The sequence below is a fragment of the Corvus cornix genome, chromosome 4A (genome assembly GCF_000738735.6).
Source record: "Corvus cornix cornix isolate S_Up_H32 chromosome 4A, ASM73873v5, whole genome shotgun sequence".
In the NCBI taxonomy this organism is placed as follows: Eukaryota; Metazoa; Chordata; class Aves; order Passeriformes; family Corvidae; genus Corvus; species Corvus cornix.
The window spans coordinates 371749-891422 of NC_047058.1; the positions used below are offsets into that span (position 1 = coordinate 371749).

Consider the following 519674-nt stretch of genomic DNA (forward strand, 5'->3'; position numbering starts at 1 on the left):
TCCATGGATTTATGTCTGATTACAGGCCCGTGTATATTTATATGCAAATGATGTTTAGCCCTCCAGCTGCTGGCGGCTGTTCAATGAGGCCTGTGGGTGGGAGCACAGGGGTGCTCACCCCATGTTCACCCGGTGCCATTCCACAGGGACACCCACCCGCCACGTGCCGAGACCTGGCACAACACAGCCAGGGAGCCTGAGGCTTTCCTTTCCCTCTTGTTGCAACTGATGTTGTGGCAATTAATGCCTTGGAGAACTGCAGCCTTGCAAGAAAAAAGCAATTTAAAAAAAAAAAAAAAAGGGGGTTATGGCTAAAGGAGGTTTTCACCCCATCCTCAGGGTCCTGTCCGTCATGGAAAAGCAGCCAGGGCAGGACCAAGGGTTTGGCCACCCCCAGCAGATGTGCTCCAACATTTAACGTTCCACAGAGGTGCTGCATTTCAGAAACTCCCAATCTCAGGTAAGGCTGGAAATATCTGAGCTTCTCCTTCCCCTCCCCACCGCAGCACCTTAGCTTTTGCTTCCCTGTCCCTTGTGATACCTCTGTTTCTCTGCCTGGCCAATCAGCCTAGAGTAGAATTTTCTACTCCAGGGTTAATAGAATATGTAGAATATGCACAGCAGGCAGCAAAGAAAATAATTTGTAAACACTCTCCCAGACCTTTATTTGTCATTAAAAAAAAAAAAAAGGCTTGCCTCCTTTTTCCTTCCTCTCAAGCAATTCTCTCTAAATAATTTCAGCAAGTATATGTGGTGTTTGGAGGTGATGTCTTTATGGTTTTAATCCTTGAGCAACCTCTCCTGTCTTTCCTATTTTTTCCAGTTGTCTGTAATACTTTGAAAACATTTACACTCACAAAATAGGCAATTTTATCGCAAAGATTCCAGGCATCAGAACTACTGAGTTCATTTGCTTCCATTTTTATCTCCAAAATGAATGGATTGCACCATTTAATGAAAACTCTGTGTTCTGAAATTCAAGCCTTAAAATTATAAAAATGTTTCTGTGCTTTATATCCATCACTCTGCCACAGTCATTCATATAAAAAAAAATGTTTGCCCCCAGTTTTATTTATTTTACATTATGAAATAACAAAGATGTGTGGTGGGTTAAAACCGATCCTGAATGCTAATACCTGGGAATTAAACGGTGAGAGTAACAACGGCCTAATGTCTACACTAACTTAATATATACTATAAAAGATATGATACATACTGGGTTGGTGTTCCCAGTAGAGCCATTATTTTGGAATGGGCTAAACAAGCAATGATCATCCTTTCAGTAATGAGTGATGGTCTCCAGTCTGCTGCCTTCTCATTCACGATATGTAAATGATGCTCTTGAGCTTTGATCCAGGGACCCAAAACGTTTGGTTAGGCGCTAAAGAAATGAAAATTGCCCCGAACTAGATAAAAGTAGGACAGAGCAGAGCTGTTAAAGTTTCACAACATGGACAAGATTCGATGGCTGATGGTGCAGCTGGTTTAAGTTAAAGAGGTCAAGCAAAAACGCTGAGCGCTTAGTAACATCAGTGAAAAAAATCTCCACCTCCTTCTCCACACACAGCATCCCCAGAGACCCCAAACACACGATCCCTGTTCCCACTCCCCACACACGACCCTTTTCTGCTGGCACAGGGGATCCCCTCACCCCATGTCTCAGTGCATGGTCATGTCCAGATGAGCACATGGGTATGGTCACTGCTCCTCTTCTCTCCCACCTACAAGTGTCCTCTGCCACTGGCTGGTCTCTTCTGCACCCACCCTGTCAGCAGCTGCCTCTTTCCAATACAACACGGCCAAGCTGAGCTGGTGAAGGATCTCATTTTGGGCTGATACTGTCTTATTACCCACGGGAATGTTCAGAAAATCAGGGGTTTGTTATGCAAAGGCACCGGGTGTTTGCCCAGAGACAGATCAATAAAACATCTTGTGCCTCAAGCCCTAAATTGATCTTCACTGCTTTAGAAAACTGTTGTTAGCTCATCAGTCGGGGCTGATTATCACATCCCTGTGTACTTCCTGAAAACCTTTGTTTCCATAGCATCTGAATTTAACCTCTGCTTTTGGCTGGCAAATGGTGACTGCTTGGCTCCAACAAAAAAACCCCCACACATCAGGTTTGAGATAAGCAGGCTCTTGGTGTGTAAAACAGAGCTTTACTATGCATTAAGGCCTCCAGCTTATTGAAAGGAGCAAGGTTTCATATCAGTTCAGCCTGAGTAGGTCCCAGTGTCCTCTGTTTGGCACAGGTAAGGGCAGGAGTGCAGCCAGCTTGAACCCCCTGGGCAGAGCAGCAGGACAGGACTGTTGCAGCCCTGGCCAGGGCTGGGGTAATCCCAGCTGCTGAGGCATCCACAGCTGCTGGGAGAATAAAGTCTTTTTCAGATGAGAGGGGAAACCTTATTTCCACAATAGCACAATTAGAATAACTTGATTAAAAGAAATGCAAATGAGCCATTAAGTTTGCTTTATCTCCTTGTAATGTGATTCATGATATAGTACCTGTGCAGGAAGGGGAAGAAGATAGATTAAATAAGTACAGAAAAGCCTCCTGTATTATAAAAATAGCATATTTATTAAAATAACAAACACAATCATCACCAGCCCAGCTGCTGCAGCTTTCCTTTATGGAATTGTCTATCTTGTCTACAATAGCTGATGGCTAAACAGGTTTGTGGCCAGGGCATTCAAAACCACTTTTCCCATCATTTGTTCTCAAAGTGATGAAGTGGATATTCCAGCCTTGTCCTCAACTGCCCCAAAAAGACCTCTCTCCCACCACTTCCATAAGATGTGCAAACCAACAACTTTGATAATTTTACTTCTCCTTTGAGACTGGGTAAAACTGGATTATGGAGTCAAAAGGTATCACCAGGAAACACAGCGTTGAAGACACCACTCTGCTCCCTGAGGAAACAAGTCTTGAAATGAGTGGAAAAGCACAGAGCAATGACATGGTCATTGCATGGGAGGAGGAGCAAGGTCAAGAGCAAGGAAATAACTGGGAAAGGACCAAAGAAATGCTGTGGTGGGATAGAGATGGAAGCCCTGCTAGCACCTCATAGAATAAGGTCCTTATCTAGAAAAAAGGTATGCAAATAACCGAAGACAAGGAGCAGTGGGGTGATGAGTAAAACTAACTAGAAAATAAGGCTTGATTATTCATGGACTTGACATATCAGAGAGGAGCTAATCAAAGGAATAATACAAGTTTGCATATTCTTTGTGATGTGGACATCAAAGCCTTGCTTCTTGTCACTATGGCATCACTGCTGCTCATTCCTAAAATCAAGCACACTTGATGCAAGTGTAAAGTCTTGCTCCGTATTAGGAGATGGGTCCTGGAGAGGCTGAGGTGTTCAAAAGAGCTCTGTTTTTTCCAGCTATTGAACTGATCTTGCCTTTATGTCTACTTATAGATCTTGCCTTCCTGAATACAAACATTGCCCAAAGTTCTTTGGGTATGTGGTAAACTGGGAGGCCTTTAAAAGCTTGAGCCAAAGACCTGGATACTCAAGGGACCCACCTTGCAAGATAATTGCAAGATATTCCCTTACAGTTTCATTTTGCTTCAGACTGATTGCTAAATAAACCTTATCAAAATGCCACATGGGAAGATGGACTTGGCAGGAGGTATTTGCACAGAACTTGCTGGGTGCAGGAAGCTTTCAGGAGTACCTCCTTCCCAACACATGGCATCAGAAACCTTCCGTCCAGGCTGCTCACTGCAGCAAATCTTGGATTTGCACCATCACTTGGAGCCAGACAGAAGGCAGGCTAGCTTTCAAGTTAGAAGGTATCAGCGGTACTTCCATTCACATATAGATCTTGGTCCTGTGAAAGGTTTTAAAGGAGGACGTTATGTGGGACTGACACCTGGCCATGTACCACGTGTCTGGGCAACAGCTGGAGGGTGAATAAATGATACTGCCCCATCACCACTGATTCTTTCCCAGCATGAAACTGGCTGAGAAACTGCTGAAACATCAAATTCCTTTTTGATGAGGACAGCCTGGGACAACTCCAGGGAGCAGGATCCATGGGGATAAAAGGGCTCTTTCAAGTCTGCCTCTGAATCAGTGGGAAAAGGAAGAAGTTGGGATCGCTCCTGCTCCTGTTTGCTTGTCTGGATAATACAGTGATGGGTAGGTATATTAATACCATCTGGCATTAGATCCAAAGAGCAGCTAGGCATTGAAAGAGATTACTGGTGAGGTGTGTGAAGAACCCTCTTGGAGGTGCTTATGAGCAGATTAGGAGGAATTAGAAAGGGTGTGAGCCAACAAAGCCCAGGGCTGCAGACCATATGGTCCAAGGGACACTTTGTGCCCACTTTGAAGATATATAATGCAAAACTGGTGTATCTGATCTAGTTCAGTACCAAACCTGCAACATTTGCCTGATTAAGGTAGGTAAGAGACTAAGATAATGTACAGTGGTCTTCCAAAGTGGTTTTACACTGAAGAAAAGGGCTGTTAAAAGACTCATACAAATATTTGTTGAATCTTCCTAAAACCCAGGGGGAAACCATTTCACACGGCCCTGAAAGAACAGTGAGAAAAGACATAATATTACCTCATGCTATCTCAATAAGTAGTCCTGTGTAGAGTGAAAGCAGTGGGATTTGGTCCAAAGGCATTCAAGACATCACCCTCCACAGTGAAATGATTCCAGTTTAACAACACTGGTTTTGAAATAGATTTAGTTAAACTAGTACCACCTTTTGCCCAGACACTCTTCAATCCTAGAGTAATTAGTATCAATTTAACTTAATTTGGTGTCATTTTGTGCACAGACTGCATCTTGGATGATGTATAAATATTTGCTTGTTGAAATTGATGCTGAATTTGGGCAACACAGTGTTATGGAATTAACCTATGTGCTAGAGGATCAGATGCAGGAGCAAAAAAAAAAATCTCAGGAAGAGGTTTTACATTTCAGATGACTTCATGCAATTACCTAGTTTTAAAATTAACAGAAGAAAAAATGAAGGTGAAATAAAAAGAATCTCAAATAATTACCAAATAATAATAATAAAAGAAGCTTCGAGGACAGCTTCTTCCAGCAGTAGGGCTGATGAATCTTCAGGGACTGATCCCATAGTCCGGTGAAACAAAGAATTGCTCATTTCACGGTGAGGTTTTGCAATGGCAGATTTACCAGGAATAGCAAATAAATAATTCACAGTTTCTGAAGATGCAAAGATAAATTTTCTTTCTTTTACTTCAAATCTAGTTCTGCCAGCTGCTAAAGGCCTACAGCAAACATCCCCCTACAAAATAGAAAATGAGGGACAAAGCAGGAGTTTCACATTGCAGTTATGTGTAAAAAGACTCCTAAAAAAGAAAAAGCTCCCTTTCCTCCCTAGCCCACCCCACCCACACACTGCTGCCATGAGTCCACAGGGAAACAGAATATTTGTGTTATATTACGCTGAAACTTCTGGAAAAGAAAACAAAATTATAATCAAACATTTAAAATTTCACCGCAACACAATTCAGTAGAAAATCCCCAGCTGGACTGGATGTAAATAACAGATATTGAGTACAGCAATTTCTTGTGGTTTCCCAAAAATGCTCAGGGTTCATAGCATTACAGCACTTTGCAATAACTCACAGCAAACTGGGGCAGTGTGAATTTATACCCCCTGATCCTAAATTCTACCACCTTGGCCTGAGCCAGCTTTCCACAGTGAAAGCACCCTGGCACCCTGGGCCAGCCCTGTGTTTGCATTACTACAGTCACAGGCTGCCCTTGGAATCCCTCTTTGCAGACATGCTGCCAGTCCTGCATGTGCCTGAGCTGCCACTTCACTGGATCAAATTAGTAGCAGCTATTTTAATCTGCTGCTGGAATACATCTGAAGAAATTCCTTGCAATCCCTTACTTCTATTCCCAGCTGACAAGAGAGCCACCTGGCAGAGAGTGCATGTGCAAATTGTGCCCCCTTGAATCACGCTGCAACCGGGCCAGGAGACACTTGAGAGACAGAGTCAGAGAAGTGGGTATTTGCTTTATTCGGCGCACCGGGTGTGTGGGGATCGCTCCTCCAAACACACACACCGGTGTTCCCTACAACACAGTATTAAGGGTTAAATTATGAATATTCATCACATTCCTTGGAACAGGTGTGGTTATACAAATTCTTTCTCGGAAGTCATTAATATCATTAGCATACGGGCTATGCATGCGCTGTGTGTCCTGGTGGTCGCGCTGAGGAAGACCTCTCCTCTTCCTCGGGGGTCTTTTCTGATGAAGGCCAGTAGTCATCCTCCCAGTGAACTTTTCACCTTTCTCCCTGGGCATGCGTAGTCCTTTGAGGAATGATTCAGCAGTCTCTGAGATGATCCTTGTCCCCTCTATCTTGACAAGATTAGGGTGAATTCGGCTTCTTAGGTTTTGTAATTAACATCTTCTGTCTGAACGAACATTTGCTGTCTCCCAATAGTTAACTTGTGCTTACATGAGTTAGTTATTGACTGCCCCTTCTTCACCCTGGCCAGAGCCTTCCTTCCGTGCCTTGGACAGGAGATGGATGTGGGGTACCTGCTCCATGCTGTGAGCACCACTCCACCCAGCGTGGACTGAGCAGCACAGGCTGCTCATCATGGTCTCAGCCTCCTGCTCAGCGCTTTGGTAATGCCGAATCCCTGGAAAGGATGGCTGGGGACCAGCAGCAAGCCCACCACAGCCTCAACATCCCCTTGCCTGTCTGATGCCAGTGTGAGTTCTTCATCCCCCAGGCTGAGGGCTGCTGCATAGTCAAACACTTGCTATGTGTACTATAGCATCTAGTCCAACACTACTTAAATCAGAGAAGCCACCAGATGACCTCCTCTGTGTCTTGAACCTTTGTTAACTGCTCATTGATATAATCAGAAATTAAGTGGGCAGAGAAGAGGGGGCAATGCTTTGTTTCCTGCCCTGTCACAGGGACAGGGTCCACTGCTCTGTGTGTACACTGTTACTCACAGATGTGCACTAGGTTACCGTGCAAGAATTGCCTCCAAAGAGATGATGAAGAGATGTCATTATAACGCATGGGTCTCTTTTCCCTACTAAAGATAAGCAACACATAATGTTGGCCTTGCACACTAAGAGGTGGAGAACAGCACCTCTCAACACCAAAATTTAGGAGATTCCCTACAAGAATATGTGTCCCCCTACTGCACAGAGCTTTTATGGACCTGCCTAGGTCCCAAGTGATATAACAGTTTTCCAGGAGTTCCCTCTAACTCTGAATTTTTGAGAGACTCAGGATAAATTCATCTGGTTATGACACTATGCAGAACATGGTAACAACCAGAAGAAAAATAACTTATCAAAAATATTACTTTCTTTCACGTAAAGAATCAAACTTTAAATGATTCCATCTGTCACTTTCATCTGCACCCTGTTTCATTGTCTGGATTTCACTCATTAAGATAAATTTCAAGCCAGCAGATCATTTTTACCTTCAGGGCTTTGATGAAATGTAGTGTTTGGGACTTCCTCCCCTCCTCCATTTTGACAGCCATGACAGAGGAATAAGTTTTTCTCTCTTATGCTGCTTTGCAATTGTATGGAATGGCTTTGACCTTCCAAAAGGGAAACACACTACAGTCAAATTTCTCCTCCTTTCACCATGGGACTAAGGAGCTGGCCAAACCCTTCCAATAAGTTTCCCACTCGACTTTGCATCATAAAACACTCTTTTCTTTATTACTCCATCTCCTCAAAACTTCCTTAACAAACCTCTTGCCCTTTCAAGAGGTGGGCTGGAGAGCTTCTATGCTGTGCAAATGGTTCAGACATCTTTGTTTCTTCCCTTAAAAGACATAAAAGCAATTTGTTGAATTCCTTACCTCATAACCACAGTTGTACACTGTGCACTCTGTGTGTTACAGGTCCCCGTGCTTTCAGCCCCAATGACTTGTTTTACTGTAAGTGTTAATTATACATTGGAGTGGTTTCATGAGGAATGTGATAAATCATCTGCCACTTAAAGTCTTTAAATCAGGCTGAGTGTTTTCAGAGGGGTCCCGCTCCATGCCTGAAGCACACAGAGGCTCCCAGTACATTTACGGGAGGGTATATAATCACATGGTCATGGTCAGCCATGGTATTGAAGAATTAGGAGATGGGTGGGATGGCCTTTGTCATGCAGGATGTGAGATTAGTTGGACTTAATGGTCTGTTTTGGCCTTTAAATCTATGAATAGGGAAAAGGAAAGAGGAAAAAGAAAACGAAAACTAACAAAAGTCCCTATTATAACCAGCATGTTTCTGCCTTCTGAAAGCAGAGCCAGAGGGACTGCAGGCAGCTGGGGCTAAAAATGAGTGCTGGGCACCCCTGTGCTCTGCCCCTGCTCCCAGAGCTCCCCAAGCTCTCCTAAGCTCCCCAAACAGGTTCTTGCGAACAAAGCCAGGAGCCCAAGCCCACTGGGATTTGCTGACATATTTCAGAAAACAACAGATGTGAGTGCACACACCATGCTCAAATGATTTTCAATTTCTTTCCCCCCTTGAAGTCACTTTAGGTGTTCCAGAACTAGAAATCTAACACTTTTTCTATTTATAAATTAAGCTAATTAAAATTTTAATCTGGTGGACATTATCTTATTGCATAATTAGAAGATCTTATATTGCAGTGGTTTGGTTAGTACCAATCCTTTTTGCTCTAAATTATGTTCATTAATTGAACAGGACTTAGATAGGCGCTTATAAGGTACTAAGCCAGCTATCTGTTCTTAACAAAATACTCAATTCTCCCTTTCAGCTATACCTGCTCTGAGCCTGCAAGCTTTATGCTATAATAGTTTTCCTTTAGTGAAGGATGGGCTATTAACACCCATGATCCACATGGGAATTTGAGGGACTGTAGGCACCCTCATAGACACCATTGTAGACTGACTTCACAGAGCAAACACAAAGGACCCTTGCTGGAAAATGGCAAATCCAAACCCTACCCACTGACTTCCTGATATCATCTGCTTAACCATGGGTTATTACATAATTAATTACTCCCAGTTCACTATTAAGTCCCAAAGAACCTTTCTATAGACTAGAATCTGCCATACATTTAAAAGAGATTACTGTTAATTAGTTTAGGTCATCTGCATACTTAAAACTCAGCTAAGCCCTCTATTGCGTCACCTGCTGTCATTTCAGACATGTAGGACTTCCAAACTCCCATAGAAATAGAAAGGGATTAAACTCATCTACAGAGATATAAAACATTTTAAGAAGTTGCTTTTCAACTTTTCCCACAGGGCCCTCTGCAGAGTAGGACCTGGGATCTAGCAGAACCGTTCCCGCTGGTTATCCATCCCACCAGGAGTCAACTTCCCTCCAGGACTTTCCACCCAGTGCTTTCCAAAGACACTAAATTTCCTGAAAGGGTAAATAACACGTTAAACCACAATTTATCTACTCCTGGGGTCAAGGCACCCAAACTGGTGAACGTAAATCACTCAGAATATTTATGATGTACTGACACATTTCCATTCTAAAATAGGAGTCTGACACACATAAATCCTCATAAATGCTTCTCCCGGAGCCATCCTCATTCCATTCACCTCAGACACGGTCACCAAATCTGCATGGAAACCTCCACAATGCCTGAGGCTGACGTGGATGGGCTGAGGACTCTGCTACTACCACAACAAATGAGTAAATAATTACATTAATAATGAGCCAGACCTTCCAACTGGCCAAGCCACAAGAGCCAGGGCATTTTTGCTAAACAATTTCAGATTAAAAAAAAACAAGCAACCTTCTGTCAAAACTAAACAGCTCCATGCAGCAGAAATCCCTTGGATAAAAATTGCTGTTTTTCCATAAGGAAAGCAGAAAACAATTCAGGAATAAAAATTCTTGGTTTTTTGGGGTTTTTTTTTGCAAAAACACACACAATGACCCTCAGAAGAGGATGAGAAAACACTGATTATTCCTCAGGTGGCAGCTTCTTCTGAAAAGATGGAGAGTTTTAGTAGAAGATTGCATCCAAGGTTTAAAAAAAAAAAAGGCAATTTCATTAGGCTCTATTGTCAGCTCCCCTTCATGAGCTGCTTTGGGATTAAGGAGTTGACAGCAGCCCTGTTAGCTAGCAGGGAATCATGTGGATCTGTGGGGATGTGGAGTCCTCAGCATGGCAGTGAGCCATAGGGCACAGCATGCCCAGAGCAAACCTGCAGCTCCCAGTGCTGAGTTAGGAAACTGCTGTGAGATGGGGAAGACCCGGCGAGTTGCCGTCTCACAAAGCTGAGCTCAGGCATTCCTGCTCTTTTCAGGTCCTGTTTGGAAATCAAGACAAAGTTGCTCCACAGTGGCAAAACAGACAGCGCTTAAGCAGAATCCATTTCCTAACCAATACTCATTTCCAGAGTAGTCGGTGACTCTGCCCAAGGTGAGGCCCAGCAGCCCTCTCTGCATTTAATTTGCACACTAGTTTTGTTCAGGTTACAGTCCCTGCATCGCCACCTCTCCAACACTGGCATTTTCCAGGCTGACAGCCAAAGGGATGCTTAGGCAGATATTCCTGCAGACAGAAAGCCAAAGCTGGTTTGCTTTACATTTGCTCCAAGAGGGGCAGGATGGAGAACAATGGTTTGCATCCAGGCAAGATATCTGAGCTCATCACTCAGAGTTTGCTTGCAATGAGTGTTCCACCATGCTTGAGGTTTCTGCTGACCAGACCCTCTACCTCCGTGCCCCCACTGCCTGTAGAGCTGTGTCTCTCACTAAGGTGATATCAAAACTCAAGGTGTATTTGCTATGAAGACAGGGGTTCACATCCCATTGTGTCACCCATCTTGAACTTCCTTTCAGGGATCCTGAAGCATGGGATCACAGCAGTGTTGGTAGGAAGAGCCTCTCATCCAGCGTCCTCCTCAAAACAGGGTTATCACTAGCACTAAATAAGCTTGGCCATGGCTTTGTCTAGCCAGAGCATGAAAACCTTCCAGGCTGTATATGACACAATCCCACTAGATGATCATGCATCTGTCTCACAGAGAAGTTTTCCTGGTCTCCAGTTTGAGTCTCCCAAGCTGCTGTTGCCCCTTGTAACATCATTTGCCTTTACCAAGAAGGGTTTGGCTCTGTAATTTCTGCAGGTAGCTGTAGGTTGCTCTTAGCTCACTCCTTCACTGACCTAAACCAGCCCAAGGCACATCAGCCAGAATCTGGCAGGGCATCCCAAGCCCCAGAAATCTCCCTCCTCTCCAGTTTCTCAAGTCAAACTGGGTTCAGCCAGTTCTGGTAGCACAGGTCTAGGTCTTGGTCCGTACTTCACAACATACATCCCAGTCCCTTTGACCCAGCAAAGCAAAACCTGCTCAGGACACCACTGAGCAGGGCACAAAGCTCTCCACACATATTCTCCAACAGCAATGCTGAGGCACTCATGCAGGCAGAAAAGAGAAACCATTCAGTTATGATTTGTCCCGTTCACTGAGTTGTCTGAAAACTGCAGCTTGGGCAGGCATTAAAGCAGCTACAGCCTCAGTGGCTCAGTAGATGCCCACTTTTTGGTAGCCTCCAGCTATGTCCTAAAGCCTTCTCAGCCTCCAGCCTGAATAAAGCCCTCCCTTTCCACTTAACTTCCTAGTTCACATGGCAAAACAGCTTCCCAAAATATTCCTGTGGCACACCAAATAATCTTGCTGTCAGGATTCAAATTTCAGTGTGATTGGTAATGACTGCACCAGGCATCAGAACTGGGTTATTAAAATATCTTTCATGATGAACAATGTAAAATAAATGTGGATAAATTGTATTACTCTGGGTCATTTAATTTTAAGTGCAGCAGCCTCTGTATTTTTTTGCCACTTAAATGATATGCAGCATGAAACAGCACAAATAAATACAGATGTAGAGAACATTAGATACACTTTGTAAGAGCAAATTATGCACGTTCACATTTCATTGTACTTAGATCAAAATTAGGTGGTTTTCCTCCATTATCTCAGTGGATACACTAAAAGTCAGTGATTTATGAAAGAAACTGGTGTGAATGCCATTATAATTGATTAACCTAAGAGACTGGTGACCTACTTATAGATATACAAATATGATTATAATTGTGAAGTAAGTAATTGAATATTCTGCAGGACTTCTTTATAATGTGACTGTAATGCATAAAAATAAGAGGTAGAAAAAAGGCTTCAACACTGTGCATGCTCTGAGATCCTAGGGAGAGGTGCTGAGTGCTTCCTGCTCTCTCCTGTCAAGGTGAATTGGTGTTGAGACATTGCAGAATCAACCCCCTCCTGAACAGCAGCATTTCCCTGAAACAGCCTGTCCTGTGGATAAAAGGCTCCACTGTGCTTTGTGGCTGCAATAACTTTGGACACCCTGAGAAGATCTCATTGTCTGGGAGATGCTGCGCACACAGACCCCTCCCGAGTCATCTCTACTGGAACCCCTTTTCAAAGACTTTCTGTGAGTCAAGAAAGAGGGACAGGCCAGAGGTCATGAAGATATAAAATGAAGCTATGGGTCCCTGTTTCTAAACCACCGCTTTGCAGGGAGACTCAGCACTGCCGTAGTGGATTTGGGAGTCTGCCAAACCTCAGGTCTCTGCCAGCTGTGACTCTCAGTCCAGCACTGCTGCCATGTCTGCTAACAGGTACGAGCACCCACTTGCCTGTGCTACAGCCACAGGACACAGCAAAGACCATCTCCTTGCCTCCAGTGTTTTGAAATCTACATACAGAACAGGAGGCAAGAGATAAAGATGGTCCCCAAGTGCTGGTAGCTCATGGGTTGAAGTCTAAAGACCTTACCTAGACCATCCAAATGGCTATAATCTGCAATCCCAGGCAGTGCTCCTTGCTAATTAAGTTTCCCAACACCTTGTCAGTGTGTATCCTGCTGGACAATGTGCCAGCATCACCCAGCCCACAGCTGCCTGCAGGCCCTCATGGCATTATTATGTGTCACAGATTTTGCTGTATCTTTTGCTGCCAGTCACTTCTTCTGACTTAATTTGCCTGAACTCCTCTGCATGGACACGGGCGGCAGAGCTAACCTCTGACAATGACACACACCAGCTCTCTGCAGAACAAAATTCTAGATTCTTAATTTGAATGGCTAAATATATCAAAGCCCAGTGATGAATTATTTAAAATCTATACAAATTTTGATGCTGCATACTGAGCTAGAGACTTAAATGCACCTCTGCAATTATGACTCTCTCTGTCTACAGCTCCATCGTGGAAAAGCATCCATATTTAAAGCCCCAGGGGTAAATGATCTGTTACAATTCCCTGGACTGGAAATCCTAGAGATGATGTGGGAGCCAGGACTTGCTGGGATGGGATTGAGTTAATTAGCACTGTGTCTGAGGAGAGCCATAACAGCATAATGAAACAAATAGAATAAAAGCAGTTTAAAGTGACTCCAGTGGATTGATGGGCACACGCTGCTGACTGTGGAACAGTCATGATTGTACCCATGGGTGCATGGCTCTGCATTTGTCATGCATTGCTCACTCTGGAGGATAGGGATGAGGAAGAGGGTGGGTCATTGCAGCTCTGCAAGAACTCTCTGGCATGATGTGTGTGAGGGGCAGAAAGGTAGAAACCACTGCCAGCAGCCCCTTGCTGCCACAGATACCTGGCTCAGTGTCAGCCCTGCTTGTGAAGAGCCAAAGCCACCACCCCCTAAACCCTCATGCAGGATGGGGTCAGGTCCAGCACACACAGCTCCTCAGAAGCCACAGTTAGGGATGCACTATAGCACCAGGAATGCCTGGCTCCCCAAGGATAACCTTGCATGCAGCTCCTGCATCAGCTGTAGGTATCCCACTGCTGTTGAGGGGCCCTGGCAGGGCTCGCAGGACTCCTGTCTCCTTGCATCCTGCCATGGACTTTGTCATGCACATGCTGGCAATGGCCTTGGTATGTCCTACAGCAGAGCAGTATGTCCATTCAGCTGCAGAGCCACAGACATTTAGAGCACATCCCAGAGAAAAGTTTGTATCCCATCTCCCAAGGAGTTACCTCTAAGCTTGGCATGCAAGTGACTGGATGTAGATGGCCATGTCTGACTTCTTCATCCATCCTTTCCAGTGCTGAGAGCCGCCAAGGGATGACTGACAGGTTCTGCTTTTTCAGTGTGTTTTGCATTCTTCTCAATATTCAGTTGTTTGGAAGAGAGTATGTTGGCCCCAGCAATGGTGTGTTTGAGAGAGGTGCTGGCTTCTTCAGTGTAAATTGTTCAGGGTATTTTTACAGTCAGCATAAAAATACTGACACTGCCTGTATGGATAGCTCTGTTATCGCGCCTAGGGCCAATAAAGAAAGTGTAAGGAAAAAAAAGAAAGCCATGAGTTAAATCCATACTTTACAGCAATCACACTCTTAATTTTTAAACGTCTCAAATTCTAGCTTCCATTAAAATGAATCTGTAAAAGATAAACAGAACTGCCAAGGTGCACTGTTTTGAAGCAGTGAGATGACTCCCAGCTTGGCCAACTATTCTGACTGCCAAATATAATATACACTAAAATGACAAAGCAGAACAATCCAAAAGACTACATACTATCTCTATGTCTACCACAGGGAACTGGAGCTGTGCCCAGCAGTGGTATCTAGTCCTGGGCATTGCCTACCTACTGAAAACTAGAGAGGACTGCTGGGGACAGGTAGCAGCTATTAGCTGAGCTACTGAAATGATACCTGCAGCTTTGCTTAAACAAGAGGAGCAGAAATAAACCCAGTCTGGCATTCTCCATAGCCAAACTCCTCACTCTTGCTGCAGAGGCATTTATGTTGTGGCTTTGCCCAGCCCATTATTGCCAAAGAGTCTGACCTACACAAGCCATATAGGAGTTTCATTGCTCCAGCATCATGACATATCTCTTTCTACAGAGCGGTTCCTCACTCCTACCAGCAGCAGCTGGGCCAAACCCTCACTTTGTGCTTGCCCCCTTCACTTGAGACCTCCTCTCCTTCCAGCTGCACTCCACAAATCCAAGCTAATGAGAATTGTGGGGCCAAACAAATCCCTCTGGGTAGCACTTGTGCCACTCTCATCCCTTCACATATATCAGTTGCTCTTCCTTCCTAAGCATTGCTTGGAGTGAAGACAGACCTGCAGTGAAACAATCCCAGCTTTAAGCCCATTGCAGAAATTAAAAATGACTTGCTTTCAGTTGGATGCAAGGCTTACTAATTTCCCACCAGCATTCAGGTGGCAAGTTTGCCACATGAATAATTGTGTGTCCAGAAAAGTGTTCCACTGGTAGGGTTATTAGCAGGAAAACAGGAATTCAGTTGGAAAGCATTAATAAAACTTGAAGACAACAGCTGTTACAGTGATTGATCCACTATCCAAGTGTACACAACTCATATAGGATGAAGGAACAGAGGTTATTGCACAGGGAGGGCATGCTGAGAAGTGGGATAGGAGACAGGGTTGCTATAGGGGCCAGGGATAAAAATTGGTACTATCAGGTTCAAAGGCATTTAAAAACCCCACACATCTTTTCCAAAGCTGACTCAAAATTAACTTTTAGTAGTTTGCAGCATTTTTTGCTTAGATGGTTACTTGCTTTCTTTTAATACACATGGGCAATGGAAGCAGAAGAGTTTTGTATGTGTCACAGAGAAACTTCTGTTTATTCTCCAGGATCAGCAGATGCTGCAGTGTGAAGACTGCAGATGCTCAAAGGAACACATCCAAATATGCCCAGTGCACCCATTCCTCCTCCTGAGGGGAGTGATGAAATAACCAAGCTCCTTCAAGGGCTGAAAGAAGGATTAAGGAGAGAACCGAATTGCCCATTGAAATGCCAGGAATTTCTGGCCCACTCTGTTGGATCTGGTGCAGGGCTCTCCTGCTCATGAATAGCTGCACATCGGGAACATGAATCCTTTCTGTTTGTGTGCATCAGGATTTTGTCCTTTGGCACTCACTGAAGTCAGTTTTTGGTCTGTCTGGGTAAGGATGCTGGTAAGAAAAGAAGAAAGTGAACCTAAGGTGGCATGTTTGGCATGTAGGAACATGCTGTGCTCTTCTGCAGCTCTCTTTGCCTTCCTGGAAACACCCTTTTCTGCAGGGATATTCCATCCATCCCAGCAGTATTGCCTTTGCAAGAGCTGAAAGGAAAATCCATGGCCATAGCAGAGACAGAACAGTGGGAATTCAGGTCCCTCCATGCAGGACCATCACTAGAGCTGGGAGCAGGCTGTGATCCACCTCAGAGTGATCACATCATGGCATTACAGGTTCTGCTGACTGCACTATAGGGTGTTGAGCTCACTGCAGTAGATTTCCTTCCAAAAGGAAACAAAACCAACCCTTTTCCAGTTTATTATTTCAGCTAATTATATGAACCAACAGTATCTCGTCCAAACCATTTTAGGAAAATAAGTGGAGAATGTTTGCAAAACCAAAGCAACCATTTTTCTCCTGCCAGGGTGGCAGATGCAAACATAAAGAATAACATGTCCATACGTCTCCAATCTCAACTTCTTATGAAACAAAATAAAAGCAATCTTGTTGTGAACTGATCCAAAGCAAATACAGTATTTCAGAACATGCTGCATTTAGTTGGTGGGGCTGATTTATATGATGCAATTTAAAGACCAGTGTGCAAATATGGAGGGGAAGACTATTTCCCCTTCACACTTTCTTACCTCACAGACATTGTTTTTGTTCTGCATGTAAGTGAGGAGCCCTTGGCCTATGCAGCAGCTGCCTTTGAAGGATGAGCACTGACAAGTTTCTATGGCACTTCCAAAAAGGATTGTTTTAGAGGCCAGAGGTTCCCTTCGTCATACAGAATGTTTTGCCATTTATTGTGTGATCTGTGAGATTATCACACAGTGGTCTTCAAAATAAATACTGCCGAAAGCATGCCCTGCCCAACTTCAATTTGCAGGCACTACATCTATTCCCAATTTACAGCTGGAAAGAGAGGCAGGAAGAAGGCAACAGAAGGCTCCTTGGGGAAGTGGTAGAGTCATCAGCCCTGGAAGGGGTCAAAAAATGAGTAGATGCGGCACTTCACAATATGGTTTAGTGGGAATGGTGGCATTTGCTCAAAAGCTGGACTTGACAAACTTGGAGGTCTTTTCCAACCTTAATGGTTCTATGACCTTTCTCAGGGCATCTCTGTTCACTGAATGTCAGTGCTGGTAATGCTGACAGGCAGCGGCCACCACTGAGCCTGGGGTGGCAGGTTGGGATCACCATGTTGTACCATCTCCTTTGTCACACACCATCTGAGAGGCAAAACATCATGTTTGATGTTTCCTCAACCCTTTTTCTGAGAAAGTGCTGCTCCAGCCATCATCTCTGTTCTGTTTTTAGATTTCATGGCCAGTTTCCAAGATATAGCGGCTTTTCAGCAGGCAGAAGAGCACCTCAGTTGTGTGGCACTGCAGTCCTACTTAGAGATAATTGCTGAAGTAAATCAGAAACAAGGGGAGACCTAGTAAAAAATGGAAATCACATGTTTTAAAAGTAAAATTAAAAATAAAATAAAAAGGAGGAGAAATACCACCAGGATAATTGTCATTTTCACTATGGACATCACTGAAGGATTTCCAAAACAGGTCCAGTTCCAGTTCTCAGTTTGCACTGCTAAACCTTGATCCATCATTTTGCAGTGAGCCTAGGCATCCATTTGTTAGGGACTGTAGGCTTTCTGAATGAAATCCTCCAGCTGTCCCTCATGGGCTGCAATCAGGAAGGATGTGAAATGCTCTGGATGGTTGCTGCTGCTGCCTTGAACAAAAGCGTTCCTGAGTCCTTCCCCAGCTCAACCTCATCCCACTCCCTGTTCCCTGGAAGAACCAAAGCTGGCCAAATCAGTGGTTTACATCCGGACACCCTCATTATTTTGGGCTGCATCAGCCCCGTAGCACCACAGGCTAGTGCAAGACACCACCAGGCTGGGGTTGCTCTAAATTACACTTCCCAGGAGAGAGGGAGGTCAAAATCAGTAAATATATTGATTTAGTACCGTCTTTGCTGTATCCCTTGTTGCCAGCAGTTGCATTTGTGCATTTTGCATGCCAGTGGTGTGAGAGGTGCTCTTGAAAGGTGCTGAATCCCAGGACTTGGAGAGCCCTGATACCTGGATTTCATGAGCAAGGCAAAACAGACACTCTGAATTAAAGGAACAGCTTATGGCAATGTCAATAAACAGATTTGCTAATTAATACCGATTCAATTAAATTTATTTAGGACTCACATTGCTAACCAAAGCTCTTCTTCCCTCACATCTAGTTATTGCAAAACTTCAAGCAAGGCTGGGCATTTCCCTCAGCTTCATGAGGAATCTGGCAGCTCCTGGGGCAATGAGCTGCAATGTAAACTGCTGGACTGCCCAGCCCTGCTGGTGGCTGCAGGATCCCCACAACATTCCAGGACTTTTCTGCAGTGAAATACGCTTGATATGGAGGTCAGGTAAACTGTGCTGTGCTGCATTCAGGAGCTTTTTTCAATTAGGACTGAAGACAGTCTCCAGTCTCAAAGTTCAGATATTCAAAGTCTGAGGGTTGTTTAAAGTTGAGCATGGTTGAGCTGGGCTAGACCTCCATTATTTTCTTAACACTGGCTTTTCTGGTTTTTTTTATTATACTTAATACTCCCTTAACGTAGACTCTCCCTGGACTTGTTCTGGGATGTGCCAAACTCCTATTTCTTGTAATAAGCAGCATTCCCCTGCGAGAACACAGCCGTGACTTGGTGACTCAAATTTGCGAAATCACTTTGTTTCTTATAGAAATCTGATTACCACTGGAAAAAGAAGCTCCTTCATTTTCAAAGCAAAGTTGCCTGTTCTGCTTCAGACAAAACTGTGGATGTTTCCACAATTGCACACCGACCTGTGTTGAACAAGCCAGCTCATCTCAGCATGACCAGACTTTATCAGATTTATTCTATTTAAAGAAAGTCACACCACAAATAAATAACTTCAGTGGTAGATTGCAGTATGAGAAAAGCAAATTATTTGGCAACTATTCCCCTTTACTTCTCCTCCTTATTCACCTGGTTTATAGGGCTATTAACAAATTCACCCTGGCTAAAAATGTAGCCTTAGAATAGATGAGACAACCTCACCACTCTTCCACTTTATGAAGTTTTATTTTGAGTCCCTTTTTCCTCTTGCCATCTAGGGACTCATGTCTCTGTGACACTTTCTGATTCTCTGCTGCCAGTATGGGAGGGTGGCTTGGAGATGAAGCAAGGGGACTTTTTTGGTGCCCTCCCTGAAGGAAAATGGCTCCTTGCTGTAACTACAGTTCTGCGAGTCATTTTGTGCATCACTGGCACCTCACCTCCTTGCACACAACCTTCCTTCCACCCACTCCCTTCCATCCACTCCCATGGTGGGTTGGGACTGGATCTTCTTGCAGGTAGGAAACACAATGATACCCTGTTGGGTGGGTCAGCCCAGGCACTGCCTCTCCATGCAAGGTTGCTCCTTTTATTGCTGTGGTCCCTTCTTCCTGCAAGCATGATAAATGTCAGAGCTCTTCAACCATTTTCATATAGGAGAAATAAAGTTTTAATTATTAACCTTTATAAATTACAAGAGCAATATTCTAAAAAATAGTTTCTGGCCAGGTCTGAGCTATTATGCTCCAGCATGATATGCTGAGCCCCCATCTGCATTTATTTTCCATACTGTATTCAAGTCCTCTTATGTCATTGAGATAAGCACTCAGGAGATACATGTTTTCCAAAATGATGTCCTCATTCATCATTTCTTCCTCGCTGCTCAGACTGATTACATTTAATTCAAGAAGAAAGAAGCCTCGCCTGGGCCCACTGAGCATATAAGGTTAAAAAAGCAATACAAATGAAGCAACAGCTTCCTGGAGAAATAGCTACAGAACACAAAATAACAGCATCCCTTATCAACACCGATGCTGTGTATTTTCCTCCTAATTTTCAGAGAAAACTCACAGCACAAATGATCCATTCATCAAGATCAGTAGGTACAACTCTGCTTTAAATACATATGCACAAAAGCAACCACCCTCCCCATTAATAGGGAACGAGCTTTGAGCATTAATTTCGTCTGGTATTAATGCAAAGCTTAATTACAAATAGAGATAGGAGAACAAAAGCTTGCTGCAGCCTGAACCATTTCCAGTGGCACTTGGCTTAGGGAGAAATATCTTTTTATTCTACAAGTTCTTCTCTGTCACAGTATTTGGCTGCTCCAGGATGCAGCAGGGAGAAATAATGCCAAAATGTGTCTATGCACAATGTGAGCAGTGGCTTCCCAAGCCTGATGGAAGATTCCTTGTGACTGCACACTCACCCTTTCCATGGCAGCCTGGGATGCAGGGTCTGAGTGCATGGAGCCTCCTCAGTGAGCAGAGGGGGATTGGGGGAGTGAGAGGCAGCCTCTACTGAAATGCCTGTTCATCTTCTGCAGGGATGCAGCCACTTCAAGCTGCTCTTCACCAGCCCATGCAGAACAGCACAGCCTGTGCCAGCTCTGAGCCAGGGAGCCAGCTGTGATCTGGGTCCCAATCCTGCACTCTCCTGGCTGCCAGCATAGCTGCTACTCCTTCCCACATTGCTCAGTAGCCAAAGTGATGCTGTTGGGAAGAATTGTGTGGTGCAGTCAGTGGCTTGGCTCTGCGTGGGAGTTTGCACGTGATGGGAATGGGCACTTCGGGTCCTGGCTCATGCATGGCTCTGGAGTAGCAACAAAGCAGCAACAAACCCTCCAAGCCCACTCCCCCAGATAAGCTGGGCTTGCTGCTCCAGGGCCAGACTGGCACCCTTGTGTTTGTAGAAGGAATTTCCCACTAGAAAAGGTGGTTTGCATATTTACTCTAATCAGACTTCAAAGAAATGCCAAAGGAGCCAGAGAAATGAAACACATACTGAGCCAGCCAAACAGGCAAATAAACACAGGAACAAAAAGCCAGAGTCTCTGACCAAATGAACTCAGATCAACTCTGAATTTAAAATGAAAATTGAAAAGGACTTTAAGAGATGGGTGGCTTCCCAGCATGTCCAGAGGGCAGCAGATCCACAGCTCCGAGCTCTGCCCCACAGGCATAGCACCAGTATAGGTGTGCAGCATCTCCAGGGCAGCACAGCTGCTCATCCAACCCCTCCAAAGAGTGAAGGGCTGTGGACGCACTGGGGTCCCAGCTACCACTCATTCTCCAGGGCTTAACATGTTGGTTTTTCCCAGAGTAGTTGATGTTTGCTGTAGAAAAATCTTAAATAAATACCTAGCTGGGATATCCTGGGTTTCCTAAAGCTCCCCTCCTAACACTGTGACACAGCCAACAAACAAGGTGTCAGCTGCATCACTAAGTTTTGTGATGTTTTTCTCACAGTACCCCATGAATGCTTTTGAAACACATCCTCAAAGGAACAGAGACACCTAATTCCCATTGAGGCATCTCTGAAGGATAATTCATCCATTTTTTCCCTCTCCCTTGGTATGGTTCAAGCTCTGGCTAAGCTGTTCATAGGCTTAGGGTTTCACTCAACAGCTATGGCACTAAGTGGAAGTAGTTACAATGAGCAGGCCATGACCTGTCTCTCCCTTGGCCTGGACCAAGCAAGCCCTTGTTTAACCGGCCCTCACAGAGGAACCCTGGACACATGGATGGAGCAGTGCAGCTGCTGGCATTGCTGCCCTGTACGACAGGCTGGGAAAGCAAGGGATGGAAGTTCTATTATCTCTGAAGCTACGAAAGCAGGCAAAATGTAATTATAATCACCCAGACTGGAGTTCTGCCAGGACATCAGGGCTAATGGTCTCGTTCTTGCAAGAAGTGCCATGGGATTTTTCTAATGATCACAAGTTTCACATCTCATTTGGAAGATAATGAAGAACTCTCACATTTATTTTTGGTCCAGAGGGAGGTAAGGACAAACTGACAGTGTCAAAGGGCACGAGGACTTAGAGATGTAGATTCTTTTGCTCAAGATATCACTGGAGCTTTAACAGCCAGGAGGGATAGCAGAAGGAAAAGAAGAAGCAAGGAAGAAGCGTGTGTGATTTCATATGACTCCTGTTAGTGTTTCAACTTTTTCTGAATCTCTGTGACTCCAGTGACATTGCTGAAAGGAAGGTGAATCTTTTTTCACATGACTTATTCCCACTGTAAAATATATTTGGAGGGAATGAGTTTATAAAACTATCTTTGAGATAATTGGCAAGGATACTCCACTCTCCCATGAAGGTTATGAGTGGGTTAGAAGAGGGTCTTCACTTTAAACTCAGAGCAATGAGAAATTAATAGATCGCCATATCAGTCCCAAGGCAGAGGATCATGATAAACTGGAAACAGGCAGAGAGACTCTTTTTAAGTTATGAAGCGAGAGAAGAGAGATGTATCAAACTCCTGGGAGTTACACGAATTCAGACTGATACCTCTGCCGAGCACAAGCGTGGTGATTGCCAATAAAAGGTCAGTCCAATTGGAGAGGACAAATATTGCCTTATCCTTTGAGAATAAGAAGCATGACATCTCTAGAGATCCTGCCTGTTGCTTCCCTGGAACAGGGAAGCCCTAGGAAGCTGCACCATAATCAGTATATGGAAGTGCTGCCTTTTTAAGTGAAAGCTGCTGTGATACAGATAATGATTTCCCTCTTTCCAGCAACAATCACTTCCATACCTAAAGCTTTGTAGAGCCCCTCTTTTTCTGCTCTGAGCACAAGAAAAAGTGACCATAACCTAGAAAGCTGTAGAAAAGGGGTTGGACAAGAGGAAGAATTGGAAAAGGGTGTTCTGGAAGGTCATTATGTGGGTATTGGCTGTAGTACAGATGGAGCTGCTGGAGTGGAGAAAGAACTGGCTGTGATATTGATGAGAATGAGCGGTTAAATGAGAGCAGTTTGGGTTGCAAAACATAGACTGCCACTAAGATCAGCACTGGAATCAGTTTAATTAATTTATATGATCAATAACCGGGAAGGGTGAAGGTGCAGACCAGCAATGCAATTTGTTCTTGATACAAAACAATCACAAAGGAGCCATCAAAAGGTGGGATGATGCTCTCCGCTCAGACTGCGACAAGGTGCATGCAAAGAGCACATGAAATACTGGTAGGGACAGCAACCAGCTGGGCTCTGTCTCAGTGATCTCACACAACAAAATAGAGATGAATAATGAGCAAACTCAGCCCTCAAGCACAGCACTTGGATGCAAGGGTGCATGAAAGGCACGTTGCAAGGGTGTGCCAAATGGACCTCAGACAAAGGGGGAAAGATGGGCTGGTGTCAGCAGGGAAATGGACAAATCCTGCAGCTCTGCAGACTTCAATTTTTTCATATAGGGAAGAGTACAAATGACACATCAAACATTTAGACATGTTTGCATGGAGCAGAGGCTGAGCAGTGAGGATTAGCTGCCCTATGATCTGGCACAGCAGATGGGAGACTGCCCTGTGAGGATAGGGATTCCCAAGAGATGGGATGGACATGGCACGGTGCTGGTGGAGGAGAAGGGAGAACTGGGCTTCGTGCTCCTCCTTTGTGTCCAAGAACATCCAATATCAGCCTTCAGGTGAGCATGACACAGTATCAGGTGAAAGCACCAGCATCAGGGCTGTCTCTAGCTACACCACAGGAGCTGCACGAGAGCCCTACAGAGAAGTGGTGTTGCTGGTTAGGCCAATTCCTCAAAAGACTTTGGATAAAACAAGTTTTCTCCTTTTTTTTTTCTGTTCCTCCTTACCCCCTTGGAGGGGACAGCCCATCTTTTCCGACTCTGGAAGAGCCATATGCACATCTCTCCTGCCTGCACTTGTGCATGAGCCCTGCAGGGCTGAAACCCACCTCAGAGCCATCCGAGCCCTGCAGTGATGGAACAGGGGGTCTCACAAACACCCTGCCATTGCTGGGGCTGACAGAGAGGGGAACACGCCTCAGCCATGGTCCTTTTTCTGGAGCAAAGGAAAGGGAGAGAGCATACAGGAGTGTGAGCACATAAATGTCAGTCCTTGGGGAGAGAGGCTGAGAATTCCCCCGTGTTTGCTGATCTGTGAACCTTGTCAGAGGCTTTCTATTCTCTCAGAGCAGAGTAAGAAAGAGACAGATGCTGAGATAATTACTACCCTGGCAGAGAACTTATTCTTGTATCCAGGAGAATTACAGTCTCACAGCTGTCTTCAGGACAGAGTGAAAGCATTTTCTCCAAGGTACATTGCAATGGCAATTAATTTTCTTGATAAGCTTAAACTAACCTTTATTTTAAAAAGGAAGATAACTTGTTTTGTGAAGCATCTTCTAATCTGGCATTTACCAAGGGCAATGGGATAATAATTTGAAAAGCAATTAAAGGTACCTTTTTTTAAGCTTTTCAGTGCCTTTTAAAGGTGCTGCAGAGCCTATGGCCCCTCTTGCTCAGGATGAGTCAGTGCTTCTCCTTCCATGGCACATTTCCAAATGCGCGGAGCCCAGACTTTGGAACCAAACTTTAGTGTACAGACCCTCTAAAATAGGTAACAATTTATCCTGAAGGTTTGATCAGAATGTTGGACCATGTTCTTGCATAGCAGGCATGTAAAACTAGGAAAGTTCTTCTAAAATATTAGTTGGAAAGCCTTTTTGAAGTGTTTCAGTCTTTCAGAAGATGGTGATAAAATGTTAAATTCTGAGAGCTGTTCCCCTGACCCCAGTGCTCTCTTCCAGTTTTTATAGAAGACCTTTTCCTTAGAGTAACATTGGTAAAGTGCTTTGAAGAGAAAGAATGCCACCTTCTTTCTTGCTAAAGAAAGATGTGTATAAATGCTCAGCAGTGTTCTATTATAGTAAATAATCTCTTTATCTGAATGAAAACAATTTTTGGACTACTTTAAATAATGCATTCTAGATTTTTAATCAACAGAACCTTTATAGTAATACATGTGTAATCATTGCCAAGAACATGAGAATATCTCATTCTAAGCTAAAATGGAGGAGGCAGCAACAAGCTGAAAGGTACAGTTTGTGGAAAAACTATCAGCTTGGTCTTGCTGGTGCTTTTCTTATGAAGCATTTAGTCAGGATTTAGCATACATATGTGACTAACTCCAAAATCAAAGAAGCCATCCCCACAAGAGCACCGAGGAGGAGTCCTCTGGGTTCAACACTATGTAGGTAGCAATTAAGCTGCTGCAGGGAAGCTCTCCCCAGAACCATCCATCAGAAAGGATCTTAGCCAGGGACTTCACACTTTTTCTTTATTCCTACAAGTGTAAATGGACTCATGCCAGAAGGAAACTTGATACAGGTGAGACAGAGCAAGGCTGCCCTGGCAAGGCAGCCAAATACGTGGGTACTTGTCCAGCTTGGAGCTGGGTCCTGAGGGCCCTGGGATGAAAACCTCTCTGCATTTATATACTCACATTGCATGGCCAGAGGAAGATGCCCTGGAAAGGTAACGTGGGGTGGCCTCACACTGAGTCACTCTGGACTGCACTGGCTCAGCACGTGCTCAGCAGTGTGACGTGTGTCAGTGCTGCTTCCAAGGATGAAATACAGGGAGATGGAGTAGGGGAAAGTCCAGCTTTTTTCTGTCTCTACCTGAATTGGCTTGGGTCCGGAGTTGAGTGTCCCAATCCTGGGAGCTCCAGGTGATGGGGAGTGGTTCTCATGCCATCGCTCCAGGGAAGTACCTGGCCTGGACACCATATATTGTGAAGCTCCTGGACTCACCTGACCTGCTCCATCTGCCCTGCCCAGCAGCACCACTGAAATGAAAACAATCGAACAAGATATTGCTATAAGGGTGGAAATACATTAGACTTTCACTGCAAAGGAGTACAGGGTGTGCCAGTGTTGGGGGTTAGGATTTTTCCTTTTGTTTTGTTTCTCTCAGGGAATTTTCTCCCATTTGTTGCTGAGAAACAATAACGACCAGTACTTAAGAAAGACAAGAGATGTAGCCACCGAGAAGGAGGAGGACCTGCAGCTGGCTGCACTACTGTAGCTTAGGGGCATTCTCTCGGGAAGGGAAAAGATACTGCGAGATTTTGGCCGGGTGGTGACGGGCTGGGCTCGGCTCCTCTGGCTATCTCGCTCTTGGCATCGGAGGAGGCACAGCCGGTCTGTGGTAGCTGCCCGGAAGACAAAAACTATGGAGTTTTTGTCCTCCCATTGCTTCTCCTACTGTGGGTGAGCCTTTGCTCGTTAGAGCAGATGTTGCACTGGGACCTTATTTACACCCCATCTCACTGGAAGGGACCTTCACCATGTACGGTGCCTCAGGAAAAACCCGGGACCCCGACCCCCGAGCCCCTCTGAGAGAGCCTCTCCCAGCCGCGTTCAGGAGCTGGGCTGCTGCTGCCCAGCCCCGCCGCTTCTCTGCCGCTGCTCTGGGTTTTCACTACACCGTAACCCCGCAGCCCCTGCCTGCTGGGACACCCCCGGTTCCAGCTGCAGCTGCGGAGTTTCTGATACATTTTATTTATTACGCTGGGATTTTGCTCTCCTCTGCCATCCCAGCCGCCGCTCTGAGGTTCGTGCTGCAGCCCATTTCGCCATCCGGAGGGGCCCCGGGCCCGCCTGCCCCTGGGGGTTTGTAAAGGAAGCCCCTTTCCCATCCCTTCTGCCAGCCCGCCGCCATTACCCACGTGCAGAGACAGCCGAGCTCGCGGCACAGCGCCCCCTGCAGCCCCCCATCGCAGCCGCCCTGCCCGGCCGGGAGCCGCCAGCGCCCCTGCCGGCTGCGAGCGGAACTGCACCCGAGGGGAAAGGGCCCGACAGCCGAGAGAGGCTGGCGCTGGGTTCTGGCTCTGTTTGTTGTTACTGCCGGTGTTGTTGTTTGTTTGCCTTGTTATTTTCCCATATCTTTTCCTGAAAGCTCCTTAATTTCAAAGTTATAATAATATGGAGGGAAGGGGGTGATTTTTTTTTTTTTTCCATTCCAGGGGAGGTTCCCGCCTTCCTTAGCAGACACCTGTCTTTCAAACCAAGACCGCCACCAAGGAGAGAGCCAGACCCACTGAAGTAAGGCTGGAGTGTAGCAAAGGGATACACCAAGGCAAATTCCATCTAAGATTTCAGGAAACTTACTTGCTGCGTTTTGCAGCCCTAGGTGCATTTAGTCCAAATTCTGCTGTCACTAAAAGGGTTTTCCTAAATAATTTGCTGTAGCTAAAAGCAGATGGACAGAATTTATAAGAGGCACAACCTAGGCTCATACAAGTCAGTCTACATCCAGGGGTGGGGAGAAGGATAGGAAGGGATCAGACAGGTTACCCCAGGAGCAACTTCTAGCCCTGAAAGCATTATTTAAAAGTTTTCTTACCATTGTGTCTTTGATGTGTAGAGCACACAGCAACATGATAAAATATCTCCAGTCCCTCCTAATTGTTTTGTGAGATGACCTGTCAAAGCACAATTAGATCATTCCATGCATTGTTGTTATGGGGAAGCTTTGTGATCCTTGAATGTCAAGCTGCCATGCAGATAACATAACCTTTGAAACAGCAGTGTGTCAAAACCAGGAATTGTTTATTATTGGCAATGCTCTTTACACGATGTTAGTGCAGAAGCACTGTAAGGGAAAGGCAAACCAAAAACCCAAGGCTTAATAATGACCATATGCAGCAATAATTACAAACACGCAGCAAAATGGGATCTGATAGTGTGGTCTCTTGTACAAGTCAGCTGCACTGCAGAGAGCTTCAGAAGCCCTCATGGCACAACACAGAGTACCCTGACCAATTGTTTTAATATTTAATCTCTTGTACTGCTCCAGCATGGTATCTTGGTGCTTCAGATCTCCAAAAACTATACTACTGGATTTTAGATGAATATGGAAAATCTGGATAAGACTGCTTACCAGAGGGAATTAGGTTACAATATTGCTTTAAGCAGAGAGACCTATGGGGAAAAAAATTGTTTTATATAATTAACTCATTCAAAAGTGTAAGGTGGGCCTGGAATGAATTGATAAGAGAAAACAAATTGCATGCAAACAGATATTTTAACAGCTAAAAATACCTAAGAGTCAAATCAGCCAGTGAAGGGGCCAGGGTGGGGGAGGCTGATGTACATTTAAGGAAGCACACACCAAGGACTGATCCCAGCCACACCATCCCACTTCCCAGATAATCTGCCTGTGTACCTCTGCCTACACCACCTAGCTGCCTTCCTCCAACACATTTACTCATGGTAATTGAAACTACTCCTTAACCTTCAGTTCATAAATGAAATGAGACAACGCTCACAAACTCCACAGGGCAGTTTCTCAACACTCTGATGATCCTTGTGTCTCTCCTGCAACATTTTGCAAGTTTTCTTCATACTTTCTGAAATGTGGACACTCGAAATGCACACAGCACCCAGCAGCTGTGCATCAGTGCCAAATGCGGAGGTAACACAACTTCCCTACTCCTACTGCTCACTATATTTAGCCGTATATCCAGGGAATCTTACTGGTCTTTCAGCTGCAGCCGCAAGCAGGAACTCATATGCATTTAGTTTTCCACAATTCCTTTCCTGAGTTTCTCCTTCCTGAGACAACCCCCTCCTCCACAAGCCTGACCTACATTCCTTGTGCTTGACCTTGTATTTGCATGTCTTCAAATGCATATTTGCCTCCTTGTCCTTGGCCTAGTGAGCTGCCCAGGTTGTCTATTGGTGAGTCCCTCCTTGTTTACCACATTACCAATCTTCAAATAACTTGGGAACCTTATCAGTACTTTCAGAATATTTTTTCTCCATACTATAGATAAAACATTACAAAAAAGCGTAAGAACAGGAGCTGATCTTTAGCAATAAGAAATTAGATAAAAAACTTTCACTTTTGATGTTGGCTGGTCACTCTTTAAACCATTTAATGTGTGCCCTAATGATTAAACATAATTCTTGATCAATGCTTAGAATTTGCAAAATCATAAATGCTTACAGACCTCTACGTATACTAGGTCAATACTATTGCTTTTATTGATCCCAGGAATAATCTAATGAGGAAACAAAATCACGTTAATGTTCTCATAGCCCTGCATTGACTGATACAGATTATCTCGCTTTCCTTCAGGACTTTATTCACCACAATCTGCCCTTCCATTGCTTTCTGACTACAAATGTCAGCCCCAGTCCGTGTCACTCACCTCCCCTGGACACTGGACAGATGAAGGCTTTTCTCCAGGCTCTTCAAATTGTCCCTGATTTTAAGATTAGTCATTTTTGTTCAGCCTAATGAATCAGGACATTTTTGAGACAATTGCAAAGTACAGCTCCTTTTAGGACCCTCCATCAGAGTGAGATGTAACTTCCACACATCCCAGCTCCTCCAGTATCATCTTACTCTGTGGCAATCAGGAGTGCCATATTGAAGTTATCTGCACGAAAATATCTCTCCCAAGTTTGGATCAGCACAGTAACACCACAACAGCCTCTGGTGGCCCTTCCTACACTGCAAAATTAAACAGCCAGTCATGCAATTGTCTCATGAAAGTTGCCCTGGTGGAGACCCTGCACCATCTCACTGCCTGCCTGTTTCCAATAGAACAGCCTTTGACCACTTCCTAGAAGAGAATTCCCTTAATATTTCATCAGTGATGGTTATTTGCCAGGAAATCTGTTCAACATTAATTGGATGAGTATCAGATGTAGGATTGTTATTTTGTTATTACAAAATGGTTCTGCTAATTGACAGAGAATTTAGGACAAAGTTTTATCTTTACTTCTACTGTGTGATCCAAAAGAAGCTAACAAAATGAAAGAGCACAGGTTTTTATCAGAGCTTCCCAAACTCTCCCTTTTTTATGAAGGTAAGTCCTTGCTGACTTTCCGGCGGGGGAAGACATGCAGACAATCAATGTGATTGGTAATGCAGGCTTCGTTTATTAGCAATACAGAGGCACTTATATAGTATTGAGTATACATGCTTATCAGTTCTTTAATTAGTTTAAACTTACGAAAGCGCATTCTTACTTCTACATAATTGGGTTAGATAAAAGACTACATTTGGCAAGCTTCTATTATTTATGTTTTGTCTTGAGAGATCAAAGATTTTCCTCCCTTCTCATGGTCAGCACACCTTTATCAGAACAGCACTGTACCTCCTAAAAACTCCCTTTTGGTTCTCAGGCCTGTTTCTCACACAGGCATTTTCTCATGGAGGCATTTTCTTGTGCAGGCTTTTGCTTGCAGGCCTTTGCATGCACAGCTCTTCTATTGATCTGGTTTTATCAATAATCCATGTCCCTGATCCTCTAACCATTCTCCAACAAGTCCTCATGCTGCATTTGGCTGGGCTAGTTAGTTTTCTTCCTAGTAGCTGGTATGGGGCTCTGTGTTTTGGATTTGTCCTGGAAGCACTGTTGATAATACAGGCATGCCTTAGTTATTGCTGAACTGTGGGAATGCGCAAGAAACTGGGAGGAGACACAGTCAGGACAGTTCACCCAAGGGATATTCCATACCATGAGATGGCATACTTAGCAATAAAACTAGGGCAAGGTCACCAGAGGGGTTGCCAACCAGTTGATGAGCAATTGTTTTCATTTGGGTTACTTGTCTTTCTTGGTGTTTATTTCTCTCTCTTTGTTATCTTCCTTTTGACTACAATTTTGACTACTATAATCATCACCATAATAATTGTTATTATTATTTTATTTAAATTATTAAACTGTTCTCATGTCAGCTCCTTCCAATTCTCTCCCCACCATCTGAGCTGAGCAAGCTGCATGGTGCTTAGCTGCTTAGCTGGGGTTAAACCACAAGAGCCTAATTTTTAATAGGGAAGGTCATTACCAGCCAGCTCAAAGGCTGTGGTGAGTCCCTAACACTTAGAGCTTCTACTTCAAGAGATGTCAAGTAATTTCTTGGCCAAGCACTAGAAATCTGGTTTAATGCAAGACTCAGTGGAAGGACCCTTCCTCTCCATGGGCTTTCCAGAGCAGACCAAACTATCAAGAAGGGTCTCATCAAAAGCCCAGGCATTCCTCACCCTTACCTGCCTATTGACAGCTCACATCAAGTCACGCTATGTTCTTGTATTCCTCATATGTTGCATTCCTTCTAAACTTCAGTTTGCACTGGGTCAGTGGTCTTGTTTGCCTCTTATGGCACCTGAGTGTACGTGACCTACGAGATGATCAGCACCTGGTGTTTCTCTTGCCCTTTGCACGTGCAGCAACAAGGCTACAACTTTGTGCCATGTTTTTCATCCAGGAGGTTACTGATATTTATAGCACTGATATAGCAGATCATTTGGACATGGAAAATAGACAGGAAATCAATTAGCATCGATGTATGTCTCCAGACTGTTAACTCACACAAATACAAATGACCTTCCCTCTCGACACCCTGTAGTGCTCAGGAGGGGAACAGACCCTGACTGTCCTCCAAAGGGGTTCGAAAATCAGGAGAAAACACAGATGGGAACTTCTCAAAGATAATAGCAATTTCTTTGCACATACTGAGGAGTGTGGTGGCCTCACTAAGCACTAAACAGAGCTAACAAAGCACCAGCAGAATAGCAATAGTGCGAAAATGCTAAAACAGAGCCATTAAAATGGCATTAGTGATTCATGTGGCAAGCACAGCTTTTCTCCCTCCCTTCTGCTTGGTCAGGGTTGCACACAGTGGGCAAGACACAACACCACACCTGGCTCTTCTAACCCCACTGCAACCATACTCACTGTAACCACTGTCCTGTGCTGAGCCTCAGGCCCAGGAAAGGCAAAATTTCTTGTCACCTGGAACCCAGAATCATGAGCTAAAACTCTTGTATGACGAAGGGGAGGGCTGAGAAGGTGGTAGGATCTCTGCTACACAGGCACTGGGAGATGCTAAAGCTCCCTGGATGTCCCTTGCCATCATGCTGCACATTGTAGGTAGGACACATGTGGTCACCTCTGCTGCCATGGCATGGTGGTGCTTTGCACGCAGACACTCCAAGAGGCTTTTTGATAGAAAATATTCCAATCTGTGGGAGTAGGGGGGCAAGATATACTGCTTGAAGATAGATCTAGTTTTTCTAGAAGTTGTAAATCCCTGCAGCTAAGCTCAGGGAGCTGCAAAAAGCGAACCACCAAAGAGCTGAGTGATATAATACAAAACCAGTTCCTTCTGAGTATCACTTAAGAGTGAGAACATTCTCACTGGAGCTAGGCATAGATGGAGGACCCTGCAGGGAGGGAGAAGGGCAGCAGAGCAAGCAAACAATACCCCCATGCTATGACACCCATAGATGTCACTGGGCAGTGTCAGCACCCCACCCCAGCACCCCGAGCTGGAAGGAGTTATGGACAGTCTGAGCAGAGCATGGCCAAGGGCTCTCTTCTCTGTGTGGGCACCCAGCAGGTGTTGAGATCAACCAATAGCTATGGCAGTTTGGGTGGCACCTTCCAACCATCAGTTTTCACCTTAGAAAGTCGCTCCCTGCTTATCCAAGGTTCTTTCCTTTGTGAGCAAAACTCCTCCTCTTAGGTGAGGCACCTCACAGCCCCCGTGGGAAAGCTCATGCTTACACATCCTCACTAAATCCCTCTTCACTTGGGAGACAAGGCAGAGCTCAGCAGGAGCCTTGGCAAGACACAGGCATGTGCTGCTGTGCTCTGTGCTGCCGGGCTTCCCCGGGGAAGAGATGAATCCATCCCACAGGGGCTGAGTCACACTGGAGACACATTCCCGTCTGCTGATTCCTGCCTTGGCTCTTGCTCTCCAAAGCCCTTCTGAGATCTTAGTCACACTCAACCCCCTGCTTCTAGGTGTAGGCAGTAGCATGGAGCCACACTGTTTGGTCTGGAGCAAAAAGAGGGCAAAGTCCTGGCAGGAATATAGCTGGTGGGTGTGCAGGGGCACCATGCTGCTCTGCACACACCAAGCAGCTCAGGGAGGGATGGGATGTTCCCTTTTCCTGAACTTTTACAGGCCACATTGCTCCAGGCATCACCACCAAGTGCTGGGGCTTGCACCTAACCCACTCCCACTCTCCTCCCTGCAGGCAGTGCATCCACACACTTCAAACAGGCTGTTCTCCAAAGTCCTCTGAAAATGTGGTGCAGCCATCTGTCCTCAAACCAATAAGCATTAAAAAAAATTAATAATAAAAAAATTTTTTAAAAATTAAGTAAAGACCTTTTTGAAAACATCTGAAGGATACTGTGTTATCCAGGACCAAAACCCTTATCGTGGTTTCCTTCCTATACCAAACCTCTACAGGGCTCTACAACCCCCTTCAAACTGAGCATCTCATCACCCCAAGCATGTGGTGATTCACCAGCCTGAGCGCACACAAGGCAATTCTGCGTATGTCTGCTGTTCCTGTCAATCTGTCTTCTTGTGTACTGACAGAGAGAGAGAGAGAGAGAGCAGAGATCTCTGACAGTGGGCAGATTAATAATACATTTAATTTCTCCGTGCATCATGAGGAAGAGGAAGACACATAATTCAAGAGCCTTCCCGAGAGCTTTGCAAATTCCTCACAATAGGAGACAAGAGCAGGAAAAGTGCTTTTGTGCTTCAACTCCTTAAAGCTAGTGGCAATGTGTATTTTAATGTAACATTTAAAAGGCACAGAAAGAACTGTGTGTATTATAAATATAAAGTGAAAATATTAAAGCAGTTGATACAACCAAGACATCATTTTTCATAAGCTCTCAGGATCCCAAGATAGCAGCAAAATGTGTCTCTCTGTGACACTGATAGCTCCTCAATATCTCCAAAGAAGAGTTTTGAGCACCCATAAGGAGTCCAAATCAGAGCATCTCTCACAATGGCAGTGACAGCAAGGCTGCTCTGTAGCACCACAGAAGGTCTGGTTGCCCTGCACTGTCCTTTACATCTGCTAGGAAAATGAAACTTGAGCTTTGTTTAGGGAGAAGTGCTAAGTCTAAACAGCCCAGGTGGAAATCTGGCAATGCCAGCAACGATTGGCATTATTTCAAAGCTTGCAGGAACATGGCAGCTCCTGCCTGCCTGTGCAGTGCCCTCTCCTGCCTTTCCCACCAGCCAGGTTCTCCCTGGGGGCTCCCAACTCTCCCTTCCAAGATGGGTTTCTGCCTGTCTTGGTTTTGAAAGACAGGTGTCTGCTAAGGTAGGCAGAAGCCTCCCTTGAAATGGCAGATGTAACCCCTTTCCCTCCGAGTTATTATAAATTTGAAAATCAAGGGCCTTTAGGCAAAGATGTGGGAAATAGGAATAACAGTTCTTTACTATTATATATATAACCAGTCAAACAAAACAGCAATAACTATGGCAGTAACAGCAAACAATCACAAACCCAGTCCCAGCCTTCTCAGCTGTCAGGCCCTTTCCCCTCGGGTGCAGTTCCGCTCGCAGCCGGCAGGGGCGCTGGCGGCTCCCGGTGAGCAGGGCAGGTGCGATGGTTCCCCCGCGGCTGCAGGGGGCGCTCCGGAGCGAGCTCGGGAAACACGCGGCACTGGTGCCCTGGGATCCCGGGAAGGGATGGAACAAAGGCTTCACAAACCCCTGGGCAGCCGATCCCGGACTCTCGGGAACAGCAGGCTGGAACGGCAGGCTGGAGTGGCAGGCTGGAGCAGCAGGCTGGAGCGGCAGGCACGAGCACAAATCCGGGGTGGCAGACGAGATGTATCCAGATGGGGAACCCCCCAGAGGTCTGGGCAGGCAGGTCAAGCACGGCTACAGCGTAGCGAAAGCTCGAAGCAGCAGCAGCGGGGCAGGGCGGCCACAGCCTGGCCTCCAGGAGGGCAGGGAAAGCGGCTTTGGGATCCCGGCGTTGTTTCCAGCAGAAAAGAAAAATGGCCGAAAAGAGGAACCAGCAGCTCCTTTCTCTGCAGCTTCTCTCTCCTGACGCTGAGAGTGAACTGCCCCCACACCTAGGTGAAAACAAAAGAGTAGCCAGGTCTTTTGTCTTCTCTTAAGTATGGCCATTTGTCCCCTAGCAACATGCATATGGAAAAAAATTCCTTTAACAGGAAAAAAAAAAAGACTAAACTAAAACCCCAACACTGCCCCATATACTCTTTACCTCTTCACCTTCCTAAAGTTTCCACAGTGCCTGGATGAAAAACATGAGGCAGCAAGAGTGCACAATGCATTTCTTGTCTGCTTAAACACTGGCATTCCCATTTTGGAGAAGGAAATTGTCATTTAAAAACCCAAAGCTATTTCTTGTAGTGCTTCTATATATATGCCTCACTTATACATTCACCTACTTTCAAACAAAGGGAAAAAGATGGTGAGATTTTCTGATACTGGTGTTACTTTACATATCTGACGGGTAGGTACAAAACAGGGAGATAATGAAGGCATGTTGGTGTGTATTCATCAGAAACACACACGGAAAGGCACAGGTTGAGACAGTGTCTCGGTTTTGAAAGACAGGTGTCTGCTAAGGAAGGCAGAGGCCCCCCTTGAAGTGGCAGATATAACCCCTTTTCCCTCCAAGTTATTATATTTTGAAATCAAGGGCCTTTAGGCAAAGATGTGGGAAATAGGAATAACAGTTCTTTACTCTCTCTCTATATATATGTATATAACCAGTCAAACAAAACAACAACAACTATGGCAGTAACAGCAAACACAAACCCAGTCCCAGCCTTCTCAGCTGTTGGGCCCTTTCCCCTCGGGTGCAGTTCCGCTCGCAGCCGGCAGGGGCGCTGGCGGCTCCCGGTGAGCAGGGCAGGTGCGATGGTTCCCCCGCGGCTGCAGGGGGCGCTCCGGAGCGAGCTCGGGAAACACGCAGCACCAGTGCCCTGGGATCCCGGGAAGGGATGGAACAAAGGCTTCACAAACCCCTGGGCAGCCGATCCCGGACTCTCGGGAACAGCAGGCTGGAACGGCAGGCTGGAACGGCAGGCTGGAACGGCAGGCTGGAGCGGCAGGGACGAACGCAAATCCCGGGTGGCAGACGAGATGTATCCAGATGGGAAAAACCCACGGAGGCCCAGGCAGGCAGGGCGAGCAGGGCTACAGCGTAGCGAAAGCTCGAAGCAGCAGCGGGGCAGGGCAGCCACAGCTCGGTCTCCAGCAGGGCAGGGAAAGCGGCTTTTGGGGTCCCGGCGTTGTTTCCAGCAGGAAGAAAGAACGGCCAAAAAGAAAGAAGCAGCAGCTCCTTTCTCTGCAGCTTCTCTCTCCGGATGCTCAGAGCGAACTGACCCCACACCCAGGTGTAGACAAAGGAGTAGCCAGGCCCGCCCCACTCCCCTTTTTGTCTTTCTTAAGTACAGCCATTTGTCCCCTAGCAACATGCATATGGGAGAAAATTCCTTTAACAGGAAAAAAACTAAGACTAAACTAAAACCCCAACAGACAGGTAATTTATATGTTTCTTTCTTCGTAGTTGCTTCTTTTTTTTAAACATCTGGAAGAGAAAAATGCAGAGAAATCAGAAATAAAACTAGTGTTAGATGTCTGCATTTCAGAAAGCAGATCTGAGCAGGTCTCCCCAAGTGTGCCAGCTCTGCAAGATCCTGGTTTCCTTAGGGCTGTGCAAACTGGAGCAAAACCCCCAAATAAGATATGGAGACCAGGATAAGCTGCGAAAAGCCGAGCTCCTGTCTTGGCTCAGAGGCCCTCAAGCTAACTTGACTGAGAAACTGTCTTTCAAACACACAGTTTGGCTGAGAGGTTGAGCAGAGCAGTATGAAGAGCCCTCTTGTCTTTCCTAAAGGCCAGCTACTCACCTGAGACCACAGACATTGTCCATATAAGTACTAAAATCACTTTTTTTTTTTAAAGTCCTGATAAAAATGACAGCACTGGATAATGCTGTTCCCAATAAGCAGTATAAGCCATGCCAAGTGCCTCCCAAAGACAAGCCTGCAGCAAGTGTCCTCACGAGACAGTCCAAGTCCTTAGGGTGTCATGCAGATGACATAATGATCGTGAAAGACAATTTTAAAGAAACTAAATTTAGGCAAGAATATAAGCCCCAGTTTTCAACCTGCCTGCATTATCAAGAACACTTATGATCCTGACAGCATTATGCAGCTTCATATATGCTTATGTTAGACATTGTTAGGTCATTGCATTGTTAGGTCATCAGCATTTCAATTATAAAACTCCTTTCCAGAGACTAGTAACATAGCTCATGCTTTAAGCCAAGAAGCAATTTTTTTTCCTGTTAAAATTTTGTTAAAGTCTGCTGATACAGCAAAAAGTAACTTTTTTGTAGTTTCAGATACTACTTCTATACTCTCGCACTTTAAAGAAATTTTGCTCCAGGCAATCAGTTCTTTGCTGGGACTGGTCATTCCTGACCTCTAACATTCCATAGCTAACATATCCCAAACACTGCTGCAAGAAGTCTGTGCAGCAGCAGCAACAATTCTTCCACTGTAGCAATGGCTATAGCCTATACAGCAGACCTGTATGCATGTATTATTCTCAACATTGACCATGTCTCATGCTGGAGGCAGCCAATTCCCAGTGAAACAACACATTAAGCCTTAATTCTGCAAACACCAGCATAGGTGTTTATAGACTTGAGCCACACCGGGGAGTTGGATGGGTCTAATGTGCTACGCCAGAGTTGGAACATTGTGTTCCCCGCCCATTTTCCATCAAAGGAATGGCTACAGACTATGAGCAAAACACATTGCCACACTACTTCAGTCCATTATTCCAACCAAGCATTGCTGTGATTTACTACCCACACTGTATTCAAAACAATGGAAAGAAAACATCATTTGTGATAAAGATCATTCTAGCAAGTTGTGAAAGCAGTGACTGAAGCAGTATCAGGGAATCGCCCCCCAGGCTGTCCCCATGATCTCTTCTTCCCAAAGCCTCCTCCATACACAGGCCAGGCTTCTAGGGGGGCAGCTCCACATGGGATAACCCTGCTTCAGCAAACAGGCAGCAGAGGGAACTAGGTTAAAGCCTAATCTCATCCAACACGTGTGTGTAGCCCTTTACACAAGCCATCAAACTCAGGGAGATGCCACCAGCATTATTTCCAAACTCTACTGCTTTGCACTAAAGGGCTGCTGTTCCTTAAAGAAATACCTGTGCCTCTTCCAAACCCAATTTATCAGGTGGATTTGTAATATTGTCACAATTTTTATTTTTTCCTTCACGTCTGCGTCTTCTCTACCTCTGAGTTTTTTCCTGGGCTTCAGTAAGCCAAGCAGCAGGATTGCAGAAACAATCATATTTATCTGAAAAGAAATTGAATCATAACATTATAGGATTTCCATCTGTAAGCATTCAGTTCTCAATTTCAGCATGTTTTGTCTTGCTTTGCCTTAATGGTCAATAGAAAGGCTCCCTAAGACCTTGATAGTGTATTGGGTTGACCCTGAGTTAATGGACAGTCTTTGAGACCAATGACGCTTCTCACAATTTACATATTTAAACCACACGGAAAGGCGGGACTTCCCCTTTTTTGTCGGAGGTCGCCTGCTGGAAGGTGGGGGGGGCTCCGAGCCTCCCAGCCCCGCTGGGCCGGGCCGGGGCCACTGCCCCTTCCCCCCTTTCCCAACACTGCAGCACGGACCCTGGGTCGCTGCAGGGGGACTGTCCCAGAGCCGCAGGCAGCTAAAACCAGCCACTGCTCACAGCTAAAACCAGCCATGGACTGCTCACATCTAAACCCATCCAGCGCGGCTTCTGGGGACAGGCGGGTCCTTCTCTCCATGTGGAGCCGGCGGAGTCAACGGGAGCCGGCGTAGCCTCCTGTCTGCAGCCAGCACACTTCGTGCTGAACTGAAGAGGACACCATGCAGCCAGCAGCACAGAGGGAGCGAGGCTTTCCCCACCGTAAAGCCTGAACAAGAACACTCTTCAACATGGAGGCTTCGGAGTCAGAGAGAAAGAGAAGTGAGTCACGTGAGACGGAGCTGAGCATGGCGACGGGAGAAAAGAGGGCGGTGCCGCGATTCTCGCGCGTAGCTTAAAAGAAACCTTCTTGCATGCCGTGGTAAGAAACTGTAATACCACAAACTGTTTGTCTCTTTAATCCATTTGAAGAACATGGGGGGATAGAGAATCCTCGTGTGGCCTGTGAAGATTGTGAAGAGTGCCTATGCCAGGCTATATAGAAGTAGTAAGAGGCTGTTAGAGACTTGTGGCGAAGAAAAGCCTTTGTGTGCAGGCCAAAATAACTTATCCTTAAAAAGATTAATAACCCCATATGATGGCCCATGTTTTGCAGTGTGAAGGAACTGTGAGATTTTTCATGGGAGAGATGTTCTACACACAGCAGATTGTTTGTTTCCGGGCGGGTCTGCTGTTAGTAGCAGTTTGGGAACCACGTGCAACTGAAGGAAAACCCTTTTTTCCTTAAGCATAAGAGAGAGACTTTTCAAGAACTGGAACACTGACTAACATCCCATGTTCTGTTATCCTTGTGGGAGCTGGGTAAAAGGAGAGAAGTGCTGGAAAGAGGGGGGGAGCGGGGGGGATTTGCTTTAATTTTTTTTTTTGTTGTTATTTTCTCTTTAGTTTTAATTCTATTAGTAATAAAACTCTTCCATTGTACTGCAACTGTTTAAGGTTTGTGCCTGCTTTGCTTTTCTCCAAATTCTTATCTCACAGAAGGAAAATAAGTAAGTAATGAATATTTTGAACCAAAACCACTACAGATAGGATAAAAGAAAACTTGTTAACATAGTAAGAACATCTCGGGGATTTCATTTCAAAGCCACCAAGGGCTTTCTGCTCCTTCCAAGCTGCCTCAGAGGCTTAGCCTTGAGTGCTGCTGGCAAAGATCGCATCTCATTCTCCCAACAGGGTCCTGGAGGACTTTGTTCCAGAGCCACTTGTACATTAGAAATTCACATTATTAGGTGAAAAGATGACTGCATATGCACAAAAATACACCTGCTCCTGTTATTAGAAAAAAATCTTCAAAACACAGCATACAAGGAGGTTGTAGATGGGTTGGAGTCAGTCTCTTCTCCCAGGTAACAAGTGATAGGACAAGAGGAAATGGCCTCAAGTTACACCAGAGGCAGTATAGATTGGATATTCAGAAAAGTTCTTCACTGAAAGGGCCATCAGGCATTGGAACAGGCTGCCCACTGTCCCTGGAAGTGTTCAAAGAACCTGCAGATGTGCTGCTCAGGGATGTGGTTTAGTGGTGGACCTCACAGCATTAGGTTAATGATTGGACTCGATGATCTTAGAGGTCTTTTCCAACCTTAATGTTTCTATCATTCTAAGATGATAACTCCAGGCTAGGGAATTTAAGCTAATCTTTTGCTAGCTGTTTCACACGGAGTCCTGGAAAAGAGCCATACACCTCCAGGGAGTGGCCTGAAAAATCCCATCACCCACAGCCCTCCCTCCTGGTGTCTGCATGAGCTCTTAAGCAACACAGGTACAGGCAAAGGATGCTGAACACCAAGACCACAAACTCCCCTTTTTGTTTGACGGGAAGCTTAAAACAGAGAGCCAGCAGCTGCATCAGGGTTTGTCACAGGCCACAACACAGCTCAGTGTCCTGCAAGGCTGACATGCGATGCAGCCAGCTCAGCAGTCCGACCAACTCCACAGCCTGTGCAGAGCAATCCAGCCCAGCTTTAGAAAACACAAAACCATGTCATTAAATCACAACCTGAGTGTAGTTTAAAAAGTACAGTAGCTAGTTGTCTGGTTAATTAAACTATTAAATTATGCTGGAAAATAAACCTTTGGAAGTTTTGAGCAAGACAAAGCCATGAATACTAAGAACTTCCCAACTTAGCATGATTGATTACACAAACAAACTATGTATTGGAGAAGTGTTACAGAAAAACATCACTTTCATCAAATTCTAAGTGAACAGTTGTAGAGTGAGGAGGGGGAAATTAATTAATTACACCCTGAAACATTTTACTGATTGAATCCATGACCCCAGCACTTGCAAGGTCATCAAATGATAGATTAGTGCTGCACGGAGTATCACAAGTGGCATTTGCACTGGGAAGCTCATTATATGAGATGTCAGGTCATGTAAATCATAGGAAACAAATACAAACATCCATCAGAAAAATGCAGATAGTCATTACAGGCAGCAGAGAGGAATCAAATTATTATTCAAAATTTATTTTGACTATTAAAATACAAAGAGGTGACACAAAATTTTCCTTTAAGCAAACATAAACTACAAGTACTCTGACAGGAGGCTTTTTTAATAAATGTTGCATCTCTTCAGTATTCCATGTCTGTAAACATTACTTGAAAAACAAAGAAATGGGGAAAACCCAGAAAAAGTATAAAATCAGCGATCCAATGTTTGGGTCTTCAGAGCTTTTTTTTATTCAAGAGAGAACTATTCTTTGCACATCTGAATAATCAATGCAAGATAGGAAGAAATAGACTGTAATTACTGCATGTGAGTCATTTGTTACAGATTCTGTCTGCTCCAAGGGAGCAGAAGCAAGCACTGCTTCTTGACAAGCAATTTTTTTTTTTAGGGAGATGCACTAAACCATTCGGCAGAAATACGTGGGTGCTCAAGAAGAGAAAGCCAAGCAGCAAGAGAAACTAAACCAGAGGGCCTATTAGCACTCTCCAAATGGCCCAACAGGAGCCCAGCCACCTGTTCCCAATGCTATCCATGACTCTAGGAGATGGACTGGCTTCTGCTGGAATTAATTTCCTTGCTCATTAAAATAAACCCTGGGGTGTTCTCCCTATTTCTTGTTAATTTGCTTGGTGAAGCCCAATTCGTACCTCTTAACGGGACAGATGATTTTTGGTTTGGATTAGGAAAGTAAGCTCTTTCTTAAGTCCAGATACAGCAGCTAAGCACTCAAGCCATAACTAATATTGATAATTTTGAAGAACTGTAAATTACACCCAAAATATAGTTTTCCTATGTTGAATGCACATAAAAATATCTTTTTCATTTTGAAAAGCTTAGTGACACAGTATTTAAAGGAGACTATTTTACAGCAATATCATGAAGAAGACCAGGGTGTCAGAAGGGAGTTTTGGGAGCTTTCAATCTGAATTTCTTGGTTGATTCTATAAAAGATGAAATCAGGGTTGGCGGGTTTTGTTGCGTCATGTTTTCAGTGCTGAAAGCTCTCAAAGGTACATCTAAATCCCCTAGACTGCTTTGGAAAATCGCAGCACATCTTCCTGAGCGAAGTGGGCTCCTTCCAACAGCCTCAGGATTATGTCTAATGAGTCACATCTCTTCTTAGTCTTGTTCCATTTCTCACTACTGTAAATCACTCTAATCTCATTTTATGAACACTGCATAAGAAGGCAGACACTGAAAATCACAAATAACAGGTCAAACTGTGATTTGTGAATAGCGAATGCAATATCCCTTCCATTACCTGAAAGTTGTTTGTATGATGGAAAGGAAGAACTGGACCTCATGATGAAACAGAATAAAGCAGATTTATTGGATCTTTTACCACCTTAAAAAATGTTTACAGTGTTACTAATGTACGACTGATTGATACCATCTGTACAGTTCTTCTATTGCTGCTCCACGGTGGGGTAAATTAGTATGCTCTGAACTTTCCTTGGGTAACAAGCCGTGAGTGCCAGAGCACTGCCAACCTCAGTACATTCAGTGCTGCCAATATAAATTGCTTAGTCCCTTTGCCACCAGACAAATGGAGTACAATTCCAGTAAAATAAATACAATTCCAGCACTGAAAGAAATTGCATCTGCTGGTGATGCCTTTTCTACTGATGTACAAAGGGGGTCGTGACAAGGAGCTAAACACAGTTGTTAAAGATGCAGTGAGCAGTTCTTCACCCAGAGACAGAGAAGAAAAATAATACTGGGATCCAGTTCCTCCTGGCCACATTTCTGGAAAACATTGACTACAGCTTTTGCAGGGAGTCTCTTTAGCACCTGGGAAAGCCCCATGCCTGGTGAGCAGTGAGCCCAGCAAGCCTGAGCCAGCACCTGCAGGCATATGATGCTCCTGCAGAAATGCTGAGAAAATCAGAATGATGCAACAGAAATGGGAAGGTTGGAGGTGGGGGATATTTAAAATCAATGCCATCAGCTGCTGCACCATTTTGTATCAGGAAAGGTTCCTGACCTTGGTAGAGTTGGTGGTCTTGAAAAACCATGAACCCTGGTAAGTGTGGCTGATTGGGGCAAAACATTTCCAACCTCTAAAGAAGGGTAGGTTCCTGGAGGGCTTGTTACATGCTGGATATTTTAATTGCCAGACCTACATCTGAACCTCCCGGTGCAGGACCACGGCAGGGAGTGTTTGTGCCTCAGGGTAGTGTTTAGGATTAAGTCTCCATAGAGGCCCTGGCAAGAGAACAGATAGTGTGATCTGCCTCTGGAAAGCATGACAAAGCCTTTCCTGGGGACCCAGCACAGCCCCAGCTCCCCGTGGCTGAGCACTGGCACAGACATCCCCACACACCTGCAATGCTCAGCTTGGGGCTGTAGAGTGTCTTCATGCTACGTCATGGTGTGGCTTAATATATAATCCTAAAAGAGCTCACCTGGTGACATCTTTATCGTGAAAGAAGCAGCAGCTGGTGTATGCTATTTTCAGCCTTGCAGGCTTGTTTTGAGCATCTCTCCTGCTGTTTCTTGAGTTGAAGCCCCAGATGAGTTCATCCCAAAGAGAAAAACAGCACTGCCTCAGGTGAGCACACAGGAATGTGTTCAGAGCAGGGAAGGAGCCCGCTGGTCCGTCCTGACTCATTCCCAAACACCAGCTAGGAGACAGGACCCCCTGCAGCTTACCTGGTCCAGCAGCCCTCCTATCACGGTGTCCCGCAGTGATAGGGAGGAGAAGAGAGATCCAACGGGCAGGAATAGTGCAGCAAGATTGATTTATTTAATTGTTTTACAACTCTTTTATAGGCTTTTTTCTTCACAGTCTAATTGGTGAAAGGATCAGCCACCCCTTGGGGTGATTGGCTAAAATCCTAGAACATCCATTGTCAAAATATTTTTCTACTGTACTATAAACAAGGCTTTGCAAGGTCGCAGGTGTTCATAGTTTATAGAACTCTACAAATATCTTCCGTGAGAGAGAGAAAAGTATCTCACGGCACTGGAAAGAAGCAAGAAAAGTTCTTGCTAGCAGCAATATTTGTATCCACACCCTCCTGTTCTTGGACAGGCAGGGGTTGTCCCTGTTTATGACGGAGATAATGCCAGGCTTGGAACTGGAGGCACCGTGACCCACACCCTCTCTTCCTGCCTCGGACAGGCAAGATAAACTGTTAGTGATAAACTGTTGCCATATCATTTTAAATAGGGGAGGTTTATTAGAATCTTCTGTAAATCAGGCCTGAAATTACCACTGTGGTTTTGAAATAAACCTGAGTCCTGCTGAACAGCTCATCCAGCTTCTGCTTGAAATTCCTACTTTAAAACCACTTTTGCAACTCCCCCATGAAGGCAGCTCGATTTGTAGTTGTACACCAGGACGCAGCACGGCACGCCAAGCTGGGAAAGGCTCTTTCCCTTTAATGACAGCCATCTGCAGGTTCCTATGACTTAGCAATGTTCCCAGCCATGATTTATGGAGGGTGCTTAGCTTTACAGTACAATCTTTACTATTTTACAGGGTTCCTTTTTTCCTCAGTTAAATGTTGTTTTCTGAATAATTCCAAGCTGCCAGTAGTTTACAGAGGAGAAAACTGGAATGAATCTCTCCTTGCTTTTATTTACTTCTGTTTGAGTAGTGTGTTTCTGCATCCATTTTGGAGATTTATAATGGTATTAAGGTTGCTTCCCTCATCTTCATTTTATAGATTTCTGCTGCAATCATTTTGAAAACCAGAAAGCTGACAGGAAAATTAGGAAATTAGATGTCATGTTCCTGTTCCTTCCGGTGCCCTGATGAAGAAGTGGAGAAGGAAAATCAACTGAAGGCATAACAAATAACACTATATATCCTGGAGTCCCGTCACTAATGCTGCCACCTCCTCTAGGCATCCCACTGCATCCCATCCTGCCAGTGCTGCTCTGACCCCAAGAACATTGGGCTGTACCTGTGGCTGTTGAGGCAGCAGTGTCCAAGTGCCAAGTTCACAGGCTAATTGCTCATCTAATTTTAATTGCTAATGGTGGCCCATGGAGCAGTAGCTCCCTGTGCTGAAGTTATCTCAGTCTATTGTTCAAGTTTATTGAAAATAATTGCCCCAGAAAGAGAAAAATTATGGTGGTGACCACCAGCTCTGGGCACAATGGTGTGGTGGTATACCATATATGACCCGAAACACCATCTCTATCAACAACTAAGGGCAGAGGAGTCTCATAAGCTTATGGAGGACAGCCGGTAGAGGCCATCCTGCAGCTCACTGTACACAGGAACTGCACTAGCTTGCTCCAGCATCACCAGCTCTCCAGTAAAACAACCTCTAAATCAACCTCTCAAATCATTAATGCAATTGTATGGGCCATATTTAGGCCTTCCCAATCAAAATGAGCATGCTGAGTCTTTCAAAAAGGAGCAGCTTATCTAGTTATGAGCAAAGGCTGGTTTCATGGGGAAGCTTGTACCACCAGCAGCCAGAGACAATACATAGCATGGAAAAGATTCATCTAGGGGAAGGTTTCTGCTGTATGTGTTAGTTGTCACAGTGTCTTGGTTTGAAAGACAGGTGTCTGCTAAGGAAGGCAGGAACCTCCCTTGGAATGGAAAATGTAACCCCCTTCCTCTGAATTATTATAATTTTGAAATTAAGGGGCTTTCAGGAAAAGATATGGGAAAAGGAGTAACAGTTCTTTACTAGTATGTACATGTATAACCAGGCAAACAAACAACAACACCGGCAGCAACAACAAACAGAGCCAGAACCCAGTGCCAGCCTCTCTCGGCTGCTGGCACCTTCCCCTTGGGTGCAGTTCCGCTCGCAGCCGGCAGGGGCGCTGGCGGCTCCCGGCCGGGCAGGGTGGGTGCGATGGTTCCCCCGCGGCTGCAGGGGGCGCTGTGGTGCGAGCTCAGGGAGCATGCTGTAATGGCGGCTTGGCCGAGCTGGGAAGGGATGGAAGAGAAGCTTCACAAACCCCCTGGGCAGCTGATCCCCGTGCCCCAGCAGGACACTCGGGAGCAGCAAACTGGAGTGGCAGGAATGAGCACAAAATCCCGGGTGGTAGACGAGGTGTATCAAACTCCGGAGCTGTAGGTGGGAACTCCAGGACCTCTGGGCAGGCAGGGGGTGCGGAGCTGCAGTGTAGCGAAGGCTCAGAGCAGTGGCAAAGGAACGGCAGGGGCAGGGCAGTGGCGGCCAGGCTCCCAGCATGGTAGGGAAAGGTGGGCTCAGGATCCCGGGGTTTTTCCCCTCAGGCACCTGAGCAGATGGTGAAAAGTCCCTCTTTTAGTGAGGTAGGGCATGAAACGGCCACTCCAGCAAGCAGAGTTCCACTCACGGTAGAAGGAAGGCAGCAGAAGGCAGAACCTCGCAGTGGCGATGAATTCTCCCCACAGCCACCACAGCTTCTCTCACTTCTGAATGCCGAGAGCACCAGAGAGCTAGGGACTCCACCCAACCCCCTTTCCCCAGAATCTCATGGCACCTCTGCCCTACACGAGAAAACCCCAGGTAAGAGAGAGTAGCCAGCTGGACCCCTCTCCCGAGCTATGGCCAGGTCTTTTGTCTCTCTTAAGTATCCAGTCCTTATTGTCTCCTCGCAACACGTATGGGGAAAATTCCGTAAGAGAAAAAAAAAACAAAAGGAGAACTCCTAAAACCCCAAAACACAGGTAAAACAAAAATTTTGGAAATCATTCCAGGTCACAAAGTGACCTATTTCTTCTGATTTCTTCCCATCTTGGGTTACAAATATTTTACAAGTATTTTACATAGTTTCTCCCCCTCCTGTCATGTGATGATTTGGAAAAGGATTTTCCTTTCTCATTTTACCCCAGCTATGGGATTTTCCACCTCACTTTAAAACCTGGCTCATCATTTTGTGCAATTCATTACCCTTGATTCAGGCTGAGAACAGGTATTTTCATTTAAACATGGAGAACATCCATTCTGTCTTTCCTGTTCTTTATGGAAACATCTGTGAAACAAAGCAACTGCAAAATGTTGAAATTGCCCAGGGAGTGAAATTCTGAAATTCTGCATACTACAAAAATGCCATTTCCATTTAGCCCAGTGAGTTAGAAAGAGATTTAAATATAAACTATCATTTTGGCTTCATGGGCTCAACCTTTGTACACCAGAAAATATGACTTTATGTTAATACATCATATGGTATGATATACAAATAAACCCAAGCCCAACTTTTTACTGTATGTGTTCTTTATTATTGTATATTTTTATACCTTAAAATGCATCCTTAAAACTCATTTAAATTATAATATGAATTATTCACATTGAGTGACTTGCACTTTGATTTTGACACCTGATGTTCTGATAGGCAACAGGGGACTTTTTTAATGCTGTAACTACATTGGATATAAAATTTAAAGATGAAAATGTAGGGGGAAAAAAGCAATATAAATAGAACAACGATGGAGTAAAGAAAAATCAAATGGTCTGCTGGCTGCAGTGCAGGGGCCCAGCTGTCCCAGGGAGGCAGCCAGCTGGGCAGCAGGCAAGTAGGCCAGGCAGATGTCTGGCTTCTGCTGTTGGCTTTGGTGGCATTGATGTGTTCCCACAGAGCATTTTGATACCATTGAATCAGCATTTTCCAACAGAAAGTAGCTCGGAAAACTACTCTGATGGAAATTTGTTGACCCGCTTTACTGCCTCCTGATCATAGAATTGTAGAATAATTCCATAGAATAATATTGGAAGGGACCCATAAGGGTCATTGACTCCAACCCCTGCTCCTTGCAGGACTACATAACACTGAATCATACGACTAAGAGCATCCTCCAAATGCTCCTTGAACTCTGACAGGCCTGGTGCTGTGAGAGCCTGTTCCGGGGGCTGGCTGCCCTCTTAGTGAAGAAACCTTTCCTAATGTCCAGCCTGAACTTCCCCTGACACAGCTTCATCTTGTTTCCTCTTGTCCTATCACTGGTCAGCAGCTCTCCCTCCACTGAGGAAGCTGTAGACTGTGGTGAGGTCCCCCTCAGCCTTCCCTTCTCCAGGCTGAAAAAAACAAGTGACCTCAGATGCTCCTCCAAGTCTTGCCCTCAAAGCCTTTCCCCATCTTGGTTTCCGTCCTCTGGACACGCTCTAAGCTGAGTGCTGTACTTTCAAATAAAATAATAAATAAATAAACAAGCCCTCTCCTCCCCAAAAAGGACTTTGTCTTTCTCCCTCTTGCATTACAAGCAATGTTCACTCCTATCCACCTTCATATCAATCAGGATGGTGCAGGCCTTTACCCTTTCCCCTTCAGTCATGGCCTTTCCAAGCAAGAGCCCTGAACATATGGAGCTTTTTCTGTCACACAGGCTGGTTCCTGATTTTTTGCCTTCCCTTTTCCTTTTCTTGTACTCTACAGCCTTTCTGCAATGGGCAATTTCTGCAGGCAGGATCAGAGGTGTGGGTGTGCAGGGATTTAGCACTGGCATAGTGGTGCTCCTCATTCTTGGACCCTTCCTCCATCCTCTCCATGGCCATGAGGATGGTGCCAGCCTCTGGAGAGGAGCAGGTGCAAAGGCTCCAGCACATTTTCCTGCTTCAGGGCAAGTGCTAATTCAAAGCCCATCATTTTGTGTATGTAGGCAGATCTGTTTTAACAAGGGCATTAATTTGCACTTATCAGTACTGAATTTCACCTGCCAGTTCACATCGCCCAGATACTTATTTCTGTAAGATCATTCTGCAAACCTTTGTTATAGGTCTGGCTACTCTGGACAAATCTGTGTCACATGCAAACTCCACCATCTCACTACTTGTCTCCTTGTTCCAGGTCATTTTGGAATATGCTGACAGTGTCTAGCACAGGCACCTGCAGGATTACTACTCTAATTTCCAGATACTGTTAAAATTGATATAGCACATTGTTGGGGTTTTAGTTTAGTTTTAGGTTTTTTCCTGTTAAAGGAATTTTCTCCCATAGGCATGTTGCTAGGGGACAAATAGCTGTACTTAAGAAAGACAAAAAGGGGGGGTGGGGCGGGCCTGGCTACTCCTTTGTCTACACCTGGGTGTGGGGTCAGTTCGCTCTCAGCGTCAGGAGAGAGGAGCTGCACAGAAAGGAGCTGCGGGTTCCTCGTCTTGGCCGTTTTTTTTTCTTTTTCTGCTGGAAACAATGCCGGGATCCCAAAAGCCGCTTTCCCTGCCCTGCTGGAGGCCAGGCTGTGGCCGCCCTGCCCCGCTGCTGCTGCTTCGAGCTTTTGCTGCGCTGTAACCCTGCTCGCCCTGCCTGCGTGGACCTCCGGGGGGTTCCCCATCTGGATACATCTCGTCTGCCACCAGGGATTTGTGTTTGTGCCTGCCGCTCCAGCCTGCCGCTCTAGCCTGCCGTTCCAGCCTGCTGTTCCTGAGAGTCCGGGATCGGCTGCCCAGGGGTTTGTGAAGCCTTTGTCCCATCCCTTCCCGGGATCCCAGGGCACCAGTGCCGCGTGCTCCCCGAGCTCGCTCCGGAGCGCCCCCTGCAGCCGCGGGGGAACCATCGCACCTGCCCTGCTCACCGGGAGCCGCCAGCGCCCCTGCCGGCTGCGAGCGGAACTGCACCCGAGGGGAAAGGGTCTGACAGCCGAGAAGGCTGGGACTGGGTTTGTGATTGCTGTTACTGCCATAGTTGTTGTTGTTTTGTTTGACTGGTTATATATATATACATATATATATATATATATATATATATATATATATATATATGTAGTAAAGAACTGTTATTCCTATTTCCCACATCTTTGCCTAAAGGCCCTTGATTTCAAAATATAATAACTTAGAGGGAAAAGGGGTTATATCTGCCACTTCAAGGGGGGCTTCTGCCTTCCTTAGCAGACACCTGTCTTTCAAAACCGAGACACACATTTTTACTAGCCCTTGTTTCCTATGTGTAATCAGTCCATAGATGATTAATCTTGTGAAAATCTAGTCCCATTAAGCCCTTTCAGTGATTCTCTTCTGTGCTTTAGCCCTGCTGGCTGCTTCCTGGTGCATTTGCCTGCTTTTGGAAGCATTAAATAAGTAATCTCTGCTCGTAGGTAGTATAGTAAAGGTCACTTGTCTTGGTTTATTTTAAACTTTAAAATTTAATCCCTTCCCATTTCATCTTAATCTGTTTCCTCATTCTCCTCCAGCTTCTTCGGTTAAAATGAAATATAGTTGTGGTAGGATGGTTTTTCCATAGGGATGCTGAATTTGATAACAACAGACAGTACTAGAGCAGCTCATCAGTACTTACGTCTCAAATGAGGTCCTCAGGAATAAATCAAGAGCTGATTTTCTTCACCTGGGCTCTCTAATTGGTCCTCCCTCCCCCCCACCAGAAAAAAAAGGTACACTTCTGGTACTTCCAAACCTGGTCTGTGAGTAATCACCCCACATGACATGACCAGCCATGGTGAAAACTGAAGTCTCTCTTTAAGGGTGGGACACTTCCTTTGCACAAATTCTGGAAGTCTGTAGGATTTAAAAGATCCTCATAAAAGCCTTGGTATGAGGGAGCTGGAAAGGAGTTCTCAAACTTGCCTTGGCAAAGCCAAGCCCCCACAGCATGGGGCAGGTGGGCAGGACTCTCCAACGGGTGAGTATTCACCATTCATCTCCCAACCGGCCTGGCAGGGCTGCTCCATATTGACCTGTTTGGAATGAGAATTGATTTTCATAGAATCACATTGTTAATCCTCTTGGATCACTGAATTGTTGCATTATTTTCTTCTCTGGCTGCTTGCAAACTCCTTGGCAAAGCTGGATCTTACTCCACTGAGTGCTCAGCTGTGTCTAGAGCTCCTGTTAGAGTCCTGGGAGAGATGGGAAGGGGCTATGGTACTGGGAAACAGGCAGTGAAACACTATACAAATCCCTTCTAGTAAATCAGATTTAATACTTTTATGCTGTTACAAGCTCCATTTAAAATAGTGCAAAAACTCTTAGTAAATCTGTCCCCTAGGTGCCTTATATCTGTATTTATTCTGTCTTTTAAAATTCGTCCATTTACCCAGTTCAGTTTTTGCTTCTGGGTGTTAGTTTTTATCCAACATGATTTAATTTTATACTGGGGATTGGGTTTAAAGCTTGCACCATGATACCTAAATAAGTTCATTAAATGCTCTAAGTTTCTCTGGTTACAAGTATAAATTCATCAGCATGAAAATAATTACATCTTAAACCTATTAAATTTAAAATACCTTTATGCTCAACCCCAGAGCTCAGATATGCCAGCCAATGATAATCAAATGCCACCCGACAGCTCAAAAATTCCGGAGAAGAGAAAATGAGCTGGTTTGAGGATGCCTGCGAGGCAAATCAGGCTGTCAAAATCCTATCATTCTTGGGAGGAATTTACATAGCTCATATTAAACTCACCAGAGTGACTGGAAACCTGGAGTAATTAAATGCTGCGGGGGGAGGCAGGATGCTGGACGTGCCTTGGCCAGGAGGCCCCTGCAAAAGGAGGAGGTTCAGGAAGGGTCTCCAACGAACCGGGGTGCCCTGGGGACTAAGGAAGCTCTGAGCTGGGAGCAGTGAAGGAGAGAGGAGCTTTGGGTGGTCAGGGTGGTGAGTGGGTGGATGAATGTCCATGGGAGAAAGGCAGAAATCTCTCTAGCCTTAGGAAAAATCCCTGGCTTCCCAGCCAGCACCCTGATTCCTCCCCCTGCAGGGGCTGACAGGGCTTTACATCCTCCTGTCCTGCTGCCTCACAGCCCGGCTCTCTACACACATATTGCTCCCGGATTTCAGAAAGAAAACACTCTGCTTTATTTACATAAAGAGAACTGGGATCTACTCCCAGCCCACTGGTTTGCTCCTTTCTCCGTGGCACTGGCTCCAGCCACCCGTGGCACAGAAGCAGGTGAGCCTGGGAGGCTGGAGACAGTACACCATCACTGATTTGCACAGGCATCCCTGGGTTGCAATGAAGGAGGGCAGGAGCAGCTGCCCCTGTCCAAATCACTGGTCCCCAGCCTCAGAACACAACTGTGCTGTAGGGTGTTTGAAATGGCTTTTGTTTCACAGAGGTTGGCAGTAGATAGACTGTCACTGCACCAAGTGTGAGGGACCTTAATCCTCCTCTTACTGATATCGTAATGGCTTCTTTGGTTACCTATCAAGTCACTGTGTACTTAGAAAGCTTTAATCTGTAGATTATTTACTCAATAGACTGTAAAGGCTTCGCATAATAGCACATAACAACTTCCATCAGTTAAAGCCTATTGTGTCACAAGGAGTTTTTGTTGATTCCCCCCCACTAAATCTAACACAAGGCATCTAAGCAGCAAGAAGAAGAAGAATAGAAATGCCTTTCCTCCACAAACCAGAGAACTGATTGCATCCATCACCTCCCCTTTGGATCTCACTGTACTACATCTCCCTTCAGTGCGGGTACTCTTTTGGACTCCCTCCCTGTCCTAGCTGTGAATTTTCACACCTGTAGGAATTTTACAAACCTTGAGATCTTTGTCCCACTACCCAAAGTGGCTAAAACTGGGCAGGAATCTCACAGATACTCGTGGCTGAGTGTACAATACCCACATCCCACTTGTGTTCAGCAAATGCATTAAACCCCCTTTCTTGCCCACCTTCCTTACCTGGTAGTGCAAGTCCTATGTTGCGCCATGAAAAGTCGTAATAAAAAAGGAAAACAATATATTCAAGATTCTACATGCCAGGTTCGACATGGGCACTGCATGTCTAGAAGATGTTGTGTAAATGCTGGTTGTAGCAGACAGAGCCTAAAAGGCTCTAATTTTACTGTTATTCTAGCAATGACGGTAATGCCAGATCATCAGAATACTGGCCATTCTCTGAGAAAAGGGAACCATGTGGATGCAATTTCTTAGAGGCATTTTTAATTTTCATTGTCTTTAAGATGTTCATAATTTAAAGCACATTTCCCACCAGGTGAAAACAACATTAATTTTGAGCCTAACTCCTCCAAATTGATTTGATTTCATTTTAAACATAGCTAATTAATTAAAACTGCTCGACAATGCCCCTTTAATGTTTAACCAAAGAGCACACCATACTCCAGCTGAGCTGCTAAATGTTTATGTCTTATTAGCAGGCTTCCCAAAGCTTAGAAAAAAGGATTTGCACGCAAGTTCTCACTCCCATCTTTTAATTACACCTAAACAACTCAGCTCATTATAATTCTACTACAAACATTGCTCTCAAGAGCATCCTGCAATATGTGTTTAGCAGGTACCACCAATGCTTACTCCCACACCCCTACTTGTATGTATTTCTCCATTTTTAAGTGGCAATTCCTCAGCGGAAGATCTTAGAAAGTCACCCTGCTCCATTTCTGGCACAGTGAGCACTTTGGAAATTGCCAGCATGAAATAAATACAATGTGAAGACGTGCATTAACCAAGTTATAATTAAGCAATATGGAGATTTGTCCCTGGTAATCAATAAACTCAGGGAACTTGGAAGTATCTGGGGCTGTGGGTGGCATGGGGAAAGGGTGTGAATGGCTCTCCCTTGTGGGGTGTTTCACCATCTGCTCCCCACTGTTTTCCCTGTAGAAGCGGTCCCTGACAGCTGAAAGCTGGCTGGGTGCTGTGGTACCCCCGCAGAGCTTGCCTCTTCCAGCCACCCCCCTGCCTTCGGGCGTCTGTTCCCATGCCAGTGCCCTGCCCAGCTCACCCTGGCAACATCCCACACCTGCAACTCCCACTCAGGGGTTCAAAGTGGGGAGCAGAGCCCTCAGAGCCACATTTCTGCATCTATCTGACTGCAGGGGCAAAGAGGCCAGTACTGCTCTGCTAGACAAGGGCGTGGCTGGACTTTGAGCATTTCCTCTGGTATTTTGCCACAGTAACAGATTCCTCCCAGCTTGCAGATGGTTCATCATGCAAAGCAGAAATAACATCGAATTCAATCTTCAGGCATCATCAGATTGGACCTCACTTCTTAACTCAGCCTGGGGACTGGGATGATAATTTGCCTGAGATTAAGGAGTCATTTTTTAAAACATAAACAACATCTTGCCTTGTGCTGGCCTTTTTCTGTTTACAGGGTTTGATTTCATTTTAAACATAGCTAATTAAACATAGCTTAAAAAACAAGCCCATTTCATCATCCTGGTGGAGGGGTTCTGCAAGAAAGTCTTGGCTGAGTGAGGAAAATCACTAATGCCAGCTCATAACTCTTAATTGCCCCAAATGAATTTTAAGATAAAATAGTCTGGCCCAGTTCCTATCAACCATCATACCCATAAGAGTTTGGCATGGCAGCACAGAGGGAAGGCTGCATGTGAGACACCATTCTCCACCCTCTCCCTTTCCCTGTTGCTTTTCTAAACAACTCCATTAGGATTTATACTGTTGATGTGGGATTATTTCTTATACTTCTATTTCTTGTTCAAATGTATAGAAATTAATTTTCTGGTCACAATTTCAGTACCTCTGGGGCATTAGCAGGCTGGAAGTAAAAATAGAATGTCATTACAGTGTCAGGTAATGCGGATGAGTGTGACTAATAACCTGAGTGTCATTGATTTAATAATCTAATAATGTCTCTGCACACTCAGCGCTCAGACTCACTGAGTGAAGATAAAGATTTAAGCCCAGCTGAAGCTTCAGATAAGAATCAGCACCTCAGCTTTAGGGATCAGAACCAATGATAAACAACACACGGCTGGTATCCAAAATATTAAAGTGGGGGAAGGAGTCGGCTGGTATCTGTAGCTCAGGCTGCACAGGAGGCAGCTTTTCCATTCCCTGAGGTGACAGCAGCAGGAGGTCACAACTCCCAACAGGAGACACTGCTCAAGCTCAAAGAGAGATGCTTACCATCTAACAAAGGTCTGGCAGCTCTCAAATAGCTGCTGGCCTGCCAACAGCTTGGTCTATGGTTGTCTAAAACGCAAAGGAAAAGCTGATTAATGTCATCTACAACACTGGCCTGGAAAAGTCTGGTCCACAGTCTGGAAACAGGAGGTAGAGTGAAGCAAGTGGGCTTTCAACTGGGATACAAATCTTCTGATTCAGTATAATCTGGGTTATTTATTTCAGAGAAAAGCTGCCACAACAGCTACCAAGCTCCTTAGAGAAAGCTGCAGAAAGGATCCTCCCTTGAGAGCATCCCTTTAGCCAGGTCCACCCTCCACCTCCTCTGATGAGTGGTGCTGGGTCTGGCCACCCCATACTGCTGATGAATGGTGGTAAAGGTGTTGCTTCATCCTGGCAGTCCCTGGATGGGAGATGGATCTCATCCACAGAGTATGAAACCACACAGAAATGCCTGCTAATGAGACATGACACCAGGTTTATTATAATTTGGTTGGAACGGGGACAATCAATCTTCTCAAACTGCCTGTGAAAATCCCATTCCCCTCAAGGCACCCCTAGGCTTGGCCGGTTTGAGCTCCATATGCTTTATTATTAATGCAGCAAAATTTTCCTGTACCTGGGACTGCACTGGCACAACAGAGGGCAAATGTACTTTAGGCAAAATCTTTGACTGCAGGAGCTTCAAGTAAGGAAGGTTCTGCAAATAATTCAGCTTTTTTTCAGGCCATGCTCTGAAGTCCTCATCAGTCTTCCCCAACACCACTTCATCTCAAGTACATTTACTTGTTTCCAGTTAACTTCACCCAGATAACAGGAAAACTCCCTGGGGAGTTGCTATAGAAACACCCAGTGGAGACAAGGCGAGATTGGGGCAGCAGAGCCCAAAGATACCATTAAGATTAAGGGAGATTTTAACTCCCACTCTGTAAATATCACTTCCCTGGAAAATTTGCAAAAATAGAAGTTAAAATGGAAAAATGTCCTGCATGGTTAATGATGGGGTGACTGGTGATAACTCCACTCCCCCAGGGAGATTCACCACCATGAAGTAGTAGAAAAGCCTTTCCAGGGATCCTCTCTGAAGTTTTCCAACCTCAATGAGACTGTTTACTCTCAAAAGATATGTGAATCCCATCTGCAAAAAGGTGGCTAAAATGTCTCCAGATCTTTTCAGTGCCTGGTGACGTTGATAATCCTTTAAGCAAAGCAGTGTCTTTCTGCATAATGGTCTGAGAAGGATTAAATGCAAGAAAGAAATATAACAAGAAGTCAAGGAGCTACCTACCATTAGCAGGTATTTGAGTGTCAGGCAGTCTTGTTTTGGGCGATTTACCAGTGCTTTTGTCCAATCCATTCATTGCACAAAACACTATTATGAAAGTAGATGTCATTAGAAGCACTTTTTAATACATAAAATAGTCTTTCTTTTTACAATTCAACTGTGTATTCAATTCAATTTTTCTATTAAATTGTCTTACACTTCCGAGAGTTCAGAAAGCCCCAACAATAAGAAATGGGTGATCTGATCTCCTGAGTAAGCCAAATTTTTGGGACAGTTAATGTCCTTTCTCTTATTTGATGCTCACACATAAATACTGAGGGTCATTAGAAATGATTTATCCCTGACTGTAAAATAGAAGGGGATTCATCAACTATATTGATTTTTCTCATTTATGCGCATATGTGTAGATCCTTTGGCAATTAGTCATTAACTAAACCACTGCTTCATTCCTGTGAACCAAATTTCAGTTGCAGTCTCCTTCATCGTAACCATAAGCTTTTCTTTGCACTGTGTTTCTTCATGTGGATTATCAGCCTGGATTTGCAGGGGTATTTCTCTTACAACTAGTGGGGTGGTTAGTTAACAGGTGCCCCATAAGCCAAAGGTAGAGCTGATGGGGGAGCCTAAAGAAAACAGGATCTTCATCAGGAATGGATGTGTGCCTGCTTGGAAGCTCGTGAACAGATAGCCAAAACCACATGCAAAATTATAAAACTCCTAAGGCAAGAAAAATAACAGTTGATGCACACCAAACACCTAAAAGAATGGTGGAAGGAAAAAACCCAGAAACTAAAAACCTCAGTAATTTTATAAAACACACAGACTACAGCCAAATACCCACCTCTCATACTAATTATTATCCAGGAGATTGGCTGGGCTGACTGGAATCTGTTGGGAGTTTATGAGCACATTTATCTTAATTGCATTCACATGGTCGTGGAGTTATTTGACTTGATCTTGAGATATCTGATGCCTGATTTTTATGTGCATTTCTGACAGGTTTGAAGGATGCCTAGAGCAGGGAATGGATTGTGCCTATGTGCAGAGTTGTAGAAAATGTTCTTAAGGCCAAGACAAAGTCAGGTGTTAAATTTCATAAAGAAACAGGCAAATTCTGTATCTAATGACTTACCATGTAAACTTGCAGTCAAAGGAGATGATATCAATTTCTGTTTTTTTCGAGGACCACAGAGATGCTCCTTAAAAGGAAGAATAATATGATTAAAATGACTTTAAAACCCATAGGAAACATAACTTTTAGGCTTCATTTTTTCAATACTGGGACTTCTAGAACTACTTAGAATACAATAAATTTAAAGCATATTGCTTTCCACTGTAACTACACACAGAGAAAAGAATGCTCCTAGAAACTAGCATTTTCCTGAACGACAAAAGCATCATTGATCACCAACTAGCATCATCACGTGAGCAAACCCTCAGCCAAATCACTCAGCTGCTCTAGGTTCATTACTCGGTATGTTAATGCCCTCTGCAATAAATGCAACAAATGAAATACAGAATTACTCTAACCACAAATCATTACTAATTGGTACAGCAAGATTCGAGGGAAAACTATCACTTGGAATAGCTTCCTGCAAAGTTATCCCTGGATATACTTTCAGGTCTGCATCCTCCCTGCCACAGAGAAGCAGGAGCTCAGTGAGTTCTCTTGGGCTGCTCTTCCTATTTATCACATCTCATCCATCCTGAATTCCATCATGCCATGCTATTCCCAGTCAATTCAATTTCAGTGAACTTAATTGAAAATTTTTTCTTGATTCTATTTCCCCATAGTTTATTTGTCTTTAAATTCCAGGCTGATCCATGATCATTGTTTAAAACAGGGTGCAGCCAAACTCTTCAACTCTACATTGACTGAACACCACATATTATTATGGAAAACATAGATTAAACAATGCTTAAGTTATTCTAATTAACCCATTTACAGGTTAATCTTGTTCTTACCTTAGTTTCCTTATTACATGCAAAAGAGCCTGAGGATTTAATAAGCTGTTTCCAGTTTCTGTTCAGTTCAGATTGTGCCCATCTCTTCTATGCACAGTCCCTGCCACATAGATCATTTGACCATTTTGAGGATGAGATGGTTGCACCAGTGATCTGTGAGGGCTTGTGGAGCAACACATCACATGTGCAAACCCCTGTGTCTTCTCTACAGTAGAGAGTCCGCAAACCTGCTCTTACGTATTTTGAAATGGCACTTTGTGCCTCCCATTAGAGTAGTTATTTAATTTTCAACTCGATTTAAATTAACATGTTTTGTTAATCAAACATTTAATTCTGAAGAAGAAATCAGCTCTTTGCAAAATTGCAGCATGGCTTATGTGAAACTCTCCTGGCTGTGCTCATGAAAGAGGAGTGGATCTTTTTACCATCCCAGACATGCTCAGACGATAATGAAGACAAAGCCCTAGAGAAGCACGTGTGAGAAGACAAAAAATTTCTTGTACATATTAGGTATAAAAATTCAGCTTACATAGTGCAGTGTTCCAGGCACCAATGAAGTTGACTTACTAGCAATCTTAATCTTGGGGTGAAGTGTCTTAATGTTAAGAATAGAAAAAGAAAAATTAGCCATACACATGTGTGGGCAGGATATTGGAGCCTGGCTTGACAGGGCAGTGTATAATTCTCCCATTCTCACTGAAATGTAAAAAGCCTCACATTACAGCTCATCCAGGAATTGCTGACAGAATTTCATCTCTCTTTCCTGTTCTACTTATTCTTCAGGTAGGAAAAAAAATGGGTGGAAGGGTTGAATGGAAACCTTTCCCAGTGATGCGCGAGAGCTGGGTGACTATTCCAGCACAAAGGGTGGTGGGTCTGCAACGGCACACTCCTGCCAGCATAGCCCAGGGAAAGCACACAGGACTCCTGGTCTAACCTCTCTTGACCACCCAGGTAAATCTCTAACCACCAGGGTCCATGGTTTTCTCTCTCACCTTTTAAAAATATATTTCCTTATGGTAATATTTTAATTGCTTTTTTTTCCTCTTGCCATTACCCACTTGATGTGTTCCTCACATGAACACTGACTGCCATCCCCTCTGGATTTTCACTTAGTGAAGTGACAACTATCACATGCATCTCTCTTCTCCCTGCCAGGACCACTTATTGCTGGTTTTGGAAACACAGAGAGTGAAAATCCATAGTTAATGCAGTTTTCCAGAAGGGCAGAGACCCCCATACCTTCCAAATTAGAATAGTATCAAATAGTAACATGTTCGGGATGTGCATGCACCTGGATTTATGGATGACCATCAACCCTAAATACAGGCATGGGACTTCATGTTTGACTGATTTCAGCTCTACTCTGATTAAGTGTTTAGGAGAGTCACCAGAATCCCAAGACTTTATCCTCATAAACCTTCTGGATTTAATAGTGACAATGTCTAGCGGGTGAACTAAGCAAGTCAATTTTATAGCAAAGGCAAGTCAAAGCTGCTATAATTAATTCAAATTAATGCACCCATGATCTCCTGAAGCCTATTGCTTCAGGGACAACTGCAGAAACATCCAAATACAAATAATCATCAAGATCTTTAAGACTAAATATTTTCCAGGAAACCAAAAGTAACCTGCACAAATGCAGGCTGGATTACAGAAACCCAGATATTCTCTTCCTGCAGAACTTTATTATTAACATGGTCAACAAAGCAAAACAGTTTCCTGTAAATATGATTCTTTAACATTACTTTTATCTGTTCAGTATTAAGCCTCTATGGAGAATTACTGGAGTGTATCCCATGGTACATATGGTCTGTGATAGGAAATGATACCTCTGAAACTGTGAATAGCACAATGCCGTTCAGGAAATGAGAAAGGAATGTGGTTTGCAGTTGCAACCTTCACTATTTTTTCTTTTCCTCTAGGAAAGCACAGTGTCCAGCATGGATATTTAACATGATCAGGTATTTGTGAGAGAAAATATCAAAGCAGCGGCTCTAAAACAAAAAAATCTTATCCTTAGACAACAAAATTATTATTTAGATGCAGAAAAGTTCAATTTTGACATTACAATGAAACATGGCCCAACTGTTTCTGGAGAATACTGCTGGAAATGGAGGCCAGGAAGCGATTTTTGGAACATTAAGTTGTGGAAGGTGCTCGTAGACCATTACTGGAGTACAATCAAGCTTTTCTGAGCTGTCAGGAAGGAAGAAGAAGAAGAATAGTGGGAAAAATGCTCCTAGGTGCAGAAGAGGATATTGCTGGATGTGCACACCCCCCTGATGCACTCATGGACTGAGTTGGGAAGACCTTGTCTACAGACCAGCATGGATTTGTGACTTGCTGCTACAAGAACATTGGTTTGGGTTTGATGTTCATGTGAGAATTAGACTTCTAACACAATAAAAATGGCCACATTTGCTACTATCCAAAAAAAGATTTGGCTTCATTTGGTGATGATGTCCTGCCAGAAGCCCAGAGGGGCAGTAGACTGAAGTGAAATTGGATGGTGTCCAGAAAAACCAATGACTGGTTAGAACCAGGAAACTTTGCCAGCAGAAAAAGCACAACAGCCACACACAGATGTTGCCAGCCTTTACTCCCCTGAAAGAAATTGGCTATTTGAGCAGCAATTCGCAGGAGAAAAACATGCTGGTGTGTTAAGGCTGCACACCCAACTCTGCTCTGTGCCAGCCTGTATCAGCCACTGGTTTTCCTCCACATCCCCATCCTTGGGGCAGAAACCAGTGGATCAGCAAAAGCAAGACGATGCTGCCGCTCAGCTTAAGCCTCTCTGTGCTGACACTCCAGCTAGCCATGGAGGAGGCAGGTATCCTTGGCCTGGGTGAACTGAGGCTGCTTTGGAGATGCTTTGCACGAGATGAACTCCACAAGCACGAAAACACCCACTGGCACAGCAGGACTGTGCAGGCAGATATGTGTGACAGGGCAGGGGAGCTGAGCAGGAAGGGACATGTTTTCTACAGGCTCTCTTCAGACTTAAATGGCACTTCTGTAAGCAGTGCTAAACAACACCACCCTCCCTCCACCCCTCGCTCCCAGTTGCCTACTTACATTAGCATTTGCCTGCTGTCAAGCTCTTGCTCAGTTCCAGTGAAATCTCCTGGATTTTCTCCTCTTTCAGTGATTATGTTGGACTGCTGGGATCAGCTCCTGGTGACACTGGAATTGCCAAATAATCCTCTGCTGTTTTTTGTATCTTTCTACACTATTCTCCTTATTAATGTGAGCCAATGCAGAGCCCAGCACAGACACAATACTCTCCAGCAGGACACCGGAATGACTGACAGCCTCCTCAGAACTGTCTCCTAATGTAGAGCTGAGGTTCTTTATAGCAGAAACAGCTCTGAGACACACTGAGAGTTCACATCACTTACCCAAGAGATCCTGCAGAGATCACATCTTTGAGAGTTGTCTAAAGCCATCTCCTTCTGCTGTATGAGAATGGTCAAGCTGGCTCTGATTACCAGTCCCTCTAGCCCGACACCCTGTCTCTAAGACCAAATAGTTGTGTATGTCTGCAGAAAAGCTTAGGAACAGGACAAACACACAGTAATTGCCTGGGGTGCTTTGATGGGCCCCAGTAATCTGGGTTTAGAGATTTTCTGCAGTCTCCTGGTATGTAACAGCCCTTGCTGCATCTCTGTGCAATGAATACATCTAATTGTTTTTTGCACCATTCAAGCACCATTTGGCCACCTCAGCCTCCCATAGTAATGAGTGCCACAGTAGAACAACATGATGTAAGAGGGAGCAGCTCACTGGTTTGTGCTGGGGAGGTCCCCAGCTGCAGCTTAATTCACTCTCTTCTGCATAACCCCAGTGCACTCAGCCAAGGCATCCCTTGCCTTGCTGGTCTCCAAGTTCCAAAGTAAGCCCAGCCTTGTGGCCTCACATATATCTACCAGCCCCAGCACAATTTTGGGGCAGAAAGATCTGTTAGACAGACCAACCTGACTCATATTAATATTAATGACTAAAAATTAGGCATGGTTCACATCCTACTTTCTCCTGGATCCCATAGCCACTGCATGTGGATATAACATCTGGCTTATCTGAACACCTCTGAATAACTTTGGGGTTTTGGGTTGAAAAATTTTAGCAAAAAAAGCAGGCATGTACATGTGAGATGTATGTAGGCTTGTAGACATCCCTCCATTCCACTCTCAGGTTCTTTAAAATCATTTTATCCTAAAGCCCAATTTAGGAACTGTGGCAGAGACTTGATGTTTTTATGCAAATTCTCAAATTTACAGAAGTGCTGATCTGGGATTTGAAGGGAAGGCTTCCTTGCTATTCCTGCTGCCATTTAAACACCAAGAAGGAATACACTGGTAGAGGGGGCCAGAAATAAATCCAAAACTTCAAGAGTGTCAAAATTGAATTCTGAAGAATAGGGGATTGAGAGACAGTCAGCCAATGCAGCCTGGGTCTCAGAAATTTGAGCACTCACACAGAGCTTCAGAAATTCAAGTTTAGATAACAAACATGGCTGGTGAATGCCTTAACCTTTGCCAGAGCTCAAATTCCCTTCCAAAAGTTGTGGGCTAGATAAACTAATATTTTCTGATGAGAAATTGTTTTGCTGAAAGTTTGTGGCTATCCCTCCATATCACACAGCATCCAGACGTGCAATCACAGCCCTTGCCAGATAAAACATTCCTGCTTTGTGACATTCAGCCCAGGCCAAGCTGCAAATGTTATTTTACTTTAAGTTACTGATAGTGTCACTGATGGTTTATCATTCCCAGGTTGGTATGTCTTTACTCTGATTTAAATTGGTAACAGGCTTGGATCTCATTTGTAATTGCACTTTGAGTCTGGCTGCCTGGTTATTGTATAGGCAAAACTACTGGTGTGCAAATCAGGTCATAAACCACCACTCAGCCAGGTCATTTAGAGGAACAGCTAAAATGTCATGTATGTTACTGTCACAAGCATCACTCCTAATAATTGTGTACTCCCTTAAATATATATTTTTAGGAAGTTTTGTTTAAAAACCAGGTTGGAGTTCTGATATGACCTGACAACAAGGTATTTAACAGAGCTGCGTTGTCTCTAATGTCCCTCTTTTGCATCCTTTCAGGAGCAAGAATAGATTAATCACCATCGTGACATTAGAAAATGTGGAGATTGGAGAGACTACGTGAAATAAATTGGGAATGGCAGGATAAGTACTTGAATTGACAATACAGGAACCACTGGGCCTGTCACACCATTGCTGAGAGAATCGACAAAGCACCTCATCGGCTGTGAGTGCTGGAATTAGAGCTGCAGCCTCACCTCCACACAGCCCAGCTCAGGCAAAATTAAGAAACTTCAGCCATGCCTTGATGGGTGATCGTACGGCCCCACTGCTGCTCAGTCTTCAGTGTACTTCACCTGCCATTTGAATGTGTGTTTTCTTTGTAAAAGCCTCAAATGCTGCAGCACCAATGTGTCAGAGTGCCTTCTTGAACAGAATGACCTCCCAGCCAAAAAGCTCTTCATCTGACCTTGGTCTTGATGCAAGAATGGTGTAAAAATAGCATACAAGAAAAATGTTACATGTTACTAAAAAAAAAATGTGTAAAAAGAATTACTTAATTTAAACAAGAAACTGAACAAATAGGCAACCTATTAATGTGTTTGTAATCTTGAGGTGAGGATGGGAGTGACATTTCCAGACATTTTATCTCGGCTGCGACACAAGGTGAACCAGAAGGAAGCACGACCTTGGCATTCAGCAGACACAGACTGCAGATCCAGAGCATAGTCTCCTCCACCATCAGCTCTAACCTGCCAGGCCACCTTCTCTGCTGTGAGGGGAGCAGGCTCTGAAGTTCACCCAGGAGCACCATTCTCTGGGTTTCCTTGGAGGATGATGACCCATGACTGCAGGAGGCACACACCCTCTGGACAAACCATTGCCTGCAAAAAGACCAGGTAAAACAACCAAGAATTACGTGTGCAGTCTGGCAATAAGAAGGTGGGAAGCAACCAGCAGAATTTCCAAGTAAATCATGGCAAACCAATTTGTCAAGATAATTAGCATGGAGACAAGGGGGAGCGGTAGATGTGATACATCTTGGCTCAGGAAGGCTTGTGACACTGTCCCATTTAACTTTCACATGAGCAAAATGAGGAAATGGAAGCTAAATGAAAATTTACCACAAAACTACACTCTCAAAATTATTATTGGCAGCTCAGTGTCAACCACAGCCCTGTCCTGTAGCCCATCATTCTGCTGTCAGGGTGGATAATTCACCTACAAAACTGCAAATACATGGCTGAAAGGGGCACCTCACTGAGGGTAACAGCATCACAGCTCAAGATAACCTCCCCAGATAGAAGAACTCACCCAACATCCCTATGGTGTAGGTCAATAAATCTACCTATGGAACATCACAACCCAACAAGTAGGTTGAGGCTCCTTAAAGTCATCCCTTTTCTACTTGGAAGATGAGGCAGTTCCTTTCCTTGTGAGACCTTCTGCGGAGCCTGCCTTGAGAGATTGTCCCTGCAATTAAAACTAAGAGAGCTTTTCCAGTGACAGTTTGGGTCCATCTGTGCCTCATTTCTGGATGGATGGTGCTGTGCCTTGTTCCTGGCCCTGTGCTGCTGGTTCCTGAGGGTCCTGGGTGCTTACCCTTATCCCCAAACTTGGGCCACAAACCTTTTTCAAGTGAGACCAAGTCTTATAAAAATCAAAGTTTTTTCCCAAGTTTTTACCCTATCCTTCAGTTCTTTCATTTTTGGTGACTGTATTTTTTTACCTTTTCCCATGATATTGCCTTTAAAATACCATAAACAACATTTCAATAGATAAATAATTTAAAGAAAAGCAAATAGGTGCTTTATGAGAGTACCCAGCTGCTCAGCCATCCAGCAAGGCCTGTAGACTGGGGGTAGTGGAGGCCTGATTGCCCATTAAAGAGGCCCACATTCCACGAAGCCACAATCAAAGCTCTCTGGAGAATCAAGCATTGTGTCCATGTGTAATATGTCAGCTATTTGACAGCAGAGGAAACACTCTAAGAAATGAATGTGTTTTACTCTGTTCAGTGACATTGCTAATGACTCATGCAGGATTATGGGTAACAAACCTTTGAAATGAGAGGTTGAGTTGTACACTACATTATACATCTGAATTTCATGGTATATTAGTGACAGCGATTGGTAATACAATATGATGGGGAATTGCTAACATCAGAGAGAAGTTAATATGATGCACTGCAATTTCTTGAAGAGTCCCATACTTTTTCTAGCGCCACCCATAATCTGCTCATTATGGTTTGGCAAAGAGCAATCCTTCTGGTGGAGCGGCACCAGCACCCCGACAGCTGCTCATAAATTTGAATGGAAGATACGCAATCCAAAATGTTCATGTTTCCATGGATAGTTACCCAGTTGTATCTCCCCTAAGAAACAGGTGATTTTTTAACCTCCTGCCACAGTTTGTTTCTGCTGATATTTTCTCTCTCCAGATAAATCTGATGCCATCTTGTGTCTTAAAGCATTTCTTCCTCATCTTGTTCTATTAAAAGGGCTGATACAGTCTACATGCACCTTAACTAAACACCAGTTAATGGAGTGTAACTAAGAAGAATTAATATATTTACCATAAAAAAGTATTTCTATACCATTAAAATTAGAGTCAAATGTCTCACATAAGGCATTAAAATTATAAATGTGACCACAGATTTATGTTTACAGACTCTGTCAAATCCCATGGCCGCATATCTCCTCAGTCACTCCTGTTGCAAACAGCATAAACAAATGTTTAAACTATTTATGTGATAGTAACCTGGAATATTCTGTGGCTGTTTTACAAGGCTGGTAAATAACCATCTGACCTTTTTCACTTGTAGAAGACTTGGTTTTTCCTGCAGGAAGAGCCCATTAATAGAGAAGAGTCCTGGAGTGATGACCTTGAAAACCCAACCCCACATACCCATTAAGCAGAAGCACCAAGACCATCGCATTCACAGGAACTTGAAATGGGAGTCATTCCTAGGATAAGGAAGTCCACTGAAAACCACAGCCGAGCAAGAACTGGATGGTAATGATGACGAGTAAATGGAAGAAAGTTTCTCCCTCCAGCATTAAATTCAAGCCCTGACCTTTTCCAATGTAATGACTAACTCAACCTTTGCATAATAACATGGGTGATATTTGGAGAGTATAACATATGTGTCATTTTAATTAATTGAACAGAAATAGATTCACAGAAGAAAAATGAATTAACCAATCAGCAATCACCTTTATATCTATTTGATGTCAGAATAATTAGTTTATTCTCGTAATCTCTTGACCCCTCTAGAAATCATAACCTTGATGACCTCCTTGAGAATGGGAGCTCATTTGAATAGCACCATAATTGTGCTCTGGGTGCATTATCCTCTAGTTGTAATTTTATTAAGGTAATCTTACCCCTTATTATTATCTCTCTCTCTGATAGGTTGACCCAAACCTTGGGAAAGAGTGCAGGACTTGGCTCAGTAAAACCAGTGTACTTTGGCCAGCAGAATCCTTCCTCCTAGAAGGCGGGCTGGTTTTGTTAGCTGGAGGATCAGCAATAATTTTACCACCGTTGTCTGTGGACAGCAGTATCCCAACATACTTCCTGATGTTGGCAGTTGCAGACTGTTACCAACTAGCAAACGCTTAAACAAAACCACAGTTTGTTCCAGAATGATAAAGTGACCCTACAAAGTGAATTACACTGTGAAAAATAAATGTACAACACAGTGTAGATGCACAAATGATTATTTCATTATCTGCTCAATGTAAGAACGACAGATACAAATTGTTCCAATCATAGAGTGATGAAAGAGTAATGAACAATGGGTTCTTCATTGAGCACAGGAACAAAATAATGAATTGCAGTTTAAATGAAATCAGGAGTCAATGGACTGGATCACAGACTGTCCTTCAGACAAAGGAATTCTGCATTACTTAAACACTGTCAGTTGGAAAAACGTCCTTTAAGAGGAAGGAATCTAAATGGGTCAGAAAGAGACAAGTATGATGAGCCTGGACACTGGCTGGCTTTTAGCAAACTGGACTGGAGCATCCCCATTCCTGATGCTTTGATAATTGATCTATTACAAATTAGCAGCTTCCACTCTGCAAAGTTAAGAAACCATTGTTAGTTTTCCGTGTTTTAACCTCTCTCTTCCTCTACTACTCAGTTACTTCGATGCAATATCTGATGAGATCTTCACACAGATTTTGGGCACAGAATGAAGACCAAGACATGAAAGCTTCTGGGAAAGGAGTGTCAGTTATGTAGGAATAGCATATGTGGCAAAAGCTCTACTTACTTTTTTGTTGGAAAACTCTGCAATAGAAGGATTTCTATTCTTTTCTTTTGTTTCATACCAATAAGCCAAGGATTTCTAATGTTATTGCCAAAGAAACATGTCACATTTCATGTATCATAGCTATCCATCACCCTTCACAGCATCTTTTTAACTCTGTACTGAAGCTATGTTTCACTCGAGAGTGCAGGACATCTGACCATTTTATCTCTCTGTACAGAATTCTTTTACATTCTATGAAGACATCTTAGAAATGAGCAGAAACTAGCTGGTGCCACAGGCAGGGGTCAAAGAGTCTCATACACCAACTCACCCCTCCTGCTGCTCTGCCACTGCCATGGCCAGGTTAGCACCTGCCCTCCTGCCCCTCACACAATACCAGGTACAAAAGAGAGACAGCACTTGGAGCCTTGTATGCCACAGCAAAGGACATGGTGCTCTGGGATGACCATTCCCAAGGGAAAGGTCATCTTTTATCCCTTGATGCTCAATAACCTCAAGATATTTGAAAACTAGAATGTCCCAAAATCAGCAAGCAAGAGCACTTTCAAAAGCCACAGAGTGATGGCAACAAAGGGAAAAGCAGGGAAAATGAGGTTTTGCTTGCTTTGTGGACAGAAATAAGTATTTATTGGAGAAAAAAGCTACAAGAGAGAGGTGGCATCTCTGCTGTGCAAATGACTGAAAGGCCACCTGCTTCTGCCCTAATTCAATGACATCTTCTGCAAAGGGTCTCTGCCCTTCAAGGTCAGGGTAAATTTCACATGCCTGCCATGTACACATGAGCCAACATCCATCAAACACTACCTGTTGCTGCACGTGGGCAGCCTGTCCAGGTGGAATCAGACCACAACCAGACATACCACTTATAGCCTCTTGCTCCCCCTTTACTCAGATTTATGTTTCAACAGATCCTGATGCTAAGCACTCCAGACTCTCAGCAAATGTCCCCAAAACTCCATCAGGGTGCCCAGAAGTGCTGAGACAGGCCAAGACAACCAGCACATCTCACCACAGGCACCTAGAGAGCCATGAGGCACCTTTCACGTATAGAGGGGTAAATACCTTCCTTCCTTGGGATTTTTCCTGGATATTAAAAACTGTGCCTTGTTGACTCAGAGAGACAGAACTTTCCTCATCTGACAACTCAATTTTACTAAACATGATGAGGTTTGCAAACTCCAGAATATTTTGGCTCCCTCTGCAAGCCTGATACACAGATAAAACCATGCTCCATTCCATGCAGTGGGAGGGAGCACTGAGGACGGGCTTTCCTCTTCCACTGTGTTGTCTCTGATGAGATCCTTTAAGGCACAGGCATCTCCACCTGCCCCCATGCCAGAGGACTTTTCCACTTACAGCACTGTCCCTGACAAAAGCTTCAGAACAAGAAGACCCCATTCCACCGGAGTTTTGGCAGAAAACCACACCATTGTACTCAAAACTGGGCTGACGCAATGCCTTAAGTTGTCACAGGCTTGCTGCCGGATCTTTTAGATGACTTTGGGTCTCAGATCATCTATAGCATAACATGACATGATCTTTCATGGCCTCCTCCAACCAACCCAGTGTCAGAAGTTCATTCAGCCAAGTAAGGCAGCATTCCAAACCCCTGGCTCTAAAGAGACACCTAGCCACCAGCTTGGATCTGAAACCAAACTGAAAATATTCCCTGGAGCAAGCAGCAGAGAGCCCTGCTCCTGTCCAGAAGTCCAATCACTGCCTGCAAATATCCACAGCACCCTGCCTAGGTGTTCAGAGAGGTGTCCCTTGCCTGTGGCTGTGGGGGTTGGAAGAAGCTGATCTTTCCAACCCGAACCTGTTCTATGATTCTAGAATTCTATGATCTCTACTTGGGACCAAGCAGCATTGCTGCTGGGGCACTTGGGGAAGCTTCGAGTGACACCCACATACCCTGGCCAAGAGTCTATCTCTTGTGCTACTCAGACCCAGGAGTTGAAGAAAGCTGATAAAAACTGTGAGTCTCACAGCCAGACACTCAATCTGTTCCACCAGCCCCCCGACTGGCCAAATTCTCCTGTGTGTGGTGCTTGCCAGCTTGAGAAACATCTCAACAGCCAGGAGCTGCTTGCCAAAGGTCTGGTTGCACCTTCTCACCCACCTCCATCATTACAGATTTTGGAAATAACCACAAATGCCTCCTTGCCTTGCTAACAGTGAATGCTGTACCAGGGGGGCTGCCAGGAGCAGCCAGGTGACAATGCAGATTGCAAAACTATACAGAAAGGAGGGGGTGAGCACCAGGAGCCAAGCTCTTCACTAGAGCAGTCCACTATAGGAGAGCACCTGGAAAGGAGTTCACTATACATTATCCAGAAGAAAAACCTCTGGTGCACAGGGTGGAGAGCACAGCATTGCTCCTGCCAGGCAATGGAGGGAGTGGGGAATATTGGCAATGGGGAGGTTTGCAGGTGTGCCTGGGCACTGCATGGCTCTCCGGGGGTGCAGGTTTGCTGGGTTGTCCTTGCTTGGCGTGCATCACTGCACAAGTAATGGATGTGCCTATTAAATCCAGCCAGAACATTTGTCTCTGTAGCTGGCAGAGAGGATCCACACCTCAGTGATACACTGCATTTTTCTGTGTTTGTTCTGAATCCTCCACATGCTCGGTTCAGTGTTTTTAGACTCCGAGACAGATGCACTGGATTGATTTCTAATATAACTCTCATAATCACCTACACTTTGGAGTGGTCTCTACGTAAACACAAGGCACAGACTTCGTTGCATTACACGGTAGCTGCCATGTAATTTTTGTGGTTACAGAGCACGATGCCTCATTCTGGCTGATATTTGAGCTTCAATTACCCAGTTGTGCATCAAAGGACAAGCACATGGTCAGAAAGTGAGCACAGCTTCACTAAACCCATCACTGTTTACATCGCAATACTTGTTTTTCAGTGTTACATTTGATTTACTATCTTGCTGAAACTTGGCCTGTTACCAAAAAAAAAAATTGCATGGGATTCCAAAATTTCATCAGAAAAAAAAAATAAATGTGCAGTGCTCACAGTGCTCCATGAGGGGTCAACATGGCCCTCATTATCTAAAGGGCTGTTAATGCAGAACTTAGAGATGATCAGAGTGGTCTTTCAGTGCTTGGCATTTCCTGACTCCTACACTTTTGTTTTTCCTTTCTCATCATTACACTAACACTTCTGTGTTATGGAATATTTATGAGGCACACCACATGCTTAATGGATTTTCTCATTTATTTGCAGCTAGCCTGCATTAATACAAGACTCACAATATTCAATCTGAAATCCATCAAGGATTCCCAGGCTTAATATCATCACCAATTTTAATGAGAAAGGAAATCTGTAAATTCAACTTGCAAAAGCAAAAATAAAGCCATGTGGGAGCAGCACGAGCAGTACAACTGCATCCTTCACTTTAAAAGCATCTGGAAGTAAACTTCTGTTAATTGAACTGGTTCTAAAGCTGTAAATTACAAAGTACCTCTCTGCACTAAATCTTAGCCATAGTTCCGCAAAATGGCACATACCATAGTGCATTCCTCTCCCTACTGCCTATCCTGCAACATGGGGATACATGAGCAAGGTGAGAGGTCAGGAGGATTAGAGGTGGCCTTGGGACCCAGGTGGTACCCAAACCACTCATATTTATGTACCCTTGAGGGAGCAGATCAGCTGAAGATCAGGCATCCATTATGGTGCATATATGTTTAGATGTCTCTTGCTGGGCAGCAGCTGCTTGGCCTTGTGCTGTTGGCACCATTAGATGCAGGTGAATATTCACCATTCTTTATCCTTCTCATGTCTCAGGGCACCAGCAAACTCTGAGCATGTGTATGGCAAAAGGAGTTGTGTCTCTGGGGCAACATGGACCTTCCTCAGCAAGGGAATGCTCTGCCTGATGTGACTGATCACCTATTGCTGCCTGCTGACGTGATCTCTGAGAGTTCTCCGACATGTTTTTGTTTATAGAAGTCATTCTTCCCTAACAACATTTCCCCATTATTATCTCCTACACACGCATGGGCACAAAAATTAACCCTGAGTATTAACAGAGGAGAAAATCCTTGCTATTAATGAGACCACTGCAAGCCCATATAAATCAATCCAACTGCATGAAGTAACAGTGCAACATTTAGTGCCATTTAGCTGGGAGACATGCACTGAAAATAAATATGAAGGTGCAAAACCAAGCTGATACTTCAATATTTTAAAAAAATAAATAAAATCAGTAGATTGTTCTTCCCTGGAAGCTTTCAAGGTCAGACTTTCTTGGATATACATAAATGTAAATCCAGTGGGGTTAGCAGAACACATCAGAATTTTCTAGTGGGGGATCTGAGTCTGGGTATTCACCCTCTGTTCATGGCAAGTGTCCCTGAGCTTGTCTGGAAAGGGACTGCAGCACCAGCCCCTGTGTGCACCCACTTCTCCAGCTGCTTACAGGAAAGTCTCAGCATTGGTAACAGCAAATTTGAGCTCCTCGTATTCCTTCTGTTGTCAGGCTCTGTTTCAGCAAGGGACCTCAGGATATGCCTAACTTCCAGCTACAGCTCCTTGCCTTTGAAGACAATGGGGCAATCACACATCTAAAGTTAGATGTTTCTTCCTCTCTTGGGAAAAACAGTCCTTAATACCTCTGTGTTTAAAGATGATCTGGCAATATTTCTATTCACCATCACACAAAAAGCAGAAGTTGCAGATTTAAGAGTGGAAGGCAATTTCCCCTTCTGTGCTTAGCAACAGAGAATAGTGCTGTAGGCTTTCCAACAGCCAATCCATTTGGTACTTCACTGACAAGGTTAAAACAGTAAAAACTTTATTGTGTGACTGTCCTAGGTTACAATACAAGATGTGCCCACAAGCATGTATTCTATCACCATCTTCATGAGCTGTTAAAACCAGGTGGGGCAGTGCTCCCTGCCTCCTCCCTCAAGACTATGTCCTGTTAATGGCCCAGCAGTGCCTTGTCTCATGACTCATCATTCCATTGTGAGAGCTCCACCCAGAGGGAGAAACCAAGCATCCCATCCTGGATATAAACTGCGATTTTTGAAGACCACAGGCAGCCTTTCCCACTGGATTTCCAGAGGACAAGAGCTGCATACCTACCACTGGACCTTCTGAGGAAGACCAGGTCTTTCTACACAGGATCACCACTTCAACAGAACCACATCCATTCACTTCAGGAGGACTGCAACCACCACCTTATCGGACTGCTACCCTGACTAACAGGGTCAGGTCGTATCTGACTGTCAGTTTAAATCAGTTTTTTCCCTGCCTTGTTTTATATATATATTAGTAAAGAACTGTTATTCCTATTTCCCATATCTTTGCCTGAAAGCCCCTTGATTTCAAAATTATAATAACTCGGAGGGAAAGGGGGTTGCATCTTCCATTCCAAGGGAGGCTCCTGCCTTCCTTAGCAGACACCTGTCTTTCAAACCAAGACAGTGACCCTTGGAAGAGACTTTTTTTTCTCATATGTAACTAATTTCTACTGAGATGTTGGTTAAGGAGAAAGCATTTGATAATCTGATTTTGCATCCAGTGACAGAGACACCAGAAGCGGAAAATAAGAAATTCAAACGTGGGCTAAATTGTTATTTGCCAAGCATTTGATTTCCAAGGAAATGAACACATTCAGCAAATAAAGGAGAACCTGAGAGTGCAAGAGAAGAGCCTGAGGACAGCACATCGCTTCTGGGGTGTGTTCATGAGAGAAATGGTGATTAAGAAGATGTCACAGGCTGGAGACAATCTACACTGAGACAGCTCCACTCTCCTCTCTAAATCCTGGGTGCACAACTGGTCAGAAATGGGGTGACATCCACTCCAAAAGCACATCTCAAACGACTCTAGCTCTGTGCTTACCTGGAGGCCTTCAGGTTGTTTCAGCAGAGCTACCACTGCCTGTTTCACTGACGGGGAGCAGTACCCAGCATCTGATTGAATCCAAATTGGAGCCTGAGATAAACTGCAGAGGAAACCTGATGTCTGAATCATCACATGAAAAGAAATAAGCAGAAATAAATAGATTAGTCTGGTCTACAGCGTTTCTGTCAAAAAGAGGAAAAGCTGCTGCAAACTTAGACTGCAGGTGAGAGGAAAAGCCCTTAGGAAAGCAGAGGGGCTCAAGATCACCAACTGGAATGGGCCCTTCTGCTCCATAAATAAATAATGCCAGGTTTTGAGGAAAAGCAGCTCTAGCGGAAAGTATTTTGGCAGGATGGGCTGTCCAGCAGCACACTGCGAGGAGTCCCCTGCCAGCACCAAGCACTCATCCTGTGCTTTGCTTTGACCACACTGCAGCTTGTGCACAGCACAGATAATGCTCCCAGAGGTGCCTGCCCAGCACTTTGAACCCGAGGCTTATGGCTGTACAAATCACCTCACACACAAGGATCTCCATGGAGCCAGTCCCAGGGTGCCAGCATCATCCTGCTGAGGAGCAGGTACCTCCCACTGCACCTAGATGTGCTGCAACCCATCCCAGTCCCCTGCCAAGGCTATCCCACAGGCACTGCTGCTTCTCGAGGGTAGGCTGGAAGCAGCACAAGTTTGTGCTGGATACATTCAGCTTCTGGAGAAAACAGCACTCCAAATCTCAGAGCTTCCTGATCCCCTATGGGGAAGCCTGGCTCACATGCCTGGGCACATCTTGCACATTCAGCCAAGCTTTGTCTTGCATTACTTATTTTTTCCAAAACCATCACATTTGGATCAAGGTTAATTTTTTTTTTCCCCTTCCCCTCCAAAGGGTAAATAATGGTGGCATTGGAAATGGGTGGACTCAAAGGTGAAAGCATAGTCACTTGGTGTGACCTTTGAAAAAAAAATAGCAGCCTGGGTAGAATTTGAAAATCCTGGCCCCTTTGGGGCTGCTTGTAGTAATTAGGTCATATGGGGCAGTGCCCTGCCAGAATGTCACCCCATGTGGAACTTACCCCAGGTAAACAACGTGAAGTGGTGGTGAGAAGGGGAGGAAGGCGTTACAGAGGCCACTGGATGGGTACTGACCCCACAAAGGGTGTTTAAGATCCACCAGCAAGCACAGAGCATGGCGTTATCTCCTGCTAGAAGTGTATCCTGTGTACCAGCATCTGGAGGTGGTGAGACATCCAAGGGAGTAAGCTCAGCCCTGTGCAGGGAAAAAAAGAGGAAAAGCGAGCCTCAGAAAGGCTCTAGGTTGGCACAGGTCCCAGGGCAAAATGAGACAGGGTTGGTTCTACCACCTTCCCAGGGGACTTCCAACACAAATATGCTCTGGGAAGGGAGGAAAGCTCATCAGGTGAGGGAAAGCTCAGAACTACTACAGGAAATCCTGTGCAAGGGGAGACCCTGACCCACCCCACACCTATTTAAGTTCACTGCTCTGCCTCGCCATGGGTCTATCAGGGACAGCATTGCTGTATCCCAGACATCTTCCATCCACACTGCTGTCAGCTGCACTGCAGCATCTCCAGCATCCTCGCATTGGGGAAGACTGGGAGCTGTCTCCCTGACTTCAAGATTGATGTTGCATTACTTAAGCACAAATTAAGTGTGTAGCAGAAAAAACATATGCAGAACCAGCATTTGCAGCCCTGGATTTGGGCTGGCCTTGGTTGAAATTCAGCAGATCGACAGCATCAGATTTTGTTGGCGTCTGAGACAGAAGCCCCCTGGCATTTTTAGATGACTTTGTGATAGTTATCTTCCCTTTATACTATTTGCTTTACGCTTGGAAAAAAAAATTATCTCAGGAGTCTTTTGAACATTAGAATTTATGCCATGCATGCTACTTTCTTCAAATATTTTAAAATATTCGAAATGTAAGAACCTTGGCACAGTGCCCAGGATCCTGTCTTTTCGTATGAAGGTTTGAGATAACTGACACTTCCACTTACTGTTTCTCCCTGAAGAGGTCATCTCTGCTTCAGCTCCAGAGCAGAGCAGCAGAGGTACCGGAGGTCCCCGAATTTCACAAAAGGTTAAAAAATCTGCACAGGTGCTAATTAAAGGCAATGCACTCTGTGTCTGACCTAGTTCTGCCTTGCTTTCAGGAAGCTTTACCTGAGTATCTTTCAAACCACTTAAAAATTAAAATGGTTAATAATGCATCAGAGCCGAACATTACCCAGGGGCTGGCTACGTGGGAAGCTCAGTTTTGCCTGTGGATGGCATTGTTTGTAGTTACTGGGGGTAGGGAGCACTACCAGCCTGATTCCCTGCCTTTACTCCCACCATGCACAACTTTATGCCACTTAATGATGTCCCAAAACCTTTCTTGGATGATTTCTTTAAATGTTCAATATCACGCTGGCCAAATCAGGTGGTAGAAGTTGGCAGAACTGTTCACTTGGTCCCTGATGCATCCATCTGCACAGTCAGGTTCTTCCGCACACTCAGCTTCCCTGTGCGTATTCTTACAATATCTGTATCACTCTCTCCTCCCAAGGTTTAATCTCCTAGGATAAACAGCAGGGCACTGCTTAGCTGAGGAATGCCAGCTTAGAAATACTCCTTTCTGCTTCTGCACCTTACATTGACATTTATTCAGGGAATTTTCATTTTACCTTTTTTTTTACTCGGCTGCCACTTAGTGGCAATGCAAAGTCATAGCTCGGGTAAACCCACAGCCTGCAAATCCATCTGGTATTCCAGTGACTCTTCCCAGGGCTGTAGGAATTACTTGCTCAATAATTCACTTTTCACCCAACACCCTTTCCACAGGTTATGAGCAATGTTACAAACCCCCATCTCACTGGAAAAAGCATTAAAAATATCACAGCCATTATGAAGGCAGCATTCACCTCGCAGTGCTTTGCATTCATAAAAGAAGGTTGGTGGTGTCCAGCACGATCTGCAGGGGACTTCCAGAGGTCAGGTTGGAGTTGCTCACATTGCCCTCAGCCCCTAGTAAGGCAGACGCAGTATCGAAGGTTGGTCTGCTGCTGTGGTACCCCATGAGAAGGGGCTGTCTTCTGGGGGGAAATAAAGAGGAGTTCCTTGCTGAAAAACTAAACTTGTGCAAAGCAAAGTGAGCTGTTTCAGAAACCCCAGCACTGTTTCTCATGGGGATCCCCAGCAAGAGGTAGGGACATGTCCAAGCTCCTCCTTGCCTACAGTGTTGTGGCTGCTCCTCTGAAGCAAAAGAGTAGCGTTTTCCATTTTCTGCTGAAATGTCAACATTTTCTATGGAAACAGTGAAAATAAATCATGGCATTGTGACTTTACAGGGGGCAATAACAGCAACAGGTAATTATCACCCCAGGGCAGAATCTTAAAAAGCCAAGTGAGACTTTCAAGACAGGGAACTTGCATGTTTTCTGCAGAGACTCTGTGCTCAAAGTCTAGCATCCCTAAGATACGCCAACTTTCATTTCCATAAGTTTCATTTCTCTCACCATAATTGCACTGGAGATGTCAAAAAGAATGATTTTTTTGTATCCTCTATGGAGGTGAAAGAGAAGAAGCTGAAATTACAGCATATTGGAGCCTTCACATTGCAAATGCTTGAAGTTTCCCTTTTTTTCTTTTCTTTTATAACCTGCATTGATTACTGTCAAGACAAATTTCTTGCTGTGAAATAGAGGTAAGTCCTTGTAACCAGACCCTGAACTCAAAGTGACACTGACATTTTCTAATTAAAAAAGTAAAAACAAAACCAAAAAACCCTAACCAAGTTAAAAAAAAAAAAAAAAGAAGCTAATATTCAAACCTCACCTAAGCCCTCAATTTCACCTCTCACTTTAATCACAACTGCTGCAGAGGTACATCTGCCTACCTAAAGGACTCTCCTGCACCTGGAAGCATCTCTTGTGCACTAACCCAGCACACACCACAGCCGTGGCAGCAGCATTCTGGCAGGATAGGGTGGCATTTGCTACTGCCTTTCCCTCTCAGATCAAGCAGATGAAGGACACCTCAGTGCCATTTCCTTGCAGTACCTGAACTCATTTTTATCCCTTGTCACACCAGGACCAGATTGCAGCTCTGCTTTGCCCTTCATAGCTTAAAATGTCATCCTGGGGAAAGGAGAAGAAGCCCCCCCTGCCCATGCACAGAGGTACTCTGGATCTTTAGGTCTTGCTCTCTTGCATGTGTGGGGGCCCCTCATCTTGCCCACGGGACCATGGCAGCACCCCATAGCAAAGTCAGAAATAGGCTGGAAGAAGATTTTTTTTGTGCCGTGGATTTCTTTGTTAAAAGTTTTAATGGTACTTCAGATTAGTTCAGCTGTTGAGAGCAGCTGGCAACCCATTTGAACAGCTCTACCTGCACTGGCATTGAGATGAAATGTTTACTTTTCATACCTCTGCACTTTAAGCTGTGCTGCAGGAATCCAGCTTTTCACAGTCTGAGCCTGCCGAGGCATTTAGATCCCTTTTCATCTGCTTTATCAATTGTCCCCTTGAGGAAATATTTTGCCAAAGTTGTGGATGATTAAAGGCTCAGGAGTAGGTGCCAAGAGACAGCCAGGATTGCACTGCCATGGGACCATCCTGGGCAAATAAAATGGGACCCTGAGCAGACTGCCTCCAGGCTGTTGCCATTTCTGTCTGGGGGGAAATGGGACTGAAGGTGCAGGGAGATCCTCACTGTCACGGGAGCAGTTGTCCTGCTGCTGCCATGGTTGGCTCCCTTTGTCCCTCCCCAGGAGGCAGCATTTTGCTCAGTGCACCTTGAAAAGCCCCATTTCATCTAGCACTCACTGGTGGTCAGCTCCCAACCATTCCACCCCCCAGCCTGTCTGCAGTCCAGGGAACTAGAGCAAAAGTTTGACTCTGGAGGCCATTTCCACTCTGCCTTGTGATATAGCACAGATGAACATCTAGCAGGGCAATCTGCTGATAAATGAAGCACAAAAAACCCTACCTCTTCACAGCTTCCATGACTTTGCTGGATTAATTTCCAACATATTTTACTCACTTTGAACCATGAGAAAGAATCAGATGGGGTGTCTTGCCTGGTGCAGCTGGACACAGCTTCACAGCCAGCTATATGTAAGAGAAAGCAGGGAAACTAGCAGTTTTACTAACAATTACGTGTAGTTTACTTGGCCTAGAAAGAGCCATTTGACAGGCAGCTGAAGGAACAGGGAACATTTGGTTTGCTGCTTAGCAAGGAAGAGAGTAATGAAGTAAAGAAATTCAGCCAAATTAAATTTAATAAAGAAATAGATTTTATTCCGCGGCCGAAAGATCGGTCACACAGAAAGCCACTACCGGAAAAAGGTCAGCCCTGAGCCCAGGATCAGTGCTGGGTGAACACAGATCTGACCTCTATCATGTCAGATCACCAAGTTCACAAATGTCGCTTCGGCTGGTTCCTTCTTATACAGTTCTTGGGCAGAGTCAGAATTAATTCTATTCTTCTCGCACTTTAGCATATTCATGATTTTTCTTGTCCCGAAGTTAGACTGCACAAAGCATTTCCTGGGTCTGATGAATTGTCCATCTTGGATGATGAATGGTCTGTCTCCGATTCCTGGAACAGTTATTCTTAGTTCCCAGAATGGGATACTCCTTTAACGACTCCGAGATGTTAATCAGTTTCATCATCGTCCAGGTCATTGCCCAGGTGTGGTGTTAATGGCTCCAGATAAGGTCTACCTCCACCCGGAGATAGACTTTTTCGTATGCTGATTAGTTCCTGGCCGTATTGTCTTCTCTGCTGCTGCCAAGGCCTGCGAAATTTTCTCCATCCCCGGCCTGGTGTTTGGGCTTAGGCGTTTTTATTTGTACGATTAATATATACATTTATGTACACAAGCATGAATTACCAATTTCATTTATAAGAGTAATAACATGGAATCAAGAAATATAAACACAGAGTAAAACCAAACCAACGAAGTGGGGCAAAACACCAGAAAATTTTCTGGTGGAGCTCACTACATTTAAGACAGAACTGGTTATTGGGGAGGAAGGGGGCTCTTGATCTAACGATACTTTGCCTTCTTTGGGAAGATACTTCAAAACATCCCCTGACCCTGGGGATTTTTTCTTGCCTGGACACTGAGGGGCAGAATAATTGGGACACCCTGGAAATGCACTTGCAATGCCCATTTCATGCTCCCAATGCATGTTCAAAATTCAAGGCACTTTGTAGGTAGAAGAGATTCCCCTGGCTAGCCTCCCACAGCAAAAGGCTCAGCAGGACAGCACTTTTTCCTTTGAGATAATATATTAGGGAAAATGGGATAACTGCTTTTTTGTCAAAAGAGCAGCGTTAAAATTCTGCCGTGCTAGCCTTGCTTTGCCCAGGGCAAGGAATTTTTTTGACACGTGAATAAAATATCATTAGTTTCTCCACTGTCATCAATCATCAAAGTGAAGGCTGGGTGAGTAACCTCTTCAGACAGTGCTGGGGACTGCATTAGCCTCTGGTTTCTAAAGAAGTGGAGAGGGGCCAAGACAGGAAGCTGCCTTTATATCTAAATGCATGGGAGGCAGGCAGCTAAAACCTCTCCCCAACTTTGACTTTTTTCCCTAAGTGTTAGAAGCTGACAACAGCATAGAAATGGAGATTTCACGTTGTCACTCCAGCCTCGCCCAGCTATTTGTGGCCAGGTAGCCCAAGCTGGGCTAGATATTGTATCGAGGCATTGCTGAGAGCACAGCGTAAGTTAAGGAGAGAGAATGACAAATCTGAAGCTTTTGTCTAAAGGTCACATACTTAAAGCTTCTTTCTCATTTGTGTGAGCTAATTTACTTAAAAAAAAAAAAAAAGAAAAATCTTCACAACAAAGAAAAATGAACAGAAATCTGTCCCTGAGACTGCCATGGCAGTGAACTTCCAAAGCTATTGTGATTTCAATAGAAGAATAGGAGACACTGCCATCGAAAATGCCATTGATATTGTAACAGATCATTGCCTAAATAGACCATAACAGCCCCCATTTCAATGGTTACTGAGAAACGCATTAACCCCTTCCCGTCTGAGTGCCTGCACCATCTCTGTGTGACACATCAAAGGAGACACACCAGATAGTATGAATTTCACACCCTTTTTCTGCCCATCAGTTCCTCTGAGCTTTCCTGTCCCTTTCCTTTTCCACACCGTATCAGAGCGAGCCACGAGGGCAAATTGTTTTAAGTGCAGGCAGAAAACCTGGGGTTAGTGCATTGTCTCCCCCCAGCCCCACTCCTCAAACCACCCAGGAGAAGGCAAAGCTTTCCCCAAAGGTCTGGGGCTCAGGGGCAGTTGAAGTCCCAACAATTTACCAAAATAAATTTAAAAAACCCACACACATACATATATTTATATCTATCTATCTATATATGTCTTTATCTTTTAATTCCCAGTGGACCAAGCCCCAAACCCTTCAAGGGCTTTCAAGGAGAGATTAAAACCAAACAAACCCAAAAACTAACAACACCCCCTCCAAAAAAAAAAAACCAAACCAACCAATCAACCAAAACCAACAACAGTAAACTGTTGCAGTGCGGATACTGTAACATGATGTACCAAACAAGGAGTCCCGTGGAAAAGAAATATATATGGACAGATTCTTGATAGATGTTTCAGAGATGTTTATTTCTCCAGCCGCATGGCCGGGCTCTGCCGAGGAACTCTGCAGTCACGGGACCGAGGGTCCTTGCCCGCGCAGGGAACACAAACAACCAATGGGAACGAGGCTGAGCAGGGGCAGGGAAACCCCGTCTCTGTGCCCTCAGGGCCCCTCTCCCAGGGCTACATGGCAGGGGAGGGACCCCAACATTTCCCCTTTATTTTTAACAAAAGAGATGTAAAACTTAACATTGAAAACAACAAGGACAGTTTCAAAACAAAACAAGCCACCCTCTTGAGTCTTCGAATGTCCAAACAGATTCTGTGGAACATCTTAAGGCTGACAGAAGGGAGACAGAACTCTCCAAGCATGCTTTGTGGGGAAACTGAGGCAGGAGAGAGTTTAATTTCTTCCCTCCCCCTTTTCATCCCCCCCCTCGGCATTGGAAAGGGATTTTTGGGGAAACAATTGGCAAAGGCATGGTTTTGTGAGGGAAACCATGGATGAATAAACGGATTGGGAATACACTGGGGGTAATAGGACATAGGGTAAAAGGGAAAGGTGGGATTAGGAAAGGGAGACTGTAGGGGGGGCCTACAATGGAGATATTGTCTAACATGACTACAATTTTTAGCATATATACTGCCTTTTACAGGATCACCATCAGGCCCAGTGTCCTGCGATGCTTGTAACCCTTTTCTACCTTGTATAATTTTGAATTCTACCACCTCTCCATCTCCCAAGCTTGGGATGCATTTTTCAGGGTTATTCTTTTTAATAGCAGTTCTATGCACGAATATGTCTTGCTGGTTGTCACCTTGTTATAAAACCATAATTTTGCTTAACATTATACCATTTTACTATCCTAAACCTTAGCTGCAGTGATTTTTTTCCTTTTTTCCGAGTTGCTGCTGTTTTCTGTCTCGCTGCGTTCTTGCTTTCTCTTTCACTTGCTCCCACGTTGGAATTGCCAGGGCTGCTAGTGCTGCCAGGGCCGCTGGAGCTGCTCGTGCCTGCGTGCTCTTCCCGGGGTCGCATTCTGGGCCACGTGGGCTGGGCCGGGCCGCATCACTCAGTTGTCCGTCCGTCGCCTCCTCTGGTCTCAGCTTCGCTGCTGCTGCCAGGCGCTGCCTCCCTGTCTCGGCTGGGCCCCAAGTGGCGCCCCCCACGCCCTGCTCCAGCGCGCATTTTGGCTGGGTGCGGCTCCGCTCCACCGCCACTGCCACCGCCACCGCCACCAGCTGCCGCCCGTGCGCCGCCCCTCTTGGTCGGGCGTTCACAGGGCTCGCTCCACCATGCGCTGCATGGGGCCGGGCGGGCACCGCTGGGTCGCGCCTCACTCTGCTGCCGATGCTGCAGCTCGCATGGCCCCGCCCATGCGCAGGAACTGCCTCGCTGCTGCTCACAGAGCGCTCAGTGCACGTGGCCTGGGTCGCATGGTCCCTGAGGCAGGCTTCCCTTCGCCAGGACACAGCTGACATTGCTCAACAGTCTCAGTAATTAAATAATATTCATGAAAATATTCTTCCATCGGCATATATTTTGACTCAAAAATTAACTGTGTCCAAATGGTGTTCCAAAAGTCTTTGGCAAGAATTAAATCCCAAGAAACATAGAAAAAGTTCTTAAACAACCATGCCAGGAAGTGTTTCAGTTCTCTTTGAGCTTGAATTAAGCTAAAATTTACAAATCATTTTTCAAGAATCTTTTCAAGTTTAAGATAAATGTCCATATGTGGCTCTGAGAGCCAAGAGTCTTCCCATGGTTCCTCCATAGTTTAGATATGGAATAGCAAAACAAAAACAAGGAGAGGAATCCAATGCCAGCATCTCTACCATTTATGTTGCAGTGGGGATACTGTAACACGATGTACCAAACAAGGAGTCCCGTGGAAAAGAAATATATATGGACAGATTCTTGGTAGATGTTTCAGAGAGATGTTTATTTCTCCAGCTACATGGCCGGGCTCTGCCGAGGAACTCTCAACCACAGGACCGAGGGTCCCTGCCTGCACCAGGAAACACAAACCAACCAATGGCAAAGGAGGCTGACCAGGGGCTAGGGAAACCCTGTGTCTCCCCCCCAGGGCCCCTCCCCCAGGACCACATGGCGGAGGGAGGGCCCCAAACGTAAACCTAACAGTACGTTTTTTTGAACTGCAGTTCTTCTCTTCCAGACCCAGGGAGGCTATTGCAGTAGATGCTTCTTAAGCTCCTGTTTGAGGTTACTCATTTACCTTGTTCTTAAGCTCTTTGCTGTGTCCTACCACTGGGACCTCCTGAAATATTAAGCTAAACATCTTTCAAAACGTCATGCCTCACTGTCAGCTTGACTTACAGATCCTGGGGAGAGAAAGAATAAAAGTAGGTTTCTTTTGAATAAAAGGACTATTTCCATAGTGCTCCACATTAATTAAATTCAATCCTTTAATTCTTTACTAATTGAATTTGGGGCCACATTTGCCATTGCTTAGCATGGGTCATATGCCAGGCTAACTAGCACTAGCTTGCAGAGCATCCTCCTGCCTTTCCTTGTGCCACACTGCTCTGGATTTGTGACATTCTCTCATTACTTCTCAGGCATGTATAGGCATGTATATAGGTGTTACATACACATGTGTGAATAAATATAAATATAAATATAAAAAGCAAAACTCCCTAAATTTCTTCTTATTCAGTCATTCATCTTGAGTTTCTCCAGGGTGATTTTTTTCTACTAAACACTATCCTGTTATACTCCAGCTGTTAATTGTTTCATTGACTTTAAAAGTTCTTTGCTACAGTCCTGCAGTCTCTTCTACAGAGTAACATATTTCAGAAACACAAGTTTTCGTATTTCAGAAAACAAGAAACACAGATTTCCATGGGGCATGGATATCTGGCACCAAGCCAAGATCTGTTTCCCTGCTGGAAGCCCATGGCCATGGCTCCAAGTCTCTGCTCAGCAATTTGCCACCCAAAAGCACCACGGGGCCACTGCCTGCTCAGATACAGCGACTTTTCCTGAAGCTTCCAGCTCTTACCAGATAGCTTTGAATTGATAATTGTGAAAGGCAACTACACTTTTTGGTAAATTCTGCAGGCAATGGAGGTCCTGGGGAGGACACTGACTGAGGATCCATTAATCCCAATGAAAGGACCAATGGTTCTTTAATCCTGCACAATTACCTCAGGGTCTCCTGGGGAGCTCCTCAGCTCCTTCTGGCAGCCCAGGATGTGAAGCCTCTGGCAAGAGGCTGAGCACATTCCCCAAAGGGTCTACAATGGGATCAAAGCTCTTCGAAGCCAGAGGCAGCTGGACTAGTGGCTGCTTAGGGAGGTGCCACTGGGGCGATGAGGATGCTCTCAGTGCCTGATAAGGCAAATGCAGTGCAGGGGCAAGGAAGGGTGCTCTTGGTGCCTGGCATGGGTGAGTGCAGCCCCCACACTGCAGCCACTTCACTGCTAAGTTCTGAGCAAGGTCAAGAAGACACCAACTACAACATTATTTTCTTCTTGCTTCTGGGGAGAATATTTTCATTTGAATCCCATTCTTCCTGAGCCTTAATTACTTTTACTTTTTCAGAAGATTCAAAGGCAAATAGCCATCCTGCAAAAAAGGCAACAGATTCAGAGAGTTGCCACAAAATGACTTCTATAACCCCCTGTCCTGTTTCATGGAGGCCTTGGGAGAACCCAGCACAATGAGAAGTAAAGCTACACTTTGCAGGGCTTCAGTGGCAATTTCCTCCCCATATGTTTCTCAACACACTCTGTTAATTTAGTTTGTCTATAATGAATTCTGTCATTATTCCAAACATCCATTCTCATGACCTAGTCTTATAGCGTATCACCACCAAGTATCTTTTTTTGGCTATACAATCTCCCTGGGGAACTGAAAATTGTCTCCGTCTGCAGCACAACTATGCTGGGGAGCAGCCTGGAAAACAGATCTGAGATTATTCCTTTCTGTGTCATTTAAGCCTCTTTGTGTTAAAGTTGACATTTGTCTTGATGCTGTCTCAATAGGCCCCGCTGGCTGGGTTTCATTCAGTGCTCTGAGCCGGGAGGAGAACTTGCCTCTTGTTTTACTTTCAGGCCATTATTGTGCCAAAGCGTGAAGGGAGGGAGCTGAATAACCACAAACAGGTGAGGCAGGGAGAGGCTTTCTGTCTCTGCTCTCAGCTTGCAAAAGCTGAGCTCTTTGGATGCCTTTCAAAGCCAGGAGAAGCCAAAAGCAATAATCCCCACCATGGGAGCAGGCAGGAAGGAAGGGTATCTGGTGTTGGCCAGAGATGTCCCAGCGCAGGGGAAGCGCATTCCCTCACGGTGACATCGCTGTGAGCCAGAGCAGCCTCTGCGGGGCCAGAAATGCAGAATTTGAACAATCTCCAAGCTCCACACCCACCCTGCTGCAGCAGAGTCGGGCAGCAAGGAAGGCTTTTTTAAGTCTGTGCATGTGAAATGGCTGCTAAGAGTAAGGACTCTTTTTCTTAGCCACTGCTGCCTCTGCTTGCCCCTGTTAGCAATCTGTATGTGCCAGATGTAGGGGTTTTGGCAAACCACAGCCATTTATCTCCCTTCTTCCCCTACCCCTTTCCTTCATTTAGTCAGCCTTGCAAAAAAAGCTGTTATTTTTACCTGACCTTCACATGGCTGCAGGCTGGCTGGCAGTAGGTGGGTGCCAATGGGAAGTGCAGGGAGGATCTTCCATGCAGGAATCAGATGTGGAGCTTTTGACACTCATGATCTTCCCTTTACCGTGCAGTGCTTTCATATTCATGTTTTCAGCACCAAGCCAGAAGGTGGCATTTTCCTGAGGCATCCCAAAAGTGTCCTCTCCAAACCATAACCAGAGCCTCTCTGAAGTCCCAACATGCAGGCAAAGCACATGCTGCACACTCTTGGGGGCAAACAGGATCAACTCTTATTGTCCCTGCTATTCCATCCACCTTGGATTCCCAGGGATGGCTCCAGGAGGAAGGTTTAGCTCATTCAGTCCCCCTGTTCAGGAAGGCTCTCCAAGACATGGCAAAGCATGCAGCAAAGCATCCCCTCTTTGGAGAAGAACAATCAGGCACCTGTAGGAACACTCCGGCAATATCTGCATCCCTGCCTCAGACGGTTTCCTGGCTCCAGCCCAGCCCACGCTCACTTACTTCAGGCTCCACATCCTGGGGAAATGTAAGATGTTACACCAGCATGGCCCTGTAAAGAGAGAAAGGAAACAAGGGTGCGTTGTTTAGTAGCAGCAGGCTTTAGCTCCCACAATTGTGTGAGTTAATCAGAGGCATTACACGTGTGGTGTTTTGCAACTTCAGATGTCTCACCCCAAAAGCTCCAGTAACAAGGGATTAGGGGAGAGGCTGGGGAAGTCAAAAACTCTTCACTGGAAATTTGTTTCAAGATGTTTACAGCCTGCTTCTGAAAAGAGGTTGCTTTGTCTGTGCTTTACCTCCTGAGCCCCAAGGACTGTGGGTGCTCAGGACATGCTGCTACCCTGCTCTCACCAAACAGCCCTGCAAGGATAAAAGCAACTGGCAGAAATGTGGCACCCCAGGTTGAACCCATGCCAGATTGAGAACAAAGCATCTGTACACATTATGTTCCCTCATGGTAGAAGTCCTGCTTTAATTCAGACTCCTGCACAGACTCCCTTAGCAGCAGCAACATCACTCACTCAGAACACCTTGTGTGACAGAAACAAGCCCATTCCCCTTGAAATATCCAGGGGCCATGGTCCTGATGAGGGGCATTGGAGGGACTATTGCTGTCCAGGCTCGAAGGCATGCACTCACCCATGCCCAGCCCAAAATCAAAGTATTGCATGAAGCAGAATGAATATCCAGGGTTTCAGTGAAAAGGTGAACAACATTTTCAAAAAAGGGAAGAAAACATCCACAAAAGCCACTCATATCATGGTGATCCAACTTCCCTGTAGGAACTGTATGGGCAGATAACCCAAGTACCCCAGCACCTGTGCTGGCCCAAAGTCTTCACTCAGCATTGCTCATAGTTGCAGATCCCAAGCACCTGAGGATCCTCATTCAGGTCTTTCTCGGCATCTCTTGCCCTGTCTCTTAAGAGGTCTCTGGGATCATGGCATCCCAAGCACTGGCACTCTATCTGCCTGGCTGTGCTGTGCATCCAGTGCCATGAGAGGGCACAGCAGAATGCCAGCACTTCCAGCCAGGACCACCTTGTCACAAATGTCTGTGGTAGAAACAGCAATTTCTCTTCTCAGGACCCAGTTTGGAGCAATGCATGAAAGGAAAGGTTTCCCAGCCAACATTAGCTGGCAGAACTGGTTGATAATCAGGCAGGACAGATGCGAATACACAATGCCTTGAACCCAATCAAGAAAACATCCCGGGAGTACCTGTTAATGTGAACCTTTGGAGGGGTAAAGTGGTCATTCAAATCAGGGCAGGATGATTGATTCCAACCTAAGAGAAAAGCACAAGTAAAACTGAGTCCTATCCAGAGGGAAAAAGCCAGTTTTATCTGAGGTAAGGCTTGACAGCAAATGGATTCAAGTTTTTTTGGTTTCCAAGATAAAATAATACAGTGGAGATCTGAATGCATGGCACTGAGGAAAGCTGCGTTAGCAAGTCCCATTTAGGTATTTTGCAAAACTAACAGAGGGGTTACAGTCAAAATGCCATAGGAATTGCTTTCCTCCTAGGAAGCATCCTTTGCTTCCCAGCTTTACCAGTCAACCACATTTATCCCTCAGTGTGTCACTGTGGCAGTAAATAAGCACCAGTTCTTTGGAAGAGCTCGGGCAGCAGCTCCAGTTCGGGCTCAAATCCTCCTCTTCTTAAAATTTCCCTCCAATACAGAATTATATCTCCTGTCAGTACAAATTTTGGTTTATAAAACAGGCATGCAACACATCTGGAAGAAAAATTGCACCTGTCAAATGCCCTGCCCCATGAAATAAACCTGTGCAGTTTCACTTTTCACCTAGTAAATACCCAAGCACTCTCCAGAACAGTCTATTCCAGTATTCAAATTTGTTTCCATTAATATGAGAAGCTAGGAGGGTTTGGAAGAAAAGGAAGGAATTGATTAAAAGCAGATGGTATTCATTATCTTGCTAATCACAATCCTACAAGGATTTTTACAAAGAAAAAAGAGAAAGAAAAAGCAACATCAAGAAAAGGTCATGCTAGTACTTTTCAAATAAAACTTTAGAAAAATAACACTTCCAAGGATTTACTCCCCTCTCATGAGAAAATCAGCTTGTTTCGTATCACAGCTCAGCCACGCTGGGAAAATGTCTTTGTGATACAGTCATCATTCTCACATTTTGTGCTGGGACTGCAAACTTTTGCCGAATGTCTGAGAAAAAAACCTGTTGAAAGGACCATTACAACGTGTACTGTCCCACAACCTCCGGCGGCACTGCTGTACTTCCCAGCCTGTTCTTTTCCCCAAAGGGAAGTCACAAATAAGCAAACAAAGCAAACAAAACCAAATAGAGCTAAAATGAATAGGCAATTTATTAGCCAGAACCAGAGTAGTGGGAAAACCCAAGGATGGATTCTGTCTGAGCTGACTGGCTGGAGTTCACTCAGAACAATTTTCTTCGGAGGATTTTCGCTCTTGCTATCTGATCCTGCTCCAATTAAAGTCAATGGAGATGTAGTTATTAACAATCCACAGCACTGCAAGAGGGTGAGATGCCTATATCAAAGACCTTGGCACTTTTTCACATTATAAAGTCACAAAATTCAAATGGGTCATACTCAGCCTTGCTTTGGGACAGCAGAACAGGATGCCAGTCAGCAGGAGGAGGTGGTGGAGGTGGTATTTCCAATATCCAAATATCCAAAATCCCAGTGGTATTTCCAACTGCAGGAGCATAACTCTTAGCTTGTTCACCACCACACTCTCCTCTGGCTTTTCAAAACCCACCAATCTTTCACAAAAACTACCCAGAAAGTGTCTTAAACCAACCTGGAATGATCCTGCTCACCTCTGGGTATCCAGGGCAGGGGATACCAGTCTCCACAAGGTAGTGGCATCTTGGAGCGGGTTCAGCGAAGACAGGAAAAATCCAGTTATGATATGCTCAGCCTCCTGGAATGAGAGGCACTAGGAAACCACCAGCAATTGTCACTGACAATAGACTTTATTCTTTTCCTATAATACTCTTTTTAAAATAGGAAGTGGTTGTACAACACACGGCCAAAATATTCCGCAAGTAGACATGGTGCTACATAAGCCAAAAAAGCTATGCACTGGTGAGATTTTGTGGTCTTCAGGCTGAGATTCCTAAGCAGCTATTTATATGATAATTTATTTTTTAAACCACAATGACTCAAGGCTGCCCTGAATAGCAGCAGATTCTTTGTTAACAGTCTTTCTGTGCCATCTCACAAGGTACTAAACAGCTCAGAGACAAATGAATCCCAAATATGCCTCCACACCACCCTGCTCCCTGTCTGGGAATGTACAGCACATCCACGATGATATTTAGACTTGACCTAAGGTTTTCTTCCAGCTATCCCCAGCTTCTCCTGCTGTTATTTATTCACCCTCAAGTCAGTCCCTTTGAGAGGCAGGGGTCCTGCCTGCAACACATCCCATTTTCAAGACAAGGTGAAAATGTGTGAAATGGAAAGAGAGATAGATGTAGGTCTTTTTGCAGGCACATGTACAAGAAAAGCAAGGAGATCTGTGAACAGATAAACTTAGGAAACCCAGTTTTCTGCAGCTTTCACCTGTGGGTTTTCTGAAGACAGCTGTAGACTTACGCTACAACCTTCTCCACCAAGGGTCCAGCTTGAACCCTTCTCCACCATTCTGCTACTAATTTTTATGAAATTTAGAAGAGCTTGATCTCTTTGGGATAGCAACCCACATGTCAAACAGGGCTGGAATCAGGCATTTGGGCTAAAAGTTTTCCCTTTTTATCTAAGCACTGTTTTCTTATGAAAATAAATGAAAACTCCAAGTCCGTTCCTTAGACACATGAAGAAGCATCACACTGTTATCTTCATGGAGTTATGGCTGGTTTCTGGATCCTATGTGCATGCAGAGCTGCTATACCTACCATAGGTAGAGCGTAGAAGTCTGTCATTGCTGCAGTGAAGAGCACCAAGAGCTGGGCACCATGTAGGGGTTTGGCTCTCATTGGGAAATGAGTGCTTTGGGAGGCAGGAGACACCCACAGCTTTTTAGACCTGTGAGTCACTGCTCACATCAAGGCCTGGTTGTATTTAATGTTTATAAAATGCAGCATTGCATTTAATGCCCATTTTTTCAGGCCTAACCTCTGAGCACTCCTGCTGGAAATAAACCCAGAGCACAGCTGGGGCAGCATGAGAATCGCTGAGAAGAAAATACACAACTACAACATCTCCTCAAGGAGCTTGGCAATACTCAGAGCTGTCTTTTCCAACATCCCCATGTTCCAAGAATCTCGTCCCCAGCCCAGAGGGTTAAACCCAACTGTGCCTGCACTAGGGCATTGCAGGTGAGAGCTCAGCATTCCCCCAAGCTTCACTTCGCCCGTTATCTTGCCTGCAAGCCCAAGTCTCTGTGGTTATCTACAAGAGGGAAGCTTGAAATCGTGTATTTCTGGTTAGCAGTTACTAAATAAAAATACCCCAAAGAAAGAAGCACTGTACTAATGCTGACACTCTGAAAGATAAACAGGAGCCTGGAGTCCTTGGGGGCTCTAAGTTAGCTGGTTAAATAAACAGCCCCACCCCACGTGCCAAGAACAAAGCGGGATATGCAGTCCCAGGGTGCTGCATGGTGACCACCCGGCACTGAGCTCAGCCTGACGTCCTGCCAAGAGAGACCACCACACCCAGGAGAAGCAAAACCCTTCAGGAAACATGATTCTCCTTCACTATAATTTTTGTTTTAATAATTTGATTTTGTTTCCATTTAACTTCCCTGCCCGGCAAGCAACACTGCGGGGTCAATCTTCTGTTTGCCCAAAGCCACTGGCCAAAAGCTTCTCCTTCTCTCTCACTCCTACCTCCATATCTATAGATTTATTTAAAGAAGGGGGGAAAAGCCCATAGCACAAGATATCTTTCATTTTAACTTCACAGTCAGCATCACACACAGCTATTTTGGAAAAGCACAAGGAAATACCCTGCTCCTCATACTGTTGCCACTGGACCCCACTTTCACCTCGCCCCAGCTGAACACCATGAGCTGCCAGAGTCACACAATGTGCCATAATCCTTCGGTGGAGACAAAAGGGAACCTGGGTAGAAGTGGAGGAAAGGCAAAACATCATGGGCATAGTCCCAGTCTGACTGGGCTTTCGGGGCAGGGACTTGTGCCCAAGCTCAGCCAGCTCCATGATGGTTCCAGCTGCAAACCTTCCAATGCATTAGTCTTTCTCCCTCACCCAATACTTTTGGCTGGATTTGGTCTGTAATATTTTGGGTTAGAACTAAATATGACAAAATTTCAGCCCCAAGGGCCAGCTTCTCAAAGCAAAGCACACATGCCCAGTGGTCAGAGGGAGAAGGGACATTTATTCATCACCCACAGCGACGACATCAAAATCTAGCCAAAGAGGGTTTCCTTGGCTGGAAAGATACCACCAGCAAAAATAAGTACTCAATGTATTCCTTGCAATACTTCTTAAATTCTTCTTCTATCTTTTTTAAACATGGTGATTTTGGGGCATGGGGAAGGTTTGCTGGTCAACGTCCTTGGGAATCCACCCGCATTACTCCTGCACATGTGGCACAACACAACCACGTTATCTGCAGCCAGGAGAGCATCTCTGAGCCTGGAGCGCACAGAGCACAGGAGCAGCCACGGGAACTTCCAGCATCTCCTTGGGCCTTGGGAGAGCGGCTTCACAGGAAAGGCTCCAGCTGAGCACACAAGATTTTCCTCAAGACAAAGTGCCTTTCTTCTTTTTTTTTTTTCCCCTCCTCACTGAGTTGATGGGAAACTGTTTACAGAACTAGAAATATCCCCTATGGAAAAGTCTGCAAGAATTCAAAATGAGTGAAACAGCTGCATTTTTTAAAAGTCACTGGAGTGGAATTTGATGGAAGGTAAGATCTACACCATAGTGTTTTCCAATGCCTTTAAGAACTCAGTGGCAGAGATTTAATTTTCTGTTAAGTTCCACAAGGAGGTTATGAACAAAATCCATCGAGAGAAAACTCTGTTCAGTATCATATGCTTAAGTTTTTACGGTTTTTTTCTTTCTTCCTAGATAATCAAACATTCACCTAGATTCTAAACTGGAGAGGTTTAAATGTAATTCTAAGATAGAGCTCACACACTGAAAGACAGATCATGTCTTGAGCATATTCTGAAACATACTTTTAGGTATTATTTCTGTTATGAAAGTACTAATATCAATCCCCAACTTTAGATGGAGTGGCTCTCACTTAAAACAGAGTTACTCACACTGATACATGTGAAAAAACACAAAAAAGAAATACCTTCTCCAGGCATATGGCATCAGGAACCTCTGACTGCCAGTTTGCAAGCTGAACTTGCAGGTTTGCTCATCACTGCGATAATTTAGGGGTTATTACTTCATTTTTGGAGATTGCTTTTAGAAATGAATAGTTTGTGATCAGACTTCTTTTCTCTTTAATTTTAGTACCAGAAGGGCACAGATCTGCTCTAGCTCCTCCATTCAGACACCCTGCCTATAAGGGTGGGAGTGATGGAGGGGGATGTTGTTTAGCAGCAAATGGACACTACCCCTCAACACAAAATCATCTCCATAGCAAAGCACTGAAGTTTTTTTTATCTTCTAAGAATGATGCAGTTTTATACCCTTTCAGAACATCAGAAATGTAATGGATCACTAAAAATCAGTATAAATAAGCCTGTGCTACTATTCCTAAACAGTGGTTCTGACTGGGAAAGACCTTGCTGGGAATTGTCTGAATTAAAGAGGAAGCTTAGGGTCAGACCTTTGGGAGAAGTTTCTAACCTGCTTTTCCAAATGAAGTCACATACGGTCCTGCCAGCTCCAAGGCGAGTCTTGTCAAGAGATTTTCTCAAGCCACTGACGATGAGTAACATGCAATGAAAGTCCAGCCTGGAAAGGTGAGGGCCAGCTGAACACTCAGGCAATTTCAATTGTAAATATGAGTATCTCACTTGTTATTTACCTGGCAGATGAACACCACTCGGAGTAATCAGAATGTTTGGAGACTGGCATTCCAAGTAATGCATGTGCATAAGCAGCTCCTTTGATAAAGCTGAAGAACGACATGCTCTCCTACCCTCCTTCTCCAATCACTTAGAGTAGTCTCTAGGATTGTGTCCATACACATTCTTCCTAATTCATCCCATTAAGAAGGACATTACAGATGCTGCTGGTTTATTTTTGTTGTCTTAAAGATACAGACTGCGCTGCTGGAGGCCTGGGTTTTGCACAGGGGACATAATTGGCTTGAGATCACATAAATCGAATGAGATTTCTTTCCTATGTGAGCAGTAAAAACACGTGTTTCCTGTCCACCTCACAGTCACTGATACAGATTGTTCTCTCAATGTGTCCCATCACACAGGTCTGCAGGAATACCAAAAAGTGAGTTGCATTTCAGGTTAGTCAAAAGGGTTGGTGACAGTAAATTTATGTACATTATGATGGCAGAATTTCTGGCTTCTAAAACAATGTTTGCCTAAAAGAGAAACAAAACTTAAATTCAGCTCACTGTTAAAGTATGAGCCACCAAATTTTTGCTCAGCATCCCACGCAGGAGACCGTGCACACAAGGGTTGCTCACATTGACAGGAGAATGGCCATAATCCATCAGAAATGTCAACGTATGGCACTGATGGGGCCATTGGTGCAGGGCAGTAAATTGGGGGTTAATGGGAGTAGAGAGTCCAGCAGCAGCTCTTCCAGCTCACAGCTATCTTAGTTCTCTATGTTTTATGTCTGTATCTCCGAGGGGGTAAAAGATAGAGAAGAGACTTGCCAAAGATCCTACAAAATATCTCTTACAAAACGAGGCATGAAACCAAGAATTGCTGACTGACAGTCCTGTGATGGCCCAAACAACACACTTGGGCCAAGTCTTCCTTCCAGGAAGCTCAACTGAGCACAAATGCTTCATTTTCTAAGAGCAGCTCTACTCCAAGCCTTGCATCTACCAGGCAGGAAAGGCAGCCAGGTCCCTCTCCATGGAAACTTGAATGCCCAAAGTGGTGTGTGAGCAGCTCTCCCCACAAACAAACTCTTAATTACATGCAGAGAGAAGTATTCTGTCAGAGAAGTGTTGCATCATGAAGTCTCCCACATCACCAGTTTTTAGAGGAACCAGTAGGAACCAGGGGGAGATTTATCCTGAACATTTTTCATGAGCATTTCTGCAGTGCCAACACTGATCATGTAGCCAAGCAGCATGGAAGGTCACATACTTTGAGATGTTAACACAACACAAATAATGCTTTTGCTGATCATTAGATCTGTTGGCAGCCACACCCCAGTGCCCTGAAGGACACCCCAGGCAACCGAGGGGAACTCTCAATGAAAAACAAGCCATCAACCCACCTGAGGACACAAGATAGAGACGGCAGACATTTCTAGGGGAGCGTGTTCCTCACTGGCTGCCATCTGGGAAATCAGGAACTCTGTTTTACTTGAATGCTACTCAGGATTTAGTTTTCAAGAGAAACTGCAGGGCAGGATAACAAACAATGGCACATTTGTCCCAGTGAAGCCTTGGGGCTGACACTGGCAGGACAGGAGGTGCTCACAGTCTTGGAGCACAAACACCCAAGAGGAGCACCAAGCAACCCTGGCTGCTTGTTCCCACACTGTTCAGCATTCCAGAGCTGAACAGTGCCCTGCAGAACCTACCCTGGGGTGGGTTTCCTGCTTTCAGGGATATGACTCTGTTGCAGATTCAACACAGGCACTCCTTCTTGATTTTATTGACTTGGTTTACTCTCTGCAAATGGATGTAGGGATACAAAAAAACCCAGCAATGTACCTTTGGCCTTTACAAAGCAGCTCAGAGTTCAAGGAGCAAGTGACAGTTTAGGAAGGCTCTCCAGATTATAATTCCCCCATTTTTGGTATGCTTTCATGTTTTTCAGGCATTCAGTCCCAGCTGCTATAGACAAGGAGCCAGGTCACAACCCCTCAGATGCACCCTCTCCCCACAGCTTTCTGTTCAGCTTCAGTGTTAGTGATCCCAGCCCAGCATGCACAACCAGGGGAGAAACTGGGACAGGGGCAAGGCTCTGACTGAAGACAACAAAAGGGAATAAACCACCTGAATGGGGAATCAAGAGGTGCTTGATTCAGCTGAACTCCTGATGTCTCTGGTATTCAGGTTTCTCATTCAGATCCCACTGACCTAGCCTTTCTCATATTTGTCCACCTCACTTGTAGGGGTTGTTGGCAACAACAAAGACCATTTCTTTCTGTGTGCTCAGCCAGTGCCCAAAAGAAGGGCCCCAGGCTGGACCTCAGCTGCTCAGCACAAGTACAACGTGGGCTTCAGTCACACCTGCTGTGGCACCAGCTCTGTGATGCCCAGGCACCAGCACCCTGAGCTGTCCATGCCAGATATGGCAGCTGTATCATGCTCTCCCTAATACAGAGAACTTTAAAAAAATCACAAATTATCATCAACAGCACTGCTCATACTCCCCGTGGAAGCCCACTGGGAGCCCACAGTCCCTGTAGCCAAGTTGGCAATGCCATCTAGTGCATGCAGGCAGAAATAGCACAGAGCTGCAGGTGGGCAGGTGTGCACAGCCCCAGATGTGCAGCCCAGATGTGCCCTCAGCCAGGGCGATGGCAAGAGGGTACTCCAGCCCTGGACATTGCCTGACCCGGATTTTTCCCACCCAGAAAGAGCTTGGCCTTATCCAGACAACCCATTTGCCTGGACAGGGAGGGGGAATCCTCCCCTTTCCCCAAAGGCTTTCAGCTGAATTTTTCCAGCTACATCAGCCTGTGGTCACTGCTGCCAATATAGCTTCACATTTTGGCTCTCTGGCGTCACTCAAATGTAAAACATCTCCCACACAAACATTTTTTTTGAGCAAGGCAAACACTCTCTCAGTAACTAGAACCATTTCTCTTAAACATGAACAAAGCGAGAGGTTTCTTCAGACAAAGGAACTGAAGGTTTCCTTTTAATGAGAGCATTCTCTGATGCAGACTGAAATCTGTGGCATTCCGGGGTTTTTTTTTGTTTTTGGTTTTTTTTTTCTGAGTGCCTACTTTTAAAAAAATTATATCTGGGCTGATCGTAATTTTCTTCTTGTGCAACTTTTCTGTAATTTCACCAGTGATTTAAAACAATTTTTTTAAAGGGGAATCACTAGGCTTTTAAAAATATTTTTAACCAAAAAAAGATACGTCTTTCACTAAGAATGTGTGACCTCTACAAGCATAATATTTCAACAGCTATTGAAAACAGATATTTTGTTAAGAAAATGAAGAGTTACGAACTTTGTGTTTTGCTGAAAAATGGGTCCATTTCTAGCTCTGTAAGATGCAGCTCATTCTCCAACTGTTATTTTAGGTTGTTCTTCAATCTGATTTAAAGGAAAGAAATTTTCTCTCAAAGCTTTCCATATTTTCCATACCTTTAACAAAACATTCAAAAAGACTGTTCCTCATTACAAACCCTTTGCCTTCTAAGTGCCTTATATATTTAATAGGCATAAAAGTCAGAGAGGACGGGGGGAAATGGGTCTACCTGAGCTTAATTTAGAAACAGAATTTAATATATAGACCAGGTCCAACCCACTCACTGCAGCTGGGTGTAAGAGCCAAGATTGACTCCCACTGTGATGTGACGGTAGAGCAGAGGGGATATTTCAGTGGCGACTAGTGTGCTCCAGGGGTTAAATCCACCCTGGCCATGGAGGGACATGCAAAGCCTCTCTGTAGTTGAAGCTGAAGCCGCTGGGGCTGGATGAAGCAGGACCGGAACAGGCTCAATCTGACTGCTGCTGGAGTCAGTGGGAGCCACTCTGCAGGCTTGGAGCTAAGTCAGAGCTTAAAGAGGAACTGGAAGGACAAAAGCTTGTGGGATGAGGCCTTAAACCAACAGCTCCCAACTCAGTACAGCCTCAGAGAGTATCTAAAATAACCAGTATCATTAACCCTCATGCTAAAATAAATGAAATTCAATAATGTTAATATACATTAATTCATGCTAATAGAATCACTGCTCCAAATGCAGAGTTAATAAGCCCAGTTAGACCACTACCACTGGCTACATATTTAAAAGATCCAAAATATTTAAATATTGACCACATTCCTCTGAAATTAATAGTATTTCCATTGGATTACACATTGATCTTGGCTGAGCCATGCTTGACATCTGGAGCAGTTAAAATAGCAACCTGAACAGCCATAGTCTGCCACTAATTTTTAAAAGTAAAAAGCCCATTTTAACTTCTGTGTTCTCATTAAAACCACTCTGCTGTCTCAGTGCAGGGCCCAAAAGAGGAGAGCCATGAATACACTATGCACAGATTAGCTGAGGCACTGCCAGTGCTGCAGGCAGCTGTAGCACCACAGGCCCACTTGACCCAGCTTAAGCCCCAGGGCTGCTTACACAGGAAGTCCCTGTCTTCCTGGAGGAAAGGGACTTTGCACAGCACTTGGATTCTCACTCTTATGGTGGAGACATCATTTCACTGCTCACTTTCACAGGAGTCTGGGTTCATCACAGCCAGGACTATTCCTGTGCTTGGCTCCAAGCCATGGTCCTGTCTGCTCCTGGGGATGTGCAGCCTCAACACAACCTTCATCAGTGGTGGGGCTGGAGGGGTTTTGGGTGTTGGTGGGCTTTTTTCTCCCTTTAATGCTTTTGAAAACCAAGGGTGGAATCCATTGCTTCCTCCATTCATTGAGATAGGACAAATACATTGGTTTGGCCATGGTTTTACTCATGTTTTCCATGCACCTCACAATTGTATGGGTTAAGCAACTCCTCACAGCTGGCATTCCTGCTTCTTTAATGCTCCGTGTGAGCAGCAAGGGCAGGACACCGAGGAAGGGAGCTAACCACCCTATGCAATGCAATGGGGCCAAAATTGTAATGGGAGAGGTTTTTCCCTTCCAAAGGCTTCAAATTCATTTCTGTTTCCTGCGAACGCCCGGAGGGTGCAGTGCAAAACCCACATACAAACCTGGCTCCTCCAGCTGGCTGCCACCTGCATTTCTCTCCCATCCAGGCTCAAAAAAATCTGCTCTGCTCTCACCCTGCAGCAGGATTAAAACACTGCAAAAAGCCCTATGGGGTGAGCATGGCTCCATTGGGAAGGCAACCAGCAAGCACCTCTGCAATGCTGGATTATAAAGGTGGTCAAAAAGCGGCAACTCCCACTGCCTTTTGATAGAGAAAACCAGCACAGGAATGTGGGCCAGAAGATGCCACTGCCAGCTCCTCTCATGAAAGGAGCAGCTAATAAAACACAAGGAGGTGCATCTAATGCACTTTAAATAACAACAGAGTGAAAGAAACGACAGGAAACAAGGAATTGGCAGTGATACAGCTCAAGTGCTACCCAAGGCACTCCTCTCCTGTCTCCCTCTCAATTCTAACCATCACCTCTCAGTCCAGTCCCAGAACTCTGGGAGCTCCTGGATGAGCCCCATACCATTCCTGCACCAATGTGATGAAGCACACCTTCATGGAATGGAATTTTTACCAGTTTTAATCACTAGTTTGCAGTCAAACATGCCCTCAGTGGCAGGATATTCTTTCATCAGGAAGCAGGAGGGCAGCTCTGCCCACCTGCCATCCCACTGGGGGACTCACCCCCATCCCTCTGGTCAGCACAAGGCTCCCAACAGCTTCTCCTGCCTGTTACTATCTGTGCAAAAAACAGCCCCCATCTTCTTCATGTGTGCCCCCTCCCAGTGACAAAGGACAAGCTGAAGTATCTCTGTTAAGTACATTATCCCTTTCCCTAGGAAGCCAAATGTTGGAATTACTTAGCATGGAGCACACCTAATTTATTTGGCTAATTATTTTCTGACAGCTAGGCTCCAGAAGACCTCTGTCAAAGACAACAGCTTCTTTTGTAACACTGACTCTCTTGGCCCCCGGCTTGCTGAGAGCCCTCACTCACCCACATAAACACTGACCCACAACTCTTCCTGCTCAAAACTGAAAATCTCACCGCTATTTTGTAGCACAAATTCCTGTTCAAGACTCAAGTAGTTTTGAATGCACAATCATCCAAAGAATTTAACAATGAAAAAAGAGTGATCATGTTTTTTGGTTTTTTTTCCCCAAATTTAGATTGTTTTTTCTATGAGAAAAACAAAGGAAGAAGGCTGTGACACACCAGCCAAAGTCTCCACTTGCCCCAAAACATGAAAGGCCCTGAAGCCACTCAGAAGTCATCACCTTGTCTCATTCTGTGAGGCATTTTACCTGAAGCACCCTCCTGGAACACAGCATGGCCTATGTTAGTACACAGGAAATTCAGAGCAAACAACAAAGTCACTTAGGGCTGTTCAAGCAAGAACCACTTAACTCTCTTACTCCACTGCCTATTCATAAGGGTGCCCAGCTCCTCACCTGCAAATAAGGCAGGGTGGCTGCTCACCCAAAATCAGAGGGGTGGTGTGAAGTCACATTCATGGAGAGCTGCCTCCAGAGCCCTGCCACACAGGAACTTATATATTTAGGATTGCACCAGCTCCCATACAAACACACTCTGTTATGAGGATGCAAATGAAGGCAGCCATTAAAAAAAAAAAAAAAAGTAAAAAAAAAGAAAAAAGAAAACTCTTGGTTAAATCCGAATTGTCTTTCTGCTGCAGGAATCCAGTGGATATGTACCTGTGACCTTGCTTCCACTAAAGAGTTCCTGGAAATGCAGATGCACCTCCTGTCAACATCAGCGAAATACCTCCTGTGCACTTAACTGTCCTTGGATCTGCATCTTGCACAAGACGTGTGTGGTAGTGGCATGGGGGAAACAGCTGAACATGTACAACAATTAGCTTTAAAAATGTAAGATTCCGGCTATTGTTTCAGTTGCCTGTCCCTGGGGATCCTCAGCATTACTGTATTATTGGTGATGCTAAACGGGGTTTTCAACAAAGCTGGTCTGAAGGATCGTGAATGCCAAAACAGCATTTCAACCCATTAAACTTCACAGATGAAACAATTTCTTCTAAAAATAATGATCAGTTCTTCCCACCAGAAAAAATAAAAGTCTGGCCAATTCCTACCATGCCAAGTTTACAGGCAGGCCTGATTTTTATGGCTGAGTTTACTAAGCTCTGAAGAAAAGCAGGTTAATAATGGAAACAACCAACAGAGCCGAGTTATAGGTGAAGAGAAGCCACCCTACACAACAGGGCAGCCAGCAACTGCTGGCAAATGCATTCCACCTCGCTAATCCTGAATTTTCCTGTTCAGAGGAAAAGATGAGATGTCGTAGCTCCTGCTAACATCCTTGCCATTATGTCGATGCAAATACAGTCAGGAGGCAATTACCAGCTCAGCCAAGGACCAGCCATTGTGGGGCTGACAATAGCTTGTCAGAGGAGAAACAAATACCCTCAACCTTCTCCAAGATTTTAAGTCTTACTAGTATAAATCAGTAACCCAATTAATGAGGGGTTTAGCATATTGATTTGCATGGGATTACATGAATTAATGACACACGTAGAGGGAGACAGTGTGGCAGGACATGCTGGGGAGATGAGCAGCTATGTAGGGGAATTGTATTGCTGCAAAACATGAAGGAGGAGCACGGGCACCCCAGATTTTGTGATAGGGATGAAGCTGCTCCTATTCAGCTCCTATGAAACCAGCAGGGGGACAGACATTACCCGGCTGTTGAAATGAATCATAGAATCATTAAGGCTGGGAAAGACCTCTAAGAATATCAAGTCCAACCCTTAACCTAGGAATGCCAGGTCCAGCACTAAACCATGTCAATGACTAACAACTGGAGCAGATTTGTTGATCCAAGTAAGAGCTGCTTTTAAAATCAAAACTTCAGGTTTAGCAGTTGCAGCAATCTCTGGCTGGTGTTGAGTGGTGATGGCTTGCAGGGGAGACCACCAAGGTCCAAGGGTGAGATACATTGCCACTCTGCTCCTGCTGGGACACAGGGACTGCCTAAGAGGAACCACCACAGAGCAAAGGTTCGGGAAAAAGGAGCCAGGGCAGGAAGGACGCACAGGGCCAAATCATAGTGAGCAGGCTAAAAGGCAAAAGGGTCTCCTTTTGATCAAGGCAGAGCAGATCCAGGGAGGAAAAACATCCCCAGCAGTTACCCACTCAACAGCACAGGGATAGTAACCAGAGGAAGGCAACACCACAGCAGGACTTGCCATCAGCAAGGGGAAGGCACAAGCAGCAGCTGTCACTGATCTGGTTACTGCTGTCACCAATGGGGGACACTGCCACATTCACAGTGGACCTGCAGGTAGGAGGGAACAGGTTGACTTTGTGAGAAAGGTGACAGACAGGGCTGGCAACTACTGTGGGACACATGATAAGTAAAAGCATCCAAACAGGTGGAAGGCATTTTTATGTGCCATGCTATGAGACGCCCAACACCGGATGCTACGATGAGGTAGGAGCCAGGACCAGAGGGCTTGCCTAGTCCAGCCAGGCATCCAGCAAAGCAATTAGGGGATGGTGATGGAAACATCAGCACCATCTGTCTAAGAAATGAACACTGTTCTGAGTTTGCACCCTCCAGAATTAATACACCACCTTGCCTGTGAGGACAAACCCAGGCGGGCTCAGCCAGGAGGGGAACAGCAGGACCCTGCCCTGGAGCATGGAAAGACACCTCTTGTTGCTCTGGCCATTTGTCCTGACTTGGGGGGGGCACCAACACAACACAACACAAAACAAGAGACTCTTACAGTCCAGTTACATGCTCTCCTTTTCTCTCTCCACGTGTCACCTGTGAAGCCATTTCAGGACAGGCACTGAGCTGTTAAAACAGGTCCTATTAAGAGCTGGATCTTTTCATTCCAGCGCTTTGGGAGACAGCATCTTCCATGATGCCAAGGACATCACCTTTCTGCTTCGTTTTGCATTTGAAGCACACTTACCAGCTCCATTAACTTTAATAATTAATTCTATATATTGGAATTTTTCTTTAAATCATGCTCATAATGGCACTGGTTATGTGGGGAAAAAAAAAATCTGAAAAAGGGGAGCACATGCCTTCCCCAAAGTGAGCAGCATGTCTCTTCCCCACCTGTATGGTTTAGTTCGCAGGCTCATGTCAGAGAGCCAACTTCACACACAAACACAAAATAGAAGCAGGAACACAACTTTTGATTGTCCTACATTGTTTACTCTTGTTTCTTGCAGCCTCAGGTGACAAATCTGTCCCTTATATACTGGAAGACTCTTGTGCTACTAACGAAGTCAACTGGACATGCTTAAAACTGATGGGAGATCTTTGCATTGGTGGCTTGTACCAAACTAAGGAATAATAAATTAGTGAGCAGTTAGTTGTAAAACGATAATTATAAATTCAGAAGTGGTTTACTTTTCTGAGCAGAAACACTCAAAAGCAGGAGAATTTACAAGCAACTTTCTTACATATGAACACTTATGCCAAGAAGGGAGATGTTGGAGCAGGCAGCCCCTCCAAACACAAGGGCTTTTGTTCCACCAATCTCAGAGCTTCTCAGAAGGTTTTTTTTTGGTTTTGCTTGTTTTGTTTTTGTTTTGGGTTTTGGTTTGTTTGTTTGTTTGGGGTTTTTTTGTTTGTTTGTTTGTTTTTTCCATTTAACTCTGCTGGCCTGCCAGCTGGGTATGAGCCAGAAGGGTTGTCCAGTCAGACCTTACTGCGACATATTTACAATAGTAGTGCATCTAAGGTTTGTTTATTTTGGGATTAAAATTCAAATGGCTAGAACCATTTAAATATTTAAAGAGCAATCAGAAAATGCCATGAAACCAAACAAATCAGGAAAAGTCATGGAAACCATCAGCAATATTTAATTCAGAAATTCTCTTTGTTAGGGAACTTAGCTGAAAGAAAACAGCTGGATGTAGTTCAACCCTCTAAATTAAAAACAATCTAACAAGGTCTATAGGGATAACTCTTTCAGCTACATATTGGAGACCAGATTCACTTCTACCACGTAAATGCAATAGCACTCAAAGCTAGAAAGGAAATTCCTCAGAACTGAGGTAGTTTCTAAGTATCAGCACATTTTCCAATTCCTCGCAAGGCAACTTAGCTATTTACAATCCATTTTTTCCCACACATAAATTTGTAATTTTTTCAATTTTATGGTTCCATGATTTATTTTCTAAAGAAAAATAATCTAGCCAGAATATCCCTAACTCTACTATCATCATGTTTTAATAAATAACTGGCTACTTCTAGTAAAATTAAACCTCCAAGATTATTTTTACCAGCCAAGAATACTCTGTCTTTATAGCTTTGCAGAAATTTGGTGTGAAAATAAAGTTGAGTATAAAGCTGACCCTGAGCTAACAAGTAATTAATGCTCCAATATAAAAATAGAAAATTATTCTTTATGACACAAGGGTGGAATAGAGCAAACCTTTTCTCTCTGGATTGCTCTCCTGGCCAGATCCCAGTGTCCAGCCAGACCTAAAGGCTTCCCAAAGCAGGAAGAGACATGCAGAATAATTTTGAGTCTTTCCAAAGACTTTGCTTTCGCTAAACTCTTTTAAAAATTATTTAATCTCTTTTCTTAAAAATATACATTTCTTTTATTAATGAGTTGCTGTTCACCATAACATTGTTCCAACTCCAACAGCACAGGTAGAGAGAGGAAGGTGTCTCAGGTAGTGCCAAAAAGCTACAGGTGCTGGGCATCAGCTCCCAGCCAAACACACCCAAAATGAGGCATCTTCAGCCCTGCCAGCTCCTGCTCCCATGTACGTGCAACAGTGCCTGCTCCTTCTCTTTTGCCCCCATCAGAGAGGAAACAAAACTCATAAAAACAAACCCAACCCCTCCCCACCTGCCCTCCCACACAGGATTTCTTAAAACCAGAACCAAAACCATTAAAAAATCAATCCAGCATTCACCTAACAAATGTGCAGACAAGACACATGTTGGCATTTGGATCTGTGAGACGACAAGTTGTTTCCAACCGAACAAGTTTAATGCCTCATTCCCATGGGGGATGCACGTTGGGAACTGACCCACAAGAGTTACAGCTAATTGCAAGGATCCCAGGGAACAAATGACAACTCTTCTCAGCATCTGCAGAATGGGAATTCTCTGTAGTCCCTTCCAATTTAACCAAACCTCCTGTAAAGCAAGCACAACCTGCTCCTGGCATGGATGCCCTATGCAAATGGGGCCCTTGGCATGATGAGCAGCTCTGCCTTCATCTTCTGTTTTAGCGCATAATAAAGACAAATTACTTCCACTTCTCTCCAGATAAGGCAACTAACATAATGTGGATAAATGGGAAGTTAACTACATGAAACATTTTCTGCTTTTTGGGCAATTATTTTTTCCTCATAAGATAACATGATAAATAAAACCTGCTTCTGTACAGATATTTCTCATTTCAGAAACACATACTTGTTACAGGCCAAGAGAAGACCTTGGGGTTTTTGTTTTCATAAGAAGTACAGTAAAAGAAAAACAAAAATGAAGTGATAAAGACACAAATGTTGAGCTAACTACAGGCTTGTATATACATTTTTGTTATCCACCTCTAACATCCACTCTTCGTGAACGGGAGAGACTTGTAGTTCCCGTTCCTGTTATTCCCAGGATAGCAAGGGGGAAAAAAAAAAAATCAGTATCTTAAAACCAGTGGCAACATAGTAAAAACTGTACACTGTTGTCCATTAACTTAAAAAGCAAAGTCTCTAGATGGTATAAAAGTGAAAGCAGGTGCCTTCTACCTCTGATAATAAAAGTCTTTTCCCCTCCCCCTATGCTGCACAATTATCTCCATTGTCTTTGCATGGCCAAGAACAAAATGTTAAGGAGCAAGGCTGCTTGTGATAGACCGCTTCTAGTGGCAGCAGAAGTGTTCACGGTCTTATCGCTCTTGCTGGAGTTCCCAGTGACCTCAGTGGCGTTGAACTCGAATTCTGGGGAGCACTGCTGGAGCTCACAGCCGCTGCCGCTCTCCTCCCCGCTGCTTTCCTCACCTGGGGAAACAAACACACCTGCTGTCCTCCTCTGCTGACTGCGCAAGACAGCAGGGAGAAAAGGCAAGAGTGTGGCTGTTTTGGTGTTCATGAGAAGTAAGCATGGATCCCCATGTTAATGTGACTTCTGTGTGCAGACATCACACCTGGGCAATGTGTGCTCGCAGCCCAGAAAGCCAATGACATCCTGGGCTGCACCAAAAGTACTGTGACCAGCAGGTCAAGTGAGGCGATTCACCCCCTCTACTCCACTCATGAGACCCCACATGGAGTTCTGCATCCAGCTCTGGGGCCCCCAGCATAGGAAGGATCTGCTGGAGGGAGTCCAGAGGAGAACACAGAAATGCTCAGCAGCTGGAACACCTTTCCTATGAGGACAGACTGAGAGAGCTGGGATTGTTGCAATAAGACATGGGGTAATGGTTTTAAACTAAAAGAAGGCAGATTTAGATTTGATATAAAGAAGAAATGGTTTTATGATAAGGGTGGTGAAACGCCGGCATAGGTTGCCCAGAGAGACAGTAGGTTCCCCATCTCTGGAAACACTCAAGGTCAGGCTGGTTGGATGGGGCCCTGAGCAGCCTGATGTAGTAGATGATGTCTCAGCTCATTGCAGGGGTGCTGGACTAGATGATCTTTAAAGGTCCCTTCTAACCCAAACCATTCTATGGGTTCATGGGAACACCCCTCCTCACACAGCCTATCAGAGAGGCCGGCTCCCACCCTCTTTACTAACACGCTTACCCACAGCTGAAGCTTAGCCAGCTACCCGTGTTAGCATGAAATCCAATTAAAAGAGAAAAAAGAAAAAGCAAAAGGCAAACAACAGCAAACATACTTATGTCAATGAAGTCGACATCGTTCCCACTGTAGGCATTCTTCAGCTTGTTGGTCATTACCCGCAGAGCCATGATTTGCTGGCGAATCACCATGTCTGGCTTGGTAATATCGACTTCAACCTCTGGGTTATTCACTTGACTTGCTAAGCCATTTCCAGTCACTGCAAAGTCATACCTGAAAAGAAACCATTCCTGCTGGTACCAGAGCTGCAGCTTGCCAGGGTACCCTGCTCAAGGATGACAGCATGGGAACTCTGCAATGCCACCCCTGCTTTCAGTCTGGGTGATACTCTGAGACCAACAGCATCTTTCCATGTGCTAAACCTCACACAGCCCTTCACCAACTTCTTACCCCATCTCCCTTCCCTGCAATTTCTGCAGCAGGTGGAATGAAGCACTGTTTTCATTTACTCTGTGCCACAAAGACAGGGGAATGACAATTTTCTCCCCAACTTGAAAAGAAAATAACCCCAGCAGGAGAAACATCTGTGATGCTGAAGATGAGATCCTGTAGCCCCCCACATCAGAGAAGGGGAGAGCCAAGATGCTTGGCTTCACAAGGTGTACATGCTCAGATCTGAGCACGTGTGCAGCCTCCTGGTTTAAAAGAGAGACTGAGCAACAAAACCCAACAGAATACATTTCCTGACACAGGTATTTGGAGTATCATCTTATACAGCAGGGATAGGACACATTTCTCTTTCCTCCAATTACCTGACTTGCTAGAAACACTAGTTTAACAGAAGAAAACATTACTTTTCTTAGTTATGATGCCAGCATCAGTATCACAAAAGAGAGAAAAGCTTTTAGCACAGTCTACTGATCCTGGAGACCAGGCAGTGAGATGTAAGCATACATCTGAAAAGCATGCTCAAACCCTGTCCTATATATGGGAGTGACAATGATGATGATTATTGGTGGTGACAGTTTTGTTATTATTGGTGATCAATATTATATGTTTCAAAGAAGTCTGAGACAAAAGTGTGGAAAACTGCCGAACTTTTAGCTTATTGGAGTCATGTAGAAAATAGTAAAGCAAATTATCTTGCCCAACCCACATAGGATAATCCAGCCTTCCCAGTCACCTCGCCCAGTGCTGCCAAGTCTCCATCTCCCCTCGATACTGGTGCCCTTGCACACACTGGGGGTAACTGCTGTGAAAAGTCCCTAGAAGCTGCTGATAAACAACACTTCAGGAGGCAGAACCTTTTCTTGTCACACAGACCCAAAACACTGCCCTAGCCAAGCATGGCAGAGCACACACAAAACAGTGCAAAAGTTATGAGGTATGGGTTTGTCCTGAAGCCCAAAACTATCAAGGGCAAAAACTGCTATTACTTAGAAAAACTGCTGGAAAACCCCAGACAACTGCTTTTTTTTTTTTTTTTTTTTAACAGAATATCTTGGATTGTGCTTATTTCCTCAGTAAGCAAAGAGGGAAAAAAAAAAAAGAGAAACTTTTATTTCCAAAATACAAGTTGACCAGCTACATAAACCATATGACAGAAAAACTTTGGCTTACTCATGTGTTGGCAATTTCTTCCTTACAAGATTAAAAAAAAAAAAGAGTTTTGTAACTCCTTTTTCCATAAAAAGTGTGAATGAAACCACTGGCCCCCTTGTGCCACAGACCTCAGCAGTGGAGAAGGTCTCCATCCTCCATCACCCCTGCCCTTGCTCAACAAAGAAACCAGTTCCTGGTGGAAACACCAGCTGGGGCCACTGGGGCAACAGCGCTGTCAGACAACACAGGCACCCCTGCTCTGTGGCTGTGATACAGGATTTAGTACAAATCCATGAACAATTAGTAAGGGGCTTAAGTCCAAGGAGAGACGCCGTGTTTGGGTACCTACACTCTGTTCCCTTCTGTAAAAGGAACCCCCACGTAGAGCTTGGACAACGCTTTGGTGTTAACATTCCAGCTCTCCCATCTACAAAAATGAAAGCCTGTCTTGGGTGAGCTAGGATCACTCCTGTATGAGAAAAGGGCTCATGGAGAGGGGCCAGGACACAGGGTAAGTTTGGGGTGAAAGGGAGAGGGTTAACCAGTGGCAGCAGCATCGCCAAACCTGCTCTTGGCGCTCCCGTTCCAGCACTCATTCTCATTGACAGTGCCTACAGACATCTTTTCATCATTGCAAATATTGCCAGGGAGAGATGACCAAAATTTTTTGGCTTGTTTCAGCTTCTCTTTCACATCAGTAACCTATTAAATAAAAGAAAAAAAGAAACACAAGACATAATCCAGAATACCAAATGCTCAGTAAAAGTAAAGTTGGGAAGATATTTTTTATTGCAACAGATGTGTACAGGCCAGATCTTCAGCTGTAAGTTTTGATGGTTGATTTGCTTTTTTAATACAAAATTAAACACTGCTCCTCAAACACGTATTATTCATAAGCCAAGCTTTTAACATAGGCACTTCTCTGACATAGAACCATTGAGGTAATTAACGTCTAGAGACATGGGCAGATTACACTCCTTAAGAGAGTTTTAAGACAGCCAAGGAATACTAAGAAACCATATCAATTAAAAATGGAAAATTATACACTGTGGTGCCTGGGTATGAAGCACCTGTGTGGCACCAGCAGGACCAGGCACTCACCAGTCGGTCCAAGCTTGTGCCAGCAGCTGTTGTTGGTCGCTCCTCTGGGTTGTAGGGTCTGAAACGAGCACTAAAACCACTTTCAGAGACAGAGCGAGCAGTCCGGCCTTGGGCAAGTGTTTTTGGCTGGCCACATCCCTGGAAAACCTAAGGGAGAGAAGGAAAAGAGTTTATGAAATTAAAGGTCACAAGAGCCTCCCTTTTCCAGGCTCCAACCCAGCTCCTGCCCAAAATAATACGTCAGCTTTATATATATACTTGAAAGGGCATTCAAGAAAAAACATATTGACAAGAATAGGGAAATAAAACACATTAAATAAATAAATCCCAAGTGTCCTCTTGGCCCATTTACCTTCTGAGACACCTGCATGCTGTTCTCCTGCATGTTCATGATGGCATCTGAAATTTTTACGTCAATGGGGTCCATGACTGACTCAATGTTGAAAGGTCCCTCCAGCCTCTCGGCTACCAGCAGCATTGAATCTAACACAGAGAGAGAAAAACAAAGGTTTGTAATGGAGGAGCTTTAGGAATAAGAGGTAACAAGGATAACAGTTTGAGCACATGGACATTAACCACTGCAGTATCACCTCTGACCAGTGCACATCTCCAGGAAGCATTTTGCTCCGTTCCCAAAGCCTACAACTTCACCAGGCACTTACAGGCTGCCAGCACCAAACCACAGGCTTATGTACATCAAAAGCCATCACAGCCTGCCAACAGCAGCCTGTAATCAGCTCCTCCCATCAGAACAAGCATTACTAACACCCTCCTTTCCATGCTCATTTATTAAAGGTTGCCTTGTGTCATTTGTTTTTCAAGACTGCTTTCAAAGCCATTGGCTCGTCATGCTGGTCTTGAGCATAAGGCACCAAATATGCAAGGGTCCAAGAAAATCCTTGATATCATCTTTTCTTTATGGGCAGCTACAGGCTTTTTCCTGCCTGGGGAAGCCAAGGGATTGCACCTCCTAGCATTACATGGACAATTTGCACAAGGGAGGGAGTCTGTGTGAGAGCAGGGTGAATGCTGTGCACTCATGATGTATTTGGCACATCTCTGTGCAAGGGGAGATGGAAAGTCCCTCAGCCAACACTGGGTCACTCCTTCTGTGCTGACATGCATGTCCTCATCAAATGCATCATTAAGCACAGCAGCTACTGGACATCCACTATTTCCTCTGGGAAATTATTACTGGCATTAAGGCTTTTACCCTACACTGCATCTAAGCCCTCTCTGGTTCTCCCCCACAAGGTGCCTCCAGGAATACACCTGGCACTGGTCTCTTTCACCCACCACCTTAATTTACTGTTAGCTTTCACTGTGGTCCCTCAACCCCAAAGCACTTGCTGGTCTCCTCTCCTGAATTACCTCATGATGCTCTGCGCCACAAATTTGTCTTTTCCCAGTTGCATGTAATTCTTCAAATTTTCCTAGCCTGAGTGACAAGGACACAACAGCCCCTCTGGCCCCAAGGAGCTCCTCCCTGCTCCTAAGATATGTCTGGTCCCTTCCATTAAAGAGAAATAGGCATTTCACACTCAGTCTATTAATCTTTCTCACGACATTCATCCTCCTCCTAAGCGCAGAAGGTACTTTGCACAAACAGAAAACTTCTGTGGACTCTGGCTATCTGTTAAAGCCCTATAAAGAAACTCCACATACTGAACAATTTAGTAATAGCTCTGCCTTAGAGCCCAAGTCATGTTAAATAAGACTACATTTTAAAAAACTACAGATGATGAAAAATATACAACTAAGCTAATTGTGTATGTAAAGTTATTATTATCAATAAATACAACAAAACACAAGAATTATAATAATAATCCAACACCATAACCCCCAACATGAACTGCAGATGCCTTCCTAGCTTGTAAATCCACTTTTTAAAGACAGCTTAATATTCTAAGGATGTGCTGGTTGCTAGTTAAAGGACTATCACTTAGTTAACCCCCTCTCATTCATTCAGCTCCACCAAGGTGTGGGTATTTAGGGATTGAGCCCTGGGTGGAGCTGGAGGCCCCAGGAAAGGCCCTCGCTCTGCAAGCACACACCACCAGCATCAATGACAGAGCTCTTTCAGGACATGGCCAGAATTTTGCAGTCAGGGACTACAAACAGGTCTGAACTAAATGCATAAAAGGAAAAAAGGAAAAAAAAAAGGAAAAGAAAGGAAAAAGAAAGGGGGGAAAAAAAGGGAAAAAAAAAGGAAAGAAAAGGAAAAAAAAAAAGGAAAAAAAAAGAGATGGTAATAACAAATGAAACAAAGAGTCTTAGACTGTATTGTTGTGGGCTCCAATAAAGTGATGCTTCAAATCTCTGAGTAATGACTGCTAGCATGAATATACCATTGTGCCAGAGGAGAGAAAAATGCTTTTGATGTGCTACCAAATGGAGACTTTTGTAAACAAGTGGAGCACAACTTAAATGTGTTCATCACTGTCAAAGCTTTTGGGGTTTTTCACGTGCATAAAGAACATCCTGGTGCAGTGTGCAGGAAGCAGCTCATTTAAAATAAAAATATTATGAATACACAGATAATAAACCACACAAAATGAACAGGGGTTTTTTGTTTCATTTTTTGGGTTTTTTGTTGTTGTTTTTTTGTTTTTGCTTGGTTTTTTGTTTGTTTGGGGTTTTTTTAGAAAAAAGAAAAATCATTCCATTTTGTAACTACTCAATTCTCTCAGTGGCCAGGAAAGGCCACAGATCAATAAAGTGTTTGTGAAAGATTGAAAGGAAACATAAACCCCAATTCTTCTGGCTGTTTGGCATCTTTGTAAACTTTGAGCCGGGCAGGACATCCACAAGACCATGGGAATGTAGAGCGAATTGGGTCCTTTGTTAGCAGGGGTGCCATGGCGTTCCATGTATCACAGCCCAGGAATGCAGCCTTTGCTTTGACCGCCGATAGAGAAAATGCATTCAGCCTCCAGCACAGCTGCCAAAGCTGGCAGAGAAAAGATAACGAAAGTAATAATTGGAGTTCGGATTGATACTGGCAAGGAACACTAAACGAAATAAACTTTCATTAGAAAGGGGTGGGGAGGAGCAGGGGCAGAGAGTGGAGGGACACTGCCTCATGCACAGCTTTGATTTTGGAGGCATCCTGCGAACTTTTACCTCACACCAGGAGCTGGCTGGTGTCCCCACAGCAGTCGTGGCAAGCAGTGGTCCCCTCTGGCAGCCCTGACGTTACTGAGGCTAGCTGGGGTTCAGAGTGCCGCCAGCACTCCTGCCCACAGGAGGGGAGGCTCCAGTTCCAGGAATGAACCTTCTGAGCAACTCCCAGAAAACGATTTTCCATTATGGGGAGGAGAGAGGAGTTGATTATAAATAACAATTATTTGCCCCAGCTCTCGTGCAAAGTAATTGATATTTATAAGCCATGGCTTAAAAATGGCTCAGCTTTGCTTCACAAAAAACCCCAACTCTGGCAGAGTGAAACATGTACCCTGGCCATGTATCACAAACACACAGCATGACAAAGACTGTCTCTTTTCCCTGTGATGAGGAGATAGAAGTGGATTTAGGTGAAAAAAACCCCAACCAATCCACACCATCTACCACCATCCCTTAAAGACCCTTTTCCTCTTGCATACATTTGTCCTTGCTACTGGCATTGAGACAATCCTCTGCAACAAAGCACCTTGCTCCCTTGCTCTCATGAAGGAAAGCAATTCTTTCTCATTGTGCCACCAATAATCAGAAACCCAGATCTTCAGCCTCACTGTCTGACTTGAAGAACAAAAGGCAGTTTTCAGTCTTACCCCCAAGATCTGATTTAAAAGGAGAAAGGGAGGGGGAAGACCTTGACCATTCATTAACAACAATTTTTTTTTTTTTTTTTAGGGGGGGGAAAAATTCTTTGCACACAAAGTAGTACTCCAGATATGTATATGGAGCCTGAATTCAACATCTTTGAGCAGAGCAAACCTTTGTGGAGAAAAAAAAATCATGAAAAGGCACTGGAGATTAACGCTGTTCATTCAGGAACGCTCCAACCCCTCCAATAGCCAGTTTGAAACAAAGTATACCCCTGTCTAATTGGTGTACAATTGTGTCAGGAATAGAGGGAGAAATAATTAAAGTTAAAGGGAAGAAAAGAGTACAATTCGGTCATTATTTCATACTCCTCAGCTTTAAATGGTACTTTGGAGAAATAAGGAATTGCAAAGTCGCCTTGTCTCAGAAAACCTACGAACTTTACATCCCAGCTTTACATAATTGACTTACTTATAGACCCACTAGCACACACAAATGCGTATTTCACATACACCCACATTTATATAGACTTGCAGCACTTGCTACGAGTTCTCTGATTTAACTATTCTTAAAATGACTTGATAGGTTCAAAATCTGCTTTCGACTCCTAATAAATCATTGCCATAACTCGGCATTTAAACCCACAATGTAAAATCATATTGAGCCCACGGAGGTGGGTTTTGGGGATTTTGTGGGATGGTTTGGGGGGAATTTTTTTGGCTGTTATTTCTTTAATTATTTAAACACACACACAAGGTATCTGTGGCATACGCTCTGCCCTAAACACCAGATATATTTAATTTAATTTGTCTTGAGTGGCAAATTGAGAGAGAAACCAAAGCCTGGAACATAACCAGCACCTGTTCACTTATTAAATTGTCTGAGAAAGCACAGCTTAAGTTTGCTGTATCTGTACTCTGCTGCAACCATCAACCCAGAGTGCAAGAACCAAGCAAATACGACCAATAAATGTAACAAAGCTTAATACCATACTTAAGTAATAAGTGGGCAAGAAGCCCTTTTGGGAGGAAGCACTCCAAGAGGAAAGCTTTGCTTCCAACCTGGAATCACATGTATTTATTTAGATCTGTTTAATAATCTCAATTATTGTATGCAGTCCCTGAGCAGTCTTGTGTGACAGGGCTCGCCAGCTTCCCCTGAGGTTCATTTTTAGCCGCATACCACCTACAGCAATTAGCTGCTTGTGCTTTTGTCTGTTTTCTGGCACTATGCCCTTCCCTTTTATGGCATTCCTCTTTTCTACTTGGACTAGATGTTTGCAAGTCTCCTGGCTTTGAGCTATTTCAGCAACAATTGCAGTTGAAATACTTAAGATTCTCATGAGAAAGATGGCTGGGAGGACTGGGGGGGTGGGGTGTCAGCGTCCCAGAGAATGACTTGGAAACCCAATTTAGTGTCATATTTAGCTCCCAATATGGAATAAACACACACAAAAAAAATGCCTTCTGAAAATAACACCCTACACACATCCAGTTGGCACGGGCAGCAAAGTGAAAATCCAGTGCACAGAACAGAGGAAAACAAGTTCTAAGATATAAATGTAGCCTGAAATGTCAACTAGCAGCAATTTCCCTTTTTTTGAAATCTTGCAACTGAGTGAAAGGGAAATCTTTTCTTTCTAACAATCTTTTTTTTCCATGAGTGGGATGGGAAGAGTACCACAGCCTTTTCAGTAGCAGCAGATACTTTACATGTGCACTTCATCACACGTAACTGGAGTGAAGTGAAGTGACTGCTCCCAAAGGATGCTTGATCACAGATAAATCAAACCTCCTGGAAAAGGAGCACAAATGAAAACATTTAATATTATCTATTGCCTGTGCCCCAAAATCTGATGCACTGCCAATTCTGATGAGCCTTGACCCAAGGTAGAATTCAACATTTCAGTCTAAATTTCATGTATTGAATGATACCATGTATAAGCACAGAACAGAAATAACAGACAGGAGGAAGAGGATGGCAAAAGTACTCACACAGTGTCACACAAGACCTGCTGACATTGTAAAAGGATGGTGGCTGAGTGCCAAATGAGCTGTTTAAAAACAGATTCAGACATGTCCTATTCAATTTTTGAATGTAAAATCCAGGCCTACAGCTTTTCCCAAAGCTCTTCATGGCTGGCAAGGAGACTCCCAGGCTGCTGAAGAAGAAAACTGGCTTCAGGAAGGACAGCTGTATGGCGACAACAAGGTATAAGGACGATGGAAGAAACAGCCTGCACACATGCTTGATCCAGCAAGAAGAAACATTTCAAGTCCACAAGCCCATGGCACCTCCATCCTCCCAAACCTTGCTGCAACAAAGGTCACTGGCACAACAGTCTCATTTATTTAGAGGTTAATGTGAATGGCAAAAGGTGTGCTGTATACAGGTGTGGAAGGAAAAGATAACCATCACAGATACCCTGAAAAAGCTGCTATAGCTCAGCATAGCCACTCACAAAGCTATTCAGGTGATGGACATAGTACCAGTGTAGACTTACACGCAGTTTTAACCCATTGCCTTACCCATAAAGATATTCCACTCGGCATCCAAGTCCCCTTGGTTGGCCAAGCAGCCTCTCATGACATTAAAGCAGTAGTTGTAGCAGGGCTTCACTGATACCAGACCTTGGCAGTGTGGGCAGTACATCATTTTTAGCAGCGCTCGTGTACCCTGTGGTGTGGGGTTCACCTTTATGAGAGAAAAAGAGAAAAGGACAAGAAAATCAGCCCTCGGTCACTAAAGCAAAAAAACCCACACATTTACCCCAAAATGTAGGGGACAGAGCTGTGCAGAAGAGATGCAGTGGGGTCAGGCATCCCCATCTGGTCCCTGCTTACGTGGTCCAGAGATCTGAGGAACAGATGAAGGGGTCTGGCTCACCTCCTTGGGTGTATCTGCCACTCCAGGGGACACAGACAGCCCCCATCTCTGCAAAACATTATTTGCACCATGCAGTACACCCTGTATGTTGTGGACTTCCTCCCAAGGAAAGGACAGGCACCTCAAGGGGACAGGCAGCACTCAAGTTCAGGGAAGGCAGTAAAATGCAGCAAAGTCAAAAGATGTCACACAAGGCTCTGAGCCCTGCTGCAAACACATGCTGAAGATGATGATGCTGGGATTTATCGGGAAAAAGTGGGATGTCAATGCAGTATGTCTGACAGGATCCCTGTACCAAACCCACTGGGAGCGTACTCTCCTCCTCGGTGGGGCTGCAGCTCTTCCCAGACAATTGCCCAGCAGGGCTCCCAGCACAGAGATCAGCTTCTTTATCTCACATTCAAGTCCCTCAACACGGCATTTACATGACAGATACCCAGGTCCATTTATACTCAGTACTCATCACATTCAGTAATGCCATTCCCCACAGCCAAAGGAGGTGGCAGCTACAACCCTGCAGCTGAGGACAAGCCGGGAGGACCCTCGAAGCTGCTGGGCGTGTGAGTGGAGCTGTCTACAGCAGGCACGTCACCCCTGACAGGGGTGCTTCCAACCCTCAACAGGGCTGTTTTCCAAAGTGACTCATGGTCATTCATGTTTGATTCACTCTCTGGCCCAGCTTCAAAATATCCATTGAAACCATTTCCATCCAGTCAGTCCAAGGAGCATTAGCTCCATCCCTACCACATGGTGGGTCCATCTGAAGTGTTGAACAGAGGAGCTCCCTCAAGAGCAAGTTTAAGTGTTAACTAGCCACACATGAAAATAGAAAATTGAGATGCAATCAGAGATACACTGACAAAACAGAAGTGGTCTCTGATGTTTCAAACAATGCACCTGAGACTCCTTGTAAAGCACTTAGGGAACTGCTCTAAAGAGGCTGTGATCCAAGACTGTGCTGGAGGAGACACACAACATCCCTGAGAAAGAGTGAAGTCCCTCAACACAAACAGCTGGAGATGTGGATGGCCTTCATATGTCATCTGCTGGAGGTCTGGGAACTGACTTCATGGCAGAGAGGACAACAGGACTAAGTGGAGATGAATGTACATAAGGAAGATCCAGTACTACACTTTTGCTGAGTACCTTACTATTGCCCATCTCAGTGCAAGGACTATGGAGAAACTAAGCCTAATTTTCTCATGCAAAAACTTGTTGGCAGCCCATGAAACTAGAAGGCAACAGATTTTAACAAACCAGAAAAGAAAAAACATTACATAATCAGGCTGGCTTTGTTAATAACATCAGCAAATTTTTAAACCCTCTTTTCTTACGGAAGGAGATGACAGATAAAGATCTGCTGTGTTTCTGACAACTCCAGAAAAACCATGGTTTCTCTTCAGTAAGCAAGTGAACTGGTTAGAGAGACAGAAGGACAATTTTCTGCAGCTGATGTAGCTCAGAGCTGGATTTTTGCTGGCCAGCAATGTTCATCAGATGGCACTTTACCCTTCTTTTTTGTCCACAAAGAGCCTGTTTGGCTGAGGAAAAGGAGAATCCATGTAGAAAGCTGTTTGTGGTGGCTGTGGAATCTGATTCAGATGCTTCGGAGCATACACACATTTTATATTTTATATATATATATATTTGGAAGGCACAGTGGGAGCAAGAGCCCCAGCAGAAAGCTCCCTATTGGGACAACATGGCTTTAAAAGAGAGCTGGTTCAAATACTAAGAGCTCAAGCAACAGAAACCAGCTAAACCAGATGATTTATAGTTGGAAAACTGGAAACAGACAAATGTAAAGGTATCATCTGCTATCCAGATGGTGCAGTCCTTGCACAACAAAAAAGTGGTGGGGGGAACTAAATAACATCTCACACCCAGAGACAAGAGTTCTGAAGGATGCTCAAATTTAGTAGCTTAGTTGTTTCTCTGATAAAAATCCCTTCCTGTGTCACTCAGCAGTAGGTGATCTTCCATGCTAAGTCCAGAGGCTTATCAGTTGATCCTGGCCATCTTAGCACTGTTAGCCCTCAAAGGAGTGCTCTGCATCCTCCTCGGGAAGAAAAATAAGGAAAATGTTGATAGCATGAGCCAGGTGTTAGAGCAGTTTGAAGTGGAATGAGAAGCAGGAGGATTCCCCAGCCCTATTGCAGAGCGCTGCAGCTTTATGAAAGGGATTGCATGGCAGCATGCTGCAAAAAGCCACCCGCAGAGCCGTGACCTAGGAGGCCCCTTCCCATCTTAGGTTCCCACCTCGCCCCACGAGCACCGAGTGGCTGTGGCCCTGCACAATCCCCCGCTTTGATATTCCATAGGGGTTATCTTTACGAATCCCAGCAGATGCAGGGGAAGCTGAAGCTGCTTTCCTGCATTCCACAGCAGGCAATATGTGATGGTCAATTGGATTAGGTCGTTTGAGCAAAGACATGGAACAATTTTAAAAGCAAATGAGGTTTTGCTTCCTTCCCCACATAGGTTTGAGTCCTGCACCGAGCTGAGCAGAGGGTGATCACAAACGGGTGATGAAAATGACAAACCAAGCCCTGCTAGTGGATGTAAACCACAGGGAAGCTGTTAGTGTGCAATACAGTTGCACGTGAAGAGGAAGACAATGGGCAAATTCATAAAATTGGCATTTTATGGTGTCAAAAAGTGACAGGAAGGCACAATCAGAGATCACCTCTAAGAGAGAGTTTTGGGGAAGACTATGAGCAATTACACCTCTTTACAACAGTGATAAATGCTTAGCTGCTGAGTATCACTGCAAGGAGAACCTTAACCCCTGGCACAGGGCCTGTACCCAGTCCAGACCAGGTCTGTCAGTGGGATGTGCCATGCGTTCCATTGGCAATTCTTCACAAGCTTTTAATGTTGGCCCTGCCATGCCAGGTGCAAGCTCTTAAAACGCCATTGTATGTAACAGTAAACCCAGATATGCTTTGTTCTGGCATTGTGTTTATCTTGGAAAGCAACTCAAGTTCATTCAAACTGTACCCTAGAATGACCCTCAAAACCAAGTAATCTCCTTTCTAATAAAGCAGAGTACCAAAGAAAGCTTTATTTGCTGGAGGGGATTTACTCTGGTAGATTTGAATCCAGGTAGTAGTAGCTGCAGTGCACATACCCTGTAAAAGCTTCTGATAGAAGTAAATGCACTCCAGTCCCTTCCTTTCATCTTGTGAAATTTATTTCCTTTCCATGGCATTCCACGCCACTGCAGCAATCTATCACCCTGCGGTTTCATCATGTAAATTACAATTTGTCCATATCTATACGCTTTGTCAAACGTGAACATTAAAAGCTGCTAACAGATGTGTTTTGGCACCAATCTTCACATTCATATCGAACTTGCTCCTTAAAAATACAGATTTGCACACAATTCACAAAAATTAAGTGAAAACCAAACAACGCAGGGCTTAATGCAAACATTTCGTATCACATTTGTTGGGGTAACATCTATTGACTTCTATTGACTGGTGAAGGTAAAATCATGTTCTTGTAAAAATGACATGCTCTTGGCATAATAAAATCTGGTTTTATGTTTGTACCTTGTCATACCCACCCCATTTCAGAGTTTCACGTGAGGGGAATTGTTACACTCTTAGCCTTTTCCAACTTGCTGGCAATTGCAGCTGGATGCGTTCTTCTGATAGAAACATCACCACTAAAGTACACACCTATCAAGTGCAATGCCTTGTTCACAGCCTACCACAAAACCACCAAAACTCAAGATAAACTGATCTGTGCAAGCAGATGAACTTCAGAGAAGCAACCAGATTCTTTTTCAACTCCTTCCCAAGACAAGGAATAGCTGAGGAAGGATGAGACCTCCAACCATGGACAGTCCTGCAGGGAGCTCCCACCAGCTGTCAGACAGCCAGAGCTACATTACATTCTCTCACTCTACCCTCAAGTTAACATTAAGAACGTTAATAACAACATTTAAAATCCTGTCAACTTTAATAACTATTTATAATGACACTGATAACTCAGGCTTTCTTATTTTCCAAGCTTGCACAACAACAGTGTTGCCATGCCAGCAGCACAGCTGCTACAAAACATAAAAATCCAACAACTTGAAAATAAAAATAGTGAAATTACTTTTGTTTTATACTCTGTTTTCTTTGCAAAAAAAATGAATGACAGCAATACTGGCTAAAAAACTGAAGGAGTAACTTCTCAGTGACATGGAAAGATGATTTCAAAAACACACTCTGAAGCTGTGAGATGCTCTAGGCCAGCAGTTAGCTTAGACAAGTGAGTTGTCATCGATTTTTGGGACCAACACAACCCTACCTGCATAATTTTTTCCTTCTCTCAGTGTTGTGCAAGAGCATCATCTTGGCACACGCTGGTCCAGACATTCAGCTCACTGTGAGGCAGAACATCACTTCAGAGGCTCTTAGTTTGCTTTTCCACCCCAAATATTCCAATGAAAGTGTTTTGGAATTAATTACATATTTAACCAATTTTGCTGGCCTGGTGCTAGAACGTTATAATTTAGACAGCATCTGGTTCAACCACAGATTTGGGCCTCTGAGATCTTGCATAAAGGAACACATTTAAGAGTGATATTTGGGAACTGCATGACTCTGTGTCTCATCAACACTTGCTACCCATGGTGATGTCTGCTGCAGCGTTATCTTGTGCAAGGAAAAGTTCAAGAGTACATTTATGCTCAGTTCCGTACTTACAGCTTGCTCCGCCTGCTCCAGATGGGACACTGCCAAGAGAAAAAGCAGAGCTCCCGAGAATCACACCACCAGGCATTCGAGCTGCTCAATCTTAACATTCCCATGCTTATCTTCCCCAACAGCAACCCCAGCCCACAAGGGGCACAGGGGACCTCAGGGTGCCAGCCAAGCAGATGCCTCTCCCTCTGAACATTTACACAGTGATGCCAGGGTCAGCATCTCCTGCTCACAGTGCCCTCGGGACCAAAGTACCTTTCACACCAAGCTTTTTCTCTGTAGGAACAAGCCTCTTCCTGTCTCAGACACCATGGACCATGATGAGAATTTCGTTTGCTTTAATGAGCAAAACAGCAGGGACATTTATCTGGGCATCTACAACCAAAACCATCCTTAATTATCCCCTCACATTGTTTTCAAAATTAGCAGCAGAATCACAGTGCAGGGCAGAGAAAGAAAAAAACCAAAACCATGCCAATGGACTGAAGTGCTCCTGCATGATGCCATAGGCTCCAAATCCACAGTCACATCCACGCACTCCAGCCCTAAACCTGAGCTGACTGCTGCTCCAGCCTGCTTTGAAGGCCTAGCACAGGCCCTCAGATGGCTGGCGCTGAGGCAGATGCAGTCACATTCTTGGCAGGTCTTCTCAGGGTCATCTTTGATGTGGAGAAGTGCTTGGTATTGTTTTCTGCATTGATGTTTGCCCTTGGTGTGTGGAAGGAAATGTCCTTATGCACGGCAGCCCCTCGGTCTGGCCCCATGGCTTGCAACCTGCTGCCTGGACAGCACTGCCTCTTTGGAGGTCCCTCTGCTACACACTAAAAGGGCTCCTTGGCTCCCCCAGCTGTTTCTTAGTTGCCCACATAGCAGAAGTGTTGCCCACCCTGTCCCTTCCCAATGCATGCAAGCAACATATTCCATTTCTGTCACTTCCCTGGCAAGGTTTGCTCTTGTCCAAGCAAGATATTGCAGCCTTTGGGTATAGGAACATGAAATTCCTCCTGAAAAAGGATTACAGTCACATTCCCCTTAAGTCAAACCAAGGGCAAAAACTGCACAGAGGGAGGCTGGACCCTGGCTCTCTGACTAAACCTTTAGATCCTCAAATGGTAATTACAAGGGGCACAACTTTTACCAAAACCATATCTTGGTGACCTACTATTTGTGATGACACAGGCCTTAATTCTTATTCATTCATTTTTTTTTTATTTTTTTCATCACTGCTTCTCCTAAGCCACAGGCTGGTCCACATTCAGTAACCCATGCCAAAAATGACAGGAGCCACAGTTCAGGTTGTTCATGCAGACGAACAGGTCAACCAACAGCTCAAGTTGTGCTCCACAGGTGCCTCATCCAAGATGAGGCAGCTCAGAGCAAAATGGGGGTAAAAAGCCACTGGGCTCCTGCTCCAGCTTTGGAGCACCTGTGGGAAGGCAATCACCTGCCCCCTCTGCAATTCTCTTCATGAACAGTTTGAAGAAAATTCCTTCCTTGGCTGCTACCATTACACTTCACTAAGGCAGAAATGCCAATACAAAGAAATCTGACCTCCTTCACCCACTGGGAACATCTCCAGCAGCCTCCTCTTGGTTGCTAATGTCTCCAGAGGACGGCAGATGAGGAAGCAGGTGTAATCCTCATATGAAACTGCATTATTTCATACAGCTCATAACTCTGCTTCCGAACTAAACACCATTTCTTGAATACAGCTTTCAAGCTGCTGCCTTTCTCAGGGTTCCCAAGGATAGGCTAAAACACCCTTTCCAGCAGCCCAGATGCTTTGGTGGCAGTTACATCTCATGTGGCTTTCAGCACACTAATGCTTGTTGAGGAGGTGATTTGAGAGCCACCTGAGCTCCCAGCAGTTCTGCCTCAAATTATACAACACAAGGGCATGAGGGTAAAATGATAAAAGAATCCCAAAACAACAGTTTATCAGTATAAATTTCCTGGGGGGAGGGGGCAGAAAACTCTCACCACCACTGCCAAGTGCAGAAGGTCACAACCACACATCCTGGTCTGCAGAGACACGGGGACACAGGGATTCAATGCTGGGTGGCTGTATGCTTCAGCCTTCATGTGCCTCTGCTACTGACCTCCAGCCAGACCTCCCCTCCCAGCTCCTCCTGACCCTACAAAATGTTGTCAGGGAGCCTAGACCTTGATTTCACTTCTTCCCCCACAAACAAAGACCTCCACTCCATACCTGCAGCTGACCTGCATCCTACAGTGCACTTTGCCCTCAAAGGTGTCACGACCCTCGACCAGGCTGTGGGTTTAATGGCATGCAACTAATTATGGGAACATCTCAGCAGCTTGAGAACTGCCCAGTTGCAGGTTCTCATCCTTTTTTAGTCACTCATGGCTCTGGCTTGTATTTGCTCCTTTTTTCCAGCCCTGGCCAGGGCAGGAAATGTCACTGCTGGCAGCAATTTAAGCTGGCTGACTTCAGCACTTGTCCAGGGCTAAGTAGCAGGAGAGTGATTTAGGGGATGGGCAGATTTCCGTCTCCTGAAAGCAGGGGCAGGAAGGTCAGGGAGAAAGCACCCAGTGCCAGCACAGGACAGAGGGAAGCACTGGAGGCCCCCAGCCCCTCACAGCCCACCACAGAGGCAGGGCACGTCTCTAACAGGCAGAAACAGCAGATCTGCTGTTCAGAACAGATCTAGAAAATATTGGGTCCAAAGAAGGGAATTTGAGGGGTGAAGACTTGAGCATTGAAACTGTGGGGTTTAGACAGTTTGAAAAATGTCTCTGCTTTCTCTCAAAACCATACAGCTTTCTCTCTGTTGTGTATTCTGGCAGAGTGGTACAGCTTTTGATCCACTCAAGGCTGAATTTAAAGTTATTTTCTAGCATTCTGGCTCAGAAATCAAGCGTACTTGCAGCTTTTCAGTGATCTCTCTTCTTTTACCCCTTTATTCCCAAACTCACGCAAGAACAATACTCCTCGAAATGTAACTCCCTACTGAAGAAGTAAAAATATCTAGGATCATTAAAAAGCCATCAAGGCCATTGTACTGTAGAGTGCTCTTCGCTCTCCTGATAGTATCCCGGGAAAGTACACAGCTGGGTCTTGCAGTAGTTTGTATTTCTCCTCCTGAAGATTTTCAATTAAACGTTTTTAACTTACTAGTCACAAAACACACTAAAAGTAAAACTAATTTGCATTCCTTTGGGCATTTTTTCATAAAGAAGAATGAAGACTTATCGCCCAAGTTAATCCCTGGTATAAGCAGTCATTCCACTACAACTCCTGAGTAAAAATAATAAGGAAGAAAAGTCAATGGAGTCATTATATAGAGCTCAGCAAAGCCAGGCTAATCTATATGTAATGTGGGAAGCCCCAAAACACAACCGCAGAGGAGCAGGCATAAAAACATCAGCTTTTAAACTCACGTCTAGGATTTCCCATTGTGTCTTGCAGAAACGTGATGTTAGATTCCCACTGAATGAGATTAAAACACTACAGAAAAGTTTATTATTCCTTCTACTGCTGCAACTAAAGCTTAGGTATTCAACAGCAGGGACTTTTGTTACTGCTTGAAAAAGTCAATCTGTTGTAGGATTTCCAGCGCAACTTGTGGAATTAAAGTGGAAAGTAGAGCAACTGTGATTGTCCACGGCACGTGAGCTATTTTTGCAGCTGCATGGGACTCTGGGTAGCTTTCCACACTTGAGCAATTAATTCTAGGGTTGAAGGCAACTCTACACTCAAGGATCTTCAAAAGGGAAAGAGAAATCATGACGCCACCTCGGGTTCACGACTGATTCGTAACAGATGCGGGGACCATAGCCCTTGTGGTTCCGTGTTAAGTCTGGAGACGTTTTGATGAATTCTGAGCAGATGGAGCATAAACACAATCCCTCACCCAGGCACATTTACTGCCTATCGAGTAATTGCACATTCTTGAAACTGTACTGGGGCTTAATGGCCAGACCTCCCACCCAAAAATTTCATCCACACTCTACAGCAGTGAAAACCCCATCCCCTGACCACAAGAGCTGCCACACAGCCACAAACAAGTGCCACCAAATCTGAAACCCCAAGCCAGAGTCAGCAGGCTTGCCAGTGGCCTGGCACAGAGATACCACACTTCATCTGGTACCACTCCTCCCTCCCACCAGGACAGCATCCCTGAGGCTGAAAGGTTTTGTGGTCTCATTGAGTGACCCCACATGTCACACATAGAGCTCTACACACCCATCCTCAACCAGCGGCACATTATTCTAACTTGAGAGTCATCTCCATTAGGTGGGGAGTCAAGGTGTCCAAGGACTTAAACCTGCCCCTGCTAACTTAAAACTCACTCCTGGAGTCTGGGTACTTTAGTCAAGCAACTCCTTCCTTGTTAATATTCTCTGCCCTGCCACACATGTTCAGGCCTATTGCCAGCTGTTTGCCTCATTTCTCTTCAAGAAAAATTAACATGGAAGCAGACTTCTTTTTTCCCCTATCCTCAGAGACAGTATTTTAATATTATCCCCATAAATCAAAGAAAGTTAAATGATTATCTCATTTAACAATGCTGTTTGTGCTGCCTACAGAACTGCATTCTCCTTCTAATAGTACCTGAACAGCTATTCTTTTTTTTTTTTTTCCTGGCACTTGGGGTGATTCAAACTCCTGCCTACTCTTTCAGCCTCACATTTTATTACTACACAACCATGTAAAGAGAAAGTAAACATCTCTCTCCCCAATTAATGATTACAATAAATCTTCTACAGCCCACAGGAAATAAGCTGAGTTTGTTAAAAGGAAATCATTAATATTTGTTATCTTACATAATCACTTCAACAGGATTATTGACTGTTCCCTATACCATACAACTCAAACTAAAGACAAATCTCATGTCAAAAAAGAAGTCACCCCACTTAAACAACTCTGAGGTGATTTATATGAGGGAGGTAAACATTTAAGTGACCAACACATCACAGCTGGTTTATCCCCCCAAAAAGTAACTTTACTATAAAAGTCTGAGATCTAACTTGTGCTCTGTGTGTGTCACCAAGTACAATTGGCTTCTGCCCAGTGTAGATGGCTCTAGCTTACTGTTATCACAGAAGTGCTGTTTGCTCATGTGAACTGCCTCTCCTCCATGCCCTGGAGCAAGGAGCAAATCATCAGCTGCTCTGTAACAGATGCCTGTAGCATCCATGACTCACTGTAATTTAAAGGCAATATTAAGAAGATATGGCCATTACACAGCCAACATGGTTATTTCCACTGCAGAAGGCATTTAATTTCCTGCTGTTGTTGTTCTCTAAACAGGAGGAAAGCATCCACCTGGGGAATTGGGCTGCAGTACTGGACAGTGGTGTCCTCAGAATGTGACTCTACCACGCAACAGCACAGCCTACATAGATGGAGCTGGGTCCCACCCGCACTCAACTACCACCAACGCCTTTAGGTACAGGACAACAGGAAAAGATGCTGCCCATCATGGGTCCAAGGGACACAGGGACAAACAGTGAGGGGACAGAGCTCACCACAGACACTTTGCTAATGACGTCCCTGGCGACAGCCAGGCCCTGCGCGAAGGTGCGGGCAGCCACGAAGGCTCGCGTCACTTGCAGCTTGAGCTTCCGCGGCACATCCCCAAAGGGCTTCAGCTGCTCCGTGTACTTGCTGACACACTCCAGGTACTCGTCTGTGAAGTGGTACTGGGGGTTGACCAGCCGGAACATGCGCTCCAGCAAGCGCGCCCAAAACTCGTTGAGCATCTCCTCCAGGTTGACGTTGCCGCCCACGTAGTAGCGCTTCAGCTCCACAAAGAGGTCCTTGAACAGCTCCGAGTTCTGCATGTAAAGTCGGCCGTACGTCCGCACAAACATGTCATTCAGAGACTTCTCAGCATTCTCCAGCAGTTCTTTGAAGAACTCTAGGAAAGAGGGAGAGAAGATATGGTAAACACGGGCACCAGGTTGTCTGTTTGCACACATACTACAACCACTGCTTAACTGGAGAATTCAGCACAACGAGACCATCATCAAAGTGAAATGGAAAATTAAAGGACTTCCCCAAAAATTTTCAAACAATGCCTGTATCTCAAAATTTTTGATTACTCTTCATAAACTCATCCCTGAAACTCCCTATAGGCATGAGTGAAATCTCTCCTATACAAATATGAATATCATAATTAAGAGTCAGCAAAAAGACAAGAAAAAGTGCAACAGTTTCTGATGTTTCCATTTAGGCATCTTAAAAGATGTAATTTCAAAGAACAGCATATTGGAAAGAAAAAAGGTGGTTTTGTTAAATAGATGTTTTGCGCAAATGAGTCCTTCTTTGCAGTTCTTGACAATTCATTTTCCAAGATTATCATAAACCACCCTCAAAAATGAACAAATTTTAATATATTTAAAAAACAAATTAAAGAATCTACCTGCAGGTTCTTTCTCCCATTTTTCAAGTTTGTCATCTCTCAAGGCAGGACCTGACCACTTACTCAATTGGTCCTGATTGCAGAAGAGGCCTCAGATGTTTGTGGCAGTGCAAAAACCCCCACAATTACACCAGAGTTTTCTCAAAATCTAAGGGCTAAACACTTGGCACAATAACAAGAGATTTTTCAAACGACAAAGGACAGATAGGGCTTGAGATTTTTATCACTTTCTAAAAGCAGATCCCCACTTTGGTTCACTCTCCAGGAACACTGGACAGCCCAGAAAGCGGCTGCTGCAATGACTTGGCAGTGCCAAATGTGTCACCAACACTGATAACAAATAGACCTGATGATGATATCACTTCAGAAGCAGTTTAAAGCAAACGTCCTGCCAAGACCACGTCACCACAGCCTTGGCACATGGGTCTAAGCACAAACTACCCTGCCACAAAGGTTTGCCTTGGAGATTTGGCATAGATGAGATAAAATAAAAAATAGGGGAGGGGTCCACTAGGCCAAAAGCATTTGGGCCATTTTGGAAGAAAACTCCCTGCTCTATGGCCCTGGGGAGCAGCTAAGGAGAGCAAAGGTAGATGCCAGTGGGACAAAGCCTCCCATGCCGCCTGTTTGCTCCAGCCCCACAGGGAGCACTGGCACCCTGGGGAGTGGGCACAGCCGGGTAGGGAAGCAGATTATTTAATGCATGCCACCAGCAATTGAGGATTCTGACCTCTGCTTTTCTGTGACTCATATTCAATAAATATTTTTTAATAAAACATGCCTCTGTGGTTTTCTAAATCCTCAAAGGAGCAATGCTTAGAGCCAGAAGCTGTTAGAAGGGGGAAGGTGGGGGGGACATTTTGGCCCAGTGTGAATTTAAACCTTGTTAAAAGACATTAAAAGTATGCTGAAGTTCAGATTTTCGTCTTCAAAGTGCTCCAGTACAAACAAAGCCTAACACAGAAAACATTTTCTGGAAAAACTGAAACATTCCATGAGTTCCTGATGAACAAAGTCATAGGGTTCAGTGCCTGACATGTCTGTATATAATGCAGCCTCTTAGGAGCACAAGCGAAATGATCCAGGGAAGATGAGATTGATTTCAAACACCCAACATGTCCTCTGTCCAATATCAGCAGGAACCTCCACTTTCGTTCCCATGACTGGCATTTCCTCTCCAGGAAGATTTTTTTCTGTTGAGTTTATACTATAGAGATTAGCTTGGTGTATATTAATTTCTAATTCACTTAATCATTTTGAACGCTCACTTCCTTTCTTTGCTCAGACCTTTTAGTATCACCAAATAAGTTGTTTATTTAAATACTTTTGTACCAGGCACAAAACCTGCCAGATGTTTCAGCAAACTCTTAAAAAGAATTAGATTTTTGAAATTGTATTGATGGCAAATCTATCAGATAGCTCCAACCATCAGTCTAAAGAACCCAAAGCAATGTTTTAAGACAAGAAAGTTATCTTAAGTAATACATCCATATTACTACAACCAATTTATTCTCCTGCCCAAACTCATTTTATTGGTTACACTCCAAAGTGGAAGTTGAATAAACTGTATCCACGCTTTAGAGCTCTTATCTCTTAGCAATTTTTCAAGGGGGCTAGAACCAGGTATGTTCATTAATTATCCTGAGAAAAACCCTGAAATCTGATTGGCAGAAAATACCTGTGTACCTGCAGCCTTCCAGCCAGCAGCTTTTCCTTGCCCAAAAGGAAGGTAAATAAAAGAAATTAAAACTTCCCACCAAACCCAGGCACTTCCAAAAGCCCAACGCAGCACTGCTGAAGGAGACAGCATGCACGCGCAAAGCTGTTCCCTCTGGCTCAAGCTTCAACCATCATTTTCATGGACAGAAAACACCCGTTCTCAAGTGCCAGTTCCCAAAGAAGAAGGGGAGGAGGGCAGAGGAGGCTGTGTGTCTGCAGCATGGAGTCAGCATCCACCCCTCCCAGCACATGCCTGTATTCCTGAATGTGCCAGACAAGATGCCCCAGTGACCAGCACCTGTGGCTTGGCCCCTGGGTATCACTGCTGGCACCTCGAGGCTCCTGGGGTAGAGATGGGTTTGGGATGGTGGGGAGGGGTGATGTCAAGCATGACATTGGGGATGAAGGGCCATTCGACACCAGCAAGCAGGGATGGATCCAGCAGTGGGATGTGCATGGCACCTTCCTCCATGCAATGCACAGCACTCTTAACCTGGTCAGCAGCAGTAATTAAATAATATATATAGATATATTTTAGTGTAGCTACTGGCATAGTATAAGTCTGCATCCTCAGTTTCTATCTCCACATCAAAAAATCAGCTTGGGCGCCAGGAGGAACATTAATCTTTTCTCTATGCAAACTACGGGCACAGATGTCTGCAACAAGAAGAAAAAAGCCTGAAACACCTTTTTATGAGTTAAATGCTAATCTGACTAGTAACTCCCTATATCTAATTAGATACTAATTCTACCCTTCACAGAAATAAGCTGATTAGCAAACACCAACATAACCCAACATTAACCTTGCCACCACAAGAAGAAAAATGGCAGGTTCCTCTCTTACGTCTTGACTGTTTGCTGGGTAAAATAAATGACCACCTTTCATTTGTATTAGAAGTTGACTTGTTCTCAAACAAAGCAAACACACAAAGGCCACAGTTGCTTATTTTACAGCACTGTAAAAGCACATTTTACAGCTGTGTTGCAAGCAATCTGTACTCATTAAATTATCACTCTGACAGGCTTCCTGTGAAAAGCTGTCAAACGCAAACATTTTTCACAGATGACAAATCATACTTTGCCGGTGCTCTCTCAGACACTGCTATCTGGAGGGATGGCAGGCTCTGTCTTCCCTCCAGTTATCTTGTTTAAACTCCCTCCACAATGGTTGGCCCCTCTGTCGACAAACAGGCACAAGCACACACATGGTTGGGAAGGGCTTCACAGACTGACCTGTGAGAGCAGCACATGGCTCGAAGGCCTCCCTGGTTGTCCTAAGAGCAGAGTGTGCAAAGACGGCTGGGTTACACAGAGAGGATGAACCACAGACAACACTTTGGGTAACATGGATAGCCAGCTCTGGTCCAACCTGACCGAGGAGCAAAGCCATGCTGTACTGCTTCAACACACCTCAGCCAAGTCCTGCTGATGCAAAGTCACCTTCTCACTCAAGGCGATGCCCAGGAGGACGAGCTCCGGACTGAGGGAACCAGCACTGTCGAGATGTCCGGTGGGACCAGAGCCCCTAAACTTTTCTTAATGTCAAGAAACAATTTTAAAATTTGTCTGTATTGCAAAATTAATCCTGCGCATGCTATGGGCTTTGATACTCAAAGGAAGATGACATTTCCAGTGCAATTAACTTGTAGAGGCAGAAAAGGGAGTAATCAGCAGTCAGACAATCTACAGCTCTGGGTTCTTTTTATTCTTTTAACATTTTTGAATTTCAGGGTAGAATTTAAATGCCCACCACTCAGTGAAAGTCTAGAGATGTCATGAAATGGTATGAAAGACTGGATATGACATATATGCCATCTCTGCAATAAAAATCCTGGGAAAAAAGTCTCTGCTTTTGAACAAATCCTTCTTCAAAAGAGCACATTGGGAAACATAACCATAGTTACTTGGCATTTTCCTTTTTTTCAGGTAATAAGATGTATTACCTCTTTGCAGCTTGAGGGCAGACCAGCCCTGCCAGTAACCCACTGCAAGAGAGCAGTGCACGGTGCTTCCACGTGACATCAGATTCCACTGCCAGAATAATTCAGAATAATATTTCTTCCAAATTACAGATACATGAGCTAATTGAAGAAACACAGTCACTCCACCCACTGCGAGACAGAGTAAATCCCACCTCCAGACAATACATCTACTTCTTTCGACTTTCAAATCCAATATATTTTTGATCTTGGATTCATAGGCATCATCTGAAAATATTCACTTTTTTTTTAAGTAAGAAGGGATGCAGTGATTTCCTATTCCTTGTGCTAACATTTTCAGATATTTCAAGAGTGGGATTTTCATACAAAGGGGCTTTTGCTGACGAGAGCCCAGTGCTGTAGGGCACAGTCCTACCTAAATCAAAGGCAGGTCCTGGAAATGAGATGAACACACCAAAGGGTCACACTCCCCTTCACCCACAGACAGGTTTGATGTTTCTGTACGTGCACTGGCAACAAAGAAAAAAGCCGCAAAACTGCTTGGTCAGCTGCCTCCTGCTACCACCTGCCCTGTGTCAGGAGCACTGTTGTCCTCAGCCTCCTCAGCCTTGCCCCAGAGGCAGAGTCCTCAGGGCTGAATCCATAGCTGACCACCACAGGAGTGTAAAGTTGTACTTTCAATTTATCTCCAGGAGCAAAACACATTTATTTCAGGGAATACTTTCACACAGAGAGGCACAGTGCTTCACAGCACCACACCTACTCCTCTTGTAGCCACTGCAAAGAGTCAAATAATCAGTGACCCAGGGCTGAGCACCTAAAACCCCCACGTTTTATAGAACAAAGGAAACCTTAACTGCGGCGCAAAAAAAGGTCAAGTCTTATCCAATCTTGCTCAGCAAGGCTGTTGAGCCAATGTGCTTGCTACAGGCACCCGTCTGTTGGCCATGTTCAGGTGTGCTGGTGCCCTTCCAAAAAGGACACCAGTGCTGCCACACACCTTTCTGCTCCCAAAAGCTACCAGACATGCTGCATTTCCCACGCACCAGATTTCCTTAGTTTAGAGCTGAGTTTTCAATTTGCCTTATTCTGTTTGAGGTTTGCAAATGAACTACACAAAGAGATTCCAGGTAGACGTGCAATTACTCAAACACCTTAAAAACCAAATAAAACCAGGTTCAAGTATGCATATTGAATATGCTGAATTCTTACAGGCACCATTAATTAGTTTCAGATAATTTACCACCCAGCTTTTTGAGCATACTCTTAATATGTTATCCAGATTATGATTAATCAAGGGCCGTCTGTCTTACCAAAACCTTTCATTTGCTTGTCTGTATAGACAATTATGCTTTTTAGTGTGTACAGGAGAACACTGCCACAAAGAGATTAATTGTATTTTCTCCTTAAAAGGTCTACTCATAAAACGTCCACAACAGCAAGATGGATTCCCAGACGAATGCTCCTGCCCGAGCCACGGCCTTGCAGGCTGTGCCATGGAAGGGCTGGTGCCAGCTCCGTCCCAGCATTTTCCAGAGGTGCATCTGCAGATGCAAACTCCACCCTGCAGCTGCTCCTACCATGTGAAGCAAAACTCAATCCAGACAGGTAAAAGAAATTTGGGAGAAAAGAGACAAATGTTTCACAGCTCTCTTCACCTGGAGGCTGAAGCCATACAAAGGCATGCCACCTAGTCCAAAGGGAGAAGAGCAATTATTTTTTTCTAAATGTGCTCCATTATTTTTAATATGCCTTCACTTCCTTTATTGCATATGCAGCATTTGTAATTTCCACCAGGGAAAAACAAACCCTAATTTAACAATCTTCTTCTGGAAGTGTTGAGAAACCGATGAACACGTAGTGTTAACACATTTATTGAATATGAACTCAGGAAGGGCAGGCCAGATCCACAAGTTGTTTATCTGTCCTGTTTTCAAACAACGTGTTAGCACTTATTGACATGGGAAGAGCTCTTTCACAGGGCTTGAAGAAGTACAGGCTTAAATCTTGCCAGTGTCACAGCCAACAGCCCCAGTATGTGAACGCTGCAGAGCTGGGAGGAACAACATCTCCCCAAACTTTGCTTGATTAGTGAAAGTCAAGACAACAAAAACAACTGGGCCACAGACTCATAGGTTAAAAAAACCAAAACCACCAAAACACAAGATTTCAAGAAGTTCTGGTTTCTGGAGCACTGTGGGACTCGTAGAAGTCCAGAAGAGCAGGGCAGAAGATAACACACAGCACTGCGTACCACCATCACACTGAGACTGAGCTTTTTAGAGAATAAGGAGCAATAGAGGAGGACAAACAATGTGGAGATTGCTGTCTGTGATTCAAGAAACAAAGAGCAGCACATTGCATGCTGCTCTATGTACTAGTCATCCCACGAATTAGGTAAAACAGTGAGAAATGCCCTTGGTCCCTCTTAGTCCATCCTGCTCTGCCACATCCCATGCAGCAGGATAAACCCAGACTTCATAGCCTCCTCATCCCTGGTTTCAGGGACTGCCACTGCTCACATCTCCCATTTTGGGTCAGCTATACTAAGTTTTCTCCCATTGCTTCCATGTTGCTACCTCCTCCCCAAGCAGCAGGTCCATCATTCCCAGCACTTCCATCCCCCTCCTTGCAACGACTCAATAGTACTCTTCCTCAGTGCACCTCTCTGCAGCTGTTTTTGTTCTTCCTCCGTTGATTGCTCTTCCCTCTACTCCCCCCCATGTCTAATTTTCACTGCACCCATTCCTCAATCTCTTCAGACACACCTGTGATTTCTCAGGTGCTTCGGCCTCTGCCCCACATCTATTTGGTACCAATACACCAAGTTCCCAGCCCAAACTTCACCTGGAAGTGAGCTCCTTCAGGCTGCCTCCCACCTCCTCCCAACTCAAAGGAGCTTTCTGGGACATTCACTAAGGTATTTCACACGTACTGTGTTTTCCCAAGCCTCGCTTCCCACTGCTGTCAGAGTGTGAGGAGGGCCTGCACTACTGACAAGTGGGGATGTCTTTCTTGTTCCCATTACCTCAGTTACCCTCACCTCATTACACTTGCAGGGAGAGCTCTTCCAGCTGGGGCTGTCTCTTTATTTGTTCAGCCAGCATGTGAGTGGCTGGACACTAAGACATTACAGTACATTAAACACTAATAAAGTAGCTCCAGCCCTGCACCAGTGGGTTATCACACCCCCAAGCCAAACCACCACCACCAAAACGGGCATCCAGGGGAGCAGCTACCAGGACTACGGACATAGGCTTGGTGGCTCCTTTGTGTGTGAAGGAGGAAGAGAGAGTTAATTTTAAACAGACAAACAATAGCTCATTGACTGGTTGACAGCAATTAGTAACCAGAGAGCACCAGGCACAGTTTCCTGTGGCCAAGTACTAAGCCTGTTGCCTGCATCTTTGCTTTTAGGAAAAAAAGCCAAAAGGATAAGAGCAGTTTACCTGTGACCTTAAGAGCAGAACTGCTTTCACCCGAGAAAACATAAGATCTGTCCAAGCCCATACAGAAACTGCTTTTGCCCCTTGCTGAAGTCTTTGCTGAATTACAAGACCTAGTATCTTTTTTTTTTCTCTTCCTAACCAACACGGCAGGAACCCCCTTCACCTCCCCCCATGAGATTTCCTGCTTCTGTGGTAACTTAAACTTGACCTTAGGATCTTTCCAAGCATCCCCAAACGAGAAGTCTGGTTCCCACTGCTGTCAGACAAGCATCAATGGACATGACTAAAAATCGTGGTGGTGTATGTATCTCCTTAAAAACCTCCAGATGGAGATGAGCCAATTGAACAACAACAAAGAATAAACAAACTTCCAAGGCACAGACAATTTATTTCAGTGCTGTTGCAGTGAGTGGGAAATCACAAAGAAAAGCCCACAAGTGGGATTTTCTAAAGGAAGTGTGCTGGTGGTTGCTCCGTCCAGCTTCTCCTCAGTCACTACCTCCCTATCCCGGGTAGCATCAATCCGAAACCAAGTCCGAAGGATTGCCTCTTCCACAATGGTGTCTTTGAAGTGTATCTTCCCAACATTTTCTGCCCTGGTTGGTATGAGGTTTGATGCCATCCATTTCTGGAGAGGGCAGAACAAGGCTGTGCCTTCAACCTTGATGTGAGCGGCAACATAGACCAAACCACTCTATTATTTGTAGTTTAACGATGCCGTGGTCATCAGCACACTTGCCTGAAGGTGGGTGGCAAGGGGAGAGCTCTTCCCACCACACAGGTTTATTCAGAAGCTCAAATTCCATGCAGCTCTGGCACAGCAGAGGTCCACTTAGTGCTCCAGTTGTGCCACACCTGGAGCTGCCTCCTGCAGAGATGAATGTGCTGGCAGCCAGTACTGACCCCATAGTCCTGGGTGCCACAGGCATGGGGAGACCCTGCCAAAGGAGCAGGACAAGGGCCCAGGTCTCTGCTCTTGCAGGCAGTTTCCAGTAAAACAGTTAACGTGAGATTAAGGTCCCCAAAGGGCAGTTATTTTGGTAGGGCAGAGCACCCTGATGGGCTGCCAAATTCTAACTATAGGAGCAGCAGGCCGGGCACCTGTGGAGCTCGTCTTTCACTGTTTGCCTCCACACTGCCTGAAGCAGCAGAAAGGAGAACACCAAAAGCTTTCCCTTGTCCTTTCTGTCTCCTTCCCAGTTATTAATACATCCTGCCTGTGCATCCCACTGCACCAGCACACCTCCCTGATAACTCGTACCTGGAGACAGCAGTTGGAACCAAAGGGTTATTCGAACAACAAAAACTAAATTCAGAAATGTATTCCAGGCTTTTTCCTCCAGTTTCAGCAGAGTTTGGAAGGTATTTCGCCAATGTTCTCCTGACCAGTCTCTTGGACTCAGCCACACACCAGTTATTGGAGAAATTCATTGCACGCAGGAGTAACACAGGGCTCACACTAGAAGGTCAAGGGCACCCTGGGATGCTTCAAAGATGCTCATCCTGATCACTCTCTGTGTCTGAAGCTACCCTGCCCAATACAAACATGGAGCCCACAAACAGGAATCCCTCTCCAGCCCTTTTGCCCACTCCCTGTACAGCAGAGGGGTTGTGTGCACCATGGACTTGGGGATCCCTGGCCAGCTCTTTCTTCTTGGGTTTGGTTTCTTTCTGCTTATTGTCCCCAAAGGGTTTCCTTTTACACTTCTGTATTTGTTTTATCTTACATGCTAACAGAAAATTCAGGGAGATTGGATCAGAAACTGAATTCTCAGCATTTAATAGTTTCCCAGATGCAGGCTCGCGCTGTACCATTTTATACAAATCCTTCTCTCATCTGGGCATTGGCAACACCAAACCTATTGCCAGCCCAGCCCAGAGACAGACCATCTCATACACTTCCCTCTTCACTCCTGTACAATGAGGGTTGCAGAAGTTTGCTGCCTTACTTAAGTCTGGAGTGCACAAAAGAAAGGGACACAATTTGCTTTAAGTGCAACAGCAAAAGTGCTTGTGAAATACAGGGGCAGGAGAAACAAGGAGCTTGTGGGACTCAGCAGCCCCTCTATTTTTCCCCCCAGAAAAGGGCTTGGCACAAGTGCTTGAAAGTTACGTCTTCCAAGAGATTCAGGATGTGCCTTTAAAAGGTAAAAATATGAGCATCTTATCTAGGAAGCAAAAGAACAACGGAAACACTGCAGAAGAGTTATGGGCTATGTCCTATCCTGGCTCCAATGCCTCAAAACAGCTGAGCAGTCTCCCCAAAGCACTGTTGGGTAGCACAGACCCTGGCGCGGAAAGCTTCAGCCTCAAAGGACAAAAGAGGTGAAAGTTCAAATTTAATACATGGAACTGAGCATTTATGCAGTCTTAATGTCACCATTAATTCTATTAGTGTTATTAATCCCCAAGAGAGGGAAGGGGAAGGCACTAAGTTGTGAAGATAAGACAAGGCACAAGGGATTTTATTTAAAAAAAAGGGAGGGGGTGTTTAAATCCCTGACTGCTATAGCTGCTTCTGTGGCATGAGATGTCACCACAGTCGGTTACAGCTTTCCCATGAATGTCATTGTCATGGAGAGAGATGCTTACATGGCCACAAAATTTTACCCACTAATTTCTCAATGAAGCCCATAAACATATCTAAGATAAACCAGCAAATCTTCACCTCTAAAATCATTTAGCAACAGTGAATCCAACAACTCACAAAGTATTTTTCATTTTAACAAAAAAGCATTTCCCTTGTGCTGAAAACACATCCCCTACTGCTACACTGGCATCAGCCTAATGGTTTACATTACAACAGGGGAGACCTCCAGGAGCACACATATGTGTGCTGTAAGCAAATATTTAGACAGGATATATTAAGATATGGGACTCCTGAGTTCACAAGTTCTCCCAGTGCCTGCAAACCAAATATGCACAAGAGGATCTGATGCTGTTACACTATGCACTGGGAGCCGAAATGACTCCTGGTCAGCCCTTCGGGGACGGATAATCAGCAACTTGTTCCATGCTCCCAACTAAGAGGAGATAATCCATTTCTGTACGGCTTTGGTGTCAGATCAGAGCAATTCTGGCAACAGTTCCAACAGCACACAGTTCCAACCAGCAACAGCTGATGAAAACGCTCCAGAAGCCGCAGGGCATCCCAGCCTTCATCTAAAGGACATGCCGCCACTTGGACTGTCCTTCTGCAGCAGCAACTGCTGCAAAGGTCAAGCACATAGCGGAGGCAGGACAGGTCTGCCTCTCCTCCCGGACCTGAATGTCAAGGCTGGGAGATTAGCAGCCAGAGAACCCACATTTCCAAAGGGCTGGACGACAGTGTTTGCTGCTTGGGCTGCATCCTGGAGTGGCCGATCACAGCCCGCGGATGCGTCACCCCACAAGAGAAGTGTCCATTCCACTTGCTGAAGTGAATTTGATCTCTGTAATAACTCATCCTGCCTACTCAGACACTCTGCACAGCTGTAGCACAGAGGATTGCATGTTAAACCAAGGCAGGTGTACAGCTCATTTTTGTCAGTTTTATTTCCATTTGAATGGATTTAGCTACAAGTGATAAAGAAGCCCTGAAGAGCTGCAAACAGTAAAATCAGAGTTTGCATCCATGCAGAAGAGCAGCTCTGGAAGGGATTGTGTCCTTTTCCAGTCTCATCCCTAGGGATCGGGACAAACATATGGATCTTGATTGCCTCTTCTTCCTGTAGTTTGGGTACATTAGATCAAAAAGTGTGGGATGAATTATGCTGGGCAAGAAGAACTCAAATGTGCAAGACACAACTGACCACAGCTGATCTGATGACCAAGCACCAAGACCAAAGAAGGAAATGCCATCCCACAAGCAGCCAAACACTCAACAGCAGGCTCTTAAACAAACAAAACACAGCAGTCATGGGCATTTTTGTAGAAGAGTCTGAGGACCTCAGATGGGAGACTCCTCAACCTGCCCCAGCGACCAGCAGGAAGGTGTGCCTTCAGCCTCCAGGTGACTGGGCTGGAGGGAGAGAGGCAGTCATGATTAAAAGACTCCCAAGAAGTAAATGACGGAGGGTGGTAATCAGTTCATCTCTACTTCCACCCCAGGTAAGATTAAAAAAATTCCCTAAATCAGTTTTGTCTGCAGCAAATGAAGATTTAGTTCTGATATTAGCACTCAGAGTCATTAAGCTTTGGAACAGGCTGAGGAGGTTGCCAATTCTCCTTCATTAGTTTTGTATGAGGCAGAGACACACCCTTCAGGGACAGGCCAGGCACAGTAAATCCAGCTTTCAGGAACAGCTGAACAACACCATCCCCTTCCAGACTTGCCAGTCAAGGACTTCCCATGCTAAAGTGAGAGTGAGACCAGCACAGGGGATGGTCTGAGGGGCTGACAGGAGAACCACAGAGCAGACAGAACAGCTTGTGCAGGCTCCCTTCCAAAGCTCACCTATTTTGAAGCCTTGTGCTTTGACAGGCATCCATCTCAGCTTGGCTTAATGTCCCCCTGCCCCCACACAGCCCTACAGCCATCCCTCCCCCCCCAAAGGGGCAGATGCACCTCACAGGATGTCTGCTCCACGTCAGCGACCTGTGCGTGCTCTTTGTTTTCAACACAGCATTTCAAAAAGCCTCGTTGTTCATTTAAGGTGAAGCAGATGCTGCTCCCCTGGTCTCTTTGAAAGGGCTTATCTATGGGCTGGATTTCATTAAGTATCTTGTTCTGCATTCAATAAATTTGCAAGTCTAGACACTATGGTTCTCCCTCTATCAACCCTTTGGTGGTACCAGCAGGTAGAGACAACAGAGGTTAAGAGGGAAATACTTAGCCAGCAGATTTAGATGCTATCAAGAAGATTGCATAATTCTACTTTGACTCACAGCAATTCTGTACCCAGGGATTTTTTCTCTCACCCTAGTGCCAATCCCTTTTGAAAGGAAGAAGCTGCTACCCACTGTAGTAGTGCAGAGGAGGTCACTGGGAGGTTCAAGGCACAGACTTTGGGATATTCACAAAAAACTCAGGTTGAACCAATGACCAAACAAGGGGAAAAAAGGTCCAGAGGAGCTGTACAGTGGAACTGTCCTTTACTACATAGTGTGATGGTGATGTATAAGCAGAACTGTGTGAGCAACTCAGTCCACTTGAGTCATCAGATACTTCCATGTGCAACTGTCTGTCACCTCCCTTCCCCAGCCAACAAGGACAACCCAAGCAGCAGCCTGACATCCTGCTCCTCCTCCCCAGATGCCCAGGCACAGTGGGCTGCAGTGTCTGGGAGCACTGAGGCACCTGCAAAGTGCCACAGGAACCAAGCAAGAGCTCAGCAGCAAACCAAGAGATGCCCTGGGACCTCAGCTGGGTGCTGTGCCCAATGTCTAGGCATCGACTTCAGCTGTTTGCAGAGGTGCTCTCAAAGAAAAAGCACCTGGCTGCAAAGTGGGCAGTGCTGGCTGTGTGCCAGCTACCTCCAAAGGGAGCTTCTTCCTGCAGCTCCCATGAGCTAGGCATGCCCTATGGAGAGCCAGTCTGACAGGACACACTGTGGACCCAAGGGCAATACCGAGACCAGTCATTTGCTTATCTGCCAGCAGTTAGCATCACTCCAGCAACAGGAACTCAGCCAAGACTTGTTCATTATGGTTCTGACCCTGCATCACACTTGAACCCTCAGCCTCCACACAAAACCACTCTGTGTTTATCTGCTGCTCTGCTTAGCCCCAAAGGCTAAAAGTGAGATGGATACAAATCCTGTGGGTTCACAACATGCTGGGAGAGATCAGCACTGTTGTGGATCGGGGCTGAAAGATGTGCACGTTACAATTACACATGCTGCGGGGATGTACCAACAAAACCAACTGCAATCTTACATTAGAGCAAAATGGCTTTTCAAAAGACTAATCAGAAAGAAAGATCTCTCTCTTTGGGATACAAGCAGCCATAATCAGCAAATACTTCTCTCTCACAGGATTGCAAAACAAGGCATGCTCTGCCCTCTGAGCCGAGTCATGAACTTTCCCAGCAAAGGGGGAGACAGAGCAGAATGACTGCATAGAAAACAACACGATGGGGATTTTTTTACATTTTTATCCCAAGAAGATCAAGTTCAAGGTCTCTGCACTTACCATCAAACTTCTTGTATCGGGAACTAAACACGGTTTGTAGGTGATTGCTAAGCTCTACGACGGCATTTCTGAAGTCCTGTTTACTCTGCTGACTATACTTCTCCTCCATTTCTTGAGAGCAGCATGTGTAGCCTTGTGAGCAGACTTTCAAGTGGTCACCTGAAAAGCAGAGAAGAAAATATCCCAAGTTAAAAGGACTCTTTATGCCAGAGAAAAGAGGTCTCATGAGGCAGGGTGCGTGAGGATCTGCAGCACCATTTCCTTGCAAGGAGATCCCCCCCCTCTGTGAGCGCTGGACCAAGTACGTCAAAACCTGACTCTTTAGAGAAAACTTTATAGCAACACATGTAAAAACCTTGTCTTTCTACAAGAACATTAAAAAGTGTCCTCTTACTTATTCAGTTAATAAACAGAATAAACAGATACTCATCCTGTTCAGTATAATTTGAAGAACCAGAAAATTGACCTGTATATACATATATTGTATATGGTAACTTGCATTAAGTTTTTCCTGAGTATTTTAAAATACTTCCAGTTCATTCAGCTAGTATACAATATCAGTGGCAATGGCCCTTTTTGTCCAGATAAGTGCCTTTTACTTCACCCCTCCCCTGTCCAATTATCAGAGGAGAAGTAGTCTCTCTCAGAAGCACAGTTGTCACCAACACTAAATTGTACTTGTTTTATGCAATGGTTCATGAAAACGCTTTATATTTCCCTGCTCCCAATTTTGCGGTTTTGTGTCATTGTCCTGGAGGAAACAGGGGGTTTGTTTTTGGAGACTTCAGATATTTTTTCCTTAAGATAATTCTCTCCTAAGAGTTATCTGGCTCAAGATGGCTTGGTCAAAGAGATCATCACTAAGTGTTTCAGTATTTGCAACAGCTCCATTTCAAAATCTCTGAGACAATCTGGACATAGGATCTGGATCCATATAATCTGCTTTTAGATGCCTTGCAGCAGTGTGGAATGAAGCTGCCCCCTTCCAGCACCACCCGTAAAACGCCATTGTCCAGTTTTGTGGGCCAAGATAAACCCTTGCCTAGAGCAGTCTTCAGCTCCAGCTCTCTGACAGGCTCCACAAGGCAGCAGCACCACAAAGTAGGTGGGCTGATGCTGAAGTGGTTCAAATTTGGGCAAATTGTACAAAGCTTTGACAACACAGAAGGTACAATCAAAACAAGCAGCCAGGTTGAGAAACTCATGTTTCCAAGTCAGATGGTATTTTAAAAGACACAGCCAACATGTAAGCTGCTGCCTTCCCTTCCATTTCACACCCTGATGCCAGACCTTATCCTTCATTCTGAGGAAACAGATGGAGAAAGGAAGGCTCTTCCCTGCCTGCTCCCACCCTGGAAGTTGCCAAGGACCTCCAACCACCATGGAGGTTCAGAGACTCACTGTCAGAGCTTCAAAGGACTCAGCAGCCCCCATGCAGAAAATAACATCTTCCTGAGAGGCAGTGCACCACACACTAAAGGAAGAGCCATCTATCCTACCTGCTAGAGCATCAAAACTGGGTTTAGGGAAACAAAAGCAGGTTTTGGACAGTTCAAAGCCTTCCCATGGTTAACACAACAGGTTGAGCTCTGCCTGCCTTGTTAAAGATTTCTCAACTATGTCTTTTGCTCTGATAGTGAATCTTTGTATCACTTTGCATGACTTCCTAGCCCAGAAAGGTTAGTGTCTCTTCTTACAGACACTTCAGGACCATCTTAAATACAACACAAACATTTTTACCTCTCTCTCTATATATAGTTCCTAAGTACCTCTCCTCCTAAAATGTATTTCCTTGTTGTGCTATAGGGTTTGTTTGTTTTCTGTGGTATCTACACAGAGACCTTGACCAGCAGATAATTCTGACATGGCTAATTTATTGCACAAGACCATCCACTGCTCTTCAATTACAGAAAGCTCAAAGTCTGCTATGGGAAGCAGCACTGCTTAAGCACAGCTTTTGGAAAACACAGAAAAATCTCACTGACTCCTTACAGATGTATCTTTTTTTTCATGGACTACTTCTTTCTGTCTCAGAAGAGCACCTCCAGCAGCAAATACACAGCTCTAAGGGAGGCAGCTCCAGGTAGCTTCGTAAGTCCTTTAAAAAAGAGGAAGGGGTGCACCCGGATTTTCAGATCCTGCCCACTAAATCCATCCTGGAGCACACCTGGGCACTCCTCTCTGAGCCCACCTTACCAGCAAGCATTAAAATAAGAAAGTACCCAAGTATCAGTGCTTTATTTCACCTTGAATCTCTGCTCCAATTCCAATACAGGACTAAGGACTCTGCCACAATGCAAACCATGAATAGTGTCAAAGCAAATTCAAACCTACTGATAGCAGGATTTCTTTTTCTAGTTACACTTCACAGACACTTCTGAAGTTGTCCACAGATGCCCTAGGATCCCTAATACAGTGGTTTAAAATACTTCTCCAATTTATTTACTACAAAAAAAAGCCCAATGTATTTCACAAATACAGGTATCAGTTTCACATCTATTTACATTATTGTAAATAATCTTGCCACAGATTTGACAGTACCTCCCCAGGCCACACGCACAAAGCCAAGCAAGAGCACTACTGACAGTAAATCAATCTTGCACAGATCCCATTTGGTTGATCATTAAGAAATAACACTCCAAAATGTAACTCAGACATTCAAAAATGAATGACCAAGCAATCTAATTATGGAAGATATTTCTCAGTCATGTCAGCACTATGTGGTCTTGGCTCATGATCAAGAATTAGCTCTGTCTGGAGCTGAGGAGCTCTGGCTACTCAGTGCTAATCTTAGGAGGATGCACTCTGCTACCCAGCATTTAAAAACCAGAAAGTTTAGGTTCGTGGGCTGCTTTTCTTGCAGTTTTCTTACGCCCCAGTGGGAGATGCCAGTGGAAAGTCACTGGAAGACACTGGGGGCCCCAGTTTTCCCACAGGGATGTTTGTCCTTAGCACAACCGCATCCCTAAGAATACATCCTCACCAACAACCAACAGGCACTGGAACACTGTGCGAGAAATCTCACGTCTGGCCTTTTAAATCTGCTATCAGTGCTGATCCATTCAGGATCTATCCACGGGACTCAACCCACAGGGACAGACCCTAATACAAGACATCACCAAACAGCTTTCAAACACAACAGTGCTACAACCAGGGGAACGGAAGCGATGAAGGTTGGAGAGCTCCATGTGAACATGGACCAGTTATGCACACACAAACACCAACCTGGAGCCAAGATCAAAGCCAACACTTTTTGTCAAATTGGCAGTGAACTCCCCTAAGGAAAATGAGTGAAAAATATGTATATTTAGGCGTACTCAGCAGAGATCTAATGTTTATGTATACTTTGTAAAGAACGTTCATGGTGTGCACTCACTGTCAAGGACACATTCGGCAATAATTATTTCCCAAATTAAAACTCGTCAAACAATGCCCATACAAGGCAACTCTTCATCTACTGTTGAGTGTGAAAACTTCAGCACCTTTGTAATTTATCATCATGTGAGCACAGCAAAAATATAACTCTGCCACAGCCTCCTTTCAAGTTAGGCTTTTTATTGAATTGTTTGGCAGGGTGTGCAATCATCACATTGCAGGCTGCATGGCCAAAAGAGCTCAAGTAGCAGAGATTGACTCCAAATACCTACTGCATATGCACACCATCACCATGGCTTGTCAATGGATTTGCAGTAGATCTTTCCCATGGCCTCCTGCAGCAAGACTTTTCCTTATTTTATGATATGTATGAGTACAGAGAGAGAAAAGAGGGACCAAAAATCATGAAAGAAACTTGCTCCTTTGGCTGGTTAACAGCACACCTCTGGGGAATGGAGGTGGCTGTTTGAAGATAGAAATGTGATGGTACATGATGTTACCATCTGTACATCCAAGGAAATGTGCTCAGAAAGGTAATCCTGCAAACTTATGATTTAAGCCATTACAGAAACACCACATTTAGCAGACTCGAGGCACACAGAGTTTCTCCCAAATCAAGTAACTATTCTGCAATGTGTTGAAAAACAAGGTTTCATCAAATGAGTAAGTGAGCAGTGCAAACTCAGGGGCTACATGATACTGAAAAGCAGGTTCTCTTTACCGAACAATGTTCCAAGACCTTTTGAAAATGTTTTTTCTAAATGTCCAGCATGCCTTCCGAGTCTGCTTCTCCTCACCTTTCCCAAGTTCATACTTTATGGACACCTAACTGCAAAACTACCTAAGCTTCAGGAGCAGTTCACTGTGAGGCAGGCAGTGGGTATTTCTTTAAAAGGCTCCCCCCATAGCCCAGCCCTTTACTGGAGCTCAGTAAACAAGCCAGAAGTGGTTTATGGTCTGAGATGTTACTGCTAGACTTTGCTCCCATGTGAGAAATCAGGCTGGGGTAAGGATGGGCGGTGGAAGAGCAGTAGGCAAACACTGCTGAGGACCTGAGAGCGGGGCCAGAATTTCAGCCTTGTGCTCTGCCTCTCCCCTCTAGCACACATGGGCCTGTGTCATCTTTAAAGGAGTTTTATGACTTCCTCTGAACCAACTACCAAAGGAATCCTGGACTGTAATGCCGGGCCCTAATCCAATTTCACACTAGACTTGCCTTCTAATTATCACAGAATATTAGGCTTCCACCCATCATATATAATTGACATGCTACCAAAGCTTCACAAAACCTCCAACAAAGATGACAAGAAACACTAGCATCACACCTGAGCACAGCTCTGCTGCTTCAGCCCCACATTAGCAAGGGCAAGAAGAAGAAAGAAAAGCATGAGGTTGTGATTTACTCTGGCAGAGTCATCGAGACAGACACAGCTACCGAACTGTCCACTCAATCCAATCACCTTCGATTTACCCAAAATACCAAAAATGTCCAGTTTTCCTGGCTACAAAATGATCTGGGGATGCTCAGCACCTCTGGGAATGGACCATGAGCTCTTGTCCGTCTTCAACAGCACTGCCATAATCCCTATGGGATGTCAGCACAGCCACAGCATAATCACTGCTTACACTGTTGTTAGAGACCTGCTAACAAATAGCACTATCAAAATGCACAGAGTCTTGGCACTTAACTATTTCCAGATGAAATTAAAGGAACTAAGCTGTGAACATCAAAGGGAGGAAAAAATATCTGTCTCTGTGGTACCACTGCATCCCCAAAGCAGCTCCATCACCTCCACCTTGGCTGTCACACACACACTGCTTCAAGACATGCTTTCTGCCTGGCAGAAGCGGGAAACTTGAATTTTTAGTTGATGCCTCTTATCAGAGCTCTCTTTTCACTGGGTGGTCAGTGTTCTCCACTTGCTTTAAAGCTGTGCTGCTGTCAGCCTTGTGTTTATTTTACTGGGGAGAATACTCCTGTGGAGATGGTCATGTGCCAGGAAGGAAGGGATGTAGAACAGCATTGAAGTCCTGCTAACAGTGATGACACATCCATCAAGGGCAGCAGAGTTAAGACTCCTATGCTCACATCCTGCAAATGATGCAGAGCTGCTGATCAGAGCAGGGCAAACCAGGCTGGCACATCTAGGGCTGTATTTCCCTTGATGCTTCTGAGTGCATGGTGTTACAAGCATCCCAAACCCTTATTGCAACTGCACACTTCCAAGAGAAGTATTTCGTGCAGCAGCCTCCCTGCACCTATCACCAGACACAACATACCCCATTTTCCAACGTGAATAATTTCCTATTCCCATTCTAAAGGCCCATGCAATCAGAGTCAGCTTTCCTTTCTTCCCTCCTCAAAACATTAGTAATTCCTATTGGGATCTCACACATAAAAAGCACCAGAAGAGAGAGCACACCCCATGTTCCCTAACTCAGGTCCTCACCACGAAGGTCACCAGCCAGCACCACTCCCCATCCAGGCATGGGGCTCCAGCCCTTTCACAGTCACAGAAGATCTTGGTTCTGGATTTAACCATCAAGGATTCTCATCCCCACCTGAACCTTATTTTCCCCCCAACCACCCAGGATTTTTTAAGCCAGAAGACATCCTCACCATGTAGTCAGCTCCCAAAGCTGACTGGTAGGATTATGGAAGGACCACAGTTTGGCACCATGTGCCAGCGTGCAGCATATTTAACATCCCATTCAATTAGCAACCGTTTTATACAAATGGTTTATTTGCTGTATTAATGTTAAAGCCACTTGCTTTCCCTGCATTTCCACTTTGGTTATTAATCAATGTGCATTTCAGTTTTTTGCTGATTACTCTAATGGCACAAAAAAAAAATTCCCAGACTCACAGGGAAAGCTTATAATAGTGATTTTTTTTTCTTTGCAAAGTTGTCAAGCAGTCAAAATACACTCTTTGATACCCACACCAAATCCCTTTCACCTACACTCAACAACAGCGAACTATTTTCAGTTGAGCTTTACTGCATCTGTTAACTCAGCTGCTAATCCATCTCACAGGCATGGGAACGGCAGTGCACACAATACCTCAGTGACATACCTCCCTTCAACACAACAAATAATCCTAATTATTTCCATAGTGCATACCTACAGTTACTGAAAATAACGTACACAACCACGGTCTGTCTGGCTTCTATTTTTCCATTTTGCTTTGTTGACAGCTTTGGGTTCCCAAATTTACTGCCAAGAGGGTCAGGGAGTGCAGAGAACAAGAGAGATTTATATCCATGTGTGTATATTAAGCCAAATGCACATTAAGAAACTTAATTTCTACTAGAAAGAGCAACTTAGGACACAAAGAGGGCTCTGGCATCCACCCACCCATGTCCAAATAACCACTGCAAAGCTCATCCTGGACCTGATGACAGAGTCAGTCCCTGAAGGATAGAGTCTGGGTAAACGCTGTCTGCTGAGGTCACCCGGAGTGATTCTGAGATATCCCTCCTGGGCAGGGATAGACCAGGAGAGCCCTTCCCACACTCCTAACCCAGCTCTTCAGCCCCAAACAAAAGACAAAGATCTGTCTCTGCTCTCCATACCAGCCCAGAGAATCATCACTGATCAACTGAGATTCCCTCCTGCCCTGCTCTCAGACTGAGGATGAAGCAACAGAGAGGTTCAGGTGGAGGACCCCAAGGACCAAACGCAAAAACTCTCTACAGCACATCTGGGCTGGGGACTCTGTCCTTTGCAGGTGTTGTCTAAGCAAGGAGGATGCAGGGTCTTGCCTTCAGTGAGGTTTAAAGAGTTCATTAAAAGCTAAAACCCAACTCACCTGAGGTGAAATAACGTCACTGCTTCATTTCCACAGCACAGCCAACAATTTCCTACCTGACAGGGTGGCCCGAATACTGCAAGGTTTTACACCCTGGAAAAATATGCGAGGATAGAGCCCGCTTTCATTCCAACAAACAGGATATTGAGTCAATTAGTGGCACACCAAACACAAACCAGACAGATGAAGATAATACATTTCTGCAAACTTCAGAAGAGAGAGAAACCACACAAAGACCTGAATATACAAATAAGGCAAGAGGGGAAAAAGGAATTTTAAAATATTACATAATTAAACTTATTATTTAAGCAAATCTGAAAAGGAAGTAACTCTGGTTAACTAGAGGATTCTCCCTGGCTGTAGCTAAGACAGAAACCTTCAGTGAAAACCAAGAGCTGTTTCTTAATTAAAAAAAGAAAACCAAAAAACCCTCCTTGATATTGCTGAGTGAGAACTTAGGAAATGCAAATTCTCTTCATTATCACCAAATTCTTTAGGCATGAAATAGTTTTCATAACATGCCTCTGCCTACATGCACTAAGTGAGTGGTGTTATACAAGGGACAAGGTATGGTGAAAATTATTGTTGTTTTTTTCCCATTTCTCTAGTGAGGAGGTTGGATACACCAGGCATACAATAGACTAACCCATCTCTGGGATGACTGAGCCCCTCTATCAGCTACCAAAGAACATGTAAAAAGCCCAATACTTGCAGTCAGTAATTCTTATCTTTATGACAGGGTAAAAGTCACAGGAAAAAGAAGTTACACACAGCCAGCCATCAGACTTCAAAATTCAACAGATTGGCCAGCAGGTTTTACCAGGGTAATCCGAAAAACTCACCAAGTATAATTTCATGCAATTAAAGGGGGCAAAAGGGGTGGTAGGGAAGAGAATCCATTTGGAACAGCAAATATACAGAATTACTGAAGCCTCAGGCACAAAGAGATCTAGCTGGAAGACAGTAACTTTCGTTTAGACTACTCTCTTTTTTTTCCCCTCAAATTCCCCATTAAGAAGGCAAAACAAAGCCAAGAAAACTGCCTGTTTGTATATTTTTTCCCCCCTAAAGCTTTCGGCTATTTGCCAAAAAAAGCAGCCTTTGACCAAAACTCATCCCATCACAACCAATGTCATTTAAATTGGAGTATTTTTCCTTCTTAACATTTTCGCCCTCCACTTTTGGCCCCTCTCCCTCTGCATGCACCAGACCCTCCACCAAGCACCTCCAGGGATGCTCACACTGGTGCTGGGTGGCATCATAAATGGGCAGGCAGGAAAAAGCAGGAATATGCCACTGGCAACCACTTTTCCAGTAATTTTTTTCCTTTTCAAACACAGCTGATTCCAGTGTCAATGCACAAAAACACATTTCAGAGCCACACAGTAGGTTCTTGTGAGATGCACCCAGGCTCACCTATTTGTGCCAGAAGACTGGTTATCCACTGGCAAGTCCCAGATCCAGCAGAAGATGACCCGTGTGATTCTGAGGATCATGCTTTATGTGGAAAAATACCCCCAAAAATTACAAAAGAAACTCAGAAGGATGTAAGACATTCATGGTTTTGTGGAGGCACAGATCTCCTCAGCCAAGAGCTGCACTACAGTAGGAAGCCACTGTTCTCCCAACTAGTGGCACTGGCACATTTCAAGGCAAGCACCACTGTCGCAAGGCACTGGAACTGTGGCTGTGTGGCCAAACCCCCTGAACGTCCCCCCCTTACCTATGTTACCAGCTGTGCAAGGGATCAACAGAAGTGAAGCCTTCCTGCTTGCACAAGCAAAACCACACGTGCACCACGACACAAAGCAGAGCTACCATTTGCATGAGTTCCACAGCAGGTAGAGCATTAAGGGCATGCAAACTGGCAGCTGTGACCCAAGCAAAAATTTTTAAAAAAAACCCCCAAAACCTAAAGATGTTTTTAATTCCTCAAATAAGAAGCAAAGCTCATGGAATTCAGCCATAACTTCCTGGTTTTGACTTAAAATAAAATTTAAAAAATATACCTTGCTTTATACAAACAATAATCTAATCTATAAATTGGAACACAAGAGAGATGCTAATTAACTTCCAGAGAGATTAATTCCCTATTGCAGGATCCAAAATAGGCACTGTGGAACCTGCTGTAATTCTAAGATCAACTTTACACAGAAGAGAAGGGGGAAAAAACCCCAAGAAACAAACAAACAAACAAATCCAAACAAAAACACAGGACCAACTGCAAACAACTATATTAAAGGGCAATGCATTAATAAATACACGATGTTTTCCACTCATAAAGACATGCTCCTTCACCCTGCCTTGGCTGGTTTTGGACAGAGAGAAGAGTAAGCTGGATGCAGGGGCTCAGCAAATAGCCAGGACCAGCCAGGGCACTCAAAAGTCCTAAGTGACACAGACAAGGAGGTCTGCTTTTACTCCCCTTGCTTTCACAGCAAAAGCCCTGTGAGTCCCTCATCCCATGCAGCTGCCAATGGCAGGGCTCTCTTCCCAACAGCACAGGCAGCTTGGATTCTGGACCAGAGCACCGACTCCTTATCTCCTGCCTCTTGGTGCTCTGCATGCCACCAGCCACCCACACCACAGCACCCACTGATCCCAGGAATCCCACTCAGAGAGGGAGCAAAAGTGATCCCAAGCTCTGCACCAAGGAAAAAAACATCTTCTCCATTTGCTTGCTTGGGGTTTTTGGGGTCAGGACTTAGGACTTTTGGTAACTGGAAGTAGAAACAAAAAGATGATTAGCTTTAAGGGTTCAGGTGTGGCAAAGTCCAGCTGTAATCTAACAGCTGGGAAATCAGGCACCTCCCCTGTCTCTGCATACCCCCAATGTCCCCAAAGGCACCTCTGTACAGGACAGAAAACTGAACTTTGGACTGCTTCTATCAGGAACAGCTAAAACCCGAGGGCCAAGGAAGAAAAAGTTCACTTGGGCAACTTGTCCATCCACACCTGACGAGAATCACAGGCCTCTGGTGCCCCCAGACCCCGCCCAGCAGACCCCACTCTGCTCCCCTCCCTTGACAGCAAGGCAAATAAACAGGGGTTTGCCGGGAGGGTCCCACAGCCTTGAAGGGCATAATCTCTCCATCCTCTGGCTGAGAGGCATGCAAATTTCACTTTCTTCCAGGCAGGGACAGATATTCCCCAAAGCTCGGAAATACAACATGAATAACTCTTTTTGTTCTGGCTGCCCTCTAGTACCACTTGATGATGGATGGTTGGCTCCAGACAGCATTTCACACACTCTGGCTCGCTGAGGACCAAGCCTGAGGGCTTTTGCTTCTTAAATCTCCCTTATTCAAGCTCAGAGATATCCGTGGCCTTTCTGCAACACCTGATAACCAGCCTGACCTACGAGGGGAGGCAGGGTCCTCTAAACACCTCCAACAGCATTCACACCGTTGCTCAAAACAAACTCATTGGCATTCAAAGTCCTTCAGCAAGAGCCTCCTGCCAGCCCCAGGATGAGCAGTCAGGGGATGTCAGCTCCCTGCACAGATCAACAGTTGTGCAAAGCCAGCAAAACAGAGCCCAGGCACGGTGAGAAACAGCCATTTGGAGGATGCTTCCCACCAACTGCAGAAATATTTGCTCTAACCGCCTTGAAGTCTTTAAGGGAGAATTCAGCTTTTATATTTTAGTTTCCATCCACTATTTTCCATTTCTCCACACAGCAACGAAACCAACCAAAATCTACCTGAGCCCTCCACGAACAGGCCCTAACTATGAGACTTTCCCCCTTGCAGAACAGAGTTGCTCCCTGCATGGCCACATCCTGCTGCCCCTTGTAGGACAATTAGCCTTAATCCTCGTTAGTTCTGTACGTTTCCTTTAAATCCTGTTACTGCATTCCTCCGTGCACTGGAGCAAGGCTCAGCTGGTCTCCTCCAGCCTCCTCCTCAGTGGTGACGGTGACCCTGCGGTGCCTCCCGGCTCCTGACCCACCAGAGCTGCACAGGTCCCAAGGGCTGCAATGCTCCTGGACTAATCTATCTTCACTGATTAGTTCTTAATCAGGAAGGCAGACGTGAACAAAGGGTGCAGATGAAAAGAGAAATGGGGGGCGGGGGGGGAGTGTTAAATAGGAGAAAAACCAAAGACTTTCTTCAAGAAAAGGTTCCTTGCTGCTTTAGGAGGCAGCTCTGAAAACCTGGTCCAAAAGCAGCATTTGAAGTCTAGCTACTTTAATACTTATAACATTTGAGTCACTCCAGAAAACCTACGCCAAAGCAGACCACGTTGGACTACTACAGTCATCTATTTTGGAAGCTTATCCAAGCCTTGGTTAAAGATAAACAATGTGCCTGGATGTGAAAGAACATTAGAGCCAGGCTACCAGAACAGCGGGAAGCTTCCACCTGCTTTGATAGCACCAAGACACGAGATGCTATCAGCATAACCCAAAACGTACTTACTCCTTCCTGGAGAGGCATAGGAAGGCCTGGGAAGTTCTTGTTTGTCCTTGGGAGGCATTCCTGCCAAGCTAATGTTATGCAAAGATTCAGCTTAGAAATCTCAGGCACAAACAAGGCATTTAGACCTGACTCATTAATGGCAACCAGTTAATAGGCTGGAGCTGTAATTCCTCTGTCTGGTGACTGGAGGGTGTTTAAGCCAAATCCATTTAAAAATATGTATTAGAGCTGCACTGTTGATCTGTTACCGAAGATAGGAAGCACCTCTCCATCCAAAACACTCTGAAAAACAAAAGTAAACCCAGACTTTTTCAGGTCTCCACTGATTTCCAAAGCCAGTAAGCGCATCAGTCTTCCTAAACCTGTTTCCTAAACCTGGGAAAAAAGTGATCAGTAACACATCTTGGCACTCAGTATGTGCTCAAGGAAAATTCTCCAAAACCAAAAGCTTAACAGAACCTAATTCCCTCAAAAGCAGCACCTGAATGTAACGATTACAAATCAGTCTTTGGAGCTTGCCACCCTCCTTTCAATTCAAAGTTTAAGGCAACACCAACACACCGAAAAACAGGGTTCTTCCTTGTGAAAAACTGATCTGCAGACACATGGTCAACATACTGCCAAAACTGGAGAGACACCCCAAAAGAGTAAAAACGTGAACTTTTGGGACTTCAAATAAACAAATTTGAACTAATCAATCTGGAAAGTCTGTTTTCTATTTGTGGCTTTGGGTTTGCTGTTTTATGTTTCTTTCTTTGTCTTAGCTGTTTGTTTGCTTTCAATTACGCAGGCCCCGCCTGATCCTAACCTCTTAAATCTTCCTGTGTCGTGCCAGCCGGGAGGCAAGCAGCAAGACACTGTAGTCATGGAATATCAAATGTGAGCTAGAGGATGAGCCAGAAGAGGCTCCTTCTTCTAAGGATGATGGTCTTGCTCTCAAATCAACTTTTTTTGGGTGCATCCCCTCCCCGACAAGGGTATGGCACCAGTAGTTTGGCATCTGCTCCTCTGGAGCAGGGACTATTTGGTGTTTCACAGGTGATCAGGAGGTAGCAAGCAAAGTTTAGCAGATGTGGCTTTTATCACCTCAAGTGGAACTATTTTCTTTAAGAGAACCCGAGTTTTTAAGGTTTTATCAGATCACTGCGATTACAAAAGCCTCACTTTACATGCTCAAAAGCTCCTATGAAACCTGTAGTTCAAGGTTTATTTGGTCTAGGTGGTTTTCAACTTGGAGGAATGACCTTCAGGCACAAGTAATTTGTCCTATAAGTTTTGACTGACCAGTTGCAAAGTATACTCAAATTGCGCCTGCCTCCTAAGCAAAATTCCATCAACTCACTGACCAAAAGATGTTCTTTTAAGTATATTTTTTAAAAGAGGGGAAAAAGGGCTTGCAGCAAAAAGGAAGTCTCAATTACTTTGTGACATCAAGCAGAAAAATTAAGATCCAAGCAAACTTTATTAGCTCTGACAAGCAAATGCTGATGCCTTTGTTTCCTATGTGCGCAAAACTTTTACTAAGGAGGGCTGTGTGCAGTTTTGGGTTTGATTTTTCTTCTTTTTAAGCCACAGAAATGTGCCTTTTTTTTTTTTTTTTTTTTTACAACATGCTTTGCTACAACTGGGTTTCATAACTATATTTAAATGAGGGAACTGGCACAGAGCTATCACAAAGCAGCTGATCCTCCTCTAAGCATCCACCAACATTTCCATGTGTCGATAGTAATTCACAACCACACTTATCTATGTAAAAACCCACATTAATAAGCCCTTCTCCTGCCTGCAGAGCACGCCAAGCAGAGTAACAGTGCAGATAACATAAGAACTTAGAGCAGGTTAAAAGGCTCCAGAAAAAAAATACACAAATCCCAGATTTTTTGAATTAATTTTGCATCCACACATTTTTCAAGGCAGTTTGGCTCCTATTAAGCATTTCATATTCATTTGGCAGCCTGCAGTCTCGGGGGTGACTGGAGGGGTCTGTGGGAGCAGAGCAGTAGTCTGAAGGTTGCAATATGGGGAGCTGTGGTCCCCTGAAAACTAATTCTTTTAGAGGGCTGACAAACTAAGTTTGAGAGAGCTGTGCTGCCCACTGCCCCACTCAACCCCTACAGTGCTCCTGCTGAACAAACCATCTCCTGTGCCAAAACCCCCCACTGGCTCCAAGCCCCCTGAAGGCAGGTGGGCTGCAAGTTGGTGGAGCAGTTATTTCCACCCCATCAAGGACCAGAAAGTCTCATTTGCTTAGAAAATAAAATTCAGTCCAAGAGCAGGTCCTGTGCAGACATAAATGAGACTTCAGTTCTAAGTGGAAAGTTTTCCACAAGACACTTTCATAGCAACATGGAGACTGTTTTGGCACCAGAGGGAAGGCAGAGCACTTGGGCTGCTCCACAATTAAAGCTCCTTGGTTGTCCCCCCAGTTTAGCTCAGCACAGGATGACCTTCTCAGCCCAGACACAGGCAATGCCCCTCCACAATGAGCCAGTTTGCAGCCAAATATTCCAGCTAATCAGCTCCACTGCAGAGCAGCTTTCCAGGAGTCTGGAAGAACCACTGCCATTGCCCCAGAAATGTTTCTCCAGAGCATCACAGATACAACTCAATTTTGAGGAGCCCATGCTGTATCTCAGTACACAGCTGCATTCTATGAGCACCCAGTGAAACAGCAAGCTTATGGAATGCTGCATTTTTCAGCATTGCCCACAAAACCACACAAAGACCTTTCTTGCTTCATCAATGACCCCAGGGATGCTGTCAACCCCTTTCTCCAGCCTGCCTTCGTGGGAAGAAAGGTGACGCTGCTCTGCCACAAGTCTTCACTTTGCTCATGACTGTACAAACAGCTGGACCAGAAAGAGCCACCAATTAAAGAGGTTTCAGAAATAATTAGCTTGCATCAATCTGATGCAAAGCAGGGTTGGAGAAACAAGCCCAGATGCAGGGCTCTGGGAGGGATAGCCAGTAGAGCCTGATCTTGCAGCAGCTCTTCCACTGCAGATGCAGGACCAAGGCACAGATGAGTGCCCTCAGTCAGAGCTCCCAGGGCTAACTGGGACATGCAGTAGGCTCTCTGGGGCTATCAGGCTATCCTGGCTTGCCAGGCCATCAGAAGAAAGGCTACATGGGAAATTAATGAGCAATTTGTGTATCTGATATTGCATTGGGAAAAAAAAAAAATTTAAAAACCCCATACACTGCTGCCTACACCAGGACACCCCAATTTGATAGGACTTTCCAATTTAAAAGGTTAAAAAACTCACACCAGTAAAAAAGCGTTACTGCAAAAGGCAGGAAAGAGCACATTGCTCAAAGGGGATGCCAGCACTGAAAACAAAGAGGTGGGTCAGGCTGAAATCTAAACAGGTCCACTGCACATCCATCCTAGGGCAACTGTTTATAATGGGAGAAAGGCAACTTTATACACAAAGATCCCACACTAGTGGTTCCTGGCTGTTTCCAGGGAAAATAGCTGCTTTTCAGCTGAACTTTCTGAGAACTGTGCATGTAAATAAGACAAACCTCCAGAAACACACATGGCCAAGGCTGAAGAAACACATGGAGAAAGGCAAATAAGCAGCACAACAGGAGACAGGGGATGTCCAGTGCCAAAAACTCAAAGTGCAACTTGCCCAGGACCCTTGAAACTCCCTGAAACTGAGCTACCATACACAGGGAAGGTGTCAATGGAAATCCTCCCTCCAGCTAGAGGGACAGCTCCAGGTTCAATCCCCCTGAAAAAAACCAAAGGGATGGTGCCTACAGAGGCAAGAGGCACCAACCCCAGGCACAGGGCAGGACATTTGCCCAGAGATCCTAATGGTGGGGTCGCTGCCTCCTCACCCAGGGAGCAGCAGCACCGGGACAGGAGCACAGCCTGTGCGCTGGTGACATTCAGAAACATCCCCTACATCTCCCACCCTTCTGCTTTATCTCCCATTGGACAAAACACCTCAGAGATAAGACCACAGCTGAGTTTGTAAATAGGATTTTTGGACCTGAAAAACGTGCTTTTAAGCCCTTGACTGCTATCCCCAGCAAGTGTTACTTTTCCAACAGCCAGGTATCCGTTGCAGAAGCCACCCAGCTCACACAAGCACTACACTGTGCTCCACGAGCACAACACTACCTACGTCCAAAAACCCATCCCGCTGCTGAAACAGACTCCCAATGTATTCCCAGATCTGGCACCACCAGCCTGCCAGTGTTTGTGGAAAAGGTGAGGCCGAATAGTTTAACCTACCCTGAAAGGGGTGAGAAGGGGGGTGGAAGAGAGGGGAGAAAGGATTAAGATAAGGATATCACAAAATTAAAAATTTCTCCTTCTCCCCCTCTCCGAGTGCCCTATCTCTCCTGCTCTCCTTGGCACAGCTGTGAACACCAGCCGTATCTGCCGCCAGCTTCAGACAGGCACTCCTCCTCACCACAGCACAGATAAATCCCAACATCTCCGCAACAATTCCCAAGTCAATTTCTGTGCTGCCACCTTTATTTGAGCAAATCCCTTCCAAGAGGCACAGCAGCATCCCAGATGACAACCAGAGAGTGCAGGAATCCACTTCAACCTTTAACAATTAAAGCTTTCTGAAATCCCTGCCCTCCTTCCAAACATGTTTCACAGTGCAAGCACATGCCTTCTTGTTGCTGGTCCACGTGGGAACATGGCACAGGGTCACATTTTCTTAGGTATTTTGGAAAAAGCAAGTTTGGGAGAGACCTCAGCACTGGTGTTGCACAGACTGATCACCTGCAGACCACTTTTGATCCCCTTCCTTGAACAGCAGCTGGGCTTGTGCAAACAGCTTTGGTGGGATGGGAAAACAACACACTGGGCTGAAAGCACCCCATTGCACCAGGGGACAATTCCATTGAGGTTTTGCTGGCAGGCACCGAAGGGGTTTATTTTCTCTTCTTAAGCACAGCCCTGAGCAACCTGGGGGGAGGAGGGAGTGCAAACAGGACCTTTGCCATCCACCTCCCAGGCGGTACCATCTGACATCCACGAGCAGGAAGGTAAACAGCCCTGGCTCTGTGAGCCCTGGGGAAGGGAGGGGTGATTAGAAGGATAGGATGGATTTACCAGTAATGTTAAGTCTTTCTGAAGCAGGAAGAGGAGCTCCCTTCCTCCCCACAGCCACTGCTGTGTCCTAGCACCTTCCATCAGCAAAAACACTCTATGAAATGAAGTTTGCAGCTGAAAAAAAGCCTGGAGGAACGATGGGCAGCCCCTGCAATGGGGAGGCACTGAGCAACCTGCCAGCTATATGGGGAGATCCTGGCAGGGCTGAGACAAGGCTTTGGCAGGAGGGCTACCCTCTGTGGCAAATCCACGTGGGCCGGATGTCTCCAGTGGATGACTGTGCTGTGACCAGAGCAGCTTCCCGCTGTGGGGACGGACCTGTCTTGAGGATGCACCCAGACAAAACAGGCCAAGCAGCACCCAAACAAGGACCTGCAGCAAAGTGGTGATGGGCCATGCTGGTTCAAATCCACGTGCCTGAGGCTCAGCCAAGGAGATAAACGCAGGGAGCAGAAAGGACACAGAGGGCAGAAAACCAGGAGCTAGCAACTATCCCATGAGAGACCAAGTGCTGGCTACCACCCCATCAGTTTTTCTGTCCAAAAGAGAAGATTTACTTTCCTTTCTAAACTCTACCCCTCCTTCTTAAAATAGAAAATTAAAAAAGAATAAAGTTCCCCATCCTTACACCACCAAAGGAAGAGGCAGGAATGGGAGAAGTGTAGCCCTCCAGCCTGGACACCCTCGGACAAAAGTCCAAGCTAACACTTAAGCCTTGAAGCTTCACCTGAGCCCCCAGGTAAGAAGATTTCCAAGACTGCCACAGGCTTAGGGACAGCTCCCCTCCTGTTCTTGTACTATTTTCAAACAATGACATTTTTTCCAAAACAAAGTGTTTTGCAATCCTTGAGCAATTCTTTCCTTTTCCAATAAAAAGTGAAATTCTCTTCATTCTCAGCCGGTTGAGACTCTCAACCAAAGGCACAACCACCAGCTCCAAATCCATCCACCCTGCAGGCGGCCACGTCAGGGCCCTCACCCCAGGCTCCCACACTGGGCTGGCTCCAGGCAGGTCTTGCTGCACCACTGCTCACAGAAGACTGGAAAAGGTTAAAATTTAAACTTGAAACTCCTTCCCTAAACTGCCTGACTTGTCTTCTGAACCTCACTCCTGTAATTGAGGGATTTCACTTAATCTATTTAACTTCCAAGTATGCTCCTTCTGCCATAACTTGTTTCCCCAAAAAGAAATTGCTTAATGTCTTGCAATATTAATATATAACTGAAAAACCATGGAGCTGAATATGACCTATTTATTATAGCAATATAAATACATCCAGGTCCTAGCAAAGGCACAGTAAAAGTAGCTCTACAGCAAAATGAAACTGAAGCCAATAAAGAGATTTGCTTTGAAAGAAATTAATATGAATCAAATCCAAGGAAACGGATTTCATGGCACAATCTGCCTATGTTAACTGCCCAGTAGTCTCCCAAACTGCCAGTCCAAAGGCAACACACAGTGAAATTTACATTCTGTGGTCACTCAGACAGACATCTGGTGCAAAGGCTTGCACTTTAAAATAAAAACCCATTGAAAGAACTTCTTAAAGAGCTTTGCAGTTTAAAAACAACATCTAGGAACTATGTGGGACTGAGCAATTTAATCCCAAAAGAAACATGGGCAGCCCCAGTGCTCATCCCTGTATCCAGCCAGGAGAACACAAGGGGTTAAACATGTGGTGGGATCTTACAGCAGGAGCATGAAGGGCCTATTTAAAAAGAAGAACCAGAAATAAGGAATTTTGCCAGTTTTTGCCCCTGATAAATCCGCATTCCAGTCTGTCAGCTATCTTGTTATCCCCAGAGCTGCTGAAGTGTCTTTGGCTGTAACTATGCATGACTCCAGCTTTGAGTAATGGAAATAAAGTATGTGCATTGCGACTGCAGCGTTCCTTTCTCAACCCAGAAAAAGAAAGGCAGAGCAGGAGGAGATCCTATAGAAGCTCAGGAATTTTGTACAGAGAAGTTGGAAAGCTGTTCACACCCTATATTGGCTGCCCACTGCACCAAACCTGCCTGGGGAGAGATGCCTACAGCTTGTAAAGGAGATGCCACGTTTTAGCCTAACACAGCAGCTCTTACTGTCTGCAATAACAAACAAATAAATACTCTTCCAGATTCACAAGTCCAGTTTAGCTGGCAATTCATACTCAGCAAACATTTGGAAGCAGTATTGTAGAATTAAACAAAGCTATCATTTACAGGAAACCCTGCCTCGAGTACAAATTATAGAGTTGTTAAGTTTATCTGGGAATGCCTTGCCCCTGAGTGCTGTATAATTATTCCTAAATCTTTCAGGAAAGAATGCAAATATTTTCAAGCTGTAATTCATTGACAAGGAGGAAATCTCATTTAACCTTTTGTGCATATTTTGACACCTAGAAATTAACCCCTACTTTCCACAACTATTTTTCAGGATCCTACTGAGCCAGCCGGGCAGCGAGTGGACCCAGCCTTTGTTCTGGCAAGGCTGGACAGGAGCACCAGGCTCGCCTGGCATCCTTGCCCACTCCCAGACGGCTTCCACAACAGCTTAAAGTTTGGAGCAGCACCGTGCCAGCCAGGCTGTTCCCCTCACAAAACCTTCCCCATAAGGAAGGTTTCAGGCTGCTGAAAAGACTGGCTGTTCTCACAGGAGTTACGGCAAGAAGAGGTATAAAGGAGCCTTTAATAATGTGGAGGGCTGAGTTGTGTGGAGTTTTCACTAGTGAGGCACCTGCACCAGAATCCCCTTGGTGGGCTGGATTCAACAGGGCTGAGTAGCCCTGAGCCCCATCTCTTCCAGCCTCCTCTACCCACCAAGCCACAGCTCTCCAACCAGCCCCCATTAACTCATGTTAATTAGCAGAAGCCACATGGCCAAGAGCAGTCACACCTTTCCCAATCCCCCATAAAAGTGTTTTGTTGCAAAGGCAAAGAAGCTCAACTCATCCTCCGCTCAGAACCCGGCAGGAGCCGAGCCCTTAATCTACCACTGGCAACAAATTGAGACGTGTTTCTAAAGGAGCAGTCACTTGCAACCAAGGGGGAGAGGGTATGCATCCCCCAGGATATCTGCAAAGCCACATACACAGGCCCCCACGCTCCCCATGGCATCCCTGGGTGAGCACCCACAGCTCCAGGGGGACCCATTCTGCCCCAGCCCAGCGCTGTGCCAGGGTCAGCCATGTCCTGCCTGCCGGCACTTGGCTGCTCTGAAACCCTCATGCACCCACTACTAAGCTACAAAGGAAAAAAACCACCCAATCAAACACCCAGCCTTACCTTTTCAAAAGGTAGCAGAGACACTATTGTATTTTCTTCCGAGTAACAGTATTAATTTAAAAGAGCTCAGCAATGGGTGCTATCCCCTGGCACGCGTGCAGCTCCTTGGCACAGCGGCTGGGTGCTGCAGGAGGCAGGCACTTTGCAGTATGGGAACCATTGCCACTGTTCACAATTACTCAGACATGGAATGCAAACAAGTACAACATCAAGGTTAGGCTGCAGCAGCTACACACAAACAGTATCCATGATGCACATCCACTGTCACAGATCAGCGCAATGGTGGAACTGGGAGACAAAAGGACCTGGCTTCTTCCTCTGGGTAGAAGCAGGTCACTGTATTCTCTCCCTCATAAACAGATAAGCCCAAGAGTTTTCAGTACGAAGAGGAGAGAACCTGTGCTGAGAAATCACACAAAATGGATTTAAACCCAACTCCACTAAGACGCCATGATGCTCCAAACCACCACCTGGTTGTGTACTGTTGTGTCCCAGCAGTATACAACCCCTTCGCCTCCTCTCCTTTCCAGTGAGAAGCTGTGAGCTTTCTTCCATGCCTGGCAGCCAGGGAAAGGAAGCCAGGCCAGGCACAGAGCCCTTGTACTCCCTCCTCATCCCACTGCCATGCTGGGGAGCCAGGAGGCAGGAGCACGTAAAACCAAACCAGCAAGTGATTGCACTGGAAGAAAGCAATCTCATTATGAAAGCTAATGAAAGTGAACCGCAATTATTATGTAAACAGCGCTCAATCGTTAGCAGACGCTATTAAAGCCATTTTTCCCCCCACGGAGAAGAAAAGCGTAGGGCCCTACGGCACCCTCAGTTCTGTCTCTAAAACAAGACAAAATTCAGGAGGAAACCTGTTTCTTTTCCTCCAGCCCAAACTAAACCAGCAGCACCACTCTGACCCCTGATCTGCATGCTGGTTGTTTGCCAGCTGTTCCCAGTGCCTCTGCCCAGACAAGGGGACATGGCTGCTACTGCCTCACGCTCCCCCAGGACTGCTGGCCACCACACTTTAGAAACCCTAAGGTTGGCAGGTACACAAAAAAAATCCAGCCCACACGGTTCAGAGCAAAGGCGAGCCTGCCTGGGTGCCCATACGTAGCTGGCAAGGGACTGATTTTCCATCAGCCTTGTAATTGTGCTCGTTTCTTTGATCACATGCTCTGTCCCTCCCATGGGAATGGGCCAAGGAAAGTCAAGGAAGGTGCAGAAGGTTATTTATCTCCCTTATTGCAAAGCTCTCCCTATCACGAATTTCTTTCCAATAGCAGCACTCACCACAACTGGGTGAAGCTGCTTGCTCTTTAATCTTCCATGGGGCAAAGTTACCTTTAAAACAAACAAGCCAGCTCCCTTGCAAAGAGGACACTGCCAGCCAGTTGGCTATAAAGACACTCAAACAAGATCCTCATGTTTGTAGAAGCAGCAAAAAACTGCATTTCAGCCCAGAAAAAATCCTGGCTCTGTCTCTATGTTCCAAGAATGCTGAACCAAAACAGGCTCCACTCTTTAAAAAGAGGAGAGTACAAAGAAGCAAAAAGTTTGTATTAAAACTTAATCTTTTAAAAATACCATTATTAGAACCTGTAGTACCAGCCAAGAGCGATTTATCACCCCTGTCATCACAGCCTGCACCACAGAGCTTTTTATACCAAACTGTCAATGCTACAAAGCTAAATCCCCAGCTCATAATTTCTTAAAGCTGGCCCTCTGCTGCCAGCAAATCCCCTAAACCCCGGGATTTGGGGGTCCAGAGCAGTGCTGCTCCTCCATCAGTGTCACACAGGGCGATGTGACCCAACACAGAGCATCCAGTGCAGGTTCTGCACAGCGCTTCCAAGCAGGAGTATGTTATAAGTCAGTGTAGGTAAACAAATCACCCAGGGTTATTTCAGCTTCTTTCAAAAGGAAAGTCAACGGACCATGAAGGCTTAAACTGCATTTTCCAATGCATGAAGGGACGTACCTCGACGTGCCTGGTCTTCACAGGGCAAGCAGTCAGAGCTCTCCAAAAACCAGACACCCTGACACTTGGGGTTTTCCTGTGAAGTTGTTACTCTAACACACCCCAAATCACCAGTAATTTCTAGAATAGCACTACAAACCACAAAAGGTTAAACTGACTGCACATTACTTGAACTAACCTAAGGGTGACCCCTGGAAAGGAACAGCTATTGGATGTTGTGGTTCTGTAGAAACTCAATTACCAAAGCCAATTTCCTATGAACATTTTTAAAAAAGGAAAAAGAAGGGGGAAAAAAAAAAAAGCAGCAACATTGCTGACAAAGTGTAAGGGCCACATATTTTCACCTCCCGAAAGCTGCAGCCTCGCCTGCATAAGAACTGTTCCTATTCCCACAAAAATGTTCAAACATATTTTAAACATTTCATCATTGTTTGCTCCCATCTGAATTTGCTTAAAATCCAGACAATTCTCAGCTTCTAAATTGGAAACATTAAGAGAAACACTCCTTCAAAATCCTTTGCTCAGGGCAGCCCCTCTCCGCCATCCATGTACGTTTCCAACAACAAAGCCTGCAGCGAGAGAAGTCACTCACAGGGAACTCCCACAAATCCAAGTCCATCAGCCACTGGCTGTGTAAGCCACAGAAAATACGAACAGAAAGACAGGAAACTAACAGATTGCACATCTCTGCTTAAAAGGTGAACAACAAAAAAAGTATTTCTAAAAGTGTTTTTGGGGAGGCTGGGAATCTGGCAATGCTTTACATTCGGAAAGAGGCACTACAGTCTAATTTCACATTAAAATCAACACTGAGCAGCCATTAATGAAGATTGATCTCATCAGCTGGTATCCCCACAACCACTTTTTAAGCACCATCTCCATCCTTTCAAGCACTTTGCTAGTGAGGTGATGCACTGCTGCCCTTGGGGACTGTCACCCCATCTCACCTCCCTCCTCTCCCAGGACCCACAGAGACATGAGAGGTGACAGACTGCAAGGCATGAACTAGCAGGGAAGATGATTGTGCCAACCACGGCCACTTTCCAACAGAAAACACCATCCTAAGAAAACTACCACAGCCACATCCTCACAGGGGCAGAGCCTGCCACCAGCCCACATGGCTGCCACCAACTCTGAACACATAAGGTCTCCAATACTTTCTCACCAGGTTCCCTCTTCCCAACATGCTATTTTTATCCGAGCACCTTTCCCAGACCAGAAATATGTAAACAGAAGAAAATCCTCTGGCACAAACACTGTGCTTCAGCCACAGCCTCTGCAGGGCTGCACGTATTCTTCACAGGCAAAGAAAAACACAAAAATCTCTCCTAGAAAAGAAAAACAGTTTCATGAAATACTTCTTTAACAAACCAGGAAGCAGGTAAAGCGGACTACAACAAAGTAGTAATCTCTTTTAATTAAAACACTTGGCAGTTAAAAAAAAGAATACACACAGCCGTTTTTTTCCCCCAAGATGCACTAACCCCAGTGAAGAGCATGAACTGCACCTTTCAGGGCACCAGAGGGGTTTGCCATGGGGCATCTTGGAGCACATGAGGTAATTTAGGGAACAAGAGGGAAACTTACTGAGTCCTTGCATTGCTTAGCAGTGGGAGAAGGAAGTTATCTTCATAATCTCAAAAGAAGGAAAAAGCAGGAGGAATGTGAGGAATGCAAGGAGGTTATTGCCCGGGAGACCGGGACTGGCAGCTCACTCTCAGCCTGGCTGCTGGGTGAGGAGACATACATCCTGACCTCTCTGGCTAACAAGAATTTCCTTCCCCTCCCCCCCCAAAGAAGAAAGAAAAAAAAAAAAAAAAAAAAGAGCAGAACAGAAGCAAGTAATCAGGTCCCTGGAGATTGCTCCTCTTCTGGGAGGAGGCAGAGAATTCAGCAGACTGAATAATCCTGATGCTCCATCCTAGTGTTGCCCAAACCTGCAGGAGATGTCAAGGACTGAGCCTGTGCAACTCAACACACATGCATGTCCATAGGAGTCCATGGCGAGTCCATGGGAATGGCAATGTGTGAAGGGGACAAAAGATGAGAACCACATGTTTGACACCTCTTGAGAAGCACTGGCAGTCCTTCCCCATCCAGGCAGGTTCCAAGGTTGGCAACCCATTGCACAAAACTAGGACAGTGGAGTCTGCACAAGCTACCGTCCAACACCAAGAACAAGCTAAGACCACGGACATCACCACCTCAAGGAAGTGGGACCTTTCCAGCCTCCTGACAGAGATCCTGGCCCTACTGGGCAGAGGCTACCTGCACCTCCAAGACAGAAAACGCTCGTCTGGGGCCTTCTCCCAGCAGACCCATCACACACACAGCAGTGATGTTTCATCCTGAACTTCCTCGGCTCCACAGGTACCAAGGGAAATACCATGGCAGAGGGGAGATGCAGGGACCCAAAACAGTGCCTTGCTGTCATGTTGGCCTTGCTCTGCTGCTGTTTCAGTATGAATAAAAAGCCTGTTGACATACGAAAGCCACAGAAAATCTCCCTGAAACTACAAAACAGTACTGAAAACATTATGCAGCTCAGGCCTTCTGCACAATGTACACACGCCTATTCAGCCTCTTAAAAAACAGCTACATGTCTAAGGAAACATCTGATAATTAAGGCAATTTTAACAATAGATAATAATTTGACTATGAATTGTATGGAATGTAATGACTGCTTATTCTGGCAGAAAAAACAGAACTTTCTATGAAGTGTCTGCCAAGGAGAACGATACTCCCACTCAGCCCGGACCACTGCAAGCAGTTGCTGCTAACCACATGCTTCACGCTGCCGGCTGCTAGGACACGGCGCGTCACTGCAGCCGAACAAAACCCTGCACTGCACATTTGTAGAGAGAAAGCAGCGTCCCAGGCGAGCAGTGGCCGGAGCCCTGACTCAGCCGGGAGCTGCCGCCAGCTCCTGCCAACACTCACCGAGCCACATGGCCACCTGTGCCGGACACCAGGGCGCTCATTGGTGGCCCACAGGCAAGTCATACACTGCCAGCTCCCCCCTCCCACTGTTTCCAGTTGCTAAATGACATTAGAAGCAGCTAAAAATACTTCAAGCAATTGTCTCATTTACTTTTCCGTGCCAGGAGTTGTGTTTGCTGTGGGGATGTTCTCCAACGGTCACTTCCCTGCCCATGGGTGGCCAGGCAACCACTCCATTAACGCATGCCAGGCAGGAGAAAACCCCCCTGCCTGCCAAGGACCCCTGCCTTCATTGGACAGGAGTCATGGCAAACAGGTACAGCTAGTGGCCAGGTCACTCCACACCTTCAAACAGACCTTAAGGATGACTTCTCATAACACAGCAAGTCCCAGAGCTGCCTCACGCAAACTAACTGCAACAGGCTCAGCAGCGCCAGAGAGCACAAGTAACACCAGCCTGGAGGGGAGCCAGAAACTGTTTCTCAGTTGGAAGAGGCCACATGGAAGAGAAGCATATGAAAAACTAAAGAAGTGTTTGCTGAACTTGACATGTAAAACAATGGGCTGGTTTTGGCTGGAGTAGAGTTAATTTTCTTCACAGTGGTTAGTTTGAGACTATGTTCTGGATTTCTGCTGAGCATAGGGTTGACAATATAGAAAAGTTTTTGTTATTGCTGAGCAGGGCTTACACACAGCCAAAGTCTTTTCTGCTTCTTGTATTGATATGCTGGCGAGGAAGTTGGAGGTACACGGGAGGTTGGGAAGAGACACAGCTGGGACAGGTGACCCCAACTGACCAGAGAGAGATTCCAGACCATATGACATCATGGTCACTATATAAAGTGGGGGGAAGAAGGAGAAGGGGGACATTTGGACTGATACCATTTGTCTTCCCAAGTCACTGTTACATGTGATGGGGCCTCGCTCTCCTGAAGATGGCTGAACACCTGTCTGCCCAAGGAAACAGTGAATTCCTTGCTTTGCTTTCATGCTCAGCTTTTGCTTTCCCTGTTGAACTGTCTTTTTCTCAATCCACAAGTTTCCTACCATTTATCCTTTTGGTTCTCTCCCTAATCCTTTTGGTAGAGGAGTGAATGAGTGACTGTGTGAGCCTTGGTTGCTGGCTGGGGTTAAACCACAACAAACAGCAATGCCAACAAAGCAGCTTTCCTGACTGACCAAGAGCAGCACACCAAGGCACCTACTGACAGCCATAAACACACTGGGGACAAGTGAGCAGCACGACATCAGGGCACACCTGCCCAAAGTTATTTTGGTCAAAGTCCCAGAAGTCCAAAAATCAAGGGTCAACCGATTTCCTCTGCCATGGGGAAAGAACTGCTCTCAACTACTCTCACAAATAAATGCAGCTATTCAATTAATTCGGTTCAAATAGAGATTAATTACACTGAACACTTCACTGAGACTGAACAGAGTGCTGCTTGCACCCAGCTCCCTGCAAAGGCAGGCTCCAGGTTTGCTCTGTGCTTCCCACCACTGCCAGGACAGCAGTGCCAGCAAGAGCAGGGATTACACTGCTGCAGGAACTTTGCCTGTTAACTGGCTACATTTTCCACCAACAGGCAAGATGGGCTTTTTTTCCTTTTCAATCCAGGAAAAGCAACATCTACTTCTTCCAATTAGCAGGAAAAGGGAAGGAATTTCTGTCTGTTTAACACCTGAGGGCAAGAAGCAGCCTTTTGAAAGAAAGGTTGGGTGGGGGGGTTTTTGTTTTTTAAATCAGAGCCACCTAGTGTGGGTCTTCGGATGCCACCGCACCAGCTCTCTTTGCATTTCATTCTGCAGCCCCATCAGACCAACCAGGGTAAGCAGCCCCTTCAGATGGTCACTCAGGGGAGTTCTGCCCCATCACCATGACAGCCTGAAGACACATGGGATCCATAAGGAGCAACACGTTGCGGGCCAAATTTGAACAAAGTCAGCGGCTCCAGGACCCAGAACTTCCCAAGATGTGAACCGTCCATGGGAAATTTTCAGTCATGTTAAAAGCAGTTACAGGCTGGTGCTCTGCCCACACCACCTACTATCTACAGGCAATCAAGAGTCAGGTTTCACAAACCAGCTGTGTAGACATCAGGTCTATGAAAGCAATGACCACTCCAGCGACAGCAAGATTGCACCTCACCACTTCCAGGAGCTTTGCCACACACACATCACAGGGCTGTAGGGGCAGCAGCCACTGAAGAACACTCAGGTACAAAGCAGCACCAAAGGGTCACAAATTATGAACAGCTTCACAGCAGTAATCTGTGTTTATATCTCTAACACCAAGGCTACATAAAAGGAAACAAGTTCTCTATGTCCAACACCACAAATAACCCATTTTACATCTCTTATCAAGCAAGCAGTGAGTTGACCAGCTGTGCACTTCTTTCAGAAATGCCTAGGTACTTCAGCAAGATATAACCTGCTATTTATGCATACTCTAATTAGGTCCTAAACTTGGTCTAAATAAATATTAAAGTGAACTCCTGGGTAATTATGGAGAAGGAACAGCCTTTTAATGACACTGAAATAGCAATGATACAGATAAAATGCCTCTTGGAATGGACATTTCCTTGAAAGAAAAACATTTACATACCTACTGCTCCAGAAGAAAATAAATGTTGCCAAAAAATTCATGTGAGATGCTATAAAACCCCAAATGACTCCCATGCCCTTCCAGTGAGGATGTTTCACTTGCTGTCACATAGCCCAGTGCAGGGATGCATCTGCCGGCACCACCCAGCTGCTTCCCTTTGACAATTCAAGGCCAACATTTTGTAGGATCAGTAAACCCTGACAGCAAAGAAATCATTACACTTAAAGAAACAAATTTGCCACAGCTTTTAAGACACCTTTTCACAAAGAGGCTACGAAGTTTCTGTCCGCACTGTGAGCTAAAGCAACTTGCTAACAGAATGCGAGAATAAAGCATAATCCATCAAATCAGTACAAAAATCTAACAAATAAGTTGATGAGACTTCAGACATAAGTTCATGCCAGTAACAACCACGTGTCCACACATCATTCCATCAGCATTCATGTGTCCACAAGTGATTCCATTCAGCCCACTGAACCCTCCCCAACCTGTCCTCCACCACAGTTTAGTGAGCAGAGAGGTGCTACCAAGCGGAAAGCACCAGCTTCCGCCACCACCCCAATGGGATACTTATCCAAGCACACGGCTCATTCCCTCACACGCATTTATCTCATTCCACTGATAGCCAGGCACCCAGGTAAAGGCCGTTTCAAACCACTTACCCTCCTGATGGAAAACACGCCACTTATCACCTGAAACACCAACTGAAATCAAAGCTTTGGCAAGTGACTCATTTCTGGAGACACAATACACACCACAGACCTCTTATTCTGGTGCAAGACCTCAGCCTCCAGCATTATCACCTGGTCCATGGCACTCCAGTGCCCCATGCTGATCCCACAGAGGCAATGGCAGGTGAAGTTCTTCACTCTGAGAAAGTTCAACACCAGCAATGGGACTGGTGGTTACATCTGCATATACCAGCTGAGTGGCAAAAGGGGAGATCCAGAGCCTCTACACACAACTCATGCCAAAACCACATGAATTCACAGGGGAAATGTGAAACTGCAGCAGGTGTAACACCCTACTCCAGGTTTAATTTTAATATCAGTCGCACTTGAGGTACACCACACTTTAAAGCTGTACACAGCACACCTCCTTTAAAGACTTCCACCACCCTCTCTGAAACACCCCACATAGCAGGATTACATTTAAAATGCAACTTTGCAAGACCTGTTGCTTTCCAAGCAAGGCCAGACACAGACTCCCTGCACCCCTGGAACAGCAACATAACCCAGCCGATATTTTCGGCATATCACTGCAGAAAGCCCTTCTTTTGTCAAATTATCTTACCTTGCTCATCACTTTTCTCAAACAGACAACAGCTTTAGAGATTCAAATGGAAGCCCTGTCAGCGTGATCTACTCCTGACATTTTCCAAAGCTCATCAAGTCATCTTAAACAACAATATACAAAATAGCGACTAGGTCAAACCTTCCCCATACTGGACTTAAGAGGAAGTCTGCTCATGTCCTGATCCTACACTAATGAGGGCTGGACTCAAATGCAAGACTATTTATTAGAGACCATTTTAGAAAGCAGGCAGAGTGAAGGGGAGAGAGTATTTTAACTGCAACCACTCAGACGTTTCTCATTAAAATATTTCTTGGAGAAGTAAACGGGCCTGCAATTTTATTCAAACAGATGTAGGCTAAATGCATATCATTAGTCTGACAGTATAAAAGCACAAGCGACTGAAATGATTTTAATTTTGTCAGTGAAAAGGATAATGTATGCATATCTGGAGGGCACATCAATGGTAAAGATTACCCCCAGCTTCTATCTGAGCTGTCTAAAGGTATTTACTTGGGGTCTGTCTATGTTGTGACAGTGTCCCAGACCGAAATGAATGCCTCCAACACTCCACATTTTTGAGCCATTCAGTCATGCATTTTTGTTATTGTTGAAAGTAGTGCGAAATTGCAGCGCATGAGCTGGAGTCCTTGGTGGTCTCCGAGGATTCCAGCTAAAAAGGCATTTCCTTTGTTCCGCGGAGAATGCGGTCCAGTAGGTCATTCAGAAGGGGAAATAAAAGCAGCGGCCCTGGGAGGGAGATGAAGGATGAAACAAAAAGAATAAAATGTTTTGGGTGTGAGCACATTAGCTACCATTTCCTACTGCTGCCGGCTGCGAGCACTCCCGTCCCCGGGATGCGCAAGTACCTCAGGACGAAGGTGGAGGGAAGGAAGAAAGAAAAGAGGGGGGGGGAAAAAAAAAAAAAAAAAAAAAAAAAAAGGAGCCATGTCTCAGTCCCTCTGCCAGCAGCCACCGGGGCGGGACGGGCTGCCCGCTCCCCACCGGGGCGAACGGCGGCCCAAGGGCAGGAGCGCCCGCCCCGCCACTGCCGAGCAGGGAGCGGGGCCGGCAACAGGCGCGGTCCCGCCCGCCACGGCACAGGGGGCGGGCAGCCGCGCCGCGACTCTCCGCGCGGGATGGGCGCCGAGCGCCGGGGAGCCGAACCGAACCGCGCCAAGTCGGGCAGCGCACCCCGAGCCGAGCTCCGGGCCCCGCGCCGGGGTGGGAGCCGGGCCGGGGGGACTCGGGCGCGCACCCCGCGCTCCGCGGGGCCGGGCCGAGCGCGCACAAAGGCGGCAGCGAGGATCGCAACTCACCGCTGATCTCGTGGCTGGGCGCCTCGCTCTGGCTGAAGCCCTTGGCGGCGTAGAGCCTCCGCACTTCGGAGCAACTTTTGGCGCGGGGCTCGGCGGCCAGCAGCAGCGGCAGGCTGAGGGCGGCCAGCGCGCACAGGAGGGGCGGCAGGCAGCCGCGCCGCCGCGGCATGGTGCGGGCGGGCAGGAGCTGCCGGGGCCGGGCGAGCGCGCCGCGAGGCTGGAGCAGGCGCTCCGCCGAGCCTGCCCCGTCGCGCCCCGCAGCAGCCGCGCCCGCTGCCCTGCGCCCCGCTCCGCTACGGCTCCGCTCCGCTGGCCCGGCGTGTGGCGGCGCTCCGCGAACTTGGTCCGGCAGGAAGCACATGGGGTGGTGGTGGTGGTGGTGGTGGTGGAGGAGGAGGTGGAGGAGGTGGAGGGAGGCGGGGAGGGCGGCAGCCAAGCAGGATCGCGCAGGGCCAGGACAAGCCTCTGCAGCCCCCGGGAAAATCAGGAGCTAGGATCCGCCCGCCCAGCGAGGCGGAGCGGAGCCCGGGGTTGCCCGCGCGGCCGACCCCGCGCGGGCGCTCCCTCCCGCGGAGAGTCCCGCCTCTGCCCCCGGCACGGGCACCCCCCGCCCGGAGCCGGGGCCGGGCATCGCTCGGCCTGAGGAGTTCCCACCTGGCATCCACGCTCCCACTCACGGCAGCTCCGAAGTGCCGCAAGAGATTCCCCGGAACGGCCTGAAGGGCTGGCTTGGCTGTGCCTCCGGAACCGGAGCTGTAGATGGTTCAGCTCTGCCCCAGGTTTAATAGGTTCACTACGCTGATGAATTTTGACATCGCTGTGACAGGTCTGAACTATGTGCATGAAAGACTTACCAAAACCGACATTTTTCCACCAATCTTCTGTTTTCAAGAGTTTAGCAGGGCAAAGGCCTCAGGAACACTTACACCAAGGTGCTCCAGCCACTCTCCTTCATACCCCAGCCCAGGACACAGACACATGCATAGATGTAAACAAGCCCTGCTGAATCCTTGAACCCTCAGACCAGAGTACAACAGTTGCTCTTTGCTTCTGTTTACTAAAAAATTACAGACATAGTTCTACAAGAATGATAGGCACCGTCATTATTTCACGAGGCTGCAATGTCATTCAGAGGGTCTGTTCAACCCTTGCTCCCTGTCTGACATGGTGAGGTCATGCAGGTGCTGCACGGGGAGTTCTGTCCTGCTGCAGTGTCCATGTGTCTGTGCTCAGGGCTGTGTCTGTGCACAGATCCATTTGTCCCAGGACAGTCTAATGGCCCGGTGATAGCATCATTTAAGAAAAAGAAATGTGCAGCAGTTTACAATACAATGCTCCTCTGTGAGCTTCATTTCTCTTATTACCACAATGAGGAAGGAAAGGCTGAAACAACAGCAAAGGAACTTGCCAGCTTCACCTGCTTGCTCCCAAGCTTTTGCTACCAAAAGTCCAGGTGGGTCAGGAGGAAAAGCCCCTGTATTTATTTCCCCTGTGAAAGTAAAGCACATCCATGCTGTCCTGCCAGGCACTTCTCCAGGGAACAAGATGCTCATCCAGCTCTGAGCTTTCCACTGGCGATGCTGGCAGCTCACCACAGCCTTGGGGCAGCACAGGCTGCTGCAGTCACAAATCACACCAAAAGCAGGGGAAAACCACATTACCACAGCCCGCCCTGCACCAGGCACAGTGGAGAGGCTCATGCTGCAGCAGGGCTTCCCTCTGTATGGATGCAGGGAGCATCCCCTGGCTGCACAGAAAATGGGCCCCACCATTCCCAGGGTGAAAAAACAATGGAATTTGCTTTATCATAGTTTAAAGAGTCTCCATCAGCCATCCTGATGGAAAAGAGTATAGGGATCTCAGTCACCCTGCCATCCTCTGAGGCCACTCACACTAAGCTGGTGAGACAAGCCAGGCCAGAAGTTCTCATGAAGTTATAAAGTGTCCTGAGAGAGAATAATCCTCTAGGATCTGGCCCTGCAATGTATGACTGAGTTCTGGTTTTCAAAGCACTACCTCACCCTCCCAGCCTTTATTTGAAGAGACAATGTGAATTTTAAAGAGAACCCAGCAGGGAGCACTGCATTTTTTATTCTAGTGTGAGAGAGAAAACGAGAGTGAGAAAGTCTGTGGGGTTAGAGACAGCTTGCCATTTGTTGTTTCTCATAATCCCATACCTCAGTGGGATTTAAAAAACCTCCTGAAAAACACGGAGGTTTTTGTCAAATACTTGCTCAAGTAGTTAAATCAAAGGCTGAAGCAAAACAATGGAACTGCCTGAAAAATTTCATTAAAAACTCTTTTTCTTTTTTTTCTTTTTTATCTTTTTTAAGGAATGGAAAAGTAGCCTCTCTCAAAAGAGAATTTTTTTCTCTGAGTTTTTTGCTTTCTCCAGCATTTTTGCACATCTGGCAGACCCTCCCCAGCCCCCTCACCCAAAACCACTTGAGCGATTTCCCTTTTCCACTTTTCTCCCTTTCCCAGGAGAAAAAGATGGAGAAAAACGGAGGGAAAAACTCATGGTTTAGTTTTGAAAAGACTGAAAACTTCTGACTTCATATGTTCCCCAAAACTCTTTTCCCTCCATTAGTATTTCTGCCCCCACACTCTGTGTTTCTTTTCCAGCCCTATCTCAAGGCCTGCTGTGGTGACACAGGCTGCTCCTCGATTCTGGGGCTCATGTCCCCATCTCCCCTACCTGGCAGAGTGCTGCCTGCATGGCTTTCAAAGCTGTTTCGTTTCTACCTGCTCACACTCAGCTGTGAGTCTCCTCTCTTATTTCGGGGATCCCAATGTGTGCCTATCACCCGTGCAGGTACCCCAGGCTGGGCACAGCCAGCTGCAGCGAGGAACTGCTGGCACAGCCATCGCTGGTGCCAGCACAGGAGACGGAAACAATGTGGGTGCCAGCACAGGAGACAGAAACAATGTGGGTGACATCACCCACATTGCGTCTGCACAGCGCCTCTTCCAGCATATGCCATGGACCTTGTACGACTTGGCATTTCAAATTTCCGTCATCTCATTCAGTGGAAAAGTTGCAGCCCTGCCAGCTTTTCAGAGAGAAGGAAAGGCAGGGAAGGAGAAGCCAGAGAAGACGTGTCTCCAGTTGCTTTTCACCTTCCTCCCATGTGCTGCCTCTCCTGTCCAGCTCAGACGTCCAGCCACATTGCTCCTGCCCAAGCCTTCATCCACACAGCAAAGTTATGTTTGTTTAATTAAAACCACTTTGAATCCACTCTAAAGGAATCAGCACAAACTCTCCATGGGGGTGTAGTTAAATCATGATAAATCTTATTGGTATCAACCGAGTTCCTATCAGCAGTGTACTGGCTTACACTGAAAATTGATACAAATAATTGCCAGCTGCACAGGATTCCTGGGATCAATTGTAACTTCAAGTTGGCGGGAGTGGAGCAGCCCTCTAGCATGGGCAAATCTTGGGAGCAGAGAGGAATACCAAGCCCAGCTGCGGCACCAGTTACATCCAAAAATCCCTCTGGAATTCTATGAGGGCTTAAGCTTTGGGTCTGATTTAATTCTGGTCCTGGCCATAGGTCTGCCACAACCCTGCAGTGTTTCCAGTCATTTGTCAGGGAATTTACTGGGGGGTTGTACTTGGATAAAGATTTCAGATGTAGCTGTTTAGGAAAACCTGGCTGAAGGCTATCCTTGGCCTGGCTATCATTAAGGATGATTAAATCCTACACTCTGGTAGGAAAGTCTGGGCCACAAGGAGGTTAGAAAGTGTTGAAAGGGAACTGGACAAACATGTCTTCCCAGCTCCAGCTCATCAGCAGGAGATGGCTCACTGTAAACCCAAACCAGGCATGTTCCTGTGGCAGAGCAGCTGGGCTGGAATGAGGGATGCTCAAGAGGAAACAGTCTCCTTTGATAAAACCCCAGATACCACAAATTCAGGGGTGTTTAATCCAGGACATCTGTCATGAAGATGGGGGATCCTGCTAGTTGCAAAATGATGGTCTGAATCTGGTTTCTGAATGTCAACAGCCTGATATTTTAGGGCGAGCACATCCAGTGTTTTGGTGTGGGCTGATGTCTCTATTTATTTTTATCGCTTATTTTTATCTGAAGGCTACTTCACCCTATACAGAAGAACAAAAACTCCTGCAGTAACTGCTCCACTCTGGGACAAGGATTAGCTTGGGTTAGCTCCTTGCTGCTTTCTGCAGATGGGCTGATGCCAGCTGGGTGCGAGGCACTGTGCACACTGAAGCAAGATGGGAAGATTCTGAAAGGACAGGGGGGATCAGGCCGGCCATGCAGTGAGGCCACTGCCAGAGTGTCGCTCAGCTTCCCATGTCTGAACCAGCTTGCAGTGCACTGGGCTTGCTCTGCAGAGCTCAAGACCATCTCCATTTTAGGGAATGCAAGAGTTTGTCTCTTTCCCCAGAAGGACAAGAAGTCATCCCAGCTCTGTCCCCAGGCACCACAGGGAGGAGACCTGGTGACACACAGCTTTGAAGGGCACGGGGATGCACTCACTTTCACAGATTTTCATGCCTGCACTTCCTAGCTCTCCCAAAAGTGACTGTGTGGCAGATGGCTCTGATGTGTAGCACACTCACACCCAGAGGATAAAAATATTCCCCAACGGACTCCTGGGAAGTGAACGTCAGTCACCATTGCTCCAGCTCTGGCCATGGCTGCTTCTTCTCCTCAATCCCCCATCTGAGGGTGCAAAGAGGGTCCCCAGGCTGCATCTCCCCAGTGGCATCACACAGATCAGTGCTGGCAGCTGGGTTGGCATCCCAGATCCATGCTGACTCACCTGCATGTCTTCTACAGCACAGCATTCCTGGGGACATGTCCCCATCCTCCCTTCCCCAGGTGGCCTTACATATGGCTGCCACTGAGGAGGGGTGGGAGGTGAGATGGGACCCTGCATCTGCTTCACCCAGGCCTTTCTCAGTGTGATGATAGTCGTGACATTTAATTCTCCATCTGCACTCACATAACCTTCCTATGGCCATGAAGTGGGGCTGGAATGGGGACTGCTTGAGGCAGGGGGGTTGAGAGGGAGCAGTGGTTGCAGGGCAGAGGAGAAGATGAATAGCACAATTCAAGGATGACAGAGGAAACAAGCCCACAACTCATTCTTGTATTTTCATCCCTTCCAAGGAGCAATCCCCTGCTCAGCCTTCCCTTCGACATTCTGGACTATATTTGCAGAAGGTATCACTGCCTGGGCTGATTTTTTTTGCTTTTAATCCACTCCTAAGAGTTGGTTCAATGCTGGTGCCAGCCTGGGACAGGGCAGGGCAGGGGCAGAGCATGGTTTGTGGGTGCTGTGAGCAGTGGCATGGCCAGCCCACACACTCCAGAATGTGCAGCCTACTGGTCCACAGATAAGCTCATCACCTATCTGGAGGGGGTCACAAAACCCTGGAGCTGCAGAGATTAGGACTGGAAAAAGCATCAGACGCCGGATGCCTTCCTCCCTGGCCCAGCAAAACTGACGTCAAGCTGTCCTCTCCCTGTCTGTTCTCAAAATCTCTCCTCAATCAAGACTGCACAGTCTGTCCCAGCTACTGATTCAGTATTTTGTTGCACAAAAGCATTTCTTAATGGCTAACCTAAACCTTCCTGGCCACAATTCAAGCTGGCTATCTTTTTCCTCCTATCTCCTGTACGTGGAGAAAACATATCCTGCTATTGGCAGAGCCCAAAGCTCTTGGCACATGTGGCCGGGACAGCATGGCATGGCTGGAGATGGCCCCCTGTTGCTGTTGGTGGCCCCACCAGCTCGATGGCCTCAGTCCCTGCAGACCTGGAGCAGAGGGAACAATCCCAAGCACTATCCAGAGCAGCAGGAAATACTCTCCAACACGGAAAGGAGAGAGAGAGGGAGAGGGAAGTTCAGAGCAGCAGATAACCCAGCCAGCTGGCACTACTTAAAAATAAGTAATAGCTACATATCACCTGAACTCCCTCATGCCAGCTAAAACACTGTGGAGCAGAGCCAGGAGGAGGGAGCCGGTTGCTCCACAGTTGTCAGCAAGGCCGTCCCAGTCCCCTCTGATGCTGGGCATCACCACTCATGCCTGTGGGCAGGCAGCTGGTTTCCACCAGCAGTGCTGGTTTCCATGCTCCAGGCCAAGCTGTGCTTCTCCGGGGATAGAGCTGCACTGTGATGGCCAGCAGAGAGGTCAGAGTTGATTTTGAGAACTTGGGGAGATCAGTGTGAGCTTACCAGGGGGAGCTCCAGAAGTCCTAATTACTGCAACCAGCACTTCATCTGGGGTCTTTCATTACCCTCAAAGCACTTCCACCTGGGCAGCAGTCCAGCAAGCACTTGGTTTGTAGACATCTGCCTCCTTCCAGCTGGGATGCGTGTCACTGCCTTTGAGGTTTTTGTTAGCAGAGGGGAGCAGAAGTGGCCAACCCCTTTAATGCCTGCGATGCAGAAGGCAAAACAGGTCAAAGGAGAGCAGACGGAGCACCAGCTCTGAGTGGGACATGACCTGGCTTCAGTATCAGTAAAATAATGATATATTTAAAAAAAAAAAAGATTAAACTTTTTTTTTTTACCCTCAGGCACTCTTTTAATTCTGTTTATAGGCTATTTCAAAAGAATTCATAAACACAGAGTGGAAAATGTGTATGCTTACACAGGTGGAAGTAAACAAAACCTGCTTAAAACATCCACTGCTGCAGGCAGAAGGTACTGGCAGCACACACTGCTCACCCTCTGGATCTCCTGGCTGGAAAGGCTGATGTGGTTCCTCTTCCCAACAGTGCACTGCTGGAAGCAAAAACCCATGAAGGAGCAAGCTGGGAGAACTGGATGCAGGATGAATGTTGGCTCAAGTCCTGCTGCTTGGAGGACTCACGAGACTTTGCCGCCTTGGACCAAAGTGATCACAGCTCCTGTCCCCCTCCCAGGTTCAATGCCCGTCAGAGGGTACAACCCTCCTCACCATCCCAGCCCCTAAATGGATTAAGCACCATCCACTCCACAGCAGGGATGCACACCCCTTGCCTTTGGCTCCATCCTCCTTGTCCAGCAGGGCTGGGGCAGCACACTGGCTGCTGGATATTCATGGTTATATCATTGCTGCTTTAAATCCTTTTTTTTAATCTTCTTTTTTCATTCCCCTCCATTCTTGCCCCTCACCCCCCATGGTTTAAAGTTTTCAAATGAAAATATGCAAGTTGTGACTTGCGGGTAGTGAGTCTGGGGCTTGCAAGGAAAGCAGGAGGGAGGAGGGAGGAAAAGAAAGAATGATCGGTTCAAAGTGCCAGCAATTGTTTTTATCCTTTCCAGATGAAGGAAAAAGATCATGTTATTTGTTCAGCATAAAGTTCCAGATTTTCAGGAATGAAATCTGAGAGCAACATGTCAATGGTCTGTCTTGAGAGCTGGGGTGGATGGTGGCCTTTGTGCTCCCAAACACCAGCAGGGCCAGTATGCTCAGCTGAGGAAAAAAAAGGCTCCATTCTCACACTCTGAAGCAGTGGCATTAGATATCAGCAAGATAATGGACCCAAAGCCTAGCCCTATTTCTTATCCCAACCCAACAGCTCCAGGCTGCTGGCTTTGATGTGCTCATTCATTTGCCTTTTCTTCTCACAGATGATATTTTTAACCGATAGTGTGGTTTGGGCATAGACCGGGGAGAAAGCAGGGAGAAAAAAATGGAAGTCGTTTTATTACAACAGCTGTTCAGGAGGGAAGAAAGAAAAAAAGGATTAAAAAAAATCAGCCATTGGTTACCCTGCAGATCAATGTTTCCTGCTGTAAATCAGCCAGGACACCGTGGTCTCGCAGCTGGAGGAAGATCCCACATCAGCCCGGGCAGACATCGAGGGCTGAGGCCGGGACTAGGGGCTGTACAGCCCACGGCCCAAGGCATTTGCACTTGAATCCCAAGGGAACAGGAGGGAGATAGTGGGGTCAGAGAGGTGGCCAGTGTCGAGATTCAGCCAGGGCTGATTGATGTGCGGGGCGGTGTGGGTGGTCCCGGCTGGGAGTGTGCCCCACATGGGATGTGGACAGCAGGAGCACCACTCTCCCTGTGATGTGTGGCAAGGCTGCCCATACCATGCCTTCCCCTGGAAATACAGCGGGCAGGTTGGGAGCACCCAGGGCCTTTAGACGCATCCAGGGCAGAATGGGTGAAGAATTAAGAGAGGGACAAAGCAAAAAAATAAGATGAAGAAAGGATTTTTCTTGATACCTTATTTGGCTTCCCATAGCCCACGTGGGAACCATGCTCAGGTGCACAGGCTGGGAATCTCCCAAGATGACCAGTACAGGGCTGAGCACAGCCCCACATCTCCTTCCTCTGGAAAAAGGTGTCTTGGAGGAGGTGAAGGGTGTGCAAAATACCCTCTGCAGAGCCCTTCACTGGAGGGCCTGGCATCCTGCTGGCTATTATGTCCACAGTTTGCACTCTCTTGGCTCCATCTTGGTCTGAAAGAGCAGCTCCAGGGATGTCCCCTCTGTGCCATGCTCAGGCCTCACTTCCAAAACCGCCTCTGTGCAAAATCACTATCTCTCCTCCTTGCAGCATGCTCCCCACCCTGTTTCCCTCCAAAACAACCAGCTCTTGTGGATCCCGTGGTGCAGATGCTCACCACAGGCTCTTGTACAAGGAGGAAAAAAACCATTCAGCAGTCTTTGCTATTAATGGACAAAAAAATGTTCCCTGTGGAAAATTTCCTTGTGACTCACATCTCTGTTTCGGTTGAGAAAGTGAAGCATCAGGTAGCCGTGTGCCTGCTCTTCTGTGACATGGGTCTGCCTGAAAGTAACCATAAGTAATGCTGAGCTCCTGCAATTTAGGTTTCACAATATTTAATGTAAGTGCTTGAAATTGTTGTCTCAGCTCTTTAAAGAAGTTTTTTTTTTCCCCAAGTCCCACGGCTGCAGTGGGAAAACTGAAAAATCACACCCAAATCATGCAAAAACAGATGGCAGAAAGGGAAATCCAAATTAATTATTTCTTAATTTAAAAATTCTTTTAAATTTAATTTGGTTTCTAAGGCAGGCCTGGCTCATTCACCAGCTCCCACACTGCTGGGATGACAGTGCTGTGACATTTACAATGACACCAGCTCCTATGGGTGTTTTTTCCCCAGAGCCTGTTAGCCAGCACACATGTCCCAGAGACACAGACATGCTCCTAAGTCACCTAAGCCACATCTCAACTGAAGGACCTGGTGCAGAATGGGCTCCTCCTTTGCTCGGGCATGGTGCAGCCTCAGTCTGTGTCTTGCTGGAGGTGGGTTGTGCAGAAAGGTGCCCCTGTTATAGCAGTGCTGGGGTAGCGGATGTTCTCAGCCCCCAGCAGAAGTATGCTTCAAAAGCAGGAGCATCTGGCCTCTCTCAGAGGGACACTTTCAAGTGGAAAAAATATAAAAACAAAGGGTTTAATTACCCTGGACATCAATGTTGGCATGTACCTGCCCAGGACTCCATGGAAGAGAAGAGGCTGAGGAGAAAAAGAGCATGGGACCATGACAGGAGGTGAAGCATCAGCACCTTTCCACTTTGTGAGCACCTCAGGGCTCATCACACTTGGGAACACCAAGCAAATTATGTTTTATTTAACACTTTGTCTAACCATGACTGTTTTGGAATGGAGCACCACAAACTGCACAAATCCCTTGGCCAAACACTACCCAGGGACAGGTAGCATTGGTGGAGATCCCTTAAAAGAGGCAGAGCAGGTTTGGCTGGATTGACATGCAGAGACTGACATTCCTTCATCCCTCCTGCATGCTCCAGACACCCTCTGAAAAACACTCTGGGCATGGCTTGCTCTGACCTTCCTTTGCACCTCTGGTAGCAGTGATTTCATTGCTTGAGCCATGGCTGCCCCTGCTCGTGCAGCCAGCTCTTCCCTTGGGTTTCACAGTGTTAACAGGAACAAGTGAGGGGCTCAGGAGCAAGTCCCTCTCCAGCAGCCCAGAGCCCATCCAGGCTCTCCTGACAGCCCTGCAAACCATCCACACACCCATCCCATGCTGTCAGAAACAAGATCAAGAGCAGAACATTAACCAAAATGCCATGTGAGGCTGTGTAAAAGAGGTGGTAAAAGGGGAATCCACTTATCCCACAGTCAGCAGACAGGAACATCAGGACCTTGAGTTACTCCTTTAGAGATTGGATTAACAGGTCAAGACCACAATGACCAGGAGCTTCTGCCAGACAGTCGCCAGAGGTGGAGTACAGCAGCCCATCAGGCAGTGGGATCAATCAGTCTCCTTAAAAATAATTAAATGATTTGTCTATATCTTGCTTAAAATGATCACTCTTCGAAGGCTGTAAAAAGAAGTTTCAGGCAAGAAGCATGGAAACTGCACAGAGCAGTGGTTGTTGTTGTTATTGTTAGTATTATTATGGTTATTATTATCATGCCCTCACATACAAGGACTCTTTTCCCCCTTAGGAATGAGTGAATGTTGTGGAGGTCTCTGCAGAGGGAGGTGACACCAAGACCATCCAACAGCCACACACAGAGCAGTTGGGGGTCCCCTCCTTCCCTTGGTGCTCTCACCCTACCTGCACTCTGTGCTGAGACCTCCCAGTGCTCCAGCCTCTCCATCATCCCTTGTTTGTCCCCCCAAATTGGAGACTTTGGCTCATGCCACCTACAGCAGCTGCTGCCATTCCCCCCTATGCCTGTCACCTGCACCCCTCTAAGCAGCGGCCCTGCAGGGGGATGAGTTAGTCCCCAACTTCAGTGAGCTTCTTGTCTGTCCTGGAAAAGACATAAATTATTAGTTGTGAAACCCTTCAGCCTTATGATGCAGCAACAGTGTGAGGGGAAGCAATAGCTTCCCCTTGAGCATTGCCACAGAGCTGGAGCTGGGACACTGATGATGAGAGGTTTTCTCCACTTTTGTGCTCTTTTTTACATTTTTTAAAAAACTTTCTTGTTGCGGTCCCACATTTGGTGTCTGCAGGGTGGTTTCCATAAATGTAGCACAGTTTTTACAATACTAAATAAAGCAGCATGCAAATCCCATCTCCATGTTTGCAGTCTGCAGACTTGGAGTGTTTAAAAGGTGCAAGACCCATATCTCTAGTTATTCTTTCACCAGCAGATAGGCTGCTGCTAAACATTTGTCTCCAAGCTGTGTGACACAGCCACCCCACGCAGCCAGGCTCATTTCCCTGTTCAGTCTTTCTGCTGGATCACCTCCAGCTTTAAGGCAATCCCTGCTATGTTAATGAATTTTCTCCCTCCCAAAGCAGCTTTTTGTTATGGACCTCTGGACTGGTCAAGCCACCAGCAGCATCCTCCCAGGCCAGAGCAGAGCCTGGTGGCATGGCTTTCCTCCCCACTGTGACTCCCAAAAAGGTGTTACCTCTGCCATGGCTTGAAAAGCGGGTCACCATTTCCTAGCCCAGGTGTCGGTATCCCTTGCTCTGTGTGGCAGCATCTCAAGGTAGTGAAAGGGCAAAAATCGGAGCCCACACAGCTGCTATTGCCCCTCACCCCAGTGCCATGGGGAATCAAGACAGGGCTGCCCTGTACCCCAGCCTTGGGCACTGATATGCATCCAGCTTAGAGCAAAACACCCCCTGGTTCCACAAACCTAGGCAGGCTGGCTGGTGGGAGCTCTGGGCAGCAGTGCCCTGGATCCTTTCAGAGCTGTGCCTTGTGAAGAGGCAGCAATTAAGGAAAGAGCTGCAGGTGACAGGCACAGAGCAGCCCCCTTGCTGCCATCGGTCCTTCATTAACAAACCAGTGTCACCCCACAGGCCTGATCTGACCCTCCCTGCAATTTACCAGGCCAATTAGTGCCTTTACGCCTCCACAAGACAGCATCTCCCTGCCCCATGATGCCCATCCTGGCCCTTTGAGCCACCAGCACTTGCTGGAAGCACTGGCAAGGGCTTCCATGGCCACTCAGGTGGCAGTGCCCAGGCTGGGCTTGCAGCACCAGCAAGATGGTGAGCTGATCCTTTGCAGGGGGTCTCACACCACCAAGGCTGGTGACACCAGTGGAAAATATCCCCTTCCCTTGCCCCTCTGTTCTATCATCCTTGTCAGGAGCAGAACAGTAAAGAATCTGGAGCAAGGGCCCTGCTAGAATGATTCAAGAAAGCAAGATACTGGTATTTTGGTGGGCTGGAAATAGTATCCCCCTCCTCTGACATGGTCACAGGAGGCTGAGCACAGCAAAGCCATCCGTGATGCCTCTGTGGCACTGCCATGGCAAATATCTGTGCTGGTTACCACATTCAGATGTTTATCCCAAACACAGTGACAGGCAATAGAGGTAACTTACACCACAGGTCTGGCACCCTGGGCCAAATCCTGGATCGTTCCATAAATTTCAGCTCAACATCATGAGTCACTAATGCTACCGTTCTCCCTTTACTTTTTTTTTTCCATAAAACTTTGTTTTTCCATCAAATGGGAACAAATACACCCAATACCAGGAATTTTGCTAGATGGAGTCCAGATGACAAGTTCTCAGAAAATGCTGTCAGCTGCTGAGATTCAGATTCAAGAGACATCATCCAATGTTAAACATAAACAACAGGGGCAACGAAATGTCTGGCAGATCTTGAAGCAACACAAGATGCCCACGCTCCACAACAAACCCATTTCACACCACAGGAAAGGTCACCACTTTAATCCACTTCTGGGTGGAATGTACACAAACGTCATTCTTCTTCACATCTGTAATTAAACAGCCTCTTGCTTTGCTATCAAGCCCATGTTTATTTTCCTATTTGCTAACATGGTGGATGGTAATATGACACTGAAGGGATACAGGCTGCTACAGGCGGGCTTTCCGCTTCTTTCTAATGATTTGCCTGCAGAGAGCTGGATGCAAAGGGTGGTTGTGCTGCTTGGATCCAGCACTGATTTCCTTTCTGGATGTGCAGCATCTTTGCACACTGAAATAATAATAACAGAGAAGACAGTGAAAGCAAACAAAAACAAATGGCAGAGATCCCTAAATGTGTTAACTCATTGCAAGAAGTTGCTGAGGTTTCTGCTGGGCTCCTACAAGGGAGAAGACAGCAAGTAAACTGGGAGGTTGAGGCTAAATCTGTACTTCTGCTATGAAAAATCTGGCTTTCAATACTGGTAATGCACTGGATCACTTGGAAGAAATTTTTGTTGTCTCTGTGGCCACTAAGAAGCATCTGAAATAATGCTGGATAATCTCTCGTTGGGGCCTTCCCTTCCCCACAAAGTGTTCTTGGGTACCAGCACAGCTCCCACCCCACCACATGGCACCCAGGAGGAAAAACCCCACACAAGCAAGGATGGTTTTTTTCCCTCTCCAAGCCTTTTGTGCTGCAGTGCTGGCATATGGTTCACGGGGAGCCTCACCAGGACACAACAGCTTTGGAGGCAATGGCGTTATGCATGAGGAAGAACTATGGGATGTGTCACTTTGCAGCCCCGAGGTACAGCTGTGTACTTCACACCCTAGCACGCTCTCAGCAAAACACCACCAAGATGGTTATTTTCAAAAGGATACAATGTTTGGTAAAATAAACTATATTTGACTAATGCTCAGTGCTTTTCTGGGCTTTTTTTTTGGGAAGGCAGTAAATTTGCTGACTGTATAAACATGCCACAGTGCTTCATCTTCCTATGCCAAAATTTCAGTTACCTTATCTCCAGGGAATGCCCTTAGTAACATTTTGACAAGTTTGTTTAGGGGGTTGGTTGTGGGTTTGGGTTGCTATTTTCCCCCACTTTTACTTCTTAGGGAGGTCTCCCATGAGCAAGACACAGGCTGGAGCTGGACAAAATCCACTCTTTCTCTTCATATTGGGACCTTCACCATGTCTCTAAGAGAAAACCCAAATTCCCACACTAAGGACCAGCAAGCATCCTCCAATGTCATAGTTTCACCCCATTCCTCAGAGGAAGCACGTCGGGCAGCCGATGATCAGGCTGGCGTTTGCCCAGAGGCAAAGAAGGCGGGAGGGGCTTCTGGTGTGAGTTCCAACAGGTTTATTTGCAGGAGGGTCCAGGGACCAGCAAAAGCCCCGAGGAGACGCGGGCTAGCCCCTTTTATGGGGGGGTGCAGTAAGGCAGGGAAAGAGAACACAACCAATGGGGTACAAGCAGAGGGGAAGATACAATTTTTCAGAACAAATGGGGAAAACAGGGAGGCAGGAGTCATAACAGGGAACCAATTAATAACTAAAAAAGGGAGAACTTTCTGGAACAGGGGGAGGTAATTTAGGATTGGGAGCCACCCAGGGGGAGGTAACCTAGACCTCAGTGATCTCTTCTGGTGATTGACATTTGATGGTTTCAGCCCGAGAGCAGGCTGAGCCACCCCAACACCCTAGTACCTGCATACCTAACTCCTTGCTAAGGGAACAAATAATATACTGGGAGGATTTGTGATTTTACTGGTGCTCAGCTGAGTCACCCCCAGCTATGGGGCTCAAACTGAAAAATCCCTGGGTTTCTGGGAACAGACATCTGCTTCTAGGCGGTGTGATGTGTGATCTGGTAAAGCTTTAGTGGCACTTGTCAATTATTAAGCTCTAGTGCTGCTGGAAAGGTCAAGGAAAATCCCACCAAGGGACCCCAGTGTTCGGGAACCAAAGGATATTTCTGGGCTGCTTTAGCTTAGGTGAGCTGGAGAGCCTGCAGGTCATGACTCGTCCAGTGGACTTGGCCATGGCCAGTCCCACCACTGAGCTATGTGCTCCAACATGGGAAGGAGGTGTCTCAGCAGCACACCTGGCTGTTTGGAACATTTTGAGTCTTTGTGTGGTTTCATATATTTTACTTTAGAGACTTGTGCAACACCCCATATATGGTCCCTGCTGCAACCTGCTCGTCTCTCTGCTCCCTTGGTGCCTCTTGCCCACCACCACTGCCTCCCATCCATCTCAACATGGACCAGCAGCTGCCAACAAAGCAGAGCAGGAGGAAGTATAAGACAGTCACCTCCTCCCTCTCAGCACAGCAGTCCCCAGCATGCCACCCCACCAGGATCCTGAGCTGTGCATCAGCCGAGCACCCTCCAAGGCTGGGAAGCAGCTGGAAACTGCCCTTTTGGTTGGTGGCATCTCCCTTGCTGTGCCCATAGCTCAGCATGCACTGGTTTTGACTCAAAAGCAAATCAAAATACCTGATAGCACAGGATTACATGTGTCCCCCTTCTGCAGACCCACAGGAACATCCCCATGTCCAGCTGCCAGGTTTGCAGGCATGGCTGGTGCTCTCTGCATCCTCCATGCAAGGGACATTTGGTTTCATTTGGAAGCCCCAGTGAATCCAGTCCTGGAACCCTGTTAGGCCCATGCTCCAGAAAGCTTGAGGGCAAAGCTCATGGAGATGAATGAAGAATTCTGAAAAGCTCCCTGAAAAACAAAACCGAGACACTCTAGGTTTCACTTCCCCAAACAGCATGAGCCGTAAGCACCAGCTGTTTCTAGCAGCTGTTCAGTGAGTTAGATTTTACCATTCCAGCACTAAACTATCAGTCAATTGATTAATGAACTGGAACTTCCCATCCAACAATAATATTTTGGCTTTAAATTATAATTTGATGTGTGGTTAGTGCAGAAATACATTACACATGCTAAGCACATGTTTGCATCTCATCACCACCCTCAGACACAGGGAAAGGTGTCGGCTTCATCACCTTTTTCAGGCGGCTTGCAAACCCCTCCAGGGAATGCAGTGCCTTTACATGAGGGGTGATGCTGCTCATTCCTGCCCACATGTGGGATGTGCATGGGGCCAGCAGGCTCCTGCCATCCCACTGCTGCCAGTGGAGCTTAAAGGAGCTGCAGAACTGGCCAGGAAGCATTAAGGTTAACTGGCAGGAGTGAGGGCTCAACCACCTGCGATGGGAAACATTCCCAAGGTTGCCAGGCCTTTATTTGGTGCCAGCACAAGGTGCCAAGCTCACGAGGCACCACTGGGACACAGTGCTGGCAGCTGCACCAAGGAGTCCACGACTCTGCACAGGGAGACTCAGGGACTGGAATCAGCGACAGCTCAGAACTGGCCCTGGGTTTTATCACAGAGCTAAAAATTATCTGAAAAGGAGTTTTTCCACTGTTTGGGTTTTTTTCCCAGAAGCACCTTCATACCATAAACTCCTCTATTCAGCTAAAACCCCAGGTATTTACTCTGGTGACACACTTTGCTGGCCAGAAGTGGCCACCACTGGTGCTGAAGTCACATCACTGTTATCATGGTGCTGTGTGCACAGCTGAGCTGCAGCCCTGGCACCTGCCAGCAGCTTAAGTCCCCCTCCTCCTTGAACTCATATAAACATATTATCATATATATTATATGTATACTCACTAATAATATATAATAATATCAATAATGATAAAACTTGAAATAATCTCAACTGTGTATTAGCAGTTAAACCTGCATGCCCTGGGACAAGGTTTGGAGTTCCAGGTACACACGCAGAGGGGAGGTGACAGTGCCCATCTCCTGATGGAGGGGCCCTGTCCCATGGCAAGGCAGTACACAGAGTTGGTGAAGAGAAACAAACAGGGAAAAATTATTCCTTATTTCTCATGACCTGGAAATGGAACACTGCCCAAAACTGAACACCAGCTTTATTCCACCTCAGTGGCCAGGGCATTCCTTGCAAAGCCCCCTGTTAAAACATGTGCACCAACCCAATGCAGGGGAAAATTCAATAGCTGCTTTTTCAAGTTATAATCCATTATTTGATAAACTTGGCAGGTAGTGGGCTCAAAGCCTGTTTTTTTGTGATCTCTGATCATAACAAAGTCTCCAGCAAGCATAGCTTTGCTATACAGCAAAGGGAAACCAGGCTCAGTGTGCCTCAGAGGGGTCTTCTGCTGAGACACATCAGCATCGCACTGTGGTGATGCAAATGGGAGAACCCATCAGGCTTTGTGAGACACAGCAAAGCACAGCCCACACCAGCTCCTCAGAGAGAAAACACACTGGACTTGTACCGAAAAACTGCTGCCACCCTCCCATCCTGCTGCTTATCTAAGGAAGCAGCAGCACACAGAATATTTTTCACATAATATTAGAGGAGATGATGTCCCTGCACTGGTACCAGGGATACCTGGTGAGGCAGAGGCAGCACATCATCTCTGAAAAAACCCAGCAGCCCATTTCCACTCCCAGTGCTCCTGGGGGATGAAAGGAACATGATCAGAAGGGAAGAAGCAATGGAAATTCAAGTGGCGCTAATAAAATATTCCCTTTGGTGGAGCAGAGGCTCATGGGCTCAGCCAGCTGCAGCATGCAGAGATGGGACGATGCGAAGAGCTGGGCCAGAACAAGAGCAGAGCAGCAGGAAGGTGAAGAAATGCCTCTGGCAGCACCACCATTGGCTCTCTGTTGCATCACTCCATGCACCAGGACACCTTTGACCCACGGGTCAAAGCGCAGTCCCAAGGGACAGAGAGGACTGCAGTTTGGTTTGTGAACATGTAAAATATAAAATACAAAAACATGTAAAATACAAAAACACATCACACTGCATGGATGCAAAAAATCAGCCCTTACAGGAATACTGCATGTCACCAGCTCTGCCCAAACACCCCCAGCACTCACCCTGGTGCGGATAGGACATGAGGATTCTGAAACCCCGGTCTCCAACAATTAACCATCAGGTCATGCCATGGGTTAGCCCAGATCTGTTCCTTTGCATCAGGAGCGGTGAACTGTGAGTTAACATCTCCCTGCTGAGGAGTGGGGCAACAATCATCTCTCCTTCTGCCACAAACCCAATGCACTTCACACCATTCCAAGGCTTCAAATCAGAGTCAGACAGATCAGCCCCACCATTGAAACTGGGTAAAGTTTCCATTCTCCAAACCATCTGGCTACATGGTTTGGAACTATCTACTTTCTCCTAACCATAAAGCTGCCGTAAAAGAGGCCTAATGCACACAAATATTTGAAGCATGCACATGCGAGCGAGGGGGTGTATGCACACGTACGTGCACATGCTGCAGCTTAAGATACTGTGGATATAATCACTCTAGTAAACGCAGATCTGAAACAGAAATATGCAATATCTTGGCCAGAAACCAAACCAAACCCAGCCCATCCATTTAGTCAGACCAAGCCAAGTCTTTCCCTGGTGGCCCTGAGCTGGGCAGAGTTGGTGTTCCCAGGCTGCCCACTCCAGTACAACACAGGCTATTGTCTCACACACATGGGAGGCTATTTCCAGGGCACCACTTATAGAGCAACCAATCTTTATTTTAGAATAGCTTACGTAAAGGAACATGCAAAGAAACACATGAGTAAGAGTCTCATCTGCCTGAGGCTCCTGTAAATTCTTTTCTTTTCCCCTTTTGTAGCACAACACGTTGGACAGCCATTATTCACCCTGCAAAGCACAGCATGTACATCCCTGCTGTCTGTGCTTTGGCTGGAGCTGTGTTTGCAGGTTTCCCGTGGGAAAGGAGGTGCTTCACTTCTGAAGAATGAAACCAGGCTGTTGCATGTGCCACAAGGATGCTGGTGGGGATCAGCCACCTGCACTGAAGAGCTTCAGGACCTGGCTGGGAGGTGAGCAGCAAAATCACCTGCAACTTGTCATGATGCAAGTGGGCTTTGTGCCCAGGGGAGCACATCTCCACCACAATCCCAGTGCATGACAACTTCTCATCCACAGCATTTTTCCTCCTGCCGTGTGTCTGATCTTCTCCATCCTCTGTCTTCACATGATCTGTTATGTCCTGACCAAATTCCCAGGGGTGGGACTCGAATTTGGAGTAAGTACAAAAACCACTTGAACTACAGAAAAAATCTGTATTAAGCCAACTAGGATCAGGGGTATGATATTTGCTCAGAGTATTTCATAAGCCATAGGTGTTCTGTACCCCATGTATGTTCGAACAACTTGAAATACAGTCTTTACCTTAACAGCAAGGGAGACCTGTGTCTCCAAAAACTGTGAGGAACACAATTTAATATGAATCTGCTTATATTAAACAGGATTATCTTTAAAAAGCCCTGTTAGATATTTACTAGTTTGCCATGAACCAGCACTTTTTTAGTTTGGGTTTTTTTTCTGTGAAGAGTCTTGAAAAACTGACTCAAGTAATTTGTCCTGTTTTTGGAAATGTGCATATTTCAGAATAGGTTCCAAATATCTTCCTCACTAAAAAAATGCATGGAGAAACACGGGGTGATGCCACCAGCACTGCTCATGGCTGGTGGCCCAACAGCAACAGGAGGACCAGAGCAATGGCAGCAGCAGGACTGGGGTGGGTGGCCGCACTCCCAGGATCGCTGCTGGGGACTGCAGCACTGTCTTTGTTTTGCTGATTCAGAAGCTGCTTATTTGCAGAGATGTCATCCATATCCAGGTTGTACACCAGCTCTGAAAGCAGAAGGAGAGAGGTGGTCAGTGGTGTGCGTCAACACTCTTGACATACAGCACATCCAGCCCCCCCAAAAGCTGGGGTCCTGGGGGCAGCCCATGCCACAGCTGAGGGCAGCTGGGTCTGGGTGCAGTCAAAGGCATCATAGGGCTTGATGGGCCAGAAGATCTTACCAAACATCTTGTCAGTCCTGCACTCACCCATCTCAGTACCCTACACCAAACCTTATGCTTGGAGAGACCAAAAAATCACAACTGTGCTCCAGTTAGAAAACAAAAGATATAAGGCATGTGCCTTACTGGAGAGCTACTCCCAAAGAAAGCCAGTGGAGCTTTGGAGGGGGTGTTTCACAATGCAAATTGTGTCTGCTCCCCTGGCACAACAAGGATGTGTGCAGGAGTGAGGAAATCCTGGTGAGCACTATCACTTCCCCAAACCCAGAGTCAGCAGAAGGCCTTGCTCACCAAAACCTCCTGGCTATCGGACCTGAGGAGCTCTGCATTCCTGCAATCTTATGTAAGAGTGCACAAAATATGCTCCTTACAGCACTGAGAACACATCCCATCCCTGGTCCACCTCATCAAAGGAAGGAATGTGAATGGATCATGCACCCTGGGCATGCTGGTGCTGCAACATGGAGACTTTGAGATGAAGCACATGTGGGTTTCAATCCAAGAAAACATCCAGTATAAAAGTTTTGATTCCTCCTGGCAAAGGAGCATGACATTAGCAGAGGGAAAAGCTTGTGGCAACACATCACTGGCTGCAAGGGACCTGCTGAGCAGTTAACTCACAGTCACCCTTGTCTTGCTGAGACAATATAGAAGAATAAAGAAGTCCAAATAGACAATGTGGAAAGAAAAAACACCAGCAATTCTCTGGCCAAGAACAAAGAGGAAAAGGTGTTTTAAGATGCCATTAGCCAGATCTACCTCGGGCATTTGAACCTGTCCATCAGCTGGACTGAGTGGGTGCACCCATGTTTGTCTCAAGGCAGTGGGGCCCTTGCTCCCCTGCTTGTGCTGCTGCTGGATCCTTCTGGGATCCAGGTTTCACACCCAAATGGGAATCAGTTAAGCCTGTTTGTCTCATACTCAGAGCCTGCCCTTTGGAGTTGGAGAAGACTGGTGGTTTCCATCAGAAGAGACCCTGGTTCAAGCCTTTTACAAGCCGCTTGGATCACTAGCATGTTGAAAAGGTTTGGATCATCCCACCCCACCCCTGAAAAAGAATGCAAGAGACCGAATAAACACTCTATATAAAAAATGCCACATAATTCCAATGAACACCACTGCCAAGGCAAACAAGCAGTATTTCTTAATAAAAAAATACCCAAACATTGCAAAACAAAAGCAGAATGATGTTAGCGTGACAAGTGAGTCAGCCCAGGCCATCAAATGGGGTCAGAAATGGCTCAAAGGGAGCAGTTATCCATGCACACAGAGGACCAGGTGCAAGCAGAACCCGCCTGGTAAACTGAATTCTTGAGTAGATTACCACAAATATTGCAATTCCTCTTTTCCACAACTTTCCTGCTTTTCTTCTAAAGAGTACAGATATGCTGCTGTCCTCTGGTGCTGCACACCCATGGGAAGAGCAGGGGAAGAAAGGTGCCACCTTGAAAGGGATGTGCTGGGAGGCTTTCCAAGCACAGAAAGAACAAGTCCCTCTGGCATGAGGCATGCTCAGGCTTCAGGGCAGTTTGGGAGCAGCCTGGCTGCACCACCTTATTTTCCCAAGCTCATTTCTGGAAAATAAGTGAAGGGATTTGCAGTTAGTAAAATCACAGCAGATTATTTTGCAGTCGGTTATTTTACACAAGACTCCTCATCTGGCACAATGTTGGATCACAACCTGCCCTGGTATGTTTTGGAAGGTATTTCCACACATTCCAGTGGTTCCTGAAACCTAAAAGATGCTCACAGACCTAAAAGGGTCACAGTACTATCAGGCACCCACACGCTCCCAGACCAGTGATCATGAGAGCTTTTGGGGCAGAATATTCTCTTACTGGACATCCTAGCAAAACTAAAAAAGTCCCCAGGAACTGAGTAAATACTCTTGCCTTCCCTTTAGAAAAGAAATTTGAAACAAGAGTGTTTCAGCAAGGTCCTTAACAGCACAAAGGGTTTTGACGGCCCCATTTACAGTCTCATTCTGGGATGTAATTTATGAGATGCAAGTTCCTGCAGGGTCTCAATGCAGCAGCTGAATCCCGTTGGAAATATTCAGCCAGGGTGTACCAAAATGAGCATTTCAAACATATTCTTTGTGTGGGAAATTCTCAGATTCTGGGTTTTCACCTCAGCTTGAGTAAGGGTAATTTTTTAAATCACGGCATATCACCCAAATGGGGATGGTGATTCTCTCACTATTCCCTTCTGGCCAAATTAAAGAGAAGGCAACAGAAACCCTCTTGTCATCAGAGATTAGAGTGCTATTTTCCTCGCCTTGTTTAACTGCTTCAGAGTTTAGTGCTTGGGTGTGCCGTTTGTTTTCACTGTTCCTTCCATTGTTTCCTACTCCTTATTTGTGCCCAACTGTATTTTTAGGCTTGATGGATTTAGCCAAACATCTTTTATTTTGTATTAATAATGGATCTGTAACCCTCGCAAATCCTTTTCACTTAACTTCTAATGACCTTTGCTACATCAGAAGAAAGGAAAATAAAAAGTATGAGCCTCTAACAGACCTCAGGCAGCCGATCCAGGCAATAAAAACATTAAAAATATACATCACAGAATCACAGAATTGGTAAGGTTGGAAGGGATCATTCTGAGTCATCTGGTCCAAACTCCCTGCTCAAGCAGGGTTATCCCAGAACACATGGCACAGGATTGAGTCCAGACATTTCTTGAATATCTCCAGTGAGGGAGACTCCACACCCTTTCTGGGCAACCTGCTCCAGTGCTCAGTCACTGCACAGTAAAGAAGTTCTTCCTCATATTCAGGTGGAGCTTCCTGTCCATCAGTTTTTGCCCATTGCCTCTGGTCTTACTGCTTATATTATTGATAATAAACATATTTCAAATCCAGGAATCCAAATGAACAAATGTTTCTAACCAGGTAGTTCTTGAGAGGGCTCCATTATGATTTCCAGCTTTTGTTAGGATCCCTGGTTAGTCCAGGTCACCTCCACATCCCTGCACCTCCTGCTCCCACAGCCACCAAGAGCAAAAGAGCCTCAGCATCAGGGATGGAGCTGCAGGATAGCTGGTGGGGTAACAGAAACTAACCTTCAACATACTCCATTTCGGACACTTCCACCTAAAACTTTGCCTTTACGCTGCAAAATAACGTGAGAGAAGCTACTCCTCTGCCTCCCCTCTACCCAGCCACTTTCTGCATTAAACATCTCCACCACCCCAGCTCTGATCACCCAATTCATTGGCATCAGTTTCTCAGTACAAAGTGGCCCTTTGGCATGCAAAGACTTTTGGGGGAGGGCAGGAAACTAGGAAAATCTGTTTCTGTTTATAATCAGTCAGAGTCCAGGGGGTATTACCAACAATCTGCACTAATTACAAATTCAGTCTTCACTCATTTTGGCCCCTCTTGTCCTCTGGGCTGCAGAGTACATAATCCCTTTAAAATAACAGTCAATCATTAGCACTGCTTTTTTCTCCCCCCCTCATGCAAGCCGAGCGTGCCGTACAGTTTCCTGGAATCCTCACACAGCTGGTGAAAGGTCTCCAGACGCACACAAGCTGGTCCCTCTGGAAGCATCTTTTGTAACCAAAGCCCCTCTAACACAAAGCTGCTGCGCTCTGCTCCCAGGACAGCAACAGCTTCAATGACCTCGCAGTGTGGATGACAAAACTCAACGCCAGCTCTACAACACGTGCCTTCTGCATCCACAAAATAAAGCAGTGGCATTTTCCCATGGATTAGGACTGGAATTGGGCATACTGACTCTGCACAATCTTATTGGACAGGAATCATTAGAAAGCTCTTCTTGCTGAACCCCACCAGCTTTGGAGACAGCTATAAAATACAGCTGAACTGGGAGAAAGTTGGGTTTGAGTTGGGATAAAAAGTCCCATGGCAACTAGCACAGCAGAAGCTGGGAGGATGAATTCTGGCACACAGGCTTTCCTCTGCCAAATCCACCACTGCCTAGAAAAACACCCCTTTTCACCCCAAAAAGGACAACATGGCCTTAAGCAAAGAACTGCTAGCAAATGTCACTCTGGCAAATGACCTCCAAGAGCCCTGCTGCCGCAGGCTGGCTCAGCTGCTACCCAGAGCCCAGAGCCAGGGAATGTCATCTCCCAGCCAGGCACCTGGGCTGCCTGCCTGCCTCAGCAGATGGTTCCAGTGATGGACCCAATATAGTAACAGAGACATAATGGATGGCCAGGCATGAAAACTACCTCCCCCTGTCACTTGATAGCTCTGCCAGTGCCTCGTGCAGCGGTGATGGGTGCGAGGGAATCCTGTCAAAGGCAAAATCATCAAGCCTAACACAGCGTGTTCAGCCAACAGGGCTGCTGTGGTGATGGCCTTGGTTTGCAGATGATGGAAACCCTGTGGTGTGAAGGGAACAGGTCATGACCGTGTGTTTCCAGTGAGTGCAAAACACATCAAGTAGAAATGTCAGAGACAGGTAGGGCAGGTTGGCAAGCTTCTGCATCTGCCAACATGTGCCTACATCTTTCCTTCAGGACTGTTTTTTCCTAGGAGAGCACATGTTACCATTGCCACTGAAAATGACAAACTCCAGAGTGTGTTGCTTTAATTTTTTTAAGCAGCGAGCATCTTCAGTGTGGGGAGGAAGTTGCCAATAGATGCAGTAGACTGGCTGTCTCCAAAATAGGACAGGATTTCTTAAAGGGAGAGATGTTTGAGTCAAGCCCAAAGTGTTGACTCATTGCCAGGTGAAGTGTAAGAGCCTGTTATTCCACAGACCAGTCTGCCTGACCTTAGCTCCCAAATCTCTCCTTCTCTACAGTACCAACTATTTCACTCTCACAGGTGTTTGCACCTGAAATCTTGAAGAACAGTCCAATTTCATCCCAAACTTTTCCTGCTGGAACACCAAAAGCTCTGCTCACCTCAGCCTGCAGTATTTGGTTTTCTCATGCAAACAGCCCAAATTACAAACACACCTCTGCCTCCCGAAAGACAACACTTGAAACCATCCATTGGGTTACATGGCACAAACAGCCACAACTGCATGGATACAGCCAAGATTCCCAACATTCTGCTTCTCCAAAACACCTTAAACTTTTCCAAACACCTAGCCAAGCATGGTTTCATCTCATCAGGGAGGTTTTGCCCTCTGGCTTATTACCATTAAAATCCTGGAGCACCAACAGGTTTGCCAGTTGTCTTCTTACACAACGAGTTGCAACAGCCCAGCCGTAGGTGTGGCTGCGCCAGTGCATAATTAAAGCACTGAGCCAGGGCTGGCCGTGGGGCTTGTGTTGGCACAGATCACTGAGATGGATGTGCAGCATGTGCATGGTCTTGTGCCTCTGCTTTTCCACCTCCTCCACATCAATTTAGGAGGTGCGGCTCTTGGCAATATGGATTTGGAAAAAAAAAGAAGGAAAAGTCCAGCTCAACACCACCCTGCTGGCATCGGCAACATGGCCAAGAGAGCATGGTGTGGCTCAGCAGCAAGTGGTAAAACCAACTTCCTGGGCAGAAACCCAAAGGAATCAGGTTTGGGATTGCTGATTTGCAAACCAAGACTTTTCCCCCGCTTGCCTGTTTGCCACCTCTCGGCTGCTGGTGTGCTACCGATGGCCTGTGGCCTGCAGCATGTGTTCACCAGTGACCTAGAGACCACAGATACCACCACAAACCTGGGACCAGCTGGGGAGGAAGTTCCCCTAGGATCGATGCTCTTTGGAAGGCAGCAGTAAATTGATTTGGAGGGATCAAGATGTGAGGACGGTCTATCTCAGTCCCATGCCAGGGGTGTCACCAGGTGCTGTTCCGGGTACACGAGGCAACAAACTCTGCGAGGCAGCCACTATGCACACCCTGGACCCCCAGCCTCCAGTACTACTACAAAGGTCTCTCCACACATGTCCTCAAGATTTTGATGGAGTGAAGGGATAAAATGCCCTCAAAACCCAACACAGTGTACAGGCAGAGGGACTGCATCATGACCCCAATTCCAGCAATTGCTCCTTCCCCCCACCTTTGTCAGAGGCTGGTGGCAAGGAAGGGCCATCATTTATGGCCTGGGCCTATGTTTGAAAATGTACTTGTTACATTCTTCTTTGCTCCTTGGTTTGTTCTAGATCTACCCTGAAGAGAATCTGGTGCCTGCAATTGCATTACTCATTTTCCCCTTGGCAGAGCGTGAAAGAGTTTCTGAACTGCACTCACGGAGTGGAGCCACAAAAATGTGTTTAGCAGAACACACTCACGTAATCTATTAAAAATTAACAAATCTCATTAGCATTATTAATTGGAAGTGCCAGAGTCTTTGTACTTTGCTGATGAAGAAGCATTACCCTTGTGTGATATCCAGCCGTACAGCACAGAAGAGCTGCTACCTAAAGGAACTTAGGAGAAAAGCACTGAAAAATAGGGAGCTAAACATGTACAGCCAAAAACATTTACAAAGGCAGGAGTCAAGAAACAAAAAGAGGAATAGCTGGAAACAGAAGAGTGTGAATAGAAGTGAAATTATTTAAGTGGCAGCAATATAGGACTGGGTCAAGCAATGGTCCTGCAGATCCCCCAGTACCTCAGCCCACCCAGATGTGGAGTCATCTTCTTCCCATTTGGAGACCTTCAAGATATAAATCACAAAGAGATCCCTTCTGATCACTCTGCTGTCACCTGAGACATCTCTGTATGGTCTTGATTTTGGGAAGTAAGGTTCCCAATGACAGCAGAGCAAAATTAAATGCTTCATATTCCCTCTAATGACTGAAAACAACATACTCCCATCTAACTGAAATTTTCTTCTTCACCTTTTCTTCCCCAAAAGCTCTTGGATATGACCAGGAGAGAAAGCGCTTTCTTGCTACATGCTGGCCTTCAACTCTCTAAGCTCAGGACATTCAGAGACAGCAAGACCTGACAAAATGCAGTCCTAGGGGGGATGCAATGGTTGCTGCCTTCCAGATGTTAGGCACTAAAAGCAGCCCTCAAGGCAGAAGGATATTTCTCGATGCTTGATTGGAAAACTCACGGTGGTATTATGGCACCCAGGAACATCTGACACCTTCCTTTGTGACTCACTGTGTGTGGAAACCAGACCTGAAAGTGCCCATGGAGACCAGGGGTTTGTGCCACTCCTGCTTCAAGTAGGCAACCTGGAATCCTGGAATGTGCCTCTTCAATCAGAAGAGACAAGGACTTTGTGCAATGTCTACACTCAGTGAAAAATCCCTGGACATCCATCAATGCCTTATGCTTTTAAGGAAAAAAGAATCCAAGGCAGCTGCTGTTTTGCCCCTTGAGCACACATGTAAAAAAAGTGCCTGAGCAGCACTCCAGCCCAAGGATCAAACTGCCAGAGACTCCACCAGGCTACAACTCATGATGCCAAGGGAAAGATCTCAAGTAAGATTTCAGGTAAAAACCAAAGAATTTGGGTTTGCATGGACATAGCTGCCCAGCCCACAGTAGAGCTGGCAGGTAGGCTCAGGCATGGTTGTACTCCATGCTCCTCTGCTCAGCCTGCCTCTGCTCCTGGAGAAACTTCCTGAGGTTTTGTGCTCAGACACTGCCCAGGATCACCGGCATGGATGGACAGCAAGGTCCCCCTGTCCATGCCAGGGGAATGTTTGCATAGAGCAGGAGCTGAGGTGAGAGAGCTGCCAAGGGAAGGGAGCCAAGTGGCGACAGCATCGCCTGGCTTTTTTCATTGTGTTAACCTGCATAAATAAATAAAATAAATAAATAAATAATCCTGGACCTGCATTAAAACAACATTAAAGTGACTTCAGTGTATAAATAAATGGGGTAATGCAGAAGGCCCTGGGAAACACCACCATACCCAACCTTTCTGCTTTACATAGAAGAAGGTTTGGGTTCATAGGCTGGAACATTTTAACTGCTTCAGGAGATGTTCCCTGCACTGGAAGCACCCCCAGGAACAGCCTCTCTAGTCTGAAACCAGGACCTGGCTTTGCATTGCATGGCTGCAGAGAAAGACCCAAATTAAACCCAGCTGCTTATTGGGTGCCTGTAACATCTGACACAAACCCTGACTGATTTCTGCTCCCTGCCTCCCTCCCAGGCTGAGAGCAAACCCTGACCCCAAAGCACTGGTGGAATGATGGTGCTAAAAGCTGGATCTGAATGGTGGTGGAAGTTCTAATGGGAATCCCAGTATCATCCCTGCTGAGCACCAGGACACTGTGGCTGCAGTGCTTGGGCTGTGCTGGACCTGTGTCATCACACTTACTCTGTCCTGGGGGCCAAGGATCTCCCTGTCATGCTTGGGACCATGGTGGAGCTCAAGGAGACCACCTTGACTGCTCTTGCTCCAGAAGGAGTGAGCAAGGGATGGAGGGGATTGGCCCTGGGCTTTTGCCTGGCATCTCCCCGAGTCAGCTTGTACAGCCACAAGAAGATCCCAGGGAGGAGGACACAATGCTCATGTGGGAGCATCCAGATTGTTCTGGGGACACCTCCATTGACCCAGCAAGCAGTGAAACATGGAGGTGACAACTCAATAGAGCTCCAAGGTCCAAGTCCATAAATGCCTCCTTCTCCATCCTATCTGAAGCAATCATGGCTCTCTCTCAGGAATGTCACAATCACAATGGAAAATCAAAATAAAAAGGCTATGTAATCCACTTTGTAAATCCCTTCAAAATCACAAAATCCTCTCTAAAATGGATTACAGAGATTAGAGATAAGAGTTTCCTGGAAAGCAAGAATTGCATTTCAGCCTCCCCCATTTCTTCACTGCCCCAGAAAAAAAGTGTTTGTGCCCCTCACCCCACCTCACTCCTCCTCAACCATCACTGCAACCTTGGGGAGCAAAAGCAGCTCCCTCCAGCCCCTAAAAACAGCAGAGCTGTTTTTACCTGATTTTGCCCTAAGCACTATTTTGGGGCACAATCTCCTGCATATACCTGAGCCTGTGGACAATGTGCATCAGTGGTAGGAAACCTGCCCGCAACAGCAAGAGGAGGGGATGACTGCCAGGCAGTTTTGGTCCATCCCTACTCCATGTGATTGTGCAATGTGCTGCCATGGTTTTATGAGCTGCTGGACTTGCACCCAATCCTGTGGGTACCCAGCAGAAAAACATCCTCTTAAATTAGGGTGGTCTTCTAAAAATCACCAATGTGCCAGTGGTGACAGTGTTGCCAAGAAGAGAAAGGTCACTCATGTGGGGATGATATAAAATTATTTAGCAGCCATGCCATTATTATTCTGATAGATTAAAATCTTTTTTTTTTTACTATTTTGACTCAAGTATCCACAGTCAATGGTGGCAGGACCGGTGGGAATTTTTATTTCATGAGAGTTTTTGTCCTTTCCTTCTTACTTGGAACAACAATAACAAAAAAAGGATTGCAATATTAGCATTCCTGGCAGAGCACACATTCAAGTTCCTGACCTGTTATTGCTCAAGGACTTCTGCAGCTGCAGATGCCTGTTTGGAGCTACAGTTAGGTCACTTTGAATGGTGCTCATAGAATAAGGATCAAAACACTCAGAGCTTGATCAAAAGGACATTTTATGAACATTGCAGCCTGAGTTAAGTGCTGATCTGAATGCTTACGTTTGCCCTTATATTACCTCAGCTTGGTTATAATAAAATTAACACCCTTTTAAATAATACACTCAATTTTTATTTGTTTCATGGTTTTGTGCTTTATGGCTTTGAAAACATATTCTCAAAACCTTTCCATCACTCTGGGAATGTTTAGTTGTTTTGGGATCTGCAAATCAACATCTTTGTCCAGAGGAATAATAAGGGTTGCACCTTTGTATCATTGTTCCACCTGCTCTAACCTGGATTTATCCACCAAAGGTTGGGGTTTTTTTCTGTCCACAAAAGAGGGTAACCAGTCACACTCTCTCTTTTCCCAGGAAGAATTACCACCTCTAAAGAAACAACTAAAAACTGAACTACAAGCACCAGCAGCATCAATAGTCCTTTGTAAAGAGACAACAGAAAAAACAAAGGAGGGAAAAATCCAGTCTCTCCTCTGCATTTCACTTGCACATTAGAGGCAAAATGAACTTACCAGTCTAGGACAGGAGACATCTTATTGGTGCAATACAGCTGCTTAACTGTTCTTTAGAGATATTCATCTCAAAAGCCAGAACAGAAAGAGCATTTTCCCCCCTTTTATTTATTTATCTTTTTTTTGTGCCAACTCACCTTAGCTGAAAAGCACATTGAGATTGTAATTATGGGAAGGCCTCATCTAGTAGATCTGTAAACTCAGCTATCGGCTTGAATTACTGGAATTAGCAAGGCTAATTTAATGTCACTGTTCGAAATAGCTCAGATTTGGAATTTCTTAATGGCCTTAGGAAAAGGAGTCTTTATGCATACTGCAATCTAGGCTTCATTCTTAGACTAAATTCCTTCTCATAGATTTTGTGAATGCCCTGTTTTGTAGCCAATACAAACTCTGTCCAGTAAAATAATGTAAGGACTCAGAATGAAAAGAGATTAGCTGTTCCCTGCTCCTGTTATTTTAAAGCAGAAATAACTTTGGCTTCTACTGATTCATAGACAAAGCTTGAAATGCAAAGCATGCTCAACTCCAGATTCAGCATGAAAAGGACCTTAAAATATTCCCGAGTGCAAGTAATGGACTTATTAGAGGGATGAAAAGAGGCACTTTTCACAGAATTCCAAGGTCTTTAGTCTTGTCATATCAATAATCTTGCTTAAGAATTTCATTCTGTTTACATTTCTTTCCCTTCCAAATATCCTGACTGACTCCTATGAAATACAACATTTATGCTTTTAAAGTGTTAATTTATTTCTGTTAATGTTTGGTGATGTAAAATGTCTGTGGATCACCCAGAGCATGAGTGATGGTGTCATGAGGGGGTGGGACAGGGAGCAATTCTGTGCAGTTATACACCTGAAAATTGATAAATGAGGAGGGAATTTTAAAGACTTGGTTAAAAGCATCTTCTTTAAATAATGGCAGTTGATTGTGCTGGAACTCGACATACCTGCAATCTGTTGCATTCTCCTTTATGTTCATGTTTAACACCCACAAAAACAATGCTGACAGTAAGAAAAAAAAAAAGCTTTATAGATATCAGGAAGGAAATTTGCCTAGCTCTCCTAATCTGCCAAAATATATCAATTTTTAACCCAGTTTGCCTAGACTTTGCAAGATGGTTTGCTCTAAAACCAGCACTAAGCAACTAGTGACAAATTTCCCTCTTTCTTTGAAGAAATTGCTGAAAAACAAAGGGAAATCAGGAACAAATCACAAAAGTCTGTGTGGGCATAGCAGGAAAGGAGACAGAGATGCCCCCTTTTTAAGGAGTGAGGGGAGTTTTTTCTTCATTTGGCTCCATGTCCTCCCCAGGACAATTTGCACTGACTGGGGACTGTCGTAGCATGGAGGGGACACAAGATATTTTGGGCTACATCTGCCCATGGCCCTCCATGAAACAACACCAGCAGAGACCAAAAGACCCCCCAGATATTGTGACAGGATGACTTGGCCATGCTTGGCATGTGGTATTGGCCAGTGATGATTTTCATAGACCAAACCAGATTTCATGCTGCCCAAGAGACCCAAGGGTCTCAAAGCACACCACAGGCATTAATTACACCCTCCACTTTGCAGAAATTAATTAAGCACTAAAGCCTCCTGGCCCCTGAGAGCCAAGCACAAGCCTCCATTCACTAATGGTTAAAACTGAGCCGAGGTTGTGCCAAGGTTTCTGAAACACTGACAGGAGAGCTGAGAAAAGCACCTCTGAGTGCCCCAAGCCACCCTGAAGCAGCAGAATCCTCCCCCCGGATATTTATAATTCCTCTGGACACATCCCAGCAAGTCCCCCTGAGAAGGCAGCCATTTGAGGTTTGGGTCTGAATCACTCTTTATAGCAAGGCATGGAAAGCTGACACACCAGGGAGCTGGAAGGGCAAGGGGCAGTCCCACCCCACAGCCATCCTTCAGGGCATCCGCTCAGTCCCGATTTCTAAGGACTCCTCAACAGTTTCTGACATTAGCAGTCATTTTTCCTGATAACGAACTGGACACCCCTGATGAGACATCCATGTGCCAAGAAGTAATAGGAGCTCCTCACATCATCCTTGTTGCTTTCTTGTGGGCCATTGGCTGCTGTGTCACCTGTTCCTGGGTGAGACATCCTCCAGCCCTATCCTCCCAGCTTCTCCAGCTGCAAGAGGCATCCCCAGCAGACCCATGGGAAGCAGACCAATGGGCAGGCACGCCAACATGCACAGGTGCTCCAAGATGCTCCAGAAACCACCCCCACTGCAGCATTTGCAGAGCTGGTATCCTCCACTGGAATAAATCCACACATCTGACACAGCCTTTGTCACTCTCCTGCAATGCTCCAGTAAATAAACAAAATCCTCTCTGCCTCCTGACTCCCCTGTTTTGCTCCATTCATGTTTGCTGGATGTCTCCCTGTCTTTCCGTCTGCCTGGATGATTTCATGTCCTCTCAGAAGCTGGACGAGCCATTTGCCCAGGGCACTCACAATGGATTCAGATGAGCAGCCTGCCAAACCACAAACATCTGCTGTCACTGTTTCTTTTGCAACAAATGCTTGGATGAAATGGGTGACAAGTGCATTAAAAAAATATGGTACCTGTGCCTGAGAGAGCTGGAAGGCAAAGGGGGATTGCCAGACCCTGCAGCTAACAAAAAGTGGTGGCTGTGCTGGAGCTGTGGCCTGGGAAACCCATTAAGACCACATGGGGTGTCAAATTGTAACACGAGTGGTGGGCTTGCAGGGCAAGCAGGAGCTGGGCAGGAAGTGAATTCAAAGAGACCAGAAACAACATGAGTTTCTCAGCGCATGCCTGCCTTTGCCCTCCCAAAAACAGGGAGGAGAAGGCGAACAGGCACACCTGAGCTGCAGGTCAAGCAGAGGCAGAGACAGCATCCCCCTGTGCAGCCCATCCTGCTGTGGGGGAGATGCCCAGTGAGGGGTCCCTTAGAGCAGGGCTTGCTCTCGGGGCTGTATCTGTTAGCTCTGCTTTAGGGTTAGCGCCATCCTGCAGCCATCCAGTCCCCCAGTGTAGGTCTCAATGGGATGGAGGAGATTTAGGAGCTTCCAGGCAATCCCATATAGTGGTCCCAGTTACTCCATATCCTACATAACAGGAGCTGGTTAAGTATTTTTACAGACAGGTTTCTGCTCCTTAATGTGTGCAACTGGTCGGGGTTAATCTTAGTTATTAGCAACCGAAATCAGGCTCTAGCCTCTTGCTTTCCAACCCAAGCACAGCAGTAATTTTCCTTCCGTGTGTAGCAATACTGCCTTGCTATCTCCTTATTTTGGGATTTTTTTGGTACACAGAACCATTTTTCTTTTTTCCACATTTGTTATGAGTTCTGGTGGTAGGGAGTTGTTTGTAAATCACACAAGTATTTGTTTTACTGGAAACATCTGATTTAACACGTTTGTCTTTCAAAAAAGGCCAATTTTTTTAAACAAAGGTATTAAGCTGCAATGTAAATTGGGCACATCTGTTTATGAGTCACTGCAATAGCACTGCCTCTACTGCACCAGATCACATGGATCTCCAGGGGCCTGATCCAGCAAATTAGAAACTCACAGCTTGCTGTGCTCCCTTTTCCAGCACTCCTCTTCCAAGAGCACTTCTGCCTGATTTTATAAATTAAGGCTGCTAAATAAGAGAGACCTATTTAGTGTCTGCTAATAATATTAGGTGTCTGGCCCAGCAGACACTTAAGTATCAACATGATACTTAAGCTGGTGCCGAAGTCCACAGGCACCCAAGGGCCAAGTTCAGTGGAATTATTTATAGCTGGGAACTCCAGGCTGCACCAGACCCACTCTGCCCACAGTGCTGTACCACCTCTGCTGCCTTCAGTTGCTCAGGGCTGCCATAAAAAACATTTAGAGATATCAGCTGAACCTCCAAGATCAAAACCTGACCCACCAGCTGGTATTTATTCACTGGAAACACAAAGGTCAGCAGACCTGGGGGACGGGTCTGAGGCCCAGGAAAAAGTATGATAAAAAGTCTGATAACTGCAGTGGCTGCATCCCTGATGATTCTGGGGTAAATAAAGCCAATGAGGGGTGGGAAGGAGGGAATCCAAACCAGCAAACAGATGCCTGGAGGGGGCAGATTCAGGACCTCCATCCCCACAAGAGCTGCCAGACTTCAACTGTCCAGGGCAAAGCTTTCTGACTGTCACCAAAGCCCATGCCTAAATAAAGCTACGAGTCTCAGGAAGGGACACGGAAGGCAACAGTGCATCAGATGCTCCCTGAGAACAGGCACTGGTGCACAAGTGGGGAAGTTTGCTTGTACAGGGAAGGGGAGGGGAGAGCATTTTGGGTGTAAATGCATTCTTTCACATTCTCTGCACACGCTTTAGCAGTGATTTATGTGAACAAGAGAAGAGATACTGCAGATTGTGTTCTGCAATGACTTTGGGGAGCACAAAACCTTTTTTTTATTTACTTTTTACTGGAATGATCTACAGAGAACCAGAAGAGGACGAGCAAACATACCAAAGCTGCAGAGCAGCCGGCAGAGAGTTATTAAGGAGACAGAGGATATTACTCAGATTCTGATAATAACCACTGGCTCCCACCTGCCAACTGCAGGCTGTCTGACACAAAAAACTCCAAAAACAGGCTGGAGCAGATGTCTGCTTCCCCATGCAGGAAGTGTCTCCAGTATCCATGAGACACAAGCAAAATAGCTTCAAGCTTTACAGAGACTCGAAATACTGAATTCAAACAGGAAGGAGGGAGAAATAAAAACAGTAAAGCTAAAGGATGTGTCTCACATTGCAGTTGTAATTCACACTTTAGAAATCCTGCTGGGACTCCTGCACTGGACTGAGGCAGTGACAGATGCCCTGACAATATGTCCAGCTGCCAAACCTGATGCTCAGCAGCCAGCAGTACCTGCCACTGCAAAACATCCATCCCCACACATCACAGCACAGAACCACCAATGGATGCAGCAGCATCGTGGGCACTCAGTGGTGCACAGGGTCCCTCAGCACCCAGCAAAGAGTCAGCCCCAAGGCAGTGCTTCAGGCACCAGCTCCCACCTGCTTGGAGATGGGATACACAGACAGGGCCCTCCAAGGAAGGAAGGTGTGGGAAAGGGAAGGTGCTGCTGGGTTTGCATTCAAACTCTGTACTAGGCACCGGCCTAGCCTCCTGTGGGGGGGAAGGGCAGAGCATCATCCCAGGTCCCATGGGAAGCAAAGAGCACATGAAAAGCAGGAACAGACAGCAAGATGTCATTGAGAGCTCCAAATACCATTGAAGACACTTTTTAAAACAACAGAAGCTGGTGAATATGCCAGATTTCCATTCTCATAGAAGGGGAATGTGCTACTGCTCCAAAGCAGAACAAAAGCAAACTGTGTCCAAATTTTCTGTTGTTTAAATAAAAAAAAAATTTTTAAAAGGCAAGTTGACATACCACTCCAACAAAGTCCAATCAATTAATTTGGACTTCTTTTTTTAAATTATTTTTCTGTGGTATAACTAAAAACATCATTTCAAGCAGACTTTTAGACAAGAAGCTACTGTGGAGTGAAAGCAGACAGCATTACCTTGTGCTACAGGCTGCTGCTGCTTCACTTCCCTGCTGCAAGAGCAAAGAAAGATGTCTCAGTTTATTCCAAAGCAAGAAAATCCCATCCAAAACTCCAGCATGCTTCACTGCCTCCCAGTTCCAGTAGAGGCAGTTTGCAACACAAAGTCTCCCATCAGAAAATTTCTGGCTTGCCCTAAAAGCAACATGAGGGGAGGTTAAACTTTGAAGCCAGGGCACTTTTGCCCCAAGGAAGATGCCCCACAGACCAAGAAAAGCTGGCAAAGCCAGCACACTCCAGAAGCATTTGGTTGCCTGAAATTTGTTCCCGTGGAAGAAAACCATCTGGGCTCTCCTTCAAGCTGTGAAAGCCCCAGGCCAGGAATGGAGGGAGAAGGCAGAGCCCAGTATGTGGCAGACACTGTGTGGGAAGGAGAACATCCCTCTAGTTCACAGCTCATCCATCGCAGTGCGCAGGGCTGGGGATCTGCTGGAGATACACCTGGGAACCAGGGGAGCCTGTGCTCAGGCAAACACACCTGGTTCCATTCATGTTACTCCTGGTGTCAGCCCCAGCAGATGTGTGTGCACAGCTCAGGGCTAATGCACAACAGCCGAGGAGAGCTCCTGCCTGACAGATGATGGATCCTCTGTTTCTGGAGCACACGGAGCAGTGTTGACTCAGTAATTGATCCTATCCTGGTAATGCACCGACTGATGAGTGATTTGCAGACCAGACCTAAATTCATATTATTTTCATTTGCAAAGCAAGGGGTGAGAAGAGAGAAAGAAATGAGGATTAAAACACCAGGATCCTAGGAGGTTTCTCTGGAAGAGCATTATCCTTCCCCTTTCCAATACCTTTCTGGCAAGGACTAAAAAAGAGGCTGCTTTCTGGGCAGGTTTGTGTTTCTTTCTGCTGGAGACCAACAGCAACCAGCAACAGGCTCCATGGTCAGGTCTATGCACAGGTCCAGCATGGGCTGTCCATTGATTTAATTTTGAAAACCTCATCTCAAGTAATGCATCTTCCTCCACCCAGGTTACAACCAGATACAGACATCTTCCAGATATTTAGCTCAGAGCTTCATTTAATCAGGCTGGATTATTTCATAGATACACACATTTTTATTTATGGAAAGATGAAAAAACTAATTTTCAAAATGCAGTGCTGCTGTCTGCAGCAAGTAGGGACCTGTTGGATCCTGGGTAGGGAGATGCTGCCATGCAGACTCTCACTCAACCACATGTAAGTAAACACCAGCTCCCCAGAGCTGTTGGTTGCTGCCACAATGCGATGCTGCAACTCGCACTGCCAGGTCATTGCCACAATAACCACCTGCACAAAAACAAACACATTTGTTCAAATTTGAAGAGGGGAACCAAGAGGTCAGGCTTTTTAAGGCAGCCTGGAGAATTTCAGCATTCCCCATCTTCTTCCCCTTAGGGCTCAAAAGCGCTCTGAAAGTTGTACCCAAAATGTTTCCAGTAAGTGGTGGTTTCCATGATCTACCTGAAACATCATCTGTTCTCCTGGACATCTCTTTCAGTGCAAGAGGATGGACAGCAGTGCAGCAGCCACAGCTGAGAGACCAGGGCCTTCTCCTATGCACTTTCAAAGAGACAGGGCCACCTGGCCTAACATTTATTGTGTCTTCAGCTATTTACATAGTTGTATTTCCCCATGTTGGGATTTCAGGAGTTCTCCTTCTGTTTTCTTTTTCTCTTAAAGAATTTTCCCCATACATGTTGCCAGGGGGACAAATTACCAGGTGCTTAAGAAAAACAAAAGACCTGGCCACAGAGGGAGGAGTCCAGCTGTACTACTGTCTTTCACCTGGGCTTGTGGGCTGTGAGTTCTCGGCGTTTTGGATGGGGAGAGAGGCTGGAAGGAATTTGTCAGCACTGCAGACTTCTGCTTTTTCGACTGCCTTCCTTCTACAGGAGAAACCCCGGGATTCCAAAGCCCGCCTTTCCCTGCCCTGCTGGGAGCCAGGCTGCGACCGTCCTGCCCCCCGCCGTTGCTTTGAGCCTTCGCTACTCTGTAGCCCTGCACACCCTGCCTGCCCAGACCTCCGGGGGTTCCCACCGCAGCTCCGGAGTTCCATACATCTCCTCTGCCACCCAGGGATTTGTGCTCGTCCCTGCTATTCCAGCCTGCTGTTCCCGAGGGTCCGGCCGGACACTGGGATCGGCTGCCCAGGGGTTTGTGAAGCCTTTGTTCCATCCCTTCCCGGGATCCCAGGGCACCAGTGCCGCGTGCTCCCCGAGCTCGCTCCGGAGCGCCCCCTGCAGCCGCGGGGGAACCACCGCACCTGCCCTGCTCACCGGGAGCCACCAGCGCCCCTGCCGGCTGCGAGCGGAACTGCACCCGAGGGGAAAGGGCCTGACAGCCGAGAGAGGCTGGGACAGGGTTTGTGATTGTTTGCTGTTACTGACATAGTTATTGTTGTTTGTTTGACTGGTTATACACATACAGATATATAATAGTAAAGAACTGTTATTCCTATTCCTCATACCTTTGCCTGAAAGCCCCTTAATTTCAAAATTATAATAACTCAGAGGGAAGGGGGTTGCAATTTTTTTTTTCATTTCAAGGGAGATTCCTGCCTTCCTTGGCAGACACCTGTCTTTCAAACCAAGACACCCCAAGACACTTTTTGGGCAGACATGTTTTTTAGTCCTTGATGGACCTTAGTTCTGTGAACTTGTCTTCTTTTGTCATTGAAAAGGACCTTAAAGATCATCTAGTTCCACCACACTTGCCACAGACAGGGACCTTCCACTAGAGCAGGTTGCTCAGACCAAGTTGGCCTTGAGCACATTTTCAGGGAACAGGAGCTGCAGCAGGCATAGGGCAGGAGAGGGATGACCCAGCCCTGTGCCCACAGGACATCCTGTGATGTTTTACAGCTGAGTGCTGGCACATTGACACAAGTGCTGAGCACATACATCAACCAGGACAGCCGGAACACACTCCAGGGCCAGAGCCCTCTCCCACAATGCTGAGCAGGGCTGTGTCATTTATTACATCCCCATAATCGCTTTTATCAGCTTACCTGCAGTAAGGCATTAGTAAAAGCCAAGCCACTCATGAAAGGGGCACCCTCTCCTATGTGCAAAGTCAATCAACATGTTATATTGTTATCGAGCTTGCAGACAAACCTCCCTTTGTACAACAAAATGTGCAGATACGGTACCCTGACCATCAGTGTAAGGTTATCTTATCAGGCCTTTAGTAAGTAGCACCTGATCTGCTTCTGTCTGAAATATGCCTTTATTGTTGTCCCTTAAAAAGAAAACCAGTTAAACTATTTTGCCTCTCCACAAGGAAAAACAGCAAAAAAAAGAAAAGCAAGAATGTATCCAAGTCAGGAATTGTGTTTCCCAACTTCATCAGAATTCATATGTTTTCAGCCACAAAAAACAGATTCATCATCCTTTAAAGAAAAATATGGCCATCACTATTGCAACTGGGCACATTTTTGCATACTTGAAATTGTTTTGAGGCGTTCAGTCTTGTAAGATGCTGCATGCAGTAACAATTTAAAGAAACATTAGCTCCCAAATGACACTGTTGGAAAGTATCTCCTTAGACACCCTGGCATAGTACAAACTGTTATTCAAACCTGCAGCCTAACTAGATGCTTTTGCCAGCAGATTGGCATTATAAACATTTGGGAGTGATGAGCAATCACAGATTCCCAAAGACCTTGGCATATTTTTACGTGTTACAGCAGAAGCATCATCTCATCTGACCTTTAGTGTGTTTCCAGCCCTTCAGCCCCACCCAGTCTCCTCACACTGAGCCCACAGATCAGCCTCATCTTCCAAAAGAAGGATTTAGACCAGTGTCTGCTCACACTGGGAATGTAATGCTTCATGTGATTTATGAATGTCCCCTCCTCTGATTCAGCTTTTTAAAAATGGTACATCATTCTTTGCTTTGAGTGAGAATGGACTGAGGCAGAGGAAGTCCTGAAAATACCAGATACAAATTGCTCAGATGGGCTTGGATTTGTAAGCACAACACTGAAAAAGTTAAACAACAGTTAAAAATTGAAGTGCAATTGAAATAAAAAAAATAGAACCATGAGATTAATATGTCCAGTGGACTTACTTGCTGATTCCACCAATGGTTTTTGCACATATATAGCTTTTCTCAAAGTACAAATTCTGATAGATGACCTTCTGCTTCTTCAGTTGTGAACTTAGTGTTTCTTTGGAGGAACTCAGGGCACAGAGGTCACAAGAACCCTTCAAAATATACACACTGTGTACAGTCTGAGGCCTGCAAGAGTCACAGCTAGCTGAAGGATGCTATGAACAAGCCCTTGTCCAAACACCACCAATAATTTTCCCAGTCTGTCAATAAAAAAAATCTTTTTTTTGCTGACGTCAAAAGTAAATTAATGAACTTGCCACTCAATCAGAGCATCAGTCAACTGCTACACGTGACTCCCTCTCCATCTTTCAGCTTTTATTTAGACAATGATGAGGAATTCTTGACTTTCTACCAAATCTTCATTAAAAGAAAAATTCAATAAACACAAACATTTGAAATAGAAAAGCAATAATCAGGCTACTGCATTTTTTTAGTTGGTACAATTCCAGCTCTTCCATCAGGATAATCTAGCTGACATTTGGCCTTGTCATTTTTTCACCCTGGGACAGGATGAATGTCTTGTAAAACAGCATGTTTCTGCTATCAACAGCACTCTCTTTGGAGAAAAGAAAAATAAAAAAAAAAAATGTTTCTGCTACTAAAATGCTAAGTGCTAAAGCTTTTAGCAGATAGAAAAACTCATGGGAAGGATGCTGTGTCAATCCAACCCAGCTCACCTGGTGCCTGAGCAAAGGACAGGCCAGCCCTGCTGAAAGCTGAGCAGAGCCATGAACAGTAAATATTGATACCGCATACATGATATTTGACAGTACGACCATCCAAGCCTGCAGGCTGTTCATGAGGATGGGACAACAGCCACATGGCCCTGCGCTGTCAGCAAAACCCACACAGATGGGGATATGTCCCACCTGTGGAAGGAGTATTTTAAAAGTCATTCAGGTATTTGAAAATGCCTGTCTCAGCAGAGGGATGAACAGCCCAAGACCCAGCAGTAAATGGAGCAGAGCAGTGTCAGCAGATACAGGTACTGGGACAGGGGCACCCTTGAGGCATTGGCAGAGCAGTGATCATTGTGGTAAAGGATGGGAATACATGATCTTGTAAATATTTTAACTAGTGTTGGTCTGTCTCCCAGTACACACATGGAGTGACCCTCGGCAGACTGATTGCTATTCCCATGTTGGGAGCATCCCCTCTTCCAGCACAAAAGCTCATTTCTAAGGAACTTTTCCCACAGAAATGAGCAGCAGAAACTAGGAGGGCAGCACCCAAAGCGACCTTGTCTGGCCTCCCCCTCTGCCACTCACAGCCACCACCTTGACAGGGGAACCCCCCGGTACATGTTTGACCCCCAAAATGAGCAGCCTCAGGGAGGGAGCTTGGATTGATGGCACCCTCCTGAAATAAATCTGGGAGAAGATGGAGTGAGGGGAGGAAGGTCACCAAAGGCTGAGCTGTAGGAACATCTCAGCACTGAGACCTCTAACATGGAATGCTTTACTGGGGCATTTGGAGTTGTTTAAAAGCAGAATAGGATGAAAGTTGCAACTCACAGGGTTTCAGAGCAGCTTCCAAAAACATGGTGAAGGACAGAAAACACAGGGTTCCCACTCTGTGCCCACACAGGGCATGGCCACCACACAAACACAGAGACCTCCCCTGCCCTGTGACGTGCCTATATTCCCATTTGGAAGCAAAACCACCTTTGTAACATGGAGAAAGGGGCTACCAGCAAACAGCCTTTCCACCTGAGAAGAGACCACACTTGGACAGCTCAGAGGCAATATTCAAGCCTGTAATTTGATGAGAGCACTCAGAAAAAATCCTGCCAAGAGAATAAATCAGTGGCAAAACAAGCTAGACTAAAGAGTTACAGATCTGGTAAGTCATGGGGGAGACTGTGCTGATTTTTCAAATAGCGCCTAGGTATGGTATGAATTGCTGGAAACCCACAAAGGGTCTGGCTGCAAATGGGCAAGGTGCAGGAAAACTTGGAGCTTCCTTGGGGGCTTAACCTACAAACTCCCTCTTCCCCTTAGAAATAGCCAAGGGACAGCCGAGAGGAAAACTAACTGCAGGTTATTGCAGTAGCAGCAGCCAGGCAGGGGAGCTGTTTTACATACACAGATTTCCAGAGCCATCTTTATATATCTTTATTGCACACATATCTCATGGGATGAGGCCAACTTCCCTTCCCAGGACAAACTATTTCTGCTTAATTCTGCCAAATCCATCTGTTCCCAAGACAACTTTTGTTGCTGCCTAACACAGATATTTTGGAAGAGTAAATCTTCCCCTCAAGCTCCCAACCCCTTCCCCCAGTTGCTGGATTGTTCAGAATGTTCCCTGGGTGTTTCACCTACTAAAACAGATCTTTTCCTCCCAGCAAAGCTTGTGAGATGCCATGGGGCACAGGTGAGCTGGACCAAACCACCTTTGCAAAGCCTCTGAAATGCCTGCACCTCCTCTCCCCCAGCATTTAATAAAGCCCACACCTGGCACAGGAGCCTGTCCAGCGTCCATGTTTTATTTTCAAGCTCCCTGGCAATGATCTCTTTGGTTCCAAGTGGCATCTGGAGTGAGCACACCCGAGGTGAGCTAATTAGTGGGTGGCTGGCTGGAGCACCAGCAAAGCACCAACCACCCCGAGCTCTTTTTCCTTTGAGTGCCTAGTGCAGGATGACTGATCCCAGAAGGCTGTGAGCACATGTTTGCATCACAGAGCCTGGAAGACATTTTCACTGGTTCATAATTTGGGGGGAAATACTATAATTCATTTGCAGACATGATTTGCCATTGGTGTGGCATAAATATATGTGTGTGTATGTACAGAGCTCTATTTTTAGAGCTGCATGGCCAGGGTGCCAGCACCATGGGTACTCTATTGACAAACAGGATGCACTCTTCTCTGAGTTGGGAGGTTTTCAGTCCTCCCCCTTATTGTAAACATCATCTGCCTTCAAAACCCTTAATGTGTTGCAGATGTGACAAACAATAAAAGACCTATCATAAAAAAAAGCCTGCCATCTCCATGTTTCCCACTGGGGCAACATAATAATGAATTTATTAGCATATAGGGCTCACCAACATATGTTTATAGTCACTCGCAAACTTTTGACTTGACAGTTTACAAGTATGTTTAAATCATTAAAGTTTGGGTTGATTGTCCAGTTATCACAGTCTCATTATAAATAGGAAACAAAGGTTACATTTTATACAACAGGCAATAAATCAAAACTAGTCTGTATTTTAGAGTGACTTTCTTTTTTCCTCTTTTGCTCCTTTTTCATCTCCTTATTTTCAAGACCTTCTGAGGGGACATCTTGGTGAGGCCAGTGCTCAGTAGATGTTTGCAGTTAGCTGGCAGGACCAGTGGCACCCACACCAGGGAGCAGGAGAAACTCTCACTGCATTTGAGAGATGCAAAGACCTCAGAGGTGGCAAACTCTGCCAATGTTTTCACTCAATCAACAGCCAAAATCAGAGCCAGCCCAAGACACTCACCTCTCCTCCTTCTCAAGGCATCACCAAGTCCATCTGCAAGGCTTGGGAAACCCTCTGGAAGAGAGTTCTCCACTGCCAATTTCCTCCTAAGCTGAACAAAGCAAAGCACCTGAGAAAAGGAGGGCAAAACCCCAGACTGTGTCCCCTGACTGCAGACATCGAGGGTCAGCAGGACTCAAACATGCTCAAATGGGGGTTTGGGTTTGACCATTGCACTACAACACAGCCTTCCATCCATGGTCCTGCCTTAACACTGCAGAGCATCCAGCACAGGATAAAACCAGGGGCTCAATAGCACAATCCCAGTCACTCCCAGTCCCTTCTGCCTCTATTACAGGGTAACCACCTTGGAAAGTAGAGAGATAAAGCCACATTACATTTTGTAAACTATTTCCAGATTTCAAAGCCTGGCATAATTTCAAATCGGCATGCTACCCTAAAATTTAGAATTTGTGGGAAGGGGGGGGGGGGGGAATGTGGAATAGTTTCTGGTCCCTTTTATTTCTTGCTATGTACATGTAATACGATGGAAAAAAATTAATTGAAAAATACCCTTTCAAAGTAAAAAGAAATATCATTCTCATGTTGAAAGTGAATATTTCCACACCATCAGCAACTTTTCCTGGGCTGGTTTCCAACTTAAAACTTGAGCAGAGTCATAGTTTATATCCAATACCAACCAAATAGGATTCTGTCACTTGTCATATCAGCTTCACCTTTCTGCTCTAAAGCAAATCATAGAAAAAGAGCATATGGCATGGGCAAGCAAGGAAGAAGGTCTCCCTGATGGCACAGCCCATGCCCTCTGAGCTAAGTCAATGCCTTAAAGCCCTGTTGGAAAAACTCCACACTCTCAGCAACCTGAAGCACTTTACCTGCCAGGAACCCCACGCCCCAGAGACACAACTGCTTTAAAGTTAGTATTTACCCATCCCAGACCAAAGGCAGCAGCAAACACCCTCCAGCAGAGCAGCACAGGGAGGACAAATCCTCTTTTCCTACTACATGTTCATGTACCACAGTGACAAGAGGGGTCTAAGTTGCCAGAAGGGCAAGTCATCAGGGACATCAATACAGTGATTAAACTAGCCTAGAGAGACAGAAAAAGGCAGAAAGGATCATATACCTGGCTTCAGAGATCACTGATGATAGTGTGGGGAAGACTTTAAGAGGAAATTAGAAACACATTAAAAATAGCATCAAGGTGCGACACAAAGATCATGGAAAATGAAACACTTATCTCTGCTCTCAGCATGGGACACTGTGAATCACCTGTATTTCTTTAACAAACTTTGTTATTTAGTTCTTGGATGAAATAAAGTATATTTTATCCTTCTCACAATTCTGTGTTTCTCTTTCAGACTTGGAGTGGAGGACTTTAAAAGTCTTTTTTTTCTCTTACTTAATATTTGAATATATGTATTTTATGCATTTTACATAATGTGTCAATAATCTTTGATATGAGACTGGCATTTAATATTTCAGCTCTCACTTCATTAAAGATAGTTTAATTATCCCAGACCAATGGGAGGGAATTTATAAACATCTGTGCTTCGTTTAGGAGCCCAAATTTGCCTTTTAAACTTCAAAGCTGCAAAGCTGATTTTATCCAGCTTCAGTTGTCTGGTCTCTCAAAGAGCACCGTGTAGCACTGGAACCAGCATTAATTGGGCCAAGCCTACAGCCCGCAGACCAATGTCCAACACTGTTCATCCATGCTGGACACAGCCTCCAACAGCCTGGGCTTGCTCACACTAGCGAACAGATGAGCTCCACAGACTGGTCAGTGGATCAAGGCAAAAGCCCACACCAGCAGCACATGTGACTTCCCGACTGGTCCTTTGCTTTCTCCTCCCAAGGGGTGACCAAGGACTACCTCATTAATAATGTCAGGAGTGCCTCAGGGCCGTTTTCAAAGCAACCAAAGACATGACTCACACTGGCAAGCAAAGATTTTTAGGCTCCCAAGTACCTAAATCACTTCCGCAAAATGAGCCTGAGGTATTTGCAAAAAATCATTGGGGGTTTCTAAACCCTACATCAGAAATAACCATCATTAGCTGCAGTCAGACAAGCATTCCTGACTTTCTGATGCCCATCAGGAAGCTAAGAAGCTCATCTTGAATCTCAGGATTGCAAGCAGCAGTGGGAAGGAAAGAAGAGGCTGACCCTGGGACCTGCATCAGATTTGCAACTTGCCTCAAATCCTCTCCAATGGGCTGCCCTCAATACACCCTTACAAAACCAGCCTGGAAAAGCAGAGGCATTTCTTCTCCAGCTGCTGCCTCAACTGGCACCAAGGCCAGCCAGCACAGTTCTGGGCATCTGTAGCCTCTGGGCTGTGGAGGGCATTGGGGGTGGCTGCAGCAAGTGAACCTGAGCAGACCCCAGGGAGCAGCTCCCCATACCATCACCAAAACCTATAATCCACAGAGGGACAGCTGCTGCAATACCACCATCCCCATCACCTGCTAAGAAACGGAGCTGGTTCCTCACTCGCAGCACTCCATCCCCAGAGCCTCTGCCACAGTCATCTTCATCGTCGCAGTCTCCACTCTCCTCCTCCTCCTCTTCTGGGGCTTTTCCTGAAGCTTTTCGATGGGGCAAAGTCATCCCTCTGAGCAGCTGAAAGACATGAGGGGCCACAGTCACTCAGCCGCTTCCCTCCACTCTCCCTGCTGCTTTGTCCTCTGCTCGCTGGGGGAGTGGGTGACAGGAGCGGGACAGGATTCAGTGGAGCCAGGACAGTGGGACAAGACCCCAGCACACTCCTTGTGCCAAAGTACTGATGAGCTCAGGTTCATTCATGGACAAAGCTGCACACAAAACTTCAGTGGAAGAAACAAAAGGAGGAGGCAAACCCACATTGAGTCATTCTGCCCTTCAGCTTCTGCCCAGTGAGCATCCCATGAGCCCTGCAAGACCCCAATGTCACCAAAGCTCTGGGGTCCGCTACAAAACGCATGTCAAGTTAGGCCAGACAGGGGAAAAAATAGTAGCAAGAGGAACCTCTGTTCAGGGAATCTCACTGCTTTCAGGGACTCTATCCCATCTGAGAAGTAACACAAGAAAGGAAATGGCATATCTCTCAGGTCTGTATGGACTCCACAAACTACATCTAAAAAAAATCTCATTTCTCACTCTTGAAGCACAGAGGGTGCTAGTGAAAGTTTTTGGGGTAGCCAAGTGACACAATGAAAGCATCTTTTAAAGAATATTTTAAAGCTGAGTCCTAAGTAACAGTGGGAATTTGTACATCCCTGAGACAGGGACTTGAATGCCTCCCCTGAGCATGGGGTCAGGACCACTTTCCAAACATGGGTGGGAGCTCCCCATGCTCCCATCACAGCACACAGAGGGATTAGACACAGTATAAATTATCAGCTTCCTCTCTTCACTGACTTTCCTGATTTTGCTGTTGCTGAAAGCAGCCAGCTACTCCAACATAAACCCAGATCCCCTTTGAAAAAGTGTGAGTCAGCTAGTTAATATATGCTGAAAATTTCTATCACTGCCACTCTGCTGTTAAAAGCTTCTTGAATTTAATCTCAGTGCTAAGGGAAAAAAAAAATGAAAAGGATAAGTAACAGAGAAGATATTGCAAAATGGGACCTTTCCGCATACTTCAGGGGTTTAGTTAGTTCCATCTCTTGCAGCACTGTGCATGCCTTGCAAGGCATTTTTTAATATCTGGAATCTAGGTTATATTTTTAAACTATTAAGCTAGCCTTAGAAAACAGTTTCTAAAATATTTAGCTCCTGAAGTTTATACAGCCTTGGAGGAATGCCTTTGGCATCTGGCTCGCCCTGTCCACAGCAATGTCCACATACTTCAGTGTTTATATTAGAGGAGTGTAACATAATGAAAAACAAATGGCTCCATGTAAGACCTCTTTGGGTTCCCCAGCTGCAGCAAACCCTGCAGCAAAGCTCTCTCTGGCACGTGTCAAAGTCTGCCTGGTGTGAGAACCATGCTGGGTGAGTCCCACATCCACGGTAGGCAGCAAAATGCAGCTCATCTCCTCAAAACTCAGAGGATGTGCTTTCACGGTCTCCAACAGGCTTTGGCTCAGGCTGGTTAAGTTCATTTTTCAGGAATTTTATTTTGTTTAGACATTTACAGGCCTTTCCCAGAATATGGTGCAACCACAAAAAAATAACAAACAAAAAGGCAAGTGCAGCGCTGGGGGTAGCACAGGGAAGACCCCACCCAGGAACTGAACATGCCAACCACCCAAGCCTTTACATCATCACTTGTACTTTGCTCCTCCAAACAAAGCCCCCAGCTAATAGCAGTCCTCAGCTCGAGGTAGAATGAGGGTCTCCCATGCACAGCTAATTAGCACACACACCAGTTCAAACCCATTGCTCCAGTGCACCACTGCCAAAACCCAAGTCCATCGTGCTGAAAGGGACCGCGACTGTTCAGCAGCAGGATGCTTGCTCCTCTGTGGGATTCTCGTTCCTCTGCATCCCAGGAACAGAACAAGCCAGACGGGACCCAACCATGCAGTCCAGGTGGCACAGCTTTCATGATTTACCTGAAAGAGCAGAGGAACTTTCTGGCAGAGAGAATTAACTTTTGGGATATTTTCAGATTTAATAAGCTCAGTGGGGGGCAAGGAAAAATCAGGATTTTTCAACTGTGTGTTTTCAAACAATAAAATAACTGAGCATTTCTTGTAATACTAGTTTTTTCCTTGGCATGCCATAAATTAGCAGCTTAATTTCTATGCCTTTGTAGCCACAATAAAACAGGAACTTTCTGAGAAACATCACGTGGGCCCCAACTTCAGCTCAAGTGAACGTGACATCCCTGTGCCACACTGCTCATTCCTTTGCCAGGAGAAAACCTCCATCCTTAGCCATGCCCTCCCCAGCTGCTGACAACTATAGAGAGATTCAATTAAATTTTTCAGCTGCCTGTGGGAGAAATAGAGCCCATGACACAAAACCTACTGGAATAGTTAGCAGAGACCAGGCGTGGGGTGGAAATCCTACTCCACTCAATTGGTACATCCAGACCCAGGAATGCTGTTGGATGTCAGCTTCATCCAGAGCAGCAGCCCTAGTCCCACTCATCAACCATTCCACAACCTCCTTGATGGTTTGCATGCTTTATGAAATTATATTTGGTGGGCTGAACATAGATTCCCCATCCTTAAATAGCAAGCAGAGCTGACTGTACCCTAAAATTACAGTTTATTCATGTCTTGTGGTTTAAAGCCCGTGGTAAGAGGCAGGAAAATACACGGTCTGGTGATCACTAAAGTAGTATGTAACAGTGAGATAGCTTTAACTTAATCACAACTCACCCAGCTCTAAGAGTTTACTGTCTTATCTACTCTTCTTTGCTAAACCATAATGGCAAAAATACACTGTAAAGTACCTGATGTAAACTGGAGCACACTTTGTGGGAGGCCGGGGACACACATCCGCACACCTCCGAGGGGGCTGCGGGGCTTTCCTCTTCCATCCACACAACCACCACGGCAAGAAACTCCCTCTGCTCCTCACTACAACTTCTAACGGATCAGGCATCCATCAGTTTTATTTCCAACCTCATCCCCTTTAAACCCTGACCCTCTGGACAGATAGGGTGGGCAGTGCCAGGGCATCAGCAGGAGGCACTCCAAGGGACACTGGGCAGTCACATCTGGTTTCCATGTACATCTTTGTTGTTTGGTTTGTCTTGTGGTCTCCCTACAACTTAAAACACAAGGCAGAAAGGAACGGTGTGCTGAGCCTTCCTGCAAAGAAAGCTCCCCAGGATATCCCAGCATGATTTACACAATTATTCATAACTGTACAGTGAACAGACAAAACAGATGCAGCAACACAGGGTAATGACTCAGCTTGTCTTGGACAGGCCACTGTATGTTGAAATCTTTTTAACTCCTCATTCTTTACAACCACTTCACTCAGAGCCCCCCATTCCACCAGCCCACTGAGCCACCTGGTCTTATTTTTCCAATTTCAACACAAACAGTGGGTGCTGCAACATAGTTTTTACCATTAATCACCCATCTCTGAAAAGAGCTCAGCATCATGTTTCTTGGACTGCAGTTTCATAGCTGTTTTGTCCTTTTGGAAACTAAGCCCACAGTATTGCAAATATCAATTTGAGCAACACCCAAAATTGTGCCCACAAATTCAGATTAAATACTGTCAGCAAGCTACAAGCACTGTGCTCCTTTAGGGCAGAAATCATCCCTTTCAACACACTTCAAAAATATGTAAAGTAAAGAGAACAGCCAAAGAGATTATTAAGGGGAATAGAAGACTTTTAGAAAAACATTTAATTCCTTCATGAGTTTAGGGGAGAAGGCTGATTGATATTTGTAATCTTTTGGTGGACAGAGCTGTCATTTAATTTAGCTTGCATGACTGAAAAAATTTAACAAAAAGTGCTCCAGAGAGTTTTGTTGAAATTCTTTGCATGTTTTTAGTAAGCCTCTGGAATACGATCAAACCTAAAGAGCTGGAGAGGATGGAGACTGAACTTGCAGCTAAAATAATATTCAGAATTGTAATATATGCTTAATAATCAAGTATTCACATCCAGCAGAAAAAGTGGCTCAGTGCACAAATGACTCTGGAGCTCCAGCCATGTGTCCATGTGCTGCTTGGCATCAGGAAGGGAACCCTGGCAACTCAACCTAGCAGGGAAAACCAGCTCCTGGCTCTGCTAGAAACCTCACAAAACTCAATGAATTTCACCACCTCACAACTGGTTGAAAAGCTCAGGATGCCTTCCTTCAGGAGCCTTGTAAGGAAGACTTTTGGAGGAGCAAAGGTATTACCTCCCCTTCCTTCACTCCAGTCACCCACTCCAGCCACACACTTACAAGTACCTGACACAAGTGCTGAGATACTTCTCACACAACTCCTGAGATTCCCAACGGATCAGGTTTCTCTATTTTAAATTCCATCCTGCTAAAAACATTGGGTTTTGGGGGTGAAAAACTAGATCTTATGTGGCCAATCCTGACCTTGAAATCTGCAATACCAAATAATTTATGTGTGGCTTTTGAATCAGGGCAACATCATGGGAAACGTGCAGATTTTCACACGATACTGTTCCCTGTTAACAGCTCATTATGATGTACAGAAGTATATTCCCATTATGAAATACAGCTGGGGTTGTTTTGCTTACGAAGGTCATTATCTGATCACAGGCAAGAATTGGGGAAAGGAACCCATTTTATAAGGCTAAGTTGTGGACTTTTTCAAAACTCATGTGTTTTGAATTTGGTGGCCTGATCAAACATAAGCATGCAACAGCAGAATCGATTCTCTCCACTTCCTCTGCTTATTAGCCCTGGAAATAGCAGGAAAAGATTATATTTTATTAGCAAATACTTTATTATTTAACCAACCCTCATGAGATTGCTGGTGCCCTCCACATCACGTTTCTATTTCCCCGCTGCCTTAGGTTTACCCACTCTGTGGAGACACACCTTTGTGGAACAGGAGTATGCACAAACACAAACTTAATGCAACATCAACAGCATAATTTTTTTATTGCTTCTTTACAAGCTCCAGAAAGCCTTCCCCCTCTTGGGCAGCAACAAAATGCAACACATATTACAGAAAAACTCAATGTTCACTGGCACCAAGCACCAAACTCCGTTTGAAAATAAGGATATTTAACACCTTAAAAATATCTGTAAATACCGGGATTTGTACTTCTGTCTTGCAAGAGTGAACACATGAGTGTGTGCACACCGGCAGGCACCACTGCTCTTCTGATGACAGCGCTGGCCCATGGATAGAACCACCCATTTTGGCAGGAGAACATCTGAATTGTGGTTTCCTTATGGTCCTTCCAGTTGGATGCACCTTGGTAGCACAGACATGGCAGAGAAGAAACCTGTTCCTCATTGAACTCCAATTTCAAGCTCAGCAGAACAAAAAGTGATCACTAATCAAATGTTAATAAAGTGAAAGCAGACTTTGGAGATGGAAAAGTGATTTGCAGTGCTTGGAAAAATGATGAGTTGGACATGGCCATTTTCTCAGCTGCTCTAAAGGCCAATTCTGCATTTCCCTGTGCTGCCTCCTTTGAGACATCACAAGGTTTGAGCTAAACTCAGCAGACCAAGCCCCAGACAGCACCTCCTGCCTGCTCTGAACAGCATCAGCAAGGGCATTCCCTCCCCACACACTGCTCTTGAGTCACTCCTACTCTGGGGCTCTGCACTAGTCCATGGTGATGGGTGACTAAAGTTGTGAACCATAGTTCTGAGCCTATATTGTGGCTCCTTAGCCATAAAAATGTTTTAGTCTTTAATTCTAGCACTCAAAATACCTGGAATAGGAAAAATCCCTACCATGCATCAGTTGGGGTTTACCAGCACAGCAGGACCCACTTTATTATCTTCACAGGCTCCAGAGGAGATGCTCTTGGCTGCCAGTTAAGTCACTTTTCCTGGTCACTCTCCTGATAGCACAAAGAAGATGGTGACAGCAGTGAATTCATTGACCAAAGGGTGGCTCTACTTTATGGATCATCAGCTTAATTCCAGATTAGCTATCCAAACTGACATCATCCCTATGGGTAAAGGGAGACAGATAAAGACCCCTAAGTGCTGGCAGTAATTAACACGAGTTCGCACTCGACAATAAATCTCATTTGGCAGCAGAAGGGGCTGCCAAGGAATTATGGATTGCTCTGGTTTGGTGAGGGCGGGCTGATGCCCGGGACTGTATGCTCCCATGGAGGTTAAGCCCTGGCTAGCACCACGGCAGGCACAGGGACCAGCTCCTGCCTGCTGTCCCCCAGGCAGGGGAGGTGTCACTTCCCTGGCCTGAACAAATGCTCATTCATCACCAGGCACATGTGAAAAAGAGATTACCCAGGCTTTACGATCAGCTCATTCACCTTATATCCAGTTCCTTCCCCTTCCACCCCAGCTATTTATGGCTTGTTTTTGTGCAGCAGTAGGAAGGAACAGGACAGTGCGGGTGCCGAGCAGGGCTAAGGGGTACAGCCCAGCCTGATGGAGTCCTGGGCAATCCCTGTCTGCTTCTGGCTCATCCCCTGAGCCCCACATCGATGCCAGTGCTGGAGAAATACTGCTTTCCTCTTTGAGCCACTACAGCCCCTTCTCCTATTTTGCCTTTCCAAGCCTTAACTATTGCTGGACCTTCAGCATCCCTTCCTACATCTGCTTCCATCAAACACAGACATCCCTCAAATTCAAAAAACCCAATCACTAGACCAATCATCAAACATGTGGTTGGACTAGGCAATAGATGATGCCTTCAGCATTTTGCTGAAGTCTGCCTGGACCAATTCCTCTCAGGATCAGAACGACTTCCATGAGCTACCATTTCCCTAGAAGCAACATAGGAATGCAGCTACTTATTGCAAACACCCCGTTCCATCTCTTCTTCACTTTGCCTGGGCTGATCAGGCACATTAACTACCCACAGCTGTCAAGGGTGGTGGAAAAGGTTTTGCAAAGATGCTCCCTTCTTGCTGCCTGCAAGGGCTGGTTATCTTGTCCCCTTTCCACACTGCTCTTCCTCTGGCATCATATCCCTGCTCCTTCTCCCCACAAAGTTTCTCAGCCTCCTACCCCTCTCCTTTTCACCCACTCTGCATCACAAGACATGAGAACCTGGATCAATTTCTTCACCTCTCAAGCAGCCACCCCTCAGGGCGTTGGCAGCTGAGTGAAGAAGGGATGTGGGAGCCTACATGGGCCAGGACCCGACACTGCTATTATCCATGTTTTCCATATTTTGTTTCATTATGTTGGAGCAGAACCCCACTCTGCTATCCAAACACTGCTCAGGAAGGCCCAAAGTGCATGTCACCAGAAGATGAAACGTGAGACAACAACCAAAGTAGAAGCACAAGAAACAAGACAAAATGGGCAGAGGTGGAGCAATCAACCACCTCATCGCCATCACATCCTTCAGACATTTGAGCAGGGATGGCCTGGATGCAAGGTGCCCTGGATGCAAGAGCACCTAAAAGGACGTGCAGGTCTCACACCACCTCGAGCCATCTGCTAAAACAGCCCCGTGGTTCTGTAGAGGGGATCAGGGTGACCCAGGCAGGGGGTGTAGCAGCCAGGGGGTCCCACAGCCTCCTCCTGCCCAGCCCAGCCCAGCCAGTTGGAGCAGCTGGGAGATTTCCTCTTGGTTCAGGCTCTGGCACACATGGCGGCTCTCTGGCTGTTGGCGACGTCTGCAGGGCTGCTTGCGAGACAAACATCTTGTCCTTGGCACCAGGTAGGAAACAGCAAGCTGAGAGCTGGGCCGGAAGAATTTTTTTCCTCCACTTCTCCTTCTGCAACACAGACCCCTGTCCCAGTTGCTTTCCTTTTCCCCTAAAAGCTCCCAGTGGAGAAGGACTCCTCAAATCATGCATTTTTGTGCACTGTGTTGTGCTGCACAGAGGTTTCTGCCAAAACACCAGCTTGAGTCACCCTGGCTGCATCCTGCCCTCCTGGGGGCTGCTCCTTCCAAGCTTTACTTTTGCATTCACTTCGCTTCAAGGCTCTGGAAGCCCAACAAGTGACTACAAGCAGTTCTAATAGATGTCCCCTGGTCCACAGAGCTTCCCAGGGAACTGAACAGCTGCCTTATAAGCCAGTTATCTCCCATCAGACAAGACAACCCCAGCGTGGGGTTAATTATCAAGCTGTTGATTTTAGCAGAGACTTAAATCAAGCAGGGGGAAGAAGACTCCATGGCAAACACCTCCAAACCTGTTAGCTAGGCAGGATCAAGCAGCTGGTCTCTAATTAATAGACGATGGCTGGACTGCCTCCTGGGCAAGGTCTCAGCTCTCCTCTTTGTTCAGAGCACGGATGCTGCTTGCAAAAACCAAAAAAACTTCAGGGACACAAATTTTCCAGTGTCAATATTGGCACCTAGGATGAGTCTACCAACAGGATAAGGAACCAACCAGGCTCCAGCATGGGCACTGCTGACACACCAGGGTGCAACTCATCACTGATGCTGAATGTACCCAACAGCAAGGCTCAGGCCTCTGGAGCTGGAGGCAGGAGGATCCCTGCCTGGTGTAGTTCTCCCACACACAGATGCACAGACACCAACTGAACAGCTGAAGCAACTCAGTGTTTAAATTAAGTTCAAAGCTGGTGACTTTATACCCTCCCCCAGTGAGACACAACACTCGCAGAGGAAGCCCTGAAATGCACCTATATAAGTCTCACCCTCAGCTTTTAGATTCTTATGTGCTGCAGAAAAAGGTCAGTAAACTGCTTCCCCACCCATAGGCAGGAGGCATTCAAGGGTTCCTGACAAAAATAAAAGGTAACTTTCTGCCCATCACAGTATTTGTTGATGGCTCGAACACCCTCTGCCAGCTGTCTCCTACTTCCTTGCTGACCCTGCTGCATCAGCAGCATCTTCTTACACATGTCCTCAACCAAGCACATTTCCTTTTCTTAAATATCACTCCCTTGCAATACAGCTAAGCAAGGCCACAGGCAAATCCTGCTGCAACCTAAACTTCTCTCTTTGCTCACAGTCTGATGTGCTGCAAGGGCCATCTCTCATTGCATGGACTCCAGCAGCACGAGCATGAAAATACAACCCAGTCTCTGCAGCCAGTTACAGGTCAAAACCAAGCTAAGAAGTTTAATGAGCAACAGCATTAACCAAGAGTCTTCCTGAGCCATGAGAGGTACTTACACCAATGCAATCAGGTCAAAAGGGTCTCACTGACTGGGAACAGGGTTTGCCAGCACAGAGAAAATACTTGCCACAAGTGTGCCTTGTTCCCCCTGCAAACACAAGGCTTGGGTGAAGTGGCAGAATTGCACTGGGGAAATCCCCAGCTCCAACCTGCCTGGCCTGTGAAACAGCTCAGGGTGGAGTGGGAATCTCACAGACATTTTTGTCACACTGCCTGTACACCATTCCACAGCTGGGCACCACATTACCACAGCACAGCCTGGGGCTGGAGAAGGAAATTCCTGTCAGAGCAGTCCCTCTCTGAGCAGGTCTGACAGCGCTGCCTTTTCCTCCTGCCCCTGAGAACATCATCACTAAGCAGTCTTACACCACCTCAAACTGGAATCAAAGGTAACATTATTGTTATCAAGGCTTTTTCTTGGGAACAAAAGCAACTGGATTTTTTCTGCAGCCAAGAAGACTAAGGTTACCTTCTGAACAATGAAGATTAGCTCTTTGAATCCCAGTCCCCCTCTCAGTCTGGACCACATTTTAAAAACCTTGATGTTAAGTCCAATTTTAGAGAAAAACATGAGGAAACTACCTAACATCCCACTAACACCAGAGATCTGTGTCCTTTGTTACTGGGCCCATGAGGGAGGACACCTACCTCAGACATTTACTGATTAAATTACAGCCTGACTCACAGCACAAGGCGACACTTGATACAATTAACCAGGCCCAGAATAACTGTAATTAGCTGTTAATCTGCTATCAACACCTCCATTTACACCGGGTTTTGCTGCACAAGGATTCCTTCAAGTTTGTTTCCTCCACAACAGGATAAACTTCAGCTCTGGTACAGGATATCTGGTGTTTGATTTAAGGCACTGCTGTGCATCAGCTGCATGTTCTGGACACAAAAGCAAATTAATCTCCTTTAAAGGTGTTGATTTGTTTTTTTCCACAGCTGATTTCCACAACATTGTTTAGAGGATGGTCCCTGCAGGACACACCTGAAGCACCTGACTCCCTGCTGGAGCTGAAGCCACAGGGACAAAGTTGTAACATTTCACATGTGGAAGACCACTCCAGTACACACCTCTGTTTGAAAACAGGCACACAAACACACCAGGTAGAAACAATCTCTGGCTGTTAAAAAAAAACTCAGTGTGGATACAGCATTCCCTCAACAATCCTGATAAACCTGGAGGTTTGCCACAGGGTCCAGGCAGGTGATGCCTGCTGCGGGCAGGGAAATAAGGGGTTCAGGTTTGAAAAGTCACCTGACAGTCAGATACTTTCAGATTTAATTACATTCTCATTACCGAGGGTCACACTTCCCCTGATTCAACTGTCCTGGCAAAATCCTGTTAGTACCACTTGCATACAGAGTGGGAGAGCATTTACCTTGTGTGTTAACGGGAGCCAGGGCGCAGATAAAAGAACAATGGAATTAGTACTTAAATACCAGGCCTAGACTCGGTGGAGCTGTAGATTATTTTGTGCACTAAAGAAGAATTAACTGATCCATTCTAAAGCACATTTATCATTAAAATAAAAATCTTACGTCATTTCATTTAATAGCCTTAGTAAGAAATAAATGCAATGTCTGGTTGCTTTTTAACAAGCATGTGGTTTTAATATTTTAATTGTTACAAACTGTTTAATAATGATGAGCGAAAGGTGTGTCCAAGTAATTATTGTATTTATTGACATTTCCTTGGAGGTCTTGATAGATTATATTGCATATATACAATACTTCAGACATTGTAGTGCTAACTTATTAAAGGTGGAAAATGAGTCAAAAACTACTTGCTTTGGTGCAATTTAAATATTGTATTTTGAAGTGATTAGTATTGTGCATTGCATTATTTAACAATCTGGCAGTTTGCACATTTTTCTAATTATTATGCAGCTTCATCTGATTGAGGAATTAAAATACAGTGGGACTAATAAACCTCAGAAAGCCTAGCAGGCACAGGGAAACTCTATTTCACCAAATCCATCAAAGTAATGGATTCTTCTGAAGGGGGCATATATTCCTGAAAAGTCCCCAGCTCCCCAGGCTCTCCCATAATAAACTCTGTATTTCCCTGTGTGCCCTGAGTGGTGCCTGCATCCTTTTGCCACCCGAACTTGTCTCCCCATGGTGGGGTCAGACCCTCCTCACTGGGTGCCAGTGCTCCACCATGCTGCATTTTGAGCAAAGAGGTTGCAGAGAACTCAGGCACAAGGACATCACACTGTTCCCAGGCCTATTTTGTTTATATCTGATTCAATCAAGTTGTGGCCTTTTGGCCTCTTTCCAAATTAACTTCTGGGTGACCTCCACCATGCCCTCTCCCAGCAGCCAGGCCGCCGGGGAGCAGCCCATTAAACCTACAAACAAATATGGGACATATTGGTTGATCAAACCAGCTTCAAACACGGCTCTGGAAATGCCAGGACGTGCTTTTTTTTTTGTGAACTTCAGGTCTATTTTGTCTTTGGTCCTTCGCACCTCTGGGCCTCCTGTCTTTTTTTTTTTTTCCCTTCCAACTATATCTGTGTGTTTTACTGCCTCATAAAACTTCTAAATGTTGTTCTTGTCCTCCTGCAAACCCCTCTAAGAGCAACATGAGGCTCTTTCACATGGGGCTCACTGCAGGACCCAGGTTTTTACATCGAGCACATGAAGAAAGGCAGCGAGACCCTGCTTGGGGGAACAGCTGTAATACTCCAAGAAACTGTGTCTTCCCCTTATTTCCAAGGAAATAAATCAAAGGCAGTTTCTCAGGGTCTGTGAAAGCATATTGCCTGGATTCCCATCCCCAAAGGGTTTATTTTTTCAAGAGCTTATATGGGAGTTAGATTTCTGGCTAGAAAATATGCAATATGATAAAAACATAGTCCCTATATGGGGCAATAAATTACAGATTGTTTGATGTGGAAACCAAAGAACTGTCATACTCCAGTATATCTGAAATATTCTAAATGAGCCCTTAACTTGAGTGTCTGGAAATGTACAATATGTTTCCAGGCCATTCAATTTTGTAAAGACACATCTTCCGCAGCTAGGTTTCCTTTTATGGATTTTACTATTAATTTTTGGTGTGTTTTTTCCCTCATTTTCTTAAAAAATTGTGCTCTTCCTCCTCGAGACATGGTGATAAACACCAGGATTTACCTAAGCATAAAAAGAGATTGCAACTGAGCACAAGCTTAAAGAGGTAATGGCATTAAGGAGTAAAGCATCTGCTGGAATGGTATCAGAGCCACATAAGCACTGCAAAGGACATAAAAATCACTTCAGGACAGACAGGGACAAGAGGAAGGACCAAGACTGTCACATCAGCCAGTTTGGTACCACAGATCCCTGCTGCATCCTTACACCAGCATCATTCAGGTCCTCTCTCCAGAGCTGTCATACATGAAATCCCTAATTAGCTTGGTCTTTGCATGTTGCTCTAATTAGTTAATTTTGAGTTAAACAATTTTTAATTGAATGTTAATGTTCACCCATCAGTCCAGGAACAAATATCAAGTTCTGCTGTTAGTGTTTTCACTATTTCAAAGCAGTTTATCTGCACCAGTTCCAGTTAAAATCCCCCAGTTAAAAGTGTCCCAGTTAAAAATCCCTTTTCAAACTTTAAACCACTTGTACACTGCAAGAGTTGTTTTTCTCATGTTCTCTGTATACTTTTACAAATGTTTTAAGATGTATTAGATGTATTTTAATATTTTTTTAAGGGTTTCTACTTTGCACCTTAGTTTCAGAACCAGCTCCCAAAACCCAGTTTCTAACAGCCAAAAGCTATTTTTAGATTTTTGGCCGTTGGTCTGTAGGTAAGCTCCGTGGCAACCTGAATCTTAATGAGGACATGTTACCACTCTTACTTAGCTGCTACTACCCCCCTGACAACGACAAGCTATTGGTAGACAGAGATGATCTGTCAAAAGGGAAGCACCAATCACTTGGGACCAAAGGGGTGTGCTGTGGGCGGTCTATGGGCGGTCTGTGGGCAGATTGGGGCGGAGCAAAGGCACTATAAAACAGCGAGTCAGCTTCAGAGCAGAGGCAGAGCGCTGCGGATTTTAGCTGTGGTGGATGCTAGTGCTGGGCAGTTAAGCCTTAGTCCTATTTAGGGCCCTTTAATAATTTTTCTTTGACTTTCGGATTAGCTAAAAGTCAGCCCAGCACTGCAGGTTTTTCCACTAGAGGTCCAGTGCTGTCTAAGCCTGAAGATCTCTAATCCCTGCGCTCCTGGGGCATACCTCTTGAGCCATTAGGATCCCAAATTTTTATATTTTTCTGATTTTTGTAATTTTTCTGATTTTAATAAATTAATTTTTTTAAGAGTTGTGTCATTCCTTACAAGAGTCTTCCATGGAAGAGGATGATCAACAGGAGGTCACCAGCATGGCAGAGCTCCCAGGACATGGAACCTTCCACCTCCATAGCTGTTAAAAGTTGAAGCTCATCCCCATCTGTCAGCCATGCAAACGTCCCCGTGGTTGGAGGAAAGTGGAGTGACACAGGAAATAGCTCACCCTGCACACAGCTTTCTTCCTGGGGGTGTTACCAAGCCACAAAAAACCTGAGCAAGACCCTGTGCTGACACTGAAAACTTTTTCAGTTTCAATATAGTTCCATTTACAGGATGAGTGAAAAGCCGCCTAGCTGGAAACAGACCCCATCCACTCTGGGGAATAAAAGTTAGGAACCAATTCCAACTAATTTTCCTGAAGATGACCCTTAGCCTCCCAGCTGAGAAAACAATGGTAATATTTATGGATAGGCTGTTCATGCCTCTGGGCACACAACAAAAATAACTCAAATCAAAACTTGGTAGACATCTAACAGAACTGGAGGAAAAAATTCCAATATGGCAATAATAAACCATCTCATCAGCCAATGCACAAAAAGTACCATCAGCCACAATCACACATTTGAGTGAAACAAAAATGGTCTGATGTGATGAAAAGGTGTTGGGGTTTTAGGAGTTCTCCTGGTTTGGTTTTTTTTTTTTTCTGTTAAAGGAATTTTCCCCATACGTGTTGCTAGGGGGACAAACTGCTGGGTACATAAGAAAAAAAAAGATCTACCCACTGAGGGAGGGGTGCATCTGGCTACTCTTCCGTTTCACCTTGGTGTGGGGATAGTCTGTCCTCGGCCTTTGGACAGAGAGGGAGGCTGCTTTTTTCGGCTGCTTTTTCCTTCTGCTGGACAAACCCCGGCATCCCAAGCCCGCCTTCTGTGCCCCGCTGGGAGCCAGGCCGTGGCTGCCCTGCCCTGCCGTTGCTTCGAGCCTTTGCTACGTTGTAGCCCTGCTCACCTTGCCTGCCCAGACCTCCGGGGGGTTCCCCATTTGGATACATCTCGTTTGCCACCCGGGATTCGTGCTTGTCCCTGCTGTTCGAGCCTGCTGTTCCAGCCTGCTGTTCCCGAGGGTCTGGCCGGACACTGGGATCGGCTGCCCAGGAGTTTGTGAAGCCTTTGTTCCATCCCTTCCCAGGGCACCGGTGCCGCGTGCTCCCCAAGCTCGCTCCGGAGCGCCCCCTGCAGCCGCGGGGGAACCACCGCACCTGCCCTGCTCACCGGGAGCCGCCAGCGCCCCTGCCGGCTGCGAGCGGAACTGCACCCGAGGGGAAAGGGTCTGACAGCCGAGAAGGCTGGGACTGGGTTTGTGTTTGCTGTTACTGCCATAGTTACTGTTGTTTGTTTGACTGGTTGTACATGTATAGATATATAATAGTAAAGAACTGTTATTCTTATTTCCCACATCTTTGCCTGAAAACTCCTTGATTTTGGAATTATAATAACTCAGAGGGAAGAGGGGTCGCATCTGCCATTCCAAGGGAGGCTCTTGCCTTCCTTAGCAGATACCTGTCTTTCAAACCAAGACAATAAGCAGCACTGAGGGGGACTCATCCAGAAAGGGCTGACTTGAGACAGCACACAACTCAGGCACTGTGCTTTATTCATTTATTTATTTTAGCTTGATGGATGCTCAAATGAAAAATTACAATCTGGAGCAGTTCCTCCTTTCTCTGGGTTAGGTTTTCTCTACTTCTTTGAATCCCCATGGTTTTAATGCTAATGCACAAACCCCATTCTCATTTCAAAGTGCAAACGTTTGATGAGAATTACTCATGTGAATGTATGTATATTTACCCAAATTAGGTTTGAGAAGACAAGAACTAAAGAGCAAGCGCAATTTGTACACACAACACTGAAAGAAGAGACATTGCCAGCAGCATAAGCATCCTGGAATAAAAGCAAAGTCAAATCATCAGCAAATTACAGATTTTTAGCAAAAATCTCCAAGTAAAAATAAAAGCTATGGACCTCTATGAAAATCGTACCAAACAGCATGGTTCCCGAGTCTGCCCACACCACAAAATCCAGGCTGTATCTCTTAACACAACACACTGGGAGGAAGTCACAACATTGTACAAGATTCACAATTTACAGGTAGTCACATGGGAATCTAGTTTACAGCTCTGAGCACCGCAAAGATGGTCTTTTCTCCAGAGGATCTGGATGTTTAAAAATCCTTAAAAGCCACTGTTGGCTTAGCTTGGTGGAGATTTTCAACCCTCTCCAGCTTGGGACTTCCCACTTTCTCCCAAATCTGAAGCCAACTCCTGAAAGACACAACTGTAATTCATCCAGAGCTGCTGCTCCTTCCACATTTAATACTGTTTGGCAATCAAGATGCATTCCAGAAGTGAAAGAGAGCTCAAAACTTACTTCAGCCAAGAAAATAAGTGTGATGGTAAGCTCTGACACCCTAAATCCCAAATTTAAGTAACCTCCCCTGTTACTTTCCTGGTATATAAACTGCTGAACATAGACTATAGACCCTCCACAGGAATAGAATCATATCATAGAATTACAGATTGGTTTGGGTGGGAAGGGATCTTACATATCATGTAGTTCCGATCCCTTGCCATAGGCAGGGACACCTTCCTTAGACCAAGCCCCATCCAGCCTGGCCTTCCAGGGATGGGGCAGCTACAGCTTCTCTGGGCAAGCTTCATAACTAATTTGCACAAATCACTTCCCATTTTCTCCTGATTTTATTCTCAATTCCTCCTCTTTCTCAAACACAGCTTTACAAGAGCGTTCAATATTTTTTTCAGGCTCTTACATTTACACTGTACAAACCAAAACAGCTTACTTGCCCCCCATAACACATTCCAACCCAATACTGCGAGCCTCTCTGTAAGAGATCATGACTAAGCTGACTGTATTCACCCCCTTACCACAATTTTTCTCTGAGCGGCAGCTGACAGAGACTCTGCTGCTGCAAACAGCTGAGTTGAGCACAGCAGTGTTTACCCAGGGTCTCCCACTCCACAGACCTCCACTGTGAAGGCCAAGCTATTCAGCAAAGACCTAACTTAACCCAGTCTGGCAGCCAGCATTTCACAACCACTTTATGTCAGCAGTTTCAGGTACACTAATAACCATGTTTTGTTCAGTGCAGCTTTCTCACTGTGAACGGCAAAATATCATTATCACCCGCAGGTTGAAGCCTGCCTTCTACCCCATTTAATAGGGAGCTGATTATGCTATTCCTCCCGTTTTTCCCCTTCTAATAATTAGGGGCTGTTGGCAGATGGCACCGCTCAGCACGGGGAGTGTGTGGGAAGCCAGAGCAAGCTGTAGGGCCGCTGCCCATGGCAGCTCCTGCATTATGGGGTGCTCCTGGGGACCCTGAAGCCCACACTGCATCCTGCTCCCAGGCAGCACCTAATGAGGCATGCCTGCGTTGGAGGGCACGGGGGTTAAACTGGCAATGGCCGTGAAAACAGTCCCTGGCAGTCGAGGGAGCAGGAAAGCAGAGGTTTGCAGAAAAGTTGCTAAGCCAGCAACTCCAAACAGAGCCGCCCTCACAGCCCACCCGGTCTGGAAGCAAAGCTGGGCTTAGCCCCAGGAAAACACAGCTGCCCAGAGCTTCGTACCAGAGCGACCATCGGCAAGGTCCCCACTGGAAAGAGCTCTCTCAGGAGAGACGGGGCAGCTCAGCTGTGTTAACAGCATTACCACCTGAGGATTTGCCCTGTGAGGTCCCAGTGCTGTGTCCTGGCAAAGCAGCAAGTCCAAGCTATCTGCATATGAAAAACATCCCCTCTACGAGTTACTGTGACATCCAGACTCAGTGACACAGAGGGGAGAGCAGAGTCCAGAGCCAGACCCAAGCCCCACTGGCCTAAGGCAGTGCTGGGGAAGATTCAGCCACAAGCTGAACGCTGTGCAGACCTGCCACCTTCTCCTCCCCGGCAGCAGCAGGGCTTGTTCGCAGACCTAGCCTGGCGTGACATAATGGGTAGAGACAAGATACCGCTTGTTCCAGGAAGGATGCCAGGTCTGAGGCAGTGGGAAGGAAGCTTCCTCCCCAGCAGAAAGGATCTCATCCAGTTCTGCCATTTCCCCATTCAACAGTAACTTATCCCATTACCAACTGGGAGTGAATGCCCAGGGAGATACAGCAAAGAAAAAAGTGACCTTTATTGCCAGCCATGAGCAATGCCAAAAGGAGCTTCTCCTATCAGAGGGAACATCAGGTACATGCCACATGACCCCCTGCCAGCACATCATGCTCAGGGGCACCCCATCAGCTCCATCTTTCCTGGACCTCCACTGCTAAGGGCATGCCCAGCAGAAGCATTCTTGTATTGCAGTCATGCATCTTCACATGACCCAGGTACAGGCTGAGTCCTGGGAGGCTGCACCATGGAGAACCACACCAGCAGGCATCCAACAGGACTGGCCCTCTGTGTGCCCTTTGGGGCTGGTGCTGTGTAGGGCCAGGCCAGGGTGGCACCAGCTCTGCACACCGGGCTCCCAGAGCTGCTGCAGATGCAGATACCAGGGATGTCTGTCTGAGCCCAGAGAGAGTGCAAGGGAGGCCAAACTGATTTGGAAACCACCCACTCCGGAGACATCCCTGCTGGCATGTCTACAACAAACCTGGTTGATGTGTTTCAGCTTGTCAATAATCTGGCTAATCACTGGCTCCGGACCTTTAATCTTCACCTCGTGGTTGCCAGCCTGCGCTTTTGCTCCATTCCTTGTGATCTGGGGACTGTACCTGTAGGAATGAGAACAGAGAACACCACAATGTGATGGGCTAACAGAGAGAAGATCTTTAAAGTTCAGCACAAACACAAAAAATCCCAAGACAGGCACCAGCTCTTTCCAAAACAGCACAAGACAGTTAATAAATGACAAAGAAAGGACAGAAAATTCCTATAAACATTTTTGCTCTGATTTTGCAAAGCAGCAAGATGATGTAGTTGTATCACTTGAGGACAATGAAATCCTTTCCAGTCCATTAGTAACCAAGGAAGATGTTAAACAGTATACAACAGAGATAAATATTTTCACATAACTTGCACCCAAGAGTCCTAAAAAAGCTGGCTCAGAAATTCTGGCTTGCTCATGTTTGTTTAAAATAAATCTTGGCAGACCACAGAGACTCCAGTACAAGAGCAGTAGTGTTGTGCCCACAGCCAAAAAAATGAGTGGGATGACCCAGTTAATTGCACGCTGATTAGCATAACATCAACCCCCTTGCAAAATAATGACTATCACTGATGTGTGATTTCAATAATAAAGAATTAAAGCATCAGAATATAATTAATGCTGTCAACATTGCTAATGGAAAATAGGTGTTGTCAAACAATCCTCATTTCAGTCTTTGATGAGATCCAGCCTTAGGGATCAAAGTAACTGTGCTCAGACCATGGGGTATCTTGATTTACACGGGTACCATGCAAGTCAGCAAAGCCCCCGCAGACTAGATTAAACTGCCAGGGCAACTCTGCAGAGGAGGGTGGCCAACCCTGCACTGAGCTTTTTCATCGGCAATTAGGAAAGAAATATATATTTACTTGCTGCAAGATTTATGGAATGACAAAGTTTACCAGAGTGATAAAAGGGAGGGGAAGAGGGACAGAATTGCTGCATACTTGCCTTTGGAGGAATACGTTCTTACACTCAGGACCTGTGTAACAGCTGATGATGCTCCAGCATAAGACAAGCACCAAACTCTAAACTTGGGTCTGCACCGGAGGAATCAGCTGCCACCACTGCCGTCTGGCAGCGACAGCAGTGGCACGGAGCACACCGGCACCTTCTCGAGCTCTGGGCTGTTGCCATTCATCACAGCGCCCCTGATGGGCTGTGGTGTTCTACAAGCAGAAAACAAGTCCTCACCTCCAAGAGCCAGCAGCCACAACAGGCACTACCAAACCCCAGCGAAGCCAAAAGTGAGATCGCTGAGATAACACCAGCATCAGTCTGCTGTATGGTGCATGTATTTTTCTAGTGCCATGGGTAAACCATGAATTTTCCTTTCTGCTTTCATCTCCTACACATAATGTTTTTATGCAGCTCCCAGCACCAGCCCTAGTGGCTGCCTCCCTGTCTATCAGCTCCCTGCTCCCCTGCCTAGCTAGCTAATCCTCCATCCCCATGCTGCCAGGCAAGCTCAGGCAAAGACAGCCTGTTTCACATGGGTTTTGGGGAGAAAGTGGGACTTCAGCAGGCATTTAAAGAAAGAGAGGCAGACATAAGGGACGGTGGGGCCAACTCAGGCAGGATGCTTTGCTAGGGTAGAAAGCAAGAGGCATGTGGACATTCGGTCACAAGAGCTGTCAGGGCACACTGAGGGACTTGGGGATACTCAGGGGCTTGGCTTAGACTCTAAACTAGGGACAAGATCTACTCAGACATGTGGGGATGCAAAGGCAACCCCAGATCTATATGGTGCAGCAGCAATCTGCACTGACCTGAAATACTCCTATAGTTTAAAATACAGAACTGTGGCAGTTTTCCACTCCAAGGCTATCTCAGAGCAGGAGTTCCATGTACAGGAGTTTTCTGCACCTCCAGCTGGGTCCCCACCACTAGGCATTCCCCATATGCATCTCCATTAATGGCTGACAACCCTGCAACATGCTGCACTGAAGAGATGACAGAGGAAAAAGGACAGGAAAAAGGAGGTGTCTGTGCCTACAGCACAGGAGCACACACCTGTGTATATTCCTTTTCGAGGCATAAGCAGCTTGCCCGGGTGCAGGCATCACTGCAAAGCAGAGACGTCAACTTGACTCTCCCAAGCCCCACCAGCTCCTGAACACGGGGGCAGCTGCCTGCACAACCATCTCACCCCTTGCACTTCGGCACCAGCACAGCACCGGATTGACAGCTCTGCTCTGCACCCCAACACCCTGTCCCCATGCTGGGGCCTCCTATTAGGACTCAGCATTTTGCAAAACCCCTTTTTTTAATAGTTGCGTTAACCTGGGAAGCACAAAACATGGCTGTACCTGAGACACAATCGCTCGCAGTTCAGAAAAACCCTCATGTGCAGTTGGAGGGCCGTTGTAGGTTGAAAGTTTAGTGACTGGGAGAACGGGGGCAGCCTGCGGCCAGCCTGCAGCAGCCCATGCGCTCCTGGCACAGCCGTGCATGCTCCGAGCACCATCTCGTGGGAAGAGGCTGCTGCCGCAAGCACAGACCTGCCCGGCTCTGTTGAAACTTGGGCTGAACTTTTTGCAGGGGGATAGAGCACTGGGAGCAGTGAGCCATTAATCCTGCTGCTTATTTGTCACACAGCCTCTTAATGCCACCATGCTGACCTGACAAACACATCTGGAAACTGGATGTAAACATCCACAGCACACGTGAGTTTTTAGATGACAAATTCCTATCTTTGGTATCACTGTAAATCTAATTTAAAACACTGGTGGAACTGAAAAGTACATTGCTGAAAGGTCTCCTGTGGTTTCAGAGATTTAATCAGGAAACTCACACAGATTTTAGCAAGAGCAGAAACAAGCCCACTTGGTGCATGTCTGAATTAATACAATCTCTCTCTCTCCTTAACAGTTTTATACAAAGAAACACAATAGCTTGCGTTTGAGTGGGCGAAATCCCTTCTGAAATCCTTGCAGCGGCTGTCAGAGAGGATTTCTGTAGCCTACGCAATGTAGTACAGGAGGGAGGAGCACAGTACTACAGCAATACTATAACTCCATGTCCAGAGACTGAAACTGTTCTCCAGAAGGTTCTGCTAGGGTGGTGAGGACCTCAGATCAGCCTTCTCAGGGGAAAAAGTCTATTAGAAAAGGAAGCAAACCTGAAAGCATTTGCAGAGGGATCTCTCCCTAAAACAGTGATGTTGGAGAAATGGAGCATCGCCTCCTGGTGTTTCCCACCTGGCCAGGTACAAGGGTATGTACCTGGCCCAAAATGAACCATTTGCACCACTACACAAGTCATTTAAAGCTGCAAGGCAGTGGGCCCTGCAAGCCGCACATCTTTGAGCATGAATTGCAAAAAAGGAGATGCACGGGGACCCGCAACATCCCACCAGCCAGAAACATGGTCCTGTGTGATTTCGATGCTTTGGGGGACACTTCCTCTGTGCTGCCAAGCTGAGACCTCCTGGTGTGCTCGGATACAAGGGGGGCACTAGCTCCGCTCAGCTGTGCCACTCTGCCCCAGCACCAGCCTGGTGGCCACATTCAGGCATGTGGGATGCAGCCAACCAAAGGGTTAAAGGCTTTGAAATGTAGCTTCAGTGAATGATCTGCATTCCTGAAATGCCAGAGAAGCTGGAAAAGGCAGCTGGCACCCCTCCCTGTAGCCCTGGCCAAGCAGCAAGGCCTTAATATGGCAGAGAGATGCCTTTGCAGCCCCCAACAAGCTGGAGGATGGGAGTCTCAGGACAGTACCCATGCAGGCTCCTCTGCATCCCCCCCAAGCTGAAGGGTTGGCGGGCTCGCAGGCAAAACAAAGCCAAAGCATCACCTTCCTCCCATGTTCTCCAGTCAGTGCAAAAAAGGATAAATCTCTGAGCCACTTCAAGCTGTTTTTAAAAACTTACGCAGACAAAACAGCCCCTTGTGCAGGACACTTGTTCCACTTCATGAAACCCATCACATGCCGCTGCCATGGTGATTGATATCAGCATGGAACAGCAAATATGCACAGCGGATAACATCCCCCACCCCGGTCCCTGGGGGTCTCTGTGCTGAAGGGGTATCAGTGCTGCAACATGAGCATAGTCTGGCTCACACTTCATAAGCAAAGCCCAAAATACTTTTCTCTTTGACATGTCTCAATGTCAGTCAGCAGCATCTCCTTTCCTGGGCTCCCTGGGTATGGGCTCTTGCTGGGGACATGGTATTTTCCAAAGACAAATATCACATTGTAAAATGTGCTGATAAGCAGCCCGTGTTAAAAATTACTTCAGAGACATCCACCTTATGAAAACACCAATGATCTGAAGTTTTCTGTGGGGACAGTACAACTGCAGACCCTTCCTGCCTCTTCTCATCCACCAGACATAAGTGCCCAAGTGCTGTCAAATTGAGGGATCTTCCTCTCCTTTCCCCTCCACCATCCACAAATATCTCCTGTGAATGTTTGGTCTTTCCAGTCCAAATGCATGTCATTCCAAGCTTTCATTTCAGAGCAAAGAAGACAAGATGACAAGTGTTATTTAAATACATGGCAATGAGTGTAAAATGTGTGTTCATCCTACTCGGCCCTGCTAGGCTTTGAGATGAGTTACTGCAATACACGATGTGTGTTTTGGAGAAAGTAATCCTGAAAGTTGAACATAAAGAATTACACCTTCTAGAAAAAGGAAAGTAAGCATGTCATTCAAATAAGAATTAATTTATGCCTGCCTTCCAGTTGCAAATTACTTACTCAAATGCAGATCCAGCTTAAACAGCACAGTATCCCTTACAGGCTCTCTCGACTATCTGTGTTCACTGAATTACATTTGTCAGAGAGAGTGGGTGGGGGACAAACAGAACACAGACACAACACAACACAGAGGTTTCATTGCACAAGAGTTAATAACTGAGTTTGAGAGCAGTATTCCCCCAGACCCCCAAAGCTCCTCTGCATTTCAAGACGTGACTTACTAAAGATCATGTGGACTGGTGACACTGAGTCCTCACCACACAGGAGGCAAAAGAGATGAAAAAGGGGAGAAAGGAAAGAAAAGTTTTGCCCCCCCACACCCCTGACAAGAACCCAGCTCTTACCTCCAGCTGGTTTTCATGGGTCAGTAAAGGTGGGTGCAGTGGTGAAGCCAACATTTTACCCTCTGGCCCTGCTAATTTCTGGTTTAGTGAGACAACCTCAGTGTCACATCAGCAGTAGAAGCAGTGGGGGCCAAAAGGCTTGAAAAGCTGTTTCCAGCCCACTCATCCTGCCCTGAAGTCAGGGTGTAACTCCTGGATGTACCCACAAGCCTCCATGAAGAGGTGACAACTTCTTTCCCGGATAGTTTCCTCTCTAAAGACAGATTGTCCAGAGAGATATTTGGTCAGTCACATCTCATCCCAGAGATGGGCTGGGTGTGGGGTGCAGGTCCACCCCAGCTGTTCTCTTCCATATGGGGTGCAAGTCTCCACCGTCCCATGACCATATACAGAGATCTGTTACATGGGAGTGCAAGTGGCAGGAGAGACGTGGGCTGTATGGCTCTTAGGTGCCTTCCTGGCTTTGTTTGCTTGCTTGCTTGCAGAGAGTCCTTGCAGTCACTGCAGAGCTCATGATACCGCAGTCAATTTACACCACCAGTAGCTCCAAACAAGCTGCTTCAAAGGCAACCAGGAGGATCCAACGCTCTCAGTGGGGAGTGTTCTCACCTAAATAAAAGGAACCATTTTCTGCTGGATTTCCAAATATCAACACCTTGAAGCCTCTGAGAGCCTCCTCAGATCCTGCTGTCTCAGTTCCCTGCCAAGAGAATTGTTGCCTCTTCCCAGTTGCCCCACACAAAGCTCTACAGCCAGTGAGTGTGCTGCAGATGATGGCTTGGTCATAAATGTGAGGTCTCAGGTAATCAACTGGCTCTGGGAGATGGGACTTCAGAAGGAACAGCAAAAACTGTAATATTCATAGCAAAACAGTGAGAGTTTATAGACAGCCTGAAGTCTCTCTCTATTCTTATTTCAGTTCAAGACAAATAGATTATGGAAAAATTTGCTAAACCTGAGACCAAGCAGCAGGATTAATAGAGGAAGATTCATGATCTTAATTTCTGAAATACTCTGGAAACAATCATGGCCACTAAATAACCCTCTGAATTTGCCTACTATCCTTTCATTATAGCTTATACTTGCTACAAAGCTGTGTTTTATGGGCTTGAAAAGTTATACAGCCCCCTCTTTGGGGACTCCATCGTATCAGATATTTTGCAACACTGCCAGAAATAACCAAACCCTTCACGAACTAAAGGGTTATTGCTGGCACGGAATTTCCTTTGTTCCAATTACAGAATCTCATTTTTCTGTCTTGCTTCCAATTGTGCTTTTGTTGTTTATGATTTATATGATTAAAACAAACCATGGTATGTTGGCAACAGCAGGGAAATCTGAGACTTCTAACTTGAAGAAGAGAATCTGGCAAGGTGCTAAAAATATATTAATTTTGAATTGGTACAAAGAAAAGAGTTATGCTGGTGATTTAGATTAATGTGTGCATTTGTCTTGAGAAATTTAGAAATGGCAGTATCTAACAGTAATGCTTAATGTGCTTAGAAGTTTTGCAGTGGGCAGATGTTGCTGTCATTCTATTCAGAACAGCTGGAAAAGAATATACTCATGTAAGCAAATTATTAAACTCTGAGAATCTAGATTTTAATAGGCTTTTAGTATTAAATGCTGCAAAACCCTGATACTATATATGAAGTTCAAATCACCTTTGAGATTCCAATGCTGAGCTCCCATAGAAACTGAGGGGAGTTTGACATCTCAACACCTACTCGACTTAATCTGAATTACTCAGTCAGTACTTCGGTGATAAGAACTGACCTCTGTTTTTTCTCGACTTTGGATGGAAATAAGGATAAGAGAGGATGGGGCATGAAGACAGAGGAAAGGAGGAGCAGCACAGAAACCCTCACTTAGGCAGGTTTAAGCTGTTGTACACCCACCCTGCCTACATGTCTGTCTCAGGGAAGTGCCTGGAACTGAGCCCAGGAAAGCTGCAAAGAGGCACACAGGGATGTACAGAGACAGAGGAAGATCCAGCAGGTCTGGTCCCCAGCTACCACAAACACCCCAAGCACTGTGACCCCTCAACAAGTTCTTTTTAAGTGGTGGAATGTGCCACTCGTGGCTTTTGCTATGAACCTTTGTGGCGTCCCATAAAAGCACAGTGTGTTTTTGCACACTCTGAGACGTGTGAAAAGCAGGAATGTGTTGCCTTTTCTTTTTTCTTCCCACTTCAGCTTATGTTCTTCAACCATGCAAAAGCACAGCAAAAGACATGATGCACTGTTCTGCATTACAGAAAAATCAACCTTTCTTGTGTGGTTTCCACTGTTATTTCAGCAGTTATTTCAAGGCACCATGTCCTAAATCCACAATAGGGATGACAATCAAACTATTAACCCACAGATCAAACCTCAGGAAGGAGGATGAATTCTTGCCATTAGATGGTCCAACATGGAAAAGCAAATGATTACAAAGAATCAGAAAGTAAGACTCAGTAAAAAAAAAGAGGGGTTAAAAGCAGGATAAAATACCCTAGCCAGCTGCATTGCACTGGAGCCCCGAACATGCCACCTTCAGTCAGGGCAGAGGGGCTTAAGAGCAAGGAGGAAACAGAGGATGGTGCAAGGCTCAAATTGGGAAGTGAGACCCAGTGGAAATATGTTGAGCACATCCAGTCCATGGGGAGGAGGGACACTCTCACTCCCTGTGGATAACAAAGCACTGGGATAAACAGGACAGAGTAAATACTGAGCCCGAAAAACCACAGGAGAAGGATTGCAGAGTGCAGAAGGGACTGTTTGCATTAAATAACAGGATGCACATTGTTGGTATATCAAGTACTTGAGTCCAGTGGCAAGGGCTGTTTAGTTGCTATTCCAGGTTTGACTTAACGTGTTATAGGAAAAGGACTTAGAATAACTAACAGATTTTGTCATGACAGGGAGGTCTGGAAATGGGTAAGTCAGTAGGGCTCTTTTCTAACTTAATGAACACTCAGGTATTACATTAGAAATGCAAGAGGTAAATAGCCACAATCCCTACAAGAACACAGTCAAATCCTAGACATGCTCATACAGATGGTCACACTGACCTCACAGACACAACAGTACTCGAACAGTTTTATCCATTGCCCACACACAGCACCAGACATGGAAACACATGGAAGCATAGAATCTACCGAAGCATCGCTCTGCCCAGGTCTTCACCTGATCAGCAGATTCAGCAGGAGCTTTCTAGTTTATCCAGGAGCCCAGGGATTGCTTATGCCCTGCTGCATTGTCCCTCCAACAGATACCAGGGTTGAAGTCACTCATGAGGGCCAGGGCTTGTGAATGGGAGGCTGCTTGTGTCTGTCTATAAAGGGCCTCATCCACCCAGTCTTCCAGGTCACATGGCCTGAAGCAGAGCTAGACTGCAACATCACCTGTCTCTGCTTTCCCTTTAACCCTGACCCAAAAGCTCTTGGTCAGATCCTCATCTATCCCCAGGTAGAACTCCAGGCACTCCAGCTGGTCACTGACATAGGCACCCCATCCTTGTCTCCACTGCTTGTCCTTTCAAAGAGGACCATCCTTCCATGCTGAAACTCCAGCCACAGGAACCATCCCACCATGTCTCCACCATCCTTCTTTCTGGCAGCCACCACATATGTGGGACAAGTACCAGGACAGCATCCTGAAATTAATACCAGATATTCAAACCACACCAAATTTCTTGCAAAAAGTGGCAAGATGGAGTCTGATGACCAGCAAACACACACCAGCCCAGCAGGAGCATAGAATTGCTCCAGTACATAATGCACATTCTCAGAGCAACTTGAGTAAGAGCTGCTACACCATGAACAGCTGCTTGGCTCCCTCTTGGGGAAAACACTGAAATAAAGGAACTAGCAGCTTGGGGTACTTAAATACCCTTACCTTAAATGCTCCTGATTTTCAGGAATCCTCCCAGACACTCTGAAAGAGATGCCAAGCTGGGAAGTCCAACCACATGAAGCAGCCTGTGTAGAGATCATTTTAACTACATGGGTCCTGGGAGAAGAGAACCCTTGACCATTATCTTAGCTCAGCTTTATTTAGCTGAGGTCTCCCCACTCACAGCAAAAATCTCTAGTATCTGCCTTCAAGGGAACTGTCACTAATATTTTATAGGAGCTCAGAGGTGGCGACAGAGGGGGCAAGGAGAGGAGTGCAAAAGCACATGTTCTTCAAGCACAGTAGAGGATTTAATCCTTAACTCAAGAGCCAGGGGCTGAAATCTTGGTGCCCCCTTCATTCACACAGACTTTATCCTCTCCCTGCCTTGCCCCCCTGCATGCCATGGCATCTGTGTGACCTGCTATATGGTGCCACCACCACCACAACATTGCAGCAGGGACCCGGGGTACATCTCTGCCTATGACAGCCCCCTGGTATTCTCAGCAGAAAGCTGAAGGTCGTCTATCACCTGAAGTCATGTTTAATCTGCAGATAGCTTTCAACTTACATTTGCAGGAAGGATCTGGACTCAGCACTCTTCCATTGCTACCACTTCAACCAGCTGTGGCATCAGCAGGACCTGGACCAGGGCCACTGGCTGTGACCCCAGTGAACTGTCATAAGCTAACACCTCACCCTCAGTACCCCTCTCCAGAGCTGCAGTGTTTATAGCCCTGCTTTAAAAGTTTTAATTATCTATCAGTGAGACAATATTGAAATAATATTTTTCTTCCCAATTGAACTTCTCAGTTAGGCACGGAAACTCAAGATTCTCCAGAAATAAGTGCCAATAGAGGACACATTTTTCCTTAGGCAACATAAGTACATTTTACTAAGCGGGTGATCTTAGATGTTGAGTCATTTTTTTTCAAAATAGAGTTTGATGCTATTTTGGTCTATTCAGTGTTTCAGGTCAGTATTGCAAGTACAGGCTAATTATCACGTGAAGTTACTGATCAAGAAGTCATAATTAATATCTCAACATTTCACCACTTCATGATTTTACTTCTATTTCTTCCCTTATGCAAACTACTTAATAGCAAAGGATGCTTTGCAAAGTAGGGTGATTAGAGGAGATTTATGTAATTATAAAAAACATTTCCAAGTTCTACTTCCACATTATTTAACATTCCCAAGAGGCATTTTTTGCAAGAAAAATCTCCATTTCTATTAACACTTCCTTCTTCTTTATGGTATGAATCCTGCATGTACCTGTCTCTGTTAACCTCAATTACGACCAGTATATCCTCCAAAAGGGCAAGTGGGGCAGGGCAAAGTAGCCACAGCACAAGCTGGACCTTAGTGGGAATGGCTCCATCCAGAGATGACAGCCAAGACTTGGTGGTGGGAACGTGGTCAGATGACAGCAGTGGCACCACCAGAGTTCAGTAGTTTCCACTTCCTCCAGCTGAGAGCCATAGCAAGGAGAAATTCAACACGGGAGTCTTCCTTGACTCTCCCTGGATGGGGCAGGGGATGCCAACCACAGTGTCCTGCTACCACTGCATGAAGCCTGGCTGGAGACATCCCCACCCCATGCAATGCTTGGGGGCAATGCCCTTACTGCTGCTCCAGAAGAGCCATCCCTAGACTGTGGTGCACTCTCCCATGGGAACAGGGCTGTGTCAAGCTGCTTCTGTGTTCCTGTCTCTGGCCCACCCTGACCAAATCCCATCACGGATGCAGGGTTTTCACTAAGTAGGAAACTCAGTGGAGGTGACAACCACTTCTATCTGTGCAGATCTTGCACATCGATCTGAGCTGCAGCACAGCTGGACGCCTGCTCTGCACAAGGTCCTTACGGGAGCAAGTTGTCCTGGTCACAGACTGCTCCTGTGCTGGTTAACAAAAGATAAACAGTACTGGGGAGAGGGAGGGCAAGAGATGTGATTCACCTCTCCACGACTTCTTGTCCATTCCAGCAAAGGGTGTCATTCTGGACAGCAGAGCTGTGGTTGCAGATGTACTCCGGCAAGGTGCTGTAAAAACTGCTATGGGACTTCAGCTTTGCAATCAGTTCCCTGAAAGAAAGGGAGGGAAAAGGGTGCTCAGCTAAAAGGAGAATACAAGGTTGGTGCATTTCAACCAGTGAAGGTAGTCACACAAACACAACATTAAAGCAGCTAGGTGGAAAAAAAGCATGAAGCATCAGTTTTATTTCTGACCCCAAGTAGTTTTTTGTGGTTTTCCTTGATGTTATTCAGTCAAAGGCTGAACCCATGTTTCCCAGGGCAAAACTGCTGGTGATGCGGAGGGATGTAGGGGCAGCAGAACCTCAGCCCAACCATGCACAAGGCAAAAGCCAGACAGAGTCTCTGCACTCTCACAGCACCTAAGGAAAGGTGCCACTGGCTCAGGCCATGCATCTGTGGGGTACATCTGAGCAGCAAGGGCTTAGGCTGTAGCATCCCCTCTGCTTTGCAGAAGGCAACAGAGGCCCTTCAGGGGTTTTGTCTGGCTGACATTGGCCATCCAGCATTGCTTGCAAGGGCAGGTGGCATTTTTGGTAGTAGACCAGAGCTGACACTCTCAGCACAGATTTGTACACATGGGTAAGGCTGTGTTTGATGTTGCACTCTCAAAAGTACACAATTTCAAGGGATGCACTGGGCTGTCACAGTCCGCATTCAAAGGGGCAGGTTACACTCACCAAAATGGCTCTGTCGCAGGAAGGCAGGAGGAGCTGCAGGAGATGCAGGAGCAGTGCTTTCACCACACAGAGGGATTGTGAATCAGGCTGCATCCCAACCCTGTGCCCTCCCTTCCCAGCAACAAGGATCTCCAGCTGGTCACCTGCAGCAGTGGTCCAGAGGTACCAGGATACAGGCTGACCGTGGGATCTCTGATGTTGCCAGAGAGGTGACAGAGGCTCTGGGAGTGGGATGTGACATCCCCCCAGCCCAGGTCTGATCCCTCAGGGACATTCAGCAGCTGTCACCAGGGAATAGTGAGAGCACCAAAAGAAAGGTAATATGAATAGCAGGGACTTTAGACAGTAAGACTTGGCCTCACAGTCGTCTTGTTTTGTATCAGCACATTTCCCCCTATGGCAAGGGGTTATTTCTCAGCCTCCTTGCTCCCTGGGAGGGATGATGAGGAATTAGCACCTGGAGCAAGGAGCACTCTGAGGGGCATTCCCCAGGTGCTGTAGAGGGGGTTGTCCATCCCTGCCAGCTGTGGGGAGCTGCCCTGCAATCTTAGGCAGTTTGGTGTGCAGGGGGGTGCCCAGCTCCCTCCATCCCTCCTTGCTTTGGGTTTCCATGGGGTTCCCTCTCCAGAACCCGCGACAGCCAGCTGGGGGCAGGCGATACAAGGAGAAGGCAGCCTGTGCTGTATGCTGCCTTTTCCTGCGGAGGAGCCTGTTCCTGCCGTGGTGGGGCTGACACAGCCCTCGCAGGGAGAGCCGCAGCCTGTGGATAAAGAGGGTCACTCAAGTCCTGCCTCTGACCACCACAGCACGTGCTGCCCAGGCATCGCATGCATCGACCTGTCTGTCGCTGCCATGCAAATGAACAAGGGTTTGTCTGATGAGTCAAGGCCCCTCCAAAGGGTGGGAATTCAGCCCACAGCCCCCTGCACAAATCAGAGTTATGCTTCAGGCAGTCACCTCCTGTGTGAACCACCTCCTACATCTATCTCCTCCACTAGCCTAACAGTGGGGCAGAAGTCCAACCAACACCATCTGGAAAGCCAAAATGAGGAGACCTGGATCATCAGTTATGGCAAACCCCAATGAGGACAAGCCTCACTGCCCATGGCACTCAGCTCCTTACATCCTAGGCATTGCCTTGCTCCTCTTCCACAAACCCCAGTAGAGCTGGGGGGAACAGGCAGAAGGAAACTTTCCTGGGGAGCAGAGCTCCCAGCAGGGCAGGGAGGGGTAGGGAAAGGAGGAACTCCTCCGTATCTGCAGGTATGAACCCATGTAATTCATCTCAGCAGATTTCATTAGACTTCAAAGTCTTCAAAGGACATCTCTGTCAGAGTCTGGGCTCTGTAACCTCCAACATGTTGAGACAACGGAGGAATGCAAGCCCTGGTGCTGCATCTCATGGGAACCGTATCAAGAATGTGGCCCTGTTAGTCTTCAGAGAGAAATCCACTCGACTTAGTCTACCTCCAGTTTTAAAAATTGCAAAGCTTGCTTGTTTCTCTTCCGCAGGGATTTTTCTTTATTCCAGACAGAAGTAAAGGCACTGCGTATCTCTGGGTGCGCTTTCAGATCCAGAGGGGAGATGCTGCTCCCTGACACATCAGTGTGAGCCCACTTTACAGCTTCTACTTACATGGGGAAGGAAGCACGGGGTGCAGAGCCAGCAGTGGAGGCACCTGCTTCCTTTGAAAATACTCAGTAAAAGGCTGTTAACATCTCTGAACTACCATAAAACACTACACAAAAAGCATGAAATGCATTCCCCTTACCTACACACAGTGTAACATACAACAATTCAGGCTGGAGTGACCATTTCTATCTATAACTACACTTGTGAGTATTTCAGGCACTATAGCAGTGCCCAAGAAATCCAGACAAGGCATTTGGTGTATTAACCTGGGTGCACTAGGTGAGAAAACCCATGTAGACACCTCACTGCACTTCAGAGTCCGCCACAGAGCAGCTCTGATGATCAGAGCCAAAACCAGGTTTATGGGTAAGGGAAATAAGCAGCTTTTGCATCTGCTTCCACAGGGCCATTCCATATGGTGGCTGCTCCCGCAGCCCATCCAGCGGGCACCACACTCAGCCTGAGCATTCTCACCTCCTCCTGCTCGACAAAGTTTCTTCTTGCTCAATGTCAGTTACTTTCAGGACTTTCTTGTCAATGAAAAGGTCTTCTGGATAATTAGCTGATCGAATCTGCCTCTGCTGAGCATGGCCACATAACCGGCTTATCTGGAAAACACAAACAGCAGTGTGAGGAAGTGTTAGGACTGCAGGAAAACAGCTGAGATGCACACTGGCACCTGCACATGAGCTGCTATCGTCCTGTCATCCCCATCTTGCTTGCTCATATCGCAGCAAGCACCTGAAAGCAAACTGCTGTCCTAAGGATACAACCTGGCTTTTGTAAAATATCTGCCCCCTGGGAAGGAATGCAGGAAGCTTCAGGCAAAATGTCAGGGCTCCTGTGGCTATCAAAACCCCTGAGCTGCAGGTGTGACAGGCAAATCTTCCTGTGTCAGGCTAAACTTAGGCTGACAGGAGGGGGCTTGAGATGTTCCCTGTTCCTTCCTTCCTGAATGCCCCAGCATCTCAAGGCTCTACACTCTACCTCTCTAGTCAAACTTTTAGGAAACACCTCCCCTCTGAAGGAAAATCCCAAGACCCTGGTTCTGCATCTTGAGGCAGCTCAGCACCTGCACAGAGTGCACTGCAGATCCCCAGGGATGAGCATCATATACATCACTACTAATTAAAAAACCCAGGGCATAAAATACAGCAAGCATTGGGGCCACAGCCCAGTCATATCATGGGAGGCCCTGATGAACAGGGCTCTGCTAATGGCACAAATTAGCTCATTAGCTAATGATGATTTGGGAACTGGCTGCAGCAGCAAGGGAAGGAATCCAAAGCACCTCGTTAAAGCTCTCTCGCATGGCCGCTGTCCCAAGACTCACCCAGCAGCAGCCACTGCTGCAGTCCCTGCTGTAGATGGGTTTGCCACCATTTCCTTCTCTGGGAGACTACCAAGGGACATCTGTCCCCCTTTGGCAGCACTGCCACTGTAAAAGTCTCCTTTTGATCCACCCTGCAGGACTCATCCATGCTGGGTTGTGAAAGGAGCTTGGCTGATTGCTGGGACCATGAAGGCACCTCAGTTAACACCACCCTGACCGCCTCTGAGCCTCATCCCACCACCCACTCCAGGCTTGGGACCAACCACATACCCATGAAATGCCCATTCGTTGCAGCACCTCATTTATCTCCATGCCACACCAAATCAAGGCAATCAGCTAAATTCCCAGTTAGCTGCACACCAGAGGTTAAAAACACACCCTCTGCCCAAAGCTACAAGCATCTGATGTGTAAAGAGAAGAGATTAATTCTGTTTTATTACATTACATTTGGGTGGGCAAATAAATTAGTAATGTCACCTGTGTCATTATCAAGAGCAGCACAGTTTGTTTGCACAGGCTGCCATACAACAAAGAGTAAAATAGAAACCTTCTGGGAGCTGGGCACTGCAGTTTCTGGTTCACAGCACAGTGGGAAGACATGCTGCCACCAATCCTTCTGCACCTGCAGTTTCCTCTGCCAAAGCAGTTCCTCCTGCAGCTGCCAGGGGAGCAGTTTCTGCAGCAGCTTACCTGGTTTTCCTCTTCTGTCCTCCTTTGGCTGTGTCTCCTCTCTGCCTTGCCAAAACCGAGTTTTGCAGAAGAATGTGTCAGCTCTACTGCCCTCCCTAAATCACTTGGCAGGCTTCAAAAACAGAGGGAGGAAGGGATTCAGAAAATGGACCACATTTTGGGCTGTTTTCTTTGCCTTTTAGGCTTTCCTTTAGCACTCATCCCTCTCATAACGTTTACAGGTAGTCCCCTGATGCAAACAAACAGGAATAGGAACAAATCACAGTGGGAGACCTGGAGAATGGCATTTGGGATCTGAGACCACCCCCAGCGCAGAATGGGTCCAGATGTCCCATTCTCTCTCTATACTGGCTGGTGCCACTGTCCCTGCAAAGGGCAGACCAGCAGGAGAGCACCAGGATGCTGAGGGGTCTGTGGGCTTTTCCTCTGCCCAAGTCAGAGGTGAGACCTGCCATGAAACCTCCTCCAGGGAAACACAAGATACACAAAAGATCCAGGACACTGGGTATAGAGGAAGCAATGCCACAAAGCAGCATCACTGTATCCACGCTCTGCATGGACACCTAAAGTGCAGGAGAGAAGTGGGGAAAGGTCGGATATTTTAAGCTGCCTTTTGTGATTACTCCCTTTGATTCTCCCCGGGTCTGTGAAAATTCCCCCATTCCCTTTCCAAAGCCCAGCTTTCAGCTGGCAAAACCTATCAAACCCTGAGGGAAGATCAAGTCCAGGATCAAGGCTTTTTCCCAAGGATGCAGAGAGGTGCTGAATGGGAGGGGAGGGTCAGAGCGACAGCGCAAACAATGGCACCATCTGAGAGCGTGCTTCAAACGGCAAAGGGGCCCGGCAAACTGAGGCTGCTTCATCTCCCACCCAGCACTGGAGGGAGCTCAGCCCCTCTGCTACCAAGTCCTGCACAGGTGCCGCGGCTCAGCTGCATCCTCACAGTCGCACACAGCATCTGGGTACCACAGGCTCCAAGATTCATAGAATCTGTAAGGCTGGAAAAGACCTCTACAGTCATTGAGTTCAACCCGTTGATCATCAAGTCAACTCATTGATCACTGAGTCCAGCCATCCCTTCTGTGAGGGATGAAACCATGAACAGGACTGTGTTAGCTGTGACATGGGACAGCAGATGTAATCTTTATGGATAGAAGGATGCACTGCTCAAACTTTCCACCAAGTTTTTACTTATTTATTTATTCCAGCACCAACTAACCTTTTCAGGAAAAAACCCCAACCCTGCAGCCCATATTGTGAAGTCACAGTGAAATGGTTGTCACCTTTTAGTCAAACAAAAACCCAACTGAGATTTGAACTTAAAATAAAGTGAGCGAAAGTAGAAGGAACAGATTGCCTGCTCATTTGCAGGGGTGGCATTGTGTATACTTTTTTGGGGGAGGGAAGGATTTCACAAACCATCTGCCAAAGTCTGCTGGGCCACAAGCAGTCCTAGGACAACAGCTTAGAAATTCTATTTCAATCTTTCCCTCTTTTTGAGTCTGCACTGCAGGCTCAGGAGCGCATGAACACAGCTTCCCAGTCTCTTCCTAACCACTGCCATTTTAAAGCCAACTCCAAAAAGTAAAGAAAAATGCTACTGTAGGGCAGTCAGAGAAGGGACAGACACAAGCTCAGACCTTGAGGAGAAACAAGTGTGATGCTTCAGCTCTCTAGGTATTGCTTGCTCTGACAGGAGCAAGGACAGTCAGCTCCCCAGCACGGTGGTGTCTCTACAAGAGGGAGAGCAAAAGGAAGGGAGCTTCTCTAACCCAGGTGCCAAACTTGTATCAAGCAACAGTGTTTAATATGTGGTTTCCTCCCACCACACAAATATAAACGTGAAATTCAAAGCAAATCAACAGAGCAGAACCACTGGATCTTCTCCTCGGGCTCCCCACGCTACCAGGTGGATTGTAAATATACACCAGTCCTTATCTTAACTGTAGTCAGTGCAAGAGCTGTGCCTTAATTCAGAATAGGCTGAAGTTTGACACATCAAGCCACAAAAAAATGACTAAGTAAATCAAATCCCAATGTGTTTTTTAGGCAACAGGAGTTACACCTTGTTTTTAAAAGAATCTGCCAGGCCACCAAAAAACTGCTGCAAGGGGACACCAGGCAAGAAAAACCATCCCAAAACCCAGAGTTTTTACAAACCCCCAAAGACACCAACACTGTAACAGCCAAAGCAAAATTTCCCTGCCCCAGCTCATTAACAAACTCACTCATTACCCAATTTAATTACCCTCCTCCATGAGAGTGTGACCCAGTCTATGAGGGGAACACTGCCTTCTGACGACCACTACTCCTCGCTCCATTTCTTTATTCCAGGCACAGGGAAATACCACACCCAGCTAGGGCAGAGCTCCTCGGGCACTGCCTAAGGCCGGCAGTCCCCATGCCCGATGGGAAGCAGCTGGCTCCCAACACCCGGGAGCTGCACGCCGTGTAATGGCTCCGCTTTAGAGGGAACATTGATTTGAGAGGAGCACAGGGACAAGGCTAATGGAGTAGCACTATCAGCCCACTTTAACGCTTCTCCATTAATTTAAGATAAGAGGTGCCTGAGGACTGCAGGGAACCTGCGGCTGTGTGGGAACAATGCACTACAAGCAGCCAGGGACCAGATCCACCACCACGGCTGCTTCCAGCTGTGTTGATTGCATGGGTGTAAAGCACAGCACTGATCCACGTGGGTACCTGCCAGTCCACGGAAACTGCGATGGCTGGGGTTAATTATCAAAGTAATAGTGACCACAGTACCATGTTCTGTGCAAAGCATCACAGCCTCTGTGCAGCTGATGGAGGGCACCTCCAGCCTGGCTATGGCAGGATGGCATCGCTGACGCCTCTGAGGCTCCTGATGAACCCATTCTGCTGCCAAGGCACGAGGCAGTGTAGCCACACAGGGCAAAAACATCTTACCTTCCACATCAGCAAGGAAATGCAGGGATAAAAGGATTGGAAGGCAGCACACTGTGATCCTCAGTGCCAACCTGAGCTTTGCTTTTAAGAGTAAGAACATTTTAAAGGTAATTTTCTAGATGATTTAGAAAAAAAAAAAATCCACCAAAAAAAAGGAGCTAATCAACTTCTCCTTGGACAAGAAGAGAGTGCATTAGACACTGCTGGATACCTGCTGCTGCCACTTCTCATTCAGCCCAGGAGCACCACTCTGCTCTAAAGGAGAGTTCGCTCTATTTGACCTTCGCTTAAACTTTACATGGAGTTTCCATTTGCCTTCCCTATGAACTCTTCTTCTTATAGATTCATTCTCCAGGAAGACACAGTATTTTTTTCCCTCAAGGGGATGGCCTCATTTTTGAAGATTTCCTCCTGAAATCTCCTTTGCTCTCTGGAGTTCACATAAGTCATTTTATACCTATTCGTGAGTTTTCTCTGGGAGAAGCCACACATTAAACTGAAAAGAGACTAACTATTATCATTGATTTGAACACAGCTTCTGAAAGGATGATTTGCTACAGTATGCACAGAACATCAGGAGACCACAGACATGCTGTCTTTGGAGGAACCAACTGGTGCCCACTAAACCCCGAGCATCCTTCAGTGATGGAACCCAGTTTGACCAGTGAGGCTGAAAGCCTCAGTAAAGCAGCTGCTTGAATTGGTGCTTCTTCCCCCAATTCTTTTTAACAACCTGCTCCACTACACATCACAAGTGTTATTAGCATTATAAAGATCGCATTTGTGCCCCGTTTATCTTCAAAGTCACCATAAAAGTGAACCTGAAGTCTATTACTCAAGCACCGCTACAGAATTCCGCTTAATTAAATTCTAAAGGGCTTAAACCAAAAATATACATTGGGATGATGTGGGATAGAACATAAACTTTTTAATAGTAGTAACCAAGCACATTTACCATTTCTACAGGTGTAATAAAAATGCTAATATATGTTAATGTTTAGTCTGTGGTTAATGTTTTGTCTTGTTAATTTCCCCAGGGCTTTTATTACTGATTTAAATCTGCCACACTGCCCCAGTGATCGCATCGCCTTCCACAAAATGGCACCACCCACGATCTCAAATGAACACTGATTAACAGGAGTGGAGAAACATTTGGCAAGGACAAACACTCTTATTACATGCTTCTAATCATTATATACATTTTGTCAGGAAGATGGGAAAGAGACAATTCGCAGCTCCCTCACTCCACTCACAGCAGAAAAATGTGATTATGGGCATAAAAGTGAATTTACAAGCCTTTATTTTAGGAAGCACATCATTATTAGCTAAGTAATGATTGTTCTTCCGGTTCCAGGCACTCAAGCAGAAAGAACAAACTGAGTATGGTAACACAGATGTCTTCTATGAACGCTGCAACAAAATTCTTCATTAATGGAGTACTAAATGTTATTAATCAGCTCTATAGTATTACAGTCTCCATTATTTAGACTGCAAGGATTACATAAGAGACAGCTTCCTAACTCCGTCACGCAGAGACAGGAATTGCAGGAAGTGACCTACTCTCCATGCTGAGGAGAACGTTTAATAATGCATCACCCTTAAATAATGCAATGCTATAATGTGTAAAATGCACACAAACACTAATGCTTAAAATAACAGAGTGCCTGTCACACCAGTGCCTGCAGTGACGCCCAATACATGCTGCAAACATGTGCTACAAATGCTCAGGGACCCCTGCAGCCACCAGACCAGGTTGTGCTGAAGGCCATCACCACCTGGTTTGAAGACTAGGTCCTTCAAATTGCTACAGAACCACAGAGGGATTAAGGAACCATTTTTCAAAGCAAATATAACTTAATTTTTCGTAGAATGGTTTGGGTTGGAAGGGACCTTAAAGATCATCTGGTTCTAAATCCAAATTCCCATCCCTCATATAGAAGATCACAAAATACTTTACAGAGGGTCAGCATCACAGCAGAAACACAGAGCCCAGAGAGGACCAATAGGACTGGTTCTCAGGGCAAGGAGCAGGATGTGAACCACACAAAGCCATGTGTATCGATGTGACAGAGTTGACACAGGAGCTGGCAGGTCTGACACATGGGGTGGTTACATCATCACTCTAACCCAGAGACTGCATAACGACAAGAGTGCACCAGCGCAGCAGAGCAGTGGGGAGCACAGGGGAGTTTTTATGGGTTTCAATCCTTGATGCCAATTGCTGAAGCTGGATGATTTCCACCTGCACTTCCCTCTGCTACATCAGGGCTCACATGCCTTAAATTGGAAAGAGACAACCACTGCAGCTCCAATCATTGCTCCCATTAGGACATGCCACCCTGTCCCCAGGAGGGTGTGATGGCCAATGTACCATACATATGCTGCAGCACACAAGGCACCTCCACACAGTGTCCCACCATGTCCTGACCCTTGTGCTGACCCAGCCTCTCCCAGCACAGGATGCCCGTTCTCTCAAAGGAGCTGTGACCTCGGCTTGAGTCAAGCCCTTTCAAACCAACATAAAATAATGCAAACAAGATGTTTCTTCTTTCTTGCATCCCCAGCATGGAGTGTTTAATCCACCAAAGAAAGCAGCTTTGTGTTTCAGTGAAAGCCTGTTTATTGTTATTTATAGGTAGAGAGGAAGTCAGACTAAATGATCACAGTTGTTCCTTCTGCCTTTATAATCCAAGACATGTAATTAAAGCACAACTTCTCAAGTCAGCCTTTCCCTCCAGCATTTTGTTAATTCCATATATAACACAAAATTTGGTATTTTGGTTCAGATGGTTGGACCTCGGCAGCAAACCACAGGCCGGCAGCTGAAGCCCCAGCCAGGGCTCAGACCCAACCCAGCCAACCAACTGGGAGAGTCAAGAAAAAAACATTTGCTTAATTTTTGGCACACACTTAAGCAGTTTTCCCAAGTGGAGACGTTTCCTGGAGCAGGGCCCTGTAGCATACTAATGCACCATTATGGTTTTAATTAGATCTGCACAATCTGATATTTCTTAGACAACCAAACTAAGACTTTATACTTGGAAGGAGAAGTCCTGGAAGGTTACAGCAGAGCAACACTTCCAACAGAGGGAAGATGTGGAAGCAAAATCCAGAGAAAACCAGAGCATGTTAGACTGACCAAAGCCAGGTTCAGGAGCAGAACATGGCAGTACCCAGAGTTCATCTCCTGGTGAAGCCCCAAGCCCCCAGCATGCTTCATGGCTAATGAGGTGGCACAGCAGAGGTGGAGGACATGGCTGCTCCTGAGCCCAGGCTGCTGCTCTGCCTTTGGGACTGATTCCCCAAGGAGGCTGAAGATGCTCCAAACTCAAACAGCTGATTTCAACATTAGCACTGATTCATCTAACCTGACAGAAAATTTGAACTCAAGGTAGCAAAGCCCATTTCTGCTAAGGATGCTAAATACAGTTTAATGATACAACTGCATTCTGTGCATGGTCTAACACTTACACAATTGCTACTATGGGTCCCTAGAGGACCCTCCTATTGCAGGCAATTAAATCTACCCTATCCAAACAGACTGAGAAACAAGGAATTGGCTTGAGGGATCACCAGTTTTTACCAAGAACTTAAGAAAACCCTCACTGGGCAAAGCCGGGCAGCATGACAGCTCCAGGCAATTGCCATGCGCTTGTTATTTTCCTTCCACAGGTTAATCGGTTTCCCTGGCAGATTTCTGTGGGTTTTAATACTGCACCATGTTTGTGCCTACGGCACTACAGAAAGGAACAATCTGAGAGAAATAAATTCCTAGCAACTTAATTTAGAGCTGCCATCAGTCTGGAACACAAGCTAGAATCAGAGCCTGTAACAGGGTATTTAACAGCAGCTGTGTCAGCTAGGTTGCAAATGTGGTCAATACCTACCAGTCTCTCTTCCCCCCTGCAGCCATGAGCCCAGATTCAATTATTCTTTCAGAAATACTTCATTAAATAATTAAAAAGTTACTGCATTACTTTCCCCCTTTTTTTTCCTTTAAACCAGACCGATTCAATTTTGGAAGTATAAAGCCATTCTAATGTGTCAGCTAGCAATTACCTACTGTACACTGTTTATTCTTTAATATAATCTTCGAGTAGAAGGGCAGTATTCTCAGAAACGCAGCATTAACTTGATCCTCAATGACTTTATTATGACTCTTTTCTAATTACTGCTCATAAAATCTCAGGGAAGAAAAATTTACTGATGATATCCCATCTCCTTAATTAGTTCTCTCTCTTTCAGCAATCCAATAGCAAGTGTAATATTTATTTAAAATAGAGTGCACAGGGTTTACCGCTAAGTCTGCTATAACTGGTGATATCAAAATAAGCAGGTAAAAGGCAATGCCTGTTTTGCAGCCTGCACAGACCATGCTCACAGGTACCCACAACTTTTCAGATTTATATTTCAATAAATGCTCATACTGAAACCATCCCACCACTAAGTACTTTTTGCTATGAAATGCCCTTCTTCCTTCCTATGGTGAATGGAAACCCTTCCTACCCCATAGGGTTTGGTACTCACCATTCCTCCCCCCTCATCAGCCCTTACAAAGGACCATCACCCTACTTATTTTAATCTTCAAATAGGAATAATCCCTCCAGCAGCAACTTTTTTCTCCCTCAATCCACCTTTCTCTTTCCAAACACCAGTGTTTTCTAAGACAACAAGGCTGGAGGCACCAAAACACTCCAAATAATTTCAACAGTTAAGTTGCTGAATTTCTTCAGCAGAAAAATTACAAGCATTTGTTTTCCAGCAAAGCTCAGAGCAATCTCACTCATTATCCAGCTCCTGGCAAGAGGCTTTCCTCATGGCCATGCCATGGACCTCCCCAGTCAAAGCCTAAAAGAGAAGTATAATAATTATCATTAAGGGAAAATAGTAAAAATATCTCCATGCACCAGTGATTAGCTGCTGGCAGAATTAATCCATTCAAGGCCAACAAAAGGCATGGGAAGGCCCTGTGTTCTTTTTGCCATTGCTTTTTTTTACTTCATTGGTTAATTTTTTTCTTAGTTTTGACGCTACCAGATCCATAGCAATTTTTTCTCCATGACAGTCAGGCCTAACCTAATCCAATTAAGGGTCAGCACCAAGATAATATACCCAAAACATGGCAAACAAGGTAAAAAGGCTCCCATTAGATTTTTGCTCGATAAAGGAATTACATTTTTCCCAAAGACAAAATAAGGCTTATTGAAAAGGTAAATCATTCTTTTCTATAAAGATATAAATATCTGCAGGGCTTTTTTGAAACTTTGTTGTAAGACATCTTGTTTTTACATGTACTGTGGTTAGAACAATTGAGTTACAGAATGACTTACAACATTAGATTAGTTTCTGCCTGATTGAGAATATCTTTATAATGGAAATCAGTGTGCACTTTTAACCTTGTTACAATGCTATATGTCTGATTAACGTATTAAAGGGACTCATTCAATAATAGGCTGTTTGCAGACAGGAATTAAATTAATTTGACTTTATCACAACACCTTTATTAACGGCATCAAACGGAGGACTAGTATTTGATTATGAGAAGTGAATTCCTATAAATTGACATACAACAATTCCAAAATGAGGTAGGAGAATCACTAGATGGAACAAAAAGTGACTAAACACTTGTAATGCATTTTGGTTTGCTGTCATTACTTTCCACTTGCCATGCAAGCTGTAAGCTGGGCATTTCCCCAACTCTCAGAAAAGATAAACATCTTGCACCAAAATCTACAGGTGGCAAGTTCTTAAATTTCCTTCTGGCCCTAAACAATGGGAATTGCATGAAGCAAGGCTCAGAGATGACCTTCCTGGATGTTTTTTAGCATCTGCTGGGCAAACCCTTTTGGGCCCATCTCCACTGAGCTCATGGTGCCATTCTGCTCATCAGCATCACCCTCCTGCAGCTCCTACTGCCCTCAAGTGCCCTTCCCTCCATGGCTTTTGGCTGTCCCTCAGGGAGGAGACAGAGGATGGATGACTTAAATATCAGCACAGGCAGTTGGGTGTCTACAGAAATATCCACACTCTGGCTCTCTGGAGAGCAGCAGCATGAGGTTTATTTGTACAGCGATACAGATCAATATGTGCAATCCAGGAGTTAATAAGCTTAAGAAACTCATAATTTAGAGCACATCAGTCACCCTCAAGTTATCCTCAGTAACCACCCGGCTCTCTGGGTGGTTTTCTCCAGGTCACTGGCTCAGAGCATCATTTCTACCTTTGCCAATAGCATGGAAGAGAATTGGGTGTGAAAATTGCTTAGGTTAGAAAGATACACCTGCATAAGGAATTGTAAAATTTGCCAACACCTGTGTTGCTTTTTCTTTTCTTTTTCTTTTTAAACAAAAATAACTCTGCCCAAGTAGCTGTAGGCTATCAGCACAGCTTTCTGCAGCCAGCCTGCTCTTACTTAAACAAATCTTTGGAAAAATAATGCAGTTAGCAGCAAACTTCACCTACTGAAAGCAGGTTCCGTGCCCTCAGGGGCTCATTAGTGGGGCAACACAACAGGTAGGGATGGAAAAGGCCACCAGTTCTTTTTGCAGTAGCCTGGCAATGAGGGATGCATTGATGCAGCAGATGGATGAAAAATCTGCCTCGTTTGTTGGAATTTTTTTCCCAGAAAAATGTATTAAGCATCTTTCATGCCTGGTACCTCAAAGCCACTTTAAAATAAGATGTAAAAATGATATAATTCACAGCACCACACACAGGCAGAGAATTCAAAATGAAGCAAACCACTCATTGCAACCCAGTCCTTCATCCTCTCCAGCACAAAACAAAACACTTCTGCTTCGCCCGGGCAGCTCTGGGCACTATTTCTGCTTTGCAGAGGGTCGCTTTTAAGTTTCTGGTTTGTTCTTGGCTCATTCATCAGCATTGCTAATGGGAGAGATAGTTCTGGTTTTAAGGCAGCAACACTCACGGGGGTTACTGTCACTGGAAGTAAACTCAGCGCTGTTAAGATGAAGGATGCCCGGTGAATGACCCCGGATGGAGGTCTGAGTGGAAACTGCAGTCACGGATAATGAGGCCAAAAAGAGGGTTTAGCGTAAAAAGCATAGAGAGATGGATATTGGTGAGCACAACTCTGGTGTTGCAAAGCTGCGGGTCTAAGCAAGGATAAAAATCTTCAGGAAAGGAAATGGGCCAGAATGTATTTTGCTAATAAAGCATCTGTGTTAATAGGGGTTGCAGGAGGCTGCAGCAATCTGGGCAGCAAGCGAGGGAGCCATGTCTGTGGGGCTGGTGCTCAGGGGTTTAATCTCTCTGGTCAACGAAAGATGTGTGAGCAGTTTTAGCAGAGAATTCCAGAGGCAACTCCAGCATTCCACAGTAAGTGTACAGGGCAATGGCACGTCTGGAGGCAGTGAGTTAAATAAGAATAAAGGCAGTTCATGCCATGCATATCACTTCTCTGCAGGCTACTCAGAAGCCAGGGGGGTCAGCCCACACCTAAAAGTCTCCTGTTTCTATCATACACCAGCTTCTAGCATCTTTCAGGTAAACCAAATCTAAATCTCAGCAAAGATCCAGAGCATGAGGCTGGTTTAACTCTGAAGGAAGTTCAGCTGTAAAGCTCATTTGCAAATACAGCCCCAGTGAAAGGGCTGTGCCCCAACCCTCCCCTTTCAGAGAGGCAGCTCCTCCCTGGCCAGCACATCTCCCACCGTTTTTGATGAAGAAGAAGCCTCAAGATGTCCAGAGGGAACTTGCTGATGCTGTGATCTTTGGTTCAGACTGAAACTCGGTTTTTTTCTGCTTAAATCCAATCTACTTCAAGACCTCACATTATGTCCTTGACCATTACAATTTATTACAAAATCAGACAGCTTGAAATTTCAAAGCTTGAAGCTCAGAGGTAAAGGAACAGGCATCCCATACATCCCCTGCTGCAATGCTTTGGATGATATGACCACCAGTTCCCTCCTCTCTGACATCTCAAAGCATCCCAGGTCCTGCTGTCCAAGACAGCTGTGATGGGAGACAGGAAAAAGAAAAGATATGAGAAAAAAAATAAGCTGTTCTGTGCAGTGAAGAAAGCTGCAAAACATTGCAAAGCTGTGTAACCTCATTTCCAACTGTTAAGACTGTATCCTGCCCTACTAACTCTGGGAGTTCTTTGTACTATGTACTTTGTACATCCACTGATGACAGGGCATCCCAGAACCAAGTATCTTTTTAAACACTTAGGAGCCAGTTGCAAAACAACAAATTAAGTTCTCCACTAAAACAAGGAACATGCAAAGCCACGGTACGTGCACACACCTACACAGAACCAGTAATTAATCTGCATGAGGTGTTTAGGCTTGTTCTGACTTCAGCTTGGAAAAGATGCAAGACATCCCATCACACACAAACCTGTGGCCATCTCACTCATGTTGCAGCCAACACGTGATTTGAAGGGAGATCAAGCCACGCTCAGTGGGTGCTGTATGATATTCCTGCCCATAAAATGCAGCAGCCCTAAAAAGCTCTTTTTAAGCTGCACAGTAGCAGGGATGAAGTTGCCACCAGCTGAGTGCTCTGTCTCAGACTGAAGTCAATAAACAGATTTGTGTGATCTTCAGTGCAAAGCTGGGCTGGACATCAAACACACTGTCAAAGGATGCTCCATGTGCTGCCCTGTGTGCATGCAGGGCAGAAGGGGCGCTGTCAGCAGCTACCTTCAACTTTTTATTTTAAAAAAAGGCCTCACTGCAAATTCCCTTGAAATGGCACATCTCAGAGGTCAGAACATGTCCAGTTAAAAGGACAAAGGGAGAACAAAATAGAAGAATATAATGTAAAAATTTACAAATAGAAGCAAAATCAAATGCTATTTTTAAATTAAACCTGTACTGATGTTCAGTGCCACCTCCTCTGGCTTTGCAGTGACAGGGCTGAGCGTCACTGGCCACTGCTTCCATCCAGAAGCTCTGCAGAGCCCCACACACTCAGTCTGCTTCATCCAGACCCAATTCAGTGACAAATTGACTCAAAGCCTTGCCATGCCACCAGGGCAAGCTGTAGGGCCCACCAGCGTGCCATTTTGCCCACACTGGAAAAGGGTATCCATGACCAAAGACGTGCTGCCCTGTATCCTCACAGGCAAAATCCTTGTTAGCAGTGAATTAATTAATTGTGACACCAATGGTCTCCCTCCCCAGGCCAGACAAGAGGTAAAGCTTTCACTAGGCTGAGAATAACCTCTGAGTCTCACTCCCCTAGAGAGGCAAGTCAAGATGGTCAAGAGCATTCATACCAACGTCCCTTCCAAGAATGAGATGCAGGCCCCTAATTTGCTACTGCGTATTTGAGTACTAAACCAGAGATTTAAGTCCTGCAGCAGCGTGCCAAAATAGCTGGATCAAAATTGTTGATACTGGGTTACAAAACTGCAGGCAAGAATAACTTTTGCCCTTACTCTTTCAGCAACCAACACCATGGGGATTTCTAGCTCAAAATCAACACCTTGAAATTCAGTGCCTTGCCATATGCTTCCCCAAGTGTCAGAAAATCTTTACTACCTGAAACCTCTTCAGACAACTAATCATAGTACTCCCAAGGTCTTTTCACAGGAATGGGAATGCTGCTGATACTGCCCTCATAATAAGGTTTATTTTCATCCCGCAGGGGGAACACATGCTTGCTTTAACACGCTTATCAGGCACCTTACACCGCCTATCGCAAAACGGATAACAAAAGTACACAATACACACACCTTGGGATAGTTCTGAGGGGGTCTGAGATCACTGAAAACCAAAACTTCACCTGTATTTCCAGCTTTAAGTGAAAAATGGAGCTAGCTACCAGTGAGTATTAGAGAATAGCCTGAGGATTAAACTTTGCCAATAAAGAACTTGAAAATACAGAGGCTGTACATCCAGCTGACTCTCCCAGGACTGATGCCAACAAAAAGGAACCCACATTAAAAGTACAAAGAAACCAATCTCGGCGTCTCAGAGGGAAGGACTTCACAAACAGCAGTGTAATTTCAAAGCTTTGTCCACAAATCTCTTGCTAGCTCTAGTACAGACAGAAAAATCCATTAGCAGATAGGAAAACTCACCAGAGCTCCCTGCCAGTGCAACCTGCTGAGCAGCAACTTCCAGCAAGTCACCAGGTGAGATGGCCCCAAAAGCAGCTCCTGGGCAGCATTTGGGGAAAACCAGCCTGGCATCACTGTGCTGACAAATGTACTAAATCACTGTGTATGGCAACAGGTGATCTTCTCATTCCTGGGTGCCAAAAGTCTCTTTATTTACATATTCTTGATTTTCACCCCTGTGTATCTGCTGGAACTGCTATTTTGAACACACACTGCAGCAATGTTTCTGTGGTGCTACAACCAACCAAAGTAACTGCTTAACTTTACAGCATGCTCGTGGACTCCCTGCCAGGATTCCCTAAAAATCTAGGGAAGCAAGGGTCCAGTTTTCCTGACTCAGAGGCTTCCCAAAGCCATCAGATCTGGGTTCACACCAGGCACTCTCCCTGAGCCACGTGAGGTGAGCACTTCAGCTTTGGGATAACATCAAATCCGCCTCCACATCACTTCCACAGCACCCCAAGCAGCACAGCTGTATAACCTAGTTAACCCACACCTAAATAGTCTTTTAAAGGTGTTTGCAGGGAAGTAAAACAGCAAGGATCTGCTCACAGGCAAGCACATTGGGAATTGCATGCTGTTCCCATACAGCACTGGTACCTTTCTGCTTCCCTCCTTCCAACAGGTGCAAGTGGTTGAACAAAGCTCCAGTGAATTTTGCAATTTAATATGATTTTCTAGAAACTCGGTCATCAGTTCTGAGTGAAAAACAAATACTTTGCTGAGCTCCCTGCTCTTTCCTTTCTAGGCAATGCTCTGCAGGTAGACCTGCATAATCGACTGCAAGGGGAGCAGCAGGGGCTGAGCAGCTGGGTTGCATCAAAAATGGGGCGGGCAGCATGTTGAGGGAGGAGATTCTGTCCCTCCACTCTAGTGAGACCCCACCTGGAGTATTTCCTCCAGCTCCAAGGCCTCCCAAGATAAAAAGGACATGGACCCATTAGAGTGAGGATGACAAAGTTGGCTAGAGGTCTGGAGCATCTCCGCTATGGAGACAGGCAGAGAGAGTTGGGGTTGTCCAGCCTGGAGAAGAGAAAGCTGCCAGGAGACCTCACTGCACCTTACAATGCCTAACGGAGCTCCAAGAGAGCTGGAGTGGGACTTATTAAAAGGGTATGGAGTGATAGGACAAGGGGGAATGTCTCTGAGCTGACAGAGGTTTAGATTAGGTATTAGGAAGAAATTATTGACTGTGAGGGTGGTGAGGCACTGGCACAGGTTGCCCAGAGAAGCTGTGGTTGCCTCATCCCTGGCAATGTTCAAGGCCAGGGTGGATGGGGCTTTGAGCAACCTGGTGTAGTGAAAGGTGTCCCTGCCCATGGCAGGGTGGTTAAGACCAGATGATCTTTAAGGTCCCTTCTAACCTAAATCTCTATGAGTCTAACCTCTGAGGAGATCAGCTATTACCTATGTAAGACCCGCAGACTGATTGTCTCCCTTCTAATTCCAATAACAGAGAAAGCATTAACTTCCAGGGGTGCTGGGGTTGATTATTTTATTAAGCTTATTTGTACTGGATCTCTCCAAATTGCCTTGGTTTGTTGCAAAAAGCACAAACAGACTGACTAAAATCACTCTTCCTTACACTCAATAAAAAATACCTACAAGAGGTGGACATACTAGGTAGATTTTCAACCAGAGAAAAAGTAGAAGATGACAAAATTAATACAGCTATAGGCCTAGACAGCAAATTTTTTCCCAATGTGCTCTGAGAATCAGCCTCCTTGATAAAGTATTTTAACAGCATGTTTTAGGGGTGAAGTTTTTAAGCAGACAAATTGTAGAAATAATAAAGCCTTAATACACACCACCACTGACAAATTAGCTACTAAAGCAAGGTTTGGGATGGGAACTGTTTACTACCACATTACTGAATTCACTCTTCTGCACTGCTGTTTACAGACCAGGAACAACACACAGGCTCCCATTTAAATGCATGCCTGGAGGCACAGTTTCCAAAAGCAGATTTACAGCAGTATGACTTCCTCCTCTTGGGGACTGTAGAGCTCCTCAGAAACTTACCTGGAGCCTCTGCAACACCTCTGGAGCTCAAGTTTATGTGCCCTTTGTAGCAAGGTCTGCTCCAAGCTACAAATGGGTCCAAGTCTGTGTGTGAATGCCCACACCCAGCCTAGGGGTGGGTGGCAAGGGGGAATAAGAAACAACCACATGGAGAAAAGACGCTCAGTCAGGTAAAATACCTGAGGATCTGAAATACCAGGAGAGAAAACTACTGCTGCAGAAATGCTGCCAATGCTGTGAAAAACAAAAGATGGCCAAAGGACAGGCAAGGGCAGTAATGTTGTTACTCATGGTATAATCACTATGGGCATGGAAGGTAAGTTTTCCATAATTCCAGAGGATTTTAATGACAATTAAATAACCTGTCATTATCCTTAATACCATACAGGTAAACTGTACTTTGCCCACAGAAGCAGTGGTGGCCAAGGTCAGTAATAAAAGAGGTCAGTATGAGAAGCCAGGGCAAGTGTAAAACCCCGCATTTTCAAAGACAACCCCTATGGCATTTAATACTTTGGTATGACTACAGTGTCTAAAAACAATCGTATTTACAGGATAACAGTAAATACAACTGTTTGCTTCCAGGTATATTCTTTGAAACTCAGTATGTACTGATAAGTTTAACAGAGAAACTTTCATCATAGCACAGCTGAATAAAAAAGTTTTATTCTATCATTTACAAAGTGGTATCTTACAAAGATATTTACCCCAGATTACCCCAGGTCCTGATGCAGCTCAGCTATTAGAGTCAGCCCTCTGCAATACTTTAGTTAAGACTGTCAGTGCTTCCATTATTGCCTTATTTCTCCACTGAACAGTTCATATCCTCATTTGTGGGGAAAAAAAAAAAAAGTTGCTCTGGGCTCAGGTCTGATGTAAGACCCTTAGCTGAGCAACATAAGTGTTTTAAATAAAAACTTCAAAAACCCAGTGGCCATTCTCTTTTGGTGAAAATTGCCAGGGAACTGGCTTGTTTGGCTTAGACTTTTTCTTCACTCCAGTAACTCAAAAATGTCTCTGGAGCAGACAAACAAATCACTGAAGTATTAAATAATCAAGAGGAGTTATGTTTAAGTAAGTACGTAGCTACATATGGCACTAATGAATTTCAACAGCTTTATCAAGTACAAAAGTACTGAATGGTTTTGTAATGCCCAGAAATTTTTTATTGTAAAGGAAGTCAGTTTATGTTCTGGTTTGGCAGAGGATGGGCACATTGTAGCTCTACTGCTTTGTGTTGACTTTAGTGGCTCTCCATCTACTTGTCCTCCCACAAGCATGTTCTCAGACAGAACAAAGTGTAGACAGATCAAGGTGTCAATATTGAATAATATAAGGGACAGTCATGTTTGTTCACTATATACATGGACATCTCCAAGAAAAAGTGCATTTTTGTTGTTGTGCCAATAAAAGAAAGATATGGGAGAACAAACACTGGTCCTTTCAGGATCCTACAGCAATGCCCAGGTCTGTGCTCACAAAACCTGGCACACAGCCCATATGCACAATGCTTCTTCTATGCCTTAGCACCTACAAGCATGGTGGGTTCACTGATGCAAAACATGCTGGATGCTTTTGCTCACAGTTGAATATGTCAATGGATCTTTTGAGATTAAACAGGCTCATTCTACATATAGAAGTAAGTTTTGTTTCTTACTGCCCTGGAAATGCCAACTGGGCTTGGAGTTGAGCTGGGTTTTCTCTCATTATCAGCTGTAATGTGAATTCTCCCTCTCACATGAACTCAAGGTAAACCTGCAGTTACATCTCTGCTCCTTTGCTGTTCCAGAGAGGGTTGACTGATGGTTCTGGCTGATGGGAGAACAACTTTCCCTGGCTCCACGGCAGTAGAGCTGCTGCTCCTGGACTGTCAGCTGTAACCTCCCTGCTCAAGTAGTGCTTGGCAGGCTGCTATAAAACAGTGATTTTCTGCAGAAAAGGAGTAAGGCAGGTTGAAAGCCAGAATCTTGCACTGTATCCTGGAGCTTAACACACTGCCCACAAGTCCTGCCTGGGCCCATCTGCCCAGGTGACCAACACGCAGCCCAGCCACAGTCGCCTGCTGGTCACTGCAGCACAAGAGTAATCCAACTCAGTGTAATTTGGTCCCTAAACCCCTTCTAAGCAATGCAGAAAGCTTGCTCCATGTGCACCAAACTACCTGGGGTGGGAAACCACCTGAGTGCCACCATGTTATTCCACAGCCTGCACAAGTGTGGTGGCTGAGCAAAGCCAGCACAGAGAACAGCACAAAGTGCTGCTGGCTGAGTGCTACACAGCTCAAAGCCCATAAGCCGATATATTTCTATGGTTCCCCCCCCCCCCCCCCCCCAGATAAAAGTTACTTACAGTGTCAGTAGTACAGTGACCTACATAAACACAGTTCTTTTGTGAACAGGAGTCGAGAATGGCAGGAACAAGCAGCTAACAGGGAAACAGTGTATAAGGAGCTCTCCTGGTTTTTCTTCTGTTAAAGGAATTTTTGTCCATATATGTTGCTATGGGAGCAAATGGCTGGGTACTTAAGAAAAACAAAAGAGCTGGCTACAGGGTGGGGCGCATCTGGCTACTCTTTTGTTTTCACCTGAGTGTGTGCGGGCAGTCGGTCTCAGCGTTTGGACAGAGAGGGAGGCTGCTTTCTTCGGCCGTTTTTCCTTCTGCTGGAGAAGCCCCGGGATCCCAAGTCCGCCTTCCATGCCCCGCTGGGAGCTGGGCTGTGGCTGCCCTGCCCTGCCGTTGCTTTGAGCCTTCGCTACGTTGTAGCCCTGCTCACCCTGCCTGCCCAGACCTCCGGGGGGTTCCCCGTTTGGATACATCTCCTCTGCCACCTGGGATTTGTGCTCATCCCTGCCGTTCCAGCCTGCCGTTCCAGCCTGCTGTTCCCGAGGCTCTGGCCGGACACTGGGATCGGCTGCCCAGGAGTTTGTGAAGCCTTTGTTCCATCCCTTCCCAGGGCACCGGTGCCGCGTGCTCCCCGAGCTCGCTCCGGAGCGCCCCCTGCAGCCGCGGGGGAACCACCGCACCTGCCCTGCTCACCGGGAGCCGCCAGCGCCCCTGCCGGCTGCGAGCGGAACTGCACCCGAGGGGAAAGGGCCTGACAGCCGAGAAGGCTGGGACTGGGTTTGTGATTGCTGTTACTGCCATAGTTATTGTTGTTTGTTTGACTGGTTATACACGTATAGATATATAATAGTAAAGAACTGTTATTCCTATTTCCCACATATTTGCCTAAAAGCCCCTTGATTTCAAAATTATAATAACTTGAACAGAAGGGGGTTGCATCTGCCATTCCAAGGGAGGCTTCTGCCTTCCTTAGCAGACACCTGTCTTTCAAACCAAGACACAGTGTCAGATTTTAATCATCGTTGGCTTTAAGCAAACTATTACAACACTCCTGCACCTTTGCCCCATCCCCAACTCTTCCCTACCTACATGGAGCAGCTCAATTGTGTCTCAAGAAAAATCTCCTCTGTAGAACAAGCATCATATAATCACTGTACATTTGTCCTTGGTGTTCAAACAGAGCAGCAGGATTTTCAGAACAAGACAGCCTCAGTTTCTCAGGAGGCTCAGAAATTCACACAATGTGTTTTTAAAGAGTCAGGTAAAAATAAGGAATAATCTCATCCCTGCAATGAAATGCAGCCCAAAACTGGAATGAGTTACTAAAAGATGGAGAGTCAGCTCTTCTTTGGTAAATCAGGGGATGCTGTGGCACATGTCTCTGCTTGGCATCTATTTGGAGGTACATTTTTTATGATGTTAAAGGAGGCAGGAGACACCTGGAGAGCAGGACCAGCCTCTTGAGAGCTACCCAGGGCAAGCACAGCACTCAGGGAAAACTGAAAACACTGGGACATCTCAGCTCCCAACCTCACACCCCAGGACAAGTCCAGAGCCTTCTGCTCTGACGAACCTAAAAAGAGTCAAAGCCCTTAATGGAAACCCAGGCCCTGCAAACACCAGTTTCAAATGCTACCAAAAGTTTTGGAAGATCAGAAGGGGAGGGAAGGGACTGGCAATTGGAGCATTTGGGTTTTGTTGGCAGGAGGAACTGGACAGCTTGGTTTCAACACAGAGTTCATGTACAAACCATGGCAGCGAGCCTGGGGAACTGCAGCGAACTACTCACAGCTGTCGAGAGCTTCCCTTCGTTCTTCTGCACATGGACGATGGCATCGCGCACCACGGAGAACAGGCTCAGGAGGACGTGCTCCATGTCATAGATGCCGTGCATGCCTCTGGTCAACCCCTCCAGAGACCCAATGTACTCCTTCCAGAGGTTTTGGATCTCCAGGACGCCTGCCAGGCATCCCTGCATCACTGCTCCACAGTAGCCAGCACAAGGCTTGGCCAGGAGCAGCCCCTGGCAGTGGGAGCAGTACCACATCTTCAGCAGTGCCCGTCCACAGTCCTTGCTGAATTTCAGGTGGTCAGTAGTGTTTATCACCTCAATCCCCAGGTTCAGCGCCTGCAGAAAGACTCGTGTGGCCTGCAGGGACTTGGACACCTGTGTCATCATCATCTTTGGGTAGTTCCCAAAGACTTTGAGGTCTCTCCTGGCTGCCCGCAGACATTCAGTCATTTCCACAGAGGGATCGGGGAAGCCGGGATTAATCAAGTGAGAGTAAACCAAAGGGAATAAACTGTCAAAAAATTCATTTACCATGTCATTGACATTGATGTCAGAGCCTAATATGTACAGCGAGATATCAGTAAAAAGTTCTCCAACAAATTTAAGAGCCCTGGGCCCCATGCTCTGGTAGTAGATCCTAAACATGCTGTTGGTGAAGTTTCTTGCATGCCGCACTACAATTTCAAAGGCTTCTGCAAAACAGAACAACAAAAAAAAACGTTATTAAGAGACGGTGAGCTCAGAAACAGGGAGGATAATGTTCTACCACATCACTGCTGCCAGGGCTGACCCCATCCTGCCTGCCTTGGGTCAAACACCTGCTGGTAGCCGTGCCTGTTGCAAAACACCAGCATCAGCAATTTCCAGGGGAAACGTATAAATTCTTTAAACAGAAGCTGCATTTCAAAATGGCAAAAAAGCCTAGGATCTAGTTAACATTTCAGCTTTTAAAGAAAATATTGATTCAAGAAAAGGGCTAGACTGCAATTTCTTTCTCTCCCCCTTTCATATTGATTTGAAATTAACAGGAATTCTATCTCCAGACTTAATTTAAGGCAGAGATAAATGTTTGACAAACTGTACAGTGTTTAAAATCAGGAAACAGTAAATGCTGACATTCCGTTATGAAAAGGAAAATATTTATAGGAGTTTAATCACAGACAATATTCTGACTCAACTCCAGCAGGTGCCCTGCACCAAGTGTCCTCAAAGCCACTGGAAAAGCCCCCACAGTGCTGCAGTTTTCCCAAATGCACCAGGCTCACTTCAGCTGTAGATCCAATGTTTCATCTGCCCTGGATGTGAGCTGCTCCATTGTCCAAAGTGATGCTGAGAGACAGTGATGCCATGTCCACCTGTGGGTGCCCAGCCAGGAACACTCTCATACATATCAGGTTGTCCCAAACTGTCCCATGAAATTTTAGACAGAGACTGTAATTTTTCTAGAAAAAAACACTGTGCATTTTCCCATCTCTACCTTCAAAGACTTTAGGACTTTCAGCCCGCACCTCCTCCCCAAGGTGAGCAGGCAAGACCCCACAGTCATTGCACAGTTATTCCTTTAATTATATCTCTCCTCATCAGGAGGCTTCCAAAATATCCAGACCTCACTATATAAGGACAACATACCTACACACACACCACTTTGCATCTTAAAGCATTAGAAGGGGAGGCCATCAGTGCAAACTGAAGTCTTTTTCTTTGGCCAGCTTGCTCTACCAGCCCATGTCCCACCGTCCAGGGTACTACTCATAAAATGCTAAAATTAATGAACAGCCTTTTGGTTCACAGGTCACAAACACCCCTCAATGTAACTGCTCTCAACTCTGTCACTCTGGAAACACACATCCTGGCTCAATTTGCATTAAAATTATTCATGTTCAGTAATTAAAGGGAATGTTTAATTTTTAAAGCCATAAGAGTTATTTCCCCCATTTGTTAAGGCTGGAATGCAGCTGAGCATGGCCTCACACATCTCCACAGAGGTTCAGTATCAACACTATCACAAGCAATGTCGGGCCTTGCTGCTCACCCTGCATAACCTCTTGCATTACTCCAGAGCTTTTAAGACCGTCACACTTCCAGAACTTCTGGCTCTTTCTTCCTGGGTGCACCCTATACAGGGATGCCTGGAAGGACAGGGTGCTGTTGCTGCACCCCACCCCAGCACACAGAAAGCTGTGGTGGAAGCAGTGCAGAAATTACTGATATACTTCTGGAAACAGTGTCTCCATCCTATCTGGTGCCTGCACACCTTCCAGGCATGCTGCTGAAGCATTTTGTCCATAGCTCTAGACACTCACACCAGGAGTGTCCCGGCAAGCCAAGAACAACCATCTGCATTCCCAGGCGACAGCAATCCTTCCCTCCTCACAGCACAGATCGAGGGATGCAGTGGTGCAAGGACACAGGGCCCCTCTCTCCCTGCCTCCCTCGCCATGACAGCCAGCATCCCGCTCCTCACCCCCATACAGAGGATGGGAAAGCTCTCCAGGCACAACGGCAAGTCTGACACAGACTGGGCTGTGCAAGCAGAGCAAACTCTGGTTGAACTATTATTAAAAGTTTTAAAACAAAAAAAAAAAAGTCTCTTTGAAGAGGGCACACAGATTACAAAACTTTTTTCCCCCTCTTTCTTCTCAAGGACACCAGAATAGCTTTTGCCTCAAAAAGCACAAAGAACTTTTTGGACCAGTGTTTTTTTGACAGCAGTGGAGACAATGCCAGGATTTTCATGCTGTGCCTCACCATTTGCCTTTACCCTCTTCTCTGTTAGCTCCATTTAGAAAAAGTCATCACTCTTCTGTTTTCTTGCTCCTCTGTGCTTTGCCAGTTCTCATCAGAGCCAAAAGACTCTTCGCTGATTAGAAAAATATTCCAAGCTCCTATGCAAACCTCCTACGGCAAGAAAGGCTTCAGAAAGGAATGGAGAACAGTGGCGTATCAGAAGAACATGCACACACAGTCCCACTGCTTTAAAGGTCATGACATGCACATAATTTTTATCGTAATAACTGGCTGAGAGTGTCTATTTTATGCACCTCAGAGCTTTTGCATATATCCATTAGAAAGCGCAACAGGGACTATAAAAGCATATGGAGACTCCTGCTGCCCTATTAATAGATGCAAGAAATAATAAAACTTTGTAAAAAAGAAGTCTTACACATCCAAAATCTCTCCCACCCAACTCCCACAGTAGTTGCTTATTTTGAAATATTCCTCAGAAAGCGCTGGCTGCAGGAATTCTAAATCTCCAGCTACCAGCAGCTTCAGTGACCCTCGTCCAGCCTCCAAGCACTTCAGAGTGGAGGAAACTTTGTGGGTCAGTCGCCTGCACTCCCACGAGGGAACCTCACAGGGACACAGAGGGGTCACTGCATTACAGAAGCTTCTAATCCCCCATAAAATCCCACAGCCTGGATTTGCTGCTGGTAAAATCTGCCCAACTCATAACATGGCATTACTGAAACTCTCATTGCTGGAGGATAATTTAATCTTTTCTCTGTTCTATTTTTTTTTTAATTTCAAGGATATTTTCAAAAACTGCCATTTAAGGCAGCTGTTTTGCAAGTCTGGCTCAAGCAGTGTGAATACAAAGCAAGGCATCAGACTTGCCCCCAACTTCAGCAGGCAGAAGCACTGCACGGCTGAGCAGGGCTCACGTTTTACAATCTCCATCACTGTAGAATATACACACAGATGTGCACATAGCAGAGTATAAAAAATGCTCCTTTAAACACATTCACAGCAAAAGAAACGCTCAAGATAACTCCATCCTTTATTGGATGCAGGGAGAAACACAGTGACCAAGGATGAGGAAAAGGCAGACGCCTTCTTAATAAGTACCTTCTTAAGGTACTTAATGCCTTCTTGGCCTCAGTATTTAATAGTAAGACCAGTTTTTCTCCAGGTATCCAGCACCCTGAGCTGGAAGACAGAGATGGGCAGTAGAATGAAGTCCCCATAATACAGGAGAAAATGGTCAGGGGTCTGCTACTCCACTTAAAGTGGGGCTGGATGGGATCCACCCAAGGGTACTGAGGGAGTGGGCAGAAGAACTCACAAGGCCACTGTCCCTCATTTACCAGCAGTCCTGGTTACCCAGGGAGGTCCCAGGAGACTGGAGGCTGGCAAATGTGACAATACCTGAGAAGATCAGATCACATTGAGTACCATCATGTGGCACGTACAAAACAACCAGGGCATCAGGCCCAGCCCACATGGGTTCATGGTCCTGCTTGACCAATCTCATCTCGTTCTATGATAAGGTGGCCAGCTTGGTGGATCAAAGAAAGGCTGGGGATGTTGTCTACTAGGACTTTAGAGAAGACTTTGGCAACGTTTCCCACAGCATTTCTCTTGGAGAAACTGTCTGCTTGTGGCTTAGACACCGGTCCAGGAAAGAGAAACCAAGGCAGCATTTACAGGATGGGAGCCAGAGCATCATCACCAACCAAGCCCTGGTACTGTACATCTGTTGACTGTATCATTCGAGGGCAGTTTATCAGGACTCCCAAAGGATGAATGAAACAGCTGAACCCACTCTCACAGGTATCAGTCACTAGCTGAAAAGCACAGGCTATTACTTATTTTTCAGGCTGGACTCTTGCTGAAGTACCTGGAGAGGAATTGCTGCCCGATTCCAGCAACCAGAAGGGAAGGACTAAGCTCCTTTCGAAGTGCAAAAATTCCCCAGAACACAGCCCAAGGAGAGCTGCATGGCCACTGCAAACTGGCAATTAGAGAAAGTAAATTGTAAAAGAGCATAACAGTGCCCTGAGTGGGGATTACTGGCAGGAGAAGGAAATCACTGCGTTCTCAGCCCAGATAATAAAAGTCTGCTGCTTAGTAAAATGCCAGCTTTCCTGAGAAAGCGCGCTGCCTCCTAAGCTGCAGGAACTTCAAAGGGGTCGGCGGCAGGGCCAGAGGAGCTCTGGATTAACCTACTGGCTGCCCCAGCCTGCAGGAGGCTTCAGCCATGACTGCCACTTGATGGGTTTATTTAAGAGATTATGTGATGCAGTTGCCTGAGCCACAAGGAGCCGGTGTAAGTGACCCCAACGAGCCATTCCCATACAATAGCCCACCAGAGAGTGGAGAGCCAAAATCTGATGGTAGCTGCAGAGCTGGGACAGCTACAGAGATGACACCTCCAATTCCAAGTTCAGCAAGTGCTGCCCCACAAGCAGCTGAAGGTGTTTGGAAAGTTGCCGCCAGCCAGAAACAAGGTCTGTCCTCCTTTTGCCTCCCATGCCAGCTCACCAAAGATGAGCACCACAGGAGCTGTGTGGAGCCACCTCCACACACCACTGTGACCACTGGGAGGAGGGACAGCAGGTTCCACCATGGCAGTCAGATACCATGACATGTCATAGTCTTCATGCTGCCCCTCCAGTAATGTGTTGCTCTGGTTTTGCTGTAAAGCCAAGCTTCCAACATGGACAGCTGCCCTTCTCTGGGTGTCACACAGCACAGCAAGTCCTCTTGGCAATGGTTCAGCAAAGGTGAAGGGGCTCCACAGCAAAACCTGCTGCACCAGCAGCTCATCATCCACGGGGCACCTGGGAAAGGAACAAGATAGGTGGAGGTGCAGGACTGTGTGACCCATGCACCCCTCAGCACATGGATACCAAGGCATTAAAACTGCACCTATAACCTTGATTTTCCTGTTTCTTGACATCTAGACACATAAATCCTGCAACCATAAACGCTCTCTGAGCAGGGAAGCTCCCACCATGGCTACTCCCGCTTCCTCTCAGGAGCTGAGCTCACAACTCCCATTTGCTCTTTTGCAAAGGATTGTTTGCTTAAAAACTTGCCTCCCCACACTTTGTCTTATCTTGACCACTAAGATATATCTTCACAGGGGAGGAACTACAACCTTTGTTATTCCACTACCAAGAGCCAGTAACGGCAAGGCTCAGGGTTTTTTGGGGGGAGAAAACCAGGCAAGTAATTCTAGACAAGGTCATGGTGTCATCACCATTTCCCTATGCCCTCAGAAAAGCTTCAGGGCCATCTCCTCCAGGAGTTTGCGGCAGAGTAGTGAATCCTCATGCACTACCCCAAACTGTAAAATGAACAGGAAACTGATTTCCATGCAGCAGAAACCTCCCTTGAGGTCAACACGGATCAGTGGCAGTCAGCTGAATTTCCCTCTGCAGATGACGATGATGCATTTTGTGATTCCCTGCACCTTCCCCAGGATGCTGCTGCTTGGGAGCACCACAGGCTGCAAACGTGGCACACAGTGATTCCCTGTCCTGCATTTTCAAATCTTACCAGCTCCACAAAATGCACTTTAAATGCCTTTTAGGTATGAATGTGCTCCTCCTCCCACAATGAATCTCATCTATGATGCGACTGCTCCAGGGCAGCAAGAGACCCAGCTCCTGAAGCTCAGTGAATTTGCTCAAGTCCCTCTTCTAGGCTTCGATGGCTCTCCTCATGTCCCTGGGTTTGCTCCCCAGGCCTGTCCCTGGAGGGTCCCTGCTCACAAGGTCTGAAACCAAACTCTCTGCACAAGGCACAGCAATAACTTCAGGGGTCAGAGAGCCTCTGGTATGGCCAGACTTTACCTGCCTTGGCTCCACCTGATCTCTGGCACTTCCCTGCTGATGGCAAAACTTCTCACTTCACTTCTCAGGACACAAATAACAAATCATCAGGAGAGAGCTTGGCACTGGAATCTCTCAGCCCACAGGAATCATTTCCACCCTGAGAGAAAAGCATGGATGTCCAGGCAGGACATGGAAAATTCATCAGTTCATTAATCAGCTCCTAATGCAGTCACTGCATTTCCTGCAGGCCCAAGGTTCCCAAACGTTTAAAAATGCCTTACATCTAAAAGCCAAACCTGCTGAGCCCCTCAAAAACACTACACCAACGTCCATGGATTGGAATTCAAATGTTCATCAAAGAAATGCTAAAAGTTTGGGTGTTTGTAAGCTCAACCAAATATTATCTGACCTGGCTCTTGCTGTGGCACTGCTCAGAAGTGGAAAAAAGAAGCCAGGGGAATCCTCATCTGAGTGAGCTATAAAAGGAAGAAATGTTCTTCTTTAGTATCTCCAATGAATCAGACAACTTCAGCCCCATCACAATAGCCTGTGTTCCCAAAACACAGCAGAGCTCACCAAGAGAGGAACAACTGTTTGCAACAACGGCCACAGGCACTACTGGTGAGACGAACCCCAAGTCATTTTTCAAACAGCAGGTAATATTTATTTACCAGCTTGGAAAAGGTTTGCAATATATTGAGCAGAAAGGAAACAAAATCTAAGAGAATTTCCCCTGGCAGCAATAAGAGCAGCCTCCAGATTTGTTCTGTTATGATTTACACTACACTGCAAGTTTTTAACAACATTATCTGGAGACAAAAGCTCTTCTAAGCAGTATAATTACTTTTGTCTATGGCATTACAAAACCCATCAGATGGTGCCACTGCTGCTCTTACAGGGTTTGTTTCTCTGAGCACATTTGGGTTTAAAGCTTAGGAAATGCTATTTTTTCCAACTATGACACAGCCTTTTGGATTACTTTTACAATATTGTCACCATAAAAATTATGGTCTCAAGCTCCCAAGCTTTTGAGATTAGCTTCAAAGCATTAGTAATAGAAAGTGGAACAATTCAGTTATTCTCTCTTAATTTTAAGCCATCAAGGTTTGCACTTTCTACCTTTGCTCCATCACCACCAGTCCAAGAGAGCAAAGGTCCAGTCTTTAAATGAGATGGGGCTTCTTCCAGCCCCATGCCCACTGCCTTCATTCCCACAGGACCCAAGTTACAAGTTTCCAAGCCAGTGTTGCTCACCAGCCATTGCCAAATCCTTACCCTTTTGTCAGAAAAGCATCTTCTCTTAATTATTAGTTTCTATCAAAACACCAAGCTCCAAAGCCATTTATTTTTAATTGTTCAGCTTATCTAGTGCCCTGACAGTTTGAAATACACTCCCTGAAGTTTCTAATAAAAATACTGTATGATCCATCTCATTATACCCACTCAAACTGCCCTGAAAATGTGCTCCTGTTCCAGTCCAGGTAACAGTCCAGCTGTTACACAGTTAGTCACACTGTGGTTCTCCCATTTAATATTTATATCCTGCACACAAAAACTTTGTTAATGCAGACATTAGAGCTCACCAACACAAGCTGCTACCAGCCTAGAAGCAAGGAAACAAGAAATGCTGGTGCCCACAGCTCCCCACTTCCAACCAGCCCCTTGCCTGGACCAGACCCTGCCTGGAGGGAGTTCAGCGCAGTGCTCTGTACCCCACACTGGCATCCACAAGTCATGACAGCAAAAGGCAGAGTCAGGGGTGCTGGAATAGACCACAGACAAACAATGTTTTTTGGAGGGGCACCAGGATGCCTTGAGAGATCTCTAGAGACCCTTGGGAGTACCCAAGTAAATACAGGAAACCTACACTCCCAGTGAAAGCTAAAAAAACCCCCCAAAATCTCACAGCCAACACCTTACAAGAATGACTCTGCAGTAAAATCTTTCCTGGGGCTTCATGCTTGAACACATGGCTTTGGCGTTTTTTATTAAATATGGGTTGCACATCCATTGTATAATTTGTTTTCCTGAGCATCAGGAAAGGTAATGCTTCATGCCGTGACAGATGTGTGAATGCTTAACAGATTCCTGGAAATTTAATAAAGGCAAAGTTAAAAATGCCAACAGTCAAGGCTGGCGCAAGTGGTGAGTGAACATGATTCTTTATCAAAATCAAAGGGCAAGAGGAATAAGGGCCTAGAGAAGCAGGCTCAATCCAAGCCCTGGGAGTGCAAGCTGGAAAAGTACAGAGAGAAAATGTAAGAGGCTTCTGCAGTTAAAAGGTAGCTCTGGTAGAGGAAAAGGTTGTACTGGTAACCTGTCGGATGAGAGAAAGATAAACTTCTCTCCATGCACCCCACGCTGTTGGGAAATGGTTAGAGGATCAGGGACATGGATCATTGATAAAGGGAACAAATCAATAACTGTACAAGCAAAAGGCCTGAAAGCAAAGGTTTGTGTGAGAAACTGCCTGCATGAGAAGTGCCTGTGTGAGAAACAGGCCTGAGAACAAAAAGGGAGTTTGAGGATGTGCAGCTGCGCAGATAAGACCCGGAGAAAGGAGGGTCAACTCTGAATTTTTTAATGATAACATAACTAGTAGAAGCTTGCGAATGTAGTCTCATTAGGTAGAAGCAGAAATGCGCTTTGATAGGTTTGAGTCAATTAAGAGTTAACAAGCTGGTATACTACATAAGTGCCTCTGGATTGCTAATAAACGGAGCTTGCTTTTATCAACCATATTGGCTGGTCTGCAATTTCTCCCCCCGCTGGAGTCGCCGGATTTTTCCAACACCACGCCTCCATCCTGATGCCAAAACCCACATGAGGCCCAGGGTTCAAGTTCACCTTCCCCATTTTTTTTATCCCAAATACTTATTTTCTCTGCTCCTAGTCTCTCTTACCTCTCCAGTTTGCTGCAGAGACAACAGACTCCATCTACAACTCTTATTTCAAGCCAGGTGCTCAACCAGGGAGCACAGCCCAGTGCAGCAGGAACAGCTACAAACACCTTGGGAAAAGGACCTCTCTGCCCTGGGTAACTGAGCAGATATTACAGATCCAGGCATTTTACCATTGCAAAAGCACATCTAGGATTGTTTTGGTTTTATTTTTAAACACAAAGTGCATTTCCACACCCCCCCTCCAAAAAAACCCCAACCAAACCAAAACCAAACAAAAAACCTCAACCAAACAAACAAAACAGAAAAACAACAACGAAAACCCAATAAAAGCCCAGTACTTGGTCACCCACACAGCCTTTACTAATTGGAGGCTGCAACATCCACCTAATGGGATTATAAAGATATTGAAAAAGCAGCATACCTCTCCAAAGATGAATGACAAGCCACACATATCAAGCAGAGGGCAAGTGATTTCATGCACTCCCACCCAAATTTACAAGCCAAGCAGTTCTAAAGACCAGGACACCAATTTGTATAGTTCCTCCATGTATTTTAAACTAAAAGTTATAAGCAACTTCTGAAAAAATGCAAGCCTAGCAAATTCCTTTATTCATCAGAATGAATGAAGATAAAGAAAGCCACCAGGTCAAGTTGAGCTTGTATTCAAAAAGTTGAAAAAAATTCTTTGAAAGTGCATTGGTCTCAGTAACTTCAGAGCAAGGCAGATCTGAGACGAGCTTTCCAGGCTCCCTTTCATTCCAGAGGGCTTTTATCAGCCTGTTAAGTCTCCAACAATGGAGAGCAGACTATTTATTTAAGCAGCAAATTCCTTCCTTAATAATCTCTCCTGGCCAAATTCTCTTTAAAGTATCTCAACTGTCTGATGAAAAGCAAATGGCAGAAGATCAGTTCTTGATCCCTGTAGTAACGTGTAGGACTTGAACTTACTTCAGGCCACCTGTTGACCACTCTTTTAGTCACTCCAGCCCATTTATTTCTCTTATTAGTTTCCTACCTGCGCCAGCAGAACTTGGGAAAGCCATTTACTCAGTAACATACAGCAACCAATACAGGTGTAACTCTTCCCCCTAAGGAGTGACTGTTTCCAAGACACACAACAATGTCCAAGTTCTCAAAAGCAATTCGGTGATTTTCAAGCTGGTTTTGTCTCAAGACACCTCAGAGAAAGACAGAGGTTTCCAACTTGGAAATAAGACTGTGGATCACCTCAGGAGCACATGTGCAAGCAGCCACTCCAATGTCCCCTGGCAGCACCTGAGTCACTGAGCATTTGCAGAATATTTTAGCTGCATCTTGCTCTTGCTTGACAGAGAGCAGGGTACCCAACCTCCCTCCTGTCCGAAACACCACAGGGGCTGACACAGGACACCATACTCACAGCAGCACCCCTGTAACAGGACTCAGGGCATGCCCGGCACACAAACACCAGGCACTATCTCCATCCTTTTAAAAAAAAAAAAAAAAAAAGGAAAACCTACCCATGGCCCCCAGTTTCCAGCCTCACCACGATCCAAAAACTAGACTCACTTATTCTCTCCCTTCCTCTGTGGTACCTTGAGTGAAGCCCCTCAAAACACTGGTGGTTTTGCTGGGGGGGAGGTTGGGTATTGTTTTGTTTGTTTATGGGGAAGGGTGGTTTGATAGGTTTTTTGAGTTGGGTTTTTGGTGGGTTGCCTTTGTCTGTTTGAGCAACGGTTGTTTGCTTGGCTTTTTCAGGTGGTTGTTGGTTTGGGGTTTTTTTGTGGGCTCTCTTTGTTTGATTGATTTTGACTTTGGTTTCTAAGTCGGTGCAGGGGCAGGTCCCAGCCCAGGGAGGAAGCAGAATGTGGGACACCATGTCCTGGTGGCACCAGCTGAGCCCATGGGTGGTCCCCACCCAGCATTCCACGTGGCTCCTGCATCTTGCTTGTCCTGGCTCAAAGCCCTGGCTTGATTAACACTCATTTTACAAGGAAGATCGTCTCCTTCTTCCCCTCTGTGAGAATAAGGCAACCATTGTAAAAGGAGCACAAGATGATAATTTGGCTCTCAAGAGGAAGACTCAACCACAGATGCCAGGAATTGATCCAAGGCTCCACTGCCCTCTCCAGAGAGGCTTTCCTTCAAGAACATGAATAATCCTCTGCAAAATAATGGCACTGTTCATCTCTGGAAAGTTCCTCACAGGCTTAAATCCCTTGCTGGATGCAGGGGCCACATGTTCAGCTGCGTTCCCAGTAAATTAAAATTCAGCTTGTTCTTTTTCTGAAGAGAAATATGGAGAGTATTGATCAATAAATTTACCAAAAGTTTTATGGCAGCTGCTTTTCTCAGTAATAGACCAACCACTGCTCAGACATGGTTTAACACATAATCTCCAGATCAATGTAACTTTTGATTTATAAATAATAACAAAAGGAGCAAGGAAAAATATGCCTGGGAAAAAAATAAACAGCTTTTCCAAATGATACTTTCATCGTAGTCCTTTCAAAATAAAGATCGTGTATGTCAAAGGCTGCATGTGGAAACCAACACAGAATATATTACCTAAAAAGCTGAAGGTTCATCTTCATCATGACACTGTTCTGACTTGTCTATTCTGCAACTCGTGGCACATGTGACCCTCTTGGTGACATTTGTTAAGTATTAGATGCTCATAATCCCAAAATCCCCTTTTTCCCAAGGAAAAGTTACTACCCAGAGAGACCTCCTGTCTGAACACTTCCACACAAGGTCTATATCCATACTGCAAATGTTATGTCTATTATGGAGTGTTTCCTAGGTGTCAAAAGCACAGGTCAGAGAAGACTGTAAATCCTGACAATTTTTTCAATAACTGTGCATGTTAAAATGATGCCACCACAAATAGGTTGCAAGAGATATGCTGGAAAATCTATTAACTCACTGTAAATCTATTTAAGTTGGGAATTCATGCCTTCCAGAATTTTACCATTAGTCCTGAGAATTAGTTTATTGCTGAACAAGGAGGGCAGAGTCCATGAGGGTCATTTCAAAGACATAATGCACCATGGCCTGTCTAAAATGTACCCTCTGCAGGTATTTAATGTCTTAGTGAGCCTTTGAGTAAGTGCTTGCACGCTTCCATCTACAGACATCCTCCACGGAATAAGAAAAAGCATCGCCTTTTTCTAAACCTTCACATTGCTTCTCCTCCCATCCATAATCTCCTCTTCCAGTGGAAGCACTGACATATTTGAGAGGTTATAACAATTTAGGTACAATTATTCAGTTGCTTTGGGAATCAACAGCTGATTTTTTTATATCCATGAAGAAAAACCAAGGGGGAAAAGAGCTCAGGTTCAAATACAGAATTCTGATCCAAAGACAACTGCCTTCCCCCACCCCAAGCCTACCACTGCTCCTGCCAGGAGAACACTTCCCTTTGAAGAGCCACTTTTCTTTCACTTCTTGTCAAGAACCAAAAATTTCCTATCAGGTTTGCACTTAACGGACTGGCTCAAGCATGTCAGAGATGGATCCTTTTTAATAACAAAATAGTGGGAGTTTTAACAGCCTCTACAAATGAAAAAGCAGAGCCAACCCGTTTTCCAATCTTTGAACTAATCATTTGCTGCTTATGGGAAGTGGTGGAGTCATCATCCCTGAAGTGTTCAAAAGATGCAGGGACATGATACCTGGGGACATAATTCAGTGATGAACATGGAGGTGTTGCATTAATAGTTGAACTCAATGATTCTGGAAGTCTTTTCAGACCTTAATGATTCTGGGATCTGGGTTCAAATCTCCCTCACCCAAGCCAGAGCCGAGCTCCAGCACCATGCAGCACCATGGCATGGAAAAGATCCTTGGGAAGAGAGAAGAGGAGACCTGTATGCTTGTGTCTGCCACAGGAAAAAAATTTACTTCTCAACATGGGTGAAGAGGGGTGAACAACCTCTTTGCAGACAGTATCCCATATTTATATCAAAATCCATTTTCCTGTTTGAAATAAATAGCATTCTGCAAACATTCTTGTTTTTCTCCAAGGTTTTCCACTTTTCACATGAGACCCAAAGACCTTGGAAGGTCCCTTTCCCAAGGACCTTCCTGAAGGTCCCTCAGAACAGCCTCACCCCGAGCCAGGACAAAAAGGGTGAAGCACCAGGGCAGTTTGCCCACAGTTGATGGGCAGTCTACAGTTCCATCTAGGGATACCCTGAGCCCTCAACAGAGGGACCTTTGGAGGCAGGGAAAGAGCTGGGGACAGCAGAAGAGCAACAATCCTCTATGACATCCCTGCATCCTCAAAAACATTTCTGGAAAACACTTGACCACAGTCACATTGCAACACTGTGGCTACCCTCCCCATGTGCTTCTCCATTACAAACACTTCACAGATTCCCTGGAACTTCAAGGCAGCTGAAAGCAGGTGAACAAAGCTGAGACAGGCTCTCAGCAGGCTCACGGAGGCTCAGTCCATGGCTGAGTGAAAAGCTGCCAGCAATCAGATGGGATGGACTCGCTCCATTGCTGACACTTCTCTTCAAACTCAGTCCAGTCACTGTGACATATACTGGAAAAGCTCTTCCTGATGTCCAGAAGCAGCAGCTCAGAGCAGGCCCCCACAGACAGACCCAGACTTTCTTTAAAGGCTCCAGACTGGGGCACAAAGCACTCCTTTGATTTCCCCTTACACACAGCAGCAGCTCTGCTACTGTGGAGCCCGAGGCTGTGCTGCAAACCTGTCTCCTCCTCCTCCTGTTAACAATTTGACAGCATTTTATGTGCTCAAGAAACCTGAAGTGTAATGAAACCACAGTGGCAAAACCTAAACTGGCAATGGAAAAAGCAGTTCCTGCCCAGGATGCCTGTGTAGGGAGTATGTTAAAAGCCATCTGGAACAAGAGCCATTAAAATCTGCGAACATGCAGCTCTCTGCTGAAGCGCCCCCAAACACCAATCCCGCCTCTGCCCAGACAAAGAGTCCATGGACGCCAGGGCTGCAGAATCTCCCCATAAATACTCTCATTTTAAGCCAGTTTAACTGGGAAAAGGTCAACACCAGTAACAGCACAACATGTGTTATCAGTTAAACAAACTTAGCAGCTATCAGTTAAACAAAGACCACTTAGACACAAGCCAAAGCAAAGATCCTCTGTATTCCAGGAACCCAGATGAATCTCTAATACCCTACTAAGCCTCTGTGTTTTATGTGCAGTCTCCATGAAGTCTGCATTGGGCATTTTTAATTGCACATGAATGAATTAACCATCATTAACCATGAATTAAACAGGCCACAACTTAAAAAAAAAAGGGTAACAATAGAAAATGCTGGAAGTGCCATCTACACCTCTGCTGTCCAGAGCCACTGCTGTGCTCCTGACTTCCCATCATCAAGCATTACCCAAATTATCATCCAATTTGTATATACAGTCGATAGTGTATTTTTCTTCACCAAAAAGATCAAATAGAGATAGCTGTTTAATAAACAGACCTTTAATAAGAACAATTGCTTTTTGCAAGGTGAACATTTTCATACCTTATCATTTAAGGGATATAAATACCATATAGGTTCCAACTGGCACACTCCCCACTTCAATAAGTGACAGTTGTAGCAAAGTTTCACTTTTGACAAAGGCTGAATCTATTCCCAACCACTGTAATTGCTCTCAGATCTTGCACAATCTGTTGTTTTCCTGAAGCCCCAGCTTTGGACAGAGCAGATTACATAAAGACCTCCATTTACAATTAAAAACCAAAACAATCCAGCCCTTGCTGCTGTGGGAAAAGGCTTGAAACTGTGACCTGTAGCGCTGGCAGACAAGAAAAGTAAATTAAGGAAAACCTCAGAGTGTATAATTTTTCAAACTTACCAATTTTAATGCCAATCACATTGTTCTTAGGGCTTTAATCATGATTTTGTAATGCCTTGAGGTTATGGGAACTGAAAATCACATGCTTCCACTCAAGTGAGAAAGCAAAATGTTTTGCAAATTCATGTTTCCTATGAGGACACTCATGTTCCATCCTAATCTTTACTTCCCCACTACAACAAAAATATACCCAAATCTCCCAAAGACTGACTAGCTTAAGCTACAGTGCCATAAAACTCCTGAAGATTTTTACTCCTTTTCTTTCCAGAGCATCAGTGTAACTCTACCCTGATCTGATGGAGTCCGAGCCTTTACCTTTATAGATTAACAAAGCCAACCGGTTTTAAATATGGGCATCTTACCCTTCCCCATTTCCCAGGCTGACATGCCATTTATCCCCAGACCTAACAAGCAGTATGTAAGCACAAGATGCCATTTCAAACAGCCACAAACCACAAATGATTCCTCCCAGATGCAGCACTGGAAATTCAGATGTGTTTTCCCCGCGGGTTGGGCGGCACCAGAGCTGGGACCCTGAAGGGGCTGGGGCTCCCACCCTCCCCAGCACCAGGGTGTGATGGCACCCCCAGAGCCAACCATATTGCAGTGTTCACTTCCAAAGCTAGGAAAGGACAATTAGGCAGAAAAAGCTGATTTCCTTTGCTCCTGAATGAATTATTAGCTACAGTTCCTGTCCTAAAACAAAGCATTTCTGTTGGCTTAAGCAGCATAAAAGCAATGCAAACTGGACAGGAAAAAAAAGAGTTAGCAAGTGCCAGGTTTGTGTTTAGCAATGCCAGTACACCGACCCTCATACAGGAGGGCAAAAAACATAGAAGAAAAAGAGCATTACAGGAAATGCTGTTTGTTAAGTGAGCTTTGCCACCCTCACTTAACAAACAGAACATTATTTCAATTCCTCATTGTTTTTTGTGAAAGGGGACTGGGAGTCCCCACAGCTGGTTTCTCAGCACATGCATCTCAAAGTTTTTCTCTCCATCAAGAAAGTGAAGTAGACAGTAGCATCAACTAGATGGTAGAAAATAAAAGTAAAGAAGCAGAGGCTAAACTGCTTCTCACCCTTCGTGTTCCTGTGCAGGCCCACTCCTTCATCAGTCCACTCTTCTTCCAGCCCAAGCCTGAAGTCTTAAAACCCTGTCTGCAGAGAGAATTAGGGTGGATTTATTGGAATCACCTCCTCTGGACACTTGTAAAGCAATCTGAGAGTACCTAATGGATTTAGGATTTAGCTAAATTGGTGAAACACAATAAAGAGATTAAGAACACAGTCAATCACAAGCAATTGAATTAGCACATCCTTTAAAAGCTACGGCTATCAGCAAGGTCCACGAGTAACTACCAAGCAGGGAAAAAGTGGAGCAGAAATGCAGGGCAGAGAATGAGGTTTCCTCCAGCAGATTGTGGGGAAAGTCACTAAGGAGCTGCACACAGCAGCCAGCATTGCAGGGACACAAAGCTCTCCATTTCTAACATAGGAAAACCCTGGCATGAGGAAGCATTTGGTCCAAGCTTATCTGTAGAAATGAAAGCTCACAATACTACTGGCCATTTAACTTTGAAAAATGTATTCAAAGAGAATGAACAAGTTTAAAATACCACACTGCTGGATGCAGACCCATTCCCACAGGTCACCATCTACATGGATATGTGGATACAAAAATACAGCTAGCAGGAATTTCTCTTGTTTCTTTCCAGTCCCGAGAGATACTCTTCTCTCTCACAGAAGACAGTAGCAGAGTTCTATAAACTATGAACATCTGCAACCTTGCAGAGCTTTGTTTACGGTACAGTAGAAAAATATTTTGACAATGGATGTTTTAGGATTTTAGCCAATCACCCCCAAGGGGTGGCTGATCCTTTGACCAATTAGACTATGAAGAAAAAAGTCTATAAAAGAGTTTGTAAAATAATTAAATAAATCAATCTTGCTGCACAATTTGCCTGTTGGATCTCTCCTCTCCTCCCTACCACTGCGGGATACTGTAATATTTGGTGACCCCGATGTTATCTGTGTCCTGCACGCTGCGAGCCAAGCCAAATTTCTTTAGAGGTATGCTGTTCCCTTCCCCCCCACCCCAGACCAGGATGTCTGAAGGGACTGAAAGAATGGCAAACAGTGGCTTAAAAACCGACGCTGTGCTATCAGTCTGGAAAGGTATTATCAGTTCAATGTACGCCTCCATCTCTAAGGACTCACTCTGTGCATTGTTAGACTGGGGTGATTTGCATGGTTTCTCCCTGAACGCAGATACTGCCCCGGATTTTGGGCTGTGGCAGGAACTAGGCTGTGCTATCTGGTGCAAGCTCCCATCTGGGGATCCGTCAGTGCTAGAATTACTACGCACATGGCAGTCTTTGTTTAATCTGCTGCTAGACGTTGACTGTAGCAGTAAAGCTGGCTCGTCCGTTTCAGAGGCATGTGAGGGAGAGATATCCGAACTCCCCCTCCCCGGCTCCATGGGCAATTAGACTATGAAGAAAAAGTCTATAAAATAGTTTGTAAAATAATTAAATAAATCAATCTTGCTGTACAATTCCCACCTGTTGGATCTCTGCTCTCCTCCCTACCACTGCGGGATACCATAATACGGATACCTTCAGGATCCAGCCAAGATCTCATAGGATCATTGCACAGCCTCATCTGACCTCACTACATCTCACCAAATGGTGTCACAAAAAAACACTACGTGAGGCTGTGTCCAAGAGTTTAATGTGCTCTGAATGTGCAAGGTCTTTTTGGAGCCTGGCAAGGCACATTTTTACTTAGATTTTACTGCACATTTCCATGTGTTTCCCTGAGTCCTATTCCCCTTCATCTCCACTCCAGCACACTCCACTGGGGGATGCAGGGGAGCAGATTACATACCAGCCTCTCTCCCTGCTGGCACTTCTCCTCCGGCTGGGCTGAGACATGGTACAGTGAGGTCTTTGGGTAGCAGAAATTGAATCAGCTCTGAGAAGTTAGAGCAGCAACTCCATTAGCTCTTAAATGGCTTGGCATCACCTTCCACTGGCTGCAGCATCTTCCAGCCTAATTCCCAAGAAAAGGCTCATGAACAGATTTATAATATAAGGTTTTTTTGCAGTCCAGAAGAAAACATGAACCATATTACGATTTCATGTTAACAGAGACTCCACACAGGAGCAGAGCCAGTCTCTTCTTACCATCCTATCAATCACATTCCTTCCTGCAAGATTTGTTTCCAAGCAAACAGAAACACTGATAACCTTCCTGCTAATGCCCTGAAACTGCACATCTTCAGTTCAAACAAGTCCTACACTATTTCTTAGTCCTCACCAACATACCTTCATTTTAGAAGAAGCCATCCATATTCCTCAGTCTCAGAATAATTCTTCTTCAAACAAGTTGCAATAAAAGGTTTCCCCAAGCTCCAGTACCATGTGAGAACACAAGTATTCAAATATTTTGGCTGTTGGAATTATATAATGATAGCCTAGCTTATTGCTTCATTTTGTATCAAACTTAGTGAGGCTTCCAGGCATTTACACTGCCAGCAGAACTTCCCTTACTGTAGAATCTTTTTTATTGACAATTCAATCATGTCAGGTTTGGAACAGCAGACGCACTGATTTGATCAGCTATCATTGGATTTACAATATATAAATGACAGCATCATATCTGCCCCACGTCACAAGCAGCTGCCTTTTATCGATTTAGATTCTACTAGCAAGGAAGAAAAATTGCAGCACAATGTAGTGGTATAGTCTCAGATCAATACCAATTTTTTTCTTAATGACACGAAGGCAAGATAAGGACAGCATAAGTCAAAGCCAGACAGATCAAATTGGCCCGATACCCCTTTCAATTACTGAGGAACATACACAGGGATATGTAACATTAAAGCTGAGGGGAACATTATCAAAACGCTTTAAAATTACAACAGGCTTACAAGGCTGCCTAACATCCCCACAGACCCTGGGAATCATGATGGATAACCCTGGGCTGCCCAGCTCCATCAGCCCAACGTGCTGCCTTGCCAGCCCCTTGAAGCCTGAAGGTTGAGGCTTCCCTGGAGAACGTGAAAGACCAACTCTGGCTCCCCAAGGAAAGGGACTCTGCTTTGGTACTAAAAGTCAGTCGTAGTTCCTGATATCTGCTCCATGGCCACAGCTTTGGCAGTGCCCAGAGCACCAGCGTACTGGCATGGGGGCCCTGGTGTGCTGGGTACCACTAACACATTACCAAAGAATGGGGCAAAAAAAGCAGCAAATGGCATTTGTGTATCCCTCCTGTCTCCTCTCCTTGTTTAGCCCCTCTCCTCAGTTTAGCCCCTCTCCTCAGTTTAGCCCCTCTCCTCGGTTTAGCCCCTCTCCTCGGTTTAGCCCCTCTGCTCTGGATAGCCCAGAGCCAGCAGTGATGGTCCACAGTGCCACCTCCCCACCCCTCAGCAAGTGGTGCCCCTATCCCCTGGCATCACTCCTAGGTGACCAAGGAGGAGGTAGTCCAGATTTAGATCCTGTCCCACACTTTGTACCAGCCAGCCTGATCCCACAACCCCTACTGGGCCACAGCCTGGTAGCAGGAGGACCCCACCTGAGGATGTGCTCCTCTTCCCAGCACCCTGCACAGCCCAGGCAGGCTCCACATGGTCCAGGCACACTTCCAGCCACTGCATAGAGCACCAGCACAGGCTTCAGGATTAGCACTCTTTGAGATAATGCGTCCCTCTGAGTCCAACTCATCAGTAATAGAAAAGTCCTAATTATTCCACTAGTGCCAGTATTTCATAAATCCAGTTGTTGCTTAATGAGAAGTTATGAGCAAACCCTTTCTTCATTAACTCTTCTGCAAGACACAGAAACAGAAACTTCCCAACCTAAACCCTCCACGCTCAGGCAGCTTAAATTCCTATTTTTAATTGGCAGCTGGAAAGCAGCACTGTCATGATTTATACCTCTTCTGTACTCCAAGTTTTGATAATTACAAGTTCTGCATGGCTTGTGATTAAGCTATTTGCATTGTATGAATTACAAACCCAAACACATTTGCAAATGAAAATTCATGCGCTGGCTCAAATACAGGCAATGTGACAGTGAAATGTCAAGTAAAACCAGCCCAAGGCTGTGGCTGAAACAACAGTGCCCAGGATCAGCCCTGAAAATGAGTTTGAGAGATTAAAAAAAGGGAAGAAAAAAATAAGGGTGAGAAAAAAGGCAGTTAAAAATTTTTTTCCTCCTCCACTTCTTTTCTGGAGGCAGAAAAGGGCAGAAGCGCTTAGATAATTATTAATTTATATGACCTTGCTGTGTGTGCATTCCTCAGCTCTTTAAAATGCATTTAGAGCAGCTGGTGTAAAAAGCCAAGAGTGTGCACAATTGTGTGCAAGGCGACACAAATTTAAAAGGTAAGTGGGAGGAAATCAAATGGTTCCTTCTGATTATTCCTGCAAAATTAAATGCCCCTCACCTAAGTGCTGTGGTCTTTTGCCTGCAATGACCTGACACACAGTGCTGACCACTGCAGGAAGGCAGGACCAGCTCCTGGCCACAAAGGTGACCAGCCCTGGGGCAGCCAGGTGACATGGCCAGGATCCCCAGAGAGGGATAGGGACCACTCACTGCACCAATGCATCAGAGTCCCCTCAGACACAAAAGGACCTGGTGCTCCCACTACAAGATATTCCCACCCAAGCACACGTGCAACAGGTCAATCCCAGCACCACAGCTCAGCGTGGTGATCACTGTTCTGCTCCTTGTGCTGTTTCACATGTCACAGTCTGCAACACCGAGACTTCCAAGGACAAACAGGAAACAGGGCTCAGGAGGCACCAACAGCCTTCCCCAAAACCCCAGAAACAGGTCCCTAAGTTCTTGTGGCAGGTGTACCTAAGCCAGTCATGTAGTGACCGACTGTATTTGAGATCATGAATCTGTATTCATGTGTTTACAGAGCTTTAATTGGTTTACCTGGTCTATAAAATAAGGCTCATTTGAATATATAATTTGTCTCAATTTTATAAACCTCCATGACTATTTCCTACCTTGAGTAGATGTGACCCAGCCTCAGCACTCACCATCTGCCCACCTGGAGACTACAGACCCCCATTTCCAACTTCTTTTTCAGAGAATAATTTCACATTTGGGTTAACTCTGGAAGTTTTTTCCTCCCCTGCATTTCAAGATCATTATAATCCATCCTATAAATCAGTCTGTCCTTTTAGTGCAATTATTCTGAAAAAAATCTTGTGTAGCTGTGAAACTTTTCACTTAACAGTGGCCACACTCCAAAAGCAACTGGAAAAATGTTACTTCCACTCTGAAAAACAAACATTGATTTTTAATTGCCTAAAAGGATGAGACAATTTCCAATTCTGCTGGGAGATTACTTCTTTGGAATAAATATTTATTGATACCTACATCTCACCTACTTAGTCATTTACTGTCTTAAAAATATGCACATTTTAAAACGGGTTTACTTTTTCCACCATCATAAAAAATGCAGGTTGTATTTCTCATTCATGAGGTTTCATTTTTAATCTGCCATCTCAGACAGGTTCAGGCTGCATTTGTGGCGAGGACAGGCATGAGAAAAATACAACTTTGCTTTTAGAAGAAAGACTGAAAAAAGCTGAAATAAACTCTCAATCTCTCCATTGTGTTTGCCCCAGAGAATCCCACAAGTCCTTGAGGCAGCAGATGCAATTTGATGTTCATACCGGGTCCTTGAGTTAGACTGTTTCCAGAGCACGTTAACTTGACATTTAGAGATACCGGTTTTTAAAGCTGTTTGAATATTAACTTTCTGAATATTTCTAGTCTTCAGGGCAGTAAGAGGAGCAAGGGTGGTAATTAATTTCTCCCCCATCAGAGAGAAAAAAAAAAAAAAAGTCAGCCTCAAATAAAAGCCTTCCTTGGCAAATGGCAAAATATATCCCACAAACACAGCAGCAGAGACACAGAGCAAGTGCCACCGCTGTGCCAGCTCCATCAAATGGCCTGGATGGAGCCTGCTCCAGGTTTTTCGAGTACACCTTTCATGCAGAGCACACTGGCTTAGGTTCCACTGCTTGCAAATTCAATGCAGCTTGTTGTTAAATCTCTGCTAAGCGGCACAAGAACCAGCAACACAGGCTATCTCAGCAGGAGCTCTGGTATTATCTGCCTGGACAAGGAAGGAGCCCAGCCCAGCACCATGGAAGGGTTTAGTGACATGCTTGAGCCCACTATTTTTAAAGGATTTGTCCAGCTTCTGAAACTGCTGTCCCCCAACACCAAGAAAACAAGTTACATCCCATTTACTGCACTCAAGAGAGCAGTCAAGCATCTGCTGTGCCAGCTGAGGACAAAATTATGCCACCCATGGAAGGCTGAGGGAGAATTCACTCATGCACAGAGCAGTTAATTCCCACAGGACTGCACTGCAGGAAGGGCTAATGGTTTATTAAAAGCTTTCACATGATTTCTGGATTCTTGCTTTCCTCCCCAGGCACCCCATACCAAAGTATTACAGGTTAAAGTTACAGCTAAAAGAATTTATTAACTAATAAAACAGCATTAAAACAACTAATAGCATATTGCAAGAGTCCTGGCTGCCTGATGATAATATAAAAATCCTTTGGTGTGGAAGGCACAAAGTGCAAGTTGGGACAGTTGCGTAGGGCTCAGTCAAGTCTCGGATACATCCTCCATATGTCTGCCAGGACTTCAGCCCATTAAACTCAGAGCTTAGTTCCCAACCTAGGCAGCACCACGTCCATCACAGGGCATCTGTGACTGCCAACATCAGTGAAGGGGAGGCCAGAAGTCATCCTTACTGACTCATGCAGGACAATCTGCTTGATAGTGCCCAGTTGCATCCTTATCCTCTCCACAACCTGCTTCCCCCTTGCTGGTAATGTCCACCTGGCCCAAGATCACCCACCTTTCTGCCCATCCCTACCATGTGCTGTTTCTGTACCTCTCTCAAGGGCTCAATTCAGAAGAAGTCAGTCTTTTTATGCTCTGGTAAAAAAAAAAAAAAGGAGGAAAAGAAGACTGGCTCCTTTGTTGATACAGGTCTCAGGCATCACTCATCCAGTTGGCTTTGGCTGCTTCATTGTCAGGATTTTCTAAACAGGATGGTGACCCAACACTACAGGTGGCAACGGCAGATCTATTGCATTGAAAAATAAATGTTTTGCAGTCTTGCAGGAGAGATGCCAGAGTGATTTTATCCAAGAATGCCCACGGCTAATAAGTTGCTAAGAGAAATGCTGTAAACCTGCCTTGGTAAGAATCTCACAAGAAGTTCATGGATCAAAGGGATCCTCAGCATTGTTGTACAAAGTGGTCTTTTAATACCCTTCTGGCTGCAAAAGGGACCTTCAAGCAGATAAGCCAATGCCTCACATCCAGCACTTAACTGCTGTGGGGATGTGTCAGCCATCCCAGCTCCAGAGGCTGTGTCCAAAACCCTCCATCCTGCAGCTGGTAAGAGCAACAGAAATGGGGCACAACATCAGAGCAGCACCCACAAGGGGCTGAACAGAGTAAGGTAAAGCAGCAGGCCAACAATTATCAGCCAGTTATTGCTAACACTGGGACAATATTTTTGGTTTTTTAAAATTTTAATTTCTGAACTGTTGTGCTGTGGAGCACAACTGTCCCTCCGCAGTACCCGTGTTCTGTCCCCTGGGACACCTTCAGGTTAGCAAAGGACCAGAACAAGAACTACCAAGGTGCCTTCAACAAAGAGGTGAGGAGGAGAGAAGAGCAAGACAGCAATGGGTGGGCACGAGGCAGAGGAGAGCAAGGGGAAGGACCAGCAGCAGGAACTCTTGTTACCTGTGATTGCAACTGATAATTGTTTCCTCTGCTTTGAGAATGAGCTGTACCAGAAACTTTTATATGATGGACTAATTTCTGGTTTGTAGTCCCGACTGACAACTGAGCCCAAAAAGCCTAACACAGCAACAGGCACACACTCTGCTGAGCCCATCCAGCTGCGCCTGGGGAGAAGGAAATTTCCTCCCTTTGCAGAACAAGGTATGAGCAGCCTTCACTCCTGTCTGCACACACCACTCTGCTCACAGCTAGTTTAATAGCACAGTTCCTAATTCAGGCATATGCATAAAAAGTGAAACAGATCCTGTGTGCAGAAAAGTGGTATTTACTGATGGAGATCATTTTTGCAGCTGATAGACTAGAACTGTTCCCACTGTGTGCTCTAATTCTGTACTACTCAGAGAGCAGGCATTTTCCTGCTTTTCCTATATTTCCTCTAAATCCAAAACAGATGGGTTTGTTGGACAGTTAGTCAGCCGAATCTGCCACATTAAAAGCAACAGGAATTTCAATCCAACTCAACAATCCACCTTGTCCTTTAAAAGGTTTCTTTCAACAGACCCACAGGATCCACCCCTAATACTGACAGGCAAGCAAGGCAAGACTGAAGAGCTGTCCCAGACATCCATGGGGAAGAGTTATTTAGAAAGACAACATGCCTTCTTCACTTAAAAAAAAAATAATGCACAAAACAGCAGTAAGCTCATTCAGTCCAATAAACCCCATGTGCTGAGTTTCATCAGTACCTATGAGTTCCCACGGACAGATCCTCTCCAAGGTATTCCCACACTTCAGATTTGTTTTGCTTTAGGAAACAAGTGATTTAGGGCTAAAGCAGACATTTGGCTGCTAGCATTACTTCTGTGTTCTCCATTATCAGATTCAGACACTTTTTTTTCTCACTGAGCTAAATGACAGAGTATCTGTGATTGCCAATACCCCATCAAGTGGTACCAACACCCAGCACCACCCTCCAAAGGAATATGCTAATACCTGTCATTCAGCTGAGAAGGAAAAGGATCTAAAATGTAATCACAGGAAGAACAACCCTGACTCTTTACAGGGGGGCTGAAGCTGATGACTGACAAACAGCCGGCTACAGAAACACGTCAAACTTACCAAGACAAAATGTGTAATTGCACACACATGATGCCACATATGGGGCATTCCAGCACAGCAAGCCATCTGCAGGAAGGGAATGATTTAAAGTCACCCAGAAAAAGAAAAAAGAAAAGGGGGTGGGGGGGAGGAATTTTATCATTTCTTCTCTCTCATTTTAATCTATAGCATCAATTTTTACCAACAGTTCCAAGAGGGATGACATGCTCTGGTTTGAAAAGCTTTAAGGCTTTCTTCCTCTGATCTTACTGAAATAAGGGGTTTGTTTTTTTAAAGGGGGAACTGTGATTTTGGACCAACACAGTCCCATAGCCACTGAGCAGCATAGGGCACAAGACAGAAGATGCAAAGCAAAGTATAAGCAACTTTGAGACAAATATTCTATTTTAAGCTCATGATTAGTGGGGCAAGTTCTCCCTTCTCAGTAGTTATTATTAAAGCAGGTCCCATACATATAATCCTGTAATGCGAAAAATAAAGGGAGGAAGAGGATGCTGCTGATTTAGCTGGCATCTGGCTTCATCTTGGTTCAGTGTGCTGCCTGGTCTGTGAATAGTTGCAGCCCAAATTACAGGCTACATTCTGCTCTCTTATACCAGCTACATGGACATCAGCATAAAGGGTATTTTGGGTACAAAACCATGCAAAGTTTGATGCAAGTTTCCCAAGAATCCCACTTCAAAGTAACTTTCCCTTCTTACTCTTTCTGCTCTGACCAATCTCAATGCTCCAGAGAGATCCAATTCCATTTCATACCCGCTAGTCAAAAAAAAAATTTCAAACAGACTTCAGCTAAACCTCTGTAATTGAGCGGCCTGCTCAGGAAGCACAACTTCATCAGCAGAAGCAGCAGAACAGAAAGCAAGTGCCTGCAGTCCCTATTAAAATTAGAAATGGCCATCCAGAGATAAAATGCTGCCCAAGACTGCCGATTCCTTTCCCCACCACCACCAGCTCTACTGACCCTGGCAGGCTGTGCCATCGGGATTTTCCTATTAACTTTTTTTATGTGATACCTCAGTCAAAATGTAACTACAGCAAGTCCATTCAACCTGTGAAGTGCAAACATCTGTCAAAGTGACAGCAGAAGCAGCACAATCCTCTTCAGCCTGGATAAACCGAGTTAAAAGCACGTGCTTCCTGGACACTGCTGGCTCTGCTGTGCCAGCACTGAGCCAGAGCTCCCACAGAGAGAGGCTGGAGCCAGACGGCAGGAAGAGAGGGCTGCAATGTCCCCAGGAGCTGTCAGAGCGCTTGGAAGGGCAAAAGGTGACACATATCTTGCCACCCCTCCACTCTCCAAGTGCCATCACATCCCATGCACACAAGGAATTTTGGCAGCAGGCTCAGGAAGCTGTGAGGGAGAGGCAGGGGAGAGTCTGGGGTCCTTCTCAGAGCAGAGCCCCCCACCAGTACACCTGGTGCCTCTTTGCCAGCAGCACACACAGTAGAAGCTCCTTGAGGCAGGTTAAAACCTCGCTCAGTGGTGATAATATCAAGGGAAATGGAGCAGCAGGAAAAGCAGCGCAGAGGAGAGCCAGGCTTGGGACAGACAGGCATGTTGCTCTGCAGTAGAGGGTTTACGGTCATCAAAACCTGTGCTCACTCTGTGCCCACCCAAAGCAATAAAAAGAAAAGTAATTAGGCTAAAAATCAAGGGCATTTAATAAAAACAAGGCAGACTCATTTGATTTGTCTCCTGACATCTTAGACTCTAAGGCAAGACCAGGCTGGGTTTTCAAGCCTCTCCCTGCAGTTACACAGGCTAAGCTTTGTTTGGGGGAAAAAAAAGTTAAAAAACCAAACTCTCTTCCTTGGTTAATTGTATAAAATTGGGAACAGCAAACTTTCCTTTAACAGCATACCAAATATTTTAAGAAAGCTATCACTCCTGTTAACCAATAAGCTCTCAAGTGTCCAAATGGAATTAAACAAGCTTTTTAACAGCTAAATTTACAATAGTGCCTAACTTCATGAATGGTTCACTAGTTTCAGAAAAAATGCTCCAACTTCTGTGCGACTGCAGGCTGGAAAAAACTTCCACACTGTTAGAAGGCCATTTGGGACTTGGTATGCAATCTGCATTTTAAGGCACAGGAATGACAAGCTTTGCTAAACCCTGACCTTGACAGCTGTTGTGTGTTCAGAAGGGCTTTTATCTCAAATGTCATTTAATGCTCTGTAATTATCACAGCATTCAACAGCACCCAACTAGTTGCTGTGTTTATTTGCAGCCTTTATGTTAGAGAACATAAATTTCTGGGGTCTTAATCCTTCAATATGGATAAAGAACAACCACACCTTCATCTACCTGCAAACCAAGATGAAAGAAGAGGGGATAGAAATACCAGCAACCGAACTCTCAGACCACCAAGAAGAGGCATTAGATTATTAACAGAATTTCATTCATATACTGGTCTACATCCCTTAACTTAAAGCTTTTCTTTGCATTGCAGAAAATTATAATGAAAACTCATAACCGTGTGTAGCCAACTCACTGGCACACCAAACTGCCACTGACACACTGTCTCGGTTTTGAAAGACAGGTGTCTGCTAAGGAAGGCAGAAGCCCCCCTTGAAGTGGCAGATATAACCCCTTTTCCCTCTAAGTTATTATATTTTGAAATCAAGGGCCTTTAGGCAAAGATGTGGGAAATAGGAATAACAGTTCTTTACTATATATATATATATATATATATGTATATAACCAGTCAAACAAAACAACAACAACTATGGCAGTAACAGCAAACAATCACAAACCCAGTCCCAGCCTTCTCGGCTGTCGGGCCCTTTCCCCTCGGGTGCAGTTCCGCTCGCAGCCGGCAGGGGCGCTGGCGGCTCCCGGTGAGCAGGGCAGGTGCGGTGGTTCCCCCGCGGCTGCAGGGGGCGCTCCGGAGCGAGAGCTCGGGGAGCACGCGGCACTGGTGCCCTGGGATCCCGGGAAGGGATGGAACAAAGGCTTCACAAACCCCTGGGCAGCCGATCCCAGTGTCCGGCCGGACCCTCGGGAACAGCAGGCTGGAACGGCAGGCTGGGACGGCAGGGACGAACACAAATCCCGGGTGGCAGACGAGATGTATCCAGATGGGAAAACCCCACGGAGGCCCAGGCAGGCAGGGCGAGCACGGCTACAGCGTAGCGAAAGCTCGAAGCAGCAGCGGGGCAGGGCAGCCACAAGCTCGGCCTCCAGCAGGGCAGGGAAAGCGGCTTTTGGGGTCCCGGCGTTGTTTCCAGCAGGAAGAAAGAACGGCCGAAAGAAAGAAGCAGCAGCTCCTTTCTCTCCAGCTTCTCTCTCCGGATGCTCAGAGCGAACTGACCCCACACCCAGGTGTAGACAAAGGAGTAGCCAGGCCCGCCCCACCCGCCTTTTTGTCTTTCTTAAGTACAGCTATTTGTCCCCTAGCAACATGCATATGGGAGAAAATTCCTTTAACAGGAAAAAAACTAAAACTAAACTAAAACCCCAACACACACACTGCCTGGATCTCTGTGTGGTGATGATCAATGTTACCTTCTCGTGTCTCCACAGAATTCTCTCCAGCGCCTCCTCTCCCCTACACAAACAAACACTCACGGAACCCCCGACGTGCTGATTGCAGCTGCACTGGCAGGCAAGGTGACACTGAATGCACGGATTTTGGGAGCTGTGAGCCACATCTGTGGGCAGCCACCACTGCCTCCACCTAGCAACAGCAATTGTTTCACATAATTGGGTTTAAGTGATATTTATGGGTGCAGGTTTCAGGAGTCACCTCCTCAAACCCACTGGAGGCTGGGGGAGAGCTGCTTGGGCACAATGCTTTGGGATCACACACAGGGCTGGGTGCCAGCTTTGCTGCTCCGTGCTAGGGGCCACACACGGACAGGTATGGGACATCTGCCTGAACAAGAGTATAGAATCACAGTAAAATTTTGGTTGAAAATGAATTTTAAGATTGAGTCTATCTGCTAACCCAGCACTGCCACATTCATCACTAAACCATATCCCCAAAATGCCAGATTGACATGCCTTTTGAACACTTCCAGGAATGGTGATCCACTACTTCCTTGGGCAGCCTGTTCCAATGCCTGACGAACCTTTCAGTGAAGAAATTCTTCCTAATTTCCAGTCTAAACCCTCACTACTGGCCACTTGAGGCCATTTCCTCTCATCCCGTCACTTGTTACCTGGGAGGAGAGCCTGACCCCCACCTGGCTTCAGCCTCATGTCAGGTGGTTGTAGAAAGCAATAAGGTCACCCCTGAACCTCATTTTCACCAGGCTAAACAACCCCAGATCCCTCAGCCATTCCCCATTAGACTTGTGCTTCAGACCTTTTACAGCTGCATTGCCCTTCTCTGGACTTGCTCCAGCACTTCAGTGTAGTGAGGGGCCAAGAACTGAACCCACAGTAAAGGTGCAGCCTCGACAGTGCTACATACAGAGAGATGGCTGCACGTTTCACTCACACCTTATTACTTCCTTTCCAGAAAAAGATATATATATTTAACATATTTCTCATGGTACAACTGAAAGAGATAAATCAAGTTAGTGTTGACTTCTTTGTCAGTTTTCCCCAGCAAAACACAGCTATGCATGAAATCCATTGCATGGATTCTGAGCTATGCCAGGAGGCAACTACAAGTCCAGGTTTTACTCCTGGCTGTGACTGAAGTCCCTCCAGTGACAAGCCAAGATAGACCCACAGTCCTTCCACAACAGCTGCCTTGGGGCTGGGAGCAAACATGAGCCGGAGGGGCCCAAGCCTGAGATCAAGACAAGTAGTAGCACTGGGAGGCTGGGTGGGTTTTGTCACTCATATATACGGTGCCAAAAAGGGAGACAAATATGAACACTAATATATTTTGATCATGAATTAAACAGAAGAGACGTGTGCTCTTCAGAAGGGAGTGCTACAGGAAAGTAAATAATGAGGCATATAGCCAGAAACAGGCTCAGATAAAAGAGAGGTTTACAGACAAATCAGACAGTTCAGTGCAGATAACTGTAGAGTAATGATGACTTTGATAAGTCTTTATCACACATGCCTCTGTGTCAATGACTGCAAGAAATAACAAACATGAGAGGAAGGCTCTGCTGACACTTGTGTACATCATTAATGAAGAATGAGGAACTAAAAACACAAACATCCCAATGCTGAGAACAAACACAAGGAGGCTGTTGTTTGAGGAAACTCCAGGCAGTTCCAAGGTAGGGGATGCACTCCACAAAGGAGACAACATTCGAAATGTTCATACGTCACCTCAAATATCAAACATTTCTGCATTAGAATCATGCCTGTTGGAGGCATTGCTCACTGGAGGATGGTGTCAGAGACAGAGATTCACCACATTTAACGATGCCAGGACCAAGCTTAATATTTCACAGTTAACGTGCAGTTGGACATTACTGTACCCCATGAGCCCTATGAGCCCTAAATATTTTTGTTAACTCATGTATTCTGCATGTGGCATCGGGTAATCATTTCAAGCTGGTTATATTGGTTTAACTGGCACCCCCTGTAAACTTAGTGACCCAAGTTAATTCAATATGTTGAACAGAAAAATTCATGCCCGTGAACAGCACCGGGTAAATCAACAACAAATCACCTCTTCATATCAACCCTGCAACTCTTATGTGTGAATCAGAATTTAGGGAGAAGGCATCTTTGAAAACAGCAATACACCAAGGCAGAAAAACAGCAGGACTAATAAACAGAGAGACCATGAGAGGGAGAAGGAGTCAAATGCAGGCAAAGCTCACTGGACTGGGAGATGTCAGCCCCTGGGCTGGGGCAGTGCTCCGAGCTGCAGAGGTAACTTGGAAACTGCAACCCCTGCCCTGAGGAGGCAGCTGGACCAGATGAGCTCCAGACATCCATACTAGCTTAAATTATTCAGTGAACAGAATGGAGAGGTCAGACCTAGACAGCACATCCCCAATGCGCAGATTTTTTTTCCTCCTATGCCTCTGTTGAAAGCCCAGTGAGGCCCAGGGCACTCAGTAACTCCATACTCCTCCAGTGATTCAGCAAACTGAATTTCTTGCACTGTCTCCCACATTTCACACTGTATATTCACCATATGAATATTTTAGTCTCTCCCACCACTCATTCATAAAGCCCAGTCCAGGATGGGCCACTTTGAATCACAGGTTTCATTTGTATGTGCAAACATGAAAGAGAGGTCTGCCAAGGCACAGTCACTCCTGAGACAAAGCACAGCACCAGGCATAGCTCTTCTCAGCATCCCACATCATTCAGTTTTCTGCTCATTAAAAATCCCCAAAAATAACACACACTAGCACCTGGGCAGCAAATATATGCCAAGTGACAATCCAGTGGTTTTAGTTTCACAGCTCCTTCAGAAGCAGACCCAGGATGGGGTCTGCAGATTAAAACCCATGGCCTTAGACAGAACAAATCGAGGGACATTTCTGCAGACTGGCCATTATTCACACACTAGCAGAGGTGCGCAGGAAGCCTTAGAAAGAGGCAGCAAGGTTCACACATTCCCATGGGAGGGGACCCCAAAGCAGGGTGTGAGCACACTGAGGATGCTCTGGTGAAGGGCACAGAGTTTGCACAGCATCCCACACAGCATCCCCCAGTTCCACGGGGCAGACAGGGATGGGGGGACAGCACAAAACCTGAGGGTCATTATCTTCTACATTAAAAAGGCCATCCTTAGTTAACAGCATTAAAGGAAGGAAAGAAAGCAGATTGGGCATAAAACAGGATATTTTGCAAATCATCTTACTGGTCTTATTGCTTAATAAATAGCAGACACCCAAACTATGTGTGGTTTTAAGAGACACTGCTACTTAGGGGAGGGGCACAGCACCCCAGGCTGTCTGGGAGCACTCCTACTTCCCGCTCCCTCCTTTGATGGAAAAGGGAACTCTCCTAGGACCTCACTAGAGAGGAGATTTTAAAAAATGCAACCAAAAAAACCCCTCAAATTTCTGGAAAACAAGACTAAAGTTCAAGATCTTCTGAAAAATCGGAGAGATTATTCAATTAGCTCAACCAAGAGCCCAGAGATGTCCTCCACCAGGACCCACATGGACAAACACACACCAGGATGGGCAGGAGCACAGCAGGAAAAGCACCCAAGGCTGCTAAGCGGCAAGAACAAGAAGGCAGGAGTGGTGATGCTGAGTGCCATATAAAACAGGAGAAATTTGTTCTGCTCTGTGTCACCAAATGGTGAAATATTAACTGACTGTCAAATCCACTCTGCTGTGCCAGATGTTAAGAAAGATTCAAGACAACAAGAAATCCAGAAGAAAGCTACAATTAATAGGGGCTGGTGTAGGAAGAAAACTGTAGGGCTCATACTAGAATTCAGTTTGACTAAAGTAAAGGTAGTTTGAAGTCTACTGGTCGTGTTCACCCCATCCTTTGTATGGCTTTCTGTTGCGGTGGCTAAGTCCACTTTACACCCCCCATGTTACTACGAAGTGGTCTTTCCCCACACCGCTGTGCTAGAAAGTTCTCCTTTTACCGAGACCCTACTGGTCAGTGGTCCTCTCCCCTCTCCCCCTCCCTTCTCCTATTGCCCCTGTTATGTCACTCAACCTTGCCTCTGCCCCCTAGCCCTCAGACCATTGGCTTCTGATGCTCTGCCCGCCCCTGGGACCCTTCGGCATAAAAAACCACGCACAGGCTTTTGTTCTTTGCTCTTTGCCTCCGTTCCCTTCGAGTCGGTTGGTTCCATTAAACGCCTCAGAACTGCATGCAGAGAACCCCTCTTGCCTTTTTGTCTCCGGTTTGTGCTCAGACTGTGTGTGTGTGAGCGGCTACTCACGACTACCTGTGAGGGTGAGATCATGTGCACACATGGATGCTAGCAGAGTGCCACCTAAGCGTCTCAGCGAGGGACCCTGTGGAAAAAACATAGCATCGATTCACTGACACCCTCCCAACAATAGCTTTCCATTGACATGCAGTTCTAAACAAGGTTCAACAGATGCCTCTTTGCCCCAGATCGGCAACACTTCTGTAAAACAAACTTCTCCGAACAACTCATCTAGAGCAGCTTTGTTCTTATAATAGTCATTAGGGAGGGGACAAAAGGGAAAATACAAGGGGTGGGGAATCCAGAGCCTAGAAACTCCAAAATACAATTTCTGAGACCAGACTATCCCACTAGTTAAAAAAATTCAGTGTCTTTCACAGACCAGCCTATGAGCAAGTCATTCATGAGTACAGACCTACAAGAAATAATTCTAGTATGTCGCTTACAAGACACAAGATGCAAAAGCAAAAGATGATTTAAGTGAAAAAGGTGATTCCTGCTGCATCTCTTCATTCCCCTCCTCACTGAAAGAGCATAGCAAGGAGCAAGCTGAAGCACACAGATTTCCATCTCCTGGGAACTGGCAGCACAATGCCTAACTGTTGTATTTGCTGACCAGCCTGTGGTAGTGAGGGACTCCTGGGACTAAGATGCTCATCTGTCAGCCCAACTGCTGCCTGGCAGCCCCCAGGGACCACATCGCTCAGTGCAAGGAAGTCACCGGAACATCCTGGCTGTGTTCCTGGATATCATTGCTCTTAAAAAACAAGGCAGAAAGGTCAAGACGTAAAAACCTGCCCCAATAGAGCCAAACGCCTTGGGGTCTCAGAAATAAAAACTTACTAGAAAGCTGTCGTGTGAGCCATAAGAATTCAATGTTTGCACTGTCTTTATACACTGATGGTTGTTCCCTGGGAGAAAAAAAAAACAAACACACACCACCAGTTTGGAGCTAAACTCTACAGAGCCTCGCCAAATGCTGTGGTCCTCCCACACTTCTGGGTGATCTGAGCCAAAGAACCAGCCCTGGTGCTTGTGCTGAGTGGTGCAGACTGGCTTACACACAAACCCCTGACCAAGTGCCACCCCTGCTCCAGGAACTCTGATCCACCCCAGTCCGCGGACTGGGAACAAATGAAGGCACTGGGGTATACCCATTGCAAAAGCAATACAGGGAGTTAAAAAATAAAGTATCAGCATAGGAGCACCCAGAGCTGCGTTTCATCTGTGGGATTGCAACCCACAGATGAGCACTAAAGGGCACAGCCAAAAGCCCAAAGTCAGCTACAGAGCTCACATTTAGACATACTAGGCCATTTATGACATTGCAACAGCTCTCCCATAGCACAAGGAGGCAGCCAGGCGGGCTCTGCCTCATTGGTTTTACTGTCTTTCTGGTGGAAAATGTTGTTACAATAAAGTCTGGGGGTGGTTTTGAGTGCAATGTCAGTAGTTGTCTAAAGTAATTATTACTTGTCATACCAATTTCCCCTGAACAGCAGCAGAGTAGCAGTTACCAGCAACAGACACTCCTGGGTATGCACACACAGGTACAGCAAAGTGGCACCTGTGATCTGAGCTGCTTTGTGCTCTCACTTACAAACATTAACATCTTGGAATGACTCATTTGTCTTCCTTATTGCCCACCTACACTGAACAAACAGAAAAGTGACCTCATGTTATGTTAATGTAATCAATTTAATGCAAGGCAGATAAAAGTTTAGATGGTCTGTCCAAATGCAAATTTGAAATATAAAGCAAAGTTCCCTTCAGAGCCTGGCATTAGCAAGCCATTTCACAGGGAAGGAAACTTTCAGTAAATTGCACATTTAATTTCCATGTGATGAGAAATGGCTTCCCTTAGTTCTTCCAACAGTCACCTCCTGCTATTAATGACCACAAGCAAAGCAGTGACCCTTAAAACATCTGATTTCACAGCAAATATTTTAATTTCTAAAGGTGAAGTGTGAGACGTACTCTCCTATAACACTTATCTATATGGCTCTCTTAATTCTTTAGGATTTATCGTCTCCACTAAAAGCACACAGAACATAATTGAAATAGATTTTCCAAGATATATCTGGAGTGTTTTAACCTACCTTTCCTTGTTAGCCTTTTGTATCACCTTATTCTAACATAGGGAAAAAGAAGTATTTTCACACTAAGAGTTCACCAGTACCTTATTAAACTTTTAAAAAAAATAATTTTAAAAGGCTTTTTTAAAAATACCACATTGGTTCTGGCAGCAGAGATTTTCAGAAACTCGAGGGACGGCTTTACAGCCCCAAGACTCTCCTATTTCATACAAATGGACGAAATGAAGGCATTAACACTTCTTTTAATTATGTCTCAAAAAAAAATTTCAGGGATTCTGAAAGGTATGAACATGACATTGCAACGAGTCTCCAGCACATGGAGAACAACTGTGGTCTGAGCCATCCCCGAGAATAGGAAAACAGCATTTTCCAAACATTTTTCCTGCTTATGGGAGTGCCACTGTGCTCTGGGAGAGGCTGCCACACCTCCAAGTTTGAGAACATCAAGACTGGCTTTGTAGCCCACAAAACTTCTGGTTTTCGTTGTTGTTTTATGTGAGTTTTTTTCCTCCAGAAAAACAATATTGAGACAAAAAGCACAGTTTGAATAATTAATGCCTTTTCCAGTGTTATCACAGCAGCAATAGGCATATATGGGAACTGAAAGCAAGCTTCATTCTGATTTATGTTCGGTATTTCATTTAATTGAATTTTTACAAGAAAACTGGTTTCATTATTGAGAAATGGACCTCCCATCATGCAAAGGGGGGGAATCAAATGCTTAAACTTCAGCTCATTTAACGGTGACACTTCAGGAATGAACAATAGCTTTGTACATAGATTTGCTTGTTTGGCTGCCACAGATATGAATTGTCAGGGCATTTTAGAACAAAAGAAATGACATGTCAAAGCAAATCTATAGTTTAGCTAATCAAAAGGCCGTGTTTTAAATATTCAAGCTGTTTTACACCAAAAGGTGGCATTTATCAGAAAGCACATAAATTGACACATAAATCTAAGATGAAAGTGGAATGCAGACAAAATAAGGATTTTCAGATATATACAAGAAATTTATTTCTCCATGTACTTTTATGAACCAACACCTTCCTCCTCCAAAAAACCTCTAAAACCAGCACATCAAAAAGCATATCCTCTGCCTCTTTTAAGCAATGAAAACATTAAAGCCAGCTAAAGCAATTTAGCTAACAAAGCTGGTTCAGCATTTGGCATTGCTCAGAGAGCCCTTGCTAGACCAAGGGCTGAGCTTTTTCACAGTGTTTTCAATATGTTTTATCCAGGCACGTTAGGTACATCTGAAAAGCTTCAACTTGTTTTCTGCAGGCAGCCTGGGAAGGAGTATGAGGGGATGCATTTGGTGACTCACACACAGACACACTCTTTACCTGTAAGCAGGTAAAGGCACATAGATACCTCCAAGGGTACTGCAGCAAAAGCTTACCTAGCTGAGAAAAACCTAAAGGAATTAGGCACAAATTGCTCATCTTGTAAGTCCCCTGCAGGACTTTGCTGCTTACAGCCAGCCTCCTGGCACCCCCTCGGCACAGATTTCATTGAGCCCTGCTCCCCCCCCTGGACCTCTCTGCTCCTGCCAGCCTGCTCTGAAGTTACAGTAAAACTTGTCAGATCAAAAACCTTATTATGCAGGCACGACAGCTCGCTGTGCTTAGCTGCTCCCAGCACAATGCCCGGTTGTGGAAGCTTAACATTATCTCTTAAAAGTTAAGCCTTGTTCATTTATCATCTATTGCCAGAACAGTTACTCGGTTGCAAAGAAAACACTCCAAAAGAAGACTTTTACAGCAGTTGGTCTGTTTTCTGCTTCTCTGTGCTTGGGAGGTTAAGTCCATTGCCAGAGTTTTGCCTTTACAACACAAACATGTTTCAGGGAGTGTAAAATCCCCCTAAGCCCACCAAAGGTGTCAGTCCTGTTGTGAATCTCACCACTGCCCATGTTCCACAGCCTACAAACCTTCAGATAAGCTTCCCGGAAAAACACTAATTCTCTCCTAGTCTGCCGCCGCACACAGAGCTGCTACATCCTAGAGGCACACAGAGAAAGCCACAAAAGGTCACTCCCAGACTTGAGAAGAATTTCGCTTCGCAGTCCATTAATGAGCTGGGAACCCAACAGATTAACCAAAGTTCAGGAAAGCACAGCTGGGGGCCCTCCTCCAAGAGAAGAGAGCAGCATTAACTCACTGCAGCACTGTTTGCCATAAGGAGAGCATACCATGCCATTGGATAGTACAATTCCATCATCGGATAGAACAACATTGTTGTTCTGCATCTGTCACTTTTAGCCCATCTTCCAGCAGGTCCCAAATCATCCCCCTACCAGCTTCACAACTGACTCTTTATCACACATGAAAAGAAGTATGAAAATAATTCCATTTACCAAAGTCCTTGCATAAGAGGTTTTTGCATACCCAGCCAGGATTTCTGCTCCACAGCAGGTACAGCAGTGATGCTGGAAGGAGGGGATTTGCACACACAACAGTCCCCAGCCCAGGGACCAGCAGATGTGCAAGAAGAGCTGCAGAATGAAGCTTCAGAAGAGGCGGCACCTGCCTACAGAAGCGACACTTTTTTTGTTGGGCTAAAAGACATGGGTGTTTTCTACAAGAGGCTTTATTTAGGGTCACTGCATTCTTGATTCAGCAACAATAATTTATGGCAGCCTAAACTCACAGGCAGCAAAGTGACTTCATCACAGAAAGGTCTTGCTGTATCTGCAGAAAAGCGCTGTGGGAGCAGCGTCACCCTCCTAATGCCAAGCTCCAACAGCAGCACTGCGAGTTCCTGCCGATTTCCTGAGAGGCTGAACTCCTGGGGCATTTCTAGTATGTGGCTGGACTGGTAAACATTTAAGCTCAAGACAAACACCACCACCTAAAGAAATCCAAAGATATTGCTGTATTTAATGCTGCTGGGCGATGATGCTGACTGGAGTTGAAAACGAATGGCACCAGGAGCTGTGTGTACAAGTGTTTCATATCTCTGACTCCCCAAGAAGCTGTCCCTTAGCAATCTGACAAACCTGGCAATTCCAAATGACTAAACACTTCCTGATCCCTTCAAGTGACAGCTAAAAAGCGTCATCTAACACTTTGGGGCTTTACTTCAGCTATAGCTGCAAAAAAAGCCATTCATAAGATCTTTAACTGCAGTTCTGAAACAAAGAACCCTTAAAATGTTTCTTCTCACCAATTTGAATAACTGACATTTCCAAAGGAAAGCTTCTCTCCAGCAAGGGCTCAGGCAGATGGCATACCTGCTCAGGAGAAGCTTCTATTTTCTGTACTTTGAAGAAGGGCACAGGACTGACAAAAGCTCCATTCTCTGCATGCCCAGGGCTCTCCTGCCCTAAAGCCACCCTACCCAATCTTCCACCATCTAAACCAGGTACCTCTGCCTGCAGCACCATCCACGCAAACAGAGCAATGAGTGGTGAAACTACTCTGGTGGTGACGCAAAACAGAACTTCAGACATAAGTAAAATCACAGGCTTCAAACACCTGCCATGAATATATTGCAGCATTTGATTGTTTGCACTGGACACCTGGAAGGAAGGGCACCATCACCAGATGCATTTCACTGGGGTTCTTGATCTCCCATTTCAAATGACTAAAAGTTCTCTGTTACTGGTAACTACATCATTTTTTAAGTTCTGAACCTGTCTCCCACAGAAGGAGTTCAGTAACAAAGACATTGTAATAAATCACTGTGTAGCTATGGCACAGTCACACCTCCCAGCCTGAACAGGGGTTTGGACAAAAGATTGCACTTGCTTAAAACAGTGAAGCCATGCTACATTTGGAAACATTATTAGACTATTTCGTTCTTTATTAGTAGAGCCATTGCGATTTATAGCCTACAGAAGGGGGTTGTTCAATCAACAAGGAGCAAGTGAAGTGAAAAAGCATTAATGTTACCACTGAGGCAATTATTTTAACATGATCACAATTCCTATGCATCTTTAATTTTTTTGCCAACACAATGGATTCTCTAATACATGGATCCCTGTTTCATTAAAATAATATGATTTGTAATATAATATGAGGTGGGTGAAACAGAATCCAGTCTCTTAACACTTGAGCATTGCTTTCCCTTGGGGAATATCAGTAGACAAAATGGGGGTTCCAGTAAAGTGCTTGTAATCCCAGAAGCTGGTGCACCTATTAAACACTTAGCAGGGCTCCAGAAGAAAGACAATCCCAGAGAAAAGTCTCAACTGAGACAAAAATCCCAGTCCTGGCTCTCGGGAGCAGAATGCTGGTTTAGTTCCATCTAACATCTTATCTATCCAGAAATCCAAACAGGCAAGAAAGTGTCATCACTCTCCAAAGAAAAGAGCAGCAATTCTCCAATCCCACACAGCTCCAGCAACGCAGGTTTGGGCAGGTGACCAGTTTGTCATGGGAAAACCAATACCCTGGAGCCAGGTCTCCTGCCACATCTCTCCTGTTCAAGGGTGCTGCTTTCCTTTGGTAGTCTTGAAATGCAGGGAAATTCCCATCCAAAGGGATAGGAATGCCTTGATACAAGAAACCAATCTGAACTACTGCTTCAAAATTTTGTGGGTTATTTTTTTCCCTTCTCCTTTTTGGGAAAAGGAAGGGAAAGACAGAAGCAGGCACCAAGAAAACAGACTGTTCTAACCAGAACACAAAAAAAAGTAAGATGAAGAAGATGGAAAAAGTCTACTGCACTGCAATCATTGCTTTACTCAAGGATCAGATCCTATCAGGACACTGGTTATCTCCATTCATCTCCCAGTGCAAGTTTATCTGAGGACTGTGGAAGATCTGGTCATGGACCCTAGTCCTAGCACAGCACAAAGTTTGAGACAAACTTTAAAACTCATAAGATTCTTCATTTAATACTTCACCGGATTGTAGAAAGGACCCAGTCTTGTCAGGAAGAGACAGAACAGTAGCAGCAGAGAGAGGAATGTTTGTGCTGTGTAGAATCAGAGGTGTGCAAGCCACAAGGCAAGTTTCAGAGCAATGTAAAAAGAAGGAAAAAGGGACTCCCTTTCAGGACCTTTAGAGTGAACCTATCTGTTTTCTTGCATCAGGGCAGCTGCTGAACCCTGCATGCTAACAGACCCTGGCTGCAACACCACACCGATGACCACAGTCCTGTCCCATCCCTCTTCAGGTCCCCTCTTTGACAGCCACATTTTTGCCACATGCAGATCTCTGGCATGCTGCTGGTCTTGTACAAAGCCACAAGCCCCCTTAAAAGTCACACCAATGTCCTGGCACCTGTTTTGTCCCCCAAATGGAAGAGCAATCAGAGCGACACCATTGCCAGGCAACTGCCTGCGGAGGTATTGTCCCCTCCACACCGCTTCCAGAGGGTACCATGCAATAAAGCACGAAGGGAAAACAAGAAGCGTGGACAAAGCTCAGCCACTCCCATGGAAACCCTCCACTGGATATCCTGTGGAAAACCCCAGCTCTGTTCATGAGTCAGGTACCCATCCACAGACCTTGGTTTGTGATAGCTGAAAGGCAACAGCTTGGGCTTATGAAAAATGGAAGCTGTGACATTTGGGTTTTTTTCTGAAACATATGTTTTTACCTAGCAGGCATTTTTCTGTCCAGCTCTCAAATTGATTTTTTTCCTGGATTCTCTACACAGTGACACTGTTGCTGCATTATGCACTGAAAATATTTAGGAAGACATCAAAATTAACTCTGGTTAGGACTTTGACAAGCAGGGGAGAGAGGCCAAAAGAGAGCAATTCTACATTGTGGAAAAGAAGCTGCTTCTTTTTGCTACAATCAAAGAAACAGAGCAACTGGAAGACCAGCTCTGAAGTCAAGTAAGATGAATGGCAACCACAGAAAGGGCCATAAAAACACCAATAAAAAGTAAGTTGCCATAAGGGAAGTACCCAGATCAACACCTCTCCAACAAGGTAAGCATAATAAACTCACTCTTAACATAGACACCAGTTTATTTTTTCAGGTGCAACCTAAATACAAAACCAGGGAGAGGTGCAGGAGAAGCAGCACTTAAATTCCATCTGCTATGTAAATAGTCTTGCTTGTTGATGGAATTAGTTGCATGATTTAGATCAACATAATCTGACCTTAAACAATGAAATTAACATCCAAAAGCCAATGCTCCTTCCCTGCAGCCTGCAGCAGTTTCTCTGCAAATCCCCTTCTCAGAGGAGAGATTCCTCCCATGCTTGTTCTGGCACTTGTCAGAGACCATGTTTTATTTTACTTTGCACCAATGCAAAGAGGTTCTAAATAGTCTGGAATTAAAATGATCACAAAACATGAAAGTGCTTATAAGGCATTTCCACATTCTCATCTGGCAAGTGAGTGGCTGATTTACAAGCCAGCTGTCAATACAGAACAATTGCTCACCTCATTTTACAGAAGAGCAAAAAAGTACTGAAAAAAAACATACTTGCAGTGCTGAATACTATGAAAAATTGCTTTTATCCAACGTGGCAATCAGCAGTGTGTGTTCATCAGTGACCTGTCAAGGAGAGATGTTTGTTTAGCTTTCAGATGAGTACCCAAGAGCTGGGAGCTACTAAGCAAATAACCAGAGACCACCTCAAAGATTTCCCCCCTGCAGCAACCAGCACGCCCCTACAGCTGAAGACCAGCCTCTCCTCCGAGCATCTGCAGCTGTGCACTAACTTGTGCCAACACAAAGCAGGATCCCACAGGCTCCATGCACCCTAAACCTCAAAAGAAAGATAATCCTTGCAGTTACTGTTTATCTAGGCCAGCACAGCTCTCAAAGGAAGACTCTGGCTTGGAAGTGTGAAATGTTAATGTCTGCAGAAGGCGGATGGCAAATGCTTCGCTCCATTTGGATGTAACCCTTACTGAAATGGAAAGGGAATACAAAAAGCTGCCCCATGCACATCTCTGCAGTTTTCCTGAAAGAAGGAACCAAATGAAAGCAGAAGAACTGACTCTACATCTCCCAGTTATATCTGCACAAGACTGATTACAATGCAACAGCAGATGGTATTGCTCTTTCCTTAAAGAAAACATGCATGCTTTAGGGAACTGTGTGTAACATCACTGCAGCAAGAAGGGCAAATCAAGCCTTGTGGGAGACAGGGAACTGACTTTAAAGTCAGTATTTTCCAGTTTGAGGCATCTGGCACTTTTCTGTACAAGGAAACCTCAGAACTGCCTCCTCACTATTGACTATGATGCTATTCACCACTAGCCCTGGTGACCTGCAACACAGCCACCTCAGTCCCAGCCTGGGCAGTGCCCCAGGGCAACCACAAATGCCCATAAAATGTCCTGATGCAGTGACACACCAGCAGCAGATGGATGACCAAGGTTTACCACACTGCTCTTGGAAAACAAACTGCTCCAACCCATTCCCCTACCGCATCCACTGAAGGTACCTGTATAGGGTCTTCCCTTCCAGATGGCCCATGGGGACACCAGACCAGCCCTGTTCTCATCCCTGACCAAGCACCAGCCTCACAGCTGCTCTCGGTGCCACAGCTCCCCATTTTGGAGACCTCAGTCCCCAGTACAGTGTTCTGCTCTTTCTTTCTGAACTGCTGCCTGCAGAGGGTTTTGGCAAGAGCCCAACTCAGCTCTACACCTCCACCACTTGTTCTTACTAAAATCCTGACATAAAACTCTGTAGGACAGTACCAAAATGCATTAAAACTACAATTACGTAGTAAGGACAAGGCAACTGCGTTTTGGAGGAGCAAGTATGACTTTAGCCTAGAATTTTCCTACTAGTCATTACTAGTAGGAAAATAAACAAACCAAGGACACTTCATTCTATACCATTAAGCATTTCCAAGTATCTGGGTGACACCACTGTACTAAGTAACAGACTGCTCACTTTCCCATGTAATTTGTTTAATAGGCAGCTGAAAACATTAGAAAGACAAAAGGGAGTTTTTATATTCTGATCATTGACATTTTATCTACATTAATCAAAAGGATCATAAGCAGTGAAGGGACTGTTGTCAGATACCATTTTGATGACATGCATCCTTTTAAGTGTATCCAGTGTTCCTCTTATCATTAGAAGCAGAGGGAAAATTAATAGAATACTAATGGCCAAGCAAGCTCCGAATACAGTAACTATTCCTTTTTTCTGTTCATGTTATAAACCCATATTTTATCTCCATTTCTTCTTGAAAACCGCTTGAATAAATAAAATGGAAATTTGAATATACTGTCTAATTTTTCTCCCATGCTCCACTACATCTGAAGGGCTACCAGAGACATGGGCAAAGCTACTTATTTCTATACCTTCAGGTGCTTCCTTCACACCTTTTTTTCTTTTTACTGTGATGCTGAGACCACAGCTCTTTGCATGCTCATCAACACACGCCTGGTTTTTTTACATCCCCTCTTTTGTCCATACTCAACAGCTGTCGTCTGTTTACACCTGGATTGCAAACCCCAGAGAGAAGCAAGACCAGACACAATACCACCACTGTCCCATGTAGGGACTGGGTACAAACACTTGTGTGTGTATATATAAGCCAATGCTACATCATTGCAATTAATGTGGACAAACTGCCCCTAACCCCAGATTTCAGCAAGAACTTGAATTGTCCTTTCCTTAGTGTCCCTACTGTGAAACTCCCTGATGATCCCTTCCTTTCAAAGGACAAAAGGAAAACCAACATTGAAAAGGTCAGAAAGGATCAACAGCACAGCCCTTTGGTATTTTGCCTCCTCTTGTGCTTTTTACTGGACCTCTAACTCTTTAGAAGTGCACACATGCACCAAACCTGGTTGTTTTTCCCCATTTTACTCCCACACACTCTGCAGAGCAGCACAAGAGGAGCTGTACGTGCTTTGCTGTACAAGGTATATCCCTGCATTGAGGGGAGCAGAGACACAGAGAACATCACTGAAGAGCAGAGAAAGTCATAGTCTGTTAATTGTAATTAGAGGAAAAACTAATTTATGAAGCAAATAAACTTGGATGTATGTTAGCTCTATACCATAAGTGCACAGAAGGTAATGCCTTCTGAAGAGTTTCCATTGCTCCCTGATAATCCGCGCTTAATTAGATCTTTTTACGCTAATGCAGATTTCCTCTCCCTAACGTTCCTCCTGTCCTTCCACACCCCGCCCTTTCCCCCTAATGTCAGTGGCTTTGTCCTCTGACAGAAGCCCACCACAATGAGCGAAGTGCCAACATAATTAATTTCTCAGTAGAAGCCAAGTTGTTGTTTTCTCAGAAATATTTTACACTTCAGAAAACGTCAGAAATGTCAGAATCCATAAGCAGAAACAAAATCAGAGATCTGCTTCCCTATTAATACTGCATGACCTCCTCAACCATCTCACTCTGGGAGAGGAAGACAGGGTGCTTGACGGGGAGTGGGAGTGGGCCAGGGAGCCAAGCAGTGTTAGCCACTAGCTGGTTAGAAAAGCAAACAAGATTTAAACATAAGGAGCACCAAACCAAATGTCTCTGCCTTGAGAGCAGGCTGAAAAGCTGCATGCTGTTCAGAAGAAGGGGCATGCAAAGGCCAGAGGAGAGCAGAGCCATAGGCTTGATCCTCCGTGCTCAATCAGCTTTAAATTCCTTTTTTGACACCTCTGCATGCAGAGGTGGCAACCCAAAATGATAGCTGTCTGTGGAGAGGATGAAGAAAAGTGCTGTGTTGACTCTACTTGTCTCTCAGAAGGATCCCTGAAGCCACCCCTCAGTGCTTGCCCCAGAGAAGGCAGGGGATCATCTTCAGAAATAACACATGGGAGTCTTGATTTCTGTCCCCTTTCACCCCTGAGCTCAGCTGCTGCTGTTTTACTGTGACCTCAGTGCCAGTACATGCACAAGCACCCTTCCTGAAGCCTGAAAATACATCTCAGTGCGTTATGTGCAGTTTCAGACCTCTACAAAAACACTAAAGGAGATCCATCTCTGCTTCCCCAAAAGAGCCTCTGCAGAAAGGCTGGGACACAACGGGCATTGCCCATGGAAGACACCAATCCCATTTCCACAGGAATTTTACAGCCCTAAAGATCTAAGGGCTCAGGTCACCACCCGATTTCATCATTTGCTGTAGCTGATGGCCAGTAGCACCAAAATGTGTATAAACAAGGCAGATTGTCTCTTACCCAGAGCAACTCAACATTTTGGTATTACTTAAAAATCACTGAATCACAGAACCATTTAGGCTGGAAAAGCCTTCTTAAGATGAAGTCCAACTGCTGACCCAGCACTGCCAAGTCCACCACTAAACCATGTCCCCAAGCACCACATCTACGTGATTTTTACATCTCTCAGGGGACAGTGACTCAAACACTCCCCTGGGCCACCTGTTCCAAATAAAACTTTGCTCCAGCCTGCTGAGGGTCCTTACACTTTTTATTGTCCCATGAACCACAAGCATCAGTGTTACTGACAGAATTGAGCAGTGCTTTCTCCCCAAAATGGTGGCATGAAGCTCCACTTGGGCTACTCCAACATCTTCTCTGCAGCTCCTGCCACCTTAAACAGGCTCAGCTCCTGTTACAGATAAAATTGCATCTTTCTTTTCTTCCTTCATTTCTCCTCTCCTGTGAGCACACTAAGGAATTCTAAACATTTTCTGACACATTCATAGCATTTAGAGTCAAGTCCTTGAACAGGTGATCATTTTTCAGCCCATAAACTAAGTTCTCTTGCTGGGTTAGTCCCCAAAGGGCTTAAAAATGGTATTGAAATGCCTTCCATGGAAAAATATCCACACATGCCTTACTTTGTTTACAGTGACGCCTGCAGCATCATGAACACAAATGAAAAAAGAAGCAGAGCCATTTACAAGATTGGAACAAAACTTTTCATTACAAATGCATCAGCGTATAAGTAATAAACTCAAATTGACAAAAGATTTGTTTATGATCAAGGTTTGTTTTGTTCATCTATTACACAGATTACAGGATGAATAAAACAACAACACAGGCACCTGAGGTCTACATGGCCACAGCAGGTACAGCTCACACAGAGCAGCTGAGAGGAAGTGACACATTCCTAACATTCTTTATCCAGAGGATAAAAAAACCATCTCACATTCCACAAGCACTCACTTTAACTACAGCTTTGAGTCCCTTCCAAATCTCTGAATGAATGATCACACTTCAAAACAGCATAAGAGCTTTCTGCAAGAGACATTCAGATTAAATATCATAACTGATTACAGGAAGAGCTGGTAGCTCTGCTTATTACAGTTGCCTAATGCTTCTGATCTTTAGACCCCATTCCTATTTACCTATAATTTTGCCAAGATCTAGCCATCTGGACTGCAACTTCATGTGCCTTTTGTCTGTCTCAGGCAAATTTTAATTTCAGCCAAAACGGCTTGACTGCTTCTAAGAACAAGGCAGAGAAGAAAGATGTATCTTTCCTTTTTTTGCCTACAGTAAGAAATCCTGCTGACCTTTTCTTTAATTAGCTAAAGCATTTCCCAGACTTTGAAATAGAACTCAGCTTTTGACAGGATTTATTTCAAGTCTGTGTAAACATGAACTTTTTGGTCACAATTTGGGGGTGTGGTCGAGTTTGGTGTGGTTTTGCTGTATCTGCAGGAACATACCCAGATCCAAATCACTTTTGCCTTGAGAGGTGGAAGATAGAATAAGAGTTGAATTTTTTTTTTTTTATATTTACAACCTTGAAAGCTCCTGCTTTTCAAAAGAGAGCCCAGGGTCTGGTGCATTAATACTTCTTTTTATTAATTTGAAGACCAAATGGAAGTACTCAAAGCTGGACATTGCCCCTCCAGCTCTTTGCCTTGCCAGCTTCAGAGGACAAAAGGCATGTGGTGTAAAAGCCAGCATTAACCAAAGAAGCTGAACCCAAGCCCAAGACCTAGCACCTGAGTATCTATTGTTACACTGCAGTGAACACAAAATTGAAAGGTCTTAATTAAGGCCCTTCTGAGTTCTAGTTTTTCTATCTGTGAAAGAAACATGCTTCTTCTCAGTGTTGAGCATTATGAAGCAGCATGAAAATGAAGTACTCACATGTAATTGAAAATTTTGAAGGATTCTATCTTTTAGGTGTCATTTAAAAGTATTCAAAAATAGACATCAAACAACAAGGAGAACGAAAACAACTCATTAAGGGACATTCATTCAGTACCCTTACACAAGGGAAGAACCTTGTGGAAAAACTCGTGATACTATCATTAAAGGCTGTATTCCAATGCACAAAAAACCAAATTGAGGTTGCAGAGATTGCCTGGTTTGTTCATAACCTTTATAAACTTTTCACCCTCAATAATGTCTTTCTGATGTAGTTTTCTGGACACAATTTTGTGATCTAGTTGTTGGTGTGAGATGAATCCAGGAGGATCAACATGCCTCTGGAGAGGTTACTCTCTTTCCAGCTTTGTATGTTCAAGATGCATTTCAGGACCAAATATTTACTTACTAGTGAGTCTAATTATTTTTCATTCTTATGTCACAGTGAAGCATCACAAGCTAGACAAAGAAATGGGTTTCAACCTCTCTCCAGTTCAAACACTGCCTTCTCATTTGATGTGAAGCATTTGCTTTTATTTAACAATAGTAATGCAGAGCACTTTATAGAGCATCTTCAAGGTAAAAATCTGTGCAACCTAGTAAAAAGTAGCATTATACTGTCCATTAGTTCAAGAACCAGATTCTGAATCACATCCCTTAGAAAATAAACCATTTCTTCAAATGTCAAATGCACTGTTTACTTCTCACTGGTAGCAAAACGTGATGTACAAGGTTACTAATACAATTTCCAGGCCATTATCTAAACAACCTATAAACAAAGCAAGAGAGGGGAAAACATAGCTTATCACCTCCAGCTTTAAAGCTACTGCAAATTCCAACATACAAGTGCCACCTCTCAGCAAACACAGAAGAGCTGCTCAGTATGGAAACATACCTCTAGTCTTTCTTCAGAAGTCACAAAGCTCATTCCCAAGGACAGTGAAGGCTCCATCGGCGCAGTGCTCTTCAAGGCAGATCTTTCCCCCTTTTCAAGGCTACCCGTCTAAATGCAGGCACTCTCTTCATTTATTCCAGTGCTGCAGCCTCGCACAAGTTGCAGTAAAAGTGTGATCTCCTGGTTCCTGCACTGTGTGGTCTCCCCTCTTTGCCAGCTGACAGATGACATTAGCACCTCAGCCGCATCCTAGGTCCCACCCCCAGGAGAGCTGCCATAGGCACCCAGCACAGCTGGGCAGATGTGAACCTACAGCAAGCCAGGAGGTGTTGGGCTGTTCCTAGAGGCACCTGCAGAGCGTCCCAGTGTTCAGGCCATCCCTCAGCAGCATACCAGCAGCCCAGAGGCCGGGCATCCTCCTCCTGTTGTCCCTCATTTCTACAGAGGGTGAAGTCCAGCACACAACTCACCAAGCAGTCATGCCATCCTCCTGCAGGACCACAGGCAAGACTAACCATCTCTCCCCCCTGCCCTCCCGTAAAACCAGCTCTGCTTAAGCTGGGACAGCCACTGGTCAGTCTCACACATGCTGCTCCCATGTGTCCATGGCAGTACTTTGGCAGGCCCCTGATGGTCAAACACCATCCCCCCTCCAACCAGCACACACAGCTCTTCTGCAAAGACAGAGAAGGCCACCAGCCATCACCCTGTCCTCCACAAGAGGCTGAGCAGAAGACCACCATCCACTGCTGGGCTCTTGTATTTTCTCATCCAAAAAAAAAAGCCCAAGTTTTCAATGTGTCTTACTGACATATTAACAGCAGAGGCCAACTCCTGACAGAAGTGTTTGCTGGAAGCAAAAATGCTGTGCAAGAGATTCAGCATTCTTCTTGTCATTTTTCTTTTTAGACAGTACTTTCATTTACGTTTTAATTTTTTTTAATGTCTTGTCTACACAAGAGGAGGCTTAGCTGCACAACCACCCACCAGCTGTGCACCCCAGCCCCACTGAGGGGGGCAATGCCTTACATCACACATGAAAATCCTTCTCAGGCCACCTCAGAGGCCTCCATCCAGCTCTCACTAAGCACATAACCATTCCCACAGGTCTCATAAGAAGGTGGATCATGGCTGTGCAGCTGGACATCGGAGACCAAGCGCTCCCCTGACAAATGACAGCATAAATAACAACCTTAAAAGCCTCGTCCAGAGGGAAGTTGTGCACCTGAATCAACCAATGCAGATTTCTCCAGTACAAATAGTAGCTCTCACCCTGTCATGATCTGGGCTGGCATTCTCAGATGAAGGACCAGGGATACTATTTTCTTCCATTTAAAGACCTATTCTGAATTTATGAGCCAATATTTAAGAACAGCTGATAGCCCACTTACATAGCAGACTCAAGCAGATTGAAATAATTTCATAATTAAAAGGCAGTAAAAGCATGTGTGTCATTTCAATATAATTCCTTGGAAATTCAGTAGCAATTTGATTTTATTTTCTTAATGAGATAGATTTGAGAGTATGCATTGATCTGATTAGCCTTCACATTCTTTCCTCCTTTTAGTAAGCCAATCTCCTTACATGGATTACTAGGCCTATTTAATTTCCTTTCCCTAGAAAAAGGAACATAATTTTTCACTGTAATCATAATAGGAATTTGACCAATACAAATACACTGTATTACTGCAATCCGTTACTCACCAATTTCCTTCAAAAAGAGTGAATTCCAAAGCTGTGAGCTGTAATCCTAGAGGCAGCCTTACTATCCTCTACTGCTTTTAAAATTGCTTCTTTATGACACCCGGTCATAGATTTTTTGACTTGAAGATGACAAATTTGGGAAGAGATAATCAGCAAAAGAATTCACATGCAATTGAGCTACACTGCTCTTTGTTTTGCCTTGTCTCAGAGGGTTGGTTTTTTTAATCTTCACTTGCTAACCAACAGGTTTGTGATTTTTTTCTCTCAAGCACACATTCAGATGATTTTTTTCCAATTAAGTTTTGGGGTTTTTTTAATAGTAGCAGATTAAACACACAGTGCTTCCTACATTTAATCTGTCATAGAAGATGCATTAATTCCTAGATGCAATACTTCATGGAAATGGCTTTACTTTCACACATCAGAATTTTCACTCATCTCCTGTGCAGCCCTGGCTGCTACACGCAAACCTGCGTGTCCATCTCTGACCAACCAGTGTGACACAGGACAAGTGGGCTCAATCCAGCACCCATCAAAAACACCTAAATAAGCTCAGCCACTGTGCACACCACAGCAATCACAAATTCAATGTAACTCCCTCCCTGGAAGTGTTCAAAAACCGTGTGGATGTGGCACCTGGGGACATGGTTTAGTGGTAGGCTTGGCAGTGCTGGGTTAATGGTTGGATTCAATGAACTTAAATGTCTTTTCCAACCTAAATGATTCCATGATTCCTATGACACCTGCACTCTGAGGGCTGCAAGTAGACACAGCACCAGGTACAGCATCCCAGTGTGCCTGGATGGAAGGGGTTTTTCCAGGTAATCCTAACCAGACACAGTCCAGCCTGCATCCCCTTCACAGCTGCAGGATAAAAACCTAAACTCAAACATTCAGATACTGCTGCCACAGAAACAAACACAGAAGATCCTATATCCCTCACCATCTCTCCACCATCCATGCCAGATGTATCTGCTTTACTTTCTAGTGAGCAGTAATACCACAAGTCTGCCACAAGCACTTCTTTGATACCAAAAGCAATGTGGAGAGCTCTACCTCTTCTGGGCTGAGGGAATAAAGCCAATTTCAAAGTACTCAATTTCAGTTGAGTAGTAAAAAGTTTGACCAAGGCGCTGCTATGATTTTTTTAACATTTTAAGCATAAAGCCCCATGCTTGAAGACTAGATTGTCAGTATCTCTAGAGTGTCCAAAAGTTACACAGCCTTCCATGCACCAGATAATCCAAGAGGCAGTGCCAGCCATACACACCTATGAGGAAAACTGTCACCCGTCCTCACTGTCTGAGTGGTGTTTTTCACAGATTAATATACTTTCACAGTAGAATGAAAGATTATAAATTGCTAAAATTGATTTCACATCAGTGGTGAAGTCAGAGTGAGTAACACACCTGAGGTGACCCAGTCTGCTCAAGGGAGCATGAAACCACAGTGTATTGACAGTTTAATTGGCTCAGCAAGAGTTCATTTCCCTCGGATGAAATGCACCATTGGCCATTTTATCACTGTATCTTATTGCTGCTTTAAAAGTGAAGCAGATGACAATCTAGCAAAATGTTTTCGTTACAGAGACAGCCCCTGTCTTTATTGCTGGGTGCTGGCTTCCTTCTCCCTTTCCTTCCCAGCAAATGCAAACTAACTCTTGTTTGCATTTTAAGCACTTTGCAGGATGAGAATGCCTCTATATATCCTTTCAGGACAAGTGATGGAAGATGCTGCTGTACCCATTTCTGTACTGGAACTACAAAGGATAAAACACAAATATTCAATAGCACCAAGTAGTTCCATAAATACCACATTCAAGGGTAACATGACATTTATATCACCTTACTGCAAGCTAAAGAGATGTCATTTGACTGCTTTATAGCGTTGGGAGGCATTTAAAGAACATTAGTACTTGAACATCAAAAGATGACAACTTGGACCTCAAAAGGTATTTACAGAAAACAGCCCACTTGTGGAAGCAGGAGACGAGAAGGAACGGGGAGCTCTCACTCCCTGGTTGTCTCAACTCACTCTCCGACAGGAAAGTGTTCTGCCCACGTGGTTCAGAGCAGATGGGACAGAGGCAGCACCACCAAGCAGACGTGGAAGAACTGTAGGAAATGCCACAGGCACTCCAGCAAGGCTGTGATCCTCCTGCAGACCCCCAGCCCAGACACCTCCCCATCCAAAAGGTCTACACTCCCTATGGAGCTGCAGCATTAATTTCAGGGAGCAGCCCCAAGGTGCACGCAGTCAATTCCTCCCTCCCCCTTCAGAAGCAGGAAAGCACCATCCCTTTCCACAGCAGAAAAGCAGCATCAGAGCTGGCAGGGGACAGCACTCTAGCAGCAGAAGGCACAAGCATCCAGGAACTCCTCCACGCACTTTGAACTGGGGACCCCTAAGCCCAGACACCAAATGCAGTGCTTAAAAACTGCTGAAGCAGCACATAGGTAGTTACAAAAAGTCCCTTATTAACCTCCAAGCCTCATTTCACCGATGAGGGGATGGACACCAGCAGTGTTTAATTGCAGGGGAAAAACAGAGGCAGGACACAGGGAGGGATCTCAACCACACACAACTCCCCACTGCTGCACCCCTCAAGCCATGAAGGCTCCAAAAGCAGGGACTAGGGGGCCAGGAATATCTCCTACTGCACATTTTACTCCTCCACGGACATGCCAGATGGTTGCTGCTAAATCTCTGCAAAGGGCATAACACAGAATCTTCCTGCAGCAGTCAATAGATGTATGGAAATGTAGGTGGAAGCATGAGAAGCCATCCGTGCGGGGGGATGTGTTGCAGAGCTCAAGGGAGGATGCGGGGAAACAGTAGCAAAAGCCAACACCGTCCCTCCTGCAAGGAGACACCCCAGAGACACATGCCAAGTTCTCCATCAACTATGAGCAAGGCTGTCCAAGATGCACCAGGGTTTTGGGAAATCATGGGGAATGGGACCACTCTGGTACTGACTGAGGCAGGAGAGAGGGAGCCCAGGCAGGAGGGGAGCCCCACACCTCAAGCTCAGCATCGAGAGGGGCACTGAGAGGCTCCTCTGGGGGAAGCCCCATTCAGCATCCCCAGAGCCCAGTGAGCCGCATGCCAGTGCTGTGCCGGCAGTGAAACTTCAGGCAATGAGAGGAAGAAACAAAAGCAAAATCAAAGATAATTCAGAACATCCCTTCCCAGTAGCATGCACTGTCATGCAATACTTCCAAAGCCATGGTTTATGTGGCTCAGGAGGGCAGTTTCATGCCTTAACTCCTGCATGATGGATTTTACAATTCGTTAAAGAAACTCATCAATCCTCAACAGTCATTTTTAATGCCCAGAGCCTCCACAAACTCCTGCATTTTGCTGATCCCCCAATTTCAAATCATTTGAAATTGCTGCTGCTATTACAGCTCTGCTCCTAAAGCTAAGCATTATGGCACACTCCAGACTTCCAGCTTCATATGCTGGTGTAATAAACAGATTAACTGTGATTTATGAACAGTAAGTTCTGGTTATTTGAAAGGAAACATTACCTCCCTAGACCAATTCTGACAGGCAGAGATCTCTCATTATGCAGACATTATTTCCACCTACCCGTAATCATTGGTTTAGACCATAGTTTTCAACCTGGTAAATGTATGACCATAGTTTTCCACTACAAACTTTGTAAATCCAAAGCATCTGGCAGGAAGCCCCACCAAAGGCAGAACACCAGCCTGAATTGACCCAGTGAGACAATTCCTATTTTAAATACAAGATATTAAAAAAAGAAAATATTAAAGCAACAACAAATTAAAAAGCTTTTGGAGAGAAGAGCCACAGTGGAGATAGGTGCACCACAGAAGAATGCAGCAAGACTCCAGTTAGCAGAGGACTAATTAGGAAGAGGAATGATAAGATGATACAGAGATCTGCTTCTTGAGCTTATTTACTTGTAAAGTCTAATAAGAGTTTTAATATTCTCTTCCAAAAAAATGTATTCATTTTTTGAGTCTACTCCAAAATGTCAGCTTAATATTTTACAAGCCCACAAGCAGGAGCTGACATTTTCACATGTGCTTTCCACCTGCAGCTACTAAACTGACCACCCCACTCAGGAGACTTTCAAGTCCTGCTAAGAATTATTTTATACATTTATTCAGGTAATCCTAATCACTTTCCTCTTGTTTAGAAAAACTGTGCAACCCTGCACACTGGTTACACAACCAAGCCCATCCACACACCACAGCTGTGACCTGTTGGTTTCATCTCCCCTCTGCAGCGCTGGTTCAACTCCAAGACCTCCCAAGTCCCAGCACCTCTCACCTCCACATTCAGAAATAGTTAGTAACTTTCCAAGCTAGAGACTTCTCCCACTTGCCCCATATCACCTCTTCCCTCCCTCCCCACACTAAGGGCAACGATCTGTAGAACAACACAGTGCTAAAGTCCACCCAAGGCTCGTTATTTCTGCCAGCACTGGAAAGACCTTTCTGAATTATCAAAACTTAATTGGCTTAAAGACACTGGAGTATTAAACTGTTCCAAATGATAAGAGACAAGCTCTGCTGGGCAGTGCTGGTATCAATAGACCCCTTCTTGGTGATTAACGTGCAAAAGCTCCCACCACACAGCCCATCTCTTCTCATCTAATTGCTGTGTGTATCTTGGATTTACCTGTGCAAGGCATAATTAGTAAAGATAAAATTCTTTGTACAGTTAAACCTCATCAATAGAATAAAAGAAATCTCAGCTCTCTCACCTTGACTCTAAAGTAGTAACAGCGGCTCATGAAAAACTAAAAGCCTTGAAGGATTTGGAATAAGAAACTTGGAGAGACAATCACTGATCTTTTATCTTCCAGACTTCAAGCAGAATCAAGTTCTTCAAAGAAAACCCAATAAAGCCCAGACATTTTCATCATAACAAAATAAATAATTCAGTCATACTTTAGAGGACTCCAACATTAGGATCAGCTATTTGATATATTTGTGGCTTAGGTGCCTCTAAACTGATTAAAGATAACCTGATAGAAGCTTGCAATGTCAAAACTGCCTTCATTCCTGACAGATATGAATGGATAGTGTAAATAACTATAAATAACCAGAATGGCTGCATTTATGCCTAATGGAGGATTTACAGCCTTCAGAGCTGCCTGGAAGGACTAAGAGTTAACAGCTCTGCCTTTATCCTACCACAGCACACAAGGGGAGATGAACTGACATCCTCCCCACAGCACCTGCTCTGCCAGAACCACTGAGGGCCCCATCCAGAGGAGACAAGGAACAGGATTCTCCTACGAATAAGAAAATAAACATGTACAGGCAGGTTGGTTGGTGTTGATTTATTATGGTCTTCCTAGAAACCACTGTGAAATACACATCCCAAAAGCCTCTCAAATCTCTGTAGCCCCTGCAAGTTTTCCCCGATACAGCTTTTGTTATTTTCCAGCTGCCATCTGCAGAAGGGAAGACGCCATTGTCTTTGAGAAGGAACAGACCAGGCCTTCATTTACACCTACAGGCCTTCACCAAGGGGCCCTCAACTGCAGCATCCCAGTCAATTTTCCAGTTTGGGTTACTGCACTCCTACTGATGCCATGATGATTTTTTGCCTTTTTTATATATACTTTTTATACACCCTTTTATATAGCTTTTATGTATCCCCAGTGCTTTTAGCATGCATACCTGTAATTCTTTAAGTCTGATAACTTAGCTTAGACCCAATATTCCATTAAGCCAGGAGACCAAACATCCTGGGGGCCTCACAGTTGGAGGCCAGAAGGCCCTACACTATCCTGAGAAACCAAGGTCCTCTCCAGAACACATCCTGTAAACTAAGATAGGCCCATCCAGGGGGATATTCCTTGGGGGGGGGGGGATATCACACTATTCATTTAAGCTTCTCATTGGGGAATCTTTGATAGATATACTAATTTGCAAGGTCTATAAATTGTATACGCGATCTATCTATACGTGTGTATGCATTTTGGCACATTCCACCTGAACAAAGTGAACCTTAAGGATCCTTAAATAAATACCAAGGTAAAAACCCCTTTTCCTTTAAACCATGCCTGGCTCTTAATTTCAAGACCAGGGAAAGGCAACACTACCTTACCACCATCCAGCACATTCCCAAAGCTCCAGCAGCAATGCAGCCCCACAGGAGCTATTTGGGAAGTGGGTGGAAGGAAATTCTGCACCCACACAAGCATTGGGACAGCTCAGTTCAGGGTGAGAATCAACCACATTGTGTATCTCACGATTTATGCCACTGCCAGGAGAAGACAGAGCAGCCACTGACACACTCCAACAGCCCCTTGTTTGCACCACATGGAAAAGTCCCTCCAGGATGGGACTGGCATCAACAGAAGAGGCTGCAGAAAGGCAGTAAGAGATCCTGCTGAACACTTACTTGAGCAATCACTTAAAATACTGAAAGCAGTTCTCCCCAGGAGCTCAGTGTGCAGAAGCAGTCCCTCACAGTCAGCTCTCCTGTTCCTGCTCTTCTCACTTGATTGAGGGGGGAGATTACCAGAAAGTCTGACATAAAGAATGGGTGCAGATGCTCCTCTCCTCTCAGAGGTCCTTCTGTGCTTGTGTTGCCATCTTTCCACTTTTTAAAGTGCCTTTTCCCTTGAACAAAGAACTGGGAGGAACATACCACAAAAGCTGCAAGTGAGCAGTTGCTAGAGATTTCATTTTCTGTTATCCATAGAGCAATGTGGCCAATATGCAGGGCAAGAAATTAAGTGACCATTCAAAAGCATATTCCCAAGCTTGGGAAGCAGAAGAAATCAGACTGATAAACATGCACACAAGCCAACCCCAGGGAACAGAGTTCCTTAGTGAGGGGAAGGACAGATGAAGAACCACAATGGTATTTTCCTGCTCAAGTTTACCTTTCACAAAGTTGAGCTATTCAGATTTAATATTTAGGAAATCAGTAGAATTCATTGAGGGGTTTTTTTTTGTTCTCATTGTTTCAATAGGAAAAGACTAGATGGTGGCAGGACCAGAAATTCCCCCACTGAAAAAGCAAAGATCTACCAGAAGAAAAAGAGGGGAGAAAGCAAACCATAGGCAAGGTTCTCACTGTTCTCTCCAGAAGGTGAGTTGCACTAACTACTGGTTAGTTTGCATGAGAACATTTAGCAATACTAAATGTCACGTGACAAAAGACAGATGAGCAGTTCTGAGGTGATGGGGTACATCCCAGCTTCAGAGCTGAGAACCGCAACCAGGAGGTGCCCGCACGGGCAGGTACCAGCATGGATACACCAAGGGAAAGTGAAAAAACTGCCTGCAAAAAAAAATCCTGGAGTAAGATTTAACTGCAGTCATGGCAGCCACAATCCATTTTAACACTGTCAAACGCAGCAAGTTTCCAAAAGATTAAATCACTGCTTAAATCATCTTCATAATTTTAAAAAATGCCTGCAAGATAAGACCAGATGCTAATTGTACCATTTAAATTTAGTGAATGGAGGATTTTTTTGGTTGGGATTTTTCCTTTTTAACTGCAATAAAGAAAAGGCCCAAGGGTCTAAAACTAATAATCTAATAAACTTTGCTAAGTGAACATTGTAACAGATAGGCCTGGATGAGATTTCCTGTAAATGCCAGATAATTTCCCTTGATCTTTATCAGCAGAGATGCTGCTCTAGCTTCAGCAGGAAGAAATTAAATTTGGTGCAAAATAATAACATCTGGGTGAGATTCTGCTTGTCAGACTAGCAGTCCCTTTAGATGCCAGGGTAAAAATATTAAAATTAACTCTGAAGGATTTCACATTTGTGTTTTTAATATGAGTGGTTGGGCTGTATTTCCATACCAACACATTTCCCCTCCCTGGAGACAGGTGCAATTATCCATCCTCTGCACTGGGTCCCCAGACTGGGGGTCTGACCCAAAGCAAGACACATTGGGAGCTCTCTTCCCTGCCAGAGCACATCTCACAGCTGGCACTGCTTTCAACTATCCCATTCCTGCAGTCCCAATTCCCAAAGCCACAGGGAATCTGCCCAGGACCTGCAGGAGATGCTCAGGGGCCACTCCAATGGTGGTCAGGGGCTCCTCTTCCCTGACCATTCCAGCATCCCCCAAAAAGCTGAGTGCCCTGCACAGCCCCAGGCACAGCCCTGCCAGGGGCATCCAGCACAATATCTATAGCTGGAACAGCCTCTGGCACTGCCATCAAAATACTCTTAAGCAAGCAGCAATCAAAAGATCAACCTATTTAAAAGTGTTCTTCTACATACTTTCAGACTAATTTTAAAGACAACAAAAGTAAATGATGTTCAAAGTCTAATGAACCATCCTTCCAAGTCCAAAACACTTTATACAAGGTAATTAAACTGAGCTCCTCAATGGTTCCAGCTAGGCATTCCTCCTCTGCAATGGGATTGCCAACGATTATTAGTCACGAGCTTTTTCATAAGCAGAAGTGGTCAGAAACTGTTCAATTAAATGCTTTTCTTCCCCACCACCAAGAATGGCAAGTCCACATACCAGGGCTTCTCAGAATAACTTCAGCTTCAAAATCCCATCACAGGTCTCTGGGCCAGGATGCAAATAACAGTTAAAAAAAAAAAAAAGGGGGGGGGGGGGAGTGGAATATAATAAAACCAAAGCAAGGGATTCAGCTCTCTCCAGAAGAGGAAGAAAGTTCAGAGCCAGAGCACCCAACTGCTGTGCACAACCACAGGGTGTCATTCCCACACACAATAAAAACTAATGTTGCAGTTTCTGTCAAATGGGAAGGAGGGAGGCAGACACTTTGTATTCCACCCAGGTTATTCACCATTTCTGAAGCCGGTCCACATTTCCAGTGCCTAGGAAACCACTCACTCATTAGTTTTACTCCATTCTGGTTATTAGAATTGGAACTTAATGGTAACTGCATTAAGAATTACTGGGGGGAAAAAATTTGCTGTTATCCCCTCAGCAATTCATTTGATCTTACATAGAGAAAAACAACATATTAGACTTCATCAGTTAGTTGTGGCCCAGAACAGAGCTCTGCCCTGATCTCACAGGCTTCAGCAGGCCTTGGGTCTTGCTATTAGTGAGGCATAAACAAAACTAAAGCAATTATTCTGCAAAAATATCACCAGGAAGGAAAAAATGCTTGATTGCCCATGACTGCTTTTTTAAATACAGGCAAAAACACCATTAATACAGAATGATGGAACCTTAATAGGACAGCACTCAACAAATAAGCAGTCATTTCACCACACAATAACCATGGATGGAATAAGTTTTGCTTGTGTAAAGGCCCTAAAAAGATGATTGCAGATTTAAGTGGCACAAACTAGTGTGTAATCACACTAAAAAATATTCCAAGATTCATTTTGCAAAGAAAAAACAAGCAAACAAACAAAACCATCATGCTATCATTAGAAAGAAAGCTGCCCCAGACAGCAGGGCATCAGGTCACCAAGCATTCAAATACCCCTTGGGGCACCAGGGACCACATTTGGGAACCAGCAGCCTCTGCCACCTTTCCCACAGAATAACCAACTTTGTTGTGCAGTTGATAACAATAACAATACACACAGTTGAGGCAGATCTTACCAAGCATTACACTGAGGTGACAACCAGATCATATCCCTGCAACCTGTATTTTGGGACTGACAGAGTCAGACAAGTCAATACTTGCACACAGATTTTAATTCTTGGAGCACCTCAAGAAGTTTAGTCTTTAAATTTCCATTCATTCTTACAGCTGCAGGAATATTTAGGACAAACCCTGCAGAGTAACCATACAGCAAACCAGGTGTATTACTAATCATAAACAAGCATATATAATATCTACAAACACATGAAAACAAGTGAACAGAAAGCTTCCAGCCATCTCACTTCCAATTGCCCAGTGCTGAGGAAGAGGAGCAGAAATGCTGTCTCCTCTTGCACGTGACTGGAGCACCCCGAGCACTCACCTTGGAAGACAGCAGCGTTCTGGATGACAAGGAATTTCAGGTCCACACTGGCAGACTGCAGCAGCTGCTCCATTTTCAGGCGGGCGGTTGCCTGGTACTTCTCCTCCATCTTCCTCGAGCAGCACGTGGAGCCCTTTGGGATACATACCTGCAGATCAGTCCCTGGAGAGGCACAAGAAGAGTAGAAAATTCACATTAGGAGGTGAAATTGCTTAGAGTGGAGAGGAAACCAACTCCAAGCATCAGTATGGCCGCAATTACTGCTTGGGCAAATTGATGACATTTCTGGAATTTGTCCTGAGCAAGCAGCTTGGCCAAAGTAGAGGACTGATAAGGCAGAGCCCAGATTGCTGAGCAGTGGCCCCCAAGAGCTGTGCTTGCCTGCCAGCACAGTGCTTGCTTCAGCTCCCACACACTCCATGCACTGCTGTGCTGGTGCCGAGCAGAGCGATCCCGAGCCTCGCCCTGCTGTCTCCTGTGTGTCCACAGCACACCAGTGAGGAGTCACAGGCAGGCTGAAAAGATAGAGTGGGAGGTGGAAAACAGAGACAGGATTTGAGGCTCTGTATTTACAGTGAATAGAGCAATGTATGTAGTACATCAAGGAGCATATTCTTGTAATTTGCATGAAGACGTAAAAGTAATTTGAAATGTAACAGTGCTATTTGCCTGCAATTTCTACCCTTCTGTATCCCCAACAACCATAATAGCAGAAGGACACAACTATAATGATTTACTTGGTTTTTTAGTGCTGACTTTTAAATTGTACCACTAATGTCCCCATCCCATGCTTCCTCCAATGCAACAGGCAAAGCTCAAGGCCTATCGCTTCACTTATGGACATCCCGCTGCAGAGGGACAGATCCTGAGGGATGCTCTGAGCACTGCACAAGGCAAGAGCCTCTTCAGCAGCACCTTGATTCATTCACCAGGATGGGACAAAAGCCAGGGGATAAAGACCAGAGGGACACCACTTGCTCTGGAATCTCCAGCACTGCTCTGTGATGCTAAACTTCTTTTTTTTAACATTCCCAAAGCATTTATTCCTGGAGAAAGTATACAACTTTAAGAAAAGTGTTGTTAGCTAAAAATAGATAAAATTTAGGGAAAAAAATAGAAATCTTTCTAGGTTCAGACAACAGAAAATGAAACAAAAGAGCTGGAAGTAGCAGCAAAAAAAGTCTCATCTTCAATCAACTTTTAAGAGCAAACTGAGGCCCCAAACACACAACCAGAGCAACAAGCTCATATCAAAGCAAACAGCTCTCATGCAAAACACATCTAATCTGATGCTGCTCTTAGAAACTGAAACAGCAAACAACAGCTCCATTAAAAACGGCTATCCAGGGTCAAAGAATAGCCAGAACCTCACATTTCAGTGTCTGCTACCCAAACTGCATCATGCCCAAACCAAAAGCAGCTCCCTGCTAGGTTCAGCACTGCCAAGAACCAGGATTAGGAAGCAGTCCCCAGGCCAGTGACCAACAGCCCTGACAGAGTGAAGGCTCCTCACACCTCTCGGCCCTCACTCTGCCTTCCTGCTTGTTATAAAGGGTTTTTTCCTCAGTAAAAGCTACTTTGGTAATTTACATCTTTGCTCTGGAAGGATTATACATCCTTTCAGACTCTTGTGAAGGAGAGGAGACAGGAACCTTTTACGACATCCACTCTCTCCCTAATTACTAGAAAGTGTCAAAAGTCACTTTTGCAAGTGTAGTCTAGAAGAACAAGATTAATATTAATGTCAGTTCAATCATGTGCCTCCTGAAGAACAGTCATGCACAGTGCCAAGGGAAAACCAGCTGTCAGGGCTCAGGAGCAGCAACAGCAGAAATCCTCCCTCCAGCCCTGTCCCTTCCCCTGGCACAGCATGGGAAAAGGAACATGAAACACTTCATCTACAGCACACACTGCATGTGGAGAAAGGAGATTTAACCAGTCCAGGTCCTGCTGTGGCTGAAAAAAAACCACATTGTAAAGGGGGAGAGAGGGGTCCAAACTCCCATCCTGGCTCCCCACTGCATCGGTTTCCCATTCTGCAAAGCAGGATGCCCAACACAAGTCCCTTCCTCAAGCCCTCTGACACAGACACAGAGCCACCAACATCTGAAACTCGAGCCTCAGTGGTTCATGAACTCATCCACCCCAGAGGAGCACAGTGACAGGTATTTCATGCATTGAAAAAATAAAAGGGACCAAAAAACCACATAACAGCAAGATACTGCATTAATGAGAGAAGCAGTTATATAACAGCAATTTAAAGAGGTTTTTTAAAGTCAAACCCAACTCAATTTACACCGCAAAAAGGCTTAGCATGGTCTCTTTAACACTACAATACAGCCATAAATTTCTTTTTAATACAAAGCTTATTTCCTCCTACATTTATTATATTAGGACACATTTCAAATTATAAAATAAAAATCCTTCCATGATTAATGGAAATACCAATATAGAAAACCTGAGTGTTGGCAATTAAGAGGTCTCTGCAAGTTAAAGCCAAGGATAGGAAGCAGCAAGGTCATCTATTCACATCCCATCCTTCTTTTTAGCAATTAAGCCAAACTCTCCCCTTAAATAGATTTTTATTTTTGTGCAGTAAAAAGAAAGACACTTGCTGTATCAGAGCAATCACAGAGGAGGAGGAAAAAGCCTGGCAATTAACTCAGCTTAAAATGTTTTACAGAGACAGCCAACTAACACCAATGACCATGATAAGAAATGTCATGGTAAACACAACAGGACAACAGAGGCAGGGCAGGCTCTTGAAAGGTACCAGGGACAAGGTTCTTTTTGGCACAGTGCTGCTACAGAGGGATGAGGAATGGAGGCCTGACTCCCATCTGCCAGCTCTTTTCTGTGTATGGCTTTCCCAGATGGTGAGCTGGCTCAAACACTCCCATCTCCAAGTCCCCCAGGAGAAATAAGGATGGGAGGTTTTGATGCCAGTCCCTCAGGAGCCACAAACCCACCCCGCTGACCTCAGCCCCAGCTGACATGGATGAAACAGAGACAAAACCTTTAGACCTGCAACTGTATTTGGGGTTTATTTGTGCCATTGCTTGAAGGAGCCTCTTCTGCACTCAAGCTGCAGCACCCCCAAGAGCCCGAAGGGCCGGGGGCTGTGCAAACCATGTGTGCTCCAGAAGTGTGAAGGATGAAGAGACACACATACCTGGGAACACTCAGCAAGCCCACGGACCAGACATGAGCAATAAATGAATTAGGGTGCCACACGTTTCTGGCTCAAAAAAAATGCATGGAAAAGGTCCTGTGAGTCATCAAATCATACCTCTGCCTCCCAATCCACCCCCTCTCAGCATTTTATCTAAGACAAACACCTCCAGCAATACTCCAGCTTGTGAGATAGCAAAGCCCATTCTGCTGCCTAATGGCCCTTACTGTTAAGACTGTTTTCATCTCCCAACCTACACAACCCCTTTTTCTTAAAGTTTCAAGTCATTACACCTTGTAATGCCAGTCTCAGCCCTTGCAAACAACCTTCTCCTTTTGCTATAAATCACTACAAACTCATTTTCAGAAAGAAAGTGTCCCTCAAATTACTGCAACCGTTTTATTAAATTGCATTTGGATGCTCACATATCAATCTTTGCAAGATTAGTGAGATGATGAGATGCCAAGCACAGCAGCCTGACCCTCTGACACCCAGCTCCCATGGATAAGAAGGCACTGGCTGCAGCCCCTTCCATGGGTGCAGGAATGCCAGGCACCATCAGAGCTGTGCCATTTATGCCATCTTGGGGAACAGTAGTGTAAATGCTCCAGCAATTTCGCATACGCTCCCAGCTGACAGAAATAAACTCTAAAGCTGCAGTAATTTCAGTAGCACCCTGCCTCTTCCTCCTCCTGACAGAAAATTTTTACTGACGGACGGGTAGCAGTGACTTGAAACCATTACATTTGACTTTGATGTACAATTATTCCCACAGATAGGTGGTTAGTACGGCAGCAGTGAAAATAATTTCAGTGTATTAAATGTCAAAAATAAAAACCCTCAAGATCATCTATGGGGAGTTGTGGACTCCTTCACAAGGCTGAAGGATTTTCCTTTGATTTTAAGCATTCCAGGATAGCTTCAACCCTGTCATCAGATACAGGAAGACAAGCTGTGCACACTGGGGCACGTAAGCCTTCCCACCTAGATCCAATGGCAGTTTAAATCAGATTAACATTCCCCCCAAATTTACCCCAGACACTGGCAAAATAAGAACCTCTCCTTGCTTAACATTACATTCCTGCAGCCTCCTCCTGTGTGAGGGGGCTCTGCTATGCCATGCAGTGGCACCTTCGCCTTCTGCAGTCTGGAAATGTCAGAGGAGTTCCTCCCACCCTCTTAACTCACCAATTTGTTAATATTACCCACAAGAAAAATGCTGGTTTGGGTCAATTTGCCTCCTCCAATTGTTTTACAACCAGCATCATGCTTTAAATAGATAAAAGCAGTGACTCAACATTTAAATGTAGAGGATTTCCCCCCAGCTTTTTCAATACTTTTTATTAAAAACTTTTAGATTATGTGATTAGGGGTTTGTACATCTGTCAGTGCCTTTTAATGCTCAGCATTTGGGGGGAGGAAAAGGAAATGCAACTGTTTAGAAACCAGAATCCATATTTAATGCTGATCTTTTTAAAACCTAATTAAAGAGATATAAATTATAAATCAACCTCATTCAATAGGTGATTTAAGTTGGACCAGTATGGGTACTACATGGGATATTTATTACTGCTTAATTATCCTTTATTTTCTATTCCATCTTGTGTTTCGCAAGGCCATCTGACTCTGGATTCCTCCCCTGGTGTTACAATGTTGGCCAGATGATTCTCATGCAAATCTAACACTCTATAAAAACACATATTTTCAAAGAAAACATTACAGAGAAAAATATGTTTTACAGAGCAAAAGTTTCCTCCTAACAAATGTACAAATGTATCAACACTGTCATCAATGGAGTTAACTTTCGGCACCCACTCCCCACACAGATTTATTACAGTCACATGCACACATCCTACAGCCATTCCAAAGACTGGGAAGAACACTCTTCAGGATGTTGTTAAAGTTAACCTCTGGGAAAAAAAAATAAAATTAATGATCTCACTATAAAACCACTGCCTGGGAAAGTTGCTAGATTTTAGGGTTCTGCTCCTGCTCTCTTAACTATCAAGAGAACAACTTGCAGGCCTGAAATAATTAAGAACAGAAAACTCAATTATCTAGTAAACTGAGCTCTTAAACTACCATGCTTAGCTAAATGGAAAGGCTGCACAGGGAGGAGCATCATTAGTCCCACTCAGGAGAAACAGAATAAAAGAGCAGGAGTACAACAGAAACAAGCTCATGAGCAAAGGCGCATAGAGACCAACAGGAAGAGTTGAGATTTTTAATTTTTAAACTGTACGTTGGCACACACCAGCTGCAAAAACAAAAAAAAAAGAGAGAAAAGAAAGCTTGACATGCTTAGCCAGCCACTTGTAAAGCCTTACACTTCAACTCCAAAAGGTTAATCTCCTATTTTCTTAGGGTGAATCCATATTTGCTTCCATCAAAGAAAAGGAACAAAAAGCTGTAAATAACAACTTGCTGTGGGAGAAGGAAACAGACCCACCAGCAGATATTTCTGTCAAGATAAATATTCCTCAGTTTTCCACTGTCCCAGAGCGGAGACATCCATCCCCTCTCCTCATCCTGCCAAGGCACCAGCTCACCCCTTCCCCTCTAACCACATGCACCAGCATGTGGAGCATCACCACCAATACAGAGAAACCCAAATGGCAAAAAGGAGAGAAAAGCAGAGCAGGAGAAATGGAAATTCAAGCTGCTGTTTATAGATAGGAGAAATTATGCAGAGAAAAGGAAAATGGAGGAAAAAACTAAGACAGGCAACATAGGAAAAAGAGAATTTAGTTATTACTGTACACGAAGCTACCCCCACACAGAACCACAGGCTGGTTCAGGAGCTGGCATTCAGTCTCATCTTCATCAAAACCTAGGAAAAGCACTCTCCCATCACCCTGCCTTCACTCCTCCCCAGCACAAGATCTCTGATCCAGCTCCAATCAAGATGTTGCCATGAATTACATCCTCCCACCCCTCAGAACAGTCAGCTGCATCTGACAGTAGTTGAGCCATGCTGTTCCCCACCTCTGAGCATGCTCCAGAGTGACAAAAACCTGGTCCCCAGACTGCAGAACCGGAGCAGACCAAGCTTCTCACTGCCTGGTGCATGCCTGCAGCTAGAATTACTCCCAGAACATCAATACTGCTCACAAAACAGCATGACACATCCCTCACATTTATCAGAATTGCCTTTTTTTTTGGTTTGTTTTTTAATTAGAAGTGTGGTCTCTGTCTACTTCAGAGCTCTCCTACAGAGAGTGCTGTGCCAATGTCCCTCCAGCCCACACACCACTGATGCGGTAAAACTGAGCTGTGGGACATTTCTCCTGTGTGTGTTGCAACTCAGCAGCATTTCCACTACTTACTCCTTCAGCCACAACTGCTCATAATGCAAATTGGGTCTTCCAGAAACAATTGTTTTCTGTTTGTGACCAAAAAAAAAAAAAAAAAAAACACCAAAAAAACATATTTTAAATAAGTTGTTTAGCTTCAGTTTCTCCAGGTGGTAGGGAAAGGTTCTCAGAATTGATTCCATGGTGATTTGTGGCTGGGAACTCTGAAACTTTTTTTAATTGACAGATGTATGAAAGGAAGAAAAGCAATAAACAGATGCCTGGAAAATAGTCCTTGAGTGATGTTCGCCTATTACAGAGATTTATGCAGCTGCTACTAGGAGAAGCAAGTGCTCTAAAGTGTAATTACCAAACAGAGTCATGCAAGATGGGCCAGATCCAAGGTATAAGCAAGCAGTCATTGCTTTAATTATGATCAAGTTTATGTACTTAGGCAAATGTAAAATCCACTTTCGATTTGATATGTGGGAACTTTATCATCATAACAAGCTGGAAGCATTCACTTGAAACACCAGCCCTGTTATGAGGTATTGATCCAGCTCCCCACAGGCTCTGCAGAGAGGCAGAGGGCTCCTTACTCCCCCTGACTATCAGGGATGTAGCTGGGGCTCACAGGGGAGCAAAAGCACAACAGAGAAACCCCAGTAACCTGAACCCTGCTGGGATGGGAAGATACCAGGGCAAAAACACCCACTGCAATCACAGCCAGGCCAGGCTACAGGATGCTACTGGTTTCTGGGGAAGGACCAATCACATTGCAGCATGGCAGCCCCAGCAGCACCTCAGTACAATGGGAGTCATCCTCCAGGAACCTGCCCACCCCTCGATCACCTCCCTAGAGTATGTAAAAACATACTCAGTAAAGTTACTTAGGAATCAAAGCAAGAATTTCACTGACTTTCAAAAGAAACCTTCCCTTCCTTCTGACAAACAGAATTTGTCAATTCAGTGGTGATAAGAGCAGCTCTTTCCCTTTCCTGCAACTCTTCATGCAAACATGTCACTGAAAGTATTTCCAGTGCCTGTTCCTTACTGACCAGGAGACCAAGGCCCTGTGGGACAGAAAGAGATGCTGTTCCCGCAGCTAGTCTGAAAGGACCATTAAGTGTCAAAATTTATATGAGAAGGGAATGTAGGTAGTGACAGGAAAGGTACACTCTCACTTACGTCCAAACTCCCCTTATATCTCTCACAGGTCTTGCTAAGCTGAGGCATTGCTACAGTCCTACAGACCACAAGACTTGGGATTTGCACCAGCAGCCGCAACATCTTACATTCCCAGCCCTGGGCACCCCATTTTCCCCCTTCCTCTCCTGTGCTGCAGCAGATCACTGCTGAAGGAACTCTTGTGTTTCTGGCCTGTGCGACACCAAATGCGAGAAACGTAACTCAACACATCGTTATTAGAAGCAGCCACTGCTGGCGATGATCTCATTGCACCTCCCCTGCCTGTCACGTTTGCCTGTTACCTCTTCCTTTTCATACTTTGATCATAAGCTTTTCAGGGCAGGTGTTCTCCGCTGCGTATTGAACCCAACACAACAGCACCAAGCTCTCCAGACAGCTCCGTAACGCAGCCATCAAAACTGATCCGTTTGTGTACATATACTCCCAGCACACAGCCACCCACCCGGAGCAGCCGACATTCCCTAGCTCCCAAAAAGCTGCAAAAGATCCTTTAAAAGGCAAAGAATTCAAGTATTTCACTTACATTTTAAAATAGCAATGAGGCATATATACGGAAAGCAGCCTTGCTGGGCGTAGGTGGTGAGGCAGCCACCTGTAATAGGAACTGCAGAGCAGAGTAACACCTCTCCCAAATCTATTGCAGACTCCCACTGCGCCTTCACCTCCCGCACAGCACCCGCACAGCACCCGCACAGCACCCGCACAGCACCCGCACAGCACCCGCACAGCCCGAGGCAGCCGCGCTGCCTCTTTCCAGCCCCATCCCCTGGAGCTGCGGCAGACCCCGGGCTCGGGCTGGGATGAGGGTTTGGATGCTCTCGGAGCAGCCTTACAGAGCGGGATTGCCTCGGACCCTGGCACACCTCGCGCTGTGGAAAGCAGCTCTGGCGGACCCGGGACCTGCAGAGACGTGACGGGCGCGCGGAGCCTCCGCTCGCCGGCCAGGACACCGCGAGCTCCCAAGGACCTCACACCGGACCCCCGACAGCGGCATGCGAGGACGGGGCCAGCTGGTCCCTCCAGCAGCGCCGCGGCTCTGCCCGACAGCTCGAGCTCACCTCGGCCACGCGGGGTGAAAGACCCCCCTGAACAAACCGAGCGCAATAAAGATTCGCTCTCCAGCGGGTTCCCATTACCGCGACGTAATCCCAGGCTTCGTGTTATCCCCATATCCGAGGCGTCGAGCCCGGCGGTCACTGGCACGGAGCGTCCAGCAGCCCCTGCCGCCGGGGGAGAGGAGCTCCTCGCGGGAGACCGGGCAGCCCGCACCCGGCTCCGCAGCGTCCCGCAGCCGCACAGCGACCCCCCGTCCGCGGCCTCGGCTCGGGGCGGGGCAGCCGCTTCGCCCCGCACCCGAACAGCCCCGGGTGAACCCCAGGGAGGGGATGACAGCCGGCTGGACACCACGGAGAAGGCGATCTCACCTGGCACGGGGCCTTCGGGGACCCACTTGGCTCCGGGCTGCAGCACCTGGAAGGCGGTGCGGACCGAGAGGCAGGCGGCTTCCCCCGCCGGCTGCGCGGGCACCGGAGCACCGAGCAGCACGGCTGCCAGCAGCGGCAGCAGCAGCGCTCCGCTGCTCCCCAACATCCTCCCGGGCCACCGGGACGCTCCTCTACGCGCTGCCAGCGGGCATCCCCGCCGTGCCGGGATGCGCCGGGACTGGGAGCAGCGGAGCGAAGCTCAGCCCCGCTCCTCGCTCTGGGGGCCCCGGCCCCGCGCGCGCCTCCCCGCCCCGGCCCTGATTGGTGCCCGCCCCCGCCCGCGGGAAACTCGCCCCGCGCGCGGCGCCGCCCCGGCGCTCATTGGGCCCCGCGGGGCTGCCCCGCCCCGCCTCGCGCCCCTGCGCGCGCTCCCGCCCGGCACCGGCGCCGCTGCGGACGGGCGTGGGGTGCGCAGCTCCGCGGGCTCACACCGCGCTGAGCGCTGCTCCCGGTGCCCCCTCGCTCGCTGCCTGTGTGGTGCAGACCCTGCGTAGCTCCGCGCGCGCACCTGGTGTGGGATGCGGGACGCGCGGTACCTCGTTTGCACGTGTTGCTTGAGTTCATAGTGCTGCACTACGAGTGAATAGAGCGTCTCTTAAGCCCTCGCCAGCCCCGGCTGGGGCTGCAAGGGAGAGCAAAGTTCCACACACTGCACCAAACGCTTCCCTTAAGGTGGAGGGACGGAGTGGGATTCACCTGGAAACCCTGCCATGAGGCGGGAGTGGTGCTGAGTGCAGGGCCATCAGCATCACTGAGCCCCCCCTAGGGCAGCACTGAAGTCTGGATAGCCCAGTCTCCAGAACGCTCAGGAGTGCCACGAGTCTGGGGTGTTGTTGGGTGTGCACACGACAAATCACCAGAGGAGCTACACTGGAAACAGGCAGCTTTACACGAGCAGGTTGTATTCTTCCAGCAAGAGCATTTCTGCACCACTTTCCAGATGGAGTTCTTGGGAACACCTCGCTCACTGAGCTGAAGGTCCCCCGGGGTCTAACAGTCTTGGTCAGATCCTGTGTCTACCAGCTGAAAGGACATTCCAGCTCCATCTCAACCAGCAAAAGACCCTAAATACCAAGATTGCATCCTCAGCTGGAAGGGGCCCATACTGCTCATCGCTCAGCAAGCAGCTGTACAAAAGGAAGCAAGAAGGTGGGGTGAGGAAAGGCTCTATTTAAAACAGCAAGGGCCACGTATGAAAAACTGCCAAAACAGTGTTTGCCCAGGCAGTCTCCTCACTGCTCGCCCCCAACCTGCACCATGCACAGAAAAACAATGACAGAGCAAGTGCAAGCAGAAGAACAGAAGAAAAATCTATTAAAAATTTCCCATGCAAATGCAGGATCAAATTATTGCTAATGGCTCACTACCAGCTCTTTTTCACTCTGAAATTTTGAACAGGGATGAACAATGGAAGTCCAAACTGTGTATTTGTTCTAGGAAAATGCCTGCCAGGGAGAGATTGTTAAAATATATTATGGATACGTGTCTAATAAGCTGGAATGTGCAACATGTGTCATTGGTTAATGGATTGTCAGAGCCTGTTGCTGTCCACAGACTGCACTATTTATTATCCCTTTATTGTTTCTATTAAGCATGGCTGACAAAATTCCCATTATCCGGGCAGCAAAAAGTCCCGCTTTGCAGGAATTCAGAGAAACCCAGAAATTTCATTTTGTTCAGAGGTGCAGGTGCTCCACGATGCAAATTGTGCCTTTCAGCAGAGCAAAAGGTGGGCATGCAGTCAGTGATATGGATGAGGAGTCATCCTTTACCCATTTTCATTTCTCCTGGTGCCTTACATGGAATACCAGCACACAGTCTGCAGCTGATGTGAGCCACATCACACCAGATAGCTACCACACCTCTTCTGCATCTCCTTCATTGATTTGATGATGGATTTGTTTTGTTTATGCAACAGTTTGGGGTACAGCATTGTATTAGGTCAGGAATCAATTGGACTGAATTGCAGAACACAAAGCCTGGTATTTGAAGCACTCCTTTATATACAATATTGCAATCTGTATTATGTTTATGGCCTGAATTACAGTTGTCTAAAAGGCATTCAAGCATCTCCTGCGTTCGTCTTCAAGCCTGCTGTGTGTATTTCATTTAAGTACAGGGAGCTTGTCCTGCTCCAGGTAAGTACACAGGTATTGTCAAGCATGCCATTAGAGCAAAGAATTACACACAGCACCAAATAGGTACCATTGAGGCATCTCTGCTCAGATGAGGGAGTGCTTTAGGATTTCAAGCAAATTAGAAAACAACATTACTGCTCTTTACTGGATCTGGCTTCACAGTGGGATCTGACATTATCTTGACAATGACTCCCTGCAAAAATAACGTTTATTTATCAACAAGGAGATGTGTCAAAAGCAAGTTAAAGCTTCTAAAAACATGCAACAAAACTAAGTGGCAGCCCTTTCTTTCAGTCACTCTTCTAGGTTGTACCCAAAATCCACTGGCAGGAAGAAAGAGAACTCACATTTTAACTGAAGACTTTCCCTAATGGAGTGATTTTCACTCATTTTCCCTAGTTTTCACTCCAGCATTACTGACTTTTCTTGGGGTAATAAAGTCTAGGATGCTTCTAAGTGGAAATAAGGGGTGAATCCCATCCCATCCATGGACCAACAATACTGTCATGTTCTGTAGCACCTCCAGCCCCAAGCCCAAAGGATGCTCTCCCGCTGCAGTGTCTGCAGAAGCATTCCCAAGGTGACAATTGCAGACTCTCTGATATCCATCAGGACTGCAACATCAGCCTCATGAAAATCTGAAGCTATTTTCCTGAGCACAGGCACATCCATATGGCTTGTCCTTTTAATGTGAGGGTAGCAAAGTGTGCAGGTTTGTCCTGGAGGAGAAAGCAGAAGACTTGCTCCAATATCAGAGGCAAAGTCACTGGGCTAGTTGTCTGCCAGCAGATGTAGTAAGAGCTAAGTCCTTGTCTCATATCCAGGATGATAATTTCCCTTGTTACAACTGCTCACACCATAAAAAATTCACTTAATCATCTACCTGCCTCAAGCCTGCGAGTAATGAGAGACAAGATCGTGTGTAGCCGATTTTATCACATGCTCTTATGAAGTTCTCCACTGGGAAAACCCTGAATCAATTAAAACACCAAGGAGAGATGTAGGAGAGGGATTCATACTCCCCAGTAGATGCTCACCAGGTTATAAACACATTTTACTTACTCTGTGGATTGGATGGATGAGCTCCATGGGGACAAGGTCAGCTGAGCCATGCCTATAACAGAGGAAATCACCTTGGGGCAGGGGAGAAGGGAAAATCCTGGAGCATTTGCTGACATGTCTGCATGGTTTTGGTACATACCTGGCAGTCTACATGGGCATGTTTGGCCTGGATTTCTCATCCTTGCTGTGCTCCTGTTGTGCTGTCTATGGCACAGCTGCATCGCTTGAGATCTCGTAGGTCCTGCTGGAGCCAGGAGCTGCAGGCAGTGATATCTCCCTGCCAAAATGGCCCTTCCCATCTTATTCTGCACCCTGCAGAAGTTGCACTTTCAGGCTTTCATAACCATTTGTGGAGGAGGAGAAGGGATAAGCTCTTCACTATATAACAGTACTCACACATAGCCTGCTGGAAAAAAGAAAAGTGCATTTGCCGTGGGGCACTGGGAGAAATGATGGATTGCCAGGTAGAAGACATCCCTTCCCGCTTTGGCAGGATATTGTATTCTGTGTGCCATACAGGAATGCTGATAGATCCATAAAGCATTAGCCTTTTCCTCACCCTAAAAAGCAGTGGCTGATAAATCACTTGCTCTCTGGAGTTTGTTGGGAGCAGATCACACAGCAGAAACATTGGAGCCTTCAGAGAGATACATCACTTAAACACACTGCAGATGCCAATAGGGCTGTACATCAAGAATGCACAGACAAATCACTTTCCCTGTCCAAAATGAGATACTTCAGACCTAGAACTTTTTTTCCAAGTATCTACTGGTTTCAGTCACACATCAGAAATGTCTCCCAGAGCCTTGGAAAATCTCTGCACTCCAGTCCTAGAGATCTCCTCTTTTTTTACAAAGGGTTTGAAAAGTCTTCTCTCCCATTAAAGGACACAGAACTGCAGAATATTTCATGGGATAAAATCCCATCCAGATCCAACTTCCCCAAACAAGCTCTTAACTGTGGATGAGGCACAGGTTTTCAGGGGGCAGCTGGCTGTATAGCTAACCATGCAGTCACCTGAAAGATTTTGTATCTTTTGTAAAATTAAAAGTGCACAGACACAGTTGGTGTGGCTCAAAAGCTCCTCCACACACCTTCCATCTCTGGAGAACCCAAAGCACAGCATAAAACAATGAAACATGCAGTGTGCTGGAGTTAGGGCCACACTGGCAGTGGGATGCAGCCATCAGGGAGGATGGATGCTCATAGCACTCCTCACCACTGCCCAAGGTGCAGTACCCCTCTCTTCTTCAGCACCTAGCAAGTGGGGCTGAACACTGGCAAAGCTCCCAAGTACAAGAGAATCACTTGAGATGCAGCTCTGCAGAGGGAATCAAACAGAAGAGATGGGAGAAAACTATTCACCATGCACTGCTGCCTCTGCTGTGAGCAAGCTGATATTTTCATTTATCATCTTCTGGTGATTAATCAACAGAAGAGATGTTGCCGGGAGCCAGCCCAGAAGGGATCAGCCCAGAGCATTCACCTATGGAAATAAAGCGCTGCCGACAAGTACCAGCCCAGGGCTGCCACACCATGGGCATCACACTCACACAGAGAGCTGGGATGTAAAACCACAGAGCTGTGGACTAGCTCTGCACAGTGGGAGCAGCCCGACAGCTTCAGGGCAGACATGGGGGACACTCTGGATATAACTCCAAGAAGATGCAGTACTCCCAGTCCCCTGCACAGGCTCAACAGCACACACAGGCTCTGGAGCTGCTGGAGCAAAGGTGATGTGGTGCACAGTGCAAGGTCAGAGGGCAGAGTCAGACTCGACCTTTGCAGTCCAGGCAGACCAGGCAGCCCCAAGTAAGAGCTGTGAAGCTGCACATGCTGACAAAGTCTCATTGTACAATGAGGAGAGCACACAGCTCTGAGATGGGATTTACAGCAGAACCGGTGGAAATTATATTGAATATATATCTTTTTCCCACTCCAAAGGAGGCCACAATGTATTCAGGTGCAATTCCTGGAGTGCTTTCTTCCTGTGCAGTGGCACTACAGTAAAAGTTGATTTATGCCTTATTAAATTATTTTAATGCTTAATATTATATGCAAAAACTCTGTGAAGAGACATAATGGAGGACTGTTTCTGCTGGGCTCATGCAGAGGCTGTCTCCAGTCGCATGGTAATGAGGCACTTCCAAAGGTATCAAAAGTGTTAGACTGCTCCTCAAACACCATTTTGTGGGTAAAAGAGTGGATAGGTGACCCAGTGTCAGCTTTTATACCCAATAATTCAAAAAATTGAAGGGACACAGTGTTCCTCTCCCTCACCAACACAGATCAGGAGTCATTGCCAGAGCCAGTGGATTTGGAGAAGCCCCAGCAAGCACCAAGTCCCAGCAAGGGAGGAGGCAGGAGTCCCAGGCAGGATGGCTCTGGGGCTGCCAATGGGCTACTGAGGTGCTCAGCCACTGCGCAGCAGGACAGGCACTACCTCTGCTAGTTGACATGTCCCTCTCCAGCATCTTCTTCCTCTCCCTCCCTCCCTCTCAGACTTCTCTCTCATAAAGGAAAGGTCACTGCACAAAATGGCAAGGAGAAAAAATTGCAAGCCAAAGGAGTTTCTGTTTTTACAGCCACTTTCTTCAAGTACCCACCAGGCCCCTGGGGTTTTTGTGAGCCTCATCCTGCAGAAGGGAAGTGCCTGATGTTCCCCTGTGCACGTTCTGCTCACAATGGGGCTCAGCACTGTTCTATCCCTCTGCTGCAGACACCTCCTGCTCCCAGAGGCTCGCTTGGCCTATTGGAGCTTTTCCTGCCCCAGGTCTCCCATCACAGATGTAATGTCTGTGCTGAGCACAGCTGTGTCCCAGAACCCTTCTCTGCCTGGGAGGTGAAGGTTCCACAAGGTGTGCAGAGTTGTCCCTTGCCATCAGCAGCTCCCTTATCATTTGTCCCTCCAGCCCATCCCCTTGGGATACCACAGCCTTGCACTGACTATTTTTTGTCAGCTGCATTCATGGCCTGACCCTTTGTGTCGGTTTGGACAAATTTGGAGGAAAATATCCTCTGATAGAAAGCAGGTTACAACCACCCCTCCCCCACCAGGTTCAGAAAAAAAAGACATTTTCCTCAGAGGAAAGTGAAAGAGATAAAAAAACTTTTATTTAACAAACACACAGGAAAAGGATAATAATGCTAAATAATGAAACCTCTCGCTGTGGAGAGAAACCTGGGAAGATTTCAGAGTCCTTCCGTAGGTGCGGTCTCTCTCCTCCTCCTCAGAGGTGGGTCCGTGTGGGCCCACCTCCAGGGCCTTGGTGGAAAATTCTCCTGATGTGTTCTGATGTTGAAACAGTCCAGAAGAGAAGAAGGGAAAAACCGAAGTCCCAGGAAAACAAAGTTCAACTCTCCATCTCCCTCCAGAGAAAAGGAGGTGAAAGCTGGCTGAAAAGCAAGAAGGGTGCTTCCTCCGCTCTTGCTGCTGCAGCAGGACGCAGAGGAGTGTGTATCTGTGTCCTTGAACAACTGTTTTGAAAACTTTGCTCAGTTTTTTTCTCTCCCCCCTCTCAGGCTCAGTTTAAAGGCACAGAGAAGCACAAAGTTAATTTCTTGGCATAGAGCAGTGATAGGGGATACACATCATAAAGTCACCCCAAGACACCCTTCCAGAGGTGATGGCAGCAGTAGCTGCCCAAGAAGCCACCAAGTACTCCTCATGGATGGCTGGGCTCAGAGCTCAGCACACCTTGGGCTTTTCAGAATCAGCATCCTCACTTTCATTTGTGAGGATATTAACAGATCTCAGAGGGCTTGGCTATTAAGATTGCATCCTTCTTGCACAAGCCAAATATTAATTTAATAAAAGAACCTAGTAAGATTTAACACTGGTGTATTTGAAGGCATTTCCCAAAGAACAACTAATTATCCTGCTGGACGCTTAGGCAGGTTCACTGCTCTGTGGAGGACGACAGTTTATTGACAGAAGGGAAGTTTTGTTTTAAAAGGAGCCTCACTAAACATTCACATTTATCTCATTTCCAATCAGTTAGAATAATGAACCACCTTACACAGAGAGATTTATTTTATTTTTAAATGCTAAACTTTCCCGCATACAATGCATAAATGTCGGACCTCTCAAACAATTCTTTGGGGATTTGGTTTATATTATTACTATTAAACATGAGCCAGAAATTGAGAAGCAGATAAGTGTGATGCAGACGTAGTTTCTCCTTACTCCCCCTGTTCTTTAAGTAAGACTGCAAGACCCACCTGAGCTACAGATGTCTCAAGTAGAAATTCTCCCCAAATACAGAAATCACTGTGCGAGCATGTTACAGGAACAGGATGGGAAAGAAAGGGAGAACAAGTCACTGTGCTCCATCCACTGGTCCATGTTATGACTCTGGTATAGGGCACTTCAAAGGTTTTCCATAAACTCAGGGATTAGTGCAAGTAGCTCAAAACTTCTCATTAATGAAGAAGGAACAAAGCTGTTGACAAATGACTCCAGAGAGCTTAGCCAGCAATGGAAAAAGCAAATAGAAACAAACCCAGGCTTGTTATTTTTAGTGCTTTGGGGTTGTTGAAATCAGTCTCCTGGTACTGGAGGTGCGGGGGACCTGACTGGGCAGGACTTGGAGCTGACTCTGCCCAACACAGGACCCAGAACCATAAAACACAGGTGAGAAGAGCAGGGACTAAGGCCCTGACTGGGGGGCATCTCCAGAGGAACCTGAGTGCAAGTGGCATTTTAGGACATCATTTTAACCTCAGCCTAGCTGCAAGCATTTAGAAAGAAAAGTGACCACAATGTATTATTCAATGGTCTGTTTTAGAAGAGAGTGAATAATTTAAACAATACATGCTTAGAGCTGAGAGACTTTACTTCCCCTTGCCCCCCTTTCTCTTACTGCACCTTCTCTGAGGCCAGCAGTAAATGTCCTGCTTATTTTGGCAGTGTGGAGCAAGTAGCATTCAGGTCTTACCCATGGCCTTTAGGGATTTTTCACCATTAGTGACCTGGGCAAGAGTAAAGAAGGAAGATCTTAGGGAGAAAGAGGTCTGGCTTTATTAGAAACGGCTCTCACAAATGAGAATTGTTGTCAGTCAGCAGTATTTAGTACTCACAAAGTGAGTGTGGGTGGCTTTGGTTTAGTGTCTTGGTTTGAAAGACAGGTGTCTGCTAAGGAAAGGCAGGAGCCCCCCTTGGAATGGCAGATGCGACCCCCCCTTCCCTCTGTGTTATTATAATTCCAAAATCAAGGGACCCTTAGGCAAAGACATGGAAAATAGGAATAACAGTTCTTTACTATTATATATCCATACGTGTATAACCAGTCAAACAAACAACAATAACTATGGCAGTAACAGCAAACAATCACAAACCCTGTCCCAGCCTTCTCAGCTGTCAGGCCCTTTCCCCTCGGGTGCAGTTCCGCTCGCAGCCGGCAGGGGCGCTGGCGGCTCCCGGTGAGCAGGGCAGGTGCGATGGTTCCCCCGCGGCTGCAGGGGGCGCTCTGGAGCGAGCTCGGGGAGCACGCGGCACCGGTGCCCCGGGATCCCGGGAGGGATGGAACAAAGGCTTCACAAACCCCTGGGCAGCCGATCCCAGTGTCCGGCCGGACCCTCGGGAACAGCAGGCTGGAACGGCAGGCTGGAACGGCAGGGATGAGCACAAATCCCAGGTGGCAGAGGAGATGTATCCAAACGGGGAACCCCCCGGAGGTCTGGGCAGGCAGGGTGAGCACAGCTACAACGCAGTGAAGGCTCAACACAACGGCAGGGCAGGGCAGCCACAGCCCAGCTCCCAGCGGGGCAGGGAAGGCAGGTTTTGGGATCCCAGGGTTTCTCCAGCAGAAGGAAAAGCAGCCGAAGAAAGCAGCCTCCCTCTCTGTCCAAAGGCCGAAGACCCAACTGTCCCCACACCCAGGTGAAACAAAAAGAGTACCCAGATGCACCCCACCCTCAATGGTTAGGTCTTTGTTTTTCTTAACTATCCAGCCATTTGTCCCCCTAGCAACATGTATGGGGAAAATTCCTTTAACAGAAAAAAAACCCCAGGAGAACTCCTAAAACCCCAACATTTGGCTTCCCCTGGAAGGCAAGACTCTGATTCGGCAAGAAAGTATATTCAGTTTAAGAGCAAAATACCTCATATTTGTGTGATACAAAGCACTGAACCAATACAAGCACACACTGTCAGTCCAAGCACCTTGTGAACACATAAAAGGTTCACTCTGTTCTGCAGAGTTTCTGCCAGACCAGGCATTGCCAAGGGAACACAGACCTATCCTCACTCACAGGACAGGAATCCTGCCACAGAGAGGTCCCACTGGCAGCACAGCTCTGACACCCTCCACATGGGCCAGCAGCATCCAACCCTTTGGGACCCCTATCCACAAAATTACTTAATTCCAAAATGCAAAGCCATCCCATTAAAAGCAGCCCTGCCCGCAAATCCCTGGCTGAATCCAGCCAGGAGTCTTAGAAGATAAAACTTGAGTACAAAAGGAGTCACTGATAGTCTTGTGCCAGTCTCTTAAGCATCGACAGGAAGACCAAGCAGAGGTGAGCATTGAAGTGTTGGGATTTAGAGTGCAGAAGTTCCACTCAGATGCCTCCAGACCAGACAGCCTTGGGAGCTCCTTCACTGCCTCACTCCCACAGCTCTCCATTTGCTACACAGGATAATGGTTTTACTTTGCTTTACTGGGAAAGCAAGGAGATACATTCATAAGTACACTGAAGAGGATCAGCAATGACAGCACCGAGGTCACCCTCATGCCTTCCTCAGTGACACCCCAAATGGACAGGGCCAGAGATGCCCCTGTGTCTTCCTGGGACTAGCATCGATTAAATACCATGGAGAAACTGCATATTTTAGCAACTTGTGACAATCATGAAGATGATCAGGTTCCTACCTTGGAAAAAGGCTTTGATAAAGTTGCCAACAGGAAAGCAGCTAATTCCCACGGTCTGGGCTCAGGCAGCTGCAACACCAGAAATCTCCAAGGTCCTGAGAACATGAAGATGCTGTCTTCATTTCCAAATGGATTTCCACATTTATTAGATATTTCTGATAGAAATGTACAAGTAAGACAGATCCAATTAGTTCATCTAATGGTCTTGCATGATGAGATTGGCCTAACTATCTAAGCACAGGATTTTGCACACATGAAAGAGCATTCCCATAAAATAGAAAATTGAATTTAGCAATTTGGAAAGAAAATTGACAATCTTTTGAGAAAACTAATAGCGTTTTACTGTGTAATATAAGCTCACCTATCTAGTGTGGAAAAAACACATCAAGCATTAAAAAAACAACCATTCCACTAAAAGTAATAATAATAAAACTACCTCAGATTATTTCTTATTACTCTTCTTTGTTCATTTTCAGACTCTCCAGAAACAGGAACTCTCTGTGCTTCTGACTGATAATCTCAGCAATCCCTCATAGAGCTGAAAATGGCACACTCCCTGCAAGCTGCCATCCAAAAAAACAAAGGGACATTTTCTGCTTCGTCACCTAAAGGTTGGCCCTGAGGCTCAGATCATGGCTGGTGTGAGCTGCCCAAGCTGCAATTTCATGGCACTGTTGGCTGAGACCATGTGAGGAAGTTTGTCTCTTTTCCAGAAATATTTGCAATCACCTGAGGCCTTTATTTGAGGAGACATTAATCCATAATGTATTGGATCAGAAGTACTGGGTGGATTATCTGCTCTCCTGTCACCACAGTTTCAAATTGCCTCCTGTTGCATCTGCCCCTCACCCATTTGTGTTGGTCTGGAGGCATCCAGATTCAATCTGAAAATGCTACAAGATGGAAACTCTGGGGTTTGTCTTCCTTCTTTCCCTCCTCCCCTGTGCCCTCTGCTCCAAAACACAACCCCCCTTCTTCTCCTGCATATGTCCTGAAAACCAGTGGCTCCAGCCACACCTCTGCTGCCCCTCTACCCCCAGGGTTTCTCTCCAGAGAGGCACAGGATGCACAGAGCTGGTAGCCCTGGCAGAACGCCTTTGTCTTTTAGGCTGTCAAACCATAGGCTATGCACTCCAACAGCAGCTAAAGCTATCAAGCATGGCATTAAAATCACCTGCATCTTAGGTTTCTCAAATCCCCAGCTTTGCCATTGCTGTGGCCACCTGAAGCCACCCAGTGTAGTTCTTCTGTCACCAGCATGATGATAAGAGCTGAGCAGGTCAGGGGCCGTACAAAAGAAACCTCCTCCATCCCTGCTGTCTCTCCCAAATCTCTCACTGGCATTCACCCCTGAACAAGGCAGCAGGGAAAGACGCTCAGAAACAACATTCCACAGCTGAGAAAAGAAGAGTTTGCCTCTGATGAGATGGTTTGAGGCACTCGGCATCAGATGCAGAGCACATGGCACTTGTATTGGCTCAGTGATGCACGGAGATATTTACCTGACCCCTCAAATGAAGGCAAAGTGTTTCAATAGCTGCCAAGAGCACAGAAAGTGGCTTCAGAGGCATAGCTAGAAATTTCTCATAAGCAGTGAGAAGTGCAAAATTAAAAGCTGTGCCAGTGTTTCTGCACTGGATTTTGGGTTATGACTTGTTTTAGATTAATCATGTATCTGTCGCATTTGAAGCATTCACATCCACCATCAGCTCATTCTTAAATGCTGCTTCTGTTTTCCAGGTTGCAACAACAGCAGAAATCCAAAAGTTGGTCCCACAATGTGAAAAGAAAACCTCCCCCTCCAGCTGCACTGCTTCTCTAGGTTATAATGTGTGGAAAGGGAATTAAGTAACCTAGGCCGCTCTCTGGTACACACGTGAACTCGCCACAGCCCGTGTACCAACCTGCTTGGAAATGCTGGCTTAGCAGGCAGGCAGGCTCTAAATACAGCTGCAGATGGAATCCCTGAACGTTCCACTGGTAGTTTTGAACAGGAATAACTTGACATTTAATTCTGGGACAATAGTGAAATGTCAACATCTGTTGTGGAAAAACAGTATAATGATTAAATTAACACCGCTTGCATCTTTTAAGGATGTGGTGGTGTTAACATCACACTGGGATCTGCTTGGACAAAGCCATATTGAGCTTTTACGGTTTAAGTTAAAGAGAGCAACTGTCCAGACTGGAGCAGAACAGGATCAGGCCCTGCTCTGGGCAGATGTATTTCAAGGATGGAGAGCCCACCACTTCAGCCTGCCAGCTCTGGAATTACCATATCCAGATCCATTGGATTGCTACAGTCCCTACAAGCATCACCCACAGCCTTTTGAGAGAGAATCTGTAACTACCATGGAGACCTCAGACCCTTGTGACTTGCAAGGGCCTCTCTGTGATGCAGCGGAACACACCAAGGCTTGCTCAGTATTTAATTGCAAATCTGAAGTCTTTTACAAAGGTTTATTCAAGGATTTCACTTTCTGTTTCCTCTGATTATGGAGCAGGCTGATATCCAAGCCTCAAAATTCTTGTGATCTTGGTTTGATGTCTTCCAAGTGAAACATCTCCCCGCGTCACAAGGGTATGATGGTGGAGACAATGTGAGACCCCACAGAAGCTGAGAGAGCTAGAAAGCAAGAGCCTTCCAAGGCTCAGCACACAGATGGGGATACCAGCAGGAGCTTTGCCATTTGCAGCTTCTCTACACCAGACAACAGCCACAGGCAGGCAGCAAGTGCAGCAGCCAGAAATAGCCTGGGAAAAAAGCAAATAACAGTGCATTTTGGGCAAGGCACCCAAACCCCTCTGCACCACTCAGTCCCAGCCAGGAGCAGAGCTACCACCTGACCCTGCTTGCAGAATTGTATCCAAGAAGAACCTGTGGCTCCCTGTGCCCCCCACAACCGTGAGAGGCACCAGCCCAGGCAGCAGCTCATCCAAGCAACACATTGCAAGAATTTGTCAAATCACTTCTGCTCGTCTTGGCTAAAACAGAATCACAGGACAAGCTGAAGTTCCACAGACTTGGCACTGAGTGAGCTTCTGAGCTGAGTTTCATGAATTGGTCTGAACACAGGCCAAATCCCAAAGTACTCGGGACATCAGTGCCATAGATTTTTTGATCTGAAGGGACGTTACTGTATTTAACCATTATGGGATGATGTTAAAGAATGGTCACTAAAGCCAGTCAGCAATGGGGCAGAATGTTAGCAATCCTGGCCTGTTTGGAAAGCAATGAATACAGAAACTGGCCTTGTTTTCCCCTCCCCATGGTCATGCATCTACAGATTAAAAAAAAAAAAAAAAAAAAAAAGCCTAGGTCAGGTGGTTTGTTTCCTTGGACATTTTATACCACTCTGGAGGAGCCTTTTGTTTTCCCAGGATCAGATCCAGAGAAGTGCTGAGTCTTAAAATTTAATTGTGGGTATTCTAAGGGTGAACTGAATGCAGGAGAACATTGCATGCAGGACAGCAGATCCTGGTTCTTGGCATCAGGCTGACCATCCTGAGCCCACAGTCAGGCTGGTGCCAGAGCCACAAAGAAAAACCCAGAGAGGTCACCAGTGATCCCAAACCAGGAAAATGAAATGCAGGTTTGTTCCCATACCTGAATTCTTGGTTGTACAGGGAGCTGGGGTGGGAAATCCAACTTGTTACCTGTTAGCTACCACTCATGGGAAAGGGGAAGTGGCTGTAAGCAGAGACTACCTGTGCCAGACAGGGGCTCAAACACCCTGTGCACCATCCAATGACACTTCAGCTCCTGCAGCAACCATGGCAGAACTGATCAGCAACAAATCCAGCAGGCTGAACGCTGCTAAAATAGAGGTTAGTCCTCAGGTTGCAGTGCTGGAAGTGGGGCAATGGAGCTGGGCTCAGCACCAGCACTTTGAGCTTTTAATCCCAACCCAAATCCTAGCCCAGCTGAAGTCAGTGGGAATTTTCTCGTTGACATTCAGTCCCTGTGTTTTGCAGAGGGCTGAATTTCCCTGTAGAGCAGCTGGAAAGCTTTCCTTCACTTCTACAAACATCACACAGCTCTCCAAAGAGATTTGCTCTGGATTTCCTTGGATTTGAGCTTGGCACCAGGTCAGAGACCCTGACACAGCAGCATAAAAGAACTGCAGGAAAGCAGCCCACAGGGCCAGTACCAAGAAATAGCGGAAATGTTGCTGTTATCCCACAAACTCCGGGACCAGTACAATACCAACTGCAAGCCAGGGGCTAATACCCACTAGTCCTAGGTTTTGTTCATCCAACTAGCTCATTCCAGTGCCTGCTGGTCCATGATTACATATTTAGCAGAGGAGTCTATTCACTGTGAAAATAGTTTTTCAATTTAGTGCTCCATGTTTTCTAGGTGGTGGGGTGGACAGGATTTGGGGACAGAGGAAGTCTTCCTCTGAAAAGCTACTTTAACCCGTTCTATCATTAGTGGCCAGAAAGGGTGAGGAATTTCCTCGGCCAACTCCAGTCCTGCCAGCAGACACTGGCAGCAAACCAACCACATGATCACACACCACTGAGCAGGTCCTGGTCCAGGTGCTGGGACCACCAAGGAACACATTGGGAGATGACCTGAAATAGAGTTATGGCTTAATCTCATCAGCTGATAACACCCACAGAGCACTGACTTTTCTTCCTCACTATAAGCAGGTTAACAACACTCATGGAGGGAGTGGTTTTCGAAATTCAGTCCTTAAACTCCATCATGACCTGTTTGCTGTTTACTCCTGTAAGTCCACAGGAGAGTGATAGCAGAGGAGAGCCACCACTTCCAAAGACAAATAACATGTTTCTCCCCACTGGGGCTGAGGGGCCACATCCAGGAGGCAGCAATTGCCCACCTGGCCATCTCTCTCCCCGGCTGCTGTTTTGCACTTCAACACATCACACAACAGTGAGAAAAAAACAACTGAGGAAACCACCTCTTCCCATCCTGGAAAAGCCCAACAGACCAGCACCAATTATTTATGTCCCTCTAGATGGAAAAAAAATCAATTTTTAAGAAATGCAGAAAGAGAGAATAAATTTGTCACTGGTCAGGGCAAGGGACCAGGACTTCCTCTGGCTCTGGCAGCCTCAAACCCAGGATTTACTTGCCTTACATCAGCAGTCATGCCGGCATAACTGTGGAGAATGACGATGAGCAAAAGCAGGGGTTGCCAGAAGTGCGGGTTGTGTTTGCCTGGCCCATCCTCTGCCCAGGATACATCTGTGGCACAGGATACATTTCTCCCACAGAGCTGCAACAGCTCCACCAGACTGAAGACACTGCTAAAAACTTTAAATGGAGCCAAGGTGTCCTCCCAAATGCTTCACACAGGAGGACATGAAAAATTATTTGAGAGAGCAAGCAAATCAGAAGCATTTCTAGGAGGAGCTGACTGGAACAATCTACACTGATTTAAATCCTCTGGTGCCTGCAGCTCTGGAAGCACAGCCCTGAGGGCAGGCAGGGCTTGGGCAGAAATCAGGTTTTGAGCAGCACGAGGGCACAAACTCACTCATAGTTAAAGATGGCTGGGGTTCCAAACACCAACATCTTCTTGGACACTTCCCCCAGCAGCCACCTCTGGGGTTTTGGGGATTTGCTTTCTGTTGTTTTTCTGTGGGGTTTTGGGTTTATTATTTCCCAAGTGAAGCTTTGAAAAACCTGGTAAAAGCAGCAGAGCAGGAGCGAGCAGGACAGAGCCACACTGAGAGGGTTTCCCATCATGTCTCCCAACTGTATCATTCTCGAGATAACTGAGAGAGACCTGGGGTTTATTGCAGTCACTGTGATGTGTCTGACACTGAGATTAATAGTATCTGGTAGGCTTTTGCCCACTAGCAATCACATCGCTTGACTGAAGCGCTTGGGCTTTCTCCTCATCCCTGGTTGTTCTGTAACTTCCAATGACATGTTAACAAACAGCTCCTTGGCCAACACTCGACTGCAAGCATGAGGATTTCCTCAGACCCACAAATTCTGCTGGTGCTGTTGGTGAGAGCGAAGCATTTTGTTATTGCAGCTGAAGAAGGCTTTGGAGAGGAACATCTCAGAGGACTTTCCCTGGAGCCACTCATAGGGCTGCCCCTGTCCCACTCTCACCCCCTGTGCTCCTGCCCAGGGCACCAACCACAAAGCCTTCAACATCCTCCTTTGACACACCAAGTATCCTTGCTTTGCTTGTAAGTCCACGGGTCATAAACCCATGGGTATTATTTGCTACACTGATAAATCCATATTGCTTTGTTTTTCAAGTCATATATGCCCACTGGGCATTTGCTGCTACATGTCTATACAAAAAAAAAAGTCATGGAGAGGCATGAACTCAAGCAGAGGCAGCATTAACAACTATCAGACAAACTCCAGTTAACTCTGAACATTTTTTAAACCACTGGAAGCTATGTTAACTTGCATAGTAGCCAGCAGGCAGAATCTGTGAAGTCAGTGAGACCATGGTGGTAAATCCCCACAGAGCTGGTTGACAGCACCATGATGCTGCCAAGAGCATCCCTGCACTCAGGGGGATGTGGGTACCAGGGCAAGAAAATGCCACAAGCCTGCGGCTGGAAGAGCAGCAGCACGATGAGAAAAGACATTTATTATGCAGAGCTAATAATGCCATTAGAATAAATGGAGTTTGCCCAGAGGAATAACAAAGCAGTGAGATAGTTACAGGAGATGCTGGAGGGTTCTCCTGGCATGGGAGATGATGGTGGTTGGGTGGACTCTGCACATCCAGGCCCTGGGCACATCTGTCCTCATTCACCGCATCCCCCTTGGCTTTTGGGGGCCAAAACCTGGAGGGAGATGCAGCAGTCAGCCCTCCCCGAGCCAGACGGAGCCTGGAGTTGAAGAATTTATCCACTGAGCTCAAGATTTCTCACTGTATTTTATTTAGAAACAGCCTGCCCTCATGTGGTGAATGGAAAACCAGGAGGCTGAAGATTTTGGACTAAAACTGTCCAGCAATGTGTCAGGGCAGGGGCCAGGATCCAGGCAGGGAGAAAATCCCTCACAGCTAAGTTACACACAGCTTTTCCTCAGTAACTTTTGTGCCTGTTTCCCTTCCCATCTGCACAGCACTCACGTCTGCTGGCCTGGTGATTCCCAGACAGACAAGTGCCCTGACAGAGCCCCCTGGGTGCCCAGCACAGCACCAGGGCTGCAGCACCCACTCCGAAGGCTGAGCTGGTCCCACAGCATGGGCATGAGGGGCTCCACAAAGCCAAGGCAACCCCTCCATGGAGGCAGAGCACTGGGGCTACAACAGCTGAAATGAGGAAAAGCCCCATTTGCAGTCAGTTTATGGGCAGAACAGAGAGGAGATTTTCTTGAACAGCTCCAGCGACACTTTCCATGAGGGTGCAGCCTTGGCTCAGAAAGGCAACTGCACTCACATCACATAAGGTAGTTTCTGGGCAGCCTCTTGGAGCAGCCACAGCTTATCATGACAGGAAATAAAAGCTTTACTCAGAATCAACATCAACCAAAATAAAACCAAGCTGAGTAACAGAGCTGAAAAAGCTGTATCTTCCCCACCCAACCAACTCTATTTTTTTAAATCAGTGATATGCACAAATCTTCCAAACCGTCACTGAAAAACCAGCTGTGATGCAAGACCAGACTCACCAAGAAGCAGCCGGGACAGTAACTCAGGGGCAGTGGGTGATGCTGCAGGCCAGGAGCCAAGACTGCCCAGTAGCCAGCCCCAGTGAGAGGTCTGGTATGGACCTGTAGCTCACGGCTCAGACAGGACGCCCTTGACATGCAAACAGAACATAGTGGCTCCTGACTGGGGCTTGCAGGATCCTGAAACCCAGCAAGGAAATGAGAGAATGTACCTGCACATCACCCTGAGAGCCAGCACATCCACAGCGCAGCCCCAGCCTCTGATGGGACACAGGCAAAGCAAAGCTGATTCTCACTGCCAGTAGCTTCTGAACAGCATGGGAAAAGCCGAACAGAATCGCACTGTGGGAAGGAAGTTGAAGCGAAGCAAATCCTGCCCAACACAGATGCAGTTACTAACCCCAGGACCAGGAGAGTCCCTGAGGTCTTGTGCCATCACTCGAAGACATGCTGGGGGACAGCTGGTGCCCAGCTGAACACCACAAGCTGATGTGGAGCCACAGAGGAGGCATCTTCCCACTTCCTCCAATGCTTCTGCTAACTAAAACGCCTTAACTGCAGTCGAAGCACCAACGACCTGTCCTGTCCCCGTCTCACTTGTGCAGCTTCAAAGCCTCCACTGACTTGTGACAGCTGACAGGAAATGAGGGGAAATGCAATGAAAGGCATCAGTCTGGATGGTGGTCACAGATTTTCTACAGCCTAGACAAGCAGCATCTGCAGTTGCACCTCAATATCCACATTTTACATGAGTTTCTCACAGCAGCAGGTCCAAAAGGCAGTGCTTTCTGAGGCACCTCAGGCAGAGCAGCTGCACAAGGAGGTCTAAGCCCACAGAGCAGGATGCTCACACAGATCCCCATCCGACAAGTTCTGAGATCTGCTAATCTCAGTCTTCTGCCAGCAACCTTCCAGCAGCTGGAGCACCAGCACTGCAACACAAACTGCCCAAGCAAGGAACTATGAAAGGCAGTGCTGCAGCTCTGCCTGCAGAGAGCAGAGGCACTAATTCCATTTTATCTGCTTGTCATCACCTCCTAAAACAAGCCAGGCCCATGTTTTAGTTGGAGAGTAAGGCATTACTGGGTAAAAAAGAGATTTTTGGTACATAAAAATAATTCTGAGCAGGTCTGTTTATGACAGGGCTGCCTCAGGAATGGCCCGTCAGCAGAGCCAAGGCAATGCAGCAATCAGGGTTAACACCAGGGTATTTTGCTATATTTACTGCACTAATAGAATTGCACAGGAAGGAGCAATGAATGACAAGCAATGCTCCTTCCATCCCCACTGCTCACACACAGGATTGGTGGTTGAAGAGTCACACTCTGCTGATGTAGCCCTAATTCCGTTAGTTTTAACTTTTTCTTCAAAGCTAACCACTGCTTTTACTGCAGATGAAGCACTTACCATGAAGCCTCCCCAAAAAAAGGGTGAGCAGCCATCTCATTCTTCTTTCTTACCTCATGATAAAGAGAACTAAAACATTTTTAACCAGTCAAGCTTGTCATATGCTGGTCTTGGATTGAAAGATAAGGCTTAACATTTTTTGGCTATAGGGTTAAGTTATAAGGTTTTATAAGGTTTCTATCACCACCATTTTGTTTCAGTAGAAATTGGTCCTTTGAGGAAAGAAGCATTTGGAGGGTTGCATAGAAGGAAAGCAAAGACTAAATTCTTTTCCCATCTTTCTGTATCCTTTTTATTCCGTATCAGTGCAAATCCGGATTTTTCACCAGTGGAAACCAGTAAACTTATGTTGGTACAAAGGACTCTTTTTAGTAAGGAAATAGGAAGTAAAAAGGAAGAAGCCATATGAGAGACCAGTCCTGCAGCCTCTCTGAAGGAACAGCAATGTCTGGGAGTGCATGGGCACAGCAAACCTCCCATCTCCTAGGACAGTGCTTCCCCATCAGTCTACAATTCCTCCCACATCCCAGATGAAAAGCTGCAAACTCAGCTACAGACAGCACCAGTTTGCAGCTGAAGGTCCATCAACACCTCCAGCAGCCAACCGCAGCACAGGGATCCAGGCTGGGATTTCCAAGCCACTTACAAGAATTTAAGCACCCATCTCAGAGCACTAAAAATTAATACAAGCGGATGTTCTGGGAGACGGTGCTACCTCAAAAACTGGTGTTTATTAAAGCACCAATGGGCACCTGCAGCACTGCTTGGTATGAGAAGGGACAAACACAGAAGAGTGGTCTGGCCTTGGAGGAGGGAAGAGGGCTGTGGGTTTAGGGCAAGAAGATCTTAATTTTCTTTTCATTGCTGCAGTGAAGCTCTGGGCAGGCAGGCAGGCTGGCTGACAAAGAGTGGCCTTTGAAGTCCCAAGAGATTTGTTACTTCTTTGAAGCTTTCAATCTGTCCTGCCAGCCATTTGCTGTTGCTGCAGGACACCTACCCAGGAACCAGCTTGAGTGCTTCCTCCAGCAGAGAACAGTACAAGAATGGCACTTAGCACCAAACAAACCATTTCCATTAAAAAAAACAAACAAATGTTAAAAAAAAAAAAAAAAAATCACTTCAGCTCTGTATCACCAGAGTAATAATTAAAATAATAAGAAAGTAATTTCCACATTCCTCTTCTATATTATTTTTACATATATATACATTTATACATGTAAAAAAGCATTGATGATTTCTCCTTTGATTCAGTAGAGCAATTCTCTACATTTTAAAAAATCCTTTGGCAAATGAAACTTAACCTTTACAAAGCAACACTTCTAGGGGAAAGGTAATTAGCCAAATAACTGGTGACTTACGATCTGGCTGCAGCAGCCAACACACTGACTGCAGAAGTACAGCAACTTAAATCCACAGATAGATGTTAAAAGGCAAAAAGAACAAGGCATGTTGTTGTGGTGTATTATCACAGGGATTTGATACAAAAGCCAGGAGGAGACAAGGACAGATGTAGCACATAATCACTTTCTCAGCCAGTGGCTCCTGGTCAAGAGCTGTTCTGGATCTGGACAACACTTGGTCCAGTGACCAATATAAGCAGATTAGAAATACTCACACCTCTCTGTCAGCTATGATTTAAACCTAGTAACATGGGGAAATAAAAAAAAACCCACCTCACATTTTTTTGCACTGTGATTACTTTTTAAAAAGTAACTTGGGAGCAACCAAAGATGATGGCCAGCAAGCACACAGACCATGTGAAAAACTCACCAGTTAGAAATGCTTACCTGGGTGTATTGCACTGATTTAGACATGAACATGCTATTTAAAAACCACTCTGAAGACCATCAACAGCAGAAGAGCAGAAGATACTTTTTAAAAAACAAAATAATTCAGAAGTATTAAGAATTATCTTAACAAGCTTCCCTTCGCAGAAAAACAAAGCACCCACTGGGTGCTCCACAGGATAACCACTGATTACAGCTGGGAATAACCACACACAGATTAAACAAAGTGTTGTGTGACAGGAAGGAGACTGAAATAATATGAAATATTTCCATTCTATAAAAATAGCCCAGGCACTCTGATGTTAGAAGCCCTCTGAAGTTTCCAGAACAAGAGTTGTCTCTTTCCACGATCAGCCCTCATGTCTGTGTGTGCCTGTACCTATTTATATACTTGCAGTAAAAAATTACCAGTGCCGACTCCTTTCTGACATCCCACTCCCAGGAATAGCTGCTGCAGCAGCCCCTGGAACAGCCTCAGTCCCCCAGCACTCGTGTCCAACAGCCACATGGCTCCAACAACTTCTCATGGATTAAAAAAAACCCCTTGTTTAAAAAGCAATACAGCCGCCCCTGCACTGGCGCAGCAACAGCAGCACTGCATGTGTGGCCAGGGAGATTCCATCCCTTTCCTCCTTTGCTGGAGCACTGGAACACCCATCCCTGCACCCCTCCAGGGCTTCCCATGGGAGAAGGGGCTGCACAGAGCATCCCCAAACAGATGGGGGAACCCCCAGCTTCAGCTTTTCCAAAGGCAGGATCAGGGCAAGCCAAAAGGTACGCCAGAAAAGCCCAAGATCCTGTGGATTCCCTCCTTGCAGGGAACTGGAGGTAAAACTCCACAGTTCCAGAAACGGAGCGGACACCTCACTGCACAGCTCTGCACACCCCCTCTCTGCATCCACCCTCAGAGTTCAGATATCCAAAATACCCAAAACCACCATTCTCAGTCCGGTTTGCTTTGGAGCAGAGCTTGCTTGGTTTTTCTGAGCTTTTTCTGTCCTTCTGGGGCTCCACCTGATCATATAGAGCACCCAAATCCTTAGAATCAAAGGGCATCTCCTGTAAAAGCTCCCAAAGCAACGCTCTGGGCTTAAGACAAGGCAATTCTGCTCAGTGCTGCTAGTACAAAAAAGGATCATTCATTGCTTCAAAACATCAGGTTCGGCATTTTTAAACCTTTGAAAACCTAAGCATTGACACAGAAACTCGACCAGTGTAAAACAGGCTGTAGGTTGGGCACAGCTGTGACAGAGGCTGGGAGACCTCCTCAGAAAGGGGGTTCTGCAACGTGTGAAAGCCAATAGTTTATCCTCAGTAAGAGGAAAGGACAGAAGAGCTCACAGATAAAAGAGATGCCTCAATGGGAGATGCAGTGATGAGTTCAGAGCCAGCAGACTGCTGTCACATGAAGCCTCTTTTCACACCATTTCACTCCTCACCAGCCTTAGAGACTTGCTCAGGTGATAATAGGAGCATTTTTGACTTCCAAATCCTGCAATGCCAATACCCTGTGGGTTAACCCCTCCTCACTATTCCACCAACAGTTCTGGAGAGGCATCACCTACCCTGCTGTGCTCTCAAGTACCAGAGCCTGACAATAAAATCAACTTACTATCGTGCATACACACACAGGACACCACTTTGCAGAAGCTGCTCCCAGGGAACAGATCTCGCTTCCTCCCGATGCCTGAGCCAGTTTACAACTACAGGAACATTCAGCTCACTTCCGTATTTCAGCACTTTAAGCAGAGTCAGTGAAATCCACGCACACTACCCAAAGTGCACACCGCAAGCTTGTCATTTGGAACAGATTGTGTAGATACTCACCAGCACAGCACAACACCTACGCTGCTAATGGAGAGCTTTCACTCATGGGAACAGACATCAACAGTCCCCCCCACTCAGTAACTCCAACACCACCCCACTTACTGCTGAAGCCACCTGTGATTTGCCAACAGCTCAGCCTGGCATGGGTGGTTTTGGGGTGCCCTTCTCAGGCTCTGGCCCACACACAGTGCTCAGAAGCCCTCACTAGTGACACATCCCAGGATGACCACACCAGCCCCTTGCTCCAAAGACTGGCTGTGCTGAACGCACACACTGGTGGCACAGAATTCCCTCCAGCACCCACCCCACCGTCACAAGCCTGCGTCACACCAAAACCACCAGTAAGACCCCATGCAAGAGCTGGGTGCAGCTCCAGTACAAGAAATACAAAGCCAGGCTGGGAGCATCTCCCAAGAGTGCACTAACACCGTAGCAAACTTGAGTTTCATTCCTGGCATGAACACATCCCAATGCCTTCCACCCGGCTGGGGTATGGCACACTACAGTAAATCACAATTAGCATACACTCCAACCCATTGTTCCTCACTCTCAATAAGTGGTATAGCCAGAAGGGCTCTACACTTAGGGAACATCTTTTCCTCTTGTTTGCCCAGGGATTTGAAGACCAGATTACAACTCTCCAGGCACAAGGAAGATTACAATTCAGCCTCAGATTAAATTCTGGGGTAGAAAATCATCCAGAGCCACCAGCTGCCAGGACACCCTCATAGGAGCTCTGCAGCTGTGCATGAACCAAGAAAGTATTCCTGTGCTTGGCATGTTGCCTTCTCTGCTGTGCATAACCACCCCCAGACCACATCTGAGCATGGGACACTGGGGACAGCCTTCCATCAGGGACCCACACTGGTATCAGCCCAGCTGCATTGGCCATAGTAAGTCAGACCAGCAATAAGATTCTTCTGGATCTCATGGTATTATAGCTGGGGGAAAAAGGGTGTTGAAAACTCACTGGTGCTGCCCACCCACTTCACAGACCACATCTGCTTGTGCCAAGGCAACTGCAGCGACTGCACGCTGCCGTGCTAGGGCATGTCAAGTTTGGCCACACAATGTGTGTAAGCATAGTTTTAGGAGGGCAGGCTAGAAAAAACACCCAGAAGTCTAAGCATCCAAGCAATGCTCTCAAGAGGTTCCCCAGAACAGATAAACCACTCAAAAAAAAAGTCAAAGCCAACCCAGGATTTGGCATGTGACAGCAATGCAACAACGGTCTCAACAACACCATGTCCATCAACCCTTGCACATCCACAGCTCAGGCTCAGCTCCCTCCCTTGCCAGAGCACCCAGGTCCCATCACTCAATCAGGACAGAGACTCTCTCCCAGCTCTTACATCCAGCTTCTACAGCAGCCTCAGCTCCTGCCCCACTTCTGGTCACACCATTTTGCCAGTCTCTGAAGCTGGGACAAACCACGGGGTCCCCACTCCCAGGGCAGCAATTCCAGATAGGATGCAGCTCCCAACTTCAAGGCTGTGAGAGGCAAAGAGCTAAAAAAAAAAAAAAAATGGAGCATGACCATTGCTTAAGGGTGAGCACTGAGTGGACATCCTACTGGCCTGGAGAGAAACATTCCCCCTCCTAGCAAAGATTCTCCCTGAATTAGCAGCAGCAAGAGGTTTGTAGCAGATGCACCTTCTTTAAAATCGAGGTAGAAGAGGTTGTTGGAGGCTGTAACCCACAATCAGCAAAAAAAACTCCTGTATTTCTTACTTGTCTACTGCAACCACACTTAGTGAGATCCATTAAACGCAAGTTTTATTTTAAAATGTTTTTATTGGTAAGTCCACCATAGTAATTTACATATTACACAAACAAACCCCCGAAATGTGTTTCCCTGGACCACCACAAGTGTTCAAGGGGTTTCCTTTTCAGGTTATGTTTTGGGCTTTTTCAGTCTTTTTAAATGGTGGACAAACCTTAGTATCAATGTTCTCTTTCTTCGTGTCCCTTGAAGGTGTGGAGCCACCAGCAAGGACTGTGCCCATCCCTGGAGACTGTACTGTGAGCAGTGATTACTGACACAAGCCACACTGTCAGTGATGAAGGTCTTGCGGTTTACAGATGGATACCGTGCAATTTTTCTCCTACTAAACTAATCAAAATTGCATCGTGATCCACCCGACAACAGCAAAACAAGAGTTTTACCAAACTGGCAGATTTGGGGCAGTTCAGCCTGATGACAAGTCCTCCTTTCCTCCACAGGCCGGGACAAGTGCAATACTCTACATACAGCTACAAGTAATGCAACAAATCCCCACCCATGGAGAAATCAGTGCAAGGCATCTTCAAATCTTCCATGAAAGGAGAGGGAGGAAAAAAAAAAAAAAAAAAAGAGGGGGGGAGAAGGAAAAAAAAAAGCTTGAAAACCCATTATTCACCACAGATTCACCACCACCACAGTCAGTTTTGCATGGATTTGCACAGCAATTTTAGTAAGCTGGAATGCAAACCTGCAAAACTGACTGTAATCAGCACCATCTTCTCCAGCAACTGGTACTGGCTAGGATGCACTTTATCTAGCAGTACTGTAAGTGCCCACATTACAGTAGGTCCAATTCCAAGCTACCTGCACTATGAGCACTTTGATACTGCTAGGACAAAACTGCTTTCTGAGCAATTGCCTTCAATGGGAAAAAACCCTTTAACTAAAAACAGTAATTGCTGAGCCAAAGCCAGATAGACATGGGTTTTTTTGGATGTGCAGGCAGCAGCTTGTGCCAGAAGGAGCATTTAGGGCAGTAGATTCTACGCTACTTCACTAACTGCACTAGATGCACCTTAACACAAGGACCATTTGCAGTGTAGCTCTAATGCAGCACAACACTCCTGGTTCCATCCATGCCCCGGAATCGCCACAGTAATGCCAGAAGTGCTTAAACTGCAGTAGATCCTTAACTCTACCTGCACTGTAAGCACTTTTGCACAACTCGAGGCCCATCACCAGAAACAAATTCTTCTATTTCAAGGTCTTATTTCAGCACAGCTAAAGCATCACAGAAGCATCTTGACTGAAGCACAGGAGCCACAGTACCTGCCAAGAGAGAAGACCAATATTAATGTTGCATAACACAGATATAGATTTGCTACGCAGTTTAGGAGAGATTTCTCTTATTAAAGCATACAGCAGAAACAGGTACAGAGTTTTGAGAAGGCAGTTTAACTGAGGGCACACTAAATGAGGAAAGGTTTGTAGCTAGCTTTCCCTTGAATTAAGGTAAAAATTACTTCTTCCAGTTTTTAATGGCAGTTGAAAAGCACCGTAATGCATATCAAAACATCCCGGTTTCCTGCTCACGTGTTACTACAGCATGAGAGACACTTTAGTTAACCTTTCTCCTGGAGCTTTACCGAGGGTCTTGCATCACCCAACCACCAAACATTTCCCCCCCCAGTAGTGCAAGAAAAGTTCTGACACATGATTCCCGCACCCTCCACATCAGATAATGGAGTATATCTACTCCAGATGATGCCTGACCTGCGGCACAAAAGCGACGGACCCTCCGCATAGGAGGGGAGGGGGGGAAAAATTGCCTATTAACAACCTTTAATTTCCCTCCGGAGCAGCCGCGCTGTCAGAACCCGGCCTTACAAACCTGCGGGGGTGGGAAGGCTCTGGTCGGGGGTGCCCCGGGGCAGCAGGGCCGCCCCCGAGGGACTCTCCCCAAAGTGGAGCCGCTCCGAGTGCTGGTGGCGGGGGCTACGCGAGGGAGGGCCCCCACCCCCGCGGGGAATTATCTGCCCCCGGGCCGCCGTTATCTTCCAGCACTGACCATCTGCTCGGGGGGCGGGCACCGGGATTACTCGGCCCTGCTCGCCACGTGCACGGCGTCTCCCATGCCCGGTACAACCGGAGCATCCCTGGGGGCACCGCTCGGCGCTGGCGTCGGCACTTTCAGAGGGGGAGCAGCGGCCCCGTCCCGGGAGGGGTCTCGGGGAGCCCCGCCACGTGCTGCCCGCCCCGTCCGGGGCCGCGCGCGGACGCCGCGGCGAAACAAAGCACGGTGGGAAATGCAGTCCTCCATTCAAAGCCCCAAAAACGCGCCAAGCAGCCCGCCCGCCCGCCCTCCGCACCCGCCGCCACCGCGAGGGATCCCGGCCCTCCCCGCGCCCCCAGGGCAGGGGGGAGCCGCGAGCGCAGCGGCAAGTTGCGCCGAGTGCGGCTCCGCACGGCCGCGGGCGGCCCCTTTGTCCCGGCCCGACGGGGCAGCGCGGCCGCCTCCCGCCGCCGTGTCCATGCCGCTCCGGCTCCCCCCCGTCCTCCCCCCCCGCCCGGTCCCGCCGTCCCGGCCCCCGCCCGGTCCTGCCTGCAGGAGACCGCCGCGGGAGCGCGCGCCGGGAATCTCGCGGAGCCCCGACGGCGGCGGCGGCGGCTCCGCCGAGCGCGTGGTGCGGCTCGCGCCCGACCGCCCCCTCGGCCCGGCGCGCGCGCGCCGCCGGCCCGCCCCCCTCCGCACTACAACCCCCAGCGCGCCCCGCGCTCGCTGCGCATGCGCACCATCGATCCCCCCCCCCCCGCCGCCGCCATGTGCTCGCCGCGCGCGCCCCCTCCCCCCCCGCCCCACGCGCACCGGCCATGCGGGGGCGGCGCGAGACACCCCCTCACACACGCCCCGCATCGCGCGCGGGGGAAACACGCGTGGACCCCCCAAAAACCACCCTCCGACCCCCCCCATCCCCAACCCCCCTTCCCCGCACCGCCCCGAGTTTCGGCCTCTCCCGCCGCCGCCTCCCCGGTCCATTGTTGGTGCCGCGGGAACCGCCGGCCGTAGACGGGGTGAGCGTGGGGGGCCCCGCGGTGCAGGGGAGCCGCGGGCCCACGCGGGACGCGGGGTAAGTCCCGCACACTCCTACAGGTGGGTGGCGGCCGCCCGCGCCCCGCAGAGCGCTGGCCGCCCCCACGCTCCCCGCACCAAGCCCGGGGTCGGGGCGTGCCCGTCCCGCTGCGCGCCCCCCGCCCCGGGTAGCCCGCGCCGGCCGGCACTGATTGCGGCGGGGCTCGGGAAGGCTGCGGGGGAGACAGAGAAAGAGAAAAGGAAAAAAAAAAGAAAAGCAACAAAATAAATAAAATAATAGAAGAGGTGCAAAGCGAGGCGTGCCCTTGGCTTGCGCCGGTTTTGGGAAGGGGAAACAAAAAAAGGAGCGCGAAGGAGAGAGCAGGGAAAGGAGAAGATAAACACGGTACCTTGGAGCCGAGCTGAGCCCTGGAATAAAAAGGGTTTTACGAAAGTGGCGCGAAGACAATATCATGTGATCGGGCCAGGGCGGCTCCTCCCGCCCGGCCAGCCAAAAACGGGGAGAGGGATCGGGGGGAAGCGAGCACATCCGCTCCCCGCGCCATTAGCATAATTAATTGTGTCCTGCAGCTGCGGCCGCCGCTGCCCGGCCAATGGCAGCCGCCGCCCCCGGCCGCCCCTTCCTCCCGCGGGGGGTTGGCGATGGAGGATACCCCGGGCAGGGCCGGGCCGGGACGGGGCGGGCTGGCCGCGGCGTTCGGCGGGGATGAGGAGTGAGGGACTGAGAATGAGGGGTTTCGGGGCGCTGGGGCTGCGCCCGTCCCTCATGGAACGCGAGCCACCGCAGCCGTCACGGCCACGTGTGGCCGCAGTTGCTCAGGGCCACCAGTGCAGTGATTGGAGGAAACTTCGGTCGTTTTTGGGGTGAAAAGCCCCGAAATGACGTGGCGGGTCCTGTCCGGCCGAGCTGGGCTTACACGGTGCTTCTGGCGGCTCTCCCCGTCCGCGCACCGTGGTCTTCCAGCACCTGAGCACCCCAGAGGTGCACCCTGAGGGGTCCTGCTGCACCTGGATCAGCCCCCCCAGGTGCACCCCGAGAGGTCTCCCCGCGCCCGGGCTGTGTTGGGGACCCCCGCGCGGGGTGTTTGTCCTGCCCTGGCGGGCGGTCCTCGCAAGAATGCTAAAAATGTGCTAATTGTGCCCAGCCAGCGGCCACGGTTCCTCAGGGATTAGGTGTAATCATCTTTTTTTAAAGAATAAATGATATAAAATAGATTGGTAACGAACAGTTTTGCCCCGCTTCCCCAGGCGGCTCTGCTCGGTTCGGCGAAAAAGCCCCGAACGTGCCTCATCTCACCCCGATCATCGGGATCTGATGTCAGAACAAAATGTCCCCATGGAAACCGGGCAGTATCTATCGGGACTATCGCACACAACGAGAAAAGGGCTTTTGTGTCCCCCACCCCTGTATTTATTACTGTTTAATTTCTTTATTAGAATTCTGCGTCCCCTTTCTCGCAGGTTGGAAGGGCGAGGTTGGCGAGGTCCTACACGTCTGAGGCCTCAGACAAAGCGGCCGAGTCCAGGCGCTGCCGGCGCAGGACGGGCGGGCTCTGCGCAGGCAGACCCAGCCACGGGCTCCTTCTTCATTTCTTCCAGAAACTGCAATTTGTTACTTCGTTACAGTGGAAATCCTCACCCGGGTTGCTCTCTGTGCCCGGGACTGATACCGAATTTACTGGCTCCTGCTTTGGAGCTGCAGGAAGATGACGTGTAATGGAGGACACAGTAAAATTCGAAATTTAAATTTTGTCCGGATTAGGCAAAGTGCTTTTCTGAGGTCCTGACCCACAAATCCTAAAAGAGAGCAAAACGCTCAACACTGAAGTCAGCAATTTAGCATGGGTGTGTGAATTTGTTATCAACACCCCTGCAGAAAGAGAATAGTGAATGGACACAGTGATGGAAAATGCAAGTGTCCCAGTAACTCATATGTACATAACAGGGAAAACATTCCCAAAGAAAAGATATTTCATGCCTAACTGTATAAAACAAATTTTTTTAAAACTGGCAGCAAATAAGGACTAAACATGACACAGTACTAGAAAACTTTCTTCTTTATATAAAAAATGTTTTATATGCTGTGCATTGATTTTAAAGTATTTAATATAAACATTTGTATCATAAGCATATTCAAATCTTGTATATGAATAAAGTTACGTGTAAGAGTAGGAGCTTTTACTCAATTCATGCTGCAAATTGATTATCTCTTTTTTGTCAGTTCAGAAATAAATTAGTCTTTGAACAAAGAGCCTGAAGATGGTGGAATAAGTCTACTTGAAGTGTTGCACAGATAAGATTAAATCGTATTTTTACATCCTCCTGCTGACCTTTGACTTGTGTTTTTGTGTATCTTGGAAGGGAGTCCTGGGGTCTGCAAATACATCAGTAGCTAAAAAAAGTAATGGTCAAAGAGAAAAGTGCCAGAACTTTTCTTAATATTTTAAAGGGTATGGTGTAGTGAAAGCAGTTCTCTGCCATGTCAGCTGGGCAGAGAGTTTTGATGCAAGCACATGGTGATTTATAGGTTGCAAGGTGGTGCTTGTAAAACATGTTACTCACTGTGGGAAGGTTTTGTTCCAGGTTAGGAGGTCTGTTAGCAAAACTAAGTGAGGTGCAATCCTTATACAGAGATGAGAGAAAAAAAAATTTTAATTGCTGAAAAACTTTCAGAGTTTGTTGTGAAACTCTATACCTCACTCTTACAACAAATATACTGAAATCTGAATTTTTTTTCCTGTAATGGAACCGCATGTGTACGTGCTAAGAAGATATTTCTGTTTCCTTCACTTTTCTTCTGAGTGCTGCAGATAATTCTGTTCTCTCTCTTCTTGGTTACTGATTCATTCATACTCTAATAGCTATGATCAAGGCTTGCCTTGGACTGTCTGCTCCACTTCTGTTCCCTACCAAAATCAGAATTATTGTCTGACCTTTTTCATACTGGAGAAAGCACAGTGAATTGTGCTGAACTATCCAAATGCATAAAAGAAAAGGAAATCAGAAACAACTTAGAGGGATGAATCTTCATGAAACAAAAAAACTAGTTTTCGAAACAAACTACCCAAGATCAGTCCCTGTATGGAAATATTTCTGTCAGATTAATAAAATCTAACTTACTTCTCAAAACTTTGGGAACAGTTGAAAGCCTGAAGATCTTCTCCTAAACTTGCAGAACACCAGCATGAAATCAGTGTCCAAAACCCTATTTTATAGCCAGGTCTGAAGTCTTTCAGACACCATACTTTTTATACTTTTGGAAGAAAATGTTTGGAGAGAGAGGTCATCTTATAAAGAAACAAAAACCCCAAAGGAATATTTAGGAGAAAACACTTTAATTGTTAGCTACAGAGTTATCCCCCTGAAAAGAGGGAGGCTGCAAACTCTTTCTGTGAATTCTCACACAGTCACAACTCTGGTAAATCTTTGCACCAGTGGAGTTCCTTAAAGGTCTGTCTTCATTTGTCTCCTCAACACTTTGGATTTTTTGTGTAACTGTGGATTACCTGTCATGTGCTGCTGAACTGTCTTTATTATAAAGCATTCAGCTGAAAAAGATGTAGAATGAAAATTTTCTTCTTGTAAGGACAGAATAAAAAGAGATACTTTGAGATTTTCCTCAGTGTCAACGAAAAATTTAATATTAGTTTTCTGAGTCGTTGCTATGTGCTTGCACTTCATGAAAAAGGACTAATAATCGAGGTTTTATTACGGAAGATTTCACATTTTTGTCATTGTATTAGTAAAACATTTGAAACTGGCATTCACCTTTTAATTTCTATTTGCTTCATTTGTAAAACTATTTAATAGGGAAAAATGGGATACGAATAAGCTAAGTTACCTTGCATTTTAGCTAAGTGAAATATGCTTATAAAAACACTAAGCCCTCTCCTAAATAAGACCAGTCTACATATAAAATAAGAAACAAGGGTACAGTAATGGCATAGACTTCATGTCCAATTTTAATTTTTTTTTTTTACTGTATTGATTGCTGTAATAAATAATGTAACACTTGCTGTATCTCTGACATGCTGTAAAGGACTGCTGCATACTAATGTCTCAAACCTGTCCTTTTAGAAGCTCTTTGACAATTTATTATAAACATGTTTATTATAACAGAATTTAAATGTATAGAATGAACTCTTCCTCATTTATCTTCCCAGTTTGGTGGCTAAGTATATGTGTCTATATTACTTTGTAGTAGGCTGAAATTACATTTCTGTAAAGCTCTTATGCAATTTCTATAGGGTTTGATTCTGTGAGTTGCCTCCACCTTCATTATCATGGGAAGTTAAATGAATTCATCCTTTCAGTAGACTGAGTTCTTAATCTATTTCTTTCCCATTTCAGGTGGGTTAAATCCTGAAAACTGGATATAAGTCATCAAATTGAAAGGCAGCTACTTGCATGACTAAATGAGCCTTTTTGTGGTACAGGATAGGGCCATGTGTAATGCTGAAATTAGAAACGTTTCCCACATGAACTTGCTGAGGAATAGGGTTTATATTTTTTTCATGTCAAAATCAATTCTTGGAAGGCAGGGTTTTGAATGCTGGCCATCTATTATCTGTGTCAGATTCTCTGGATAGTCTGTCTTGTTAAACACCTTTTCAGACACCCCACGCATCCTCCTGCCATTTTGATATATCACGGATTATATCTGCCCACACCACTGCATTAAACTCTCTGTGGTTTGAGATTTGCCTTTCTCATCAGAAGGTTTTTGTTGTGTAACAACTTCTCTGCTTCATTTCACTCCAGATGGGTGAGTTCCTCTCACGCACAGGTTTCCAATTTTGCCAAATATTACTGATATTTTGCTGAGTTTTCTGATTTGTATATATAATACAGCATTTTAATTGATGCATATGTCCCCACATATTAATTCTGAAGTACAGTTTCTATTTTGTAACAGGGCACAACTTCCCCTTTTGTAAAATTGCTTAATAGATTTTATTTCTCCACAGCTAGGAATCAGAATATATTGTGAACTCTCTAGATTTTGTGTATATCTTTATATTTGGATGAGCCACATAATCCAAATACTTTTAAGTGCTTAAGCCCTTAAAACTGTGTAAATAGCTTAAATGAGGAGTGTGTAAGTCTGCAAATCATGAAAGCTGTCTTGAGGAGCAGTGGTATTTCCATCAAAACAAGCTACAAAGGCAGGCTGCACCCTGAATCTGATCCTACACGTTTGATACACATGGTGGGTAGTTTGGACATGACTGCTCCCGCTGATGCTTCAGCCCATCCATAGGTCCAGGGCAGGGAGAATTGGCCCCAGCCCTGAACACACCTCTGTGCACAATCTGAACTCCTCCTTCAGGGCAGGGGAACTAAACAGGACTGGTTTAACCTTTTTTTCTGTGCATAAACTTAAAAATATGCTCAAGTCATTTCTAGATGAGACATCTCCTTCCAAAATATACTTCCCTTATACCACGTGGCATTTTAGAAATTAGTCAATAAATTACTGTGTGACTCCAGGTTACACATAAAATTTGTATTTTGTTGAGATCATTAACTGTTACTGCAGGATGATGCACAGCATTGCCTGCATTTTTCTCTGAAATCCACATATATTATCAGTATTTGATGTAAGGACGTGATGAGAAGACCCAGGGACCAGACCTTGTCTTCATGTTTCCATTGTGTCCTGTGGTTTGTACACTGATCTCGGGAAGACATGTACCTCTCCCCTGTTGATCAGACAGTGTGCACTCAAGGGAGTCAAGCAAGTATTAGAGAGCTGTTTCTGTCAGGCAGCCTCTGAGAAGAGGCAGAGGTTTGGGTATTGTACATGTAAGAAATCTGGGAGTTTACACACACACCTGATCATCATACACAGCAAAAAACTTTTTTCCACTCTTGAGTTCCAACAGTTGCATGCAATAGGAAATGCAAGGATTCCTCTCTTTTTTTCAGCAGAAACATGAGCAAGTTACAGACAGAAGCTCTCAGGTTGCCTGTTAAATGAAGACTTGTGGAGGTGCAGGGCAGGCTCTATAAACCGCCTGCAAATGGCAGGATGCTCCTCCTTCACCCAGCACCCAGAACATCCCTCCAGCCCTTTTCTCTGTGTAACATCAGTTTGTGCTTCAAGAGCACTGATCGAAGCAAGTGTCCTAAACAGAAATCTCTGTATGCGTTCATTAAATTCCAAAATCCTGCCAGTTAGGATGAGCTCCTTGGAGCAGGACAGTGTGAAGTAGTTTTTACATCCATTTGGGGGAGGTATTTCATTATGCAGCTTTTCAAAGTTCCCCTTCAGTGATTTCTCTTCCAAACACTTGTGCAGGAGCTGGGCACTGGCAGGTGCATTTCAGAGGTTGTTGCCTCTCACAGGAGCATTTTGTAAATTCAGGGAACAGCTGAGGTTACAGGTTAGTTAAAATACATTGAGATTCAGGCTGACTAAGCACTAGGATGTCTACTCCAGCCTGCAGAGCAGCTCAGGATTAGAAGGACATAAAACCATCTTAAACCTGCTATATGTTCCCACTTCTATGGCTACAGGCATTACACAGGATCTCACCTCTCATCCCAAGGCAACGCTTTTTTCCAGTGCATGTGTCATGTGTGCTCCAGATCCCTGCTAAGAAGATGAAATACATTAACAATAGTTTAACACATTTTGGGATGTGCATACTAAAAGGATGATCCTGTTATCCCAAGCTCCAAATGTTCTGTTGGGAAAGAACAGCATGACAGGAGATAAACAAACCTTACCACGAGGAAGAATGTGTAATTGATCTCAGCATACTGGGAAAATGTGCTTGCTTGGAGTAAAAAAAGTCCACAGATCCAGCCCAGACGGGAAATAAGGCTGAGGATGGTTGCAGGCTGGAGTTCACATAGAAACATGCAAAGATGGGGTTAAAAAAAAAAAATTCCTTTTAAGAAGGAAGCTCCTTTCTGCCTCAGAGTGAGGTAACTATATGTCTAACAGAGGGAAGGGGGTGTCATCCCCTCTCCAGAACCAGTCCGAGCTGCGAAATCCTCCGGGAAGCGGCTTTTCCTGGCTGCCGGCACCAGCCGGTGTGCCTCTGCCCCCAGGCTGCAAACAGGCTGAAGTACAGCACTAAGAAAAAAAAAGTATTCCAAAGACGAATAATATCCACTCGCTTTAATAACAGGGAGGGAGAGGGACAGCTGGGGTGAAGCCAGAGGCGCCGGGGAAGCGGCTGGAGGTGGGGACCGCTGGCAGCCGGGACGCGCAGCAGCATCTCTGCAGTGGCAGTGGCAGCCCGGGATGCGATGGCAGCCCAGGATGTGATGGAGTCCAGGATCCGATGGGAGTCCAGGATCCGGCACCGCAGGAAAAGCTCCTCTGCACAGCTAATGAGATTGGCTCGCAGCCCCGGCCATCCGCGGGTGGACACAGAGCCTTCCGTCCGTCCTGCCACTGCCGCCTCCCGCCGCCTTTCAGCCAGGAGACTACAACTCCTGCTTCATCTGATGTGCAAAAAAATCATCTGTTCTCGCATGGTCTTTCCCTAGAAATTAGGGCTGTGAGTTCGGGAAAGACATCCGTCTCCCTGTTTGCATAAATTTACTCCCACTCTGTAGCCTATTACAAAGCAACACTTCTGTGCTGTAATTTCATTAACCCACAAAGAACACGAAACTGATGTGGACAAAAGGTATTTTTCCATGTAAATCACGCATCTCAAGACATCAGGTCCTGTCAGTGTTTAAGAACTGTTTACTGTGTAGCTCCTTACATGAAATTATTTCCTGGTTAAACATGAGCCATATGCAACCAGCTAAAGCAGATTTGCAGTTTACATCACAGAGTTGTCAGCTTTGCAAAAAGTAGTGAAAACACACAGATTATTGTGATTCAGCCCTTGAAACTCATTATATTTTACCTTTAATAATGCTCCCCACAAGTTTTTTTTCAGGAATAAAAAGTTAAAGCCAAAGTGTAGAAATTCATGGAGGCAGTAATTCTTAAGGATTTGTATTAAACTGAGTTAATAAATAAATCATCTAGTTCTCCCATCCTCCCATTATATATGCCCTTTTATTAAGTCTTAGAGAAAAATCAGACATGATTTTCTTTAGATTTTTATGGAAATTATAGGTCAATTCTGCAAACACATAAAAGTAATTTTACTTATGTGAGCAAATTTACTCGTGTATCTAAATATTTGCAGAATGAGCCTTTCAAAAGCATAAATCAACTAAAAATATTGATATGTATAACTTTTCTAGTTCAATTAATTCTTGCTAGTGCTGACTAGCAAAACCTTGGCATTCGATAGCAAGAACGCCTTTGAACAGCAAAAAATGATAACAGATTTGTTGGTTTCTGCCTCCTTCAGGATTAGGGTAGAATAAGGTGAGTTTAGTGCTAAGGCAGGACTCAACGTAAACCCAAATGTTCTGCAAACGACTTTGTCACCATAGCCACACTCATTTGTCACAAAATAGTATATTCTGAGATTTGAATCTATCACAAATATTTTATTCTCCCATGAAATCTTTAATAGAAACTGAAAAGAATCAAGTAAAAAAAACATAATCTAAATATTAAGTCTTAATACCAAATTATAAAACAAAATACAAAATGTGTAGCAAAATTCATTTACTATTGATTTTTCAAAGTCTCCAAATGGATTTATTGAAAAACTTGGGGATAAAAAACCAAAAATGCACAAAATTTAAGGGCAGAAAGCAAGAAAGCAACCAGCATGCTGGGGTTTCTTTTAGATCAGTGTGTGTTCACATGGAAACTGAAATCCTTAAAAGATAACGGCAGCAATCATTATTAACCCTGAAATCACATCTATCAGCATGGAAACAGTTGTAGGAGTTTTATGAGCTCTGCAAGGAGTGAAACTCTAACTGAAATATATGTTATGCAAAACAAATTCCCTGCAATTTCAGCTTAGAAATGCTTTTGAGGTACCTTGTGACAAGGCACTGGGTCATGACCCAGGTCTTGAGAAGCCTGAGTTAGGAGATGTTAGTTTTCCTTGGGGCTTTGTTTACCATGGACTTAGACATTTTGTATTATTAAGAATCTGTGGCTTATGAGGACATTCTATTTATCTTACCAGTCTTTTTTGATGGAAATGCCTGAATTTTCTTGGAAACAGGGATTTTATTGTGGATTCCTGGTGCCCCTTGGAGAGGCTTATTTTTCTGGACAATAGTTTTCCTTAGTGTCACTACCCTTTTGATTTCCCAATGGTCACAGGCTCTCAAGGTCGTGCAAAGTGCATCCTTTTGTTATAATGGACCCAGAATTTTGTCTTAAAAGGCAGAAAAAATATATCTGCGTATGATTTAAAGTATATTTTCTGCCATGTACCTTTGTGTTAGATTTTCACTGTTCTGCTTTAAAAATGTCTGTGCAATTTGTTAAGAACATAAAAGGTTTGAAGGCAAAATACAAGAGTACACTCAGTATATATATTTTTTAATTTACATGTAAAACTGAAATGGAGATTCTGCAGCAGGATTTTCCACATGAGCCTCTGTATAATTTAAGCATTCAGTGCATAAGAGATATTGTACCTTACAGAGTATAAAGTATTAAGAAAATATGTCTTTCTGTTTTGTTCATTTTGATTTAGCTTGAGTTTTCCTTTCTACATTACTCATTTAGACAGATCCTCTTCTCTTAAATTCCTCCTGAAGAGTGTTGTATTAAAAATGCTGATGACTGCCATGGCTTGTGGCATCACTGCAGTTTGTGACAGTGCTTTGCTTGCCCAGAAGGGAAATAGTTTTTCTTTTTACTAACCAGAAAGCACAAAACTTTATGAAGACTGAAGACTCGGTGAGAATAATATGAATTTTAATGTGATTTTTCCCCCTTAAGAGTTGCTTGTTTGCAATCTCCTTTCGACCTCTGTAACAGCAAGTTTTGATTAAATGTGAAAAAACTCATCAACCTTTTAAGAGCGTTTAAATTCTTTACTTTCTGTTACAAGATTACACAAGAATTCCAGGTAAATTTATTCTTTGTTGTGTAGGAAATCTAGTAACTCACTTCACAAACTGCTTGCAACCCCGGCTAGGAATGAGAACAGTTTGTCTGCAGGCTGTGCAGGCGGCATGAAGTGCCCCAGGGCTCCAGAGGTCACTGCTGGGTTTGGGCTCTCGGCGAGGGTTTCTGGGGGCGGCGGCTTTGTCCTGCTGCTTCTCCCAGCTTGTGCACAACCAGTTCTAGCAGGATTGTATCCTCTGCTCTCCCTATAAAACCCACAACCAAAAAGGATTGTTAAAAAGATCACGTGCATTAGCAACGTGCCTTCAGGACAGTTTACTTGTCTTTTTCAAAAGTGATTATTTTACATATTTCTTTAGAGATGGCCAACAGTTTCAACATAAAATGTGTCTACTTTTAGCATCATTCCCTATGAGTAAATTCTCACAATCGGTTTAATTGTTAAATTATACAATTTTAAAACAATCTTTATTTAACAAAAACGTCTTCACTTTCCTGATACAAAAGCAAACTGTTAAAGCTACAGCTTTTTGAACTGTGGTTTTGTTTGTTTGGGTTTTTTCTCCAAATCTGCTGTTGCTTACTTTTTTGAAAAGTCTCTAAGGAGAAATGACAAAATTCTGTTGATTTCATTTTTGCTTACAAGTAGTATCTGACCATTTTCATTGCCTAAACTTGCTCCGCTCACACAGCTCTTTCACTTTGCTCTGCAAATACCCGAGTAACATATAAACACGAACAAAAATGTGATAACTGCATATTTTACACATTTTTATTGAACAATTTTATGAGAAGAAAATTTCATTATAATGTTCTGAATAAATTACCAGGCAGTTCCCTGGCAAAGCTTATTAAAGTCAATGGAGTTTTTTCTCTTCACTGATTTCAAGTTGAATTAAAAAATGTCTTTGAATAAGACTTAAACAACAATAACTTAAAAAATTTTTTTCTAACAAAATATGACACAATAAATTATTTTCAGAGAGTGTAACATGAGGCTCACACATAATTTTATTTATCTATATTTTTTATTTGCTAGTTTTCCATATTTTCCAGTCTTCTGGGGAAAAAAGGCTACTAGGTTAAATCGCAGCTTTGCTTAATTAAGAATTTAAGACCAGTCCTTTTTTTTTACTTTTGCCTTTTTACTTGAAATGTTTTCAGGTCAAAGTAGAACTCATTCTCTAATTAAGCTCTTACATGCTGCTACATTCTAGTAATGAAAGAAGGCAACAAATTCACTAAATCCTACAGTTCTGACAAATCAAGTTATTTCCATCTGCTCCTACTTGCTGGAATCACTTCTTAAATCTACCTCTCCAGTTCCCACAGAGAGGACAGGAGGATTTCCATTACCTCAGAGTTACATATTTTATTTGTAGACAAATGATGAATTCTTAAAAGATTCTTTTTCCCATAGTTTCTGGTGTTTTGTTGGTGGTTTTTTTAAGAATATAGATTTTTCTCAGAAACCTGAATTCCTTTTTAGTTTAGATCTTTTTTTGAGCTCTGGATGATGCAAGCCATAGGCATAAACAGCTACACAAAGGAAACTGGGATTTTATTGTGCATTCCTGGTGCCCCTTGAAGAGCTTATTTTTGTGGACAATAGTTTTCCTTCGTGTCACCGCCCTTTTGATTTCCCAGTGGTCACAGGGTTCCAGGGTCGTGAAAAGTGCATCCTTTTGTTCCTCCTAGCCTAAAATTCTGTATAAAAAGGCAGTTAAAGGACCTTAAATTTAGTCAAGGCATGGAGGGTATTTCATGTAGCAGAACTCAAGCTGCAGGATTTGTTAAATTACAGTTAAGATTGCAGTTCAAGAGAAAAGGTTTCATTAAACACACAGTTCAATATCCAAACTTTAGTAAATATCTATTCATAAAGTCATGCAATTAATCCTGGAGTGTTTCTAAGCATTCAAATAATGATTGCCAAGCAGCAAAAAATTGACATTATTTTAATATTTAGCTGTAATTAAATTGATTAATTCATTTGGTACCATCTTTTTAAAAGGACTTCACTATGTATTTGTAACTTTATTGAGAAACACTAATTATTTTCTTTATTATCTAAATATCATCTTGTTATCTCTTCCAGTTAAATCATGGTTCTTAAGGACCCCTTACCCTTATAAAAAGACTAATGAAAACTAAATTTCAGACAGCAAATTTAACAGCCCACCTTTGAAATATGTCAAGAAAGGAATAAGCACATTTCTTAAATATGTCTATTTCATCCTTAAAATAAGATTAATCATACCAAATAAATGTTATTTGCAATAGTCCATCTCTTTAACATCCTCACAGCACACCCCGATCCCCGTTTTAGCTTTTATGTTTCTGATACAAGGCAGCTCTTCAAGGGGAGGTGCAGTCCAGCATTTAATTGTTGGAATTTGGGGCTCAAAGCATCATGCCCTGGGTAAAGTCAGCTCTGAAGGAGAAGGACACTGCCCCTCCTTCAGGCACATCCACATCCTCTGAAGCAGTTCTCAAGGTCCCAGCAAGAGCAGTAGAAGGGTGGAGAAAATTGCAGAAGCTGGGTAAGAGCTGGAGCAGAGCTGCAAGGGATGGGGAAGTGATCAAACACGAGGTCGGATTGTGGAGGGAGACAGGCTGGGAGAGAGGAGACTCATTCCCTAACACTGGGGGCTGAGATAAGACTCCTGATTTAGTTATTGACAGCAAGTGTTGGAGCCTGCAGTGCCGTGTCAGGCTCCTCTGTGCTTCAGGAGTCAGGCTGATCCCATCCTTTAAAGATGGAAAACGAGTTATTTCCCAAGGTAAAGTGTTCCATGGAAAGCGTGTTACCTCTGATCAAGTGTTGCTCTGTTTAGTTTCCTGATCAATTAAAAAAAAAAAAAAAAAAAAAAAAAAAGATGTGTGCAAAACCTGAAACATTTAATTCCGAAAAGAAGCTTCACGGCACTTGTCAGTGGATTGCCACATGTTCTCATTTTCCCTTTTCTGCCAAGGCAGAGGCTTTCTGAGGCAGGCAGAGGCTTCTGTGATCCATTCACTTCTTTCTTTTTCCTTTTTTTTTGGGAAAATAATCCATCAAGATAAGGATGTTTTGCTTACAGAAGAGCAGGATGCATTTCCCAACATAACCACTGCAGTTTGTAAATTAACGGGTTTTGTACTGAAATGTATACCAAAGCCTCCCAAATCTTCCCTGAAAAACAAGATAAGAGAATCTATTTAAAGCTATTTTCTGGATCCCCTGTAGTCCCTCCCCTTTCCAAGAATTCAACCCTGTAGTGTCAAGGTACGGTGCTAATTTTCCTAATAGCAGATGGAGTGCACCTGAAAATTAGAAGAAAAGACCAAGTGTCCACATCCAGAAGACATTTTCGTTTGTGTTGTCAGATTTTTTGTTACTTTGGAAATTGAAGGTATTTCTAATTTACCAGAATTAAATTAAACCAGTTTATCTATCAGCCACTGGAATCCTCCAATATTGGCTATATCTAATCCAGACTGGAGAGTTGCTACCAGATTAGCAGCCTTGAATCACTGATACTTAACACTGGATGCATTTTGTCTGGTTGAATGTATAGATTACACTCATTTATGCCATAAGAAGATTATTTCCTTTGCAATTGGTGGATCTGACATATAGTGAGTGAAGGTTTAACTTCTAATGAAGCAGAAGTTCCTGGCTGCTCCAAACTGTCCTGTCTTGTTTGATCACCCAATTTTCCTAAACTCAGCTTGCCATTTCCATGTGCTCATCTCAGCCTGGTATCTCCAGCAACTTGAAGGGAAATTTAAAATAGGATTTCATAAAACAAAAAGAAATTAATATCAGACAAAAATATAGATTTTGGGGCTGAGAATGGCTTGTTTCTGTTCTGTTCAGTGCTTCCATTTAAGACAAGGACAGAAGCTGAAAGAACTGAGAGGAAAGGCTTATCCAATAAATGTTTATATATTGAGCTCTTGCTCAATATAGACCAAACACTCACTACTTATACAAATTGGATGTGCTTCATTCTATCAAGGTGTTAATTACATCCTTGGCTAAGTAAATGTTGAGGCTGAAGCACATATGTCACACATTTCCATGACATAATATATACATGAACCTGCATCATATACAAGAAAGTCACATATAAAATACACTTCAAACCACGTCATTACATTTTAAGTATTATTTTTATAATTTCGTATTTAAAGTTACATGCTACAAAAATTATTGTCTTTTATTACAAGCCTCAGGAACATATTTTATGTTTGTTGTTCTGATGAAATGCAAAATACCTTTAAGGGAGTATGAAGAGCTGTAATTGCTCTCCTGTGCCCTTTCAGCTGTGAAAGGGCAACAGTAGGCTCCCCCACCTCCATTAACCCTGTCAGAGGTTCATGCTGGGCTGTTCTGCAGGAGGACGGAGTGCAGGACAGGAAACAGTTTTTTCCAAAACTTCCTTGGACTTCTGTGTCAAACAACCAGCACAACCCACTGAAATCACAGTTGTCAGGTAGAGACATCTCCAAACCCTTCCACTGCTCTCAAGGAACACAGAGCTACCTGCAGGAGGACAAATCTTTACTGAAAGGAGGCAAAGAAAATTCTTCTTAATATACAGTGCTGAACCTCCAGGAAAACCTGGGAACCCACAGAGCAAGGCAGCTCTTCACAAGTCAGATGTAAGAGGGTTGGGTGAGGGATACTTTCCAAACCCAAACTGCTTCTCCAACCCACTTGCATAAAAAAAAGAAAGAAAGAAAGAAAGAAAGAAAGAAAGAAAGAAAGAAAGAAAGAAAGAAAGAAAGAAAGAAAGAAAGAAAGAAAGAAAGAGAAAGAAAGAAAGAAAGAAAGAAAGAAAGAAAGAAAGAAAGAAAGAAAGAAAGAAAGAAAGAAAGAAAAAGAGAAAAAGTAGAGAGTGTGCAATGCCAGTCACTCTGTCCTTAGATCTATGGGGTGAGCAATCATCTTTGGCAGAGGACTGAGGTAACAAGCTGGAGGCTGCAGTGTCTCTCCATTCCCTTCCAAAATGTGCTTGTCACTCCACAAATACAGGGTTTGACTGTGGATGCACCATGTTCCTATCACGTAATGGTGGGATTATCTGTCCTCAGAGCATAGAGGTAAATGCTGCTATATAAGATCTGGTGTCTTCTGATCTTTTTTTGGCAGGACTGTCCATTTCCATAGCAGGGGGGTTGGAACTAGTTGATCGTTAAGGTTCCTTGCAGCCCAGATCACTCTGTGATTGTATGACTGGTAGTGTTCTTTCCAGCCTTGTTTGGCACTTCTCTTTGATTGCTCCTGTCCAGCTTTTGACTTACCTAAATAGATATTTCTTGAAGCAAATCTCCATCTGGCTTGTAGGGCTCCCCTACCCAAGTTGCAGGAAGCAACAACTTCCTCTGAGATCTGGCTGCAGCAGGAAATTTGATGAATTTCTCCTTCCCTCCTCTCCTGTGCCCCTTAGCTATCAGTTTAGCTCAGAGGTCAAATAAGTATTGTAAGGAAGCCCATTTTTAGGGCAATACTGAGAGGATAAGCTGCCAGTCCCGTAGACTAAGACTGTGAACCAAAATCGTTGCATTTCCAGAGCTTTTCATCAGCATGTGGCTGGAGAACAGCTGCTTGAATGTGGGAAGCTCCAAAGGCAGTTATAACTCATGTCAGTTGCTTTGAACTTGTATAATTTACCTCTGTAGTAGAAGAGAAGTAAGCTGCACAGAGTACCTGTATCCCTCTGGGAACAGTGTTTTGGTAACTCCTTCTGTTACTATTTAATTTTTAATTGATTTATCCGGCAATTACATTGGCACAAATTACTTTTGTAGGTCACATTGTACACTGTCTCACATAGATGAACAAAATCGATTTCTGTGACGGGTATCCAAAGTTTTGAGATCGAGAGTTACTGTCCTGCTGAGGTTTCTGTGGCAAACCAGCTTGGCAGAGCTGGGTGGGTGCTTGGGGCACTTCCCTGTGTGCCCAGGTTGGTGCTGAAGCAGGACAGAGGTACAAAGGGGGGGTCTCCTTCAGTCTCTCTTCACTGAGCTGAATTGGCTGATTGCAGCATGAAGCAATGGCTGGAGTCTGAACAAGGATGCAGAAAAGTTCAGCTGAGGCTGGTGGGAGGAAATTATAAGTGTTTCTTTTTCTTACACAATACCACGTCTTTGGGGAGCTTGAAAATTCAAACTTTCAGTGTCTGACTAAATGTGTATTTGTTGTTTGGTTTTACTTTGCTCATTTGCTGCATTGGAACTCAGCCTACTTTTATTATGAAACAAATGTGTCATGGCTAATTGTGTTCATTGGTAATGTGGTCAGAAACCTGTTTCCAAAGTTTGGAGATGAGTTTTGGGATACACAGTTGGAATGAGTCAAAGGTTAGCATTATAGAGGATAAATAACAGTATTTACATTCTCTCCCTTCCTTCCTTCCTTCCTTCCTTCCTTCCTTCCTTCCTTCCTTCCTTCCTTCCTTCCTTCCTTCCGAATTCCTTCCTTCCTTCCGAATTCCTTCCGAATTCCTTCCTTCCGAATTCCTTCCTTCCGAATTCCTTCCTTCCTCTCTTCCTTCCTTCCTCTCTTCCTGTCTTTTCTTTCTCTTTCATCCTGTCTTGTTTCTTTTCTTCCTTTTCCCTTTTTTCTTTATCTAGCTGTGAGTTTGTTCTTAACCTGTTCCATAAAAGCACCACTCCGGCAAATTGCCCTACAGAAGCCCTGAAAGGCTGCTCACTGCAGAATAGACTGCAGATTTCTGTCATCTGCACTCCTAGTGCACATCACTCGTGTCATAGAATGACTTCAGGGAAAATTTCCATTCTCTTATGATCAATAAGATACTTGCCTGTGTGACTTCAGACTCCTCTCCAGATTAATTTAGTCTCTGAGCCCAGCATGGTGCTGACTTCTGAGACAGAGGTACCTGCTTGTTTGAATCTGGGCTGAAACAACTGTGCTAATGTCTGATCACTGCTGGATGAGGAGAATCAAAATCCCACAGAGGAGGAAGACAGATTCTATGATTATTAATCCTCAGTCAACTGAGACAGAAATTCAGGACTTCAGACTGCTTCCAATTTACACTGACCCTCCTCTAATGTCAGTGAGAAGTTTAAATGGAAACTGAAGTAGAAGACATCCCTTCTGCAGCATTTGTATTTCAATTTACTCATACCATATAGGAGTACCTCAACACCTAATAAAGCATCTCTGAACTTACTGCTGCCCAATTATTTAATTTTGGTTAAGTGAAATATTACTGCTGTTATTTAGTAAATACTTTCCTCATCCACAAATAAAAAGTCTGTGCCAAAAATCTTGTTCGTATCTCATTTATATTGCTTATAAATCTTATAAAATTTTTGATTTTAGATGATCCAATTCTGAGAACAAACAAATATTTACCATAATCCTTCTGAAATATATTTCACCTATTATAGTTGTTCTTATGGGATTTTGATGTAAATCCAGATAAAATTTGTTACTTTTCTGTTTTTAACAACAACTGTGTTTCATTTCCTCAGTTCAGCAACTATGGTGCAATAAAACACACCCGAAGAGATAACTTTGCGTAAACAGGATAACAATGTATTCCAAATTTTTCACTCCTGGAAGTTTTGATTTATGTCCTAATTTAGTTTCAACTCACAGGGATTTGGAGATACCCTTGAAGTTCCTACAGGAATGTGTTTCTGTATAAATGTGTCTCTGCTCAGATTGTACACAAAGAATGGGCTATGGCTGGAATATCAGGAATCCTGTAGGTCAGGATTAAAGGGCAATTGTCAGGGTTGCCAGAGACAGCCTATATTGCCCGTCTATACTCTGCAGAGCTTTCTAGTAACTCGGTGTAATGAGGTTTGACACCTCCACAGTTCTTAAATAACACTTAGCACCTAAACCACAGTCGTGTTTCATACATCCAGATCCCAATGCAAATGTTAAAACAAAGTAAGAACCTCTGAGGAGCTTGAGTGGTGATGCAATTAAATTAAGTGAGTTTACAACAAATATAGTGTGCATTCCATAAATGTAAACATTTCAAACATAGGTCCTATAAAATTGACTGTATTTTAGAAATAAGTTTTCCTTAATGCATTAACTGTAACATTTGCTTTTAAAAGTGTGTATTTTCTCCAACAAACTAATATCATACCAACAGCTTTAATATCACACCAACAGCTAAAACACAGATGAGCTCCTGTGTGTTTAGTTGGTGTATTTTAAGACCCCTACTCACACTGAATGAAACCTTGGTGAGTTTCCTCATGTCAAGACTGCTAAGGAGAAGTACTAAAAGTTTTAAACCTTTCTAGAATAAAACCAGTCAGCATTCACATCAAAGTGAAATTATATTGTTCAAACTTTTTTTTGCCCTGTGATAGCAAACAAACTTTAGGAATGAAGAGAAAACACTGGGAGGAGATACCTTCTCATAATTTCAGTGCTCAGGACTTTAGTCAAGCTAATCAATCTGAATCGCTGATGTTTGAAAAATTGTCTTGAAAGGGAGAAAAAAGAGTGAAAACAAACAAGCAAACAAACAAAAAACCCCTCTACAATGCAGCAATTACAAAAATTCTAGAGGAAGAAGAGTTCAAAAGGAAAACAATGGGTTCCCAAATTCCTTGTTGGAGCATATGAACCCGAGTTAGGAGATGCAAAGATAAACATTTCAAAGGAGGAAAGAGCAGGGGATTCTGCCTGCTGTGGGACTGGTTTAGATGTTGGAACTGAAGAAAGCTTCCAGGGAACAGAGGGTCATTGTGCCTGGAATGCAAAGGCATCCGCAGCTTTGTGGAGAGAAATGCCCGGGAGCCGCCGGAGCTCACTCACAGCCGCGCGTGGAACTCCGGGAGAGCAGGAATGGGAAAAGGGAAAATGGGGTTCACTGTGGAGACCCCCCCCTCCCCGCCCCCCGCTTACAGAGTCAACGGGCAAGATTCAGGAAAGATCTCGAAACTGAGGGTTTGAAACAAGGCTTAAGGGAAAAAATCAGCAAACTTCAGGACATGAATTGAAGAGTTGCTTCGGGCAAGAAAAGCAGCGCTTAGCTATGGACTGAAATTTGAACAGCCAAGTGTGCGTCCGAGCAAAATTAAAATAGCAGCCAAGCTCAGGAATAAGGTTTGCACAGAGAGGCGGGAATGCAGCACCACTCGGGAAAATAAGGAGCGAGCAGCTGTTAAATGAAGAAAAGTGAAGTGAATAATTGTAGAAAAATCTTGCCTGCCTGCTACATTAAAGCTTTATAAATAGATAACCCCCCTCCATGTTTTGTCCCAACCATTAAGTGACGCACTTGGTTACTTCGGGGTGAGCGTTTTCCAAAACACACGAGTGGAAGGAAGTCCAGGAGTTGCAGGGGACGGAAGGAGGCGCGGGGAGAGGTGCGGAATCCAGACTCGCGCCGTCGGCTCGGCTTCGTGCTGTCCGTCCAGAAACCTCCCGGGTCCAATGGGGTGCCCCCGGGCGCGGGGATCGGGCGGGGCCGGGGCTCCGCACCACACACGGCCAGGGTCGGGGGTGATTCCCGCTGGAAAGGGAACAGGGAAGAGCTCGCACAGGACCGGGACTGTGCTACCGGCAGCACTCGGGTCTCACACCGAGCTCCCGGCGGCAGCGGCGGCTTCTACCGTGTTACACTCGGGAGCCAACGCACCCCCGGCGGGGCTCGCCGCGCCTGCGAGATTGTTTGGGTTGTAAGCGCAGGCACCCCGGCAATGAAATGGCGCATCAGGCAGGCGGTGCCTCTCCGGGCGCTGTCACACAGGGCCAGGGAAACGGGGTCGCCGGGACCGGCTCTGCCCGAGGCAGTGGCTGCCCGCAGGTTTCCGCGAACCATGGCCGAGCAGGCGCGGGGGGAGCCGGCGGCGCAGCCGCTGCCCCTGCGGGAATAGCTCTGGGTTCAGCCGCAGCGGGACAGAGCCGGCAGCAGAGCGATTTGGTGCTCATTCATCGAACCACCCTAAGTTTAGTCACCACGGCGTCATGTGCCTGTCTTTGCTTCCCCTCCTACCCGCACTCTGTGAGTGGTTTAAAGTCTACCAGGGCACTCTGAGCCTCAGCAATTCATATTTACATGGGGGGCAAAGAGGGGTGGGATGGATTTAAAAATTACTCAGTTCAAAGGTATGGCTGGTCTTTGCCTGTCTGTCAGATCTAAGAGGAGTGAGTGGATTTTCATGAAGGAATTTCATGGAAATTAAATCTCTACTGGAGTGATCCATTCAACTCCTAAAGCTTCAGCCCAGTTTTGTATCCTGGATGAATGCCCTGCTGAATAGCTTGGTGGGGATGCAAAAAGCCACCTTAAACTAGGGATTTTTCTTCTGCTAAATTGACTTCAAAGTAGTAATTAAACAATAGCTAGCTTTAAAAAAAATCAAGTTATAAGAAGCTATAGGGCAAAATTACCGTATAACTAGAAGCTGTGTTTTATGGGAGGGGGGCAGGGGGATGGGGTGTTCAAAATGGAAAAGTGACTGGGTAGAGGCAATTTGAGAGAAACAAAAATGGATGCAAGAAAGTAAAATGAATTGCACTGATTCAAACTTTTTGATGGTTTGTTCATTTCTTTTTATTACAGCTGTACTACAGTCGAGTCTGGAGCTGGGTAAATGGAGGAGGGGGAGAGACTGCAGAATTGTTTGGGATATTTTAAGCAGAAGCATCCAGTTCAGGGGTGACAGGCTGAAACAGCTTTCTGTGGCCTTTGTCCTGTGTTTGAGGCTTGTCTTCCCCAGGCTGCTCTGCATAGGGCTGAGCCTGCACAGCTCAGTATTCATCTCTGCTTTTGTAAAGCAAAAATGGCGTTTTTTGACCAAGGGCAGTCTTGCTGCCAATCTTCTCCCTCTTCCTCTGTCTCCCAAACCCACAATCACAACTGCATTCATATCTCTCTGTGATGATTTAGAAGCACATTTGACTTGAAGCTACCAAATGAAAACTAATCTCCTGCTTGACTCCTGCAGTGAACTCTCCCTAATTCTCTCCTCCCCGGCAGTAAAACTCCCTCACTTGCCATTGCTGATTTTCGTCCTTGGGGTCTTTGCTCTCACATGCAGAATGTTGCCCAGTGTTGCGCCTTCTTCCATCATGCCTGTTCTGGAAGAAGAAACCTGAAAGTTTATTATGCAATTTAATTTAAAATCTCTTTGGAGTGGTTGGTTTGGGGCCTTTCCCGGGTTTAAATGCTTTTGGGGCTTTATTCCCACAATTTTATTGAATAGAGAATGTCACCAAATGAGCTACAGAAAGAAGGGGAGATAAACAGCACTATTGCAGCTGCTAGATTTTCAGTGTGTTTAAGGTAAGGCTAACTATTTTAAAGTGAAATGTCCAACACTGCAGTTAATCTGCGTGGCACATTTTTTTCATACTCCCAGGGTATTTCTGAGCTCAGGTTCAGACTATGAGGCATGGCAGTGTACACTGGCAGAATCTGAGCCACAGATCTTTAAAATACTGTCCCTCTCTTGACTTCTGACAAGTGAAACCATGGTAAATGGTACTCCAGGTAATGACTTACTAAAGCTTACTGCAGTCCTTAGGCTAGACTATCAAGTTTAAGTATTCCCAGTGTCCCAGTGTTGTACTGTTAGCATGATAGTTACTGTTAGAAGAAAGCTCTTAAAATATAATTTACCACTGTTATATTGCTTTTCAAATATATTTCACAGTCTATTTGCACTGAGAATTGCTTTTTGTTTTTTAATCTTAAATGTAATAGGTTGCTGATAACTGCAGTGTGTTTCCATGAAGTGATGAGCTGAAAACTGGCAAGAACTGTTTGATGGGATATGTAAAATCCTGGTGAATTTTAGCCCACACACGGATACTTTTATTGTTACAAGCCTTTGCTATACCTGTCAGAAGGCTGGTTTCCTGCCAGGCAGTATGTGATAACTAAATTTTATCCTCGCCAAGGTGATACAAGAGTATGAAGGCAACACACATTGCCAAAAGTACTGGAAATGGAAAAGCACTTTGGACAACACTGAGAAGCCTCTGTGCTGCTGTCCAAGTAACAAATAGCAATACACAAAGACTTTGCAGTAGTGCTAATGTAATTTGCTGGAAAGTCCACAATTTCAGTTCAGAAAACCATGGAAGTTGCAATAAAACACAATGGCAGAGTGTGTGTTTTGTTTACAGCTTTTCTGCCTGGCTGTTCCACACCATTCACATAGACAATGTTGCTGGAGCGTAAAGTAATGAGAGCTCTGCAGGGTGGTTTGTATCAGCTGAGCTCAAAGCCAGCAGCTCTGGGACAAGATCTGTTGCCAGATCTTGTGTGGGTGTTGCGTGAGAGGTAGCAGCATGTTGGTTACTGATACCTAATGAATAATCAATCTCTCCTTTCTCACAGGCTCTCAGAATGTTACCTTGTGGGGCCAGGTAGGTTTCTAGACAACAGACTGTCCTGGGCCATACACCAGAATTGTCCTATTGTACTTTAAAAAACAGCCTGAAAAAAATGCCTCCCCAAAGTTGTGTCAATCCCAGCTGAGACTGCGTTGACAAGGAAGTGGTCCCCCTCCCCAGTCACACATTGTCACTCCCAGGCTCAGGGAGTGCTGCTGGCCTAAAATCAGTCAGACCAGGTGTCATAGGTTAGCAAGCATAGTCCCGGAAGGGACGTCCTTGCTAAGGGGTGCTTACAGTTTCCTCTGGGAACTGATAGAACCTATCAGCGGCCAGTTTGAATATGGACAACTCTCTAAGCCACTTAAAGTTGTGACCACCTCTGTGATCCACATTTAAGAATAGGCAAACTCCCCCTCCAAGCTCTCTCTCGTTTCCGGCGCTGGGACAGGTGGCTGCGGGGCCCGAGTGGGGGCCAGCGGGCCCGGCCAGGCCCTGCTTGGGCCAGGCCGGGCCGGGCCACGGCCATCCTGAAGCCGATGGACCTGTTCCAGCCGTGGAACCCCCCCCACTGCCTTGCCGTGGGCAGCCGGAGCGGCTCGGCTCTCCCCCCTCTCCACTGTGATAAGAAAGATTCAACATTCCAGCTGCAAAGCTGCAAGGCCGAGGTGAGATTAACCCTTTTTATTGCTGTGAAGAGCTGAAACCCTGAGGGAAGGGAGAGAGGAGATGCTTAAAGCTGAAATTCTGTTGTGAAGCTATGATATATCCGAGTATCCTGTTGTAATTTCATGAAGATATGGGGGGTGGAGTGTTCAACTCGTGAGCAAAAGCACCTGCGCTGAGATAGGCAGATGCTGACGCAGCTGTAATTTCATGAGAAGTTTGGACAGGGAGAGATGAACCAGACGAGGACTTTTGCTCCAAACGGGAAAGGAGAAAACCTCAGTCCCTAGAGATGCTCCCAGAGATAGTCCTAACGATGAAGATGATGAAGACCCTTTGCTCCCAGGGAAGGAGAAGGGCCTCTGTTTTTGTTTCTGAACGGCTCAACCTTAAAACTGTACCCCAAAAAACTTCAAGAGTGGACCCTCGAAAGCAGTTGTAGGAAAAGCTGCAAATCGGGGGAAAGGACTCACACGCAGGCAGAGAGACTCCTCTTCCTAAATGGACTGAACAATACTTGGAAGTGGGAGGCTGGCTCGTTGTGATAATGTTTTCATAGCACGAGCAAGAAGAGACTTCTCTTCCTAAATGGACTGAACAAGGTTATTATGGAAGTGGTAAACAGACTGAACATCTAAAGGGTTGTCTTTTTACATTGTCAGTGGGATAAGGGAGGAAGGTGGGGGGAGGAGGAGAGTTCTGAAGGTGGTATAATTTTTTTTTCCCTCTTTTAGGTCTGTTAATAAACTTCTTTATATTCTTTCAAGTTTGGTGCCTGCTTTGCATTTCTCCTAATTCTTATCTCACAGCAGATAAACAGTAATGAGTATTTTGGACCAAACCACTACACTAAATTGGTGTTTCTGCCCGGTTACAAACCGAACCCGCGACACCAGGTTGCCAAGCTGGTTATAAAAAAAATACAGATGATCACTCGCATCTCTTCTGGGAGTCAGAAGGATCTATATTCTTTGTGATAAAGGATATAAACTACACATAGACAAGACTCAAGTCCCAAATCACATACACAGATTATCCACCTCTTTTGAGGGAGCCTGACCAAAACTACGGACTGTTCTCTGAATGTCTTCACTCTGAATGTCAAACGCCTATGTCTTACATACACTTTGCAGCTTTACTTGTCTCATGCAGGTATTCCCAGAGGACAGTCAGCAATGCCTCTGCCATTACTCACAAGTCAATGTTTTCAGATACATCTGACAGTGATCCCTAATTCATTAAGAAATCAACAGTGTTTGTTCATCCAGAAAGTTTAGGAACTGCTGGTCTAAGATATCTTTATTGTCTGACTATAAAGAAGATATTCTGTATCAAAAAACACAAGAGTGTATTAGATCCATAGATGTAAAATCCTCTCCTAGATGAAAAACTGAGGTGTACAAGCTGAGATTGGTTTATTTTTAAGGACGTGCTGATGATTTTAAAAGTGTATTGAATTCAAATGAGGAGAAGATGTTTGCTGTAAGCCACAGATGGCTTGAAGCAATAGCTCTGACAATGGCACCCAGAACCATACAGTGCTCCTGACTGGTTTAATTCAGAAACTTAAAGATGGTTATTTAAATGAGAGTAGTATTAGCTATTTATATCTTAGCAGAAAAAAAATCTTAAGAAAATTCTAGAACCCAAATTGTTCCAATGTCTTTCACTGATCTTTAAATGTATCTTCTTTATACCTCTAGCCTCAATGGTTTGCATGTTCCAGTTACTGACTATAACCACAAACATCTGTTGTGTATTTAAAAGCAGGGTGGAATCTGCATTAATTACATCATAAATCAAAACAAATACAACTTGTATTAATCCTTTTCAGATTTGTTCGGAATTGTTCTATTACTTTAGGAAATAAAAGAATACAAAACCCAATGTTCTTGATGTTAGCAGTGAAGTCCACCTGGTTAAGCCATACATACAGCATTCATGTTTATCGCAGTTCTCTCCTTTCCCAAAAGAAGAATCTGAACAATGATTTATATTTCCCACCTCATAAATGGTAGGAAATTCTTACTTCTTATTGCCATTTTATCCTTGTATTTGTAAGATAGCTGATCTGTAATGCTCATCTCCTTTTACAGATTAGTTTGTGAATTGTACAGGAGCAGGACCAACTTGGTTGGTTGTGTCATACTTAACTCTGCAAGATACCAGAGTACAGGTAAGGAATCAAGTAACTGAGATGTAGATCTCTATCCGAACATATGAAAATATCACCTCTTAAATACTTGTATAACATAGCAGTTAGAGGCCTAGGAAATAGCAGGATGCTGGCTGCAGTATAAGCCTGTAGAAAGAAACTCCTGCTCGTAAACCTTTGCAACCTATGTGGATAAGAGAGAGAGAAAAAAACAGTGAGATGGAGTGACATGAGACTCTAATTGTGGGTAAAACATGTATGATGTGAAAGATAAGAAACTGAGAGACAAACCTTAGGCTTAGGTCGGGAAAAGCATCTGTTCATGCCTTAACAGAGCATTTATCCCAGAGCAACAGAGAGCAGTGTGTGGCACATAGAAGATGCAGATATTGAGGTGACAGAACACTAAACCAGTGTCCTTATGGATACAAAGCACAGTGCATATGTGATACCTCATCCAGCTGATGTGCTGTTGTATTGATGTGCTTCTAGCTCAATTAATATGAGTTAGAGTAAGTGAGCGAGGAACCTCTGTATTTTGTAATTGTGGAAGATGAAAGAGCTGCTTCAGGACTGGGAACACTGTACCTTATACACATCTTTATGCTAAAATAATCAGTAGTAAAGTAATTAAGGTTTCAGTCACCATTGGCAACATTTGTTCCTTTTGAATGGGATTTATGGGGACTTGTTTTGCTTCACTTTAGATTTAACATCTGGACATTTTGTAGCTGCTTTGAGAATGAAAGGAAATAAGATCAACAATCTTGTACAAAACCAAGCAAATGCAATTAAGTAATATATAATGGCTTTCTAGAGTTTAAAAGCAAGTTGTACAGTGAAAACAGAGAAGAGACTTGTTTGCCTGCAGTGTTTTGGGATGGAGCTCAAAACTCTCTGGACACAAGATCTCTTGGCACAGGCCTTTGATGTCCATATTTGACTCCAACTGGGACACTCATTATCATTTTTACCCTACATTTGAATGGCCATCAATAAAATTACGAGAAGTTTTGTTGGTTTGGGATTTTGTTTTTCCTTCTGATAAGATATAAATGGGAGTACCTGCAGGATGGCTGAGCCATTCAGTGTTCTCTTTTCCCAGGACACTTTCCATCCATTATCAATTTTCTTATTATTTCCATTTCTCTCCTGAACCCTTGCAATCAGTTTTTTGTGAATCTCCTTAAAGCCAAGTTGGCAGAGCTTGTCTTAGAATCTTGTCCCGTACACAGGTTGCCTTTGTTCCTAAGGTGTAAAGTGCTGTCCAAATAGAGAGAATGTGAGGGATGTTTGAGTGAGTAGCTGGGTTTTGGTTGGGCTGTTTGTTCTTGGCAGCTGCACAGGTCTCACCCTGTTTAACTTCAGCTACATCTTGTACCTAAACCAAGACTGCAGAAAGGGCAGGATTTGTCTAACTGCTCCTGTTTGGATGGTGCTTAAGTCACTTCACAGAAATACAGCAGCTAAAGAGATACTTTTTTTAGAAGATTCAACCTGTTCCTAAAATGATTTTTCTTAAAAAATTCCCCCCCCCCGGTTTGTTCTTACAGACCTTATATAATGTTTGGGGTTTCTTTTAATAAGGCACTGCTTTGTGGGAAATAAATGAGTTTTTATTCCCCAGCATTTTAACTAAAATATTTAGCTGCACACACTGAAGTCACTGTAAACTGGACTACACTGCAGCTGGGCTACAGAAAATCAACGAAGCTGATCATGTCTCTGATGAGAGATAAATGGTTTCTATATGAGTCTGAGGTCTATAAAGTAACTGGGTTAATGCTGAGTCTGTGACTAAATGACAACCTCCACTTTGTAACTTCAGTCTTTTTAGATTCTTTATTATGACATTTCTTGTTCTCTTGAGAAGGATGAAAGTAAATAATCAGGTTTGTGGGTAATGAGCCTGCCAAACCCAAGGCACTGAGAAGTTCTGAAAGCTCCTGCAGTCGTTAATGCCTGTGGGCTCCACACCAGTATGGTCAAAATATTTTACAATAAAGTTTGGATCTCCTTGTGTTGTCATTTGCCCCCTGAAATGAATTGGCTCATCATAACCTGGTACTAGGAATTCAAACTAAATCTGTGATTCTGCTGCACATGATCATTATTCCTGGGATCCCTGGCTGTAAAACATCACAATGACAAAACATGAAGTCCACTGGATGTGCTGTTTCTAAAACTCATTAATTCTTCTACCTTGCTGAGCCTCTTGTTGAAACTGAGTGTGTAAGAACTCCATATTCCTGTGAGGTGCGGCATCCCTAGAGTGCTCTTAGATGCTGTGCTGTAAGGAGTAAAGCTACTGGCTGTGTTCATTTTAAGTTCCTTTATAAAGAAAGGAAAAAACACTCGTGTATTACTGTAGTAAATATTACTGTATCCCACAGCCATAGGGAGGAGGAGGAGAGAAGATCCAGCAGGCAGGAATTGTGCAGCAAGATTGATTTATTTAATTATTTTACAAACTCTTTTATAGACTTTTTCTTCATAGTCTAATTGGACAAAGGATCGGCCACCCCCTGGGTGGATTGGCTAGAAATCCTAAACATCTATTGTCAAAATATTTTTCTACTGTACCATAAACATAGTTCTACAAGGTCACAGGTGTTCACAGTTTACAGAACTCCTGCTATTATCTTCTGTGAGAGAGAAAAGTATCTCACGGCTTAGAAAGCAGCAGGAAAATTCTTGCTAGCAGCATTTTTGTATCCACACTTGGGCATGGAAAATGGGGAATAAAATAGGACTAAATATCACTTTCTAATAAAGCACACAAACTGTAGCCTCCACCTCCATCCTGTGCTCCATACCTTTGATTCTCAGCCTTGTACTTGAATGTGAAATCTGTAGGATTCTCCCCAGAAAGCTTTTTCTGCCTACTCCACGGGTAGCAGGGCTATTCAGCAGTACCTGGCACTGCACTGACTTCAACCACAGCCAGATCAAACAACCATCACCATCATCCTTACTGTTGTATTTCAGATGTTACCCTCTAAAGCTCCTTGTGCCGAAGGAGGACAAAAATATTGCCAGAGGGAAACAAAAAAAATTGTCTTCAGAAGGAAGCACAACCACCAGAAAAGTTTTTTCAGGCAAAACCCAAAGCAATTGTTTTATGGCTTTATTTCCCTCCCCAATAGCTGATATTCAATAAACATTCACTGGTAAGTAAACACCAAAGAACACCAAAGAGCAAGGAGAGGTTTTGCTCAAGACATGCAGTGGCTTTTGGAAATAAATGAAGAAGCTTTTTATTACTAAAATTAATTAATTAATAAATAAAACATAAAGAACAAAATAACAAGATGGCAGAATAATTTCAGGGATAGGGGTGTAAATCATTCATATATTGTGGTGTAAAATGGCAGCAGCTTGATAATTAAAATGTGTATTGGTATTTGGGTTTCTCATTATATTGTAATTTGGTCAACATGTGCAATATGATGACAATTTTGTAAAAAAAAGTGTCATTTTTATTTCTTATTGTGAGGCTGCGCCTCAAGTGCTGCGTTCAGTTCTGGGCCCCTCACTTTTACAAGGACATGGAGGTGCTGGAGCATGTCCAGCAAAGGGCAGCAGGGCTCCTGATAGAACTGGGGAACAAGTCTGATCAGCAGTGGCTGAGGGAACTGGGGGTCTCAAGGAGGCTCAGGGGGAACCTCATCACTCCCTGACAGGAGGGTGAAGTGAGGTGCGGGCCAGTCTTTTCTGTGGTGTCTGCAGAGAGAGGACCAGAGGAAATGGCCTTAAGATGCCACAGTGGAGATTCAGATTTGATATTAGAAAAAAAATTTCAGTCTTAGGGTGGTCAGGTATTGGAATTGGCTGTACAAGGAGCTGGTCGAGTCACTGTCCCTGGAGGTGTTTAAGAGGCGTCTGGATCTGGCGCTGAGTGATGTGGTTAAGGATCACAGAATCGTTAAGGCTGGAAGAGACCTTTATGATCATCAAGTCCAGCCATCCGCTCAGCACTGCCATGCAACCCCAAAACCACTAAACCACATCACCCAGCACTGCCACTGCAACTCCTGAACCAAAGGTGTGTTTAAGAGGCGTCTACATCTGGCGCTGAGTGATGTGGTTTAGGGGTTGTAGTGGCAGTACTGGATGGACGCCTGGACTCGACGATCTTGAAGGTCTCCTTCCAACCTTGACCGGACCGTCCCGTCCCGTCCCGTCCCGTCCCGTCCCGTCCCGTCCCGTCCCGTCCCATTCCCTGAGGCCGGGCCCAGCGCGCCGTGAAGGACGGCTGGGGGGGAGCAGCAGGGAGGCACCGTGAGCGAGCGCGCGCAGGGCCTCTCCCCCCTCCCTGAAGAGCGCGCGCGCGATGCCGCAGCGCCGCCCGCCCCTCACCGCCCGCTCTGCGCACGCGCGCAGCACTGCGGCTGGCGCGGCCGCAGCAGCGCGAGTCCCGTGCGCCCCTCACAACGGCTGCGGGTGAGCGCTGCGCATGCGCAGAGCTTCTTGTGTGTATGTGCCTCCCGCCGCCCCGGCTCTCTCGCGCCGGGACCTCGCGGGGAAGCGGCGGCGGCGGGCGCGCATGCGCAGAGCCGCCGTTCCCCACACCTCCCCATCTTCCGTTTCTCGGCCTCGCAGAGAAGCGCAGCGGGGGCAGCGAGAACCGGGAGCGGGAAAGGCGCGCGCGTTGTCGCGCGTGCGCAAAGGAGGCCGCGAGCGGCCCCCCCGCCAGGCTCCCGCCAATCGGGCACCGCCCCGCAGCGCCACCGCGGCCCAAGCGCGCCGTGCGTGCGTGCGTGCGTGCGTGCGTGCGCTCGGCGGCGGCGCGTCCCGAGCCCCGAATGAACGCCCCGGTCCCGGTGGGCGAGCGGCCCTGAGCGACCCGCGAGCGGGGACGGGCCGTGCCGAGCCGTGCCGAGCGGCTGCTCCTCCTGCACCCCGCCCGCCGCACGGGTGAGTGACCGACGACCGACCCGCCGAGCGCCTACTGTCCGCCCCGCCACCGCTGCGCCGCGCGCCACGGGCAGGCGCGGCGCCCCCGGGCCGCCCGCAGCCCCCGGCTCGGGGCCCGCCCGCTCTCCGCCGCTGCCGGTCCCAGGGCCTCAGCCGGCCCCTGCAACCCTCCGAGCGTCACGGCACTCCGCAGTACCCCGTAAGGGGTGCCCCCGGTGCTGGTACCGCCCCCCTGCCCCCTCCCCGGGCCGGCGGTGCCGCTTGTTCCGCCCGCCCCGGCCCGCGCCCTCCTTGCCGGGAGGATCCGCCCCGCCTTGTCTCCCGGTCCCGTTTCCCCCAAAATTTCGTGGAATCGGGAGGGGATCGCTCTTCCTGCGTCCCCCCGCGCTTCCCCCGGTAGCCCCTCGGCCAGGGAGGGGTTGGGCTCCTGTGGTGCCGGCCGGGCCCCGCGGGGAGGTCGGGCAGTTCCTCCCCGAGAGATGCCCGTCCTACCCCGTCGATCCCCTGGGGAGGCGACGGCAGAGGTGCCGCTGTCGGCCCATCTCCCGCTCCCCGTGGGAGGATGTAAACTTTCCTGGAGATCCCTCAGCGCCGTTTGCCAGATCTCCCTGACCGCGGGCTCTCTCTGTGTCATTTTTAGTCACCTGCTCTGCTCTCATTGTTTAGGCTTTCGAGGGTTTGCTCTTCTCCCCTCGCATCTGCTCCCTCTTCGGTGTCTTTTTGGGTTTTTTAAAGGAAGTTGCATGTATAAGTTCCCATCCTGCTTTTTATAGTGGCTGAAGGATGCTGTGTGAATGTAACTCTTGGATAAAAATTTGTATGGGACCTGTGATTTGAGTTCTCAGCCACAGAGCCCTACAGGATACTTTCCCTCTCCCCTTCTTCACCCACTCTTCTCCAAAATAAACCTCCCAACAATCGGTGATCGACCCGGGAAACTGCGAAGCACTTGTAAGTTCGTGACTCTGGTATCTCCAGTGAGCATCTTGGAAAAATCAGCACAAATGCTTTCTGTAGCTTTTCCTGAGAGACCAAACCACTTCAGCATCTTCAGTGGCATTTTCTGAAGCTTGTTTACTTCTCGCATGTTTTCCTTAGGTGTCTGAAATTTTCTTCACAAATTTAAATTCTAATTTTTTGAAATACAGTTTGGGAATCGTACAGGTCACACAGCAAAACAAACTTTACAAGTGCAGCTTGTAGGTCACTGTCCTTTGTAGGAAATACAAGTGAGATTTTAACTCCTGTAATCAGGCTCCTGAAATATGTTTGGGCAATAAATAGAAATTAGAGTCCAGGTCACTTTCTGTTCTTTGGTGCTGAACAATGTTTCATGCACTGAGGGCATCCTGTGCCTGAGAGTCATTGAACTTGCACTTTTGTATTGGGAAATCTGTTGTCTAGAGCTCACTAAAGCAGCACAGAAGCTACAGGAGGGTGTAAAACCTGCTGCTTTAAAGATAAAGGTGCTGTGAGGGAAAGAACTACATTTAATACCTTAGTGCACATAAGAAATGTGAATGCAAATGAACCCAAATTTTTCAGTGAAGAATGTTTGAGTGAATATCTAGTTTTGTGATTCTAGGGTATATGTAGCTTCTAATTTCTTAGATCAAGCCCATGGAAAACTGATCTGTATGGAATAACCTTTGTGTTTGTAGTATGTGCGTTCCATTTTGGTGGAGACAGTGAAAATCTCCCAGACAGTGATTCCACAGTACATCACTCGTGATCCAGTCTGTGGGACTCTGACAAGGCTGACAAACAAGATTCTGTCAACAGTAGATTTAATCACTACTTTTTGTAATTCTTACTCATTTGTTAGTCTTTTAAACATGGAAAACCAAAATATTGAGCTGTTTTTAAGTTGCATTTTTTTTCTCATTCCAATGAAATGTAGCTTGGTCTTGGCAAACTAGATTAGTTGCTCTGGGTGATTCAACTAGAGAGATGAAAACAGAATTTTGAGTGCTTGGATTCAGAATTGTGGGGCTGTAGCTGCATAACTTGGTTCATCTTTCTCAGAAAATGTGTTTTGTTTCTTTTTTTAAGGGACAGGTTAAGTGCATTTTGGCACAAAGAAAAGTGATCTGAGAGTAGTGTTTTCTCACATTTATGAGAAAACAAATATAATTTGTGGACATGTCTATTGATGTTTCTCATGCTCAGGTTTTTTTGTACAGTCTTTAAAAATGTATAAATAGTGTTAATGCCCAGTGATACAGAAAAAAACCAAATGCAAAGAATGCAGGGTTGGAAAGAAAACCTTTAGATATCCTTGTAAAATGCTTTCAGAGTAATTTAATCTGATGGTGAAAAGAACGTGAATTTCCTTGGCCTGTTTGAGTTTTGAAAAATTTTTCAAGTTTTTAAATTATTTATAATAGTAAAATATTTCAAAACGTTTGGTTTTTTTTTTAAAAACATCAACATCCATATATTGAGTAAAGATTGGCATTATTTTTAACTTTACTGTGAGCCTTAAAAAATCTAATTATGCAGAAGTACTTGAGGAGGCCAGGCTGTGTCAGGTTCTGGTGCTGCTGCAGTGACGTGTCTGTAGTGCACTGGGAGGTGGAAAGCAGCAAGCTGTGAGAAGGTTCTTTATAATCTTGTGTCTTGTAAAGTTATTTTTCCTATAAATTAAATATGATAAGAGCCACTTAAAAAATCTTTATGTGTGCTATAAATTATTTTCATTTTCTAAAACACAAACTTGCTGCTTAAATTGAAGGCTAGTTCTGTTTTAATAGTAATTCTTATTCCTGAAAGTCAGTGGGATCTGTGCACATGTACAAGGAAATTCCTGATCTTCCTTTTAATAACTGGTATCATTGCTGTCAATATATTAATAATATAATCTGAATATAAAATGAAACAGGTAGACCCAAGTGATTGTGTGTGTATATACCACACTGTTTATACCAAAACAGAACTTCTTGCATTTTACATTGTTTTGTTAGTATATTTCTAAACATCCCTGTGTGATTTATGTTGAGGTATTCAATGTGAGATGTAAACAAGAAATCTTTGTGATATTATTTCCTACTTGTCTTTTGTAGGTCTTTTTCTGCTCCCAAACATTATTTAAGTTCAAAAAATTACCCAGATTTTTATTTTTTAATATATATATATCTATCTTCAGGAACCATGCTTTCTCCTCAGAAGGTTTTACAGAATAGTCTTGTTTTATTTTTTCTTTAGAAGAATACAGTATAATAATTCTTTTGTGTTTAACACTTAAGGACTCTGTATTGCCACTGCAAAAGGGTGTGACTGGTTTATCCAGATAGGCACATATTTTGTGCAAATCAGCAAGATCTGAAATCTTTGCTTTCTTGTTCTGAGTGTGTGTCAGTGGTGTAAACTGCTCTCAGAACAGAAAGCAAATGAAGCTGTTGGGAGAGCAAAGATGAGGGGGATAGGACAGGCACCTTTTGAGGCAGGAGTTGTGCAGTAAACAGTGCAAGGCCAACAGTTACAACTCAGTCTGTGAAAATCTGTTGAAGCAGAAGAACACAGCAGGAGCGTCTGTCAGCAGGAGGACATGCTCACGGAAACTTGAGGATGTTCCGTTGCTTTCGGTTAGCGAAGGAGTGAGTGATACCAGCATTATGAGCTTCTGACAGCACTGGGGAGCACTGGGTCTGCCTATGCAAATTCCAGAGACCTGTCGTGCGTTTTTATGCGGATCTGTGCCATTGTAGACCAGTCCAGATGTTTTGCAACTCTGGTCTTCTTATTTATGGCTGGATTTTACACTTTTTTCCAACACAAATATCAAACTCTGTGGTGGCTTTTCTTACTTAGCTGAGACAAATTAAGAGAAAGGCTGAGGAAGATTCTATTGCAGTTGTGGCAAATTCTGATAGTAAGGCTCAGATCTCCAACGTAAAAAGCTCTAAAAGTCTATTTGAAGAAGATGATTTTTTTTTATTTCTTGCTAGATGTAGAAGCAAATGAACACAAACTTCTTAATACTGGGCCAAGAAGTTCATACACTCGTTGGGTGTTTTCACTTTTGCACAAGCTGTGTCTGCCTGAACTGGGCACTGTGACCTCAGTGTTACATTTTAAAATGTGTTGCTGGTAGCACATGAAAAGTTTGTGATTCATACTGAGTTTAATTTTAAGTTACTTTTCTGAGCTGAGAACAGCAGCTCTCTTGCGCTTACTGAAACGTGGTGTGGTACTGCCAAACTAACTGTGGGTCACAGAGAGGTTTCCCTTGCAGCATCTTAGGCAGAGAGGTGTCTAAAATTTTGTTCCTAATACTGTTTGAGTAGCCACGAAATACCTCTGATACAAAAAATTGTAACATTTTTTCATGTCATCTCTACTCTTTACTCATCTGACCTGAGACTTTGTGAGCCTTTATGGCCAAAACCTGTGCTGGAGGCTGTGCTGGACTCTGCGTGTTTCTTTGCTTCTGTTTTTGAAGAAGTTCAGTAGCATGAATTTTGTTGCACGTACAGATAATATATATTTTCTACAAATTCCTTTCCTGTAATAAATAACTACAAAAATTAGTTGCAGTAACTTTTTTCCCCAACAATTCTCTTGTTGTATTTTCCACTTCTTTTCCCTTTTCTGCTTTTGTATTAGCATCCGAAGTTTTATTTTAATTCTTAAATGTTTTCTTTTGCATAAAGAAAACTGCTTTTTCTTGCTGATAAAATTTCATTAAAATTTGGCAAAGTACTGCCTCTGCCAGTCGCTTATTTATTTGGATATATTGAAGTAGTAGCATGAAGAAAAGGGACAAATCGCTTCCAAGCATCCAATACTGTATTTATAAAACTAAGTTAATTTGCCTTTTGTTGATGTTAACATGCTGATTGCGGTTTTTTTCCCCTGTAGCATTGAGAGGATTGCAGTGGCATTCTAAGGTCATTTAAAATCATGACAAGCTCAGTCGGACAGAAGAAAGTCTCCTCCAGACAAAGGAAGTGTGGGTTCTGTCGGTCGAATAAAGATAACGAATGTGGGCAGTTGCTGATGTCGGAGAACCAGAAGGTGGCGGCACATCACAAGTGTATGGTGAGTGACCAGGAATGGGATGGAACTGGGAAAACGCTGCGAACACGTGGAAAAGCCAGCCAGGTTGGAATTGGCACACATGATTAACCACTACAATTTGGTGGGTTTCATATCTGTAAATTTCTCAATCACTTATAACCTTAAAAAGTAAAATGCAAATTTTGTTTTTGCAATTTTAGCTGTTCTCATCCGCACTGGTTTCTTCACACACTGATAATGAGAGTCTTGGTGGATTCTCTATTGAAGATATTCAGAAAGAAATAAAGAGAGGTACAAAACTGGTAAGTCCCTATTTTGGCTCTTGAAAATGGAAGACAGTATTTTCATACCTTCTATAAAGTTTGCAAGGAAGTTGTTCAGTGTATTTAATCTATTTAATATTTTCTGTGAGATTTCTGAAAGAAACCCACATTCTAGGGTCCTGGGAAGGGTGTTATTGTGCCTTTACCAGTATTTGGGCTTGCTGCCAAAATCTGGTTTTAACTACCAGATACACTTTTTGCTCCTTTTATACTGATTTAAAAAATAATGCTGTTAATATAGATGGCTTATGAGGTATGTGGGTACACTAGTCATTACAGCTCTGCCAAATTAAAGAGATTGAGCAGCAATGACTTTTTTTAATTCCTGAGAAGCTAATTCATGAGGATCTTTTTTTATTATTATTATTTATTTAGAACTAGTTGTTTTCCATTTGGGGAAATGAGTGAGGTTCTTTTAAAAGTAACTTTAACAGATAATCAGTTCACTCCTCACATTAAAACCTTTCAGATTAGTTATTTAAAGCACTCTGTATTTACCAGTTCTTCGACCACTAAGAGAAGTCCAAAGTATTATTGTAGAACTACAATTTTATAATAATAGTCTAATATTTCATCCACTGTTTCATTTGAATCTTTTCCAGTGCAGGGAACTTCATTTCCTCTAATTAGCTGAAGCATAAATAGATAACTGTTTACAAGTCATTCATGTTGTGATTAGGACTTTACAAAGAAGATGGTAGTAAATGGAACTACTGATCATAAAGAAACTTTTTGATTCTCGTGTCTCTTAAAGGGTTTTTAAGGTTTTTTCTTTTTATGTCTTCAGTGGTTTCTCTTTCTGCATCTGAATCTCTTTATGTTCCTTCTGTTGCAGTGGCTCCATTCTTGTAGATCACCAGCTCTGTGTACTAGGCACTTTGTTCAGGGTTTTTGTAGAAAACCTGGGTCTGGTCAATCTAATGGATTCATTAGATTGACCTGAGTTGTTCCCTCTTTGGAGAAAATGTACAAGATAATTTTAGATCTTAATTTAGGTGCCTTGTCTCTGTAGCTGTCAGAAAGCTGCAGCTCTAAATCACTCTCTGGAGAAACTTGTCTTTCTCCATTGGCATGTAGGAAGTTTAAAGGTAAATGTTTGTCATTAGCCCAAATCCCTTCTCTCAGGTCTGCTTGCTGGTCTAGCCTGGTGTATTATGGGGGAAGACATTCAGCAAAAAACCTCAGTGCACTGGGTTAAGTGAATGTATTGATGGCTTGGGCTCAGCTTGTCCTCCGTAAGGAGGTGATTCTGGCCAGGTGGGCACTGACAGTGGGGACCTCATTACCAGAATGACAGTGACTGACATGTAGAGACTTTCTGATCATAATAGATCTGTCTTGAAAAAGGTTGTAGGTTCAAACCTTGGTAGGCCAGTCACAAAAGCTTATGAAGTCTAAATATCTGGAAGTACAAGTCACTGATCTCTTAATTAATTATCTGTATTATTTCTAGTGTCTGTGCATGGGAAGGTTTTTTTTAAAGAACATACCTAATTTGCAGCTTATCAAACTTCATATATACCCAATATAAATTGAGAGTTAGTGACCATTTGGACAGCAGACACATGCCAATGGAATAAGTATTTTATTACTTATTGTGTACTCTGTTTTACAGACACATCATGGTGTTCATAAAAAGAAAGTTTTCTTTTAGTCATTTCTGGCTTTCAAAAAACTGAAGTACTGACTAAACTTGATTGGCTGGATACATAAGCCTAGGCTTTTCTAAAGGACTTTGATCAGCAGTTACTAGATAAGCAACCATAATGTATAACAGATTTATGAGATAAAATGCCCATACAAATTAGATAACAACTAGAGAACAGTATATAACTGTACCATTTCAGAGCTTGCAGAGGAGTAAATGGAGATGATCCAAAGCTTTGACATTTTTACTGTTCAGTTGACTTCTTTAAAATTGAAAAACAGGCTGGTGGTATATTTGGTAACTTTGGTGGTATATTTTTTTGGCATATTGGAGAGTAGCAAGACGAACTTGACTAAACAAGTGCAGTGGACAAAAAATGTATCCACAGAGATGTACATATATATATATAGGGAATATCCTACATTGCATACTTAGATTTGGAATTGATTGTAACCTTTTGGGGCATGGGCAATATGCAGGATACAAAGAAAAAGCTCCAGTTGTCCTAGGAGGTGAGTTTAATGGGAAATCCTGATATTTTGGGGAATATTAAGTCAGTAGAGAGCAATACAGAGAAAAATCTTGTGATATTGTCAATTACTTCCTTTCCTACCACAGTACAAGAAGAACCATGAACAATTTAGAAGGCAAATAGCTGCTGTTATCTATGTGTCTGATACAAGAAGAATTAATTAATGGGAAAGAAAAGTAAAGCAACAGCCTCACTTTTAATCTTTTTTGTAATTCAAGTATAAAGAGCAAAATTCAGTTTAGTTGAAATAAATTCATTGTGTTTACCAAATATTTCACTAAATTCAGTGTTTTGGAAAGGACTTAAGGACATAACTGTAGAAAAAAAGGTAAAGTTAGCTGCTGATGCTGAGGTAAATTTGCAGATCATCAGTATTTCTGACTGCAGGACTCATTCCCAAATGGGTGTCATTTTTTTTCCTTCCTACCTTCATAATATAATTCAGAATTAAACAGGTACAATTATGATTTTAACTTTTCTGAAATGGTTGGTACAAACAGACTGTCCTTGTGAGAGGGATATTTAGGTGAATAGCTGTCACTTTCATCAGATACGTTCCACAACAATAAATTACTTATTTTCTTCTTTGAGTTGATAATGGTGGTTGAGTTGATAATGCATCTGATGGTTATTGCATTGTTGCACACTTGTAACAAATTTCTTAATTCTAAAATAAACTCTGAAAAACACCTGAGAGCAGGAAGAGTAATACCAAGTGCATAAATCCATTTGTTTTGTCACCAGGAGTAGTAAATACATTATTTTTGAACTCAGAAGTACTAAGAAAAAAGTAGCATGAATTGTGTTTTCTTTTCCTTTCCAGATGTGCTCTTTATGCCACTGTCCCGGAGCAACCATTGGCTGTGATGTGAAAACGTGTCACAAGACATATCACTACTACTGTGCTTTGCATGATAAAGCTCAGATAAGAGAGAAACCTTCACAAGGCATTTACATGTAACTATTATTTATTTGTTATGTTTATTTTTTGATTTATATTTTACATTCTTTGTTTAAAAAACAACAAAGCAAAGCAAAACCCCACTTTGGAATCTAAACAAAACTGTTGCAGAAAATTCTAATTATGATTGTGGCATTCAAAGTAGTGATGTGCTAGAAAAGCATATTTTCACTGCAAGATTTGTGTATCAGTGAGTCTTACAAGTGGGAGAAAAATGTACTGGCATTTAAATTTAAAAGATGAGTAAATAATCTGTGAATCGTGACTGACTTGACAGTTTTCAACTACTCTGTTTATAGGATTTTATGTCGAAAACACAAGAAAACTACGCATAACTCTGAAGGTAAAATTATTCAATATAAATTTTTCCCATTGTAGAAAGATACTTGGTTAAATTTAGTTTTTCTGGAGAATATAAATGTTTTCAGTAAAAATCAGAGCTACATTTTTTTGAGAAACAGTGAGTTTGGAAGCCCATCAGATTTCTGTATTTTCTCTAAAAATTATTTATTGAGGTGGAGAAAAACCAAACCATAAATTTTAGGATGTTCAAAAGATATGATGCTCCATAAAACCAGAAAGTTTGGGTAGAAGTTATACATTCCCTTCTTGGAAGAAGTTCGCTTATATTTGTAGTTAAGTATTCACAATATTAACATCTGAAATATTTTGTCAGGTAACAGCTGATTTTTGCTACTGCTAATGTTCCTAAATATTCATTATTTTTTTGACTAGTAAATAGAGTTTAACTCTTGAAAAAAGAAACACCCAATAGTAAATCAAAAGGGTTGTGATGAGTTCACTTACAGATAAGTTTTGGAATCATACTGATTTAAAAAAAAAGTTTTATGAATCCATTAATGAAAGCTGTGTATCTTTGCAGAATAGTGAAATGCCACAAATGTAGATAAATTGTGTGGTCTGTTAAAATTCGAAACTAGTTGTGCTGTTGTGTATTTATTAAGGTATTTTTCTCTTTTTCTATGGTATCTGAATTTGGGTAAGCAAACAGTTGGTAGTTTACTTTTTGCATTGCTTTCAACTGAAGTATCATCAGATTTAACTAATGAGGAGTATGCAACTGTTTGGTGAAGATGAAACTTCATAAATTACTTCAGTCTCAATACCAAATGTATTTTTAAGGTAATATATTGCTTTTTATGCTACAGGTAGTAGATTTATTAATGGTAAGGTTTGGATGTCATTTCAATGTTCAGAAATATTCTGAAGGCAGCAGAAAATATCAAAGAAAATGAAATTCTTTTTTTTAGTCTATTTACATAATTATTGTTGTGCGCCTACACATAAAACTAATTTTACTGTTACTGGGTTTAAACAAGAAAAGTAATATATATGTTATAATTAGTCCTCCAAAGAGAAGGGGCCATGTTATATTGTAGTTTGGTGCTTTGTTTCTTTGTTTGGGGGTTGCTTTGTGTGTTAGAAGACACAGAATATGAAAGACATTTTGAGTCCAGAGAGATTAATCTCTTTAACTGATACTCACAAGTGTCTCAGTGTTTGAGTTGTAAAAATGCCTCTGATTCTGCATGGAGCTCAAAGCCAATGGATTACTTTTTCTGCTTGGGATTTCTTGCAGGATCTGATCTTGTGCTTTCATTTAAGAGTTTTCAGAAACCATTATCTCCAATTTTGCAGTGTCATTTTCTAACAGCAAAGGCTTTTAAATTTTTTATAGATATATTGGGAAAAATTAGTGGTTTTTTTATTAAATGTTGATGGTAGTTTATTAAAACATTTATCTAGACACATGTAAAGACACTTGTAGATTGAGGGTAGGAGAGAAGAAATAAACAATGTCCATCAGAAAAGCTGACGCCAAATAACCCAATAGTATATTATTTAGCATTTAACTTTGCAGTATCTCCAGTGAGCATCTTGGAAAAATCAGCACAAATACTTTCTGTATTTTTTTTGTTTAAAATATTTACTTCTGTCATGGTTTAAACTTGTAGAAATAGCTTTGCACTTTTAGAACTATGTGTAGCTATACTACACATTTCTGTTTTCTGGTTTTTATTTAATATTTCACTGAAATTCCACCCAGAGCTGTTTCCCAAAGAATATGTTTTCTTTTTAGTCCATGCAGTTTTGGAAACTGTACCCATAAAATAATAATTATTTACAGTTTTGGATTTGATATTGCCGGAAGCTGGGGCTCTTTTGGGATAGGCCTCCTTTAAATCAAAGTAGAAATAAATATTGCGTATGCCTGATACAATGCTGTAAGTAATTTCCATAGTAATGGTATTTTGCTACACTGAACACTAATTAACTTTAGCAGACAGAAATTACAGGGTGGTTTTCAGAGTTTCAGAAGGGACTTGGGAGGTTTTTTCCTCAATACTTAAATGCTGAAGTTTGCTCAGTGAAATGACGACTGGAAGGTGTTGGATGGTGAGATTAAGCTTTATATATGCTATGTATTTCGTTTGTTTTTTGATGAAAATGTGAGTGTCAAGGAGGCATTTAAATGTGAAAGAATGGCAGTGTGTGAAAACAGATAAAGGACTTGGCAGAGAAGAGTGATTAGACTAGGAAGGGAAACTAGATGTTAACATAGTGGCTTTCTTTTTTTTTTTTTTTTTTTTTTTTTAAATCTTGTTTTAGTTTCATTTTCATTAATCTTTGCTCCTAGCGATGTTTTCCTAACAGAACAGTTAAAGCTTATGTGTGGTTCTGTCACCCAGTGTGGGTGCACAGAGGCACTGGAACCATCAGTCCCTTTTTAATGGAAACCACTCTTGGTTGCTTTTTGGTTGGGGATTTTAAAATTTTATTTTATTGGGGTTTTTTTTCTTGGTCAGTTCAGAACATCTGTGGGTTCTTGGGCTTGGTTCTTTGTATCCAGATTTAATTGTTCCAGTCCAAGTGTTTTTATTCTGTCAATTATGTTAGTGGATGTTCAAAGAGTTTTTAGGAGTGTTCGGTTTGTCCAGAACAGTTTATTTTCTGTAGGCAGCACTGCTGCATAACAGCAAGATTTTTCCTTCCCTTCCCTAGAAAATGGATGCTTCTGGGGGCATACTTGCCCAAGTCTGAGATCTGGCTCATGTACTTTTGTTAGAAGTTCTAGTTTAAAAAGACTATCTGTTAAACATTTAATAAAAGTTAAAGAAAACCTCTTCAATCCTGCATGGAAATGTTGTTGAAGGACCTATATTGGAATTAAGTTACTTGCTAAGACTTAACAAAAAGGACCTCATAGATGTTTTTTATTGCTGTTATGAAATTCAAGTGGTGTGAGAATTCATCAGACTTGGTGTCTGCTCATCAAGACAAAATTAATGAGTGATGGGAATTAATTTTTTTTCACTTGACAGGAGTTGCTGAATTACCTTCTGTTTCTTTGAATATAAAAATGTGAAACATGGCAGCAGAGTACTGTGCTCTTAAATTCGTTATATGTTTCAACAAATTGTTGGGTGTATCTAATTTATCTGTATGGCCTGGCCTTTAGGTGACACAGAATAGGGAAATTGTGTTTCTGATTTCCTTTGTGTAATTCAAAGTGATTTTTCTGTGCTGTGTTCCCATTATCTGGAAGAAGGACATATAGATTTTTGTCTTGCTGGTTACAAATTTAACAAAATAACTGAACTTTGGATAACAGCTTAATTGATAATTTTAGGCAAGCCGTCTAAGTTTTTGTGTACCTAATAGGTTACAGGAATTGGTGCCAGTGCTTACAAATGATCACAGTTAACTATTAGTTGAATTTCAGTTCAGTTGGATACAATTGCATTTATTCTTTTTGAAGAATGGAGTATTGTCGAACTATTGTTTTGGAACTGTTTGTTGGAATTTCTTCCAATGTACTGGAAATAATTGTTGAAAAATGAAAAAAACTGGCTTCTCTCAGTTTCCCTGCAGGTGGGACTGCCCTGATTCATGTGTTGAATTTAAAACAAATTCAGCTGATGAGGAATAGTTTAATATAAACTAAGATAAGAATGTAATTTCATTCTTCTGTTACCTAGTGGTAAAACAAAGACTAACAAAGACAGCCGTGTGACTTCTCTTCTTAATGTTTTAAGCTTGAGAACTGTGGGGTCAGAAAATAAAATTTGGTTTTGTTGTAGCTGTGCTCAAAGCCTCGGGGAATTATGTTTCCACAGTGGAAGTAAGGACATTCCCTGTCCTAGCATCCTTTTCATGTTATTCTAAAGATCAGACATGGAATCTGTGCTTCTCACACTGCTCAGTAAGTTGAGTCAGGATGATATTTCTCTGAGACCTATTTAGAGACACTGCAATCTGTAGTGCACTGAGTTCTTTTCCAAAGTGCTGTGAAAACCAGAGACTGTCAGGAAAAACATCTGCAACTTTTTTGGCCTTCTGATTAGGTAACATTCTGATTCATCTTTGGATTCTTCAAGCAGTGGTTGTTCCCTGTTGCATTTTGTGTAGAACTGGTCCCAGCACAGGCTTGCCTTGTGGTGTTTGCAGTAACACAGTCAGATGTAAATGTTTCTGTAATGTTGCATTTGGGGTCATTTTGGTTTTGGTGGTGACAAAGTCTTCCCTGGCTTTGCTAACTCAGCCTGCTTGGTGTCTGTCTCCTGGAAAACGCTCTGGCTGTGGCATCAAATGTTTACCTGGTGTTCCCACAAAAGAAGTTTGTCCAGACGGGGAATTAGCAATGTCCCATTATAGTCTAATGAGGGTTTGTGCAGAAGCATCACATCAGGGTTTTCTTATGGAAAACCACATGGCTAATGGAAAAGGAAAAATGAAAAAATCATGTGGTGAATGGTTTCTCCTGTTCGAGGAGCTGTCCTGTGATGTTCTAATTCTCCTTCCCATCTAGGCAAGGTGTTACACAGAGAGGCTTGGTCAGCTACTCAACAAATTCATCAGACCAGTGGTCATAAGCTTTATGATTGTGCAAATAAGCCAAGTGCATGATCTGTCTTCAGTCTTTGCCAGTGTTTCTTTGCTTGAAAATGCCTTTAAATTGTGTGGTTAGTAAGTGTTGCAGCGGGGATTACTGCAACAAGTATATTTCAAACCAGGAGTCCCATGGAAAGCGAAGTATATATGGACAGATTCATGGTAGATGTTTCAGAGATGTTTGTTTCTCCAGCCGCATGGCCGGGGCTCTGCTCAGGAACTCCGCAGTCACGGGACCCCAGGATCCTTGGCCACCCCGGGAACACAAACCAACCAATGGGAAATGAGACTGACCAGGGGCAGGGAGACCCCGTGCCTCCCCCCCAGGGCCCCTCTCCCAGGGCTCCATGGCAGGGGAGGGACCCCAACATCTCACCCGTTTTATTTCAATAAAAGGAGAATGAAAATAACTGGATAAACATAACAAGAACAGTTTCAAAACAAAACAAGCCACCCTCCTGAGTCTTTAAATGTCCAAACAGATTCTCTGGAACATCTTAGGGCTGACAGAAGGGAGATAGAACTCTCCGGGCGTGCTTTGTGGGGAAACTGAGGCAGGAGAGGGTTTAATTTCTTCCCTCCCCCTTTTCATCCCCCACTTGGCATCGGAGAGGAATTGTAGGGAAATGGAATTGTATAGGGAAGCCATGGGGTGAAAAACGGATTAGGAATAAACTGGGGATAGGGTAAACTTAGGAAGGGGTTCATATTGGGTATAGGGTAAAAGGGGAAAGTAGGCTGTGAGTAGGGAAATTGCTGGGATGGATATTGTTTATAATTCTGTGCATAACGGCTGCCTTTGACTGGAATACCTCCAGGCCCAGTAACATTTGCTGCTTGTAAACCCTTCTTTCCTTGCACTATATCAAATTGTACAACTTCCCCATCTCCTACACTTTGCAGGTAATTTTTAGGGTTATTCCTTTTAATGGCAGTTCTATGGATGAATAAATCTTCCCCTGTATCATCTCGTGTTATAAATCCATAGTTGTTTTTTTACATTGTACCATTTCACAGTTCCTGTGACTTTCGTGGCTACAACTCCTCCTATCAGGTGCTTGCGTGTTCTTCGTGGCTGCTGGTCTCGCGTGGCCGCTGCCTCGCCAACTCCGACGTCTCGGCCGGGCCCCCGCCTTGTGGCTGCTCCTTGCTCTCTGAGCGGCACTGCTCCGGCGCGTGTCTGGGCTCTGCGCGGCCCCACGCTGCCATCGCCGCTGGCTCCGCGCCCTGTGAGCGGCTCCGCGCCCTGTGAGCGGTTCCGCTCCGCAAACTCCGCGCTGCTTTGAGTGCGGCCCGGTTTCGGCTTGGCACTGCGCTGCGCGGCTTCTCGTGTCGCTGTGGAAGCCGCTGCTTCTCCCTCCGCAGGGCTCTCCGAGCCATGTGCTCAGAGCGGGTTTCCACGCCGACCCCCGGTTCCTGGCTGCTCGTGGCCCACGACACCTGCGGCACCTGTGGCATCGCTCCCTCACTCGCGGCCGCGTGGCAGGGGACCCCGAGACAGGGATGGGGTCCGCGATAAGGTGCGCGCTCCCGAGGGGGCCGGGCGCATCCAGTGCAGGCACCTCCGCCGGCACGGCTGCAGTCATGTGCTCCCGGGATGGCGGCCGCGCGGTCTCGGCCACGGGATAAGTATGATCCTCTGCTTTAGGGGTAATGGGACCATACAAATGCTCCTCAAGAGCTTCCCTGATTATAAGGTATGCACGGAAAGCTTCTCTTTGATCCCATACTTTATCCCATATCTCGTCCCAGAAACACCCCTCACAAGATACAGGAGTTTCGATATCAAAAAGTAAGTCTCGAGAAATATAGGAGAACCTTTTGAAAAGCCAGATGAAGAAATGTTCTAGATCTCCCGGTTGCACTACTTTTTTGTTTTGTTGTTCAAGGATTCCTTTTACTTCTAGATACATTTTTTTCTGTGGCTCAGAGAGCCCCATTTCCCACGATTCTTCCATAGTCCAGAGAGAATATCCAAACCAAGATGAGAAGAGAGAGGTCTAGAGTGATATGTTACTCACGAATCTTCCTCAGGGATGGGTGTCTTGCCCGCATTCCTCCACCAGTTTGTTGCAGCGGGGATTACTGCAACAAGTATATTTCAAACCAGAAGTCCCATGGAAAGCGAAGTATATATGGACAGATTCGTGGTAGATGTTTCAGAGATGTTTATTTCTCCAGCCGCATGGCCGGGGCTCTGCTCAGGAACTCCTCAATCACGGGACCCCAGGGTCCTTGGCCACCCCGGGGAACACAAACCAACCAATGGGAAATGAGACTGACCAGGGGCAGGGAGACCCCGTGCCTCCCCCCCAGGGCCCCTCTCCCAGGCTCCATGGCAGGGGAGGGACCCCAACAAGTAAGGACTATTATTATTATTATATTTCTATGTTAAATGTACTTAATTGAAGAAATAATCTCAAGTACCTCATAACAAATAACTTTTGGACAAGAGTCATCAGTTCCTTGAAGTATCTGGGGCTTTCGGAAAATATGTTAGTGGCAGAACCGAAGGGGTAATTTAATTTTTTCCTCTCCACTCTTACTTTAGTATATGTTTCATGTAACTTACTCTTCTGCCATTGAAAAAGATAACCCAAAAATTATATTCAGCATTTTGGTTGTTAATTTCACATCGTCTGCTGATAAAAACTACTACTATTTCATTATAAGTTTACCTGATTTTGTATTTGCTTGCAAGGGGGTTTATGCAAATCTCTGGTTCTTATTATTGCTTATAGATGCATCCACATTTTTACTATTAAGTACTGGGCCAATAAAGCTGTTTTGGGGGGGGTTTTGACATTTCTTTCCAATTTAAAATAATGATGTTGGCTCATACGGTTTATTTGATTTCAGCCATAGTTTAAGGAGATTGTACTCTAGCATGCTGAAATACTATTTTCTTTCCCTGTTGGGATTCCATTTCTCTTCTAAAAATCTAATAAGATTGATTTTTGCTCCTTGAATTTTTAGTTTCTCTTTTATCCCAAATGCACTGTAAAACATTACCTGCATATGTGTGATTTCAGATTTATATAGCAGCATGTCTCAGCCACTTCAACACTCTATGCTTTGGGTTCGTTCTATGTCCAGTCCTACTTGAAAATACACTGTGCCAGTAGTTTTGGTTTTTATCTTCCTCATACAAACTCAGCCTCCTTTGTTTCTTGCTCTCTTACTCTGTTGTTTAAGGTAATATAGGATGTCAATAGAGCAGTATTTATTGTACACATCCTCTTTTTACTTGTTCTTTCATGACCTTTAAAGCGTGTACTTTTTTATTACTTTGCTTTGACATGGCTTTTGGAAAGGGGTGATTCCATGTGTATTTCAAGCTGATGCAGTATGGATCAGTGATATCTCAACCTCTTCTCTGCCAAGCCTTATTTTAAACAGCAAAACATGTTGATCCTTTTTCCTTCTAGTAATGATCAAAGGAGAATTTTTAGATTTTTCTCTGAAGCTGAAATCTCCCTGTTAAGAGTTGATGTAATACAGCACTTTGCCAGGCTTCCTTCTGTGGTGCTTTGTTCTGCTCATGGATTTCTAAAATGCAAATTAGGGGCTTGTTGCTACTCATCTTAATTTGCAATAGCATATTCCTAGGTGCTTTTTAAAATGTAGATTGTTTCCTCTTGATTTCTATCCTTGCGCCCCTTCTCAGGCCATGTTGTGTATTGGGCTCTTTTCAGATCTAGCGTTTAGGGACTTCTGAGGGAAGCTCACAGAAACTTCCTTGGAACACTTTAGATAAAGTTATGTTGAGAATATTGTCATGATTTTAAAAATCAGTGCAGTAATGGGATATGGGATGGGGGCAGTTAAAGAGGGTATTCTAGGGAATCTCAGGGGATTCAGAGGATGGGTGATACCCATGATAAAACATCACCTGGTCACGGAGGAGTTGAACAACTCTTTGTGTTTTCCTTAGTTCAAGGTGACATGGGAAGTTGGAAACACCCAACCATCAGATGCCAGGGATACAGGGTAAGCTGGCAGTGGGCTTCAGGGGAGGGATAGGGCACCCACCAAGTTGTAAATTAAATGTGAAGACCATCCAGGGCAGATGTGTTTGACAGCTGGTTACAGTCTCTCCCTGTTCTATTCTGTGAGTTCAAGGTGCTGTAAAAATGAGAGGAGCTTTAATGCTTTGATGTATCAGTCTTGAAGGACAGATGTGGTAGAGCAGATCCTCATGTCTTGGTGGTGTTACTCTATAGGTCCATGTAACTTGAAGTAGGAGATGTAAATCTTCAAGGAATTGTATTTTAGTGAAGGGGTCATGTAGCATCTGGATTTTAATGATGTCTGAACTTTTCTGAAAGTTGTAGTTTTGAGCACAGAAGAGGGGTTCTCCTTTGAGGAAAGCTGTGCGTTCTTCATACTTTCAATATAAGATAAAAAACCATCTTTTAAAAATACAGCATTTTTACTTCTCGTATCTTAAGTACACTAATAATTATAGACTAAAAAATAGCACTTAACTTACTCTATTAGAAGACTGACGTTTCTTATAAGAAGTTGGTTTTCATAAGGTGTGCTTGGTTTTTGGCAATTATGACTCACGTCTAGTTTTGTAAGTGGGGCTGTAAAGAGTTAAGGACATGCTTTAATGTTATTGTAGAAAATGTGGGTGGACTGAGGTGGAAAGCATTTTGGCTGACAGAATTGACAAGGAGCTTTGGAAAAAATAAGGAATGGTTGTGAATGGACTATGTTTTGCTTCATCAAATACAGTAGGGAAATCCATTGAAACATTTTGGGAGGAATTTTTAAACTTTTTATTCATGTCATTTAAAGGATCACAAATTTAATAGTCACCTTTTTGTAAGACTTTATCTAGAATAACCGTCTATGATTTCTGTAAATGTAAAAATAGAGACAAATATTCACAAATTTCTTTGAGTAATTGGTGGAGAGTTCATATGATGAACAAGATAAAAGAGAATTCTTTTTGAAAGAGGTTTTTCGTATTGTAATGAAATTTGCTACATGCAGTCTAAGAGGTCAATATCTAAATTGCATAATCTTGCTTGGGGAATTTAGCAAGTAGTGATAAATGAAAAATAATGTTAGATGGGAAATTCTGAGAAGAAAATGTAAAATGTATTGTTTCATTACATAATCTGTGTCATCATGTATTTTGTTTTTTCAGAGTAAAATAAATGGTGCTTTTCACGTGCAGTTAGAAAAGAGTAGTTTATATATTAAAGTATAGGGATGTTGTTGACAGACTGATGTGTCTTTGTAGCAACTTGGGCAAATCTTTATATAGCTGAATAATCTGTAAGTTTAAACCAAAATAATTTGCAGATCTGTATAAATTTTAGTATAACCTGTTGTGATGCATTTGGATGAGTTTTCTGTCCTTCCTTAATAACTGAGTAAAAGCTGTAGCTGGGCCAGGGCTTCAGTCATCTTCTGCTCCCACTTGGTGGCTGTGGAATATGTTCAGCACTTTGACTTTAAGTTTTGTGCAGTTGAGTCACTGTTATCATGAGATAGAAAGGTGATCTGATTTTTATGTGATAATGGGTAAGAAAGACGAGTGCTGGCAAAGCAGCATTTAGTCTCCAACTGAGATGTCCTGTCTGGATACTAAAACAATACGGCAATATCCATCAAGTGAATGTTCCAAGTCTTCTGATTACCATTTCCTTCTGTTTGAGGGCTCATACTGATGTTTGTGGTTTGGATTTTGAGAAGAAAAGTCCTTCATCGGTTTCTATGCATGTTTCTTTAAACAAGTCTGCTGAAAGATGTTTGTGGTTCGAACAGGGGTGGGTGCTACATATTAAAAGAAAAAAGGGAGGATGCTCCAGTGAGTAGGAAAGTTGTTAGTGACTGAATAGAGCTGGTTGTTAGATGCAGTTATCAGATATAATTTAACTAGATCATATTGGAAGCAGTTTTAATCTTGCAGAATTGATCTGTATCCTCTGTGTAGCTGTGAGTTGTCCAAAAGACAGTGTGCCCAAGTACTGGACTCAGCTCTGTATAGCATTCACAGCTCAGCTGACATTTGCAAAGGAACTTGTCAGGCCTCTTTGGTTTGTCTGTATTAAAAATAAGTGTTCTTATATTCTTAATGGTCTGTAAATACTTGACTGTGTTGTCAGTGTGGATGATTTCCTCTAAACTGGAGGCTGCTTTTAGCTGCAGATGTAAAAATATTCTATAATGACATAAAATTGTAGATTTGTTTCATGAAGGCAGAACACATTTCAGTTTTAAAGCTTGATGTTAATGTTACAACCCAATGAGTGAATTTTTTTCCTAAGTCAACAGGCATGAATTAATAAAGCAAGAAGAGAGGTGTTATTTGCGTACGCTGGCATACTATCAAGGGCAATTTACATTGGAGTTATGCATCTTAAAATAATAAATTAATAGCATATTTCATGGGTGAAAATACTTTCCAGTTTCAGTGTAGCTTAAATGAATGTTATTTTCAGTGAAGGTGAAAATGTGTATCTGAGGACACATTTTAGGTCTGAAAGTAGAAGTTGTAAGAAACACTAAACCTTCATATGTTATAAAGATGCAAAGCTGTGTGACATATAAAAAGTAATGTTTTCAGGATCTGCAGTTGCATATTTGTAATAAATGGGAAAAAGGTGCTATTTTTATTTCTGACCAAAATTCAGAAAATACAAGTTGTGATTTTTCTTGTCTGGTTTTCATGGGTTCTGAGGTTTTTTTGTTTGGTTTGGGTTTTTTCCTTAGTTTGTTTTGTGTAAAATTGTGGAGAATCTTATTTAATGATGTTTTCTGACTTCTAAAGCAGATTTAGAAGAAAATATCAATGAACACGAATTGGAGCCTTCGCCTCCCAAAGGAAAAAGGAGGGGTCGTAAGGGAAAGCCAAGAAAAACAAATTTCAAAGGGCAGTCTGAAGACACTAGATCTACGTCCTCACATGGCACAGATGAAATAGAAAGCAGTTCCTATGTAAGCAGTAAATACGCTAAACTTCTTAGAAGGCAGAATTGCATAATTCTTCTCTGAAATACAAGTTTTATTAAAATTTGCAGTTGTCTGAGCCTCCAGCTGGTGGCCACAGGCTTTTAAAATTGCAACCTTATTTGTATCCCAGCAGTATATTTTAGTAAAATGTTTTTCTTTCAGAGAGACAGGTCTCCCCACAGAAGCAGCCCCAGTGATACAAAACCTAAATGTGGATTCTGTCATGCAGGTGAAGAAGAAAATGAAGCTAGAGGAAAGCTTCATATATTTAATGCCAAAAAGGCTGCAGCACACTATAAGTGCATGGTGAGTAACAGTATTTTTGTTAACCAGTCTGTTCTGTGAATTTTGTCTGAATTGCTGTTTTGGATTTTAATACAGTACTCTCACATGTAATTATGCATGAGTATTGTCTGTATGCTGATGATCTCCTTAAGCACTGAAGTGTTGCAAAGTGAGCAATTCATTTATTTTCACTGCAGGCAATATGAATAAAAGTTGGCTTCATGCTAAGGGATGGAATTAGCTCAGGAAGACTCTTTAGCTTATTAAAAATGCTCCCTTAGCATCTAAATGCATATGAAGTATTTAGAAAGGAAAATAGAAAACACTTTTAACTAAAAGAATCCTTTCCAAGAAAAAAACAGCTTCACAGGCATTCAGGCACAATCTGAGAAGAATCCATGAACTTCATTAATTTTCTGACCTGTGGATTCAGGCTGTGTGACTTGAGTGTGGGATATGGAAGTTCTAGAAAGCTCTTGCCTTTAGATTATGACATTTATAGAACTTTCAGCCTGAATGGGATCTAATTGCAATGAACATGAGCAGACAGTGCCATCTTTCATATCACTCATTCTATGAATGAGGTAGGGCTTTGGGTAACTTCACTGGTTCATGCTGTACCTCAAAACGAATAAATAGTCTAGGCAATCGGTGGAGTATAATCATTGCCTTTCTGTACCCAGCCTCACTTAACAGAGAGCTGGTGTTTGCCAGTAGCTCTGAGTCTTACTGTAGCAAGGCTCTTTGTTACTTTGTGTACCTGAACTTCAGTTTTAAGGCAGTTAGAGCTGAATATACCAGGATGATAATGGAAGGGATGGTACTTCTGTGCTCCATTGTCATCCCTCAGGACTTCACAGCTATATTGACATCAGGGTTGAACCTGACATACGTCACAAGGAAGGAAATGGAATGTTCCTAAAAAGTTGAGTAGTGTAATTGATAATATTGCCCGTTTGCGACTTTATGTTTTCATCCTGTCATCATTTCTCACCTACTCCTCTGTCTTTTAAAATATATTTCTCCAAGGCAACAACAACTCTAATTAAAGCAGTCAGATGGGGATCAGAAGGAATACTTTAATTGCTCAGCACAGGGTTTTTCCTAGTTTGTTGGTATAGCACATGCTGTCTGAGATCACGAAACAGGATGTTCAGTGCTCAGTTATTCCTGCACAGAAAAAAATTCCAATCATGTTGGTGACCTGACATTATTTTTTGACTTGCTTGTTTTACAGTTGTTCTCTTCTGGCACTGTCCAGCTAACAACAACTTCAAGGGCAGAATTTGGTGATTTTGATATCAAAACTGTACTTCAAGAAATCAAGAGAGGAAAAAGAATGGTATGTACCTGAAGAATGTGGTGAATGTCTTAGTGATTCTGCTAAGATGTATGTAGCTCTGCCTCCTCCTTTTATGGAGCAATCTTTTCCATCTGTTTCTAAACACAAAATTAAAATGTATTGTTACTTGTGGGAAGGGCAGCCAGATAGGAATCACCTTAATATTAGTGGTGTTTGGGCATGTGGTATTTGGGATTCTTTATGACAATGTACATAAATATTATTATCATAATATGATCCACATTAGCCATGCTGTAACTGTGAGAGAGTAACAGCTTTGGACCTGTGTTACTAAAAACACACAATGTGAAGCTGCACATAAAATTAGAGAACATGCCGTTCTTGCAGTGAATATATTCTATAGCATTGGAAACAAACCAGTGTTTCCAACAGTTTTGGTGTTTTAGGTAGGAAAATGTACTAAGGTCTCAGAGATGGGGATGCTGGTAAAACATCACACTGTGTTTTACTACAATTCAGGATGCTTTTAAAGTGCTAAGAAATTTATGGGGGATCAGGGAGAGAATAAACAACTAGCAATATTGTTCCTTGGAAAAAAGTAATATAAGACTCTTTATATATTAGCATACTAACTGCAGCAGCAGTGAAATAACCTTGGAAATGGAATAACATGTATTGCAATCATGTGCCAATTTTCTGTGCAACAGTTACAGGTAAATCCTAGTGTTCATATTTTAATGGGTTGGTATTTTATATCTGGTTTACCATGTCTTTGATTAATTTTTCATTGGAAGGATGATCTGCCAGAGGAATTACTCTGTTCCAGAATGGTAGCCATAAATATGAGGAACACTGAACTGAATACTAAGAGACAAAAGACTGAGCGGTTGAACGTTGCTGTTCTCTTCTTTCCCCTGCACAGAAATGCACACTCTGCAGCCAGCCTGGTGCCACTATTGGGTGTGAAATCAAAGCCTGCATAAAAACATACCATTACCACTGTGGAGTAGAAGACAAAGCTAAATACATTGAGAATATGTCACGAGGAATTTATAAGTAAGGACCTATGCAATTGTTGAATCTATTACACAAGTAAAGATATTTCATGATACTTTTTCTGCCTAGCTTGGCTAGTCAATATGTTCTTAAAAAAAAGAGGATACTATTTAATTTAAAATAGTATTTTTAAGTAATCGTTGACTTTACAAAATATTTCAGTTACTCTGCTAATTCAAAATTTCTGTAGTGTTGTAAATATGAGGAGAAAATTATTTGACTTGTATTATATTTATCTTCTCCAGTAATCTATAATCTAGATCAAGAAAATTGATGTCGTGATTCCTCCACATCGATGTGTTTGTAGCTTCCTTCCGGGGCTTTTTGGACCCCATAACTTTCCATCCTTCCTGAAGAGCTGTGACTTGGTTGCAGCTGAGTTGCTGCGCTGTGCCCACGAGAGGGCATTCACCGAGCAGTGCGCTGGCAGTTCTGGAAAACTGGGATTGGTCACAGTTTTGTTGGCTGCTCTTGAACCTTGTTTGCCTTCTCAGTTTAACTGATGCTTGACTGAAAGCCTTGAATGACTTAAGAGTTTGCAGCTGACTTGTAGCACGTCTGAAAAGTAATTGAGAGGAAAGTCAGGTTTTGATGGATATTTTCAGTGTAAATCCTCACTGTTTCTTTTATTGTGCCAGACTCTATTGTAAAAACCATAGTGGAAATGATGAAAGAGATGAAGAGGATGAAGAAAGAGAAAGCAAAAGCCGTGGCAAATCAGGCACTGACCATAATGACATTCCTCAGCAGCAGCTCAATGGAAACTAGGTATGGAAGTTACTCCTGACAGATCTGTTACCAAGACTGAAACGCAATATACAATTAATGTAGTTTATTGCAGTGAAGTATTTAAATCTAGTGTATGCAGAGTACTTTTTATTGGCATACTGTAGAAGAATGGGGAGGATTTGTTGTTTTTTAAATCCAGCTGACTTTGTAACAGTGTAAGAAGGGAGGCCCTCATTTCTATTGCTAAACGTAGATGTAATGTCAGAGCTGCAAAATGCTTTTCTGTATGATTCTAAATTTACTATTGTTTTCATCATTTTTTAAACAGGTTCAAGGGACAGAGTTATAGAACTGGGAATGGCTAAGACATCATAACTACTAATTCTTTTAAATTGTTTTCTAAAAATCAGAAAAGGGTTAGTAACTTTTTACTACCCATCTCTGTTAGAAATTTCATTGAACTGCCTGAAACGTTCATGTGTGTGAGCCTTCAGTAAGTGGCAGAGTTTTACATGTCAATATTATGTAGTTTGTAGTCTGCAGTGTCTGGAAAAAATGAAACACTATATAAATGATATGTAATATGTACAGTGTCAAAAGTTAAGGCAGACATTGAAATGAAGTAAGATCTATATTTCTGGACTGAATAAAATCCTTAAGATTTGGAATGTGTAAGTTGTTTAGTGGATTCACACAATGAGGGATGGTCTTAGCTAGTTCAATTAACAACATGGACAAGTCCGTGGTGGCAATGAGCGGGTACTTTGTGAATTTTGCGTTTTCTTCCTGCACAAGTTCCGGAGACTGTACATGGGAAAGCTGCGCTGTTTTTGCTTGGGAAGCACCCAGTAGGAAAGGACTTGGTGTACACGAAGCACGCTTGAACATTTCAGGTTGTTCCTGTTGTGATTGCTCATTCCGCCCGGCATTGTTTGCGGGAGATTTACTTGAGCAGCTGTCGGTTCTGAGCTGTGAGCTTTAGAACTCATGCCAAAGGGCTGTAGTTCATTCTTTCCCCAACAACCCACCTCTTTCTGTGTCTTGATTTACGAAGAACACTTCACTAAGTGTAATTAAAACCTTACTATACAAATGTTTGGACTTCGCAGCCCAGTCTCTTTTACTTCAGAGAGTTAAAACTCTTAACTCACTATGGAATTTAGCCACCATATCTGACGTCCATACCTCAGGTGTTCTCTGTTGTGTGGAACACTTCATGTTTTGTCAAGAATGTGCATAAAGGTCCCATATTCTGTGAGAAGAATGAGGAAACAACCTTTTTTTGCTAGATGGGTATTTATTTTTTAATTGTATGACCACTATATGAGAAACTTCATGTATCATCCTTATTGTTCTAGTGATATTTTTTTTTCCTTTCTCTTTCAAGTCAACAATCACATCATGGAATTCTACTTGCTAGAATTTGATGTTCCTTTAGGGAATGATCAGATCTAGGTTATACCGAACCTAACAGAACAGTCCTCTGACTGCTTTTAAAACACCTTGTCATTTCTAATGGCTATTGGCTTCTTTAATTGGTCTATTAAAGCACATCCTCAGACTTAAATAAAACCAAAAAGCTGAATCTAGTCCACATGTTTGTCTGTTGCTACCACAATACCTTATTGTTTGTTTAGGGTTTTGACTTGTTTCACTCTGAACTGCCAACAACTCGTCTGGATTTGAAACAAGCAAAAGACACTGATTTGACTATAAACTGCTACATTTCTTCTGTGATTGGTATTGCAAAAACAGTTAATTTGTAACATGAGTTCCTGTAGCATTTTTTACTTGTATTTTTAAAAGATTTAACGTGTGTCATTTGTCTTCTTACGCATTCCCTTAATGTCTTGAGGGACTCAATTACTGTACGTTGGAGTTTCTAACATTTTACCTGTTAGAATTCAATCAATTCTCTTTGCTTTCCTGGAGAATAATGGTGTTTGGAAAGAAATATTGCTGTGTACAGAAAATATTCAGTTACTGCTCTAAACATGATGCCATTGATCATTTTTATTTTGTATTTGTAACTTTCAAAATTAAAAGCGTGACTTGAATTGCAATGACAGATCGGTTATTGAAATTGTCTATCAAGGTGGTTTGTTTCTCCTAGAATATGAACATTTTTCAGCCACTCAGAACACTTTTAGAATGCAAAATAGCATCCTTCAATATTTAAATTATGTCAATTTGTGCCTCAGACATGGCCCTCCCATGGAAAAAAGGCACTTTGTTTGCAGCTACTGTATTTAACTAAGTTTGCATGGGGTAGATCTGCCAGCATACTGACTGTGCTTGAGACTGAGCTCTGATTCATTGTGTGTCAGTGGCTTAGTATAATATTCAGTCCAATAACTCACCTGTTATGGATAAACAACCCCATTCCATGCCTCAAAGAACCAGAACAGCACTTTACCTTCGGGTAGCAGAAAAGCTAGTGGCTGGTTTCTGTTACCCCTGTGTGCTGAAATGGCGTGGTGAAACTGTCATCAATTCAGAATTCATGGAAGCAAAGTCAAAAGCAAAACCCTTTTCTTACAAGCCTCAAATTTGTCTTAACTGACTTCAACTCATGTATGCTGGGTAAAAGTGCCTTAAAATGTAAAAATTGTATTTATATGTTCCCAAGTAGCATCACCTGCTGGGGAGTAATTCTGTTGTGGTGTTAATATTTAGAAGAAATGTACCTCAGCAGTGTATTTACTGTACATCTCTTACGTCCTTAATTGTAGTTTTAAAAAGCATGACAATGTATGATAGTATACAACATTTACATCATTTTTTTAAAAGACAAAATATTGCCATTACTGTCTTTTCATGTGTATTTTAGCTTGGAATTTCAGACAGTCTGTCTGGATTTTTTGGGGGTTTGTTTTGATTTGCGGTTTGTTGGGTTTTTGGTTTGGTTTGGTTTTGTTTTTTTTTTTTGGTAAAGCAATGTAATCTTTGCAAGCATATATTGAACATTATTCTGGAGCATCTACTGCCTTCCCAGAAATGTTAGAAGTAATGAAAGTGCTCTATAGGTGAACTAGGTATGTTTAAATTAGCTAGTTAAATTAATACAGTCAATTTGTTACTGAGATTTTTCTTACTAGCCACCTTCTGCTTTCATCTCACAATCAGAGGATTCAACATCATGAATTCAACAAAACTTGTCTTTACTGGTTTCACTTTAATTTTTATTGTTATTATGATTATTATTATTGTTACTTTTTGCCTTTGGGCATTTCTTTTGCTCACAAGAGGATTGTGTGCTGTTTAAGATGCCTGGAACCCTCTGAGAAGGGAGGTTTCTCCCCAGCTCCCTGCACTTCTCCATTAAGAGATCTCCCTAACTCACTGTGTCTCTGTGGTCTCCCAGATCTGTGGTTGTGCTGTTCCCAGAAAGGACTGTACCAAGGAAGGACAGGCATCACACGAATACTGTTCAAGTATCTTGAGGATACAGCTGGTGCAGTGCCTGCGTCCCAAGGTGGTCAAGCCCTGTAGCAGTGGGCTGTGCTGTCACTCCATTTCAGGGAAGGGGGAAAAGGCTGGTTCAGTGTCAGTGCAGCTCCCTAGATGAGGTGCACAGAAGATTTACTCTTTCAGCAGGTGTTGACCCACAGGAGTTCTGTGATAAGGCTCTAGTAGGAATCACACCTACACTCCACAAAGTTTCAGCTTTAGGTACAAAGAGCTGTGCTGATCTACAATCATTTGAGTCTGCCAAATCCGGCCCTAAAATGGAGTGTAACAGAAGAGAGTCTGCCTCTTACTCCTGCCTATAGGAAAAAGAACTTCATGCTAAAACAGAGTGAAAAATGAAGAGGTGATAATCTGTTTGAAATATCAGACTTATCTGGCAGGTGATAATCAGTGCATTCCAAAAATATTAATACGCTGAATCAGATTGACAAGAAAATTAATCCTCATTAGATGAAATTAATCTGAAGAGAACTGAAAGTACACGATAGCAGTTAGTAACTTCTTCCCTGTCACCAGATTCCACTGTATTAGTGATGGAGCTGAAAAAACAGAACACAGCCCTTGATTTATACTTGGTGAGGCAGTTCCTATACATGCGTATGTGTGCACAGCCATTAGTCAGCAGTGACATCTCAGCCCTTAATGAATCCTGGAGAGCTGGTGCTTGAAAGCCCTCAGGTTAGGCCAACGTTTGCAGCTTTTGCTCTAGCATACATTTACATTAGGTGTAAAGACAAGGAATGTATGGAAGAGGGTAAATGCATTCCTATCTACAATGTTATGTATATTTTGTTCCTGTTATATTGGCTTTACTTCCAAAGTTGTAGTTTGCAGTATTAGTTTCTTTTTATTGGTATCCTTGCATATATCTATTCAATAAATGAGTTACGAATTTCATGCTTGCATATCTGTCCTTTTTCCAAAAGTATAACTTTTGAAACTGTCATTTTAATGCATAAATGCAGTATTTCCTATTGAGGTTACAGGCCCAGGAAAACATTACAAGGAGAGAGGTGAGAAGGCATCATGCTGACAGTGTGGCACTTGGTAACTCTGCGTGTTTGTGTTCCTAACTCTGCACTGGGTAAGCTGCTTTGGATTTACCACTGCTTAATGCGAAGTGACTGACTTGCTGGAGGTTCCCTTTCTCACCTTTCAAGAACTTTTTTTTTTCAAGAGTGAATTGATTTAGACTAAGAGACCAAGGAAATGCAGAGTATGTATTGGCTTCAGCTGGGATAGAGTTCATTTTCTTCTAGTAGCTGGTACAGTGCTGTGTTTTGGATTTGGTGTAAGAATACTGTTGATAACACAGTGATGGTTTAGTGGTTGCTAAGTAGTGTTTGTATTACGTCAAGGACTTCTCAACTTCTCATGGCTGGAGGACACAAGAAGTTGGGAGGGCACAGAGCCAGGACAGCTTATCCAAAGAGATATTCCCTACCATATGGTGTAATAAACTGGGGGGAAAGCTGGCTGGGTCTGCTGCTCAGGAACTGGCCAAGCATCCATCAGCAAGTGGTGAGAGTTGGATTGTGCATCACCTGTTTTATACATTCTAATTTATTTATCATTATTCTTGTTATCATCATCATCACCATTATTATTTTCATCTTTTTTTGCCCCGTGTCTTCTCACTTTTAACTCTTCCAGTTCTCTCCCCCATCCCGCCAGGAAGATCAATGAGTGAGCGGCTGTGCAGGGCTGAGTTGCCAGCTGGGGTTCCATGACAGTGCAAGTTAATCACACTGCACACAAGCAGCTGCATCCAGGATGCACTTTGGAACCATAGAAATACAGCATAAGAGATTAAGCAAAGGATCAATTGGAAATCACTGGATTTGTCCAAATACGTAACTGCCGAGAGCAAGACAGCAGTACCTTTCAGTGACTTTAAAAGTATCAAGAAATGTGCTGGGAAAACATCGTAGGAGAAAGGGCACTATTGACCTATTGATGAAGATTTTATTATTATGTCATCACCTTAAACAAGGAGTTGATTTAATGAGCACAGTAGGTAATTACTGTGACCTGAGAACAATCATATCCTGTCTGCACAGGAATTAACGTCAGGAAAAAATTGTCCAGCATCATGTTCAATTAAGAGTTGCCAAATGATCAGGTTTTATTGATGAAGTCATAGAATCATAGAATATCTTGAGTTGGAAGGGACCCACAAGGATCATCAAGTCCAGCTCCTGGCCCTGCACAGGACAATCCCAGAGAGTAATTACTGGTGCTGATGATCCACAGCCATCTTTGCAAAGGTTTCCTGAAAAGGGTATTCAAGGCTTCTGTTACCAAAGTCGATGTTGGGAGTAGTTTCATCACACAGGTTTTGATGCCATGGAAATTATTACTGGATGCATGTTTACTTTATTTGCTGGATATTTTTTTTTTTTTTTTTTTTTTTTTTTTTTTTTTTTTTTTTTTTTTTGAGGTTTAATCCAGTTACCTGAGATCTTTGAAACAAGTGCAGGATATTGTGGGATAGCCTTGTCTGTTTCATGGATGTGATTTTCTCACTGGAATGGCCGGATACTGAAATCTAGCAGTAGGGAGGGACCCATAGGCACAGGAGGAAAAGACTTTCATTGTCCTTGTGTTGTGTGATGTCAGGGCAGAGCAGTGAATGCTTTGAGGGTTCTCAGGTCCTCACTTAGACAAGCTCTTCTTACTCTGCCCTGTGTAATGGATTGCAGCACAAGCACAACAACTGTAGTTGTCCTCGTGCCTAAGTCGGACACCCCATGTGGTAAATTACTTCCCAGCATTAGAGACAAAGGGATTGCTGTAACCTCTGAAGGCTCATCTTGTCTCTGCTTCCTCCTGCCTGCTCAGAACTCAGGGTTAATAGTTTAAACTGGAAAATTAATGGAAAAGGGAAACTTACCAGTGAGTGTCTAAAAGAAAGATCAAATTTTGTTAATCTGCACCAAGTTAACAAGCTCCTTGAGTAGAGGAGAAGCAGTGAGTGCAGCTTTATTTCAAGTGACTCTAATGACTTCACATGAGATAGCAGGGAAATGTGGACTGACACCAATTTAAAAGTGAGGTTATAAAAACTGTTTGGAAAACCCTACTCAGAGTAATTATTAAGAATTCACACTGCAGGGATATATTGAGGGGGATTCTCTGCAGTTCCGCTCTGATTTGAGATTACTTGGTATTTCCATTAACAACTTGGATGGCATATGCTGATTAAATTGTAGGGAGCAGCAGACTTGAGCTAGCTACTGACTGAGCAGAAGACAAATACAATTCAGAGTGAACTTGACAAATTCAAAAGAATTAGCATGTGATGCACTAAGTCCAGCAATGGATTTGACAAATGCGTGTCTGTACACTTCAGCAGAAGCTGCGATCAGCTGAACAAATACAGGATGGGACAGAACAGGCTGCTGCGGTAGCAGTTGTGCAGAAGAGTTCTCCTGGGGTTATAGACAGTCACCAGCTGAACATGATTCAACAGCATCCTGTTCCTGAAAAAAAAACCCAAATGTTGTTACGGAATGTATGAACAGGAATGTAATCTGTAAGATACATGGCGTGGTCCCTTTTCCTCGTGGTAGCGGAAAGCCTTTTTTGGAACATGGTATCTAGCTGCGGGCACTGCACTTCCTGCAAAATAGGGATCAGCTGGAGATGACTGGAGAAAAGCAGTGAGAAGGGTGACAGGATGGATGACTGGGCTGGTTTCAGGGTGATGGGAGAGATGTTTTCAAATCAGTTAGAGGTAGGTGCAAAGAAGGAAATAAACACTTTCTCCCACTGCTGCAGGTAGGACAAGGAAAAGAGATTCTATTACAACAGGAGATACTGAGCTGAGACATCCAAATGGGCGGTTGGCCTTGACAGCAAGAATAGCAAAGCTCTGGAATACCTTTCCTGGGCACGTTGTGGAATCTCTGGAATTGGAGATTTTAAAGGAAGAGTCAGTGGGCATGATACAGGGCTGGTGCAGACGAGGGTTGGAGGTGCAGGGGATAAGGGCAGTGCAGAGCTCACAGTTTGTACGCTGCCCTGTGACCCTCTTGGACCCAGGTCTGCGAGGGAGTCAGAGCTGCTCTGGAGCAAACACTGCACTGGCAAAGCTCTGGAGCACAGCCTTGGGGCTCACTGCCATGTGTTTCCTTTTTCATCCCTTCTTTTAAAATAACATTTGTAGTAATAACGTCTGTGGGCACACTGGCAGTGTTGCCCACGTCTGCAGAGTTAGTACAAACTTTCCGACACTGCCCAGTGCAGGGCACTCTCCACGCTTCCATTTCAAATTTTTGGGAGTACTTCAGCTTTCAGAGTGAATGCATCCCACACCTTAAATGTACATTTTTGTTGTGCAAGAAAAAGCAAAGTGACAGCAGTACTTCATATGAATGTGTGGGATTAGTGCACACAAACCACTTCTTAATTGTGTATGTATGTGCACTGGGATGATACAGAGTTTGAAGTGGCTGCTTTCTTAACCACTTAGTGTGGCAGGAATCTTAAACCTTTATCTGAATTTTTGCCAGAGATGGTATCTTACTTTGTTTAAACTGAGTTCTCTGCTTTTATTTTTCCTAAAACAACATTCCAGCTGAGAAGAAAGCAACCAGAGCTGGTGCTGCCCAGCTTTTCATACCCTGGGTAGATGTGCAGGTTGCTTGGCACACATGCAAGACCCAGTTTTACTCTGCTGGCCAAAAGAAATTCTATATTCCTGTGCAAAGACTCCCATCAGGTTCTGCCTGCCAGTGAAGAGCATTTCAGAGGCTTGGGGCAGGGGGAGGAAGAAACTCCCTCCCAAACCATACACTAAAAATAGGCTGATGCTGTGCAAACAGCTTTGCTGTGAACTTCCTTCTGGCAGGCAGCCATGCAGCTGCCTGAGAGTTTTAAGCCCAAATACCTCTCCAAAACAGAAAGTCACTGAAGTTAAGCACAGTTAGCAATGCTTTTAATCTTACTATTCCCTGCTGTGTTGTCTCAATTTCGACTTCTTCCACTGTGCAGGTAGCTTATTCAGGATCTTAGGTCAGGGGGTTTTTTTAACCTAAACCATGGTTGAGACTGGCGCTGTCAATCGCTGGAATCTGCAAAGTTCAATACAGGGAGGAGGCCTTTAATCTAAAACTGAAATGCTCAGGTGATGCATCCAAAAAGTGCTTTCCTGCAGAGTGAGGAGTGCAGTAGCTGAGGTGCAGAAGGTTTTAAAATTCTCCAAATTGCTGTTAATTAAACATTCTTAAATCCCAGTGTGGTGATACGAAACTGAAGGGTTGGTTCCTTAAATAAGACTACTTTAAAAAGAATAAACACAAGACTCTGGGCAATTGGATTGAATGACAGAAGTGATTCATTCAGGCATTGAAGCCTACAAGCTATTTGAGTTTGCCATATTTTCCAGTGTTTTTACTGCTAATTAGTGCCAACATTTTGCCCTAAAATAAGTCATGTCACATTCTTCTGTACATTTTGACTATGAAGACTGATGTTCCAGTTTCTGTATCAAGCTTCCTTTGTTTCAGTAGTTGCTGATTGTTTAGACATAACATGATTCACATTTTCCTTTATCATGATTTTATAGGAAGAATATTTTCCAAGACTAATTAAATCTCTGGGTCATTTTCAGCTATGAAAATGATAAAGAATCACTGATAACACAGTAATTCAGCATAGCTGGTTTTTTCCCTCTCAATTTTATATTATCAAATACTCAGTTTTTATTTTAATCCTCTGTATCCAATTATCTGGTTTGTGTGGCAATTCAAAAAGATCAGTGTCATTGTGTTTTACATTGTCTTTAAACTCTCATCAAGAGCAGGACCACACTAGTCTAAGTTTGTAATTTAAGATGCATTTGGCAGGGGTTCAAAGAGAGAGGAGCTCCAGTCTGTCTCACTTCCCCTTGGAAAGCCTTTCTAATTCTGCCAAACAATATTTACACCAGCAGGGAACTGAGTTTTGGAAAACTTTTCCAGGCTATGAAGAAACCAAGCAACCTGAGACTTTGATAAGCCTTGGAAATTTAAAAAACTCTTGATGCTATCACTGTGCAAAACTTGTGTTAGCCCATCAGATATCAGAGATTTACAATTTGAGGAATGGATTTCAATTAAGAGATAAGAGCAGAGGTTTGGCAAAAGTGTTATTTGGAGCAAAATTCTCCTGTTGTCATCTCTGTTGAGCACTTCATGATATCTTACATTTCTGCAGCCGCAGGTGCTCTGTTCTGCAAGTACATGAAAACATTGTTCACTAAGTCGGGTCAGCATCTGCAGCCAGACAGCTTTAAAAAGCATCAAGATTATTTATTTTTCTGGGACCTTCAGCTTTCTAGCTGTCTGGAGGGAGGGTTCAGGTGAGGTCCTGTTTTCTCTGTCCCAGAAAAAAGGTTTTTTTCTCTCCTTGCTATGGGGTCTGGCAGTCGTTTGAGAGCAGTTCTCCCCTTTCCTACCCCTGTTTCATGGGGCTTTTTGAGGACAGATTTCTGAAGGGGCTTTCCACTGGCTCAAGCAGGTTCTGAGGAGTGGCAGACAACAGGAATTCTAGCTCCTGCTGCCTGGTCTTTTAGCTTAGGACTCTAAAAATTCATTTATTTTCCCTTTTAAATATAAACTGAGTTTTAAAAGCATTCTTCAGCTGAACTGTTGGACTCTGTCCTTGCCAGGCATCTCATCCAGTCTTGCACCTAGAACAGCATTTCATATTTGCGGATCTGAATTACAATCTTGCCAGTTTGTACCACACAACTCAAGACTTACAAAGGAGAGGGGAGTCCTAAGTGCAGCTCCCTCCCAGCCTGGTACTTTTGTCTCATCTCCACTTCCCTTTTAATCTGCCCAGAGAATATTTCTGAGCTACTTGAACTGCTGCCAGGATCTGCATGGGAGGCAGGGGCCTTGGCATGTGAGCCCTGACACCTGATGCTTAGTGTGCATTGAGGTAGTGCCAGCTGGATCCACCAGCCCTGGCGAGTGCAGCCCTTCTGTCTTGTCAGCGAGTTACCTGATCAGGCTGCTGGCTGTGCTCTGTGCTGCTCTTCCTCTTCCTTCTCCCCTATTACCGCAGGCCTGGGTCCTAGGGTATATCACCATGTCCCGCAGCTGTAGGGAGAAGGAGGAGAGAAGATCCAGCAGGCAGGAATTGTGCAGCAAGATTGATTGATTGATTTATTTTACAGACTCTTTTATAGACTTTTTTCTTCATAGTCTAATTGGACAAGGATCAGCCACCCCTTGGGGGTGATTGGCTAAAATCCTAAAACATCCATTGTCAAAATATTTTTCTACTGTACCATAAACAAGACTTCTCAAGGTTGCAGGTGGTTTGGTTGTTTACATAACTCTGCTACCTCTTCTGTGAGAGAGAAAAGTCTCTCACGGACTTAGAAAATAGCAAGAAAATCCTTGCTAGCAGCATTTTTGTATCTACATTCCCCTGTTACTCAAACAGCCTTGCCAGCACCTCCTGCCTTCTCTCGAGTTTCTGTTCTCACACCTGTTGGCCCCTTTTTCCATGCTGGTGTGTACAGGCTCCATGTTTGGGGTTTTTTAAGCAATCCTTACACCTAGGTCACCTCTGTGGCTGTACAGACACCTCTTGTCAGACATGCGACACAGCAAGTGTTTCATACCTTTTTAGAAATGCTCTTGGGGTTTGCAGGCAGCTCCTGCACTCAGGTGCCTGGTGGAAGCAGGTTAACCTGTTCACTCCTCTGAAAACAACTGAGCAAGGGGGAGAACCCCACAACTCTCCCTCAATTGCCCTTCCCTAGTGGGAGGACCTGTCAGCACCAACCACCTGCAATTGTAGTAGTCCAGCCTTCCCTCAGGCTTCAGTGGAAGGTGTGTGCAAATGAGCTTCCAGTGCAAACATGCCGGGCTGAAGCCCTGCTGCAGGGTCCCCTTGGTTTCTTGCTTCATGCCTGCATCTAAGGAGTGACTGAAAAAACTGAGGCTGTGTTAACTAAATTGTTGGCTAAAATAAGCTGCCGGACTTCAGCAAAAGCACTTCCCATGCACAGCCAATCTCCCAGAAGCCCTTTTATTCCTGTGTAGCCCTGGGAGTTTGCTGCACGTGCATGTTGCGATGTGGACATCTGTCCTCTCCTCTGCTCCCAGAGACCATTTAATATTGAGAAAATCAGCAGGGTAACGTGGTTGCCATCAGCCATGTTAATTTTGGTAGAGTTTACTCTACAGTTTGGTAGAGTTTTGGTAGAGTTTACTCTATAGTCTACTTACTGAAATGTGCCACATAGAATATTTTGTGTTACCCAGGTATCTTGTTGATCTAAGTGCTGCTGAATGAGGGAAGCAGAAGAGGTTCCCTTGGAAAAATGTACCTCTCTCACACTATTCCTTGCTGTACAGTGAAGGAAGGAATCTGATTAAGTGCCATGGCCCTGCTCTTTGTTCTGCTTTGCTGTTGCAAGGGATTGCTGGGGACCTCGGGTAACTCCTTGAGGGTGGGAATGGCCATGCTGCAGTCAATGGAGGTGTGGGAGGAGTGGAAGGAGGTCAGCCTGGGTTTTACCATGTCCTCACATGGGGTTTGTAGTTCCTCGTGACAGTGGCTGATAAACACTGATGTCCTCCTCGTGTTGGCAGCAGGGATGGTGCTCATACAGCACAGGGTTGGTGCTGCAGCTCTGAAAGCGGCTCTGCAGCTGGCACTGAGCTGTCGTTGTGTTTAAGAACCTTCTTATTTTCTTACTCAGTCAGCAACTCCATCAGGACACACCATCCAGTGAGTCAAGCTGAGCTCAGAAAACAGCCGTTTCCAACAAGAAAAAAGAAAAATACCTTCCTGGTAGTTTCATTGCTCAGGCTTCAACCCTTGTGTCAGGACAGGTTCAAACAAACACAATGTCCTTTAGGCAGGTCTCTGGATTTCAGGTGTGCCTTCCTCTCTATCCAAGCCACTTCTCACAGCTCTCCTGTGCCGGGGAACAAGGTCTCTGGAGAGCAGGGAGAGGAGCAAGCCCAGACCCCAGAGCTACTGATGGAAGGTTCACCACACGTGCTCAGTCGTGGCCGTGGGTCTTGGGCTACCAAAGTCTCAGGTGCTTCCATGGGCACAAGGCCCCACAGCACAGGGTTGTGCTTCAAGTCTGGCAGCCCTGAGCCCGTGCCCTGCTTCAGTGATGGGATCTGCCTTTGCTTGTTTTGTGCCATTTAAATAATCCTTGTTTCAATTTCTGTGGGCCCTCAGGCAAGCTGGCCCTCTGCAGCAGGCTGGCTCCCCATCCCTCCCGCCGGGCAGGGCTCCGGCTGTTGGTGGGTGAGCGCAGTGCCAAGCGCCAGCCTCTCTGCACTGTTGTGACAGACACTGTTGCGTGTCTGGTTCTGCTGAGCCAGGGCCACTGGGATAATTCTTAACGGATGCTTGCAAACGAAAGCTGGTAAATGCCATAAATACCAGCCCAAAGAGTGGCGTGGTCTGCAACAATCCAGGCTGCGTTTCTCAAGATGGTTCACATTTTGTGATCAGCCACTGCTGAGTGTTTTGTATTAATTGTGTAATTTTTGTATCACTGACCAGTCTGTGCACTACTGAATAAAGAGCAAAATGTCTGTAATTCCCTCAGCTTCCATCCTGGACTGTGAAAACCTTTTTAGTGAATAAAAGGAAGTTATCTACAGCTCCAGAGAAGTACATCAGTTCAGAGGTTTTGCTTATCTTAGTTTTGGTAAGTAAATTGTCACTTATTAGCTGGGTTGGGAGAGAAAACTTGATAAACTCTTACCATCCAGGAGATCCCAGTCTTGAAACCAGTAAGTAGATAAGGGACCACTTTCCAAAATCCATGGAGAGTGTCACTACTGAGAATCACTGTGATGACAAATTTTAACAGGAATCAACAAGACAGAGAACAAGAACATTATTTTAAAAGGTATTTTGCAACGAACAACATCTATTCCCTATTTCTTAGGAAGGGTGTGTCTCTTTTTAAATTATATTTTTGTACATCTGGCTTCCTCTCCCATTTGAAACATTTGGCTAGAAAAATAATTATATGCTATTTAAACTACTAATCAGAGTGGAGGGATTTCTCTGCAGCCATGATGAAGATGGGATGCTTGTGCGCTAAATTCACATTAGAATGTGAATGCTCTCTATATCATTTAATCAGATATTTCTTTTTGGTTTTCCTCTCCATTAAAAATGGTGGTGCTCCTCTCAGGACTGGGTTAATATCCCAGGAATTCTCCTTTTTCCCCCCATTCTCTCTGCACAGACAAATTTCTGGTCACAAGGGAGCCCTACTGGTCTAGTTAATGTGCTGAATATTGGTTGCACTCTTTGCTTTTTTTAGGAGACGTGTTTTGTGAAACAAAATCAGCAGATGAATTCTAATTCTCTGTGAGTCACCCAGCTAGCAATGGCAAAGCTGAGAGGGAAAAATGGGGAGAAGAGCAGGGCATTGGTGAGTGGGCACTGACCTGAAGGTCTGACCCAGCACACACCATTTCAGGCACTTCCAGAAGATGAATACTTAGTTGCTACCTCCAGGTACCCCACCACTGAGGACATGTGGTTACCAGGAAAGGTTTTTAAAAGTCTGTTAACAAAATCATTTACAACTGATGCTCACACAGGCCATGGTTCACTGGGCCTGAGCACTGAGATATGCCTGGCTGGCAACAGAGGACAAAATAATTACGAAATCAAGAGTCTACTCAGAGACAAAACACTCTGCACATTTGTTACATTATTTTGCTTTGTAAAAAGCTGTGCATACCAGAGGAATCAAAACTTTGGCTTTCTCACCTTATGCATCATCTAGATAGAAAACGTGCAGCTCCCAGGTACCTCTGAACCCCCTCCCTCACCCTGCTCCGCAAGCCTCAGTGACCTCGTACCAGGAAGAGCAGAACCAGTCATTTACTAAATCTGGTGGTGATCTCATCTAACCAACTTCCTGTAATATCAGCAAATACTTTTGCTTTTGTAAATCTGTTTTTCCCTCCATAATGGGGTACCAGCGGGACCAGAAATGCTTTGGATCCAGGAATGCGCTGTTTGGCAGGAGGAACAAAGAAATTGCTCACCCAGAAGGCCAAAATAGGACTAATGGTTTTGATTGCTGGGGAGAAACTGCATGGAAGTAAAGTCAACAACTCCTGCATGCCATCAGAAAGGTGCTGTTGGATGCTACTTTTAATGGCAGACATTGATATTAGTCATTAATGAGAAATGTCTTCAGTAACTAAAATAAAATCAGATCCTGCAATTCTTCTGAGGTTGCAGAGTCTCTCCATAGATACTGCCCACTGCCCACTAATGTCAGGCTCTCCCTGAACTTGACAGGGCAGCTGTTCTTCCTGGCCTTCTGGAAACAGTCCAGCTATGACACGTTCCCGATACCCCTTAGCTGCAGGGCGTGGTTTCATTCTGCTGCTCCAGACAACTCGATAAAGGCTCCTTCCTCCCACTCCAGTTAACCCGCCCAGGCTGTAACAATGCAGCACTCATGAGGGATTGTGCCCATTTGCTTAGTTAAAATTAGTTGTTTCGTACAAAGGAACACTTAATTTGATTTAATCGTGTTTTCTGAGCCAACAGTAATAATGCTAGATGCTTATCAGAGGGTGATTGCTACAGTTCTTTATGAGTAAAGTTATTTTTAAGGATCATTATCCTTTTCTTGACACCAAGATTTTATGCATCATAAAATAAAACTTGGTTTCCACCCCTTAGAGAAAGAAGGGGAAAGTCTTCAGCTGCTACATAATATAAGAAATCATGATTTTCCATTTGCATTGTTATGTTGTCCTTAATTGTCCTTATTGTCCACACATACAGGAAAAGTTGACACTTTTTTTTTTCTTTTTCCCATTTGAGACCACTGGAACTGTCCATGCTTTCTTATTATTTTACCTCTGTCTGTGGAGCCCTCCAATGGATGTGAACATCTGATAGATGTGCATCCCTGTCCCTGGTTCTGGAATGACAGCAGCTACCCACTGTGTTACCCCTGGACATAGGAGTCAAAGCAGCACAGAATCCATTAGGTTGGAAAAAAACTCCGAGATCATCGAGTCCAACCTATGGCCCAACACCACCTTGTCAACCAGACCACAGCACCGAGTGCCATGTCCAGTCTTTCCTTAAACACCTCCAGGGATGGTGACTCCACCACCTCCCTGGGCAGCCTGTTCCAGAGTCTAATCACCCTTTCTGTGAAGAAATTCCTCCTAATGTCCAACCTAAACCTTTTCTGAAGACTGTCCCCTTGTCCTGTCTCTGGTTCCCTGGGAGAAGAGCCTGACTCCCCCCGGCTACACCCTTCTGTTGGGGAGTTGTACAGAGTGATAAAGTCACCTCTGAGCCTCCTTTTCTCCACGGTAAACACCCCCAATTCCCTCAGCCACTCCTCATCAGACTTGTGCTCCTCACCCTTCCCGAGCTCCGTTGCCCTTCTCTGGACTCGTTCCAGCACCTCAAATGCCCTTCCTGAATTGAGGGGTCCAGAACTGGCCACAGCACTGTCACCTTCCCATGTCATCCTGAGGGGACGGGGAACGCACATCATGCTGCGGGACGCTCAACTCTCAAGACCAGGAGTGGGGGCGTGGGACAGGGCGGAAACACCTGCTGGGATGGGAACAGCCCCGGCGAGGGAACACCTCCGGTGATGTGTCCCCTCTTCCCCGCCCCTCGGGGGCTGCGGACTGCTGCGCCCGGAGCCGCTGCACGGTGGTACTGAGGGCGGCTCCGCCGCGGCCATGTTGAGGGCGGGGAGCGCGAAGGGCGCGGAGGCGGCGCCGGGGCCGCTGCGGGCGCGGCGCCTCCTGCTCTTACCGCCGGCTGCCGCCGCCGCTCCTGTCGCTCCGAGCGCCCGCTCCTACCGCTCCGAGCCGCCTGCAGCCGCCGCCGGCGGGGCCGCGCTCCATGGCGACCCCCAGCCCCTGCATCGTGGTGAGTGCGGGGGCTACCGCGCGCGGGACGGGGGATGCCGGGCGCCGGGGCCACTATCCCCCGCCTGCCCCCCGGAATACAGTGATCTGTGACGGAACGCGGGGGATGGCATGGCGTGTCGTGGCGTGTCGTATCGTGTGTTGTGTCGCGGCGTGTGGCGTCCCTGGGCGCCGGGAGCCGCCGCCCCGCGGAGTCACCTTGAGGGCAGTCCCCGGCCTCCCGGCGCCGGGCCTGGGGCTGCCCGTCGCTGCCTTCGCTGTCCCCGACCGGGCGCGTCCCTTCCCGGAGCGGCCGCGGGTCCCTCGGGGTGGGATCCGGGGGGATCCGGAGCCCGAGGGCGGCGGGCAAAGCCGGCGTTGGCGCCTCCGGGGCGAAGGTGGAAGAACTTCCCCCAGCGCGGCTCAGCTTCCTATTCCTGTTGCTGTTCGCGGCGTGCGGGAGGCTCCGGTTCGGAGAACCCCACGTGTGTGAGCTGCGTCTTGTGCTGCATTATTTTTGCGTGATTGCAGCATCTGCTAAGGCGCTTAATGCTCATTTTTATTAATCTTTCTAAAGCTAGTGCCAGTGCTGATGAAGTGCGTGCGGTGTCTGATGGCCGAGACTGTGACGGCCTCGAGGTTGCGACAGTAAATCCCTGCAGTCCATAAAAAACCTGGTAAAACCTGTAGGAAGGGCCCATTCCCTGCCAGATGCAGAAAGGAAGGTTTAGTAGACACGCTGGATATAACGATGGGTCTGACCAAAGGAAAACCCCATGAATTTTGGTGGGACCTGCCTCATTTCTTAAAATAGCAGCCTGCTGTGGACTGCAGGGACCATAAGCTCGAGCTGTGTGTGTGTAGCTCACACAGGGTCAGTTTTGGATGGGAGGGTGAAATAATACTAAAATTCCCCAGATGAAATACATATTGAAAGTTAATCAACAAAACCCCCATGTAAACAGTTGGCTGATCACTGGCCAGGTAAGTGTTTCCACAGGCACTGAAACAAGATTTGAATCCTGCAGGGGTACTGGTAGCCAAAATGGATACTAAAAATACCTGCCCTGGTGAACTATCAGCACTAACCTTCTGTTTTCCCTCTGAAATTCTTTTTGCTTAGTAGTGTTCTGCTACATAACCAAAGAGGGAAGTAATTAAAAAACCACGTCGTTTTCTAGCTGCAGCTAGGTTAGGGTTCAAGGAAGACTGCTTGGTGTGACAGTGTGCCCTGAACCTCAGCAGCGTTTGGTGTCATTATGTATGTATGCTAATCCCTTGTCCTAATTAATATGCACTTGCCAGTGTTGCAGGCTGTTTCATACAGGGAGTTTGCCCATGTGGAACAGGTTGCTGAAAGCTTTAATTTCAGATTCTGAATGATCTTGAACCTCCCTGTTTTGGAAACGGTGGGCAGAGCAGAGTTGCTTCACAGCAGCATAACTTGTCATGCTCACGTAGCTCTCTTTGTCCTGCAAACTAGCTCGTGTGTTTTGTTGTGATTGGGTGTTGTGGAGATTAGGAAGGTGTCCATGTCAGAACCTCTGCTTGCTTAATTGCAGGTGCCGGTTTTGCATTACACTAGGAAAATCAAAGGGGTTAAAAAGCTTGATTATTTTTGTAATGGAGTATAGAGTTTCACTGAGGGGTAGTAACTTCACTTTCCTGCTCTCCACTGGAGGAAAACATTGTAGGACTTTCTTTCACACACTGCATTGCATAACAACTCATGGTATTTCAAGTAACCCTTGTGAACTCTTAGATTACACTTTACGCTTTGTTCAGTGTGACTGATGTTTTCAGAGAGGGGGGAAGTAAGGTGGTTGAGTGTTTTGGGTTTGATCGGTTTTACTCATGGGTTTGATAGTTTTTACTGAATAAAGCAAAGGACTTGAAGTTTCTCAGCACAGACTTTCCATATGGCTTTGTAGAAATCTCACCTTATTTCCTTTTCAGATTGGTGATGATGAACAAGGTTACGACCTGGATTTGTTCTGCATACCTAAACATTATGCAGATGATTTGGAAAAAGTCTATATTCCTCATGGGCTCATCATGGACAGGTTTGTTTGACTTCAGACGGTACACTGATTGCATGAAACTGAAATAAACATCCTCCAGTGATAATTTTGCTGCTTGGAGACTGTCTAAATGGATTATATTTAATTAGAGACTAGAACGTACAATTAATCTTTTTTTTTTTTTTTTTTTTGGCTTCTAGGAGTTTGTACATTTGCAGTCATGCTATTCTTTGAAAATTGGTCATAATTCTCAAGCAAAATTTTGTAGTATGTAGCAACTTATGACTTTGTTTCCAGTGTTTCTTTGATGTTTTACCTTCTTAAAATCTAACTAGAAGACGTTTTGTTGTGTCAGTTCAGTCTGAAAATATAATCTCTTGAATTTCCATAAGATATTAATAAAAGTAAACTATTAATCAGATCATTTTAGACTTTCTCATGGTCATGTGGTAGAGAAATAACATCCAACTTTCTCCTGCCTTCTGAGAAAGACATTATCCTCTGCAAGTATCAGTCTCTCACTTCTGTGGTTGCTGAAATCTGTGATGTGCTGTGCAAGTTTTATCTTGTGTCATCATAAATGTGTTCATAAGCCTACAAGACATTTTTGTTCTACTTTGTGTTTGAAAGTTGCTAATTTCCTTTATAAGGATAAACAACAAATTCAGTGAATTTAAGCCTTTTATGAGTGGTGCTGGGTGGGTCTTCGGGGATTTTGTGACTAGGAATGTGTCTAGATTTTGCATGGTTCTGTTTGACTAGATACAATGAACATACCTGTAAAAAACCTTTCTTTTTAAATATTAAAACTTTACACTGGAAGTCCATATAGAGGAAAAAATTGGACAAAGTACATGTCATTAAGGAATTGACGCAAAGTTTATAATGGTTGGCTTTCTCTGAGAAACCTGCTGTCAGCTGGCACACAGTAAATGCAGACCATGCTTTCTAAAATAAATGGCAAGATAAGTTTAGAAACAATTATTGCAGAAAAACGGTGCAGTGTTCTCTTGCATGCCTTGCTGGTATTGTATTCTGCTTTCAAGACAAATTTCTGGCATTCTAATTTGGCAAATAAACATAAACTCTTAAGTTTACAATTTGAGAGTTTTCTTGCTTGTCAGCTGGTGAGGGCTACTGCCTTCAGAGTTGTGTTAGCTTGCATTGCTCTTTGCATGGAAGCTGAACCTGTGTTTGGAAGGAGAAAACACACCTTCATGTCTCATATCTGACAGTGAAACAGTTTCAGGGTGTTAAGGTTTGCTTTGGCTGCCTGTGACGTAGGAAAACAAGCGCATTTGGCAGTACTACTGTTGGATTAACCTTGAAAAGCAAAACTTTGTTGACCAGTAACGTGTAAAAGTGACTGAAGTGGTGGGCAAATATTTCCAAGCAAAATGTGCTTCCAAGTTTGCTGCATGTGTTTGCTGCTGCTAGGAGTATCAAACGCTGCTGCTATGGTGAACGAATGAAATGTTATGACAGCTCACTCTTCCTTGGTTTTGTTTAGGACAGAGAGACTGGCACGAGAAATTATGAAGGGCATGGGAGGACACCACATTGTGGCACTCTGTGTACTCAAGGGTGGCTATAAATTTTTTGCTGATTTATTAGACTACATCAAAGCCCTGAACAGAAACAGTGACAAATCAATCCCCATGACAGTCGACTTCATTAGGTTGAAGAGTTATTGTGTAAGTATCTATGCAGTACTGTGCAATTTTTAGCTAAGTTGACTACAAATTATTAACAGAGGTGGTTTAATATTTTTACTGTCCTAATATGCTAATATTAAACAAATAATTAAGGGAATTAAGAGTCACAAGCCATTTTACTCTTTCTCTACCTTATTATATAATGTGTTTTCTTTTAGATCTTGATATCTCCTCACCCTAGTAAAATCATTATGCAGAGGAGAGAGACCCTTTACATGTCCTTTATTTGTTCAACAATTTCCTCTCTGCCCTCCACCCCATCTCTAAAGCTGTGGCTCTAGACTAATACAGAGAATTCTCCTGCAACTATTATTACAAAAATTTAATTCTAGGAGTTTTTATATGGCCCAGACATCATTCTTGGACAGGATGGCTTGAAAGGTGCAGAAATGGTTCCCTATCTCATTTTTGTTTGGATGAACCAAACAATGAACAAAATTAATTGTATTTGATCATGAGGGAACACTAGATACATAAACCTAGATTTGTGATTAATAACCTCTGAATATGGCATTACCTTTACAAGACAAGGCATAGGTTTCCTTGGGTTTAGATTTTTAGGGAAAGAATTTATTTTGATTCTGAACACAAGTATTGAACTTTGTAGGGAAACAGAACATTCTGTAACACGAGTTAACTTTTAGGTTTTATAGAAGGAAGCACAGGGTTATGTTGTGCAGGTCAGGGGAAGAAGCAGGTATTTGTCAGCTTTGTATGATTTCCAGCTTACTGACAGCCAAGTCTCATGGTTTTGGGATTTCAGAAATTTATGATTTTTTCCCTAAGACCATCTATAAGATGGAAATAATGACATTTTTTTGTTTCAGTTTAGAGTGTTTGAATACATTGTTTCACAAGGTTATGCTGTTTGTTCTGTATCAGCAGCTTTGCATTGAAGTCAGGGTTACTTGTTGCAGTTGTAGACCAGCAGGAAAATACAGAGATAACTGAATTGAAAAAAATCACTCTCATCCTTTGTTTCATTAAACTGTGACATCCAAGATGGAATTATTTACAGACTTAGTTTGGGCTGTTGCAGAGCTTAATAAATCCATGATTCCTGTCAAGCTCTCTATTAACGTATCATGACAAAGCCAAGAGCTGTGTGGGGCTTTGGTCCAGTCCTTTTGCAGGACAAGCAGCCCTAGCTGCCTGTCTAGGGGTTACCTGGAGACCACACTCACATTTGCAGAGCACGAGGCACTAATTTAGTTATGTGCTTTAACAAGAATGCAAGGCTGGGCAGAAGGGCTCGTGCTAGCCTTTGGTTGTATCTCACAAGGCACTTTGTGCCTGTGCACTGTGTTAAAATCAGTGCAGTCTGAGCCTCTTTTCTTCTGTGTCTCCCAAAAGGGGAGACTCCTGCCTCCAGTCCACTTCACCCCAAAGCCCCCACATGCCTATATGTTCTGCCTGTAAAAGCTGCAGAAAACTGAATGTCTCAATTACTGAATAGTAGGTTAAAGAATAGGAAATGATGACTTCCACCTGGTTTTTTTGGAGGGGAAATTGTGTATCTTCTGCTTTCTCCGTTAAGGAACACTTCCAATAACTTACTTAGCTTGTTTAAAAAATCAGTACAAAGACTGAATGAGTGAGGAGGTGCTGTTACATGTTGCCTCCACTACACTATTCATGAGCATTTTTTTTCTGTAGACTCTCTTAGGTGGTTTTTAATATCCAAATTTAGGTCCTTTAGATTGCATAACTTAATAGACTGGATAAGATTATCCTATCGTGGCCAGCTTGACTGGGTCTTCCATTAGTAATAGTGTCAGAATGCTAAATCTGCTCTGTAGTTTTGACTTGTGCTTTGCCACATGAAGGGATCTGTGTTCAGTGGTGTGAAAACCATCACAAGCTGTAATGGACAGTTGAAACTGAAGCTTTCAACTCTCTTGTCACTGTCTCTCAATGTGATTACTGGATCATGCTGCCTGTGTTTACAGATTGGGTAAAAAATGTTAAAAATACCCTGATTGCATAAATGAAGCAGATGAACTTTTGTAATGGCTCTGTAATTGATGTAATTGAAGTTCTATTCTTGTTTCAAACTGATCATTTAATATTTACAAGCATATGGGGGGTTTTTGTTTGCAATGCAAAGTTCATACTGTACTGCACCCAAAATAATTCTCTAAGAATACTGACATGATCAAGCTATGATTAAACTTTGCTTGTAACTCCAGTTTTCCAAGTCCTTACGGATGAATTTAAATGATCTGGCAAGCTGTTAAGAAATGGAAAGATAGTGTTTGCGATCAGATCCAGCTCTCAGTATTCTTGACAAACAGTTTATTCTGTTTGTGTTACAAGAAAAATGGCTTTTCACCAGTCTCCTGCATTTAAGCATGGAAATGAACAAACATTGTTTGTATAGTCTTGAAGGGCAGCCAAAAGACAGTGGATGTGTTGCACTGGCGCTGAGGAAAATAGGGATTTTCAGTGGAGTACGTGGTAAACTCTGGTTAGGCTGGTCATAGCAGTATTCTGAAAGGTCTCTGCTAAACCTTACAGCAGATACTGTAAGGAACTTATAACGCCACTTTAAAAGGTGATCTTGGAGTCACTTGAGTCAGGAGTTACAATCTTGTAAAACATTATTGTTTTCTAGCAGTGACAAGAGGGAGGCAGTGAAAACAGATCTAAACAATAAAACCCCTATGTGTTAAACCATGAAGCACTAAAGTCTTACCAATACTGAACTTGGAAATAAGGTTTCTGAAGATTAAAACATTAAAATTAAAACACTGTTTAATTATTAAACAAAGTTCTTGCCAGTGGAAATCTGGTTACAACCAGTGTCAGAAATCTTTAACCGTTCTTTCAACCTTTCATTGCTCAGGAACTCAGCACCTGCATATGACATCTAATATGAACTGTGAGACACTGTCAAGGTTTAAAGTCACTTGAGTGAGTTTAATAACTGCAAAAATTTGTGAGGCATTCCTAGCAGCTGTTTTTAACTTTCCTGTATAACAGTTCATTTATGTTTTTATCACAGTTTAGATTTACCAAAGCAAAATGCAGTGTAGTGATGGTGTACCTATGTTGATGTTCAGTTGTATAAGAATTAATTTGATTTGTTACCAATATTGGTTGTAAATTAAGCATATGCTTTTCTGGCTGTTTTTGTAGCTTATTGTTCTAAATAGTAATCAGTGCCTTGTTTGCTGACAATTCTTGTTATGATTGCCTATTCTTATTCAGAGCAAGAGTTTCTAAAGCCATAAAGTTTAAAATGTAAATTACCAGCTATATAGCATCCTGTAGCTTGGAAACCAAAGTGCTTTTTGTCCTGTTTCTTTATCTGTAGAGAATGCATAGTAAGTCCTTGCTTTTTAGATGCATATGTGTACATAATGATCAGAGATGAGAGATGATGCCTGTGTTGATGCAAATCTCTTACAGTCAGTCTTTAATCTGCAATACCATCTTTGAAGTTGATCACTTGTAATTTCTTTGTTCCTAGAGAGATGCTGTGGCTGCCATGCTTCTGAAAGCTTTAACATTAACTAGTTGTGTACTTCGCAGTTTTGACATTTACTGCAAGAAGAAAATCAGTTTAATCCTGGTCATGCTAATGTTCACCCTTCTCTTTCTTAGAATGATCAGTCAACTGGAGATATCAAAGTCATTGGGGGAGATGACCTCTCAACCTTGACTGGAAAGGTACAGCTCTTTGTGTGTCTATGTTGGTGTTCCACTGAAAGAGTGAGTGGGATTCGTACTGTTGAGAGGTGTAAGGTGCAGCCCATGTCAGGAGCAGAGGTTCCCATCGTAGGCAGTGACAAGAGAAGAAAATAGGAGAATCTAAATTGGGAATCTGCTTTTCTCCAGTGATTCTATGGAGATCGTTGAGCCAAATGTCAGGGGTTAAAGCACCACTGCCTCCTGCTCTGTCAGAACACATCACTTTCCCCTTCTCCTTACACACATACGATTTTTAAGACATGTATGTCAATGTAAAGGATGTAGGTATGGTAGATTTGTATGTCTCTGCAGTAGTACACTCTTCTCTAGAAGAATAGGAATTGTATAGACTCTATTTGGATCTCTTTTGCATATGTCTAGACTTTTCAAAGTCTGAATAATTCGAAGACTGTACTTAACATGAACTGTTAAGAAGAATCTCAGCATCAGAAATGTTAAACTACAAAGCAGTTGCTATTACAAATGTAAACATACATAAATGGTAGTACAGATATTTAACTGCACTGAAAATTAGTTATGAAGATTAATAAGAAATTGTATATTGTTTAGATACTAATGGATTTGTTTTTCTTTTTCTTCCTACCAGAATGTTTTGATCGTAGAAGTAAGTACTATGTTTCACTTTGAAGTTCTAATGTGTGATAGGTAAAAGAGTTCTAATAGAAGTTGTTATTAAGCTGCAAAACCTACAGTTTCTGGTTTCAAGGCTTCCAGCTTCTGATTTCAGGCCTGAATTTTGCAAGTGGTCTCTGAATTTGAACTAAGCTGTGTTTTGAATTCTCAGATTGCATTCAATTGCTATATTAAACCAGGAAAACATCCATCTAAAATCATTTGTATTGTCTTTCTGTTTTCTGAGATTTTGTCAATTCTAAAATGTCTTTTTTTTTTCCCTTTTTTTTTCTTTTTTTTTTGAAAAAGTAGCCTGAATAAGGGTGATACTAAGCGTGTTATTGTTCTGGGTTTATCACAGCAAGCTAGGAAACTAAACTGCAGAGGTAGAAAGAGATTCCTGGTATGAGTATCCTTAAGTGTGTGAAAAACATAGAAACCCAGTCTCCCTGTGTGTAGTTTGTTTAGAGAATAGTGACACAGAGAATCCTAATTCTTAATGGGCATTTTGGAAGTGCTGAATTCCCATTCCTCTGTCTTGTCATGGTTCTCTGGCTGATACCAGGTTCAGTACCGCTCAGTTTTATTGCCTAGTAGGTGCTGTTGCTTAATTCTTGCTTTCATACCTCTGTCTTGATGAACACTGTTGCTGATGTTCAGCCAGTATCACTTTTCCTTGAATACAATTGACAATTTCAGGATAGGGAAGCAGCAGCAGTAGACAGGAAAAGTGGATTTGCAATCTAATAATGTGTTAAGGCTCCAAATAATGGAAATGGCATGTTTGTAAGCAAAGAAACAGCTATGGCAGCTGATTCATCAGCCAAAGGAAAGGATGTTTCCTCTCATAAAATATGTTTCTAAGTATTATTTTCTTAGTTTGAGAAGTTTGTATTACTCCACAGGAAGCACATTCAGTTCTGAAACTCCTACCAAAATAGTACGTATACAGCAGTCATTGTGTGATCAATGATGTCCTTTGAAGTATATTTTGCTTCAGATAGGCAGATGTGTTTGATTATGTATCTGCTCCATTTCAGATGAATGTAATCCTTAGATTAGGTTAGTTTTTTATTTGTTTAGTGAATCATCTGTCCAGTGACTCGTCTTACACACTGTCAAATATGAACACTTACTGATCACCATTTTAACTGTCAAGTGATAAAATGCACATCTATTGTAAGTTTAATGTCTTGAACACTAGGCTTTTCTATACTGCATTCCTTTAATGTCCAAAAAAATTCTGTACAAAATGGAGATTCATCTCCAATAAACAGCTCATCACACAACACAAAATCAGTAATAGGTTCTGCTTTTCTCTTAGAGCATGGAAGTAGCTGCTTCTGTTTATTTACCAACTTTGATTTTTATCTGTTTACCTTCACATCTTTTAACTTCTCTGGAGTTTAATGATTAAAAGCATTGAGTGTTAATACTAATGCTGACAGGTGCACTGTTGAGTTTGTTGCTTGATTTTTATTTTAATTGGGAATCATGGGAAAATCAGCTGAAACCAGGATACTGCTGCTTCTTTGCTGTCTGCCTTCTTCACTTCAAATAGATTTTGATTTTAGGCCAGGGCAAGGACTGTCCCTCTAAAGATGGTATGATTGATTGAGTCCAAGTGAGGCCATTTCTGATGTTTCAGTTTCAAGCCATATATTCTCTTTTTATTTTCTATTTATATGTGCAGTGAATGGGATTAAAATGATGTGTCAATGTTTATTTTAGTTTTTTAGACTTCAGAATTGCACTCAGACTTTCCAGTGCAATTTCTTCAAGTATTTTTTGGCTCTGTAAACTAAATTGTACTCCTTTTCCTTTAATTGCAGTAATAGCTTGTTCTGCCTGTTTTCCCTTCTTGCTTTTCTTCCCGTTGAATACTCTGTAACTGAGCTCAACAGCAAGACTTACATTACTCTTATCATACTCTAATTAAACATTGTCTCATTGCTTCAAGGAGCACAAGCCATAAAATCTCCAGAAGGAGCCAAGAAGGTCATTGCAGTAATTGCTTGTTTAGCAACTGCTTCCAAAGTCATGGTTATCCACAACAATTAAGCGCTCTTGTTAGTGTGTGTGATCACTTTACTGAGCGTGGTTGTGTAAGCCCAGCACTGTGTTTCATGTCACCTGGATTTGGTTGTGAGCATTTTTACAGGCTGTAGTTTGCTATGTTTTCATGCTGCTGTGGATGAGCAATTTTGGTGGTAGAAACTCGAAAGTGTTAGTCTGACATGTTTAATATTCTGTCTTACATGAGTGTTTTTATTTTCAGGATATAATTGATACTGGTAAAACAATGAAAACGTTGCTCTCTCTACTTAAACAGTACAATCCAAAGATGGTGAAGGTAGCCAGGTAAATGATGATTATTTGTGCTGGTTTTCACCTTAAGAAGGACACAGAGTTTAAAAAAAACCAAACCAATGAGTGAAAACAAATATAGAACACATTCCCATGAAAGAGAAACAGGAGGGAACATTTCTGCAGGAGTCATATGTGATCTGTTGAAGTTACTACTTGTTAAAACTCCTAAAGCAGTTTTGCTTGTTATAAGCACATATATATGTTAAGGATGTTGGAAGCACTGTTCTTTCCAGTCTTATTGCTGGAAGAATTTCTGTGCTTCAGAAGGGAATAACTTGTGCATGCCTGGAACACCTCTTGCCTATCGTATTATGGTAAGGTTTGTGGGGTTTTACCACTGACGTTTAGAAGTATCTAAAAGAATTTAAATCTTTTGGTCTTAAAAGAATGACCCTCTCAAGTTGATAGAGGAATTTTCAACACAAATTTAGTTCATAAACGTAGACTTTTGCTAGAAGGGGGAATAAGAAAAATTAGTGGTTGTCACTCACCTGTATGTAGCGTGTCTCCAAAGATATTTGTTTTTGCTGGCACTAACTGCAACTTCACTATACTGCAGTGGTGTACTCGTGCAATGGAGACATTTTTTCTATTTTTCCTTCTTTAATTGTAGAATTAAATTAGTTTGCAGACTAACATGAGTGAGTGAGTGAGTGTGTAGTGTGCATAGTGCAGCTGAGCTTTAGAGGTCATTCTGTTAGAGTCAGCCACCCATGTGCTCTTCCAGGCTTTTCTACTTATTTATACCTTTAATCAATTAGTTTCAAAACATTTCATAATTAAATAAGTTGCAATCAACAAGAAATGTTGAGGATGATATTGTATTATTAACCAGTATCAACATCCCTTCTACTCCTTTTTAAATTGCCTCTGTTGCACTGCTATGTTGTGCTTGTGTATTTTCCAATAAAAGCATAATGATTGCTGGGGATTAGAGATAAAGCAGAGCTGGGTGTAATATCTAATCACTTGTGTTGCCATAACAAAGCAGTTGTTAGACTTACCAGAACAGCTCTTCTTGCTGATACTCTGGAGGTGACCTGCTGAAGGTGAGGCTTTTGTGGATTTCTCCCTGGCTGGTTTTTAAATATGTGTCACTGGAAAGTGTTGTAACACTACAGCATAAATCTTAAATATAATATAATATAACATAATATAATATAATATAATATGTTCAAAGACCAATTTCCTGTATTTTAAATCTGTTGCAGTAATTTGGGTCTGCCAAAGACCTGATTAGGGAAACATGATCATTCTAGATAGTCTTATGTTCTCTTAGTTGCTTCACTTCTCTCTCTTCTATTTCTTTTCTTTGTTAATTTTTTGGTTGTTGTTTTGTCGTTGCTGTTGTTGATTGGGTTGGGTTTTTCTTTTTTAGTTTTTTATTTAATTTCCTTCTGGCAATTAAGTAGTTGCAGTAGGGAGATATGAACTAATGCTAGTGTGATTTTGGGGTTACTTTGATCAAATCCTACAGCAATTCTCAAAAATTAAGTCTCCCAATTAGAAGTTTCAGAAGCTAAAATCAAAACTGTGACTGTGGCAAATGAAGCCCCATCTTCAGGGATGATCCAGGAGGGAAGGAGGTCTGTACTCAGTGTACAGAGTTATGCTGGTCCTGTTCACATTCAGCCATCAACCACCTTTTCTTTTTCTCTCTGTTTCCCAGACAGACAAATGTCAGGCCTGTGGGATTGTCTTAACAAGAGGTAGAAGTGCTCTACTGAATAATGAGCAAATGAAACTAAAGTAGCAGGGCATTTCTCTCTAGCACAGTACCCCCAGCTCTGTATCTCCATGATTTTTACCCGTCTGACCATTAATTTTAGGAAACTGGAGCTGTTTTGTATCCCCTGATCACCAGAATCAATTACATTTTCTTTATGGGGGGAATTAGTACTTCCAGCAAAATCCAGTTAAGGACAAGTTGCACAAGTGCAATTGAGGTTACATTCAAGCAGCTGAACTTTTGCTTCGTAAAACTTACGCTTTTGTTGGGCTTTTTTCTTGGGCCACATCCCAGATTGTTGCCTCTTTACCTGCAAGGTAAATTGCACCTGAAGTTCCTAACATACATAAAATCCCATTAAGTCATTCTTCACAGTGAAAATCCATCCAGATCAGTGGCTCCCAGGCTTTTCCTTGCAGACCTGTTATTTATCCTTTAGGGTAATCATGAACTATTCATGATTCTAGGAAGTTTTGATTTTGTCATGATGATAATTTGTACCTGCAAGTAAAATAATGGTTTAAAATATGTGTAATTATGCTGTCAGTTATGCACACTTAGGCCTAACTCAGCTTCTCTGTCATCAAAACAGTCTTATATATTTGTATGTGGTGCTTTTCCATGTTTCAGTTGTACATTGATTTTATTTGACAGTTTGTTGGTAAAAAGAACTCCTCGAAGTGTGGGATATCGGCCAGACTGTAAGTGACTTTTGACAACCATTTTTCATTTTTAAAAGTATGTCAAGTGTATTGTGAACCTTTTGCTCAAAGTCCAAGGATGATCCAAATAGCTTTTCACTAATTATTCTTGATAGATTTTGCTCTTATTTAGATAATTTAAGTATCTGGAAAGTATTTTGAGATAGTTAATCAGGATTTGTAACATTTTAATATATTGGAAATCAAAGTTTGATATTTTGGTCTAAGTTACACCTATGTTATGTGGAGATTCTCTCAGCTTGCACAAAGTCAAATGCTTCAGTCAGTGGAATCTGCTGGATTCACCTTCTGACACTTTTGGGAGTGATTTGTGTGCCTTAGCCTAGCCACCTCCTGCCATTTGGCTGTCCCCAGGAATGTGGGAGGACCACACAGGGTAGCAGGTCTTATACAGGTTTACAGTGATAAGATGCCTAAATTGGCACTGGTTATGTCTGGGCATCTGAATTACTCCCTTCTTGTCTTCTCCTGTCTGTCCCAAGACCACTAGTGAAGGAACAGCATCCACCGCAGACAGTGGTAGGAGAGTGACAGCTCCTTTTGCTTTGGGCAGGGCTGTGTGTTTTAGCCCTGTTCCAGATGCTAAATTCCTGTTACTTTCATTATGGAAGTGAAGTGGATTGAGCAGCAGAATCACATCCTCTTCCTCCTCCTTTCCAAGGTTGTACAATATGTCAGGGCTTCACTGAGGTGTTCCCCTCATTCAAGGACACCTCTCATTCCTGGGATCTCATTATAGGCTTAGCTGTGCTAATGGTGCCTTTGGAGCATCTTGCAGCAGATGACTTGTTTTGCCGTCTGTCCCCAGAGACAACATGTCCAGAGCAGGACATGTGAACTCTGAAGGAGCAGAGAACAAGGCAGTAAATGGCTGAGCCTCCATTTTATCCCTGTATTGTGAGGCCCAGTAAGTGTGAAACATCACCTTAGTTTTTCCAAAAGTGCATGCAGCCTTTTATTTGAATAGCATAATTTATCTCCCTGTTTTCCTCATTGTAGCCAGGGTGAGAAAAAAGACACAGCTTTCCTGCTCAGGAGTCTTTCATTTTAGCATGAGGTGAAAAAGCCCTTTGGAAATTTAATATTTTAGATAATTTAATTTTTTGGGTCATTTTATAGTGTGTGTAGACAGGGTGGACTGGTACTGCCTGACAAAGTGTCCTGCTACAGCTGTTCAGACAATCTGGAATGGTTGATGTCCTCTTTTTAGGCAGATTTTTTTGAAGATAAAAATCACAACCAAACACAAAAACCAGCAACAAACAAAAGCCAAAAGCAAACCCAAACCAGCCAACCCACACCTGTTTCTGAAACCTGCAAATGACCCTTCCTGCAGCCCTGTCTGGAGTGCAGGTCCAGCTCTCAGAGGCGCTGCCTCTGGAATCATGCTGTGAGGGGGACTTGTGCTCACCAGTCCACTGCTGCTGCACTGGCATGTCAGGCATCTAGGAACTGCCAGGAAGCATTGGCACTTTCGTACATATTTGCTAAATAAGTCAGAGGATGTTTTCAAGGGATTTTACATTCTCATAATATTATCCTGTCACTAAATTTAAGAGCTTCCATTCATTTCTTGCAGGCTAGCACCAGCCAGCTGTGTGGAAACCAATAAATACATCTATTTAATTTCCTTTAGTTGATAAATCAACAAAGTAAGTTAAAATTGTAAAATAGCTCAAATATTAATCTGAGGGTACTTAAGTGGAAGAAATAAAATGAGTTACAATCTACAGCTATAAAATTCCATATTGTCTCTGTAAAAAGGTCTAGTGAACTCTAGGAAGTTCTTTTCTAACACACTGGTGACTTATGATCTTTTTCAGTTGTTGGATTCGAAGTGCCAGACAAATTTGTTGTGGGATACGCCCTAGATTATAATGAATACTTTAGAGATTTGAACGTGAGTAATTTTTCCCGTATGTTTTTCTCCATTTAAAACTGGGGAGGAGGAAGGAAGGGAAATCTCCTTACATCATTCTCCCTGCTCTGTAAATCATGCTTCATGTTCCAGTGATGCAACCAAGCCCAAGAACAGCAGGGCAGCATTTGGAGCTCTGATGAAACTAAAATTTATTTTGCTGCATGCAGAGTGGAGGCTGCACAACTGCCAGCTTTGAAATAATGTGAAGTTTGTGTGAAGTTTCTTGTCTCACCAGATGTCTGCAACAAACAAGTGCATTTGCTTGGTTATGTCAGAATTAAAGAAGAGAGACCTGGGGAGAAGTTAAGAAGGGCTCATATTTTATTCTTTTTATCATTAACTCTTCATCTGGGTCTCACCAGACCTAGCAGACAGTGGGTGGGACAATTAAGAGAGGAGAAAGAAGGGGATGGTGAGATTTTTGGACCAAAAAAAGGCCTATATTTTTCTGCATAAACAGTGTCAGAAGATTCTTCCTCCTCAAGTGTGTACAGCACACTTGTGTTGCTTTCAGAAGCTTGTTATTGATGTCAAATGTTGGTCTCTTACAATACTTTCCTAACAGGAGCTTTTTATTTTATTTTGTTTCAGCATATCTGTGTGATCAGTGAGACGGGGAAGCAGAAGTACAAAGCATGAAAGCAGAGTTCAAGTGCTGTGTCAACAGAGCTTTGAAATGTTTTGTTTACTGAGTCCTATCTTTGACAGGCTTCAGCTCTGGTACACCAGCTACACTTGTAGAATGCCCCAGCCCCATTGCCATATGCTTACTGTAATTTATTGCATGTACAATATAAGAGCTTGTCTTGTTCATTTATATTCTAGAAATGTAAACAATTAGTGCAGTTCTGCACTCCTTATTTTGATTTGCACTATGACTCTACCGACTATCGCTGCCCCTGGTTGGGTTGTGCTGTTTGTGAGCTCCAGAGTCTTAACTCTTGCAGTGGTAAATTGCTTAAACCTCATCAACCCAGAACTGAAATAGTTCAAGTACTGTAAATATAAAACATTTTATGATAGGGAAGTATATTAGTAATATTTTTTAAATCTGTAATTTAAGTTTTATATTTTAATGCACAGATGTGATTGTGATTAATGGATAGTTGCACCTTTGGGTGTTATAAAGCATGGGGCGCAGCCAGTTACAGTATTTATAATCTCCAAGAAGCTCATCCAAATCTCCTGGAGTTGCCTTATTGCTGTAAAGGAAGTCTGGGTGAAAAGTGTGTTTTTCCTTTTTTCTTTTTTTAAAAGATGGAATGACAAAACAGAATGTTTAAAATCTAGTTTTAGTTGAGCTGCCTACTTCCGTTAGATTTTTTTCCTTTAAAAATATCCATCAGTCTGTGGAATTGCCTTTTAAATTTAAACAATTTTAATATATTTGTGGGAAAAAAAAGTATTGTGATGTTTACTTTATAAGATCTACAAAGCAAAGTACTGTAAATAAAGGCTGTCTCTTTAAAATAAGCCCCACACATCTATCCCACTCATTCTGTATATTAAAGTGCTCTTGAAATTTTCTTCTCAATAATATTTTTTTAAGTGTTTGTGACAGTGAAGGCAGACTCTACATTTGTTACCTTTGTAGAACTTCTGGTTAATGTCATCCTGTCTAAGAGAGAGATGATAAAAGTGCTGTGGGAAGATATTGAAACAATTGCATATTCTCTAACCAAACCAGATTCCAGAGAGAACAGTTGAAGCACTGTCCTTTGTTCTGTCTTGGCAAAAATGAAGAGTGGAGGTTCTATGTTCATTAAACGTATCCATATGGGGAAAAACCCAAAAAAACCACAACCATTTTGTAAATAACATTTTGGTTTGTTTCATTAGCACTTCTGTTCATGTGGAGTTCAGTTCTGAATGTGGCAGCCCAGCTCACACCTGTGCTTTTTTTGGTTCTTGTACTTCTGCATGTGGATTCTCCCACCACATCCTCAGATTTAATGCTGCTCAGTGCTTAATACACAATGGAGTTTTTGAAAGATTCTATTTTGAAAGATTTTTCTGTGGTTTTGAAGTTTGAGTCTGTACTTTTCCAAGTACTGCACACTACTGCCTATCCATGGCCTGCTCAATTACAGCTGACCTAATATAAATGATGTTAATAGCAGACCTAAAATATGAATTCACACAATGTAATTCAGATCAAATGACCACATTTGTGGAAGATCTATTTGTAAATCAGAATTCTCTTTAACAAATATTAGAATACTGATCATAATTATACTGTAGGTTGTTCTTTCAAAGAGTTTTTCTTCCAATGCACTACAAAGTCTGATTGTATTTCTTAATTTGTCCTAAATCACCTTTGCCTGTTGCAGAACCTGTGACTTGCTGCAAAAATATGCAGTGCATCTCCAAGAAGAGGAAACACTCCATCTCCTGAAAGGTTTTCTGGTCATGGTTACCGGCAGTTATTCACATGATGGGATTTGGGAAAGAGAGGAGGGGTTGAGTTAGTCATAACAAGGATTTTATCTTTCACACTGTAGCTGGAGCGGGGAATTCCCATACTGTTGGGGGCAGGGGTTGGAATTGCATGGACTGTGTGGTCACAGATTTGGGAAGATGCTTTGAGCCACACTGGCACCAGGAATGATGCTCTAGCAGCCCAGGTCTGCCTTCCACCACACCACCTTTGTCTGATAGAAAAGGTCTATACTTAAAATCTTACTGAATGTTCCCACATTTCAGGTGCCGTGGAACAGACACCGGGGTGTTTTGACTTCACATAGGTACTTGTCAGATTAAGTTCATCGCCACAGAGAGATTCCTTATTCAGAAGCTTTTGTTGGTCTCTGAAAATTCTTTAGATAAAAAGTTACCCACTCCCTCACCCTTCCTAGAATAGTTCTACCTACTGCAGCCTTTCACAGCACCTGTATGTGCACAACAGGAAGATAAATCCTCACGTGAAAATCGTTGAAACTGCAGTTGTTACTTTTTATTTGGTAATTTTGGTTAAAAGACTGGGGGTTTAGTCACACCTTTGCAAGTTAAACACCAGCTTTATACTACCCAGACATACATTGTTAAAGCATTATGAAAGCACAGAGGAATATCTTGTATTTGAACACTGATGTGGCATTTGAAATTCATTATAGTTCCACATTTTATGAATCATGTATGTAGGCTGGAAAAATAATTTCGAATATTTACAGGTTTTGCTACACTGTCTTCTCCCTGTGACATCTGGCATTTCTGTACATTTTGGTAGCTCAGACAGAAATGTGATGAAAAGTCTCTCTGTGAACTGAGCTGGCACTTCACTTGGGGCTTTTTTTTGGCAATACTGTTTTTGAAAATTGAGGCAAATAAGGATCTTTCAGTTGCCTTGTAATTGTATAGCCTGACTGATTAAATGGTGGTGTTTTTCATTGTCTATTATGCTCTGACAATCCTGTCAAGTATGTACTAATCCAGCAGCAAGGGGTTGACAGGGCTTACAGGGAGCTGGTTACAAGTTATTAAAGGACTGTCTGCCCTGCCTCGACTGCCTTTAATTCCCATGCAGGTTGCACCTTGCAAGATCAGATCTCCACTCTTGGCAAGCACCTTTATAAGCTGAGACATCACTGTGGTCTGTTTTTTTGTGGTAGTTTTTTTTTTTTTTTAATTTTTGTACTATTTAATTACCCAAGCAGCTGTAGTTTGATGAGTATTCTGATGGGGAGAACACTTCCCAGCTCTGCACGGATGCCAGTACTCAGTAAGCTCATGGTACTGCAGGCACCAAGGTGAAGAGGGTAGGGCTAGAAAAGCACAAAGATTCAGCACAATCTAAGAACTGGCTGTGAGGATTTTCATCCCTAGAGAAGCTGAGAGAGAGATCATGCTAGTTAACTGCCAGGTGATAAAAGGCTGGTGCAAGGTATGTGTTGGGGACATACTTGAGTGGCTGCAAATGCTCTTCTGTGTGTGGGTTCTGCTCCAGTAAAACACCAACTGATAATTTGAAACATCATCTTGGAAGGTGGAAATCCTTGTGGAACCAGCTGGAGAGATAGGCAGTGATGGTATATAAATCAAGGTGCAGGTAGATTAACCTGTTCCAAGAAGAGTGGTGTTTATCTAACAAGTCATTATTAGTGGTATCTTTATTTTGTGCCCACTGTAACCAGAAAGGGAACCAACCCCCGTGTGTCTCCTGTGTATCTCCAAGTGAACTGTAGGAAATCATCGTACTTTTTAAGATACAGCTTTGGGCATTAGGGGTGTGTGAGGGGACTCCCAGTCAGTCAGTGCCCTCTCACACATTTTGATTCCCCACCCCAGCCCTTCACAATCAGGAAGAGGGGTGTGGGTGGTGGTGTGGGGCTGGGTTTGCCCCTGGAGCCCCGGGATCCGCAGGGAATTCCGTCTTTGCCACCGTGCGCTCGGCCAGCGCGGGGCTGTGGGGCAGTGGGGCAAGGCTGGCAGAAGCGCAAAGGGTTGGCTTGGCTGTCCTGCAGGTTGGAGCAGGACAAAATCCTTCTCCCCAGGAACAGACTGCCTGGGTATCGATGGAATGCGCTGCCTTTCCTGTGGATCCGGGAAGTGCCAGAGCAGCGATGCTGATGCTTCACTTGCCTGTTTCCCATCTGAGGAACTGGGATGTGACTAAGCCAACCCTAAGGCAGGGAAGAGGACAGTAATGGTGTGTGTGTGGGGAGTGTGTGTGTGAGCTTCTAAATGTTCATTGCAGTGCCTTTATCAGATCTTTCCTCCCCAGTTTCTTTCATGACAAGTTTTTCTCCTTCATTCACAAAATGCAAAATATCCTGTAGCAATGAGAGACAAAATACGGGGTAGAAGTATCTTCTGTGGTGTAAACTCCTTAACTTGCAATTAGAAAACCACCCTGAGCTTTCTAGTATAGCATAATCACGACCCCCTCTTGCCAAGCTGCATCTTCCCCCAGTCCCCTCCTGGCCATCAGACCTTACTTGGCAGTTCTGCACACTCAATTTCTTTTCAGTGTAAGGGGGAAGCTATTTTCTCTCACGGACCATATGGCATGAGAACTCACTCTGGACAGTTTATAAATGAATATATGCTCTACTTGAATCATAGTTTGAGTAACCTTCAGTATCCTGTTACTTGAACAGCCACAAGGATGGGTTTACATGAGAAATTGCTGAGAGCAATGTCTTACACTTTGCTTCAGAAAATAAAATACCTGAATTAGTGTTTTTCTTCCATTTGGTGAGCTTGTTGCCAGAAACCACTGTGTCATCCAGGCGCCAGAGCCATTGTTTGCACTGGTCACCACTTTAGCAAACCCTCATGGGAGAGGTGAGCTGGCTTGTTTTGCTATGTGGCTGACACCTGCCACATCTAATTTAACCCAAGATTTTTTTCTTTGTGCAGCTTTGCACTGGGGGCAGCTGCACAGCTGGGTACACAGCCAGGGTCTCCTACCCTTGCTAAGAGGGAGTGAGACATATGAAAAGTCTCTGTAGTGCAAAGAGCAAGACCTGAAGTCATTAATATTAGGCACTGGGAGTTGCTGTTGTGCAAGGGGCACTGCTCAAACACCTGCCAAAGCCAGTCCTGGCTCTGAACACGCTGGATGTGAACTGAGGAAAAGGAGATGAGGTGGGTGGGCAAGAAGTACAAAGAAAGCAAGATAATGCTGGATACCACAACAAGCTGCCAGCCTTTGCCAAAAATTCCTTCTGCATCAAAGGAGGTGAGGAGGAAAATGCTGAAGGTAGATAAGGTGGCTTTTTGGGTTGCTTTTCCAGTGTTTACAGGAATCTGCAACACCTTGTTTGACTCCCACACCACCACCTCTGGTACTGTGAGCAGAGCAACATAACCTCAGTCTTAGTACGTGGGACAGTTTTGGTCTGGGGGAAAGAAAAAAAAGATTAGTGTAGAAACATGTGAACTAGAGGCTTGTTTAATGACTGTCTTCTAAGCCCAGCAGCCATGCAGTGGTGTGATGATGTGCTGCACATATTTACCTACCAAAGGTAACTGCTGTCTTCCAGCTTGTTTATAAAATCACAGCAAGAACTACTGAGGAAGCTCAAAGACTTTTCCTCCACAGTGGTCAAATGCATTCCTGATGCAGCAAATATCACATTTAAACAAAAAACCGCATCTTTCTTTATCCTACACAGAGAAGTTTGCCGAGGCTGCTTTGCTGCTGCCCCTCTGCAGATGCCTTATAGAGTTGCAGTGTGGGTCTGTGTGGGACTGGTGAGCCCAAGGATGCTTTGCAAAGGCATTTATAGCTTTTTTTTTTTCAAGTGGTTTGTACTCAAATGCAATAGGGAAATCAACTTGCACTTGAAACTTCTGCATCTCAGGAAAAAAAATGACAGGAGCTTCCCCAGCTTCTCAGAAAAAAGCACAGCTGGATGTCTGTCGTCTCCCCCCCATCCCCAACTTTCTGTACTAATAATTGGCAATATCCTGAAGTATCTGGAGCAGAGCAGGGAGGCACACAAGTCATGGAAGCCAGGCAGCTGCAGAGCCCTGTCCTGCACCCTCAACCCTCGCTCCCAACATCCCCATGCCCCTGTTATGGCCCATCCATCCCTGCCACAGCTTGTGCTGCTGACCCCCTGTGCAGCCACCTCCATGGGTGCATTTTTCTGTCCCCTGGGATCCTATTGCCTTGATTTAGCCTTTATATTTAATTCTTGCCTGCTGCTCTACAAACTGCGGTGCTTTTACTCTCCCATTTTGATACTGCAGGATACTGTTGCCTGAAAGCAGTTTTAGCAGGAGTCTTCAGTTTGTGAACATGGTGAAAATGTCTTTTTCTACCTGAATAAAATCAAACTGACCACAATAGAACTGGCCCAAAAAAAGTAAAAGACATTTAAAATCTTAACGCTGCACCTGTAAATGTCAATAGAAACCTTAAAAACAAAAAAAAGCAAAATTAATATAAATGTACAGACAATTACCAACTTTATTGACCAATTTCCCTGTTAACCAAGTCACTCATCAAGTTATTTTTCAGAGGGCAAGCAGTATGGTATACAGTAGTTAATGGCTTAACTTGTTGAGAGCAGGAATCAACCATTTTACAGACACAAGTGGAAGAATACCAGTGTCTGGTTTAGAATGTGGCAGTTGTGTGCCCAAACATGGTGAGTTTGACCCCTTTGAGGGCAGAGGCTTTGAAAAGCTGCTCCTCCCCATGCCACAGACATTTGTGTTCCAGGGGTGCCTCATACTGACACTCCATGCACAGACCAGGACTGAAGCTGTAAATCAGCAAGAGGATTTTCCCCTGCCCTACTATTGCCTGTGATTTAGTAATTCCTTAAAATAGCCATCAAAACAAATGTTCCGGAATTCACAACCACCAGGAGGCTGCTGGATTAACAGCCCCCTGTTAATGATGCACCATCACTGGCACGACCTACACGCTCATTCCCACCATATCAGATGAATCTTGACCAGGCAAGGCACCACCCCAGCCCTTCCCAGGAGCATCCGACTCTGTGGTGGCCCTTGTGTCTATTGCAGCAGGGTTTGGGAAGCTTCAAGTGGTGCAATGTTAAGGAAAAACTTTTCACCATGGGGTTGGGACAGTTCTGGAGGAGCTCACTACTGTGGTGGTGGGTATGCAGGCAAATCCTCAGGTGGTCCAAACTCTTTCCACCATGGCCCAAGTGGTGCCAGATGCTTGCTGGGCACTGGCAGCCCACCTATGCTGGCTGTGCCCTGAGCTGGGGTATCCTGAGAAAGGCTGGGGCAGCTGCAGAAATCTGGGGAAAGATGATGCCTCCTGCAGCAGGGCTTCCCCAAGAGCACCCCAGGCACAACTACAGGGTCCCTCCCTCCCACCCAGTTGAAGCTCTGGTCCCCACCAGCCCTTGCACCCCTGCAATGTCCCCCACACGTCCTCCCCATGTTCTGAGATAGGGTGCATCCAGGGGCCAGCACTGCCCCTGTGCAGCCCCAGGTCCTGCCTCCCCCCAAAGCCCAGGGAAGGGCTCATCACCGTCTCCTGGGGCAGGCTCCCCGCCCCCTCCACTCCTGGGGCTGGGGCGCTGAGTACCCACCAGCAGTGTTGGGGTGCAGCCCCTGCCCCTTTCCCATTTACGACACCAAGCCCTTGTTGGTTGCTGCCTCCACAGTGGTTTATTAGGGTGGGAGTCAAGAGCCCCCGGCAGTGTGGGAGGCACAACAGGGGTGCCACGGAGGGACCCCAAGAGCCAGAGCCCCGGCTCCTGCAGCAGGGACCGATTTCCAGCCTCACTAAAGCAGCAATGCAATACTGGAGAGCAACAGGCGATCCCAAACTCCAGTATTTACGTGCTGCTAGAGCACTGCTGACAGCTCTCCACGACCTGCAGACCCCCCTCTCTGCCCCAAACACAAGGCAAGGGTCCCTTGGCCAATCCTTTGCCAGTGAAAGGACCGAAGAGCAATAGATGAGGGGTAGATATAGTATGGGATGTGGTCATGCCCATGCTGGAGAACAAAAAGGAGCCACAAGTCCTTCCTGCCTTCAGGGCCACAGAAACACGAGCTCATAGGGGATGTATTCGTAGCTGCAAAGGATGTGCACAGTACAAGCACCAAGAGAACGAGTCTACACATACCTGAACTAACGAGATACATGGGAATGTGTTTAGCTTCCACATCTATGATAACCAGAAGCTCACTTTCTTGTCTTATCCTTGAGGTAATGAGGCAGCCCAGAATGGTCTGTATCTCCTTGTCCCTACAAACCATGATGTGCTGCTACATCTCCTCAAAGCCCACTGAATGTTGACATTCCAAATGGTATTTTGAATATATATATATATAATTTTTTTTAAAACCATGATATAAAGAACTGAAGAACACTATACAATGAAGACATTTAACATGCGTGCATTACCACCACAGGACAAGGGTTTTTTTTCTTCACAGGTACTATCAGACAGTCTGTAACTATAAGAGAACAAGCAGTTATACAGTGCAAATGAACCAGTTTCAGAAACAAGATCAGAAATTAACTGTTCCCCCCAGCCCCAAACAACACTTAGTATTGGGTCCCAGCAAATCATACACTTTCAGACCCAGCAGATCTGTTGCTTTTGCTACTGTGAAGAGCCTGCAGAACTCCCCAGCCCTTCCAAATGGTCTGTGGGGAAATGTTACCTTGTACTTTCCTCTTAGGTGACACTAACAATCAAGGATTTTCCAGAAGTCACAATGTTAATATTCCAGAAAAATAAATCCAGATTCCAACAGTTGAAACCTGTTAAATTTTCCTTAAAATACTTTTATTCAGCTCAATTTGACTTTTGAGATATGTAAAAAACCCCTTATTTTTAAAAAGGTTAGATGATGGTTATTTACCATGTGAATGGACAAACTTTACGTGACCAGAAATTAAAGATATCTGGAACTTCATCACCTTCCCTGCCTGTACCAGAGCAGAAAGCACCAGAGCAGGGCAGGAAGGGGCCGCAGTCCTGCCGAAGGCAGCTGCCAGTGGCACTTACACATTAGCCTGCCAGGCTGCACAGGAGCTGTGCAGACAGACTGATATTTTTTGTGTTTTCTTTCAACCTTCCCCCCCCCCACCAGTTATATGACAACTTCCTTCAGTTAATTTTCTTAAAAAGAAGTATCACAAAAAAACTGAACAATGTCAGAAATTACATCTTGGCTTCGAATTCTTGCGCCATCCCCTTGTGCCCAATGTGCTGCTGAGTCCCTGCCTCTTTAGCAAACTTAAAAACAGGAATTTCAAAAGTTCTTGTGACCCATGCCAAGTGATTTCAAATTTTAAATCAAGTATTTGCCAACAAAAAAGCAGTATATTTTCACTACTTCAGTGTCCTCAACACTGACAGCACCAGGGCCAACTCCCTAATGAGCAACTGCTACTCGCTGCAAAGCCAACACGTAGCCAGTGTTAAACCTGTACAACCTAATTCAAAACAACCCCCCACATAATATTACCATTAATTACTTCTGTAACAATGTTCTACTTGACTGTACCTGAGCAATCTTATTTCTTTCCTCTCTTCAAGTGACTCCAAAAGAAAAAAACAACAGCAAGCATGTTCAGCTTTAGAATCCATTTTGATGGAGTTTGAGGTTCACGTTTTAATTAATATTTTTATATAAACCAGACTCTTGTCTAATTCAACAACAAGGGCAAGAGCTCTCTTTAGTGAGGACTTTTCAAAGCAAGGGTTCAATACACCTCCACCAGCCTCTAGCACAGAGGGAAAAATCAACATTCACACAGAGTATTGGGCAACTAGAAATTTGGGATAGGCAGTGAAATACGTATCTGAGAAAATATGCATGTTTATGACATGACAGCATCAATATTTTATGCAATAGAAAGTTCCATGTTTGAATCATCCCATCTCACACTTCAGCTTCTTTCAAACTTAGTTTGTGCTTTGGAAACTCAACTTTAAATCAGAAATTGGCATCTGAATACGGTTGTTCAGCTTTGAGTTCACCTGAATGTCTCCAAGGTATTACCTGCAGTACCCAAGAAGGGATATGCGTGTCAGAGGGACCTGCATCTACCCAGAGGGATGCAGATGCTACAGGTATTTTGGTGGGACATGAGCTTACCTTCCCAACTCACCTCTGAACACAGGCACATCAGCTCCTGCATGGACTCCCTAGACACAATCAGGCAATCGCTGCTTCAGTGGGAGCTACAAATCAACAACAGAAAGGGTTTGAGAGGCGCTGGCAGAAGGGGGCAACTCCAGGAGCAGGGACCAGGGCTGTTGGGCAGGGTCCCTCCCAAGGTACACAGAGACAGGTGCAAGTATTTTTAAAATTAAAGAAAAAAAAAATCAAATTTTAAGCTCCAAGTAGGGCAGACTATGAAGCAGAATAACTACATTCCTCTCTATTCTCCCCATTCCTGGGGCTACTGGCACCATTGGCTCAGTGTGACTCTGGGCAGTGACACCCAGGGCACACTGGTAACCCCAAATCATAACCCAGCTGTAGAGAAATGAGGAATGAGCCAGAAAAACCAGGGGCAGCTCTGGGCAGGTGGGAAAGCCATTGCTCACAACCATGGCCAGCAGCAAGCCCACCTTCCTCCCTGAAAGGGTTAAAACAGCAGCAGCAAGAACAACTCTACTGGTCCTGGCAGACCAGAAGCAAAGGAAACATCTTAATTATGCTGGTTTAGGTGACCAACCAGGCCTAGGACAGGCAGGTAAGATGCAGAGAGGCTGTTTGGGGGTTGATGCTTTTGTGGTGGCACCACAAGTGCCCCCTCTCACTGTCAGGTAGAGGAAGCATCCCAGGAGCACCTTCAACTTCCAAGTGGCACCCCACTATGACCAGGAACAGGGGTGTCCTGCTTACTGGTAGCCCCAAACATGAGGAGAATTGCTCCAAAAGCTCCGTCTCAATGCAAAAGCACTGCAACAGCCCTTCAGCTGCCAAGAGCTCCATGCCCACAGTGTGTGCACCAGCTCTTTCTAGAAATAGAAACTTCTACCTGTCATCTATGTAAGCCAGCCACCTACAGAGGTTTAATCAAATCCCCCGAATAACTGGGGAATTTGAACATGCAGAGAACCACTAATGCAATTCACAAAACAATGCAACTTCTGCTTGCCAAAGTATACTGGGCAATTAAGCAAAACCCACCCCACCCCCGACTCCAATCCCAAACACATACACAAAACCAAAACAAATTCCCCCTGAAATACTGGATTCCCTTAAAATACAACCTTACCCCCCTCACTGACACTAACCAGAAAAAAAAGAGAAGAAAAAATATGTGAGAAGAAGTGCCATGGGAAAGGAAAAGAAATAAATACAGGAGCCCATGACAGAACAAATTTGTATACAGAGCCTTTACTGACCCACACACTTCAGAGCTAGGTGAGCTCAAAGACAAGTAAATATTAAGCATTTCCTATATATAGAAAAAAATAGGAACAAAACCCCCAGCTCTGCTATCAAACAGTTTTCCAGGAGACATGCACAAACAAATCCTGAAGTCATTGTTCTAATTTGAAACAAATGGAAAAAAAGAGGGATTTATTATTTTACAAAAAGACTAAAGTAAATCATCTCATTACAGCTGCAAGTCCCAGACACTCATTAGCAAGGCAAAATTACGGTGACAAAACGAAAATAAGGGTGTGAACCACCAGAACACTTCATATCTGCCTTGCTCTGAAAAATCCCAATACTTTCGTTGCTGCCTCCTTTTGAACAACGAGGTTTAAACAAAAGTCACGTCCTAATATTTACAAATGTGGCCAATAGCTGGGATGAGACCCGGTGCTTGATTGACAGCCACCACATGGCTCCAGCTCTGCCATTCCCGGCAGGAATTGCCTCACAGGGCTGCTGAAGGTGAGCAAGGGCTGCGGGAGGAGAAGTGGCTGTGAAGGAGCCTGAGCAGTCCGACGTGGGAACTGCACGCAGCCAAGTTACTTGCATTTGCGCGGCACCTACAATGCATCTCCCCATCACCCAAAATCGCTGTTCTGCCCAGCCAGGACTTGCTCCTGGGGACACAAAATAAATGCAGAAAATAAATTTTGTCCCTGTTCTTGTCGAAGCCATGTAAGAGCAGGTCATTTCCCACATGCTTCATCAAAAATAATTTTTTTTCTCACAAATTTGCCCATAGAAGGGTCAGGGAAGCAGTACGCAGTTCGTATAAACCCCAGCGCGTTTTCCTTCCAGCACAGCTCACCTTCCCCGCGCTAAACCACACACCATTGACACGCTCTTAGGTGGGGCTGAACACCCGAAACCAAACTGCAGCTACCAGGGGCAGATTCAAATAATGCAAAAAATGAATTCGTTAACTTCACTCGATGTGAAACTCGAGCCTGACATTGTTACCAGCAGGATCAGCTGTGTTTACCAAGGTGAGGGTGTTAGTGGGACGGGGAGCTACTGGCGCCTGCAAAGGCCTGCAGGACAAGACTTCCAACTTACAGCACTCCAGAAAACCAGTAAAATCCACAGTAAAATTCCAGGATCCACAGTTTCTTCTCAACACTGCTGAGGAGAAGAAAAGTATGATGCTTCTTGTTACTTCCAAGATTTAGCATTGTCATCTCATCCAGTTCTAAACAACAAGGGTCAGATCTAGAAGCCCAATTCATGAAGTTTATTTGTTAAGAACAGGAAAAAGCCAAACAAAAAACCTATTTCTTTTTGGTCAGATGAACAATAATTCAAAACATAACAAGCACACTGATTTCTTTTTTTTCTTTTTTAGGTTTAGGTCAGTTTGCCTGAAGCACTACTTAAAGCTCCCTCTTATATTTCATAAATGTTTACTGCATTAGCAGCTCAGTTTTACTATATTTCCCACCGAAGTGGATTAACTTAATACAGACTTTTACAGTTGCCGGTGAGTTCTTTGGATTTCTTCAGAACAGAAGATGATGAAACTTGGCAGATAGTCCCTCACCTACACTTAACACACATAAGACACACAAGCAGAATTTCTGGTTTTCGGGGGGAGCAATTAATGTTTTAACCTTGGAAAACTCACTCTCCGAATGCAAAAAAATTGTCTTTATATACCTAACGCATATACGGGAAAAATATTGTATGTAGGATCAATTACAGAGGGAAAAGTCCCAGCGCCGTGCATGTTGCTCCATCACTGCAGCTCCCAGAGCGCTGCGAGGCTGCCCTGGGAAGCTGGCCCTTGCCAGGATATTCAAATTTCCTGTACAAACCGAGCAACCATCGAGGGGAAAAAGGAAAAAAAAGCAAAAGCTGGCTGACAATTGGTGGTTTTTTTAAAATATTTTAAATTATTTCGGCGAATTATTCTTCGGTTACACTAGCGCTTTTTTTGTGTGTATAGAACTATTTTCTACGTGCGGGGGCGCGCAGACGCCGCGCTGGGCCGGCAGCTCGCGGGTCCCCGCGTTTGCTTTAAATAAAGAGGGAAACGGGAAAAAAAAAAAATTCAACCCCGAGCTCCACCTGCGGGGAGCGGGCGCGGCTCAAAAGAAAAAGATAAAAAAATTATTAATAGTGGGGAAAAAAAAAACAAAAAACAAAGTACATGATGAAAACGCACCCGGGGGGTCGTGGGGGCGCCCCGCATCCACGTGGGAACCGGCCCCGCGCGCCACTCCCGCACCAACGGCCCGGGGGGCCCCGCCCGCCGCCCCCGGGGCTCCCCCGCTGTCACCGCCCGCCGCGTCACGGCCCCCCCGAGCCCCCCGGGGCCGCCTTTGTGCGGCGCGGGGCGGCTCCCCCGGGGGGGGGGCGCGGGGCACTGTCGGTGCCGCCGCGCTCCCCACCCCCCCGCCCCAAAAGTTTTTTTAATAGTTTTGGTTGGTTTTAACTTCTTTACCCCCCCGGCAAAGTTTCGGCCGGACCCGTGTCCGCCCGTGCCCCGCGGGGAGCGGCGCGACCCCGCCCACGAGACAGCAGCGGGAGGGGGTCCCGCCAAGCCCCCCCCATCCCACCCCGTCTCGCGAGCCCCCCCCGGGCCGGGCCGGGCCGGGCCGTGCCGCCCGCAGCGGGGACAGGCTACGGGGGGCGCCGGCCGCTCCCCGCGGCGCCCCGGCCCTGCCCGCCCTCCCTCCTCACCTCCGAGTCCACTCGAAAATGGCGCCGAAACCGAAAAAACTTCGCAAATTTCATTGTAGGCGGCTGCAAGGGCTGCTGGGAGCGGGGGCGGCCGCAGCACCGCCCGGCGGGGCGGGCCGGGCTGGGCGAGGCGCGGCGCGGCGCGGCGCGGGGCGGGCGGTGCTCGGGGGCCGCCCGACGAGCGATGCGCGGCCCGTGGGCACGGCCGGGGCGGGTGTGCGGCGTGCGGGTCCCGCCCGGCAGCGGGTGCCTAGAGCGCCCGGGGGAGGATTCACCTGCCCCCGGCCCGGGGCCGTGAGCCGGGACCGCCGCGCCTCCGCAGCCGCTGAAAGCCGCGTGCAGGGAAAAAACTCAGTTAGGGAAAAAGTAAACAGATGTATGTAAAACACGAAAGCTGCACGGGAGCGGTGGGGATGCTCAGCTTCGCCTTTCGTGCAAACCGGCTCGTTCCGCTGCCTCTTCCGTCGGCGATTTATGGCCCCTTATAACCCAGCCGGAAAAGGGAGGATGCTTTTCCAGCCCTGATGTCTTGTTATTCGGTGTGTGACCTGTCCATGCACTGAGACTACAAATCGTTCTCTTTTTTCCCGATTACTGTGATACTAAGTTCTCCACAAACACTGTTTCTCAGACTGCGTTTCTCCGACCTGCAGACTCTGGAGATGTTCCCCCGTGTTCCCACGTGCAGCCGGCAGAGCTGTATAACCTGACCGGAGTCACACAGGAGCAATGGGAGCAGGATTTCGGAGCCCACAGTGCACATCCTGGGTGAGGGATGGCACCACGACACGCTCGAAGGGAGGATGGGTTGTTTGGAGACATGGTTTTCCGGAGGCTTTTAAATGTGAAGTCAGAACTTGGGAGGATGGTGATTTGTGCCGGTGGGGAGCCTGGCAAGCTGAGGCCTGGGAAAAGTGATGCTGAGGCAAAATGTTCCCTTCCAAAAGGAAAACCTGGATCTGGTGGTCAGAAACTTGCAGGTTTGTCACATTCATCATTGAATGTGAAGGCTAAACCTGCCAAGTCTCTTGTTGGCCTGGTGGGTTTGTAATCTTCCTGCAGTTTTTATTTCTACCCCCACCCCAAACAGCAAAAAACCCCTCCGAACCCTGTTGCTAAATAATTGCTCTGTTCTCACAGGTGAGCAGTGAAGCTCAATTAATTCTGCTTTGTGAAGCGCTTCTGATCCTCTGATGGAAACATGTAGGGGCAAAACACTTTTATTTTGCAACTTGCAAAGGCTGATAAGAGTGATGAAAACAGAAGAACCTCACCACTGAGGGGGATTACAGCCCCACGCTTTTTCCACTTGAGATCTTAGAAATGAGTTGATGGCTGCTGCTTTTCATTTAGAAGGGTTTTTCCCCCTCTTTTGAAAGAAACGCAATCACTACCAAGTATTCTAGAGGGACTTCATCTTTAAACAAATAATGTTTGTCTTGTTGGGTGTGCACTATTATTTTCTTAATTATTCCTGGATTTCTGCCTGTTCCACCAAGAGTTTTCTCAGATGGCAGAAACAATTGGTCCTTTTTTATTACGCTATAGCAAAAAGTATCCCTAATAAAAAGACTCTGTACATCCCATAAACTCAAATGGGACATGTTTTGCCAACAATCACACCTCTTCATTGAGGCATCTTATATGCTGCTTGCCTTTTTTTTTTTTGGTTTTTTTTACTTTGTTTCCACATTACTATTGTTTACTACTCAGCCTCACTGGCTGGCTGAGTCTTGGTGCCAAAACGAAACGAATCGAGTCGTTTATTTAGCACCAGAGCCCTCCCACTCACCCTTAGCATGTATGTTGAGATCTCAGCAGATGTGGTAGGGAATGAATGGGCAAAGAGATTCACCTACACAGAATCACATCTACTTGTGGGTGGCCTCTAATTAACTTGGCTTCCAGGCTTTGCTGCAAGGTAGATGGGTTAGAAAGCCTGGCCAGTAGTCATCTGGTTGAATCATACCTATTCTATGGAGAACATAATTGTGTAGCTGCGTCTGACTCCCACCCTTGTGAGAACTAATTAAAAATATAAAAAAAGTGCCCCACACTTATTGGAAGTCAAATATAAATGTCAGCGTTTCAGATGAAATGGTATCTCGGGAGGCTCCTGCACATTTAATCAGATGGTTGCGCCGTGTATATCATAGCCTCAAAAGCTGCAGTGAGGACCATGAAAGGCACTGGCTTAACATCAGCAAAAGTGTTTGCCAAGCTTGGATTATGTCACTGCTTTATGATCTTGCTTTGTAAAGGGAGAATACTCTTGGGGAGAAAGGACTCGGCATGCCAGATCTACAGCGAGAGCAAGGAATGAATGCTGCTCACAGAGACCGGGGGGAGGGCAAGGGATTCTGTTTGCTGGGATATTTTTGCAGATGGATGCTGTGCAGTTGCTGCCTCCAAGCAGAGATGTGCCCCACGGATCACTGAGGCTAGAAGCAAAAATCCCAAAATACGCCAGCAGAGTTGTTTACTGCTTGCCCTCCCACAGACACACCTGTGGGGGCCCTGCCTGGATCCTGTTCGTCACCATCCCCCAGCTCTCAGGGCATCACTGTCACACTCCAGGGAATGTGGAGATACTCTGAGGCCCACTGGGTTTCCCTTGCCTCGGGATACAGACACCCAGCCAGGCTGGGGCTTGTCAGACACTCAGAATGTGATGCCCTTGCAGAGGTGGCAGCCATGGAACTGGTTAAAAAAAATAAACATCCCTCACCACACATCTGAAATGTGGCCTGCTGAGATGCTTCTGCTCTCTGTCACAGGGGTGGGCTGTGGCCACTCCTTCCGTGCTGCAGGCTAGTGCTAAAGGCAGGAAACTCTTTGAGGAGACCAGTTCTGTTTGTCCAGCACCAGCCTAGATGCTGGGCTTGCATCTGCTGTCTGTGAGTAGAAGGAGAACAAAGAAAAAAAGCTTGGAGGTTATGTGCCCTTTGAGGAGGGCTGTTGGTGGGACAAGTGACGTTGGAGGGCACAAACAGCTCAAGAGAAACACCTCTTCAAAAGCAGCCCCTGGGGTCCGAGAGCTGTTCGGCCTACGCTGCGCTTGCTTTCCTGTTGCAGCAAGAGCCTTGTGCAGCCCCTGCTCCCCGCCTGCCTTGCTGCTGGAGCATCCTGCCCAGCCTGGAATCTTTCCATTGCTACCAGGCTAATAAACTCTGCTGCTTCTGGATGAGTGTCTGGCCAGCCCCTAACTGCATCCTAACAGTGGGGCTTAGCATGGGAAAGGAGGTCCCTGTGTCTGCAGAGGCAGTGTGGGGCACAGGGAGTGCAGGTGGACAGCCTGGGGTGCCTGGGATAGTGGAAAGGACCAGGTATGGGTACACATGGCGACAGCACTTTGTGTTTCCCAATGAGCAGAACAGGGATCCTGGTGTGCAGAATGGGGACCAGGGTCTTTTATTTATTGCATTACCCCTCCAGCACAGTAAACTGCCTCATCTTGAGCTCTGACTTCTGCACTAACCCTTCCTCCAACCTTTCAGTCCCTTGTGACCAGACTGAACAGTGGGTTAGTGCTTGGTTTCTTTCCATGTCTCCTTCATCTGTCCTTGTGCACCAGCCCTGGTGTTCTGCAATTCCCCCAGCTCTGCATGTGGTGTGACAGTCCCAGCCTTGGCTTCCTGGGCACCCTCAGTGCTTGCAGCCACCTCAGCCACTCTCTGCAGTGTGGAAAATGGGTGTGATGGCCATGCCAATGGGTTTTTGGCACCATCTCTTGCCTTCCCTTTGCTCAAAGAGTGCCCAGAGCACAGCACTGCCTGGACAGCGATTTCACTGCCCACCATCCAGCCTGCCAGCACAACCTTGTCATTGCAATTTGTCTCACATATCTGGTGTGTGTCGAGGATCTTGCTGAGGGCCCGTTTGCCAGGCCGTTCATGGAATCGCTCCTTGTCTGCCACGCAGAGCGGCCGGGCCTTGCTGGGTCCACACACGGCTGTGCCAGGGGCTGTGCTCTGCTCTCGAGGTGTGAACCAGCAGCATGACATTCCCTACCATCAGCCTCCTTTCTTTCACTAGAAAGGGGTTATTTTGGTAGAAAATAGCTGTTTTTTGTTGCAACACTAATTTTAAAGGATCTTTTTGTTCTTTGGAGATTAAAACCTTCAGCAGAGGCACCAGCTCCCCACTCCTCCCCTCCTTGCCTTTGCAGTTATTTGCTGTATTTATTTACTGCAAAGTTTGCTGCATTGCCTGACATTTTTTGGTTATCAAAATATTTTGATTATGTGCAGGGGAGGGGGCGGGTTGATAGCACAGCCGACATCTCGATAGAAAACTGCCTGTAAAACATTCTAACTAAATTCAGGGAGGGGAAGAGTGAGATACTCCAGCCTGTCCCAGGCAAGCCCTTGGCACTGCTGCTGTGACCTGGCTGTTCAGAGCCCGGGGTCAGCTCAGACCCATTTCCCTGTATATTTTTGGCCCTTTTGTGGGTTCTCCTCATGGATGCATCAACTACAGCAAGCACAGAGAGGAGGGTAGGGTAGAAGAGGCTGCTGCAGGATCACACCCCAAAATCACTGCACAGGTTTTCCCATGGAGTCTGAAATGGGACAGAGGCAGGATACAAAAAGCAGAGCGCAAAGGGGTGGGAGGGAAGTTGCACATCAAGGTCACTCCAGAAAGGGCTGAAGCACTTCCCACTTTTTTCTCTCTGGCAGTGAGAAGCAGAAGTGTTGCCTTTGTGGGATGACCACCAGCCTGTTGGCTGTAGCAATATCTGCTGACTTCGTCCTTGAGCAAATGCCATCAGCAGAAGATGTCCCAACTCATGAGTGAAGAGTTGCTCACATCTTGAAAGCACGTTTTGCATTTTGGTTTGAAATAGCATTGAGAATTTATCTGTTGCAGCAGCTCTCCAGCTTTTGCGTGCGAAAGTGGTAACAATTTTGAAGATCAATATTTATCGGCACACAAAGATTTTGTCTTTTCCTGCAATTGTTCTGTATCTAAACAAGCTCTTCTGACTTCCCCAAAGCCAGCACATTTAAAACTTTTTCTGACTTGCGTTACCAAACCTGCAATTTGTCATTGATACAGTATTCTGTCAGAAATGCAGCGCTGTGGGCATGTACATATAAATATTGTGCTCTCTTGGCAAAGCAAAATGTCATGATAGGATAATGTGTTATTTAATACAGAGCTGTAGATTAGACAAGGATATTTGCAATACAAACCAGTCCCAACATCAGACACTTGCAAAAGTCCTTGTTATGCTGATACTGTAGGAAAACATATTTCTAGCTGAATATTTTATGTATTGTGCTCCATGAGCATCCCATGGACCTCTGCCATATGACACATAGTCTTAAATTATACTGTCCAAGAGCCATTCTGTACAATTCAAGGCAATAGCCCCAGGAGGAACCCCTTAGACATGCAAGGAGTGTGTGAAATGGTAGGTTAGTGGTTGTCTTTAGATGCCCTTGGCCCTCCTCCTAGGAAGGACAGTCTGGCTCCTGGCTTTTTACCTGGAAGATGTATTAATTCCAACAGGCTAGGTCCTAGAATGGTCCAAACAAAACCCAAGCAGCAAAGCCGTGCATCTCAGAGAGATGGGCTGGGCTCGTGCAGGACAGGAACAAGGGTCCAGCTGCTGGGGAGAGCCCAGCACACCAGTCCCAACCTCTCTGATGGCTGGCGTTTCCGTGGTTTCCTGCCCTGGGAAGGAATGGAAAGGCTTTGGGAAGTGTCACTGTGGCTCTCCAGCCCAAGACCACTTGCTTTGGTGGCTCTTGGACCCTCGCTTAGGGAAAGTTTATCTCAGGGGCTTTTGAGGGACCCAGCTCCCGTAGAGATTTTGATTGCTTTTGAAAATCTGAAGTTTTGTTGATGACACTCCTGGAGACTGACATTTTTCTGAAGCAAAGTGTTGCTTTCTAATGAGGCATTTTCAATCTGGGATAGCCATTTTGTGCTGATCCCAGCTGCTTGTGCTGTGTTCCAAGGGGGGGAAGGAAATTATGGCACTGGGTGTGCAGGTTGGCTGTGCTCCCGTCATCCTATTAGCAGAGTTTTAACAGGAAGACAAGCATTGCTCCTGGGGATATACATTAATTAAGTTTCTATATGGCCAAGGCACAATATACCTTTACACAAGCTTTTTACCCTAAATTGCTCAGGGTTTTTTAATTACTCAATTACCTTGAATTGCACCTGCTGTACAACAGAGTGTTTTTCCCTCTGAGGAGAAGGATGAAGAATTGTTGCTCATACCCTGCCATCAGTGCTGGCAGAGCTCACTGGGAGACACTTTGCTCACATCTTCCCTTCTTTTATGTGCTTTTTATCTCATGGTGCCTCCGACTAGCACAGAGGCTTTAGGGATGAATCTGGAATTTAAACCCATGCAGGATCTGACTTTCTGTGTAAAACTGCAGGTTTGCTCCAGGAATTAATTCAGCAATGCAAAGTGCAGAAGCAACATTAAAACAGGCTTCAAATTGTATTTCTCATATTGTCCTGGGTGCAAAGAGATGTTGTGTGAGCAGGAGGCCAAAACATATATGGAGAGTGACTGCACCACATGCTGCTTTGCAAATTCACGTACAATTGTGTCTTTTGGGACAGAATACCAGGCACTGAGCTGCCACATCTGGCCCAATTCCAGTGAAATCTGTTAAGAGATTTATGCTTGCCATTGAAAATGCAAACTGTAGCATTATTTGTAGAGAAAGAAGTATATGTGTGTGTGTGTGTGTATGTGTTTCACATCATCACTGGACACTATCACTAGAAAGCTGCAGTCATCCTTGGGGCTTCCCCTGTGTCTGTACCTGTGACCCACTCTGGCTTGTGTGACACTGCAGGTGTCCTGAGCACTGTGTGCTGGGGAAGGATGCAACAGCCTGGGGAAATGAAGGAAAGTCCTGCCCTGCACCCAGTCAAGGGGCAGCTAGCAGATGCATCTTGTGACCCCCCAGACCCCAGGGCCTGACACCACAGAAATCCCCTGCAGGGATGGCTGCAGGTGCTGGGAAAGGTGAGAGAGGAGAAAAAGTGTGAGAAAGGGAAGGGACAGCAAAACCAGTCTAGCCCAAAAAGCAGAACACCAAAATGAGACCACCCAGAATATGTCTAATTAGTACCTTTCCTAAATTAGTACTTCTCTCTGCTCGTCATTCATTAATTTTTCTCCTTCATGAAATGTGAAGTCTAGTGGGTGTGATAAAGCTCCCCTGGGGAACAGGGGAAGGGTATGCAAGCAGTGAGTGGGCAGTACCTCCAGGCTGCCCAAGGGATGGGGTGCAGGATCAGGCCCCATGCCAGACCTAAAGCCTGTCCTGCTGGGAATGGATCTGTTTTTGAATGGTGCTGGTGGGGGGAACCTGACCAGGTGTGAGGGGGCAGAGCAGAGCTCTCTGCAGAAATGCACATCTACATACAAGCACTCTGCATGGCAGAATCCCCATCCACCCTGAAAGCTGCACAGCTTGAAAAGTGTGTGCAGTTGTGTTTGTCCAACATTATTTATTTCAGTGGGTGCTGAAAACTGCAAGAAATAATTAGTGTCTTTTAATGGAGGTGGCATGGAGAGTGTCTTGTGGGGCATCTCCTGTTGCTGCTCCCTGACTACAGCCTGGGAGAGCAGTGGGAGACCCATGGCTGCATGGCAGTCATTGGCTTCCAAGATTTGCTCAGCCTTTCCCAGGAAGCCCATCACCCAGGCAGACAAGTGCACTGCATTGTCCTGAGTGTCCCAGCTTCATGGGAGCACACGAAGGGGGCAGGAGCCACAGAAACCCAGCAGAGGAGGGCTGTGTAACCCACAGAGGGAAGCTGAGGAGGAAAGGAAAGTGACCTCCCTTTTGTTTTGCAGACTGATTTGTGATTTGGGAGAGTCAGTGATGAGACAGGCTATTGAAGCTGCTGCCTTTTAGTTTAGTATTTTGCACTGACTACATCTAACAAAATATTCTAATAAAAAAATAACTATTTTTGAATCTTGCGTCTGGGAAAAAAAATCTACATTTCTGTACTCCTTGCAGGAAAGAAATCCAATTTTGTTTGTGAGAAATTTCATCCTCTTGGTGAAAATATCTAACTGTAAAGAGACAGAGAAGAAGCCCAAATTAATTTCATGATGTCAGTAAATGATACCGTGAATTGGGAAATCCACGAGTTTCACTGAAACCAGTCACGTTTTCCATCTCCCTCTGCCTCCCATCTGCTTCAAAACACTTAGTTCAGTCTTGAGCCTGGAGGAGTGCAGAGGTAGCTAAATATTTCCACATCTGGTTTGGGGAAGATTTGGAAAAATAATTTGGCTTCAGAATTAACAACAGCAATGGAGCTTATGTGTGTCTCTCAGTATATGGCAATATATTGCAGAGTTTCTCCTTGAGCACATTTGTGCCAGGCTGCCTCACTTGGTGTTACCTACTCACCTATTCCTTGGAGAGGAATGTTTGCCACCTCCCTGAGAGACAACAGTGCTATTCTCAACCATGGGAAAACTTTTTCATTTTAGCAGCCTCTGATTGGGAAGGTTTCACTGTCTGAGCCCTGCTTCTTCTGTGCTTTTACTTACTTTGCCTTTGTGGTTTCATGCACTGAAACGATATCAGCTGTCCATGATACCAAGGAAAATTAACATGGGAGAGAGCTACATGTGTTTAACTGTTTGTTTGCACCCAGAAAAATGCTCCCAGTAAGCAGATGGATCAGTTTTGAAAGATGAGGGATTTCTTTACGGAAATTTTTTTGCCTAAAGATCTGTACAAAGTGAAAGGGTCAATGATGATGCTTCACCTGGAGAATGCCCCATGCTGTAGAACACCAGTTGTGCCTGTCTGGTCCTCTATGGCTCTGCAGCAGTCAGTTGGATGTGGAGTTTCACCTCCTCTCAGGCAAGGACCAACCTGCAAAATGCAGAAGCAGCTGGTTCCTTTTAGCAGCACTGCTCGGGGTCACAGTGGCTGCCTGCATTGATGGGTGGCTGTTCTCTGCCAGTGGTGCCAGTGCAGAGCAGGAGGACACCCTAGAGGGACTTGGGGTGTGAGGCAGTGGTTAGATGGGAGTAGCCCTGTGATGTGACGAAACCAACTGTGAGCTCTGCATGAGACAAAATGTCTGTGGGGCATCACCTAGCACTTGCAGCTGATGTTGGCAGAAGCACCAGCAGCTCCCCCCAAAAGGTCTTCAACAGAGTGCCCTGTGGCCAAATGGGTGCCTTGGGGCTGGGGAGAAGCAGCAGCTCATGGTGCTGGTCACCCCTGGGGACCAGCTGCATCAATGAAAGGAGCTGAGACCTACTGAAACTTCTGTACAGGTTTTGTTTTCTCCAGCAGTCACAGTTAACAAACTGGAGCCAGCACTCACCTCCTCTCTGCTGCCTCTGCCGTCCCCCTGGGAGGGCGGTGGGCAGGGAGCCACCGCGCTCAGGAAGAGCCTTTGTTGCAGGCTCAGCCATTGAATTCAGTGACTTTCAGAGAACCCCACACTTTTTTAAAGATTTCTTGTTTGCTCTGGAAAGCAGCTCTGAAATGCCGAGTCTGCACCCCCTGAACAGCAACATGCACTGGTTGGGAGCTGCCTGTTGCCTGCAGAGAAGACTGGACTTGGATACTGCATCAAGTTGCCTGGATTTTGGGGTGGTGGTGGTAGAGTGAAGCATGTGCCCAGCACAGCCTCCACAGTCAGTGATGCACAATGGGTCACTGTGGCTTCCAGGGTGCAGTGGCAGTGCTGGGCAGGAGGAGAAGGCTGTGTGAGAAGGATAATAGCATTCTTTTTGTTGTTGTTCAGCTCACATCCTCTTCCTTACTCCTTGCTTTGGAGCTCCCTTTCGTGCTGGGCTGCTTCTGGGGCACAGTGAGTTTTAACTTGCTTGGGGCGGGTATTTCCTCCTTTGCTAAGCAGTAACTCCTGTCTGAGTCCCAAGAACATCAGGGATACGACCACCCCATGGCAGTGAGTGGGGGAGCTGGACATCAGTGCATGGACAGGGATGGGGACACAGCACTTTGAGCTAGGAGGGCTGGCTGTGCAGCAGCCTCCCGTGCTGGGTGACCCTCTGAGATGTCTGCCTGAGACGAGGCAGCCTGAGCCATAACTGAGTTTTTATGGGGCCTTGGAGAAGGTGTCTTGGCAGCTGCCATTTGCGCCGTGCAGAGAGCAGCTCCCCCACCTCCGTCCCTCGTTGGCAATAACCACTTAGAAAGCAGCCTTAAAACAACAACCAGCTTTCTAATAAAGCTGGCAAGTACTGCTGAGACAGAGAGCACAGGAGAACCCCATGCAGTCCTGGAGCACAGCCTGCAAACCAGACCTTGCAGCACGATGTCCTGGCCCAATTTGGTGTGTTCTTGTCCCCTTCAGCAAGCCGGTGTCTGGTGGCTACTGTGCCGAGCTGCAGCCTTTGCTCCATGCTGGTGTCCTCCATCTCTGCTGATGGCAGGTTGGTGACCAGCTGTATCTGTGCAATGTCGGAGCAGGGTACGTCATCTCTGACAGTGGTGACACCACGAGGGCAAGCTGTGGAGGTGTTGGTGCAAAAAGCTGCCCAGTGTGTTTGTACAGAACTGGGCTGATAAATCCGGTGTCCTCTCTGTGCCCGTGTGACTTCAATAACGTGATCGTTGCAGCCCCAGTCCAGTCTTTGCCGTCTTCTTCATACCCGTGTCTTGTAGTATCACTCCCCAGAGCATGTTTTAAAGTTTTTATTTTGGACGTGCGGATCCTGGATCCTGGCATGCCCTGCTTGGAGCAGTCCCAGCAGCACCGTCTGTCCGGCTGGCACGGGACCTATCCTTTGCTGCAGGCTCGCTCGGAGACACGCTTAGGGTGCTCCTGGTCCTGGGGAGCAGAGGGCGAAACATAGGGGCTTGGGGTGCCGAGCGCAGCGGAATCTGCGCGGGAGCGGTGCGAGAGCGGTGCGGAGCGGAGCGGGAATGGTGCGGAGCAGTGCGGGAACGGCGCCGGGCTGAGGACCAGCAGAGGGAGCACAAGAGTGCAAAAAACCCCACCGGGAAGCCGGGGAGACGAGGGCTCCGGCTGCGCTGGTGTGCGCTGGTGCAGTGTGGGCCCCACGGCTGTTCTGCCGTGCGGGCGAGACCTCGCTGCCCCATCCCAGAGCCGCGGGGCTCCCCGGAGGGACCGATAGGGAAAGGTCCGGGTGTCGCAGGCAGCCTTCAATGCCCTGGCTGTCCATCAGCAGCCCCCGAGCCACTTTATCCGGTGAGAGATGCCGAGATAACAGGTCCTGCAGTCAGGACACAGCCTGTGAGGACAGTCTTCATCCCTCCGCATGGCCGAAGTTCTGCAGTGACTTTGCGGCCTCATCAGGTCACATTTTAATTCATATTTCTCCGTCCCCTGAAACTGAGTCCCTCTCCTCACACTGCTGGAGCAAGCAAACCCCTGGCTGGGGCCCGAGAGCAGGACAGTGGGTGCGAGCAGTGCCCCAAAGTGCTAGGCTGCCTGCCAGGCCCTGCAAAGGGGCTTTCAGCACCTCCAAGCTCGACTTGCTTTTGGAGTTCACTGTGAAAAAGACACCGTGACAAACCCCGGAGGGTTAGTTTTGGCGGAAAACTATATTTGAAAGAAAACAGAGCAGCCATCCTGTTGCAGTCAAAGGAGCTTGTGATATCCCTGCTGCAGCTCAGTGCTGCCTTTCTCGCTGTCTTTTCTCCCAGAGGCAAAGATGCCATGAGACTCTGGTTAACACCAGGTTATTCACATGGGGGTATCTGCTCACACATTTAGTGTCCACAGCCTGCTTGTCCTCATCAAATAGATCTCCAGCTGTATAAGCAATGCAATGACCCATCTGGGACCTCCTTCAGCACCCTGTGAAGGGCAGTGGCAGCAGGACAGGTCCCTGCACTGAATAGGCTCTACCAGGCCAGGGGATCACAAAGTAAAAAGACAAATAATTTGCAGCACATCACTGCTGGTGGTGAGGTATCAAGGGCTGGTTTTGCCAAGAAGAGTTGAATTCCACCTGGGAGGAATTCATTCCTTGCCTGTGCTAATATTAAAAGCGTGCTGGATGGTTTAATTTTAGGCCCGGTTATCTTTCTCACCACAGAGTTTAAACACAATTGCATGGCAGGATGTCTGCAGAGGTCAGATGGGAATAATAGAGGTGTTAGTCACTCCAGAAAAGGCATTAAATCGTGCTGGGCAGTTTTCACAGTTACTTCTGGTGCTGCCGCAGGGAGAACCCCCAGGTCTTGTCTAGCAAAGCTTCAGCATTTTTTTAGGGAAGTATAGCCAGAATTTTTTACATCTTCATCTGTCTTTCATAGCAGAGCAGTGTGTCCGTGTTGCAGCTGCCGTGGGGACTGTCCTGCTGGCGTCCAGGCGCCAAGGGAGGGTCATTGTCCCATTGTGTGGATGGGAAATGTGAGCACAAGGATGCAGAGCTCTGCTTGGAGGCTCCGAGCTCAAGTCTCTGGGGGCCTCGGCCTGAGCTTTAACTACAAAACCATCTTGCACAGTCTTCCATGTGCTGAGCAAAGCATTTCAAAGCATCCGCCTCTCTGCTCATGACCCTTTGTAAGCAGCTTCCCTGCACTTGTTGCAGGCTGTCCCTCTGGAAACCCAGCCATTCTCTCCAGCTTAGGCAGCAGCATGGATAAACCTCTGTTACAAAAGCTTGAGCCCCAGCCAGATTTCCCAGAGACCAGCCAAACTCCAGCAGAGCAGAGACAGTTCTGGCTTGTCCCAGCACTGGTGCCCAGCTCCAAACCCCAGGGGCTGGTCCCTGGGCTGTGGGCACAGGTGCCACCATACATGAGGTCCATGAAGTCACAGTGACTTCAGGACCAAAGGACCTCCTGGGCTCAAGCTGTGGAGCAAAGAGTGCATCTGCCTCAAGCCACCACAGAGGAAAGGGACCAAGCAAACGCCAGTGGAAGGGAATGGCAGTTTTGGAAATGTGTGAGTCACGCTGGGGTCTGACATTCCTGATGAAGAGGCTGAGATATGCAGGCTGTGCTGGCTTCCTTGGTGGGTGACAGGGTTCTGGTGGGTGCATCCTCGCAGGGCCCAGCCCCACCACTCCAGGGCATCCAGACACACAAGAGCAATTGTGGCTTACTCACTGCTGGGCAATGAACACTGAATGTTGGGCCTGAATATTGTTGTGGATTTCAATAGAAAGTGCTTTCAGATTGAAATGACCTCGATTAGAGCTGGTTGAAGAATTTGTTGCGAATAAGGTTCTGTGCAAAGTTTGTCATTTTCATGTTCATTGTGTAATAATTGGTGATTACATTTTTTCCAGTATTTATCCTGTGCTGATCTTGGCATCAGCCTGAAATGCCAGCAGTGCAATGACAAGAGACAGCACCCATGCCAACATCCATGCAAGCATCCATGCCAGCTCAGGCATTACTTGCTTTCTATATGTCAGGGACATCAAGCAACCCAGAACTGCCTCCCCCTCAGAAACATACAGTCCACTGGTGCTCATTTGGCTATTTTTAACTTGATTAAGGGCTCTGCAAGTTCCCCTTGGGGGAACGGATGCAAATGGGGAGATGCATCTGTCAGGCCTGTGCATGCTGTGAACAAAAACTTTCTGTAAACATGTATTCCCATGTAAACCAATTTATTCCCCAGTTTATTCAGCTTTCCTTTCCATCATTATGGGATTATGGTTTTAGTAATAAAAATGAGGATGAATAGTCCCTGATAGCTACACTGACAATTTACAGAAGCAGAATTTCTTGCCTTCTATGCAATTTCTGGCAGAAATGTAACACAGAATTACTTAACAAAATAATAATAAGTATCAGTCGTTATTCATAGAAATATAATGTAGATTTGGTTCATACTTTTACATGTGATATGAATATAAGGACACACATGGAATTGCACTGATTAAACTATAGATGCAACACTTAAGGTGGAAAAAACCTATGTGACCACCACTATGTCTTAGTCTTAAGACAGAATATGTCCAATTTTAATTGTTTGGAAGTGGGTTTTAAGTAAGTCACAAAGAAGTTTGCTTTAAACCACCACAGTCCTGTCTGTACAGGAAGTTGCATCAGTGTCTTTTAGTTGGTGCAAATCTGTGTGCAGACAAACCCTGTGTGACCTGTCCTCTTGGAGGCACATTCCAAACTCACAGCACACTGTACCTTTAGTGCTGATAGGTCAGCACCAAGAGCTAGGGCAGGAACTTAATTAAAATGGGAGATCATTAGTTTTTTTTCTGGTGATCAATGAATCCAGGACAAAAAATTTGCACTAAGTCATCAGCTGCAGTGAATTAATCACCCGGTATTTGCTGTTCTGCTTCCTCCACTGCAGCTCACTGAATAGTAGCATCCACAGGAACTTTATAGCATTTGTAAGAACTTTATGTTGTAGGTGAAATGTGATTTCTTTGAAGGATAACTATGAACTGCAATCAATAACACCGATGACTTCAAATCCTCACTCTAACTGCCATCGTGGTGGGTTGGCTAACAGGAAGACGAGCCTGTTGTTATGTGCTCAGGCTGTTGTAAAGCACCAACAGGGGCTCTGGGACCTGCTGCTGCTCTGAACCCAGCAATGCAAAGGGATAGCTCCAAGGATCCACAGGAATCAGGTGAGAAAGACGTTGCCAGAGCATCTCCAAAAGGGCATCTCCAAGGGACTGTGCTGTCAGGTGAGCTGGTGCCTTCCCAGCACAAAGAGATACAAACACAGAGCTGGAAGGTGGATTTGCAGCAGCAGAGCCCTAAAAGTAGGCTTGTCCCATGCAGGAGCAGGAGCTGAGACCCCTCTGGCTTCTCCAGCCGGGACCCAGGGGAGTCCAGCCAGCTCAGCTGTAAATGTTATTGTATATTTATAAACAAGATCAGGCTGGAGGGATGACATGGCTCTATTTACCCCAGTGGCATGCAAAAGTAAACACCCTAGATGAGCTGATCATTAATTTGCCTCCCCTGCTTTCATGCCTATGTGAATATGAACGTTTCCCCTCGCTCCTTCGCTCTGTCTGGTTTTGTTTGCTCTATCTCCACAGGGCTGATTTAATAGCCCTTCTTGAACTCAGAGAAGGCTGTCATTTGCCTGCAGATCAAAACAATGCTGACTGCCTTACATTTGAAAAACCCCCAGTTTGTGCTTTATGATCAAGATAAAAATCCTCCTCTCAGTTTCATAAAACAGGCAGAGAAACTTTGTGTGATTCAGGACAATCCCACAAAAACCAAGGCTTTACTGAGAGCTTGGGAGCAAGCCAATTTGATGCATTAATCTCAAGAAATAAATCACATAAATAAGAGATAAGCACATGTTTCCCCCCAAGCAAATGGAGGCCACTTGGCTGTGAAAGGCGCATCCTTCTCAAATAATGAGTGGGAGACTCTAATTCTAGGCTCGCAGTCAGTGTTTCTGTAGGGGCTTGCAGGCTGTGAGCAGAGGAGTAGCTGAGCATTATCAGGCATCTGTTGAGAGGGTGTACATCTGACACAGCTCACAGAGCCAGCAGAAAAGTCAGCACAGACTATTTTCCCACCCACACACTTTCACAAGGAGTCAATGGCGCCACTACTGCGCAGGTCTTGTAAAGGGTCAAGGATTTATTTTTCTTGAGTGAGCAACCAACTTCTTTTTCCATCAGCAATAATATTTTGTGACAGCAAGGCACCATCCCTAGGATCCCAGTAGTCTCTGACCCAACAGATACTGAAACTGCAAGAACACTGCTAGGTAAGTGCCCAGCATTCGGTCATGCACAGAATGCCCCCCTTTGCACTGGGTGAGATGTCCAAGACAGACGCTGGAAAGGCGAAGAACACCTAAATTGCCACAGTAATCTTAATCCACCTCCTTCATGTTTCATTGCATAAGCCTCAGTAATGAGGGCTTTGCAGGAATGCTGATTGAGGTGTCAGGAGGGACAGACAGATGGGGCTGGTCCAACACCAGGCACTGGAGAGGCAGGAGGGGTCTCAAGTGTGGGTTATTTATTGGGTACAGAGGCAGAGGCTGTCCGGATTGTGTTACCCAGCATCCACCTTCATCTTTCTTTTCCCTCTGGACAGTGAAAACCAGGGAATTCTGTGTGGAGAAACCACATGGATGAGGTCTGGTGCAGACTGCAGTAGCAATTCTGAGTGCTGTAACGTGACTGTGGCAGCAAACTTGGGTTAATCTGGAGTTTGGCTTTTGTGGCTCTAGGAGGCACTTCATGAAAACCCAAACCAGCCGAGTCAAATGAACGAACACCCCACATCCTTGGTAGCCTGACTCTGCTAAAATTAAATGCCCTGAGATGCGCATCTCTCATCAGCTCTTTCTTAAACTTGTCTTTATTTTCTTCCCTCTGCAGCATCCACAAAGCAGGGCAGCACTGCAGCTCCCCAGGGTCACCCATCCCCCACTCCCTCCCAGGCAGTCCCATTTCTGGAGTGGTCTGGGCTGTGTTCCTTGGCCCCGGCATTTCACCTCTCCATCCCCACAGCCCTGTTGCAGCCTCTCATTTATTCTGGGCCATACTGGCAGCTGGCTTGATTCTTGCAAAGCTACCAAACCACATCTCATGGAGATTGATCACAGGAGCCATTGTTGTCCTGTGGAAAGCCATTTATTTAGTTAGTCCCCAGGGTGTCTCTGGAGGGAGAGGGGGAAGGTGGACAATTACGGGAGTGAAGGATCTCTGCTCAGCTCAGGCTTTCTCAGGGATGTGAAACCCCAGCCAACCACAGTGTGCTTCCACCCAGACATGGGGCTATTTTTAGTGCAACATTTCAGCTGGATTGCTGTTCCCTCTGCTCAGAGCCCAAATGTTCTCTCAGGCACTGACTATTGTGAGTGGCCTGAGGTGGGAGGGTGGCACAGCTTTTCCCTGCACGCTGGGCAGCCATAAGGGCCTGAAATCAGGGCAGGTGGCAGATCCAACAGCCTTATCTGCAAAGGGCTCTTCAGGGCATCCTCTGCTGAAGTCTGGGTTGGTAACTCATAGCACAGGACAGGCTTCTGCTGCCCTTCTTTCTCTGCTCAGGCTCTGTTAAACTCCCAAGCTGCAAGTCCCTTGCACCAGACCTGCAGAACCATCCAGGTGTGCAGAGCAGGATGTGCGCAGGGATTCTGGAGGGCTGTGAATGGCATGGAGGTTTGGCTGCCCTCAGATGGCATCTCTCCATGCTCTCGTGTCACACCTGCCGTGTGGCAGCTGAGGCATTGCAAAGTGTATATAGGAAAAAAAAAGATCGAAAAACAACGCACCATCGATCTGCATCAACTCTTTTCAGGCTCTTCCCCCACCTGCAGGCAGGAAAGTTCTGGGAAATGCTTTGACGTCCTGCTCAGCAGAGCAGTCCCGGCTCTCAACCAGCTCTGTGTTTGCCTCCCAGCTAGCCCAGTATCCCTTGCTCCCTTCAGGAGCTTTCCCCATTGGCTGGAGATGTTTTCCTGGGACAATGTCTCTCCTGCTTGTGGGGGTCACAGTGTGCAGGGACAGGAATTATTGGACTGCTGACTCTGGGACATGACTGTATTCTCCAGGAGAAACAGAAGATAGGGAATAAATACTCTGTTTTAATGATTGGTTATGGAGACAGAGGTCATCACCATAGCAAACAGAGTCTCCTTTGGGGAAAGATGAGGGTCGCTGTGATAAGCTGGGTTGTTTCCCCATGCTGCGTGCTCACCAAGATGTTTGGGAAGTGCTTTGTGCCAGTGAGCTCTGCTGCATGTGTGTCTGGTTGGGCACAGGGCAGCTCTTCCTGTGCCTGGACTGGAAACGTTTTAAACAGGAGACCGAAGAGTAGCAAATAATAAAAACCACACTCCAATCTGAAATTACTGGATGAATAATCATTGGTGTTGAAATATATGAAACTCTGTGAGTCTGGGCTCTCAGTGCTTTCACCAATACCCAGTGGATGTCCAAATACAAACAATGAACAACTGCAGCAAACACAGTGTGGGGAAGGGAAGTGACAGCTTTGCTCTGTCTCTGGGCAAGAGAACCAGGTTTCTCAGGGGCGCTGTGGCCACTGTGTGTCTGGGCCACACAAAGGAAGTTTTGTGCCCAGACCCCCTCCCTGGTTCCTGGTTCCCTCTCCCTGTGCCTTCCTCTTCTGCTGCTGCTGGGCTGCAAACCTGGGTGCCCTGGCTCTGAGGGGCTCCCAACCACACACAACTGCCCCATCTGTGCCCAAGTGCTGTGTCTAGGACTCACCCAGAGCTTTTTCCATGAAGGAATTGCTCTGGGAGCCCTCGACTATGGCAAGATGGTTCACACTCCCTCCAATAACCTTTGGAAAAGGTCCATAGCCAGCCGAGTGTTGAGCTGCCAGCTCCAACTGGAGAAGTGGGTTAGCAAAACAGAGACAGATGGCCAGGATTTAACTTGGGCACTTTTTCATTACTTCCATCATGACAGCCGTCAGGAGTGTCTCTGCTGCCTTTGCTGTAACTGGAGGATTGGGCTCCCTCTCAGCCCCAGCTCGGTGGCACCCTGTGCCCTTGCTGGGATCTGGGGGCAGACCTGACTCTCCCTGCCAGGACTGGAACCAGTCCCTGTATACACAGCCATACTGGGAGTAGTGGTGCAGGGGCTGCTGTGTTCAAAGAGGAAGGGAGGGCAGGGGGTCCAATCTGCAGAGTAAGAGCAGTGTCCTACAGGGATAATGAAAGAGGTAGGTCAGGCAGGGAGGCATGCGGGGAGGTGATGGAGCTGGTGGGGATGAGGACACATCAGTCCAGGGCCCAGAACGCATGAACAGATCATGGTAGCAAATCTGACATTCCCCTGGCATCAGCACTGACTACACAGGTTTTTTGAAGGACTTTGCTGCCAGATTGCACAAAAACTCCACTCCAGGCTGGTGTCTGGGTTTAGAGTGGGCAGCAAAGGGTCCTGGGCCTTGTGCAGCACCCACAGGGTTCGGTCCCACACGATGCAGGGGATAACTGCATTAGCCATCCCATTGTTCTGCAAACTGCAAGCTGCTGCCCACCTCTCGGCCATGCCTGGCTGGATCCTCCCACATTCCTCATCCTGTGCAGGACAAGTCTGCAGGGGGGAGCTGTCCCACTTGTTCTTCAAGCCTCACTGGTCCATGCTAATGTCCCCTCAATCACAGCTGGAGTAAGTTGGACCCTGATTCCAAATCCAAATCATTGCTAGATAAAACCAAGAGGGATGTATCAGTGATGAGATGAGAGAGATTCATTCTTTGCCTGGGTGGAGAGAAAATACATGCCAGGCAACGTCTGGTTTCTATCAGCAATTTAAATGGCTCTCTGGATGTAAGACGAATATGTCCTGTAACTGGGGAGCACCACACTGCACTTGCAGGGCTTCTCCCTCTCCCAAGCCCAGCTGCTGCAGAAATAGAGGCAGGCAAAATTGTCCGGGGTCAGGAGTCACCAGCACTTAGTTTTTAAATAGTTTGGCTATTTTCAATGCTAACAGTGTTTGTTTTTTTGGACACAAACTTTGCCCAGCCTCCTGCTCCAACTCCAGCAGAGCAGCTGGCCACTGGCACAGATGCCACTGTGGTGGCACCAGGGTGTAACACATCCGCCCAGGGACATGGCATCACAGCAAATCCTTGTCCAGAGCCTCCCTGAGTGCTGGCTGCTCGGTAGAAGCCTCGTGTACCTGCTGTAGGTGACCCTGAATGGCACCTTACCAAGGGTGTTCCTAGCTGGCATTGGAGCTGCTGGTTTGTGCTTGTCACAGTCCCTGTGCTGGGGGATTTCAGCTTCGCCAGCAAGCTTCTTGTTCAAACATCAGCTGTACTAAATTTGTACAAAGCATTTCTCATGCTGTCCAGATGCCACTGCTTCTAAAAATAGTCCAGTCTAGTCTGTTTTCCCAGCTTCTTGCCTTTTATCAGCAATAGTTTTAATAGTCTTTGCAATACTTAAGGAGTCATTTGTCCACGTCAGGCCAGCAACTGCTGGAAATAAGAGTCAATTCCAGTTCTCCCATACTCCCATTCATGCCCTACACAAAAAAAAAAAAAAACAAAAAGACCATGAAGAAACTTTTTGCATTGGAAAACAGAAGTTTTTGATGCACACTTAACAGGAGCTGGGTGGCAATGGGTGAAATCCAACCTTTCCCTGCAGACCTACCCAGCACACAAAAGCTGCCATGGGTCCTTCCCTTGGCACTGGTGCAGCACCTGGAGTGGGAGCAGGATGTCTCTGAGTATCCCCAGCATGGTGAGCTGTGCAATCTTACCAGAACAAGGAGAGCCATAGGATGGATTGGATAGGGTGGGAGGAGATGAGAAAACAGGACATGACATGAGATTGAGTGGGTTGGGATGGGAAGAGGATGGGGTAGGAGAGGGCACAATGGTGTGCCAGGCCAGCATCCAGGGACAGTTCTGTCCTGTTGCCAGTTTGGTGAGAAAAGCTGAGGCACATACTCATGCCTCAGTTTCCCCTCTCAGTGGGTATCACTGTGCTCTTTGAGAGCCTGGCAACTTTGTCAGGCTGGAGGTCACCATATCAGCTGTTTTGAGCGCCAGACACAGACATTATTTGTGACACTGCTGTGCTTGCTTTTATTTTATTTCATGTAAAATTTATGCCTTTTCTGAAGCATTTCTGCAAACACAGCTCTTAGGGAACCATGTCATTATATAAGTATACAGTGATATGTCCAGTTCTTGAATGTTGTGGCTCTTCCTCTGTTTATTTTTCCTCCTCCTGGACCTTTTGTTCAGCAGACAGGCTGGATTTTTTTTCTTTTGGCTCTGTCTTCCTGGAGTGAGCATCCCAGGAGGTGCAGCATTGACAGAGCTGGTGCAGGACTGTGTTGAAGTCCCAGGGGTGGTCACAGGGATGAGTGGGGGACCAGGAGGAGAGTGATGGGTGCCTTGAAGAATAAGTCCAAGGGAAGAGCAGGGGCAGAGGCTTTCCTGAAACATATCCAGCATCAGCCTGGCTGGCCCGGAGGTTGCATTCACATTTCTGGGTGTGATGGCCCTGGAGAGACAGCTTGGGAGAGAAACAATCCTCCTCTGAATGCTGCACTGGGATCATACCTGAGAGCCTTTGACAGCAAAGCTCTGCCTGTTCTCCTTGCAGAAGAGCCTTTGGGACCAGTGGACACTTGCATGCACCCAGATGTGGGCTCAGGCATGGACCAGCGGTGGGAGGTGCTGGCTGTGTGTGGGCAGGGGTAGTCGTGCAGGCTTGTGCCCAGGAAGGCCCAGCCAGGGCACACAGTTCTCTTTGCCAGGTCCCCTCTGCGGGAGCTGCTCCCGTACCCTGCCCTTTATTGTGGTTCTTCCCAGTGGCTGCTGGAAGGCCGTGGAACAAACAAACGCAGGAACAATGCTTTCCAGGAACCCTGCACTTCCTCCGGGAGCCCCAGGGTCAGGGCTGGGAACGCCGCAGAAACACACTCTGCTGGCTGTGGAGAGAGCTGGAGTGGGGAGCATCCCGCCCAGCCATCCTGCCAGTGGTTTTGGTAAAAAAATTTAAAAAAACAAAACAAAGCAACATTTGCACCTTATCCTCCATCCCCCAAAAGAGTGTTTGAATTCCCGGTGCGAGGACTGGAACACATCGGTGTTTCAGGGAAGGCTCAAAAAGTGCTGATGAAGCATTTGGACTTCAAGACTTGCAGACTGGAGGGGAACATGCATGGTTAAAGGCTTGTTTCCACAGCTCCTCCAAAAAAAAACCATGCATTTTATGTATTTGTGGAATGGGCTGCATATAAATTATCCATAAATAAGCTTAACATTAGTGAGCAGGTGGAACAGGGCAGGGTTCAGGAAATTATGCAAAGAGAGTAGACAAAGAGCCAGACTTTGATTGCTCTTTGTGTTGGGGAGCTGGGCTCACTTTGTGCAGTCAGAACGAGTTAGTGCGGGGCACAAAGGCAACAATTTTGAGTTTGATTAAAGTCTGTGACAGCATTCATATGTTAAATGATTATGCGCTACTATCTGCTGCTACAGCATGCATATCACAGGAGAATCACAAACGAATCTGTTGAGGCCAGAGAGCAGTGTCAAAGGAGATGTAATTAAAAAGCTAAACAAGAGCAGGGTAAAAAACCAAATTTGTTGTGGTTCTTACTCAATGACCAGACACATCAAGTCAGGAAGAAATGAATAACATGGAGCAACACAGATATATGTAGAATTTGAAATTCTAATCCGCATGTAAATATTGTAGTCAGTATCCTGTCTCCCACCTTCAGAACTTCAGACACACAAGAACTGTGTGGCATCCCCCGTGCAAGCCCATGCCTGTGGAGGCAGGCCAGGGCTCTTCAAAGGCATTCCCAGCATAAGGATTATTTTGCCTTTATGTTTGCTGCCCATTCAGTCTTTTGTGAGATGCCACAAGGAATCGAGTGACATTTGAAACAGGAACAAGGACTAGACACGTCCCCCCCTCCCTGTGTCAGTCACACAATGCCTGGCGGAGGAGCTGCCGAAGGTGCTGCAAGGCAGAGCTGATGCATCACCTTCACACAGGAGGGGACTGCACGGACCTTGCATCCCACGTGTGCTGCCTTCAACCCCTGCCTCCACTCACAAGTGAGAAGATGTCTCTGAAACCCTCGATGACGAGCAGGAGGGGGAAAGTGGGCAGGTGATGGGCCGCAGAGCCATGGTGTCCCCTCCCTGCCATGGCCCTTCCTGACTGACATTGACATGGATGTGGGAGCCATCTTGCTTACATTTCGACAGCTATAGCGTGTCCCAGGCTGGGCTCACAAAACGCCCCGCAGCTGCACGGGAGAAATGAGATCATCTCTATGCAGGCCGGGGATGCCCAGATCTCTAGTGCGCAGGTAAAACTGGGCTATGGGGGCTGTGGAGGAATTGCCCCGGCTCCCAGGGCCCCGGAATACAGCTGAGTGGCTGCCCAGGGACACTGGAAATTAATTCACCAGTCCTGTTATGCTGATTGGCTGCTGCCAGGCTTAGGTTGCTTGCAGAGGGATTCACCCAGGGCTGGCTTAGCAACATCTGTGTCCTGATCCCAAGCAAGGTGCGCAGGGTCCTGCAATGTCACCCTGTCACCACTTCTGCCCCCAGGATAGAATCACAGAATGGTTTAGGGTGCAAAAGCCCTCTAAGATCATCCAGTCCAACCATTAACCCAGCACAGTGTTCACTGCTAAGCCACAACCCCAAGTGACACATCCATGTGCCTTTTGAACGTTCAGGACAACACTCCCCCAAAATCCTTTCATTCCCATTCCACTATTGCCAACTTTCTTCTCACAAAGCATTTTCCCCTCCCCCCAAAAGAAAAGAACAGAAATGAAGAGTGCATAAAGATTTTTATCTGCAGCCAGAGGGCTCTGGGAACATGTCTGCCTGCCTGGCAGCAGGGCGGGCTGGTTCTGTGGGAAGGGCAGGCTCTGTGGGGAGGGCTGGCTCCATGAGGAGGGCAGGCTTGTGGGGAGAGCAGGCTCCATGGGGAGGGCTGGAGGGTTCCATAGGGAGCCCCGTCCAGCTGCCACCCTCAACATAGGGCTGGCCAGTGCTCACCATGCACCAGATTGCAGTGAAAGGTTTTATTGCCCAGTCAGCTCACCCATATCAGCCAGCTATTTGGCTGAAGGGGAGGCATCCATTCAAAGCCAGTTTACAGCAGAGGCTTTATTTTTATTTTAAATCATCTGGAAATTTAAAATCCCCTTTGGCACTCATCCACTTTGGAGAGAGAGCCAGGCCTGTCTGGCCAAGCAGCCCTGCTCTAGCTGAGCTGGGTGGATCCAGTGCTGGGATATTCTTTTAACTCGAGCAGGAGTGGGATACTCGCTTTCTTCCAGCAGCTCCATGAACTCCCCACACCGAGTGTCAGTTTGGTTCTCATGCTGTGTGTATCACACAGCATGGATGTCACTCAGAGGCATTCAGGGTTTGCTGTGACATCTGTGACATGGTGCCTTGGCCAGGACAAAGAGCAATGGGACAGGCGGTATGTGTAGGGTTCGCCCCAGGTGAAGGGCAACCATGCAAAACATGGGTTGTTTATTTTCATTGTGGGATGGCTGCAGGTCTGACAGGAGACTCTGCTCAGGACTGGCTGAACCTGGAGGCACAGGCATGCTGAGTTTAGAGCAGAGCCCTGGTAAGTTCTCCATGAGCGGTATTCTCCCCCCAAATCCACAATATTTTATTGGATTTTTCCTCCGCAGGATGGCAAACCCAAGGTGGGTCATCCCTTGGGTCAAGGGGTGTTTTGGAGAATGAAAAAAAAAAAAAAAGATAAGTAAATCCAGTGCCTGCATGCAGTTATAGTTGCATAGACCTGTTTTTCACCCTGCAGGAAAACAGAAGGCACTGGAAATCTCCAGCCTGCTCTGGCTGCTGGCACATCTGGCTCCCTAGCCCTGTGTGTCCCTTCACTGTGGCTTCTCAGCAGGAAGGCAGGTTAGTCTGGAACAAGGCAGAGAACAGATCAATGACAAGGATTTATCCATTCTGTGTCACAGAAAGAAAATTGAGAAGTCCCTGCCCAGCAGCTTGGGATTGCCACTGTGGAGACTGAATCTGCTGAGTGCACCAGCTGCAAGACAGAACAGCATCTTTTATCCAAAAAAGTGGGTGAGGTGAGCAACTGTGTGTTCAGTGAAGAGTAGAGGATCTCCAGATGCAGCTTTCAAATACATCCCAGGAGGGCCTGGGCTGCCCTCCTGCCCTTGAGGTGGGAGCTCTACAACCTGGGGCAGCTGCAGCCAGTGTTGTGTTCCCTGCCTGATCCATGCCTGGAGGGAATGAGGATTATTGCTTGTGAGCGTCTTTCCTGGTAGGAGAGGAAGGGAATACGAATCAGGCTGGGAGAGGGGATCAAACAGGCATGGAACCATAACCTCTCAGCCTATCCTTCCCAACCTGCCCTGTCCCACTGGCTCCTGCTTCCAGGCACAGTCCCCATCCCTGCTCCAGAATGTCAGCACTGCAGTGGATGGGCTTCCCCTTCTCTCTCCCCAAGTCCTGCTGCACAAGAGCTGGTCCCTGCAAGGAAAGACCAGTTCCACCACCAGCACATGCCCATGAGGACCAGGCACAAGGAGACACGAGCAGAGACTCTTGTCTAATCTTAGCTAAGCCCTTGCAAAGCCCTACTGCACAGACACAAACTAGACTTCTTCGGAGTCTCATAAAACTGAAAAAACTGTGGCCAGACCCTTATAGCAATGGCAACACACTCTCTTTAGCACAAAGCCTATCTTCCCACATTGGATTTCAAGTCCCCCTTTCAAAGTATGGAAGCATTAGATCTTTCCAAAGAAAGGATTTCCTGAATTATTATAACACTGGAAAAAATAATGTAGTCTTCCCTGGCTCTCACAGGCTATTGAAGTACTTAGCTGAATTTTTTTCTTAAAAAAACAAAAGCTAGAGTCATGACATAAGAACAGGGTCTTGTACTTAGAAGGGACATGAACCTCCAGAGCAGGCTTTGCTACCAACTCTGCCTCTAATAATAGCTGCCAACTTTGTGAGCATTGTACATTGTTTAAAGAATCTAATCAAGTTATATATTCCTTTTGAAGTCAGACAACTTTGACTTAGCAATGGCTTCAGAGCTTTGAAAAACCCAATCTTTTCTAGTTTGTCTTCCACGATGGTTTCTTACCTATCTCACATTGCTGAATAAATCATTATAAACATAAAACCAGATGCCTGATGCTAACAGTAACTTTAGAGAGCCCTGCTTCCCCCAAGATGTATGGGCAATGACTAATACACTTTTAGCCTCCAGACTTAATTTAAAGCATTCTGGAATTGTGCACTGGTGAGATGAAGGTTGCCCAAGACAATAACTTTTACATTAAATATAATCTCTGTCTTTAGCAGCAACAAAGTTAAGGTTGCTCTCCTTCAGGCCCAGTGTCTCATCTGGCCATGGGTGCTCTGCGAGCCTGAAGGCACTGGAAAAAGAAGACCAACTTAAAGAAAACGAACTGTCTGTGTTTGAATGCATGGGAACAGCATCTTATGTGACTTGCAGTGAGCATGCAGCAGCCAGGCACTGCTCCTCACAGTGAAGTCAATGCTGTTTTCTGCGAAGGTGTGACAAGGGACAGTGCTGAGTCTCTCGACATGTCGTCTCCCTCTGGCAGAGCAACAAACACTCTATCTGCCCTCAGCCTGTCATCAGCTGAGCTACAGCATTTTGAAACCTGGAACTCACCTTGCCTGAAGACAGATCACGGATGTGTGGAGCAGTGCAGGGGGCTGTGCTGGTGGAAGATGAGTGTTCCTGACCCAGAGACCTCAATCTGTGGAAAGCCTGTAGCTAACAGCTGCTCCAGAGCTGCTTTGCAGAGAATATATTGCTTAACAGAGGAACACATTTACATGCATTTCTAGTACAGCTAAATTAGTGTCTGGAGATTGAGCTCTGGCAAAGAAACAAAGTTTTGAAAGCTTCCTTCTGTACCTTCACTTTCCTGTGTCTGTGCACACTGAGACTGCAATTGGGTTAATCTTGACATTCTATTTTCATAATTTTGTCACCCCTGTTCTACAAGGTTTGCTGTCTTCCTTGGTTTGGTTATTTGAAGAAATAACCAAAAAGTGGAGAGAAGAAAGGATGGGAGGAAATCTTTGGATCTGCCAAAGTTAAGGGAATTAATATTAGATAAACTCTTCCACACAGGCATGCTTTGCCCTTGTGACATTGCTGGCACAGCGTGGCACTTTGGAAAGCTCAGTACAGAATTTCCTGACACAGAGTGAAATAAAAGGAGTCATTGCTAAAAATATACCAACAAGGAGGCTCATGGGGAACTCATGGGGGGATTATTCCTCCTCCCCAAACTTCATGGCAATACCCTTGTTTTGTTGAGGGACCCTTTGTGGCAGCCTCCCAAGCAACATGGTCACACTGAAGCCCAAGGATGTGTTTGAAACCCTTGCAAAGATACCCCATGAAAAATAAAAGCATCCCAAAACAACCAGATAGAGATTTCTCATAAGTTCGCCTTTTGTATGAAATTTGTGTTACCTTTGCATCACAGCTTAGCCTTTCCTAATTTCCAGCTGTTTGGTAAAGCTTCAGCCCTGGACTGGTTTTTTTTCATTCTCATTTTCAAATGAAACCTCACCACATTATTTGATATGGAGAACAAGGTAAAGCACAGAGTGGCTTGAGGAGAGGAAAGACTCCAGACCCAACATCTCCCAGGAAACTTTTGCCACCTTTTGCTCAACTACAGGAGAGCTCCTTGCCAAACCAGACCCCACCAGCTCTCCAGCCACACTTGCAGCAGCACCAAATCCATCTCCAGAGGAGGTTACTAGGGCATTAGAATATAAAAGACCATAACTTATGTATTTTAAGCCATATTTTTAATTATGTTGGATAGCAAGCAAGCCCTGAAAATCATCTTTTACAGAAAGCGTTAATTTTAGATGATGTTTTTCGCTTATAAAGAATGATTTACCTGTCTCTGTGGGGTTGTACCTTTTGTACAATAGAGCACGTCTGTTCTGGTTCCTTACATATGAGGTACAGATCCCAGGCAAGCAGCTGTCCTATGGTGTTGTGGGGTTTCCATTACAAATGGGAATCCTTTACAGGCAGCTTTCATTTTTTCATCTGAAAGCCTCAATACACTGGCAGTTATCAGAGTCCTGTGAACTTTCATATCTATTATGCCATCACCACAACAAATGCTTTCAAATTAACAACCAGCCACATTTCCTCTCTATGACCAAGCAGGAAAATGAAGAGAAAAGACAGAAATTATTACATTACAGAATACCTTCTCCTCAGTCCCACTTAGCAATCACTTTGTAAAGATATCTGAAAGGTTATTTACATTGGGATAAATCTAAGGGGATGAATAAGAGCAAACACTCCAAAAAGGGATCACAGCTGTTTCCTTTCTTATCCCTGCCTCTCTGCTTCCAAGTAATTGCCCTCATGCCAGTGTCAGATGGGATCCTCACAAAATGGTGAGAAACAGGCATTTTAAGTAATGTCATAAATACATTTTTATTTCAATTTTTAGCTTATTGCTTTTTCCAATTCCTGTTTGCCTTCGGAAAGGGGTATCTTCAATGTGTGCATGGACAAGGGCAGGCACATGGAGAACAACCCCTTCTGTAGGAGCAGGTCCACTGCTGCGTTGGCAGTGACAGGAGGAATAGAATAACAGGAGGAACAGACTAAAAAGCAAGACAGCATTGCAAAAGGAATGTTTTCTAGCAATGTATTGCAGACCTGTCCCACCATTGCTGACAGAGGCTTCCAGACATGCAAACATGGTGGGATGCACAGCAAAAGGCTGGAATCATGGCCCGGCGCCTTTTCTGAGTACAACGTCAGGGTCCCAGGTGTTCATTTGGTACATCTGGCACAATGATCTTACATCTGAAAATAACAAGAGAGAGATTCAAAAATCAAGGAAATTCACTATTTTCACAGTGTTTTCTCACAACTTTCAATTCATCCTGTTAATTTCTCCATCTTTTGACAGTGCCTTTTCAAAGCATGATCAATGGCCACACCTGCTTGGCAATGAGAAGCGGAGTCTCAATCTTTGATGAGGACTTGCAGGGCTCCACGACCTTCGATGGTCACTGGTGGGAGATCACATTCAAGCAACCCCAGGGATTCCCCTGGCCTGGCAGCCTGTGGATAAAATCTGTGTGAGTGACTTAATATCCTCAAAAAAATTGCCATGGTGAATAATCCCCTGAGATTTGGTGTTGCCCTCAGAAACACAGGCTGTCCTTTATTATATTTAAACATCAAAGGATGCCATTTGCTTTTAAAATTATGTTTGGTGTTAATATTCTGCTCCTACAGGCCAGTTGGATCATGGGGAAGACACATTAATCTCAAAATGAAGGTCTGCTCTTCTGACTGATAGGCCTGAAAAATTGTGCAACAAATGCCAATGCACAACTCATTTATACTAGACACAACTGGTGGTAGATAAAGTTCTGTACCGGAAATGTGCATAAATGTTTTATTTCTACCTTCACTGAGAAGAAGACAGAATTTTGTACTTTATGTAACTCTTCCCTCACCCTGCTATAACTTGCGCCAAAATTTTAGCCTTGAAGAACTGTGGTGGGGGAGCTTTAATCAAGGGGACTCCTTTATGCCACAGGTTCAACTAAGAGGAGCTGCCAGAGTGTAGGTTCAGCCCCAATTTTTCTGTCCAAATGGTGATGCAAAAATCAGAAAAGTAGAAAATTTTATTATCCTTGTACTTCTGGGGCAGACTGAGGATCTTCAAAAACTTTGGAATGTCTTGGGGACAAAGACATTCTTCTCATCCCTGTGTCTTGTGTAACTTTAGGTGTTGTATGAGAGAAGATCACAGCAGAGAGAAAGGAAGATACAAATCCCTCTTTTCTTAGCCTGTTGGCTAAATTCCGAGTATTTTAAGCATTTCTGCTAGAGGTTGGTTCCCCCAGCGAGCCCCAGAGCTCTCATCTCTGACGGCTGTAAATCAAAGACTGTTCACAGGAGATCAGCACGTGCCAATACTGCTTTAGACTTTCTGGCATGTACACTTCATATATCAATAGCAACAGGCCGACCCTCCCTGCAAACCCTTTGGTGATCTCATGATTGTGTTTTGATTTAGTGGCAGGGGAGAAAAGCACAATAGAAGTCATATAAATGATTACATGCAAAGATCTGTTCATCTTGTGAGACCCCTTGTAAATAATTTAACAAAGATCTTTAACAAGTCTCACTCTAAAGGAAAAAGTATGTCCACTTTAAACCTTGCTTTTCCAATTTGGATGTTTAAATCAGTACAGCAGTCTTTTAAAACAGCCAGACTCCATAGAAATTGCCACAGAGAGACAGACACAGAGTTCTGGTTGCCTAGTGTAAAGGAGAAAAATGTGAGAAACTCTGTAACAGGCAAACATGGGGTAATCTCCCTTCCCCCAGAAGAGCTCATCCAAGCCTTGAAGACAAGTTAAAATATTAAAGCAAGAGGGTTTGCCCTTCCCAAACCACTGTTCACTTGAACTCTGCAGTGATGGTTTTCTCCACAGGAAGATTCTGCAAAGCTTTTGATAATTTTATGGGAACATCTCATTGCATATATTAAGAATTCCCTTTACCATCTCCCTCCCAGGACACAAGCCTCTCCAGTAAAATACAGCTGGAGACATCACGTCTCAAAGCCGTTGGGTACCTGCCCATGTGCAGCAGCCTTCACTGGCATGGCTGTTCCAGGGCATGGGTGAGGCTTGTGCGAGGAGTGTGGATCCCTCCGCAGGAGACACCTGATTCCCAGGGAGGGAGCACAGGGCAATTAGTCACTGTAAAACAGTCCAACGAGGCTAAAGAATTAGGAATTGCCCAGGCTCCAATAAAACCAAGTGCTTTATATGACTTGAGATGCAGTTGGAGGAATCTGGCTAATCTTTTACTCTCCTAGTAAATCATTCATTGAGGCCATCTGTGAAATATGAGAAGAGCAGCTTCAACCCAAGATTCCCGCTTAGCAAAGCTCTTACTGGCTTGGCCGGAAAGAAGCTTTCCTGATAAAGTTGATAGCTAGTCCAAACTCTCATGATTTCCAGCAGCAGTAATCCTGCCGGAGAGATTAGGGAAGCAGCCCTTGGAAGTCCTGAGGTATGGCCATGCACTACAGCAAAATTCAAGGGAACAAAAAACCATAAAATCCGCAGCACTTGCCAGGGCCTGGCCCTGACATGACCCTCGATGCTCTCAGGTTCAGTGGCCTCTGCAGGCAGGTCTGACCAACAGCCCCTGAATAAGTCACAGCCTCTCTGGGACGCAGAGTATTTATGGAGCTCCGGGAGAGCATCAAGGAAGAAATCCAGTGCCTTGATGGCCAAGACTGAACTGGGGTTTTCTTCAAGAAGTCTGGATGCCCATCTGGAAAGCCATACTCAGCTCTCACAGCTGAACCCAGAGCCCAAAATTCTCTGCTTCAGGAAAGTTCATGCTTGAATCAAATGATTACCGTGCGAGGTCATGTAATAATTCATCCAAAACACCCCTACCAATTCCCCACACCAGCCTGCTTGTCTGTGTCCTCTACCCGGACTTGATAGTCTTTTAAGAAGCAGTCAGTCTTTTTCCACAAGCATTACTACTAACCTGGGGATAGAAGAAAGTCCTTGGGCAAATATTTCATACAGCAAAATAAACAAAAAGGGAAATGGGCTGAGCACCTAACCAGAGTATTCAAGGACATGAGTTACAATCCACCTCCTCCGGGAATTAAGACAATACAGTTTTTTAAGGCTTTATTTTTTTTATATCTTCTAGCTTCCAAACTGTTAGGATCTGCAATTCCCATGTGACTCAATAGCTAGTAGGAACAGGTAGTTTCAAAGTGAAAGATGAGATGCACCAACTCCTAGAGCCAAGTGCTTGAAGGGAAGTGAAGTGAAGGCTCAAACAGGAGACAAAATAAGAGCGCAGCAGGGCAGGAGGCACAAGCCTACTGTCTTACCTGGTGTTGGACTCTCAGAGAAGGCAAGGTTTGCACACAAGGAGTCTGACCACATCCCACCTTTGAACTCTGTCAAATTCCTATCGTATTGTATAAGTCCAGACATTTATATGGTGTTTGTGTGCCCTGCAGAAATACAGCCATGGAAGGAAAAATCCACCCCGTCCTGCCCTGTGCTTAAGCTGGGCAAAAACATGCTTGGTTTAATATTAAAGCCTTGGTCCAAATTACAGCCCTCTTGATGACCAAGTAAAGTTGGGGAAGTGGTTATGTCTTGGAGCAGCATGGTGCACAAACAGTAGGAGCAGCTAGAAGACAAAGATCCTCTTTGCCATGTGAACTTTAACCAAAGTTTGGTGTGATAATCCCTCTGCACTGTGGTTTGTAAGATGTTAACTATTCTTTCTGCTTTTCTTGGCTACCTGGTGTTTGCTCCACTGGCCTTGGGGTCAGTAACTGTGTAGAATACATCAAATTTTCTGCCTTCTCCCTATAATCTCCTCAGATATAAGCAAAACAGCATCTCATTGACCATTACTCTGACAAGCTTATTAGTGATGCATTTTCTGCTGTGGAGAGAAATAGGTCAAGACAAGTAACAGTGGAAGTTGTTTTATTTTGGTTTTAAAAGTGAGGGGTTCTTCCTTGCCACTTCCGAAATATCTAACTGCTGAAGAAAGTATTTTGCTCTGTGCATCAGCTGAGGCATTAAGGAAGCACTTCCTCTAGTCCTAATTAAGTGTAATAAGCACTATAAATGGCCTTTCCTGTTTCTATTCTTAGCATGTTCTGTACCATCCTTGTTAGTCAGGGCTGTGGGGGTACAAACTGCAGCTTGGATCACTGAAAATAGAGACAGTCTGGAAGGAGAAGCAGCAGGGAGATCAGCTGGCATCCCCTGCCCTGTGTCAGAAGTAGAGGAGGAAGAAGGTGAAAACCAAAGGGTAACAGAGAAGTGCTCAACCTCAGCAAGACCAAGGACATACCATGGCTGTGGCACTGGAAACTGCCTGAGCAAAGCTGCTGAGGAGATGTGCCCCAACACACCAGAGCTTGTGCAAGAGGGGATCTCTGTCAGCTGGGCTCTGGGATTTTCTATTAGTCAGCCAGGACTTGTGTTGCTCAGCAGAAGGCTGCCCTGGCCTCCCAAGCACAGCAAGATTGGTGTATCCTCCACCTTCCAAATCACACACAGTGAAGGCTGCAGAAGCATCTGTTATAAATCCTCTTCTCTGGGCAAAGGCAGGAAGCACAACTTTCACAAGACTCTCTTAAATTGGAGAAAGTCATCCAGGCCTTTTCTTTGGAAGAGCTGCACCCCTCCTGGAGCCCTTTGTGATCTAAGTTGTTTAGAAAGTAAATGAAACAGAGTGAGCCAGAGAGACAGTAATGGTTATTTCTCCAAGAAGGAAAAGCTTAATTTTACCATGGGGATCTTGCCTCTGCCATGACCCCTCCAACAGCTCAGAGGAACACAGGAGGAATTAACCAGCAGTGAGGACTGGTTCATCTGGCAAATTTGTAAGGAGTTTCATCTTAGTTCTTAACAGCAATATCCTTGATCCCCCCCCCCCCCCCAAAAAAAAAGCAAACCAAAAAAACCCCCAAACTCCAATAAACAGCACCTGGTCCTCAGCTGGTAACACTCAGCTTCTCCATAGCACCCTCCTTTTTCCATCTAACCAAGACAGAATTAGGGCTTGTAACCCCTTTGGAGACTTCCCTGGGCTGCAGCTGAGATGTTCAGTGCATGAAGAGCAGTGAACATTTCACAGGCAGCAACCCTGAAGGGCCTGGTCCCAGAAAAGGTGAGAGGAAAGGGAGCAGGACGAGGATTACCAGGCTCAGAACCATTTGTGTTTGCTCAAGGTTGGTATCTGTGCAGCTGGCTGGTAAGTGACATCAACAGGATTTTTCCATCTAATCTAAGCAAGCAGTTGGGTTTTATTCAAGTAATTCTTCTAAGGGATAATAATGTCTTATTATGACTAGAGGGCTTATTATTAGAATCTTGTACTAAATTCAATAACCTGAACTCACCAAATATCATCCCTCTTGTGGGAGCTTCAGCTGTTTGAGAAGGAGCCCCAGAGTTGCGTGATCATCTCTAAAACCTTCTCCCCTAAGTTCCAACTTTTGAGAACAAGTTGTTCATCATATGCTGAATTCAGCCTTGGAGTAACTCCAGCGAAAACAAAAAGAGTAACAACAGGAATGGATTAGGCCCAATTGCTTTCACGTTTCTCCAACTTGAATTTTCAATCCCAATACTAAAGGAGGCGTAAAAAAAACCCTGACCCAACTCATGGCACAGAGACAAATTCACTCCAAAATGTAAGTCTGCTTGTGATGTGACCTCGTGCACTAAAGAGGGCTTCCCAAAGCCTACCTAGGAAAAATACTCTGCTGTCATCTGGCAGAAGCAATATATGTTCCTGTTTCTGCCACTGTATTGTACCAATTTTTGCACAGAATGGTCAAACCCTGCAGTTCTAGGCTGCTACACTTGCAACTACTGACCTTACATGTCTGAAAAAAACAGTATCTGCCAAGCTGAAATATAGAATCATGAGGATTTAATTTAATTTCATAAAAACATACTGAGTAAGATTAAACAGTGTGTTTTCTGCACCAGCCCCATTTTCCAGAGGAAGCTGTGCTCCGATCAGGAGAGGGCACAGTCTCACCTACAAATTCTCATCTCATAGATCATCACCTTGGCATCTCTCTGGTTAAACAGATGTGAACAAGAAGAGAGGAAGTGGAATAAGGATGGAGACAGAGAACCCCAAGCTCCCCTGCTGAGTGTTGAGCCCTGCTTTCTTGCAGTGCTTGCTGCACCACTCACTCATTAGCTTTTAAGTAAGTTCCTTCTAACTTTGACCTGCTGTTTCCTGCCAGGGCTGATGAGCCACAAGTGCAGAGTCGCTTCCTCTGGGCCACTTCCTCAGAGCACACTTCCAGTGGCTGCCACATGAAGTTAGCTGAAGAAAAAAATGTTGCTCGTGTTTTCACTGGAGTTATTCCCAGTGAAATTCCCGGGCTCTTCCAGTGTGTTATAGAGGGGGCAACACAATTATCCAATGATCGAAGAACTAAACTGCCTGGGTTCAATTTCTGACTCATATTCAACCAACACTAATCATACACCCTCTCTGTGTCTCCACACACTCATTTGAGGGTTTCAATTATAATGATGACACTCAAAGCTACTCCTAAACAAATAAGAACTTTATGAAACATCACAGAAGCACAAAATATTGAGGCCACGTTTCACCCATGAGCTTTACAAAGTAAGCGCAGAGCTTTGTCCAACTGACAGGCTGGAAGTGGAGGAGTTCAGCTCAGCTGCTATCTAGCTCAGAAATCACTGCACATTGTTTGCAAACTTATCAGGAGTGACTTGAATTGTGAATTAGCTTCAGCAAGGCAGCTGGCAGGCTGCTGAGGCATACAATGCCTGCTGAATCTGCACTTCCTGCTGGAGACGTGCGAAGGAGAAGGCAAACTATGAAAGAGCAGAGAAACCACTCCCAGCTCCAGTCAAAACTTCGTGCAGCACAGGCACAACAAGGCCAGTCACTGATCCAGGGGCCAAACCAGAATTCCCAGCAGCAGCAGTGCTGATAGTACTCAGCCCCAGCACAGCACTTGCTGTGGAGGGATCTCAAAGCCCTTTGCGAAGATCGTAAGGCTCCCCCACCTCCCCCCAGCTCCTTTCCAGACTGGATAAGGTCACAGAGCTGGAAGGCAGCAGATGGACCGTCCCAGCCCACACCGTGACTCTGCAGGCAGCTCTCACACACAGCCCAGAGCTGGTGCTGCCCCATTTTACACTTTGGTTTTCAGTAAATAACCAAATCTCTGTCAAAAGCAGCAGCAGACGCATTCTGGCCAGCCTTACTTGAGCACTCACCTGGACAGGGCAGCAGCGTACAGCTCCATGGCTGGATGGTCTCCATGCAGGCAGACATTCCCTGTGTGCTGCAGGTTACAGAGCTGAAGCTGCTGTATATTCTCCAAGATCCAGGTCTGTGTGTGCCCATTAGGAGAAAGAATAGGAAGATGCTTCCTGCGTGCGGTCTGATGGGAACATTGCAGCATCAGCACTTGGGAAAAAACCTAACTTGTACACTGCAATCCCCTAAACCCAACCGAAATGTGCCACAGCAGGTTCCTGAAAGGCTCCACAGGGCCGGGAAAACAGCCAATGTGCAGTGTACTCCTAGGAAAGCTCTTTTGCTGTGAGCAGGGCCTACTCATTCATTTCAGGTTGTCAGTAAATTTGATCCAAGTCCGCTCTAGCACGGGATTGCGTTATCCTTACAGCCACAGAGAACCATTTTTTAATCAGCTTTAAGGTTATTAGTGTGAAGAAGTCCAAACCCTCACTCTGGAAAATTAGTGTTGACTCTGAAGGAAGAGGTTACGTTGTGAGTGAAAAGCAAGAAAACATTAGAAGCTTCTAGCAACAGAAGCTGCAGGTTGAGTGCAGTTCAGAGCACTTCAGGCACTATTACCACTGCTCACAAAACACTGTCCTGTGCTTTGCAAGCCACGAGACGCCATCCCGTGGCCACCCAGATCCCCACAAACTTTCCCAAGCTGGTCCAAAGCTCCCAGCACAGTCAGGGATGCGCTGTTCGCTGGCATTGATGCTTGCTCCAAGTCCTTCATGCTCTATGTTCTTTGTTGCTAATGTAAAGCAAGGCTGAAAACGTTCTGCTACTCCCCAGAAAACACCCAGAGAGGTGCAGGCTGTAAGGATGTGGCTGTGGCAGGTTGCTGCCTGCATGCAGCTGTACCACAACCTTTCTTCCTCAGCGTGAACTTTCTGTTGGCAGCAAGGATAACCCTGACATTCTTCAGGAAAAGCATCGCTTTCTCCACACCATGTGTGTGCAGCAGCCTGCTGCCATGCCATCTCCTTCCTGCTGGGTGATATTCCTCCCCCTGCTCAGTTACAATGCTTTGTCTACAGTCCCCTGTCCCACCAGCTCCCTTGTGCTCTCCCACAGTGCCCAGAGCTTCTGGGGCATCTTTGTCCCACTCCTACACTCCTAATTCCCCTTTCCCTCTCATTCCTGCTCTGCGCCCATGAAGAGTTTTGCCCACCTCTAGGACACATTTGACAGAAGCTGACAATCCTGTGCACTAACTTTTCAGCTAAAGACATGCAGCTGAGCTTCCAGCCTTGCTTTGGTTGTCCAACAAACACAACCACAGACTTTAAGGCTGATGCAAACTCCACGTGAAGGGGGCAGGAGGGAAGTTGGGTAATCCCATACAAATTCAGCTGGCCCTCCATATCCCTTCTTGTTGCCCATCCAGCTCACCCTACCCATGCTCCTTACATTGCTCAGCTGTTGGGTTTTAATACGGGGGGGAGGGGGGGGGAAGGAAAAAAAAAAGAAGTGAACGGCAGAAAAAAGAGCCTTCAAAAACCAAAAATGTTTCCTATTACTGCACTAGTTCTTTCAGGGCCTTTGATGTTGCTTCTCCCATACAAAGCTGGTTTTTTTCACAGTCTGTTCTTGCACACAAACAAGATGCTACACATACTCTACATAGTACATTCTCAACTCTTATTCAAAGCACATTTGTCCCAACTCACTGTACTTTGTAACATTCTTTTAACTAATACTCATACATCATAGGCACAGAGGCATTTTCATTCTAGCTCTCCCTTTTCACATTTATTTTTCTTCCAAATTCTTGGAGGTTCTGGTCATAAATAGGGAAGTGTTGACATTAACTAGGGTTGAGAAAGAGCTGTTAAGTTCATGGCAGTAGCTGAATTTTTCCAAAATTTTAGGGGCTTGTAGAGCTTTGTCAGAGGCTAGATCCAACATTTATATTTAGATTCTGGACTAGTTAACTTCCATAACATTCTTTATTTTACTTGGGCCGACAGCTTTTAATACCACCTGCTTTCTACCTGCCTATCACAAATACTAATTTTTGCATAATGAAAAAATTGTTAAACACACATTGCATTGATAAATGATTACAGTTCTCATGATGAATTTAAATTGTAAATTATTTGGGGGAAGGAAAATACTTTTGTTCTAGCACAATAGGGTTTTTGTAATCTGTGTTATAAACTATACAACCACAAATAATAGCCAGGAGGTTCTGCCAACTTACTCAACTTTGGTGGAAGTTCAAAAGTGGTGTCAGAATGCAGAAGGTTTCATTAGGTAATGCAGGGGTTAAACTACTCATCTTCTGAAAAAACAATCTCATGTCATTGTCTCCAAGATTCATTTAAGTCATGTTGTTAAATAGGACTTACTTCTGCATAAACTATATCCAAACGCCTTGCAGAATCAAAACACAATGGATAATTCTTCCAGAAAACATTGCCTTATCTGAAAAATAATCAAAAATCCCAAAGTCTGTTATACCCCAAGATGAGAGACAGGCAAGAGTCCACCAGGAATTTTACCACAGCTATTTAGTAAGATAGGCAACCTGTAGTAATTAAGAGTAAATAATAATTGTGTTTGTAAAAAAGATAATGAAATTTTATGGCCCTCAGAAATAAGCTAAGGAAGAACAACACTGTTAGAATTCTTGTACAGTGTTAAGATGCTTTTTAGACAGACAGGAACTGCTTGACAGCCTGGTGTCACTAACTGGCCTGTTGAATCACAGGGACTGTTACTGCAAACTCACTCAGAGACTGAGCGTGGTCTGGCTGGTTAGAGATGAACAAAACTTACGGTCTTTCAGTAATAAATTCTTACTTTACAGTACAAAGACGTTGGAGGTGGAAGCACATTGGGTTTTGTTGGTGCTACTAAAAATATGCTCAAAAGACTATTGCCTGTGTTTAGAGAAAGAGCCTGGTATCAAACCAGCGAAATTGGTTCACTAAAAATGGGCGTTTCTTTATTCTGCGTTTTCAGGTCTCATTTCTTTTAAACCCCCACAATCTTTGTTAATAGCAAGAACCCACCTCCTCCCCATCTCCAAACTTTATAATGCAAGAACAACAAACCAAATTGCTTCAGGTTTAAACAGAAAACGCTGGCCCTGGCACGCTAATCAGAGGCAAGGCTCAAACCAAAACGCTTTAAGATCTAAGAGTAAGTAACAAAAAGCAGCTTGAATGCAAAAAGGTTTTGGATCGAAACAAGAGATTTCCGCCAAGTGCCCAGTCCACTCTAAAGGAATAGCCTTGAGGTACAGGGACACTTTACAGTGGCTTTTGTGCCTTTGCACTTATGGGAACAGCAGCCCTGTCCCTACAGCAGGAAGCAAACCCCAGCTGTCACCCTTAAACCAGCACTGCAGCATAATTACTCTCTCAGAAAATAGACTTGCCCTAATGTTGCAGTGGGGATCCTGCAACACGCATATATCAAACCAGGAGTCCCGTGGAAAGGAAATATATATGGACAGACAGATTCTTGCTAGATGTTTCAGAGATGTTTATTTCTCCAGCCGCATGGCCGGGGCTCTGCTCAGGAACTGTTCCAGTCACGGGACCAAGGGTCCTTCTGCCCGCGCAGGGAACACAAACCAACCAATGGGAACGAGGCTGAGCAGGGACAGGGAAGCCCCGTGTCTGTGCCCTCAGGGCCCCTCTCCCAGGGCTACACGGCGGGGGAGGGACCCCAACACCTCACCCGTTTTATTTTAATAAAAGGGGAATGAAAACAACTGGATAAACATAACAAGAACAGTTTCAAGACAAAACAAGCCACCCTCCTGAGTCTTTAAATGTCCAAACAGATTCTGTGGAACATCTTAGGGCTGACAGAAGGGAGACAGGACTCTCTGAGCATGCTTTGTGGGGAAACTGAGGCAGGAGAGGGTTTAACTTCTTCCCTCCCCCTTTTCATCCCCCACTCGGCATTGGAAAGGGATTTTTGGGGAAACAATTGGCAAAAGCATGGTTTTGTGAGGGAAACCATGGGTGAAAAAACGGATTAGGAATACACTGGGGGTAATAGGACATAGGGTAAAAGGGAAAGGTGGGATTAGGAAAGGGAGACTGTAGGGGGGGCTTACAATGGAGATATTGTCTAACATGACTACGATTTTTTGCATATATACTGCCTTTTACAGGAACACCATCAGGCCCAGTGACCTGCGATGCTTGTAACCCTTTTCTCCCTAGAACAATATTAAATTCCACCACCTCTCCATCTCCCAAGCTTGGGATCCATTTTTCAGGGTTATTCTTTTTAATAGCAGTTCTATGCACGAATATGTCTTGCTGGTTGTCACACCTTGTTATAAAACCATAATTTTGCTTAACATTATACCATTTTACTATCCCTAAGGTCTTAGTTACTATGATCTTTTCCTTTTTCCGAGTGGCTGCTGTTTTCTGTCTCGCTGCGTCTTTGCTCTCTCCTTTGGTCGCTCCCGAGTTGGAATTGTCGGGGCTGCTGGTGCCTGCGCGCTCTTCCCGGGGTCGCGTTCGGGGCCGCGCGGGCCGGGCCGGGCCGCGCCGCTCAGTTCTCCGTGCGTCGCCTCCTCTGGTCGCAGCTTCGCTGCCGCTGCCAGGCGCTGTACCCACGTCTCGGCCGGGCCCCCGAGCGACGACCCCCCCGCGCTCTGCTCCAGCGCGCGTCTCGGCTGGGCGCGGCTCCGCTCCACCGCCACCGCCGCCAGCCGCCGCCCGCGCACCGCCTCTCTCGGTCGGGCGTTCACGGGGCTCGCTCCACCACACGCTGTGCTGTGCCGTGCGAGCACCGCCGGGTCCCGCCGCGCCTCACTCCGCCACCGACACTGCGGCTCGCGTGGCTCCGCCCGCACGCGGGAACTGCCTCGCTGCTGCTCGCAGAGCGCTTGGTGCACGTGGCCTGGGCCGCACGGTCCCTGCGCCAGGCTTCCCTTCGCCAGGACACAGCTGACATTGCTCAACAGTCTCGGTAACTAAATAATATTCACAAAAATATTCTTCCATCGGCATATATTTTGACTCCAGTATTAACTGTGTCCAAACGGTTTTCCAAAAGCCCTTGGTAAGAATTAAATCCCAAGAAACATAGAAAAAGTTCTTAAACAACCATGCCAGGAAGTGTTTCAGTTCTTTTTGAGCTTGAATCAAGCTAAAATTTACAAATCGTTGTTCAAGAATCATTTTAAGTTTAAGATAAATGTCCATATGCGGCTCTGAGAGCCAAGAGTCTTCCCACGGTTCCTCCATAGTTTAGATATGGAATAGCAAAGCAAAACCAAGAAGAGGAATCCAAAGTTTTCAGGGTTTACTCACACAAATCAGTCGCTTAGGGATCGGGGATCGTTCTGCTCTCATTCTCCACCATTTGTTGCAGTGGGGATCCTGCAACACGCATATATCAAACCAGGAGTCCCGCGGAAAGGAAATATATATGGACAGACAGATTCTTGATAGCTGTTTCAGAGATGTTTATTTCTCCAGCCGCATGGCCGGGGCTCTGCCCAGGAACTGTTCCAGTCACGGGACCAAGGATCCTTCTGCCCGCGCAGGGAACACAAACCAACCAATGGGAACGAGGCTGAGCAGGGGCAGGGAAGCCCCGTGTCTGTGCCCTCAGGGCCCCTCTCCCAGGGCTACATGGCAGGGGAGGGACCCCAACACCCTAAAACAACACCTACTTCTGATTTTAGCCTGATAACAAAGGTCCTTGTTGGGACCTTTGAGAGTTAAGATAACCAGCCATTAAGGAAACCCAAACACCAAATCCCTGCCCTCCCCAAAACCAGCTGGAACTGAGACAATGCTACTCCAATTCTGATGGGCAAGCACAGGTCCCTCTTTTTGGAGTGGATTAAGCAAAACAGCCCTAGAATTGCCCACAAGGACCCTTTTCCTCTAAGTCTGAACAGGGTAGACCCCCATGAAAAGTCTCCGTTGTCTGAAAAATGCATTTTTCCTTTGAAAATTAGCTGGGTAAGATTAACTCAAGGCTAAAACTCTTAATTTATAGTCAGAGGAGCAAGTCACTACTTCCTTCTCACTGGGTCTTCTGGTACCTCCGGTGACCATCTTATGCTGAATTTGCTAAGGATTATTTAACAGGCCTCAAGAGAGACTGAAATACTGAATGATAGGCAAAATCCCTTTCCATCTACTATGGACAGCTGCCATTCATATAATAGCCTTGGAATACAAGGGACAGTTTGTATAGCTCCAGAAATACTCCTTGGCGTTTACCCCAAAAAAGCAAATGCAACAGGCCTATGACTTCATGGAATTTTTGAACTTGTGTTAATGCAAAGCTTTTTTATTATTAAGTTACCAGGAAAATTATATGCAGATGAAATTCCTTCCAGGAAAAACAAGTTCCCATCTTTTTTGTCACACAATGTATTAGCAGAGTCTACAGATAAGAACGTGAATATTTGCAAAAAATAATTTCCCTGGTCCAGTCTATTGTATTTGTGCACCAGAACCTGAGTTCCAAACCTGCCTGAGCCTGCTCAGGTTCACCTCTGCATACAGCCCTCAGCGTGGACCTGCCTGGAGACACATGCCAAGCTAAAGCCTTGCATTTAAAATGTTTTTAGCATTTTAAGCTGTTAAAATGAGTTCTCTATTTTTATCATGACTTACAAAATAAAAAAAAAAAAAAATCCCGCTTTAGTGTTTTTAGGCAGTATAGAGTTCCTTGTGCCCTTTGAGTTTTCCAATAAAGTCTGCAGAACTCAGATTTACATCCTCACACACTGACAGTTTAATTACTTTCATTGTAGGAGAATGTATTTCATCACATACAGTCAGAAAAATAGCCCCTTAAATACAGGCTTTTGGGCCCATGATCCCCCAATTTGAAATTCAATGAAGGAGAAAGAAACATGCACACTGTGATCCATTTCCTGATGCAGAACACTTGATATTATCAAAACACAGAGTTCCACAGCTGACACACACATTTTTCTAAACCATTGGTAAAATCCTTCCAGCATTTTAAGCCCATGAAATGAGGATTCAGCGAGCTCTGGCTACGATCTAAAGGCAGTGCTGGTCAATGAGCTGTACAAAGACCATTGCTGTAATGCTGTGCTAATTAACATATTAAAAATAGTCCATCTAAAATGCTGCTTGAATTACACAGGTATTTTAACTTAGTTCTCAACTATTACCTTAAAGGTGACTCATCACTGTGATTCTCAGCAACAGATATGTGCTAATGATCCCTTACAAAAAGAAGGAAGTGGGGGAAAGACAGGAATTCTCAGACTCTCATCAAGGCAATTCAGCAAAAATAAGTCTGGTGAAGTCATAAAAACCAGTTGTTAAATGTCAATAGTTACACATTAAAGCTGACTACCAGCACCAGCTGGCCTTCTTTCCCAACTGGTATCTAATTCCCTCAGACAAAGCAGGTAACAAATCCAGACATGCAACTTTTAGTCAGTTTTAGTCAGAGTATGCTACAATATCAATCAACCCTCTAAGCCGTTGCAACTCAAATGCAGTTAAGTGCAAGTATAATCATCAGCATATTAGAAAACTTTGTTTCAAAATGAACAAGTTGTGTATGTTAGGAGTGTGAAAGAGAACCTGGGCCTGCCTTGGGCCTATTACACAGCAACATCCATTCATTCTGAAACAACAGACACAGCAAGTGTGTGCATTACATATATATTTTATAAAAGAGCAATGTCTTTTACAAGACATTCCAGGAGTGGGGAATAGCCAGAACACTACAAAAAACTGCTGTAACAAGAGTGACTATTTTGTGCGCTCGCTTTATGCAGCTTACATTCGAATGTTTACAGAGGCCAGCACTCAGATAAGACTCTCCACTAACAAACAAATCTGGAATACATCAATTGTACAGGTAAATCAGCCAAAATTAAGCAATAACTATGCTCTTCTCAGGTTTAAGAAAGCATGCAATAGGTTCCCCCTCCTGCCACCCCTTGTTCAGATTTCTAAATCACGGTACCAGTAAAAGCACAGTAGAAGGGAACTGGGGCACAGGTAATGGAGTTGTATTTTATCACAGACTGTTTATCAATATTTTGCAAATGGAAAAGCAGCCTTCTTTAAGCACAAAGAAGGCAGAGAAGATACAGGCATGAATAAAAAAATTAAGCGACTTAAGACATCAAAAATTCAAGAAATAGCACTGTGCATATACAAACAAAATTAACATTCAGTACTGTAGAGCTCATTTAAGAATGGCACGAATGGACAATATTTTACAATATGCACATTTATTTGAAGTGCGGAACTAATGCTCCACAGGTGGAAATGATATTACAAGTAATAGTGCCACTGTTGGCCCATTCTGGTAGTTCTTACAATTTAATGGAAACGCTTTTAAAAATAATCTGGTATGTACACATCTTCTGGATACCCAACGGCTTCTTCGGAACAGAAAAAACTATGGTTCTCCCCCTCCCCCTTTTAGCCAGACAGTATTGCCAGAGATTGTGCTCACATCTAAAGCACATAATCTTTCTTTAAATTCAGTGCTATTTTCTTTCAGAAAGATCACAAGTTGTACTTTTAGGTAACAAAAGCATTTATGTTACAAACATTCAAAAATGGAAGCTTATGATTCTGGCAGACAATGTTGCGTATTAAATACAAACCGGCCAGCAATTACTGAACATAAAAAACTTATTCAATCATAAAAAAATACTATAATTCATCACCACAGACTTTTTACAGAGTTATAAATAATAAATAGCGTAACACAGTAGATTACAAACGGATTTATTTTGCCCCATTATAGTTTTTAAAAAGTAAAATATCTGTTCCTACCTCAGACTGACCAAGGTACTGTATCAAGACTACTCATAGCTCAAAGAGAACTCCTTCACCAAGCAATTTGCAGAGCTCGTATCCAATCCAAAGCCTTTCCTTAGGAATCAAACATTTGCTGAGCTGTTTGCTCTGCTCATGACCAACAAAGGGACAAACTCTGTCCAGAGCAGCTGCAAAGGGTGTCACCTTGACTGCCCCTCGGAGGTGGGGCTGCCCCAGCACCTCCACACCTTGGACAGGAACACTAAGGGAAGCAGCACCGCTGACAGACTCGAGTAAGCACTCTATAAACAAGCTGTACACAAAGGACTTTCCCCACCCACCCCTCTGGTTTACATTCCATAATTTTGTAACAATGTCCCCTAAGGCACAAAAATACTTATGACCTCAATGCCACAGGAGACATCGATGGTGCCATACATGGTTCTCCTACACAGTAGTTTAATTAACTTAGTTATCTGCACTGTATGTCTTCAATCAAGGTGTGGATTAATTTTTCCTGGCCAAATCTTGCTGAATAATGAGCTTATTTCATACAATCTGTAGGACAAATGTTCCAGAGAGAGAACTATGCAGCTAATTTAATCATGTTTGTAGAGTATTATTATTTCTTCACTGATGGCAAAAGTGACAGTCATTAGTTATTTTGCTGTGGGGTTTTTAGTTTAATGTAATAGAGTGAGACTTCCACACCCAATGTGGTCTCCTGTAAATGAATTCATAAAAATTACTAGCAGCACTAAGAAAATAAAAAATATTTTTCTCCCTTCCATAAAGGAATTTGAGGCTAAGTGACTCAAAAAAAAAAAAAAGCAAGAATAATTTTACTCAATAGTAGAAGTGCCAGAGAATAAATTAGTATTTTCAAATCCTTCCGAACCAAGTTATTTCCCTAGACATAGTGACCATGATGATGAAGAAGTACATTCCTAAAAATTGCAACACTAATAGGTAGATACCTATTCGTGGAATCAAAAAGTGTATGCAAGTTCCTGAAAGCAAAAGTTAGTATAATATCAGCAGACATCTTGTTTAAAAGATAAATTCGCAAAACCAGACATTTATATGGTCTACAATGTCCATTAAATGGATAAATTAAAAAAAAAAATCACTGGAAAGTAGCCAAAGATTACAGTAACAACAATTTTTCCTTTTAATAAACCTCATATGAATGCTTCAAGGATCAGAGTTCATTTCTCTGTACGAGTGTACAGGAAGGGGACAGCACAGCCAGACACTGACTCAGGACTTGGTAAAGTCACTTGGGTGAGAAGTCATCCATCAGTATGAACGAGGAGCAGGAGTTGGAGCACGTCACTGGAGACTCTGTGGTTATGCTGCCTTTAGTCAGGGAATCAGAGGAAGAGCCAACACTGCTGCTACTCCCATCGAGAATATCTGAGGACAGGCTGGGGAAAGGGAAAAAGGTTCTTTAGTGCAGAGGCATGAGGCTCTGTACAAAACTAATGCGCTTCCCCCTTGGAGAGGACTTGTAGGAGACCTATACTACCACTCAGTCTTTACTGCAAGACTGGCAGCCCTGAAAACTCCTTGTTTTCTGTAGCATGTTATAGATATTCATGCTCCTCATGGGAATGAGGAGCAGAATTACTGGGTTTTTTTAACATGCAGAATAAATTACGAAGCTAATTTTAATCAGACGTAGAAAGGAGGTGACAACTAAGAAGTATAAAACCTTAAAAGCTTATAGGAAAGGGAAAATAATACACTAATCAGCAATGCAGCAAAGATGTCATTAATTAGCCAGCATGCTCTTTAACACTGCACTGCTCAAAGCAAGATCAGACCTATTTTTCCCACAGAATTCCTGTGTTTGGATTTTGAAGTCTTGATACAAGATCCCAGAGGGCATCTAAATTGATGCTTTTGCAATTTAGGGGGGAAGCAATATGGAAAAAATCTAGGCAGTTTCAAGTCTGTAGGTAAACTGGAATTACAGTAATAACACCTGATACTTTTGAATACTTAGTATCTGACTTGACACAAAAAAACCGTAGTATTTTATGATTGTAATAAAGAAAGATGATGTAACTCTAAAAATCATGAACTTAGGGACAAGAACAATTAAATACCCATACACATTTTCTAAGTATTCAGGGAAGTGCCACAGACTATATGACCACTGCCTACAACATACTGTAATGATGAAGTAAAGTAACTTTGCTTATGAATCAACAGGGATTTGTAACAATTACAGTCAGTGTAAAAGCTTTCATAGAAAAATCTAGGCTAGAGTCTGTTCAGGAAGAATTGATCAAAGGAGCAGGACCATTGCCACAGGACACGACCACAGGATAGTTCCCATTAATACACATCCGCAAGATACACACAAAGTATTTTTTTCCTGGAAAAAACAACTAGAAAGCTTGTGATAAATGCACATTCCTTGTTTTGGCATTTCAGGGCACATGACATACAATACCATGAACTGAGATCTGTCAGGTGTGTAACATCTGGAGAAAGCATGTTGGTTGTTCCTTGGAAAAGTCTCTTTGGCTGACTTTCAGTTTCCATTTCACCTAAGGAAAACAGTGCAAATAATCAAACTCACTTGAGTCTCTGGAATATCCATTTAATACTTGTCTGCTGTAAAAGAAAGGTTTGACCCACAATACTCCATGGTTGCATTTGTAACACAAGTTCTCTAATTCAGGCAACCAAGCACCCGGCTAACACATTAATTTGAGGATAGCTGCTGTTAAACCATCCAATCCATCCTTAGCTAAAGCTTCAGCAGTATCTGAGGGGCTACAGTGATCTCAAAGACATAAAACTTGCTACCTGTACTGCAATCAGACAAAATAATCTAAAGCAAACTAATTACCATGACTTAGTTTTAAGTAAACAGCTGAGATGAGGTAATTGATATAAGTCAAAATACGAAGTTTAAAAGTGCTAGTGGTTACGAAAATAAGAATGACAGCTGGATTCAGTTTCACCCTCCCCTGTACAATGAATTCTGATGCCTGCACTTTTACAGGAAAGCTGAATGAAATAAATCTGTCATGTGGAAGCATTTCCACTTACTCATCATGGATCAGACTGTCTTTGTACCTGTAACCATCTACAGACATTAAGAGATTAAATATGATGGGGAGAACTAATGTAATCTGTTTAGTATAATCTGCCCTAAGAACGAGCTGGCTCACTAATAGCTGTTCTACAAATGGTATCTGAAAACATCATGAACTTGAAAATAAAAATTAAAAAAAAGAAAGAAAACCCTCTCAGCCACACCATATTTTCATTTTTAGTTTGGAAAAAAAAAAAAAGGCATGAAATGGTAATAATTTTTTTGGCTTTTACATACACTTTGCAGTAGTTGCAGAGTCAGTTTGAAAACCTGACAGAGGTTAAAACCATTACAGCGAACCAGTTTATACATTCTGCAACAGAATCACACTGCCACATTTTATAAAAGACTGATAACCCCCCAAGTTTCATTTCCTTCAGCCCACAGGGATACCTTCCTGTCTTAAGGTAAGGGATATTGCTTCTAGCAAGCAGAATAGGCAAAAAACATTTATAAAATACTTGGTCTTCTAGTATGAACAAAATGAACAAAACAACAACTTAGGTAACACTTTTGTCCCTTAAATTTCACAGAGACAAATCTGCACTGCTACAACACATTGCACAGTCTACAGTATTAAGTCCCTATAGCAGTGAAAAGTTCTTCAGTTCATGGCTTTCCTTCTCCTACTATAAATCTACTGCTAAAATTCAGAAAAAAACAGGACCACATATTTAGGAAAACAAAGTAAGTTCATTTAAATAGATTAGATGTTTCAAAATTAAGCAGCATTTGAAAAATTCCTTGGTACTTCAAATAAGAAAAGGCAAACTCCTATCTCTACTTTGTAAAAGATGCTCCATGGGAGCACATGGATTTGGTGAGGAAAGGCCTGTCTCTACCTGCATTGCTTTTACAATTTGTGTAAAGTACAAGTGTGGATACCTATGCCTTATTGATCATTTAGCTTAATAACTTTTGTTTAATTTTAATGCCTCTAAAATTCACAGAAAATAAAAGCCAAGATAGAACTGACATCTATGAGAAAACTTGTCTCTGTCCTCTGTCAAATCAGTATCAGTTAGACAATGTTCTTTATCTGATAGGACAAGCAGTACTAAAAAAAAAAAAGCCAAACAACAAAAGGTAACTCTTCTCAAATGTAAGTCTTGTACAATAGAAGGACATGTTTTTGGTACAATTAAGAATGCCTAAGTTAAAAAAAAAAAGCAGAAAGGATAAGCACAGCTAAAAGCACACTTTAAAAATATCTTACAGTTCGACTAAGCTTGGTTCAGGGATGTTATTTGAAAATCTCTAACATGGAACACTTCCAGTAAAGAATGTGTTTTCCCCCCTTCAGGAGGAAAGGGCACTGATCTATTCCATTTCTCTAAACACTCATCTTCTGAACTTTCAGAGAGAAAACAAACATTCAGTACTAAGTTTAGAAGATACTGCATGATAAGCAACATTCCTAAGATGATCTGAAGGGTGTGCACTGTTCAGTGGGACTTGTAGGAAAGTTATGAATATTTTTAAGCTCTGCCATTTAATTTGATGTATAATAAAGTTTCCCTATTTCAAGCAGTGGCTGTTTTTTAAGTTTTTCATTCCTGTGTTTTAGACTAGCTACTTTACATTGTATTTTTGAGTTATGCCTGGCAAATTTCAGTTCACTGTGGATACACGTGCATTATATTTACAGACCAACAAAAAAATGTATCCAGCTAGAAAACTACATCCATATTAAAACATCTTGTAAGGTAAAAACACACACCTTTTCTTTTAATGGGGCCAAGAACACTGGGCCTGATACAGTTGATTGGACTTTGACTCCTCCTGCTGAAGAGAGAATACTGAGTCAGTCCTGTAAAGGTTCCAATTTGCATCAAATCAACACAACCACAGCATATGAAGCATTCTTCAAAACTATTCCTGCACAGCTGGAATTCTTATGGAATCTAAATACATAGATAACAAGTAAGTGCTGCCTATTAGAGCAGATTATCTGCCACATGAAGTTGTACTAAATTTTCTATTTTCACTTCCCTTAGTGAATCACATCCTCATTTCAATCCTTTTATAAATTTTGTGGCATATTTATATAAAACTGATCTGCAGACAAAGTTAATTTGAAATATCTGAGAACCTCCTCTCAAGTTACCAAGTCTAGTCCAAAGTTGACACAGGCTCTATAAAAGCACCCACATAAAGTTACCATTGGTAAAGTTTGAACTTTCAGAGCATTTTTATGTGGCAATGCTTCAGCAGCTGTAAAAGTGAAGTCTCTTTTAATGCCTTAACATCAACTTTAATTAATCTTTGGTTTAAATTCCAATGCTAGCACAACAGACACTCATTACTTACTTGCAGAATCGCCTTGTTGGACTGGGAATAGGGCTTGGAGGTAATCCATTACTGCTCACAAACATTTGCAATGACGGTGAAAAACATTGCTGCAGGAAGAAAGCTCAAATGAAGATACTTCAGAATTTCCTTTAAAATACTCAGATGTTACACTCCACCCTCCAAACCAAACATCCCCCCCCCCCACCATGGCCTTCTTATTCTTAAGAAAAGCTAGGAACAGAATAGGCAGATTATCAAATGTAATCTTACAAATATTAGAGCTTAATTTACAAAAACATACTGGCCCATGCAATTCTGCTCAGATGAAGCTAATCAAAACCCACAAGAAAAGTAAAATTGAAATAGACACTGTTCTCTAAATAAGAGAATTGTTTCTGTTCTTTGTTACATTTAGAAACAGCAGTGCAGTACAGTACTCAGGACTTAGTTCTTTTAAGGGGCTTGTTAAACAAGTTTACTCAAAATACATCTGACCTGAAAACTGACAATATTTCAGAGTAAAATAGGATATTTAGCTCTGTGATTCTGCAGCTAATTTGAGCTTAGCCCATGAATGCTTCTAGCTAAACACAAAAATCTTTCTGTTAAGTTATCTGCTAGTACTTTACAGTCAGAATTCCAAAGGTACAGAACCAGCTGCCAGCATCAGTGTTTTCCCAGGAACACATTCACCCAGCACTTGTACGTGGCTGTTATGTGCACCGATCTGGTAGGAGCATGCAGCGAAATACTGGCAGTACAAAAGCAGAATCACACAAGAGGGTGCAAACAAGGTCAAGCAGCCCATCTTTAAACCCAGATGCCAGTTTCTCTGTGCTGCATTTCAGTTTTCCAATCCTCACTGGAAAAGTAGTTTATCTAAGATCCACCTCTTTTTCTCTGGCATCTGCCACCAGATTTCAGTACAAGTTCAGTTGTACCTAAGTCCTCTTTCAGAGTGCATTTGTGCCTTCCTTTCCATAACCGATGGACACATTTTCATCTCTCACCACACAGATCTGCAGTCCTATTTTAATGCTTCTTTCCCAGCATCCCTCCACTTCTGCACCTGAAGATCCTGTCCAGGACTATCCTCATGACATCTTCCAGCTTCCCTACAACCAGAACCCCAACCCACCCGAACACTGCACAAATAGCAGTAACTGAAAACATCCAGTGTTTCACCGCTTAAACTCTGCAGGCTCCCAGATGGCAACCACTGGTTCTAAGAAACCAACAAAATATGGATCGGGGTTTTTTAGTGCCTGTTTGGTTGTGTTGTTCAGGGGTTTTTTGAACTATGGAACAACTTATGAAATTACACGTCTCGACAGTTCAGCTTGGTCTAGAATTCTGAAATATTGTCTTAGTTTGGTATTTCACTTATCCTACCTTTCCTATTCCTCTTGTAGGTGAAGGTGCAGGTGAAACTGGAATGAAGTCTATTCTCTTTGGGGAAAAAGATTTCTCAGACTTGTCCAAGTCATTGTCGCTCTGTGAATACAAGTTTTCAGACTTAACACTGGCACAGGACATTACCTTGAAATCCAAGGTACAACCTTCTAATGGAAAGTCATTGGGTCAAATGCACAAAGCAGCTAAAGCAGATGAGCTTAAATTCTTCTTAAATTATTTTCACAGTTAATTCCTCTCTTTCCCTTAAATTCGTCAGTTGAGTGTAAAAGTAGAATTAAATAGGAAACATCTATAAAAAGATTACCAGGCTCAAGCTTTCCTCCCATGACTGGCTTATCTGCATTGCTGTCTGCACTTCCCTAGAATACAAAAAACCCCATCAGTAGCTACAAAGAGGATAACTCTAGCTATTTTATCACCTTCTTTCAATAACACTCACCTTTCATGTGCTGCTTCTCTGTTCATTAAATCCACTCCTTCCTCCTGCAGGAGATAAATACCATAAGTTTTCCCATAACATTTGATTCATTACAGGTACTTGAAATAACACTCGTGATTCCATTATTTGCCATCAGGACTGAAACATGAACAGCAGAACCACTGCAGAAAAGACAGGACAGCCACCAGTCCAGCTCACTGCTTCTCTTAAATTAAATACTTCTAAAATGCACAGTATCTTAAACATAATAAGCCTGGCAAGGCTACTTCCTTGTTGAAATTAAGTCTAAAGAAATATTCAGTTTTCTTTAGTACTTGAACAACTCAATAGGAAAGAAACCCCCACTGTGCAAGTACTTTAATATTATATAGTACTTTTCATTCTGTTACTGAATACACAGATAACTACTTACCCTTCTGATCTGATGAAGTCGGCTGCTAGGAATACGAATAGGAGATGATGACAAGAACTGGGAAAAAAGCGACAGCCACAATGATTAAATCACACATAACTGCTTGCATACATACTATTTACCATCAACTACATTCTTAGGGAGTTCAAAATGAGCTGCACAACTACATGTGGATGACTCAAACAATATTGCAAAAAAGCAAACACTGACCTTCAAGAGAAAAGACTTGTTTTACCACTTACAAATTCCTTGTATCACTCAGCAAGTGGCACGGATCTGACCTGCAGGCAGATGCTGCTCAGCATCTCAAGTACACAAATAGCTACAGATGCCATTTAGACAAGTGAGCTACTACAAATGAAGCTATGATTGTTACACAATTCCCCACTGCCCAGGATATGACAAACTCCTGCAGTACACCTTACTCAACCAGCTGGCTACTGTAAAGGAGAAATCTCAATGCTTCAACTCAGTCTTGAACAATGCTCTCTAAAGCTTGACTTCTGCAATTTTTCAATTGTGTGCCATTTTATGCATCTAATTCCTCTGGAACTCTATCACAAGTAAGTGGGCAACAGTTCCCACTCAAGATGACTGTGTGTCCAGTGTCACACCTACTGACAAGCTCCAAAATTTTGGATTCTCAAGAAATCTCACAAGAGAAGACTTTGAGTTATAATTCCCTGTCACCTTTCCTGAACACAAGACATAGAGGAAACTTATTTCACAACTTCAAGGTTTTGAGAAAAGCAGTATTTAATCTTCACTACCCTCAGACAAGACAGAAAAATTTCAGTGGACGGAGCATATAAATCCCTCACCTCACAAGGAGAGGGTGGAAAAAAAGAAATGCAACATCTTTGAAAAGTTAAACAACTGCAGTAGTGTACACTACCACACATAACAGAAAGCAACAAATAAATTCCTCTTCTTTCAGTGATTTTCTGAGGTCTAGTGTTCTGCCTTTGTAAAAAAAGCGCACTATGTCAAACAGGTCAACAAAGAACTGTGACTCCCTCATCCCTTCTCACAACAAATCAAAACACCCTTTCAAGACTTTTAACTGGGACAGCATTTTACTCTTCTAACACACAGTCGGGATCAAATTAACTTTAAAACTGCACTTCATATGGGGGACTCACATACTACTTCAACTACTCTTGTCTTCTTTGGGGACACACAGTCAATACACCAGTATTATTTCATTGCAGGCTGTAGTTGGAGGTGAAAAAATGCTTATTCTGCAGCTTGGTGTCTTGCTAGGATACCAAGTGCAAATACAAATCAAGTTTAACTTCATTTCTCTACTCCAACTATTCCTCGTTGTGTGTAAACATGACACGCTTAAGATTCCTCACCATTCCATGACGGCTCATAACTGTTGTGCTGTTCCTGCGAGTCCGCAACACGTAAGGCTGAAACACCTGGGAGTTGTCACTGCAGGGGGAAAAAACAAAGTTTTGTGAACAGCGTTCTCGGGTGCGCTTTACTTAAAGCTCCACAGTGCTGTGACACGTGCTGCAGTCTCCAGAGCGCTGAAAACATCATTTTATTTGAACAGGAGCACTGCTGTCGCTGTGGGAGCGCAGCGAGCACCTTCCTTAAGGCGAGGGGGGACAAGGGGGCACTGGCGGCCCCGGCCCCGCAGGACAAGGGACACGTTCCAGAGGCCGCTGAGGGAGCGCCAGGCCTGGCCCAAGGCCCGCGGCGAGGCCGGCGGGCGGCGGCGACCCCAGCCTCGATGAGCCAAGCCCCCCGGGCCCCTCACCTGAGCCCGTGGATGAGCGGGGCGCTGTTCGATCGCCTCAGGCCGCCGCCGTCGCCCGGGGCCGCGGCGCTCCCCGGCGGCAGCTCCAGGTCCAGCTCCATCTTCTCCTGAGCCATCGCGGCGGCAGAGGCTCCGGCTCCTCCCGCTCCGCCGCGGCGCCCATTCACTGCCGGCGGCCGCCGCGGCTCCTCGGGCCGCCGCTGCCCCGGCCCTACAGGCCCCGCGGGCGGCGCCGCGGGCTCAGCCCGGGGGCGCGCCGGGCCCGGCGCGGGGGGCGGCCGCAGCAGCGCCGCATCCCGGGGGCGGCCCGGGGGCGGCCAATTCCTCCAGCGGCTGCTGCCGGTGCCGCTGCCGGTGCCGCTGCCCGCGGTGGCGGTGGGAGCGCTCCCGCTGCTTCCCTCGGTGCCGACCGCGCTCCCCGCCCGCCGCCACCGCCGCACAGTGCGCATGCGCGGGGATCGGGGCGCAGGCAGTGCCATCCGCCTCGCAGGGCGCCTGCGCGATAGCTCCGCACCCCGGCACTGCTTCGGCCGGGGGCGAGCTCCCGACAGACCCTGGGCGCGGTGCGCGCGCTGACTGGCTGCGGCAGGAGCGTGTGTGTGTTTGAAACGCCGCAACGGTCGCTAGGACGCGCGCGCCGCGGGGGCGTGGTCGGGGGCGTGGCCTGGGGTGAGTCCGGGTTCGAGTCCCACCCCGGCCACAAACCCGGCGCGTTCCGGGCTGCGCTCGTCCGGGGGCTTTTTTCCATCTTAGTGGGGAAAAGCTTTTGCAGCGTTCTTCAAGATTACGTCCTCTCCGACCTAAGTTCTGCAGGCTTTTCCAGTGTTCTCCCCAGGCTTCCCTAGCTGCTGAAGCACATACGAGGGCTTTGATTGCAATGAGAGTCTGCACAGGTTTCAGAAATCTGGCGTAATATTTGTTATGAGACGTGTGATTCTAGTACTTGACTGTATTCAGGTTCGGGACTGACCTTGGCAAATCCACTCTGAGTGATCAAAGCATCAAAGTTTGTGCTTACTTTACAGTATTTTTCTACAATAACAGTTGCACCATACATATTTGTCTCTTGCATGCAGGTGGTTTCAGGGTTGTTCCCAGCACCAAATTTTAAAAGGTCTTCATTTTCTCCTGGGATGAAACATTTCTTTTGCCAGAGTGCTAGGTGTTGAAACAGTTAAGATAGAAAAGTTTGGATTTTTCAACATTTCAACTACCTTAATTGGGATCATGGCTCTTACTTTAAAACTACTGAAGGTAGATGCTTCTAGATAACCCATTAGAACTCTTGTTTTTTCAGCTTAATATTTATTATGGTATCTCCTTGCATTTTTTGTTAATCAAGACTGACTTGAGCATATTCCATTTTACTGCATTCAGGGACTCTTGTCTCATCAACTGCTGTTGATGCTTACATTTCTTTCACTGAACTGATACTATTAATGAAGAACTTTGTGCTGAGATGTACAAAGATGCGTGAAGATGAGTTAAAAGACCCACAAGATCACATTTTAAATATTTACAGGATTTTTTTATATGTATTTATATTGAAAAACCCAGAGAAAAATTCCTTATTTTGTATTACTGCAGAGGAGAAATACCTTTCACAGTCCTGTCCCCCTGCTTACACTATGGCCTATTACAGCCAGTAATGACACCCTTCTGTGAGTTGATACAGAATTGCCATCTCCTGAAAAGACTGAGAACGTAAATATCTAAATCTTTTTGCTTAACTTCTAATAATTATGACCAGTCTGATTCACTGGAAAATTAGGATCTGCAGCTGTGAAAGGAATTTACTGTTAATCACCTTTCACTGCCACCATTCTGTAAAAGCAACATGGCATTTTTACAGAATCTGCACAATTCTCCTTGTCTGGTGCTTCAGCACAAGCATTTCACAGCTTGGAGCAGCTTTCATACCTTCATTTTCCATGGCTAGAATTGCCTAAAAGGCAATTCAGGTGACAGTTCCTAGCAAAACTTCTAGCCCTGAATGGAAATCTACACACAAATATGCTGGTTCTCTTAATACAAAAGCCACCTGCAGGATCTTATTACAGCACCAAACTATGTGGATTTTGCTATTTATTTTTATTGTGGAGTTATTATATTATGTCCTTGCCACTAAGGGCAGCAAACAGCTTCAAATGCCATGTACCAGGATACCGTTAAGGAAGAAGTCAACAGTATCCAAAATGTGGCTGAGAGCTCAAAAACATCTGCTCTACGTCCTCAAATTTTCCAGTGCCAGGCACATCATCCTACTGTCTGACCAGGATTTACTGTAGCCAAGAGAACTTTAATGGGAATATGTGTACAAAGGAAAGTGGGGACTGTCAGGATGACCCTCAAGTGGGCTGAGGAGGGTAATGAAGCAAAGGGATGCCTGTAAGAGAGTTGTGCTGTGGAACAGAATGATAGAAATGAGGAAATCACAAGTTGTTGAGTTAGCACCATGGCAAGACGGATTAAGAAAGGAAAGAACATGTTAAACAGAGCCTTGGGAGGACACAGGTGAAGGACGGATATTCATAGTGGGGCAACAGAGACTGAAAGAATGAGATACATGGGTCCAGTGATACATAGGGACTGGTGGGCATGAAGCGGGTGGTGATGTGGGAGGTATTTGATAGTGTCAGGGAAATACCCCCGTAGGTGAAATAAACACAGCCACAGTTACAAAATGCTATCAGCCGTAGATAAATTACGAAGCATGGGGCTCATGAAAAAATGTTTTAGCTCTTTATAATCTACCTTTTTTCTCTGGTTATTTCTGTTCCTAAAGACTGCCTGAAACTCTCACTATAAACAGATGAAGAGATGGAGCACCTCCCTTATCAGGAGAGGCTGAGACAATTGGGATTGTTCAGCCTGGAGAAGAGAAGCTTCCAGGTCACCTAATTGTGGCCTTCTAGTACCTAAGGAAGAAAACCTACAAGAAAGATGGAGAGAGATTTACAAGGGCCTGGATTGACAGGACAAGGGGGAATGGCTTCAAATCAAAACAGAGTAGGTTTAGATTGGGTATTAGGAGGAAGTCCACCCCTGTGAAGGTGGGGAGGCCCTGGCACAGGTTGTCCAGAGAAGCTGTGGCTGCCCAGTCCCTGGAAGTGTCCAAGGCTGGGTTGGATGGGGCTTGGAGCAACCTGGGATAGTGGAAGGTGTCCCTGCCCATGGCAGGGAGGTGGATAAAGATGGTTTTTAAGGCCCCTTCCGATCCAAACCATTCCATGATTCTATGGTTAATGACCTGTTAAGGTAAACCAGATTCCCCACTTCATCCCAAGAGTTAGGAGTCTCAGCACTGTCCACCAGCGGATGTGGCATTGACCTTCCAACCTATTTCACCACAACCTCCTCTAGGTATAAACTAGGGCCACATGTAGCTATTAAAGTATTTTGAAAACGTTTGGGTTTATTCTTTATTCCTGGAGTTGTC

At 45.0% G+C, this 519674-nt stretch overlaps 4 protein-coding genes, 5 long non-coding RNA genes and 1 other non-coding gene across 20 annotated transcripts; 3 read left to right on the forward strand and 7 right to left on the reverse strand.

Moving 5' to 3' along the window:
* Positions 1–63448: 63448 nt before the first annotated feature.
* LOC109145035 lies at positions 63449–74299 on the reverse strand. Its single transcript, XR_002046159.1, has 3 exons — positions 74119–74299; positions 73046–73168; positions 63449–63786 (listed from the first exon to the last, which is right to left on the reverse strand). It is a non-coding gene; the product is annotated as an uncharacterized LOC109145035 (long non-coding RNA).
* Positions 74300–82571: 8272 nt separating this feature from the next.
* Positions 82572–95875, reverse strand: LOC109145034. Its single transcript, XR_002046158.2, has 3 exons — positions 88626–95875; positions 87024–87090; positions 82572–85852 (listed from the first exon to the last, which is right to left on the reverse strand). It is a non-coding gene; the product is annotated as an uncharacterized LOC109145034 (long non-coding RNA).
* A 6678-nt stretch (positions 95876–102553) lies between these two features.
* On the reverse strand, positions 102554–335962 carry GPC4 (glypican 4). 5 transcript variants are annotated; one of them, XM_039572288.1, is made up of 16 exons: positions 335656–335953; positions 326558–326719; positions 266994–267688; positions 246270–246403; positions 243408–243533; positions 232476–232596; positions 216208–216396; positions 214324–214480; positions 139131–139289; positions 125016–125407; positions 114468–114633; positions 108527–108657; positions 108175–108321; positions 107639–107775; positions 105569–105744; positions 102554–104730 (listed from the first exon to the last, which is right to left on the reverse strand). In XM_039572288.1, exons 1-16 carry the CDS (start codon positions 335819–335821, stop codon positions 104522–104524), a joined length of 3267 nt encoding a protein of 1088 aa, XP_039428222.1. In that variant the 5' UTR covers positions 335822–335953; the 3' UTR covers positions 102554–104521. The 5 variants fall into 5 exon arrangements, with proteins under 5 accessions (XP_039428222.1, XP_039428223.1, XP_019143298.1 ...); XM_039572289.1 differs by lacking the exon at positions 216208–216396 and having other exon boundaries at positions 104096–104730; positions 335656–335952; XM_019287753.2 differs by lacking the exons at positions 326558–326719; positions 335656–335953 and adding an exon at positions 269745–269793 and having other exon boundaries at positions 104096–104730.
* A 57154-nt stretch (positions 335963–393116) lies between these two features.
* Positions 393117–421392, forward strand: PHF6 (PHD finger protein 6). Of its 2 annotated transcripts, XM_039572188.1 has the most exons (11): positions 393117–393285; positions 398146–398325; positions 398505–398606; positions 401631–401764; positions 402068–402111; positions 413470–413636; positions 413814–413957; positions 415174–415278; positions 416162–416295; positions 416934–417063; positions 417353–421392. In XM_039572188.1, the coding sequence occupies exons 2-10, from the start codon at positions 398188–398190 to the stop codon at positions 417061–417063; spliced, it is 1098 nt and encodes a 365-aa protein (XP_039428122.1). In that variant the 5' UTR covers positions 393117–393285; positions 398146–398187; the 3' UTR covers positions 417353–421392. The 2 variants fall into 2 exon arrangements, with proteins under 2 accessions (XP_039428122.1, XP_039428123.1); XM_039572189.1 differs by having other exon boundaries at positions 413473–413636; positions 416934–421392.
* Positions 421393–422595: 1203 nt separating this feature from the next.
* On the reverse strand, positions 422596–433816 carry LOC104691256. 2 transcript variants are annotated; one of them, XR_005604705.1, is made up of 3 exons: positions 433288–433816; positions 430229–430314; positions 422596–423977 (listed from the first exon to the last, which is right to left on the reverse strand). It is a non-coding gene; the product is annotated as an uncharacterized LOC104691256 (long non-coding RNA). The 2 variants fall into 2 exon arrangements; XR_005604706.1 differs by lacking the exon at positions 422596–423977 and adding an exon at positions 427432–427583.
* Positions 433239–451572, forward strand: HPRT1 (hypoxanthine phosphoribosyltransferase 1). Its single transcript, XM_039572190.1, has 9 exons — positions 433239–433404; positions 435339–435445; positions 436914–437097; positions 440725–440790; positions 441419–441436; positions 443723–443805; positions 446198–446244; positions 448089–448165; positions 448778–451572. The coding sequence occupies exons 1-9, from the start codon at positions 433378–433380 to the stop codon at positions 448823–448825; spliced, it is 657 nt and encodes a 218-aa protein (XP_039428124.1). The 5' UTR covers positions 433239–433377; the 3' UTR covers positions 448826–451572.
* Positions 451573–455078: 3506 nt separating this feature from the next.
* Positions 455079–462815, reverse strand: LOC109145033. 3 transcript variants are annotated; one of them, XR_005604704.1, is made up of 4 exons: positions 462713–462810; positions 461090–461152; positions 458748–458820; positions 455079–458638 (listed from the first exon to the last, which is right to left on the reverse strand). It is a non-coding gene; the product is annotated as an uncharacterized LOC109145033 (long non-coding RNA). The 3 variants fall into 3 exon arrangements; XR_005604703.1 differs by having other exon boundaries at positions 455079–458820; positions 461090–461155; positions 462713–462815; XR_005604702.1 differs by having other exon boundaries at positions 455079–458820; positions 462713–462811.
* A 15433-nt stretch (positions 462816–478248) lies between these two features.
* LOC109145015 lies at positions 478249–491730 on the forward strand. The gene is made up of 4 exons (XR_002046137.2): positions 478249–478387; positions 487116–487232; positions 491115–491286; positions 491447–491730. It is a non-coding gene; the product is annotated as an uncharacterized LOC109145015 (long non-coding RNA).
* A 13931-nt stretch (positions 491731–505661) lies between these two features.
* PABIR2 (PABIR family member 2) lies at positions 505662–516675 on the reverse strand. 3 transcript variants are annotated; one of them, XM_039572114.1, is made up of 10 exons: positions 516236–516675; positions 515826–515904; positions 514468–514524; positions 514056–514099; positions 513921–513975; positions 513593–513694; positions 512219–512307; positions 511629–511690; positions 509258–509354; positions 505662–508223 (listed from the first exon to the last, which is right to left on the reverse strand). In XM_039572114.1, exons 1-10 carry the CDS (start codon positions 516349–516351, stop codon positions 508073–508075), a joined length of 852 nt encoding a protein of 283 aa, XP_039428048.1. In that variant the 5' UTR covers positions 516352–516675; the 3' UTR covers positions 505662–508072. The 3 variants fall into 3 exon arrangements, with proteins under 3 accessions (XP_039428048.1, XP_039428047.1, XP_039428049.1); XM_039572113.1 differs by having other exon boundaries at positions 511629–511693; positions 516236–516673; XM_039572115.1 differs by having other exon boundaries at positions 508064–508223; positions 509253–509354; positions 511629–511693.
* LOC120412059 lies at positions 508303–508446 on the reverse strand. Its single transcript, XR_005604738.1, has one exon. It is a non-coding gene; the product is annotated as a small nucleolar RNA U109 (small nucleolar RNA).
* Positions 516676–519674: the final 2999 nt, after the last annotated feature.

Coding starts and splice junctions, on each gene's coding strand:
- PABIR2 (XM_039572113.1), bottom strand. CDS start 516,351: ATGGCTCAGGAGAAGATGGAGCTGGACCTGGAGCTGCCGCCGGGGAGC. Junction 513,976..514,055: donor AGAGAAGCAGCACATGAAAG/GTGAGTGTTATT, acceptor TTTGTATTCTAG/GGAAGTGCAGACAGCAATGC. Junction 513,695..513,920: donor GGGAGGAAAGCTTGAGCCTG/GTAATCTTTTTA, acceptor TTGTATTCACAG/AGCGACAATGACTTGGACAA.
- GPC4 (XM_039572288.1), bottom strand. CDS start 335,821: ATGTTGGGGAGCAGCGGAGCGCTGCTGCTGCCGCTGCTGGCAGCCGTG. Junction 267,689..326,557: donor GAACGCTGCTGTCTTCCAAG/GTGAGTGCTCGG, acceptor TCTGTTTTGCAG/AAGCCTTTGAAATTGTAGTG. Junction 107,776..108,174: donor GCACAAGCTTGGACCGACTG/GTGAGTGCCTGG, acceptor TTTATTTAATAG/GTTACTGATGTGAAAGAGAA.
- HPRT1 (XM_039572190.1), top strand. CDS start 433,378: ATGGCGACCCCCAGCCCCTGCATCGTG. Junction 437,098..440,724: donor TTAGGTTGAAGAGTTATTGT/GTAAGTATCTAT, acceptor TCTCTTTCTTAG/AATGATCAGTCAACTGGAGA. Junction 446,245..448,088: donor TGTGGGATATCGGCCAGACT/GTAAGTGACTTT, acceptor GATCTTTTTCAG/TTGTTGGATTCGAAGTGCCA.
- PHF6 (XM_039572188.1), top strand. CDS start 398,188: ATGACAAGCTCAGTCGGACAGAAGAAAGTCTCCTCCAGACAAAGGAAG. Junction 413,958..415,173: donor CAGCACACTATAAGTGCATG/GTGAGTAACAGT, acceptor CTTGTTTTACAG/TTGTTCTCTTCTGGCACTGT. Junction 416,296..416,933: donor ATGTCACGAGGAATTTATAA/GTAAGGACCTAT, acceptor TTATTGTGCCAG/ACTCTATTGTAAAAACCATA.